Source organism: Desmodus rotundus, chromosome 4 (assembly GCF_022682495.2).
Source record: "Desmodus rotundus isolate HL8 chromosome 4, HLdesRot8A.1, whole genome shotgun sequence".
In the NCBI taxonomy this organism is placed as follows: Eukaryota; Metazoa; Chordata; class Mammalia; order Chiroptera; family Phyllostomidae; genus Desmodus; species Desmodus rotundus.
The window spans coordinates 95,376,943-95,953,658 of NC_071390.1; the positions used below are offsets into that span (position 1 = coordinate 95,376,943).

At 37.9% G+C, this 576,716-nt stretch overlaps 2 protein-coding genes and 1 long non-coding RNA gene across 6 annotated transcripts; 1 reads left to right on the forward strand and 2 right to left on the reverse strand.

Moving 5' to 3' along the window:
• Positions 1 to 63,152: 63,152 nt before the first annotated feature.
• BANK1 (B cell scaffold protein with ankyrin repeats 1) lies at positions 63,153 to 358,784 on the forward strand. 2 transcript variants are annotated; one of them, XM_053923371.2, is made up of 17 exons: positions 63,153 to 63,432; positions 89,676 to 90,074; positions 117,764 to 117,918; positions 128,655 to 128,793; positions 133,910 to 134,049; positions 151,336 to 151,441; positions 180,796 to 180,992; positions 312,425 to 312,503; positions 316,474 to 316,782; positions 320,260 to 320,568; positions 332,600 to 332,665; positions 347,595 to 347,773; positions 352,537 to 352,600; positions 354,952 to 354,981; positions 355,969 to 356,024; positions 357,255 to 357,319; positions 357,569 to 358,784. In XM_053923371.2, exons 1-16 carry the CDS (start codon positions 63,363 to 63,365, stop codon positions 357,312 to 357,314), a joined length of 2,358 nt encoding a protein of 785 aa, XP_053779346.1. In that variant the 5' UTR covers positions 63,153 to 63,362; the 3' UTR covers positions 357,315 to 357,319; positions 357,569 to 358,784. The 2 variants fall into 2 exon arrangements, with proteins under 2 accessions (XP_053779346.1, XP_045039727.2); XM_045183792.2 differs by lacking the exon at positions 63,153 to 63,432 and adding an exon at positions 65,700 to 65,801.
• A 124,154-nt stretch (positions 358,785 to 482,938) lies between these two features.
• On the reverse strand, positions 482,939 to 550,558 carry SLC39A8 (solute carrier family 39 member 8). Of its 3 annotated transcripts, none has more exons than XM_053922156.2 (9): positions 550,221 to 550,237; positions 549,346 to 549,801; positions 529,329 to 529,491; positions 521,446 to 521,615; positions 518,882 to 519,004; positions 518,244 to 518,411; positions 486,864 to 487,071; positions 486,486 to 486,670; positions 482,939 to 484,472 (listed from the first exon to the last, which is right to left on the reverse strand). In XM_053922156.2, exons 2-9 carry the CDS (start codon positions 549,562 to 549,564, stop codon positions 484,323 to 484,325), a joined length of 1,386 nt encoding a protein of 461 aa, XP_053778131.1. In that variant the 5' UTR covers positions 549,565 to 549,801; positions 550,221 to 550,237; the 3' UTR covers positions 482,939 to 484,322. The 3 variants fall into 3 exon arrangements, with proteins under 3 accessions (XP_053778131.1, XP_053778129.1, XP_071077365.1); XM_053922154.1 differs by lacking the exon at positions 550,221 to 550,237 and adding an exon at positions 549,959 to 550,207; XM_071221264.1 differs by lacking the exons at positions 549,346 to 549,801; positions 550,221 to 550,237 and adding an exon at positions 550,445 to 550,558.
• Positions 550,559 to 551,046: 488 nt separating this feature from the next.
• On the reverse strand, positions 551,047 to 559,064 carry LOC128780650 (uncharacterized). Its single transcript, XR_008426602.2, has 3 exons — positions 558,612 to 559,064; positions 556,228 to 558,469; positions 551,047 to 551,358 (listed from the first exon to the last, which is right to left on the reverse strand). It is a non-coding gene; the product is annotated as an uncharacterized lncRNA (long non-coding RNA).
• Positions 559,065 to 576,716: the final 17,652 nt, after the last annotated feature.

Consider the following 576,716-nt stretch of genomic DNA (forward strand, 5'->3'; position numbering starts at 1 on the left):
GTGAGAATGTGGAGCAGCAGGAAACCTCATTGCTGCTCCACTTTGGAAGACAGGTTAGCAGTTTGTTACAAAACTAAGCATCCTCTTACCAGACACCCCAGCAGTCACACTCCTTGGTATTTGTCCAAAGAAGTTGAAAACTTTATATCCATAGAAAAACCTGCACATGGATTTTTATAGCACCTTTAGTCGTAATTGCCAAAACTTGGAGCAACCAAGTTTGCCCTTCAGTAGGTAAATGGATAAATAAACCGGTAAATCCAGACAATGAAGTGTTATTTAATTCTCACAAGAAATGAGCTATGAAGTCATGAAAAGACATGGAGGAGTCTTAAATGCGTATTGCTAAGTGAAAGAAGCTAATGTGAAAAGGCTACATACTGTGCGATTCCAACTACTGTATGTAACTTTCTGGAAAAGGCAAAACTGTACAGACAGTAAAAAGACCGGTGGTTGCCAGGGGTTGGATGGATGAATATATGGATCACAGATTTCAGGACGGTGAAAATACTCTGGGTGATACCACAGTGACAGATACATGTCATTATACATTTTTCCAAACGTTAATATACATTATGGACTGTGGGTGATTATGATGTGTGAATGTCGGTTCCTTAGTTGTAACAAATGTACCGTCCTCATGGGGAATGTTGATAATAGGTGAGGCTGCACGTGTGTGGGCACAGGAGCTATATGGAAAATGTTTGTACCTTCCTTTTAATTTTGCTCTGAACTTAAAACTGCTCTAAAAAGTTAAAGTCTTAAACATAGTATGTTAGGAAAAGGAGAACTTTGGTCAGTCCTACATTTACTGAGCATGTAAACATCATACGAACGCCTACTCTTTGTCAGACACAGAGAATAAAGCGCACGATGATGCTGTCGTTGCTGGGAAGTATCTTACTAATGGGGTATAGACAATTGAGGCACAAAAATAAAGCAGAATGACTCTGATACATGTACAGAACTGACACAGTCCAATGAGTACTATTGTCATCAAGGGGAAGTCTAGAGAAATTACAATGTGATTCCTCGGTTGCTGTTATTGCTTGTAACATTTTGGGAACTCTTCTTTTGAAACTTCCTTTAGAACCTTTGGCACATTGTGAATACTTTCAGTGGGATGAACTGACAACTTTGGAAGGTATGAATAATCTGATTTTTGAAAATAGCCAAAAGCTGCATGTATGTATCAGATCAAACAACTCCCTCCGTTTTTGGCATTCACTTTTTACCCTCTCACTAAAACTATACATTTTATCGACAAGGTATTGCATTATTTTGCTATGACAGTAGATTTGTCTATGCCTTCTTTTTATTTTCTCTTCATACAGCCCCAGATTATGTTATTGGGATTAGGTAGCCTCGTGTTTTCTATACGTTTTTCAAGGGTTAAACCTCCACGTTGTCTGCCTTAAACTTACGCAATGCCATGGTGTGTCAGTTATGTCTGAATAAGGCCGCGGCAAAAGTCTTAGAGGAGTTTCTTTTTTATTGGTTTGAAGTATCCCTTTTCCTCTTTCTTTTAAGGCTATTTGTTTTCTATTTATTAATTAGTATTAAATGTATATTATGTATCTATTCCATAATAGATATATTATATAATCTATATATCTATAATATAACACACATTATTTATATTGGTTTCTGTGTCCATCTATGCCTATATTTATATCTGTATCATTCTCTACATCATCTCCCTAGCCCTTGTTAATCAATCCTTGTTTTATGTTAGTCTCTTAGGACTAACCATGTGTGAGTTTTACTCTTTTATTGGCCTTAAGGTTGCCATCTTTTACTTAAGGATTTTAGCTGATGTGCATTTAATGTTATTTATATACTGAGGTTCATCTCTGCAATTTTATTTTGTGCTTTATATTTGCCATGTTTTCTCTTGATTCCCTTTATTTCTCCTCTGCTGGCAGAGAAATTATACATAATATGTTTATTCATTTAATAGTTATCTCTAATTTTATCATATAAATATTGAAATTTATAGTTTCCTTCCCAGATCTAAAGATTATAAATACTTCTATCCTCTTCCTGAATAATAAACAAAAACCTCAGCGTTAAGACTTGGTGACTAAATTTGAGAAGTCTCTGCTTCTTTTATTAAGATATGTTTTTATTAAATTTATTGGGGTTACATTGGCTAATTAAATAGATTTCAAGAATAAAATTCCATAATGCATCATCTGTATATTGTAGTGTGCTCGCCACTCACGGTGTAGCCTCCTTCTGTCACCTTTTATCCCACCTGTACCCTCTCTACCTGCCACACCCACCTTTCCTTCTGGTAATCACCACTGTTGTCTGTGTCTACGAGGCTGTTTTCTTCACTTAGTCCCTCCACCTATTTCACCCAGTTCCCAAACCCCGACCCCCGGACAACTGCCAGTCAGTTCTCTGTACCTATGGCTCTATTTCTGTTTTGTTTGTTTATTTTGTTCATTAGATTCCACAAGTAAGTGAAATCATATGGTGTTTGTCTTTCTGTGGCTGGCTTATTTCACTTAGCATAATAATCTCCAGGTCCACCCATACTGTTGCAAAAGGTAAGATTTCCTTCTTTTTTACAGCCAAGTAGTATTCCATTCTGTAAGTATACCAGGGCTTGTGACCCATTCAAACACTGATGGGTACTTCGGAATATTTGCTATTGTAAATAGCACTGAAATGAACTTAGGGGAGCATATATTCTTTTGAATCAGTGTTTCTGGTTCCTTTGGAAATATTTCCAGAAGTGCAATTGCTGGGTCATAAGGCAGTTCCATTTTTTAATTTTTTGAGGTAACTCCACACTGTTTTCCACAGTGGATGTACCAATTCTGTATTCTCCTCAACAGTGTACTATGTTCCCTTTTCTTCCCATCCTTGCCAATACTTGTTTGTTCATTTATTGATGACAGCCATCCTGGCAGGTGTTAGGTAATAACTCGTTGTGGGTTTAATTTGCATGTCTCTGATGGTTACTGATGTTGAGCATTTTCTCATATGTCTATTGGCCATCTGTGTGTCTCTTTGGAGATGTGTCTATTCAGGTCATTTGTCCATTTTTTAAAAATTAGATTGTTTGATTTTTGGTGTTGAGTTGGTTGAGTTCTTTATAAATTTTGGATATTAACCCCTTATCAGATATATCATTGGCAAATGTGTTCTTCCGTTCAGTAGGTTGTCTTTTTGTAACTATGCAGACTGGGATTCAGCCACTTACTGCCCTTACGCATGACACAATGGTTTGTGTTGAAGGAAAAAGGTTTTTATTAACAGAGTTCTGATTTTGGGGGTGCTGAGAGCACCCCTGCTCTGAGCTCTTCTCTCCCATGAGACACAGAATTTCTCCTGCTCCCCAAAAGACTACAAGCCAGCACCAAAAGTTCCCCATATCCCAGAAGTTCCCCATATCCTTATCTGTCCTTACGCCAGTCACACAAACACATCTCCGTCCTCTCTGGAATGCGCACTCGTGGGTTTCAGAGTCATCACCCTCTCACAGCAGCTCTCTCCTTCAGGATCTGGGGTGCGCTGCTCTCAGTCTCCCTGTAGCAGTCCACGACCCCTGTGCCATGCCGCACTGGATCATAGTGTCTTAGAGGCTGGAGCCCAGGGAGGCACATGTCCCAGCGTGGGACCCTGCCTCCAGGAGAAGGCTCCCATCCACATGGGGTCTAAACCCTTGGTGGGCCCAGCATCTGCCTGGTTCCATAAGCACTTCTGTCTTCACGGGGAGCAGGGCCAGTGTCCCAGAATGTCCAAAATGCAAAAACCCAGAGAGAGAGCTTGCACCAAGCTCCAAAGCCCTGTACCAAGAACCCCCACACCAGTGTCCACCATTTCTGTTGGCTCCCCAGTGTTTTTGACCCTCTTTCAGCTACCATTTCTAGCTAACGCAAAAGTTTTCCAACCATGCACAGGCATCTTTTAGTACAGGTTTGGGCACTGGTCCCCACAGCTCATACAAGCTCTGTCGGAGCTTCCCTCAAAGTTGTTACCAGAGTAGCTTTGCTGGCACATGTTTGCATAACCACATTGTCTTTGTTTACACTCAGTCCTAGGCAGCAGCCTCCTTTTGCAGCCCCTCCCTTCAGGAAGGAATGGGCATCATTAACATGCCTTTGTCATGCAATGTGCCTTAACCACTGTGCCTTCTGCTACATCAGGCACCCTTTCCAGCCCCCCTCCCCGTCTTTCTGCTTTGGGGGATCCCTGCTTTCCAGGGACCTCTACTCCACCCTACACCATTACATTTTCATGTCTTGATGGTTTCCTTTGCTGTGAAAAAACTTTGAAGTTTAATGTATTCACACTTGTATTTTTTGTTTGTTTGTTTCACTTGCCTGAGAAGATATAGTAGAAATTACTGCTACGAGAAATGTCTGAGATTTTACTGCCTCTGTTTTCACCTAAGGTTTTTATAGTTTTGGGTGGAATATTTAAGTCTTTAATCCATTTTCAATTTATTCTTATGTATGGCATAAGGAGGTAGACTAGTTTCATTTTTTTGCATGTAATTGTCCAGTTTTCCCAACACCATTTATTGATTAAACTATCTTTACCCATTGTATGTCCTTGCCTATTTTGTCAAATATTAATTGACCATAAAAAAGTATGTTTATTTCTGGGCTTTCTATCCTGTTCCATTGATCTATATACCAGTTTTTATGCCAGTACCATGCTGTTTTGATTATTATGGCCTTATACTATAGTTTTACATCAGATGGTCCCTCCAATTTTGTTTTTTTTTTCCCCTCAAGACTGTTGCAGCTATTCAGGGCAGATTGTGTTTCCATATATTTTTGGAATATTTATTCATGTTCTGTGAAATATGCCATTGCTATTTTGATAAGAATTCCATTGGATCTATATATTGCTTTGGGTAGTACGAACATTTTAATGATGTTAATTCCTCATCAATGAACAGAGTATACACTTTCATTTATTTGCATTTTTCTTGATTTCGTTCTTAAGTATCTTATAATTTGCTGAGTACAGGTCTTTTGCCTTCTTGTTTAAATTCATTCCTAAATACCTTATTTATTTTTTTTTGTCATTATAAATGGGATTGGTTTCCTAGTTTCTCTTTCCAATAGTTCATTATGGATGCATATAAATGCCACCAAATTCTGAATATTAATTTTGTATCCTGCTACTTTACTGAAATCATTTATCAGTTCTAGTAGTGTTTTGGTTGATTCTTTAGGGTTCTCTATGTACAAGGTCTGTCCAGAAGGTATCCTGCCATATAATATGAAAAATAGAGACATTTATTGAAGAACATACAAGATACACGAAACATTGTACACAGAACAATTATGTCCCAGTCCCCTTCAAAATAAGCACCTTCAGACCTCACACAGTTCTCCCAATCACCATCAGCTGCCTTGTCATATTTTCCTGAATCTCATCCACAGTCTGAAATCTCTTACCTTTCAAAGATGGTTTTAATTTTAGGGAAAGGCAGAAGTCACAGGGTGCCAAATCTGGGCTGTAGAGGGGGCTGAGTCACCTGGGTGATTTGATGTTTTGCAAAAAACTCTGCAGGAGATGTGATGCATGAGTGGGCGCATTGTTGTGGTGAAGCTGCCAGTCACCAGTTGCCCATAGCTGCAGCCTTCTGAATCATCCAAATAGTTTCTACATAGGAATGTTCAAGCTTAACGAAAAATCTGATATAGGTTCATTGCTCTACTTGCTCATTTTGAATGCTATGGCCACACAGTACGCATGATCACTCAATGGCATCTATCACCTCCACTGACTACCACAGTGAAATTATCATTGTTCATGCATGCGCATTCCAGTCCACTCTCCTTGGCTGCCAGGTTATATTAATGTCGCACAAACTGTTCTCTTTATATTAACAATGGCTGGACTTTTTCCGAACAGTATCCCTTGTTCTGACCTTGTATACAGTATCAAGTCGTGTGCAAATAATGACAGTTCTACTTCATCCTTTCCAGTTGAGATACCTTTTATTTCTTCTTCTTGTCTGACAACTGTGGCTAGAACTTCCAGGACTATGTTGAGTAGGAGTGATGAAAGAGGTCATCCCTATCTTGTTTGGTATTCTAAGAGAAATGTTTTTTGTTTTTGCCTGTTGAGTACGATGTTGGCTGTGGGTTTGTCATCTACGGCCTTTATTACATGGTGGTATGTCTCCTCTATTCCTATTTTGCTGAGAGTTTTTATCATAAATTGGTGCTGGATTTTATCAAATGCTTTTTCTGCATCTATGGATACAATCGTCCAATTTTTATCCTTCATTTTCTTTATGTGGTATATCACGTTTATTGATTTGTGAATATAAATTTTCATCCCTGTAATAACTCCCACTTGATCAAGGTGTATGATATTTTTAATGTATTGCTGTATTTGGTTTGCTCATATTTTGTTGAGGATTTTTGCATGTATGTTCATCAGGGCTTTGGGCCTATAATTTTGTCTCTTTGTAGTGTCTTTATCTGATTTTTGAATTAGAATAATGCTGGCCGTCTAAAATGAGTTTGGGAGTCTTCCCTCCTCTTGAATTTTTTGAAAGAGTTTGGGAAGGCAGGTGTCAATTCTTTGAATTTTTAGTAGAATTTGCTTGTGAAGTCTTTTTGTCCAGGACTTTTGTCTACTGGAAGTTTTTTAATTACTGCTTTGGTTTCATAGGTTGTAATTGGTTTATTCAGATTTTCTGATTCTTCTTGATTCACTTTTAGAAGATTTTAGTATGTTTCTAGGAATTTATGCATTTTATCCAGGTTGTCCAATTTGTTGGCATATAATTGTTAGTAATATATTTTAAATTCTTTGTATTATTTTTTGCTGTCAGTTGTTACTTCTCTTTTTTCATTTTTGATTTCATTTATTTGAGTCCTCTCTGTTTTTTGCTTTATGAGTCTGGTTAAAGTCTTGTCAATCTTGTTTATCTTTCCAAAGAACCAGATTTTGGTTTCATTGATCTTTTGTATTATGTTAGCCTCTATGTCATTTATTTCCATTCTAATACTTATTATTCCTTCTTTCTATGAATACTGGGCTTTGTTGTTCTTTTTACAGATCTTGTATGTGTAACATTAGGTTGTTTATGTGAGATTTTTCTTGTTTCTTGAGGCAGGCCTAAATTGCCATGATTTTTTCTCTTAGCACTACTTTCACTGATGCCCACCAACTTTAGGTTGTTGTGTGCTCATTTTCATTTGTCTCAAGGTAATATTTGATTTCTTTCTTGATCTTGTTGTTGACCCATTCACCATTTAGTAACATGTTATTTATCCTCCATGTGTTTGTGTGTTTTTCAGCTTTCTCCTTGTAATGCATTTCTAGTTTCATACTATTGTTGTCAGAGAAGATGCTTGATAGATTTCAACCTTCTTGGCTTTATTAAGATTTGTTTTGTGTCCTCATGTGTGTTCTCTTCTAGAGAATGTTTTATGTGCATTTGAAAAGAATGTATATTCTAATGCTTTGGGGTAAAATATACTGTAAGTATCAATTTAATCTGTGTAGTCTAGTATGTCATTTGAGGTCACTCTTTTCTTATTGATTTTCTGTCTGGAAGATTTCTCATTTGATGTCAATAGTGTGTTAACATCCCCACTAGGACTGTATTACTGTTGATGTCTCACTTTATGTTCATCAAGAATTTCTCTATATATTTAGGTGCTCCTGTGTTGTGTGAATACCATATTTTTCGGACTATAAGACACACTTCCCCCACCAAATTTGGGAGGAAAATGAGGGTGTGTCTTATAGTCTGAATGTAGTTTACCTGGATCACTGGGGTGGGGGTGGGGGTGACGTGGTGGGCGGCTGTGGAGCAGGGTGTTTTTTCCTATTTTTTTCCTCTAAAATTTAGGTGCGTCTTATGGTCTGGTGTGTCTAATAGTATGAAAAATACAGTATATGTTTAAAAGGCTTATATCCTCTTGCTGGATTGATCCCTTTCACATTATATACTGTCCTTCTTGTCTCTTGTTATGATCTTTGTTTCAAAGTTTATTTTGTCTGATGTAAGTATTGCTACCCCAGCTTTTTATTTTTGCTCTTTCCATTGGCATGGGATATCTTTATACATCTCTCCACTTTCAGATTGTGTGTGGCCTTTGTTCTGAAGCAGGTCTCTTGGAGGCAGCATATACAGGTCATGTTTTCTTATGCATTCAGCTACCCTCTGTCTTTTGATGGAGAATTTAATCCATCTACATTTAAAGTAATTATTGATAGGTACTTATTTATTGCCATATTATTTTATATGCCTATGTTTCTCTCTCTCTCATTTGGTGTTAATGAACTCTTTTAGCTCTTTGTTTTATGCTCAATTTTATTTATTTTATATTTTAATTTTGTTTATTGTTGTTCTATTACAGTTATCCCAATTTTCCCTCGTTGTTCTCCCCTGCCCTGCCCACCACCCTTGTTCCCACAGTCAATCCCCACACTGTTGCCCATGCCCATGGGTCCTTTATACAGGCTTCTTGGCTTGCCCCTTCCTCTTCTTTCCCTCATTATCCCCCTCCCCCTGTCCCCCTGATCACTGTCAGTTAGTTCTTTATTTCCATGTCTCTGGCTTTATTTTGCTACTTTGTTTGTTTTGTTCATTAGGTTCCTCTTGTAGGTGAGATCATATGCTATTTGTCTTTCACCACCTGGCTTATTTCACTTAACATAATGTTCTCCAGTTCCATCCAAGCTGTTGTAAAAGATAGGAGTTCTTTCTTTCTTTCTGCTGTATAGTATTCCATTGTACCACAGTTTTTTATCCACTCATTTACTAGTGGGCACTTAGGCTGTTTCCAGCACTTGGCTATTGTAAATTATGCTGCTATGAACATAGGTGTGCATAGGTTCTTCTGAATTGGTGTTTCAGGATCCTTAGGGTATAATCCCAGCAGTGGAATTGCTGGATCAAAAGGCAGTTCCATTTTTCATTTTTTGAAGAAATTCCATACTCTTTTCCACAGTGCTATACCAGTCTGCATTCCCACCAACAGTGACTAGGGTTCCTTTTCCCCATAACCTCGCCAGCACTTGTTGTTTGTTGATTTGTTAATGATGGCTATTCTGACTGTTGTGAGGTGGTATCTCAGTGTGATTTTAATTTGCCTCTCTTTGATGTCTGGTGATGGTGAGTATTCTCTCTTATGTCTCTGGGCTTTCTGAATGTTCTCCTTAGAGAAGTATCTGTTCAGATCTTTTTCCCATTTTTTAATTGGATTTTTGTCCTTCTGGTGTTGAGTCATATGAGTTCTTTACATATTTTGGAGATCAAACCCTTGTCTGAGATATCATTGGCAATTATGTTTTCCCATACAATTGGTTCCCTTTTCATTTTGCTGATGTCTTCTTTAGTTGTGCAGAAGATTTTTAATTTGATGTACTCACATTTGTTTATTCTTTCCTTTATTTCCCTTGCCCTAGAGTTTATATTGGCAAAAATATTGCTGTGTAGGATATCTGAAAATTTTCTGCCTATGTTTTCCTCTATGACTTTTATGGTGTCACAGCTTATGTTTAAGTATTTTATCTATGTTGAGTTTATTCTAATGTATGGTATAAGTTGGTGGTCTAGTTTCATTTTTTGCATGGACCCTTCCAGTTCTCCCAACACCATTGATTGGAGAGGCTATTTTGACTCCATTTTATGCTCCTGCCCCTTTTGTCAAATATTAGTTAACCATAGAGACATGGGTTTATTTCTGGGCTGTCTATTCTGTTCCATTGATCTAGGTGTCTATTATTATTCCATTACTGGTATGTTTTGATTACCATGAATTTACAGTATTGTTTGATATCAAGTATTGTAATCCCTCCTATTTTGTTCTTCTTTCTCATGATTGCTGAGGCTATATGGGGTCAGTTTTCATTCCATATAAATTTTTGAAATATTTGTTCTAAATCTGTGAAATATGTCATTGGTATTTTAATAGGGATTGCCTTGACTCTATAGATTGCTTTGAGCAGTAAGGACTTATTAATGATGTTGATTCTTCCAGTCCATGAACACAGCATATGCTCCCATTTGCTTGTATCTTCCATAATTTCTTTCTTCAGTTTTGTGTAGTTTTCTGGGTACAGGTCTTTTGTCTCTTTGGTTAAGTTTATTCCTAGGTACTTTATTTTTTCTTGTTGCTATTGTAAATGGGATTATTTTTTCCTACTTTCTCTTTCTGATATTTCATTGCTGGTATACAAAAATGCCTTGCTTTTCATCACTTTGAATATTTCATACCAATCCCATGTCCTGAAGTGTTTTTTTGAGAAATCAGCTGACATCCACATGGCGGCTCCCTTGTAGGTAACTAGCTGCATTTCTCTTGCTGCCCTTAAGTTTATCTCTTTATCTTTAACCTTTGCCACTTTAATTATGACATGTCTTGGTGTGGGCTTCTTCGGGTTCATCTTGTTTGGAATTTTCTGTGCTTTCTGGTCTTATGTATCTTTTTCACTTACCAGGTTAAGGAAGTTTACAGCCATTATTTCTTCAACCAGATTCTCTATCCCTTGCTCTTTCTCTTATCCTTCTGATACCCTTATGATGCAAATGTTGTTATACTGCATGTTGTCCGAGATGTCCCTCAGACTTTTCTCATTCAAAAATTCATTTTTTCTTTTCTTTCTCTGCTTGGGTATTTTCTGTGTTTTTTCACTGTAAATCATCAATTCGATCCTTTGTTTTATCCAGTCTGTTGTTGATTCCTTCTAGTGTATTCTTCATTTCAGATATTGTATTCTTTTTTCTGACTGGTTCTTTTTTTATGGTTTCTATGTCCTTTTTAATGCTTACTATCTCTTTGTTTAAGTTCTCACTGAAATCATCCATTCTTCCCCTAAAGTCCTTCAGCATGTTTATAAGCATTGTTTTGTACTCTGCATCTGGTATCTTGGTTGCTTCCTTTTCATTTGATTATTTTTCTGGAAATTTCTCTTGTTCTTTCATTTGGGGCATGTTTCTTTGTATCTCCATATTGTTTGCCTTTTTGTGTCTGTTTTTGTATATTAGGTAGATCTGCTATGACTCCGAAACTTGTTTTGGTGGTTTTATTTTGTAGGTGTCTTAATAGGGCTTGGTGGCACAACCTTCCAGATCATTGGACCTTTAATCTCCCGGAATGTCTCTCATGTGGGTTATGGTGCCCTCCTGTTGTAGTTGAGTCTTGAATGCTGTTGCCTCATTCCTGGGTGGGTTAACCCTTGGAGTGACTGACTATATAGATAAACCTTGATCACAGTACATGGACTGCTGTGTGGGATCTTTCCTCTCCCAAAGCAAAGTTGTTCCAAGTGGTGTCTGGTTCCTTCCAGGGGCCCTTGCTGTTGGTGTGTTGTTTGTGTGGCTAGTTGGTTCGGGCTCTGGTGCAGTCTGAAGTCTACTACTGATTGTGTTGGTTCTGGGTCCACTTGGGCAGGCTTACAGTGCAGGTGGATGTTAGATGATGCCTGTAACTGGCCTTGAGCCACCTGTCTGGAGCTGCCACATGATACATTATTTGTGGCTTCCTCTGTTGTGCCTGGCTGTGTGGGGGCGGGGCTAAACTGTGTACAAGGTTTGGATCTCTCCATCTCTAACCTGGGGTAGATCAATAAAAGGTCCAAGGCACCCTGAGGTCTGCCTCCACCTGTTACCACTCTGCCACCCACTGAGGTTGCCTCATCTTCCTCAAGAGACTTTTGAATAAAGACTGTAGAGTGGGCCCAAGCTGGGTGACCCACAGACCCTACCACAAGGCATGAGCTTGATAGTATGGGGCAACCAGTGTCAGGAGGATGGGGTTACTAGCACTCCCACTTGGGGGCAACACTGTCAGCACTCAGTGGAGGAACATGGCCCCTACTCCAAGCCATACCACTCAGTCTCTGTCAGAGTCTCTGACCCTGGCTCCCTCAGGATGAGCAAACTGCAGGTTCAGGTTGGATGCAGCCATCCTGTCCCTCTGGGGAAGCAAACTCAGCAGGACAGAGCTCCCTGGAGTCAGAAGGGCAGTTTAAAAGACCTCTTATTGGAGAGGTGGTACCAGCTAAGCTGTAGGAGGGGTAAAAATACTCCCCCAAGATGTAGCCACACAGCCCAGTGCCCATCTGAATCCTGGACAAGAGCATCCCAAGGAGACACACTCTTCTAAAGATTCCAGCTCCGAGTGGCACTCTGACCCTCTGTGAGGCTGAGCTCAGCAGGGCGGGGGGGAAGGAAAGGTCAAAAGAGACTCCTGTTGGAGGGGCAGTGCTGGCTGAGCATGTGGGGAGAAACACATGCCCCCATTGTTCCCCACCTTGTGATGTAGCCACACAACTCAGGACCCATGTGAGTGACGAGCAAGAGCCTCCTAGGGAGACTTGCTGTGAAGGTCCCAGCTCTATGCAGCATTCTAATCCTACTGCTTAACTGCCCTCCTCAGGGCAGGGCCACCAGGACTGGGAAAGACAACTCAAGGGAATCACTACTTGGGTGGGGGTTGCCTGCTGTGCACAGGGGAGGTGAGGAAGAGGAGGCGAGGCCCAGTTCCAAAGCTACACTGCTCAGTGAATATCTGAGTCTGCACCAAGAGTTTCTCCAGAAAGAGAGGGCACCAAAGGTCCTGGTTGGGTGCGGTCAGCAGACTTTTCTGTAGGACTTGAGCTCAGCAGAGTGGTGTTGCCAGTAGTTGGTGGACCAGGATGTGCATTCCCCAGGCTAGTGCTGTAAGAATAGGAGTGCTCAACCCTGGGAAGATGGCATCTGAGGCGGTGTGGGATAGGGACTCAGCACAGGGACTTTAGTGCGTGACTCTTTTAGATCTCTCGCTGGAGCCATGCCACCCAGATGTTCTCTTTATGACTCCCTTATGCTCTGAGTTGCCTTACCTCTACCAGAGTCCTGGATGAGTGTCCAAGAGCAAAATCCTATATGCTGCTTTAAAAGAGCACCTGGGTTTCTAGCCGACTCCCTTCTCTTACAGGCAGATGCAGTGCCCACTGATTTTCACAGCCAGATTCTATGTGGGCTCCTCTTCCCAGCCCTGGTCCTCCACGTTGGAGACCCTGTGTGGAGTTTACACCCTATGCTCCTCAGGGGGGACTTCTGCAGCCAAGGTATCCCTCCAGGGTATGGGGGAGCTAGTCCTTTCTGGATCTTTACACTTCTTACCAGTCTCTATGTGGCTTCTTCTATAAATCCTTGGTTAAAAAACTCTGTCAAGCCAGCATTCAATGGGTCATTTCAGTTGATCACACTATAATTTAGCTATAAATCCAGTTTGGCACCAGGAGGAGGTGAGTTTAGCTTCCACCTACTCTGCAGACATCTTGGAATATCCATCTCCACTTCTGAGCTCTGTGTGGCATTGACTGAAACTGCTATTACAACTGCATCTCAGCCCAACTTCTTCCCTCTGCCAGTCCTGCTTCTACTGGCCTCATATAGCACTCTGCAAAAAACGTTCTCTACACAGTTCGTAGCAACTCAGTCTATGCTCCTGGAGAAGCCAACTTGCAATATTCAGGTTGTCCTCAGTCTAAACAATTTTATACTGTGCTATAATGATTTGCACCCATTTTAGCATTTGAATGGACTCTTTAAAACATAATTTACTATTCCTCAGTTTAATTTGGCATAAATTCTTGCACACACTTGATGGTCTTACAACATGAACAAAAATCAATAAAAGTCCAATTTAAAATGTCCAGATATTGAAGAAATTGTTTAAAGATTAAGTTCACTTTTATGTTTAACATTATTTACAAAGATTTACTGTTCTAAACAAAGTACACATAACAAGGGCAAATTGGCGAATATATAAAATGAAATCATTTGATTTGCAATAATGACAGATGGTGGCCACCTGCTGATTGTGTTAAATATGAATCATGTTCAGTATTGTCACAATTTAGGAAACTAGAGATGATCTCTATTTTCTACCTCAAATCTGTAGGATAAGCATAAATGAATAAAGACGTGACAGGTTTGGTGATTAAAACCTGTTCCAGTGGCAGAGTTCCAAATTCACTACATTAGTGGGTTTATTATGAGTTTTAACTTCGTAGCCTAGTGATTGAGGCATAGTCAGTATAGATTAAGCTTGGATATTTATAATTACCATATTTTTGACATAAAGGCCACCTGTGAGATATCATCTGCTTAACTTTATTCAAGGAAATATAAAGAAAATATGGAAGAATAAGCATAAACACATGTTGACAACTAAAAGGTACATTGAGTATTATTTTAGTCACTTTACTTGGTCACATAGCAGGGGTAATCATTGTGACTAAGATGCCAGAGTAATGGGTCTAAATGATCTGTAACCTAAAAGATCCTCAAAACATGACATACTTCTGTAATAAGACTGGTTGTATTATGCAAATACAAAGTGAATCTGAATCAATCCCTAAAGCAGCTCTGGATTTAGTGACAAGAGCACTGGACTTTGAGGTTTGCTCACCATGGATAGAATTCTGAGTTTTAGGCGAGTTACTTAACATCTCCACTGACACTCAATTTCTTCACTTTAAAATATGCGACACCTAATTCGTATATTCAATTCTGCAAACATGAGTGCCTTCCCTCTCTTCTAAGTCTAAACACACAACTATATCAAACAGCTTCTCAGGGGTGACAGTGGATGTGAGCTAACATTTGCCGAGGCTTGCTATTGCCTGTGCCCAGCACATTTAAATGAATTCACTCATCTAAGCCTCACAGGCGCTCCCATTTGCAGCACTGAATATCTGAATTAGGAGAGTGGCCAAACGGTCTGTGTTGTCAATATTTGTTATGGGTTGAATCGTGCCATGACAGTCATGTAGTTGGAAAATGCAAATGCTGAACTTCTAATGTTCAGTACCTTAGAATGTGACTTTATTTGGAGATAAGGTCATTGCCAATATAATAGGTTGAGAAGAGGCCATTAGGCTGGGCCCTCATCCAATATGACTGGTATCCTTATAAGAAGGGAAATTTGGACACAGAGATGCATACAGGGAGAAGAACCCCATGTGAACATGAAGGCGGCCTTGGACAGAGGCCTGGAAAAGATTCCACGTCACAGCCTTCAGAGGAACCAACCCTGCTGACACCATGACCTTGGACATTCCAGCCTCTAGAACAGTGAGGCAATAAATTTCAATTGTGTAAAAAATTAATTAATTAATTAACAGAATATATGATACCTAAATTACAGCATTATTTTAGTGAATAAACTAGGATAACATATATCATTCTTCCTAGAACAAACTGGGTGCCTATCAAATATTTACTGAAAAAGTAATATTGTTTAAAATAAGGAAACATTTATTTATTACCAATTTTCTTCCAAAACTGAATTATACTTTAGAGTGTTACATAAATAATAACAAAAAAATCATACATTAAACTGCAGTGAAAGAGACTGAAAAATGAACAGGATGGAGAAAAAAATAAGTCAAGATGAACTACAATGAAAGCTCTAAGTGGCTATACTCAACTTAAGTATAGGCTTCAGCATTAGCTCTAATTTTCTGTAACTCACATTCAAAAGAGACCTTTAGTTATATAACACATTTGCTCAGGGGCAGTATGAATATCTGTTCTTGGTACTAAGAACCAACAAAGATTTCTCCTGAGGTTCTCCATAAAGATGATATTGTTGGAAGTAATAAACAGCATTCTCAATGGTATCCTTAAAATAGATGCAGTGACAAAAACTTTATAGAACTCTTTCTAAATAGGTTTCTTACATTATTTCAAGGAGTAGCTCAGTAAACATGCTTCTCTGGATGGAAAAGCAAGGGCAAGTCTGTTAAGTCTTCCTTATTTGCAAAAGGGTACTGAGCAATGTAGGGGTAAGAGAGGTGGTTGTGGTCTAGGCTTAACATAGAGAGTGTTTAGGGGGCTCGTGCTCTTCATGAAAGTCATCTTGAACACCTGTTTGTTTCTCCCAGAGAAATTTTAAACAAATAGAAAGATCAGTGAGCTTAAATTGTAGTCCTTGGAAAATACAAATGAGAAACTATTCAGTATTGCTTGTTTTGCCCATTTAACAAATGTCTGATCACCTGACTATGAGCTAAGTAACATGCTGGGGATGTACAGCACAGTACTGTGGTTTAAAAGCTATATTTATGCCTGTGTACAGCTACACCTACATCTCTGCTCTGTCTGTATCTACATCTACAGCTATACCTACATCTATTTCTGCATCTCTACATCTCTCCCCACAGAGATATCCACAAATACCTCAGTGCTGAGAGTTTGTCATCAGAATCTGATACAGAAGTGGAGAGGCAATGCTATTCCAGTCACATAAACCTTATAAAATCATCAGTTTAAAAGCTGCATCGTCAATCCTTTTAAGGACATATGGGTTGCTTGATAAGATTCATACTTAAATGGAAGGCCATAGTTTCTGGTGCAAAAAAGAGAGATGATTATTTTGTCTTCGACATGTAGTGGTTCAAAGTACATCCCCACCATTCTAGATCATAGTTCCTTAAGGTAAGTTAAACATGTGATATTCTAAGTGATTTTCTTATGACTGAGGCTTATTCTTTTAAATGACAACTTAAAAAAAAAAACTAATCCCCTTAGATCTAAACCCTTACAAAATTGAATAGACATATTATGTGGATAACACTAAACATTGTGAAAATCTGTAATTATGTGATTCAGTAATATCTGCCAGGACTGCTGGGGTGGATTGGTGTTTTCCAGCTGCCTTTGTAATCCAGAATGTATACAATTCTAGAAAAAAAGGTATTGCAAGGTAGTTTTATTTGTCAGAGAAAAACAAGAATCATATGATTTCACTCATATGTGTAATCTATTGAACGAACTGAACTAACAAGTAAAATAGGGGCAGACTCCCACATGGAGAACAGGATGACAGCTGGGGAGGGGAGGGATTGAGCAGAAAAGAAAAAGAAAGAAAGAAACTCGTATTTTTATTTTAAATGGCACAAACCTCTTCAAATCAAGCCCTAGGAAAGTAAGGCTGTTATTTTTAGTGACATTTGGAGCTCAAATGAGTTAAATACTTTTAAACCGCTAGAGAAACTGAAGAAAACTCTCCTTGAAAGCCTCATTAAAACAGGGAGGGTATGGGAGTTAATAATATAAAACACATATTTCTTTTTTTTAAGATTTTATTTATTTACTTTTAGACAGAGGGGAAGGAGAGGGAGAAAGAGAGGGAGAGAAATAGCAATATGTAGTTGCCTCTTGTGCACCACCAACTGAGGACCTGACCTGCAACCCAAGCATTTGCCGTGACTGGGAATCAAACCAGCAACCCTTTGGTTCATAGGCCAGTGCTCAATCCACTGAGCCACACCAGCCAGGGCTAAAACACAGATTTCTTAACAAGTATATGATCTTAAGTTACTTCAAATAGTCTAAACTTTAGATCATTAACTGTAGGGCCAAAGGTGATCATATTTCAGTAGAGAAATCTTACTTATTATGGGAAATGCTCGAATGGATGTCAAATTATGCATTCATAATGGGTAGCTTGTCATTTTCCAACTACTCTTTCTTTGGACTCCATCTTCTTTGCATCCAGAACCCAATTTTGTTCATGTATTGTTAAGCCTAGTCCATCAGGGGAGGCTGGGATACTGACCAGCGCCCAGGGTTTTGTCTACATTGTTGACTCTACCAATCACAGCAGTTCCACAGTAATCCTTCTCCTTTCCAGTGGCTGGTTTAGGAGTAGAAAAGTGAATACAATGCAATTCTGTCCAGTGAGATGTAAAGACAAGCTTGTGGAGAGGCTTCTGGCAGGTTTTCTTTATATCTAAAAAGAGACTAACAGAAAATATATCCCGTCCTCTGGCCTTAATGAATTATTGTGCAAGGGACTGATACCTCCATTGTTGCAGGGTTCTTGCAGCCACGAAGGGGTTTGATATTAAGTTCCCGGTGGCAGAGCAGAGCGGTCACATGCTGAGACAACGTCATCAGTTCATGGGTGAATCCCGCAATTGTCTTCTCTCTGGATTTCTCTTTATGGTATGTGGTTATGGTTTATGTCGTTATGTTTAAGTATTCTCTTAAGTCTTTTGTTATTTTAAGCTAAGTGCATGCTGCATAATGCAAAAATAACCACGTAACTTTGTGCTTCATGTTTTCTGGAAGCCTGAAATGTAAGGTCTAAAAAGTAAGATATTAGGTTTGTAAAATTATCATAAACTATTTACTATGAACTTTTTGAATATGGCATACTGAAATGTTCACGACTCTGAAAAGCATTGTTAATAAATATTAAATTAAAGCATTTTATGCAGAAAATAAAGATAATTTTGAATAAAAAAAGACAAAAAGATTTTATCACTTACCAAACTTAAAAATTTTTTTTCTTAAAGATTTCATGACCTTAAAATATTAGGGACAGTATTTAAAAATCCCCACACTTGATATATTGCCAAGACATATTTAATGTTGAAACTTGGACTTGTCTCCAAGAGCTTTTCAATACATGCAGGCTTTTTATAGGTCATGATAAGTTTTAGGACTTTAAAATCATACTTGACGTTAAGGGTTCCATCAGATAATCAGAGGCGTGTTGTCTCAGGCCAGATCAGTAACCCCCTGTCCTTCTTCATGAGCTCGCTGTGCTGTAAACACGCCGCCTTGCCTGGCCCTGCACCTCCTGCCCTGGAACCCTCATTTACGCAGAGCCAAGTTGTTCCAAATGAAAGGTGAACCGCTCATTCGAGTGTGCTTTCAGGAAACACAGTTGCAACTGATTTTTCACATGAAAAATTATATAGAGAGTTTCTAGGCATCAGCATGGAGACACAGTGTTAAGAGAACTGCCATTATTAAGCAGCCAAAGAAGACTCTTTCATAATTGTAAAGCGATTTTTATTTATTTAAATCAACTTAATTTGATTATGAAAATGTTTCTATTTTTGGTTACCATTGTGTTCTGAACTTAGCCTGGCAGAGAATGAAATCATGTTTATATTTCTAAATAAAATGTGGAAGAATTGAAACTTCAGATGGTCTTTGAATTATTGACTGTATGTGCATTGAGCCGGGAACGTGCTAAAGATTTATAAAACAGTCTCTTTTCTATCTGAGAGCAAGTTAGAACACATTACTTTACCTCTTTCACATTTCAACATATTTAAAATCTAGGTGAGTGTAACTAAATGTTAAAGTCATTTTAAAGTGAGCTTTCCCTGACACTGCAGTTCCTACTTATAGTCCCTTCAGAATCTACAGGGAAAAAAATCTTTCCACATATACAGACTAACAGTAATAATGAATACTTTGATTTTGTAAAGTGGTAGGCATCCATGAAAAATTATACCTCCCACTTACATTGACATATAAAAGCAAAATATAATATATAATTATTCACAACAAATGAGTTTATCTTTGAATCTCAGAAACATAAAGCCAACTTTTTATTTTAAACTAGCTTGTAGAAACAAATGTAAGAGATGGCCATTGTTAAGCATTAAAAAGATTAAACCCATTGAGTGCCACTTTAATCCCAGGTCAAAAAGTCCTGCCGGTCTAAGCACAAAAATTGATTTTATTACACATGTCAGAGCAGGTGCATGATTATGTTCATTTTTTTGTTGTTTTTAACAGAAGATTGTATATGTAGGAGATAACTTTACTGTGCCAAGTTTGAATCAGCATTTCCAACAATTCCGGTATTTCCTATTCACATTTTTAAATGCCCTTTGCCCCTCAAGGCTAGGGTCATCCCATGTAATTCTTTTTGTTTAATGAACGAATGCATTCAGAGTTGCAGAGGAAAACATTTCTCTTCACAGTAGTGTTAATTATTTATGTGCTAGCTTGTTCCATGAAGAGTTTCAAGGCAGCTTGGTATTAGGAGTACATGGCAGACTTGTAGCTGGACCAGGAGTGAAGTGGCCCAGCCTGGTCTGCAGACATGAGACAGGGTGGGAGTGTGCTGAGAGGTGCCGAACAACTGGAACAGACGTCTGCAGCCACCCCTCTCGCCCTTTCCTGGGGCTCTGCGGGGACTGACAATGGGCTGTCAAAGTTGAGGCACTGTTCACGGGGTGGAGGGAGGAACAGCCGTGCTGCATTGTCAGTAAAACTAAGCTGTCACCTCAGGAGATGACATGAACACTATAAGCTTCTTTAGAAAATAAAAGCTTAACTTTCACTTGTCATTCAGGAAGAGTGATTTCTTTAAATTCCAGCTGTCAGTGGGGTGTGATGGCAGGAAGGCAAGCTGGGCCCTCCCCCACCCCGCATGGTTATGAGATAGCAGTGGAGGGATGTCTGTGCACCAAGGTAAACCTGTGCGCAGTGGTGAATTAGAAGTCTACCTTCGGGACAGTGTCTGTGTGTTCCGAATGCTGTGCGTTCCAGGGTTCCTCCTTGCGAAACCCCATGGAGACTTATTTCCCACTCAATAAAAACTGGCCTTTGCCATTTCCCAGTCCTCAAAGTCCTCCCCTTCACTACAAAGGGCTTGTCAACCTGTTAAGAAGATTATTAATGAATATTTATACTGATGGTTACATTAGTGCTGTAAGGAAACTTAGAGCCTCTTTAGCTCCGCTGTAGTCTCATTTCATAGATAAGGTGAATTAGTATGTACATGAGCAACTAATTACATGGGAGGTGAAGGCAATGAGTTATTTTTATTATAATTATTCTGATAACATATAATGATTAAACAATACTTGTTGAAATTGAAAGATGGCAGGGAGTGATACAGAGCTGTAATCAGGGAAATTTGATGGACTGGCTACCCAGAGATCTCCATTTTCTTTAATTAATTTGTGGCAATACAGTCTTCTCAGCTGGCAGAATCTCAGTACACAAGTGCTTCAAATAGCTGACTAAATTCAGGGCTTCTGGCTTACACCTACCAAAATCACAGAAGACCAGTAGAAAGCTGAATGTCAGTGTATTCATTAATAAAGAGAAACGTAACTGTCAAGTGGGCTAGAAAGACACATTGATCTTTCAGAGAGTTTAAGTGGAAGTAATAATAATTAACTAAAATTACTACTAAAATATTATATGCTGGGCACAGATTGATGTGCTTTACAGAAGTTGTCATCTAATTTCGACAACCCTGTAAGGTAGATGCTATCATTCTCCTTGTTTTAGAAACAAGGAAGACAAAGAACAGAGGAGTCAAGAATCTTGACCATGGCCATAGACTTAATAAAAGGTGTGTGAGGTTATGAACCCAGGCAATCTGGTTTCATCCACTCTTCCATAGCACCTCAGTAGATGGCTGGGGAAGCACAGGAGCAGAACAAATGTTTAGACACCTGATTTACCTCTTCAGTGATCGGTACAAGTCACCAACCAATACCAGCTGATTCTCAACCAGGACAGCATTTGCGCCGGAGGACATCTGACAACATCTGGAGACATTTTAGATCATCACAGCTGAATCAGAGGCTTGCTACTGGCACCTAGTGGGTAGAGGCCTGGAATGCTGTTAAATATCCTACAATGCATGGGACATCCTCCACAAAAAAGAATTAGCCAGCCTAAAATATCAGGGGTCCTAGGGCTGAGAAACCATGGTACGGGGCAGTGAGAGCTGCATGCAGCTCCGCAGTGTGGGTTTGTGTCCCCCTAGGGCACACTCGAGGAGTTTGGGGGCCAGATTACTCTGTTGCTTGCACAGTGTTTAAATGTACAGTTCAGATTTGCCTTTCTGGGAGGGCCCCACACCCTTAGGATCGTATCTAAGCCTAATTACCCCCTAAAGTCCCCATCTCCCAATATAACCTCACTGAGAGTTAGGATTTCAACTTAAGAATTTGGGGGGGACATAAATATTCATAATTCTATAATTTGAAACTTTTGTTAAATTTACAAAGTATTTCATACTTTTTATATTGCTGTAAATAATACTGCTTTTTAAATTTTAATTTCTGATTGTTAATTTCAACACATAGAAATATAATGGATTTTAATCATCAATAGGATATATTACAAGCTTTCTAAACTCATTTATTAGTCCTAATGGCTTTTTAATAAATAGATTCCTTAAGGTTTTCTAAAGATAATCATGCATTCTGTAAGTGGGGGCAGTTTTGCTTCCTCTTTTCCAGGCTGGGTGCCTTCTTTTTTGTGTTTCCAAAGCTGTGGCGGCTCGAGCCACCAGTACCACAGAACGAGTAGAAGTGGTGGGCGTGCATGTCCTCGTCTTGCTCCTGATCTTAGCAGGGGAACATCTGCACTTCCACCACTGGGTATAGACTTGCCGGTAAGGTTTGTACAGATGCCCCTGTTTTTTTGACTCAGAAAATTCTGTTCCTAATTTGCTGAGGGTTTCTCTCATGAATAGATACTGGGTTGTGATATGTACTTTTTATATACCTCGAATTCTCTTCCTAAAGCATAAACTTCATCACTTACTCCCTTTCCTAAAGCCCATTAAAACCTTCCTCTCACCTTTAAATTAAGTCCGACTTTCATACCATGGCCTATATCTCTCACCACTTCTGGAAACACACTCTGTGCTGCACCACCACCCAACTACTCACAGGACTGTGAATATATGAATTTCAGGCCTTTGTGAATTGCCTTAGGTTCCTTCTGTTTGGAATATTGTCCTCCTCACCCTCTAACACTTAAACCTTCTCAGACACCCAAACAGTCAAGTGAACTTGAACCGTCCTTGAAAACTCAATCGAACATAACTTTCTTTGTGATCCCTACATCGGTTGTCATTGTTGTGTCTGTATTTATGCTCCCACTGTTGACACTGCCGCCCTGCACACCATTATTTGTTTACTTGTTTGCCTTTCTCTTCAAAGATAGCGGGCAGCTTAAAAAGTGGACCATATTCAGCAAAATGCTAAATTGAAAGTAGGCCCTCAGTATAAGTGAAATAACATTTATGAAACTCTTTGAAGACTGAGAAGTGTTATAAAAAATTTCTTTATAGAAATTGTAGACATTACTATTTTTGTATTATATTCTACTGTATACATGTGTTCTTTTCTACAAGTAACTAGTGCCATATAAATATTGATAAGGAATTCATACAAAATGATAATATAATTATCATCATATCTCTGCTGATGCGTTAATACTTAAAGCCAATAGCAAAATCTGATCCTATACTGTCCACCAGGCCAGGGCCCCAGCAAGAATACCTAATATAATATTTACAAGTATTAATTCATTTAATCTTCATGAAAAATTTATAGGCAGGTCCTATTATTATCTCTATTTTACTAATGAGAAAACAGAAGCCCAGAGAAACTCAAGCACAGAGCTGGACGTAGCAAATCTTGTCTTTCAAATTAGACAATTCAGCTCTAAAATCTATTCATTCATCTCTGTGATACATTTAATAAAAATATCTCTACAAAGCACAAAGTAAAGCTTCTGTGTTCCTTTCACTTTTTTAGCTGTATGAACAGTGGATAGTTATATCTAATTATGCTGTATATAAAAACCAAATATTGCTTCCAGATGCCCTGTAGTAGAATTATAAATATATTATGAAATATAAGGAATACAGAAATGTTTCTTATCTACTTGAAATATTCACTGACAACTGATAACTCACAAGCTATAGCTCTCAGAACACTGGCTTAACCTTCCTTGAATTCAGCATATTAGGAAAAACTATCAAATAGAACTGAATTTAAAATAATTCTATGTGACATAGTGGGTTTTATATGTTCATACCACACTTGCAATGACATTGTTGAATTTCTGTGTACTAGGTGTATGAAATGACCCGTGAAACTGGAATACTCATATAGGTTTCTCTTAGGGATAACAGAGTACTTAAGAAAGAAGTAAATATAAAAAATATGAGCTTAAAATTGCCTCCCCAAATTAAGTACCCTTAATAAGTTTTCTGTTACTAATTTAACATAGCCTTGAAGAAAATGAAGACTCATTTAAAAGACAGTATGAGCCATGACTGGCATGGCTCACTTGGTTGGAGAATCCTCCCTTATGTACACCAAAAGTTCATGGGTTCGATTCCTGGTCAGGGCACATGCTTAGGTTGTGTGTTCAGTCCCCAGTGCATATGAGCCCAACTGATCTAAGTTTCTTTCTTACTCCAATGTTTCTATCCTTCTCCCTCCTTTCCCCTTTCTCTCTAAAATCAGTAAGTATGCTCCCAGGTGATGATTTTGTAGAAACCTCTAAAAGATATGAAACAGATCACTTGCACATGAAACAGAACTTGTGTTTTTGTCTGTTTCTGATATTTGTGACTGTTCTTGCTTTGCAGCTTGCTCTATAGCATCAGTTAATGAAGATGTGTTGCATTGAGCCAGAGCTAGACAAAATAATAAAGTACATAATATTTTTTTCAAAAATTGCCCTTCTGACTTGTGTTTTTTTTCATGCTTAACAATGGTTAATTCCCAATAACATCAATTTATCTTATTAAATATGATAACACCACGGTGTGCCTATCTATTCCCTTCCAAAGTTATTTGCAACTCTAATACTAAGATTACCAAATCAGTAACAAATACTGTATTTGTTTCATGTACTGCGTGGTTTAAGCTATATTTCTATTTCTTTTTTTCTCTCTCTCTCTCTTTTTTTTATTGTTGTTCAAGTACAGTTGTCCGTCATCGGCCAAGATAACATACATTTTTTTCATTAAGATAAAAAACAGAACAAAGAATGCTAACGAGCACTTCAAAAACACTCACCAACCGAGGGCGGTTCTCGCGCAACCTGCACCATGCTGCCACCTGCCCGTCCACACTTCTTGTTGTTGCTTCAAGTGGACACTCATCTTGTCTACTTCGGTTGCTTGATCCTGCAGTCACGCTCAGTCGTGGCTGCCTTCTTTTAAATAGCATTGTCTTTAAATTGTGGCAAAAAAGTCCATGTGATAATCTGTCACCAAAATGTATACAATTTTGCTGGAGATTGTGCTAAATTGCTTTCCAAAAAGACTTCCAAGTGTATATATTCACTGAGAGTGTAGAAATATGTTAAGACATTAGTATGTGAATGCACATGATTGATCTCAAAGGGACAGTCATAAAAAAAAGATTTTCCCATATTTATTTCACCATGGAATCATTTGGCTATGGGATACCTATTAATGCACTTGATAGGACACTATAGTTTTCAGGACACAGCTTGAAAACCATTAAGATTTGGTAAGAAATGAAAAAAAAAACAGGACCGTCTCATTATTGTCAATATTTTTACAACACTCTTCCATCTGGAATAGACTTCAAAAACTTCAAAATATTTGTGAACTAAGAAAAAGCATAACATACAGTACTCTATTTTATATTAAAAAGACTGAATCATATGTCCATCAGGAGTTTCTGGAAGTTGTACAAAGAGGTGACTTTGTATTTTGCTGACACCGGTTTTTAAATTTGAGTTCACTGTATAAAATTTCATTAAGTACTTAGTTTTAAAAATATATTTTTAAGGGCATACACTATGTAATTATAGTTTGTCTTCAAAACCTAAAGATATGCTTCGTTTTTTATTATTTGAGAAAAAAGTAATTGCAAAATTACTTGAGAAATGAAGGAAGAAGTGGGGCAGAAACACAACCTTTAAATATGGAGGTTAAAACAAAATGCTTGATTTGGAGCCACACTTTTGTCAGCACGGTGGGTTGGTTTAACTATAAGTTCTTCCCTCTACAAAACCACTACCCCTGAATAAAACACATTTCTTAGAGCCTTGTTCCAGTTATAAGGGAAAAGGCCATCTCTATGCTCACCCCCCAAATATTCCTGTGATCTGAATCTGGGCCTCTCTGACCAATCAGTGAACAGACTGAAGAGGCTGGGTGGACCCGAGGGCAAATATGGCTTTCAGGCTAAGCACTGAGCAGAGCAAGGCAAGGAACTCCCGGGAGACTCCCACTGAGCAGGGATATTGTACAGGGAGAGGAAAGGCCAGCAGTGCCTCTGGCTGTCAAAACAGCAGAATCTAATTGTTTTGGAGGACAGCATCTGCAATGTCAACTCTGGGGATTTCTACAAATTAAGAACAAATATTTGTGAGCTCTAAACAAACAAACAAAAAATAAGACAGAATAAAGTTAGACACCACTTTTTTCTCTTGTGGTTTTTCTGTGTGGTTATTTCAGCAGAAATGCTTCTGAACACCAAAATCCTTTCTCCTTTTCCTCTTCTGCACACAGTTTCCAGCCTCCCTTGCAGTAGTTAACAGCCATGTATCTGAGTTCTAGCCTCTGCCTGGCTGATAAAACCTTTCCATAGGCCTCTTCCATCTTCTTCTTCCCTCTGGCAGCCAGTGGGGCCAATAACCCATGACCTTAAAAGCCATTAAATGCAGATGACAGAGTATCCATTTTTCTCAAATTTTCTGCCAAGTGACCGTGTTGGGTAGAGTGGAGGAGTCTTCTCTGTACTTCTCAGCAGGAATCCTACATTGCCACGGGAATATGACTGATATGTGTGGTCCACTCTTCCCTTGGGAAACTTTATTGGGGTTAACCCCTTCATACTGCACTACTATCAGATCTTACAGATCCATGTCTGGACCTGATGGAGAGAGGTAAAAGTCATAAAGAAATCTAAAGGTTTGGATGGATGGGACCTTGCATTGTCCCCCTTCAGGACCACATGGATACGTACTAATGACAAAAGAAGAGCATGTGTCAGTTGTGCTGGCTAAAGCTATGGCAAAGATTGCTAGCTGTTCATTAAAATTTTTCCCCATCTTCTTGACCATATAGTTGGTTGACCCTTCCTGGTATCCCTGACCATGTGGCCACGTGACTATACCTGTGGAGTATGAACAGAAGTTATGTATATCACTTGCTGCCCTGGCCTGTAGAAACTTCCCACATGCAGTTGTCAATGACCTTTTCCCCTTCTGATTGACTTAAATAGAGACAAATCCCAGGGTGTGTTTTAAAACCATTTGTTGAAAATGGCAGAGTCTTCAGCATGAAGCAGAGCCACAACGGATTTGGAACCTCTGCCTCTGACACAGGACCGGCCGTAGGAAAGAAAGATAGGGTTTCCCAGTCCTTTTAGCTACCAAAGTGTGAGTGCTATTGATTAAAGCTGCTTAGCTTTCCCTTGTGAATACAAGCCTGTTACCTAAGCTGATATGCACTATGTTCTAGTGTAACTCAAGTATCAAGAAAGTTTGGCTTATATACCAATAAGGAATTGATACCTTACATTTGTATATTACTCTTATATTTGTATATTAATTCCTTGAATTTCTATATTGCTCTTACAATTTCATAAATTCTATTATATGTGATTTCTAGTATAATCTGTGAAGATAGGTATGGATTCACATCTATATTTTAATATGTGCTATTATAAAAATATTTAAACAACATAGAAATCTAAGAGGTGAAACATACCACCAGATATAGCACATTAGCAACTAGTTACATTTTATGCAATGTTCAATTACATTGTCAACAAAATGAAGCCAAATGCATGTAATTAACTTTAACATGTAATTAATTGTAATTACTTAATAATATATTTCCATGTCAATATTGATTTTCTATTAAACCCATTGAGTAAAAGCTTAATATTCTGTGGTAGAGATTTTTGTAAATTTACTTAACCAATCACTAAATGAAAAACATGATTTTTTATAGAACTTTTCTTTCATTTAAAGAAGTGTAATGATAAAAATTCATACATATATTTTCATGGACTTGCCTAGTGTTTCTCCAGTCTATGGTAAGTTTAAAATTGAGATTTCCATTGCCAGATTGCCCTGTAGAAAGGCATTAATTAGAAGTCATTAACAGTGTTTGGTATATTTCCTTATTCCCTTCCTGATACCAGGAATTATTTATCATTGTACGATTTGGCAAGTGACATGAGGTCATATTACTTATTTCTTTCTTTGTACTTTTCATATTAATAATGTCAAGCATTTACTTTTACAGGCAATCTATCTGCATACATTTTTTATTAATCTCCTAATCATTCCCAATTTTCTTATTTTTAAAGATTTAACTTATTTATTTCTAGAGAGAGGGGGAGGGAGGGAGAAAGAGAAGGAGAGAAACATGGATGTGTGAAAGACACATCTAACAGTTGCCTGTTGTACATGCCCAACTGGGGACCTGGCCCACAACCCAGGCAAGTGCCCTGACTGGGAATCCAAATGGCGACTTTTCGGTTCACAGGCTGGCACTCATTCCAACACCAGCCAGGGCCTAATCATTCCCAGTTTTCTTTAGCTTTCTTCTTTTTTATTAATTCACTTGTTTTTCTGATTTGTTACAGTTTTTTATATTTTATATTTTACAGAAATCTCTGATTTTCACATATTGCTAATGATATCTTTGACTTACAGGAAATAAGAAAGTAAGGCTTGAAGTGGTTAATTGATGGTTCCAAGGTCCAAGTGGCAAAATCATAGCTAGTTGCCAGGTCTTCTGATCCCAGTTTTGGGATTTTGTTTTAAATTTGCCTTCATAGTTGCCTTTCTTGAAATGAGGAAGTTAGAAATCCAAATAGGAGATGCAAGAAAAATTGCACTTCGAGGATGAGTTCCTCCTAAAGTATTTTTAGAGCGCCACTAAAGTAGACTGCATACTGCCCCATAAGGAACTAATACTTCTGGCTTTCTCTGAAGACTGTGTGCTAATATAATTCCTGGCACTGAGTAGGTCCTCTGTAAATATTTGTGAATGAATGAGTGCTGAATGTGCAGTTAAAGAGATAAAACACCTAGTTTCTGCATTCAAAGCACTTCCAGTCTTGTGGAAGTGACAAATAAAAGACAAAATAACAGAAAATGAGATGTGTTATGATGAAAATAAGCATAAAATTAACCTAATATCTAAATAAATGTTAGAAATAATTGATAGTGCCTCCCAAATCCCTTTACTCACATACGTGAGCTAGGAACACATCACGTTATGATGTGACATTTTCCTTTAGTGAGAAGTAACGGGGTCACGAGAAGCACACTGGCTTTGTAGTCAGATAGAGACCCGTGCTGAAGATCCAGCTTTTCTCGTTCTTGCCTGAATAATCCGAATGAGGTGGCTTCTATGAACCTAAACTTCTTTACCTGTCAATATCATTAACGATGCCTGTGTCTATCCTAGGACCTTAGAAGAACCCAAAGACAATGGATACAAATTACTCAGCTCTTAAAAGGTGTTCTAGAGACATTGGTTCTTTTTTATGTTCCTCAGATAAATTATCTTAAATATAGCCCATATTAAAGATTACCTGCCCTTCAAAGCCCATGATTATACCTAAAAAAAAACTATTAATAGTTTATTATCCTAGTTTGACCTTTTTTATTAACAGAGCTTTGGACAATCAGCAGCATCCTTTTACCATGAGACTGTGCATCTGTCTTACACAGAACAATTTAGAGACAGAAATTAGGTATTGAGTTTAAATTCTCCAAAAATATATGTGGCACTTGGCTTTCCAGTTCCCAAGATCATCAAAAGCACTTAATAATATATTGTATAAAATACAAAAATATTATTTAATAAAAGATATGCACATGCTGAAGAGCAGGCTTTCAGTAAAGCTCACATGGTGTCACACTGCCTGTTCTTAAATCATAATCTCACTTTTCCGAGTGGGTATTAGAGACACGTCGATCTGGGCATACTAAGCAGAGTAAGTAGCCTCTGGTGATTCAGGAAAGGTGTTTGTGCTGAAGTCGCAGGTGCTTCCTGTCTGGGAGTGTGACAAGGACAGCCCTTGCGGGTGAATGTGCACATTGTCCGAGACGTGATCATTCCAAGTTCCCAAGGAATTGGTCCCTCCTTCCCACTTTGGTGCTGGGTAGTAGCTCAGCTATCTTCCTATTTCTGTTACTTCTCTAGGAAATTTTGGACTATTTATGTCATCAATTATTTATGATTCATATTGCCATACTAAAAAAAGAATTTCAACAACTTTAATTTTCGAATGTATTTTGAGTGGTCTTAAAATCACTAAATGGTTTACTAATTTAGTGGTAGAATAAACAAAGATGATTTTTTAAAATGATGTAATTCTTTATCTTAAACTGAACTGGTCTTATCAAATATTCTATATTCAATATTTTGTTAATCTTCAAAAGCCTTAATGTTCCAATTATTTTCTTATTTACCTTAAAAACCCTGTTATGGATTTCTTTCTCTATTACAGTGTGACTACCAGAGTTACCATAGGGTCTGCTGCTGAAGAAATATTTCAACAATTTTATTTACAAATATGAAAATATAACAGGCTGCCTCTTCATACTTTTGAAATATTTTTCTTCAGGAAATTTCATTTATTTTTTGCATCAAACTAATTTAATTGACAACATCCTCAATGGCTCAACTATGTGCAAAATATACTGATAGTTATGAAACAAGATAAGATTATGAAACTTTCCTTCAAAAACAATTTAGAAACTTTTTGATTCTTTTATTTGAAGACAGCAAAATGCATACCTCTAATGATATAAAATGAAAATAAAACTGAATTACTGAGGCAAATGACAAAATTCCTCTATAATTCCGGTGAAGAGAAAGTGTTAGAAATGGAAGCTGAATAAACATTTCTTTTTGGCCCACTATTCCCATATACACAGTACAAAATACACAGACAAGCAATCAATCACAATGCAATCGGTAAGAGTAGCACAGCGACCACTGATTCATTCATACGTAAAATGTGTCCCTCTTATTAAAGTAAAAACCCTGCAATTTTCTCTGTAATATAAAAGTTATCTTTCCCTCATCTTCTATTGTCTTTCATACGTCTAACCTTAATTCTCTGTTTTACAAATTAAAAAGGTTAGATAAGTATGGAAAAGTGCCAAATCTCAATAAATAGCGGTTGCCACATCCTGGGCACTACCAAGAGAAGGAAGAGAAATGCGACTTCTGAAAGCTTTGCAATAGAAGCTACTGAAAATCAAGATCAAAGAAAATACAGGAAAAATTCGGAAAAGAGTCTTTCAGTAACCTTTAGAGCAACATCAAATGGTCTACCATATATGTAATTTGAGTCCCAGAAGAAGTGGGAGAAAGGGAGTCAGGAAAGTATTTGTAAAAAATAATGTACAGCTAAAAATTTTCCAAATTTTATTAACTCTGTATACCCACATATCCAAGAACTACAATAAACAGCAAATTAAATAAATAATAAGCAGAATAAAGCTCACACAAAAACACACTGTAATCACATTTTTGAAAAATTCTTTATCCCTTTATCTTTTAGTGATGGAAAATGTTAAAACATTAAAGAAAGAGTACATTATGATAGAAACTCAAAGAAAATAATGAACATAGACTTCATATCACATGTTAATTTTAAATGTTTTGAGAAATTGTGTTCAGGATCGTGTTCGGATTTCCTTCTCAATGTTCATCTCCCAGTGTTTCCTCAAAATTGTCCTTGGCTAAAAGTGGTAACTGATACTTCTCGATGAAGCCCTATCTCCAAAGGCATATAACCAATTAATTTTATCAGATAACTAAAATAAAGTTTAGTAGTGAATTTCCAATTTTACATGTATGTAAATTAAACTCATTTTATTTAAGGTCTATTTTAACTGCCTTTGATTGTTCTGGCTGATAATCTTCCATTATTCATAATTTTATTGTATATTATGATAATCCACAAAACAGAGGGTCCCAAAGTAGACAGCAATTCATTTTGCCACTACTGAAGATTTAATGTATTTATACACTTTTGTCCAAACTGATAATGAAAAGTGAGTAATAACTACTGAGAACAAGCTCCTACTATAGCAAGAGATTTGGCAACTTTCTGTCCAAGTTGAATTTAAAATTTTTTTGTGGTCCTTAACAAATAATTAGATTTTTATTAGGATTCATCCTAAAGCCTTAATGGCCTCACTCACTGTCGTACAATATTTAATTTGTAAATATATTTTACTGGTTTATAATTAGAAAAAAAGTAATAAGTTCAATGAGCTTTTCAGTTCAGATGTAATGAAATATTTCATTTAAAAATGGTAACCAGAGCGGAGTGGGGAGGGGAGTAATGGAGGAAAGAAGGGGAAGGGTCGTCAAGGAACATGTATAAAGGACACATGGACAAGGACAATGGGAGGATAGGATTGAGGATAGAAGGTGGGGGTGGGTGGGACAGGGGGACACGGGTGGCAGAAAATGGGGACAACTGTAGTTGAACAACAATAAAAAATACTTATTTTACTACATTTAAAACAATAAAAATGGTTTTATTTTTTAAAATGGTGTATTTCCCTTGTAAAATTACATTTCCCTCAACTTTCACTGCTTATAATCATGCTTAAAATGAAATTTTATATTCCTCATGCCTTCACTAAGAGTCCTCTTTGAGGTTCACAGCAGGTAACATTTTCAGATAGCTTAGATATCAAATATGGCGTATGAAAAACTGATAATCAAAGTGTCAGAAAAACTAGGCAACTGATATCTATATCATTTTAATCATTGGGAACTGCTAGATTTCTAGATTCTTACAAGCTTTAGCCTCAATTCCTCTCCTTCTTTACCCACCTCTGTCTAGGAGCAGATAAATGAGATTAAACCCAAATCCATTCATTTTTTTTTCAGGATTTTCTTTTACTTAACATTCCATTATGTTTTATAGCCATGTATAGCCACTTACCTGTTTTACCTGTTTTACCTGTAAACTGTGGGTTAATTCCTCAGAGAAAGTGCATTACTTTCACTGAAGCCTCACTGCATGGTTTTTCCTTTTCATCTGCCCAGACTCCATGTGTTCCTTCTGACAGCTGATGGCCCCAGCCTGGCTTTACTCTTCCTTTTGATCCCCCGTTTTTTGTCTGTTAGCAGTTTGACTTTGCTCCTTGCTTTCCTCTCTTCTGCTGTGTCCCCATAGTTATTGGCTACACGGATGCTCCTGACTCTCCACATTTCTCTGCCCGTAATCTCTGTGTTTGATAAAAAAAGTCTCTGGACCTTTGCTTCAGTTTTGGTCATTGAATTTCCAGTTACAGACCTGGCTCTTTCTTTTCTTAGAGCGTGAGACATTGCTTAGAGTCTTGCCCATGTCTTTTCTTAGAGCCTTCCCTTGCCATTACTCACTGTTTCTTTGTTCTTAAAAGTTACATTTTTTAGAAAAATGAGAGCAAAAGATTTAGTGGGAAAAAGAAAGGTTGAAAGTGAGTGTTATACCAGATAAGTCTGAAATCTGTAGGACAGGCCAGCAGTAGAAGCTCTCAAGCAAGAATCGATGATGCAGGTTTCTTCTCTGAGAAACCTTCAGTTTTCCCTGTAAAGCCTGTCAACTGATTGGAGGAGCCCCATAGACACTGTTGAGGGTAATTTCCTTTATGTCGGGTCAACTGATTATAAATGTTAACCACGTCTACACATCATCTCCCCAGCAACACACATATTAGGGTTCAACTAAATAACCGGGTGCCATAGCCTATCTAAGTTGGCACATAGAAGTACCACAGTCCGCTCCTTGACGATTTGGCAGCCATACACATACCCTCAATCAGTAAAATCTCCATGTAAAGAGTAACAAAATCATACTCCTGTCTCACAGGAAGCAACTTTCCTGTTACAACCAAAACACACTTATCCCCGGAAGAGAATGTAATGTCCTAGGGTGGTTTCTTCTCAATATCTCATAACTTAATACTGTGGTATAATATTAACTACTATTAAAAATAAGAGGATAAAGAAGGGAAGAGAACAGTTTAGTATGTATGTGTGAATACTGCGTAGGATCTCTGATTCATATAAGTCTGATTTGGCAACCCAATTCTTTGTGTGAGCTCAAATATTAACATTGATCTGTGCCCAGACATGTTATTTTTAATTAATTCTTAAAAACTTGCAATTGCAGTTGACATACAATATTATATTATTTTCAGATGTACAACATGGTGATTAGACACTTACCTAACCTTTGAAGTGAACACCACGATAAGTTTAGTACACATCTGACACCACGCATAGTTATTACCATGTTACTGACTGTATTCCCTAAGCTGGACATTACATCCCTATGACTGTTTTTATAACTGGAGATTGATACTTTTTAACCCCTTCACTTTTTCCACCCACGGCCCTGAGCACCCAGTCCCAACCGGCAACCAACAGTGTCCTCTCTGTATCTATGACTTTGTTTCTGTTTTTGCCAGACGTGTTATTATTTTTCTCCCATTAATTATGTAAGCAAATGAGACATAAGACTTTATTGTCAAGTTTTTCTTTCAAGAAGTTTTCATACTGTCTATCAAACAGGAAATTAAAGGCAATTAAAATGTCCTGCAGTAAATGTAAGCCAGTCTCCAGAATTTAAGCAGAGCTCAGCCTCATGAGAAGCAAAAAAGAAATAGACAATAACCACTGAGGACACAACAGTAAACAAGATAGATTGGGTCTTGTCAGGTTCTACCCAGAGGCTGGGGGTAGAGAGCTTGCCAGAGCTCATATGGAATTTAAAAAGGCGTGGGAGTCTTGGAGGCAAATTAAGTCTTGCTGGTATGACCACCAGTGCTTTGGTAAGTCTGACTTCTATTGGTTGTGTTTATTTTCCTATGGTAACCCTTGGAGTTGACAGAACCACTTGGAATATTCCCTAATGTTTCGTATGTGCCGAGTACAGCAGTCTCTTCCTGCTTACACTGGAGATGTACCGAGAGCAGGGCAGGCCATGAGGCTCAGGGAGATGCGGGAGGCGATAACCACAGTGGGAAGGCTGCGCAGGTTCCGAAATGTCAGGAAACTAGGTTACAGTATTCGTGAGCCCACAGCAGACAAATTCGGGGGAGATTTATTTCAGGAATGCTAGTAGAAAAGGTGATTTGACTGAACAGAGAAGTGAGTTTTGAGACGAGTCTTTAAAGAATTAGGTATAACACTGAAAAGCAATAGATTATTCGAAGGCCTTGAGCCATCATGAATGTGACACCAGACCATTTCATTGCCCATAAAATTTAATCTCCCTGTTAGACACATTGTAGCCTAGATACCATGATGTATTTTTCAGTGTAGATCTGATCTTTATTTTTTAGTGACTAATACACATCAGTGATATCAGAGAGCTGATCCATTATTTATATATCTCATTCAAAGAGTCATTTATTATAATATCTTCAGAAAAAATCCTCTTATTTTATTTGAAGTGAGCCTTCAACAGAATATACACGAAGATGTTACTGTTTACTCTGCAGAACAGGTGCAATGCAATTCCCAGTCCTCCCGGGCGGCCGGCCCCACACGTGGTTTCCAGCGGTGAATGGTCCAGACTGACCTCACGGAGCCTTAACATGATGGATTTTTATTGAAAGACCAGAGGCTGGTCCATGTGTCAATTTAGAGCTATAAATAAGAAATTAAGGAAGGAAAAACATTTTTAAAAATTTATTTTTCTAATTTATTTGTGTACTTTCGCTTTCCAGTGAAAACTAGTATGATTATCCAAGCACTGTGCAATGTGGAAAATGTTTTAACAAGATATTCTATAAAAATGTAACTCCCACTGTGCCCTCCAGCACTTAAAATGTAAAATACCTCAGCCGATTTTGTCAATACACAAAGAAAGAATCTGCCAGGCTCTTCAATAACGTATGACTTTCTTTTAAACAATAACCATGTAGCATTATTAATAATCTATCTTCTTATGAAAACTTCTCAACAACATTAGTGAAGATAAGTTAAATTTGGGACAAACACAAAACTGCAAACTGTGGTAAAACCATGGGAAAATGTGTTGAGAGAGAGGGGAACTAAGCAAGTACTCATTATTAAGTATCTGAACCTACTTCATTCACTCAACAACATTTATTGAACCCAGCTAAGGGCCAGTCACTGTTCTAGGCATCCAGGATACATCCTTGAACCAAACACAAGTCCACCCATCTCCAGGCTTTCATTCTACTTCCATATGGTTGGAATTTTTAAGAGCAACAATAGGAACAAAAAGAAATTCAATAAATCTTTAGTTCTAATATAAGTGGTAGGAAAATGTTCAATGTCTGTTGTAATCAATGTAATTACTTTTTAAAAGCTTGATGAAAAGAAGACTTTAAGAAAGTGGGATAGTAAACATCTCACATGACTCTTAGAAAATTAAAAGGAAGCATTATTTTGATTGAGATGTTTCCAATGACTAAGCTCTTCTTTCAATAGTCTCTACAACACCAAGCATCAAATTCAAAATGAAAATGTTCAATTAGTTATTCAGAAATTCCTTACAGATTTAACTCAAATACAAGAGCAATAGGTCTCTTAATTATTGTAGATCACAATGGAGTAGTTGGCAAATTACAGCTTGTGATGTTAAAAAAAAAAGCCCTAGATAACATTTAACAAAATATTAAATCTTTTCACAAATGCATTTTCTTATTTATTTACTTATTTTCCATATGATTAGACAGTGAGTCAGTTCTCTGATGTTTCATAGGGAGAAAAGTTCATTTTAAAAAAGTATTATGTTTAAAGCTTATGAAATTTCTTTCTTTAAGCAAATCTTAGCATTTAACCTTAATTACTGAAGTCATACATGCTCGATTCAAGAAATTTGGGAAATACTGAGACCAGAGAACTGGAGAAAACTCTGAAGGGCCTTTTTAAAGTACTGTCAGGAGTTTTGATGTGTGTCTTTTTTGTTTCTATCACACTTTTTTGTTATATAGTTGTAGGGTAAGTGGAGGCAGTCTGGCTTCCTCACCCAGGTGTCTGGGCAGCTAAGGAAAGCAGTGTTCCCATAGCCTTGGAGGGGCCTGATAACTAGCGTTCTCATAGTCTTGAGACTGGGTCTGATAAACTGTTCCCAAAACATGAGGTGGGCTCACATGTGCAGAACTATGTGATGTTATGTAATGTTCTGGCAGTTTTCCAGCTTTGTTCCCCTCTAGTACTTAAACAGGTAGGGACTTAGTGGGGCGATAATGATGAGACACACACAACAGGACAGGGGCCATGATGGGTGCCACGCTGGGGAGCAAGGGCCATGACATGAGACATGCAGATAGACACACAGCTGGCAGCATGTGTGACTCATCTACCCATGAATAAAGACATGCCTGACAACCTAACAACTCTATGGACATTGTCCATCTGAGGAATACTATGACCCTGCCCAGACTTGGAGGGTTGCAACACAATAGTACATAAAATTTGCTGTCATGTCATACAGCATATGTAATTTCAAACTCTTCCTAGTTTGCTCTTTTTTTCCTTAGCAATCCCAAACATGTTTCTTTGTCAATAAGTATTTATGTGTTTGTGGCATGTAGATTTTTCCATATGTATAAAAATGCTTTGAGATGTATAAAAATATTGTACATATGTCTGTTTATTTTCGGAGGGGCAAATGGCATGCTCACTTTAAAGGTTGTGTGTGTGTGTGTGTGTGTGTGTGTCTACATGCATGTATATTTTCCCATGTTATTCACTGGAAAGTCACCCCTTTAGGTTTGTGGCCCTTCATTGCTTTTCTAAACCTTCATAATTTATGTCAAGGTTTTTTCTACTCCATTTTTTAACATTAGCCTGCCTTCTCTCACAGAAGAAACAGAAGGCATTAGAAAAAATCCTACAACTTCACTTGTAATCTGCAAATTTATTTATATATTTGTCCATGATTCTTACTATTCCCCCTTGCTCAATTTTCTCTAATTTTTCTGTGCATGATCTTTCCTTACGTCCTGAATCCTATCACCTTAGTACCACATCTGAGGCCACGTGCCAACATTTGTCATGGAATTTATTCATTTTATCTACCTGATTATATTTCTTGGCAAAAAAAAGTTTCTTAACAAAGTTTATTGTCATATAGGTATTCATAGATATTCTTTTTAAAAAACAAAGATTTTACTTATTTATTTTTACAGGGAGCAGAAAGGAGGGAGAAGGAGAGGAAGGGAAACACCGATAAAGTGACATTGACTGGTTGCTGCTCGTACATGCTCTGACCAGGAATGGAATGGGCGCCTTTCTCTCTGAGGGAGGGCGCCCAACCAACTGACCCATACCAGCCAGGGCAGATATTCCTTTTTCTAAATGAAAGTAAGCTTATCACTAAAAAAAGAATGTCTATTTCTTTTAAAATGATATTCTATTTTTTAATCCCTGAAACTGATCATTTATGTTCTCTAATTTTTTTCATTTATGCTAGGAATTTATCAATTTTACTAGGGTTTTTTTTAAGAACTAACATTTGATTTAAGTTTTCCTTTGGTAATTTTTCTTTTTGCCTTAGTTGGTGTCTGCTTTTTTAAAAATTACTTTTTCTAATTACCTTTGTGATTCTTTTGTAAGCTGTATATTGATAAATTTCCAAAATATTTATGTGTTTGCTCTACTTAGTACCTATCATCCATGTTTAGCTAAACTCCACTGTTGTCACAGAAAACTCTCTGAATTATGTTAAGTACATTGATATTTTTTGAAGTTTGTTTTATGGCTAGCAAATGTTCTGTTTTGGTAAATGGCCAGTGTGTATTTGAAAAGTCCATATTCTGTGTGGCTCTTTGGTCTATATTAAATTTAAATAAATTAGGTCAAATTTATACTTCTGTTAATTTTGTTTTTCAAAATTTTATATTCTTAGTGATATTTGGTTTGCTTGTTCTATCAGTAAAAAGAGAATATATTCAAATCTCTCCCATTGGTGGATTTAACTACCTCTTTTTTGAGTTTTGCCCATTTTGCTTTATGTATTTTAAGCTAGAAGGTTACATGCAAACAAATTTAAGGTTGTTAGGTCTTCCTGCTCACTAGACTCAATCATTATGAAATATCCCTCTTTATCCCTGTAATGCTTCTTCCTTTAAGGGTAATTTTTTCAGATATTAGTGCTACAAATTAAACACTTTTTTGGTCATCTTTGCATGATATAAATATTTCCTTCCTTTTATTGCCAAGTCACCTGTGCCCACAAGTATAAGGTGAATCTGTTGCAATTACCAAATGTTAAGTTATTTTGAAACTTATTCTAACATTTTTATTCATTAAAATGTTATACATTTACATTTAAACAATAAATATGTTTAAATGTAGTTTTATTACTTTTCTTTGCATCTCATCTGTTTTTATAAATTAATTTTAAAAAATACTACATTTCCTCCCCTTGTTTGGTTTGTAGTTATACAAGGCACACAACTTTAGCTATTTTGTTAGTAAAGGCTGAAACAGGAGTCAGCACACCATAGCCCAAGTCTGGCCTGTCACCTGCCTTTGTAAAAAATGTTTTATTGGAACAAGTCATGTCTTTTCATTTACTCCTAATAACAAATGCATTTATTCACTGTCTCTGACAGTTTTCACACTACATCTGTAGACTGAGTAGTTTGGTCAATCTCATATGGTGCACCCAAACCGAAATATTTGCTACCAGACCCTTTACAGACACTGTTTGCTGACCCTGCACTGAACTTCAGCATGAACTGTTTCGGTCTGTCTTAAATCACTGTCACCATGTATAGGGAACCTATCCCTGTGGAATGTCAAATGTAGCTCAGCCCTATTGGAAAGCCCATAGGCGTGTGGCAGCACATAGGATGCCAAACCCACAGATCAGTTCTCCCGTGGGAAATCAGGCCTGTATTATTCCTAGGCTGCTTTAAGGCTTGCTCTTGCTAAAACTCCCTCACCCTGAGTTGAAGCAGCAAATGCTTACTGAATATCTTTAAAGTAACTTCCTGAAGTCTGTGCTAATTCTCCCAAGGATTGAGTGTAACCAGACCAATCACTCTTATCGTTCCCTTGCATTTGCAACATTTTTTTCCTTGTTAATCTGTAGGAAGTAATCAGTAACATCCTTCCCTTTGCAATCTGTAAAAAGTAATTATCTAAAGCAAACCTGAGCATAATGAATGAGAACCTTCTTTGATGTACGCTATTAGAAAGTTAATAAAAGCCTGTTAAGGCAAGGGTGGATGTGTTCTCCCATTGGGAGAGTGGCCATGCCGTCCCTTTTCCTCCATAGGACTCGGTAGTCCGTGTGAATTGGTCTCGTCTCATCCACAATGCCGTGGACACTGCTGGCCAGAGTCCGCGTCAACCATGGACAAGCGAAGTTTATCAGGACACTTGAATCCTATTTATACTCACCTGTTTTCTATATTATTTTTACCATATAGGTTATTTCTACATATATTTCAAATCTCAAAAAGTATTATTTATAATTGCTATTTTACATAAATACTCACTTGGATTTATGTAAATAATTATACTTTCTGGTCATCAATTTAACCTTCCCGTATTACTGTGATTTCATCTAGGACAGTCTTCTTTCTTCCTAAAGAACACCATTTAGTATTTATTTGATTGTGGGTCTACTGGGGACAAATTCCTTCATATCTTTTTTTTTTGCCTGAAAATGTCTTTATTTGCCTTTATTTTGAATGACATTTTTGCTCATTTTTATTCTGGGTTGAAAAATGTCTTCTATTAATCTTTAAAAGATGATATTTCATTATCTTCAGGCTCCCATATTTTCTATTGCACAATCAGTTATTGAAATATAGTTATTCTTTTAAAACAACGTGTCATTTTTCCCCCTCTGGCTGCTCTTATAATTCACTTCCAGCAATTTTTGTCTGATGCATCTATGAGTGATTTTCTCTCCCTCTGTCTCGGTCTCTGCCTCTCTCTCTCTTAACGTTTGGCTTTGCAGAAGTTCTTGAATTTGTGGTTTGTTGCCTTTTATTTTGTCTTGGAAATTTCTCAGTCATCCGTATCTCCTCAAATACCGTGTCTTTCCTTTCCTCTCTTCTGTCACTTCCTGGGACTCCAGTGATTTTTAGTAAGTTTTATCACTCTTCCCTTCCCCTGTTTTGCTGTTTCAATACATTTTCTATAAACTTATCTTCTTCTTATTTGCTGACCCTAATTTGTAAATTTTTTAATGTAATTTTAATTTCGGATGGTTTTCAGTTTTAAAATTCAGTATTTTTCAGTGTCAAGATATTTATAATTTCATTTTAGAGAGATTCATTATTTTGAAGAAATTATGTATCTATTTTTTAAACATGTTCATTAAGTACAGGTACATAAGAGCCAAGTCTATAACTCAAAAAAGCAAGATTAACCATGCATGCTTTTCTATTGCTGTGTGTGTTTGGGTGTGTTTTCTCTTGGTTTTGAACATTTGTTCCTAATTTTTGACAAGAATGTCATAGTTTGTTGAATATTAGACATTGCTTATGAAAAATTGTAGAGGTCCTGGGTGATATTATCTTCCAATGAATAGAACATTATTTTTTTCTTAGCAGTCGAACAGAGTAAGGCCAGCTGACCTTGATCTAGTTAAAGCTAGTCTATTTCCTATTTGCACTTAGTTGAGGGAAACAGTGTTTCTGGATTCTGAGTGGAAAAGCTAATGAGTTTCTCATAGTTTCTTCTGTTTGGAAGACTCTGAACTGTAGCACTTTTGTGGGGACCACAAAAATTCATTCTTAAATTTTTGCCACTTAGCAGCCACATTCTGTTGTGTTTCTGAACTAATGCTCTATGCATTAACAGCTTAAGAATTTGCAAATGTATCTAGAAAAATTGTGATGGATCTGTTGGGTTCATTTTTCTGTTACTTTTTTTCTGTAATTTTAACCATCAACACTAGATGCCTTGATAACTTTGAATTTTGAAATCTGTTCCCAATCCCAGTGGACTGCTGCAACCTATTTTTTGCCATTCTACACCTATACTTTACGGTGAGCATCAGAAATTCCCTGACAGGGTATATGGTGTTTAGTATGGAGCTTACCATTCTCTTGCATTTCCATTCTCCTGAGGATTTGGTTCTTTGTATCCAGTTTGTCCTGTTCTCAAATGTGTTGATAATACAATTTTCAAAATATTTATTTACATTTCTATTTTTTAAAGTAATTATCTATTGTTCAATTACAGTTGTCTGCATTTTCCCCCAGCCAAACCCACCCCCCTTTCTTGCTTCCCTCCTCCCTGCCGGTTTTGTTTATGTGTCCCTCATAGTAGTTCCCAAAAACCCTTCCCCTCATTATCCCCTCCCACCTCCCCTCCGGTTACTGTCAAATTGTTCTTAATTTCTAAACTCTGGTTACATTTTGCTTGCTTTTTTCTTTTGTTGATTACATTCCAGTTAAAGGTGAGATCATATGGTATTTGTCCCTCACTGCCTGGCTTATTTCACTTACCATAATGCTCTCCAGTTCCATCTCTTGTCGCAAAGGGAATAAGTTCCTTCTTTCTCTTTGCTATGTAATATCCCATTGTGTAAATGTACCATAGATTTTTGATGCATTCATTTACTTATGAGCACTTAGGTTGCCTCCAGCTCTTCGCTATTATAAATTGTGCTGCTATGAACATTGGGGTGCATAAGTTCTTTTGGATTGATGTTTCAGTGTTCTTGGGATATAATCCCAACACTGGAATTGCTGAGTCAAAAGGCAGTTCCATTTTTAGTTTTCTGAACTAAACAGTATGAAATTCCATACTGTTTTTCACAATGGTTGTACCAGTCTTCATTCCCACCAACATTGCACTAGGGTTCCTTTTGCTCCACATCCTCTTCAACACTTGTTCATTGATTTGTTTATGTTGGCCATTCTGACCGGTGTGAAGTGGTATCTCATTGTGGTTTTAATTTGCATCTCTCTGATGGCTAGTGATGCTGAGCATCTTTTCACATGCCCCTGGGCCCTCTGTATGTCCTCCTTGGAGAAGTGTCTGTTCAAGTCTTTTGCCCATTTTTTAATTGGCTTTTGTGTCTTTCTGGAGTGGAGTCCTGTGAGTTCTTTATATATTCTGGAGATCAGACCCTTGTCTGAGGTATCATTGACAAATATGTTTTCCCATAAAGTTGGTTCTCTTTTCATTTTAATGCTGTTTTCTTTGGCCATGCAAAAGCTTTTTAACTTGATGAGGTCCCATTTGTTTATTCTTTCTTTTATGTCCCTTGCTTTAGTGGGTGTATCAGTGAAGATGTTGCTGCATGGAATGTCTGAGATTTTCCTGCCTGTTTTCCTCTAGGACTTTTATGGTGTCACAACTTCTATTTAAGTTTTTTATCCACCTTGAATTTATTTTTGTGCATGGTGTAAGTTGGTGATCGAGTTTCATTTTTTTGCATGTAGCTGTCCAGATCTCCCAATACCATTTGTTGAAGAGGCTGTTTTTACTCCATTTTATGCTTCTTCTTTCTTTGTCAAATATTAATTGACCATAGAAACTTGGATTTATTTCTGGGCTCTCTATTCTGTTCCATTGATCTATGTGCCTGTTTTTATGCCAGAACCAGGCTGTTTTGATTACAGTGGTCTTGTAATATACTGTGATATCAGGTATTGTGATCCTTCCTACTTTGTTCTTCTCTCTCAGAATTGCTACAATTATTTGAGGTCATTTATGGTTCCATATAAATTTCTGAAATGTTTGTTCTGTATCTGTGAAATATGTCATTGTTATTTGGTAGGGATTGCATTGAATCTATAAATTGCTTTGGTGGTGTTTTGATGGTGTTAATTCTTCTAATCCATGAGCATGGTACATGCTTCCATTTCTTTGTGTCTTCCTTAATTTATTTCTTCAATGTTGTTTCGTTTTCTGAGTCCAGGTCTTTTACCTCCTTGGTTAGGTTTATTCCTAGGTACTTTATTTTTCTTGTTGCTATATCAAATGGGATTTTTTTCTTCATTTCTGTTTCTGATATTTCATTGTTGGTGTACAAAAATGCCTTTGATTTCTGAATATTGACTTTGTATTCTGCTGTTTTGCCAAATTCACTTATTAGGTTGAGTAGTTTTTTGGTGGAGTCTGTAGGATTTTCTATGTACACTATCATGTCATCTGCAAACAATGACAGTTTTGCTTCCTCCTTTCCAATTTGGATACCTTTTATTGCTTTTTCTTGTCTGATTGCTGTGACTAGGACTTCTAATACTATGTTGAATAGGAGTGGTGAGAGAGGGCATCCTTGTCTTATTCCTGATCTTGTGGGAAAGCTCTAAGTTTTTGACCATTGAGTATGATGTTGGCTGTAGGTCTCTCATATATGGCCCTTATTATGTTGAGGAATGCTCCCTCTATTCCCACTTTCCTGAGTGTTTTTATCATAAATGGGTGCTGTACCTTATCAAATACTTTTTCCACATCTATGGATATGATCATGTGATTTTTATCTTATGTGATGTATTACATTTATTGATTTGAGAATATTGTACCACCCTTGCATCCTTGGGATGAATCCCACTTGATCATGGTGTATGATCTTTTTAATGTATTGCTGGATGCAGTTTGCCAATATTTTGTTGAGGATTTTAGCGTCTATGTTCATCAGTGATATTGGCCTGAAGTTTTCTTTCTTTGTTATGTCTTTATCTGGTTTTGGGATTAGGATGATGCTCTTCATAAAAAGAGTTTGGGAGCCTTCCATCTTCTTGAATTTTTTGGAATAATCTGTGAAGGATAGGGGTTAGCTCTTCCTTAAATGTTTTATAAAATTCTCCTGTGAAACCATCTGGTCCAGGGCTTTTGTGTGTCGGAAGCTTTTTGATTAGTTCTTCAATTTTATCAGCTGTTATTGGTCTGTTCAGGCTTTCTGCTTCTTCTTCATTGAGTTTTGGAAGATTATATTTTTCTAGAAATTTCTCCATTTCACTTAGGTTTTCAAATTTCTTGGCATACAGTTCTTCATAATAATTTCTTACAATCCTTTGTATTTCTGTGGTATCAGTTGCAGTCTCTCCTCTTTCATTTCTGATTGTGTTTATTTGGATCCTCTCTCTTTTTTTCTTGATAAGTCTGCTTAAAGGCTTGTCGATTTTGTTTATCTTTTCAAAGAACTAGCTCCTGGATTCATTGATCCTAAGAATTGTGCTTTTAATCTCTATGTCATTTAATTCTACTCTGATCTTGGTTATTTCCTTCCTTCCACTTGCTCTGGGCTGTCTTCGTTGTTGTTCCTCTAGTTCTTGTAAGTGTAAGGTTAGGTTGTTTATTTGAAATGTTTCTGTCTTTTTTAGGTAGGCCTGTGTTGCTACGAACTTCCCTCTCAGGACTGCCTTCACTGTGTCCCATAAGTTTTGGATTGTTGTGGGTTCATTTTTATTTGTTTCCAGAAACTTTTTGATTTCTCCCTTAATCTCATTCTTGGCCTATTCATTGTTTAATAGCATGCTATTCAATCTCCATGAGTTTGAATGTTTTTGGTTTTTTTCCTTGATGTTGGCTTCTAGTTTCATTCCCTTGTGGTTGGAGAAAATGATTGATATGATTTCAATTTTCTTGAATTTGTTGAGGGGTGTTTTGTGTCCTATCATGTGGTCTATCTTTGAAAATAGTCCATGTTCATTTGAAAAGAATGTGTATTTTGCTTCTTTGGGATGAAAGGCTCTGTATATATCAGTTAAGTCCATTTCATCTAGGGCATTGTTCAGTGCCACAATATCTTTGTTGATATTTTGTTTGGAAGATTTATCCATTTTTGACAGTGAGGGGTTAAAATCCCCTACTATAATTGTGTTGCTGTCAATAACTTTCTTGAAGTCCTCCAAGATTTTCTTTATGTATTTGGGTGCTCCTATGTTGGGTGCATATATATATACAATGTTTATGTCTTCTTGATGGATTCTTCCCTTGAGTATTATGAAGTGACCTTCTGGGTCTCTTTATATGGCCCTTTTTTTTGAAGTCTATTTTATCTGATATGAGTATTGCTACCCTGGCTTTTTTTTTCCTATCCATTTGCTTGAAATATTTGTTTTCAGGCCTTCACTTTCAGTCTGTGTAGGTCTTTTGTCCTGAGATGGATCTCTTGTAGGCAGCATATGTGTGGATCATGATTTCTTACCCATTCAGCTATTCTATGTCTTTTGATTGGGGCATTTAATCCATTTACGTTTAATGTTATTATTGATAGCTACTTATTCATTGCCATTTTTTCCTACCTCTGTTCGTCTCTCTCTCACTGTTTTTGTTCCTGTTCTTAAAGCAGACACTTTAGCATGTCTTGCAGAGCTGGTTTGGAGGAGGTATATTCTTTGAGGCTTTTTGTTGTCTGGGAAACTTCTTATTTGGCCTTCTATTTTAATTGAGAGCTTGCTGGATAAAGTAGTCTTGGTTGCAGGCCTCTGGTTCTCATTACTTGGAATATTTTTTGCCATTCTCTTCTGGCTTGGAGAGTTTCCATTGAGAAATGAGCTGCTAACATTGGGGCTCCCTTATATGTTACTTCCTGTTTTCCCCTTGCTGCCTTTAGGATTCTCTCTTTGTCTTGGAATTTTGCCATTTTAATGATAATGTGTCTTTCAGTGGGCCTCTTTGGGTTCCTCTTGTTTGGGACTCTCTGTGTTTCCTGGATTTGTATGACTTTTTCTCTCATCAAATTAGGGAAATTTTCCATCATTACTTTTTCAAACAGGTTTTCTTTCCCCTGCTCTTCCTCTTCTCCTTCTGGTATCCCTATTATACAGATATTATTATGTTTCATGTTGTCCTGCATTTCCCTTAATCCCTCTTCATTCTTTCTGAGTCTCTTTTCCTTTTCTTGCTCATTCTGGGTATTTCTTTTTACCTTGTCTTCCAGCTTGCTGATCCAATCCTCTGCTTCATCTAGCTTGGTTTTGATTCCTTCTACTGTGTTCTTCAGTTCAGAAATTGTATTTTTCATTTCCTCTTGGCCCTTGTTGATAGTTTCTGTTCCCTTTTTCATGTTGGTATAGTTTGCATTGAGTTCATTGTAGTTTTCCTGTAGTTTTTGGTAATTCTATGTGAACTTATTGAGCTTCCTGATAACCATTGCTTTGAACTCAGTATCTCATAGTTGATTTGCCTCTATTTCATTTACCATTCTTTCTGGGGCTTCCTCTTTTCCTTTCATTTGGGGATTGTTTCTTTGCCTTCCCATTGTTTGTTTGTGTTCATTTGGAGGGGGGAGGCAAAATGATTCAATATAGCAGGAATGTATTCTATGGTATTTGAAGTACCAACCTGTAGAAAAGTGATAGGAAATCCTTTGGATATGTATAATGTTAACTGTGATATTTCACCCAAGTGGGCACTTTTTAGAAAGCATGGAAAAGAGATAAAGCCCTTGTTGCGGGGGGGGGGGGGGGGGGGGCGAGGAGGGTGTGTGGCAGGAAGGATTGTGAGTTGGATCTAGAAAGCAGGGAGCTTGTGGGAGGTCAGATTATGAGGTAAAGTGAGAATAAAGGATAAAAAATAGGTGTAGTGTGCGAAAGAATAGCATTAACCACAACAGTATTGAAGTTCCAGAAACAGTGAAGTGAAATGCGGTCTGAATGGTGCTGTGTAGTATTTACAATTTGTATGAGACTACAGTTATTTACAATAGTAATGGAGCAACACTCATATGACAGAATCTATATGATCTGGATAGCAAGAACAGGAAGTATAGGACCTAGACTAGTGTGCTATTGGAACATAAGTGAAGTGAAAGATGGAAAATTAAAAATACACTATGAAAGAGAGAACAAGGGAAACCAGTCAAACAATGCAATTTAACAAACCAAGCAAAGAACACTAAATAGAAAGAAGAGAAATAAAAAAAAAACTGATAAAATAAAAGATGTAAAAATAATGAAAAATAATAGTACAACTATACAATAACTTGCAAGTTCTCTGGAGTAGCAAAGTGAAATTTGTCTCACCATCTCAGTTGTTGGGATGACCCCTCTTTGGATCTAACTCTGGTCCTTTCACAGCTCCAGGTTTTATCATCTCACTTGTGGGAATAAAAAAAAAGGGAAGGAAGGAAGAATGAATTAAAAAAAGAAAGAAATGAAGGAAGGAAAGAAGAAGGAATAAAAAAAAAGAAAGAAGGAAAGAAAGGAAGAATGAATTAAAAAACAAAGAAAAAACAAAACAAAAAGGAAGCCTCCTGGTGGCTTTAAACAAGCCAAATCAGTTCTGCTGGTCTTCCTGGCTGCAGCAAAGTGAGGGGGGATTGGTGAGTTTGGAGGCGAGGTGCCTCTGGGCAGCAGGGTCAGGTGTACTCCATCCCGGGGTCTGTGGTATGAGTGCTGGGCCTCCTCTGCTCGGTCAGGATTACATTTCTATTTTTTACTTTAAATATTTTTTTTATTTTTCAGTTATAGTTGGCATACAATATTATATTAGTTTCTGGTGTATGACCCAGTAATTAGACATTATATAACTTATTAAGTAATCATCCCAATAAATCTTGTACCCATGTGATATCATGCCTGGTTATTACAAAATTATTGATGGTATACACCATGCTGTATTTACATCCCTGTGACTATCCTGTAACTACCAATTTGTACTTTTTAATTTCTTCACCAATTTCACCCATCCCTCCAGTGTCCTTCCCATCTGGCAACCATCAAAATGTTCTCTGTATCTATGAGTCTGTGTCTGAGTCTCTATCTATGAGCTTGTTTGTTTACTTTGTCTTTTAGATTCAATTGTTGATAAGTATGTATTTATTGCCATTTTATTTTTCATTTCTTTTTCTTTTTCTTCTTCCATAAGACCCTTTAACATTTGATGTAATATTGGTTTGATGTTGATGAACTCCTTTAGCTTTTTCTTGTCTTGGAAGCTCTTTATATGCCCTTTGATTATAAATTATAGCTTTGCTGGGTAGAACAATCTTGGTTTTAGGCATTGCTTTTCATCACTTGCCAATCCCTTCTTGCTTGCAAAGTTTCTGTTGAGAAATCAGATGATAGTCTCATGGGATTTCCCTTGTAGGTAACTGCTTTTATCTTGCTGCTTTCAAGATTCTCTCTTTGTCTCTAACCTTTGGCATTTTCATTATGATGTGTCTTGGAGTGGGCCTCTTTGGGTCCATTTTGTTTGGGGCTCTCTGTGCTTCCTGGACTTATACGTCTATTTCCTTTACCAGGTTAGGGAAATTCTCCATCATTCTTCCCCCCCTCCTTAGGTTTTTAATACCTTTTTCTCTCTTCTTCTTCTGGAATCTCCATGATGTGAATGTTGGAATGCTTGAAGTTGTCCCAGAGGCTCCTTATACTATCCTCATTAAAAAAAAAATTTTTTTTTACTACTTGCTGCTCTGATTGGGTGTTTTCTGTTTCCTTTTCTTTCAAATATCTGATTTGGTCCCCTGCTTCATCTACTCCACTGTTGATTCCTTGTAATATATTCTTTTATTTTTGGTTTAATAGATAATTTTATTGTATATTTTCCATTTACTATTTATCTCCCTTATAATTTCTTCTAACTCCACCCACTCCCCCTGCAGTCACCACTGTTGTCTGTGTCCATGAGTTCTTTTCTTTTTTGCTTGATCCCTCCATGCCTCCAAACAAACCCCTAAGTCTGTCAGCCTTCTCTCTATCTATGAGTCTGAGTCTATTTTGTTTGTAAGTTCAGTTTGTTTATTAGATTCCACATATAAGTGAAATCACATGGAACTTGTTTTTCTCTGACTGGCTTATTTCATTTAGCATATGTTCTCTAGGTCCATCCATGCTATTTAAAAGTGTAAGATTTTCTTTTTTACAGTCAAGTAGTATTCCATTGTGTAAATATTCCATAGCTGTTTTATTCACTCATGTTCTGATGGACACTTGGGCTGCTTCCAAATGTTGGTTATTGTAAATAACACTGCAATGAACATAGGGGTGTGTATATTCTTTCAAGTTTGTGTTTCAGGGCAGGAGGGGGGATTCAGATAAATTCCAAGAAGTAGAATCACTGGGTCATAAGGCAGTTCCATTTTTAATTTTTCGAACTATAAGAAAGGGAAATTAAGATTCTCTGTAACGTATTCTTCATTTCAGTTCATGTATTTCTTCGTTTCTGATGGGTTCTTTATGTTTTCTATCTCTATCTTTATGTTTCTTATCTCTGTTGAAGTTCTAAATTCATCTACTCTTCCCTTAAGTTTATTGAGCATCCCTATAAGTATTTTGAACTCTGTATCTAATAGATTGCTTGTCTCCATTTTGTTTAGTTCATTTTTTAGAGTTTTGTTCTGTTCTTTCATTTGGGACATATTTCTTTGTCTCCTCATTTTAGCTACTCTATGTATTAGGTAGAGCTGCTACATGTCTCAGGCTTGGTAGAGTGTCCTAGGTAGCAGGTTTCCTATAGGATCTAGTGACACAGCTTCCTTGTTCACCACAGCTGGGCTTTCCAGGTGCACCATCCACATAGACTGTGTACACCCTCCTGTGTAGTTAAGCCTTGATTGCTGTTGGTGTATCAGCGGGAGAGATTTACCTCCAGACCAATTGGCTGCAAGGACTGGCTGTGACCACTGTGGAGGATTGGCTGTGCAGGAGCCCATCCTGTGCAGCAGGACTTACTTCAGTGGGGCTCTGGTGCCTGCCCTTTGCGTGTGCCATTTGAAGAGGTGGTTGGGTGGTACTTTGACGTGGTCTGAAGCTGTGTGCTGGCTCTGGGGTCTCCAGGCAGGTAAAGGCCAAGGTCAGCCACTACATTTGTAGCTGTAATTGGTGAGGGTGGAAGAACTTAGACTGATACCATCTACTGCAACATAGCCAGAAGTGGAATTGAATTCCTGCCTCAGTAAATGTGACTTTAAAGTTCATCATTTCTGCTTTTTTGAGGTTTGTTTTTTTTCTTACTCATAAACTTGAAAGCTCTCAACATCCACTTGTACTCTTTTTGTGTATTTTTTATGGCTATGTTTTTTCTTCTGAGAGTCACTTTGGCTATTACATAGAATTGAATCTGGTTTCTGGTTTGTGCCACCCCACTCCCCTAACCTTCCTGAAAGTTTTGGAATTTCCCTTTATATTTCTTATTTAACCAACAGTGTATAGGAAAGAATTGTATTGTTTTAATATTTCTAGATGCCGTACAGGCAAAGATGTGAAATTTAATGAGCACTTTGTATTGCTCAAAAAGAAAGTGTGTTCTCTGTTTTTGGGTTATTGAGCTCCCTCCCTTCTGATGCCTGATGTAGTCTCTCTGTCTGTCTCTTTGACTATTTTATGGCCTGAATTTAAACTTGTTATGAATTATACTGTAATGTTTTCACTAGTACTTTACCTAACATTTGATTTTTCACCTATCCAAATAAGGTTTTTCACATTCTGTCTCTTGCATGTAGCTCACAATTTTAGTTTTCATTGCGTTCCAATATTTTACATTAAATAAGTTATGCCACTTACTTTTACTGATATTTTAGAGAGACTTCAGCTTAAATTTGTCACATTATTTTATGCCATGCCCTCTGTTTATATACCTTTGCTTTAAAAGAAAATCTTTTACTCTGTAATCAATTTACATCACTTCTTCTGAAAATTGGAAATTTTTTATAAGTTTTACATTGCTGTTATGCTCCATTTATATTGCATTATCCATGTATTATTAACAATGGTAAAATTTTCATGTCCTCCCCTCCCAACCCTCTATCAACCTAACAAATTGGGTTTACTGGTTGCCTTTGGTTATTTTTGGGTTTGGCTACCTTTGTACTATTATATTTACATTTTAAAAATCAACATTAAGTGATATTATATGACTTCCATCAGGAAACAATCAAAGTACACACACTTCCATGATGTACAGACATGGCTGCTGCCCTGACCGTTTCTGCTTTGCACTTGTCATGTACATATATGCCAACAGCACACACATGTGACTCTTTTCCTAAAGACTTGGATCTGTTGGCAAAGGCTGACTGCCAGAAGTGCTGGAGAATTGATATCCCTTAACCAATGCTGAAGAAAGCTGATGGATAAACACACAAGCTACTCTAGCCCTTGATTGGAATAACTCCCATGCTGGTTCTGCACTCTGCCCCACGGCAGCCCGGTTAGGTCCAGCCCCAGCTCACTATTGCTAGTGATGCACCTTTAATGGTAATTCCCTTACCTGTTTCATTTCTTCATCCTCTCTCTGGTGCTTACTGGGATATCCCCCCTTTAAAAAATGACTTGCACTCCAATCTTTATCTTGGAGTCTGCCTTTTGGGGAATACAATTAAATACATACTTTCCTCCTTCATCTATAAACTTCCATTACTTACATCATTTCTGCATTGCTGGGCATGTTATTCACTTTGGTTTTCAGTGTTAGGCTTACGGTAAAGAGAATCAATGCTTATGGCTGTACTATTTCAATTTATTTTGTATTTGGCTAAAGTTCAACCCACAACTGTTTCTTCAAGGTCTTAATGGAGCCATATTCCCTGAGTACTTTTATTTTGAAAAGTATTTATTTGCTACATTTATATTAAAAGGAAGTTTGGCTGTGTATGGCATTCTTGTGTCGAAATGAAATGTACAGCACCATTGTCTTCTTGCATTTAACATTGCTGAGGAAAAGTGTGAGGGCACTCTGATATTCCCACCTTTCCTTTTACGTGTATTAATCTTTAAATCACATTTGTTGGGGGTGACATTGGTTACTAAGATTATATAGGTTTCACTTTGTACAGTTCTATGATACATCACCTGTACATTGTATTGTATGTTCACCACCCTAAGTCAAATCTTCCGTCACCATAAATTTGATATGTATTAATCTTAAAAAAAACCTTTTATCCTTGAAGTTTAAAAATAATTGTCAGATATGGCATGTAATTTCAACATGTAGATCTAATACATTTTGACACCTGGAAATTTTTCTTGAACTAGATATTTAAATATTTACTTGTTCATTTACTTTGATTTTATTAATTTGGGACTCCATTTATGCCTGTCTGAGAATTTTAACTCAGTCTTAACAAGTCAGAGTTCTTCTGGAGTTCTGCTATTCAGACAATGAAGTCTTGGAGGCCCTGGAGGTGAGAATTTCTTTATTTTTTTACATGTTGCCTAGGAGACCCTCCGTATTTCATAATTTGTTTTATACTGGTGACTAATCACCTTTGGCTGTTTGTTTGCTACAGCCATTCAGTTCCACAGTCCTTATCATTACTATTTTCCCAAACCTCCCGTGTGCCTGAGATATCGCACCCTCAATTGGTATCCACTGGCATCCCATGCCAGTTCACCCCTGAAAACAAATTACCAATTACACTGAAACCCCATGCTGAGACTTCCCAGTGTTGGGGATGATATATCCTCAGGCCTGAAGTAGGATCCAGCTTCAAGTTCACTTTAGGGTTTGCTCCCTAAGGCCACTCCTTATACCAACTGTCACAAGTTCTCTGTTGATAAACATTCCTAGGAACACACATTTAAGGGGTTAGAGAGTAGAATGGGGCCAAAAAAGAAGTTGAACAAGAAGCTGTTGCAACAGAGATCTTGGGAAGTTCTTTTTAGGGTTATAAAAATATTCTAAAATTAGATAGTGGGTTTGATTGCCATACTTTGGGAAGTTCTCATGTTGATGACCCTTCAAAGTTGTCCACTGGGTAAGGGATCCAACCCTTTTACTTCCACATCAAGCTCCCACAAGAGCTCGTTATACTCCTCGAGGCAGGATATCTTCTAGGGACAGTGAGTAACCTTGAGCAAGGTGGCTTCTTTCTGCCAAGGGCAATTCTGGAGCGAAGAGTTGTGAGCTGTCCCTAGCCACTACTCCCAGTAGCTGAAAGGTAAGTGCCTACATAGTATGCCACCTCGGGCACTACTTGAGCCAAGCGCAAAAGTCATATCTAGGCGTTCAAGCTGATCTCTTATAATAGACATTTTTTTTAAATCTTTTCTTTTATTTCCTGATTACATTAAATTTTTTTATCACCATTTATCCCCCCATACCCTTTTCCACCTCTACCCACCTCCCTCCCCCCAACAATCACCACATTGTTATCTGTGTCCATGAGTTCTTTCTCTTTTTTCTTTTTGCCCAATCCCTCCCCACCCCCCCCAACCCCCGGCTCAACTCTTCTCCCTCCCCCCAGAGCTGTCCGCCTTCTCTGAAAAGGCTTTTGTTTTTTAATCTACTCATACTCTTTCCTCTTTCTGGAATAACATCCACCTTTTTCTGGGAAATGGTTTTCTTCTAATCTAACCATGTGCTCTGAAATTTTGTGGCCGTCCCCCTGCATATCCTCACTCCTCTAACTGTGGTTGATTGTCCCAAAGATGATCACCCGACCTCAACGAAATGAATTGGCGTGCTCCACACCTTCCTCCCTGACTGCGAAAATTAGCTCTTGAGTCAGTCTAGATCAATTAATGGCCTTCATTATAAATTTTTAGTAATAGTTTCCTTGAAACATAATTCACATGCCATAAGATCCACCCCTTTAAAATTGCATAATACAGTCATTATTAGTACAGAGTCCCAACGTCAAACTCACTGTCTAATTTTAGCATATTTTTATGACCCTAAAAAGAAACCCTGTGCTCAGCAGTCACTCTCCATCTGCCTCTAACCCCCAGTCCCTGGCAATCACTAATCAACTTTCTGTCCCTAAGGATTTGTCTACTCTGGATATTTCACATAAATAGAATGATACAACATGTGGTCTTTTGTTACTGGCTCATTTAACTTGGCATAAAGTTTCCACGTTATAGCATGCGCCAGCACTTGCTTCTTTTTTATTGAAGGGTAATATTTCATTGTATGGCTATACCACATTTTTTATCCGTCAGTTAGTGGAAATTTGGGTAGTTCCCACTTTATGACTATTATGGATAATGATGCTATGAACATTTGTGTCTATAAATTTTTAAACTTGATACTAGAGAGAGCAACTCACAGTGCTATGCACTTGCCTCTCCTGGGCATGTTTTAACATTTGGAGGGAGTCATTCTAGAATTAGGGAAAAGAAGTAGAGGAAGAGAGAGCAATCCTTTATTTCTGTTTTCCACAAGGAATAGGTACACCATACCCCTTCCCATAGCTTGATTACACAATCCATTCATATAACGCATTTTACATAAACTGCTCTGAGCTGGGTTTCTATCATGTGCAGACAAAAGATTTAAGGCTATTATGTGACTTCTGCTAAAACCTCAAACAATGCTCCTAGCAGTGAAGCTGTTTAAATAACAAAAATTCCAAAGTTTAGAAATAGCTTACAGCTGCTTTCCAATTTCACCTCCCTTATCTCTGTGAAAATAACCTGCCTATGGAAATAATCCCCAATCTTAAAGCATCAAACTCCAAACCTTACTTTGTTCAGGGGTCTCCCTAATGACAACTGATCACCTCTTCCACTTTGGGCTTAACCAATTTCTCCTGCATCCTTACTTAAGGTTTAATTTTATGTAAATTATCATTAGTTTACATATCTGCCTTGTTCATTAGATTGAAAGCTCTTTGAGATCTGGGATTTTTTTCTTGTTCAACTTTGTGCTTCTAATAGTTCTCACAGTAATTAATTCATCACTTATTGATTTTTACATATTTGTCACCTGCTCTATATTGGAAACTATGACAAGCCAAAATGAATAAAATCCTTGCAGGACTTACATTGTATTATGAGAAAGTTATATTTAAATCCATAAGAATAAAATTTATGTGTTGTTATGGTAAAAAAAAAAAAGGACAAGCGATAAAGTCAAAAGAAGATGTAGTCAATTCTACTCAGATATTTGAATCTTAGTTTGATAGGCAAATCCACTCTAAGCCCAAGTAGGGAATCCCCTTTGGTTCTGACAAACATATGTAATGGTTAAGTCAGGTTAGTCTGCACCATATGTGAGTTAACTAATAGCAGCCCATTCAGATTCACAAAGAGGCCATGAGTCTCAAACTGATCTGTATTGTGGTTTCCAGTTCACTGGGACACAAGTCAGATAGTGGATCTTCTCTCCCCTTTGTGTCTGAATAGGAGTTAGGTAGATGGACCTGCTCCTTGAAATAGAAAGGACCCTAGTGACTCCTATCCTCACTGGTTATGCTTTTGTGGCAGGGAACTTGCATAATAAGTAATTTTGCAAAGGGTGAAAAACGACATGCTTTCCCCACAAGTAGCTTCTCTGTTTCGTTTTTAAGGAAATATATCTAATTAAAAAAGTGTCTAGCAAGATAGAAATTGCAACCTATCTATTACTGAAATCAGATCCCTTTTTACTACATTTGAAAGATATAAAAGGGAAAACTGTCGATACAGTTGGTATCTATCCACTTCAAGCAGTTTCAAGGGCAGAAGACTGAAAAAAATCCCCAGTTGCTAAGGGTATTACAATAATGAGTGTGTTATAGTAAAGATTTAGAAGATAAAGTGACATATTTAGCTCTATACTACAATAGCTTTCCAGATCTATTATAATGTTCTATTTGTTTTGGTGTAGGAATTCCCTTGTGAAAATAGTTGCAAGGTACCAGGAAACACTTGCCTTTTCCTGGATTGAGACTACTTTAGACATTGTAGTTCCATTAGTTTAAATTGGTCAGGAGCAGGGATAATTCATCCTCAGGGAAGGTTTTCCTCACTTGAAGATTAGTGAAAACCTCCTATGCCCTGCCTTAATCTGCTAAATATGTCATGTAACCCATATTATCAACTATATAATAATAGTATCTCTTCTCTATTATAATATTGGAATACTCTATTACAATTATTTTATTACAATTCTTTTATTTGTGTTATGGAAACTAAGGGTACAAACCATGGCATATAGTAGGTATTCGATGTATAATTACCAAATGACTAGATACTAATCCATTGTAATAGACTTTTGTATATTCACTTTTTTCAAGTTCATTAGTGCTATTTTATGGCATGTATTCATTGTGTCTATAAATCAAAATTCTTTAGTTTTAAATTGAATTTTTATTAATCCTGTCTGTTAATTATTATACTCTTAAGCTCTGTTAATTATATATTTTATGATATGAAATATTCATCCTTGATATATCGTTATTAGCATTTATACACATAGAAGATAATCAGTAAATAGTTATAGAGGGAAAATAATTTTTTAATCATACATTTTTAAATGTATTTTCTTCTATTTTTGGTTACTTTTCAATATTATTTTCAGTCTTTTCCGAAATAAAAGGCAGATTTTTTTCAGTAAGAAACAAATGTAAGAAAATTTATACAGAATATTTTCAGTGGTACTCACAGGATTAAATATATTTCCTAGATTCCTCAGCCAAATATTTTGAGGTGCTCTCTCCCTTACATCTCTAGTCATCAGACAAATTCACTATCCCCCTTACTTCCTCCACTTTCGTGGCTATTCGAGCTATCTCCCGGAAGGGAGGTAGCTCTACCCATGGCTTGAACTCTTCTCTCTTTTCAAAATAGTTTTAAATATCCCTCTCCTATGTATATTTGACCTACACTCACAAAGAACACATGCCTGAATAATGCCTTCTCTTTCCTTCTAAGCCATACACGATGTTTTTGATTCCAAGAGATCTTCAGGAAGAAATATTTCTCGTTGGTCCCAATAAAGATAGCCTGTGCTTCCCCCTGCATTCTTCAAAGGCTCAGGCTGCGTGAATTCTATGTGAAGTCTGTGACAGAGTGGAGAGCCAGTGCACTGAGGAGCCTGTACTTGGAAATCTCATAGATGACTCCCACGTTGATACCACACAGCTGATCTCTCAGAAGGTGGGAAATGCATGCCAAACTAGCCACAGGAAAGGCGCAGAACGACCTCTCTGAAGGTCTGCAGGAAATACTGTTCTCTTGGCATTGGTTTCATGTTACACTCATTTTGGAAAACGATAACTCGTTTTTAGTGAGAATTCTCACCATAAATTGCCACTTTCTGTTCTCATTCCCCACTTTTAGCTCTTTGTGGAGTCCATTATGCTGACTTCTTTTTCTTCTTTGAATATGTGTTTCATACATGGACTGTAATGGCTTTTGCTTTTCAGGTTACAGTCCAAGATAAAGGACTCATGGACATGGACAATAGTGTGGTGATTGCTGGGGGAGGGGTGTGTAACAGGGATAAATGGTAATGGGAAAAAAAATACAATAAAGATTAAGTTTAAAAAGAAAAAAAAACCCAGACTTTAGAAGGAGACTTATTTCACCTGCTTCAAATAAATATCTGCATTTACTTCTCTTCTAAACTGTTAACAAGCTGCTCACTATCTTATGAAATTGTGTGGTAGACATGGAAACTACCTTCTATATTCTCTCTCAATTTTTGAATTGTGTCAAAGGACACAATTTTTAGAACCCTCCCCAAGCAGTAACAACTTAGTTACACCACTGGCTGAAACATTATCTGCTTCTCTTCCTGTTGAAATTTTTCTCAACCACTTCCTGTTGTTGTCTTCTGGTTTCAAATATTCTCAATTTCAAAATTTCCTTACTATGATTTATTCATAATAAATACTGCCCCTATAATCATATTACTTACAAGAATATTCTTGATCCATCCAAAGGTCCAAAGGCATTTTTCAATTGCCACAGGTCCGTTTAGCATTACTTTATCGTATACAATTCTCCCTGCTCCCCACCCCCCACCAAAATTGAAGCAGAATGTCTAAAAGGCAGACTATTTGGAAGCCAGGACTGTGCCTTTTCATCACTGTATGTCCAGTGCCCAGCACGTTGTTTTATATATGGTAGGTACTTACTAAACTCTTATTGAATGAATTAAAAATGGATAATGACAACATGACGAGAAATGTTTCCTTCTATAAATCCTGCAGAGGAGCGAAGCCAACAGGTTCAGATAGTGAGAGACCTGTGGTGAATTAAGTCCTAAGAAAAACTCTGTTATACGTGAGGTAGAGAGTGCGGCTGAAATCTTAATCAAATCAATAATTATCAGGTGAAAATATAAGCAAATTACCAGAGTTTACAAAGAAATTCAAAACAACCAAAAAGAGAAATGGAGGATTTTGGATTTCTTGACATTCAAACATTTTATAATATTGGTGTTAAAACTGATGTTTACTGAACAAACTCCTTTTCACTTGTGAGCACAGGCCAGAGTATAGAAGGAGTGATGTCAGCTGCAGTAGAAGCAGAAAACTTGGTTAGTTCAACAAGTCACCCTAAATCAAATAGAAAAGAGGAGATTCAGCACTTCTACTCAACCACTAGAGAACAGAGGCAAGTGCATAGTGCTGACAGCCCTGCAGGGAGGAATACCAAAAAGCTACTGTGGCCACCGATTAATAGTGAAATACTGCTCCACAGAGACTTAGAAAATTAATGCTACAGGGAATTGAGTATTCTTTCATACATGTTTATTTAGAAGAATGTAAAGGAATTTTATTAATGAATTTCCCCAAACACTGAATTAATCACCCTAAGTCTATGTGTTAGTTTCCTATTGCTGCTGTAATAAATACCCACAATCTCAGTGGTCTAAAACAATACAATGTTATGGTCTTACAGTTCCATAAGTCGGAAGTTCAAAATCAGTCTCACTGGGCTGAAAATCCAGGTTCCCGCAGGCAGGGCTGGTTCTTGCTGGAGGCTCTGCAGGGGAGTCTGCTTCCTCTCCTTTCCAGCTTCCAGAGGCCTCCTTGGATGCTAGCCCTTTCTTCATATTACAAGCACGTTGCTCTAACCTCTGTTTCCTCATCATGTCTCTTCTCTGATCTTCCTGCCTCCTTCTTATAAGTACCATTGTGATTACCTCGGCCCACCTGGATAATCTAAAATGATCTTCCCGTCTCGGGATCCTTAACTGAATTCCACCTTCCATGTAATGTAAGGTAGTAAACACACAGGTTCTGGGGGTCATGATGTGAATATACCGATGGGACCACCTTTATGCAGATTAGCATTGAAGACTTCAGTTAAATGTGAGAAGGGATAAGAAAATGAAGATAGCCTCCCATAACAAGAAATATTATTGCCAGGAAATTCCTTCAGACCTTTCCAGTAATTGTTACAGATTTGAGCTAGCAAATGAAAAGCATAATAACAACCTATGAAAATAATAAAATTTAGTGTCTAAAGATCTAGACGTGTTTTTCAAAAGGAAAATTCTCCACTAATAGCCGTGAAGAAGCAAAATACAATTTCACTTGTATAATAGATGGATGCTTCATTTAGGAAATAAACCCAACAGCATTAGCAAAACAATCCAGTCCACATAAGGCCCAAGGAACCAGCCCTGCCTGCTGCAGCAGGAGCACAGCGAGCAGCCTTAGCCTTCCACTTACTGGAACAAAGACTCAGCGTGAGGCGCTTAGAACCTCCACAAAGTGCAAAATAATATTGAGGTCATCGATATGCTGCTAGAAAAAAGAATGCAGGGGAAGAAGTCAATGGATCCAAGAGTTTGATATACTGAGAAACAGGGAACCAGCTGTGGCTAGCATTTTTGTCCTTCAGTGACACAGGTAAAACCAGAAACCTGCGATGACACGCTGTTGGTGGCCTTCTGGCTGAAAAGCATCTCAGTGTGAGAATTACTAAAGGCCTCCTCTCTAAGAACAAGAGCCAAGAGATAACCCGGCATTTCAGGCAGTATCATTTCTTTAAGGGAGAAAGCTGGGGGAAAAATAAAGTCACCTGTGACTAAAGATGAAATTGACACTAAGAAAAAGGCTGAAATGAGTGAAAATCTTTCTAAAATATCTTTTCATAAATGCCCGGGCAACATGAGAATACATGTAAGACTTAAGTCACCACCTGTGTGTGTGCGATCACCACACATTTTCCTTTTATTGTGAAAACAGTGTCTACATATCCCCAGCCAAATAGTGCCAACATTGCAATGAATTATGAGTTTAGTTCATGCCTATTTTAAAGGATATGGATGTTCATTTCTATGAAATTATTGCTCTATGGGAAAGTGGGTAGAAAAACAAAAGCAATTTTGATATGTGTATGGGTATAACATTGCCTATGACACCCATGAAATATTTAACAATGACTTCATGTGACCTTGAAAGGAACAGAGGATTGTTAGAGGACAGGCTATGGAGTCAAACTGAGGACTGAATTCCAGCTCTGTCACTTAAAACTTTTAAAACCAGATTCCTCATTTGTGAAATATGACTAAAACCATATTTTTTAAAAAAACAGATTACTTGAACATTGTGAAACACTTCCATAGTGCTTGGCACATTGAATGCTTAAGAAAAATAACCAGAGTAGCTGGTAATAGCAACAAGTAATGAAACAAAAGCATAAATAAGTAAATGAGTTAAAACATTACTTCATAAATTCTGAACAAGAACTATGTTCTCAGTCAGTACCTGAAACAAATATATAGCTGTTTTTGAACTTTAATAAAGATGTTAAAAGATTTTCTAATATAAGGCCTTATTAAATAAAATAGTTTAAAAAACAGCCCATAATTTTGAACACATTTTTGCTTTCATTTTTCCATTTCCCATTATCATACTGATATAAATAATGAAAGTGAGCAACATCTGGAAGTGTACTTAATTGTCCTATGTATTGTCAGTCTTTTTTTTCTATGTGTATTATAGGAAACAGGGTAACAAAGTTGGATAGCTGGCAAAGGCTTCGATATAATTATTCTGATTTCCTCATTTAGCTGAGAGCATAGTAATGTTTATTCCCTGGCTGTCCAGAGTGAAAGACGGACAGTGAACATGGCACCCTCAGCCTTCTGACTCCCAGGCCCAGGCTCTTCATCCAGGAAGGGAGCTCCATGCACACACAAAATAGTTAATAAGGACAGTTTTCAGATACAATTTGCCATCTGAAGACTATCTTTATTATGCTTTGTGTGCATGGTAGACAAGAACACTATGTATTTCCACAACTAATGCAGATGGACGCTTTGAAGATTTATTTGGATGATTAATTGGGGAGCATAAGTTGGAGTATTTATGTCTCTTCCTTCCTCCACAAAATGTTGGTCAAAGTATCATTTAAGACATTGCATCAATTGAGACATTGTTCATTAGATTCCACATAAGAGTGAAATCATATAGTGTTTGTCTTTCTCTGACTGGCTTATTTCACTCAGCATAATGTTCTCCAGGTCCATCCATACAGTTGCAAAGGGTAAAATTTTCTTCTTTTTTTATGGCTGAGTAGGATTCCAATGTGCCAATGAACAAACTGAATTAACAAGCAAAACAGAGACAGACACATAGATGGACAGCAGATGAGAGCTAGTGGGGAGGATTTAAGGGATGGAGGGATTGAGCAAAAAAGAAAAAGGACTCATGGACATGGACAACGGTGTGGTGATTGCTGGGGAGAGACGGGTGTAAAGGAACTAAATGGTTATAGGAAAAAAAATACAGTAAAGATTAAAATAAAAAATAAAGACACTGTTTCCCCAGTAGGTTGAGTTAGTTTAAAAACACATAATGTTGTCCTAAGAATTGGATTTCCGAAAATATTGACCCAGAGTTTTTACGTACGCTACAATACAAACCCTCTGTCTTTACCTTATTTTACTGAAGTCTTAGTAAACAGATATTCACAGATGGCAATAAACTTATCAATATACTATTTCTTCAATTAGATAAAATTTCTTCATTATTTCAAATACAGAGCTCAACTTAAAATCAATTATGAGTTTAGAGGACATTCTGGAAAAAAGTATGTCTATAGTAGTGTTCAAAATTTGGTGACATTTAACATATTTTCCATGTTTTCTTCAAAAAACAAGTTCAGCCCTAGCCGGTACATCTCAGTTGGTTGTAGCGTGGGCCTGTAACTGAAAAGTTGCAGGTCTGATTCACAGTCAGGGCACATACCTAGGTTGCTGGTTCGATCCCTGGTCCAGGCGGGTATGGAAGGCAACCAATCCATGTTTCTCTCTTCTAGATGTTTATCTCTCTCCCTTCCTCTTTCTCTCTAAAAGCAATGAAAATAATATGAGGATAAAATAAATATTTTTTTAAAAATCCAGTTATGTGAAAAGATTAACACTTGGACACTTGATATTTATGGTATTTCTAAAAAAGACTGTGTGTGAGGTAAATAGTTGCTACACAATACAAGCCTTTCTTTCGGGTTTCTTTTCTAAGAAGGGAGTCAGGGCCATTTAACCACAGATTACTACCAAACCTTCACATTGATCTTCAACATTTTTTTTAACTTCATAAGGTCATTTAGAGATCTTTGAAAGAAGGGAAATTTATTTTAAGGGTCTGGGGCAACTGTGAATTTTTCCTGTCTTTAAAGAAAACAAAGCAACAAAGAACACTCTTGTTTAGAGGGCCTATTTAGATCCATATCTGGTTTTGTACTGGGCCCAGTTTTGACTTTAAAATGTATGAATCTAATCTAGAAAGTCTGGGTCAAATGAACCATTTAAAAAATTAGTATATATCTCACTTACATCTTTATATCTTTATTTTTATATTCATACACCTATTTTTTTTTATATTCATACCTATTACTCCCCTTTCCCAGCCAATGTCTCCTTCTGATTTCCCTATTTCTGCCCTGAGCGGGGCACGGTGGAAGACCTGGAATGGGGCAAGAGGAGCTGCAGTAACAGGTAATGCAGCTCTAAAACTATCCTGGGTGAAACGGTGAGGAGGGAAAGGGACCATAGAGTGAGTGTTAGAAACCAAACCAGCCAAAAAAAGGATGCAGAGCAAGCGCCAGAGCTGTTTCACTTCCTCCGGGTGTCCTGCAAAGCTGAGGCCGGTCCGGCGGCCTGAGTGCCGGAGCTGCGTTTCCCGGGACCTCGGCCCCCGCTTCCCGGGCTCGGTGCGCGGAGGAGGGCGGGGCCCGAGAGCCGCCCGCGCACGAACTTCAGGGCCGGAGAGTTGGCAGCTGTGTGGCACCTGTCTGCGGGCGCCTGGGCTTCAGCGACGCGATGCTGCCTGCTGCCCCGGGACGAGCGGGAGGGGGCCAGGAGCGGCCCCCCGGAGGCCCAGCGCCCCCAGGTGGGTGGGCGCGTGTTCGGGGCACTTGAGCGGGAGGCAGCCCGAGAGTCTCAGGGGCTCCGCGGAGAAGGAGGACCACGCGGTCCAGTGAGGGGACCAGGGCTTCCCACTTCCCCCCATCTCTGCTTGCCGGTCTATCTGGCAGCCCGGCCGCTTTGCTGGGAATTTGGACGCGGCCAGGCGGGAGCGCAATCTGTGTGCCAGCCAGTTTGCCACGGCCAGTGTCTCCAACTTTCCAGTAACTGGAACTTTACAGAGCACCCGGGACAGAGTCCTCCAGTTTTTAAAATCACCTTGGCACGTGTTAAAGATCTGTAGGTGTTTTAAAGTTACGCGTAATCCTAAAAGTTCTGTCCACATGTTACAGCAAAACCTCGTTTGCCTTGCTCTTTTCGTAGCATCCACCCTTTACCTGCTCCGCCTTGCAAAGCCCAACGTGGGAAATAGCTAGGATGGATCGTGACCTGCTTATCTGGCTAATGCAGAACCACTTCTCTTGCTAACTGGTTAAAAGGAAAAACGGTCAACTTGTTTGAATACATAAATGAGTTTACAGGTCAAATAGACATTAGGGCATTTGTAGCCTGTTCTTTTTGAAGTAGTTCAAATGCATTTGTGAACTTTATAATATAAAAAGTGTTCAGTTTTGATATTTTTTTTTTCAAAAAAGCCTTCAGTTTGGTACTAAGGTAACTGGAGATGTCCACAGTGAGAAATGCACAAAGAAATCTGAGTAAAATTTTATGACTCTGTTGAATGGATTTTCTCACAGCTTCCCAGCATTTTTCAGGTAATATCGTTTTGGCTTCAGTTGCTTCTCTTGGTTAGTGTATGTTTTAATATATAAAATTTAAAAGACTGGTTTTCAGTTAAAATGGGAAGTACATTTGTGACAATGGGAAATGAAAAGAAAGGAGTTGGAGCCCACGATCTCTCCATGTGCCAAGTTTTAAATGTTGAACATCAGCACCATTGAAAGCTGTGGCTCTGATGGAGGGCCGGGGCAGCCTTTGCTAGCTAGCATCTGTAAACATCCAGCTTTGCTGCTGAACCTAGAGCAGGCTAGCTGTTTTGTAATTTCAGCTTGACAACTTAGTTACATGGAGTGAATTACAATTTGTCTTAAGCTTTCAGACCGAGCACGTCAGCCAGAAAATCACTTTTATTTTACTTGATACGTGCTATTATGAATAATGCTGGAGTGACATGAACCAACTTTTCTCTCATTCTGATTATTCCTGCTCCTTCTCTGCATTTTTCTCCATCTCCTTTCATCTTTCCCAATATGGTACTTAATCACTTGCCTTCTTATTATTTACCTTCTTATTTGGCCAAAATAATGAAATTTGTCATGTAGTGAGCTGTCTTTTGATATTATTAACCCAGGCCCTTTCCTAGATATGAGTAGTCTTCCGAGAGAAGGAGTTCAGATTAATCCTTTCATTAAGTGGAGAGCTTTTGGGTGTGACTTTGCTTTCTGTGTTGGGCATCTCCATAGCATTGTAGGCTTGGCTTAGGGGTCAGTCCACCTCCTTCATTTTAGAGAAGAGAAAACTGAGATGCAAGGAGTGATTTACCCAGAGTCCCATAATTAATTATTTGAAGATCATCCATTTGTCACTTCACCAACGACCTTCTATCACCCCATGAGAGCTGTGTGGTAATAGAAATGTAAAATGGCAAAAATGGTCTAAAATGGTAGACATGGTTTTATGCCTCCGAAGGTGTCTCCGGCATTAGGTGTGCGCTGCACTTGCGGTGGCATCTGTGTACGCTGGCGCAGAGATGTCTGTGAGTGCTCCCTTCGTCCTCTGGTGGTGCCCCATACTAAAACAATGTAAAAATGATTCACAGTGGATACAAATTGTACTTAGACCATATTTTGTGATTTATATTGAGTTAGATCCTATCCACCAATGTCAAAAGAGAGATTATCCCTTTGCTTCATTCCAAAACTAGTGATTTTAAAATTTAATTTTAACTGCTACCTTCAATAAGGACTGCATATTTATTAAAGCACAGATTATTCCCTACCCTATAGCTTTTTTATTTTCATTAATATTATTCGATGTCTCTTATGAAGAGAATTAAACAAATCATTAGCTTAAAAACAGGGAGCATCTCTCCTGTCTTAACACATGCTACATGCTTATACACAGCCTGAGAGGAGCATCTTTTCTCTGGATCTCTCTCCTCTGCCTTGAAGTTCTTGAAGACTTTGAAGCTTTTTACTTTGACTAGAGTTTTCCAACATAGTCAACAACCTAGATTTCCACCGAGATTTCTTCTTCTAAGGAGATACCCTGATTCTGATTCTACTCTGCAGGCTGGTAAAACTTGCTTTCTTCAGACCAGCTGGGAAGGTCCTGGTAAGACTAACGTTGCTGAGATTGTAATGAGAGGCAGTTTCTTGGGGTACTTTCACTTTAGTATGAGATAATTCTATAATATCCAATTCCTCATGAGTTCAGATTTAAGCAGCAGCATATTTGGTGTTATCCTTGGGATAGCAGAGGGAACTTCTTGCCACATCTGTCTGAACACATGTTGTAGGTGACCATGCCCACTGTTGATCGCCTCACATCCAGTTTTTTTTCATTGCTTATCTACTCTGTGATCTGGGATAAGTAACTCACTCTGTCATAATCTCAGTTTGTCCATTTACAAAACAAAAGCAGGGAGAAAAATGACATTTATTTGAAAGAGTGGTTTTGAGGATTAAAAGAGAAAATACATGTGAAGTGATTTTCAGGGAGATTTAGCAAATAGAAATTGCCTAATACATGTTAGCTATTACTTGAATTTTTAGGCTATGGGTCAGTAATATCATATTTGCATATAAAACCTAGAGTTCTTATTGGGAAGCTGATTATGTTGACTTAGGAGAAACTTAAATAAATGAAGTCACCAAACTCCCACATCAAAAAATTTAGGGAGTATGGCTTCCTGTTGAAAGACACTGCCTCTTTCTTAAGGAAACAGTGTAGTCAATAGTTCTGAGAAGAGGAAAAAAGTCTGCAATGAGAGGAACTATGAATACATTGGTTAAAATGGTACTAGACTAGGGTGGTTACAGGAAAGAATTAAATGGAAATTTAATAGGACAAAATGAGATTTTCCTACATCACAGAGTACCAGTTCTGACCCAGTTAAAAATATATACATACATGAAAAAAATAAGCATCAAACTGAAAGTTGTGGGATATTTCATCAAATTATATGAAGATGGAGAATCTATTTTACCAAAATATTACTACTGGGTTAAAAAAAAATCCAATGCGAAGTAAAGAAAATTCCTGTCAAATAGAAATCACATTTTGAGAGTGTAAGTGGCAGTTACCTGGTCATCTAAGTTACAGTTGCTGTTTTATCACTTCTTTACTTATTATAGAATGTCTTCTAGTAGTTTTACAGATAGTCAGCGATAAAAGTAGGGAGAACAAAACATTTCAGAAATTATCATATAAAAATAAGTTGTTATATGACCTTAAAATTCTTTTTTTCGTTTTAAATATAAAGAGTAGTATCTACGTTTTACTGCAGACATTCAATTAGTCCAAGTGGTGAAAATAGCAGGTAATGTATGGAGTTATAGCACTTCCGTATTTATTTTTCACCCAAAGAAAAATAATGAGCCGTTTAGACATTTACCACTGGACAGAAATTTCTTTGTTTCTTCCAAGTGCATTGAAATAATCCAGAAGGACCACTTCCCTTTGTAATTATGGAAAGTAATCCATCAATGCCTGTGGTGTTTTGTAAGATTTCCTTTGTATCTAGTTAATTAAAATGTTATGTTTTATCATATGAATTATATATCATATTTTCCTTTCTTTTAAGCCCCTGTACTTTTCCATGTTAGTAATTCCCATTGCTTCATGTTTTATGTGATGCATTGTATGAGACATACTGAAAAGTACAAGAACAGTTCTTGACTTGGAACTCCATATACTATTTGCCTTTTTTCTTTTTCTTTTTTTTTATTTTTGGTCATAATCCTTGCTAAGGATTAACCATCATCCTTTGGTCAGGATCGATATTCTCATTCCTTTTTTGTTCCAGTTTATCCATAGGATCAAGTCTAACTTCCAGAATAATAATGTAGTGTCAGGACCGCTTAACATGTTGGCCTTCTTTTAAGAGCTACCATTTATTGTGTTCCTACTTTGAATTCATATGATATGGATATCACATTACCTTGATAAGTGAGAGCATCAGAATATTAGCACCCAGTTTGGACAAAATGTTGTATTGTTCAGTATAATCATATGAAGATATTGAATAATTCATTGTATTCTTTCACTTCCTGCAAAAACTTTTCTAAACTGTTGAAGTCGTAACTCCTAAGTCTGTGTGTGCTTTATGAGCGGAGGAGTGGAAGGTGGAGAAACATCGACATTGCAAAGATGTGGAGAAGCATCCTATATCAAAGTGGTGTGATTCTATGAAAACGTGTCACTGGGATGACAAATTGTGAAGTACCGTATTTTGCCATGTATAATGCTCACCCACGTTTTTGTGCACATTATACACAGGATACCCGTTATTTTACCCATGGTATGTAACCATTACATCCATGTATAATGCACATCCTTGTTTTTCCCTCAAAAATTGGAGAAAAAAGTGCTCATTATACATGGCAAATTACAATTATTTCTTATGACTGTGTGAAGAATCCTTAAAGTTTATGCATTTTCTATGTTAGTTGATCACATTTTATTTATATGCAATAGACTGACATAGTTATAAATTTTCAGGAGATAACTTCAATTTTAGTACAATTAGTGAACTACTAGGTCATTACTGGAAAGTGAATGAGATAAAAATTTAGACAAACTGTTGATTTTATATAATGAGATAATTTCCTTAATTCTCTCATTGCTTTTCAATAAAAGTTTAGAGCTTTCACTACTCCAGGCACTTATTTGTAGACAAAAGACCCTTCCCTTATCATGTCCTGTCCATCAATACTCTTGTAAAGTGGGTAGAACTGTGTATCACCCAGGTTCCCGGAAACAGTCATTTCAGCCAAGAGCAGGCACTTGATTCAAAGGTAGGCAGCCAGCCACTTGACTGATTCATGACTAGTGATGGGGTTGTCTGGCTTTTGCAGATTTGTTGAACTCACCGAAGTCCTTCTTTTCATTCAAAAAAGAGATAATGAGACTTGTCAGTGGAATGTCAGTCTTTGATAATATACAGTAGAAGATGACAGCCAGGTTGACTCATGTGCAAGATGGATAATTACAGAGGATGAGATGAAAGAATTGAGCCAGCTGTGTTTTAAGGGCTCATGAGCCACAAATCTAGTGGATACAGAGTTGAAAAACACAGTATGCTACTTTTGCCCATAAGCCAATAGAAATCATGTAAGCTTGCACTAATCTAACATCACAGAAAAGTATTCATTCTACATCCTTGTCGGGGAATAAAATTTTGAGGTCACTGTCATTGAAAATCAAAAAAACTATATGAAATACCTAATATATATGAGCAATGTCAAAATTTGTAATGTGCCCAACCTGTTTGAATGTGTGTTTTAAGCAGCATTTAGTGTCTTGAATTCAGACAGAAAGAATACAGTTGGGTAAACTTACTTAGGGTTGGAGTTTTATCGGGTGGGTATGACAGAAAATGAGAAGGATGAGAGTTGAAACGTGCAAAGATGTGATTGTAATAATGATACATAGATTCCAGTTTGGATAAAAAGGAAAAGATGGTCAATTAAAAGTAAATCTAAGGAATTACTTAGCATGAATGAAGCAAAGTTTTCACAAAAAGAAATACATTATTTTCCACTGATATTTACACTGAGTGCGAAAGCCAGTGTGAGGGAAGAAAGGAGGAGGAGGAAGAGGAAGGAAATAAGGAGGAGAAGACACCCCAGAAACATGGAATAAAAGAAGGAAAGGAGAAGGGGGGAAAGTGAGACAGAATACTTGAGCATGTGAGAAAAATTGAGCATGTGAGGAATTTATGGAACTTGTCTCCAAAAGTTTGCATGGAAGAAAATCCTTTGGTATGATGTCATAAGCTTTTGAGAACAATTAAGTTGCTATAGTAGCACTGATCTTAAAATAAAAAATATTAAAATTCTTTCCTTGATTCCACATCTCCTCCAGCTAATATCTTTCCACACTCTGGCTGCCATGCTTTCAAACGATGTCCACATGGCGACTATATTCTCATCTCCCTTCACCCTTCAACTCATTCGAATTTGGCTCTCATCTCCTTTGCTAAAGCTATTTACTTCTCTCCCTAAGGCCATCTGTAAGTTTCATATGCCAAATACACTGGCACAACTCAATCCTCAGTTTAGCTGAACTACTCAAAGAATTTGAGCTAGTTCACCACTCTTGTTTTCCCAAAACAATTTGGTTTTATTTGATTGTTTGTTTTTGTTTTCTTTTTTAAGATTTTATTTACTTATTTTTAGAGAGAAGGGAAAGGAGAGAGAAACATATTTCTCTTACACATCACATCGATTGGTTGCCTCTCACAAGCCCCAAACCCTACAACCCAGGCATGTGCCCTGACTGGGAATTGAACCAGTGACCTTTCAACTCATAGGGCAATGCCCAGCCAACTGAGCCACACCAGTTAGGGCCAAAAATATTTTGTTTTCAAAGTCATTATTATACTCTTGTTTTCCTTCTTTTCTTTTTTGCCTCTCCTCAATTATATTGGGCAACACCTCCTTCTCTACCAACATTTAAATGTTTGTTTTCCACAGGTCTCTAGCATAAAAAATAGAATATAAAGTCTCTCCATAATTTTATATTGATTACATGTTAAAATATATTGAATTTATTGGATTAAACAAAACATTATAATTAATTTTATCTTATTTGTTGTAATGTAGCTGTTAAAAGTTAAAATTACATAGTGGCTTTCATTTGGTATTTACACTGTATTTCTGTTGGATAGCACTGCTCTAAACTTTCAGAAAAGTTCCAATAAAATCCATTAAAGATTTGATTTCTCTCTTGTAAACTATTATTGAATATACAGGGTTTGGCAGAAGTAACGCCTGCATGAGTGTGGTTGGTAGGGTAATAATATGGGTGTAATAATTTATAGTTTTAATTTGAACATTTCACTTAAAATGTCATATGGTGTGCTTGAGCGTGATATTGTTATGTCACAGAACTACATAAGATTTTGTAATAAAACAGGGGCGTTATTTGTGCCGTACCCTATATATTACCAGATAATTCTCATACATACTAACATAATTCACAATTCCTTCAGCAGTTTAGAGAGAACCTCTGTCCATTCATGCTCACCACAGAATGTACTTTCATTGTGATATTTCACTATAAAATATGAAATATTAATTAAATTTTAATTAGCATTTTAATATAATTGGCTCTTATTTTGTCTTACTAATTTGTAAGATTGTAATGCTTTATATACTGACGATTTAAACTTCATCTTATGTATCACAAACATTTTTTTAAATTTACCATTTGTTAAATGGTTTCGATTTTGGCGTTTGTTGCCGTTGCATGTATTTTAGTGTTCCTCGTTTCAAATATACTTAACTTTTCTCTCATAGCTTCGGCTTCTCATCTTGCCGGAAGGAGTCTTACTAACTAACCCCTATACAACCAATATAGTTTCCTAGGGTTTTTTTCCTGACATTTAAATTTTTTATGGTTGCTTGTGGTGTGCCTGGAATTTATTTTCGTATGTAGCATGAGATTGAAACCCAACTGAGTTCTTTTTTTTAAAATAAGGGTAGCCAATTGAGTAATCAGCATTTATTAAATAAATCCTGTGCTTCCTATTAAATCAAAATACCACCATTGTCATCTAGCAAACTTTCATATATCCTGAAATTTGCATTCTGAATTTTCTGTTATCTTCCACTGATGTATTTGTGTATTCCCAAGCCAATATCTGCTAAGGAGAGTTCTCCCAAGAAATCTTCTCCACCCTAATTATCTTGGCTATTAGTAGATATGTATTCTTTCATTCTTCCGCTTTCATTTTAAATTATTTTGTCTACTTCTCTTCCTTCCCATGCAACAGTTGGGGTGTTGTATAACATGTGGTTTAGAGGCATTTAACAGAGAGCAACCTAGCAGTTTTAAGTAGGAAGAACTTTAATATAGGGAATTAGTTATTACATAATTGATGTAAGTCTCTTGGGAGCAACACCTAAGCAGGGCCATCAGGGACAATTTTTGTAACTGACCCCCTGGGTAGGGGTAGGGTAGTGAGGGGATATCCATTATCACCATGAGGAACAGAGGAAATCAGGAAGGCACTGAACCAGCTATTGGCTGGGGAGAGTCAAGCTGAAATGGTGTTAAATCTTCCACTGGGTTAACTTGGGTCCTAGGTTTAAAAGAAATATGTAGCAATTTTGGTTTATTTACATCAAATGACAAAGTTGGAAACTTTCCACTCACTCATGTTACCATCACATGAATGTTGAACTTTCCTAATGCAGTTCTGTGAATAAATGTAACGAGATATTGCTTTCTATATTTAAAATGTCTTTCCATGTAACATTTTATTGCAAAACTGGTTCCTTGAATCATTAGCTGGAAAATGTGACCTCTGCATGGAAATTATGGGAAGGAAAAATATCTAATTTTCTATTAGTATTCAACTGCATAAGATGTTAAAATGAAAAAAAACATAATTTTTTAAAAAAGGAATTCAAGATAGATCTTTGGATATGCATAAGCATTGCAATTTAGAATATATCAAGATTTTTATTTGTATTACAGACCCAACTAATTTCCTAATAACTTATACATTTCTTTTCCAGTTTAACATTGACAAATGTTATTTTAAAAGACACCTGAAGCTCCAAGTTGTGTTTGCATTTGTGGGTTGATTGTCTATACTGACATATGCATTCAACTATACTGACTCAGATAGGAATCTGTCACTTACTTGTGTGACTCTGAGCAGAGTCCTTCTCTAAGATTCCATTTTTTTAATATCTGAGATGGGTAACACACTTCTTTTGTAGGAACATAATAGTCTAAATGTAATTCTGTGTGTAAAGTGCCTGGAGCACTCATAGCAAGTATTTAGCAAATGGCAAATATTATTACTTTCAGCCAGAACTAGTATTCAACTTTCACTTTCACTGGAAGGAATGCATTTGCATGGCCCATTCTCTGCACTTCTGGTGTCACATGCACGTGAACCTCAGGACTGAGTGCCTCTTATAAAAGCTCTTCCAGTTCCCTTTTGTGATTTTTCTCATCACTGTATTAAACCCTATAATGTCTCTAGTACCTATTTCCCTGGGTATTCGCTACAAATTGTATTGAGGAAACCTATGACCTGCTATGAAAGCAAATGACGTGGTGCGTGAGAACTGTGTGACAATAGTTAGTGGGTAAAGGACATTTTCCCTATTTTGAGAATTTAATCCTGTTTATACATCCTGTATTTCAAAAAATGTGGTTAATTTTTCTTTCTTTGTTCTTGAAGGAAACTCGGTCCACACTGCATCATGTGTTACCCCCCACACCTGCCACAAAAATACAGCACATGCACAAAATCACAATGGAGTCGACTCAGAGTCGCCTAACTTTTGTGTAAAGGCATCTATAATAACATCACATGGATGGAAGTAAGAGTTGATATAGTTTTATAGGCAAAGCTTTAGTAATATATTCAGAATTCTTTAAATTATGTCTGAGCAATCTGTGCAGTGCGTCACCTAAATCTCTGAGTGTGAACAGACTAACAGAAAGCTCCCCTTGAAGAAATGTCTAGTTCTGAGGAACCGGTGGGTAATTGGAAAGTATCTCTGACTATGGAAAGAAAGGGACAGCTTTTCTATTTCTTTTAATAAGGTCAGGTTGATGAGAAATTAGCAATTAACACATTTCTATTCTGTTTGTCATTAGGAAAATATAAAAGAGTCATTAAAAAGTACATCTGTGTGTCATATTATAAGTATTATGTACCTCTTAGAGTAATTTTCTGATCTGCAGCATATAAACATCTAGGCTTAGGTTCCTCATTCCGAGTTGGAAGCCCAGCTGCACCATTTAGTTGTAGTTCTACGACATTAGGCAATGCTGTTCCATGACCTCTCTGGACCTACCTCATTATGAAAAGATGAAAAATCATTTAGTTATACACACCTGCCACATAGCAGGTGCCCAGTAATTTATAGTTACACCATGGCGGTTGCTAAGTGAGTGAGTGGCCATGTGGGACTTTACAAAAAGTGACATACTTCTCGTATCTGATGGCCAATACCTGGAAAACTTGAAGTCATACTTCCAGAGCTTTATTCCTTTCGTGTTATGTTGCCCAGACTGTATTCTGTAGTGTATATGTTCCTTGAAAAGAGTGTCCTATGGTGAAACAAGTTTTGAATATGCATATTAGAACCTTCCAATGGGCTGAGAAATTCTGCAACTAACAGTGCATCTTCACTGTCCTTGAATCCGTTGTTTCACAAATATGTTTAACTGTGGGATGTTGTCATCTCAGCATTGGTAGAGAGACATTTTTTTTTACACAAAGTTATCGCTGTTAAATTGCAAATGGTTCTTGAGAGGATGATTCTTAACAGCCAGAGATTGGCAGTGCTTCTTTCAGCTATGTATTCCTGGGTGCTCGTCATACCACCGTGTAAATAAAGTTCTTACCCTTTACTGGTCACCACATTTTGAATGAATGAGAGGGAGGGAGGCCTATCACAGGAATAGAAACTGAAGGGGCTGTAGAGAAATTGGTAGGCTGAGAAGGGCCCACACATTTACCCATCATTTTAATTCTCTTACGAGTAAACCAATCAGGTCACGGCTTTGATAATGGGATATGCTGGAGGAAATGGAAGGAAAATCAGAAGGTGATTATCTGTTAGGGGAAGTAAAGTGTGTGGATCAAACGGAACAAGGAAAGTACAGAGGGAATTCTAATGTAAGACTATTTTGTAGTGTGTGTGTTTCTATTTAAGTAGCACTTGTGCATCTCAGCTGAGCAAGTGATTTTACAGATATTTTCACGTTAAACTGCCACTGTGTCGATAATCATGTAGGTTATGTTAGTGGTCTCACACTGCTTAAATATTGAGCTTTTATTTATGAAAACATTCCAAAATTAAGAGCAACTTGACTACATGGCCATAAACAGATTGCTTCCGTGTTAGAAAAGTCTGTCGATGAAACACATGTTTGAGCAGGCACATGGCTATTAAAAGTCACCCAAATAAATTATTGCTGAAATATATTTCTTCTTGAAACAACAGAAGCTGATGTAAACAGTTTAGCCAAAGAATGGATTTTGTGTCTTGGAGGTTGACTAACTTAACAGGTTGTGTTGAAACAACATTAATATGACAATGGCCTTTATTACTCAGACTGGGTGCTCTTTAAAGGGAGGGGTAACCTCTGGCAGAGGTCAGCAGAGATAAGCGCGTTAATAGGTGCTTGCTGATTGGCTAGTACAAAGAATGGCATTACAGTGTCCCGTTAAGTTCATGACAAAGGATAGTTAAAGATGCATCCATTTCTGGAGGCCACATTTCTGAATATCCTCAGAGTTATCTATCTACCCTTACATAACTACCCTTGTTTTGGTATTTGTTTTGTAATTGTTTGGTTTGCAGAAGGGCTTTCTTTCATTATAGCAACAACAACAACAAAAAAAAACCCTTAAAAATTCATGAAAGTTTTTACACAAGATAATTTTAAGGCATTTTAAATATTAAATTAACTTTTAATCGGATAATAAGTAATTTAGTTCTTTTTACCAAGATTCTATAACTTTTTAATTTAACTTAGAATATTTAGCTAATTAAAATACCTTCTGGGGCAAACAGAAAAAGTACTATTGGAGTTTAAAAAGCAAATGAAATTCAATATCCTCCAAGTATGTCTAGAAGATTAAATCGTTTTTAGTGTTCTTTCTTTCTAAAAGAATACAGGCACACAATTGAAAATATCTGACAAAGACTTTTTAAAAAATATTAAAAAGTGATGTATGTACTCTAGTTTTTATTTTTCTACATTTAATAGTTTTACTTGTTCAGCTTTGTAGTTTTAATATATTTAACATTTGTATGTGCACTTTAAAATTATATTAGTGTGGCCATTTGATGACTTCTTATTCATAAATATTTCAGTTTTGCTCTCTCCTTATACAAATCTATCGCTCGGTATTCAAAAACAACAACAAAAAACAATAAAAGTAAAATCCACAATAAATCAGTGATTTACTGGATAAAAGAATAGATCCTCTTCCATGCAAGATTATCATTAATTAACGTAAGGAAAGATTGAAATTTTATTTATTTATTTATTTTTCAATTACAGTTTACTTACAATCTTATATTAGCTTCAGATGTACAACATAGTGACCAGGCATTTATATCCCCTACAAAGTTATCACCCCAATAAGTCCAGTATCCATCTGGCACTATACATAGTCATTACAATAGTATTGACTCTATACTCTGTGCTGTAGAGTATGTTCTATGACTATTTTTATAGCTGGCAATTTGTACCTCTTAATCCCTTTCACCTGTCTTTGCCTACCCCTCAGCCCTCCTCCCATTGGGTGACCATTAATTTGTTCTCTGTACCTATGAATTTGTTTCTGTTTGACTTGTTCATTTATTTTGCTTTTAGATTTCACACGTAAGTGAAGTCATGTGGTATTTAAGACTGAATAGTTTTTGGTAACATAAGTACTTTTTGGTAGCACTGTATTTGAGGTCAGATAAGGGCAGGATTGCGTCCTCACCCTGTCACTCACGGGCCTTCGCCTTTTGCCAGCCATGCAACGTCTCTGAGACTCAGAAGGCAATATATACACTGGCCATCACATTAGTTATTCAGAATGGTTGGCTCATAATAATTCAGTTAATATCTCTTATCTTCAAACAAAAGCACTGCAGAAATTAACATTGCTTATTCTCTAGGCATTTGGAATTGAGGATATTTATCAAGAAAGAGTGGACTAATGCCTCTATAGCGTTATGAAGGAGTAGTTATCCTCCCCTATTCATTTATCCTTCAAACATTTATTCTTGAGCTCCTGTGCTGGGTTCAAGGGAAACACACAAAGGTGGCTCCAGCCCCTGGGGACTGTATTTAAGTGAACCACGGATGGGAACCTCTGAATGGCTTTATTTCTTCTTATATTCATTCTAATTCAACATCAAAGGACTCAAGAAAACCTCAGTCTACAGAAATCTGAATGACTTAGTCATTGGAACGAGTTAGCAGGGACAATCAACAGTGAGGAGTGTTTGCTCTGAGCACTGGGGGTGACTCCTGATGCATAACTGCTGTTCCAGAAAGTTACTGATCATTTCAGAATGTAGTCACGAGTACAGTCCCCTGGGACAGTGCTTTGCAAATTTCGGTCATTCTCATAAGACCTTCCTCAATTTTTGGCTACACTACCTATCCTCTTGTTTAAGAAAAAAATTTTTTAGCTTAAATATAATTTTTCTCCATAAGTGATAAATTAATATCACTATATAAATAAAAGTTGAGCACTGAAATAAAATCGTGTTGAGATAACTACAGCTATGGAGAGGCTCTGGCCACATAGGTCACTTTCTCTTTTTGTTCATGAAGTCACAGCCCCATACTGAGACATTGTCCTTGAAGTAATCAGAATTGGAGACGTTTTCTACAGTATTGCCTTTCTCCCTCTCTGGCTCTCTGTCTTTGTGTCTCTGGGAGTTTGCAGCCCACCCACTGCAAACACTGTCTCCAAGACACATTTTACTTTCCAGAAGGTCAAAACAAAGGTCAAAACAAAGTTTTATTTAGCGCTTACAGGTGTCAAACACTATGGGAAATGCTCTGAGTACTTTATCTCATTTCATTCCCACAACTGATTTCATAAGTGGTGTTATTCAAATGTTACAAGTGGGAAACTCAGGCTCAGAGAGGAAAATTATCTGCTTAAATGTGGACTCTAGGAGCTCGGCCTCTGAAATGAATTCATTTCAGTCTCACACAGGCATGTCTATACACCCACATCACAGTGGCTTTCTTCCCATGAGGACATTTCTTTTTTTTTAAACCAATAAAGTAGCCATGTATATACAAAGTCGTTTTAATAGAAAAATGTACAACATAAAAGATAATATAGTTACTTATCAATAGATCAACTTAGAAACATTTTTTATAAGGGATATAATAGACAACTACAGTTTCCAAATAATAATCATAAAAATTTAAAACATTTTGCTACTTTCAAGGACCTTGGAGGTGAATAAAAAAGCAGGAAGTAAAATAACTACAATAAAATGCTATAAAAAGTGTCTTTAATGAAGGCCATTAGGGTATTTAAAATGAAAGCTATAATACAAATGTGATTAAAATATATTGTAAAATGTTTGTAATAAAGAGTGCAAGGCTAAGAACTTACAGCTGCCTAATGCTTTGCATCTTCAAAGGAATTTTCAACCCCCTACTAACTGACTGTTAGAAAATTCTTCTAATGTATCATTTGCTTTGATTCAATGACAAATCTAAACATGATCATTTAAGGTACGTAGTGAGGGTTATCCCACAAACACTGTGTGAGGAGAAGCAGAAACTATATTGACCATTATCTGTTTTACTTCAAAAGGCTGTAGGAAAGGAAGAGAAGGAACTGGAGCTGAAAGAAGTGTTCAGATGTGGGAGATAGAATAATGGCTCCCTAGGTGTCTCCATCCTGATCCCCAAACTTGGGAATATGTTAGGTCACGTGGCAAGCAGGATGTCAGTTTGCAGAAAAAATTAAGATTGTAATCAGTTTACTTTGAGATGGGGAGAGTATCCTGGATTATGCGGGGGGGAGGGTAGCCATAAGTGAAAGAGGGAAGCAGGAGAGGCAGAACCAGAGACGTGGCCACATGGGGAAGACGGCCCAATGTTGCTGGCTTGAAAATGGAGGAATGGGACTATGAGCCAAGAACTGTGGGTGTCCTCTAGAAGGTGGGTGATGCAAATAAACGGTTATTCCCAAAGGCCTCTAGAAGGATCATGTCCCTGACAACCTCTTGATTTTATCCCAGTGAGACCCATTTCAGACTTTTATCTTCTAGAAGCATAAGATAATAAATTTCTGTCACCTTTAAGCCACTAAGATGATAGTAATATTTTACAGCAGCAAAGGACACCAATGCAGATTTTGAAACACACATAGACTCAGTAAGGGCAAAGTATAGATGAATGCCACCGGCAGGACCTTATCCTTCAGACAGTCATACTCCATCAGTGGAGTGAAAAAACTGGGTGTAACCATCAAGAACTAGCTTTTATAAACGTGAAAAGAATATCATTGTTACTCTTATGCAGGCATCCTCAACAAGACATATACTTATGGGGACATCTTCGTGGAATTCCTGTTGTTTCAATAAGGAAATGAAACAAATAAGTCCCATCATTTGGGGCTTTCACATTGGGTGTTGTTCACATTCAATGGTTTTTACTAGTTTAATAATCCTCGTCATTAACGCCAGTGGCTACTGCTGCCATTCTAATTCTTACTAGTGCAGACAGGTGAACTTGAGCAATATACTTATGTTGTCACTGTTTCAGTGGCTATATATGCAAAATAAGATAAGAAGAGCATTTGTTTACAGGGTTGTTATCAGGTTAAAAGAAGTTAATGCTTGTATAACAGCAAAACAGTCATTGATACATAGTAGATGCTTTCTGCATTTTGGTAGCATTTATTATAATTATCATCATCATCATCACCATCATCATCATCATCACTGCCATAAATGTCAGTGACTGCTGGGGTCTGGGTTTCATATTTTATTTTTAGGAGTTAGGGATTATTATCTCCAGTTTTTTTAAGTACACAAACTGAAACATCTTGACCAAGAAAACAACTTAACCAGGTGGAAGAGCTTTTAAGTGAGGGATGAGGACTGTCCCTGAAATATTTGGCTAAACTTCTACTAAGGTTAGTGCTGGATGCCAACTGTTTTCAATTACATAAAGCCCTATCCCGAGAGACAACTAGTTTGGATGCATATTCCTTGCCAAAGTTCACTAATATCATTTTATGATCCCACTTTGTTTTGCTATGTGAGAACATAAACCATTTCTTAACTCTGGCATGGAATTATTTTAAGATCATTTTCTCCTAATGATAAAAATTCTGTTGGAATCAGGCTGATTTGCTGTGAATAGAAGCATATGGGTATTTTCTTACAAAAGTAATATATGTGCATTGTAAAGCATTTGAAAAATAAAGACTAATACAAGAATAAAATTATACCACAGTCCTCCACTTAGAAATAAGTGTTCATAATACAATATTTGTCTTGATTGGTGTTTGTGTGTACATCTATAAAAGACCTCACATTGTAAATATGGTTTTGCAATGTTCAGTGTGGCCTGAACATTCATTAGTGATACAATTTCTGATATTTAAATATCAAACAGCATCATTTTGTAAAAATTTAGATCATTTCGATTTGTAAACTGTTCAGTTCTGAATTTTGTGATATTTCAGGGTTTATTGATACTTTATTTTCAAGGTAATATTTCATACTAACCCTAGGATTAATAAGGTTAGAAGACTCTTCAACTACAGGTCTTAATGAGACAATAAAATGAATTACCTTTTCTTGCAGTAACTTGTAAAAGTCTATGCTCTTTTTGTAATATGTAAGTCCCTTTAAGGGCAGTAACTGGGCTTCGTAATCTTTACATCCCTTAAAATCTGAACAACTTTTTTGCGGTAATCATTAAACAATTATTAAGTAAACATATAAAAAGATATAAATAATTAAATTGATATTGAGAGATTTTTATTAAGATACTTATGGATGATTATGGTCAATCACCCTGTTGAATTTCAAAATATCTGATCTGATAATCTAAGTGATAAATGAGAGCTATAAATTGCTGGAGTAGTCCAAATCAGGACCATAGAGGGGTAAGGACAACTATCTGTAAAATATGACTGGTTGGAAAAATTAAGAATTTCCAGTGACTGAACTGTATCAATCACCTCATTGTGTTAAGTGTTGCCGATTTTCAACTTTGCTTGCAATTGTAAACTACATTAAGATACAGTAATTCCTCAAATTCAAGTGGAACTATCTTTCGATACTAATGCCATCTTATTTTTATAAGCTGAGAAAAATATAGGGGAAAATTCAATATTTAGATAGCTATTTCCTGATACTGTGTTTAAATGTAATTAAGCAGATTTAATAAATAAAATGGATTACTAAAATTAAGAATAATTTAAAAATATTATTTCACATATTGTTGACATAGCTTTATCTTTAAAACTTTTATATAGTACAGGGCTTAAATTTTAGATGGACTGTACCCTTACACATTTTAAAAGGAGAGGAAAAATAGAGGAATACTTGTAATAATTCTTTCTGGTTCTTCTTATTCTAAATTAATATTTCTTTGTCTAGAAGTTCACATTTTTATTAATTCACATGTAGATCTTATTATATTATACACTTCCAAATGTCAAATTATTAATGAAAATGGCCCTGTTAGGAATTCCCAGTGCTTCATTATTTCAGTTCAGGAGAAGGTTTAGTATTTAGTCTTGTACAAAATATTAGCCATGAGTAAAGTAATTGAACATTAATTTTTTTAAACTTTAGCTTTTGTAACCAGATTAGTGCCTGAGTTCTAGGTTGTTAATTAACTAATATTTCACCTGGAGTATGGGAATTAATAATAAAAAACCATTTTTTTATAAAAGTTAACATAAAATGAAATACTCAGTGTTGCTTAACCACATAATTTACTGTAAAATTCCTTTACCCCCAAATCACATTCTATATGACTTTATTTCTATTTTTTTCTTTCCCTTTTATTGTTCAAGTACAATTGTCTCCATTTTCACCCCACCACTCCATCCCCCATCCCACTCATCCCCACCTCCCACCCTCAAAACCACTCCTTTTGGCTTTGTCCATGTGTCCTTCATACCTGTACCTCGATGCCCCACACATTACCCCCTATTATCCCTCTTCCTCCTCCCTTCTGGTTACTGTCAGGTTGTTCTTTATTTCTTTTTATCGTTTTGGCTAACATAATAAACACAATATTTACTTCAGAGTTGTGATCTAAATTTCAGATACGTAACTGTAAGTATTGTGTTCTTTGTCTGGAAATGGGGATTTGGCCCTTATATGACAAACAAAATTGCTGGAGTAAAATAAGGAAGATTTTGAGAAAGTTAATGATTTATTGAATTGAATTATTCACATGCATTTATTACTTAATAAATGGCATTATAAATCATTTGAACTTTTTTGTCATTAGAAAAGCCTAAAATCTTCATTTTCTTTTTTTATATCAACAAAATTTGAGAGATAAAAATGGTAGTTGTGCCCTGGCTGGTGTGGCTCAGTGGACTGAGTGCCGGCCTGTGAACCGAAGCGTTCCTGGTTCAATTCCCAGTCGAGGCCCATGCCTACGTGGCGGGCCAAGTCTCCAGTTGGGGGCATGCAAGAGGCAACTGATCCATGTATCTCTCACACATTGATGTCTCTCCTTCTCTTTCTCCCTCCCTTCCACTCTCTCTGAAAGTAAATAAATATAGTCTTTAAGAAATGGTAGCTGTAATCATTAAATATAGTACTAGAAACACTATCAGTATAAAAAAAGGCTCTGCAGTAATTTTCAAACTTGAGTGAATTTGAGAATTAGCCAGGTGTTTAGTTACATGATGGATGATTCTTTCCCGGGCCCCAATCCCAGAAAACTCTGATTTTATCAAGCTCCAGAAGTGGTTCTGATGCAAGCAGACCCTGGACCACACTATGGGAAGAGAATGGAGTCACAATGGGGAAATGCAGCTGTTATCAAGTGCTTAACAGAGTTGAGGACTTCTCAAAAGAGAGCCAGTGTTTTCTTCACTGACGATTGTGTGAGCTCCACCCAGAAGTCATGTTTACCATGAGCATGGGTCCCAGGAGGCCTCAGGTTGCCTCTGGGGAGTGGCAGAAAACATACTTTCCTAGGTCTGCTATTTCCTTTCTGCACAAGAATGGCTGCAGAGGATGCAGATATCGGGAAGGGGTGGAGGTTACATACTTGCTCATATTGCTTTCAACAAAAGAATATAGACATTCATCCCAGTCTTTATTTCAGCGTGTATACCCTTTCTAGGAGATAGCCATTTCTAAAATATTTTAGATAATCTCCAGAGTAGGAGGTGAGATAAATTCGCCAGAAAAGGTGTTGCTAAGGCATGTTTTTATTCAGTCATATCCTCATATTGTGATGTCGTATTCTGCACGTAACAAACTGGTGAAAGGCATTAGCGTCTAAATGATCATCGAATACTTACTAATGTAATTAGATTACAAGATTCTATTAGAGTTTGAGACTGTGAAGTGTATTTATCATATCCTTGATTTATATATGTCAGTAATAGAGACAAAAAAAACCCCATTCATTTGTACTGTTAGATTTGCTTATAAGTCCATGAAAGGAATTTAGCAAGAGAAACACGAACAATTTGATCATTGCTCTCAAGCCATAATAACAGGTAACATCTTTTTTTATCCCCCACCACATCTTGTGCTTTGGAAAGAGGAGGTAGAAGTGAGAAGTAAGGGAGGACAATTAAACTAGGGAATGTCAATACTCTTGTCTTGCTCAGAACTAGGACAGCAAAATTAGATTTGCCAGTGGAACTGAAGTTAATTCTCTTTTTAATCTGCTCAGATGATTATATGTTCTTGTCTACTGGGAGCTTCATGGAAGGGACTGTAGTTTTATTTCATTTTCTCAATAATATTGCCTGAAGTGTGGCTTGACACCCAAAATAGAGTTGGCAGTAGATGGTGTGAATGTAAGCCCAGCTTCCTGACTTTCTATTGACATGATCTTGGGTAATTCTTTCAAACTTTTTAACTTGTGTCTTCAGTTCAATTTTTTTTTAGTTAAATTGAGTTCTAACACTTTCCTTAAAATTGTAGCATACAGCATAAAAACATACCATAATATTCATGTGAATGCATTTTGTGTATTATTACTATTGAACGGAATTTCAGTGCACATTCCTTTGAAATGTGCCACATTCACGATCAGTTGTCAAGCCATTTGTAGTCTAAGAAAACTCAAGAGCTTGTATTAGAAATAGGGTAGGGATGGAACAATAAATATCCCACTCCCATGCATTAATTGTTACGTAATTGAGAAATAAAAGGATAAGTCAGAGGGGAATTCAAATGTTGCCTATATTAGTGATGAAGTTTGCATTGGCTAATAGTTGCGTATATCTGTTAGAAAGTAGAGTTTGTAATTCAAAATGTCAGAATTAGACAGAGCTTCTCATTCAAACACAGATGACCTTGGACCATAAACCAAGGTAGGTTAACAAAACAATAGCTAAGAATTGGGATTCGGTTACAAGTTTATCCTGAATCCTGGTTCCCACTAACATCCTAGGTTTTAAAGAATTTACAACTTCAGACTAGAGATGTGCTAAAATTATTACTGATTAGTTAACATAGATCTATATCAAATTCTGACTTCCTATATTTTTAGGTTAGGTAATATGGGTACATAAAAGCTAAGAGAGTTTAAATGATATTTTATATTTTATTGATTATGCTATTACAGTTGTCCCAAATTTTCCCCCTTTGCCTCCCTCTACCCCATAACCCCTTCCCTCTGGCACTCCCCCATCCCCACTTAGTTCATGTTCACAGGTCATGTATATAAATTCTTCGGCTTCTCCATTTTCTATACTGTTCTTAACATCCCCATGTCTATTTTGTACCTACCAATTATGCTTCTTAATCCCTGTACCATTTACCCCATTCTCCTCCTTCTCCTTCCCCACAGATAACCCTCCAAATGATCTCCATATCTGTGATTCTGTTCCTGTTCTAGTTGTTTGCTTAGTTTGTTTTTGCTTTTTAGATTCTGTTCTTGATAGCTGTGAGTTTGTTGTCATTTTAATGTTCCTAGTTTTTACCTTATTTTTGTTAAATAATTCCCTTTAACATTTTATATAATAAGGGCTTGATGATAATGAACTCCTTTAGCTTTACCTTGTCTGGAAAGCACTTTATCTGCCCTTTTAAATCATAGCTTTGCTGGATAGAGTAATCTTGGTTGTAGGTCCTTGCTTTTCATCACTTTGAATACTTCTTGCCAGTCCTTTTCTTGCCTGCAAAGTTTCTTTTGAGAAGTCAGCTGACAGTCTTATGGGAACTCCTTTGTAGGTAACTGTCCTCTTTTTTCTTGCTGCTTTTAAGATTCCATCTTTATCTTTAACTTTTGGCACTTTAATTAGGATGTGTCTTGGTTGGTCCTCTTTGGGTCCAACTTGTTTGAGACTCTCTGTGCCTCCTGGACTTTTATGTCTATTTCCTTTACCAAATTAGGGAAGTTTTCTTTCATTATTTTTTCAAATAAGTTTTCATTTCTTGCTTTTCCTCTTCTCCCTATGATTCAGATGTCGCCACTTTTGGAGATGTTCCAGAGTCTTCTTATTCTCTCCTCATTTTTTAAAAATTCTTGTTTCTTCATTCCATTCTGGTTGAATGTTATTTCTTCTTTACGTTCCAAATTGTTGATTTGAACCACGGCCTCCTTCTCTTCACAGTTGGTTCCCTATGGATTTTCTTTATTTCACTTAGTGTAGTCTTCAGTCCTTCCTTTATGCTTTTGCTGTGCACAATGAGTTCTCTGAGCATCCTGATCACCAGTGTTTTGAACTCTGCATCTGATAGGTTGGCTATCTCCATTCTATTTAGTTCTTTTTCTGAGGTTTTGTTGTGTTCTTTCATTTGGGCCATATTTCTTTGTCTTCTCAATTTGGCAGCCTCCCTGTGTTTCTTTCTGTGTGTTAGGTAGAGCTGCTTTGACTCCCTGTCTTAGCGTACCTGTTAAATTGTGGGGGCAGAGCCTTAGTTATTCTCCAGGACAGGGAAATCTGCTTCACCGCTTTATGGCTTTATATGTGGGGGAGGAGTTAAAGAGGGGGCAGTGCTGCTGCCTGGCTGCTGACAGTTTGCTTGGCTCTCGCTCCATTCCCAGTCACTTCACCTACTTCCTGTAGGTGACTGTGGCCTTCCAGCTGTTGCCCTGGTAGTCGTTCCCCGAGTGGGTAGGTTTGTTGTGCATTCTAGAATTGTGTAGGCCCCTTAAATGGTCTCTCTTGAGGGACTCTCCTGAAACTTTTTAAAACCTCCTTACAGATTTAGAATCTTTTTATGTCTGTAGTCTTAAATGAACTATTAACAATCTGTATTAGTGATAAACAGTGATAGAGGTGGGAGTTGAACATTTGCAGTTTTTATGTGAGGAGTAGGAGGCCTTAGCAAAATAATCCTATAAAAATTAACACTATGCTTTTTTTAGAGAAAACAAAACAATCTCTCCTCCAAGGTTGTTCTGTGAAGCATAAAAGCATTTGTTTGCATTTTAAACAGAAGAAGAAAGTTTTGCATATGTATAAAAATAACTGTTGCTGGTCATTTTTTCCCATATCTGAAAAGCATAATCTTAAAATGTGTTGGTACTTTCCTGTATTTGAAAGGAAGAACTAGGTTAATTAACATATGTGTGTATAGAGATTTTCCTTGAAGAAGACGCTGAGAAATAGACACAGATGCAGATAGTTTATTGAGAGGATGAGCCCATGAAGTTCTAGTGAGAAAATGGGAAATGTGAGACAAGAAAGGGAGAAAATCCAACACTGTGTATATAAATAAGCAGGTTAATGTGATGAGCAATTGCAATTCGATAGCACTGGGAACCTTCTCATTACTCTGTACATACAAAACTCAGAATTGTCCCACTGAAGATGGCAACGGTGAGTTCTTTACTCATTGATTTCCATTCCTGATTGACTAAGGGTTCCCCCCCATGCCACCCAGCTCTCTAAATGCCCAGCACTTCTGAGCTGCCAGGCAGGTGCATAGGGCTGAGGCACCTCCCATAGCTCCAGAGGAAGTCCCCAGGCAGCAATGCAGAAGTTGGAAGTGGAAGTGTGCTTATAAACTCACCATCGAGATGGAGCTGGTGGTCCAGGAAAATATGAGATGTACATCAGCAGCATCTACCTCACAGATATATACAGTAAACAGCTGATACTTTTTACCACCATGAATAATTGAAATTAGCCAGCTTTCCTGGAGGAGAAATACGAGTTTTACTATGTGTCACTACCCTTATCCTGTGGAAACCCCCTAGTTTTGTTCCCCTGTTGCACTAAGTCAAAGTGTAAGACCAATGCACTTACCCTTACTGTATAATCTGAGTATAATCTGATATATTTGTGTGTGATTATATCAAGATTAATGTTCATGTTAATCACTACTGAGTCCATTATGGCTGCAAATCATTTCTTTGTAATTTTCTGTTTGTTTTTTTCTGCACTGTGGTCGCCAGTTAGAAAAAATATAATATTGAATAAAGGCATCACATGCAATCTTTCTTCACGACGCACAGTCAAACAAGGGTAAGAGATGGGATCTCATTCAAAAAAAAGAAAATCTGCCATTCGAAGCTGTAAATATGTATCAGGAAGGATTTAGATATGATTAGTCTCATTCTTTTGGAAAAATGTAGTATAATCTGTCTTGGTGTAAACACAATTATTGACATCAATTATTGATACAAATTACCTTCAAGTTTAAGGGTCTGTTATAGTATTTTGCATGATAAATAATACATCATATGAAATCTGAAAGAACACTTTATAGTACATTTACAAAAAATAATATGGCTCTATTTTTTTATAATGCTGTCATTTACTTTATTTTGCTAGGTTAGAAATTTACATTTTAAATAATTTAATTGCAAATTGAAGCTTTCCAGGAATGAAAACCTTGTGTTTCTATATTTCAGGTTCATTATTTATCGTTTCATTTCACAGCCTGTTAAAATTGGCCAAATTTAATGACAATAGCCCTCCTTAAATGGGCAGAATAATGATTTCAATTTGATTTAGTTCACGTTGTAAAAGGAAGTGCATTGCAAGGCCAGAAGGCTCCTCTTGAGAATTCACAGACAACTGTTGTTTGGGTCTATACTTCACATGTTACTCAAGGACAAGCTTGTATTTTCTAGGGTAAGGGAAGAGAAGGCATGACTATGAAAAGCTGCTTTATTAACTTTCGTAGTCTGATTCAACACAGTTTCATACAAAAAAGATTAGAAGGCAGCAGAAATACCAGTTACCGCCTTCATGGCTCTGACATGACCTGACCTTGCTGAGGCTCAATGTGATCATCAGGAAAATGGGAATAATAAAGCTAACTTCATGCAGTTTCATGAATTCTAAATAAGGTAATGCATGTTAAATACTTCGCAACATATCTGGCACATGGAAAGTCTTAGGAAATAATAATTAAGAAAATTAAAGATTAAAAGACCCAAATAATTTAATCTAAAGAGATGAAAGGGATGGCACTTAATAACCATCTTCAGGTTTTTAAAAATTGTCAAACAGCAATTATGGACTAAGTATCAGGTTCTTAAAAATTGTCAAACAATGATTATTGACTGAATATAAGCCAATACAAATTTAAAAGGAAAACAAGTTAAACATAAAAGATAGCCATAAAGTACTGATAACGAGTAATTTTCTTGGGAAGTTTTGAAAAGTGGATTATGACTGACTTTAGAATTGATTTCCTGTGACTCTTACGATGGTGAGATACCCAACTATATAATGTGGGAGTATTCATGCTGTACTTTATAATATACCTTCTAGTTTAGTCCGTATTTTATTGATTTAAATTTTAGAGTCCAGAAGTAAGTTCTATAAATTCTTCATAGATAACCATACTCTTAGAATGTGTCATATTGTCTATAACCTCTTTTCTCTTGAGAGGAAATCAGATTCCCAATAAGCTGTCACATACTTTGCATATTTGAGATTAATTTATAGGATGCTTAATATTGGCTACATCTAGCCCATATCAGTACAAAGAATCTATGTGAATTTTCTAAAAAATGTTACTGTGTCCCTTGCTATTAGATTAAAAGTATAGCCTGTGGGGTCAGACTGGCTGCATTAGAATCCTAATTCCAACAGCAATTTCACTTTCCCATCTGTAAAATGTGACTCACATCACTGCCTTAATGGCAGTAATTTTGAGAATTAAGTGAATAACATATGTAAAACATGAAGAGTCCTAGCTTATGTTAAGCACTTGATAATTAAAACATTATTAGTTTAATTTTTACTGTAATTATTTTATAACTGTGCAACAGTTACTCCGGCTAGTTACAATATATACTCTTCCTCTACTGTTCCTCAGACATTAAAATACTGAATTATGACACCATGTCTGAGTTGGTTCAACAAGCATTTGTTTAGTATTCAGGCCAAGTGAGGTACTGCATGAGAATAACAACTATATTGGTGATTCATACACAACTAGTGTACATTTCTCATGTGTTTTCTGCCAGATTTTTTCTCATTCTGTAAATGAAAATATATTTGTCGAACATCTCTTCAAGAAATTATGCTACGCATTGTGTAGGAATCAATGAGCTGAAAGAGAAAGCATCGTCCTCAGAGATACTTTTATAGAACGAGGGAGCCGGGCAGTTTTGGTGACTCCGGTCTTTCATCAGTTCTAGTTCTAGGGTTCCTAGGGTGGGAGCTAAGTTTAGCTTTAGTACTTCCCACCAGAACCTGCTATTTATGTTATCAGAATCAACTTTTTAGTCTATGACATGAGGTAGTACTGCTTTATTTGTATTTTGCTACTGAATTTCTTTTTTTAATTTTTATTTTGTTGGTTTTCTGGGCATGGAAATTCTATAATCTATCTTTATCTACCCATTTTGACTTGGAAGAAAGATTTTGAAATTCTCTTATCTAAGTTGTCTGATTTCTTCTCAGAATAATCCAATTCATTAGATAGGGCTTTTTTCTTTATAAGCCTTCATTTAGCTAAAAAGACAAAACAAAACAAAACAGTGGCTCAGAGGAGTTAAATACCATAATCTAGGTAAAACTGGTCACTGGCAGAGCTGTGCCTAGTAGCTCAGCACCCCTAGTCCCAAAGAATGTTCTTACCATTCTTCACACAAGTCTCCTCTCACTTCTGCTGAGCATCCTAGATTCACATTTGTACATGAAATGTGTTGCATCTGAGGGACTAGTTTAGTCCCATGTGATTATGGTGGGGATAGTATGAATTTTATTATTAGTCTCTTATATAAACAAATTAATATATTCCCTAATCAGCACATTAAATTTTTTAAGAAATAACAATATAACCTTCTGTTAGCATTTTAAATATAAGAAAATAATATATTTTTTATTTTTTCCAGAAAATACAAAAGACATCATAATGATATATGAAGAAGATGCTGAGGAGTGGGCTCTGTACTTGAGGGAAGTTTTCTCCCACGTTGTGAAAAAGGAAGCAATCCTGTTACATCACCTGGAGAATTACCCTCTTCGGGATTTGGAACTCCTGAATTTAAACTCTTATAAATGCAAACTTTTGATATTATCAAGTAGCCTGCTTAAAGACCTTACTCCAAAGAAATGTCAGTTTCTGGAAAAGGTACTTCATCCACCAGAAAGTGTGGTTATCCTGCTGTGTGGGGTCACGAGTTCAGATCAATTTTACAAATTACTGAACATCTCTGAAAGCAAATGGGAGATCTCGACTGAGCAGGGACCTGAAGATTACATCTCTGTAATCGAGAGCATCCTATTCACAGGTAGTGTTACAGATCTTCTTTATCTATTTATTTTTATTTTTTTTGTTTATTTCTCATAATTAAAAACACTGAAGTTTTTTGAACAATGGATATCTGATGTTAGGATAAAAACAAAAAAATGAAAGCAAATTTATTTAACAATATGTTGCACTTTCCTGACAATGCATAAATGTTCTTAATTTTTAGCTATATTCCAATAAAGACATCAGTTCTAAAAATGATTTATAAATATATTTCTCAGGGCAGCTTATATGAGATCACACTTGGTCAAACAAAAATGCTGTGCTATGCTGCTATGTAGGAGTTTGGGTCTGGAAGCTGGTTTCTTACTTAACTTGAGATAATGTCATCTGCTGTAATGCTGTTACCACTCAGTCGCTGTCCAATGTCTCAGGGTCTGGGCTAAAATTACAAAGCTTTTTTGTGTTGATAATTGTATGATACCTATTACTGGTATGAAATACTGCTATTTTTACTAATTTTCAATAATAAATTTAGTTTTAATCATATATCCATTGTGTTGAAGAGCAGCACATAAGGGCTCCTTCATTAATTAGTTACAGTTCCATGCAATAGTCAAAACTCCAATGCTTACCAACGTGAAAGCTCCTCCCCCCCCCCTGTTCTTTTCTGTTTGAGGCTTGATGTGGGAGGGGTGCTGGGGTCAGTTCCTTCTCTGCTTTTCTTAGTCTGCGTTTTGCTTCTCAGGATTCCAGCTGTGGTTTCTCCTCCTACAGGGAAGAGGTGGGGCTTTTATTTTCCAGTGGTCATATCAGATAGTAAGCACTGGTTGTTTTTCTTGGAGAATATTTCTGGGTTGTTCGGTGATGCCCCCATTCACTGAGCATGTCCCACCTGCAGTTCCTTGATGGAGATGAATGTTTCCTCTCCACTAGGCATGTAGTTGTGGTGGTCCACCTTATATAGATGCGTAGTGTTGGTTTCTATGGCTCCCTCCCATGTCTCTTTTGATCAAAGTCTCTGAGCTATCTCCTGACTGGTTCTTTTTCTTACCTGGTCCCTGTCCATCTGTAAAACTGTTACTGGAGGCACTGAGCTAGGAAAGGGAACAAAGGGAACTAGACATTGAGTTTAACAGATGGAGAAGCATAAACCTGTCTGCCCGCTAGCCAGAAGCTACAGCTTCACATTCCAGGGGATTACAGCATTTCTCTGCCAACTGGATTAACAATCCTCCCTCCCCAGACTCTGGTACTTGGCTGGGGTGGGACCAGGGGAGAGCTGGCACATGCCAATAGGAGTCCAAATGGCACAGGGAGAGGTGCTGGACCAGAGAGTCCTGTCAGTCTACTCTGGGGAAAGAATAGATGGGTTGGAAGGTCGGCCCACCAGAAGCATGCAAAAGTTTGGGAAGCTGATTGGTCATTCTGAGAAAGCTACTGGTCCATCCCACACCCAAACTAATATAATGCCAGTGGGACAAAGAAGTTATCTCTTTTGCCAGGGTGACCCACACTCATCCTGTGCTTTCACTCATCCTTTTTCCATGACGATGTGATCCTGGCTGCCACGTAGCTCAGGGCCATGCCACTTCACACACAGGCTCCAAGAGGAAGCCTGAAATGGACCACAGCTGGAAACACACACTAAGCTAGCCAGATGCTGGACTGGACTTTACATTAATGTGGAGCATAAACTCTGGGCAGTGGCCTTCATCCTGGCTCTATTAAAGACAATAATGGACGTTTCCCATGGTGAGATGGGTGGAATGGGACATTGGGGAACCAGGAGGGGATCCCCATTAATTGTACATCGTCAATAAACCATATCGCAGAGCTACATCCTCCTGTGCATGTCTCAGGAAAATCTTCTCCTTTTTAAAAAAAAAAAATTTTGTTGTTTATGCCGTTACAGTTGTCCCAATTTTTCCCCTTTTGCCCCCTTCCACCCAGCCCACCCCCCACTTTCAAGGTCAATCCCCACACCATTGTTTATGTTCATGGGTCTTCCACAGGTGTTCTTTGACTAATCCCTTCACCTTCTTTCAAGTAGTCCCCACCTCCCCTTGCCCCTTGTACAGCTGCCAGTCTGTTCCATGATTCTTTGCCTCTGGCTCTATTTTGTTAGTTTATTTTGTTAATTAGATTCCTCTTATAAATGAGATAATACAGTATTTGTACTTTACCACCTGGCTAATTCACTTAGCATAATAGTCTCCAGTTCCATCCATGCTGTCGCAAAAGGTAGGAATTCCGATTCCATTGTGTAAATGTACCAATTTTCTTGTGTAGTCATCTACTGATGGGCACTTAGGCTGTATGCAAATCTTGGCTATTATAAATAGCACTGCTATGAACATAAGGGTACATAAATTCTTTTGAATTGGTGTTTCGGGATTTTTCGAGTATATTCCCAGTAGTGGAATCTCTGGGTCAAAAGGCAGTTCCATTTTTAATTTTTTGAGGAAATTCCATATTATTTTCCACAGTGGCTGCACCAGTCTGCATTCCCACCAACAGTGCACTAGGCTTCCCTTTTATCTACGTCCTCACCACCACCACTTGTCTATTTATTTATTAATGATGGCCATTCTGACTGGTGTGAGGTGGTATCTCCTGCGGTTTTAATTTGCATCTCTCTGATGGCCAGTGGTGCTGAGCATTGTTTTCATATGTCTATGGGTCATCTGTATGTCCTCCTTTGAGAAGTGTCTGTTCAGGTACTGGCATAAGAACAGGCACATAGATCAATGTAACGGAATAGAGAGCCCAGAAACAAACCCATGTCTTTTTTAAAAATTATTTTATTGTTGTTCAGTTACAGTTGTCTGCATTTACCCCCCACCATCTCCCCCACCCTAGCCATCCCCACCTCCCTCCTCTGCTCCACCCCCCCTTGGTTTTGCCCATGTGTCCTTTATAGTAGTTCCTGAAAACCCTTGCCCCCTTTCTCCCATTATCCCCTCCCATCTACCCTCTGGTTACTGTCAGATTGTTCTCAATCTCAATGTCTGTGGTTATATTTAATTAATTGACCATAAGGACATGGGTTTAAGAGAAATAAACCCATGTCCTTATGGTCAATTAATTTTTGATAAATAAAGCAAGAGCATACAATGGAATAAAGACGGTCTCTTCAGTGAATGGTATTGAGAGAGCTGGACTGGTACATTCAAAAAAGTGTAACTAGACCATGATCTTACACCATACACCAGAATAAACTCAAAATGGATAAAAGGCTTACATATAAGTTGTGACACCATAAAAATTCTAGAGGAGAACATAGGCAGTAAAATTTCAGATATGTTGCATAGCAATATTTTTGCCATTATATCCCCTTAGGGCAAGGAGAGTGAAGGAAAAACTAAACAAATGGGACTACATCAAATTAAAAAACTTCTGCACAGCTAAAGAAACCATCACCAAAATGTAAAGGGAACCAACTACATGGGAGAAAATACTTGCCAATGATACACTGGAGAAGGGTTTGATCTCCAAATATATATAAAGAGCTTATATGACTCAATACCAGGAAGACAAACAATCCAATTTTTAAAAATGGGATAATTCTTCTCCTTTAGCTACTGTAAGATCCCCACTTCCAGCAGCAACAAATGGCATTCCGCTGCAGCAAAACCACGCATCTGTCTCTTGCGCTGACAAACGGCACGTGCGAGCCACTGCCGGTGTAACCACCACGTCCTGCACTCGCGGCGGCACTGCAGTCTCAGCCTCTTGCCTTTAATCATTTCCAGACATGGGTCTGGCGTGGGTCTTGGTGTTCTGTACATCCGGAGAACACATATCAATCCCAAATAATTTGCTGGCAGCCCTAATCATTATGTGTGAGGGTTGTGGCATCCCTTAGTCGTAACAGTGGGGGACGGTGGGACTCAGCACATCAACAACTGTCCTTAAAAACTTCTTTCTGCCTTGCAGCATCCTGACATCTTCAACTTCAATACTTTAAAAGCCTTGTTTTAGTTATATATTGTCGTCTAACAAGTTACCCTAAAATTTAGCAACTTAAAAAAGCAAACATTGGTTCTATCACAGTTTCTATGGCTGAGGAATCCAGGAGCAGTTTCTCAGGGAGGTTCTGGATCCGAGCATCTCATGCGGTCGCGGTCAAGCCATGGGAGCTACAATCGTTCGCAAGCCTCCGCTGTCCACTAGGGGAGGATTTGCTTCCCAAAGAACCTTACAATGTTGGCAAGTTTGTTACTGATTTTTTAAACATCTCCTGGTTGGATGTCACCGCTCAGAGATTCCTGAGGAAGGGCCCTGGCAGCAGTGTTTCTGAAATCTTGCATGTTCAAAAGTGTTTGTCTGTTGCCTTGTACTTGAAGTACAGTTTCACTGAGGACCATGTTGCTCTTCTTTCTTCTAGACTTGTAGTATTTAGGGAGATTCTGTTTGCCTGGCTAATTAAAGAATCCTTCATTTGTATTTTAAGTCCAGTGACTCCACTAGAATGTTATCTTAGTGCTGACTGTTCTGGACTATTTTGCCCACATGACTATTTTTTTATAAGTCCCCTCCCTCAAGATGTAGATTCAAGTCTTTTATTTCAGGAACACTTTCTGGATTCATAGCTTTCGGTATTTGCTCTCGCTTATGATGATTTTGTTATTCAGGGATTCCTTTTATATGTAGGTTGGATTCATTTTGTTTGTGATACATTCAACAATTCCTCTCTAATTCATTTTGATTCCTTATTGATATCCATGACTCAGTTTGTAATTATCACTTTGCTTTTTGCTATCTTCTTATTCTTCCAGTGCTCTTCCCCTTCCCCCCATTTCATGATACTTTTACTGTTTTCAATTATACCATGTAGTTGAGCGTCGAAAGTTTACAATTTATCTCTTGTTCTTGTCTTGCTAACCTCTCCTTAACCCCTTGTATTCTGCACTATATAATTGCTTCAAAGCAGTGGTTGCTGTTTAGTATATTTTAAAAATTCATGGTATAGTGTTTGGTCACATTTTTTCACTTCTCTATGGCAACATTCTTTTAGTGTGTATTTCTGATGTGCCATTGGGTTTTTTTTTTTCCTCTTTCTATTTATTTTGTATCTTTGTATAGATCCTGTGGTTGCCCAGTTTTCTTTTGTACCACTGAACAAAGTGAGGGTTTATTTTATTTTTTTGGTCTAGCCAATGAAGATAGGCAATGTGGGTTTTTTGTTGTGTGTTCTGTTCCGTTTTTCTCCCCCACAACGAAAGACTTGACTTCTCTGTTTCCACAGATGTAGATTGCTTTCTGCAAATGTGTCTTTTCTGTGCAGTTCCTCATTTAGCCCTACTTTCTCTGCGTTTTGGAACCAAATTGCTTTCACAAACGCTTCTATCTGAAACTGCTGCATCAAGTCTACAATATGAAAATGTATGGCTCCTAACCTTAGAAGAAAGTGTATTTGTTAGTTCTTGAAAAGGAGGAAAGGTTTTCAGGAACATTTATGAAGGACACATGGACAAAACCAAAGGGGGGGCAGGATCAAGGGTAGGAACTGGGGATGGCTGTGTTGGGGGGAAGTGGTGTGGGAGAAAATGGAGACAGCTGTACTTGAACAACAATACAAAGTTAATATAAAAGAAATCTGCAGTTTCTAGATTAATTCTTCAAGGGTTCTTTTCCCTGTACCCTCCTGCACACCCTTTTGCGTGCCATTACTGAGTTTGGAACCATTCCATTGTCTGGCCGTCTAGAATTTCACTGTTTTCTATTTTCAATAAGTAGGGCATTTGCATAATTGTTTCTCATTCTCAATGTTTTGGGATGATTTTCAGGAATAAAAAGAGGAAATGTTGACTGCATATTAGAGTTTTGAAACTGGCAGTCCTCAAGTTTCTTGTTACTTCTTCTTTTTCTTCATTTTGGTATGCCCCAAGTATATTTTTTGTTGTTGCTGTTGTTGAAAAGGAAAAATGTTGCAACTAGAAATTATTAAAAATTATAATCAAATGCACATAAAATATAAGTAATTGTGCTAATTTTCTTCCCTAAGACAGAAGGGCACTATAAATTGGTGGCAACATTTTGAATGACTTTCCACCCTCATCATTTCTATTTGGCCACTTAAATTATGCTGTCACTATTACATAACAATATTGACAAAAAAAACCCTGTTGTGTTAGTTGTTTTGTTTTATGATGAGTACCTTTAGGTCATTATGTCAGTGGTATTCTGATATATCTTCCAATTATTTTCTATTGATATTTGAGTAGAAATAAGCTTACAGTTTATGGAAAAGTAGGCTTATTTTGAAGACATTGTTAACTCTCATCTTTCCGTATTTGAATTTTAAACTGTGATTTCTTAGAGTAAGTTAGATGCACTTACCAAGTGAAAAACACAAGAATGTGCATAGGAAAACACATTCAAAGATGATACATTTTTCTTAACTACAATACAAGCATGCAACTACAATGTAGGTCTGTAAACAGTTTTCAAACCATGCGTAATGCAATTTGTATGTATGAGTTGAGTTCCTTGACAAAGTCGGTACTAATTACTATAGTCTATATAATAATAAGTGTGTTTTAATAAATAGCTTAAGTGGTTGCCTTTGAACTATTCTTAGGAACTCTGATTTGCTCTCAACAATTGCACACCTCTCTGAGCTTTATTTTATGATATTCTCATTTACATGAAAATATAATAAAATAAGATGTATTTAACACAATAAAATTGTATTAAAATATATTTATATTTCATATCCATTTCATATTTCATATTTATTATATTTCTTCATTGTCAAATTATAGATGCAATGGTAATAGGAAAGCTGCTATGTTTTTTAAAAAATAACCTTAACATTTTAATTTTGTTTTTATATTACCAAAGCAATTTAAAATTTTTAGCTTCATTAAGCATAAAAGAAGGAGCCTAAAATAAAGAATAGCAGTGTAATAGTAGAGTTATTGGAAAAGCAAAACAAGAAAAACAACCACCACACATCAGAAACAAACTATGTAGAAGCATTTGTTTTTCTTTCCTCCGTCAGAGCTGTGTGGTTCTGTAAGAACTCGGGTTCCCTGCTCAATGAGGTCTCAAGGCCTTTCAAATCAAGTCCATCCTTTTCACATGATCTTTCAGCTCCTTGGATGTGTGGCTCCAGCATGGGTGTTGCTGTCATTGGCAGGCACACGCTGCACACTAGGGTGATTGCCTCTCCTCCCACAGAGCAAACATAGCTGACCACTTCTGCCTTCCTACTACTGTTCTCTTGCTGCCCTCTCCATCTGGAGTACCCTCCCCCGTATTTTCAGTCGAAATCCCAGCTATCTTTTAAGGTCAACTTGAAAAACCTACTTTATCAGTGAATTTATCTCAGATGCTTTCCTTTCAGAAAATATTTACTTCATTTCTAATTCTATTAAATTTTTATTTTTGTTTACTTATGACTGTCATTACACTTTTGTAATTATTTTTGACAATTTTCCTTCCTATTACTTTCTGTTTAAAAAATATAATGCTAGTAATTTTTTTATATAACATTTTAGCGCTCTCAGCATTCAAAAAATAACAGAAGAGTACAAATTGTATTTTTAGCTGTAGATTTATAAGTGTTTTTTGGTGCAGTTAGGCTTTTCACTGTTTTAATAATGAACAGGTTTCCTGTGATATTCTTGCCAAAAATACACAACCTTAATCAGATCACAAGGGGATATCAGACAAGCCTAAACTAGATTCCACAAAACAATTTTTGTTCTTCAACTATGTTAAAGCCAAGAAATTAAAAGAAAGGATGAGTGATTGTTCCAGATTAAAGGAATTTAAAGTTATACAATGTTTGAACTCCATACAATATTTAATACTGAATTGGATGCTTGACTAGGAAACATAGCTGTAGTTATAATTTTGATAAACAGAAGCTCTTAATATAGTCACATATGTTAATGTTTTTCCTTCAGTTTACTACATACATACATATATATATATATTGTCTAAGAAATCTTTGCCTCTCTTATGTCATAATACATCTTCTAAACTGTGGAACTTTTTTCTCATGAAAGCACGACATCCATCTGGAATGAATTCCATGTGCACTGTGAAGCTGGGCTCCAGATTATTTTTTCCATGTGAATGAATTGTTCTTTGAACATTTCAGTTGAATATATTTAAGAATTTGGAACCATTCAGGTTTCCTATTTGAGTCATTTTGTTTTTTTGTTTTTCTAGGAATTTGTTGATTTTAATTATTTTCAAATTTATTGACATAAAATTGTTTAGAACATTCCTTTATTTTTTATATCTGCTCTATATGAAATTATGTTTTCTTTTTTATTTCTAAGATAATCTATTTGTGTCTCTTTTTTATATCAATTAATCTTCCTAGAAGTTTATTATTTCATTTGTCGTTTCAAAGGACAACCATATGAATCTTTAAAAAGGATTTTGTATTGTAAATCTTTTTACATTTATTTTTGTATTATATTTAATATTTATTTCCATTTTCTTTCTTTGAAATTTTAAAATGCTTAACTCTTGGAAATATACCTTAAACAAACATTTAAAGCTATAATTTCTAAGTACTTCTTCATCTATATCCAACAAGTTCTTACAACTTTTTAAATTATTATTTAGTTACACATATTTTCTTATTTTATTTTGATTTCTTCTTTAGAAATATAAATACACAGAAGTGTGAACTTTAATGTTTCTTTTTGTCATTGATTTCTAAATTTTGTGGTATAGTTAGAGAATATGATGTATATTATTTTGGTAGTTTGAAATTTATTGAGTTCTATTTGACTGATTTTTAAAATATTCCATGTATTCTGGGCAGAACACTTATCTCCATATTTGGTATGTGTTATTATTTATGGCCATTAGATCAAGCTTGTTATTTATATGGTACATATTTTTATGTTCTTTTCTTTTGAACTGTCTTATGTATTTGCTAACCTTTATATATATTTATAAATGTATATAGCTGGATTTTTTCAATTTAGTGTCAAAAATTTTAGTCTTTTAATATATACTTTAATAGTATATTGATTATAATACTTGATGCATATGGATTCAATTTCACCATCATATTTATTGCTTCTTCTTTTATATCATCTTTTTTGTTCCTTTTTCTGTTTAACTTTTTTTTACTTCCTTTTGGACCGAGTTCCTCCCCGTTCCATTTGCATGCTACTTTATTCTTTCAGTGATATCCTAGAAATTACAAGATGCATATTTAACTCAGCCATTATTAGTATTAATACCAATCTGTAATGAATTATATTTAATTATTTTTTTCTTTCTTCTGAAAAAATATGTAAAAGCCCTTTGTAATGCTTTAATTCAGATTATCTATTTTTCCTACTTTAATTATTCTATCTGACATTTTCCATGTTTTTTATATTAAGAGAATCAATATTTGTTTGTTTTAAACCACATATTTACAGCATTCTTTATATACCATTCTTTCTTGGATCTCAACTCTCTTCCTGAGATCATTTTCTTTTTCCATAAAGTATATCTTAAAAATTCATTTTGGTGAGCTTTGTTGGTAATAAACAAGCTCAATTTCTATTTGCATCATTACTGAAGAGAAGCGGAACAATTAGCCCTAGATTAAAGACTGTTCTGGCCACACATAACCAAATTTAAAAGCAAGACTTGAAAAATGTCAAACATTTTCAAGTAACAAAACTGCATTCTAAGACAAGGCTCAAGAATATCTGTAGGAATATGGCATCCAAGAAGGTAAAGTTCATAATGTCAAACAGCACATCAAAAATTATCCAGCCAAAGAAGCAGGAAAATTGTATGCACAATTGGTAGAAAATCAGTCTTAAAGAACTTGTATTCAGAATATATAGAGAACTCTCTACTTGATAATGAGAAAACACACAAAGCAATAAAAAAAAACTGGGCAAAAGATTTCAACAGATATATCACCAAAAACAATATCCAAGTAAGCACATGGAAAAGATGCTCAATGTAATTAGTCATTGTAGCACAAACTACGAACCTGTTTTCCCAAGGTGTTATACCAACCTACATTTCCACCAGCAGTGTTGAGAGTTCCATTTGCTCAATACCCTCACCAACACTTGGCCAGTCTTTTAATTTCAGCCATTCTAATGGTTGTGTAGCAGTATCTCACTGTGTTTTTTTTTCTTATACAAAATTGACATTTATTTTAACCACAAGTGCATGGTGGTTAATACTGCAATTTGGTGCCACTGCCTTTATTATTAATGCTTAGGTGACAGTTGTTTTACTCTTTCTTACTTTTGCACCATTGTAGGCAAATTACAACTAATGAAAATTGTTGAGTCCTCAAGACCCCTTGAATCACTGTACTAGTCCCCTAAAATATCCCCTAAATATCACATTGTTTATCTATGTCCCACCTTCAGATTTACTAAAACCATTATTTTTCTGTCCTCCCTCCATTTACAGAGAAAGAGCTCCATGATTCGCTATCTTAAAGGCCTCACTACTACCCCCATCACATCACCCGAGTGCTATCACAGAGACAGACGGCTCTCTCCTCCACATTGAATTAATTTCTCTGCCTTAGAAATATGTCTACATTCCCCTTCTCCATCCCCAGCAGCCTGGAGCATCATCTTCCCTTTCACCGTTCACTGCTGGTGGCCTGTCTCTCTCCCCTCCTCCTTGCTAAAACACACTCAATTACGGGCTCTACGTTGCCTACAGAGTCAATTCAGGGGCCCCAGAGTATCAGACAGGCTGCTCATAATCAAATAATATGCAAAATATTTTAGAAAATTAGCAATATGATTTAAAACACCTACACTGATTGTTCACTAATTCAGACAATAATTAATCATTTCTAATAGTAAATGTGTAATGATAACTTGATATATTTAGAACAAGGCTGTAGAACTGGTTTTGCACTTTTAGAATTAAGGTTTGAAAAATTATTAGCTGCCAACTTTTAGATTCACGGATTGAATATCTGCTTTTTTCCTTTCTCTAAGAAACTAATAGTTCATTATAACTTCAGGTTTCCAATTAAAATGATGGATTGTTTGAAAAGTATATTACTCAAAAAGTCAGAATTATAAATGTGAGTTCAAGTATGTGAGGCTTTACACAGGGCTTTATTCTGTCCCAGAGAGCTTCTCTGGCTTTTGCATGATTTAATAACGTACCTCTAATTACTGGTGAGGCTGCAGAGACTGAGGTTCCAAGTTTTCCACAACTTATGATAAATATTCAACTTCTCTTTGAAGGAGTTTATCTGTTTTATTTTAATCAGTTTATGTTTTTGAATTCTACTTTTCATTATTTTATTTTCTTTTGTATTTTTCCTAATGTTATTTTGGGGTCATTATTACATATATTGAGGGATGCAATTTAAAAAACACCAAAATTATTAATAGTTTATTAGTTCTAGACACCAGAGTATAGTTACAAGTTATTTCTTGCTAGTAAAATAAAAGCATTTGGTCTGGATATTTTTGCTGTGCTAATAACAACATTTTGACCACTACTCGTGTTCATATTAAGAATGTATGGCCCTCTATGCCAGATTCCTGTTACTTCCCTTTTTTGATCAAAACGAAGGTACACTGTTTCATATTACTCAGGATCAGTTTTTTATTAACTACATAATAGCCAGCTTGTATAATTCCTTGCTACTCCCAAAATACCACTCCCTTTGGACATTTTCCTTTATTTTTGTTAAAGCTGGTTTTCCTTTTCATGTTTCAACTTCATTTCACATGGGAAATGGTGGGTCATCTGCTGTATTAACAGCACCTTTCTATGGTTTCTCTGAAGATTAGTTTTAAAGAGAAGAAACTATATAGAGAGCAACAAAGCAAAATAATATTGTCTCTGATTAAATAAAATATCTAGCGCTGACACCTGTGCCAAGGTACTCAATATCCCAAAGCCTTCAAATCTATAATCCAAGGTCCATCGAACTCCACCCTCCAGTGACGGCTGAGCCATTGGAAGGAAATTTTACAAACCAACTGTGCTTGACTTAAATGCTTCTTACTCTAGCTGGTAACCATTTACTAGTTTAAGTAATTAGTTTCCCAGACAGACACTCTAAACTTTTATTTTCTTAACATCAGTAATTTCTCATCCGCACTCAGGTTTGTGCTGGAAGATAAAACATGGGATCATATCAGTGCACCTAACAGCTTGATGCAACATGGTGTATCTAACACTGATTTACTGTGTTTTAACACTTCACATTGGTAATAAAGTGATGGGCACTTATATTTTAACTTAATTCTTCACTAAGAAACACAATAGGCTATTTATATCATGTTGAGAAATAAAAGTAGATTTTAAAAATCAGACATTTTATGATGCTGCCAAATGGGAGTTCATTTATACTCATATAGAACATGTGTTTTTACCTTAAATTTTGAGATATTTCAAATTACTTTTACTAGTGTCTTAATATTCCTATAAAATGAGAGAGCTGAACTTTGAAAAAACATGCTCATTTACATATTATATGATAACAGAGCTGGAATTACATGTGTTCCAAAAGACCATTTTTTTCCATTAAATTTTTATGGTTGCACTCTTTACTCTGCAATTATGCTTTTCTTTTGAATTATAATAGAAATATTGGGGCAGATAGAAATCAATATAATTCCTCTTCTTAAGTTTATCCTATATATGTATTATTTTGGACTGATAACAGTATCATAATGCTATAAATATATTTGTAGAGATATAAATAATGCTTATAAATCTCTTTAATAGCTTCTCATATGAAGAAGCTTAGCTTTTATTCAACATTTCCTTTTTTGAGTACCTTAACAAAAATTCAATTTAGCTGAAATTATGGTGATTAAGAACATGCATTTTTCAGCCCAAGTGAATGCCACCCAATCCCCTGATAGACCCTTTCTCTACTCTGGAGGTTCTTAAGCTGGGGAGATTTTCTCAAGAATTATTTCATTAGTCACAATGACTAGACCACACACAATGATATTTTTATTTACAACTCTCTGAAATTCTTTTAAAATGTGAAAATTTATGGTTTTTGTCTAATCTATGATTGTTTCTCAGTCTTCCATAACTGTTCAGAAGTTAAGGAAAAAGTCATACAATTATTTTCTTTCTATTCTCCTTAAAAAAGATACTATATAATTTCAAGTATTTAATTTTATATTTTATTTAATCTCAGCAAATATATTACACCCACTTTGAATTATGGATAAGAATTTTAAAATCCAAAGAAAAATATTTAAAAGTATTAAATATTTATTTTCTAATTATAAAAAATGGCATATGTTCACTGTAAAAAATCTGAAAAGTACAGAAAATATAAGCAGGAAAAAAATATCACTCAGAATGACTATATCTGGAGGCAATCACTACTAACATTTTGGCATATTCATTCCAAAGATAAATTCTCATAGTATTGGGCTAACTAAGAGTTAAGAGAATACTTGAGAAATATGTACATAGGACCATTTTAAAACTATCACAGTCTGCTGGAGGAAGAGGCACAGCGTGAGTGGAAAGTTAGGACTAGACTGCTGAATGAATGTGGGAATTACATTTTTTAAACATCTGAAATGATAAGCCAAGGTGTCAAATTTTGCCTTTGCCTCAGGCGTGGTATATTAACAACTGTTCCGTGAGAAAATGAAAATCTCACCAAAATCAATGTTGCACTCTAATGAAAGATTCCAGTTTGAAACAAAAGTTCATAATAATGAAACAAAACATTAATATATGGATGCACAGATAATTTTAATTACATAGAATTGTGCAAAATATTGATGTAGGGAGAAGCAAAATGCAGGGTTTCAGAGATGAGCTACAAACAGATGAACTATTATGAAAAATGAAAGACAATATAAATTTATAATGACAATTTTTCTAGAACCTTATATGAAGAATTATTTCTAAAACACTCTTTTTATAAATAAATCAGGCTAGTTCTAGAGTTAAAAGTTGTCTCAAATAGTATCTTCTCCAACATTCTTATTTGACAAATGATATAAAGGAGACCCCAAGACACTACACTGTTTGTTCAGTACCCATTGTATCACACCTGGGGAGGAACCTGGGAAAAGCCAGGCTGAGTCGCCGCCCGAGCTCCCCACTGCCAAGTCCAGTTCTCAAAGGCCGCTGGTGCTTCTACAAGCAAGCGTATTACTTCTGTCCCATTATTTGTTCGTGGTTGACCCATTCCTTTATTCCTAACATTAACATTGTTTCTAACCTTCATTTATGAATGTCTATGAACCAAGGCATTCATATAAGAACTTTATACACATTTTAAATTTAATACTCACAAAAACAATGAGGTTCAGATACTAGTACCACTCTGATTTTTAAGTAAAAGTACCAACATTAGAGGGCAGGAAAGTAGAAAATGACAGAGCCAGAATGTAGATCACATACTTCAGCACTCACATTTCAAATAAACACATGGCTGGACAAATTTTGTTTGACTTAAAAAAAATCATTATTAGGATACTTTGAGAGTACCAGACCAGCTTTAACTTTTTAGGTGTACACATACTTAAATCCAATCAGTATGTTCTGGCGTCACCCAGAATTGCACATTTCTGGGAGGAAAACGTCAGGGGGCAGTGATTGGAAGGAGCTCTGCTGAGGCTGAGGCTGTCGTGGGCAGTGAGCCCCCTGCTGTGTGTTCGGCTGTGCGGAGAGTCTAAGCTTTCCTTCATAAGGCACCTCCACATTCTAGATTGAACAGGAGGGTCGCAATTTAACATATGTTATGTTTTAGGCTCCGTGTCTTGATTTACCCTTACAAGCTTGCGATGTGTTTCATTTGAACACAATATTGTGTCGTCCTTCCATTTCAGTCGTCTGTCTCGTGAGCTAGATCCGCTTTAGAAAGCTTCCTGTCCGGAAGAGTATGGCAATACTTAAAAACAGTTAAAGTAAATAAGTTTCTGAATTTTCAATTTGAAACATTTCCTATTTTAACCGAACTGTATTGTACTCTTTATCTTTTTAGGCATCATGTTTCAAAATTACAAACAAAAATTATTATCTGCTTCTCCTGTTTTATAAGTATTCACCTCTCTCATTGGTCTCATTTCATTGTAGTACATTTTTTTTCAAATTTCCTTGTTAATATTTCTTTCCTATTTTATACTTTTTATGATAAATATTCTATCATATTAACCTTGATTTAATAACATAAAATGGTACCCCAATGTCCTTTTCATCAGCATATTAATCATACCAAATTATTCTGATCTTCATGAGTTTATATGCTTTCTTTATATTAGTCTTTTGATATCTGGGATGTATTTTCTCATTGTTTATTGAAACATTAGAATCAAGTATTTTATAATGTTTCCTCTTAATTTTTACATTTAGATATTAGGAATACTTTTCTTTCGTCATCCTGAAACTCACTTAAATATTAAGAATACTTTTTCCATAACTGGAAAATTCACACTGTCTCACATGGTTTTCCACGTCCCATGCTCCTTAGTGCTGTGTCTGTATAATTAGTTTTTCCATCACTCAACTTTGCATAATTGTCCTTTGAAATATGTGTATTGGCTATAAGGAGCAATCACCTTCCTTTGAAATATATATTTTCTCCTTTGGCTTGGTTGATTTTCCACTAAATAATTGTTTTAGCCAACTGACGTTTATTGAGCTTCTGCTGTGTGGCAGGCCTTTGTAAGTACGTGGAAGGAAATACAGATCATCAGTTACCGTTATCAAGAGCTCACGATCCAATGAAAGAAATAGGAAAGTAAATAGTATGTAAATGATACAATCCGTGTGACACTTTCTAAAAGTACAGTATATCCGGGGAGCTATGATTATGGGGAAGCTTGGAATGGTCTTACACCAGGAGCCACCATTGATGGGAATGTTGAAAATTAGGAAGAAAAATGGGACCGTGCACAGCAGGCAAAAAGAAAAGAGCATACTTGAAAGCATTAAAATCAAAAGCAAGTGAAGACTAACCTTGAAGAGCAGATAAAACCAGTTTGGTTATTAATTTGGCTTAATTACCAATCACCATGAAAGCATCACTTTCTCACTATATAAACTGCTTTTCTGTGGTATATCTGTGAGCCTCACTCCATGTTTGGATTTGAGTGCTCCTGGTTTGCAAACTGTCTTTTTGGTGAGTGCACAGTAAATTTTTAGCAATTACTACATCAGTGATTTATGGGTTTATTTACCTTGGTTACTTCTTTAATTTGTTGATTTTAGAGCATGAAAGAAAAGGAGAGAGAGAGAGAGAGAGAGAGAGAAACATCAATTTGTTGTTGCACTTATTTATGCATTCATTCGTTGCTTCTTGTACGTGCCCTGGCCAAGGATTGTGCAAACAGTGTATCAGGACAACGTTCTAACCAACTGAGCCACCCAGCTAGGGCCTACCTTGGCCACTTCTGAATCTTTCACAATAGAATGAAAGAAGATGCGTATGATCAGAGACTGGGAGATCAGAATGGCCACTAGGAAGTATACCATTGCCATAGATGAAGCAAAGTGGGACATTAGGGCTCTTCTTCACTTTTTTTTCTTTTTCTTTTTTTTTTATTTTATTTTTTTTTGGTGTCTCAATATTTTATTTTTTTTAATTAATTAATTTATTTTTATTCAGTTACAATTGTCTGCATTTTCTCCCCTTCCCTCCACCCCACCCCAGCCTTATTTCACTTAGCATAATGCTCTCCAGTTCCATCCATGCCTATAACAGAAAGTCTGCTTCTGTGTGAGGCAAGATGTGAAACAGCCAAGGCTGTTTTACCTTCAGTGGAAACTTTAATTCTGTGGCCAAGGGTTTTGTATCAGATAGTCCTGGATTCGAGTTCAGCTCTGTGACCAATGGCAATTTTTAAAAATTTTTCAAGACTCATTTCTTCATCAGTAAAATCAGAAAAATAATAGTATGCATAATTGTGAGGATTAAATGTAATTATGTGTATAAACCTCTACCTAGGGTATTTGAGACTTAATCCAAACTCAGCACATGTTATCTACTATTTTTACCCCAACAAACAGATTTAGGGGCCTATGTATTAACAAGGTAAACCCGAAGGAAAGTTTTCCTAAGCCTAATTGCAAAGAGGCCTTTCTCGTTTTAATATAGCTCCCTGAACAGATGAGACAACCTATTTCTGCCTCAAAGGCGAGTGGACTCAGTTTCTACTGTTTTTATTTAAGTTAAGGAAAGGTTATATGATGTTCCTGCGAAAGTGAAAGGAAATGAAAGTATTCTTTAAAAGGCTCCTTTTAATTTGAAGCAAGTAATTTCATAGTTACTTTGTTTAGGCACATGAAAATAGGAATCTAAAAACTATAACTCATCCCTCAAATTTTACATACATACAGCACTGACGTTTTTATTTATATAATTTGGAAGGTAAAGTCCTTAGAGACTGAGTCCCCAATATTCTATGGATATATTCTTAGATATATCAGTTTAAGGTGCTGATTACTATTTAAAATGTGTAAAATGCTGGTGAACATTTTTTTAAAAATACCAAATTAAGTCTGCCATCAAATTTCAAGATCTACTCTTGGATAACTGTAAAGAATGAAGATATTTGAAGGAAAAATCAGAAATGCATTTGGCTCCTGCAAACCCAATTTAGACAGAGAAGAATTGTCATTACCTACTGATAGCAGTTCCGCATGTGTGACACTATACGAGTCACTTTCTCTGGCAGCAAGCGTCAGTCTGACAACGTGCAAACCACCCCTGGAAATTCCCTGTAAAATAAAACATTCTCGTGAGATCATTCGGTGAGCAACAGGCATGGTAAACACACACACACACACACACACACACACACACTACCATTTCTGTGTAAATTAGTAATCCTAACTAGGTCATCAACTTAATGTCAAAAGGAATATAATCTTAGGTTATTGTACGAATTAATGCCTTAGACATTTCCACTGGAGTTTTAGGGCGTACGTTGTTTTTACCAGCTCTGAAAATTTTCTGTCTTTGTTTCTATCATATCTGCTCTGTGACAATCGACTATCATGTGCGGAGTTGACTGAGGCTGAGGAAACGGGGCAGTGTAGTTAGGGGTCTCTGCAGTCTGCCTCGCTAGTTCCTCTTCGACTTCAGCAATGGCGAGCTAGCTCTATGGCCTTGGGAGAGTTACTTAATTTACTGCTCAGTCTTATTTTCCTCATTTAAAACAATAACCCCACCCCGTCTCCTTGAACGACCCATCAGTCTTCCTAGCGTTAATTTGTTTCCAGTGCTTCCCAGCATCTGCTCCACTAGGCACTGGACTTGTGTAGTGTTTGCTTCCACCTCCATGAGATTATAAATCCGGGGAAGAAAGGCTTACCTCAGCGTCCTGTTCAGCACTTGGTCCATAGATGGCACTTCTTAAGTATTTGTTCAAGAATGAAAAATGAATCTGTAAGGTGAAGATAATGTTATCACCTGCCTCATGGAGTTGTAGAGTATTGTCTCAATACATGCAAAGCACTAAGAGCAGTACTTAGCACGTACTAAATGCTCAGTAGTTGTTATCTATTAATATTCCTGAGGAAGTTCATAAAATCTTGGACATTCATGTTAGAACAGATCTCTGTTTACATTTATTTTCCTTTCAGGCAATCAATGGATAATAGCTTCCCTTTCACTGGCTAAGCTAGAAGACATCATCACTAAAAAACAGTAACTTACAGCTGACCCTGCTGCATGGCAAAGGGAAAGAAAAGTCAGGAGTTAGAATCACTGGCTAAGATAACGCAGTCACTCACTGAGGACAGAAAAGAAACTCAAGTCCAATGGCAAAGACGTGGGACTTGCAGTGAAATTAATATTTGAAGTTGATATTCTTATGTCAGTTTCATTTATGATTTTATTATCTAGTTTAATTATTCATCCATGGGAATAAAAACAGCAATCCTACTGTTACTTAAACTTAGGTAATACAAAATGTGCAGCTTGTTTTACTTACTCTTTCCAAGGGCAGGGGCCTAGCATTTAGACATCATGAAAGTCTGTGCTTTCCTCTCTTTTTATGATCTGTCTTTCTAGGAGCCTGTTTGTGTCCTTCTAGTGTCTTCCCTCCTTTCCCTCTTAACCACTGGGTCCTTCTCCAAGTCTGGCTAGTCCATAGCCTGGTGAGCTTCTCTGCTGAGCCACTAAGGTCAGGTTAGACACACATGCCTTTTTCTTGCTTCCCTGTGCTGAGCCCTCTGTAGTCTTCTGAAGCCTGTGCTAGGCTCTGTAGCTATGTGTACGTACCTGCACCAAAGACAATGCCAAAACAGAAACATTGAAATTGGCATAAATGTGGATGATTCCCTGAGTCTCAAGAGGAAGAGAAGTACAGATAGATCCTTTGCAAAGAGAGGTTGGAACTCTTCCACTCTTAAGCAGATTCCCCTAGTCTCATCTCCTTCAAACATTTCCAAATATAATATATTCATTCCTTCATTTTACAAATAATTATTAAGCACTGATCATTGTTCAACAATAAACAAAATAGTCCATTCCTCAGTCTCATGGTTCTAAAGACTCAAATGTTCTCTTTCTTTCTTTTTATATTTTACATTTTACTTTTAAGGCCCACTTCTGAGAAGGCCAACCCAAATACCTACTTGTTATAATGATCTTTATCTTAACGACGAACAGAGGGTGTTAGTGTTCTGATTGAGCATATAGGAGATACACACGCCACACGTGCACACACAGAGGATCTGCATATACAAGGTAATGTCAAACTAATGAAACTACTTAAAGTTTATTAGACAAAAAATACACTCTAATCATTTTCTAAACAATATTGAAATTTTACTTTCTCCCTAAGAACCAGAAGATCCTCATCATTTATTTTGCAAAACTTAAGATTCTGCTGTTGGTTTTACTATGGATGGCTCTGTTACTTTATTCCTGGGTTAATTGTAGTTTTTTATTTTTTTAACCCTATTTGACGCAAACTACTGTGTTGTCTTCACATTTTTTAACTTATTAGAAGAGAAAAGATCTTATTTAGCTGAGCAACACATGGGGGAGGAACATTTTCTGAATCAGAATTTGAAAGCTACCTATAAGTAGTTTTGATTGACAGAAATTCAGTATTCCAGCATTGAACAGGGATTATAGTTTTAAGTGTGTGTTCAAAATAAAGTAATGTATGTGAAAAGTTTGATTGCAAAGAGCCATTGGAATATAAAGTATTATTGTTGTACCTAATTGTGTAAATATATTTGATATTGTCTCATTTTAATTTTTTAATAAAATGTGTTTGCATTCTTTAAACAAATACTAAGAGAATATATATCAAAAAGTTAGTTATGGTTATCCCTAGGAAGTAGAAGTATTTATAGGTGATTTTATTTTCTTCTTTTTCTTTGTGTGTTCTAAATGATACATAATGAATATTATGTAAATAAAAATACATAAATTTGATGATGAAAATGGAATTGCTGCTATCCTCTCATTCAATAAAAATGATAGTTTCTTGATAATGTTCATTTTTGTCTGACTGATTGGAAAAATAACATTTATGAGTTGTTGAAAGTTTGGTATATATAAAGTGAATGAGGAAGAAAATTCTTAAAATAAATACTATTTTCTACTTCTCATAAATAATTACTGTTAAGATAATGGTATTATTTTTCTTGTCTCATATTCATATACACACAGTGTATGAATATATACACTTACATATGTGTGTGTATATATATGTAGATATAGCCACACACATACACACATATGCTTTTTAATTTTGGTATCTTTGATTTTTAATATTCTTTTTTAAAATTTATTGTCAATTACACTTTACATTTAACATTATTTTGTATTGGCTTCAGGTGTACAGCGTAGCAGTTAGACAATCACATACCTTACAAAGTGTCTTCCCTAGCATTTCAAGTACCCGCCTGGCACCATACAGACTTATTACAACTTTGTTGACTGTGTCCCCTATGCTTTGCTTACGTCCCCATGACTATTTCGTAACTACCAATCTGTACTTCTTACTCCCTTCCCCTGTTTCACCCAGCCCCCCAGCCCCCCAGCCCCCTCCCCTCTGGCATCCATCAGTCTGACCTCTGCATCTATCGGTCTGTCTCCTTTTTTTGTTTATTTTGTCCTTTAGATTCCACATATAGGTGAAGTCGTATAGTATTTGTCCTTCTCCATCTTTCATGTAGCATAATTCCCTCTACGTCCATCCATGCTGTTGTAAAAGGATAGATTTCATTTTTTATAGCTGTCATACTCCATTCTATATGTGGTTTTCTATTCAATTAATTTTTTAAAAATGTGTTATGCTATTAGAACTCATTTGGAACACTGTTCAACTATATATTTTACGAATCTCTATTCATATCAATTTAAGCTTCTTTCTTAATTTTAAGAAAACAATAACCCAAAGGAACTGTAGACTGTTGAATGTGTCTGGGTCGAGTGTGCATTATCATGCCTGAGGTGTTCCAATGGAATCATTTTTAAAGCAACAAAAAGTCATTCCTCTACTCACAAACTACTTGTCTCATGTGTAATTTAACATTCAAAGTTGGATTGATGAGTTCATACACAGATTATTCTTGTAGCCTAGATTTAAAAATATAACAATACAAATTATAAACTTTACAGTGTCATTCAGGAAGTGACACAATTGAAAGTCTAATGGTCAGTTTTTGTTTGCAATCTTATTCAGTAGATTTTATTTCATTCTAGACAATCTGCTGAAAGGGATTATTAGGATTCATGTTAAACTTCATGGAGGATATAACTAGGGTTTGTTTCATTCACTGGCCTTACAATTTCTAAATCTCAGTGTTTCATATATCCAGTCGCAGGAAATAACTTTCAATGACATGGGTAATGCTAATATTGCCTTAGCAACTCTCAGGAAAAGTACACAAAGAAAATGTGTAGGAGAGCAAGCGGCAAGCTTAGTATTTGCTAAGCCAAGGTGATTTTCTCCAGCTTTATTTAGTTCCTGGCTTTAGGGTTATACTGATTGAAGTACAGATGTGTTTCCTTAAGACTGTCAGGCAAGAGTATGTTAGATGGAATAAATTACTGTCCAGGAGATACAAGTCATTCCCTCCCCCCTCCAAAAAAGCAAGTTAGGCATGGGTTTATTCGATCATTGAATCAAATAACAAATAATGGAATCTATTTTACATAGAAATACATAATATCTTCTTATTCTACTTATGCAAATATTAAGTATCTACTATGTGAAGGACCCTACTGTATGTACCAGAAGTGAAGAAGAAGAACTTACTGCCTGACCTCAAAAGCTTGCATTCTAAATGGATAGACAAGGAATAAGAGAGATAATTTTAGTTAATGGTTTATGCTATGATAATGTTGTGGAAACACAACACATCAAAATATTTATAAATTGCCCCTCAAACTTTAATGTGCATTCAGTTGCCTTTTATAGTGCTAATTCTGATTCGGCAGTCTGAATGGGGGCTGGGGGTTTGCATTCTGATAACCTGCTGCTCTGAAGACGCACTCGGAGTTGCAAGATTTGCTACTATTTCTTTGCAGCAAGTTAGACGAAGACGTCGGAAGGAAGAGTGATTCATGGGTCATGGAACAGGAGAAGGAGAGGGAAAGGGTAGGAAAAAAGGGAGAAAATGTTCTACGCAAAATGGAATGAAAATGCAGGCAAAATAAAACATACAGGCCACCGAAGACAGCATCTCTGCATATATACTTTCTGTTGGAATTACTCTGCATGTTATGAGCTAAAGTTAGAAGACTAAAGTACCAAGAATAAAATATAAATATACATTCGGGCTAACATATGAGAGAACTTCAGTTGGTAGAATTTGTGCATTTAGAGTGCCAGGGAAAAAATGAGCATTTAAAAAAAGTAGATGTATTTCTTCCCTTTGGAAACCAACATTTTTTAGGCTGTATTGAGAATATTCATTTATATATATATATATATATATATATATATATATATATATGGCAGGTAAGAAGTTTTATTATTGTGATTATTAATAATCATTATCATTAATAATATCCTTTACTGGAATATTTCTTATATTGTGTGCATTGTAATGCACCACAGACAACAAATGATTGTTTGAGAACGTTGAGGACTAGACCAATATGTTTGTAAAAGTTAAATCTCTTTTTAAAGCACACTTGTTTCCTTTATCTCTTGGAGAAATAGCCATTTACTTACCTGACTGGTGGGTAGTATTATAGTCTTTAATGTGACAAAAATAATGATATTTAGTGTTGAAATTCTATGGGAATGTTGTAGTCTTTTCTAAATTGTAGTTGGATATACAAACTGAAAAAGATTGATTTAAAATCTTTTGAAAATAAAAACATTATGTTTATTTTGAAATCAGAAATCAGAAAAAAAGGGAAGGAAAGTAATTTTGAGCACCTACTCTAAACCTAACATATTATACATATTATTAAATGTAATAAAAAACAATTCAATAAGAAAGGCACTATTTGTCCCATTGCATAAGATGACACTATATATACCACTTCACAGGCAGTGCTACTACCTTATAATAACAAAATAATCCTCGACCCTTCTTCTGTATCCCTATTATTATTACTGTCATTCACTTATTTATATATAAACATATATAAGTATATATATACTATATATACTTACATATATAATTGAATACATTGTTGCTATTATTTTAAACAAAGTGTTATCTGTTAAATCAATTATAATAAGAAAAATAAATGTTTTAATATTAGCTTTAGTTGTTCTTGATACTCTTCCCTTCTTTATGTAAATCTGAGTTTCTGACTTACATCATTTGCCTCCTCACTGTAAAACTTCAAGTTTTCTTGCAGGACAGTTTGTCAACAACAATTATCTCAACATTTGTTTTTATGAGAAGTCTTTATTTTTCCTTTGTCTTTGATGGGTAATTTCACAGCGTACAGAATTCTGGGTTGGAGGTTCATTTCTCATACACTTCAAATATTTTACTTCAGTGTCTTCTTGCTTGTGTGGTTTCTGAAAAGTCAGATACAATTCTTATCTTTGTTCTTCTATAGGTAAGGTTTTCTGTTTCTTTAGCTCTTTTTTTCAGAATTTTTTCCTTTATCTTTGATTTTCTGCCATTTTAAGATATTATTCCTTCCTATACTTGTTTGGGATGTGTCCCACTGGATATTATCTGAGTTTCTTGGATGTATGATTGGTATCTGACATTAATTTGGGAATATTTGCAGTTAATATTGTTTGAAATTATTCTTCCATTCCTTTGTCTTTTTCTACTCCTTCTGGTATTCCCTATACACATATGTTATGCCATTTATAGGTTTCTCAAAGTCCTTGGATATTTCGTTATGTTTTTTTTTAAGTCTTTGAGCTATTATTTCATTTTCAGTTCTCTAAAATTCTATTAAGATATTCATTAGCTCAGAGATTCTTTCCTCGGTTGTGTTCAATCTACTAATAAATCCATCAAGGCATTTTTAAAAATTATTTTTGTTAGTGTTTTTGATCTCTAGAATTTTTAAATTTTTTTCTTAGGATTTCCATCTCTCTGCTTACATAACCAGTCTTTCATGTTGTCTGCTTTATCTGTTAGAGCCGTTAGCATATTGATGATAGTTGTTCAAATTTCTGATCTGATCATTCCAACATCCCTGCCTTGTCTGGTTCTAATATTCACTCTGTCTCTTCAAATTGTTTTTTGCATTTTGATATGCCTTATAGTTTTTTCTCAGTCCCCACACATGATGTCCTGGGGGTAAAAGGAACTGCTGTAAATTGGTCTTTATTGATACAGTAGTAAGGAATGGAGGGAGAGGAAGCTTTCTTTAATCCCAGTAATCTCGGTTGTTTAGTGAGCCTGTGCCCCTGGACTGTGAACCTCACGAGGGTGTCTCAGTGTTGTTTTGTTTCTCTGCCCTTTCGGTGGCACTGAATTTCTGTCGTGGGTTGCAGGTGGGTATTTCTCTTGGTCAGTTAGACTCCTGTAATATCACAGTAATGCAGGCTCTGGTTAACTAATTCCCCTTCAGGGCAGGTGGTGCTAAGTATCTGGGCTATTACAAAATGGTTACTTTTCCCTTCCTCCTGCTAGATGCAGGAGGGAAATTTTCTCCAATATTCACTGTGGGGGTCTGGTTAAGTTCCTGGAAAAGATAAATCTCAAAATAACGTCTTCTTTTCTTCCCGGCTTTGACTAGATTCCCCTGGAGTTTTTAACTCTCAGGCTTGTGCAGATTGAGCATCCAGCAATTTGTCGACTACAGTTCAGTTTCCCCTTGCTGCGCACTGGTTCCTGGGTGCTTTCCACTCCTGAGTCTCAGGTCAGCTGAGTCTGCTGTATTCGCCCGCCTGTCTCTCTAACCTTGGGGTCAGCAACCGGTACTGTGTCTGCCTGTTTCTTAAGCATCAAAAAAAAAAGAGTTGTTGATTTTTTTTTTAGTCTGTTCAGCTTTCTATTCCTTAGGATGGGTTCCTTACTGTGATATCTGGAACCAGACTTCCTATTTTTGTTTTTTAACTAAAATGGGAACCTACAATTTACAGTTGTGCAACTTGAATTTTTTCAATTATATTATAAACCTGTTTCTTGTTAAATATTTTTTGATGGAATTTTTATTAGTGACATTATATATTTTTATCTGGTCTCTCATTGCTCAGACTGCTTCCAATGTTCTGTGTTACAAACTGTGCTTCTATGAACACTCACAGATATAAATCATCTTGTACATCCATGATTATGTCATTAGGATAAAATAAAATAGCTCTTCTTAATCTAATAACACAGAGAAATTATCAGAAAGCATCCCACATGTTTCCATGGTGGAATAATTTATGCCTCCTTTTTTCAAGGCATATTAAATACAATCCGTTTCTTTGTTCTTTCATCAATTCACAAAATGATTGAGCCATTTCCATAACTTTTTATATTTTTGGGTGTGTGTGTGTGTGTGAAAGAGAGACACAGAGGGACAGGGAGAATCAGGCATTTTACAAAAGTGTTCTAAATTGGTAGAAAAGTAGAGGCTTTTTTAAAATTTCGTTTCAAGCAAGGCTAGTACTGGGAGAAATCTGCAAGTCCCAGGGGGGTTGTGCCTTTGTTCTGCAGCTTTCATAAGGTAGGAAGAAAGAAAAACCCTCTCCTTCAATGTGGCACGGGGACAGCTTCTCCCCAGAGGGCATCTCTTCTGTTACTCTGCTTTCCTGGTGGAATTGCCTGGATGAAACTGATGGCTTCACTTTTCTTAGATACAATGACACTAAATTCTAGCTGTTTCCATCTCTATTGCTTTTGGCTCTTCTTCCTTTTTGGCCTGTCAATGTCCCTTAGCCAAAGATCACTAGGAACATACCTGAATTTGAACTATTTGAGTTTTTGTTGTTGTTGTTGTCATTTTTGCTATTTGTAATTAATAGAGGGCACCATGGAAAACCATAGGGTATCTCACTAAGAGGGTATTAAAAAAGACTTATTGTATGATTTAGGTTTGTGGTAAGTGATTTGAGGGAGGGTTCAAGGAAACATGGCTATCATTTGCTTATGTCAAAAAGCAGGTATAATTTTATGATTTGGTAAAATCATAACTCTTATCAAGAAGGAGGTGGCCCACTATCCCAGTATGCTTAGGACTGACAGGGTTTCCTGGGACACAGCATTTTCAGTGCCCAAACCAGGAAAATGCTAGGCCAACTGGGAGGAGTTGGTTACCCTCTCCATCCAGAAGGCAAGAGAAGTATGAAGAGGCTGAGGCTGGAACTGGTGAAGAAGTGATATCACTCACAGGAGCCAGAACGTGGAGTAATCGGTCATGTTTATGGTTTGGTCAGTGTCCAGTTTTTGCCTAGATTCAGACATGATTTCACAGTGGTCTCATCTCTAACGTGGTCCATCACGGTGACAGAGGGGCCTTGTCCGATGTTGATATTGCTCTTAGCAACGTCTAGGCTTTTGCACAGGGTCTGGCCAGTTTCTAGCTGTCAGGGTCTTCTTTCGGGTTGGCCTAAGATTTTCACAGATGTGATCTAGTTGTTAGAGCCTTGGTTTCCGCCACACTGGTTCTGCGTCTTAATGATGCTTTGGGCTTTGAAATATTGAGTAATAAAAATAGTATTATCTCTCTTAAACACAACATTTTCCCCTTCAATGCAGAAAGATGTTTTAATGATTAAGACCAAACGATAAATTACTAAAAGTTAAAATTAAAAAAAATCAGATACTGTTTCTCCGTCTCTGAAATTCTAAATTCGCATTAGCCTATTCCAGTGTTGTAGTAAAAGTGCCATAAGGAAACCCAACTTGTTTGATATAGAACACTTTTTTTTCATAGCACACATTAACATTTTGATGAACACTAATAGTTCACTATTAAATGAATGTTTCTACCAGTTTATTTAGTGAGTAGCTCCTAGTTTTTGTTTTTAAAAACTAGAAATGTATGTGAAAGTTAAATAAATGGTTCTGATTTAAATTGTTCCAATTTAAAATGAAATAAATTTTCTTAATTACGGTCATTGAAAATATGTAGTTACATATTTTTTAGAATTGCTGTTTTAATAATAAGAGAAAATATTACATGGTGGTTGGATTTTTGTGGGGAAAACCTTTAACTAGTACATGGACTTAGTATGTAGTTGCTTCAGGTTAGTCACTAAGATTACACCACCAGTTAAATTGCAGAGCAATGTTTATTCTCAGCATGGGTTCTTAAATTCAGTTCGGTTATTGTGTATATTAACTAAATCAATTGTTCAGCACATAGTCTTTTTAACAATGGAAGCAATAAAGTGGCGTTGGCCGCATTATTATAATCTACATTCATGCACCTTTGTCTAGGGTCTGAGGACTACCTCGAGTTCAATATTGCAACGGATGTAAAAGTGGAACATTCTGGAGGAATAAGTGAGGAAAATCAAGTTGAAGAATTACCAGAGACTTCAAGAAGCAGCACGCCACTGGCAACGGTGCTTCCCTCTGAAGTTCCCTGCGAGGTCAGTGAAGATGCCTTATTATTCAAGTGGCCCTGTTGTTCTTATGGGTATTTCATAAATTCCCAAATAACTGGCATTTTTGTTTATTTGTTCATGGCTGGGTCCTCAGAACCCAAAACAAGGGTGATTAGTAGGCGTTTGGTACATATTTGTTGAATAATTGGCTATCGGAGAATATCTGAAAGCTTAATATTATCAACTGTTGCTTCATGTGTTACAAACAGACTTATAATTGCTACACATATCAAGCTACTTAAAAAAAACATTGGGTTTGTATTAACCAGATTAAACATTTTATTTTCATAAAGGGAAACCAATTCTTTAATAGAATTTGAAAATACTTATTTTTCAAATGATGATCAACATTTCAATTATATAAACATGTATCAAAGGCTTATATTATCAAGAGGAATGTAAGAGCTAGAAGAGCTCTCCTTTTGAGAATAAACCAGTAAGAGAGGGGGAAGCAGATTTCTGAAGGTGAATATGTTAATACATGTTGCTGACCTTTTTCCTCTTGTCTTCCTTGGGATGAAAAACTGAAATAAGTCTCTCAGTAGAGCTCGACTCGAATCCCAGGCTATGTAATCTTTAGACAATAAAAGAATGCTGCCTCCCAGTGTCTGTGACTTTGAGTGGGAGGAGCCAAAGGTACAGGAGAGCCTTGGGGAGTTTCCTGCAAGGGTCCCTCTGGCAGAAGCCAGTGGATTTATGTGACTGGATGACAGGGGCTGCATTGTCTGCTCGATGGTGGCAGGGTCTGGGAGAGACTTTCCTGATTCTGCCGGGACCAGCGGTCCTGGGAGCAGCTGCACATTCTGCGAAGTTGGGCAACATTTAATTCCCTCAGCCCAGGCTTCATGCCGAAGCAGAAAAATCAGAGTTTTAAACTATTATACTGTCAGTTCCAGAGGAACAAAAATTTCTCTGATGCTACCTCAGAAACCCCAGGAACCAGAACTGTACAAGTTCAAGGGAAATGACACAGACAATCAGGCCTGGAAAAATTGCAACCCACTTAAAGGACTCAAGAACTCAAGGGAGGGTACTCAGGCTAAACAATCAGGACTGGTGGCTTCTATTGAGTCAGAAATAATGGAAGAGACAGAAATAAATCGAAGAGACTGTCATAAAAGACAAATGAGAACTTCTCTCAAGTAGATAAAATTAAAGAAGAAAAAGCAAAAGAAGAATCAGAAAAGAAAGTAAGGGAGGGAGGGAGGAAGGAAGGAACGAAGGAACGAAGGAAGAGAAAGAGAAAGAGAGAAAGGAAAGAAAGAAAAAAACCCTATGGAACTAAAAATAACAGCAAGAATTATGCAGTGAGTCTAAATAGCTGCTTTTAAAAATACCTGTAACAGTAAAATTTGAACAATATAAAACCTTTCTAAAATTAAATTTGCAGAGAAATTAAAATCCAAAAATTAAACTCCACTCGCCTCCAGGCAGAGATGACGGGTTAGGATCAGGGTTTTTCCAATGGCAGAATCGTGGGCTGTTTTTAATTGACATGGAAATAATTCTGCCAAACCCTCTGAAGTGAAATTATTTCATTGTCAGATTTCTCTTGTGCACTCAACTTTTTAAGCAACCCTAAGAGTTGAAAGGTCATAAAGGAATATTTTAGCACCAACCCTACACCCTAAAAATTCAAAATAAGCTAATCTGTAGACCAGAAATAGTTACCCAAGTCAAAATCTTGTGTTCTCAGAACCTCGATTTTAGCACAGCCTCAATCCATATGACAATTGTCCGGCACCACAGGAAAGATCATTTGTATCCAAATAAGTGAAACCCATGTTTCAGATTTGCCAGGTAACATTCAACCTGTGCCTATTGTCTGAAACCACACCTTTGAACTTACTCATTTCTCTGAAGTCTTCCAATTAGTGAGTGAATAGAGACCCCTTAAGAATATGGCCTCCTTCCAGGAGGTGATGTTTGATTCCCTGCCATCTTACAAGGTTTAGAAATTTACCATACTGTTATTGCCAGCCACCAGGTCTTATTTGCGATATAACTCTTTCATACCCAGCATCTTCAAAATCTATTCGTTTCTCAGTGTACTTTTGTGTTTCCAGCATGCCAGCACTGAGTCAACTATGAGTTCTATCTGGTGGCGTAACCTTTATCTTTCTGATGAAGAAGGAGTTAGTTTGAATCCGTCCTGCTGCTGCCTCTTGCTGTGGAGCTGCTTGGGTCTGGGGACCTGCCTGCTAGAGAAGTGCTCTCCCTGTTCTGGGGAATCAGCTTGAGTGGGTTGTTTCCCTGAGGCAGCGAGTCAGGCTGCTGCTGCTTTTGCGCCCAAGAGCCCAGGAGTAGTAATCTCTAGGCCTCGCCATCTTTCCCAGACTTATTCCTTTCAATGCATTGTTTTATTGCCTGGACCTTGAAAATCTTGTACTACTTTAAAAACAGCATAAAATATTTTTCCTTCAACATTTTTTATGCATTGATGCAGATATGCCTCTGTGCTGTATTTATGTGAATGAGTCCCCCTTTCAGAAACACCTAGATGGATTGTAGCAGGTTAAATCTGCTACTTAATTTTGGCCTCTTCCTTTATCTTTTTTTAGAATTAGCATTCTTTGTTCTATTTTGGTATTTTTAAATCTTTTTTTTAGGGGCCAAGGCATGTATTTTTCTAGCACATTCCTCTTGATTTTGTCTTGTGAGTAATTGAATATGAGAGGTATGAAGTCAGTGAGTTCTGACTGCCCAATGTATCTATTATTTAAGTGAATTTTATCTAACCTTATACCCATGGTGAAAATTCTAGCTGGGAGGCATTCTCACACTGGTACAGCATCTAAACCAGAACTGGACCTGGTCTATTATTTGTGAGTTTCTCTTCCCTATGCTCTGTGTTACTCCAAAGTCTTAATTTCACTAATTTTTCTGGTGAATTCCGTCAGAGCCATGATTTTCACGTGGGAGTGATCTTGCCCTCTTCCCCCAGAGGATATTTGACAAAGTGTGCAGCGAGTTTTGGTTGTCATAACTGGGGGGCTACTATGGGCATCTAGTGGGTAGAAGCCAGGATGTTGCTATTTTATAATGCACAGGGCAGTGCCCATAACAGTGACTTCTCTGGTCCAAAGATGCCAGTAGTGCCAAGGATAAATCCTGTCTGAGAAGATGAGAAATACAGTCATGGCTCAGTAGTAAATCGCCTTCAGATCACCTAACAATAGCATCAGAAATCCAGTGCTCCCCTCCAGAGACTGCTCTTCAATCCACCCAGTTGTTCTCTAATCACTTGCTAGAGCTGTATAATCTGGAAGCAGTCATGCTATTCACTCTTTCTGGGGGGGACTGTGGGGTGGAGTACCAAATTACTTTATTTGATGGAATGGCACAAATGAAAGAACACAAGTAGATGATTTGGTATGACCTATACAACAGATAAAGGTAACCCCAACATGCATGTACTGTAGTGACCCGCAAAGTCACCTGTGGCAAAGGAAAGCCCGCCTGAGGCACAGCTCTCATCACTGTCTCCCAGGGTATGCTTGTCAAAGAGCTATTCTACCCCACCAGACTCAGGTCCCATTTTGTGTTGTGTGTTGGTGGGAGAGTTGTGAGCACAGCTGCCTTCCAGTTACTCTTTTTATGGACAATACCTGAAGCTATAAGAAGGAGACTCTCAAACTTTTCTGCGGTGGGTGTGCTCAGAAGTACTGTAGTTTGCTCTCTGTTGCCTCCTGCCTCTCCTGGTGTTTCTGTGAGCCCCCATCCCAGGTTCAGTCATGGCTTCTATATTTCTTCTTCAGTAGCACCATCCTACAGTGAGCTTATTTTCATTGTTTTATCTTTGTAGGCAGGCCTTCCATTTATTACTTTCCCCTCTTATTGGAAGAATCTGTTCGCTGCAATCTTAGCTTTCTCCCTGGCAAATCTCTTACTCCCTTTAGTATAATTAACCACTATTCCTTCATTGTTATGCTGTTCTCCTGGTGCTGCTGCTGTTCTGATGATAAGACTGAAGCATATTTTTAAAACTATTTCAGTCATTTGATTTCTTGAGCAAATTTAGTTCTTAAAGATAGAGTGTAACTGCTAATGGCCTTTTAAGTGGCTTTATCAGCATTTACATCTACATTAATTTCATTGAATTGTCTGTCTGTCTGAATCCTAGAACACAGCATGTGCCCTAATACAGACCTCTTTTTCATTTGACCTGTCCAGTGACGTACTGCTGTGGCTGCAACCATAATGTGTCTCCAAACCCATAGTGCCGACCACAGATTATGTAATTTACAAATCTAAAGAAGCCCTGAGAATGTATAAATGGGTGTGACTCGTAAGGGGTTGTGGGAAAGCCACAAGAATCTCAGAGATTATGTCCTACCTATTTATCCCTTGGCCACAAATCCGGAGTAAAACAATATACAGAAGTTAACAGCTCTGCCCACTTATTTCTGACACCAAATTACACACTACTTCTTGGTAACCATCCTTGACCTAAAGTCTGATCCTGTGATTTAATTGAAAAAAATACAGTAAGATTAGCAAAAACAACTTCATGTGTATCAATGCCAGAAATATGTTGTGCAGTGCTGCCCCTTTGGCAGTAATGTTTTATAATGACCAATAGATGTATATTTTCTTTAACCTAGTGGCTCTCAAACTAAGATGCATATAGGGACTATAAAGGGAGGTTTAAAAAATAATAATACCTAAATTCTATGCCCAGTGACAGATATAAATGGCCTGGGTTATGACCTGGACATTGGGAGTTTTAGAATATTCCCAGGTAATTCTGAAGACAAGAATTAGCATCCCAGTTTGGAACCATTGCCATAACCTAATCTTTGCTCTGCTGTCAGGGGTCAGGTGCATGACGGCCACAGCAGCATGCAAAGTCCTGACTTCATGAGGCCCATGCGTCTGTGCTCGTTAAGCCAGTGTCTGTTACAGTAGTCACGAAATTAGAAAAAGAGCCATTGGTCTGTGTACAACAGTCACAGAGGCTGACATGATGACCACTAGGATCAAAATTCCTTGTTGCTTGTGCTGAATAAAAGACATTCACCCTGACAGGACTAGAAACTTCACTATCTATAGTACAACATTCACAGATCTATAACTGTGATTCACCACATAAACAGAATGAAGGATAAAAACCACATGATCATATCAATAGATGCAGAAAAAAGCATTTGATAAAATCCAGCACCCATTTATGATAAAAAAAAAACTCTCAGCAAAATGGAAATAGAGGGAATAAACCTAAACAAAATAAAGGCCATATATGACAAACCCACTGCCAGCATCATACTCAATGGGCAAAAACTACAAGCATTCCCCTTAAAATCAGGAACAAAACAGGGATGTCCACTTTCACCTCTCTTATTCAACATAGTCCTGGAGTCCTAGCTACAGCAATCAGACAAGAAAAAGATATAAAAGGCATCCAAATTGGGAAGAAAGTAGTAAAACTGTCTTTATTCACAGATAACATGATACTGTATTTGGAGAACCCCAAAGATTCCACCAAGAAACTCCTAGAACTGATAAATAAATTCAGCAAAGTAGTGGGATACAAAATTAATATCCAGAAATCAGTTGCACCTTTATATGCCAATAATGAACTAACAGAGATAGAAATTAAAAAATAATCCCATTTATAATTTCTTCAAAAAGAATAAAATACCTAGGAATAAATCTAACCAAGGATGTAAAAGATCTGTATTTGGAAAATTATAACATTGAAGAAAGAAATTGAAGAAGATACAAGTAAGTGAAAGCACATACTATGTTCATGGATAGGAAGAATTAACATCATTATAATGTCCATACTACCCAAAGCAATCTATGGATTCAATGCAATTCCTATGAAGATTCCAGTGCCATATTTCACAGAACTAGAACAAACATTTCAAAAATGTATATGGAAGCACAAAAGGCCTGTATAGAAACAGCAATCCTGAGAAAGAAGAACAAAGTTGGAGGAATCATACTACCTAATATCAAATGATACTGTAAGGCCGTAGTAATCAAAACAGCATGGTACTGGCATAAAAACAGACACATAAATGAATGGAACAGAATAGAGAGCCCAGACATAAACCCATACCTTTATAGTCAATTAATATTCCACAGAGAAAGCAAGCACATACAGTGGACTAAAAGTTTATTCAATAAATGGTGTTCAGAAAATTGGACAGATGTGCAGAAAAATGAAAGTAGAACACTTTCTTACACCACACATGAGAATAAATTCAAAATGGATCAAAGACTTAAATGGTAGACTCAAAACCATAAAAATTATAGAAGAAAACATAGCAAAATCTTGGACATTGCTCATTGCAATATTTGATTGGATATATCTCCCCATCCAGGGGAGAGCAGAAAAAATAAACAAATGGGACTACATCAAACTAAAAAATTTTGCACAGCAAAGGAAATCATCAACAAAATAAAAAATAGCCCACAGAATGGGTAAGCATATTCACCGATACATCTGATAAGGGGTTAATATGCAAAATTTATAAAGAACTTAAGAAACTCAACACCAAAAAAACAAACAACCCAGTTAAAAAATGAGCAAAGGACCTGAACAGACACTTCTCCCAAGAGGACACACAGATTGCCAACAGACATATGAAAAGATGCTCAATGTCACTACTCATCAGAGAAATGCAAATGAAAACCACAATGAGATATCATCTCACACCTGTCAGAATGGCTGTCATCAATTAATCAACAAACAAGTGCTGGAGAGGATGTGGAGAAAGGGGAACACTTTTGCACTGTAGGTGGGAATGCAGATTGGTGCAATCACCAAGGAAAGCAGTATGGAGATACCTCAAAAACTTAAAAATTGATCTGCCTTTTGACCCAGCAATCTCACTTCTAGGAATATATCTGAAGGAACCCAAAACACTAATTCAAAAGAACATAAGCACCCCTATATTCATTGCAGTGGTATTTACAATCACCAAGATATGGAAGCAGCCCAAGTGCCCATCAGTAGATGAGTGTATAAAACAACTATGGGACATTTACACAATGGAATTCTACTAGGCTGTAAAAAAAGAAGAAAGTTTTACCCTTTATAACAGCATGGATGCACCTGGAGAGCATTATGCTAAGTGAAATAAAGACAGTCAGAGAAAGACAAATACCATATGATTTCACTCATATGTGGAATCTAATGAACAAAGTGAACTAACAAGCAAAATACAGACAGACTCATAGATGGAAAGCAGATGACAGCTTGGGGTGGGGGGGAGCTTAGGGGGTAGAGGGACTGAGCAAAAAGGAAAAAGGACTCATGAACATGGACAACAGGATGTTGATTGCAGGGGAGGGGAATATAAGGGAACTAAGTGGTAATGGAAAAAATACAATAAAAATATTTTTTAAAAAAGACATCCACCCTGACAGAACCAGAAACTTCACTCTCTATAGCTCATATTAAAGACCAAGTTCCAGCTCTTTTGTTTAGGTATCAAAGCTTTTCACTCATGCAACAAAACATTAGAGTTTGAAAGTGATCATTGTAATAACCCTTTCTCTGAATGCTCAGAACTAAATATGGAATAAACAGAGAAAAGATTGAGAGCAAAATAATGGCTTCATAACTGATAAAACTAAATTTGTGAGTATGTGACTATCCTAGCATTTTCTCCATGGAATTAAATGTATTCATATAATTTCATCTTTAATTAAGATGCACATAATAATTAGGGGCAAAGCTGGGCAAGTGCAGTCCTTCCCGCCTGGAGCAGGCTACTTCCTGCATGCAGATGCAGGCACCAGATGAGGCTGGGAGTCCTCAGGGAGATAAGGAGTAGAGTGGAGCAGGCTCAATTTTAAAAAGTCATATTTTTACAGTCTTATTTTCGTCTTAATTTGAAAATATATAGATTGTCTCTTATGTGCAAAGTTCTTGCAAGATACACCAGTGATATGAAAAAATAAAAATACCTTCAACATGCTTAGAATCTAGCTGGGAAGCAAGCCATAGACATGAAACACTAATTAAGAGCAGAGGGCATGACTTAGAAAGGGTCAAAGAAGTAGTATGGGTGTAAATTCTTTGTGATTCCTCTGGAAGTTGTGCAACTCCTCATGGGCTGAAGTTGTAGGAAGGATCTGTGGAGCTGGTGAAACTTGAGTTGAACATTGATGGAGAGGATAGTATGGAGAGATGGAGGGAGATAAGGAATGGAAAGGCAAGCCAACATTGTATACACACAGGACTGGCTACCTAATCAGGAGGGACCAATGCAAAATAAAAACTCAGGTGCCCTTGTTCAAATTATTAAGTACTTCAAGAGAGTGTCAACAAAACATTAAACTAAGTGTAGGGCCCTGCTAAGCACAGGTCCTGCAGCAATTGCACCTGTCACAGGCCCATGAAGCTGGCCCTGTGTACAAACAAACATGTAAGTGCCTCATTTGGGGTGCCCAATATGCTTGTCTTTCATTTAGAACTTTTCTCTAGAAAAGGATGAAATGTGGAGTCGTGCCCTCTATTAAGCAGAGAATCTGATGCATAAGAAGCAGTCATTGTGAACGCTCATGAGTAAGAATATGTTGCCTGGGTGAATAAAACATTGGAGAGGGTCCTTAGGCTTACAAGGTTCTGAAGGAGAGAGGTCAAAGTTAAGTAAGAAGTGATGTTTCCATGGAAGAGAACTCTGAAGAACTTTGAAGCAGGAATTGGAGATCTGAGCCAAAGTGAAATGTGGTCATTAAAGATTTGCAGTAAGGTGGCAGACACCAGTAACAAGGGGACTAAAGAACCGTGCTAGACCAGAGGTCCTGTGTAGAGGAGACTGCAGATGTGAGACACAGGAGGGACTCACGGTCCTGACCGCCAGGGCTCAGATGGGGTAGTGCATTGAAAAGGTACAGGGGGGAAAACAGGGTAGTGTTTCTGACAGGTTGGATATGTGGGGCAAGAGAAGGAATAGTGGTAGTTTCCTTGAGATGCGCTCTTTCTTTTTTTTTTTTAATGGGAATTTTATTTCATTTTATTTTTTTCATTTTTCCCCCTTTACTCTCCCCTGCCCTGGCCACCCCTCTCACATTCAATCCTCCCCACCCCCCATTGTCCTTGCCCATGAGTCCTTATACATGTTCCTTGACTTGACCCTTCACCTTCTTTCCCCCATTACCCCCCTCCTCCACCCCTCTCGTCACTGTCAGTCTGTTGCTTATTTCCATGTATCTGGTTTTATTTTGCTCTCTTGTTTGTTTTGTTCATTAGGTTCCACTTATAGGTGAGAATATATGGTATTTCTCTTTCACCAGCTGGCTTATTTCATTTAGCATAATGCTCTCCAGTTCCATCCATGCTGTTGTGAAGGATAGAAGCTCTTTCTTTCTTTCCGCTCCGTAGGATCTTTTCTTGATGTGCGATTGAATTGGTGAGGAGAAATTTAGATCAAAATACCCTGTGGACAAAGACTAGTTGGGAGCATTGAACGCTGGTGGGAAATTCCCAAAGTGAGTGTGTGTCGCCTGAAATTATTTTGTAACATCAATGAATTTGTAGAAATGCTTTGGTATAGAGCATTAAAGATGTTAGCTTTATTGGTGGGTGATTTTTGCTTTGGGAGATATTTAAATAGGGGAACTTTGAAATTAATGACTTTTGGGTAATAATGATTTTATAAGAGCATAAAATTAGGTTCCTGTTTATTTTGCGAGGAACTTAAATTTAGTTTTACTTTGAGGAAAGCCTTTGAAGAGTTTATCTGAGATCATCATAAAAATAGTATTTCTTTTTAGTTATTCTGAAGGGTGAAGCACTGTGATATAAAGAAGAGTGCAGATTTTGAATTTAGGCAGTTCTAATTCATTTTCAGATGTATCTCTGTGTACTACTTATCCTGTTCATAAAAGGGAAAAATAATAGTCTTCCATTTTGGTTTTGGTTTTTTGCATTGATTTGCCTGTGTGTGTATGCATATATACTCTCCTATGTTTTGATTAGAATTAAAAAAACTTTATATAAAATTTGCTTAGAATGTTTTAGTATAAAATAGATGCTTAATAAATATATACTTCCTTTCTTTCTCTGTATCAATTTCAATATTCTTATCCCTAACTTAAAAAAATTTTCCAGAAAGTTTTCAAAAACCCTTACATAGATTTAGCTTTTTCACCCTAATAAAAATCTTTAAACCATTAGATTTATGAACTTTAATCAACTCAATGACCTTTACAGATACCCATCATACATAGACTACCCAGAGAATCTCTTTTAGGTAAGATTTAAACTACTGAACTTTTAAAAAAATTTATGCTTCAATTTAAAAACAAAATCATCATATTTAAATGTTCAGTCCTTTCATTTATAGATAAATACACCAAGTTCTAGAAAGGTGGAGGAAAAGATTTTGGAAGAACAGTTTGTTCAGTGGTTGAATGGCAGCTCCCTGGAGGCCTGTGAGGAGATGCTCAGAACCATGCGATGGGGAGCCCCACACACAGGGAAGGAACGAGGGGCAAGGGAAGAGCTATATTCTCACTAGCTTCTCGCTTGTAAAATAAGGTATTGAAAAAAAATCGAGTCGTCGATAAACACCAAGTCCATAGACTCAAAATGTAATGAGATTCACATTTACACATTTCATTTCTAAATATGGTTGAAAATATGGGCATGATAGAAGACATAATGATTATAAGCAACCTCTGTCATTAATAATCGCAATGGATTATTTGGTTAATGTAAACTTTTTCAAATGCTTAATTTGGTTTTATTTTTCATTTTATAGAATCCTGGTGAAATATTTATTATTTTGAGAGATGAAGTAATTAGTGATGCTGTGGAGGTTGAATTTGTATCAAATAATAAATGCATTAGAATACGGCCAGCCCCTTGGAATAAAACAGTCTGGTGTATGAAAGCTTTAGGTAAGAAAGTCTTTTATGCTTTAATAAATATAAAATATCATCCTGAATTTCTTTCAATAAACTTATGATAAATGGTTTCATTTCCCTACAGAAACTAGTATTGTCCTGCAGGTGTTTCCTGTGTTAACTTTCACACACCCAAGGTTGTTACTATTAATCTGAATTTGCAAAAGTACAAATGTGTAAATTATGAGAAGTTAGCACCACATGGTACACCAGTGTGTGTGGGTGGTGAAGCAACATCCAGTCACATCACACATTTTTATACGTGTCAGTAGAGAGCACCTGAATATATGCTAGCTATTAATTATGGAACTGAAATTATTAGCTTTATTGTAACAGGGTTAGTAAATATTTGGATTTTCATTAATGAACTTTGACATTTTTTTGCTTTTCTCTCTCACTCTCTCTCTCTCCCTCCCCTTCCCTCTCTTTCGCCTTCCTGCCTCTCTTCCTTCCTCTGTCTTTTTTTTCTTTTTCTTTTTCTTTTTTTGGTTATGCTCCTGAGTATATTTTTGGTTGCTTGGGAAAGCATAAATCTTTCAATATTTTATCATCATGGTAACATTTCTATATACAATCTTCCCTTCTTTTCCTAATTTAATTTATGAAGCTAAACATTTCATTATGCAACTCTGCTGGCAGCGTAGTAAATAGTATCAGATGAAATACCCGCCCTTGCCACAACAATTGTACTAAATTCAGAATCTACTATATTAATTTCTGAATGTCTTGATAAAAATTTAAGATTATTTGTTTTTTATTTGTTTTTTTACAATCAGAGAATAAATCTTATAAAACTTTATGAATGTGAACTTCATAAAATATTTTAAAGTAAAAGATATGCAATCTTACTATGAATTGTGGAAATGTAAAAATATTTAAAAGAGTATTTCAAATGCATCCTGTGCTTTTTTATGTACCCGTTATGAAGTAAGTCCATTTACAGAGCATCTGCAAACCTTCTCTATTACCCTATGCGAAGCATGTGTCCCCTCTATGGGTTTCCTTGCACAGCTGAAATGAGAGTTCGATTATAGAAAGGAAAGACTCTACACCAAGCATTTGTAAACATTCAGACACCGCTTCCTCTAATGGACAAGGATATGCAGGAGTGAGATGAGAAAGAACTCTCTTTGTCTCTTTTCTTCCTTTTCCAAAGACCCTTACTTCCTTATGCCACAGTTTAAAATGATTTAACGAAGACTAATTTCTAACTAATTAATTTTGGAGTTTAAACTAAATCTAGTTAGACTAAAATCAGTATACAGAAAAAAATCGTATTGCAAATTAAGAAGTACTTGGATAATATTTCCCAAATAGTAGATCAAAATGTCAAGTAAAATTACTCACAATAACCAGAGTCATGGAAATAAAGAACAAACACAGTAACCAGAGGGGATGGGGGCAGGGAATAACTGGTTAAAGAAAGGGAAGGATCATCAAGGAACATGAATAAACGACCCTTGGGCAAAGACAATAGGGGAGGGGGGAGATTGAATGTGGGAGGTGGGGGTGTGTAGGGTGGGGAAGAGTAAGGTGGGGGGTGGAATGGAGACGACTGTAATTGAACAACAATAAGAAAAAGATTTTATGTTCAGTTTACCTAGTAGCTAAAAGCAGTGCAAAGAATAAAGCATATCAAAGTTCAAATGTCTTTCAGAAAAGCAGAAAATGAATAATCTATGTTTTTCAATATATACTAATTCATAATATGTTTATGTAGTAGAACAGCAAGTTTGTAGTAAAAAATAAATTACTATTTACTAGTTATGCTAATTAGCCTCTCAAAGTCTTTCTGTCAACTATTCTGTTCTATAAATTAATGAGATTTTCTTATGAAATTTTGTCTGCTATGTGGTGTGTAGCAATATATAGACTGGTCCCATGAGTATATGTGAGAATATGGATGGGACATGCTTCTACAGACATGACCGCAGGGTTTTATATTCTCTGCCACATGGCAGTGTTACTTAAAATTTTTGAGCTTTGCCCTGACTGATGTGGCTCAGTGGATTGGGCTCTAACCTGTGGGCCAAAACATTGCTGGTTCGATTCCCAGTCAGGGCACATGCCTGTGTTGCGGGCCGGGTCCCCAGTTGGGGGCATGTTAGAGTCAGCCGATCAATGTTTCTCTCACACATCAATGTTTCTTTCCTTCTCTTTCCCTTCCCCTCTCTCTAAAAATAAATAAATAAAATCTTTAAAAAATGTTTGAGCCCTAGCAAGAACTACATTTTATATCACGACACAGTACATATGCATAAATCCATAATTAAAATAAAGGTTTTAAAAGCAATAGTTAAACTAATGGTGTTAGCTCTGTCAAGTAGAACTTAGAAGTTGTCACTCCCATTCTTACAACATGAGAAAGGTGAACAAACTGAAAATAAATTACTTTTCTTGACTTCATTAAGAACTATGATTGTGGGCAAACCACTGTTTCCAAAGTTGGAGAGAAAGGCAAATCAAGAGAGTGACAAAATAAAAGAGTGATATATACATACATATATATATATATATACATATATATATGAATGATAATATATATCAAAGAACAAGCAGAAAGATCTCATTATAAAAGATTTATCACCTGACTTTCTTTCAGAAAGTTAAACTCCCATTTGTAAGACTCCTAATCTCTATCCTGATTAAAAAAAAAAAAAAAAATCCATATCTTCATTTAAAATCATCCTTATGAAATTTACTGAAATTTATTTTGAGTCCCAAAACTCCAGAGCCCCCATTACCATGTGTGCGTAGCTGTAACCGATGAGAAGTACTTTACGGCTTTCAGTTTTTTGTTGTGATTTCTCTTCCATTCTCTATTGGACAGATTTTACTTTGGGAAGAGGGAAGTTTTCTATTTTATTTCCTTTAAAATACAAGTGTGTAGTCAAGCAATATGGTAATAGGAAATTTCATTCAGCTTCATCTAGTAAAGCTTAAAATTGCTTTTGTTGGCTTTAGATTACTCTGAGCAATATTATAAGTCCTTTAACGCATTCAGGAGATAAAGTAAAATTAATGCTTAAACTTTAAGAACTTTTAAATATTCAAAGCTTCATTAGGGGGTTAGGGTTAAAACTAGCTTTTTAGTCTTGTGTTTAATACCCAAGAAAATTTTCTAGGAGAATTTGGGAAATGTCTCCACGACAAAGAGTGAAAGTTTTAAAAGTATGTTCTGAAAATGAACTAAAAGAGATAAATTATGTTTACTTTTGTTGCAATAAAATATGACTTTTCTATTGAAATGACGGTTTATTGTTATTCTTTCCTGGGAGGCCCCAAATTCTTAGATAACTTGAATTGTTGGTATGTTAGATCAGAATTCACAATGGAATATATTAGTCACTTTAAACAGCTTGTTCACAAAAAGCTTTGGATAAATTAAAATGTATGGTGTAATTGTAACTAGTATTCAAGTATCAGGGCATTAAATTTTGCCTTCCCAAAAGGTTTTTCATTATAATCAATTGGATAAAATTTCTATAATTTCAATCAACTCTCCTCTTTCTCTGTTCAAACACAATTTTGAGAAACTTGCCTATAATTCAGGTAATTTTCTTCATGAGAGTAGTAACAAATACCTAACTTTTTATGAGCAACTTTACTATTCTAAATTATAAAGTATTATGCAAAGATGATCATAGATTATTTTTTTAAATGGAGGTTAGTTGTTAGGGAGAAAGGACTTAGTACCTTGGGTGAAGAGGCCAGGGGATTAAAGAGTACAAATATAATACAGAATTCTATAGATCATTACAGCAAACGTGATCATTATCTAAACCTATTTCTGATTCTGACAATATTTATCCAGATCTTAACTTCTGTTCAATCTGAACCATACACACAAGTATAACTACAATTTCCACGTTACAAAAAGGAATACATCTAAACAAAGTGAATGGCAGTAGATACTTTGGGGAACAACCTAAAGCTTAACCTGAACACTTACACTGACTCTCCATTTGTCTACTGTCTGACAGGTAGAACTGACCTGAATTTAAACTGCTACTCAGTTCTACCTCTGTACATTAGCGAGCCTTAAATACATAGTGTGAACTCAGACACACTTCATATATTATCATGTTTTATGTTGAGACTAGGAAATATCTTTTAAAATAACACAAAATAATGTAAACACTGTGTTCTTCAAGACTGTAGAAAAGAACTGTTTTCTTCAAAGCTACTGGAAACTATGAGTGTTCTATCTATAAAAATGTAAATGTAATGATATTATAATGATATTTTTAAAAAGAAATGAGCCTTTTGCTCCATGTATTGAGCAATGCATGCTTTCATATGGAGAAACATATTATAATGAAGAAATGCATGTACAGTTTATCACATGACTACTACTATTCAAGTTTCTCAAATCTATGAGGAAAATATGTCTTGAAGAGTTAACTGAGCATCCTCAATCTGCTTTTCATTCTAGAACATGAAAAGAGTGTTTTAACACACTCAAGTTTAATTCATGCCAAGCAGGATTTGGAAAAGTTTTCAGCTGTGGATATAATTACTAAATACTAATTCTTCTCATTATGTAAATGACACATGTGACTTCAGAGATAATAAAATGTGTTGTTTTAAGAGAAAAAAATAAAACCACTGTTTCATTTTATAAGAAGAAGTACAAACAGGTAGTTTCAGAATAGCCATGGGGATGTAAAATACAGTATAGGAAAGGGAGTAGCCTAAGAACTTACACGCATGACCCATGGACATGAACGATGGTGGGGTATTGCCTGTGGAGTGCTGGGTGCAGGGGCAAAGGGAGAAAGTTGGGACAACTGTAATAACATAATCAATGAAACATAATTTAAATAATAATTTTATCATGGGGAAAATGGAGACAACTATACTTGAACAACAATAAAAAAAAGAAAAAATTTTACATTTTCTTATCTTGTAATTTTATTAAACAAGTCTAGAATTACACATTCAATTTTGTGACTTCTAACTCCTAAGGATAAAAAAGAAAACATAAGTTCTAGTAGTTAATAAAATTGTTAGGAATTCTTAAAGCCTTCCTCCATTCCTCCAAAGAGATATAGAATGTGAGACATACATTATATACCCAATTTCTAACTCTGTTTTTGTGCTTTATAAGATTTCCCTGCTGGCCCCGTCAGTGTCAATGTCTACTGTGATGGAATCATGAAGGCCACAGCTGAGATTCAGTACTACGCAACAGGAAAGGCTGCGGGATGCCTGTCGGGAGTGGCGGGTTCAGGAGACGGTGTGTGCCGGGTAAGTTCATCTCCCCATGAGGTTGATAATGAGCTAAAGAGCTAATGTGGACAAAAGAATGCATGCTTTGGCAGAAAGTCTGTTTGTCGGTTGAATGAGAATGAATTACTGATCGATAGAAAGGGAAGAAATCAAGTTCTGTGCTGCAGAGACTCAGATGAATTAGTTTGCTTAAGTCAAGCCTTCCAGATAATGTCACTGGGAGACAGGTTTACACGTTACAAAATAGCTATTGTGATAGGCTAATTTTAAAGCTGTTACAGAGCAGATAAAGAAAGACAGAAGGATCAAAGAAAAGCCTGAAGAAATTAATTTCCTCTTTATCTAGTTCTGGACAATACAAAACAAAAGAAAAGTCAGGTCATCTGATGCTTTGAGGTTAAGCAGTTAGACAAGCCAAGAATACCATCAAAAAGGGAGCATGCGGCATTAATCTAGAAATTGTTATTTTCATGTGGAAATTTCCAAACTCAGTGTATGTTTTTCGTAGTTTAATTTACCACTGTTATCTGATAGTGAAAATTCTTGCTTTCAATTAAAGTATTTATTAGAAAATCCAGAAGGTTAAAATTTTCTGGGAAGTTGCAGAGGCATTGTTGAGCCCCGGTGGCCGCTATCCTCAGCCACGACTCAGTGAGGAGTCTGTGGTCCCTCAGCCCCGTTAGGGCCGTTTTCCAAGTGAATGTACATGCTGTGAATCCCTGCCCGCATGGATTTAGAATGTAATGGTTGCATTTTGATTAATCTTATGCCATTAGTTCAATTTCTGTATTTCATTCATCTTCTTGTTACCTGACTCACTTTCAAAAGAGAGAAAGCTTGCTTGATGTGGAACTTTCATCCTTTATAAGTTTTTTTCCATCAAAATTTTAGAGTGAAATAAATGTCATTTCTTTTTATAGCTAGGAGATAATTAGAATTATAACCTTGCTTAATTGCTATTGCTTTTTTTTTTTTTTGGTGGGGAGAGGGAACAGGTAGAAGGGAGAAGTAGTTGAATGAACAATGTGATCTTCAAATTCACCACAAAACACCCATAAGAACTTGTAACAAAACCATCAATGACAGGGGAGTTGGTCGGTTGTCATGAAGCCTTGCATATTTAAGCTAGTTGGGAATTTGAGCTTTTGTTATTTATTTTGTGTGACACATTTTCCTGTGAGAGTTCTCCTTTGTGAACGACATATTTCAGAACAACAAGAATGGTAAAAAGGTCTTAGAGAAGGACAGGGGGTAAAATATCATCTGTCAAACCAGGGCGTCTGTGGGCATTTGACAAAATGTCTATTTTGTGATTTGAAAGCAAGAACAAAAGTAATCGCCTGAAATAGAGATTGTTTCATTGTTTGTGACAAGCCTACCTTATCTTCTACTTAAAAAATGCTGTTCATTACAAAAGGATTAATAAAAGTGATATATTGCATTATTAATATACAGTCAGCATAAAAATAAAGTTTGTGTTGGTTTTGCCTTCAGGAAAGAAAAACCTTTTGTATATAATGAAAATTAAATGTAATTTATGACTCTTGGACAGTTTTTCCGGAATCTGTAATATGCAAGTTAGCACTTCTTCTACAACTTTGAGTGAATAAGAACTTTGAGATAACTAGAAAATGCTGTTTCATGTTCACCTTCAGTGTCAGGAATGCGGGGCGAATAAGGGTTATGACTGCATCGTAGGGTTTCTGCTCTCCACCAAGCCCTGGCGGTCCAGTGACAGGCAGAACGCTGGGCAGTCACAGCTTGAATGAGGCTGTCACTGTTAGGAAAGAGCCACTTGAAACTCGAGGTGAGAATACTGGGAGGTAGAACTATTCGGGCCTGGTGACAGCAGACCACAGTGTAAGAGAAACATTAAGAGATTAAGTGTAGTGCATACAACCTCAGATAGATAGGCTTAGAGATTTAGCTACTGTCACCAGGGACCCAGACCTCTTGTGGGATGAGATCAAGCAAATTCTGAGACAGGTCTCAGGCCAGAGGGAGCTACATGATCACATGCCTAAAGGAAGAAAAAGGCTTCAGCTCCGTCCGACTCCACCAGACCTTAGGCCAGGTTTGTCTAGTCCAGTGGCATCTGGACCACCCATGTTATACCTGTTAGGAATCCACTAAGATGGTGAATGTCAGACTCTACCCTTGATGAAAAGCAAGGAAGCACAGCAGCATTTCCTCCGTGTGTTTTAGGGATGTCTGGCTTCAAAGGAGGTGTCCCAGCCCACACTGCCTCTCCTTGCGGGTGTCTGGATTTTCTCCCACATAGATTTTTTTTTTAACATTTAACTTTGCTCCCACATAGAATATATTTTTGAAATTGTGTAAAAAGCTTTGCTTTTTCATTATAGAACAGTGCAATAATTGTCTTTTTCATGTGCTTGCTACTATATCATTTAATTGGAAAATGTGGATACTTTGAAAATAGTCCATTAAACATCTCTATTTAAAGAACAGTATACATTGTGATTTTATTCACTATAATTACTGTATGTTTGTAAGAACATGTACCTGCAGATTTCAATTTTTTCAATATCCAACCTACTTAGCTGAAATGGTACATTGTACTAGCCAGCCTGAGTTTCCTTACAAATTTTAAGGTAGATGCAATTTCAGTAGTCCTAAAAATTAGTAATAAGATACCCTCTCTACTCATTTAAAAGCTTTTGAGCACATAATAACATGAATAGTCTCTGAATTTGAGGAAAGGAATAATAAATCTGTGGGTTTTATTTTTCACTAATCCTAGAATTTACAAGATACTTTACATTATCACATAAAACCTCTTCAGCATATAGAAAAATGATGATTCTGTGAATATGAGAAAAAAATGATAGTGAGAAATTTGATTTTTTAGCTAATTTTTAGTGATGTCCATTAGGTTTTAAAATACGTTACCAAAACCAGCGTAATAATGTAACTGCTTCTTAAAATCATATTACATTTTTTGAGTAGATATTAAATCCCAGCTCACAGTCTCACAAAGATACAATTTCCAGATCATCACCTAAAACTGTGGATTCAAGAGAGATTCAATGACAACAAAATCCAAAGTCCAATTTCAGAAGATAATTAGAATTCAAGTACTAGTGTTTAAGATACTAGTAACTCCTATTTAGCCAAGATAATTAAAACCTTTGAGACTTTCATCCTATTTACGAAAGTGTCTAGGGACAAAAGTAAAGTTAACTATGTAGGAAGAACTAGGTACAATATAGAAATCAAATCAGGTTGATATGCAAGAAACGGAATTATTGCTCAAAGCATTAGGATCCTATTCACTAAGAGTTTTTGAAATGGCACCAAATAATTCTTCTTAGTTGAATTTCTTATGGGTAAAAGGGTATCTTTGTGTTGTATGTTTTACTTTATACTTATATAAATCTTATTTTCATCTCCATATTAGGTATACTTCATTTCCAGCTTTTATTCCATTGTATATATTACTTAATCTTTGGTTTGCTACCTGCAAATGTTTCATACAGTATGAAGCCAGATGGAGTCGGGTGGGAGAAGGTACAGGCTTAGGGAACTCATGTCATTAGGAATTTCCCCGTTGGGCCTAGTTTCCTCACAAGTCAGTTTCTTCACTAAGTTAACACTCAGGTGTTAGCGGTTGTCTCCCTTAAAGAATCTTCAGGAGATTCTTCCCACTGAAAGATACTGGGAATTCCCAGGCCTTTCCGTAATTTCTTTTAGGTCCATGTTTCCCTCAGAAGGTTGATGGACGTGTTTCTTTCTCTTCTCATCAGCTCCCGTTGATAAGAAGTGCAAAGGCATCTACTCTCCTCACCATAACACCAGTGTGCCCTGAGACACTCCCTTGCTGCAGACTTTCAGTGGCTCCCTGGATAAGGTCCCAACTCCTCTGGCCGGCACACGCGGCTACAGGGTCACAAATATTTTCCAACACAACTCCCACCACAGCAAACCCTCTCTGTGTTTTCTGAACTCTCTTCGTTACTTCTGTGTTCCAGCCATGGGGATTGCTCACTCTTTTAGTCCCCCCTCCACTCCCAGCTTCTTAAAGGCAGGGGCGTTGTGTGTTTCGTCTGTGCATACCCGGTTTATTTCACACACATAGTCCTGATGCAAGGGGTGCAACTGACAGTTAGTGCTGAAAAAATGGGCGAAGTCAAAGTGATTGCTTATTCTCTAGTGCTATTTGAAAAATAACTAAAAAACTATAGTATAGGTATATGAGATATAAAAAGAAATAAGCTACCCTCTTAAAATATACTCTTATTTATTTATAAAAATGAATAAACAAATCTGATGCTTATAAAAATGAGGAATTCTCAGAGGTCCGTGATTCTAGAAAAATGAAGAATTTATGCTATAAACTTTTCTTCATGTTCTACCTCAGCAATGAACTGTATGCTAATATATGTCATTACTGACTTTTAACAGCCATATTATTCCAGATTCCATTCTTGTCTGTTACATGAATACTAAGGAATGTCTGCTGCTCGAAAATGCCCAAGATCTTCCCTCTCACTCAAAAGGCGGCATATTGTCTTTCCTCTTCCTTTCCTGGTACATGGCAGCGTGGCACAGGAGAAACAGTTTTCTTACGGGGCAGGAGCAGGAGTCAGATGCTTTTTACTGAATCAGCAATCCCTTGCCTCATGGAGCTTAGTGTTCTTAGTGCTGAAGGAATTTCCTCCTGTGTAAAATGAAGAAGCTAGAGTATATGATCCCCATCGTCACTTCCAACTCAAATATTCCATGATTTTATGCCAAGAAAAAAAATACTTAACTACATTGGAAATTATGATGGCTCTTCATTAAAAAGAACTGACTTGCATATGTGTGGGCTCCCCACATAGCCTTTATTTCATTTTTATTTGTACTCCTTCCCAATTCTCCCTCCAGAGAAGAAGGAAATGATTTGTTTCATGAATCTTCCATCAGTTTTATTACTTGTTTTATATTTCTGATGAAAGACTTGAAATGAGTAGAGAAAGAACAGTCAAATAAAATGCAATTTGGAGATTTATTTCTGTATTCATTTTTCATAGTTTGTGGCTCTTATAAAAACAGATCAATGAGAATGAGGCATACCTATTGCCGCTTGTATTGTACTAACAAAATAAGTGGTTTCCTCTGCACTGTGTCTCCACCTGCGGTAACGGACAAGCGAAAGTTCATGATACCTGTTTAGGACAGTTCAGACCTAACATTCATTCTCACCTCAGTTACAAATTATGGAATCAAATAGGAATATACTATTCAGTACACTCATCCATTTTTTTTGAGAAAAGCAAATAAATTGATTAATTTTAGCATCAGATATAGCAGCTGTGATACAGAGAAGTATTTCTGAGTGCAGGTACTTAGCCATTAACCCGACCATACTACATACTGTGCTCTACAATTCTTTATCTTATGAGCAATCTCAGTCCCTTTTCATAGATTTTGGCTATGTTCAACTACTGTTTAGAATATATTTTCTTAATGGCTTGCTAATTTATAGTTTCCATGTGCTTGTTGGAAATAAATATCCCATTTCTTATTTCTCCCAAACTAAAGCATCTCTTTTGCTTCCTACACGCCACTCTCCTCTATTCCCTGGGGCTGGCTGTGACTGCCCTTTACAGAGGACGCCAGTCAGCTGGTGTGAGTGCTGCCTGTAGCCGACCTTGTTAGAGTGCCAGGCTTCAGCTTTTACTATGGAGTTGTTAATTAGCTTAACAATCACCCACAGCCTTCGGACCAACTCTAGTTGTTTAGAGGGTTGGAATCTTTAAGCACAAGGAGTGTTTCAAAATAACCCAGAAAAAAACACACAAGTCTAACACAGTTAACAATGTTTCTTCATAGCTATTATTCATAACAAGATAATTACAGAAAATTAGAGAATCTGCATCTGATAGGAACAAACCCCAAATCATTAATAACCCTTTGGAAATGAGGAGACTGAAAAAGTTATTGTGGCAAAATATGTTTGTTTATATATTTTTAAAAGCCATTATGCATTCTTGTGAGCTTATTTATTAAGAACAGTTTTACTTCAACAATAAGATAAATAAATAAAGTGGATATATAATTTGGGAGCTCTAAATTGTATTTGGCATTCACAAGTTGTGCCTCTACAGTAAACTGCATCAAGACACAGGAAATGAAGTAAAAAAAATCTTTGACAAGGAAAATTCAACTTCTAATACCCACCCCCAACTTTGGAGGTCAGCAGTCTAGCCTCATGAACATTATTACTTTAAGGAGTAACACACAGATATATGAGGTCTGTCCAGAAAAAGCCCAGCCACTGTTGATATAATGAGAATAGTTTGAGCCACATCATTGTAACCTGGCAGCCAAGGAGAATGGACTGGAATCCACACGTGTGAACAATGACAACTTCACTGTACTAGTCAGTGGGGGCGGTAGACGCCATTGAGTGAGTGTGTATATCGTGTGGCTGTCTCATTGAAAATGACTAAGCAAGTTGAGCAATGAATCTGCATCACATTTTGCGTTAACCTTGAACATTCCTCTGTGGAAACTATTCAGATGATTCAGAAGGCCGCAGCTATGGGCAACTGGTGATTGGCAGCTTCATCACAATAATGGGCCCACTCACACATCACCTCTGGTGCAGAGTTTTTTGGTGAAACATCAAATCACCCAAGTGACTCAGCAACCCCTACGCCCAGATTTGGCACCCTGTGTCTTCTGGTTTTTCCCAAAATTATAATCACCTTTGAAAGGGAAATTGTTTCAGATCATGGATAAGATTCAGAAAAATATAACAGGGCAGCTGATGGCGATTGGGAGAATTGTGTGAGGTCCTAAAGTGCCTGCTTTGAAGGGGACTGAGGTGTCATTGTCCTGTGTACAGTGTTTCTTATATCTTGTGTCTTGTTCAATAAATGTCTCTATTTTTCATGTTACATGGCTGAATACTTTCTGGATATACCTTTTGATGCATCATCATCAATCTAGTTTAAAAACCAGAAATGTAAGAGTCTCTTAATATGTTCTATTCTTTCACCCTACAATTAATCCATCACTAAGCCATATCAATTTTACTTACTAATGTTGCTCACTTCTCTACACATCTCTCCAGTGCCAACCCTTTGGCCTGCCGCTTTTCCTCTTGCCCAAACTACTGTGGTAGCCTCCCAACTGGTCCCCACCATGGGTTTCTTGCACAGGACCTACTTATCTTAAGGCCACAGCCTGAGAGGTTCTTTTAAAAAGAAAGATCTCAGCATGATATTCTCCTGCTCAAACATGTCAATAGATCCCAATTATTGTATGGATTACAAAAATCTTCATCACAAACAATATGGCCCTGTAAAGACTGCCCCTCTCCTCTGTCCAGCTTGATCTCACTCCTCTCCCTCCCCATTCCAGCCACACTGGCCTGATTTAGTTCCTGGACTTTTAGTACCTGCTCTCCTATCAAAGGACCTTTATGTATGTTCCTCTCTCTGACTAGAACACTTTTGCAGTCCCTCCTTCTCTCTCACTATCTTTACCTAAAATATTCTGATACATTCTGCAGATTATAATTTTAGCATCTCTTCCTTAGTGAAGCCTTCCTGACCTCACACCTCTTCTACATATCTCTTCGTAACACTGATCACGTCTAATTTGATGCGATGTGTGCAGTATTTCTCAAAGTCATGTCTGCCTCTCATTTAGACTGCAAGCCAACAGGGGCACAGATACTGTTTGTTTGCCTGTTTCTCAAACCAGATACACCGATAGCACATAGCTACTCAGTATGTATTTTGTTGGGTGAAATAATGACAAAGGGAAAGAATGTTATCACCCAGCCATCAGAGCCTCTTGTTCCAGCGCCAGGGGCTTCCTGCTAGCACAGGCAGAGCCCCTTTCGAGAAGGTTATTGGACTGGTGGCTGAAGCAGTGCTGCCTCTGACGGCAGTAGAAAGAGCGAGGCAAAGAAAGGACAACAAAGGGAAAAGCCAATGAACTTGCAATGGTGAGACCAATTCTATGTTGTCTAGCTTGGAAGCTAAAGTCTAAAAGCACCCAAAAGAATAATTCCAGAAATATTTTTTGGAAATCATGGCATGAGTAGGAGAAGCCTTTTTTGAAAGACATTTCTTTGAATATGGTAGTGCTGTATTTATTTTAAAACTTGTCCTACCACATATTTAATAGTAGGTTTTTACAAAATGATTGTTAAAAGGGGGTAATGGTGAAATAAGACACGGTTCTTATGACTTCTCTATCTAATGCCTAAAATAGAAAAACTTTGGCGTCTTCATTACATCAGTATTGTCATTAAATATCCCCATTAATGATTCGGTTCAAGTTCGATCAAATTAAAGTTTTCAGACTTTTTGACATTATATATAGAGGGTCAAAATTGAAAATATTCAGCAAAATCAAGCTTTAGTAAATGATCTAAAAAGGCTTTGCCTTTACATAAGTTATGACGTTTATACATTTCGCCTAATTGATTGAGATGACAGAAACTGCTAGTTCTGTCATCTAGCACTTCTTCCTTCCCCAGCGCTTCTTCCTTCCTTGCTTACATGATACTGTGACTTTAGTATCGGCAAATGACTGCCCAGGTAAATACTGCACTTCCCGACTTTCTTGCAGCTAGGTGTAGCCACCTGGCTGAGCTCGCAGCATGTCAGCGGACATGTTTGTGCACATTTCTGAGCAGGTCCTTAGTAGAAGGATAGTCATTCTGTACCCCTCGCTGACTTTTACTTTGAGGCTGCAGTGCGGGTTAGGGAGTGATAGATGAAACAGCTCGGATCGTTGAGATGACATATAACAAAGCGAAATGGAGCTTCAATTGTCTAATCAGGAAGCCAGCACATCGACCCCGTACTGCCTAATTCCAGGCCTGTATGTTAAAGAGAAATAGTTGTCTATCTTGTTTAGGCCACTGGCCTTCTGGGTCTCTCTGTATCATAATAGCAAAACCTACATTCTAAGTAATTTAAAAGGTATATTATTTAATTTAAAAATTTAGAAAGAAAAAACAAACTGTTAGTTCAGCTGATACAAAAACAAGTTTGGGGAGCAAAGTCTTGTTGATAGATTTACATACTTTTCTGAATTACAATTATTATTTTCATGATTTGTAATATCTGAGAACTCACATCATAGTACTTAGAAAAAAAGGAATTACTATTTACTGCATATTTTACATATATACTCATTCAAACTCTAAACAGTTTTATTAGTTAAGTATTATTAAGGCCACAGCTAATGAGTCCTGGAGCAGACATTTCAATACAGGTTTCTCAGATATTTTCTCGTTAGACTATAACCGTTAAGTTATTAAAAGAGATTCTACAACAACGTGCATCCCTAATCAATATCAGTTACATAAAGGGAGGCTTTAACTGCATTGAGTTTATATTCTTATGCTTATTTTTGCAAATGTAATCACAGACATACCGAAATTCTAAGAACTGACTCACTGAACACAGAAAAAAATAATTTGACAAAAGAAAATATGTTGGTCCTATTCACTTATTTAGATCATTCTTTTAAATTAACTTTTTAAATTAACTGCTTGAACTCAAACGTTAAAAAAAAAAAGAAAAGAAAGGCATTATATAACCCTAAAAATATTTGCTTTACTCGTAAAACCTATCTTTTTTTTTGCAAGGTTTGGTAGAACTTTTGTTTAAGACGTGTTATGTAAACTATTTATCAAATTCCCCTTTAAATGGCTATTTTGGCTCCCTTTCACAGCACACATTATGAACAATGAAACAGATGAAGTGACTTTTCTTTCTTTTACTAGTGAAATTTAAACAAGCATAGCAATTTGTTATAATAAGAACAAGATGTTTTCAGCTCTACTACTGAATTCCCTTTTATATATTTGAAGGTAAATCATAAAATGCTACAACCATTTCACAGATTTTTTTCTCCTATTCTGAGTATTTCACAATCCTCCTATGATTACGTCACTGAAATTGTTTCTGTTGTTAACCAAGCTGTTACTGCCTTTCTCTAACAGCTTTTAAAAATTGCCTTAGTATTCTGTGGCCAACACTTTAATTTCTTCATCAAACATCAAAATTAAAACCTCTTTTCCTTGCCCATCTTTTTACTATGAACCTGGAAGCCAAATTCTCACGTTTCTCATCTGTAAAGGTAGAGGTGGTTATATGAGACAGTTTTAGCCAATGAGACAAAAGGGGACAACTTCAGAGATTTTGTTTTTCTGATTAAAAAAGAAAAGAATAGCTCCGTTTGGCAATAGCCATTTTGTGTGTTCCCCCTCCAGGTATGCCCAAACACGAATGTGATGTCCATCAGGAAACCATGGGGCCATAATTTATTCCACATTTTACTCAAATTGTATTTCCGATTTTATCCTTCCTTCCATGACTAGAATGTGGCATAAAACACAATTTTTTAGAATGTGAAGGCATAAAGTCAAGTCCTTATTCTACTTATTAGCTCTGGCACTGGGGTATTACCGATTTTTTAGACCATAATTATCACATCTATAAAAACAGGCATCTAAAAAATCTACCATGCAGAAATGTTATGAAAATTATAAATAAATTCAATGAGGCCTAGCACATTCTAAGTGCCCCACATGTGGTAGTTATTATTACTACTTAAAGTCTTTGAGCCTCTTTCATTGTATACACTTATCTTATACCTACTGTATACAACCTTTCACACCATTCCAAACATCTGACGTACCTCCCAACTGCCTACGTTAAATTGCTCTAAAATCCTTTTAAAGGACAGTCTCTCCCATCATCCCCAAGCAGTGTTCACACTCCTCATCCAAGAAACAAATTAGACTTTACAGGGGTGCTGCTACGTTAATAGTCATTCATCTCAAGGAACTCGGCTTTGAGTAATGAATACCTTTTTTATTTCTTGTTTGTTTATATTTTTATATTAAATTCAGCTTTTAATTATTCAGAAGTGTATACTCACAGGTATTTGTAAGAAATAATAGAGAAAGGCTGTGTTTGGTAGTTTGTGCTTTTTAAGGAATTGGTTCATTTCGCTGAACTTGTCAAATTTGTGGCTATGGAGGTGCTCACAGTACTCCCTTCTAATCACCTTGATGTCTGCAGGGTCTGCAGCGATTGCTCTTGTTTTATTCATGACGTTTGTTAGTGTATGTTTGTTCTTTTGTTTTTTGGTCAGTCTTGGCAAGGGTTTGTCAATTTTCTGATCTTTAAAAAATCATCTTTTGCATTTCTCTGATGATTAGTGACATTGAGCATTTTTTCATATGTCTATTGGCCATCTGTATGTCCTCTTTGGAGAAATATCTATGTAGGTTTTTTTGCTCATTTTAATTGGATTGTATGTTTTCTTGGTGTTGTATAAGTTCTTTATAAATTTTGGATATTAACCCCTCATCAGATGTATCATTGACAAACATGATCTCCCATTCATTGAGTTGTCTTTTCATTTTGTCAATAGTTTCCTTTCCTGGGCAAAAAGTTTTTTGTTTGGCATAGTCCTACTTGTTTATTTTTTTCTTTAGTTTCAAGGAGATATATTAGAAAAAATATTGTTATGAGAAATGTCTGAGATTTGCCTGCTTATGTTTTCTTTTAGGATTTTTATGGTTTCAAGAGTTACATTTAAGTCTTTAATCTATTTTGAGTTTACTCTTGTGTGTGGTATAAGTGTTAATCTAGTTTTTTTGCCTGTATCTGTCCGGTTATCTGGACACTATCGAATAGACTGTCTTAAGCCCACTGTATGTCCTTGCCCCCCTTGTCAAATAATGGTGTGCATTTATTTCTGAGCTCTCTATTCTGTTCATTGATCTATATTCCTCTTTTTATACCAGTATCATGCTGTTTTGATTAGTATGGTCTTATAGTATAGTTTTATATCAGGTAGTGTGCTACCTCCATCTTTTTTTTTCTCAAGATTGCTGAGGATATTCATGGTCTTTTGTGGTTCCATATAAATTTTTGGAATATTTTGTCTAGTTTTGTGAGATAGACCATTAGTATTTTAATTGGAAATGTGTTGCATCAACATATTTCTTTGGGTAACATGGACACTTTAATGATTAATTATTCCTATCCATGAACATGGTATATGCTTCCACTCAATTTCTTTCTTCAGAATCTTATAATTTTGGAGTACAGGTCTTTTACCTCATTGGTTAAATTTACTCCTACGTACCTTATTTTTATTTTTTGATGGAATCATAAATGGGATTGTTTTCTTATTTTTGCTTTCTGATACTTCATTAACCACAATGATACATTGCCTCACAGCTGCCAGAATGGTTTTCAGCAAACAACAAGTGTTAGTGAAGATGTGGGGGAAAGGCAACCCATGTGCATGTTGGCACAAATGCAGACATGTGCAACCTCTGTGGAAAACAGTATGGAGTTTCTACAAAAAATTTTAAAATGGACTTCCTTATGACCCAGTAATCTCACTTCTGGGAATATATCCTAAGAATCTTGAAACACCAATTCAGAAGAATATATGCACCCTTATGTTCACAGCAGAGTTTCATTCATGGCAAAGTATTTACAATAGCCAAGATCTGGAAGCACCCCAAGCGTCCATCAGCAGATAAGTAGATGAGAAAAGAGCTGTGGTGCATTTACACAATGGAATACCACTCAACCATAAGATGTTTCCTTTTGCTATAGCATGGATGGACCTGGAGATTATTGTGCTAAGTGAAATAAGCCAGTCAGAAGAACACAAGTACTGCATGATTTCACTTATATGTGGAATCTAGTTAACGAAATAATTTAAAAACAAAATAGAAATAAACTCATAGATACAAAGAACAGACTCACCACGGGAAGAAGGCTTGGGAGCAAGGTAAAATAGATAAAGGAATTAAACCAAAAAAAAAAAAATAACAACAACAAAAAAACCCTCAAAGACACTGACATCTGTATGGTGGTCACCAGAGGGAACATGGGGATGTGAGGAGGTAGAAGAGGGTAACGGGAGGATGAATGGTGATGGAAGGAGACCTGACTTTGGATGGTGAATATACAATACAATATACAGTGATGTATTATAGAATTATACACTTAAAACCTATAATTTTATTAACCAATGTGACCCCAATAAATTCAATAAAATTTTTAAAAATCATCTTGTGACAATGAAATTTTTTATTTTATATTTTTAATTTCATTGATTTCTGCATTTAATTTATTGTTTTCTTTCTACTTGCTTTGAATTTATTTTCACTATTTTGGGGGTTTCTTGAAGAGGGAACCTAGATGATTGGCTTGAAACTTTTTCCCTTTTCATATGTGTGTGGGGGTGTGTGTGTATTTGCTGTAAAATTTTCTCTCGGCCCCACTTTAGTTGTTGAACAAATTTTAATATGTTGCATTTCACTTTCATGCAGTTTAATGTATTTTTTAACTTTCCTTGAGACTTCCTGCTTCTTTGACTCATTGGTTATTTGGAATTGTGTTGTTTGGTTTCCAAATGTATGGAAACTTTCCTATTATCTTTCTGTTATAGATTTGTTGTTTGCTTCCATGCAGTTGGAAAACACAATCATTATAATTTATATTATTTTAAATGTGTTAATATTCGTTTATGTCCCAGAAGATGGTCTGTCTTGGCCTACATTCCGTGGCCATGTGCTGAGAAGGTGTTTTCTGCTATTGTTGAATGGAATGTTCTATATATGTTCATTAGGTCCTTGTTGGTTAGATTATCGGATCATGAGATACTGTGTTTAAGTTTTTCTATATTCTTGCTGATTTTCTGTCCATTTGTTCTATATATTTTTGAAAGAGAGATATTTAACTAGTTATGGACTTAACTATTTGTCCATCTGTCCTGTTAGTCTTTACCTCACATATTTTGAAGCTTGTGTGTATACACATTTAGGGTTACCATGTCTTCTTGGTGGATTGGCTCTTTTATCATTACATAATGTTTCTTTCTGTCTCTGGTAATTTTCTTTGCTGCCATATCTACTTTATCTAATATTAATACAGTGTAACTACTCAAATCAGAGTTTTCAAGTTGAGATTTTTCTAGGGGGAAATGATTTGAGGATTATTTTTATATACTATTTATTTATCTGCAGGCATATTATTAGTAATATGATTGTGAAATTGAAAATAGAAGTGATTCAACTAGATATGGTAGGCTAGAATATTAAAATGTATCTGTATTCCCTCCTAATTAATTAAATGTCTTCACCTGCGTTGTAAGAACATTTTTATTCTTTCTAAGAATGCTGCTATCTCATTTTTAAATTCAGTGATATAAGCTATTGAAGTATCACATTGAAGTATCACGGTGCCTCAGATTTCTGGTAGTAACTCTTGTTCTTTGAATTCTCATCTGTGTCTCAGAATCTCAGAGCTGGAAGTGATCCCAGAGGTTATTTTATGACTAACTTGTACATGAGTTTAGTAAGTCTATGACACACCAATCTCTACCTGCTAAATCTTACATCGTTTTGAAAAGAAATATTAAGTTTATCTCCATATGGAAAATTACCAATAACTAGATAATAGTCTATGCATAACCGTCATGGCCATTGACAGTTTTTTTTTTTTTAATTACTTACTAATGTTTTGAGTTTCATGTTTTCTTAATTCCCTTTTCCAGCTCAGGCAGCTAAAATATGTTTTTGAACTTTAGTTTAAATAAAAAGCAAATATATTTTTAAGTTTTGTTCCATTGCTCCTATCAAAGACTTCCTGAAAAAATAGAAAGGTAATCACAATGGGATGTCACCTCACACTGGCTGGGATGGAAGTAATCAAAAAGATAAGAAATAACAAGTGTTAGCAAGGATGTGAAGAAAAGGGAAGACTTGTGCATTGTAGGTGGAAATGTAAATTGGTGCAACCACTATAGAAAACAGTATGAAGATTCCTCAAACTATTAAAAAATAGAACTACTATATGACCCAGTAATTTCACTTTTGGGTATTGATCTGAAGAAAATGAAAACACTACCTGGAAAGGATATATGCACCTCCATGTTCATTGTACCATTATCTACAATAGCCAAGACATGGAAAGAGCCTGTGTCCACCGATGTGTGAATGGACAGAGTATGTGACATATATAGAAAATGGAATATTATTCAGCTATACAAAAGAATGAAATCTTGACATTTGTGACAACATGGGTGGAACTTGAGGACATTATACTAAGTGAAATGTCATACTGAGAAAGACAAATACTGTATGATCTCCCTTATATTTAGAATGTAAAACAAACAAAAAAATCCCCGTCTCAGATACAGAGAAGAGATTGATGGTTGCCAGAGGCTGGGGGTGGGGTTGGGAGAAATGAATAAAGATGGTCAAAAGGTACAAATTTCCAGTTGTAAAATAAAGTCGTGGGTATGTCATGCACAGCATAGTGACTATAGTTAATATTTTATAACATAATTGAAAGTTGCTAAAAGAATAAATCTTAAAACTTCTCATTATAAGAAAAAAATTAATTATGTATGATGATGGATGCTAACTAGACTTATATTTCAATATATCAGTATATGCAACACTGAATCATTGCATCGTACACATAAAACCAGGATAATATTATATGTCAATTAAAAAGGGTAATTATTGCTAACATAAAATTGCCACATCTTTATTTATAGACTAGGTTTAATTCTATATGAATAGTCAACCAAATAAGCAATCATAATCATGCTGCAACTTAAATAAACTTAATTTAATCCACATAATAAACATTTTCATGTTAAGCCTTGTAGGCCCTAAACAACTTTCTCAATGGTTACAGCATGAATTATAAACTTTTTATCCAGACACTTTTTGAAATGCCCACTTCTTTCTCCTCTCTCATTCTACTACAGTCTCATATAAATCCTGAAAGTACTTAACCAGGTCATGATTCATGCTCCCTCCATGCCTGTAAGCAATTTGTTCAGTTAGCCCAGAATGTTCCTTGTGTGCCTGGCAATGTCAAGTCAGGTAATCTCCTCTATAAAGCCTTTCCTGGCCATGCATTCCTTTGTGGAATAGAGCCACCTCCCTTTTGCCCACTCTGTATGGAACCCATAGTGACTTTTCATCAGAGTACCTGGAACTCAATTTATTACCTGTATGTAGTTACATGACTGAATATCTGGAAGCAGAGCTTGTTGTCCCATATTTCCTCCTTTTTTTAAATGGTCCAGAGCTAAGAGTTCCACAGAGTCCATAGCATTAAGTAGATTAATGTTGGGTTTTGCTCTACATTATACAGCTATAGGTTGAGAAAAGGACTTACATCCCCTCCTCCAACTTCTTTTTGTAAATATAGTTGGCATACAATATATTATTTTCAGGTGTACAACATAATGACTCAACATTTGTATATCTTAACAATGTGCTCACCACACTAAGGCCGCCTCCAACTTCTCAGGAAGACATAGAAAACCCAGTGAGCCCTGACACACTTTACTATTTGAGGCAGTCAGATTTCTGAAACGTGAGAAAACAGAGTAACACAAGTATCTATTTGTTCAATAAAACAATTCAATGTATGTGACTATGTATTGGCAATATGTCTAATTTTATTTGGAAATCAAAGCAGAAGTTTTAATTAGGAACTTTTCCCCCAACAATCCTCTCTTCACTCCGTGGCTTTGATTGACCCACCTCCTCAGCTACACCATCTACATCTCAACTCAATTTGGTACCTGTGATAAGCTTCACAAAACCCAATGTTAAAATAATGCTGGTCTTTGTAGTAGGTTATACCATCAGTAGGAGAACACTTGAGTTCTGTTTGCCTTGTCCTAGAATTAGGGAAACAGAGTAGACATATAGTTAATTACTCTGTGTTTGCAGGGGAAAAATGGCTAAGATGAGTATTTTTTCTGAGTATCCCATTTCCGAACCTGAAGTTGAAGAACCAGACTCATTATTTTATTATTTTATCTATTAAAACATCACATATTTTACCAAAATTTAGTATTAAAACAAATTTCAGTGTTATTACTGACTTGCTGTGATGTTCTTTTATAATTAGCAAGTATTTAAGTAAAGTTGCTCATTCAAAAGCAAAACTTTTGTTTCTTGCATCTATTTTTCTATTACTTTAATAATTGGTTTTTAGGCAAACCCTAATATTTTGTATGAGTCTTTAAAATGGTAATAGCATTATTGAAGATTGCCCAGTATTTACTCCAGCTAATAATTCTTTTAGTAGATTAAAAGTGTCTCCTATAGTTTTACTAAAACTACACATTTTATTTTATATTTTCCTCTTTTTATTGTTGTTCAAGTACAATTGTCTCCAGCTAATAATTTGTATTATATTGCACTGATATGAATTTCTACATGAATACTTGAACTAATCAAAATGTCTTTTCATATGAAAACAGAATGACATGGAAGAACTTGATGATATTCTCACATCTGTATTCAAACAAGAGATACCATATTATGAGTTCCGATCTCTCCAAACTGAAATGTACCCTCAAAAAGAATGTGAGTATTTTCCAACTGCATCAATTATTCTTTAATGTAATACTTCAATGTATGTGACTTGGTAGTAAATTTTATAGCTAAGAATATAGTTGAATTGGTGATTAGCTATTTTAGAAATTTCCCATTACCTTGTCAGAGTGCACACTAATACAGAGTTCTGAAGATCCATCTGGTAATTTTTTATCACAGGCCCTAAAAATATGCATAATTTTTTAAATCAGTAAACCTACTTCCTATATTTTGATCCTAAGGAAATGTTTAGAAAAGTACATCATGATAGAAGCTGTTCATTAACAGTTACAACATTTTTTATAATTATCAAAATTCAGTAAAACAGTAAAAATTCAGAAGTACAGTGCAATCATCTTTAAAAATGTACATGTGTTTAATAGCATATATGTTTATATCTATAAATTGTTGTTCTATACACATATGTACCTGTTAACATTAATTATGTTTGGGGTTGTAAAATTTCAGGGGTTACATTTTTTAATTTTACTTAATCTGTGTTTTCTATACTGACTACATATTATTTGTATGATGAAAAAATATATATAAGGTGTAAGAATCAAGAAAAGTATATATAGGACTTACTACCAAAAAAATCATACTTCTAATTGTTATTGTGAGCTCAGTAGTACATTTTCAAAATTGTTTCTGCATTGTTTGTTGATATACTGTTTACAGTTCACTTATATACCCTGTATGTGATAGAGATGTAATGTTGAGTAAAACAGGAATGGAGCGAAAGAATACGAAAAGTCCACTGCAGGCATATTAAAGACTAACGAGTAGATAGTTTTTTTTCTGTAGAGTCTCTGTCTACTAGGGGCATTTTAATTATCAGGCTGACAAGTCCAGGGCAACAGTAAGGAACGAATGGGATTCCTAAAACACGGCAGACTGCTATTCACGTGAATGTGTAAGAATTTGTATTGTTATGTGCGGTGAGGTTATATTTCCCTATAAATCTTTATATGGAACTGGCAATGATATGCTTGTTTTGAATAAGTAATGTTGAGACTAGTGAAACTTACTTTTGTTTCCCATGTGTTTAACAATACATATATTTTAACAATATGTACTTTACTTACAAAGTTTAGACATTAGATTAGGATGGAAAAGAAACATGACATGATTTCTCACTTAAAATGTAATTTAATTGGAGAAATGAGATAATATATATAACAGAAACAATGTGCTAAACTTTGTGGAACTGATAATATTGACAATAGAATTTTAGAGAAAACATACCTTATTTTTCAGGACCAGCTTCATTAAGGATGTGGAATTTTACCTGTCTTAAATGGTGGGTGGGATTTTAGTGAGGAAAAAGAAAGGAAACAGAAGATGGAATTATGACAGTTTTTTTATGAAAACCCCCTCAGCATTTTGTTTATTTAGGTTTGTGGAATGAAAATTGTAAGGTTGAAGAGGATAGAATGGATTTAATCTTTCACTTTTATAGGTAAAGAATTCTAGATAAATTTAAAGGTGTTTCTCTGTGTATTGTTCAGGTTATGGAATGAGAATTTTAGAGTTGGAAATGATAGGTTAGTTTATTATCTTATTTTTATAGGAAAAGAATTCTGAATGGGTTAAATCAGAGCTCCTGAGAATGTGGGTCTGACTCAGTAGGTCTGGGGTATAGTCTAAGCTGTGCTTCTCCAACAAGCTCCCAGGTAAAGCAGATGCTAGTTCTCAGGCTGTTCATTGAGTATGAGGGTTTAGAGCAGTGGTTCTCAGTCTTGGCTGCATATTAGAATCAGCTGTGGACATTTTAAAGTATCCCATCCAGCCCTGATTTGGTGGCCCAATAGGTTGGATGTTTTCCCATGCACCAAAAGATTGTGGGTTTGACTCCTGGTCAGGGCACATGCCTAGGTTGCGAGTTTGATCCTGGTCCAGGTGCTTACAGAGTTGGGGGAGGCACCCGAGGGCTGTTTCTTTCTCACATCAGTGTTTTTCTCTCTCTCTCTTTCCTTTCCTCTCTCTCTAAAATGAATAATAAAAATACCCTTTGGTATTTTTTTTTATAATTTTGAAAAAGTTATAAAGTATCCCATGTGTAAACCGCACCTCATACCAATTAATGAAGAATCTGAGGGAATGGGTCCCAGCTTTCAGTGGTTTTTGAAGTTTCCCCAGTGATTCCAATTGGTATCCAGGTTGGCCAACCTCTAGTTGCTTCAGTGTATTACAGACCAGCCAAACAGCTCATACCGATCTTTGATATGGAGAAAATATCACTTTCTCTTTATAAAGGTTAGAAAGATAGTAGCATATAAAGTTCTGAATCATTACTGGAATTGAATGATTATTCTGTGCTTGACAAAAAGTTTTATAAAACATATTTTGTAACAAAATCTAAAAATGGGAAGTTCAATGTAATCTAAGTAATTCATTCAGAAACTTAGTTGGGTATTGCTAGATGACAGCTGCTCTTAAACTTATAATAGAAGTAAGGAACCCTTATAACATTAGGCTCTACTTCCTAGTTGAAGTGCAAAATAACATGATACAATTACTTATAAAAATATGCAAGATAGAAATGAATATGACTGAACTCATGTTTTGCTGACCCTATAATCTTCTTGACCCTTCTTGACCCTATAATCTTTAATCAACCTCAGCTTCAGATTATCTCGTCTTTAAGACTTTGCACCTGCATTTTCATAATTTCCAAGGTGAATCTATGATAAGGGTTAAGCTGCCCTTTTACATGAAGTGCAATTAATTGTGGGAGAAAAGTTAGGAAAGAAATGGTAAGGTGTTGAGAAATTTCTATAGAAACACCACTAGATGGATTCTGAGAGAGAAAATCAGCAAATGATCAGATGTAATTCCAGATGTCTATCTGTGAGGAAAATTCTTCAATTATGTAGTAAAATGTTTTATTTATTAATCATTTATTATTTATTACTCCATATTTTTGCTGAAATAAATTGGAAACTTGGAGACTGTGAAGAGCTGGTAGTTGTGGGAATTGACAGGGTGAACCTTGGGCATTGACCGACCCTGAGGGTGAGCCATGCCGTTATTCACAGATACCCATGGTTCTTGAAAAGTTTGGAAATAAATGCTATGTGAATCAAACCTGTTTATCTTATTGTAGCCCACCCTCTTTTCTTTCCCAAGTTGTTTTTGGTAAATTCTGAGTTTATTTCCTTGTTATTTCAGTCATAATATGTAAACTGCTATTCCATGCCATTATAGCTTGGTCATTTCCATTACTCTCTAGCCAACAAACTTCCTCCTTTGACTTTTTTCCAGCCTGGGCAGGCAAATGTGGAAGGGGTGGGGGTGGGGAAGTTTCACAGATAAGATAGAAATATTCTCTTCCCTTGTAATGCTTCATTATCGATTTTGAAATAACATTTTCCATTGATAAGAATTTCCCATAGAAAAAAGTTCTCCCTGGGAGAAGAATAATAAAAGATTTTCAGATGAACTTGGTATAGTAACATAATGTCGGATGTTTGAGTGCAACAGTCACAGAATAATTCATGAGCAACTTTCTACTGGATGAATCATCAGGGACTGTGAAATCCATATAAGGGGTTGTAACCAGCAATCTTTTTTACTGACATACGAGATACTAGAATAAAGAATATCTGAATACATTCCTTAAAGAAGAGTAAGTATCCTTTTGAGCAACTTCCACTTTGGTTGTTGAGTTACATACAAACCCGCATGGTACAGGTCACCATGAAATCGGTTTGAATGTCTCTGACTTGGTACGGCGTGGGCAGAAGAGCACGCGTGGCCAAGCATAGCTTCCTTAGCCCCTCTGGAGCTCTCGCATATTCTGTGTTTCAAGCCATCTTATGTATTCTCTTCTTATGGCAGAAGGTACATGAATGTCTCTACCTTCTCTTCAGAAGCATTCCAAAGGCTGGTAATGCAGAGAAGCTCCTGTCATGGAGATGAAAAATAAATAAAATAGTTCAATTTTTTTCTTCATTTTTATTGTTGACACTATTACAGATGTCCCCATCTCCTGCTTTCACCACCTTCACCAGTCCCGATCCTCCTTCCTCAGGCTGTCACACACTGTTGTCTGTGTCTGAGGTATGCACGTATGTTTTTTAAAATGGCAAAAGTTGCTGGTTCAAATACTGTTGAGTGGCAGTTAGTATAGAAAAAAAGGAAACTAGGTTCCTATGAGGCAGATTATTTACCTTCAGCCAGAAAGGAGGACAGCCTTAGAAAAGCCCACACCAATACCTAGAAAAGTCTGTCAAAACGGACATCCATTAAGTAGCAATATCTAAATCTGAAAGAGAAGAGCATACAATCACCAGTCTAGTGACATGTGAATGTACTAACTCAGGCTATTATCTCCTCACATGCCTATGAAATGTGGAACATGTGACTGCATATTCAATACTTACATAGTAGTAACCGTAGACCTTAGATTTATCCTGAATTTGTAGGATCTTTCTGTTCACAGAGAATAGCTCACTTGCTGTCTGAGTAGAGGAGGATGAAATGTCATTGGGTTGTCTCCCTTTATATCATCAAACGATGTAATCATGCAGAAAAATACAGAACAATATAAAAAACACTCTTTTACCCTCAACTTACCTTTGCCATATCATAACATTTTGTCATGATTTGCTTCAGATCCTTTTTTTAAGAAATAAAACATTACAGATCTCATTCAATTTCTGTTTCCCTCTGTGATTTCACAAACTTCCAAAGTAACCAGTGCTTTAAATTTCTTACAATGAGCATTCTTACATATGAATGCCCATGTGTATGTATGATAATTTCTCAGTAGAAATAATTACCAGTAGAATTTCTGAGTTAAACAGGTATATCTATTTCTAGATATTTTTAAATTTCTTTAGAAAACATTTGTACCAATGTATAGTCCCACCAGCATTATCGTGCCACTGCTCCACATCGTTTCTATGTTAAGAATTGTGGAGCAATTTATTTTTGCCAGTCTGACAGTTGTGAAGTGGTATCTCACTTTTAATTAATATTTTCATTACTAATATAGCTGAACATATTTTCTTCTATTAACTTACAATTTCATTTTTATTCAGTGAATTTCCATTTAATAGCCCTTTTTTATTTGTTATTTTTCTTACTGAATTTTGGGAATTTTTGTCTTTTTTAATATGTATATTCTAGATAGTAACCATTTTTCAGTTTTACGCATTGTGAATATCTACTTAATTGATGACATGTCTTTCAATTTATATAGTTGCTTATGTAGGCATATGATTAAAGTTCATAATAAAACTTAATATCTATTAAAGCTAATCCCCACCTTAATTCTTAAATTATTTTTACTCTTCTTACTTTATTTGTCTGTCATATTTAAGATCAGTTTGTCAAATTTCATTCAAAAAACTCTAGTACAATTGAAATAAAATTATGGACTAATTTGATAAAAACTGCTATTCATATTATACTAACTCTGACCATAGTATGATGTTTATTTGGGTCTTTTTATTTCTTTAAAAATTATATTTTTATAAAACTTGTCAAAACCTATCTTAGATTTATGTCTAGTTATAGTTTTGTTCAGATCAAAAATTTTATTTTAAAACTATATTTTTATATGATTTGTGACTGCTCTCTTCCTTGTTATCTCTGGGATTCATCTGCATATCTTGTAACATATCATAGTTCTACATAGAAAGAGGAGAGTTTGAAAAGAGAAGTTACTAATTTACTCCCTGAAATTAAAATTGGTAACCCGTAGGATCAACATCAAGCATATATTATAAAAAATATTTTTAAATGTCTTTCCAAACAATGAATTTTGCCAAGCATTAAGCAACCTTATACATTCATTTATGTAACAGGTAGCCACTACAGAAAATCTGTGTTCATGGAGCTTTTACTTTATTTAGGGAAACAGAATAAATAATTAAACAATAACAGTACAAAATAAACATTATTATTTCAAATAGCAGTATGGTTATGAGAAGAATAAAAAAAAGGGAGAGGATAGAGAATTGAGAGGTGATGAGAAGCCATGCAAAGGATTTGGTCTGGTGTCATCTCATTTATATTTAAAAACTATTATCTTGCTGCTGTGCAGAGACCAGATGACAGGCGTGTATACGTGGAAGCAGGGACTAGATAGGAGGCCTTTGTGGAAGTCTCCAGGGAGGCATGATGGTGGCTATCACCGGCTGTTAATGGTGCGGCGTTGAGACTTGCTTTTACTTGGTAGATATTTGAAAGTAAAGATGGGGGACTTGCTGAAGATTATCATAAGCCCAAGAAGGAGGTAATGCATGGTATTCACAGCCATGTCCTAGATGAGATCATTCCTTAGAGAGTGTACCTCAGAGCAAAGGTCTGAGTCCTGGGCAATGCAGTATCTAAAGGCCTGGAAAAGAAATTTCCATAATGGGAGACTGAGAAGGAGACACACTGAAGTACAAGTGTGATATTCCTTTAAGGAACTGGCTCATATTTTTGTGAAACTGGTAATTCTGAAAAGTTCTAAAAATCTGCAGGGCAGGTCAGCTGGCTGGAGATTTCAGCAGAAGTTCATGTTCCAGTCTTCAGTCCAAAGGTAGCCTGGAGACAGAATTCCCTCCCATTTTGGGCATATTAGTCTTTCCTTCCAGGGCCTTCAACTGGTAAAATGAGGGTAATCTGCTTTATTTGACGTTTTACTGGTATAAATATTAATCACATCTGAAAAAACCTTCACAGTAACAGCTAGACTGGTGTATGACGGAAGACCTAGGCACCAGAGCCTCACCAAGTGGATACATACAATTAACGATTACACTTACATTTTCCCATTCAGAGGTTGGCCGCTCTAAACAACCATAACTTACACACTTTTGGGGATCCCCAATAATTAGTTTGAAAAATACTGGTTAACAGGTTTATGAAGAAACTGTTACCTAGTGGGTAGAAAAATCTTCCAAAGTGTTCTCTCCTGGTTTATGGACTGAGGATGTGCCAATCTGTGGTAACAGATATAATTTAGGTCATGTACTTAATATAAATTCTTGGTCAAGAATATATAGCTGTTGCTTGCTGTGTTAAGACGTGCTGAATTATAGAGCTATTACCACTTTCCTGTTTCAGAGGCGTGCCTTTTGAGTTAACATCTCTTGCTTAGCGCAGTAAGCTAAATAATTGCTCCTTGAAGAAAGTCACAGCCCAATCTCCAGATCTGTGAATGTTACCTTATATGGCAAACGGGACTTTGTCTGGGGTCCTGTATGAGCTTGCTTTCTCCTCCACACGAGTGTTCTGTCGTGATTATTAATGTCTAGTGATACAGCAGCTCAGTTTGTAACCAATACACTCTACTCAAAGACACATTATTTCTAATCTGACTTACTCCCATATAATTGTATTGCTGGCAGCTATCCTGTCAACCACCACACCTGCACCTCTCCATGGCAGTAATTTTTGTCACCTTTTCTAATGAATATTCTTTTTCTGTCTACCTTGTAACTTTATGGTCATGAACCTGAATGTTACCTTAATTCCAACTCTTTCCTTCTGAGCCTACACAAGTCAATTCCAAAGCCTTAACATTTCTGAAATGTCCGATATCTCTGTTCTTTTACATTTATTTTCCCTACCACCACTCTAATTCAGACCAACAATTATCTCTCTTTCCTCCTGAAAAACTCTTCTAGCAGGTTTCTGTAAACATGTTTCACCTTTCTTTCCAATCCATCCTGCATATAGGAGCTTCCCTAATCATTTTCATAATCCATTTTCATTCTATTGCTATACTACATAAAATGATGCTCCCAAAGGCACTTCAGCTCTACCCAGTTACTTTACTACTCATAGAACTGCCCAGATTTTCATCCTTGCCTTAGTTCATTTTTATTTTCAAAATTATTTAATATTTTTTAGAGAATAAATCTGGTGACTGAGACTACAAGATGTCCTAAAAAATGCTAAATAGTCGTTACTGGTGAAAATAAGCACACTTGCCTAATATGTTGATTCACTGCTGGTGGTGCACATTCCTTGGATTTCCATGTGAGACCAATCGAAGCCAGTGGGCATGGCCTTGCAGTGGAGTGGCTAGCCATCTAATCCCAACCCAGCCCAGCTGGTTTCCACAGTTTGCTTCCTGGTTCTTTCAAGGCTCTTTCCTGGTTTCCTTCTAGGTGTTTGGTTTCCTTGCTGTCAAGACTCAGCAGAGTTAATGTCAGTAATTTTCAAAAGGTATTTTTACATGAACACAGAGGAACAGAATATAATCACACATGTATAGACATAAAGTTCCTAGAGATTTCTTATTTTAACCCAACATTAACCACAGATTGGCTGGCCTGGTTAAGCTTGGAGAAACCCCACTCTTCATTACCTCATTACCATCTAGGTTTGATAGTGGAAAGTGGATAATAAATATATTCAAATGCTGTGAGATTTACTTTTAATTGTTGTCAATTCCAAGAAGTCCTATTAAGAACCACACATCATCCTTTACATCCTAACGTATCTCCGGCCATGGACTCCAAGCTCCTCAGCTGTTCTCTGTGGCCCGATGGCCTGCTTTAGCCTTGTTCTGTATGTTGCTTATTACTCCCTGGCTATTTCTGGCCCACGGCCCTGGGTAAGGGGGCACTTCACATTATGTCTTCAAATACTCCTTCTCTGAGATCGAACTGTCTTGCACCAACCTGCTATGTACATGTCCTGCTGCTCCGCTATTACTCATTCTGACCTGGGGGCCTAAAATCCCTGTCAACCCCATTCATTCGCCATCACATTTCCTTCTCTTTCTCTTCCTGCCTCCCCTTCTCTTTTTCTTTCCCTATTATTACTACTGCTACTAATTTTATGGTGGATTCTCTGTATTAGGGTATTCAGAGAACAATGAACTCTTTCTGAATTCAAGGTTACATGCTCCATTTATTTCTCATGCTTCTTGTCAATTCATCATTCAGATATTTACATATCCAGAACATCAGTGTTCTGGAAGTGTATTTTTATAGTTTTATAAAACTTCCAAATCTTAAACACACAGTTACCACATACTACTTTCACTAAAGAATTTTCACTAAAATTAAAAAGATGTAAGTCATTCAAAGGAACTCATATTACCTAAGGACAAGACAGTAAGGATTCACTCTCATCCTATATTTTTCCTATTGTTTTGCCTAATAAACCTGATAAGGGGGGAAATTAACATGATAGAATCAAGACCCTAGGACTGTTGTTTGTATATCCAGGGCGGTTGCCAATGTGAACTCTGACCATGCCCAGTTTGGATGTTAATGTGATAAGCCCTACACACAGAGACAGCCAGGGAGAAGGCCTCTGAAATCATGGGTTTGGATGTCGACAGCTTCCTCCTTCAGCCCCACACCCTGAGGAGCAGCCAGTCCACAGGGCGCACTCAGAGCCTCCTGACCCGTGGGGAAGAAAGGAAAGAAGGCACCGCACTTTTTAAAACGACTGGCCATGCTGCAATTGAAACCTGTTCTGAACCCCCTGTCCAAAAGGAAAAGGCGGCTTTAGATGGCTTTAAAGTGCAGTTGATTCTCTTTATTTATACTAGCTCTGTTTCATAAAGTCTCTGAACAAGAGAGTGCTGAACCACGGCTCCCAGGAGAAATACAGGGTTAGCTTTCCACCAGCTCTGGTCACATGTTTCACCAACAGATCAATCATAACCTTGTTTTATGTGTGTTTCTGTTTAAAGATACATTATTTAATGTATACTTCTGATTCATTAATATTGAACTCACCACCAATAACATTATAATTCATGCCTGACTGAAGCTTACCTAATACAATTCTTTTCTTCGTAGCACTAGACAGCACTTCAGCACCGTGGCAGGGGCCACTTTAAACAACTAAATCACCACCATTGATCATGTTCTGTACATGATTACAGACAGTGCAAATGGTGGCCAATTGCTCTCTGTATCCCCACCATTTGTCAACCCAAAGCCTGTTTTTCTTCCCAAGGAGACTGAGGTCTACATTGATGTGAAGTCCCTCCACAGGGTGCCTCTGGGGCCCTTCACAATAACTGTGCATCTCTTCAGAGTGATGTCGGCATTTTCTGGGATGTGGACAGTTTGATTGCTGAGAATGGGCTTCATCCTCGCTGTACTCTCACCTCCCCATCCATGTGGTTATTCAAGAGAGTGATTCTTTTGCTGAAACCACAAATTTTGGGGGCAAAAAATACATCATCAGGGTTAGGATAAGGTTAGGCATTGGCTTGTTCAGTATCTCAAGCCCGGAAAAATGAGTCGATTTTTGAAGGAAATGACCTTGAACTTGTACAAATTGAGCTGCTGTGATTCAGCAAGCGATAACAGTTAAAAAGACTATTAGAAAATTTTTGGATGTTATCTGTTTCTAAAAAAGAAACAGTTCAGAAGGCTTATGAATGAGACCTAAGTTGTGTAGCTACAGAAGCAGCAAGATGCCATATGATTCCTCATACTTATTTGTGATATTTTTATTTATTTATTTGTTTAATATATTTTATCGATTATGCTATTACAGTTGTCCCAATTTTCCTTTGTACCCCTCCACCCAGTTGTCCCCATTTCCTCAGCAGTCCACCCCCTTAGTTCATGTCCATGGGTCATACATATAAGTTCTTTGGATATTCTATTTCCTTACTGTTCTTAATATCCCTCTGACTAATTGGTACCTACCACTTCATACTTCTTAATCCCTGTACCTTCCCCTGCTTCCCCCCATTCTCCTTCCCAACTGGCAACCATCCAAATGATCTCCATGTCTATGATTCTGTTTCTGTTCTGCTTGTTTGCTTAGCTTATTTTTTAGATTCAATTTTTGGTTGTGACTTTATTGCCATTTTAATGTGCATAGTTTTGATCTTTTTCTTAAATAAGTCCCTTTAACATTTCATATAATAAGGGCTTGGTGATGATGAACTCCTTTAACTTTACCTTTTCTAGGAAGACTTTATCTGCCCTTCCATTCCAAATGATGTCTTTTCTGGACAGAGTAATCTAGGTTGTAGATCAATGCTTTTCATCAGTTTGAGTATTTCTTGCCAGTCCCTTCTAGCCTGCAAAGTTTCTCTTGAGAAATCAGGTGACAGTCTTGTGGGGACTCATTTGTAGGTAACTATCTGCTTTTCTCTTGCTGCTTTTAAGATTACCTCTTTATCTTTAACCTTTGGCATTTTAATTATGATGTGTCATGGTGTGGTCTTCTTTGGGTCCATCTTGTTTGAGATTCTCTGTACTTCCTGGACTTGTATGTCTATTTTCTTCACCAAATTTGGGGAGTTTTCTTTCATTATTTTTTCAAATACATTTCCAATTTCTTTCTTTTTCTCTTATTCTTACGCCCCTATGATCTGGATGTTGCTACACTTGATGTTGTCCCAGAGGCTTCTTACCCTTCCTCATTTTTTTTTAATGTATTCTTTTTTCTTCTTGTTGTTCTGATTGAATTTTTTTCTTCTTTGTGTTCTAAATCAAATAATTGAATTGATTCTTGCCTTCATCCACTCTATTGTGGTTTCCCTATGAATTGTTCTTTATTTCAATTAGTGTGTCCTTCGTTTCTGACTGGATCTTTTTTATACTATTGAGGTCCTCACTAAGTTCCTTGAGAATCTTAACCAGTGTTTTGAGCTCTGCATCTGATAGATTGCTTATCTCCCTTTTTTTTAGTTCTTTTTCTTGAGTTTTTATCCCTTTCATTTGGGCATGTTTCTTTGCCTTCTCATTTTGGCAGCCTCCCTGTATTTGTTTCTATGTACTAGGTAGAACTGCTTTGACTCCCTGTCTTGGTAGCATGGCCTAATGTAGAATAGCACACCCTTAAAATGGATGGGGTGGAGCCTTAGGTAATCACCTGGGTGGGGCGCCTGTGAACAGATTGATGGAGTCTCAGAGATGTGGTGTTGCCCCTCTGTGGCTCTGTGTGGGGGAAGGCTTAGAAAAAGTGCAGTGGCATTACCTGGCTTTTGTCCAGGGGGGATTTGTCCCCCAGCACTTGCCCTATGCCAGACACTTCAGTTTCTTCTCCCTGTTTGCCTCTAGTGGCCTTCAAGATGCTGCCCTGGTGCTAGAGCCCAGAGGGTGTGAATCCGTGTAAGTCCTAAGTCTGTTGTGGACCCTTTAAGAGGAGATGTCTGAGAATTCTGCAGTATTTTCCTCTGCCCCAACCCCCACTGGTTTTTACAGCCAGAAGTTATACGGACTTACCTTCCTGGCTCTGGAACCCTGGGCAAGGGGGAGTAGGTGTGGGGCTGGGATCCCTCATTCCTGAGATATCCCTCCTGATTTTTATCCACCACACTTGGGTGTAGGATGGCCTGTTCTGCATCTCCACATCTCCATGTATCCACCCCTCTTACTCATCTGAATGAATGTGACTTCTTTAATTCCTTGGTTGTAGGGAATACAGCTCAATTTTCCATACAGCTCAATTTTCTGATGATTCTGTGTGATAGTTGTTTTGTAGTTTAGTTGTAATTTTTGCTGTGGTTGTCCAAGGATGCAAGCTATGTTTACCTATGCCTCCATCTTGACCAGAAGTATGTTTTGTGATATTTTAAAAATGGAATAAAAATTGTGTATTGAAAAAAATACAACTAAATCACCAACAAAAATACAAATATGTGGAAAATGTGCCACTACATAGGCCACTAAGAGGCTTAACAGTATGAGAGCTAAAACAAGAAGCATGGTTCAACCTCAGCTGTGAATATACACTGCAGGTGACTCCAATTTTTCCCTGCTCTGCACATGTCTACAAGTGACTGGGGAAATGCAGCAAGTACTGATTTTGGGGTTACAAATACATTTTTATGAATAGGAAAATTTGCAATTATGGAAACCTCAAGTTGAAGATCAACTGTACTGATTTGTATGAAAAATACATTGGACTTAGGTTTAATACCTGATTGAATAGATTTTATTACCCTCATTTAATGCTACAGAAAATTGAGACACAGAAAGTTAAAGTAGCTCATCCAAATTACACTATTTGTAAATGCTGGAGTTGGGATTCCACCCATGAAATCTTGTCCCAAAGCCCTAATATTTAAGCACTAACTACATAATATTGTCTCTTGAATGAAAAAAAATGTAAGTTTTTAACTTTAGGGTTTAAAATAATAAAAGGCATTATTTTAAGTTTTATTAAGATGAAATCAGGATTCATTTGAATATAATACTGATTAGAAATTTAAGCATTTATCTGAAACATTTGAAAAAAGAATATCTGGTATGAAGTTTCTTGAGAAAATTAACAAGGGACATACAAAATGGATACAAGTTTTAATTTTTTTCCTTTAAATATTTAAGAGAATGTTTCAGTAACAAGAATGCAATTGCGAAAATTAATGAGGGGAATACAACATTGAAGTTAACATTAATATGTATACCTATGAACTTCCCACTTTTATATTTTACATAAGTGAGAGAAAACAAAACTGCAGCAAAGGTCTTTGATGAACCATTATTTCCCTTGTTTATGTAATTTATATTATCAAGGTTTTAGAAATATGATAACCTTGGCAGTGTGTTGCATTGCTTCGAAATTCTAAATAGGATTACTGTATGTGTCTGCTATTTCTACAGGGTGAGAAAAGTTATACCTCCTCCTGTCACAGAGCAATCAGATTCATAAACCTAGCTATATTCTGTTTTACAGATCTACAGAAAACTAACATTTCACTAGACTCCAAATCCTACAATGAAAGGAACAAAAATTATTACCTTTCTTCAAACTTTACAAATGATATTATCTTATTCCTTTAATTGGAATCTGATTAACATCTAGGGAAATTCACCTTTAAACGATCTGTGGCATGTTTTCTAGCTCAGAAGGGTACCAGAAGTCCTACAATTCTGAGCCCAATCCTCTATTTGACAAATGAACATACTGAGGTCCAAGGAGATGAAGGAACTTTCTTAAGTACCACAGATTTAATGGCTGAGCTGGTATTAGAATGCATATTTCCTAACATTTTATCTTCTCTTGTTGTGTGCTTCAATGTTTAGTCCTAAAGTGTCCACCTGGTCATCCTACTTTGAGTGAATAAACATTTACAATTCCAGATAGTGATTTATGAGAACAAATGAAGTACATAGTCATGACTTCCTTTTTACTTACTCGTCTTTCTTTAAAATTTTCAAAGCTGATATCCTAACCTTGCATACATTCCCATTTTGGTCTTCTGGTGAGTTAGGTTAATCTTTCAAAAGCTTTGGTTTCATTACCTTAATTATTGCCCATCTTTTATAAGAATTATCTTGAGCTGGGCCATGGTTGGTGTAGCTCAGTGGATTGAGTGCTGGACTGCAAAGCAAAAGGTCGCAGGTTCGATTCTCAGTCAGGACACATGCCTGGGTTGCTTGCCAGGTCCCCAGTAGTGGGTGCTTGAGAAACAACCACACAATGATATTTCTCTCCCTCTCTTTCTCCCTCCATTCCGCTCTCTAAAAAAAAAAATTTTTAATTAGAAAAAAAAAGAATTATCTTGAAATGTTAGAAATACCTCCCCACAGGTCCCCACAGGTGGAAGCTGAAGTTCTAGAGGGATAATTCAGCAGCTGGGTGGTCCCTCTGAGAAGTGTAAGGTCTAAAACCCAAAGTGGGCTTCACAGCCAAACGCACCAGGGCCAGAAAGAAACCCAGATAACCTCTGACTATGAGAAGCAGCAGGGTTTCTATCTGCAAGGGAGAGATTGCTGGAGGTACAGAGAGCCTCTTAAAGGACCAATGCACAAAAGTTCATTTGTAGCCACTTACCCCGGGCTCCAGCAAAAAAAGGGCAGAGTGGACTAGAGATGCTTGAGGAGAATCTGGGGATGATGGATCTGGGGAGAGAACTGAAGAAACAGCTACCAGGTTCCCTGTGCTGAGTCATCCCCCATACTGCAGAGGCCATCCTTTGTGGCAGAGCACTCTTCTCCAAGTGACATCAGCCTGAAGGGAAGCAATAGCCCCACCTGCAGGAATCACTCTGTCCTACCCTGAGGTGCTTAACCTAGGATGCTGATTACAGCTTGATCATTTTAACAACTGTTCAGTTTAATGACTGACGAGCTTAACAATTAAGGTGGAAAATACAAAGAAGCAGCCAAAATGGGAAGACAAAGAAACAGATCCCAAATGCAAGAACGAAAGAATTCTCCAGAAGAACTGGATGAAATGGTGGCAAGCCATATATATGTGCATACATACATATATATACACACACATATATATGTATATATATATATATATCATAGAGAGTTTAGAGTAATGATTATAAGGATACTTAACAGAATGAAAAAGATATAGAAACCATAAAAAAGACTAGTCAGAAATAAAAAATGAGATATATGAAATAAATAATACACTGGAAGGAATTCACAGCAGGTTAGATGGAGCAGAGGATAGCATCAATAATTTGGAAGAAAAGGTACAAAAAAACACCCAGACAGAGCAGGAAAAAGAAAAAAAGAATTTTAAAAAATGAGAAGAGCCTAAGAAAGATTTTGAACAACATGAACAGTAACAACATCCTCATCATGGGAATAACAGAAGGAGAAAAGAGCTAGGGATCAAGAACCTATTTGAAGAAATAATGACCCCAAACTTCCCTAATCCGGTGAAGGAAAAAGTCACACAAGTCCAAGAATCTCAGAGAGTCCCAAACAAGTTGGACCCAAAAAAGCCTACCTCAAGACACATCATAATTAAAATGGCAAGGCTTAAAGACAAGGAAAGAATCCTAAAGCACAAGAGAAAAGCAGACAATTACCCACAAGGAATCACCAATTAGATTGTCATCTGATTAATCAACAGAAACATTTCAGGCCAGAAGGGAGTGGTGTGAAATATTCAAGGTGATGAAAAGCAAGGACTTACAATCAAGGCTACTTTACCCAGCAAGGCTAACATTTAAAATCAAAGGAGAAATAAGGAGCTTCCCAGACATGAAAAGCTAAAGAAGTTTGTTAAAACCAAACCAATACTGCAACAAATATTAGAGGGCTTGCTTTAAATATAAGATAAAAGAAAGAAAAAAAACTAGAAGAAAACAGTCTAACAATAAAATGGCACTACATACTTATATAGCAATAATCACCTTAAATGTAAATGGCTTAAATGCTCTGACCAAAAGACATAAGGTAGTTGAATGAATAAGAAAACAAGACCAGCATGGATGGAACTGGAGAGCATTATGTTAAGTGAAATAAGCCAGACGGTGAGGGACAAATACCATATGATCTCACCTTTAACTGGAACATAATAAATAGAAGAAAAAAGGAAACAAAATATAACCAGAGACATTGAAGTTAAGAACAATCTAACAATGGCAGGGGGGAGTGGGGAGGGGACAGTGAGGAGAGGGGAACTACTATAAAGGACACGGACAAAATCAAGGCGGAGAGTGGAGGTGGGGGAGGGAGGGGGAGAAAAGGCACACAACTGTAATTGAATAACAATACAAAATTAAAGTTAAAAAAAAGAACGAAAGAAAACAAGACCAATAATTATGGTGCCTCTAAGAGACCTATCTCAGATTGAAAGATACACACAAACTAAAAGGAAAGGGTTGGAGAAAGATAGTTCGTGCAAATGGAAAAGAAAGAAAGCTGGTGTACCAATACCTATATCTGACAAAATAGACTTTAAAACCAAGGCTATATAGTAAGAGACAAAGAAGGAAACAACATAATGATAAAGGGAACAATCCAACAAGAGGTTATAAACCTAATAAACATTTATGCACCCAACATAGGAGCACCTAAATACATAAAGCAAATCTTGATGGACATAAAAAGAGAAATTGGCAGATACACAGTCATAGATGGGGATTTTAACACCCCATTGACTTCAACGGATAGATCTTCCAGGCAGAAAATCAATGAGGAGGAGACAGCAGTCCTAAATGACACGCTAGGTCAAATGGATTTAAGTGATATCTTCAGATCATTTCACCCCAAAACAGCACAATGTACATACTATTCAAGTGCACATTGAATATTTTCTAAGATAGACCACATGTTTGGACACAAAGCAAGTCTCAGTAAATTTAAGAAGACTGAAATCATCTCAAGCATCTTCTCTGACCACAATGCTATGGAATTAGAAATCAATCACAAGAAGAACACTGAAAATGACTCAAAGACATGGGAGCTAAATAACATGTTATTAAACAATGAATGAGTGAATAATGAGATCAAAGAAGAAATCAAAAGATACCTTGAAACAAATGAAAATGAGGACACAACAATCCCAAATCTGTAGGACACTGGGAAAGCAATCCTGAGAGGGAAATTCATAGCCTTTACAGGCCTAACTCAAAAAACAAGAAAAAGCTCAAATAAACAATCTAACTTCATGCTTAAAGGAACTTGAAAAAGAGCAACAAACAAAGCCCGAAGTGAGTAGAAGGAAGGAAATAATAAAGATTGGAGAAGAATTAAATGAAATAGAGTCTAAACTACACAAAAGATTGATGGATCCAAGAGCTGGTTGTTTGAAAAGATAAGTAAGATTGACAAATTTTTTAACCAGTCAAATCAAGAAAAAAAGAAAAAGGATACTAATAAATAAAATCACAAATGAAAGATGAGAAATAATAACTAACACCAAAAAAACACGAAGGATTGTAAGAAAATAATATGAACAACTACATGCCAACAGAGTGGACAACCTGGAATAAATGGATAAATTCCTAAAAGGATACAATCTTCCAAAAAAAAAATCAGGAAGAATCAGAGAATCTGAATAGATAGATTATACCTAATGAAATTGAAGCAGTAATAAAAAAAAAAAAAAAAACCCTGCCAACAAACAAATTCCCTTTACCAGATGGCTTCACAGGTGAATTTTCCCAATCATTCTGAGAAGAACTAATGCTTCTTCCTTCTCAAACTATTTCATAAGATTCAAGAGGAAAGAAGGATCCCAAACTCATTTTACAAGGCCAGCATTATCCTAATTCCAAAACCAGATAAAGACACTACAAAGAAAGAAAATTATAGGCCAATATCCCTAATTAACATAGATGCTAAAACCCTCAACAAAATATTAGCAAACTGAATACAGCATTGCATCAAGAATATCAAACACCATGATTAAGTGGGATTTATTCTGTCAATACAAGGTTAGTACAACATTCACAAATCAATAAAGGTGATTCACCACATAAACAAAATGATGGATAAAAACCACATGATCATAAAAATAGATGCATAAAAAGCTTTTGGTAAAATCCAGCACCCGTTTGTAATAAAAACTCTCAGCAAAGTGGGAATCGAATGAACATACTTAAACATAATAGAGGCAATCTATCAGAAACCCACTGCCAGCAGCATACTCTACGGGCAAAAACTGCAAGTGTTCCTCTTAACTTCTGGAACAAGATAGGGATGTCTGCTTTCGCCTCTCTTATTCAACATAGTACTGGAAGTCCTAGCCACAGCGTTCAGACAAGAAGAAGAAATAAAATGCTTCGGAATTGGAAAGGAAGAAGTAAAACCATGCTTAGTGTCACATAACATGGTCCTGTACATAGAGAACCAAAAGATTCCACCAAGAAACTACTAGATCTGATAAATGAATTCAGCAATGTAGCAGGATACAAACCTAATATCCAGAAATCAGTTGCACTTTTCTATGCCAATAATAAACTAACAGAAAGGGAAATCAAGAAAACAATCCCATTCACAATTGCTTCAAAAAGATAGGATGCTTAGGAATAAACCTAAGCAAGTATGTAAATGACCTGTACCCAGAAAATTACAAGACACCGAAGAAAGAAACTGAAGAAGATACAAATAAGAAGAAGCACATACCGTGTTCACATCATTAAAATGTCCATATTACCCAAAGCAATCTACAGATTCAACACAATTTCTATGAAGATTCCAATGGCATATTTCATTCAACTAGTACAAATATTTAAAAATTTTATATGGAACCATGAAAGGCCTCACATAACAACAGCAATCCTGAGAAAAAAGTACAAAGTTGGAGGAATCACACTACCTAATATGAAACTATACTATAAGGCCATAGTAATCAAAGCAATCTGCTACTGGCATAAAAAACACACATAGATCAGTGGGACAGAATAGAGAGCCCAGAAATAAACCTACACCTTTATAGTTAATCAATATTCAACACAGGAAGAAAGCACATACAATGGGCTAAAGATAATTTACTCAATAAATAGTGTTGGGAAAATTGGACAGTTACATGCAGAAAAATGAAACTAGGCCACTTTCTTACATCACACACAAGAATAAATTCAAAATAGATCAAAGACTTCAATGTTAGACCCAAAATCATAAAAATGCTAGAAGAAAACATAGGCAGAAAAGAAAATCTCAGATATTGCTCCCCAAGCAAGGAAATTTTTTATCAGGTGTATCTCCTCAGGCAAGGAAAACAAAAGAAAAAATAAACAAATGGGACTACATCAAATTAACAAGTGTTTGCACAGCAAAGGAAAGCATCAACAAAATAAAAAGGCAACACACAGAATAGGAGAATATATTTGCCAATACATCTGATAAGGGGTTGATATCCAAAATTTATAAAGAACTTACAAAACTTAGCACCAAGAAAACAAACAACCCAATTAAAAATGGGCAAAGGACCTGAGTAGACACTTCTCTAACAAGGACACAGAGATGGCCAACAGGCATTTGAAAAGATGCACATCACTAATCATCAGAGAGATGCAAATTAAAACCATAATGAGATACCATCTCGCATCTGTCAGCATGGCTATCATCAATAAATCAACAAACAAAAGTGCTGATGAGAATGTGGAGAAAGGGGAACCTTTTTGCACTGTTGATGGGAATGCAGACTGGTACAGCCACTGTGGAAAACAGTATGGAGATACCTCAAAAACTTAAAAATTTATCTTTCTTTTGACCCAGCAATCCCGCTTCTGGGAATATATCTGAAGGAACCCAGAACACTAATTCAAAAGAAAATAAGCACCTCTATGTTCATTGCAGCTTAATTACTATTGCCAAGATACAGAAGCAGCTCAAGTGTCCATCAATAGATGAGTGGATAAACAACTATGGGATATTTACACAATGGAATTCTACTAGGCTGTAAAAACAAGAAAGTTTTACCCTTTGCTACACTATGGATGAACCTGGAGAACATTATGTTAAGTGAACTAAGCTAGTCAGAGAAAGACAAATACCATATGATTTCACTCATATGTGGAATCTAATGAACAAACTCAACTAACAACTAAAACCGAAGCAGACTCATAGATGGAGAGCAGATGACAGCTAGTGGGGTGCAGAGGTTAGGGGATGGAGAGATTGAGCAAAAAACAAAAGGGATTCGTGGACATGGACAACAGTGTGGTGATTGCTGGGGGGAGGGGGATATAAGGGGACTAAATAGTACTGGAAAAATACAATAAAGATTAAACTTTAAAAAATATAAAATGTTGGGATTGAAAGAGGTTATCTGAGAAGAGACTAGGTAGAAAGGAGGGTACATGTTTAATAATCTCTGCAAAGTAAAAATATTCCAAGATTTGTAAAAAGAAACCATGTTTATGTATCTGTAAACCCTGCCTTAGAACTGATTGGCCTGGTTGTCAGGACTAGTTTATATTTTCAAATGAATTGCAACTTAATTAATTATGTAGTGATTTTTATAGAATGACTTGATTCCTCTTTGACCCAATAGCTTTCATCATGACATAGGATAGACTAAAACTTTGCTGATTTGTCCTGAAAAGTCATTTTGATTTGCTTAGATTTTAAAAAGAACTTGAGACACTAATGTAGACTAACACAAATATCAGCCACCTCGATGTCAAATACAAATTAAGAAACCACTTATCTGATAGTATAAGTCTAATTTTTAACAATAAAAATCATAACTCAGAGGTGAAGGAAACCTCAGGAGATCATTTTGTATCATATGCCTGTTGGTTGTTTGGTGTTGTTAATGTCTCCTTTGGGGCTGGAAATTAGGAGAGGAGAATAAATGAAAAGCTCATGCAAAAAAGAAAAGAAATTGCTCAGCACAAATATGTGACTCAATTTCCTTCCTATGTGCCAACTCATCTATTTATTTTTATTTGGAAAAACTATTGAAATTGGATTTTCCTTGAAAAATATCTCTCAGACATTTAATTCTGTTTTCCTCAAATTCCCATTTGACAGATATTGGCTGGAACAACTGAAAACTGAAAATTAATTTTTTTCAGAAAAAAAGTCAAAAGCAAATTGGCCAGACCTTAGTATAAATGATGGCTTCTTTATGCACTTTGGCAATAAAAACAGATGTAATGAATCTTGATTAATTAAATGAAAATTGCCATGAATTGAAGCAGAGGTGCACTGCAGATTAAGCATATTTTAAAAGATTTTTTTTATCTTCTTGAGGAATATATTATTTTAATCAAGTAAGTAAGATTATAAGCTGTTTATAAAATAAATTCTATGAGTTTAAGAAAATAACTTTTTTAAAAAATCTGATAGAAAGAAACATTTTTAAGTAAAAACCTTAGTAATCATGTACTTTATATTTAAATTGTGACTAAAGAATAACGAGAGACAGCGTGTAATATTCCCTTGAGTCACAGGTACCTTATTTGAGCGACACTCATTCTCTAACACTGAGTGAGGGCCCAGGGTAGGGATTAATCTCCCCAGCAAGCTTTTTTTGAGCTAAAGGACTTCCTCATCTTATACTGTTTACAAGCATACCTGTAACCAATGCAGAGGGAACCACTGATATCTTAAATTCTCATAATAATCAAATCAATTAAATTCCTACCTTTTGTGACAGCATGGATGGAACTGGAGACTGTTAGGCTAAGTGAAATAAGCCAGTTGGTAAAAGACAAATACCATATAATCTCACTTATAAGAGGAATCTAATGAACAAAATTGGCTATTGAGCAAAATAGAACCAGAGGCATAGAATCATAGAACAGACTGACAGCTGTAGGAGGGGCAGGGGGAGGTGGGGACTGATTCAAAGAAGGTGAAAGGCTTAGTCAAAGAACATCTGTGAAGGACCCATGGACCTGGACAATGGTGAGGGGACTGATTATGGAAGTGAGGGGTGGGCTGGATGGAAGGGGGTGAAGGGGAAAACAGTGAGACAACTGTAATAGCATAAACAATAAAATAAAACTTTTAAAAATTTGTGAAAAAATAATCTAATCAAGGTGAAAATATAAAAAGTATGATTTATAAAATGTACAATACTTAAAAACCCAAACTAGTTCTAGTATTAATCATGCTTTGTTGAAATGAGTACCTTTATATATTTGAATATCATATAGATATTAATATAATATTATATGCACATACCTAGTGTATTTAATTTGATGTTCTGGAAAAATAGTGCTAGAGGTCATGAATTAATTAACATTAAAATAACTAATATAGCTCCTGTGAATCATTTCAAATTTTTTGAAAGGTTAGCTCTGTCATATTTTAATTTTAATAACAATACAAAAATAAAAGAAAAAAAAATGTTAAATTAGAAAGAAAGTTTTCTAGTTATTGACCATGTATATTAGCAGTCTGAGCATTTCTTACCTAATGAAAATAAGCAGGCAGGATAACCCCATTTGAGACAATGAAAAGGATTGCTATAACAATCACCTGGGCAGGTTTGAAACTGCTTCATTTTATACAGGTCCAACTAGTATGGAGCCACTCTCAGGATGTAAAGTATTTTAGAGCAATGAAAAGAATTAGGAATCATAAGGCAAAGAGGATTTAGGACAAGGATATTTTAAACTACTTGATTCAGAGAGAGAAAAGGAAGGAAACTAATATCTATTGAACGTTATGTTTCAGACACCTTGCTGGGCACTTTTTATATGCCATTTAAATACCACAATAGCCCTACAAATGTGAATGAAAAGGCTGGGCTCAGATAACTAGTAGCTTGCTGAAGTTAACATAGTGAATAAATGGAAGAGCTTATTGATTCTAAGTCCGTGATTTTGAACTATCATTCTCTATTGCGCAAATGATATGAAGATATGGGAATTTAGAGCAAATACATTTCACATCAACAGAAGTAATGATTGTGTAGCCAAGAAACAGACTGCCTTAGGAAGAAAAGAACACTGCTGTCAGAGGTATGAGAGCAGTACCTACAAGATCCTCTAGGGGCTCAATCCTGCCCCTTTGCAGAAAATTGGAAAGATGACCCCCAAACCTCATTTATGTCTGTAACTCCACAAAGTATTACAGCAAATTAATGGATTTTAAACTATCACTAAAAGTAAAGAAATGAAAAATTAAGAAGCTAGGATTCAAACCCATGGTCCCCTATAGTATCAGAGTATAATCTTAAATCAGCAGAACTTCCTTTTGTGTCAGAAAACATGGTTCAGAGTATCAAGACTGTCAAATATTTCCTGAAAAAAAAATGACCACTTGTCACAGTCCTTGTTACTCTTTCTGATGTACAAATGTAGAGGGATTCTTAATGAAGTTTGTTGTTTTTAATATTATATTATCTTAATCTTGATGAATTTACTGACAGGGGAGGTTGGTGAAGTTAAAAGGTGAAACTACTCTTATAATGATTAAACACTAATTTAATAAAAATAACATCTTAAGCTGCATTGAGAGTGATTTTAAAAATTCACCAGAATAGCAATATTTAGTAATAATGCATAAAACTAATTGGCAGATGATGTGTTTCTTTGTAAATTGTATGGTATGGCAAAGAGATGACCAACAGTATGTCAAAATCTGATACTATCCTGCAAATATTTTTTCTTATTAACTTTGGCCTGGTTTAACTACATCAGACAATTATATTTTATAATGCTTTTTAATGAAAATAAATATAAAATTATATCTTAAGACCTTTTAAGGAAATACATTATTTTTATTTTGAAAATTGGTACCTAAATTAGTTTTAGCTTTCATAACCTTATCTTCATAACATATTTAATATTTGACCCACTGTATTCCATATAAAAAGGGATCACTGCATTTGTTGTTGAAATATGAGCATAGATTTACCTGCAGCCATTTAGTTCCAACACATTTTGAAGGGTAAACTATTTTCTTACAGCAAGTTCTTAATGTGTCTGGAAGGTTTTTGTTTGTTTTGTGTTCTGTTAAAACATATATACCAACAAATTAAATTTCTTCAGCTTTGAAACACCCAAGTGAATTACAAACTTAAGGATTAATTTCCTTCTCTTTTCCTTTTTTTATTGTTTGAAAAATAGCAAAAAGGTAAATGAGGCCAGATTCAGTTTTCAAAAACATTATGAGGTGGCTAGCTTCATTGCTTTAGAATTTTGCTGGGAGAGAATTGACTTTTGCTTTGAGGCCTTTGTTTCTGTTGCTGTAAGTCTTCCTTTTGCTGACTTCTGGTAATGCCACAGCTACTAAAGGAGGCTGGTGTGTAATTTCTATAACACATTTTTTCCATCGAAGTGTGAAAGTGTAGAATAATAACAAATCATCACTCATCAGTGTGTGTTTGTGTGTTTTGTCACTGGGACAGATGTTTACATTTATCACTTTATGGTTATACAAAATTAATGCATGCCTTCTAATTGATAATTAATAAGTCATTAAGAAATTCAAACTTCAAAACATTGATATGAAAACTTAAAATCCTAATGGAAATTTCCAAACCAAAGATGTTTATATTGGGTTGGGCAAAAAGTTCATTTGCTTTTTCTGGGAGATGGGTGTAGCAGCACTTAGTTGTCTTTAACTTCATTCGAAACAATTTTGTTAGATTGTGTTTGACAGCTGTCATATCAGCATGCATTTTAAAAAACTTATCAAAATTGGTGAATATTTGTGTAGCCATTTTAGTATTGAAGATGGAAGAAAATATGCAACATTTTCAGCATATGATTTATTATTTCAAGAAAGGTAAAAACACAAGTGAAACATGAAACAAGATTAGTGCAGTATATGGAGAAGGTGCTGTGACTGATTGAACATGTCAAAAGTGGTTTACAAAGTTTTGAGCTAGAGATTTCTCACTGGATGATGCTTTAGAGTCAGGCAAGCCAGTTGTGGCTGATAGCCATCAAATCAAGACATAAATTGAGAACAATCAATGTTATACCACACAGGAGAGAGCTGACATACTCTAAATATCCAAATCAATAAAGTTATTGATTTGGAAAAAGAAAAATGTGTCCTTTATTTTAGGGAAAAAACTAAACGGATTTTTTGACCAACCCGATAAAAGTGCTTACCTATAGTTTCAGTTGCATTTCCTTTATGGAAAAAAAATTTCACGTAGAAATCTAATATACTCCTCCAGCAATTTCATGTTTATTTCAACTTCAGAAAAAACAAAGAAGGCATGGCAGTAGAAAATACAAAAGGGTTTTATAGATGAACTTATTTAATTTTGTTATTTAGTGTTTGGCTAATATCAAAATACATTCAAAAGGAGTTATTACAGGGGAGGGCCAAGATGGCAGAGGAGTAAGTGGAAGATACACCAACCTCCTCCCTGGACCAATCTGGAATTGCAACTATTCCAGAAAATAGTGTCTTTTCTTTAAAAGGTCTTAAGATATAATTTTATATTTCTTTTCATTAAAAAACATTATAAAATATAATTATCTGATGTAACTACCAGACCAAAGTTAATAAGAAAACTTGCAGAGAAAGCATCCTGAATAACCAACTGACCTAGCTGGAGAGAACTCTTATAACCACGGATGGACAGAAGAAACCACTTCTCCACAACGTGACTGGTGGAGAGTGTGGAGACACGAGATGGCTGACTGGGCTTCCACGGGTGGCAACTGGAAATCCAAAGGGATATTTCAGTGGCTGGGGTGTTCCTCTGAGGAGTGTGGGTCTAAACCTCAAGCTGGACTTACAAACCTATGGAAACAGAGCCAGAAAGGAACCCAGATAACATCAAGCTGTGAAAAGCAGCAAGGGAGAGACAGCTGGAGATGCAGAGAGGCTCTTACAGGGCCAATGCACAAAATTTCACTTGCAGCCACTTACCCAGGGCTCTAGCAAAAGAAGGGCAGAGTGGACTAGAGATGCTTGAGGAGAATCTGGGGTTGGTGGATCTGGGGAGAGAACTGAAGAAACAGCCACCAGGATCCCTGTGCTGAGTCATTCCCCATACTGCAGGAGCCATCTTTCTCAGGCAAAGCACTCTTCTCCAAGTGTCATCAGCCCAAGGGGAAGCAAGAGCCCTGCCCACAAGAATTCCTCTGCCCCACCCTTTAGAGTTTAAACTGGGATGCAGATTACAGCTTGATCATTTTAACAACTGATCAGTTTAATGGCTGATTAGCTTAACAACTAAGGCGGAAAATACAAAGAAGCAGCCAAAATGGGAAGACAAAGAAACAGATCCCAAATGCAAGAACGAAAGAATTCTCCAGGAAAACTAGATGAAATATCAAATAGAGAAATTATTATAAAGATAAACAACAGCATAAAAAAGACATGGAAACCATAAAAAATGACCAGTCAGAAATAAAGAATGTGATACCTGAAATACATAATACACTGAAAGGAATACACAGCAGGTTAGATGGAGCAGAGGATAGCATCAGTGATTTGGAAGAAAAGGTACAAAAAAAACACCCAGACAGAGCAGGAAAAAGAAAAAAGAATTTTAAAAAATGAGGAGATCCTAAGAAAGATTTTGAACAACATGAACAGTAAGAACATCCTCATCATGGGAATACCAGAAGGAGAGAGTGAGCAAGGGATCAAGAACCTATTTGAAGAAATAATGACCAAAAACCTCCCTAATCTGGTGAAGGAAAAAGTCACACAAGTTCAGGAGTCTCAGAGGGTCCCAAACAAGTTGGACTCGAAGAAGCCTACCTCAAGACACATCATAATTAAAATGACAAGGCTTAAAGACAAGGAGAGAATCCTAAAGCCACAAGAGAAAAGCAGACAATTACCCACAAGGAATCACCAATTAGATTGTCATCTGATTACTCAACAGAAATATGTAAGGCCAGAAGGGAGTGGTATGAAATATTCAAGGTGATGAAAAGCAAGGACTTACAACCAAGGCTACTTTACCCAGCAAGGCTAACATTTAAAATCAAAGGAGAAATAAGGAGCTTCCCAGACATGAAAAGCTAAAGGAGTTTGTTAAAACCAAACCAGTACTGCAACAAATATTAGAGGGCTTGCTTTAAGTATAAGATTAAAAAAAGAAAGAAAGAACGAAAGAAACTAGAAGAAAACAGTCTATCAATAAAATGGCACTACATACTTATATAGCAATAATCACCTTAAATGTAAATGGCTTAAATGCTCTGACCAAAAGATATAAGGTAGTTGAATGAATAAGAAAACAAGACCAATAAATATGGTGCCTCTAAGAGACCTATCTCAGATTGAAAGATACACACAAACTAAAAGTAAAGGGTTGGAAAAAGATAGTTCGTGCAAATGGAAAAGAAAGAAAGCTGGTGTACCAGTACCTATATCTGACAAAATAGACTTTAAAACCAAATTATATAGTAAGAGACAAAGAAGGAAACAACATAATGATAAAGGGAACAATCCAACAAGAGGTTATAAACCTAATAAACATTTATGCACCCAACATAGGAGCACCTAAATACGTAAAGAAAATCTTGATGGACATAAAAAGAGAAATTGGCAGATATACAGTCATAGTTGGGGATTTTAACACCCCATTGACTTCAACAGATAGATCTTCCAGGCAGAAAATCAATGAGGAGGAGACAGCAGTCCTAAATGACATGCTAGGTCAAATGGATTTAATTGATATCTTCAGATCATTTCACCCCAAAACAGCACAATGTACATACTATTCAAGTGCACATTGAATGTTTTCTAAGATAGACCACATGTTTGGACACAAAACAAGTCTCAGTAAATTTAAGAAGACTGAAATCATCTCAAGCATCTTTTCTGACCACAATGCTATGGAATTAGCAATCAATCACAAGAAGAACACTGAAAATGACTCAAAGACATGGGAGCTAAATAACATGTTATTAAACAATGAATGAGTGAATAATGAGATCAAAGAAGAAATCAAAAGATACCTTGAAACAAATGAAAATGAAGATACAAAAATCCAAAATCTGCAGGCAATCCTGAAAGAGAAATTCATAGCATTACAGGCCTATCACAAAAACAAGAAAAGGCTCAAATAAACAATCTAACTTCACACTTATAGGAACTTCAAAAAGAAAAAACAAAGCCCAAAGTGAGTAGAAGGAAGGAAATAATAAAGATCAGAGCAGAAATAAATGAAATAGAGTCAAAAAAATGATACAAAAGATCAATGGATCCAAGAGCTGGTTCTTTGAAAAGACAAACAAGATTGATAAACCTTTAACCAGAATTATCAAGAAGAAAAGAGAAAGGACCCAAATAAGTGAAATCAGAAATGAAAGAATAGAAATAACAAATGACACCAAAGAAATACGAAAGAATATAGGAAAACATTATGAGCAACTATATGCCAGCAAACTCAACAGCCTGGATGAAATGGATAGATTCCTAAAAACATAGTCTTAAATAACTAAATCTGGAAGAATTAGAGAATACTCATGGAATACTTACTTGGCTGTAAAAGAGAAGAAAATTTTACCCTTTGCAACATTATGGATGGACCTGGAGAATATTATGCTAAATAAAATAAGCCAGTCAGAGAAAGCCACTCATATGTGGAATCTAATGAACAAACTGAACTAACAAGAAAATGGGGACAGACACATTTATGGAGAGGGATGACAGCTAGTGGCAGGGAGGTTAGGGGGTGGAAGGGCGGAGCAGAAAGGAAAAAGGACTCATGGACATGGACAACAGTGTGGTGATTGCTGGGTGGAGGAGCATATAAGGAGACTAAAAAGTAATATAAAAAATGCAAAAGATTAAATTGAAAAAACAAAAGGAGTTATTATACCATGTTTTATTTTCTTACATTTAAGAGGTTTACATTCCTTTCTAAATTAAACTTACCCACAAGTAAGAGTTAGACATTAATGTTAGTGAGAATATTAGTGTGTATATATACAGGGTCTGGCAGAAGTAAGGCCTGCTTGAGTGTGATTGGTAGGCTAATAATATGGGTGTAATAATTTATAGTTTAAATAGAAAATTTTACCTAAAATGTCATGTGTTCTTGAGTGTGATATTGTTATGTTGCAGAATTACATGTTTATGATTTTGTAATTAAGATTTTGTAATTAAAAAATGGGTGTTTTTTGTTCCATTCCCTGTTTTTTAAGATGAGACATAGAAAGGGGAGATTCTACATTGCTAAAACCACTTACAGTTTCTTTACATGTAAAATCACATTAAAAGTCTTCTCAGCTATGTGGGAATTACTTTTAGGAGCAGATTTCATTCAATTACTTAGGTGATTGCAGATATGAAAAAAACATTAAATTCTATTAATTTTTCTGCTTACAGATAGGAATTTCAAAGAACTTCCAACTCTTCTGCACTGTGCAGCAAAATTTGGCTTAAAGAACTTGGCTATTCATTTGCTTCAATGTTCAGGAGCAACCTCGGCATCTCAGATGAAAAATTGGGAGGGTTCAGATCCAGCACATATTGCTGAAAGGAACGGTCACAAAGAACTCAAGAAAATCTTTGAAGACTTCTCAGTAAGTTTTTTCTCCTTATTTTATCTCTAACACTCTTCGTATAAAGTGAGCGCGTGTGTGTCTGTGTCTGCACACACACTCACTGCCCCTTTCAAAATGACGCCACTGAGCAGCTCGTTGGTAGAGTCCGTTGGTTTTGAGTCATTCATTGTCTTAAAAGCATTTTGCAAGATTAGTCAGCTTATTTTTGTATTGTTGTAAGCCATCTCTGACTCCACATTCCCACCTTTAAATAGCCTTTTTGAAACTTTTGTGGTCTTTTTGGCTTCTGTATAGCCTGTTGGATATTGGAGAGGAGACAGTGAGAAGAAAGTAAAAAACTATTACCTTTATTCTTTTGTTCAAAGTCTAAATAAGACATTATTAGGGACAAAAGGGTTTATATAAACACTCACTTTGTCTCTCCCTTCAACTTTCTCTTTCCACTTTCTGTAACCTTTGCCTATTCTCTCATATTCTGTCCTTCCTACCCCTACTAATACATACACAATAAAAAAGAGAAAGGAGTTCTTATTCCTCCAAATTGTATTAACTTAATAAGGACAAAGAAATCATGATATAAAATAAATGTGTTAAATTTAAAAAAAACATTATTGGGCACATAAAAGAAGATCAATAATTATTAAGTTAAAGGAATGCATTTTAATAAGCATTCAAAAAGCCTACCCTGTAAAAAGTTAATTCATGTTGCTTAAGTTTGTTTCTCATCTATGATTCCATGTCTGCTTTGTTAAGTCACAGTTCCTTATTATGTATGTTGAAGCTCCAAATTTCAGAACACTCTTTGAAGAATATTAGTTTTGTAAGAATGCAACCAAGGGAAGATTTTCAAGGAAGGGATACTATTTTATTACATAAAACACACTTTATGTTTTCATAATCAACTCTAGAAAAGCACTAATTTTCTGTTTGTAACAAAAGCATGCACGTTTTGCTCAAGAAAGTGAATTATAATTCTGATGGCTCTTAAGAAAATATAAGGCAATGGTTTTGTTGATGAATTTGTCAAAATTTGGGGTCTCGTAAAATAAATAATTATTGCTGATGAACATCTAATATAAAACATTGAAAGCTATAAATAGCTTCCGGTCATTTTAGCATTTATTTTGATTATTAGATTAAGTCAGTGTGATATTGTACTTCTAAGACTTATTGGTATTTGTGATTTTCAGAGAACAAAATGACAACTAATGTAAATTTTTTCCTTCACTTTTAGAAATAGCAAAATAGTTATCAGAAGAGCATGTATGTCACTCACTATGTGGATTTGAAATAGGATATATAGTAAATATGTTACAGAACACACCTGGGTGGGGTGTGAATGATATACAATTGCCAAATAGACCCACCTTTGTGCTCCGGGGGTCCTCCACCCCATACTAGGTTCACCTTGCCCACCACCAGGAAAGATGTCTCTGAATTCCAGAGATTGGTGAAAAGGAAAGGGATTATTTATTTAAAGAATTATACAAACTTAAGAGTAATGACTTAATGTCTTCATTGAGATCCCAAAGTCCCTTAGAATACCCACAGATGTACACAGTCCTTCCTTCCCCCTCTGCCCATCTGGGGTACCATATCTCAGAAAAAGAAATAGAAGTCCGTGGTTCTTCTCTGCCCAAGCCACATGGTCCCAAAAAGATGCCACATGGCTGCTGCACCTGGGTTTAAATCCCAGCACCAATCTTCCTCTGCTGCACCATTTCTGACTCCTCCCACAATTGGCCACAGCTGCCAGCATTCCTGTATTTTTCCAGCATTGCTGGACTGCCAGAGTAAGTCTGGGCAGGTGTGGCCCCATGGCATGGAGCCAATCATCTCCAAGCTCTTCCAAGGGGAGTGGCCTCCCAGTTACATCATGGGTTAAAGTCACTCCCATCCCCCTGGCTCAAAGCATGGCCACAGCTATTTAACATACCCATGAAACCAGTTAAAGGTTATAGATATGTTAAATGACTGTTCTAGAGGTTATCTGCAAAACTGTTGCCATCCAAAACAGCTCTCAATGGCCCCCCTCCATTTGTCCCACCCCCCAGCTCAGACTTGTGGGGGTGAGGACATCCTATATATATTTTTTTTCTAATATTTCCTGGACACCGAGTTCTGGACCCCATTACAAATCCCTATTTGGGCCCTCCCCCCTGGCTGCACCCTGTTACAAATATAGGACATGAAGTTTTATAATAAAATTAATAAAGTACTAGATTTTATTCTATGTCTTTCAAGTATGGAATAAGCATTATTTTTATTCCTGGAAAGAATCTAGATGGTAATTCTTACATATTTGATGAGTGCATACATTTCAGTAATTAGCCACTGCATGTCACCGTAGACCAGTGCAACATGGAAATATGGCGCCTGTCTCAGGTAAGTCAATGACTCAGTTCAGCCTTGTGTATTTCTGTCCATAATACTGTTCATTCTGCTACATCTCAATTCTCCACAACCCTTTTCTCAAATTTTCAACCGCTGGTGGACTTCAGTTAAATTACCCCCTAAAAATCTTCAGTACCCAGAGTTACTTTCTAAGATAAACACTGATTTTCAAAGAGTGAAGCTTCTGCTTCTGGCTCTCCAGGGAAGGCTCAGCTTTTAACAGAGGGAGCCCCATGCAAGCTACACATGCTCCATGAATAACATACTACTATATAATAGTGACAGTAGATATGATAGTGAGTATGAGTGAAGGATTTGATGGAGATGGGAAGTAGTTTTTTCTCTCTATCATGTCCTCTAGGTATTTACGCCTCTGCTCCTGCAATAATAGCACTAATACAATTTGATTGCTTTCATTGTCTGTGGGTGACTACTCATTCTATTATAGTGGCTGCATTCAGTGTTACTAAGTTATGCTAGATAATTATTCTTTCAAATTTATTGCATGATTTTGTTTATTCCATCTCCTAGTGAGCTGTTATATTTCTCTACTATAGAATGTCTGTAGTATACATTACAGTATAGGTAGGATAGATTAGTTATTTTGTGAATGTTCTGCTGTTAGCAAGGACCTCAATGTAGCTGTTGAAAGGGACAGCAGATTTATAAGGGGCGTCTTATGGCTATGGATAATTTGGAGTGCCATAATTTTGTAAGTTGCCAAAGGCCTTTGGCAAATGTGTGGTTAAGAAGATGTGAACATATGTATTAGGTTATAACATACAAGGGAAAATGTGTTTCCTATTGATTTAACCCTCTAGTTATTTTTCTATTTATTAATTTTATTTAATATAAATCCAAAAGTCATACCTTTTTATGCTTGATAATCCATATGTTACAATTTTATTTTCTAAATTATGGAAGCCATGTCTTTTTAAGAGCATATCTAAACCTGCTAGAGAAAAAATGTGCAATCTCATTATGCTGTTAAAATATTTTATTGTTTCTTTAACAACATTCACTTGGCTTTAATTTATAATCACATATGATAAATCTAAGATTGTCACATATATATTCAAATTTTCCATGAACTGTTGTTTCAGAATTATTGAAAGAGGTAAATATTCTTTCATGTTTGAGGTTTACAATCTGACAATGGACCTTCCTTCTGTACTGACGAAATATATATTTTTAAATTCAAACATATTTTGCCCCCAGCTGATTTACTGATTTGTTCAATTCTTACTTAATTCCCCATCAGTGAAACATTGTCCATTTTAAGTTCTCAAAGGAAGTTATAATACAGTAAATTTGGTCATTACTGAATAAAGTGAGTAGAAGGAAAAAGCCTCATTATTTTTAGAAATACAGAAAAAAAGAGAGCCAATAGCATTCCTTAAACAAACAAGTACCATCTATTTCTTAGTGTTAGCTATGTGAAGGAGGAAGAAGAGGAAGAGAAGGCGACTCAAATCACATTTCTTAACATTTCTTCATGATGTTTTTCCTTTGAGAGGTTAATAATTTGTATACATTCTCAAACAGAGCCTCTTTGTTATGAATGAGTAAATTTCATGTTTTAATAAAGTTATTAACACCTACATTTCTTTCATGTTCTCACTACTGCTAAAGATAATAATACCATATATTTCTAAAGTCTATAAGGTCTTTCAAATAAACTACTCAATTTTCAGTTTCTGATAATGTCTCCTGGGAGAATTAATGTGAAAAGTGGCTGGACAAACAGCACAAGTGTTGGTACTTAAATCCACAGTTGGGTGTGAACCACAACTTGCTTAACAGAATTCTTCTCAGACTATTTCACATAACAAAGAGTAATATTGAAAATTGATTTAGTCCTTTAAAAACTTACCTTTTCAATCAAAAATACCTGAAATATGAAAATAAACTTCAACTTGGCCACAGGTTAAGAGAGATTTTGTGATTTAAGATAAAGCATACAGCAGCAATTAGAACGTGTTTTAAGCAAAATAATATGTGATTTTTCCTTGTATTATCTTGAGCATGTTATGCCACACATCTCCATCAGTTGGAAACACTTATACGTCAGTATATAAGTAGGCAGGAAAATATGTGCTTCCCTATGGGGCCCCTATAGCATTGCGGAACCAACAGATACTTACTTAAATTAGGACAATATCCAGATGGTGTCTTCCTTCTTCCACCAGTGTTCACTAATGCATTTTGGTATGTATGTTGTTAATAAGATCTGAGTCATAAATAATCTTCAGTTGAATTTAAGACATAGAAAATTATTCTTCCGTGCACTTGCTCTAGCTGGCCTTTTAGGAGGGCTTCTGACTGGGAATCTTTCTATCGCTCTGGTCAGTGGTGGGAATCCTGCGACATCTTGCTTTTGTTGACTCACCTGGATACTCTGTTCGCCCCTGTGGACAGTGGGCTGGTGTGTGTGAGAGAGAGAAAGAGAAAATAAGAGAGAACAAGGGGGAGAGAGAGAAAGAGAGAGAGAGAGAGAGAGGGAGATTGATTACGTTGCCCTCTAGTGTGTGTATCTGGCTGACAGACAATAACCATGATCTTTTTCAAATGGTCAAGGGTTTGGAATGAAGGTACAGAGGGGTAGATGTTGAAGCATTTAGAGTATCTCTAATATAAAGCAGTGACTGACTGACTGGTGTAGAGAACCCATTACTCAGAAGACAGGTTATATGTGTGTAGGCCAGTGAACATTCACTCAGCTTGGCCCTTATTTCTCTCATTCCTGGCATTGTTTATTTGGTACTTTATATACTGTTATGCTCTCTAGTAGACTGCTCCATGTTGTTTAGTATATGTTAGTATACTAATTAGGTCTAAATGGTAGCATACCCTGCTTTGCCTATGTGGTTTTTATTCTTGTAACTCGAGAAGCGGATCATGTGTAATGGCTCTCCTTTCTCCCCACATCAAACGTGCCAGAGGTGCTCAGCACGTACTTACGCATTGATAGGGCAGAAGGCAAGCTTTAAAATTAAGGACTTTTTTTATCTCACATAATAATATAATTAAAGATATCTAATGTTTTAAATAAAACAATTGTTTATATTCTCTCTATATTCAATATTTTTTAAAATTCAGTTTTAGAGAATTCATAGACAAATAGCCAAATTGCTATCTTCAGCATATGTTTTTGATGGGCAAGACTACAGTGAATTTTAGAAGTCAGGCCTTTGTTCAATATTGATGTTCTTGTAGAATCGAAGAAACTGGAACAAGTCACATGACTGCACTTGACTGCATGCATTACAAGTTCATGTCTCAGTTCAGCTTTTGGAGCTACTTAGCAGTCTCTTTCTAAAATCTCTAAATGCACCATAGTGGGTATTGCAGAACTTTACTTCCCCCCAAGTCTTCCAACCCAGTTTTGACACTCTAACTCTGCAACTCTAACCATCCTGTTAAAACTGCTTCAACTCCCCTCTCTTCTTTGTCAAATTTTCAATTTTTCTTTACTCATAGGGCCTTGGGATTCAGCCAGGTCTGGATCTGAATCAAATACCAGGTTTTGGGGGGAGATGCAGTGTCTGTTTTCTCTCAGTTTCAGTTTCTTTATCTGCAAATTGGAGAAATAATTCCTTGCAGGGTGTTTTTAGGACTTGATTAAATAAATGTGAGAACATTAAATATATAGTAGACCCAGAATATATGACATTGCATGTAGCTTATTTTGTTGGAACTCACCATCAATCTTACCTTCTCCTCTTTTATATCATTAATCTCTCCCATTAAACTGACTCTTCTCTGAACAAATAGAACATACACACACACACACACACACTTACATTCCCAGAAACCCTGCTTTCTCTTCCATCTCTTTTCCAATGCCAAAATTAACTGAAAGAATGGTCTACACCAGCTGCCTCTTCACTGCACTCATTTCTAGCTTCCTAATAATCAAAGCTTTAGCTCACTGAAAGTGTTCTGTCAAAGGCCCTGAATCATACATCAGATCTATTGGATTCCTTCCAGAGGTCCTTTGGCTCAAGCTTTGGCACTGTTATTCTTGACCTTGCCCTCTTCCTAAATGTCCACTGACCCCTTGTTACTTTCTCCTCTTACTCCATCAGCTAAGATTCTTTCTACACAGTCTTCTCTTGTGATTGACAGCTATATCATTGTCTTTAATCTGGACCTTTCTCCTGACTGAAGACTCTAGTTTCAGTTTGCAGGATGAAAATGTCTGCACAGGTATATTATAAGCATTTAGATCGCAATATACAAATATCCTTTTGCCTCATCCTGTTAATGGCATAATCATCTGCTTATGGACTTGGTATAAAACTTGAAAGTCATTTTCAAACCCTACTAATATAGTCACGAATGTCATTTATGGAGACTAACTATGCACAAACCCTCAGTATTACACTCTAATTCCATTATCTCATTAAAGCTTCCACCATGCATATGAGTTTACTATTTCTCATTTCTCATGTGAGGAAATAGACTTATAGAGGGGAACTAACTTGCCCAAAGTCACTCAGCTAAAAATATGTCCAACTAGCCCTGGCTGGTGTGGCTCAGTGGATTGAGTGCCAGCCTGCAAACCAAAGGGTTGCCAGTTTGATTCCCAGTCAGGGCACATACCTGGGTTGCAGGCTAGGTCCCCAGTAAGGGGTGAGCGGGAGGCAACCACACATTGATATATCTCTCTCTCTCTTTCTACCTCCTTTCCCTTCTCTAAAAATAAATAAATAAAACCTAAAAATTATGTCCAACTAAATCTTGACCCCATTTGTATAACCTTTCTCTCCCTGAAACAACCCCCATCAAGGCTATTAACTCAATCACCATATCTCAACAATTTTATTTAACTATAATCTATTGCATCTGCTCCCTTATTATTCTCTCTGTGGCTCCCTGGGTTTATACCTTATTTTTTCTCTTTTAGTCTGCTGCCCTGAGAAGGCCTCCTAACAGGTCTTCTTTCCCAGCCTATGTGACATCAAGCCATCCCATATCAGGCTATCTACCAAGAACCCACCACAGCACAGACCAGCCCACCATTTAGCCTCATCTTTAACTGCACACCTCAGTCATCAAAGTTCATTTGTCCTTCTTTCATTACATTATTTCAGGCTATTGCCTTGGCCTTGAACTCCCTTCCTCCTAACTGAAATATTCCAATATCTTACCCATGCCTGAATTTCAGTTCAAACTCCATCTACTTCAGAAAACTTTCAAAGAAAGAGGTTATAGGTTATCTCTACTGCATACCTCTAACCTCCATTGCAAATTTTAGCTTAATCTGGAAACATTGTAAGAAAGAGGCTGAGAACATGTACTTTGGAGCTGCCTGCCTGGGTCTAAATACTGGCTCTGCTATTTTCCAGCCATGTACCTTTAAGTAAGTCACTTACTCTTTCTATGCCTCAGTTTCCTCAACTGTAAAGTGGAGGTAAAGATAATACCTTTCTTTGTAGTAGTTACAGTTCTGTTATTCAGTTTTGGAAGACCCTTTTGTGGAACTACTTATAGTTTAAGGTAAATACTGGTGAATTTTCAAGATTTGTATTTATTTATTGTGGGTTCTTTTTCCTGTTTTACTAATAGACTATAAATTCCATGAAGGCACAGTCAGTTTTAACAGTGTCACCAATACCCAACATAGTTTTGTGCAAATACTATGGATTTACTATTTATGTGTTGAAGTGAATTAATCAGTCAATCAGGGTTGATTTGTCAGCTTCTCAGTTCCTGGCGGCAAGTACTATGCTCCATTTATTCCATATTTCCCGTAGCACTGATCATAATGTCTTTCAGTTTGGAGGTAATAAGTGTTTGTTGAATAATAACAAAAGCAAAGACTCTTTTCATGAGGGAAAAATACTATAAAAGCATTATTTGGGTAAATTCAACCAAGGTCATGTCAATTGTGCACAAAGAGTCAGGAAGCTGTGGCTATAAATGAAGGGAAAAGATTTATTCAGGAGTTCTAGGGTATGCAAATCAGATCCACAACTAAGCAACACCCAAAGTATTCCATTGCATTTTGAACCTCTGGATTGACCCAAGATGGGAATCCCCTAGATGAGGAGTGGTCTGGAAAATGGATGTCAGGTGGTTCTTCACAGGTTATCCATGGGAGATTAAACATATAAAATCCTCCAGGAATTGATGCACAAGTGAAAAGTTCAAAAGTTTAAGTTTTCAGGCTAAAGTAAGAATATAATCATTTCCTCATGCTTCGTTCTACTTGATTTTAGTAATTTAGCAACTTGACTATAATGACCCCATTTTATTTCTTCAGTCAGAAATTAATGTTATTTTCCTGCAGTTGTTTAAGAGAAGTGACTATGGGAAAGTAAAATTAAAAAAAAAAAAGAATCGTTAACACCCCCACCCAAAAAGAGTCCAGCAGTTTCCAGGAACTTACCATTAGTGGAAAGACATTTAACACTACTCATTGTCATGGTACAAATGGTTTTGATCTTGACAAATATTCCAGTGTTTTAGTGTCAATAAGCACACTTAATCTTCTAGAGACTCTCTCCAAATCCTCCATAACTTTTTTTCTTATTCTTAAGAACAGCATTCCGGCCAACACAATGCATTAAAACATTATCCAGAGCATTTCCCCATCATTTGTCTAAATATCTAGAGATGTTTTATGACTTTATTTTAATATTTTCTTACTAAAATTTATTTTCTTAGAATTTCTAGATTTGCTAGTTTTCTAGTTTGTAAAATATTTGTTCTGGCATTACTAGGCATTTACATAGCAAGTAAATGATAAAGTGTGTGCTTGTTATTTTATTGCAAATGGCAAGAGATGAAAAGAGATGATATACTTCTGTTGTCAATATCAAAGAACTAAGTGGTTTCATTTCATGTATGTTATTGTCCACTTAATAAATTCTGTAGCCAGTGACCAATTACTGAGTATAAGGATGCTATTTGTTCCATTTCCTGAGTAGTAACCATAGTTCCTATGAATGATTTTAATAAATGATCTTTAGTAGTGGAATTATAAATACCATACATTTTGAGCAAGTATTAAAGAACATTCCCATGGAAATACACAACTATGAAAATATCCAAGGTCACAATGGGGGTTGTTTTAACTTTCCTGATGGTGAACATTTGCCATGAAATTATGAATTGGCAATTCACACTAAGTCTACTGAATTAAGATCCTTGAGATTAGTGCACTGTTCCTACAACGTTATCTGAAACGCATCTTAATCTTTATCCAGATCAAGTGCATTCTTTTTGTTTCATACAGATTTGACTCAAGAAAGGAAGAGAAAGAAGAGAAAACAAATTAGCCTTGTTGAGTGCTTCTGTGATTGGTGCATCGTGATCGGTGCTGTCACATTACACCCTTATACTAACCTGTGTGAATTGGATATTTTCTCTCCCATTTTACAGGTCAGAACTTCGGAAACTGCTGTTTGTTTGGGGTTATGCACTAATCTAGCAGAGCTGTATTTCTCATCTAAGCTCAACATTTTACCATTTAATGCTTTTTTAAACTAATGCCTTTCTCTGTCTTCCTTAAAATTGTAGACCAGTAAACTATTGTATTTCATACTCATCTTCAGTATTTACATTCTGATAGTACACAAATATATCCATAATTCTGTTGAATCTTATGTGAAAAAAATATTATCGTAAGCATTAGAGCTCAGCAACCAGAGGAGACAAAGCTGTTCCTACATGTATGAAAGGGCTAAAATTCCACTCGGAAATACATTTAAATGGGGATGTTAAATACTTGTTTACTATTTTGATTTAAAAAGTAACTTGTGGTAACAAATACAGAAGACTTTTTGCTTCAAAACAATTACATAAGAAGTAAATTAATATTTTATGTGGTATTATAGCATATTGTATTTAAATGAAACAGTCTCCAATGGAACAGTGTGTAGTCATTTGGGGTTGGATTGAGAAGATGTGCCTGAGGGGAAAAAAGCAGTTATGGGGTTTTTAGAGAAGCACATAGCTTTAACTCTTGCTTATAATTGCGTTTTCAGTTAATGGATAAAGCATATTTCTATGTCAAAGAAAAAAATGTGCAGTAATTTCTCTCCTTACATCATGAATGCATAAAGCTGAGTCCCTTTGTGGCAGTGCCCTCAATGAGCAATGTATCTCAGGCAAAAGCAAGTCTCCTCGATGCAGAACGTGTTCACAACAAATAAAGCAATAGCTAGTATCCCAGCAGATAATGAAATAGATGACAGAAAAATGTCCAAAACATCTTCATAAATATTAAAAGACTCAGAAATGGAAGGCAGTATCATAATTACAACAATTAAAATCACATGGAACTTTTCCTAAGAAGAAGATAAGTCATGAACTGAATTTTAAATAAAAAGCATTTAATGGAAAAATATGAAGGATACCTGTGGGATGAAATGTGCAATTGTGGGGAGAAGGCAGAGAGGGCAAATGTAAGTTCTGACTTTGACCAGAAAACCAAGTCGTCTTATGTAATTTTTTTCACAAGATAAACAGAGTCCAGCAGAAGGAAGGCCTGCTTGAGAGTGGTTAGGAGGGTAATAATATGGGTATAATAATTTATAGTTTTAATTTGAACATTTCACCTAAAACGTCATATGGTGTGCTAGAGTGTGATATTGTTATGTTACAGAATTACATGCTAATGATTTTATAATTAAAGGTTTTGTAATAAAAGGGGGCATTTTTTGTGCTGGACCCTGTATATTTCCTCTGACTTGTTTACAATAATGAACTAAGAAGGACTATGAAACTATTTTTTTTAACTTTAAAATTTAAAATGGGATTTCAGTAAAATATGTACCAAGAAATGTTTTTAGCACTCAAAAGAGCTCAACACACTTGTATTAGGTATTTAAAAATACAGGCAATATGACTTTTTTTTACTAAAAATAAAATATGCAATGCAGACCTGTGTAGCCACTGTGGAAAACAGTATGGAATTTCCTCAGAAAACTAAAAAGGGAACTGCCTTTTGACCCAGCAATTCCACTGGTAGGATTGTGCCCTAAGAATCCTGAAACACTAATTCAAAAGAACCTGTGCACCCCAATGTTCATAGCAGCACAATTTACAGTAGCCAAGTATTGGAAACAGCCTAAGTCCCTATCAGTAAACGAATGGATCAAAAAACTGTGGTACATTTACACAATGAGATACTATGCAGCAGAAAGAAAGGAGCTCCTACCCTTTACAACAGCATCTATGGAACTGGAGAGCATTATGCTAAGTGAAATAAGCCAGGTGGTGAGGGACAAATACCATATGATCTCACCTATAAGTGGAACCTAATCAACAAAGCAAGCAAGCAAGCAAAAAATAACCAGAGACATTAAAATAAAAAACAAACTGACAGTAACCACAGGTGGGGGGAGGGGGTAACGGAGGAAAGAAGGGGAAGTGTCATCAAGGAACATGTATAAAGGACCCATGGACAAAGCCAAATGGGGGGAGGATTGAGGGTGGAAGGTGGGGTTGTGTGGGGCAGGGAAAAGTGGTGGCGGGAAAAATGGAGACAACTGTACTTTAGCAACCATAAAACATTTTAAAAAAAAGGTGCAGTGAAATAAATCTTGATGCTTTTCATTCTTTTAATCTTCTCTTTTTGTAGAATTATTCTACAAAAATGTCACTTTTTATAACTTCAAGGGAAAAAAAGATGAAACAAAATAGAAAGCAAAAAAAGAAGAGATTGCCATTTATTGGTGGTTTTGATTGGCTGCAGAATTCCGTAAAATAAACCACATTGTAAACAGAGAGAGAGAGCGACAACAGTTGCCTTTTAATGGAATCATCATTATTTTTATAGTCCAAACTATTAGTCAAAATAAAAGTAATGTTTAAAAATATATTTGTTGACTTTAATGCTGTAAGTTAGGAAGTCATGGACACACAATGAATTAATGCATAGAATTCAATAAATACTAGTTATTATCTCAAAAATATAATTTCGGCACTTAACTAAAATATTCTTTGCTTTCCTGTCATATTACTTAAATGTGTACTTTTCTAAGAATTTAATGTGATTCTTAGTTTTTATTCAGTTCTTATTCTTTGTATATTCAACTTGAATATATAAACAAGTTGTTGATATTTTAAGAACCTAATATATCATTATATATTCATTTTAATTTCTGAAAATAGACATAAATTTCATTTTCCTTTCTTAAAATGGTTAGGATATTATTGCCTCTTGTCAGTCAACATCTATATTTTAAAGAACTCACTGGGTCGGAAATTTCTTATCAGTGAGTCCCTTTTCTATGCCAAACTGTGGTTTTGCCCTTATAGACTTCATTATGATTTCACAGAGATCCCGTCTACCTTTTTATAAATACCCCAGGGCATGCAATCTGAATAAAGAGTGCAGAAGGCAAAATTCCATGATATGAAGCTAAATACCTACTTTCTTTTATATGGCATTGATATATGTTACACCAACAGTGGGACAGAAATAAATTTCACATTTTGTACATTTCAATGAGAAAATGCATCTATTTACATTTTTCTTTCAATTTAAAAGTAGTGCATGGTTATCTCAGAATATTTGAAAAGTACAGAGAAATATAATTATTCATAACCCACCTTCTAGAAATACCACTTTAAATATTTTAATGTGTTGCCTTGCATTCATCTTTGGAATTTTAAATAAATTTAAATGACCCCAAGCCCATTACTAGTAGAAGGCTCTCAGATTATAATCACCCCTAGGAATTTTACAGTAACAGATTTCTTATTCTTTTCTAGTAGCAGGGGGTTCCATGCTCTGGCCTCTTTTTATACTTCCAGCTTCTGGGTGATAGCAGCCTTCTCTAGCTGTCCCAGTTCCTCACGGTGTTGCCCCTTCCCTTTTATTCCCACGCAGATGCCATTCACAGAAGACTTCTGTATGGACAGCATATTTTACTAAGAGCTTAGGGCCATGGAAGGAGTTTCACTGTAGTAATGAGCTTGGCACTAATCTTCATGGATAATGATCGGCCCTTTTGCCTCCAAACACTCCCCTAAAATAAGTCTTCTCTTCTCTTGCAAACTCCCAAGAGTGTGGTCATCGTATATCATCCTGGTCAATGTATGTCCTTAAAATAATTTTTCCTGTAATCCCCTCTTCCCACTGTCCCCGCCCCCCCCCCTCGGCTATTGTTAGATTGTTCTTAACTACTATAAAGGACACGTGGACAAAACCAAGGGGGAGGGTGGAGGTGGGGGAGGGAGGTGGGTTCACCTGGGGTGGGGTGGAGGGATGGGGAGAAAAGGCATACAACTGTAATTGAATAACAATAAAAAATAAATAAATAAATAAAAATAAAAATAAAAATAAAACTCAGAATCTCAATAAAAAATAAATAAAAATAAAATAATTTTTCCTTCTTCAAACAATTTGTCAAGGAATTCAAAGAAAGTAGAAGAATCCTGGTGTCAGCTGTTAAGATAGATATAAATATAGATGATAGAGATATAGCTATAGATAGATATATAGATGGATGTATAGATATACTATGCATTACTTTTAGAAACTTGTTATAAAACATTTTATATATTGTAAGGTTTTTTAATTATATTTTATTGATTCTGCTGTTACAGTTGCCCTGATTTTTTTCCCCATTGCTCCCTCCACCCATCACCCCCCACTCCCTCAGGTATCCAGGTAATGGTAAATCCCCTCAGCATTGTTCATGTTCATGAGTCAAGCATATACGTTCTTTGGTTACACCATTTCCTATGCTGTACATCACCATCGCTATTCTGCAACTATCTTTTTGAACTTCTTAATCCTCTCACCTCTTTACTCATTCCCTCACACCCCCTCCCATTTGGCAACCATCAAAATGTTCTTCATATCTATTATTTTGTCTCAGTTCTTCTTGTTTGTTTAGTTTGTATTTTAGATTCAAATGTTGATATGTATTTTTTTGTCATTTTATTGTTCATAGTTTTGATTTTCTTCTTTTTCTTAAATAAGTCCCTTTAACATTTCATATAATAATGGTTTGGTGATGATGAACTCCTTTAGTTTTTTCTTGTCTGGGAAGCTCTTTATCTGCCCTTCAATTCTAAATGATATCTTTGCTGGGTAGAGCAATCTTGGCTGTAGGTCCCTGCTTTTCAGGACTGAATATTTCCCGCCAGTCCCTTGTAGCCTGCAAACTTTCTTCTGAGAAATCAGCTGACAGTCTTATGGGAGCCCTCCGGCAGATAACTTAAGTGCTTTTCTCTTGCTGCTTTTAAGATTCTCTCTTTATCTTTAACCTTTAGCATTTTAATTATGTGTCTTAGAGTGGTCCTCTTTACATCCATCTTGTTTGGGACTCTCTGTGGTTCCTGGACTTGCATGTCTATTTCCTTCACCAAATTAAGGAAGTTTTCTTTCATTATTTTTTCAAATAGATTTCTAATTTCTTGCTCTTTCTCTTCTCCTTCTGGCACCCCTATGATGTGAATGTTGGACCTCCTGAAGTTTTCCCAGAGGCTGCTTATGTTATCCTCATTTTTTTTTGGATTATTGTTTTCTTTTTGTTGTTCTGATTAGTTGTTTTTTTGCTTCCTTATGTTCCAAATAATGGATTTGATTCTTGGCTTAATTCACTTTACTATTTTTTCCCTGTAAATTGTTCTTTATTCCAATTAGTGTATGCATCATTTCTGACTGGATCTTTGTTATGCTGCTGAGGTCCTCACTAAGTTCCTCGAACATCCTCATAACCAGTGTTTTGAACTCTGCATCTGATAGATTGCTTATCTCCATTTTGTTTAGCTCTTTTTCTAGAGTTTTGATCTGTTCTTTCATTTGGGCCATGTTTCTTTGTCTCCTCGTTTTGGCAGCCTCCCTGTGTTTGTTTTTATGTATTAGGTAGAGCTGCTATGACTCCCTGTCTTGGTAGTGTGGCCTAATAGGTGTCCTATAGGGTCCAGTGGCACTGCTTCCCCTATCACCCAAGCTGGGTACTCAAGGTGTGCCCTTTGTGTGGGCTGAGTATACCTTACTCTTGTAGTTGATCCTTGGTTACTGTTAGCAGGGCAGTAGGAGGGATTTACCCAGGCCAGGCAGCTTCATGGTCTGCCTGTGACCACTAACCATCAACCTCCACCTTCCATGGAGGATCAGCTGAGCAGGGGCAGGGTGGTGGTGCTCCAGTGTGATCTATAGCTGTCCACTGGGTGCAGAGGCTCTGGGGTTTCCAGGGTGGTGTAGGCCAAGGTCAGCCCCCACTTGTGTTCTACCTGTGGCCATTCTGTATGAGCTGTAAAGCAATCTGAGATGGCTGCTACTTGTTCTGAACTTGGAGATTCCCAGGTAAAGTCAAGCTGTGGATCCAGGCTGGCTGTTGTTAGTGATGAGCCTGCAGCCACTTAGCAAGAGGCATGGAGGCTAGGGGCTCATCAAGCTTAGCTATTGCTTGTTTGATAGGATTTAGGAAGTTATGAAGCATGAGCCAAGTCAGCCATTCATTCATATGGAAAAGTTACTGTTAACAACTTAGTTGGGCCCATAAATTGGTGGATTGGAGCCTCAGAGATCTCCAGGGTGAGTCAAACAGTGTTAGCCAGGTTGATAGAATCTCAGATATGACACCCTCCTGCCAGCTCTGTGGCTCTGTTGGAAGAGGGCTCAGAAAAGGGACAATGGCACTGTCTTCCTTTCTGTCTGGGAGAAAGCTGCCCCCCAGCTCTTGCCTTGATGTCAGACATTTCAGTTCCTCCTCGTATGTCACTGTTGCCTTTAAGATGCCACCCTGGTGCTGGAGCTCAGAGGGAATGAGTCTAAGTCCGTGGGTTCTTTAAGAGGAACTACTTGGGACTCCAGAATTTTCTCTCACTCACTCAGTCTTCACTGGTTTTTGCAGCTAGAAGTTATGAGGACTTATCTTCCTGATGCTGAAACCCTGGGATGGGAGCCTGGTGTGGGGCTGGGACTCTTTGCTCCCAGGATACCCCTTCTGAATTTTTATCCACTACATGCGGGGGTGCAACCAGCCCATTCCAGTTCTCTGCCTCTCCTACTAATCTGGATGGATGTTGATTCTTTAATTCTGTAGTCATCAGACTTCCGTTCAATTCGATTAGTGGCAGTTCTGAGTGATGGTTATTCTATAGTTTAGTTGTAATTTTGATATGGTTGTACAAGGAGTCAAGCCCTGTTTACCTATATATTATGAGGTTTAATTAAAAATTCCATTCAATTCCTTTTTTTATGTTATATATGCCTTGTAAACCTGATAACTTAAGTTCAGTAGAAATATGAGATAAATCCCTTTGAAGATAGCCCAAGATGTTGTTACTTAGAATTGTTTTCCTTCACTTAATATGATCATAAGAGAGGAATCACTAAAATCTCCAACACCGGCATCTAAAAGGCAGCAGGGTCATACCAGAAAAGAGTAACAAGATTTGAACCAGTTAGCAACCCAGATGATGCTTATCAGGAGCAAGCTAACAGATGTTGATGAATCAGGGTCACAGGGAAGGCCCCAAGATTGGACACATGTCCTAAGCCAATAGAAGCAGGAAGTGGCTGAATTTCCCTTCCTGGGGACAAATTGTCCCCTACATCCAAGTGCAGCAGCTCTGCCTTGGACTTTCACAGTTCTCTGACATTAGGACTAGAAGGCATTTCCCCTGATAAAATTTTGCTTTCATAGTTATGATTTAATACCCTTCTTATAAAACTGGCATTTACTTCTAAGGAGTGATCAAGGACAGACTTGAAGGAGAAGAAAAATTTAATAGCACCAAGGAACAATATTTATTTACTCATGTAGCTTGCTGCTTTGATGATGTGTGGGCATGGACCAGCATTACCACAGATAAAGAGGGGAGAGATGTAACCTAATACCTACTTGATATTGTTTCAATAAGGTAATTGGTTAAAAAGTGAAAAATCAGCTAATTTATGAGTTGTTTGATACCAAATTTCACTAATTATTCATTAAATTTTAGTATCAATATCTTAAGTTTTACAAATTACAAATACAAAACGAAAACTCTCTTTGTTTTGACTTCAGAACTTGCTAAAAATGTGCCCAATGATCTAAAAAATCAGGTAAAAATGTATGGGGAAAAATAAATAAGGAAGAATGGAGTGACAACGTGAGAGGAAAAAAACACAGTAAAACAGAAGAAACGGATAAGGCAGGCATCTGTGGTGTGTCTGCCTACTCAGTTACTCTGAGTAAACAATTTTTAGTTAAGTATTTCTTTATACATTATTTCACAGGTTATATGTTTAATGCAATATATAGGAAACAGCTTAATTCAAACTGGAGAACATGTGATATTGATTTTCCAAATCTATTTTATCAACTGTGAATTTTTAATTGAGAAAACTATTCTAGGTTGTACATCAATAGAATGACCTTTAGGAAAGACACTTCTCCCGTCCGCTCTGCCCAGTGACTGCTTCAAATGATCTCCCCCTGAAATGGTGTTAGTTTGGTTCAACAGAGTCAAGCAAAACCCCATCTGTAATTCACAGTAGGAACTATTCACAGATGTCCCAGCTGTTGTTTTCTCATTGTTTTGCTACCTAATAAATGACTCATATTTTCATAAATTTCCTAGAAGAGCTAACAGTACCTGTATATTTTCTCTTTATAGACACATATAATATAACTCTAAAAAAAAAAGTTTTCCTGGTTCTTACCCCTTATCTGCATCTACAAAGAAGGAACTAGAAGCAACAAAGTCAGGATATACCCAACAGTCTCCAACACAGTATAATTTGGGGAAATTAAGGGGACAAGTACCACTGGGAAGAGCAAGATGAGTAAAATGTCTGAGCAGTCTTTCAGTGTTTTTTTCCCAACTCAAGCTTTCCAACAAGATTATTGTATTATCAATTTCTATCACCCTAGGTGAAATTAGCTCTAGTTAAATTGCAATAGAGAAAAGATTTTGTAATACTGATATAGTGCATTTTTTCTGTTTCCAATTTTTGGAATAGGCACAGTATATTTGTTCCATAATTCAGGTTTTCTACATCAAAAATGTTATTTTCTCGTAAAAAGGGTATACACACATTTCTCATAATATAGGTATCTGTCATCTTTCTTATTCTAAGATCTGTTTTATCTCCTTCACTTCAAAATTGTGAAGTAAATCTTTTACCCCAATTGTATAATCAGTTTAAAAAAAATACTTATAGTTAAAACAGTTGTTCCATGAATTAACAACTCTTTTGATAAACCCTAGAGAGCACTTTGTCCTCACAGTAGCTGAATCTTGAGGAATAATGCCTCATTTTAGGCAGGGGAAAATCTTAGCCTCTGAGGAGGTCATCATTTCATTCTTAGAAGAGATTTTATCTTGCAATATTTATTTGAATATCTGTTCATCCTCACTTTTTGGAAAATATTTTTATACCCATGGGAAGCCGCTCAGTCTACAATTTAGGCTCATCTTCCACTGTCCTAATCTCAGAGTACATGGAAAGCAGCTGGGGTGGCAAATTCAGTCACAGCAAATATATGTTTCAGAGTTTATAATACCTCTGCTCTAATCTTCATTGTTGCGAATGCCATAGCTCCTTGGAACATGAGAGCAAGCAACAGTATTATTTTGATTACCTATTGGCTTAGTAAGTAGTGATTTTAATGCTTTTTAAGTTAAAATTAATTGAGTAATCATCGGGAACGAGGCAGTTCATGAAGTAGTAGAGGGAAATGATATACATGTGCGCAGAGTTCCTATCCAATGCAGATCATTAGTATATCATTGATTTTTTTTTCAAGATTGAAACAGAATCTCATTCTAAACAGATAATTCCTTATCTTTAATATATTTGTTTTGGATACAGACAGTGTACAGTTTTCTTACAAGGGTCACACCCCTGCATATGTTGTCAAAATTGTATCTAAATCCCTTGAAGTCCTTAATTTTAATCATTGGTAGGCTTCCGATTTCTTGGAACCTTCCTAACTTGTTCTTTTGTTTCTCTCTGGCTTCTCTCAACCCAATTAGCTTGTGTAGAACAGACTAGTCTAGAGCTGTCACTTACAAGCCTATTGGTCAAAAGGAAATGCAATTTTAGTGAGTGCAGACTTAATCACAAATGTTAATTAGAACAATGGGTATTGACACCACCACTTGAGAAAGTGGACCTCGTGCAATAAATACAATGGCATTATGCTTTCAGCATGAAAGCAGGCAAAGGCAAATTAATTAAAATTTCAGTGGGAAAATATAAATCTTAGAAACTCTTCTCATTAATTGGCTCTGAATTTCAGTCATTCTTGATGATCGAGGGTAGATAAGGGTGTGTACTATGTAGACTGGCTATTACTTTTCTACTGGTGGTGTGGCATGGTGTCTTCCTTAAGTTTATATAAAGGCCTCTCCAAGGTCATTATATAGGAGAAAAGTATATATATTTTTATTTAAAAGTATATATATTTAAATATAGCTCTGAACCAAATAACATGATTTTTTTCTTCATTTCCCCTTATGTAGAAACACCTTCCTTGTGATATATGTAGGTGTGAGAAGTTAAGGATTCTATCTGACTTATTTTGCAAAAACATGGTGTAACAGGAAAATAGATGGTGTCGCCTGAAGGCTAAATGTTGGATTTGTTTTAAATAATTTTCTCTTACTTGAGCCAGAAAATCAATACTTTCTAAATTTAGTTTAACAAATCAATTAATTTATTGATTATTCCAACACATATTTACTGGGTACCTGTTAGATGCCGGGTATTGTTCTAAACACTGGAATCTAAAACAGACTAGAACTCCTGCCATCTACTAGTAGTTTCTCATCAGACTCAAACAGGAAAAACACTATAAACAAATAAATAATTAAGACATCAATATGTCAAATGGACATTAGTGTTTAAGGTCAAGGAGACTTGGGGTGGTGTGTGGGAGGAGTTGGGGACAGTTTTCAAATGGGTAGTTTGAGAAGCCTCACTGAGAAGGCAGCCTTTCGGTTACAACCAGAAAGTGATGAAATCCATGCAGATATCTGAGAAGAAACTTTTCCAGTAAGAGGAAACAACACAGCAAATGCAAAGACGCTGAGATGAATGTACCTGGCACATCCAAAAAAAGAGCAAAGTGTTCCTGAAGCAGTGAATGAGCAAGAGAGTAGACACTGATGGGGTCATAAAAGTAACAAAGGCCAGAATACTTAGGTCCTTATACACAGTGGTGAAGATTTTGGAGAAAGAAAGCCATTAGAGAATTCTGAGGAGACATGTCCTGATTAACTCTCTAACTGCCCTTTTGACAATAGCCTGTACAAGATAAGGGCAGAAGGAATGGAAACTGAATGGAGACTATTCCAATAATCTGGATGAGGATAGATGGTAAAATGATAATAGCTTGGACCAGGGTAGCAGAGGCAGGGATAGAGAAGTAGTTATATTTGAAATATGCTTTACAGGAAAGCCAACAGATTGATTTTTTGGTGATGAGATGTAAACAATTAGTGAGCAGTTACTGATGTCTCTAAGGATTGTGGTTAGAAGCAGTGGAAGAAGTGAATTGTTATGTACTGAGGTGAGGGATTGTATGAAGAACAGGTTGACTGGAAAAAATCAAGATTGGTTTTGGACATACTACATTTGAAATGACTAGTAGACATTCCAAAGTTGAAAAGTTCAGGTGATGGGAACACCAACAGAAAAGAATGAGCAAGCAGCCTTTGAAATAAGGAGAGATATCAAAATCTATTGACCTGGAAGCCAAGTAATAAAATTAAAATTCACCAAGAAATAGTGATCAACTGTCTGAAATGCAACTGACAAGTTAAACTAAGGTAAGGGAACCAACCTTCGGGTTTAGCAATGTGGCCATCGAGAGCAGTTTGTCTGAAGCCACTAAGGGGAGAAGTGTGAGAGAGGTGACGAGCCTTGAAATGATCAAAGAGGGTCAAGTCAGAAGAGGGGGACTGGAATTGGGGAATGATGAGTATAGAGCAATTCTTTGGGGCCTTTTACTGTAAAGGTGAGCATGGAAAAGGTATTGTAGCTGGTGGGCAACATGGAGTCAATAAAGATGTCTCTTTTTTTAAGGGTTGAGGAAATTACATGATTGTAAATTAGTGGGAATGACCAATAGAGAGAGAAAAATTAATGGTTCTGATAAAGAGAAAAAACACTGGCCAAACACTTTTGTATCTGTTTAATAAGACAAGAAAGACGCTGATATGAATAATATGCATGTAGGTGTATTTACATGTGTATATTTATGTATTTTTCCTTAAAAACTAATCCTACTAGGAAGTCTTTCCAAATATTGAAAAGATGGAGCAGTGATTCACTGGGAGAAGAGAGATTAAGATAAAATTTTCTAAGGAAGTATGAGCTTTGTGATACTTTGGGAACAATTCTGATGAATGTTTTACTCTAACTTAGTTTGTCCCAAATATGCCTTATTAGCTTTTTGTGAAAAAAGAATTTTTTTTAGAGTGAAGCATGGTTCTATACCAGACACATTTCCCGACAAAGAGTTAGAAATCCCTGATGAAAAGAGGAGGAGACACACACGCAGCCGCAAACTGAGGTGAGTGTCTTGGAAAGAAAGTAAACTGTCGGGAGGGACACCAGAGCAGTCTCGTCTGTCAGACATAAATGTCCACTTGCACTGACAAATCTCAAACCCAGAGGCTCGATTTGAGCCTATGGCTGATACCTCAGCCAAAGCAAACACATTTCTCTCTTTATTAGTGTTTAATTTTCTTTTCTCAGTACTGCAGAGTCCACTTACTCGGATCTGGCTTTCACTAAAACATCAGTAAGCCAATTAATCAATTTCCTTAATGAGAACTCTCTATTATATAAATGGGTAATTGCATAGACTTATATCGAATCTGTCAGCCTTGCCTTTGGTGGGAGAATGACAATTATCCAAGCAATCTGGCTTATTACACGGCAGTGTTGGACCACGGCAGCATGATTACAATAAAACCGTAGGAGTGGGGAGGGCTTGGAGTTAATTGTTTGTTGAGGGCCTGTTATATAATAGATTGGGCTAGAAGCCTCATACACATTCCCTCATTCCATGTTCTCCACTAATCTGTAAGGAACTGCTACTTATTTTACATTTTGGGAAACTGAGGCTCACATGTTGGAGAGTTAGTGAACTGTGGAGCTAGAATCATCATCAAATGACTTTCAAAAATGATAGGAGCACCCTGGCTGATGTGGTTCAGTTGGTTGGAGCATTGTCTGGTAACCAAAAGGTTGCAGGTTTGATTCCTGGTCAGTGCACATGCCTAGGTTGCAGGTTCGATCCGTGATCCCCCAACCCTGGTCTGGGCACCTATGTGCCTCCTGTGATCCCAGGTCAAGGTGGGTATGGGAGGCAACCAATTGATGCTTCTCTCTCTCTCCCTCTGTGTTTCCCTCTCCCTCTCTGTCTCTTTCTCTCATCATTCCTCTCTCTGTATTCCTCTCTCCGTTTCTCTCTCTAGAAGCAAACCCTACTCCCTTTTAAATGCAAAAATGAGTTCTTGACATACTAATGTCATGAATAATTGGCAAGTGTCTATTGGGAAATGTACCAAAAGCAATGGCCCATGGTAAAGACAGGGATATAGAAAGGGAGATTATTTGGATAAGTTAATGGAAACAAAATTCAGAGTTTTATTTGTGTAGGAGTAACAGGTAGCATATTTAATGACTAGAGGAGAAGCAGGTAAGTTTAAAAAGAAAGAGTTGAGAGTGAGAGCATCCACTAGAAGTAATTTCTTTTTCAGAGAAAACAAGCCTGTGAAAAAGCATATTAAAGACGTGCCAAGTTTATATGGCTATAGCATCAGCACCTTTGGCCTCATAGAAAAGATTGTTCTGTCTGTACCCTATGTCAGAAAAGCGAGTGTTTCCCAGGGCAGCTGTGCTCATTGCTGTGTTGCAGTCTCTTCACAAGCGTATCACCCAGTTTTGATCCACACATATTTTAAAGCATAATTTAGCATACATAATGTTATAGCTATGCCTGGTTAGCACAGTGTAATATAGAGACAAAAACAACTCACTACAAAAGAGCATCAAGTGTGTACCAAAGGAAGGTCAAATAATTCTTGGCAAGAGTGACTCACATGTATAGTGGAAGCTGGTCAGGACAAGAAACTGTCCTGCTCAGACCTATGGCAGTGCTGAGAAGTTAGCAAATGGGTGGTGCCTGACGGCGGACAGGTTCGGAACGGCGCAAGACAGTGACTCAGCAGTCAGGATTCTCCTGTCATTATTGCTGGCTTGTTTAGAGTGATTTGACTGTTTTCATTCATTCCAGTTTGCTGACAAAAAAAGCTGCTGTTAAAAGTGTGTCTCACTGCAACCACATAAATATTGTGAACCCTGCTTTAAGGCCAGAATGACACCAGCAAGCTGTCCAGTATAAACATGGAGCCAAGAGGCGAAGGCAGAGTCATGGGGTCTCTTATTCTAGAAGGAAGGCCAAGCCTGTATGGGCATTAATTATGATGAAGCTTCCAGAGTGAATTATGAAAACCTTCATTAGCAGTATTAAGTGTATACCGAAACTTTTGAGATAACTTTGTATTGAAGTAAAGAGACTGTGGTCCTACAACTTACTTGTTTAAAATGGGTTTTTCAATACCTCTCCACCGGGCAGTAGCTGGAGGAGTGAGCTGAGTTGTGTATGTCATTTGCTAAGAGGCTAGAGTAACAAACAGCTGGGAAGAGTAGAGGGGAAATGATTTGATGGCTTGATGGAAATAAAAGAAAGTTATGAGCAGTAAGAGCCTCCATCCCAAGTGAACTCTAGAAACCAGAGCAACTCCTTTGTTTTAGGTTTATAAAGAGCCTTTAAAATGTCACTTATGTCAAAACAAGACAATCAAACTTTCAGAAGCCTGTGCATTGATGTAGCCAATGGCCTTGTGGCCATAGCTTAAAAACAAACAAAATAAACTTAAACAAAAGCAAACCACGAACTCACCTGCAAACTGTTAGGACAATGCACCAGCGAGTTGAAGATTCTGTATGCAGCACCGCAACAGGCGCTGTTGTGACTGCACTAGCATCATAATGCCATTTAAAAGCAGCTTTGCTAGAGGAAGCTCTGCCAACTTTTATACATAGGCAGCTCTGTCATTATCCTTCATTGTCCATGTATTTTATGGGCAGTGTTTACCTACTTTTTCGGAACCAGGACCATGTCTAACTCCCTGACCTTCTTTAGGGACTTGCTGAAATGTCATCTCAATGAAGTCTACTCTGACAACTCTATTGAAAATTGACTACCCGACCCTCCCTTCACCTGGCATTTCAGTTCTCCCTTATTATTCTGCTGCACTTCCTATTTTTCCATAGCACTTAGGACTTTCTGAAATACTACATGACAGTATTTATCATCTGCCTTCCCCTCCCCCGCTCCAAGAATATAAGTACTACGAGGACAAGAATCTTTATTTTTATTGCACTGGAAGTCTTTCCAAAGTTAAAGAAGGCAGATTATCTAAATTAACATAGTAAAATTCAACACCCACACTGTAATTCTAAGAGCAAAGTAATGAAAAAGTTATAAGAAAAGTTCTTAAGAAGTCAATCAGGAAAACAGCTGTGTCAGAAAATTGCCTTGTGGATGTAAATTGAAATGTAAATCTTCCTGCGGGCTGTTAATTTCCTGAAAAATGCATTTGGCTCATTGGAGGAGCACCGGGCCTGCTCATGAGCTGAGTGGAGAGAAACGTACCTCCAGTGCTGTAACCCGAGGCCCATATCTATTTTTCGAGAAAGTATCTATTTCAATTTTCAAAAACCATTTATGAAGACAAAGAAAGGGGAGGGGCCTTTTTTCAGTTCAACATGTTTATTATTCAATGTATCATCAAATGCCACTGAAAATCTCATAGATGGGTAACATCGTAATTGATGGAACCTGTAATATTTCCCTCAACTAATTAGTTTAAGGAGGATCCTAGAGAATATATGAAACAGCTCTTGGGGAACCTCAGTCCGTAAAACCCGTTTTCTGTATTGACTATGACTAAGGACACTGTGTTTGAAAGCTGGTCTCTGAGACCTTGGCATGCAGAGTGTGACTATGTTTTCTGTCCATACACATATGTTTATAACAGTTACATACAGCATCTTACAGTTAGTCCCTAAATGCTTTAAACTATATCCAGTCAATGCCCATTTCTCTCTGCCTTCAGCAATAACCTGGTTTACATTTTTTATCTTATGTTCCTGAAATCAAGTCAAGCTGTAAGTACTGCTTACCCCCGCCACCTGATATGTGTCTTTGCTTGAAATATTATGCAATCAAAAACTTAAACTGTTGCTTAAATCTCCATTCTTTCAATTGGTTGAGCTTATGTCGTTTTTCCTGGCTTGATCAAGCCATTTTCCTTTCTAAATGGGTTGTTCTACAAGGGCCTATATCTTTACTCAAAATTTCTATGCCCGCTTATGCCTCTTATTTTTTTTAAAAGATTCTATTTATCTATTTTTAAAGAGGGGAAGGGAGGAAGAAAGAGAGGGAGAGAAACATCAATGTGTGGTTGCCACTTGAGTGCCCCCTACTGGAGACCTGGCCTGCAACCCAGGCATGTGCCCTGACTGGGAATTAAACTGGTAACCCTTTGGTTTACAGTCTGGCCCTCAAACCACTTAGCCACACCAGCCAGGGCATGCTTATGCGTTTTAAAATTCACAGTATCCCTTTGTGACAAGTAAAGCTTATAGTAATCTTAAAACTACTTCTGTCTACCTATAATAAAATAGCCTAAAATGTAACATTAATTTCTTAAAATATATGCAGTTTTTCTTACTAGTTATAGTAGGTTAAATAATACTAAATAAGGCAACAGAGAAACTACAGTTATCTTATTACTTAATATGGTATGTAATATATATCACACATTCAACATAGGCTGTCGGCATTTGAGGAGGGAGATCTACCGCACACGATAATTTAGAAAACTAGGCTGATGGATGCTGCACTTCTTATAGCACCACCTGGATCCATGGTTCCTGGAGTTACAAGGCAAAGGAAATAGAAAGACGGAGGCTTAGAGACCTAGACTCTTAACTGCCCAGAAGTGACTGACATCACTTTGTCTCACAAATCACTGGCCTAAACCAGTCACCTAGCCCCAACCCAGCTGTAGGGATTCTGAGAAATGTAGGAGAACCTCTAGAGTATTTGGTGAAAACTATCTTTGTCACACATGTTTTACACATCAGCTGTGGGGCACTAACTTAAGATAAATCAAACTTCAAACAACGCAATTTTAATAAAAGTAATTTTAAATGTGTGCTGACATTTGGAAGGCTCAAGCAAGGATAAAATAAAATATATCAATAAGAAAGTCATTCTAAAAATCACACTAAAATTACTAAAACCAATTTCCTCTGATAAGTCACCTTCTCTGGTGCTATTCAAATACCCTCTAACTGACACAATTAGCTTGAACAAGAGCAAATTCAGCCCCTAGCTTCCCTGTTGACTGTTGGATCATCCGTAAACCAAACTATACAGAGCTTGTTCATCTGTTGTCTATTCTATTTCTTCAATCACTGCCCCTAACAGATTTCTTCTTTCAGCTTTTCCTTCCCTGCACATCATTATGAGACATTTGCTTATCTTTCTAGGTAAATGAATGTAATTAGAATGAAAAATGTTTTATATATTAAATATTGCAATGGCAGGGACTTTTTCCTTAACTTTTCCAGATGTTAAAAAAAAATGTTTTAGTAAAATCATTTTATTATTATTTATTTTATTTTTAGACACAGGAGAAGGGAGGGAGGAAGAGATGCAGAGAAACATTAATGTGTGGTTGCCTCTAGCACATCCCCTACTGGGGACCTGGCCTGCAACCCAGGCATGTGCCCTGACTGGGAATTGAACCTATGACCCTTTGGGTTGCAGGCTGATGCTCACTGAGCCACACCATCCAGGGCTGTTTTATTATTTTTTTAAATAAACCTTATATTTAGGAATGCTTTTAGAAGAAGTTATGAAGATAGTATACTTTCCATATACTCCTTGCTCAGTTTTATTTATAATTAACTCTCAATGTTATTATAGCATATTTGTCTCAATTAATAAACCAATATTGATATATTACCATTAAGTAAAGTCTATACTTTATTCAGACATTCATACATCCTTAGTTTTTACCTAACATCTATTTTCTATTCCAAGAGCCCTTCAAAGACACTATATTGCATTTACTTTTCATATCTACTCAAGTTCCTCTTGGCTGAGATAGTTTCTCATACTTTGTTTTTGATGACTTCTCTGTGTTAAGAATTGTTGGTCAGGTGTTTTGCAGAATGTTTCTCAAGAAGGACTTAGGTTTCTCTTATGATTAGACAGGAATTATGTGTTTGGGGGAGAAAGGCCACAGAGGTAGAGTGCCAACCTCATCACGTCACATCACATCAATGGTTCAGACTGCCCACAGGACACACCACCACTGTCCTCCTTGATCACCTGGCTGGGGCAATGTTTGACAGGTTTCTCTACTATAAACGACTCCTTCACAATGGCCTCTTTAGAAGAAAATCACCATGTACGGCTCACTTCTAAAGAGTGGAGATTTATACTCCACCTCCTTTTTTTAAAAAACCCAAATCCTTGCCAAAGCTTCCCATCCCATTCAAAGTCGTAGTGTGGTGGCAGTTCACCCCAAGGCACAGCCAGATGCTCATGCTCCATCTCCTTGGCGTCTCACTATTCACATAAAGTACACAGAATCTTGCACGGGAGGATTGCCTATCTGCCCTATTTGTTTATTTTATGCAGTACTATTTATATCAGTATTAACTCATGGATGTTTATCTTGTACTGGGGGTTATAATCCTATTTTATTTCGTTGTTCAAATTGTTTTAGCTTTGGCTACTGGCAGATGTTTCCATTGATTTTTTTTTTGTCCCCTTAATATATCCATATTTTTAATACTACTTTCTGACACTATATTTTGTATATTATCTTGTATGTGTCCTGCCTGTCCTAATATTAGCCATTTTGCAAGGAGTTCCAGTTCCTCTTACTGGAAAATGGTATTAGAAATCAAGATCAGGGTGTGACCCGTTGCTACTGGGTTACTATGCCTTCTGGGCCCATTAAGCTGACAAAGCAAAAAAGACACATGTTTTTTATTCAGTTCTAACTGAGGTCACCCTCAGCTGTACTGGATTTTCCAACAATCCTAGTCTAGAATAAAAGACTTTTCCTTCTTAAATTAGTTACTTTGATAGCTATGGAAAATTGTGTGAGGATAACGAAGAACTGCCAGCTCTGAAAGATGAATGTGGGAGTCTTTCCTGGGAGGCTGTATCCTTCATTTATCAGAAGTGCAAGGTGGGGCTATGGGACTATATATAAAGTCAGCGTTCACAGTATGTTAATTTTATATATATATATATATTTGATAAAGTTGATGCAGATATACATGTTATACATATTAAATATATATATATTTTTTGTCTATATTTAAGGTGATATATAAACGTTTGCTTTCTAATAAAAGTAGGGAGCCTTGAATTTTATTTCACATTTTTGACAATTGAATTAGTATTGCTATTATTCCCCCAGTATTTTCGGAGTTGTTATTTCTCATTTTTTGTATTACTGTTACTGACTTTCCTGATGGTCTCCTTGTGTGGGGGTGGCTGAGACTCCTAAGCCATGAGGATGTGAGAATAGACTGTGGCTTTTACTGTACTATTTGTAGCCCCTCCGGTAATTGGCCTTTATGTGAGAGCAAGAGCAATACGTATTTATATCGTGAGGTATGCCCAAGCACCAAAGACAGATCGGGGAGAATGAACACTGATGTGCCAGTCAGCAGGGCTAAACATCTGGGTGACTACCAACCTCAGCATTTTCATTTTTCTGCTGTTACTAAAATTGGCAACCAGAGACTCCATTCAGTCTAATTGATTCTGCAGCTGCAACACCCAAAGTCATTCCATAAAATTGCTCTCACTCCAGAGCCTCAGAGCTTGCTTTTAATGCACCGTGAAAGGTCTGCGGCATCAGGTCTGTGGCATCAGACAGGCCTCTTCCTCACCGTAGTGGGAAACACCTCCAAGACGCCGAGCAAGGGGGCAGAGCCTGTGCAGGGCACCTTGACCCTGTTCTTCTTCAGAGAACACAGGAGGCCCAGATTTCTCCGTAGGCTGTTACATGGTAGGGTTGAGTTAGAAAGCTGGAATTGAGCAAATAAGTGAAACAACATATACACATCTCAACATTGCTCTCAGATAGAAATACGCATGCTAAAGGAATTATGAAATTGTTTTACGTTTTAAAGTTAGGTAACAGAAATTGAGATCTTTCTTTAGAAAAAGAGTCCTAAATGTTTTACAATTCTCATTCTTATCATTCCATAATTTAAAGTAAGTGTTAATCTAAAAGCAGATTTTGAAGCTAGTTCTGTACATGGGGGATAAAATGTACATGGTAGACATGGGAGATAAAATGCCAGAAGGCAAAAGAGGGGAAGGGAAGAAAAATAGAAAATTATTATCTTTAAGCATTTGAGATACTGTATCCATTAAAAATTAATTATTTTATTCAACAAGTATTCATTGAATATCATTCAGGGTGCTAGGTACGGTGGCATACCCTAAGGATACTAATGCCAGTGAAATAGACTCTGCCTTGAATGATATGACAATCTGGTGTGATTACCGTGTGTGGTGAGTATTGTTAACAAGTATATATTCCAAACACTCAGAAGTGCCAGCCAGCCTATAAATTGATTTCCAGTGAACCATAGGAGTTAGCCAAGAGAAGAAGTAAAGGATGGACATTCTAGGCATAAAGAGTAGGATGAGCAGAGGCTAGAAGGGAGAGAGAATATTTATCTTACAAACTTCACGCACCTTTAACAATATTAAAGTGGGTATGTGGCATGTAAGGGGAATATGCAGGAAAAGGCCAGAGAGATGAGCTTGAAGTCAGTCATATTAAGAAATTAATACGTACTTAGTCCTTGGGACAAAGGAGAGCATTAAGGGGTTTGGGCAAGAGAGTGATAGACCATCATCGATATTTAGGAAGAACATTTTGTCCACATGATAGAGAATGTGTTGTAAGGAAACAGGAGATGCAAAGGGGCCAAATAGATGAATGGTAATGGGAAGCTGAACTGAGACAGAGAGGCAGGCAGACTGCAGTCCACTTAGAGATGCTTTAAGGGGACAGAACAACAGGCCGTGGTGGCTGAACAGCCGTTGGGATTGGGGAAGCAGAAAGTTTCTGGCTGAAGTGCCTGAGTCAGTGGTGGGACTCTTAACTGGTATGTGAATTAAGAGGAAAGGGGATCTGAGAGAAAAATAAGAACTTAGTTTGGGATAGGGGTAGGTTGAGTTGAAGTGCTTGTTTCATATTTCAATTTAGATGCTAGTAGGAAGTTTGATATCTAGACATAGATTTCAGCCAAGACAGTCTAGACTGTAGATAATGGAATAGTAAAGGTGGTGAAGACAGGGAAAGGTGACTATAACAGAACACACTTTACAACAATTACTTTAAAAGTAAGTTTTTCATGGCATAGCGATTAAATGCTTAAGCTCTGAAGCTATACTACCTGGTTTTCTGGCTTTGGAAACTTTTTATTTGTTTTAATTTTGAGAAAGTTATGTGATTTCTTTGGACTTTAGTGTCCTTTATAAAGTGAATATAATAGCTAAGAGGATTAATAAATTAATATGTGCAATTGTCTTTAAAATAGTGCCTGGTATTTGCAGGTAAGCAGTAAAGGTATGTGTGTGTTCGTGTGTGTGCATGCACGTGTATGTGTGCAGCCTTATTTGAGACTGTCAATGTACTGTTTTTTCTAATAGTCAAGGTGCCAGTCAACACATTTTAGTGTATGACATATTGCAAAAACTGTGAGAAGCGTAAGACCTGGCACTTGCCAGGAAAGCCACTATTTAAAAGGGCTGTGAAAGAGTGAAACAGCAGTGGGTAATGATCGATTTTCCCCTCCTCCCCTCCTTCCCTCAGCTTCCGCCCTATGGGACTTCCCTTGGCTCCTCCAATGCCAGGATGTCCCTTTCTTTGGGGAGGTCCTTAGGACTTTGGCACCTGTTTGAGAAGACATTTGACAAACTTTTGCCCTTGGCCGACTTCCACCATCCATACCTCAGCCTAAGCATCCCCAGTTATGTTTCCCAGAGCCCCTTTTTCTACCTCAACACACTTTAGTTATTCGTAGTTAATTCAAGAACTCAAGAGGGAAAAAAAGAAATGAGTATCAAGTAGAGGGACTACGAAAAAGCCGATGTGGGCAAAAAAATGAGAACTTTTCAAATGGTTAGTAGTACTTAGGTACCAGATGAAAAAGATGCTTTAGTTTTTTTAAGGGTGTGGCAATCTTGTGGATGGAAAGAAGTTTATCTGAGTTCTTAGAAGGCTTCTTAATTACGCCTCTCCTATGGTTTTGGGAGTTAGGTGTTGTGTTGTTGATATGTACTAATGGCCAGTCTTACTTTGATTAAATCAAAACTATTTTGGAAAGTTCAAATAAGTATAATAATATAATGGATGATGACTAAGCTTCTGTTTCATTCAAAATTAAAATTATTTTTATTATGGCAAAATAGATTTAACTTCAGCTGGCACTGTGCAGGCCATATCTATCACTGGGAATCATTAGATTTTTTTCCCTTTAGCATTGTGCAAATTATTATTGCAAACTTTCATTTGTTTTGGAGTTGAAGCTGTGACTTTGGAAAAAAGATAAGGGCTATATAAGAAGTGAGCAGATCAATACACTGAAGTGTTCAAATAGAATGCATGCAATAAAGGCTATACTATTATATATAAAATCAAAATTGTGTCTAAAATTCTACCTCTCTGAGGTGAAAAACAATCAAACAAATAAGAATTTCAAAAATGAGAAAGATTTCACTGGATAAGGATGCATGAATGAAATTGACCATGGAGGAAAAGTAGGTAACAAGGAGGGTGCAGAAATGATATTCCTAAACGGAGCATTTAAAATTGCATTCTTTTCTTCTCTACATTTGTATTTCTGATACCTCTCACTCCACTGTTTTTATTTTCCTCCTCTGTGCCTGTCACTATTAACAATAGTCGGCAATCTTCTTATTTATATTGATCGTCACCCTCAATCACCCTACAGGGTCCCTTGTAGGATCATTTCTCCCGGAGCAGAAGTCCTGCTCCGTTTTGTTCACTGTGCTGGGAGGAGTGTTTGTTTAGAGCACTGCCTGGCACAAAGGAAACTCTTAGTGTTACTTGCTGAACGAACACATGAAAATGAAAAAGCTGAGAGCTGCAGCATATTGAAACATATTTAGACAAGCATAATACAGATACGATGACATCAGCACATGGGCCGTGTGGAACATGGTCTCCTAATGAGTATTTAAAACTGGCAAAACCACACAATATATTAGTGAGAGGGAACTTTATTTATCCAGATATAATGGGAGCCTGTTCCTTTAAAAACAACACAGAATACATTCTTTCCTTACCCTGCAGAAAAATTCATCTCCCAGAAGGTTGAACTAACAGCAATAAGCAAAGATAATTTTGTATTATTAAATAGTAATAATAATCACAGGCAGATAATAAACTTAATCCAATAACAAACTCAAACCAATAAAATTTTACCTTTACAGTTACAATAAGAAAGGATGATGAGGACATTTTACAAAGAAGTAAAGAGAGTTCTCTGATGAACTCATATTTTAAAATAACACATAAAGAAGACCAAAGCAGAGGGGACCAGGCCAATATGATCAAATATCATGGTCCTATCTTTTGCGTGAAATCTGCAAAAACAAAACAAAATAATCACCCCATTTTGACTTTCAATTCGCTCTGTGGATTTATCGCTCTGCCTTTCTGCCTCTCTGTCTTTCTTTTAATTTTCACATCTCTTTTTTTCAGTCCCTCAATGGTTGGTCCAAATTTCTCAGATTTGAGAGCTCTTCACCTTTCCATAACACTTATATTTCCAACCCACACAATTTCTTATATACATCTCACTCCCAATTAACTTAAATCTTCAATCGGTTTTGATCAAACTGATATCTTCTGTTTCAAATAATTTCTAGTTCCATGTCTTAATAATCTAGTGCAAATGGTACCTACACAATGAACTCATTTTAAAGTTTTTCTTCCCATAAAGCTACTTCAACTTCTCACTGTATAAACTGAAATTACCTAGTATTTATTGGACTATTTATGCACATATTTAGGCTATTAGCATATAAAATATTTTCAATGAAACAAGAAGCATGTTTTTTGAACCTTGCCCAGTAATTAGTATCAGCAACTTAGACACTGATGGTCTGACTTCACTAAAAAAAAATGGCTTCAGAAACCGTGCCAAATTTTTTTTTAAAGTGCCACCTTGTGTTTGGCACCTAGAAGATGATCTGAAGATTTAAATTATGTTAATTAAGCCTATGTTTGGGGAAAATGTTAAAGGCGAGCAGAGCACTTTTCTTTTTCCCTGTGCTTAGACTTAGCATAAAGGGCCAGGAACACAGCCTGGAGTAATTGCTCTAATGTTAGCGGATGACGAAATACAGAGAGGTCTTTTGTTTCCATTTCCTCTGAAGGGAAGCATATTCAAACTAGCAAGGGACATAAAGGAAAGAATAAACAAATGGGACCTCATCAAAATAAAAAGCTTCTGCATGGCTAAAGAAAACAGCACCAAATTACAAAGAGAACCAACAGTACGGGAAACATATTTGCTAATGATACCTCAGACAAGGGCCTGATCTCCAAAATATATAAAGAACTCACACGACTCCACTCCAGGAAGACAAACAACCCAATTAAAAAATGGGCAAAGGACTTGAACAGACACTTCTCCAAGGAAGACATACAGAGGGCCCAGAGACATATGAAAAGATGCTCAGCATCACTAGCCATCAGAGAGATGCAAATTAAAACCACAATGAGGTACCATCTCACACCAGTCAGAGTGGCCAACATAAACAAATCCACAAACAAATGTTGGAGAGGATACGGAGAAAAGGGAACCCTAGTGCACTGTTGGTGGGAATGCAGACTGGCGTAGCCACTATAGAAAACAGTATGAAATTTCCTCAGAAAACTAAAAATGGAACTGCCCTTTGACCCAGCAATTCCGCTGCTGGGATTATACCCTAAGAACCCTGAAACACCAATGCAAAAGAACCTGTGCACCCCAATGTTCACAGCAGCACAATTTACAATAGCCAAGTACTGGAAGCAACCTAAGTGCCCATCAGCAAACGAGTGGATCCAAAAACTATGATACATTTACACAATGGAATACTACGCAGCAGAGAGAAAGAAGGAGCTTATACCCTTTGCAACAGCATGGATGGAACTGGAGAGCATTATGCTAAGTGAAATAAGCCAGGCAGTGAGGGACAAATACCATATGATCTCACCTTTAACTGGAACATAATCAATAGAAGAAAAAAGCAAACAAAATATAACGAGAGACATTGAAGTTAAGAACAATCTAACAATAGCCAGGGGGGAGTGGGGTGGGGACAGTGGGAAGAGGGGATTACAGGAACTACTATAAAGGACACATGGACAAAATCAAGGGGTAGGGTGGAGGTGGGGGAGGGAGGTGGGTTCAGCTGGGGTGGGGTGGAGAGATGGGGAGAAAAGGCATACAACTGTAATTGAATAACAATAAAAATTTAAAAAGAAAAAAAAAAAGAAAAGTCAAAGAGACATGTAAAGCAAAAAAATTAAAATCCAACCACGGATTTGAAAGCCAGAGAGGATTAAAGACCATCTCACTCCTTCAGATGAATCTAAGTTTTCAGGTATAGTCATATTACGTGACAGGTCCTTAAATAGGTCACTCTCGGTAATCTTGGAGAAATCACGGAAATTCCAGAGTTGCCAAGTGTGGCAAGGATCTTGATTTTCCAGAGGTAGAGGAAAGGTATAGCCTTGACTCTGTAGAGTAACAATATAATATCGATCCCTACTGATTTTCTAGACAGCCATGTGATTTATTAATATTTAGGAGAGAAAAGGTATTTAAAAATGAAGTCATTGTTTTCTATAATATCAGAAATACAAAATAATGCACATTATTTTTTGATAAGCTTAATAGTTTAGTTGAGATTTTATAAGTTGGGTGTTTTTTTCCATGTTTACATGTCAGCCAAGATAGAGAAGCAAGCCCTGAAAAATGAGGCAGGTAGGTAGATTGCTTACTTCCTAAGTAGTATTATCAAGTGTTCATGAATGGATTGATATCAGCCTGGAAATCCTGTAGTGTATTGTCTACATCCTGTTGCCTAGCCTGTCCTAATCAACTTTTCTTTCAGCATTGACTTGAGCCCATATTCCTGAAACATCAATCTCTCAGGTGGCTTTAAGCTTATAAGAAATCAACACTTAGAAGGAATGCTGCTTTGGAGGCGGTTTGCCCAAAGAAGTTTACTTCTTAGAATACTATTGGTTTACTAACATATGTAAAATTTTCTGTGGGGGCACTTAATCTCTTCAAAAAAAGAGGGAGCAGGGCAGAGTGACAGGAGACTTTTAACCTCCTCCACTCCAATTACTTCCCTAGGGAAATGAAGAAAAAACTGGCCCAACCATTTTTATAGGACAGACACGCAATACCATATCCACCTGAGGACTGAATTTCCTCCAACATGCTCTCAATTTGACAAGTATATGCCTTAGGAGAAATGTGTCCTCAACTCAAGATCTCAGTAACTTCTGAATATTCATTAGGTTTTTACCATTCATTCAAAGTATATGTATTCAAATGTGAGAACTGCAAAAACTAAGAGCTGGTTTTAGGGGCAGTAAGAGGGAGGTTTGTGGTTGAAGACATTGCAAATATGTATTACGCATCCTATTCCTCCACAGATTCAGGAGCGGTGCCCTCTGTCTCACAGGAGATTAATCAGTGTGTGATCCCTTGGGTACCCATGAGAGTCTGGGAATAGGGAACTTAACTAGAGGCCACACTTAATTGAATTTATTAAGGATGTCTGTCAAATTCCAAAGTACAGATGCTTGCAGTCTGATTCATGAAAGCTCCAGGTGGCAATATTTTACATTATCTTTACGTGTGCATTTTAGATTTAGTGTTTGCACATCTGTTCCTTGTGATTCATTAATTCAACCCATAAACCATGAAAAGGTAGATTATAAAACTGAATCCATGCATTCACAAGGAAATAAATAAAACCATGCTTAACATTCACTCTCCTGAATAATTCTGCTGAACTCTGCTCTCAAAAATCGTGTTCTCTTGTTTTTACAGAATAACATGATATTGTTATAAGAACTCTAAGTTTTCTCATGTCTGCTTACCATGATCTTCCATTATATCAAAAGAATCAGTGATATAAAATATTTTTGAATAATTCAAATAATTTATTCCTCTGTTTCTGTAAGTCACTGAAAATCTTCTGATACTGATATAAATGTCTAGACAGTTGGTGTGCCAGGTAACAGTGCTCGCCGTCTCAGGATTATCCATTCATTGTTAAACACTAATATATACTTACTATATGTTAGACCCTAGAAATATTATTACTGTTATAATTTTATTAATCTGACACTGTAGTACAGTGCATTAAATAATATAATGAATGTGTATTACTTAGTACTTTATTAAAAAGTGTGTTTGGTTTTAAGCACTCCTGTTACCACGGAAAACGGCAGAGTACGAGCATAGCCTTATCAAAGAAGAAAATGACAAAATCTTAAAATTGTAGTAATTTGGGGACTACCACCAGATTGACACCCAATGCTGCTGAGCCTGCATAGTGGATGCTGTTGGTGCCCTGCCCGCCCGTCCGTGTGTCCCTTCCCTGGCCTGTACAGCACCCTCAGCAGAATTGCCCTGTGAATGGAACTTCCTTTCTCTAGAGGTTGCAGTTTCAACACTGACATTCACATGTGCAAATAAAACAGTTGATTTAGATTCTGTCTTCTTCACCATGCTCTCATCCCAAAGGATGAGGAGGGGAATGATTTATTATCATCTGGTAAATTCACTACAATTCAATAATCAGAGTAATTATTTTAAGAAACTCAGTTTTTGTTGGATGGCTGTTTCTTATATTTTTCCCCTTACTCTTTCTGCCTAAAATGCCCCCAGTAAGTGAGGCTACATCAGACTCATCTATCAAGAAACCTTACTGCCACCATTGTGTTCCAAAGGCACAAAGGTCACGGTGCCAGGAAGGTTGTTGAGTTATCCTAGGGGTCTGATGTGCTTGGGCTTCTTCTCCATAACGGACTGCTACATCCAACCCTCAACGGGGTTGCGGCTCCAAGATGGGCACCCTGTACCTGCCTTCTTTCCTACCGCAATCTTCCAAGTCTAGAACAGCAGGTTTTCCTGTTTCTCTTTCAGTGAAAAAGGGATTTTATTTGTAACACTCCATGAGCCAATCCACCAGGCCTGCCTTCCCATATAATAGAAACTAATGAATTTTAGACGACTTTTTCAATTTTAGTAAAATATGTCTTTCAAAATAAAGGCTAAATAATAACCTTATTCTGCCCTCACCTTTGCTTTCTTTTTTAGGATAAGCCTCAGAACAGTTTAGACTTGTAAGTAGAGGGTATAATGACTGTAATTTAAGTGGGAAATAGAAATACATAGTATTAACATGTTCAAAATAAAATAATTAACATTAATCAAGCACTTTCTACATTTAGATTCTAAGTCACATTAAACCTTATAATATGAATATTCTCATCTAGCTTAATAAAATTTTGTATATATTTTACTATTCACATTTTCAAGATGGGGATACTATGTTAATAGCTTCCCAGGATAACATAGGTAGTAAGTTGAAAGCTTGGATACAAACCAGATCCATCTGACTTTAGAGTTCATACTATTAATTACTGTACTCTTTCATTATCACATTTTTTGAGATTAGAATTTTTCTGTGAATTTTTTTATTTTTCTTTTTTAAAAAATTATTGTATTTTTGTTCATTTAGTTGTCTGTGTTTACTCCCCGCCACTTCCCCCCAACCCCAGCCAAACCCACCTCTCTCCCTTGCTTCCACACCCCCTTGGTTTTGTCCATGTGGCCTTTATAGTTGTTCCTGAAAACCCTTCCCCCTCTCCCCTCAATTATCCCTTCCCACCTCCCCTCTGGTTACTGTCAGATTGTTCTTAATTTCAATGTCACTGGTTATATTTTGCTTGCTTTTTTTCTTTTGTTGATTAGGTTCCAGTTAAAGGTGAGATCATATGGTATTTGTCCCTCACTGCCTGGCTTATTTCACTTGGCATAATACTCTCCAGTTCTGTCCATGCTGTTGCAAAGGGTATGAGCTCCTTTCTCTCTCTCTGCTGTGTAGTATTCCATTGTGTAAACGTACCATCGTTTTTGGATCCACTCATTTACTTATGGGCACTAATGTTGCTTTCACCACTTGGCTATTGTAAATTGTGCTGCTATGAACATTGGGGTGCACAGGTTCTTCTGGTTTGGTGTTTCAGGGTTCTTAGAATATAATCCCAGCAATGGAATTACAGGGCAAAAGGCAGTTCCAATTTTAGTTTTCTAAGGAAATTCTGTACTGTTTTCTGTAGTGGCTTCACCAGTCTGCATTCCCACCAACCGTGCACCAGGGTTCCCTTTTCTCTGCATCCTCTCCAACACTTGTTTATTGATTTGTTTATGTTGGCCACTCTGACCAGTGTGAAGTGGTCTCTCATTGTGGTTTTAATTTGCATCTCCCTGATGGTTAGTGATGCTGAGCATCCTTTCATATGTCTCTGGGCCCTCTGTATGGCCTCCTTGGAGAAGCGTCTATTCAGGTCCTTTGCCCATTTTTTAATTGGGTTGATTGTCTTCCTGGAGTGGAGTCATGTGAGTTCTTTATATATTTTGGAGATCAAACCCTTGTCTGAGGTATCATTGGCAAATATGTTTTCCCATATAGTTGGTTCTCTTTCCCCTTGCTTTAGGGGACATATCGGTGAAGATATTGCTGCATGGAATGTCTGAGATTTTCCTGCTGATGTTTTCCTCTAGGACTTTCATGGTGTCACGACTTAAATATATTTAAGTCTTTTATCCACCTTGAATTTATTTTTGTGTATGGTGTAAGTTGGTGATCGAGTTTCTTTTTCTTTTTTTTGCATGTAGCTGTCCAGATCTTCCAACACCATTTGTCAGAGGCTATTTTTACTCCATTTTATGATTCTGCCCCCTTTGTCAAATATTAATCAACCATATTGACATGGGTTTATTTCTGGGCTTTCTGTTCTGTTCCATTGGTCTATGTGTCTGTTCTTATGCCAGTACCAGACTGTTCTGATTTGTAATACAGTTTGATATCAGGTGTTGTGATACCTCCTACTTTGTTCTTCTTTCTCAAAATTGCTGCAGATATTCAGGGTCATTCATGGTTCCATATAAATTTCTGAAATGTTTGTTCTATATCTGTGAAATGAATTTTTTCTATGAAATATGTATGTGGTTAATGTAATGGTGAGAAAGGGAGATTTTGTGGTCAAAGTGTTTTTATTTGAATACAGGTTCTCCAAACATTACCTGTGTGACCTTGAATTAATCCCTGTCAGTATATTATTGATGTGTAAGAAATAAACCTCCAAATGCAGTAGCTCAAAACAGTAATTATTTGTTATTTGTCATGATTTCTTAGGTTGGCTGGGTAGGTAGATCTGCTGAACAGGGCTGTACCAGCTATACGGGTTCCTGAGGCCAAGAGTAAAGTCACTAATATTCACTCTGTCATTAGTTAAAATTTTGATATTTTGTTCATTGTGGAGTTTTACATTATTTTGATTTTTGAACTATTGCATTAAAATATTATTTCCTGTTATTTCTGAGTTTTTTGGTACTCCCTTAAGTTTTGGACCCAGGACGAGTGCCTCGCTTGCCTAGTCCTGGCCCTGTCACTGAGGCTTGGGATTATTCATCTGTCTACATCAGCTGACAGGTCAACTGGGGGCTGACTTCCTTAGGATGCTCTTGGCTCTGCTCCATATAATCCAGTACGCGTTTGCCCCCTGGTGTCCTCCCAGCAGGCTAGATCAGCCATCTTCTCATGCTAACCTGGTCACATTCTCTTGAACAAAGAGAAGTGAGACAGAAAGTAGAAACATGCCAGCACCATTTTAAGCCTCTGCTTGCATAAAGTTTGTCACTGGCCCATGGCCAATCCAAGTCACAAGGGCTGAGTCAATATGGGAGAGGACAACAGCGTTACAAGGCAAAGGATGTGAATGCAGGGAGACCATTAATTAGAACCATAAAGTAATCAGTCTAACACTCTCTAAGCCTCTCTTTCCTCAAATTTAAAGTAAAATAAATTTTTCCTGCAAATTTAAAGTAATAATGCTACTAGCACCTCCTTCATAACATCGTGTGGGCATTCAATGAGACATTTCATGTAAAGTTCTAGCATAGTTGCTGGCACATGCTAAGTTTTCCACAAAAGTTGTTATATGTAATAGAATACCTGCTAAACTCTGGATTGACATTTTGAACAACTGAGAACAGGACTATTCTTTGTTACGGGGAAGAATACATCTCTGTTTTATTGTATAGTTTATAGTAATAAATACACAAGATTAGTATGTAGCTTTTAGAATATAGCATATGTGAAAATGTCTAAGGAATGCCTGTCATGCACAGTTACTCAATGTTATTTGAAACTGAACCTGAATTCTGTATTAAGAAGTACATGTGGCTTGTCAAAGCAAACTTCTAGGGGAAAAAAGAGCAAAAAATATGCCACATAAGAGACGTCTTGACTTATCTAGGATCAGCTTGTCTCCAGAGCATCTTACTAATTTCAACCATGGGCAGGAACACTTATGAACTCTATGTAGCTTAAGGAAGTAAGGGATCTGTGTGTGTGTGCGCGCACGCATGCACGAGTGAGACCCTAACAAATATTATTCCTGGGGTTGCTGGGACTGCCAGGCGCCTTGCCTTGGGTGAGCTAACTGCTGAAGTAAGGTGATGAAAGATGTGGCTGGTTGAACCCACTGGTGGAGACTTTCCATCGTTATACTGTCTCTAGTTTCTTTCAGTAGTCATTCTGAAATATAAGCCACAGAGGCCACGAAGATTTAATTTAAAGAAGATGATTGCTATAAGGTACACTGTGGGTTACTAGTCAAAGAGCAGAATAAGAGGTACTGGGTTCATGTAAAAACTCTATGTGAAATCTTGGGATTATGCAGATTTAAAGAGAAACTGGGTCCAAAACAATAAAATTCCTGAGGCTGAGAATTCTCCAATGAGCCCTGCCGCCATTTGGCACATGACCCCCAGACAAGTGCTTCAGTAAGGGAGGAGACCTTCGTCCTATGCATAAATGCTCTTGCTCTTTCTTTGAGAACTCATATCAAATTTAAAGTTTAAAAATGCTAAATTGTGCCCCTGAAGTGTGGGTTGCACACAGCGACCTTCTTCCCCACACTACACGCGGTGTGAACTGGGGGTGAGGAGTGCCTTGTAGTGGAGACACCTAGCAAACACTTCCCCAGTGTGGTGCTCAAGGAGGACAACAGCGGCGAGGCCTGCGGACAGTCGCCAAGCCGCTGATGCTCTGTGACGACATCGGCACTCCATCCACCACGTGGTCTTCCTCCCCAAACCCATAGCCTCAGTCTAATCATGAGAAACAGTAGGTAAGTCCCTCTTGAGGGACACTCTACAAAACATCTGCCCAGCAATTCTTAATACAGAGAAGTCGTTGACAACAAGGAAAGTCTGAGACAGTGTTACAGCCCAGAGGAGCCTAAGGAGACATGTCAGCTAAATGTAATGTGTTATCCTGGAGGGGATCTTAGAACAGAAAAAGAATGTTAGGTAAAAACTGAGGAAATCTGAATAAAACATGAACTTTAGTTAGTAATGTACTGATACTGGTTCACTACTCAAACAAATGTACCATATTAATGCAATCTCTTAATTACAGGGGAAACTAGAGGTACAAACTCCCCACAATTTTTCTTTAAATCTAAAGCTATTTACAAGTAAAGAGATTATTTTTAAAAATTGATTCTAACCTACAATTTGGTTAGGAACTCGGGGGTTTTTTTGACAAAACATAAGAAATGTGTTTTCTTAATGTGAGTAATTTTTATTCAATAATAGTGTTATTTTTCTACTTGCCAAGAACTGTTTTCATAAACTTTAAGTGAAACGCCAATTTACAGGGAAAACTTAGACATAACTAAAAGCAATTGCTTTAACAGTTAACATCTCAAATTGAAGTATTTTATAACTGCATGATTATTCTGCATTTCCTTGAACAAGTCTAAAACATTCTGACTTTTACCATTTGAAATTCAAAAAACATTAGCTTAAAGTGTCTCTTTGTAAGAAAAACAAATCCTTAGATTCATGCACTTATATAATACAGATATTTGTGGACTATTAGGAGGAAACAAAAACAAAAACAAAACTGCAGCTTTTGATATTTAAAAAAATGTATTGTTTTTGCTGTGATAAACTCAAGTACAAGAGGATACCTATAATTATTACTCCAGCCTTCGAAAGTGGAAATTAAGGATAATTATTTAATTGCATACAAAGCAATAGAAACAAACCTGTAAATATTTGCTGAGACTTTCCTTCATCTATCTAAACAAAATTAAATAGCTATCAATACAATTTGTTTTAGTTTTTATATCCAGAGCCCATCATATTTATAAAACAACATGATCGTGAATACATGCTCATAAATAGAAACATGTGAAACTTTTATGATATTTTCATGCTCAGCTATAGCAAGTGAATGGCCTCATGCTGTTTGAGTATATAGTCCCTCTGGAACAAAATGAGTACCTACCTGACAGATGCTTCTTCATTACTGACTAGTTGCTAAGCCAGATGCTTGTGGCCTTTGTCTATTACAGAAATAAATAAATGTCCCAAAGTACTAGCATTCATTATGTCTAAGTATACCTGCCTTTGTATGTGTTTTAAGTAGTATTCTAATTAGTGTGATTATCTGTGTTTATCTTTAGAGTGGAAAGGCCCATTCCATGTATACAATAGATTCCTAGTCTAAATAGAAGAGAAAACTTTAAGAAAAAGGACATTTATGCTTAGTAATTGCATAGTAGTTTTAATGAAAAGAGTAACAACAATAGAAATAAGTAAGTTAGAAATAACTAACATTTATTGAGTGCTTAGTGTATGCTTATAATTTGACAAAACATCCCCTGTATTGTCTGAAGACAGAAATTTGTCTGTTCGGGATACAGTCGTGTCTCCAGCATCTAAAACATTGACATATAGTAGGTACTCAGTAAACATTCATAAGAAAAATAAATACCAGGCCTGGGTTCTACAAAATCAGTAGGAGAGTTGTATTGTGTTGGCCATATTAACACAGAGCTAATTGGATCACGAGCTGTTAATAAACTTTCTCACAGCTAAAGCAGATTTTTAAATGCAGGACTTGGTGCCAAGCATGCACCCTTCCCACATTCCTGCATTGCCACATTCCATTTGGGTCTGGTGAGTTTTGCATATAATTAAAATAAAATCAATAATTTTGATGTTCCCAGCTTTTCCTTTTTAATTAATGACAACCAAAGGGAAAAAAATCATCACAGTAATGATTAGTGACCAGTGACAGTAACTAGGCAAGGCCTTTGGCCCACATCTGCACCGATACAAGGCACCCCATACCAATTTCAACCAGTAAAATGGAGAGGTTGGAGGTGAGTTGAGGTTAATTTTTATACCAGTACTTAGATAATGGAAATGAAGTGAAATAAGACATTTTGTTACCCAGAGCTTTACTATGTGTGAGAACTGAGGGGAGAATACAATAGTGCTCCTTCATCCATTAAGTTGATGCTATTAAGATGAGAACAAAGGTAGCATAACTAACAAGTGAGTAGGGATTGAAATGTTCCCATCTGCTTTTTCCCATGTCATGTCATACTTACAGAAAATACCTTGTTCAGAGCACTTAATCTTGAAAGGGTGAACAATCACAGCATCTCGGTACCTGCTCAGTATATGTCAAGATCACAGTATGTCAGGATCGCATGGAGAGAATGGACTGATTAGCATGTACTTGCAGGACAAATGATCAGAGCACTTTGAAATTTGCAGCAGACTTGCTTCTGCATTCTACTTCTTTTCTGGATCTATTTAGCAAAAAAAAAAAAAAAAAGCCAAGTGTTCTGAGAGCAGAGGAAGTATGTGGCCCACTGCTTTTCCCCTACTACACCTGCCTTCCTTCCTCCTTGATTGTGGGTACTCAATATCTGGTCATTCACTTTCATATGAATTTGTAAGCTGTGACTTAAAAAGTAGAGAGATTGCCTTCTGCTTTATGAATAATGAGATGGTTACACATATGTTAAGCCTAATATTTCTCGGCTATCTTGTACCTCTTGCTTTCTATATCTGTTTTCTAGGGCTGTAGTGACCAATTACCAAAAACTGTAGCTTAAAACAACAGAAATGTATTCTCATATGGTCCTGGAGGCTATATGTATGAAATCAAGGTGTCAGCAAGGTTGATTCTCCCCAGGTTTCTGAGGGAGGATCTGTTTCATGGCTCTCACCAAGCTTCTGGTGGTTGCAGACAATTCTTGGTGTTCTTTGGCACCACAAAGTGTTCTTAGGAGTATCTCTGTGTGCCTTCATCTCCACATGGCCCTCTTAAAAGGACAGTAGTCATTGAATCTAGAACACATCCTAATGCAATATAAATCATCTAAACTTGATTACATCTGCAAAGAACCCATTTCAAAACAAGGTCACAAGAGTCAGACTGCTACTTATCTTTTGGTGGGGAGGGAGGGAGGGAGATACAATTCAACTCACAATACCTTCCTCTTAGAGGAAATTCCACTTAGAGGAAATAATGAAGGTATTTTTTATATTATGAGAAATTTAGGGCTCATTTGTGGGGTCTTGTTTTTCTTCTGATTTTCACACACAGTGAGAATATCAAGTTCAAATCACACCCTTGTTATTAATCATTATTATGCCTGGAAAAGATGGTGGTAAACACCAAGGTACAAGAACTCTCTTTTGTCAAGCAGCCAACCCATTGAGGTGGTGGGTTGACAGTGGAAAGAGACTGAGTAAGAGTTTGGAGACTTGGCGTTTAGACAAAGGAAATACTAAGATGATAGTAGGAAACAAAGATATACCCATGAACCTAAATTCACTGAGTTTGTGAATTTTTTGAAGTTGATTGTCACCACAATTCACCAAACATGTGATCAGTTTTCTGAGTAGAATTTTTACGAACCACATGTAATTATTTGAAATATTATAGACACATTTTATTTTATACCACACACATTAAAATCACAAAGCAGGGGGAGAATATTGCATTTTACCAAAAAGGATTCTCCCACTGCTAGATGAGAAAGCAGTTTTGAACACCAGCAGGAATATTTTCTAAATTTTGAACACCAGAAGAGCAATGTATGGTTTGTAGAGACAAACATTAGAAATATAAAGGTCGGTGATGGGTGGGCCTGAGTTGAATTAATTAATGAAAGGGAAAAAGAAACCTTTCTTAGGGATTATGTTAATATGTTAGCTCCACGGGTATGAAGTGTGCAGGCCTCGTCTATAGTTCATAAATGCTACAGGGACAGACGCTCTAGAAAAGATGACAGAGGACCTACTGCACACGCAGACATGGGTGCAGAGAGGGAGAGCGCATTAGACCAAATGAGCAGCCAGAACCAGCAGTAAAGTCATTACTAAGAGACACTCTTAACACGGAAATCTGTATCTTTCTGGCATAGCCATTGAATTTGTTGATGTACCACACATTCAAATAGAGTGTTCAAAAGACACCTTCTAGATTTAGATAAGAAAAAATTATCAGGTTTCAGACTAGGTCTCTTGCTTTTTTTCAGTGTTACTGACATAAACTTGATTTTCATTTCCCAGTGCAGTTCAGATGTCCTTCTTTCTATCTGTAATTCCACCACATAGCTGGAGCCATTGTTTCTTTTCCTTTCATACCCTGTATTTTACCACTTAAGTTCTTATTCTATTACATAAAACGAGAAAAATGGGGCCCTGTATGTTATTCTACCACCAACCTCTTGAAAGATAATGCAGCATGGTTATGTAACAGGAGTTTGATATTCAGTTTCTTTTTAAGGAGAAAATTGTCTCTTCCCTGCTCCTTTCCTTGGTTAGTTATGTAAGATCATCAACAGTTTTAAATTATAAAACATCTCCACTTAGAAGTGACATGTAAGAATCTGTTAGGGCAAAATAAACCAGAAAATTATTTAATAATAATGTTATGATTAAGTCTGTGTTTATATCCCAATTCCATAAATAAACCATAGGTATTAACTTAGACAAAACACTCAGATATCTTAATGTGTAAAATGCACATAATAGTGCCTGGTTCATATATTGTTGTGGGGCATAAATGAAATGGTTGATGTGAAATGTTTACCACACTCTCTATATAGTAAGTGCTCAATACTGATAAAACAAAACAAAAAACCCTAAAATATGTCTAAAATAAGCCTTCTCAAAATAACTGCCATGGGACTTTTTAAATGCTACCATTTTATTAAATAATATAAACTTTTGAAATAATTTTCTTTTTTAATTTTTGGGACTATAACAAAATATAATTTGGAGGCTCAAAATAAATAAGACTGTTCTAACAATTGAACTATGAAAAACCAGAAATGGGTTTCTTTGCAAGAAACATGTTTTTTATCAGTGAAATGTTTAGGCAAAAGTACCCCTTTTGGTGGAAGGCAGGTCTGAATGACCCCTGCTGCCCCTCGTGACCCTGCCCTGTGTTCCACGGAAACAGCCTATCGTCTTGTTGCTTATTTTTTTTTTGTCTTTACCCCATTCTAAATACTCAGGCAACATTTTCTGATATCTTTGTTTAAATTTTATTAAATTTATTGGGGTGACATTGGTTAACAAAATCATATAGGTTTCAGGTGTACAGTACTATAATACATCATATATACTGAATTGTATATTCACCACCCAAAGTTTGGTCTCCTTTCAACACTGTATATTTCACCCCCTTTACCCATTACTACCTCCCTGCACCCCCTTTCCCTCTGGTCACCATTATACTATTGTCTGTGTCTATGAGTTTTTGTTTACTTGTTTGTATTATTTGCTTGCTTGTTGCTTTCAGTTTTATATCCCCCATATGAGGGGAAATCATATGGTTCTTGACTTTTTCCATCTGATGTATTCCACTTAGTGTGATGTTCTCAAGATCCATCCTTGTTGTCACAAATGCAGTACTGCGGTTGAGTAACATTCCATCCTCTATATGCACCACATCTTCCTATGCAATCTTCTATCAAGGACCCTTCAGTTGTTTCCATGTCTTGGCCACTGTGAATAATCCGCAATGAACATAGGGGTGCACGTATCTTTGTGAATAAATGTGTTCAAGTTTTTCAGGTAGATACCCAGAAGAAGGATTGCTGGGTCACACGATAACTCTATTCTCAATTTTTTGAGGAAACTCCATACTGTTTTCCATAGTGGCTGTACCAATTTACATTCCCACTAGCAGTGTATGAAGGTTCCTTTTTCTCCAAAACTGCTCTAACACCTGTTATTACTTGTCTTGTTGATAATAGCCATCCTAACAGGTGTGAGGTGTGGTTTTGATTTGCATTTCCCTAACAGCTAGTGAAGTTGAGTATCTTCCCATATATCTGTTGGTCGTGTGTGTGTCTTCCGGGAGAAGTGTCTGTTTAGGCCCTCTGCCCGCTTTTTAATCGGAGTGTTTGTTGCTGTTGCTGTGGTTGTTGCACTGCACGAGTTCTTTATGTATTTTGGATATTAACCCCTTATTGAAGGTGTTCTTTGCAAATATATTCTCCTATTTGTTTTTTAGGCAATTTTAGTGCCATCTCATTTGTTGTTTTGTTTTTATTCTTCTTTTTAGTTACAGTTTGAAAACCCAGAGGGCAGGACTGAAGCAAATGATCCTCCCTCTCCTGGGAGTCCTAGACATCATCTATGTCGGACAGTTTGAACAACCCCCTTGATCACTCCTGAACCACTAAAAGTGCGTCGAGTTGATCACAGCCTAGAATGCCGCACTTGAGATAATGTCCAGGCCTGGCGCAGCGCCAGGCTCACTCAGAAGCTCACGCTCTCTGCTTATCTGAAGAGCAAGCCAGAGAACATTCTAGCTCTCATCACTCCTTCTCAGTCCCCACCTTGCTCTGCCTTACTGCCAGTGTAGACCAAACAGAATAATGAAATCTGTCCACATGAAATTTGCAGAGAAAATGTTCAAGATTTTGTTTTCCTTTTGGGAGAAGAATTACGTAGAAAGGATAAACCACAGAGCCCTGATAGCACATACTGAAAGTTGACAGTTACAGGGGAGGCTCGTGAGTTACTCGGTGTCAGATAATTTAACAGTAGGGTCCTTGCAAGAACATACTTCTCCTGACATGTTGATTTTTTCATTCAGAAAGAACATTGCCCATCATCTCCCTCCGAAGGTCCCTTGGCCATGTCTTTCCCTGTGATGATATGTATAATGATTTCATTCCTTCCCATCAGCTATAAGCTTAATTTCACTAGGAACTATATCTACTAACAAGAAGATAAATATAGAATCTCATTTAGCTTTGTATTTTTTTGCTCAAAGTAAGGAATGCCTTTGATGATCTGAGTGAACTATTTAAGCTGTGTCCCTACATTTTATCTTCGTGAAGCAGTATGACGACCTTGGTCTACTGTGTTCATCCACTCCCTCCCTCAGTCTCACAACCACTCTTTCAGGATTCCACTGACCGGGAGGATTCCTGAACTGAAATTGGCTGTATTCCTATGAGTGCTGAGCCCAGTTACCTATTTTTTGAAACAGCTTTATTCTTATAATGAATAATAAGTAGTAAGCTTCACTTATGTGATTATTCAGGGCCTAACAGACACTGAAAGTGTGTCCTTTCCCCAAGGAAGCCCCCGTGTGGGCAATGCACAGCCCTTCCCCATTGAGTTTCGGTCTGCGAGCCAACCGTGACTCAACGGCTGAGGGCAGTTTACACATCATGAAGAAAATATTGGCTGAACTCACCCTGGACACTTAGAAGAGAAATAATTGGGACATTGTCCTTTCACTTTCTTAACATTTCAAGATTATGTGGAAAATTTGAAAGTGTTTCAGATTTCCACTTATAGAGAGATTTTTTTTTCATTTTACTTAATTTATTAATCTTTGTGTTTGAAGATCTTGATGTTGTAAGTGTAACTGGAAAAAACAGGCTTTGCAGCCAAATTTCTGCAGTTTGTGCGCATGAAAACAGTCCCAGACTTGCTATATAGGCATCAATGTTTGTTTACACTTATCATTTATTTATTTTCCGGTACGAACCGGGCACTATGCTATGTATTTGACGTATTGAATCCTGACAGTAACTCTGCAAGAAAAACACTACCATCCCCATTTTTTAAACAGAGTCTTTAAAATTAAGACTCAAAGTTGCTAAGTCGTTTCCTAAAATAGGCTAGTAAATTAAATAGCTGGGATTTGAAAACAAGTCTGAGATTAAAACCCATACCCTTTATACTAAGTGATGTTAAAAGCAGTTACTGTCATTTTCTCTTTATTTTGCAGACTGCCCCAGTGTTTTTGGCTTAAAATATGTCTTGCTGTTTCCGATAGTTACATGCCAGCTTGGCCCATCTGGTGCTATTTTCTGAAAATTTCACAGTCCTGCCTCTCTATTCAAAGATATGCTTTAACATTCACTTAAAACATCTCTTCACTCACCTTGCCGTGGTCACTCCAAGTGATCACCTTGTTGCAAACCGAATTCTGATGGGCTGGGCATGCAGTTAAGAGGATATCAGCAGGATCCCAAGCGATTGTGTGAATAATAAATACTGACATCCATCTACTACCCATGCTCAGCTCGTCAGCGTTCCGAAGCAGCAAGCACGGCTTCACAGCATAGTGGCTGGGTTCCAGGACTCTGGTGGTAGACGGAATGGCAGTACAGGTATTTTGAGAAACTTTTACACCTCAACTAGTTGAGAATCTATATTATCAGGAGTCTTGACAGGACTATGGGACGTGTTGATAATTTCCCTTGGGTGTATAAAATCCAGATTGTCTTTTAAAATTAGCATTCTCCTGTGGATTCATGACTAGGGTATAGAAACTTGAAAGCACATGCTATACAGCACAGAAATGTTATGTCCAGCTAGAGGTATTTACTTCCAGTTCTGAAAGCTATTAGTATTCTGCTTCCTAGAGAGTGGCTTTCTGATGTTCTGATATATATAGTCAAGGAAATTTGAGATAGGGCATGTTTTTTGGAATTGGAAAAGTCAACTATAGCCTGAGAATACCTAACAGGCCAAGGCAAAGCTAAAAGTATAATGAGTAATGGCAATGCCCTTCAAAAGATCATGCAGGTATCACAAAGACACTTCTCCAATTAGGCCCCCGGGTTATCTGCAAGCACCTTTAGCGCTGACGAAAAGGCAGTCTCAGTCTTGTTAGCCAAGTCATCAAATGTGGTTGGTCAGCCCACTAAATGAAAGTGCTACTTGCTTCAACACAGCTTCTTTCATCAAGGCTGGAGGACCAGAATCCCATCCATCATGAGCTAGACTGGCAAGAAGAATTTTATGTGGCTAAACTGCTGAACAATTTTTATTTATTTATTTATTTTAAATTATTTTATTGTTCAATTACAGTTGTCTGCGTTTTCTCCCCTCCCCTCCCATCTCCCCATCCAAACCCACCTCCCTCCCTTGCTTCCACCATCTCCCTTGGGTTTGTCCATGTGACCTTTATAGTAGTTTCTGAAAACCCCTCTCCTCACTGTCCCCTCCCCGCTCCCCTCTGGCTATTGTTAGATTGTTCTTAACTTCAATGACTCTGGTTATATTTTGTTTGCTTTTTTCTTCTGTTGATTATGTTCCAGTTAAAGGTGAGATCATACGGTATTTTTCCCTCACCACCTGGCATATTTAACTTAGCATAATGCTCTCCAGTTCCATCCATGCTGTCGAGATATTTCACAGATATAGAACAAACATTTCAGAAATTTATATAGAACCATAAATGACCCCGAATAGCTGCAGCAATTTTGAGAAAGATAAACTGCTGCACAATTTTTTTAAATAACACATGGATTATGGTTTAAATAGGAAGAGATTTTAAAGTTTAGTATCCCCCTCTCCTCCCAGAGTAGCACTCAGTGTCATTTCTACAAAATATAGTAATTCCCTTCCCTGACCTCAAGGCTCAGGATTCTGACATCAACCCATTATACTCATATGTCAGAATGGGAAGGAACCTTAGAAGTGGGTTAGTGCTCTTCCTCACTCTGTAGATGAAAAGCCTGACATCCAGATGCATTATTACAGGTAGATCTAGCAGTGAAGCCTCTAATTCTCTTTAATCATTCCTTTTAGATAAGAAAGTGGGAAGACATTTTTACTGGAATCACCAAATCACCACAGTCTAAAAATGGAAGTGGAATTTATTAAGGGGCTACTGGGGCCCTTGCTCTACTGCACTATCCTGACTTTAAGGAAAATTGACGAAAAACAGTGGAGCCTTCGTGGTCCTTCTGCTGACAGATATTTTTTACTCGAGGACACATGTAGATCATCTACAATTTTTCACATAAGCACTGTAGTCTCCCTCCCTATCTGCGGTTTCACTTTCCATGGTTTCATTTACCCACAATGAACCATTGTCCAAAATATCAAATGGTGAATTCCAGAAATAAATAATTCACACGTTTTAAACTGCACACCGTTCTGAGTGTCGTGATGAAATCTTGCTCTGTCCTGCTCCATCCCACCCAGGACGTGAATCACCCCTTCGTCCAGTGGATCCACTTCCTGTCTGCTCCTGCCCTTCATTACCTAGTGGCCGGCTCTGTTATCAGATTGACTGTTGCAGTATTCCCACGCTTGTGTGCAGGCAGCCCTTCCAGTGTCATGCTGTGTCACAAGGCCTGTGTCAGCGACCTCGACCTCGTTTCAGCTCATCCTGTAGGCTTTGCAGCGTCTCACATTACCGCAGAAAGAGGAAGGGCGAGTACAGTTCAATAACATATTAGAGAGAGAGACCATGTTCACATGATTTTGTTTACAGTATGTTGTGATTGCTTTATTTTATTGCTAGCTTTTAATCTCTTACTGTGCCTAATCATAAATCAACTTTACCATAGGTATGTATGTATAAAAAAGAACATAGTATGTGAGGGTTTGATACTATCTCTGGCCTCAGGCATCTACTAGGGGTCTTGGAACAAATGTATGCCCTACAGGTAAGGGGTACAACGTGCAAATTGATGTGGTGAGAATGAAGGCTGAAAATAGTAAGAAACCTTGGCCCCTGAGGACTTTCCGTCTTCTGGTTAAGACTGCTGCAGTCACATTGAATTTCATATCTATGCACACTCACCACCCACAGGTACGGTGTTTGACTGAGTAGGTGATTATTTAGTAGGCAGTGGTGAACCTGCAGAGGGCCAAGGAGGCTACAGGCTGAGACAACATACACTGGAGAAATTAACAGGGGTCAAACAGAGGAAAAGGGAAGGTATTTCCATCTGGAATGAAAAACAATGGAGGTGATTGTTAGTTTGTCTTCCCTGTCTGATTCTAAGCTTCCTTCACATTGTTCTGTCCAGCTTTGTGGAAACATACCAGTTATTCTTCATGAATAATTAATCAATAGAAAATTTTAAAGCATAACTATGTGCCATTAACCACCAACAAGCTAAGTGACTTCAATTTATCATATACATAAAAAGTAAGGACTGAGAGTAAAGTGACAGGATTTTTAGCTCTGACTCCTCTACTAACAACCTACTGGTCCCAGGCAAATCCAGTACTTCCCAGAGACGCAGCTTCTTCATCTATCAGATGAAAAGCTTGAACTAGATGATCACTAAAAAAGTTTTGACTGTCAATCTCTACCTTTCTGACTTGGGAAGGGAGAGAAAATATAATAACGGTCAAATACTGAAAATATGTACCGGGGAAAGAGCTCCTTAGGTCCATCCCCCAGTTTTTGATCACTTGTTTCAGATTATGTGGGGAAAATTACTTGCCTGTAGATGTAGAAATGTAAATAAAAGTATAGAGCAGAAGATACCAAAGATAAAGTTAAAATTTTTCATTATACAGGGCAGCATATCGAGCATTCTACAGTCAGTATACAATATGAATGAAGTTTGATTACACGGACACATGTGTTTAATAAACAGTGGCATTTGCATTGCTCCTGTCAGAACACAGATTTAGCATCACCATGTCCCAGCTCTCACTTTACCGAATCACCTAACTATGATGCGGACCTTCTTCATGGCGTGTTCAGCTACTCGAGGACAGTGTCCCACACAGTAAGGCATTAAGCTACCAAGTTTAAGAAGGCTGACATATTCTTTTTCCTGGTGAGTTAAATCATATTTGTTTTAGTCACTCTCCTTTCATTCAACTAAGAGAATTTCCTTAATCTTCTGCAGAGTCACAAACTGCCTGCATTTTTTTCTGATCACATTGGTTTCACTATCACCCCATTTTCTTGAAATTCATTATTTTGCAGAAAATCTAAAGCAAATAAATGGTTCTTTAAAAAGCCAATTTGCTTTAGGTGAAAAAGGAAATCAAAGGTTTCAGATAAATTAAAGAAATGTATATCATTTCATTTACGTTTTTTACTAGATAAAGTGAATACGGCCCCTGCAGGGCAATCTGAAATGTTGCCATCCTCCGCCCTAGCCTCCTCCTCTCTTCTCCATCCCGCTGAGTGCCTTAAGAATGGGAAGTCATTTACCTGCTAGGTGGTACATTGAAGTGTCTGGTGAACAAATTGGGAGATTTCATATGTAGGCTTGTAGGTGCCTCTTTACATAAGTTTAGTCACTGGCAATAATTTTATTGTCATTGCTGTTTCACTCCTTTATATGCAGTTTATTTCTATTGCCTTGCTGATAAAATAATAGAAAGTTTTCAAAACACATGGAGATATATCAAGTGTATTATTGGGTTGCGTTCACCCACTCCCTTGCAATCAGTCTCTTATCAGTCATGCTGCTGCATTGTTTTCTCAGCGGTTATCAATAACCCCCACGTCAGTCACATTGCTCAGGTTTGCTTCTGGTGGACTTCTCTCTGTAGCACATCACACGCTTCACCCTTTTTAGACTCTCTTCCATCAGCCCAAAGACATTAAGAAAGCCAAATTTCCCTCCATTGTTTCCGGTTCTTGTGCTCTGTGTTCTTTCCTGCCCTTGTCTTCTTGCCTAAACTCAGCCATTGCCAATGTTTTGCCTTTGGACTATTTTTTTCTGCCTCCTCTACCACCACGAACAGCCCATCCACAGTGATCCAACACTCATCTTTCTGTAGATGACCGCCTATATTTGTCTCTCTCAAATGCTCCACTGACATTCTCTTGCAATTGCCTAGTTAATGAATTCATCTATCAAAGCTGTTGACATTTTTTTAATTTTATTTTTCAGTTACAGTTTGCATTCAACACTATTTTGTATTAGTTCCAGGTGTACAGCATAGCAGATAGACATTCATATAGATAACAAATGTTTCCTCCAATAATTCAAGTGCCCAACTGGCACCATACGTAGTTATTGCAATATTGTTAACTGTGCTCTCTATGCTTCAGTGTGCATCACCATGCGTATTTGTACCACAAATGAGGACTTCTTAATCTCATCACTTTATTTCACCATGCCCCCAGCACCCCTCCTCTCTGGCCTCCATTAGTGTTTGTTCTCTATACTTATAAGTCTATTTCAATTTTGTTTGTTCATGTATTTTGTTCTTTAGATTCCACATATAAGTGAGATCATATGGTACTTGTCTTACTCTATCTGGCTTATGTCACTTAGCATAATACCTTCTAGGTCCATCCACGCTGTTGCAGGTGGTGAGACTTTATTCTTTTTTATGACCAAATAATATTCCATTGTATGCATGTACCACAACTTCTTCATCCACTTGTCTATAGATGGGTACTTGGGTTGTTTCCACATCTCAGTTATTGTAAGTAATGCTGCAATGAACATGGGAGTGCATATATTCTTTCGAATTAGTGTCTAGGGATTCTTTGGGTCTATACCCCGGAGTGGAATTGCTGGGTCATAAGGCAGTTCCACTTTTAGTTTTCTGAGGAACCTCCACACTGTTTTCCACAGCGGCTGCCCCAGTCTGCAGTCCCAGCGACAACGCACTGTGTTGCCTTGTCTCCACAGCCTCACCAACGTATGTTGCGTGTTGATTTATTGATAGTAAGTTTTCTGACAGGTATGAAGTGGTATCTCACTGTGGTTTTAATTTGAATTTCTCTAATGATTAATGATGTTGAGCATCTTTTCATATGTCTGTGGCCATCTGTATGTCCTCTTAAGAGAAGTGTGTATTCAGGCCCTCTGCATACTTTTTAATTGGGTTGTGTTTCGTGGGGGGGGAGGGGGGGTGCTCAGTTAATTATAAATTTTGGATATTAACTCCTATTAGATGTATCATTCATTGTCTTTTTGTTTTGTTGATGGTTTTCTTTCCTGTGCAAAAACTTTTTAGTTTGATGTAGTCCCATTTGTTTTTTATTTATTTGTATGTTTCCTTTGCCTGAGAAGACATACAAAAAAATATTGCTAAGAGAAATGTTCAAGATTTTACTGCCTATGTTTTCTTCTAGGAGTTTTGTGGTTTCAGGTCTTAAATTTAAGTCTTTAATCCATTTCGAGTTTGTTCTTGTTAGGGTGTAAGAAGGTGATCTCGTTACAAATTTTGCATGTATCTGTCCAATTTTCCACCGTGTATTGAATGGATTGTCTTTACCTCATTGTATGTTCTTGCTTTCTTCGTCAAAGACTGGTTGACCATATAGGCACGGGGTTATTTCTGACAAGCTATTGACATTTAAAAAATCCACCAGACCAATTTCTTGCTCCCATATTGCCCTTCTTTTGAATGACTCCACCATTTCCCAGTCACCTCAAGTTGACAGGATTCTTTTGAATTGTTTTTTTTTTCTTCATTTTTATTGTTGACACTATTGCAGATGTCCCCATTATCTCCCTCTTTGACCCCCTCCTTCCAGTCCCTGTTCCCCCTTCCCTGTGGCCATCACCACACTGTTGTCTGTGTCCATGGGTTATAGTTACATGTTCTTTGACAAATCCCTCCACCTTCTTTCATGCAGTCCCCCCAGCTCCCCTCTAGCAGTTGTCAGTCTGTTCCACATACCCATGTCTCTTTCTATTTTGTTCAGAAATTTATTTTGTTCATTAGATTCCACCTACAACTGAGATCATATGGCATTTGTCTGTTTCTGATTTCTGCTTTTCTTCACACTGGCCTCAACCAATTGAAACAACGCTGTAAACAAAATTCTGCAATTAGCCATTTTCAATTTGAATATATGTTCACCATTTTTATGCCCATAACTTTAATGAGTGTGTAGTATTCTAGGGTTTTGGAATATGTTATTTTCTTTAATCTCTTGTTGGTATATGTTTAGATTGTTCCAGATCTTTCTTTTATTATATGTAATGCTACAATTAAATCATCATTGGTGTCTCTGTATGGAATTGTTGTATCTAAAGGTATGAACAGATATGAGAACATTGTCAAACTATTGCCCTGAAGTGTAAACATTTTCTTGTTCCAGCAGTGGATCTGTTACCTATACTGTCTCTAGTGGAATGCCCTTCTGCGTTCCAATGTATAGGCTAGACGTTTGTTGGAGTTAACAATATATTTCTGTCGATCTTTCCCGAGACCAGTGCCAGTGCCATGCAATCCCACCCACTACAGTGCTACAGCATTTCCGTGTTCACTAAACATGTCCTCCCACATCGTCTTTTCAGAAGTCCATGATATTCTCTCAGTAAAAGCTTAGTATTTCTAAGAATTTATTTGGTCTCTGCTCTTATAATTATTCATTGATATTTTGACTTATCTGCATTAAATTTATGCATTTTTCAGGTCTTTAAAATAGTGAATCTTTCCATGCAGAAAATATGTATCTCTCCAAATATATGATTTACCTTAATATCATTAATGTTTTATAAATTTCTCTTTTTAGACCTTGGACGCTTGTTATTAGACTCATATCTAGCAACATTGTTGTTTACACAAATGCAATTTTTATTATATTTTCTATCTGGTTATTGTTGACCTGTAGGGCTGCTTTTGATGTCATTAGTTTAATCTTGGATTTGCCACCCAACTTAGTTATCTTGCTTATTATTAATTCTCTTGGGCTTCCATACTTTTCATCAAAATATACTGTTATTTTAATTTATTTTACCTTGAGATATACTACTTCTCAAATCTCACCACAACAGCAACAATGATTTTCATTTTGGAAAGCAAATCTCCAACGAAATCATTTCTCAAAGGCCTGTTCCCATGCCTTATACCAAACTGACTCCCTCTTTTGAGCCATCCATTCACCTGAGGTACTCTTCCTTCACCTTCTCCATCACATCTGCAAAAAACCCTACATCCCTCAGGTTCTTTTTCTTCCATAAACCCTTTCCTGATAACCTTGACCTTTTATATACTTTCCCCCTCTGAACTCATCCTGCAATGATGGCTCCCATAGCGCTTCTTTTCTGTGCAAGTCATTCAACGTCAACCATTCACTGCACATGAGTTGGAGCCAAGGGCCATCATTTGTCATTTTTGCGTCTTCTCCAGCATCTAGTGCTGCTTCCTTGTTTGTTGTGAGAGAGCTCAATCTCCATGTTTTTAGTCAATCTAATACATCAAGTGTCTGGAACCTAAAATCGTAGCCAGGTGGGTTCCATTTTCTATTCATCCCATTGCTGTGCCAACAGTCATGGACGGGTGACAGTTCCCTTGGGCCATCTGTCACTGAGTAATTAGAGGATGAGGTCAACAGAACATAGGCTTCTTACTTGTATATGCTCATAAAAATGGTATTTGATTTCTTCCTGATAAATAGTCCTTCCACTTTACCTCAAAAATGCATCATCACACAGCCCCATAAAAACAAAAATCTGAAAAAACTTAACTGATCTATAGAACTGCAATTATAATTGCTTTCTCTTCTGGCTGTTAAAATGTTCTACTTTGAAAAATATTCATTTTATTTTTATAATTTAATTTTATATTTTATGAGTACATAATGTTATTTTATATTATAATTTTAACTAGTATGTACCTTGGGGTTCAATTATAAAACTTACAAAATCCATTTATATTAAAAGCCATAATAGGGGATCATTTTTCACAAAGGTTTTGCATTAAATAAGTACTTTACAGAAACAATTTTTTCCTCTTCCTTAGGGAAGGAGAAGCACAACCATTTTTTTTCCCATTAGAGATGAGATCAAGTTGAAATGAATATAAAAGAAATATTCTAATGAAGCAAAAGATAGATAAAACACTGACCCATTTCTATTTATAATATTTGAAAGCCATCTGTATTTTAATCTACTTTTCATTTTATTCAAAGAAAAATATACTAAGCATTTTCTGTCTAAAACAACAGGCTCTTTGAAATCCAGGAGAAACTGAAGGGCTTCTGCCTCTCTCCATTGCAGTGTTTCCACCCTGCATAACCACCTAAATGAAAAGCAGTGCCAGAGCGCATGAACAACTAGGTCTGCACGGAAGCAAATGTAACAAGTAGTGTTCTAAGGCCTGGTGACGGTAGAGCCTGTTTATTCTTAATTAAACGGTGCAGTGCCATGAGAGTAAGGTTTCTTTGAGATCTAAAGAGAGTTTCAGACTGGTTTTACCTGCCAATCTTTTCTTCATTTAAAACAGTCTCCTAACTCAGACACTATAAAAACTCAGCACATTCCTCTGTGAGGCCACATAGAATGCCTGTAAAAGTAACAACATTCATGATTCATGACACTCAGTCTCAGCAGGTGGCTGCTAGGGTACCACAGTGCTGTGGAGTTTCCCTGCAAAACCTGCGGCTCTCATGTTGGACACTCACTGAGACAGACCTCGATGGCTGGATGCCCACAGAGCTTTCTGATCATCTACCAGTGTTGTCATATAAGTTCTAATAATTTCCAGTTGTACTGATATGACCTTTCTTCAGAAATGTCCATTTTGTAATAATGTAAGCCATGCTGGAGTACTGCACTTTGCGCTAATTCATACCCTTACGATATCTGGGAAGGCTTGGTAGCCCTGTTATTGGAAAGTCAGCATCCATTTGTTCTGCAGCTTGCTGTTTAATCAAATCCAAGTGAAGTAATAAACACAAAATATCAAGAGAAAATTTGTTTCCCCAGAAGGTTGTCCGTAATATAAGTTTATTTCCCTTACCCATTTGTTCCTCTATCAGAATAAAAATAAGATTAAAATTCATACTTAATGAAAATTAAGATACCAATCAGGATGCAATTTGATTTTTAGTCAACCTCTTCAAAGAGGCTGTTCAAACATAGTTGGAACCATTCACTGAATGTTTTACTCTTTTTTTTTTTTAAATAATCTTTCTCTTTTTTCTCCTCCATCTTCTTTACAAAACAGAGGTCATTATATAAGAAAGATTTTGAAATGAGCACTTGATTTTGGTTTTAAGAAATACTTATTAAGCTTCCACTTAATGCCAGAAAGCAAGGCAAGCATTTGTTATCTAGAAAAGTTGGACCACAAGCATGCGATTTAATAGATAATAATAACAAATGATGTAATCTAGCTGTGATGGACAACATGGAGAGTGGCTAATGTGGAATGTGGTTAATGTAATTCTTTATTTTTTTCCTAAGCTTCTAAAAGTGTGGGTAAAAGGAAAAGCAAGTCATTTGCCATTTATATATCAAGGACTTGTTTCTTTTTATTCAATAATATTTCATTAGTCTTGATTTAGAAATGATTGGAACCTCAAATGATCTCAGATACACTTTAAACTGCCAGCCTCAGCCCACATTGTGCTTTGGCTCAAAGCCAGAATAAATCACATAAAAACATCTTCAAAGATAAGAAGTGTTAGCCATTCGCCAAGATGTGAGACTTGGAAGATATGAACTCAAGACCCATAGACAGCTCCTGAAGCAGCATATCTTAACTTGACACCAAGGACACGTGGTTTCAGTCCACCTGAGTTCCAGGTCAAGGGCTACTGAATGCATGTAGCTCTTCTGTTACTAACTGTCTCCAAATCAGAATAGTGCTCACTCATCCTTCAGGGAAGTTAACAAAACTTGTCACAGGGAAAACAAACATTTGTCAAGTGCTTTACATGACTCTACAAAGCATGCTTTTACTCAATTTATTCCAATTCATTAAACATTAATTGAGCATTTCTTCCAGGCAATATATTGCTCCTAGGGAGAAATACATGAGTGGGACTGAAATGTTACCATGAAAGAGGAGGTTACAACTGAACGAGACTCATAATGTTTACGAAGCAGTTACTATGTGCCAGATACTATGTGAAGTCCTTTACATGCATTACGTAATTTATTTGTGCAACATTCGTATGATGTTGGTGCTATTATATGCCTCAATGTATAGATGACAAAATTTAGACACAGCATCCAAGGAAATTACAATGAGTATTCAATGATTTTGAACCAGGACTCATGCTCAAGATTATGGGTCCATAATTTACACTCACGATCACTCCTCTGCCTCTGGAGAAGTAAGTGCAATTTAATGGTTGTGTTGTGGTTCTAGAAAATTTAAGAGGTACAGAACAGCAGAGGGGAGGAAGCAGTTTAATCAAATTGGGAAGGTGTTGTGGAGTAGGTATTCAGAGAAAAAACATTAAATTCAGTACACACACATGGTCTTTATAATTATCCTACTTTTGTTGTTTGACTAAAAAAATGGTGTTACTCTGAGACAGTTTTAAGGTCACACAGCTCATATATAACAGGATTAAGCTTCACACCCCATACTGTCTAAATTCCACTGTAATGTGCTACTTTGTTTGGTTTAAACTTTACCTCAATTGTTTCTCATGAAGAAAGAACTGAACAGAAGTGATAACATGAAAAGTAACTGGGGAAATAAAAAGAAGAGGATTATTGGGAGAAGTAAAGTTAAAATTAAGCAGCAGTGTAGGAAAAAAAGGACTTTTAGGATGATTCAGAATAAGATACAAAAAGCATAAAACTTTGCTGTTTCAAGCAACTAATTGTATAGACATTGCATTAGAGAAGTCAAGAGATGAAATGAAGCTGGCTGTGGCCTGGCGTAGAAGGGGACGCTGGCAACAAGAGGAAGTTTATGGGTCTCCGAAGGAGAACATTCACACAACCTTTGAAACAGCATTTTCATGTCATTGTAATACATACAAATAATAGGAAGCAATGACCACACAAGATGCTATGTGGGCGAGAGGGTGGGGGCATCAATAATTTATTGGAAATTATGTCAAAAGGTATATTTACTGCAAGTTAAATTGCCAGCAAGAAATAATTTGATTAAACCTTTTGGAATGGAATGACATATGACAAATGTTAAAATAAGTATATAAGGATGCCACAAAATTATTGAGAGGCATTTGCAGGGAAACTGTCCAACAGCCGCAGAATAAAAATGGTATATTCAACTCAGGCACAAAATGTGAAGAACACTGCAATATGGCTGCAGAAATGGTGCGTTCATGTTACAGACTCTTCTAACAAGATCGTGAATAGACTGGGCCTACATTACAAAACCTCAGGAGTGAGGCGAAATTGTACTGGACCATTGCTTTTTTTTTTTTTTAAAGTAGCTAACATGTAGTCTCCAAAGTAGACTGCTGGGTGTCCCAGTAGACAGAGGCGAGCTCGCAGGCTCACTGCCAGGTGCTCTGCGACGCTTGCTGAGTGGAGTGTAATGGGATGTCCCACTGGCCGCACTGAAAGAACCAGAGAAGCAGCAGGGCGATGGGTGGTATCTCTGCCACTACAGAACAAAAGCACAGGGTATTGCTGAAGAAGACAATGAGAAAAATTTGAACATGAAATGTTCAAACTTTTAAAGTTATAGGGGATTGCAGAGAAAAGAAATTAAAAAATTAGCAAGGATGGTTTCCACATATAGCATGAAGCTGCTAAAAAATTTCTCACACAGGAAGAAGAGGAAAATCCAAAGAGATAAAACTCTTACCCAGGAGAAAGCAAAGGAAAAAATGACTGAAAAATAATGATGGAAGAATATTTTGAAAACAATGTGATGCTAAAATTTTACTGAGAACAGGAACACCCACAGCTGATGGTGGCAATACAGATTAGACGAGAAACCATACCCCTTTCCCAGGTGTTTGTTACTGCTGACGGTTCCTGGAAACAACCGAGAAAGCCGTAGTGAGATAATGTCTGAGATTTGAGCTCATCGGAAGAAGGGAGCCTCCTCTCACCAGACTGTTCTCTGCATGCTTAGGTATGACTTGGAGCTTCTCATGTTTGATAAAGATCGAACGCTCTGCCTCCTCTGGGAATTGACTCAAAATACAGAAACAGAGATAGATGAAGGTCCTAAACAATATTCTTTTCTATACTTGACCTTGGATAAATAGAAACACAAAATTCTGGGGAAAAAAGTCAAACTAGAAAGTTAAGTCATTTGAAATATATATGGAGTTTTATTCACTAATATGTGAGAAATTGGAAGAGAATCATGTCCTTGGCTAATGTTCCTAATCTGTCCTAGGAACAAATTGGGGTGATTTTAAGTAAGATTTACTGGAATATATTGTTATATGAGAGAGGAATAGTAGTGCACCCAGTCGTTTGACATAGAAAGTCTTGAGTTTTAAAGGGTTACTGGGAGATCTCGGATAAACTATTTCATCTTTCTAAGTCCCTACTTTCTCCTCTTAGTTCCTGCCATTCCACCTAAGTCATCTTCCTATTGAATCATGCTCTGGTCAGGCACTGATCCCCAGGGCTTTTGGGAGGATTATGGGAGTTGGCACATATTAGTAATTGAATAAATATTTACTTCTACCATTGATATTGTTATAGTGAAGTAATGGAGACTGGAGTTCTAGGTATGCAGTCCTACACTTATGGAGACCATTTTAGAACAGTTGAGGAAAGAAAGTTTGACAACTGTAGTGAAATATTGTTCAAATACTCAGAAATTACCAGTAAGAGTCTGGAGTGGAGAAATTACATTAAGTTAACTATGGGGAAAGTTTCAGAAATGAGCAGTCCCCACCCTTATTTTGCTATATGTTTGTCCTATTGCCACCACAGTCTCTGAGATGTGGCAGGAAGGTGGAAGGGGTGGGCAATAGAAACAACCAAATAAACAGACCTGAAAAACCCTGTTTGCCTTACTTTGAGGAAGTCATCTTGGCTTGTGCAGCTTGGCATTTTAATTAATTAGAAAATGGGAAAGACAGGGGCAGATGTTGGCCTGCTCATTGTATTGAATTTCCACCTCACACTTTCACACAGCCTTCCAGCCAGTCTCCATGATGCTCACTTGGGACATCTCTCATGTCCTCGCTAAGTTCCTCAGACAGATAATACTGGTGTAGAGAAACCAAACAGCTGGTAAGGGAAAAATTAGTGAAATCTGGTTTTTTATGTTCAACTCAGAGGTATGAGAAGGAAACAATTTTCTTAAGCCTTTGTTTTGTCTATGATTATTTACAAATTTCCCAGGTAGTAGGATTCTGAACAGTCTCATGTAACTGGCCCGCCGCTTCACGCATGCCTCAGCATGCAAGTCTATGATGAAGGTGCCAAAGACAGAGGACCAGGTGGAATTTGGGGCTGAAATGTCCTGGTGTTGGCTTGTGCTGTATTATACATTATCAAGAGGGAGTGGCAAGAAATGACATAACTTTAAAAAGTGTTACCTGAAAGTACAAGCTCTCTCGGTACAGAGGGACTCACTCTCTGCACAATAAGCAATGAAGAACAATCCAGTAAATTAAAACTCCACGGGGCCCAGAGATATTCTGTATTTTTTATATGAGATGCAAATGTGCCCCCCAAATTCTATTAAGCAAAATGTGTCAAAAACAGAAAAAAAATTGAGAATCACTGATCTGTTTGATAGAAATTGTGATGCAGTAATATAGATATATAATAAAAATTATAAATAGGCCAAAAACAGGTTATTAAATCAATAAGACCAACTTGGCTAGTATCTTTTCATCTAAAACTCTCAGATTTTTTACTTTATTTATAGAAATACTCAACCTTCAAAAATTTACAAGCAGATTCCATTACAATCTACATTTCATAGATTAGGAAACTTTATTTAAGGGACTTGCTCAAAACCATATGGTTAATAAGTTGCATGGTCAAAATTTAAGTATGACTGGGTCCAGAACTTGCTTAACCACTAAAATCTGTTTCCTTAGTTGCTAAACTCTTCTTCTTGAGCTATTTTTCATGGGAATGGGTGATCAGTCAATACACTGTTTCATGGTGTGGGAAGTCTAGGAAATGCTAAATTCTTCTCTAATAATGGAAAATATTCGTTATGTATTACTTTCATAAGATTTTGAGTTCATTTACTTTTTTCATATTATGCAAAAGACCCCAGGTTACATATAATCTGACTCATTTTGGGGTGATTATGTCATGAAATATTAATATTCACAAATCAAAGAAAAGCACTATTTTTGTATCTAAAACATTTTCACACAGTCTATGGGTTGGAAAAGACAATATTATTATATTGGGTCCATTTTAAAGATGGCGAAACTGAGCCACAGTGAAGCTAATTGAGTTCTCTAATTCTAACAAGTTATTCAACTTAATTTCACTGTTCTATTAAAGAGGTATATTATAATCATTTTAAATTATTTAACAACGGGGGGTTTTAACAATAGAGCTCTTTACTCTTCCTGCATGTAGACAAATATTACTTTGCTAATCAAACCTAGTGTCTGGTGTAGGGTAGATGTTCAATAAATGCTTATTGTCTTAATGAACGCAAGAATGTATATATTGAATGAATTTAAATAATAAATATTTATATTTGAGTATTTAAATGCTTTCTCTGCTTCCTTTCCATGTAATAATTCTAATTTATGTCAAAAGACCTGTCTGAATGGGGAGAATTTAACTGAAACAAACTATTGTTTTTACTGGGGACAGAATAGTGGTTGGCTTTCATTCCTAATCTAAATATTCCTCTCTCGAAAGTACAGATATGCTCCTAAACAGCGTACCTAAACAACAACAGATTTCTAATATATGGAATAAGAACCAGGAGGATGAGTTATAGTATCCAAAATACCTTTTGTTTTTCATTAGCTTTGTCACTATAGACAGTGGGGTTTTATCTGATTGCATCACCAGATTCTGACCTTAAAAGTAAGATTGCAGTGATATTCTCAAGGCCCATCCATGTTGTCACAAATAAGTCAGTCACGTAAAGCTAAGAACCATATGGTTTCTCTCGTATGTGGGATGTGAACCTGAAACCGTGTGGTGGACAGTAGACAACAGTAGACAACAGTATGGTGGTTAGCAGAGGGAAGGGGGTGCGGAGGGAGTACAGGGTCCAAATATATGGTAGCAGAAGATAACTTTGGATGGTGGGTATACAATGCAATATACAGATCCTATGTCATACACGTGTACAGTCGAAACCTGTATAAACTCATTAACCAATGTCACCCCAATGAAGTTAATTAAATAATAAAATTAACTTTAAAAAGAAAACATAACAACACTTCCATGGCAACAAAGAATTCTGTGATCTCAGATAGTTTGTTGTACACGATGGACTTTCCCAGGAATGTTATGTGGCCCTGAGTCTGACATACTTTAAGCGGTAGCTCTCGTGTCGTGTCTTACCAACATTTTAGTCAGCCCCCAGTGGTGACGACTTTTCATTATGAGGGCTTCACCTTGAGAACATAGCTCTCTGAAACCTGAAACATTTGGGCACAGTATGCTCACTGGTAGCCTAAAAGCCTGAAAAAATAAACATTCTCCGTAATTGTTCAACATAAAAGAGAGACACTTCCAGGGAGGAGATCTGCTTCATTCAAACACCCTTTTCATGGATGTCAAGGGAAAATTCTTCAAAATATGTGTAAGGAAATGCCATGTCGATGTGAAATCCCTCTAACAAGCAGTTACTTCTTAGAGTCCATCTAAGATTGTTTCCAATAAATTGTTCGTGGTTTTGGAGATAACATTTAGGTTGTCATTAAACACGTTTAGCTATTTTTCCCTTTTGTTCAAATTGGGAACAAATGATATAAATAAAATATTTATCTGACTAACGCCATCAGGTTGCAGATTACAGGCGAGTTCTTCCTGAAAGTCTAGACTGATACTCCTGCCATCAAAGCATAGTGACCCGGGGTTTCCTTTGCTATGGCAGTCATTGCAGTTCAAGAGAGAGATGGCAAATGAGATGTTCACGCACGCTGCACTGTTCAGAACTTTGCTCTGCCTCTTGCCAGTTATTTGCCCCAAAGCACTTCTCTCCGTTTCTGTTTTCTCATCTGTAAAATGGCGAAACCAATAACAGAACCTGCTTCACAGAGTATTGTGAGGACCAAATGAGTCAATACGTTCACAGTAATTTTACTAGTGGCTGGCATGACACTCAAATGTTACATACAATTTTTATCATTTGTTTCATTTACTAGCTTTTCTATAAAATATAAGTCCCATAAAGACCATTTCTCTTTCTGCCCTTTTTTCACAGTGATGAGTCCAGGTCCAGACATGGCAAATGATCGGTCACTGTTTATTAAATGAATAAGTAAATGTGCGAGCCTTGTGAAAATGAGAATGGCACCAGTGACCAATTATAACCACTGACAGTGTCTGATAAGTTCCATCATTTTTCTCTGCCAATTTTCTTATTCAGATATTTTATTCTTTATTTTAGTCCTTTCCCCATCAGGTCTTTTCTCAATAACATTTTTACATAATATGTCCTCCCCAAACAAGGGAAAGAATCTGGTTAGATATTAATTTATTCAGTAAATAATTTTCAGTGCCTGGTATGTGTATAAACTAGCCCTGAAAGGCATTTAAAGAAACATCTCAGGTGCTCAGTTTGTCCAAAGATCTAATGTATCTCTGGTCGTAAACAGTGAATTAGAGATACTGCTTTTCGCTGCCTCTTTTCAGTATTCTAAGTACAGCTTGGCTGTCTCGGGATCTGTACTTCATTGCCACAGGGAAAATCGATAGTAATAACACAAGATGCTGAGAGTAGGGGCTACATTTCTCTGTTTTCTAAACTAATTTTCTAAGTCTGAGGTTTTGTCATGAACCAGGAAGATACTGAACTATCCAGGATTCAGATTAATGCTGGCAAAGAATATACAAAAATAATTTATAAGAAGATGGCTGAAAATATTTTAGTAAGTAAAATGGAATATTTAATTTATTGAGTAAATGTAGATTTGGCATCCTAATATTTTCTTTAACTTTCTAGGCAAAGTAAGATGTTCATTTGGCAGTTTTCTCCTTTGAGTGTTAATATGTCTAAAATTGAAAATTTGGGTAAAAAAGAGTCCAGGTTTGGCCCCTTCACATGCCAAATAAATATGATATTTTAAATATCAATGACAAATTTTATTTTATTCTCACTAGAATGCCATATGCTCTGTATGAATATCATACAATTTTATCTGAGTTTTATTTAATTTTATAATTAATGCTTTGAAAAGCTTCTTCTTTAAAAAAATGGTGTTAATAAAATAGTCAACATAGGCACTTTTCATGGGTGCAATTTTTAAAGCTTTAGCAGTATCAGAGTTTTATATGCAACATGAATCTTGCACATTGAAATAATATTCAGGGCAGGACTACTGTACAGAGAGCAATATTCAATTTATTTCAACTCTAACAATAAAATTAATCATATTACCAATCAAAGCTATTATGATTCAGACAGTCAAATACTTTAGTGTTATCATAATCATTGGGACTTTGTGCATTTTATCAAGATTGATGCATATAGGTGGAGAGAGTTCTTGAATTCCAAGAAATGCTGTTTCACACTAGATGGTGACATGAAATTCTCAATGACTTAAAAGCAAGCAACGTAAACTCTGCACAGTGGATGCAGTAGACACCTTGGAACCTCTGCTCATCAAAGTCACCAAGGAACCCAGGCTGGCAGACTCCATCACAACGCCTATTTTCACACTTCTGTCTCAGGAGCAAGAGAATATGGTACATCACATACTGGTTTTTACGCTTCCTGACAACGCACGCCCCATGGCCAAGCCTAACTCAAAACTAAAGTGTAATCCCACCTTATGATGTGCTGAAAGTGAGTGGCATCAAAATATTTGAATAGCCGTTATGACACAAATTAGCCCTAAAAGAGTTTTTGTCACTGTGGTAATTAAGTACTGCTATTTAACGTCCATTTGATCGTGTGCTCCATTGTTACTTATGAAACCAAGATATTTCTGTGATATGACCCATTCTTCCACCTTATTAGCTGTTAGGTTAATTTAAGGAGCAGGTTGGCAATCCTTCAGGACCCAGCAATTTTCAGACTGATACAGTAGTTCGGCAGCTCTACTTTCTTCCTTTCACGTGCTTTGTGACCTTGTATCAGTAAGATCATACTGAGTCAGACCACGGTCATTTCAGCCGAAAATCTTACCCTTGGCAAAAAATGAGTCACTTCTAGTATTTCTCCATTGTTCTTAAAGAAAAATGATAGGACTATTATAAGAATTGCTATTTCAAAAATAGATGATTCTGTTTAATATGCATAAAGATGAATATACACTTACCAAAAATCAAATATTTCTTTCTTGAATTTCAACAAAACCCAATGAAAAAATACAATGTATAAAAATTCAGTTTTAAAGAAGTATTTGTAAAAACACCAGAATATTTCTTAGGCCTCAGTTTTGTCATTTGTAAAGTAATTGGGCTGAGTTGTATAGTCTTAGAAGGGTCAGTCCTGTGCTTTGAAATGTTGTACCATGGAAAACAGTATAGAATCTCCTCAGAAAACTAAAAATGGAACTGCTTTTTGAAAGTTATAATAGAAAAGATAAAATTGGTACTCTACTGAACAAAATAAAACAGTGAAATTCTAGTGACCCTTTACTTGGTTAATTGCAGACCAAAAAATTATGTACTTTATTTTTTAGAATTACAACATTTTATTTTTATTATTTTTTAGAATTTGGAGTTTTATTTTCCTACTGTTGTTCAATTACAGTCGTCCCCATTTTCCCCCCTTACTCTCTCATAGCCTACCCCCCAACCTCCCACATTCAAGCCTGCTCCCATGTTGTCTTTGACCATGTGTCCTTTATACATGACCCTTGATGAACTTTCCCCTTCTTTGCCCAGCTATCCCCCTCGCTCCTCCCCTCTAGTTACCGTCAATGTGTCCTTTATTTCCATGTCTCTGGTTGTATTTTGCTTGCTTGTTTGTTCTGTTGATTAGGTTCCACTTATAGGTGAGATCATATGGTATTTGTCCCTCACCACCTGGCTTATTTCACTTAGCATAATGCTCGCCAGTTCCATCTGTGCTGTCGCAAAGAGTAGGAGCTCCTTCTTTCTCTCTGCTGAGTAGTGTTCCACTGTGTAAATATACCACAGTTTTTTGATCCACTCATTTACTGATGGGCACTTAGGTTGCTTCCAGCACTTGGCTATTGTAAATTGTGCTGCTATGAACATTGGGGTGCATAGGTTCTTTTGAATTGGTGTTTCAGGATTCTTAGGGTGTAATCCCAGCAGTGGAATGGCTGGGTCAAAAGGCAGTTCCATTTTTAGTTTCCCGAGGAGATTCTATACTGTTTTCCACAGTACAACATTTCAAAGCACAGAACCCATCTAAGACTATACAACTCAGCCCAATTACTTTACAAATGACAAAACTGAGGCCTAGGAAATATTCTGGTGAACAAGACAGGCCAAATCCATGCCTTCATAATATTAAATTATATGGGGAGAAACTATGAAACAAAACTATGAATTCTACAACTGATTCACTAAAATAATATATATGATGTGCCTGGAACATAGTAAGTACTCGATATTATTATTACACATTAGAGGTAGTCCTCTATTCCAGGTTTTCTCCCAATGTTTTTATTTCCAAGTAATGACATATTGACATTTAGGTCCTGATTAATAACTTTCAGATCTGTGGAGATGTCCAGGCAGTTAGACAGTGTTTGTGGTTATATTTTTTAAGTTATACTGAAAGAATGTATATGTCAGTTACCATAATTTGTTGCAATTTATTTCTTTCCAGTTTTTTTAAAGGTATAATGGCTTGACCACAATAAAAATATCATTACATTAGGTTAATTTACTTATTAAATGACACAGAATTCTGCTTAAAGTATCTTTTCTTTTATTTATTTATTTATTTATTTATTTATTTATTTATTTAATTCAGTTACGATTGTCTGCATTTTCTCCCCATCCCTCCACCCCACCCCAGCCAGTACCCCCTCCCTCCCCCACCTCTACCCTCCCCCTTGACTTTGTCCTTGTGTCCCCCACAGTAGCTCCTATAGACGCCTCTCCCCACTGTCCACTCCCCATTCCCCTCTGGCTATTGTTAAAGTATCTTTTCTATTGAAATGCAGGCTTACATGCAATATATTCCTTATAAACACTAAAATTTATTTCACATCTGACATCACCAAATTTCAAAAATTGAGATGTTGTGAGATTTGTTTTTATCACTGCCAAGAATCATTGTTCCCTTAAGGTTCAGCTTTCCTACTTAAGTGTAAACTCAATGGATGTTATTTGGCAAAGAAGGTAGCAGGTAATCTTATGTTTGGGATAACACGTGCCTTTTGCATCTAATTATCTCTGATGAATTATCAGAGTATATGGCCTGCAAAAACAAGCAGTACTGCAAATATTAGACACAGTTTGATAAAATGGAAACCCAATATATGTGTGAAAATAAAACAAGAAGAAATAAATTTAAGTAAATGTTTGCAAGATAATAGCCAATGTAAAACCCTATTCTTTGGAAAGTATGGTAACATTGTTATATCTCTATGCAGTAAAAACATTTTTAAGAAAAAACTGCTTCTGGTAGCATTTAAAATTTTATAGTACTGGTTTTTGACCATATAAAATTAATTTGTATAAAAGGTCTCACAGGAAACCAATAAAGCTATGGATATAATCCAGAACAAGAAAGAACAGTAAACAACCCTTTATAGTTCTGAGTAGGAAAACTACTTGGCTCTTACTGAAATGCTCCAAATGACTCACACTGCTATTAAATGTTTCCTTTTCACAGAGCCAATTATCAGCATTTTTAAGGAATAAGTTGTTTTCAGAAAGACATATAAGCTGAGAGAAAATGATTAAAGGGCCTTAAATGATGTGAAAGTTTCTATTTCAATTAAATCATTAAAACAAAATCTCATCTGTCTTATATGATATTAATGCCCTATTTTAGGGGTTTATAATTTATATATTTGCATCTATATGTCTATATACAAATATTTAAATATGTAAATATAAAAGTAAATGCATGTGTTTTGATAGGGACTGCCAGATTGCCCTCCATAGGTGGGAAGCCAATATACACCTCTCCAAGTCCATGTAGAAGAGTGTTTGATTGCCTTGCTGTGTACTCTCAGACTTAAAACTTTGCCATTCTCAGAAGGGGAAAGAAATATCACTTCTCTTACTATTATTGAGATTAAGTATCTCTTCATGTTTTCAAACGATTTGCCTGACATTTTCTATGAATACTTTATCGATATTTTTGGCCCCCTACTTTTTGTTACTGTTGCTGAATTGTTAGTCTTGTCCTTCTCCATTTTGAAGAGCCACCTAGATTTTTGGGAGACCAACACTTTGTATATAATATAATTGTAAAACTTTTTTCTCACTTTCTGCCTTTTCATTTGAGTTTACTTACACTATTTTTTCCTGAGAAGAAATTTTAACATTTTTGTGTTGCTAAGTCCATCAATCATTTTTATGGTTTATGGATTTTTGTGTAAATGTTAGAGAGACTATTGAAGAGATTATAAAGAATTCTGTCATGTTTCTTTCATAACTGTTTAAATTTAAACCATTTATCCATTTGGAATTTGTTGGTTTAATAGGTGAAGCTCATATCTACATTTTTTTCCTTCCAAATGGGTACTTAGTTATCCCAACAATTCCTAGTTAATTCTTCCCCACTTATTTCTATGCCAGCATTTATACTTAATGAATATCGAAGTGTACTTGGGTCGATTTCTGTACTTAGAGTTGTTCAGTTCTATTGCTCTTTCTTTTTATTCATTATTGATTTATGAAAATGTGTTTTGATGTAGGAAGGCTGGTCCCCATCTTCCATTGCTTTTCTTTTTCAGAGTTTTGTTGGATATTCTTATTTGTTTTTTCTTCCAAACTTTAAAAAACCTTGTATAGCTCTAAGAAATAAAATAGGATTGAGATTGCTTTTATTTACAAATTAATCTAAGAGACAATTGACACTCTTATGCTGTTAAATCTCCCTTTCCAAAAGCACAGTATGTCATTCCATTTATCCTCCTGTGTTTTTTTTTCACATCCTTAAGGATAGTTTTACACTTTGTTATCTCATTCTTGTCACGTTTACTCCTCAGTAGTTGTTTCTTTGTTGAAATTATAACTGAGAATTTTTCCTGTATCATTATTAAAATATAATTGGCATACAATATTATATTAGTTCCAGGTGTACAACATAGTAAATCAACATTTACATACCTTAAAATGTGATCACCCCAATAAGTCTAGTACCCATGTGTCACTGTACCAGTTATTATGATATTATTGACTACATTCCCTGTGCTGTAGATTATATCCTCGTGACTTGTTTATTTTATAACTGAAAGTTTGTACCTCTTATTTCCCTTCACCTTTTTCACCTGTCCCCCTACCCCATCTCTATCTTGTAACAGGTTATTGTTTATATATAATAGAGGCCATTGATTAATATGTATTGATACTGGTACCTTACTAAATTATTTTTTCAGCTCTGTTGAGCTAAAATTGGCAAAATTGTAACGTATTTAAAGTGTACAGCATGACAAGTTGATATACATATACATTGTGAAAGGATTCCTATGCCAGGTTAATCAACACATGTATCACCTCACATACTTACTTTTGCGTCTGTGTGGGAATGCCTAAATTCCACAGTCTTAGCAAGTTTCAATTGTTCAGTACAGTATTAGAAACTATAGTCACCGTGCCATACATTAGATCCTCAGACTTCATTCATCTTATAACTAAACATTTGTACCCTTTTACCACCCTCTTCCCATTTTCCTTCATCTCACAGCCCCTAACAACCACCGTTCCAACTTCTGTTTCTATGAGTTCAACTTTGTTTTTGGATCCCATAATGTAAGCCATTCATGCAGTAATTGTCTCTAACAGTCTGACTTATTTCACTCAGCATGATGCCTTCCAAGTTTATCCAACTCATCGCAAATGACAGGATTCCCGTCTTTTTTAAAGCTGAATAATATTCCACTGGATATCTATACCACATTTTCTTTACCCATCCACCCCTCGACAAACACTTGTCTCCATACCTTGGCTCTCATGGATAATGCTGGATTGAATGTGGGAGGACAGATACCTCTTTTGAGATAATGATTTCATTTTCTTTCATTATATACCCAGAAGTAGGACTGCTGGACCATATAGTAGTTCTATTTTTGTTTTTTGAGGAACTTCCTTCCATACTGTTTTCCAGACTAGCTGTTTCTGTTTACATTCCCCCCAACAGCATACAAGGGTTCCTTTTCTCCACATTCTTGCCAGCGCTTGTTATCTTTTGTCTTTTTAATCACAGACATCCTAGCCAGTGTGAGGTATATGTCATGGTGGTTTTCACTTGCATTTCCCTTACAATTAATGAGTACCTTATAATGCACCTGTTCACCATGCATATGTCTTCTTTAGAATAAAAATGTCTATTCAGATTATCTACATATGTTTTAAGACTTAATTTTAGAGAGAAAGGGAGGGAGGAATGGAGGAAGAGAGGGATAGAAACATCAGTCGGCTGGTTACTCCACATGTAAGACTCGGTTGGGGACTGAAGCCGCAACCCAGGCATCTGCCCTGATTGGGATCCAACCGGGGACCTTTCGCTTTGCGGCATGATGCCCAAATAACCAAGCCACACCGGTCAGGGTTCCCTCTACATTTCTAATTGGGGCATTTGGTATTTGTAATTGAGTTGTATGAATTCCTGATATATTTGGATATTAACCCCTTGTTAGATACGCAGTTTTCAAATATTTTCTCCCATTCCATAGGTTGCCTTTTCATTTTGTTGGTGTCCCTTGCGGGGTATAAGCTTTTTAGTTTGATGTAGTCCCACTAGTTCCTTTTTTAGCTTTTGTTGCTTTTCCTTTTGGTATCAGATCCAGAAAAATCATTTTCAAGACCAATGTCAAAAAGTTTACCACCTATGTTTTCTTCAAGTTGCTTTGTAATTTCAGGTCTTATATTCAGACCTCTCATTGATGTTGAGCTGATTTTTGTGGATGGTGTAAAGTGGATGTTTGACTTCATTCTTTTGCTGTAGATACTCACTTTTATCAACACCATTTTCTGAAGAGACTATCTTTTCCCTATTGTGTATTTTTTCACCTTTTAAAAAATTAATTGACCGTAAATGTGTGAGTTCATTTCTAGTCTATCTTATTCCATTGACTGGTGTGTCTAATTTCATGCCAAACCACACTGCTTTGAGTACTATAGCTTTTTTTTTTTTTATTGTTATTCAATTACAGTTGTATGCCTTTTCTCCCCATCCCTCCACCCCACCCCAGCTGAACCCACCTCCCTCCCCCCTCTCCACCCTCCACCTTGGTTTTGTCCATGTGTCCTTTATAGTAGTTCCTGTAATCCCCTCTACCCACTGTCCCCGCCCCCACCCCCCACCCCCGCCCTGGCTATTGTTAGATTGTTCTTAACTTCAATGACTCTGGTTATATTTTGTTTGCTTTTTCCTTCTATTGCTTATGTTCCAGTTAAAGGTGAGATCATATGGTATTTGTCCCTCACTTCCTGGCTTGTTTCACTTAGCATAATGCTCTCCAGTTTCATCCATGCTGTTGCAAAGGGTATAAGCTCCTTCTTTCTCTCTGCTGCGTAGTATTCCATTGTGTAAATATACCATAGTTTTTGGATCCACTCGTTTGCTGATGGGCACTTCAGTTGCTTCCAGTACTTGGCTATTGTAAATTGTGCTGCTATGAACATTGGGGTGCACAGATTCTTTTGGATTGGTGTTTCAGTGTTCTTATGGTATAATCCCAGCAGCGGAATTACTGGGTCAAAGGGCAGTTCCATTTTTAGTTTTCTGAGGAAATTCCATACTGTTTTCCACAGTGGCCTCACCAGTCTGCATTCCCACCAACAGTGCACGAGGGTTCCCTTTTCTCCACATCCTCTCCAACATTTGTTTGTGGATTTGTTTATGTTGGCCATTCTGACTGGTGTGAGATGATACCTCATTGTGGTTTTAATTTGCATCTCTCTGATGGCTAGTGATGCTGAGCATCTTTTCATATGTCTCTTGGCCCTCTGTATGTCTTCCTTGGAGAAGTGTCTGTTCAAGTCCTTTGCCCATTTTTTAATTGGGTTGTTTGTCTCCCTGGAGTGCAGTCATGTGAGTTCTTTATATATTTTGGAGATTAGGCCCTTGTCTGAGGTATCATTGGCAAATATGTTTTCCCATACTGTTGGTTCTCTTTGTAATTTGGTGCTGTTTTCTTTAGCCCTGCAGAAGCTTTTTATTTTGATGAGGTCCCATTTGTTTATTCTTTCCTTTATGTCCCTTGCTTTAGGGGACATGTCTGTGAGGATGTTGCTGCGTGGAATGTCTGAGATTTTCCTGCCAATGTTTTCCTCAAGGACTTTTATGGTGTTACGACTTATATTTAAGTCTTTTATCCATCTTGAGTTTATTTTCGTGTATGGTGTAAGTTGGTGATCGAGTTTCATTTTTTTGCACGTAGCTGTCCAGATCTCCCAACACCATCTGTTGAAGAGACTGTTTTTGCTCCATTTTATGCTCCTGCCTCCTTTGTCAAATATTAATTGATCGTATAGACTTGAGTTTATTTCTGGGCTCTCTATTCTGTTCCATTGGTCTATGTGCCTGTTTTTATGCCAGTACCAGGCTGTTTTGATTACAGTGGCCTTGTAATACAGTTTGATATCAGGTATTGTGATCCCTCCTGCTTTGTTCTTCTTTCTCAAAATTGCTGCTGCTATTCGAGGTCGTTTATGGTTCCATATGAATTTCTGCAATGTTTGTTCTATATCTGTGAAATATGTCATGGGTACTCTAATAGGGATTGCATTGAATCTATAAATTGCTTTGGGTAGTATGGCCATTTTGATGATGTTAATTCTTCCAATCCATGAACATGGAACATGCTTCCATTTGTTTGTATCTTCCTTAATTTCTTTCTTCAGTGTTGTGTAGTTTTCTGAGTACAGGTCTTTTACCTCCTTGGTTAGGTTTATTCCTAGGTACTTTATTTTTCTTGTTGCTATATCAAATGGGATTTTTTTTCCTGATTTCTGTTTCTGCAGTTTCGTTGCTGGTGTACAGGAATGCCTTTGATTTCTGGGTATTGACTCTGTATCCAGCTGTTTTGCCAAATTCATTTATTAGGTCGAGTAGTTTTTGAGTGGAGTCTATAGGGTTTTCCATGTACACTATCATGTCGTCTGCAAACAGTGACAGTTTCATTTCCTCCTTTCCAATTTGGATGCCTTTTATTGCTTTTTCTTGTCTGATTGCTGTGGCTAGGACTTCCAATACTATGTTGAATAGGAGTGGTGAGAGAGGGCATCCTTGTCTAGTTCCTGATCTTAGTGGGAAAGCTCTAAGTTTTTGTCCATTGAGTGTGATGTTAGCTGTAGGTCTCTCATATATGGCCTTAATTATGTTGAGGACTGCTCCCTTTATTCCCACTTTGCTGAGTGTTTTTATCAGAAATGGATGCTGTATCTTATCGAACGCTTTTTCCGCATCTATTGATATGATCATGTGATTTTTGTCTTTGCTGTTGTTGATGTGATGTATTATGTTTATTGATTTGCGAATATTGTACCATCCTTGCATCCCTGGGATGAATCCCACTTGGTCATGATGGATGATCTTTTTAATATATTGCTGGATGCGGTTTGCTAATATTTTGTTGAGAATTTTAGCGTCTATGTTCATCAGCGGTATTGGCCTGAAGTTTTCTTTCTTCGTTGTGTCTTTATCTGGTTTTGGGATTAGGATGATGTTGGCTTCATAAAAAGAGTTTGGGAGTCTTCCATCAGTTTGGATTTTTTCGAATAGTCTGTGAAGGATAGGGGTTAGTTCTTCCTTAAATGCTTTGTAGAAATCTCCTGTGAAGCCATCTGGTCCAGGGCTTTTGTGTGATGGGAGTTTCTTGATGACTGCTTCAATTTCCTTTGCTGATATTGGTCTGTTCAGGTTTTCTGCTTCTTCTTCATTCAGTTTTGGAAGATTATATTTTTCTAGAAATGTGTCCATTTCATCTAGGTTTTCAAATTTCTTAGCATACAGGTCTTCATAGTAATTTCTTACGATCCTTTGTATTTCTGTGGTATCAGTTGTAATCTCTCCACTTTCATTTCTAATTCTGTTTATTTGGATCCTCTCTCTTTTTTCCTTGATGAGCCTACTTAAAGGCTTGTCGATTTTGTTTATCTTTTCAAAGAACCAGCTCCTGGATTCATTGATCCTTACAATTGTGCTTTTAGTCTCTATGTCATTTAGTTCTGCTCTGATCTTGGTTATTTCCTTCCTTCTGCTTGCTCTGGGCTGTCTTTGTTGTTGTTCCTGCAGTTCTTGTAGGCATAGGGTTAGGTTGTTTGTTTGAACTGTTTCTAACTTCTTAAGGTAGGCCTGTATTGCTATGAACTTCCCTCTCAGGACTGCCTTTGCTGTGTCCCATAGGTTTTGGGTTGTTGTGAGTTCGTTTTCATTTGTTTCCAGGAAGTTTTTGATTTCTTCCCTAATCTCGTTCTTGACCCATTCATTGTTTAATAGCATGCTATTCAGTCTCCATGTTTTTGAGTGTTTTGGGTTTTTACCCTTGGGGTTGGTTTCTAGTTTCAGACCCTTGTGGTCAGAGAAGATGCTTGATATGATTTCAATTTTCTTGAATTTGTTGAGGCTTGCTTTGTGTCCTATCATGTGGTCTATCTTTGAAAAAGTTCCATGGACACTTGAAAAGAATGTGTATTTTGCTTCTTTGGGATGAAAAGCTCTGTATACATCAGTTAAGTCCATTTCCTCTAGGGTATTGTTAAGTGACACAATATCTTTGTTGATCTTTTGTTTGGAAGACCTGTCCATTTTTGATAGTGGGGTGTTAAAATCCCCTACTATAATTGTGTTGCTGTCAATATCTTTCTTGAAGTCCTCCAAGATTTTCTTTATGTATTTGGGTGCTCCTATGTTGGGTGCATATATATTTATAATGTTTATGTCTTCTTGGTGGATTCTTCCTTTGAGTATTATGAAGTGACCTTCTGGATCTCTCTTTATGGCCCTTCTTTGGAAGTCTATTTTGTCTGATATGAGTATTGCTACCCCTGCTTTTTTTTCCTGTCCGTTTGCTTGGAAAATTTGTTTCCAGCCCTTCACTTTCAGTCTGTGTAAGTCTTTTGTCCTGAGATGGGTTTCTTGTAGGCAGCATATGTGTGGGTCATGTTTTCTTATCCATTCAGCTGTTCTATGTCTTTTGATTGGAGCATTTAATCCATTTACGTTTAAGGTTATTATCGATAGGTAGTTATTCATTGCCATTATTTCCTACCTGTGTTCCTCTGTCTTTCTCTTTTCCTTCCTTTCCTTAAAGCAGTCCCTTTAGCATCTCTTGCAGAACTGGTTTGGTGGAGCTGTATTCTTTTAGACTTCTTTTGTCTGGGAAACTCTTTATTTGGTCTTCTATCTTAATTGAGAGCCTTGCTGGGTAAAGTAGTCTTGGTTGCAGGCCTCTGGTTCTCATTACTTGGAATATTTTTTGCCATTCTCTTCTGGCTTGGAGCGTTTCCATTGAGAAGTCCGTTGCTAACCTTATTGGGGCTCCCTTGTATGTTACTTCCTTTTTCTCCCTTGCTGCCTTTAAGATCCTCTCTTTGTCTTGGAAATTTGCCATTTTAATTATGATGTGTCTTGCAGTGGGTCTCTTTGGGTTCCTCTTGCTTGGGACTCTCTGTGATTCCTGGATTTGGGTGATTTTTTCTCTCCTCAGATTAGCGAAATTTTCCATCATTACGTTTTCAAACAGGTTTTCTATCCCTTGCTCTTCTTCTTCTCCTTCTGGTATTCCTATTATACGGATATTGTTACGTTTCATGTTGTCCTGCATTTCCCTTATTGCCTCTTCATTCTTTCTGAGCCTCTTTTCCTTTTCTTGCTCCTTCTGGCTGTTTTTTTCTACTTTATCCTCCAGCTCGCTGATCCGATCCTCTGCTTCATCAAGTCTGCTTTTCATTCCTTCTACTGTGTTCTTCAATTCAGAAATTGTATTCTTCATTTCCTCTTGGCTCTTGTTGATATTTTGTATTTCCTTTTTCATGTTTATATAGTTTGCAGTGAGTTCATTGTAGTTTCCTGTAGTTTCTGGTAGTTCTCTTTGAGCTCAGAGAGCTCAGTGAGCTTCCTGATGACCATTGCTTTGAACTCAGTATCTGATAGTTGACTTGCCTCTTTTTCGGTTAGTATTCTTTCTGAGACTTCCTCCTTTCCTTTCATTTGGGAATTGTTTCTTTGTCTTCCCATTGTTTGTGAGGCTCTTCTTGTTGGCCTCTGCTTCTTAAATTGCTCTATTCTGACTCCCTGGGTCTATGATATGAACTTCTATGGTAGAATGCCAATGGGATTCGGTGGTGCTGTCTCCTTACTCTCCTGTGCTCACTGGTCTTGAGGTGACGTTTATGTGTTTAACACGGTCTAACTCTAGTCTTTTCAGCCCTCCAGGTTTTGTTGTCTCACCTGTGGGAAAAAGAGAAAGGGGGGGAGAAAGGAAAACACACACACACATACACACACACACACACAAACACAAAAAAAACCAAAACAAAGATGGGAAGGAGGGAAAAAGGAACTAGGAAAGGAGGAAAGGAAGGAAGGAGGGAAGAAGGAATAAAGAAAGATCGTAGGCAAGATAAGAAGGAATTTTAACAAAAATTAAAACATAGAAATAGATAAAAGAAGGCAGGAAGAAGACATAAAAATGGTAAAGGATGGGAGGAAGAAGGAATGAAAAAAAAGAAAAAAAGGAGAGAGGAAGAAGGAATTCAGGGGGAAAGGAAAGAAAAGAAAAAAGATAAGAAAAAATAAAAGAAAAAAAATCTTCTGTTGGCTTTGAACCAGTCAGGTTATATCTGCTGGTGTCCTGTCTGTGCAACGGGAGGGGGTGGTTGGAAGGATTGGTTTCACTTTTCTCCCTTCCTGGGTCACACTCTTCGCTGTTTTGTAGGTGTGGTCCCTGGCAGTCAATCAGGCCATTGATCAGCCAATCCAGCAGCTTTGTTCTTGGGACGCGCAAGCGGCGGCTCCAGCCGCTTTGGCTTGGTACAAGTGCTCGCGCAGCAGGGGAATCCAGCCGCTTTGGGTTTGTGACGTATTTTGTGCCCTAAGCGTGCCGCCGGCCGACCAATTGAGCCGCCCGGGCTTGGGACTCTGGAGTTAGTACACTCGCCAGCAGCTTTGTGTTTGGAAAACGCGCACCCAGCCGGCCCTGCGCTTGGTGAGTGCACAATCCGCCGCACCTGAGGTTCTGTGCTTGGGGGCCCGATCCAGCCGCCCTGGGCTTGAGTCTCTCGGGCGGGCAGGGCCGCCCTGGGACTGAATCACGCGGCACTCGGTTCCGAGGTTTTGGGCCTGTGGGTGGAGCAGCTAGCCTCAGCTCCAAATGATCTCAGAGGTTTCAGGTGTGGGCGCCCCTCCGGGGTTTCATGTATGGGCCCTGTTCGCTAATCTGCGTGCGCGTGCGCGGGTGCGACTGGACCTCGGGTGAGCGCAGTCACTTTTTGTGCTGTTTATACCCCCGCTCGCAGTCCAGGGGCGGAGGGGGGAGGGGCGCCAGTGGCCTCGGTTACTACCGAGAGTTCTCTAACTAGCCCCTGAGTGTCTCTATTTTCTTTTTCTTTTTGAGAAATTCCTCCTTTTCAAGCTCCCCTGGTCCAGTCAAGCACCTGGCTGCTCACAGCGCAGCCTGGCCCTCTCTCAAGACTCCTGCAGCCACCCCTGCGCCAGGGCTGGCGCTTCTGCCGCCCTTGTACCGCGTGTTCCCAGGTCCCGGGGACCTTATTGTCCTTGAGCACTCTCCTTACCGTCAGATCTTTCAATGTCCTCTATCTTTGGTCTCTAATCTTCATATATGCTGGAATACTGTTGGCTGTTCGCTCTGCTCCTCAGATCAGCTAGGTATTTCCCTGGCGCTGAGGGGAAGTGGATTCCGCTCCCACTATGTTGCCACCATCTTCCCCAAGCAGTACTATAGCTTTTTAATAGAGTCTGAACTTGGAAATGTTATGCCTACAGCTTTGTTATTTTCTCCAGATTCTTTTGACTCTTCAAGGTCTTTTGTGGTTCCATACAAATTCTAGGTTTGTTTTTTCTATTTCTATGAAAAATGCTATTAGATTTTTTTGTGGGGTTTTCATTAAATCTACAGATTGCTTAGGGACATTTTAATAATATTAATTCTTTTAGTGCATGAACAACAAATATTTTTCCCTTTTCTTGTGTCATCTGCCATTTCTTTCATCAGTGTTTGAGAGTTTTCAGTGTGCATATCTTTCACTTAAATTTATGTCTAAGTATTTTATTCTTTTTGATATTGTTAGAGATGGGGTTGGTTTCTTAATTTCTCTTCCCAATAGTTCACTGTTAGTGTGTACAAAGACAACTGATTCTTCTATATTGATTTTATATCCTGCAACTACTCATTAGTCCTAAAAATTTTGGTGAAGTCTTTAGGGCTTTATAAATATAATATTGTATTATCTGAAATGGAGACAATTTTACTTCTTCCTTTCCAATTTGGATGTGTTTTATTTTTTATTCTGTCACTAATTGTTTTATCTAGGACTTCTAGTACTATGTTGAATAAAAGTGGTGGGAATGAGCATCCTTGCCTTCTTCCTGATCTTAGGAGGAAAAGCTTTTAGCTTTTAACCATTGAACGTAATGTTAGCATTGGGGTTAACATATATGACCTTTATTATGTGAGGTACACATTCCGCCTAAACCTAATTTATTGAATTTTGTTACTTTTCTACTTATTGAGATGATCATATGGCTTTTAGCCTTCATTTTGTTAATATGTGGTGTATCACATTTATTTATTTGGATATGTTGAAACATTCTTGCATCCCAGGAATATATCCCACATGAAAATCAACAAGAAAATATCAAACTTGAGCTACACATTAGATCAGATTAACTTAACAGATATATACGGAGCATTCTATCCAAAAGCAGCAGAATACACATTCCTCTTAAGCACACAGAATTCCCCACGACAGGTTATTTGTTAGGCCACAAAACAAGTCTTGACGTTTTTAAGGAGATTAATAACATATCATACATCTTTTTTTGGCCAAAATAAAATAAAATATGTTATCAATTATAAGAGGAAAACTAGAAAATTTGCAACTATGTATAGATTAAACAACATGCTCTAAACAACTAATGCATCTGAGAAGAAATAAAAAGTGAAATTTACAAATATCTTAAGATAAATGAAAATGGAAACACAATGTACCAAAACTTATAGGATGTATCGAGAGCAGTTCTTTTTTTTTTTTTTTATTGTTATTCAATTACAGTTGTATGCCTTTTCTCCCCATCCCTTCACCCCACCCCAGGTGAACCCACTTCCCTCCCCCCTCTCCACCCTCCCCCTTGGATTTGTCCATGTGTCCTTTATAGTAGTTCCTGTAATCCCCTCTACCCACTGTCCCCGCCCCCACCCCCCCACCCCCGCCCTGGCTATTGTTAGATTGTTCTTAATTTCAATGTCTCTGGTTATATTTTGTTTGCTTTTTCCTTCTATTGCTTATGTTCCAGTTAAAGGTGAGATCATATGGTATTTGTCCCTCACTTCCTGGCTTATTTCACTTAGCATAATGCTCTCCAGTTTCATCCATGCTGTTGCAAAGGGTATAAGCTCCTTCTTTCTCTCTGCTGCGTAGAATTCCACGAGGGCAGTTCTAAGGGTGCTTATAGAAATAAATACCTACAATAAGAAAGAAATAACATTTCAATTAATCAGCCTACCTTGATACCTCAAAGAGCTAGAAAAATAACAAACTAAGCTAAAAGTTAATTTATAGTAAGAATTGATAAACTCAGAACCAAATAAATGAAATAGATACTAGAAAGACAGTAGAAAATAATGAAACTAAGAGCTGTTCATTAAAACATTCAGTTAGACTAACAAAAAGGGAGAGAAGACTCAGGTAATAAAATCAGTAACAAAGGAAGAAATATTATAACCAGTAACACAGAAATACTACGGAAAAGAGAAAAAGCTACTATGAACAATTAATCACTAAAATTTATATAACCTATAATAAATGGATAATTTCCTAGAAACATGCACTACATCACAAAGAAATATGGAATCCAAACAGACTAATCATTAGTAAGGAGATTGAGTCAGTAATCAAAAACCTTCTAAGAAAAGTTTAGTATCACATGATTTCACTGGTGAATTCTACCAAACATTTAAAGAACAATTAATACCAATTCTTCTCAAACTCTCCTTGGAAATTTAAGAAGATGGAACACCTCCAAACTCATTCTACAAGGCCAACATTACCCTGATACAAAGCCAGACAAGGACACTACAAGAAAAAAAAATACAGGTCAATATGCTTAATAAACATAGATGTAAAAATCCTCAACAAAATGTTAGCAAACCAAATTTAACAGTACATTTAGAGGACATTACTACATTATGTTGATGTGTGTATTATATTGCACTTGATATTCATGAGTTTCTCAAGGATACAATACATTATTTGCAAATGATGATAATTCCTCCTCTTTTCTCCACAACTTTACTACATCCAATTTTGTTCTCGTATTAATTATAACCATTAGCCCAATGCAGTGTTTTTGAATAGGTACGATAATAGGCATCCTTGCCTTATTTCCAACTTTAGTGACACGATCCCGATACTATCTTTCACCACACAGCTCACCCCCCTGATTCCACTGCAACACCTAACTCTGGACATGAGGCCTGTTCCACCAGCCAAACCCAGGGGCACATTTGCATCCCCAGGGTTCTCATACCCAGAGCCACATGGAAACAGGGCAGTTGGGGCTGGCACTCCTTCACTCTACAATCTGAAGTACTAGATCCCAGGGAAATACATTACCATTCTGCTGCTGCTCCAGGACCCTTCCCAGTTTACACACACCCATCTGGATTAAAAAGGATGGCTTGAAACTCCAGGCTGGGGTGCAGAGAGCCCTCCCCACTCTGTTGCCCCAGGGGAGTACACCTCAGTCCCCATGACCAGCAGAGCTGATTTCCAGCCAATACGGGCTCCAGGTCTTGTATAGGATGAAAGTGAGTCTCCCTTATTTAAGGAAAGCAGAGAGAGGGGATTCAGATTCTCCCTTTCCTCAGGCACTCGACTTAGTGGTTTCAATGGCATTCCCAGCATTCAGCTGACTTCCCTCAAAGGTGACAAGGGACAGGGAAACTTGCCTGAATGATTCTTCCCAGTAATGCTAGAAAGGGAGAAATAAGGATGCACTTGGGGAAAAGAACATTCCGGAAGGCTACAGAAAGGAGGAGGACACTTGGAAAGGACATGGGTGAATGTAAATCTGTGTAAAGGGAAAAAAAAGTGCCTAGCACAGAATGGTAGCTATTATAATTTCAGAACATCCCCTTCAGATAATTAGAAGCTTTCTGTTGTTATAAGACTAGGTTATGAATAACTGATCTATCTGAAGCATAGCATGGTCTTCACTTATATTTAAAAGCTAACCATGAGATTAAAGGAAATAGGTGGATCTGATTAAAGACTTCCCACCACAAAGGAATGTTTTGAAGAAGAGGAAGAAAAGGCTCCAGATATTTAACAAGTTGTTTTACATAGAAGGAAATTATTTAGCTGGAGGCATTAGATTTGTCAGTGCTTCAAAGCCTCCCCAAATTATCTTATTCATTTTCAATATTATTTTAATTCATTTGCCAAAAAAGTAACCCAAATATCATATCGGACAGCATTAGTGTCATGGCACAGGTGTAACAGGAGTACTCAGAGGATAATATAAAAGCCTGAAGTACTTGAGAAACAAAATTCCATAGCCAATCATAATACATTTCCCATGTATTAAATCACAATTATGTTTACAGTAGATCAGAAAGGGAGTTTATAGCCACAGAAAGACATCCTGACATCCGATGAAGCACACCCAGGTGAGCAGAGAATTTAATTTATAGTACAAGAAACCTAAATATTTATTAGTCATAATTTTACTGAACTGTTGTATTCAGCTTAAGGTGCACAACTCCAAAAAGACATAAAAGGTCTAAGATAGCTTGAAAAAAAGAAATAAAAAAATTAAGAAATCTTTAGAAAAATGGTTTTAGGAATAAAGTTAAGGGTTATTGTGGTTAGCCTACAAAGTAGAAGTCAAGATCAGTATAATTTTCCCCTCAAGGATATGGTAGAATGTTATGAAAATGATACTAAGCAATTATGATCTGTGTATAAATGATAACTCATCCCAGGTTCAAAGCCCCTAGTTTACTGGGAAAGGCTCTTTGATGAAATGTCCCCACCCAGAAAACAGAGATAGCATTCCATCTACCACGAATCTCTCAGAACTATTAGACATAGAGCATGAAATTAAAGTAAAAGGACGGCATTACTAAGGGCGTTGTTATTACTTCCACTGACAGTTTTATAGAATAACAATAATTTTTAAGAAACCAACTTAAGTAAAGATGGAATTTAAATGAGATCTAAGGACAAATTTGCCAGTTATCATTGTGACAAACATAAAAATGAGATTCTAGGGGGAGGAATAAGTGCCACAGCCCTTTAAAAACAGGAAAAAACTATCCTTCTAGGTTATTTTAAATATCTAGCTATATAAGAAATGAGGTGGTGGAAAAAGGTCCTTGTGGTGTCTTAACAGTTCTGAGACCATATGATCATGAATGTGACTTGAGGTGACAACTACTAGGAAAGGTGACAACCTATGCCAATCACCAAGCCGATGAAGAGTGGAACACCCGATTTACCCACATACACGAGGCATTTCCTTTAGTTTTCTTAATATATTACCACTTAATGTTATTGAATTTCCATAGCAGAAATTCATATGTCTAATTCGTGTGGCAGAAGTGAATGCTTCTTACTAATGTTACTGTCTGTCACTGCAGTGTTGGTTGGCTTGGCTGTATATCTCAAAAGAAAAAAATTAAACTTTATGTAAGATCGTATTAAATCATGGGTTTCCATTAATATCTATTATCAGTACAAAATATCTTACAGTATGAAAGTGAAAGGGAATAATTTTTAAAAGTAAAATATTAGATTCAGCCAATCATAAGTTATACATTTTATTTATTATTTAAAATTTTAATTAAAACTAAATTTAATTACTTCTAGCAAAATAAGTCTTTGTATATTTTATGTATTTATTGAAGATTTATATTTTGTCATATTTCAAAATATTTAGGACCGCTTCCTAAGAGTCATGAAAACATTCAAGCATCAGAGAGTGTATCTGAAAGCATCCATTTATTTATTCCTTCATTCACTCATTTGATAAATACTTATTTAATGTCTACCAATTACTGTGAGGGGAGCTTAGGAATGTGAAGGTGAATAAGCTGTGGTTTGTTCCTCTATTCAAGAAACTCGAAACTCTGTCTTACAGACCCATAAGCAATGAGTAATTTAAAGTGCTCCAACAAGTATCTGCATAAAACAAGTAGTAATTTAAAATGCTGTAATAATATATGTATAAAAGCTAATGGGTGCAAGAAGGATTTGTACGTGTATGTGCAAAGTGCTGGGGACCCTGTGCTGGATGGTTCAGACATGCAAGGTGCACATATTCTTAGAATTGAGCTTCAGTTTCAGACAACAGAAACGAATGATTTCTGCATGGAACAGACCTTTCTAATTGCATTCCTGCTAACTCCTTAAATAAACCAAATGGCTCAGGCAAACCAGATTGCTCATCGCTCCCTGAGCCCACCATTTACTTTCTCCCATCTTCATAGAATAACAGAAATGAAAACAAAAATCACTGGCTTCTGGGGTCAGACAAACCAGATTCAAGTGACATGAATCTCAATGAGCCTCAGTTTCCTGGTTTTTAAAATGTGATACTCAGTTTACCTCTCTAAGTTTTCTGATGACAAGAAATAATAAAAGTAAATGTACTTGGCATTCTCTAACCATTCAATGAATGATAGTTACTGCTATTATTATCATGACCTGCTGTGCTCTCTGTACTGGAATGCCCTATCAGCATCCACCTGGTAAAATTCTTTCTAATTCTGAAGTCTACGTTTCGTGTCAAATTTACTTCTAACTTACTCATTTTTCTAATGTGATTACTCCTTTGCTATAAAGTTTTACATTGTATACACTGTAAGACCCTTGGTAAATATATTTTAAGTTGAATTAGGTTTACCTAACTTAGAACAAAAGAGAGGGAGAGGCCCAGGAAATGTTAAATGATATGCTAAAGGTTGCACATCTAGTTAGGAGCAGAGGTGGGGCTGGAGACAAATATCCTGATGCTCAGTCTCAATGTCACTGTCTCTTAGGAAGCATGGTTGTTTATCTTAACAGACCAAATGTATCCTCCACACTTTACTTATCCAGCCCTTGTAAGGCATAGTATAATGGATAATCAGGCTAATTAATTATAGCAAACACTTACAACATTTACTAATACTGCTTGAGTAATGTGTATGAATACATACACTTAATCCTCACAAAACTCTATAAAGAGGGCATCAATGTTATGCCCTCACTTATAAATGGGGAAACAGAATCACAGAGAGTGTAAGTGTCTTCCCCAAGGTCATGCTGCTGGCAAGTAGCAGAGCCAAGGTTTAAACCTGGCCTCTAGGGTCTTAACTATTCATTATACTGACTCTTATTTTTCATATCATCGTACATCCTCATTTAAAAGTACAACAAACAAAACCTAAAGTAAATAGAAAGAAGGAAATAATAAAGATCAGAAATAAATGAAATAGCCTGAAAAAATACAAAAGATCAATGAATCCAAGAGCCCATTCTTTGAAAACATAAACAAGATTGACAAACCTTCAATCAGACTCATCAAGAAAAAAAAGAGAGAGGACCCAAATATATAAAATTGAAAATGACAGAAGAGATAACAACTGATACCAAAGAAATAAAAAGGATTGTAAGAAAATATTATGAACAACTACATACTAACAGACTTGACAACCTGAATGAAATGGATAAATTCCTAGAAACATACAATCTTCTTAAATTAAATCAGGAAGAATCAGAGAATCTGAATAGACAGATTATACCTACTGAAATTAGAGCAGTAATCAAAAAACTCCCGACAAACAAAAGCCCTGGAGCAGATGGCTTCACAGGTGAATTTTACCAAACATTCCAGGAAAAATTAACACCTTTCCTTCTCACACTATTTTTAAAAATTCAAGAGTAGGAAAGGCTCCCAATTTCATTTTACAAGGCCTGCATTATCCTAATTCCAAAACCAGATAAAGACACTACAAAAAAAGAAAATTACAGGCCAATATTCCTGATGAATATAAATGCTAAAATCCTCAACAAAATATTAGCACACTGAATACAGCAATACATCAAAAAGATCAGACACCAGGATCAAGTGGGATTTATTCTGGGAATGCAAGGTTGGCACATGTGCAAATCAGTAAATGTGATTCACCACATAAACCAAATGAAGGATAAAAACTGATTATACCAACAGATGCAGAAAAAGCATTTGGTAAAATCCAGCACCCATTTATGATAAAAACTCTCAGCAATGTGGGAATAGAGGGAACATACCTAAACATAATAAAAACCATATATGACAAAGTAACATCATACTCAATGGACAAAATCTACAAGCATTCCACTTAAGATCAGGAAAAAGACAGGGATGTCCACTTTCATTTCTCTTATTCAACATATTACTGGATGTTCTAGCCACAGCAATCAAACATGAAAATACAAAAGGCATCCAAATTGGAAAAGAAGAAGTAAACTGTCTATATTTACAGATGACATGATACTGTACATAGAGAATTCCAAAGATTCCACCAAGAAATTACTAGAACTGATAAATTAATTCAGTGAAGTAGCAGGATACAAAATTAAAATTAATTTGCACTTTATATGCCAATAATGAACTAACAGGAAGGGAAATCAAGAAAACAATCACCTTCACAATTATTAAAAAAAGAATAAAATACCTAGGAATAAATGTAACCAATGGAGTAACAGATCTGTGCATGGAAAATTGAAAGACACTGAAGAAAGAAATTGAAGAAGATACAAATAAGTGGAAGCACATGCTGTGTTCATGGATAGGAAGAATTAACATCATTAAAATGTCCATACTACCCAAAGCAATCTACAGATTCAACACAATTCCTATCAAGACTCCAATGATGTATTAAACAGAACTAGAACAAATATTTCAAAAATTTATATGGAGCCACGAAAGGCTCTGCATAGCAACAGCAATCCTGAGAAAGAAGTACAAAGTTGGAGGAATCACACTCCCCAATATTCAACTATGCTGTAAGGTCATAGTAGTCAAAGCAGCATGGTACTATCATAAAAACAGACACATAGATCAATGGAACAGAATAGAGAGCCCAGAAATAAACCCACATCTTATAGTCAATTAATATTCAACAGAGGAAGTAAGCACAAGCAACAGGCTAAAGATTATTCAGTGTGGGTAGCAGTGATTTGCCTTGCCTCTGGGAGAAAGCAGGAATTCTCTCTCCATCCCCCTCCCACTGGGAAGGTGATCATAGGTTGACATAAAGCCTAACTAACAGACTAACCAGACTAACTGTATAGAGCAGACGTCCTCTGGCAACTTATAATGAACACACAGAATAAGCAGCAAATAATCATTTCTTGAGTGAAACTGCTGAGATGTTTGCTGTTACTACCCAAACCAGTTTATCATGCCTGTTTGAGGTTTAATTGTCATGAGCAATACTTTATATAATTTATATATTCTTCTAAAACAGTTAAATTTTAGGTTAGCAAATTACATGACAGTGTTTATCTCAACCTTTATGCTTCTTGAGTTTTCACAACATGTTTTTTATAAACTGAAAGCATGAAAATATTTCCTAGGTGCTAAGACAGCTTTTAAAGGCCTAATTAGCACTGAAATAATCTATACTTTCACTTCCAGGAATGTTTCTTGACATACAAAGTTATTTATAAATAAACATATGATAATGCCATTAATATTCAAATTTTTGAGTTCCTATGAATGTTTTGTTCACTCTTCTTTATTTGAAGACTATTGGACATAGGGTGCTTCAACAAAGCATTTTTCCATGTTTTTTTTTTTATTGTTGTTCAGTTACAGTTGTCCCAGCTTTTGTCCCATTGCTCTCCTCTGCCCCCATCCCCCCACCCCAGTCCCATAGTCAGTTCTCCCCATCATCTGTGCTCATGAGTCTTCCATCCGTGTCATTGGTTTTTCCCTTCCTCTTCTTTCCCCCATTACCCCCACCCCCTCCCCTCTGGTCTCTACCAGTTTGCTCTTTATTTCTGGTTCTATTTTGCTCATGTCTTTGTTTTGTTCATTAGGTTATATTTTCAGTTGCAACAGTTCCTTTCCACTCTTACATTAGCTGTTGACTGTAGATGTGACACACGATGTGTGTGCTCATCACAGCTCTAAGAACTATATTTTGACAAATATTTAGAGAACTCTTCAGACACTGCATTACTCGTGACTTATTCTAGCTTGGATCATTCTTGAACTTCATGTTCATAAAGGTCAAACCTTTGATAATTCAAACTTATGGATGGAGACAGCTCTGCACATAAGTTCAAAAGCAGAACTGATCCAAAAAACATTAATGTTTGGCTCTAGAGATCATTACATAATAACATTTTATGAAAGCCACATCTTTATTTCCCTAGTTTTGTAGCTCTTGGCCTTCTCTAGACATGTATTAAGTGAGCATGGAGGCGCCACCCAGCAACTGCCCCTGACATTTACCTTCTCATTTTATCTCCAGAGTTGATATGTCTATTAAGTAGTGTCTGAATCCACCTCTCCACCTCTAGAAACTGCATCTTCTAAAAAGATTGGCCTTTCTGGTTCTCAGAAATATCCTTTATGACAGGAAGCAACCATTCTAAATTCAGATTTTACTAGCAGGTTTTACTGTGTTTTCATCAGATTTATCCTGAGTAAGGTAACTTCTAAAATGTTCAACTCTCTTTTTTGAAACTATGGTGCTTTACACCAAATCACACAAGTGTGTATTTTTTTTTTTAACAAATGGGTAGTGGAATTGATTGGTATTTAATAAACATTATAATAAGTATTATAGTAGAATGATATGTGAACACCCTAAAGTAGTGATTCTCAACACTTACTTCACATTTGAATCATATTGGAAGATTTTAAAATACATATTCCCAGGCCCCATTCAGGGGATTCTAATTAAATTCATCCAAAGCAGTCACTGTGCAATCCATATTTTTACAAGCCCCTTAGAATAGTTTTCATGTGCAGCCACAGTTCAGAGCCGTTGCTTAGAGTCACCTCCAGGAGAGAATTGCACTTCATTCCTCACGTTTCATGAAGTGTTTTGAATCCTCACAGCTTCCAATGTGGAGGAGTTTTATTCTATTTCTTGTGTAACATAGGTATTCATTTTCCTCTCATCTTTGTGCTTCACTGTTTTCTACAGGCATTGAAACAGTTCTGACAAAATCACTGCTCAAGTCTCTTAAAAATACAAAATAAATTTCTACTGATTAAGATTGCTGTCCAAAATAACATTTGCCAATGCCTATCAGCCAAAGACCTCCATAAGCATATTTGTGGACAACAAAGTTAGGTTTATTACTTGCTGTAACAAGGGACTCTGCACCTCCAGGGAGGCCACCTCATGGGTAACAGCGCAGAAGGCATGTCAAGAGTGATAATGTAGGAAAAAGATATTTTTAACATTTGAGGACCATCTTGGCAGGTATTGGTCAGGATGTGCAAACTAGGAAGGTGCTGAAACAGTCAATGACCGTGCATTTAGAGCATAAAAGTTTGTGAGGAGTTACTTTTAGATCAGTTGGGTGTTAGTCTTACTTTGGAACGTGGACATTGGACAAGCTAGCTTTAAAAGAGTTTGAGCATGAGTGGTTTAGGGTGAGCATCCTGGCTCTGACTCGGGATACTGTATTCCTTCAGAAAAATGTGCGTTTTAATGATCAGCTGCTCCCTCACAGTGCACCGAGCCTGCAGCAGAACTGTTTCATGTTATAAGATTCATGGAACAAAAATGATTTTCTGTCTTCAATAGAATAATTAATGCGTAGCTATCTAGCAATAAATCATATATGATTTAATCATAAATCATATATGAGTCATTCGGAATATGTTTAATAGAGTTTTTACTCTTACTCATTTTTAAACCCCAAGCAAAATAATATGTTTGTTTATTTACTCAAAAACATAAAACTCAGTGAGGTAGGTCACTTTACCTTCTAATGTTAGCACTGCTACAAATTAGCTCTGGGGCCACCAAATGTTGAGGCCAACCCTCATGAAAGGGACAGAAAAGCGTCAAGGAGATTGTGCCTCATTGGGAGTTCTTTTCTTTTTAATTTACCCCATCCTCCAAAGAAATGGGGTAGACTTTGAAGAAAAAAACTTGAATAATTTTTTTAATTTATGGAAATTAATTTTTTTAATTTCTTTTTTGAAAATTTAGTAGGAGATATTCAGGCTATGCTTCCCCACATAAAATTATAGGACTGAATTTAGAATTCATTTCAAATAAATGATGAGTAACCATTTGATACTGACTAACGATGTACTTTTTATAAAACGATACACCTGATGCTCAGGTATAGCAGTGTAACACGAACACTTACATTTCAAACACCGCAGTTGCCATTCTCTGTGTTCACAGCATAACCTTGGAATGAAAAGGTCTGGGCTGGAGCCTGACTGGGACACCACCTACTGCTGTATGATCTAGGGCATGTTGAATGGTTTTAAATGTGTGTGTATTTGTTTTTATTTAAGTTTGAAGTCATTTCCGACTTACCAAATATTATCAACATAGTACAAATTCTCATAATACCCTCACCTAGCTTTCCAAAATCTTAACATGTTAAGTAGCAACATTACAGTGTTCAAAACCAGGAAAGTGATATTGATAGAGCACAATAGTATTTATTAATCTAAAGAATTTACCTCATTTTCTGTCAGCTTCCCCTCATCTACTTTTTCTGGGCAGAACCCAACTTGGAAGGATAGAGTGCATTCAGTTGCCATGTCCTTTGAGGCTCCATTAATCTCAAGACAATTTTTCTTTTTCTTTCATGACTGACACTTCGGAAAAGTACAGTTATTTTTGTATCAAATCTCTGTTTTCATCTGTCTGAATTTTTGCTAGTGATTAAATTTAGGTGATTTATTTTTGGTGAAATGCTAGAGCAGTGATACTGTGCCTTTTTTGAGTGCATTGCATCGAGACATGATGTTGCTTTTATGCTCATTACTAGTGATACTAACTTTGACCAGTTGAACAAGGTGGTGTCTTTTAGATTTCTCCTCTGTGAAGTTATTTTTCAAAAAAAAAAATGTTAATGATTGCATATGCTCTCCCTCCCATTTTGCCTTCTTATCCTTTCCCCAAATATGATATGAAGTAATGAGAGTTAAAAACTTAAGAGCTACTAATTAAGCTGGTAGATTGCCAGTATTATTTTCCCTGTCCATTCTATATTTTCAGATTGGTGAATTATTCTGAATAAAAGACTCAATTTTATAGAAAAGTCTATATGAACATGATCTACAAGTTGTCCTGGGTAATTTGACCTAAGGACACATTGGTACCTTCTTAAAATTTTGGTCTTAGATATACTCCAGTCCCAGCAGCAGCTATGGGGTAAACAGCGAAAGAAGAAATAATTACATTCTGCTCCATCTGGGACTTAAAGCCTTCCGAGTAAAACTGGAATTATATTTCTTTCTAGCTATTTCATTAACAAGAAATTACTAAATAAAGAAAATTGCATGTTGTGCATTATAGAAATTTATTATAAATTCCTAGTATTTACTTGAATAACCCTCTCCCAGGTTTTCTATTTCTATTAAAACAGTGCATGCTTGGTTCCAGCCCATTCTACAGTTCCTAAATAATTTAGAGAAAGTACCTTGAAAGCAGAATCGCTTAGAATTCAATATACATTTGGGAGTGCAGACGCAGGATTCAGACTTTATACTTGGATAACTTGAGTGTGACTGAGATCAGTCCAAGGTTCACGGAGGCCACGGCAGTGATCTCACACCTCTCAGAAAATGGGCAATTAATGGCACTTAGGCTGACGGCAACCAGAATGCAGCCTGACAAGAGGAAAAGCCTTGTGCTCTGCAGTTATGAAGCATAATGTCAAAGAATGCCTACGGGGACCAAAATGGGCTGGGACACTCTCTTCGGGTTAGCCTCACGGGCAAGGAGTGGGAGTCACAAGATGGGTTAGAGAGTCAGCCTGTGCGACCTGAGCCTGGAGCTCCCTCTGCCTAATTAGCAAAGGGAAAAACGGGTCAGTAGCTTTTGAGCGTGATGACTAAAAGTTGCCTGCCTTCTTCCTGAAAATAATTCTACATAAGTAAGTCTTAATATGTTATTTTGACCTAAAAATTATCAAAACTTTAGAGTTTGGGTTTCAGTGTTTAAAAATAATGACGTTATGATCACTTCCTGCTTAATGCTTCGCACAGCGCTCTCGTACTTAGCATCTCACTGGGTCCTCCCAGCACGCCTGGGAGTTGCGTCCCCCCCTTGTTTTAAGGATGAAGAACCCCCCCTTGTTACACTCTCACAGAGAGTATAAGTGGCCTTCATTACATATTTTAATAATGAAAGTTTTAAAAACTCAATGGAGGTTAAAATACTAAATTCTATAGACTTGTAAAATTTGATATTATATATTTTGGCTTATTTTGAGGGCATAAATATTGACTGAAGATACATCATCTAATAAAAAGAAATAAAATTGCAATACCAAATTTGACTAATTTCATTGTCAAGAAATTGAATTGTCTATACAACTCAAAAGGAAACTTTTACTGAATCAAGCATTAATAATTTCAATAAAATTGTTATTGACAAAAAATGCTTAAAATGCATAAGAATATTTGAAATGCATATACTCTGCCATCATTCAATGATGGTTTTAAAGATTTGTTCAAAACAAAGTGTGGGAACAGAAAGCAAATGGAGTGAGGACCAAGAGTTGGTGTGTTTACTAGGAAGGGAAATTGGAGAACAGGAAGATATGGTAAAAACAGCATTTTCTTTGAGTATGAACAAATTAGCACATTAACAGAACCAGAAGTAAAAGTTCAACTCTGTTTTGGAGATAAAGAAGCTGAGGCACGGTCAGTCTAAATGGTTCTCTGCTGAGGCCACAGAGCCAATGAGCTGGACGGAACTCAATCCTCTGATTTGAAGTTCAATATTATTTGCATACTTCCACCCTGCAGCTTTGCCCACATTAGTTAGCTGTGTTAGTTATAGGGAAAGTCTTCTAAACTAGCATGAGACTATTTATTACATGTAATTTTAATTTGCTTATTGTTTACTAAACACAATGCATAATTCTAAGTCCCTCAAATAAAGCAATATGGATATAAAGGTACATAACTTATAATGTAACCACAAATGCAAATTCAAGTTACCCAAAATATTAGTGATCTAGGGTTCCTTTGGAAGCAGACAGTAGTGGTGGTAGAAGAAGGAGCTCACAAGAGGTGAATAAAAGTGCTCTGAGCTCAGAACCTCTGAATTTAGAAACCGAAAACACATTTCATTTTGTCACAGAGTAGACTAGTGATGTGATGGGCAGAAAGATACCACGAGACACAATTAAGAGCTATATAATTTATTTTTAAAATATATAAAAACTTAAATTTACAAAATTTAATTTGGAATTTACAAAATTCCAAATTTTACGACACAGGAGATAATAAGATGGTGCCCAATTTTCACATATGTATAGGGACAAAAATCTACTGATAATACCACCCATGCACAGTAAGGATCCTATCAATTAAAGAAGCCCTTCGTTTCTATATTTATTATGAAGTTTAAATCACCTCTTGCCCAGGCCTCCATCTAGCTGCAATTGACTATGATAAAGACTGAACACATTCTTTCCTGTGCACAGGGCACATTAAAACAACCCCAGCATGTCTGAGTTTTTATCATGAGCTCAGAAGAATCCGTGGTCAACTTTGTTGACATAACATTAGTTGGCAAACTCAAATTTCAGGCCTGCCTGAAGTTCATCACACATAGGCAAACACCAGTTTTCAAAATTACGTAATTTTCCTTTGGGTACCGACCAAACTGTGCAAGACTGTTTTGTTTTCATTTCATGGGCAAGATGACTTTAAGCTGTGGATCGAGATGAGTGAGAAACCAAAATCCTAGGTAGGCTTAGGTTAGTTTCTGAGAGCCCAAGGATAAGATGCAAAAATCTAACTTGGAAAACAAAAACAGGGTTAAGAGTATGTGCGGTTGGTAAGGCACTACTGAAGCAGGGTCAGATCTAATCTGCACAAGCATTAGAAGTAGAGCAAGGCAAACAGTCTGAGTTTGATGTAGATAGGCCAACCTTGGAAACTGAGGAAAGCACCAGCCCATCCAGATGGCTTCACCAGAACATAACCTGTTTGACAAGAGCTTCATGTGTAGGCTCATACCTGGAGGTCTGCCTCGATGAATAATAAAGGGATCCCTCTCCAAACCTGGCAAAGAAAGGCCAATGATCAGATCAGAACTAAATTGCTTAGTGTTTGAAAAAGCACAAGGAAAGATAAGGAGGCCTGGCTCTGAAGATGCTGAGAAAGGCAAATAGAAGTGACTGGCCATGGAGTCTGGATTGTTTGAGGAGTGCGATTTAATCATCATAAGACTAATAAAATGGATGGACAGTAAAGAGAAAATGAAGGATGAGATGTTTAAATGGGACTAAAGTATGGGCAAACAGAAATGAAGTGTTTAAACCAAGGGAGAGGGTAAAAAGATCAGGTTGCCAGGGGTTATGAGCGATGGAGGGTTTGAGGAGGAGGTGGAACAAAGGATTTTTACGGCAGTGAGACTGCTCTGTAGGATACTATAATGGTGGATACAAGTCATCATACATTTGTTCAAATACACAGAATGTACAACACCAGGCATGAGCCCTAACTACAGGCTTGGAGCGATGGTGATTTGTGAATGCAGGTTCATCATTTGTAACAAATGTACCTCTCTGGTGGGGGATGTTGATAAAAGGACAGTGTATGCATGTCTGGGGACTAGACAGGTAAAAATTGTACACCTTCTGCTCAATATTTCTGTGACCCTCAAACTGCTCTAAAATCGTCTTTTTTATAAAAACAAATGTAAGATGGGATTTTGGCTTGAAAATGGGATGTCAGAGTTTGATGAAAGATAAAGATGGAGAACATAGGCAGAGATGGGCAGAAGAGACATAGTTAACCAAATTATTACCAGAGCTTTTGTATAATGTGGTTACTGATCGCATGGCCATTCCCACCCTGCCACTTCCAATCCATCCTTACCCGCAGAACGATTGCTTTAAATGCAAAACTGGCAAAGCATCCAAAAGCATGACACCACTGCCTATCACTTTACTGGGATTCTATTTGATTTTCCGATTACACATTCTTGGGAAACCTTCCAGAAGCAGATCCATATGCTCCTCAGCCCCAGACTAGAATAATTAATAACGGCATTAGTGAAAAAGCAGAATGTTTGCTATGACCTCAAAGGGTATGGGCATATAATCAGAGAGCATCCTAGGTACTGCTTAGATTTATAAGAGAAGTTCAGTGATTTTTCTTGTCCATCTTGTAAAAAACAAAACAAGCAAAGTAACAAACAAAAGTGGTATTCTTTGGCTCTAGCTGCAAATTAGCATAAATAACTTTATGATTAGAATTTTTTCTCACATAAAGAATTTCTATCTTGACGTCCTTAAATGTTTCAAAATATATTGCATTCTGTGGGTACTGCAAAATCTAATAAATATGTAGCCTTTTACCATGAGTTTAAGATATTTCCCTTAATTTTCACCTTATTTATGTTAAAAATTTACCACTGTTGTCTTTTTACAGAATATGCATTGTTATTTGCAAACTTAGAAAAAGAATTGTCATTTGCAAACTATTTTGACATGTAAAAGACAGGATATATTTTCCATGAAAATCTTTTTACTCTCAGGAGAATCAAAGGACCTCCAGAAATAGTATACATAGTGATTACTCAAATACCATCCCATGCTTGAATCCTGGCCTCACTATTTAAAAAGTGTGGTTACACCTCTTTGAGTTTTTGCAAAGTAAACACAGAATGCAGTATATTTTGAAACACTGAAGGTAATGAAAATACAAATTCTTTATGCAAAAATATCAACCCAGACATTTATCTTTGCCCCATTATCTCTTCTATAAAACGCAGGTGACAATGGAACTTAACTCAGATGGTTCCTATGATGCTAATGAGTCAAATTTAAAGTACTTTGAACGGTGCTGGGCATGTAGTAAGTGTTCAATGAAATTAACTATAAATGCTTTCTTAATGGCTTTCATATATTGAACAGTTACTCAGTGCAAGGATATATGCTGGGAATTTTCATATGTGAGGCTGTTAATCTTTATCACACTGTTAGGTGACCATATTATCTCTATTTTATACATGAGAAAGTGAATTCTTAGGATGGTCATGTAACTCTTCAAAGTCTACTAGGTGGTGAGGGTGAGCTGGGATTTGTATCCTGCTCCCTAGGCTTCAAATCCCATTTCTTTAGTTCCTTTGCTAGCCACCTTCCTTAGGCTTGTACTTGTGAGAATTCTTATTTGAATCTTAAAATAAAACATCTTGAGTGAGTGAATACAACAGTTTTTGCAACTGTAGTCACTTACAGTTGAAAATATGAATGACTTACAAGACTACTAGCAGCCCTGGCTGGTGTGGCCCAGTGGACGGAGTGCCTACTTGCAAATCAAAGGGTTACCAGTTGGATTCCCAGCCTGGGTTGCAGGCCAGGTCCCCAGTAGGGGGCACTCGAGAGGCAACCACACATTGGTGTTTCTCTCCCTCTTTCTCCTTCCCTTCCCCTCTCTGAAAAAAAATAAATAAAATCTTAAAAAAGAAAGAACAAGACTACTACCAGGTACGCCCATGTGCAGTGCACCAGATGAGCTCTGGATTTTCCTAGGTAGGTAAATTGTTTCTTTCTTTTTTCTTTTTTTATATTTTGTATATTCGTAGATGTCATTATCTAAGGGTTAAAGAGAAAGAAAGAGAGAAGCAGAAAATATCTTCTACTATATCTCACAGGAGTGTCATGTTGTTGACACTCTAAAAAAGGGGGCCCAGGAAATGGCTTTTACTGGCCCTTGCACAAGTGACCACGTGCAGGTCTTATTCAAACGAGCTTTAACCATGCTATAAGGCCACGTGAAACTTGCCCAGCGTTCCACATGTGCTTTACACAAAACAGTTCCCTGCATATCTAGAAGGGAAAACAAATACCAAAGAGGACTTTTCAAAGATGAACAAAGACTGTATATGTGTGTGTGTGTGTCTGATTGGGTTGTCTCTTTTTCTCTTTAGCAGACCCAGTCTTTCTAAAGGGTATAGAGAAAATAGTTCGCCATACCATCTTCATCAACACCTATCAGTGCACAAAATTCCTTCTGAACCCTGAGAGCTAATGAATGAGGCCCTTTTCCACTCCTTCATGGTTCACATAGCTGTGTAGGACATAAGCAATGCTTTCAACCTATATGGTTGAAATTCTTAAATTTATGGATAAAAAATTGGGAGCTTGAGGATTCCTAAGAACTTCTAAAAATTATATGGCTATTGTTGGTCAAAGGAGGAATTGAACCCAGGTCCTATTTCAATCATGTGTATTTCTTACCGAACCATGTTGCTGCTTTAGCTCAATAGGAAAAACAAATAAACAATGACAAAAAAAATAAAAGCACAAGGAACAGGAAAAAATTTGGAGTCATTTTTTAATGACCATAATAATGGGCTCTCTCAAAACAAACTATAACTGAAAAAGAAGGGCTGCAAAATAATGTGGATTTTTTTCTTTTTTTATTGTTGTTCCACCACAGTTGAGTGGTGGGGGGAAGTGGAAACAAATGTAGATATTTTTAAGTAAATCCACCAAAATCACAACAAGAGGCCATAGAAAATATGGGCACAAGTATTTCTTTTCAATCACCCAAGAATATCTTAGATTCTATGATTTTAAATTCAAAATTTTAACATGATTTTATTAGTCTTTTTATGGAGCTTGTCTTCATAGAAGTTGTAATGGAATACAGCACAGCAGCATTATTCAGCATGTGTTTGTTCTTTTTCATCTCTCTTATGTGGGTAACTCGTTCTGCATATTTTCCTTCCCACCAGGCTTCTGGTGAAACATTTAAATTGCAGGTAAATAAAGAGCAAAATGGTAGATTTCTCAAAGTCCATAACATATGCAAGATGATTGCTAGACATCACAAAGTTATGGATGCAAATGCCTATTACTTAAGATTCAAGTATTTGTTTATCTTATGACAAAATATAATCCTATGATTTTCTCCAAATACCTGTAGATCTAAAACAGAGTATTTAAGAAAAAAACAACATTATGTACAGTGGGAGACAAATTATTCCAGTTTGCCCAGAAACGAGGCGTTTCCTGGGTGGGTTTCGGGACCTTCTGGCCTAAAGTCTGGCCACTTTAGATTGATCACCCTACAGTCAGTCTGTGTCTGTGTGGAAGGCCACAGTCCCCTCAGGAAGCATTGTTTGCCCACCAGACAGCTAACCTGAACCATTTGCAAAGGCAGAGTCAGTTCTCATGGAATCTGTAGACTATTTTCCATCTTTTTCTATCACAATTATTATGGAATCTTACATCTGAGAATATAGTCATTGGTTCTACAAAGGACTTGCCCAGATCAGCAGCTGTAAGTATGCATGTCTGCCTGCTCTGGGTTCGAAAGAATATGGAAGCAACTCCAAAACAGGACCAACAGGATCCCTAAAACAATTGGGAAAAGTTTTACAGTCTTTTAAATACTTTTTGGTTAGGGTTTCATCAGTAGCGGCAATCCTATTTTTTCAGGCAATTTACTTTATTCCCTATAGAATCCTTCCAGTTTCCCTCTTCTAAAAGTCTCTTTTACAGAAAGCAGTAAGAAGAGAAAAGTATGGCAGAGAGAGTAAGTGTGGTAAACTGGAGCATGGGGGTATCCAGATTACAGGGCCTGAGGTTTTTAAATGCATTGCCAAAGCTGATCCAGCACGTTTCCTGCCCAGCAATGATAATTACTTGGCGCTAAAGAAACACTTGCTGATAAAGCATTTTATGGTATGGTGTTTTATTATCCCTGTCTTGGAAAATGGTAGCCACTGATAATCTAACAGAGAGGAAAAACTCACTTCATTAATTTATTATAGCCCAGAATCCTGGGCAGGGTGTTTGATTACAGGGAATATTCTTCATTTCTGTCAAATTATAAAGTTGGCAAAACCCAGTAGATGATGTAAAGCTTTTGCAAATGTCTTCCGGATTCTGTTTTCTAACAGATCCACCAGGAACCCGCAGTTTAAGCTTAAGCTTTTCCGAGCATTTTTATGTTTACTTGGCTTCTTCCAATTTATGTTTACTTTAATAAGAAGCTCATATTGGCAAAATCAAGTCATTTTGCCTTTACCGACATGGTGCCCCAGAGTCAGAGATCCTGGCAGTACCGCTAATCACCGTGTGTGACCCTGGGCTTGGCACTCAATCACCCCGGGGCCTTGATTTCTTTGTGTGTCAGGTGGAAAGGCTGGACTAAGGCTGTGTCCAGCTTTAATATTTTATGATCTGTGTTTGAGTTAAAAATTGGGAATAAATAAATAGGAAAGAACATTTCTTTCAAAAATATCAAAAAAGGAATATAATTTTGTTCAATTCCAATGAAAAGATGAGTTATTTGATTTTAGCTTGCACGAAGAGTATGCAGAACCTCGTGGCCATTGTGATGTGCTGCAGAAACGCTCACTGCAGCGCATGTTCCATCCTGACACAAGGAAACATCTGGGGGATTCCTGTAAAAGTTGGGATTTGCTCATAAACGACCCCTTTGCTTTCGACAGCGTTGTACATTATCCCGCCTGCTCTACTTTATCCTTTGCACCATCTGTCTGTTAGCAATTATTTGTTTTCTTTATGAATTTGTAAAATCTGTGGTTTTAAATGCTTCGTGTCGATAAAAAGAAGCAAAAGAATTATATACTGCTGTGCGTGGTGCATGGCATTGAAATCAGAGAGAGAGCATGTTGCAGCTGAGAGAGGCCTTAGACCAAGGAGTCCAAATCCCTCATTTTGTAGATGAGAAGAAACACCCAGCTCATTCCTGGCAAAGCAGAGACATGTACCTACTGATAGTTTGTTTTATCAGCAGAAAATTCTATCTTTCTCATTTCTGGGAGCACAATTCTTTTTAAATTTCTTTGATTTTACAACGAGAGTGAAAAGATAAGCAAAAATTTTTAAATCATTTTATTATATGAAAGTTTCATGTGGACCCCACTGAAAAGTCAAATAATTCCACAAGGTTTATAACAAAAACTAGGTGCTGTCTAGTTTACTCTCTACTTGCAGTTGTGATGCCCCAGAGCTACCACATTTATTTCTTTGCACTGAAATATATATATTTGCTTTCACTTTTCTAAATAAATATTCTATACTACTAGCTCCTGACTATTAGTTTTAGATATCGTTTATCGACTTGCTACTATAGAGTATGAGAATTTCACCCTTGCACACCTCCCTCCAGCATACCTTCTCCACTCCGACCACCCCTATCTTCTCAGTATAGTTATAACCTGCATTTTGGTTTGATTATATGTGATGTTTGTGTGTTATAATTATTTAAATAATATTCATAGCTAAGCCATCGAAAGAATAATTATTACATTTCGTATCTTGTTTCACTTTTTCTCCCTGGAGTTTACATGACCTACTTTTTGTTGCTGTTGTTTGCTTGCTGCTTATTACCCTGCATCACGATCAGCAATATACACCCAAACCCTCCGAAACAGCTAAATCTCAACTTCATGCATTCAAAATCATCAAATGATCTATAAATTTCATCTTTTCCTGAGCCATTCTTTTCTAATCTCTACCAATGACCTCTGGGCCTACTGGCTTCTCCCAGCCACTAGCCCTCTAAGATTGAAGTCTCTCTTTCCTCAATCCCCTATCTTCTTGTTTCTTCATTCACGTCTGTATTTCAAAGAGCACGTTCTTCCATAACATCCTGAGAAAGGGTGCATGGACCATAAAATATTTGATCAATATCTATATCCTGACCTTACTGTTGCTTAATAATTTGTCTGGATATAAAATCAAGTTTGGCAATCATTTTCTCCTAGAAATGTTAAGACATGGCCCCATTGTCTTCTAGCTTCTGGTGAGGTTCCAAGTTTCATTGTGAAATGGCATGATTTGGATCTGTATTCATGGCTTGTACTGGACACTCAGTGGATCACTGCTAATATCAAAACTCTTGACCTGCAGTTTGGAGATATTTTGATAATTTGTGTGTGTGTGTGTGTGTGTGAAGTTCTCTAGCTGTCTGACCTGATTTTGATCTCACAGTGCTAACAGAGGTGTACTTTTTCATGCCTCATCACATAATAACCTATTTATACACTAGATTAATTTTTTCTGGATGCTGTAACAAGTTACCATAAACTTGGTACTTTAAACAACACAGATTAATTTTCTTATAGTTTTGGAGGTTGAAAGCCTGAAATAAGTTTCACTGGGCTAAAGTCAAGACTTTGGAGGGCTAGGTTCTTTTTTCTATAGGCTATAGAAGAAATTTATTTCCTTGCCTTTCCCAGCTTATAGAGGCTGCCTTCTCTCTTGCATTCCTTGGCTAATGGTCCCTTTGCCAAATTCATGCATCTTCAAATCCCTCCCTGCTTCCACCTTCATATCACCTCCTTTGTATAAGGACCTTTGTGATTGTACAGTCTACTCCTCCTTCTTCCTTCACCTACATGTTTTCAGCACTTTGCATCTGTCATATGTATGATCATATTTGATATCCACCTAGTGATTAAGAGACTTGACCCTGCTAGCCAGAAAACTTTGTAAATCCCACTCCATTACTTCCATTTGATCATGGGCTACTTAATCTCTCAGTAATTTGGTTTCTTCCTCTGCAAAAAAAGGAGATAACCATAGTACTTAAGAAATTGAATGGTTTTAAGAATAAAAGTGATGATGTATGAAAAGCACATACTAGAGTGCCCACAGCCCACAATATAATATGCACTCAAAATATTAGCAATGATTATTACTGTTGTTAATTTAGGCAAAAGTAGGTTCACAGTTGTTTGTATGGAAAAAGACATGCAGGCTATGCTTTTTACTAATAATTAAATAATGATATAAGAATAAACTCTGTGTTTTGCACACTCACAACTATAAACCGTCTTTGCCCACCCCTGTACACACACACATACACACAAAGAGGCTCTCAAAGATTAAATGGCTCATCCCAAGTTATACATCTCTAATGTGCAGAGCTACAATACACAAGTTTTACCTCAGGTTTCATGCCTCACTAAGAAAACTTGAACACAGCACTCAAAGCAATTCCAGGGCAAATGTTTGCACCTTCTCTAAGAATTCAGCTTCACAGAACCAACTGATGGTATAACCCTACTAAAACGGGCCATGATGTCATTTTTAGTAGCTATAGTGGTGGGCAGCTCAGTGGTCCCTTTCTCAAGTCATCCAAATTATTTTAGAGTTGTTTTATTTTCTAATCTAGTAACTTAAAATTGGAAGGAAAACACTGAAAAGAGCTTTAATCAGTTATGTGTATTTGTAGGCACTGTCCTGGCAATATATTGTGGTATAACAAACCACTCCAACACTTGGTGGATCAAGAAGATAACAATGATGGATTCTGTTCAGAATTCTGAAACTTGTGCAAGACTCACTAGGGGGCATTCCTCTTTGCTCCAAATGACTTCAGTTGGGACAGCTTAAAAGAGGGTGGGAGTATACTCTCAAAGATGGACCATTCACATGTCTGGCAACTGAAGGTCTCGTGCTATGCCTCTGTTCCTCTCCATACGGGTGAGGAGCCCCCTCATAGCCCAGTTGCTGAGGGTTAAGAGTGAACATCCTGAGAGAGAGTCAGGCAAAAGTTGTACTGTTTTCATAGCCTCGTTTCCGAAGTAACATAGAGGCACTTCTGTCTTATTCTTTAGTCAAGGAAACTACAAAGGACTGTCCATTTTCCAGAAGAGAGAATGGGAACACTTACTTTTTGTGAGGGATTGGCAAGGTTCTGGAGGAGCACGTGGAATGGAAAATCTAGGGGATGGGAAATTTTTGTGTGCATATATACACATACATGTATATGTGTATATTTTATATTCAAATATATATTTCATAGTCTCATATATATGGACTTCTTGAGCTATGTAAAATAACAATTCCACTCTGGCATTACCTATCTCCCTTTATTTTTTCACAGCAGTTGTGATTACCTGGCATATTATGTATTTATTTGTTTATTATCTGTCTGACCTCCACTAGAATGAAGTTCCATGGAGGCAGGAATCTTATCACATTTTATTTATTACTGTATCTTTATTACCCACAATGCAGCATGACACATAGTAGGTGCTCAATTTATTTGTTGAATGCATGAATGGTCGATGCCTCCAGTCATTAGGGTCATGAATTCATAGATGGGGTTCCTTTGGCTGAACACTGAGACATCAGTTAAAAGCAAGGATGGTGGCGCTCTCTTCCATATTTAACAAACTTGGCACGTGGCAGAGAATTAATGTTATTTAAGTTCCTGACACCTGCATTTGCAATCTCATGGAAAATATAACTCTATAACCACTACCCTCCACATTTTATTTCTCTTTCATAGACCAGCCATTGCTATAAGCTTCAACAGAGCAATTTTTTTTTGAATGGCAGCTGTGAAGTAGTAAGAGGCAGTGACAAATATAAGGATTTTATTTGCTTTTCATAAGATGCAATTTGTGAAACATCATAAAGTCCTAGTTAATAAGTTGCCTGCTTTGCTTTGAGATGTTTTTGATAGCTCATATGATTATTTATTTCTGAAAGTATATCTTTTGGCACATTAAGCATCAAGTAAAAATGATGTCAAAGGGCCTCATTTGGCTTTAGAAAAGCCCCCAAAGCATGGAAAGCAATAAAAGATTATGTGCCCTTTTTCAGGTGAGCTACGTTATAGTGAATCCTTATGGCAAGCTTTACTTGTAAACACATGCGGCTGCTAACTGTGACATTCATTCAGATCCTTGGCATGATGATGTGACATCCTCCGGAGGCATTTTGCTTGTGATGAAACTATCTCGTACTTATAGTAGAGAAACACAGAGTAAATTTATAAATTACACAGTGTTTCTCTGCTAAAGCATTTTAAAAATCTTAAATTTTGAGTAAATGTACAAGAAGAATGCTATAAAATGCTAAAGATTATTTTCAACACTCTGGGGAAAATTAAGCATCTCTTTACTCAAGATATCTAAAGACGTCATTAAGAATATTTGTATTAAAGCCCAAAAAGTAAAGAAGCTTTTATGCAAGAATTGCAACATAGCAATAACATAGATTCTCTTAATTTTCCCTTATTATCAACATTAATATTTGATCGCATATAACTATATGATATGTACCCAAGACATATATATACATATATATAAAATAAATGCATATATAAAGAATATGGTACTAGTTCATTATCAACAAAACATGATCTTTCAGACAAAAAATTGTGAACTGGTAGAAAATGAGAGAGCTGTGAACCTTGTCCTTAAAAACTTTATTCTCCGCATTTTGTTTTGGTGGACATGGTGTGGGAGAATAGCTAAGATCAATGAAAAGGTCTGGTTGGCAGAGTGTTGGATATTTTTCCACTCATGGAAAATACATATGTTTAGTTAAAACATCAGTAAAGGAGATTACTACTAATATCATCATTATCATTATCATCATCATGATAATTACAATTTATTGGATATTATATAATGTGCTGGGAACATAGAAAATGCTTTATACATAGTATGTATTAACACATTTACTCATCACAACATTCCTCTGAGGCATGTATTATCAGTAGCCCATTTTACAGATGGGCAAATTGAGGGACAGAAAGTTCAGTCTTTGGCTAATATCACAGAGCTAATAAAAGGCATGGTCAGAATTTGAACTTAAATGTTGGCTCCTGAGTTCATGCTTAACCACACTGCTCTATTGCTTCAAGAAGACACAGTGTTACCTATAAATAAAAAATTTAAGTTCTATTCTGGAAGTGATATGATAGTGAAATCATATACCCTTCAGGTATTGGGGTGCAGGAACTAAAATGTAGTTGTAGAAGTTGGCTTGTGCTGTCACATGTCACCTGCACATTAGGTGGCTTCCCCCCCACCCATGCATAAGAGTAGTGATACTTAATCTAGGCCAAGAATTACCTCATCTAACCCTTGAAACAACCCACAGAAGGAGGTACTTGATTTACAGCCAAAAACTAGTTCTGAGAAATATTAGTCAGGAGCCACTTTGAACGAACCACCTTTGACACGTTTGATCAGTCACAGTACCTTCTCCCTACACTGCACAAATCTTTTTTTGCATTTTACTTGCATTTTTACTTTTCTTGAAAGCATAATATGCAGAAAATATTGCATATTTTCTTTCCTCTTCAATATTAAAATGGCTACACAAAAATTCACCAATTTTGATGAGTTTTTTTAACTGCACACTGATATGACAACTGTCACAATAAAATCTAACAAAATTGTTTCTAATGAAGTTAAAGACAACTAAGTGCTACTAGAGCCATCTTATGGAAAAAAATCAAATGAACTTTTTGGCCAACCCAGGCATTTTGTTGGTCTTGGCTGGGGCCTGGGAATAAGTAGTCTATAAAAGCCCCCACCTGAATTTAATGTACATCAGTAGCCAAGATCACTACTCTATCTGATACTGTTCCCCATCTTAAAGTTATTTTTGGTCTCAAACTCCTAAAATGAAATACTCTAGATTATTCTTTCCAAGACAGAGTATGATATAAACAGGAGACTTCAGTGATTGGAAACCTCCACTGCTTTTTTTGTATGGGTTTTATCATATAAGACATGGTGTTTAAATGTGAAATGGATGTTGGAACCCACTCACAAATAACTAGGTAGTTCTGGGTAGGATGTCATAATTTTAAATTCACTTTTTTTCTGATTTTTCTTGATAGATAATCTTTTCATAACATATGATCTACTTCAATTGCCTTCTAATTGTATTTTTATCCTTAGTAAGCCAGGTCCACACTCTTTTTAGTTAATGCAGGTCTGATTCACAAAGGATAACATAGAGATAACCTGAATCAAGCTGCATCACATTTGGCAAAAAAAAGTATCTCATCAAACACAAGCTGTAGATGACAATAAAGCTTTGCTCATTCATAATTTAAAAGCTCATCTTTCTGTGGTTTGTACTTATTTCTTTTTTAAAATGAAAGAAAAATAAACATTGAGCTAAAGGACATGTCTAAAAAAGAATAAGTTGATATAAGGGTGATGAAACATAATTCGTAAGATATAATACCTAACACTTTTATCATCTATTAAATATTTGATGATAAAGTGGAAATGCATATCTGGACAGCAATTTGGGTAGATAAAAATAATTACAAGATGTAGGGAACCATTCCACATGGTGGGGGGAATGTAGCCCAGCCCCCACTCAGAAAGGCCAGTGGGGAGTGAGGTCTGGCACACAGGGTCCACACCCATGGATAGGTTCTCCTGTGGGGAATCAGGCCTGCACTGTACCTAGGCTGCTATGAGGCTTGCTTTTGCTAAAACTCCCTCACCCTGAATTGAGGCAGCAAACCTTTACTGCATATCTTTAAAGTAACTTCCTAAAGTCTATGCTAAACCTCCCAAGGACTAGTGTAACCAGTTCAACCACTTTTCCCTTTGCATTGTAAATATCCTTCTTTTTTGATGTAATTAGCAACATCCTCTCCTTTGTTTTCTGTAAAAGGTAACCACCTAAAGTGAACCTGTGCATAGTAAACGAGGGCCATCCTTGATGTAATGTGCCCAGAAATAAAAGCAATAAAAGCCTGCCCAGGCAGGCGTCCAGGCCCTCTCTTACTCAGAGAGTGGCCATGTGGTCCCTTTTTCTCCACAGGACTTCTTTAGTCCATGTGAATTTGTTTGTCTCGGCCACAACGCAGGGACCCTGAGGGCCGGGTCCACATCAAGAGGAAACAAGCACAAATACAATGTCTCTGTTTCAGCAAATGACCTTCTTTAGGCTCAGCACTGTAGGAGTTGGTAATAATTACAGGCTGTCAAACAAAAGTGTTTCAGAGACAAATCAGTGCTAGTAGGCTAAGTGCTTTTGAGTTTCTCATTGAAATGTTGGCTAAAGATTTAGAAAAGAAGAAAGCAAGCATGGATATAAGATTTTCTGTGGTGATGGAGGTCAAGGAAATAAAGTAATGTGAAACCATAATTTAAAATTAATTTTAGCCTTCCTGTAAGAAAAGTTAAACAAATATAACCATAATCTGTGAAATTTTACTTTTATTTCTCTTTATTACATCTATCAAAAGACAGGTAAAGTGTGCCTGATATATATGTTTCTCCACTGAAAATGGTAACACATTCTGGAAAATTCAATTGCAGGTATATAGATGATAAAATACAGACTTTTCCATTATCAGGAATATTCACAGTCATCTTTAAATGACAAAGTCATAGTGCTCATCTATCCTAGATGGTATCACATGATTTTAATTGATTACTAGATTTTGTTGGATTAATTCCATAATTTTCTCTCATCCACATCCTCTAGAAAATATGTTATCAGTCAAAGACAGAGGATATGAATTTCCAATTCAGTTTTACCACCAACATAAATTTTTAAACCTTTATTATCATTTATAGAATATTACTCTGATCTGCAGTTGAATATGACTTCACATTAGATACAAAGTTTCATTTCCAAATATCTATTATTTTCACTAGATTTCTTTTAATGTCATCTGTCCACAGTACAGATAGTTTTGACAAAGAGCACCGTGTTGTAGTATAAAAAGCACTGGGCTCACTTGAGGACTTGGATCCACAGTATAGGAACTCTAGACTCTGGGTTATACTGTATCTGATCTCTGCTTCATACACTGTGAGCTGTGGACATTGCCACTATGTCTTTCTTTGTTTTATTTTTTATTTTTTAATTACAGTTTACATTAAAAATATTTTGTATTAGTTTTGGGTATACAGCATAGTGATTAGACAATCATGTACTTTACAAAGTGTTCCCCTGATTTTTCAAGTATGCACCTGGCACCATACCTAGTGATTACAATATTATTGACTATATTCCCTATGCTGTACTTTACATCCCTCTGACTATTTTGTTACTCCCAATTTGTACTTCTTAATCCCTTCACCATTTTCACACAGTTACCCAACTATACTTGCCTCTGGCACCAATCAGTCTGTTCTCTGTATCCATGAGTTTGTTTTTATTTTGTTTGTTTAATTTGTTTTTTGGGTTCTACATATATGTGAAATCATATGGTATTTGTCTTTTAAGCCATTATCTCTTCATCTGTCTTCATCGATAAGACTTCCCTTGCAAAACTGGTATGGTTGAAATGAGGTTGCTGGTATACATGAAACTGCTTTGAAAATATTAATTTCTGGGAGATTCAAGATAGTAGAGGAGTAAGTGGGAGCTATGCTAACCTCCTCCCAGGACCAATCTGGAATTACAACTAAAATGTAGAGAAATGATCCTGAATAAATAACCGAAAACTACCTGGAGAGAAGCCTTATAAACACAGACACACAGAATAAACCACTTCACGACAATGAGATCTATAGGTAGTGTGAAGGAGGTGCAAGAGGGATGGCTGGGTTCCAATGGGTGGCAGCTGAAGTTCTGTAAGGATACGTCAATGGCTGGGGGTTCTCCCTGAGAAGTGTGGGGTCTAAACCCCAAGCTAGGCTCCACAGCCTATAGCACCAGAGCCAGTGAGGAACCCAAACAACATCTAGCTGTGAAAAGCATCAGGGTTTCTGTCTGCCAGGGAGAGATGGCTGGAGACACAGAGAGCCTCTTAGAGAGCCAACACACAAAATTTCATTTGCAGCCACTTACCCTGGGAGCTAGCAGAGAGGGCAGAGTGAACTAGAGATGATTAAGGAGTCTTGGGTGATAGCTCTGAAGAGAGAAGTGAAGGAATAGCCACCAGGATCCCTGTGCGGAGTCATTCCCCATACTTTTGGAGCCATCTCTCTCAGGCAAAGCATTGCTTCCTGAATGGAGTTAGCCTGAAGGGAAGCAATAGCCCTGCCCACAGATTATTCTGTCCCATCCTGTGGAGCTTAAGCTGAGCTGCTGATTACAGTTTAACCCAATACCATTGATTAGTTTAACAACTAAGGTGAATCTCTGGGAGTTGTATAAGACTTCAGCTGACTCTTGCCCCAGCAGAGTGCTGTTAAAGCTAGACTTGGTGCATAGCTTAGTTTTTTCTGCACAAGAACAGGACCAGCAGAGGGAGCCACGTGCTGTGGATTGCTGATAGTTCCAAATAGTTTGACCAGGGCCAGTCACAAGCAGCATCTGACCAAGGCCTACACCAGAGTGTTTGAATATCTACCTAATACATATAAACAAATACAAAGAAGCAGCCAAAATGGGGACAAAGAAACAGACTCCAAAATGCAAAAACTAGAGAATTCTCCAGAAGAAGAACTAGATTAAATGGAGGCAAGCAGATAGAGAGTTTAATGATTATAAGGATACTCAACAGCATAAAAAAGACATAGAAACCACAAAAAAGGACCTGTCAGAAGTAAAGAATGTGATATCTGAAATAAATAATACAGTGGAAGGAATAAACAGTAGTTTAGATGAGGCAGAGGATCAAATCAGTGATTTGGAAGACAATGTAGAAAAAAATACAGAGGCAGAACAGCAAAAAGAAAAAAGAATTTTAAAATATGAGAAGAGCTTAAGAAACATTTAGGACAACATGAAGGATAACAACATTTGCATCATAGCATTAAAATAAGGAGAAGAGAGTGAGCAAGGGATTGAGAACCTATTTGAAGAAATAATGAACAAAAACTTCCCTAATCTGGAGAAGGAAAAAGACACACAAGTCCAGGAAGCTCAGAGAGTCCCAAACAAGTTGGACCCAAAAGGGCTACACCCAGACACATAATAATCAAAATGACAAGGCTTAAAGACAAACAGAATCTAAAAGCTGCAAGAGAAAAACAGCTGGTTACCTACAAGGGAATACCACTTAGAGTATCATCTGATTACTCAACAAAAACATTTCAGGCCAGAAGGGAGTGATGTGAAATATTCAAGGTGATGAAAAGCAAAGATCTACAACCAAAGCTACTTTACTCAACAAGGCCATCATTTAAAATCGGAGAAATAAGGAGCTTCCCAGACAAGAAAAAGTTAGAGGATTTTGTTAACAGCAAACCAGTACCGCAACAAATGTTAAAGGGCTTGCTTTAAGAAGAAGAAGAAAAAGAGAAAAGAAAAAAAACAGAGGAAAAATTGTCTAACAATAAAATTGTGCTACAAATGTATCTATCAATTATCAACTTAAATCTAAATTGCTTAAACGCTCCAACCAAAAAACATAGGGTAGCTGAATGGATAAGAAAACAAGACCCATATATATGCTGCCTCCAAGAGACCCATCTCAGATTGAAAGATAAACACAGACTAAAAGTAAAGGGATGGAAAAAGATATATCATGCATATGGAAAGGAAAATAAAAGCTAGGGTAGCAATACTTATATGACTTTAAAACCAAGGCTATAAAAAACTATGGTATATCTACACAATGGAATTCTAAGCAGCAGAGAGAAAGAAAGAGCTTATACCCTTTACAACAGCATGGATGGAACTGGAAGGCATTATGTTAAGTGCAATAAGCCAGACGGTGAGTGACAAATACCATATGATCTCACCTTTAACTGGAACATAATAAGTAGGAGAAAAAAGGAAATAAAATATAACCAGAGACATTGAAGTTAAGAACAATCTAACAATGGGCAGGGGGGAGTGGGGAGGGGACCGTGAGGAGAGGGGATTACAGGAACTACTATAAAGGACACATGGACAAAATCAAGGGGGAGGGTGGAGGTGGGGGAGAGAGGGGGGTTCAGCTGGGGTGGGGTGGAGGGATGGGGAGAAAAGGCACACAACTGTAATTGAATAACAATACAAAATTAAAATTAAATAAATAAATAAATAAAAAGAAAATGATCACATTCTGGGGGGGGGGGGGGAAACCAAGGCTATAGTAAAAGACAAAGAAGGACACTACATAATGATAAAGGGAACAATCTAAAAATAGTATATAACCCTGGTGAATGTTTATGCACCCAACATAGGAGCACCTCAATTTGCAAAGCAAATCTTCATGGACATAAAGGAGGAGATGGAAAGAATTAGAGTCATAGTCATGGATTCTAAACCCCCATTGACTTCGATGGATAGATCTTCCAGACAGAAAATCAACAAGGAGACAGTGGCTTTAAACAGCATAGTAGATCAAATGAATTTAATTGATATCTCCAGAGCATTCCACCCCAAAGCAGCAGAATATACATGCTTTTCAAGTGCACATGGAATGTTTTCTAGGATAGACCATGTTAGTACACAAAACACATCTCAGTAAATTCAAGACGGTTGGAATCATATCAATCATCATCTCTGACCACAGTGCTATGAAACTAGAAACCAGTCACAAAAAGAGCACTGAAAAACACACAAAGATATGGAAGCAAAATAACATGTTGTTGAACAATGAATGGATCAGCAATGAGATCAAGGAAGAAATCAAAATATACCTTGAAACAAGTGAAAAAGAGGTCACAACCATCCAAAATCTGTGGGACACTGGGAAGCAATCCTAAAACGGAAATTCATAGCATTACAGGACTAACTCAAAAAACAAGAAAAAGCTCAAATAAACAATCTAACTTTACACTTAAAGGAACTTAGAAAAGAACAACAAAGCCCAAAGTGAGCAGAAGGAAGGAGATAATAAAGATCAAAGTAGAAATAAACAAAATAGAGTCATACAAAATGATATAAAAGGTCAATTAATCCAAAAGCTGGTTTTTTGAAAAGATAGACAAGATTGGGTAAAAAGGAAAAAGGATTCCTGGACAACAGTGTGGTAATTTCTGGGGGAGGGTATTACAAGGGGACTAAATGGTAATGGAAAAATAGTACAATCAAGATTAAATAAAAATAATAAAAGAAAATATTAACTGCTTCATAAATGTAGAGAAATGTAGTCAAGATCTTTCTAAATCACAGAGCTTCTAACCATATATTACATATATTTCAGAAAGGAATTGTGGATAAAACTCGAATTAGGAGAAATTCACTTCATCTAGTGATCTTGAACAATTCAGTAAAAAAATGTTTTCTCCCTGTTATCCCATTTGTGATATTAGTTTGTCATCCCATTTGTGATATAAGTATAGGAACATATAATCGTATGTATTACTTGAGGTAGATTTTGAAGAAATAAGAGCCACACACACTACGGTTCTGTGGTACCAAGGTGACACATCCCATTATGTTATCAAACGACATTACTGTGAAACCCATATGTTTTTACTTGTAACATTTTCATCCTACACCAGTTTTTTTTTTCCTGAAAGATTGGGGCCTAAAGCAAGATTTTCTGATTATAACATATATCCACTCGTCCCATTTTTTATTACTCAGAACACAAGAAACATCTATAAGATATTTTTCACTGTATTTGCATCCAAGCCAATGTAAAAACATAGCTGTCTCCTGCTTCTCAAAAAAATACCTAGCTTGTTTGCAAGCAGGGGCAGCAAAGGAAAATGAACAGGGAAGCCTGGAGCCATCTTTCCCGAATGCCACCTGTCTCTCTGACCCCTCACACCAGTGTCTCCATTAGCACCCCCTCTATCAGCATCCATACAACTATGGTACGGGTTTCTGACGTCTTACTTGTGCTTTCAAATGTCATTATTGCTGTTTGCTCGTCTCTTTGGAGGTGGAGAGTGGGCCTTCTTTTTTCTCATAACTCCCACAATAGCCAAGACAGCACTCATCTCCGTGTGTGCCCTGCAGGCTGCATTGTTAGGCAGCCTGGCTCCGGCCACCTGAGGAGACAGGAGGAGCTGCGCCCCCACGGTTTGCTTGTGCCATAGACGGATATTTGTTCCTTGGACCCCCTGGTCAAGCTGGGCAACCCATTTTCTCCCCAACACGTGCTCTGCTTTCCCACCTCCTCACCAGAATATGTTGCTTGACTGTCCATGACTCGCAGCCCCTGTTTGTAAATGTTTTATCATCTTTCAGAGAGGCTCAATCACAGCCATCATCCTGAGACTTGTGCATTTCTTGGAAAATTTTGTCAGCTGCCCCTCTGTTGAAATCTATGACTCTTGATGTAAAGCACTCTTAAGTGACCTGACGCATTCTTTTTGTACACACTTCTTTCCTCATTGTTTGGGACCTCTAAGAAGAGACACTACCTGTGTAACTGTGGATGGGTTATTTGCTCCACTGTAACTTGTTTCACTCATTAAATGAGGATTACAATAGTAAACTTACTCATAAAATAATTTTGAAGATAAAATTAATGTAAGTATAACACTTAGACCAATGTCTTATATGGTAAATGTTTTGTAAGCTATTATTTTAATAACATCATTATACCTATTGTATTACAAATATATATGTGATGTCAGAATTTTTTAAATTTTGTATTGTTCAATTACAGTGGTCCCCATTTTTCCCCGATTACTCTCCCCTGTCCTACCCACCCCCCAACTTCCCACTTTCAATCTCCACCCCCCCCCAAGTTGTCTTTGTCCATGGTCCTTTATACATGTTCCTTGACTTGACCCTTCCCCTTTTTTCCCATTATCCTTCTCCCACTGCCCTTTGGGTCACTGTCAGTATGTTCCTTATTTCCATGTCTCTGGTTCTGTTATGCTCGCTTGTTTGTTTTGTTGATTAGGTTCCACCTATAGATGAGATCATATGGTATTTGTCCCTCACCGTCTGGCTTATTTCACTTAGCATAATGCTCTCCAGTTCCATCCATGCTGTAGCAAAGGGTATAAGCTCCTTCTTTCTTCCTGCTGCATAGTATTCCATTGTGTAAATGTACCACAGTTTTTTGATCCACTCATTTACCAATGGGCACTTAGGCTGTTTCCAGTACTTGGCTATTGTAAATTGTGCTGCTATGAACATTGGGGTGCACAGGTTCTTTTGAATTGGTGTTTCAAGGTTCTTAGGGTACAATCCCAGCAGTGGAATTGCCAGATCAAAAGGCAGTTCCATTTTTAGTTTTTTGAGGAAATTCCATACAGTGGCTGCACCAGTCTGCAATCCCACCAACAGTGCACCAGGGTTCCCTGTTCTCCACACCCTCACCAGCACTTGCTGTTTGTTGATTTATTAATGGTGGCCATTCTGATCGGTGTGAGGTGATGTCTTATAATGGTTTTAATTTGCATCTCTCTGATGGCTAGTGATGGATGTCTGCATTTTTAAAGAGAAACTTAACTTATCATTTCTTATATTTCTATTGTATAACCTAGTTTCTAAATTAATGTTTTTGAATAAGTAAATAAAAAATAAAGATCCTAAGCCATTGTTGTCATTCTCTAAATATTAAATTTTGCCTAAACCAAGCTATAATTGCTTCAATTTGATGAATTTCTAAGCTATTCAGCTTTTGGGTGAGGGATACATCTTTATAAAACTTCAAAATATTCTCAAATACAGGGCATAAAATTTAATTTTTTATTTGTTCACTTGGCTTAGCTGTTAAATGCAAATCTCAGGTAAGTAACTCAATTCTTAAAGTTTTAAGTACATGATCCATAACAATGTAAAGGTGCTCAAATATCTGTATGTAATATTAATACATAATGCTAAAACTATTTGATCTAGCAAGTCAATAATTATATTTATATGTGCTAAGACATTGTTGACTTCCATAGAATTTTACCCTAAACAGTTTTAGAGGCACTTTCAGAGAAAACAAATAGCATTAAATCCACTAAGGCATATGAATTCTTTTTAATTTTAGATAGACTTTATTTTTTAGAGCAGTTTTAGGTTTATAACTAGATTGAGAGGTACATACATAAATTTCTCATATGCACCTCTCCCTTGCATATATATAGCCACCCATTATCAACATCACTCACCAAAATGGTACATTTACTGAGGGTGAATCTACATTGACAAACCATAAGCACCCAAAGTCCATAGTTCACCTTAATCTTCACTCATTGTACGTTCAATGGGTTTGGGCAAAAATATAATTACATATATCAATCATTATAATATCATACAGAGTCTTTCACTGCCTTAAAAATCCTCTGTCCTGCATCTTTTTACCCACCTCACTTCTGGTAACCACTGATCGTTCTATTGTCTCCATAATTTTGCCTTTTCAAGAGGTGATAAATTGGATTACACAGTAGATAGTCTTTTTAGATTGGCTTCTATCAGTGATATGCATTTGTTTCCCAGGTCTTTCCATGGCTTGATTGATTGTTTGGTGTGTTTTTATCACTGAATTATATTCTATTACCTTCATATACCACATTTTGTTTATCCATTCACCTGCTGTAGAAAATCTTGGTTGCATCCAAATTTTGTCAATTATGAATAAAGCTGCTATAAGCGTCCATGTGCAGGATTTTGTATGGACATGAATTCCTAGCATGTTCGAGTAGATACCAAGGAGTGAGAGCGCTGTATCACATGGTGAGGTTACGTTCAGTTTTGTAAGAGACTGCCCAACTGTGTTTCGAAGTGGCTGCACCATTTTGCACTTTCACCAGCAAGGACTGAGCCTTTGTGTTGCTCCACATCCATGTCCATGTTTTCTGTTGGTGTTTCCACTGTTCTGGATTTGGGGCATTCTAATGGGTGTGTAGTGTTGTCTCATTGTAATTTTTATTTTTCTGATGACATATGATGTGGAATATCATTTCATATGCCTCTTTACCCCCTGTATAAGTCTTACTTGGTGAGATGTCTATTAAGATCCTTGGTCCATTTTTTAATCAGTGTTTTAATTTTCTTATTATTAAATTTTAAATGGGTTTGTATACAGGGTAGGACAAAAGTAGGTTTACAGTTGTGACTATGCAAAACAGAGTTTATTCTTTGTTATTATTTATTAATTATTGTATTATTTTCTATACAAGCAACTGTAAACCTGCATTTTCCCCACCCTGTGTTTTGAATAACTATCCTTTACCAGGTATGTCTTTTGCAAGATTTGCTCTCAGTCTCTGGCTTGTCTTATAATTCTTTTGATGTTGTCTTACACAGAACAGAAGTTATTTTAATGAAGTTCAATTTATCAACTATTTTTTTCATAGGTCTTGTCTTTGATGATGTTTTAAAAGATCATTTACCATACCCAAGGTCTTCCGATGTTATCGTCTATGACTTTTATTGTTTTTCATTTTATATTTATGTCTGTGACCCATTTTGATTTAACTTTTGTGAAGGTACGAGGTCTGTGTCTAGATTCATGGTTTTGCACGGACGGGCCCAGTTGTTCATGACCAGTTTTTGAAGAGACTGTATTTGCTACATTGTATCGCCTTTGTTGCTTTATTAGTGATGAGTTGACCATATTTATGGGGGATATTTTTTATTTAAAGAAACTATTTTAAACTATATATCACCTTGTAAAATCATTCTTCAGTCAAATCTCACGGCCTGCCATTTGGAAATAAATAGTTGTCTACATTTCGAACCAGAAAAATCCCTCTCAATAGATATGTAAAGGTAAAGCTGAAGATAAACTGAATTAGGTAAATTTATTTAAACCTCATCTAAGGTTACACACTCAATTAAGTCACTTCCAGAGGAAAGTGAATATTAGGCACATCTTGATTTCATTAGACTAGTCCTGATTTCCTTGAGGCTATGAATATGAAAATTAGAAATTATTTTCACAAGTGACTGAAATCTGCCCTATAAATCACTTGAAACTTAAAAAATGCTAAAGCAACTACCTCACAGCAAGAAGGTCTGCAGTTCTCAGGGGCATAATGGAGTGGAATGGGCTCATTTTTCAGTGATTACAGAATATAAAAAGCAGCACCCTTAATGTCTTGGTTGGGACCTGCACAAAATAAAATTCATTTTATTATTACAAGTTAATATCTTTCAGAGTTCTGGGCTAAATAAAATTATGTTTTTCTTACAAAGTGAGCGTATTGGCTTTATTGATTCTTTTCTATTTTGGTTTTACTTGTGGGTATGGGGGAACTATATTTTTTAATATACAACAAAATTCCTTGTACCACAGCATTTTTCAGCTTATGTTAACTTAAAGGCAATACAAATTGACTGTCAACCATTTTGTTCTCCTATCAACTTATCAAATTTATTTCACTATAGTTTTGGGTTGTCTTTGGTATACAAAGTGCATGTTTGCTTAATGTTCCTTCTAAAAAATTTTTTTGCATTTTTGGGATGATATTAATTAACAAAATTATACAGGTTTCAATTGTACAACTCTATAATATATCATCTTAAATAAATCTGTATTTAGGTAAGACCTTAAAGTGTGCATCTTGCCAGTATAGTTCTCCAAGTTAAGTGGAATGCTAAAATGTGTTCTGATAGCTGATCTGAGTAGAATCTGGTAAACTGCAAAGGAGTGAAATGGCAACTATTAACAAGTAAAACTACTTACTGAGGATGCATGCGTGTCCTCAGGTTTCTCTGATTATGAGATACTACTCTGCTACTGACTGGTATGGATAGTGTTACTAAACTCCACAATTTAAATGTAAATTTTTTAAATGGGAAAAATACTTAGAGTACTATGGTGTGTTGCACTATATAAAAAATAACATTAGATGCAATATAAAAAGTATTTTATACAGTTTTGTCTCTGGTGCCTATTTCCCATAGGAACAGCCTCTCCTAAAATTGACACCTGCCATCAAATTAAAGGTTCAAGGCTAGAAATTTTATTTACTATCTCACCATATATTCATTAATGTATGATTCACCCTTCTGGCTATTGATCTTTCATGATTTAAATGCTCTGATCAATAGAAATTAATCTTATTTTTGTATTTGGAATCTAAGTATTATTTCAGCCATGTAAATATCTAATGAATTGTTCAATAACAATATATCACCCTGGCTGGTGTGGTTCGGTGGATTGAGTGCCAACCAAGGGGTTGCTGGTCCAATTCCCAGTCAGGGCACATGCCTGGGTTGTGGGCCAGGTCCCCAGTAGGGGCACACAAGAGGCAACCACACATTGATGTTTCTCTCCCTCTCTCCCTCCCTTCCCCTCTGTCTAAAAGTAAATATATAAAGTCTTTTAAAAAGCCAACAACAATATAAGCTTTAAGAATCCTATTTAATTTGTCAAAAAACACTTATTTTCTGATAGTAATAATATAAACTTGAGGGTCTTTTGTTTCATTTGTCAAATAACACTTGTCTAACAACTAAAGAATATAATCTTTGTGGAAAGTTGCTGGGACTCTAAGTGGTATTTTATGTTTGCTTTTGGCTTGGATTTCAGAAACCACTCATTCCTCTTTTTAAACAAAATGCCCGGCAACTGTGGTGATGACAGTGCCTTTTATTACTCTGCTTGTATTTTGGTTTCTTTTCCATTTGTTTTTTTTTACCCTCACTCAAATTATCAAAGGCTCAGAGAAAAGAAAAAAACGTGGCTCTTCGTAATAGTCAACATAAATGTAACCCTGAGTACCCTTCACTAAGACCAGTGTGCCAACTTGGAAACATGTAAATCCGTTCATTACTTAGTTTTTATTTAGTTTTCTTCCAAGTGAAAGCATGTTTTTTTTTTAATTTGATTTGATTGGAGTATTCAGAATAGTATAATGATTTATACTTTTGACATAGGGGTATTTTGTGTTTCCTTTACACAAGTTTAACTTTTTTTACTTATAATTTTGAAACTAAAACTGATTTCAAGATTTTAAAATTGTCAATAGCAAAGCTCTTTGCTGGCATTAGTTCTACCCTTTTGTTACTGTTACAGGAATAGAAGCCAGAGTCGAGGTAATAAATGCAGCACTCCTAGGTTCACGGTTCATTGAAGTCAAGTTCTGCCATCAGTTTTGGACTCCTCACCTGTGTACTTTGTATCTCATCCACGGCCAGTTTCTCCTTCCGTACTCTTGGTGCACCAACCAGGAAACACCCTTCTGAGTTTTCACCCGTTCTCTCCCGTGTCATTTCATGCTGGAAGAAGGCAAACTAGTTTTAATATTAACCTAAATAAGTCCTTATTGTAATATCAAGATTGTAAAATCAAGTATAAGTCATTTGAGAATTAAACACTACAGAATCATTTGAGAGACCTCTGTTCTCACCAACCCTGCTGACATCCAGCCCTCAGGGTGCCTTATATGTCATAATCTAGGGAATGGTACCCTGGAGGACTTCATGGGACAACCTACACAACCATAACCTGGAGCTCTGTGTTAATTTTTATTAGCTTAATTGGTCCAGTCTTGACCACTCATCACATATGTTTTGTGATCCACCACTCTTAAAAATAGAGATAAATTTTTAAAAACATTGTAAGCTACAAAAAATACTATCTTGGTCTTTATATTTTTATTCTTTATATTCCAAGTTAAACATAACTGGTCTTCACTTCCTCATAACTGAATATAAATTAGAGCATAAACAAATTTTAGTACGTGAAAAACTAGGGCTACATAAAATGGGTTCTGAAATAGAAGGATGATGTTAGTGAAGACAGTAGAGATAAGTTGTTGAGTGCTTTCTGTGTGCCAGCCTCTGTGCTAAGTCTCTGACATGTATTTTCTTATTTAATTTGCACAATCACATTGTGAAGCAAGGTATGTTCATGCTTATTTTTACATCCAGAGAGACCAAGAGAGAGGAAGGTGCCTAAGCACAGGTAGGTAATAAGTAGAAGCGTAAGATTTCATTCTAGATCTTTCTGATGATACTTCTGGACTCAAACTCTTAGCCCCTATAAACCTACATGTATTTATAGATGAGATATTTAGTGACAATCTTATCTCTACCATCATCTAGAGATATTTTCATTACTCCATAATTGGGGTATAATGTGCAAATGTTGACTCCAATCTTCCTTTCAAAATTCACATGTTCTCCCCAAAATTCACCTCCTTCTTTGACTGGGTAGCTTTGCTCTTTGACCTCTACATATCAGCTAATCAATCTTGCTTTTGCCTGCACCATTCTTTTTGCCAAAAATATCCACATTCTTTCCTCTTCTACCAATTCATTTATTGTTTATTCATCCATTAGCTCAAAAAGCATGCGTTAGCTGGTAGGACTATATTTAAGGTTTATCTCTCAAAATCTACCCATCCTTGAGATTCCAGCTTTAGTCATTCCAACCTAGAATGACTTCATTCTTTGTCTTCTATTGCACTGCTTAGCCAAACCAAACACTTGAGACTACAATTGTTTTGTGAATTTCACCTTTATTTCTCTAGCTACATATTCAGAACCTTAGGAACTTATGTTATATATTTTGTATACACCCTGGAAACTTGCCTAGCATCATGCATGTGAAAAACATTCAGTAAATGTTTATTAACTAATGAACCAAGGTTTTTTATTATTCATCATGCTTGAAAATGTTAGATGGCATGTCTAGACTAGGTAAGAATTTTCCAGAGCTAACTTGTTACATGAGGTTAGTAAAGTCTCCTGTTCCAGAAATTGATTCTTCAAGTGTTTTAGTTGAGTTCTGAATACCATTCTGAAATTGAATAAATTAAGAATGATTCTCTGCTCTTAGTTTTGACCTTTGATTTGTGTGATTATATCCTTCTATCTCTGATATTTTTTCTCACTTTTGCTAAATCCCCTCTTTCTTCTATCTCTTCTCCACCTAACTTCATTTTTAAATGGTGGATACAGTGTACAGTTTTGTTTTGTTTTTTAGTGTACTTATTGTTCAGAAGCATCCAGCACCTAATTAATCCATTTAGCTTTATAGCAACTTGTTTGAAATCTTTTAATTTTTAAAAAAGAAATAGCCCTGACCAGTGTGGCTGAATTAGTTTGGTGTGTCCCGCAAAGCCAAAGATCAGCAGATGGGTTCAGTCCCCAGTTGGGGTGTGTGCAAGAGGCAACCAATGTTTCTCTTCCTCTCTTTCTCTCTCCCTTCCCCTCTCTCTAAAAATAAATAAATAAAATCTTTTAAGGAAGAAACACTTAAGAAATCTTAGGAAACACTTAAGAAAACTTAAGAAATCTTTTAAGGAAGATTTGATTAAATGTAATGTATAGTTTGATGTTCAATTGCTTGCATCTAAACACTTTTTCGGTATCTTTATAATCTAATTTGGAATTTGTGCTTAGTTATTATGCAATTTAATTCTATGCACCTGCTTTCATAGTTAAGTCTTGTTGATCAAATTAATAGGCAATCATATAATTAACTACCTTTCGTTCTCCCAAGTTGGTCAAGTGCTTAACTTTATTTTAAAAACTTGGAATACTCACAATTTAATACCCATATGCCCACTGCAATATGTATTTCCAAATGTTGTATGAAGAATGTAAAGGCTATCCAAGAATGTTGATATTATATCTAAAACTCTCATCTCAGTTACATAGAAAAGGTTTTCTATCCTCATCGTTAAATGGTGAGAGTTCTTTGGAAGAGTGTCATTTAAAAAAAGTGTTTTCAGCATCAGAACTGGTCACCAGATGTCATTGTACTAAACAAAAACTTAACACAGTCTCTTTGGCCCTCGGCCTCAGCTTTTGGCATTGAGCTTTAAAAACTCCTGTCTATCCCATCTCCCTGATATTTCTTAAATCTACCTTCTCCATTAAATATTTTCTTTCACTATTCTCATCACACTTCCCCTTGACATTTAAAATAACCCCCTCTCCTTCTTACCCACTGTTGTTGGAATTCTTTTTCTAAAATACAGACAGGAATATGCTATTTCCCATTTCTTAGAAAATAATTACATACTGAAAAACATTTAAACTTTATAAAATAAAGTTTCCTGAATCCACCACCCGATCTTGACTTTCACCTTCAACCTAATCAAGCCAGCTATGAACCATTCACCAAGTTATCTTTGTTTCAGTCATACTTGTCCATTGACCAAGACTTTGCTCCCTCCCTTCTTTTTATATATTAAAACTATACTCATCCACTCTGGCTGGTGTGGCTCAGTAGACTGAACTCTGGCCTGTGAACCAAAAGATCACTAGTTCGATTCCCAGTCAGGGCACATGCCTAGGTTGTGGGCCAGGTCCCCAGTAGGCAGCACATGAGAGGACACCACACATGGATGTTTCTCTCCCTCTGTTTCTCCCTCCCTTCCCCTTTATCTAAAAATAAATAAAATCTTTTTAAAAAAACTATACTTATCCTTTAAGACTCAGCTTGAATACTGCCTACTCTGAAATGTTCTTTGTTCCATTAACACAATGGAAATGATTGCATGGGCCTATATTATAGCATTTCACAAGTATATGCATATTTTAAAGCTTGTTTCATTTTATCTTATCTATATATCTTTTCATCCCCAATAATTTTAAACTGATGTTTGGGATTATTAAGTTTTCATATTTATGTCTCTCACATTGCCTAATACAGTGTTTTCTGCACCTGTACTCTGGAGGTCATACCTGCCCTCTCCATGGCCCTTGCCTGCATTAGAGCCTTTTGCTGACATTTTAAACTCATTGTTTGACAAACACACCTTAAGCACAATTGTCTTGTAACCCTCTTCACATCGTGGGTCTTGAAAGGGGCTCTATAGACCTGATGTGTCCCATTCTTCTATTTTACTCTTCGAGATCCTTCGTCCTCACCAGGCTCATCATGACCTTAATTGAAAACTCTTATAAGCTGTTTTTTAAGGCTTTTCCTATTTAATTTTTATATTTAGGATCTGAATCCTATAATATAAAAAGAAATTTTCATGAGAAACTATATGAATCTGCTTTTGGACTATATTCCCAGATGGCCTACGAAGAAACAAATTTTCTTAAAAGATATAATGAGAACTAAGATGTTTATTCCTACAATGTGCCATTGAAAATTTTTTGAGACTCTATTTTGCTGTTTATCATGCTTCATTATAACATTGATTATTATTCTTAACATTTAGTAAGAATAATATTTATTGTTTCAATAGAAATCTTATCTCAGATTCTGCAGCCCAGTGCATTCCTTTTAGATAATATACAAAATATCACAGGGTCAATTTGTTACATTTTAAACACATATGAATCCTCTTATTCTCATTCCACAGACATCCATATGCTTTAGAGCTGGTAAAATCGTGTGTAATTAACATGGGGGAATGTTGGGCTAGAGTTAGGCTAATTACAGTATCTTCAGAACCTCATAAAAAGATTTGGAAAACAACTGCTAGGTTAACATTGTTTTTATTCACTCCCTTGAAATCAGAACTTTATGATCACACTGACCAGTACCAGATGCCAAAACCATGTGGAGCTTTATATACGTCAGTCAACAAAATACCTGTTTTTCTTTTTAGTTTATAATTTTAATTTTATTAAACATTGTGTGTTACACCGAGCATTTTGACTATAGATTTTGTTGTTTCTGCTGGAGTTTTCATCAAGTAGGAACCAAGTAAATGTCAAGATAATGTTAAATATTTTATTTCAGTCTAGTTGAAATACAATATTATATTAGTTTCATGTACACAACATAGTGATTCAATATTTGTGTATCTTATAATGTGAATATCACACACAGGCTAGTAAATGTCCGTCACTGTGCAAACTTTTCCCGTTATCATTGACTATATGCTCCCTCCCCTTTTCACCCATCCCGCTTACTCAAAACTCTCTGGCAACCATCAGTTCTCTGTTTTCATAAGTTTCTTTTGGCTTGTTTGTTCGCTTGTTCTATTTTAAGACTCTACATATAAATGAAATCATGTAGTATTTGACTTTTTTTGTCTGACATACTTCACTTAGCATAATAGACACTAAGAATATTTTTAATTTAATCTCCTCATCTAAAAGCAAATGAATAAAACTTTGCCTTTGTTATCTGATTATTTCCTAATTCTCTATTTCACCTGTAGGAACTGAGTTTACTACAGTTAAATAAATAAAATAGTGTATTTTAATTATCTCATTATTTTTCTTCTCCCAATAAAAATGTGATGTTTTTGAGAGTAGGAATTATGTATTTTTTATTTTTAACTTATTTTTCTTAGTTACTAGCAGAATAGTTAGCATATAATAGGCCTGCATAAATATTTGATAAGTGAACAAATAAAGTCAAGCTCCAGCTCCAGAAAAAAGTTATTAAAGAGTTAAATATCTCTTATTCCCTGATGTTTAACATCTCTATTACCTTGAAAATTATAAAGGTTTTTTTAATAACATAATTATACTGCCACACTCCATTTACATAGAAAGTTAATATTACAGTTCTTCTTCCATTGCAGCAGAACTTCTAGAGGTACACAGTTGAGAAGACATCAAGTGAAATAATTATTGATACATGTCAATGATTCCCTCATCAAATCAATGTGGTCACCATTTTTTCTTAAGTGTAGATCTATATTTTGTATGATGAAGGAAAATCTAACATATGCAGATTGCATTTCTAGAGCACTTACTGTATGATCGATGTGATACGTGTTTTGCTTACATTATTCTAATTTAACCTTCCCAGTCAACTGATGGCATAAATATTACTATTCAAATTTTGCAGGGTAGAATATTGAGATTTAGAATAAAGTACCTTGACTAATTATATAACTAATAAATAACAGAGTTATAATTTGTTCTTAGATTGACTTTAAAATCTAAACTCTGTCCACTGCACCACACAGCCAAATATTAGAGTAATCCGATGTCAGGTGCCCTCATCCTTGTCTTTGAATCCATCACTGATGTCATTAGAGAGTTGAAATAGCACTAGATACAATATTTTTCTAAATAAATATGATTGTAAATGTAAGGAACTCAAGAAACATTGGTTCTTTAATATAAATATTTCTAACGATCCTTTTGTTACTGAAAAACATTTACTTTCTGCTGCATAGCCTGATTATAGACAATATCAATTTTATATTAAACTTATGAAAGTGCTCAAATCAGTCAAACTCCGGTATTTTTTGAATTTGAAAGCAATTTCTTTCAAAACATTTTTTGGCTTGCTTTTTGTTTGTTCAAATGTTATATAGCTTAAGTTATGGCACAAAAATGATTTCATTAAGCTTCAACCTCAATTGATACACCTACACTTACATACACACTTCCCCACGGTTCCGTTATTAATTCGCACTGACCTTGGACTCATAATGTCTAGGCTTATGAACAGTATAATAGGAAGTTGTTACAGTGCCTGAAATTTTCAAAAACCATTTCTGTTTTTTAATTAGCAAAAAGTTTCTTGTTATGATTTTTAAAGTATTAAATTTTTAAGTATATTTTTGACCTACTTTATGAAATTAGAGGTCAGGCTAATTGGAAATAATGAATGGCTATGTTAAACAATGCCTTTAACATGAAAGTGTACAAATATCAATCAATATGTCAATCTCCCTAGTAAAGTGACATGATTTTCATATTATCACTTGATTCATTCAACCAAGGGGAAAATATAATTTAAATAGAAAATGAGCTTTTGTATCAAGCTCACTAAAAAAATACTAAAGAAATTTTTTTTTCACATTTCCACTGGAAATGAAACACTGTGGATAACATTAGTTTATTCAATTAACTTTAGTTTATTCTAACATTCTTCTCTGGATAACATTGGTTTAGGGGGAAAAAAAAAAAAAAGAATAAGTTCCACTGTGCTCCCATTGACCAAAGTGAATGACGTACCAAATTGTTGAAGTCAATATGTAGGCCAAATATTCTTGCATACCAAGGCTGCTATAAATTTAATTATGTTTTAATATGAATGTTTTCGATTTTTAAATGGACAGTCCAAATGCAGAGCAAATAACCTAATTATTTCAGTTTAATTAAGAACAAAATCATAAGTTATTTGAATAATCACTTGGAGTTCATGGTAACAAAATGTGACCTATGCTACTCATGTAGTTAACTCATTCTTTTCTCACATGCTTTTGCACAAATAGAACTGCCACTTGTATTAGTTCTCCTTCTCTGTGGGCACAGATACGTTTCCTGAATGTTGACCTCATGTCTTTTTCAGAGATTATAAATAAAAACTAGCAATTCCAGAAATAATAGGTTTCTGTCCTTTCTCAGTAATTCTCCCTCCCACATGTAGAGGAACTGATTTCAGAAAGACAAACATGAATTCCCTTACTTGGGTTTTCTATTTCTTTTTAAAGACCAAAAATGAACCCCTTTAAAATTTCATGTCTTTTGCTGTATTATAATAGTTGATGTAATTAAGAATATCTTTTTTATTTTTTGTTTTACTTTTTTTATTGTTATTCAATTACAGTAAAAAATATATATATAAGAAATAAAACTTAAGCAAGTGGATTAAAAATATATATCTTTTTTAAAAACATGTTTTATTGATTATGCTATTACAGTTGTCCTATTTTTTCTCCCCTTTATTCCCCTCTGCCCTGTACCCTCCCACCATCATTCCTCCACCTTAGTTCATGTCCATGGGTCATACATATCAGTTCTTTGGCTTCTACATTTCCTACACTACTCTTAACCTCCCCTGTCTATTTTGCTACTGTTTATGCTTTGTATTCCCTGTGCCTTTCCCCCCATTCTCCTTCCTCCCCACTGATAACCCTCCATGTGATCTCTATTTCTATTAATCTATTCTGGTTCTAGTTGTTTGCTTAGTTCATTTTTGGTTTTTTTAGGTTCAATTGTTGATAGTTATGTATTTGTTGTCATTTTACTGTTCATATTATTGGTCTTCTTATTTTTCTTAGATAAGTCCCTTTAACATTTCACGTAATAAGGTCTTGGTGGGGATGAACTCTTTTAACTTGACCTTATCTGGGAAGCACTTTATCTGCCTTTCCATTCTAAGTGATAGCTTTGCTAGATAGAGTAATCTTAGACATAAGTCCTTGCCGTTCATGACTTCAAATACTTCTTTCCAGCCCCTTCTTTCCTGCAAGGTTTCTTTTGAGAAATCAGCTACTAGTCCTATGGAAACTCCTTTGTAGGTAACTGTATCCTTTTCCCTTGCTACTTTTAAGATTCTCTCCTTATCTTTAATCTTGGCTAATGTAATTATGATGTGCCTTGGTATGTGCTTCCTTGGGTCCAACTTCTTTGAGACTCTCTGAGCTTCCTGGACTTCCTGGAAGTCTATTTCCTCTGCCAGATTAGGGAAGTTCTTCTTCATTATTTGTTCAAATAAGTTTTCAATTTTTTATTCTTCCTCTTCTCCTTCTGGCACCCCTATGATTTGGATGTTGGATTGTTTAAGGTTATCTCAGGGTTTCCCAAGACTCTCCTCATTTTTTTGAATTCTTGTTTCTTCATTCCGTTCTGGTTGAATGTTTACTTCTTCCTTCTGGTCCAGACCATTGATTTGAGTCCCAGTTTCCTTCCCATCACCATTGGTGCCCTGTAAGTTTTCCTTTATTTCACTTTTCATAGCCTTCACTTTTTCCTCTATTTTGCCACCATACTCAACCATTTCTGTGAGCATCCTGATTACCAGTGTTTTAAACTGTGCATCTGATCGGTTAGCAATCTCTTCATCAAATAGTTGTATTTTTTCTGGAGCTTTAATCTGTTCTTTTATTTGGGCCATTATTTTTCATCACGGTGCACCTGTTATGTAATAAGGGGTGGAGCCTTAGGTGTTCACCACGGTGGGACAACCACTGCTTTGTGGCCCCATATGTTGGGGTGAGGTCCGAGAGAGAACAGTGCTGCTTGCTCAGCTCTCAGCTGGCTTTCAGTCACTTTCACTGCTACCCACAAGCATTGGACCCTTCTGGTGCTGATTCCCAGGTGGGTGGACTTGTGTACATTCTAGGACCCTGTGGGTGTCTCCAACGACCTCTCCTGTGAGGCTGGGAGTTTCTCCTGCCACTTCAACTCCTACAGCTTTTTTTCAGTCAGAGGTTTTGAGGCTTTATTTCCCCACACTGGGATCCGGGGTTACATGGTTTGTCTCGCTCCCCAGTTGTTCCTCCTGGTTTATCTGCACGTGAATGTGGGACCACCGGGTCCTCCATCCGCCACCTTGCCACAAGTTCTCTCCACCCAGCTGCCCATCTCTGCCCCTCCTACCAGTCTGGATGAATGTTTCTTCTTTAACTCCTTGGTTGTCAGACTACCATAGAGTTCGATTTTCTGGCAGTTCTGGTTACTTTTTGTTTTTAAATTTGTTGTTGTTCTTCTTTTCGTTGTGTGAGGCAGTAAAGTGTATCTACCTACGCCTCAATCTTGGCTGAAAGTCTGAATTAAGAATATCTTTTGAATGGATAAAAAGATTCAGAAATATTATAAAGAAGGAAATTTCATAGTTTTTAAGAGAAACAGCTGTGCTTAATTTTATTCAGTATTTATTACATCTAAAGCTCATAATTTGAACCTTAAAGCAATTGCAATGAGTTTCATTTTTAAATAAATTTATTGCTTATTTTACATGCTCTATTGCTCCAGTTATACTTCTAATACTATGTGTCATTAAGCAACCATAGATAACACAAATATACTAAGTAATATAATGAAACTAAGGTATTTAAATAAAAAAATTAAAACCATTTTCATTTCTATCAGCTTTTTTAGTATATGTAAAGTGCAGATTTATTAAGACTAACGCATATTATTGAAAATTACATTTTTTTCAGATTCAAGAAATTAGTGGAAACAATGAGCAAGAACATGACTATGAAGAGGATATTACTTCACTGCCTGCATATTTTCCCAGTAAGTGTCCCTACGTTATGTATAGTGCATATGTATAATGTTTTTATTACATAATGTAACTGAAAAGTAAGACTGAAGAGAGCATGAAAAAGTAATTAACTGAATGACTTTTAATTTATAATATGGCAGAAATATTAGTAAATTATGTTGCTAATTTAAATACTCCTAAATTTAATGTTTAATAATGAAACACTCATTTTTCCTACCCAAACAAAATACACAAATCATATTGATGTAAATATTCTGACTATTTAACAACTATATATTTTCAGGGTTTTTTTTTAATTTAAAAAAAGGTCACATTCTTTTCAGACCTTTTCTCAGCTAGGAAATGAGACGGGTCAGGAGGATGCTCTCTAAGGTCCTCCTCACTGGCTGTCATAGGATGTGGTGCTATAGTCTAATATTCAAAGATGGCTGCAGTCTCTGTAGATAGGCCACCGTGCCCATTATGTCAGATTCCATTGGTACTCAACAGCTTGCTTCACCAGCATGGCTGATATGCATCACTTACCTGACATTTCCAAATCTGGAAACCCTAATTCCTGCCACTCCCAACCTACTCCACCTGCTGACTTCCCCATTCAAGGTAGCAAAGATTCTGTCCTTAGTGAATTCAGTCCAAAAATCCTGGTCACCCATGTTTTTTCACTTTGTCTCCTGCCCCATATTCAGTCTGTCTGAGTAGTGTTGGCTCTACCTTCAAAATACAGCCAGCATTCAGCCATTTCTCCCCCTTTTATTGTGATCACTCCTAGTCCACTCTGTCACCAGCTCCCCCTGGATTATTGCAGTAGCCCAGTGGCTGACAATGGAGGGCTATTTTCTGCCCCCAAAAGAGGATATCAATGAATGGAGTGTTGTTGGGTTTTTTTTTTTCAATTACAGTTTGCATTCATTGTTAGTTTGTGTTCATTTCAGGTGTGCAACATAGTGGTTACACAATTATACTTTACAAAGTGCTTTCCTCCTGATATTTTCAGTCCCACCTGGCACCATATACATAATTACTATAATGTTACTGACCATATTCCCTGTGCTGTACTTTATACCCCTGTGTGTATTTTGTAACTACCAATTCGGACTTCTTAATCCCTTCGCCTCTTTCACAGAGCCCCCAAAACACCAACCCCTCTGGCAACCATTAGTTTGCTCTCTGTGTCTGTTTCAATTTTCTTTGTTTGTTTAGTTTATTCTTTAATTCCCACGTATACATGAAATCAAATGGTATTTGTCTTTCTCTTACTAACTTATTGAACAGAGAATTTTTTTATTGGCATGACTTGAGAAGGGAGGTTTGCATCTGGCCTTTATAGAGCAGAGACCACAGCAATGCTGCTAAATATCCTACAGAACACGTCCCCCCACACAACACAGGAGTATCTAGTCCAAAGTGCCAATAGCACTTTTTTCAAATTTTTTAAATTTTGTATTGTTGTTCAATTACAGTTGTCCCCATTTTTCCCCATTATTCTCCCCTGCCCTCCCCCCACCCACCTCCCACATTCAATCCTCCCCTGCTCCATCAATAGCAGCTTCCACATTTGCCACCCCGAATACACTATGCTTCATGAAGGAACTAATCCCTCTTCTGCTCCGAATTTTCCAATACCTTCACATCATACTTACAATCTTTATCATCACTGATGACGCCCTAGATCATCACCCCATCTCTGACCACTGGCCTGCTTGTGTGCAGCCACAGTGACATCTCACACATCAAGCAGGCTTTTGCCTCAGGGCACTTGCACTTTTAACAGTGCACAGTTGAAACTCAGCTAAGCATTATTGATCACAGGTTTTTCAAGTCATAGGCTCACCTGCATATCAAACACATTTAAACACAATGCCTGAACTAACATACTTTGGCAAAATCAGTACACACCTTCAAATATTATTGCAGAACACAAAATAATGCTAAATATTAAAGTAATGTATTAATATGTAAAGTTTTAATGTTATACATTTTATTATTTTTAATGATAATAAGTGATGATAAAGGCCATCGTTAATTCAAAATGACATGTAATCCTCAGAAAAACTGTCTGTGGTAAGTTATTTGTACAGAACAGTCTCGTTGCTACAGACAGTTGGGACCTGGAACTGTCTCAAATGTGAAACTCAGTGTGACCAGACGCAGGCCTCAGGCTCTTCCATGGAAGAGAGGATGAAGCATAGGACGCCCACCCTAAGTCGGCAGATTTCCATTGGTTCCACCATTGCTATGAAGCTTCATAAATCCCACTGACCCACTATGAAACTCTCCAGGGCTGGATTGCACATTTGAGCATATTTGACAAGGTCCAAGGAGACAGTTTCTTGGACAGTGTATACATAAAACATTGTCTTATGTATAGCATAAGGTTGGCTGCAAGTAATTTCCTATAATTTCCTATAATGTAAATGTAATTTTAAGTTGGTGTTTGACTTACCCAAAGAGATGCAGTAAAGCCCTTCTGTTATCCCTGAGCAATAATTTCTTTTCAGTTATTCCATCATTTACTCACTCCATCAGGATTTCCAGAGACTACTTTGTTTCAGGCTCAGTGTTTGGTGTTAGATGTAGAACGTGGGGATCTGTGGAGAGATCTGTGCAAGAATGAAAGGCCATCTGCTCTGCCTGGGCTGGTAACCAAAGAATCTTGCTTTGTAGCTCTAGTGCTGGCACCTACACCTTTCTCTCATGTGAAAGAAGAGAAAAATTAAACAATAAAATTCAATGTAGAAATGTGAACCCACACCGGCATGATTTTTCTGCATTACTAATTTATTTTCCCACTGCTGAAAATTTTCTACATTGTAACATTTAACTTAAAAAAATGTTTTTCTACATGCCACTCTGGCTTCTATAGCTGTATTTAAGTTTAGCAATAGTTTAAAACAATTATTTGTTTTTAATTTCACTGATGATGACAATTCACATATTCCCTGCAATACAGAGATTCAAAAGTTTGTTGTAAAGTTTGTGAAAGTTTAATTTAGAGTAGAATTTTTATAAAGAGAATATAAACAAAAGTGTTTTAATATTTAAAGGTATTGCATTATAATATCCAATTTTCTATTTTCCTTCCAGAGTGGTTAGAAAGCTTTAATGTACAGTATAAAAACAAATGTTGGCATCATCATTCTTAAATGGAGGGCATTTGGATCATTTGGTTAAGCTTCAGGATAGAGTACATTTTATAGGTAAGAGAACTGAGCCCTAGAAAGATTTACCTACTATTGGCAACTTCTATCCCTTCCTCATTAAAAAAGAAAAAATTTGCCCTGGCTGGTGTGGCTCAGTGGACAGAGTGCTGGCCTATGAACCAAAGGGTCACCAGTTCGATTCCCAGTCAGGGCACATGTCTGGGTTGCAGGCTATGTCCCCAGTTGGGGGCACAAGAGAGGCAACCACACATGATGTTTCTCTCCCTGTCTTTCTCCATCTCTTCCCCTCTGTCTAAAAATAAATAAATAAAATTTTTTAAAGAAAAAAATTAACTTTTCCCGAGTAATAATTTCAAGAATTAAAGTATCACCTGTTGATAGCTACGTATTAAAACAATGACTAAATTATAGATTTATTTTATTGCATTATTCATAAGGAAGTTAAGATTTATTTTGCTTGTCTTTACCTTTTCCGTCATTTTTTACTTATAGCAGTTACACTGTTTTCTAATAAAAATGCAGTCATGCAGTCATATCTGTGAATCTGCTTGAACAGTAACTCTGAGAATCAGAATATTATAAGTTTGCCTCATATTGAGATAGCAAGATGTAATAGAGCTTTAACAATTCATTCGATAAATATTTTAAAAGCCCAAGAATGACTGACTATTCACCAAATTTATGCATTTGTCAGCTTTCCACTATATCACATCATAAAAGTTTTATTAGCAGTACTACCACTTCGGTATGAAATTATGAAATACGACATGCCTCCAGATGGTGTGTTTAAACGAAATCACACAATCTTCCTTATAAACAGCCATACAGAACCCAGCATTTCATCATGAAAGTGTGCAGACATCTAGGCCCAGTGCCGAAGGAGCTGAGGCGAATGAAACAGCAAAGGAGGAGAAAGAGAATGAGTCAGGCCCAGAGGCCGACTACAGCCTGCCCGAGGTTGACGGTGAGAGCTCTGAGGACCAGTATGATGACTTGTATGTGTTCATTCCTGGGGACAATCCAGAAATCACTTCACAAGAGCCACTTGGGGACAACAGACCACCTCTTCCCCCGCCACGACCTGTAGTTGCTGCCCTCCAACCGGATAAACCTCACCTCACATTACAAGGTAAATTTAAGGTTAAAATAACAACAAAAAAAATTTGACAGACTTAATAGCATATAGTGCAGTAGCAAATCTATACAGAGAAGATGAACTTCTAACACTAAGAGCAACTTTACTCCATTCTTTAATAAGGGCCTGGGAAATCAGGCAAAAGACACCCGCCACTAACTATTCCTCCATCCCTTTCTTCCTTCCTGCATTCCTTCCTTCTTTCCTTCTGGAACAAAGAATCATTGCAAAAGTTTAAGTAAGTAAAAAATAAAACCAGGAAGTAGTCTGTAATAAATTCTTCCCCTGAAATGAAACTCAAGGAACATGGAAAAGTAAATGACAACTTCACTTCTAAAAAATACTCTGTCCTCCAGCAAAAGGGAAAGGCTAATATAGTACAGCTTTGAAAAAGGACCTTGGGCATTTCACTCACTTGGTAGCTTCAAGGGAAGCAAGTAGCAGAGGGTTTATCACACACTGCATTGAGACCAACATCTAAGAACACTCTATACACAAAATGATTAAGTGGAAGGACGGTTAAATGACTGTGACAGTATTTGCCCCAAATGCAGGATTACAGTGTCTAATGGGGGAGGGGGTCAAGGAGCATCAAGAAGAGCTTCCATGTTGACCCTATTAGCCTGAAGTGTGCAACAGACTAGCAAACTTCTAGCTTCACATTCACATTAGTGACTGTCACAAGGTCACTAATTTTCACCCACTTAATTGGTCACTATTTTATATTTACTTCCAAGTTAAGAAAATGTTCTTACAAATAAAATTTTAAAAGAAGGATAAAAGAAGTATTTGTTATCAAAACCCCATTTGTCACAATACTGTAGCTGTTGAGTCCTAAAAAGTTATGAAGTATATAAAAGCTGTTTCAAAAAGTAAATTTTGAAGCCATGAGATTTAACATCTGTGTCCTTGAAGGCCCTGTCTCTATAAAAGTTCACGTTGATCAACGTAAACCTGTACTTAGGGTATGCACTGCTTTTAGAGACGGACAATGCTGTGTAATGGAAAGTATGGAGACCCTCGTAGGCACTCCCCTGACCCATTCACTCACTCAACAAATATTTGTTGATTGCCTACTATGTGTCAAGCTCATATGGGCCATTAGGGTAGATCAACGAAGTAGGTTGTCAATCTTGGGACCAGAGGAAGGGACATAGATTAGTAGTACACTGACAACAAAATTCTGGTATAAGTTTATCATTTTAATAGATGTGAACAATTTCATATCATTATTAATATTAATTGTTAAGAGGCAAAGTTGTCTTGTATCAGCTGAAATCTCTTAGAGAAGCTAATATTAAATTAAATTTTTTCCTAATGGAAATTTCTGTATGTGATAAGTTGGCTCAAGTCACTGAAAAAAGAGACCTCCTCACCAATGTTCTAAGTATCAAATTCCTCATGATGATTTATGGACATATTCACTATAAAAAACACTAATACAGAACACTATAGAACACTTTTCAGTTTATAAAGAATATTGTTTCTTTTTATCTTTACAACAAACTTTCAAGGCAGCCATCACTTAGGATCTCTCTTTTTTTTTTAATTCTTTATTTATTGATTTTAGAGAGAGAGAGAAACATCGATTTGCTGTTCCACTTATCCATGCATTCATTGGTTGCTTCTTGCATGTGCCCTGACCAGAGATCGAACCCACAACCGTGGTGAATCAGAATGGCATTCTAACCGAATGGGCAGGGTCCGTTTTTGACTCAGATCCAAGACCATAGAGCCTGTGATTAGAATGTGTCAAACACCTCTCTGAACAGGTTTCTGGAATTTTAAGTGTTCTTTTTGTTATACACTCTTGCCCCAGTTACTTCAAAAATTAGAATTATAGAAGTGATTTATTGTAATTGTTATTTACCTATGTACAACTGCATTGAGAAAGTGCAGGTCCCACTCCAACATAAAGTATAATAATCTGATACACTAGGAAATAAAAAATAAAATGTATTATTTCTAGTGCAAGCCCAACTTTAGAAAGAGCTGGGAAGAGAAGTGGGTGGAGAAACAAAGAGAACAGCTTAGGAAATCAGATCATAAAAGTAACATAGTTGACACATTCTACTAAAAATAAAATACTGTAAAAGTTTTTCCCACACACTTAATCTGGTTTCACCTGTGATGCTGTCAGTGAGACAAAAGTCATGGAGTCACAATCTCAACACCATTTTATTCCCAGAGGAAAGGCAAGTCATGGTGATTTTAAAGTTAGTTATATGTAGGCCTGTATACATTGTTGTGTATATGTGTTATATGTAGGCCTGTATTCATTGGTTAAACCAACTGAACCAATCAAATAGAAGACTATTGGAAGATGATCTTGGTCTCTACTCCTATGCCTACCTCCCAAAGTCACTGAACCTTCTTATAATATTTATTTTTTTTATTCTTCTCCATAACTTGTCTTTCTCCTTAGCTCCTAATTTTTTCCACTAAAATATCCATAAGTGAATTTTAAAAATTTTTGGTCAGAATCTCACTCAAGAGAAAGAAGAATCATTCTCCTTTAGTTCACATGCCTGAATATCCCAGAATAACATAGAAAAACAACTATTTTTCTGTCAGTAACTGAAATCTTTTTCATTTTATTGTTTTCATTAATACTTTATGCAAAACACTTGGTAAAGGGAAGATTTTTTAAAAATTCTCATTGGCCTGGCAGAGAGCCATCAAAATTATTTTCAACTTATTCATTAGCCAGGGTGTATGGTATCTTTATCTGCTAAATAACTGCTATTGAATACTAACATATTTTAATGCATTTTTATAAAAATATGTAAAGATGTTGCTAAGTATGAAAACCATCAATTTATTCTTTTCATATGAATTAATATTCAAGCTATTGATTGTCCATGCCATCTTTTAGGTCATGAACTCTACTTTTCAGTGTTCTTTACCTGGGAATGAGGTTCATGTTGGCTTATAAAAAGCAAGAGTTGAAGGTCAGTTTGTCATTGTCCGAGTTAGACTTACCATAAGAAACCAAGAACTAGTGCTTTTAACCATTCCACCCTATCATTTTCAGAGAAATTGAATTTTAGGCAGAATACCCAGTGCAAACCCTATGAAAGGTCAAATGACTTCAAGTAGGAAAGTAACCTAAAAGTATTATGTTTGAAAAATACAAAGTTTCAAAGTTTTTGAAATTTGAGAATTAATTTTATAAATCAATTCCTGATATTAAATCATTCATAAACTATGGGGGAACCATTTACATGTTTGTTGATATTTTGAAAAAATCCATGTCTTAAACAGTTTTTTCTTAACAAAGTTAACAAACTTTGCTAGGAAAGATATGTTGAAGGATATGTTGGCAAATTCCATGGTTCACTTTTCTTTTGGGGGGAATTTATGTTGTAATATGTAAATTACTATGGGGGAAGTTTAGGCAAGGGATAGATGAACATCAAAAATATTGCGCATAATTGAAAAGTAACCACCATCTAAATATTTCATAAATAGGGAAAATGTCGGAAGGCCAAAGGGAAAGAAGTCAGAGTTGGTGCAATCCCAGTGCAAGACAGGAAGCCGGAGGTGAACCTGAAGGAGAGGAAGAACAGACAGAAGATGAAAAGAAGCAGCAGGAGGAGGAGGAAGACCCATACACTTTTGCTGAGATCGATGACAGTGAATATGACATGATCCTGGCCAATACGAGTACAAAGAAAAAAATAGGAGGTCGGTCTTTTATTATAAACAGACCTCCTGCGCCCACACCTCGACCCACAAACATCCCTCCGAAGGAGGAAACCACACCGTACATAGCTCAAGGTAATGTCTTTCGTTGTTGTTTGTGTGTGTGTGATTGGGGGCGGAATTGTCCTCATTTTTGGTGGGATCTAAACCCCAAAGATGAAAAATACCTTTTCATGTCATAGGTGAGTTATATTGGCCTATTGCAACATTTAGAAACACAGTGAATAAAAAAAATAAGAATTAATGAGTAGGGGTCTAGTTTCTAATTCTTTATTAAGAAGGATAATTTTGACAAACCATCCAAGGAACAGGAAGCCATATCATGTGTTAAGAAATTCTGTTTTGACTTTTTTGTAATTTTATGAGAGGGAAGCTCAATTCCTAAGAATAATGTGCAATATAAAAAAAGAAGGTAGGTCCTTCTTTTTTTGCCCCTAACTTTACTTTTTGCTCCTAATTTCATTTAAGATAACTTTAAAATGTAAACACTTTGAATACGAGAATCTCATGTATGTAACCACAGTTCCCCTGGTAATCGCACTTCACCCTAATGATTAAGATTCTCTTCATCTGTCACAGAATTTCTACATCATTATAGACATTAACTCTTCTTTATCATTCACTACTCAGTTGGATCTAAATAAAAAACTGGCAAATCCCTAAAGGTATTTTTATACCTATAACCCCAGCAGGATGTATTGACTCTAGTCTTATTTCTCAGAGTCTGGTTTGGTTCACTCCATGAGTCTATAGTGTCTAGGAGAAGACTTCTCATTCATCAGTGCAAGGCATGCAAATGAATGTGTTGAGTGCCCTTTTTGGGCTAGGATGCCATCCTAGGAAGTGGCAAAAGGGAATAAAACAATATCTCCATCTCAGAGGAGTTTCTGGGCAACAGATAATGCAAATACCACATTTTGTCAGAATAATGTGCACTTTTTGACCAAATTTTTTAGGGAAAAATAAGAATGCACATTATGCATGGGTATAATGATTACATAACATGGGTGTAATAATGGTTATAATAATCCTGTGTAAAAATGTGGGTGTGCATTACACACAGCAAAATATGGTACATAGAGTTCAATGTGGCCCTTTATTGAGATTTTCGAACAAAATGTTTGGAATCAAACAAAATATTGGGTTGATAACTAGAGCTGAGAGGCAATAGATTATACATTGAAATAATCCAAACAAGATACCAAAGCAAAACATTTAAGTGTATGTACAACAAATCTACCCAAAGGAACACAAGTACTTATCTGTGCTTAATAGGTTCGAAAGAACTATTCTGGTGCTTAAGCAGTGTGTATCGAGAGATTTATATAAGAAAGTTGATCAAGTATATTTGAAGTTATTTACCAGTATATAATATACTTATTTAATAGAAATCTGATTTTGATAATATTCAAGAAACTGTTAAAAATAAGAAATGATGACAAATTTTAAATGTTTCCATTAAAATTAAATGTGCTGGAAAAATTCTCCAGATTATTAAGGCAAGGGAGAAGCGGTAAGTACAAATTCTCAGACTGTCATGGTGACCTCAAGAATATTACAGGCTCTCTGACAAGGTTGGTACATTCCAATAAATATTTTTAAAAAGAAGATAGATGTACCTCAATACAACCATTTAGTTATATTTCAGACATCATTAAAGAGGTACAACATCTTCTCTATCGCAATTCTTAACGAGCTCTCGGGACCACGAGTACACTCCCCTGTTGTGTTCTCCTCTCTGCACGTTATCTTCTTGTCCTTCAGTTACATACCGTGGTCTTGTTTTCCATGAGCTCTTTCTTGTTCTCTGTTTGTTCTTTTTTGTACTGTTCTCTTTCTTTGGTGGTGGTAGGGGCAGTATAACTAAATATTTTGGCTATCATTTTCTTTTCATTTTGTTTCTACTTTAAACTTCTGGAATTTTTATTTTCCTTTGGTTCTCATGCTGTCTCTATTATCTTTGTTTGTTATTTGTGCTGTCTGGAATACTTGATACTCCCATCAAATACCTGGCTATCTTAGATATAATTTTATGTTTAAGAATAAAACACCAAAATCTTGAGTGGAAATTCTACTTGTTAACTTGTGGACTGCATTGTTGGGTAAAGGGGAGGTGACCAGCTTTTTCACTGAATTACCCCAAAACTGTTAGTTTATTTAGATCTAGTCTCCTTTGCTTTTTCATTTTTCTCGAATACAATCCAACTAACTCTCATCTATATTTATATACTTGGTTGCCAGCATTCTGAGATCAGAGTGTGGGAAGAAGCCGTGGAAATTTCACCATTTACGATGCACAAGTTAACTTGCTCTCCCCGTGCTCAGCTCAGTGTGCAGCACCTGCCACGCAGGGCCTCATGTCCCATGGCCCCTGGCATTTTGCATGTATTTATTAGTTACATAAAATTGTATTGGATACCAAATAATAAAGTCTTTCTGCATTTTACATAAATTCCCTATATTACAATGGTACAATTTGTCATACACACACACACAAGAAATTTAAAGAATCTTAGATATCTTGTTTCTAAGAAATTTTAAAGGCTATTTACCTTACCTACTTATAAGCCTGAAAACCCTTAAAAATTTTTAAGAATTCTTTCTAATTCAAAAACACAATCTAATTTGTTCTCACATTTGTGTTATATGCAGAGAGGAACCAGTATTATAATGTATGATTATTATTATTATTATTTGCATTTAAGTATATAAAAAGTGGTAGGTAGGTTATCTGCTCCACATCCCAAATCAGCAGCAAAAATTGAACTCTAAGTGAGGTCACCAAGGTCCCTTTACGTTATTTCTTCCTTTTCTCTTTCACTGAAGTGTACCTGCCTGCCTCTTCCTTTATGCTCTTGATTGTTATTTATTCTGTCCCAACACTAGAAAAACTGCCTCATCGGCTAATTCTTTCTTGATGTTCTTTGCATTTCAGAGTGTGAAATTCATCGCCTTTCCTTTTTTTTCTACCTTACACAAATATATTAAATAAAATTGCCACCATTTCCCAGAAAGCCATTCATTCAATTAGAACATTAAATTGCCCCAATTCTTGCCAGAGCACAGAAGTGATAGCAGAAATGTTGGCACATCCAAGGTGTGTTAATGTAACCAAAGGAGAAGGATATGGTGTAGGGGATGGAAAACGAATGCGAAATGCAAAATCCCAACTTACTATTTCAGAAACTCAAGAAAGTTCTGGCAAAGAGACTAGACAAACAAACCAGAGAGAGACAGGAAAATCATGTTGGCTTTTGTGAGATCTTTGAAAACATATATTGGTGTCTACCCCAGCACAGAGTTCTTGAAACCGTATGATTTCCTGGGTGGTATGAGTGTCTTTTTTTCTAATGAGGCAACTCCGTATGGGCTCCTGGATGTGAGCTGGTAACTGGAAAGACCAACTCATGATTGGAAGCTTAGAATTTTCAGCCCCACTCCCCATTCTCTTGAGAAGGGAGAAGGGCTGAAAATGGAGTTTATGATCTATTGTGTCTGTGTGAAGAAGCCTCTGTAAAACCCCAGCGTAGGGGATTCTGAGAGCTTCCGGGTTGACACACATATCCACACTTGGATGGTGACCCACCCCAACTCCATGGGGAGGAAACTCATTCACTTGGAACCCTCCCAGACCTCACCCTGTGAATCTCTTCATCTGGCTGTTCAGCTGTATCCTTTATCATATCCTGTTATAAACATATACATGCAAGTGAGCATTGCCTTAACTGTGTGAAGAGGATAGCCCATACAGAATGGGACAAGGTTCTAGGATATTCGCATATAGGTGAGAATTCTAACTGCTTTCACAGAGTGTAATGTCAGAGATATACTCTGTTTCCACCATCACCACCATGCCTTGCCTATAGAAATGTACCATTAATGCAAAATTAAACTCATGGATTATTTTTTAAAAGATTTTACTTATTTATTTTTGGAGAGGAGAAAGGAGGAAGAAAAAGAAGGAGAGAAGCATCAATGTGTGGTTGCCTCTCACGTGCCCCCTACTGGGGACCTGGCTCACAGCCCAGGCATGTGCCCTGACTGGGAATCAAACCAGTGACCCTTTTGTTCACAGGCCGGCACTCAATCCATTGAGCCACACCAGCCAGGGCTAAACTCATGGATCGTTTTATTCAAGAGATATGCTTTTGACTTTTTAATTCCCTTCCTATTATACTATACCTAATTTTGTGTTAACAACCACAAAAAAGTAACTCATTTTACTTTAATGAGAAGTTTTTGAAGTCTGCCTGCTTTCAGATATTGTATTCTTCCCACCTTTTTCTCCCTATAATTTTGAAAAGTATCAGATTCATTAAGCTTCAAGAATATAGACAAATTAACATGAATTTACAGTGCTTCTTAGTGTCAGCATTCTTGATTTAAGACAAATCAAGGAAAGAAAATGAGCACTTTGCACAGCGTAGATAGATTGGTGGTAAAACTATATTCATAAATCATAAGAAGAGATGACTGCCTATTGGGGAAAAATTTTAACATCAAATGACAATTTCCCATTTTTCCCTCACATAATTCATAGAACCTAGATCCTTCCACAGAGTCCATGCTTCTGATTTGGAGTAGAATATAATTTCCCTTTCAATGTTCAATTGCTACTGAGTTGCCCTTGGCATTTTGCAGTGCAACAAAGCTGTATATGACCTTTTGGAGAGCTACTCAGCTACCAGGACCCCAAAATGTCAAGTACAACTCAGTTGCTCTCAGAAATTTTCCACTTGCAATTCACTTGTACTTGAAATGGATCACATACAATACAGTTGAAATGCAAGTGGAAAAAAAAAGACCTTGTAGGATCTCTTAGGAAAATTAATCCATATCAGAGTAGAATGTCCTCATTAGTGAAGAAATATGGTCAAGTGAATTAAAGTAGGCTTTAGAGCAAGTGCCTTGGGTCCTATTCTTTGTGTGGGTGACCTTGTTCAAACCATTTAACTTCAGGACTTTGTATGTATATTACAGGTGCACTCAGGGCAGAGAAGCATATTTATCATTCTGTTTGGAAGGCCAGTGTCCCTGTCTTGCCCTGTGATTCTCTCTCTGCCTCTCTCTTTTCCCTGGTAGAGAGATGGTGCAACTCCACAAAATCGGTGTCTCGCTGTTCGTCAGAGGCTATCCAGCCTGCTTGTGTAGCCCAAGTGTTCTGATGTGCTCTTCCTGTCACTGGAACATCACAGAGACATTGAATACAACCTAAGAACTTTGCAGGCCCTCTGTTAGAGAGTTGGCATAATAATGCTGAGCTTTTCTAGCTCCATCTTCCAGAAATTAAATTTCTTTGTATTAGTGAATGGGAAGAAGGCAGTAATCAGCTGTGTTATCAATTGACAGGACAGGATTTGTATTTCATGGGACAATATAAGCAAATATTATCACGTGCTTAGATGTTCATTCAACAGCAGAGTGAATTCTGATATTTTTCTCTGTAACACACGAAGATTTTAGAGTCTCTGTTAAAGATGTCTTTAGTAAGAAGCTTAATAGTCCATGCAGCAGTTCTTAACTGGTGGTGATTTGCCTCCCAGGACACACTTGGCGATGTTTAAAGACATTTTCAGTTGTCCCAACAGGGACGGTACTATTGGTCTTTCGTCGGTGGAGGCCAGAGGGCCACTAACCATCCTACACGGCACTGGACAGTACCCGCTGCAAAGCCTTATCCAGTCTGAAACGTCAGTAGAGCCCAGGCTGAGAAACCGTGACAGGGGTTGTTTCCATTGTTGACACAGCATAAGCATTTGAACACTTGAGAGAACAGTCATTTGAAGATGAAATCGGAGATGTATCAAACAGCCATCCACACAAATTTTCTTTTTTTCTCACTTTAGATTTCCTGAATTCACAATAGTTTTCTCGAGCACTTCTAGTGTGTTTACCTTTTTTATTCGAAATATTTATTCGATAGAGAAGAATGAGGTTCTCCCTGGTTCCTGACTGGGAAGCACCTCCTGGGGAGCCAGCAGCGTGATAGCGTGAAATTCACAAAGATCGTGAAGCTGAATGGAACTGAATTTGAATTTTGACTTAGCCACTAAAAAGTTGTGCAAGTTACAGAGCTTTGTTTTATCCTATTAATACCTTTTAAAAAGGAATAATCATACCTATTCAGAGAATTTTTGTGGGCCACTACAACTATCTGTGTACAGTAGGCGGCACCGGGCAGGGTGCGGAAAGACAATGGCTATGACTGAAGGTGCGCCGCAGGGCAGGGAGGAGACGGGACTTGCCCTGTCTCCCCAGGCAGTAAGCCTTTGCTTCTTCCTTTGGGTTTCATAGGCAAATACATCACTCTGCATGACTTTTCCAAATTATTAACTATCAGTATTAAACACTGTATAAACAAGTGGACGCAGCTCTGCCCTTTTGAAATTTTCCATGTGTATGTAAGTTATTTCCAATCTGCATGTGTAGAGTTTCAATCTTTTATCATTTGTCTTATTAACAGAACTAGTATTTAACATTTGTTAAAAGTAAGCATGACCAGATCCAGATCCTACCGGTTACTTTTCAGGATAGCAACATTTCCTGAGATGGAGAGAGAGAGAGAGCGCGAAAGAGAGAGAGAGAGAGAGAAATTATTTTTGGTGATCACTAAGTATAACCAAAAGGTGAGCTCATCTCAGTTTGCAGTGTTACAGGGACTAAGGACATAAACCACTTCTCTTTGTGACAATAGGGAAAATTACTAAGGATGTTGCTAGAGTAATATATACACACATCATTTCCTTGTTAACTACAAATAGATGGTCAAAAAGGAAAGTCAAGCAATAGGTCTGAAAGAAATCCGATGGGAGGAGACAAACCCTCAGGCCAGTGCTGTGCAAGCAGTACATGAGACCTGCCTAGTAACAAGAGGAAGAAGGACATGCTTGCCTAGTGGTGGAGTGGAGATTTTGCTAATCAACTCATTACACTGGCCTCAGGCTCTAATTACACAGAATTCCACAAACCAACTGTGCGCTCACTCTCTCGCTCTCTTGCTCTCTCTCTCTCTTTGTCTCTGAATGTTTCAACTTCCTAGGTAAGAAAGATTCCTAAAATGGAAAAATTCTTATTTGCAGCATAAGAGATAAATATGCAAATAAAAACAGTTTGTATTCTACTCTTGTAAAAATTAAGTTCCTTAGAGGTAGAAAATATAATTGATACTGAGATTTCCTGGTTTTGGGAGAGGATTTTTATGGGAACACTCTTATCAGACAAAGATTTTATTACAAATTGAAAAAGAGAATTAATGTTTTCTCCTTAGGAAACCAAAGCATTCATTGGTGTTGCTGTTGAGTTAAAATTTCTGTGCTACTTTCCTTCCTGTAGATTGTGCTTTCCAACTTTCCACCTCTACCAATCTCAACAGTAAGCTGTAAGCACACGAGTGACTTCACATACGCTGGCTGATATTTGCATGTTCTTCCTAAAGAAAAAAAGTCGAGACTCCTGACTCTGTATGTCTGCTGGAGAGTAAACTATTTTCAGGTCAAAGACCTTCATATTACATGGCTGATGTGATTACCTGTGGCCACATCACCCTAGTATACCTACTAAAATGTGGTATTCTATGTTTGATAAATTTGTTCAAATTAATAACCTATAACTATTGCTAGTAAATGAAATGGTGGTTTTAAGCTGACTGGAGTACTCAATTTATCATAGTCAGTTTAAAAAGAGGCAACACCTCTCTTGTGAGTTTCAGTTCCATTAGTCAGTGAGACTACATGGAGGGTTAGAACATTCCCTTCCCTCTCTTTGCTGGCTGGACAAAGGGGTTGTTTATATTGCCTTCCTTGACCTCATTCTCCTTTCGGTAATTAGCTTTTGCCGGGTGTACATTGAGAGAGAGTTAGAAAGAGTAAGGCTACAGCAGCTGCAGTATGACCCTTGTCCACACCGATTGTTTTCCTCTGTATCCTCTCTCATCAGCAGACACTAATGACACATTTGACCTTTGCTTAAATGAGTATCTCAAAAGGGAGGACAGTATAGAAACTGCGCCTGAGTCTCATTTACCTTTGCTTCCACAGGACCTACCTAGCACAGCACTTGCCTGCAGAGTTAGCAACCTAATGAAAGTTTGTTGAGTAAATAATAAATAATAAATGCACTGCTGCTACCTATAGAGTATCATTCCCTGGAAATGCAGAGCACAATACAGATCTTTCTGTTTCATTTTATATCAAATCTCTAGTTTCAACAGTGATCATCAGTAATAAGCATTTGGCTCTAAACATTTCGCTTTTACACTTTTAATGGGAACATCAAGGGGTTTGTCATTTATAATTTATATCTTTACAGATACATGTAGCTATTGCACAGACTTCCTATTACCTTAGCTACTTGCAAAATAATTTCAAATAAGCTTTATCAGTTTCTCTAAGAAGGGCGGCTCTGGAAGAGTACCTTTGCTAAAACAGGCTGCAAATGAGGTTGACGCAAAGAATGTTCTTGCAGAAGCAACCTGGAAAGACAAATAGTGCAAGTGAATTCATTACATTTCACCTTCTCTCCCTCCTCTGTTCTTCTGATAATTTTGCTTTGCTTAATATTTTGAATATTTAATGCTAGGCTAATTTTTATTCCATTCAATATCATTTCTGTTCTAGAGAAAAATTTACAGAAGTTATTCTGCCAATATTTAAAATAAATGGGGGTGGTATTTGGAACATTTGCATTGTTTAAGATTATTTTGAACCTGAAAAATGGCTTTTCTCAGTAGACTTTCTTTTAATGTTTAAGAGAAGTGACAAATACTAGTAATGCATTCATTTTCTCAAATTTCAGTTGTAGGTAGGAAGAGAAAAATTAGTTTTCACTGGAGCGGAGAGTCAACAAGCTGACTATGTCCTAATTGCTTTGATAGCATTATTTGAACATCAGTGCAGTCAAAAGAGGACAAAAACAGTATTTTCCGTGCATTCAAACACAGAGACAGGATCTTCTCCATATATTATTCTAAAAAATTAACATTGATCTGTGGTTTAATTTTCTAGTTTTTCTATTAAAGCCCCCAGCAAAGTAATGTCTCCTTCAAAACATAGCATTCTATTTAAATTTATACTCACTTAAGAACTTATTCAGGCATCATTTGGCTGGGAATGACTTGGAAAAAAAGAATTTGATAGCGACTTAGAATGTTAGAGGTGACTGAGACGTTAGAGGTCATCTCATCTGAGCCCTGACTTTGTCAGCAAGATAATAAAGGCTTGGGAGGAGAAAACCATTTTCCCATGTCACACATGTTAAGACAAAACTAACACCCTTCCACTGTTCCAAGCACACTAACATTCTAGTACACAGATTTTTTCAATTTCTATATGTTTAAAAGAGACTGTCATCTTGCTCACCACAAATCTTGTACAAAAATATGTACTTTCATATATAAATCTGAGTGACCCATATCCAAATGTTCCGTGCTCACCACATTATGGGTTTTCTGTTTCTCTCTTATAAAGGTTGTATAGGTGAACGTGGTATATATAAAGCGTACAAAGCTTTCTAGAACAGAGGTTTTGCCGGTGGAAGTAATTTACAATGCTTCAGCTAAATTTACTCTAAAAAGAAAGATGAATAAATTTGGGGGTTTCACATCTGTCTATTCTTTCCCTAGACTAATGGAGCACCAGTTCTGGCACTCATGTTTGGGTCAGTGACCATTTTGATGAGCCAGCTTTCTTCTGGAAGCAAGTTAATGTCAGCCTTCTCCAAGATTACCTCCTAGTTTTCACAGCAGTGAGAAATTAGTGCGTGTGGCAATATGCTAATTGCTAATTTGGGTGTTGTAAGGAAATGAGACTTGTCTTTAGGGGAAAGAAAGGAACAGTTGTTGTAGGTGCAGCTGGAGGTGAGTGAGGAAATTTCAAGGGAGGTTTTACAGGTAGAGCAGACTTTTGTTTTGTAGGGTGTGGCTTCATGCATCTCTTGTTTTTAAAAGTCCTTTTACCAGAACTTTCATAATCATCCTACTCAGAACATCCTACTTCCTCCACCCCCAATTCTCCACCTCATCCCAGGCTGTGTCACTTATAAACCCTGGGGAAATCTCAACAATAAATAAGTATACTACATGTAACTTCTTAATATATAAACTGAAAGAGTGTTGATTTAACATTTACTGTATTTTTTAATGAAGGCTGGGCATTTGTTGTCAACAAGACATGTTTCAATAAAATATACTTTATGTAAAGATTAAAGTGATTTTTAACAAATTAATGTCAAAAAGCTAGAAAAAATAATTCCATTTCCAAGTTCTCTGTAGTTTCAAAATTCAGCAGAATTTCAAAAAAAGTTACCAATTATTGTACTTTTTGTTTGAAGAGCACACTTTCTGAATTTATCTTTGGATTCAGCTTATTTGCCAGATTAACGATGACACACTACAGCTTTTTTGTCTCAACAGTCTTAGTTATTACCTTAATAATACGGGGGAAAGTATCGTGTCTGCGTGTTATTAAAATCTCAAAAGTGTCATTTTTTTCAAGACTTCTAGAACTAGCCAATGAAAAAAATCAAGAACCACATGACCTAAAATATATTCACAGGTCATACTAATAATATATCTATTAGTATATTTTATTTTAGAAAAAAATGTAAGACAAAAATTCCATAACTTGCCAATAGGTTATATTAGCATGTTTTCCAAATACTAACTTGAAAAGGAACATTGATTTTCAACCAGAAATATGATTTCATGCATATAATTTTTTAAACACATCATACTTTGTTTCTCCTGTTTGATAGAGGGCAGTGGAGTGGAGTACCCTTTCTCTTGACATCAGCTGGCAAATTATATATGCTTATTAAATAATTATTGGTTTGATATGACTTAGGGCACCTTTTATAAATTTGAAAAAGTATCATCTGGAGTAATCCTGATATGACCTTGATATTAATTAGATTCGCTTAAGGGGTATTAAGACCAAAGACAGGGATCCAGGATAACTGCTGGGGTGCTGGTCTCCCCATCACACGGCCAGGCACCACCCCGCTGGACAGCACTCACTCCCGCCTGCCTCTGCTTCATGGTCCTAGGAAACCCTGGTGTACTACTAAGAGCGAGAGACTCAAGGTTGTTGAAAATGCTCTAAGGTTCTTTTCAATCCCCTCCCTATAGCTCCTTCTTATCCTTAAACCGAAATAGTTATGGAAGTGAAGGCAGCAGGGTTGTAAAGAACCAAGCAATAAGTAAAAGTTCAAAGCCTGAGGGTCTAAATTACATCTCTACTATCATCGCAAAATGACTTAGTCCTTTTACAATGCAGTTACACCCACCTCCTTCATCTGTAAACATGTGACGTTGAACTATGTCGCTCTTTCGGTTCCCAAACCCTATAAATCAAACTACCTATAAAAATAAATGGAATTCGGCAATGTTTAGTTTCTAAAGTCAAGTTGTAAAATGTAGAGACTTTTTTATTAACAAGTGCCAGAGACGATACAGTACTCTGTGGGTGCTCAGTAAATATTAAACAATCAGTTTTATCTTTTATCTGCAAAATGGGATGAGTAATGCTGACGTGTCTCACAGAATTCCGTGTGAGAAATAATAAATCAGAACAAAGCACTTTTCGGATAATGAAGTAATTCGAATAAGCTGCTTTAATAGTTCTGAGGTCCAGCTAGATGATGCAGGAATAAAGTGTCTTTTTTATTACTACATCTCTGAAACACCACAATCTTTTCATCTGTTTTAGAAGAAACAGTCGTTATCCTTGCTCGTCACCATGACGTCAGCATGAGTCATTTCTGTGCAAATGGAATTTTTCATACGATTTTAATGGTTATCACCTATAACAAAATGCAGCTTTTATCTTTACCTGATATCAAAATGGAATTATATCTTGATTTTAATAGTTTAATGAGGCATTCTATCAGCATTATACTGCTCAGCCCACAGAAAATGCCTTTTGAAATGACTGATAAGCTACACAAGTGAGAAAATTGTAAATTTAATAATCCTCCTACTCCAAAAACTGCAATTCAAAATTGTTACTGAGAAAAATGATGTGTTGCATTCTAGTTTCCTGGAGAGTTCCAGTTGGTTCTTATTTATTATTATGTGCAAGAAATAATAATATTTCACTGTATTTTTTTACAGTGTTTCAACAAAAAGCCGCCAGAAGACAATCTGATGGTGACAAGTTCCACGGTCCCAGGAAACAAGGTACCAACACAAACGTCAGTTTATTTAATTGCCTCCAAGGAAGAGTTAAAGAAGAGTTATAAACACTGAATAAAGTCTCTTGGGATAGAAGTAAATAAGTGTACTTGATTAACTTTACTCTTAACTTTGTCTTACCCAAATATAATTTTGCCATAATAAGATTGATGCCAAAATATTTTTAATTAACAAAGGCAAGAATTGGCCTTATCAGAATATCTGTGGTTATGTTGATGATGTTATCAGGGCTCCAGGAAGGTTAAGACAAATTCTCGAACACGCATCAAAGAGTATGCTTCCATAGACCGTTAGAGAGAAGCCTCTGAAATTACCTGGAGGGAGGTGGAGATGACTGATTGCCTCCGCAATGGGACCAGCCTGGGTTTCATGTGCTCTACAGTGGCTCCAATCAAAGATTGTACGCTTACTCGCTATTCTCTTGCCTTCGGCACTTGATCCAACATTTTTTGGGCAATTACTTGTCATGCAGGGAAAAGCTAAATACTGTAGCAACAGAGATATCTCACACAGGAGGGCTATTTTTCTCTTGCTCTATTAAGAGGCAGCTGCCTCCAGTTCTCCCTGGCATGCCTGGTTCTGAGTGAAAAGAGAAAATCTACTTATTTATTATTGTTTTATGATATAAGGCCTTGGTTAACCCAAAAATGAAAATTGTAAAAGGTGGCAGAGGTGTCGCTAACACTGGCTGGCTCGCTAATCGATCAGCACACACAGACACTTTTCACCTCGACCCACCTTTGAAATAAGGTCAGTCCAAATCAGTATTACCTTGAAGTTGTTACCAGTAAATTATTGAGAGAGGCATTAAAATAAAACCGGGAAATTTTACAACAGCTCCTAAACACTCCCATAGTCAGTCACCTTTTGTACCATTGTGCAGACAGCTGGGTACCGACTGTGCCACCTTCTAACCTCAAAGGGCTGCTCCTAGGGTGCCATTGATTGTCCTCCGAACAAAGCTGTGTCCCTACAAAGATTGTTATTCACCCGTGACCTCAAGGGGCGTTTCCCACAGCAGAAAGGTTCTACTTCTTGATCATTCTTCCAGTTACACACCTGGTGGTCAAGTGCAGCACATGATGAAGCTGAACTTCCAGGCTCCTGTGAATGGCTGGGATGTTCTGCTTATAGATTTATGTGCAAAAATTCTCCTGGAGAAGTTTCCATTTCTAATAATTCCATAGTTGGGGGAAAAGGTATATCTTTGTAGTCTACTACTATTCTACCACTGTGCCTTTAGCTCTCTTAAGAAATCGATGCAGAACTTCAGAGGTGATCATTGTGCTGTTAGGCCCAAACAGTCAAAGAATTAAACAAATCAGAAAATACTACTTCTCTCTGGACTTCCCCACATGCCTCACAGAGCTCTGGAAAGAGTAAGGAGAGGAAATGCCTTGAGCTGTTAAGGAGAATATTTCCATGAAGCATTTTCTTAATAAATTATCCAATTATCATGTTTTAATTAAATTCTGTTAGGATTCAGGGGGAACTGTGAAGAAGGCCACAGGTGATGAAGGAAGGTGGCAAGTAACAAACGTAATGAAGAGATCCTTTGAATGCTTCATCTTATCAATTATTTTTTTGGCTGTTCCACAGAGACCAATATATGGAAAGGCTGCAAATGTCCATGAAGCCTAGAGGAGAATGAGCATTGTTCTACCATGTGTATAAAATAAAATTAGTCCCCTCTGTGCCAAAGGGAAAAAAAAGAGGAGGAGAGAATAATCAAAGGAAGCAAGGACCTAATTATAATTTTTTTGGATGACTACCTGTTCATATCTTACCTAATTTGCTTCAACCATGTCAATGATTGCCAGATTTTTTAAACTATTTGAGAGCTAGGATTCTGAAGTTTTTATTAAACTTTTTTATTTGTAGATATTTTTTATTCCATATATTTAAATCCAATTTCTTGATGATTACTCAACTTAGAGCAGTTTCCTTAGATTCCTTTAACCCTGGACATCAGTAATTCAGCATAACAGAAAAGAACATTGATATATTTACAAGGACTAGAGAAATATAAACCTCATAAAATATTTTTTAGAAAAACTCCCTGATTACTGCAACCTGAGAAAGAGAAGATAATTGAGAATAATTGGGAATATTTTTTTAATTAAAGACTTCCAAGTACCTAAAAGGGCTTACTGTATACAACCATTTCTGTCTAAACCTTTTAAGATATTTATGACCGTCCAGTCCACAGGACATACTAGGTGGTCAAAACTGCTTACTCTTCAAATAATCTGGGATTCCATGGTATAATAGGAAAAGCAGTACATGCTTCACCAATGATAATCTCTTAATCTGGTAAAAAACAAAAAAAAGGCCCTTTTATTAAATGTTTGTCAGAGTCAAGATTTTCTAAAGGGACTAGACAAGTTCTCTAAAAAAGGTTAAAGAAATTATTTATTTCACTCTATGCTGAAAGGAAATGGGACTATGAGAGCCAACTATATTTCCACTGAAAATATAAGTGTTTCAGATGGCCTGTGTTCACAACTGCCACGGGACTGCCAGGAAGTTACACTATTGCTAAATCAAGGAATTTTCCTGAGGAACCGAAAAAAAAAATTAATTGGCACCATTTCCATGGAAACTCAACAGATTTTTTCAACTCAGTTTTCACATCTTGAAAAAATATAAGGAACATTCTGAGGACTTTGGATCACAAATAAAAGTTTCCATCAAAATACAGTTTCGAAATCCGTTTTCTCAAGTTGGTTTTGAAATTGGAAAATGCCAGAGTGGTATAGCAGAAATGCTGCTTCCACACCTCCACCTTGTCCCAAAAGTGAGCCTCACAGGCTAGTCAAGGGTTTGTTCTTCACGTTGCAAGCCAGAGACCTGAGTTCTGTCAGTGAGTTTGGAGTTGATCTCAGTTTTGAAGTCTGAGTCATATTATCCAAGCTCACAGAGGACTAATCTGTAACCTTTATAGCCCCCGATTCCGACCTGTTAAACCTGTACGTTCTAGTGACTAGATTCCTTCCCAGTGCCTGGAATGCTTGCATTCTTTAGGCCCCTGCCAAATAATAAAGTGTCTGTAAAATAGAATTAGTAATTAGAAAACTACTAGGTAAGCATGATTAGGTCACAGGAGAATGGAGGAATTTGAGGGCTGCTTCTTCAAGGACTTGGAAATGTCTGCTTAATTTTTTCTGCTCACAAAGTAATATAATAGTCTAGGGTTAAGAATGCTCATGTCTCCCAGACATGTTACATTGATTTTCAATGTTACGTTATTTTTTCTCGGACAATGCCAAGGGGTCTTTTCCATCCTCACCAGAATCATCTCTATTTTATTAATGCAGTCTTACCTCAGACCTGGTACATGGCAACTGAGGAGACTGAGCCTTCTTAACGTCTTAACTGCCACACTGACCATGAGTCACCTGCACAGCTCTCAGCCCCACAGTTCAGTACCCAATTGCCAGCAGGATGCGTTGTTGCTGTTGCTCTTAAAAGGCAAGCCATTTCTTTGAAGTGGAGTTGGGGGGGCTAGGTGGGGGGAGAGCACATCCCCCCTAACCACCTGCCTATACCAGTGACTCCCAACCTTACATAAGCATAAGAACTATTTGAGAGCTTCTAAAATGTGGCTGGCTGAGTCTGACCTTAGCCATGGAATAAAAGCAGAACACATGAGAATAATAATGAGCAATAATCTAAAATCCAACGTACAAAAAACAAAATCTAACCAAAAGAAACTGTTTCAGAGGCATATTGTAGTCAAATTTGGCTTCTGACTATATTTCCAAAATAATCTGTACAATATAATCTTAATCTTTGCCTGTTTCATGTAAAAATTTAAATCTCCAACCACTTTCTATTATATGATCATACCATTTTCACTAATGACTTTTGCTGATATCATTTGTTAACAGGCTTTCCATGTCATTTTCTTATTTTGAGACACGTTTCTCTAAAAGTATAATTCTATCAAATGTGGAAGAATAAAAAATATAGAAAGAGATTCGCGTTACCATAAAAACCTGAAAAAGAAGATATTCATTTCTGATAATGAAGACTATTCGGATGTGTTTAATGAACAGGCAGTGAATCTTCTCTGCTCAGTAAGTCTGTCTGCCTGGCTCCTGTAGGCTTTGACTTGGCGATTCCTGTGCAGCCCCTGCCCAGTAACTTCTCCACAGACTGCACAGTTGTTCCTGGCTGGTCTTCCTGGGGGGTGTTCATGCTCGTGGGAAAGATAGAGTCAGAGAACAAATCTGTGTGTGTTCTCGAAGTGCCTGGTGCTGCAGCAGTTTGATGAATGTTAAATAATAACATTTTCTATAAGTAGCAGACCTGGGAAAATGTGAAGAGTATCACCCTTATTTTGGAAAAGAGAATGCTGTTCTCTGAGGCATTTTCTTCGGGCTGTTTTTGCCAGTACTAGATATATTAAAAAGAAAAGAGGGAAAGTTATCAAAATGTGGCCGTTTGTACTCCATAAAAGAATAATGGACTCAGTTCTCTTTTTCAGTATAACTTACATTTCCATTTACCATATTGTTCACAGAAGCTTTTTTATTTAAAGTCCTACCTGGGAAAACTTTTTTAATAGCTGGGTTTTTGTTTAAAGTGGTGATGTGTCTATAGCCCACAGTGTGGCCTCTCACAGATAAGTATTCGTGAAGTCAAGGCATCAATAAGACAGAGCTCTTAATAACAGTGAAAACAAAGCCCGGAAGAAAAGCAAATGCTAGAGTTTGGAACTAATCCAGCTAATTCTAAGACTGAAAAAGGAGATTGAAACAAATAAAATCAATAGTCCACCAGATCCATAGCTCTCACTCACACAGATGCTAATTTTTCAAAGTTGTTCCCTCTCCAGCTCTGGCCTTTCTGTGTACGAGAACATACAGAGAGTAGTCCTCTCAATAGAAAGTGAGGAGAGGGGATTTCATGTTACATTTTGCATCTGAAGAGGCTCAGGTGAAGCTCTGGGATGGAAGGACGGGATGGTCAAGACTATAAAGGACAAGGACAAAATCAAGGGGGAGGGTAGAGGTGGGGAAGGGAGGTGGGACTGGCTGAGGTGGGGTGGAGGGGAGGGGAGAAAATGCAGACAATTGTAACCGAATAAAAATTTAAAAAAATAAAATAAAATAAAATAAAAATAAAGAAGCCAAACTTACAGAAGCAGGAAAAAAAAAGAAGAAGAATTCTATTAGTAATTTATACAGGGAGTTAATACTTGCAGACCTGTCAGTACATAATGCCAAGGAATCATGTTCCACCCACAGGTGACAACGCCACACTAGACACATCCTGCCAAGCCCTGGGATCTGGCGCTGTGAACTACACATATCAAAAGTCCTCTGCAGTCCTAGAGCAGAAATGAAAATTTCATCTGAACACAAGCAGTAGACTCAAAGGATAAATGAACACTGAGTCTGTTGGTGAACATGATTCTATAGATTTCAAGAAGGACTGAAGAAGAGAACAAACAAATAATATGAGAACTTAAAAACTTACTCCAGAGGAAAAAGGGGAACTTTTCATCATGGAAACTCAGGATAATTATACTTCTATAAATATTTCTTTAATGAGTAAGATCCTCATATCTTCCAGAACAGTGCCAGGGTATCAACATAGAGATAATGGGAAATACATGGACACACACACTAAGAACATTTCAACTAACAATCTATAACTTTGGAAATCTGAAGAATTTTATAAATATCGTGCCATTTTATAAAATGTTCTAAGGCGCTCACTATAAAAAGTACATGAGCCATCAAAGTCAGGCTTCAAAAAGGCTGACAGAGCATGAAATCAGCCATCGAAACAGAGATTGTAATTGGAGAAGGGTTTGTTCTCAGTGCATGGAAAGACCAAAAACAATCAGAAAACCTGGAGAACAGAGATCCAACTCCTTTATAAAAGGCGTACTTAAAACAGGATAAACAATACAATACATAACGTAGCTAAATGAAGCTGTGGAGAACCCAGGGAGGGAAATGGAATATGCAGACTGTATGGACTCACTGCCACCCAGGAGAAGTGAAGAAATGCACCCAGATTTAAAAGAACCCTAGCAAATCTTTTAAATTATTAAGACAAAGAAATAATCCTTGTGTATTGAAGAAATATTTTAACCTAGATTTTCTATTAAAAAATCAAAATCAGTTTAAAAATTACATAATCTATATAACAAAAATTTGAAAGAACTACACATTTTATTGAGAAAAGATTATGACTTATGTTTATATTTAGTCAGCGGTTTTGCTCATGTCAGAAGAAAACAAATACACTTTTTAGGTATTTTGGGTTTTAGAAAGAATAACCTTTATATCTTTATAAAAGTATTACCCTCAAAATATTCTAAGTAAATGAGAGATTAAGCAAGTAAATAGGAGGCATGGTGTTAAAGAATTTGTAGTGAATAATTAATTTTCTGAAACACAATATTCAATTTAAAAATTATTATAAATTTACTTATCAACCATGTGAATGTAAAATATGGGTGATAAATAATAAATACATAATGCAACAAATAATGGTATTGTAATAATATGGATCTAATTCTCAAATACTATAAAATTTCTAGAAACTGGAAGAAAATGAAAAAAATAAAATCATACCATTTTATTTGTGACTTTACTAATAAAACAATATAAGGTAAAAAAATCTCTGAAATTTAGAGAAGTAATCATTACTTTAAAATAAATAGAACATATACCTTCCAAATCACTTCACATTATATAATTATTTATAAATATGTACTATATATGTACTATGTTAGGTATTATATATATATATAGTCTTTATAACAAAAGTCAGAAACTATAATTAAAGGCAAAAAAAGTGCACAAAGCCAGATTGTGTGTAAGAACGGCAGTTATGACAGGACCCCTCCTAAACGTGTCAGACATCCTCCCAGAGCAGCAGCAATCATTGAGGACAAATGGCACTGTGTTAAGCATTTCTATACAATAGCTCGTTAAGTCCTCACCGCTATCTTATGTGTAGATACTATTTTCCCTTTTTAGACAGATTGGCTATATAACCCAGGTCAGTCACTTACTGTACTGTTTTTCCAGGTAAACATACTAATAACTCTATGACTTCCTGGTCTTTTGCCACAAAGCGCATTACACACATTAGCTCCTTTAACCCTTGCAATAACCCCGTAAGGAAAGTAGTATTTAGCTTCATTTTATAGACAAAGAAACTGATGCTTAGAGAGGCGGGGTGAAGCCAAACTGATTTGTACCCATGTCTGCGGGGTCATTATGCTATATGTTTTCTTTTATAAAGGACATATTCAAATTTGGATAACAGACAAAATCAAACTACATTCTGTTTAAAAAACAAAACAACACATTGCCATCCTGGCTGGTGTGGATCAGTGGTTGAGCTCTATCCTGGGGACCAAAAGGTCACTGGTTTGATTCCCAATCAGGGCACACACCTGGGGTGTGGGCCAGGTCCCCAGTTGGGGATGTGCGGGAGGCAATGGATCAATGTTTCTCTCCCTCTTTCTCCTTTTCTTCCTCTAGCTCTAAAAAATAAATAAAATCTTTTAAAAAACCCCAACATATCACTAAAAATACTAAAGTTACTCACCATTTAATTTAATGGTGAGTAACAATTCCTTAAAGAAATAGAAATAGAAACAGAAATAAAGTTTCAATCTTCATTTTAGAAAAAATAGAATTCAAGGTGAACATATTCATTAGACAAAGAAAATCATTCTATTTATTTAAATTTAAAATCCAAATAAAAGCATGTCATTCATGTACTTTTATGTGGCAAATATTAAAGCATTAAAACATTTAAACAAAATGTGATAGAATAAAAGAACCTGACAAAATCACAGTAGTAGTGAGAGGTTATAAATACATCGAATCTTTGATAAAATAGTAAAAATGCAATAATATAGGTAAAAGGGGTATGTAAAAATTATGATGCCTGTGCTTAATACATTATATACTTTTCAATATCCATAACTGTACATGATAATATGCTAGCTGATAAAATAAGCTTAATAATATATGACCTACTCAACCTATGACTGCTCTCAATACAATATTTAAAGTATTAATAACAGGAATTTAAATAAAAACTGAGAAAATTCTGAAAAACTCTGAAGGCAAAGAGAAAATGAAACACAATTGGCTGCTTAGGAAACAGCCATACAAACTGTCTCTATAAGTAGAGGCAACATCAAAGCCTTAACACTGTGGTTACTACAGAAGAGAAGGAAAACAAAGGAACTAGGCACCCTAGTAACTACTTATGGTATGAAGCCAGTGAAATAGCTTTTGTGAAAGTTGGAAATAATGGTAGAATTGAAAGAATTCACATGTGAAAACACAAGAAATGTTGATGAATTCTAAAAATGTATTTTTTACATTTTGTTTTTTCATTTAATCTGTATTGTAATTTTCCCGTTACCATACAGTCCTCTTATATCCCCCTTCCCCAGCAATCACCACAGTGTTGTCCATGTCCATGAGTCCCTTTTCCTCTTTGCTCAATCCCTCCACACCCTTACCGCCCCCCACTGGCTGTCATCCTGCTCTCCATCTATGAGTCTGTCCCCACTTTCCTTGTTAGTTCAGTTCATTAGGTTCCACATATGAGTGAATTCATATGTTAATTGTCTTTCTCTGATTGGCTTATTTCACTTAGCACAATTTTCTCCAGGTTCATCCATACAGTTGCAAAGGGTAAAACTTTCTTCTTTTTTACTGCTAATTAATATTCCATTGTGTAAACCTCATAGCTGTTTTAGCCACTCATCTACTGATGGACACGTGGCCTGCTTCCATACCTTGGTGATTGTAAATAATGCTACAATGAACATAGCAGTGCTTATGTTCTTTCAAATTAGTGTTTTGGGTTCCTTCAGATAGAGTCGCAGAAGTGAGATCACTGGGCCAAAAAACAGATCCATTTTTCATTTGTTGAAGTATCTCCATACTGCTTTCACAGTGGCTGCACCAATTTGCATTCCCACCAACAGTGCAAAAGGGTTCCTGTTTCTCCACATTCCTCACAAGCACTAGTTTTTTGTTGATTTATTGATGAGAGCCATTCTGACAGGTGGGAGATGATATCTCATTGTGGTTTTAATTTGCATTTCTCTGAAGATTATTGACATTGAGCATCTTTTCATATGTCTATTGGCAATCTGTATGTCCTTTTGGAGAAATGTCTATTCAGGTCCTTTGATCATTTTCTAATTGGTTGGGGCCTTTTTTTGGTATTGAGTTTTATAAGTTCTGTATAAATTTTGGATATTAACCCCTTAACAGATATATCAGTGAATATGTTCTCCCATTCTATGGGTTATATTTTTATTTAGTTGATTATTCCCTTTGCTGTGAAAACCTTTTTAGTTTGTTGTAATCCCATTTGTTAATTTTTTCTTCTGTTTCCCTTGCCTGGGTAGATATATCCAATAAAATATTGCAACAAACAATTTCTGAGATTTTGCTGCCTATGTTTTTTCCTACAGTTTTTATGGCTTCAGGTCTAACATTTAAGTCTTTGATCCATCTTGAATTTACTCATTTGTGTGGTATAAGAACATGGTCTAGTTTCATTTTTCTGCATGTATCTGTTCAATTTTCCCAACACCATTTATTGAATAGACTATCTTTTGCCCATTGTGTGTCCTTGCTTCCTCTGTCAAATATTAATTGACTATACCTGTATGGGTTTATCTCTGGGCTCTTTACTCTGTTCCATTGATTTATGTATCTTTTTTTATGCCAGTACCAGGCTGTTTTGATTACTATGGCCTTGTAGTATAGTTTGATATTAGGTAGTGTGATTCCTCCAATTTTGTTCTTCTTTCTCAGGATCACTGATAATGGGGAGGCTGTGCATGTGTCTGGTCAAGAGGTATATGGGAAACCTGTATCTTCTACTCGCCTTTACTGTGAGCCTAAAACTGCTCTAAATAATAAAGTATATTTTAAAAATAAATTAATTAATATTTAAAAACTATGTTAGTTGATAAAAGGAATTTTAAAAACATTACTAATTACTCAGGAATGTTTTAACTCTAAAGCTAATCAGGGACAAATTTTGCCACTGAGTTATTTCAAACTCAAGTAAAAGAATTTTTCTACTATATGAACCATCCCATGTGGTAGAAATACTCATGTAATGTGCTACTTATTTCATTAAGAAAAGTACATGATAATCTCAGTTAATGATGAAAAAGACATATTTCATTACTGTTCAACTATTCATAATTTTTAAAAATCCTACAGACTAAAAAGAATGATGACTTTTTGATGTGATTAGGAATATCTTACTAGTTCAAGGGTAGAGCTTTTCTCCTTAAGTTTAGGAACAAGATAAAAATGCTTATTACCAACATTTTTACTCACCTTTATACTGAAAGGTCCCTATCTTACACTCATGGAACGACATGAATGTAAAATGAAAAGTGTAACTGTTGGGAAGGAAAGCATACTTTTTCATTATTTTCGTACTGTACACCTCCATACCTAGAAAGCACAACAGAATCAACTACAAGACCCCTAAAAGTTATTTAAAATGGTTAAATATAATTCAGAAATATAAATTTGGTTTTTTATGTACCAGCAACAATAATCTGAAGACATCATGAATGAAAAATAACTTATTCACTCTACAATGGAAACACAAACAGTTCCCAGTAAAGAGAGAGAGGCACATCATTTTCCTAGACAGGTAGATAAATAGTCTAAATTCTTCTAAATGATTTACGGATTTAAGAAAACCCCAATTATTTTGAAAGGATTAAAAAAATTTATTTTTCCCCTGGGGAAAGAGACAACAGTTTGGAAGACTGCTTCTAAATCACAAAGAAATAAATAAACAATCAAATAAATAAATTTTTATTTTTATTGTGTGGGGGTGATGTTTTCTAAGAGAAAACATCAGGGGTAAGAGGGATTCTAGCTATGCTGACCTAATAGGATTCATGCTAAAGACTGGCAGATGATCAGACATTTCCTGGGAGATGATGGAAGATAAGGAAGCTGTCAGATATGGAGGTTGATCAGATAACAAGTGTGGGAGATTCTGGCAAAACCTCTTTAGTATGTTGATTCTTGTGCAAATGAGGTACCACAAAGAACCATGGAAGAGTAAAAGGTAAAGCTTAGTTGAAAAAGGACTCAGCAGAGTCTGAGCAAAGTTTAATCAAGGAGAGACACTGTTATGTGCCTCCTTAAGTTAAGGAAATGTGAAGACTTGCTTGCTTGTCACTTACAAATAAATCAATATTCTATGTATCTGTTAGTTTGCCCATGTGGACCTGAGCTTATTTACCTGCCAATCCCCTAGCTATGGGAAAAAAAAAAACCAAATAACTTCAGATTTAAAACTCAATCACTGGTTCTTTAAGTCCTATTATTGACAAGTTCTTCCCAATTGCTCACAAAATACTTTGGTACAATATGATATGGCATAGTATGGTATATCTGGCATGGTTTGGAATGGCATGTATTCCATGGAGAAACCCATTAGCAAAGTGGGAGATATTTTCTAATTGTGAAAACAATATAGTATTATTATGGAGTATTGGAAATTAGAAAAAAGTTATTACCTCTGGTATCATCACAATAGAATAGTTGGTATCATCTTTAAAATTTTTCAGGAACTACTATAAAGGACACATGGACAAAACCAAGGGGGAGAGCGGAAGCAAGGGAGGGAGGTGGGTTTGGCTGGGGTAGAGGGAGTGGTGGGGAGAAAATACAGACAACTGTAACGGAACAAAAATAAAGTAATTTTTTTTAAAAAGCCCATTACATCTCCATAGTGAAGTGCTTATATTAATAAAAGTCAGTAAATGCCTAAACAGGTCACCTGAAATAGTAACAATAACAACTACTAATAATCATGAAAAAAATTTCTTCAATGCTCTATACGTACAACATTGATAGTGTTAAGATATTACTGTATATGCAATTTTGTATCCTGCTTTTGTACTTGTCATTATATAACAGGCACTTTTATGTTCCCAGGAGGTCTTTTTAGTCATTGCTGTTAGACTACCTAATATTTATTAAGTAAATATTTTGTATTTTAAATTTCATTTTGTTGAGCAATCAAGTTGTTTCCTTTCCAGTTTTCAGTTAAAATATGTTCTAGCCAGTCACTCAGTAAAACGAAAGAATTTGAATGAAAAGCCCAATATGCTTTCTTACCTCTAGATTCACATACTGACCACAACAGGTTTCTCGATGTTTATATGACCAGCATGTGCTCAAATAGAATAACTTCTAGAAAGAATAATACTAAAGAAACTAAAACTTTGCACTTGATTTTGGCCAAAAGGCTGTGAATTGACTAAAAAAAAAAAAACAACTTTAGAATCTGTAGTTTGTCTCGAAGTTTTTACAATAAGAGACCAAGAGGTCGTAGTATATACAGTTCACAGCCTGGCAAATGCTTTTTGAGGAAAATTGTGTTAAACTTATACTAATGTGTCTGAAAATAAACTAAGTATAAAACTGGGAGGGAAGGAAAAAAGCCTTGTATCCCCCCACAAAATATAACCTAAGTGCAATAAAGCAATTTTGCACACCCTACTTAAAATGAACAGGTTGCACATTTGGGTTTGACTCATCTACCCTTAGGAGGAAAGGTAGTAAAGTGCCTTGGCCACTTATCATGCCTACTACCAATTTATCAAGCTATTTTGTTTTATCTTATCAGATTTAGTGTGCAAACAGTAAAAGCAGATGTATGGAAAATTGGTCTAGCTGTGAACAACTCACATTCAGGACTTGGTACATAGACTTCTGCTGCTCCTAACTTTTGTTCTTTTGCTCTCTTTACACAACCATACAGAACTGAACCCGCCGCCCCCAAAAAGTCATCTTACTTATATTTTAGTAGCTAAAACTTGAAGCACAAAAGGGTGATTGAAATAAGTTTTATTTTTAAAGATTCATTTTTTTTTTTTAGTTCAGCTAAACTGAAGCTGGTAGAGTTTTCTGGGAAGACTTTTCTTGTGGTAACTTCCACAAAAAGCAGGAAATTCAGCTGCATGGTTACCTGAGATAAAAATGGATTCACATTTAGGCAAAGAGATGACAGAATTGAGGTGCTAGTTAAATGGCATAACTGTTAAATGATGATGCTAAGCCTCCACGCTCTGGCAGGAAGGGCAGGTAAAACTCTTCTGCAAACTGCATCTCACAAATTGAATTGGAGTGTGGAGACCTATAAAAAGCAATGGTACAAGAAACAAGACCTCCGTTGTTATCTGTGCTTTTGGCTGCTGAATGAGTGAGCCCTGTGGTTGACTTGTGCAGCTCCAGTTCCCCTGGGATTTCATGCTTCGTCATCCCTGGAGGAAGAGATTTAGAGTACAGAATCTGTTGACATCTTGTTAGTTCTGGGGCAATAGGACTTCTGAAGAAAAAAGACAAGCCAAGAAAGCCCTGTGGGAATCAGAATGATGGGCCATGGAGCAGTTTTATGGGCATGTAAATCTTTTCAGAAAGAAACCCTTTCAGTATCCTTGTTCCCAGATTCCCTGCTAGAATTCTATTCGAAACTAAGAGCAACATTAGAAGTTGTTCCAAGAGAGCCCTGGGGCTCAATTCTCCTTCACATATTTAAACCTGCTACAAAGGACTTGAAACTTCTCTTTTCCAGACTAACCAATCCTAACACTATCAAAGAACCCTTATTACTAGAGAATTTTAATGCCCTCTCATCTCCCCAGTCCTTGTCAGTCTGTTCTGGATACAGTCTAGTTGATCTATTTCTTTCCTGACGGAGGGACCCCAGTAAGGAGTCATTTCTCCAGGGACAGCTCATTAGTACACATTGGTTAGGATTACCTATTCTCTGCTTCTAGACGTATGGGCATACTTAGATTTGACAGTGCATAATACCTCTACTGCTGCCACTGCGTTACTATATCCCTCCTGAGATGTGACAGTTAAGTGTGTTGGACTTCAGAAAAATATGTAAATGAGAAGATATAAATTCAAATGAGTTCTGCAACTGGGCAGGTAGCACAGCTATGATGCCGTGCAGTGATTATCAGCAGTGGCAGGGCTTGGGGTAGCCAGGAGAGCACAGAGCATGCCTAAAGGCATGCAGGTGGTTCATGTCGTCTTCCGACACCACGTGGGACAAATCGTTGAATTCTCCCATGGTCTGCAATGTGCTACAGTGTGCAATGTGCTACAGTGTGCAATGTGGTACAGTGTGCAATGTGCTACAATGTGCAATGTGCTACAGTGTGCAATGTGGTACAGTGTGCAATGTGCTACCTCTGTACTTCAGGCCGGTCTCTGGTGTGGCATTAGCAGCCACACATAGAAAATTGGAAATCTAATGTTCTTCTTGTGTTGAACAAATAAGACATGGAATGCTCCAAAAATAAACTCTTGAAAAGAAAGCCATTCACTATAAAATGACGAGCAATTATATATTTTAAATCTTTCAAGAATAAACTTTCAAATAATCCTAACCTTCTTATGGCATTAAATTTTGGTTGAGATCTCTTTTCCCAAAGCTAAAGAGATTATTTTTACTCTACAAATATTTATTATTAATTGTAATGCTAACATTTATTTAGCTTACTATGTGGCAGGTACTATGCTAAGTATTTTGTGTAGATTTTTCAGAGTAATCCTCACAAAAAGACCATGCAGTAGGCACCACCGGCAGCTGGTGCAGGGCAGAACTTTTGCTACTGTTCTTCCTCTCCACTCTCTTTCCACTGATGCAAAACAGCGTTTTTAACCATAACAGTAGGTGTCAGGAACACCATCCTTAGAAAAAAGAATCATTTAAAAATTTCTACTGATTTATTCTGTAGCTGCTCATACACCAGTAAGAACAAGAAACTTAAGCTGCTTATTTTTTAGTTTTTGTTTTCCAGTTGTCATAGGTTCACTTCTTGTTGAAATACCCTCCCTTTCTATCACAGATAGACCTCGAGTGGAGAGTCAAGCCTATTCCACTGTGAGGGGCTACATGGCTGCGGGGCAGGAAGAACTCATCCTCCTGCAGGAGAAAGTGAAGAATGGGAAACTGTCTGTGGACCAAGCCCTTGAGAAATTTAAACACTGGCAGATGGGAAAGACTGGCCTGGAAATGATTCAGCAGGTAATACTGACCCCATCCCCTTCTGGAACATTCCTTTACTTGCAGAGCTCCTAGCTTCTTTGTCAAGGTTGAGTCTTCACAAGAAATATAAGGAAGTGTTCTTTTGTTTTTAAATAGACACAAAGATAAGAGGTTTTCAAACTACCAATCAAAGCTGGAAAATATCCGGACTTCACCGTTTACAAATCATTAGTGAGCTCAATGCCAGAACCCAATGTATTAGAGCTGAAACCTAACCAACTTCTAAGGCTATCATTAGTATAGTGAATGTTTTATGAATCTTGTTGATGAAATTAGGGTGACACCTAATTAGTGACACCTACAAAGTAGGCACCTTGGGACCTCACAAAGTTCTCCCAATCACCATCAGCTGCCTCCTTGTATTTCCCTAAATCTCATGGAGGGTCTGAAATCTCTTCCCTTTCAAAGGTGATTTAATTTTGGGAAAAGCCAGAAGTCACAGAGTGTCAAATCTGGGCTGTAGGGGGACTGAGTCACCTGGGTGATATGATCTTTCACCAAAAAACTGCATAAGACGTGATGCATCAGCAGGCACATTGTCATGATGAAGCTGCCAATCACCAGTTGCCCATGGCTGCTGCCTTCTGAATCATCTGTATAGTTTCCATGGAGGAATGTTCAAGCTTAATGAAAAATCTGACACAGATTCATTGCTCTACTAGCTCAGTCATTTTGAATGTGGTGGCCACACAGTACACATGCTCACTCAATGGCATCTACCACCCCCACTGACTAGTACAGTGAAGTTGTCATTGTTCATGCATATGCATTCCAGTCCACTGTCCTTGTCTGCCAGGTTACATCAATGTCCTTGTTATATTAACAGTGGTTGGACTTTTTCCAAACAGACCTTGGATACATTTGTATGTGTGTGCATGTGTATATACTTCAGATAAGCTTAGCCGTCTTCTATAAATTTACATCCTGAGAGGTGATTAGAGATTAGACTATGTAGTTCAGAGATAAGAATGAAAACAGAATACACCATATACACCCTGTGACATTCCTCAGTGAGGGCTGTCGGGACCTTACTCTATGTATCCCACAGGCTTTTCTCTTCCCAAAACATTCCACGAGTTTTCATCTTCTCGTTATGGAGAGCCCAGTGCCTTAGCGATCAGTTGTCTGGCAGCTGTTTGATGAAACACATTTAATTAGCTAGTTTATGTCAAAGTATAAATAATCATTAATAGCTTAATATTCTATCTTTACCAGGGGGTTATTTTTTATTTAAAACAATGCTTAGAAAAACAACACTTAGGAAAACATTTTTTAACAACAGAGAAATGAACCCCAGTGGTGGAATTTGAGCAACATGGCATATAGGCGGGAGACAGTTTAGGCAAGAGGACTTTCCCAGTACGTCTGAGATGGCCCCATGTCAGAAACCATCTGTCTCTGAGGGCAGCTCTGGCTGGGGGCCGGTGTTTAAACATGACTCGGACTCTGCAGGGCTAAGCAAGGACAGTGATTTTGCTAAACAAATGTGAAAGAACGCTGATTGTAGAGTTTTGCAATTGATCGCTGTTCATGCTTCTCCATCTGTGCCAATGCCGCTGCCACCAAACATCCCTCTGATGCTGAAATGGGTAAAATGTGCTTAAGTGCCCACGTACAAAGCACAGTGCCTGATCATCTGACTTTCGTTGAAATAAGTCAGTTGTACTTCATCTTCCTTAGACCCTTCAATAGTAAAGTTTACAATTTAGAGTAATCCAACCTAACTACCTTCTTGCAAATGTCTTCACTAGTAGTTTTATTTAAAAATTGGTTATGGGTTATTTCTATTTTGTTTGTGTATTTATATTTAATATTGTTTTAGAAAGAATTTAAGGTGGTCCATACTCACTACTTTGAGACTGATCTGATTCTCTAATATAAAGGGGCAATGGGATAATGAATAAGATTAGTATTTATGTGAAACAAAACAAAAAACTAACCTGTAATTTCAAAAGCAAGCACTAAGGCTACTTTCCAGAAGACCCAAAATTTTAGTAATTCTGACTGAATACTGTTCTAGGTATCAGTCAGTCCTTTTCCTCTTTTTGTCCCACCTTAATTGAGATATAATTGACACATGACATTTTGTACATGTAAGGTATTCAGCCTTGGCTGGGTGGCTCAGTTTGAGCATTGTCCAGTACACCAGAAAAGTTGTGAGTTGGGTCCCCAGTCAGGGCACATACCTAGGTTGTGGGTTCAATCACTGGTCGGGGTGCATGTAGGAGGCACCAGTCAATGTGTCTCTCTCACATGGATGTCTCTGCCTCTGTCTCTGTCTCTCTCTCCCCTTCCCTCCCTCCGTCTCTAAAAACAATAAGCATACCCTCAGGTGAGAACTTGAAAAAAATGTAAGGTGTTCAAAGTGTTGATTTGATACACTTGCATATTGCTAAATGATTACCACTATGGTGCTAGCTAACATTTCCATTGTGACATAATTACAATTTGGGTGCATACAGGGAGTGAGAACATTTAATATCTACTCTTTAGCAACTCCCAAGTGTATAACACAGTGTTGTTTCCTACGATCACTGCGGTACACATTAGATCCCCAGAACTTGTAACTGAAAGTTTGCACCATTTGACCAACATCTTACCCCCATTCTCTCAGTCTCTGGTAACAAGCACCATTCTACTCTCTGTTTCTAGGAGTTTGATGTTTTAAGATTCAACATGTAAGTGATATCATGCAGTGTTTGTCTTTCTCTCTCTGACATTTTTTACTTAACATAATGCCATCAAATCATGTCCATCCATGTTGTCACAAATGGCATAATTTCCTTCTTTCTCATGACCGACAAATATTCCACTAAATATATTACATAAGAAATATATATAATATCACATATTCTTTATCCATTCATCCATTGCCAGACACTTAGGTTGTTTCCTTGTCGGGGCTATTGTGAATGATGCCACAGTGAGCTTGGGGTTGCAGGTGTCTTCAATATCCTGTTTTCATTCCTTCTGATCAATACTCAGAAGTGAACTTGCTGGACCATGTGGTAGTTGTACTTTTAATTTTTGGGGAACATACATACTATGTTCCATATGGAGGGACCAATTTACATTTCCACCAACAGTACTCAGGGTTCCTGTTTCCCCATACCCTGCTAACACTGTTATTTCTTGTCTTTTTGATTATAGTCATTCTAACCAGCATGAGGTGGTATCTCACTGTGGGTTTGACTCACATTTTTCTTATAATTAGTGATACTGAGCACCTTTTCATATATCTGTTGGTCATTTGGATGTCTTCTTTGGAGAAATGTCTATTCAGTTACTTGCCCATTTTTTTAACCAGATTATTTGGGGGTTTTGTTGTTGTTTGTTTTTTGCTATGGAGTGATATGAGTTCTTTATGTGTTTTGGATATTAACCTCTTATCAAGTATAGGATTTGCAAACATTTTCTCCCATGCTATAGGTCACTTTTTAATTTTGTTAATGATTTGTTTTGTTCTGTAGAAGGTTGATGTAGTCATACTTGTTTATTTTTGCTTTTGTTGCTTGTGCTTTTGCGTATCATGTCCAAAAAGTGTTGCCAAGACCAATGTCAAGGAGTTTGTCTCCTACATTTTCTTAGTCCTTAATATAAACATAATTGTAATATAAATGTAATGTAATTGTAAATGTAAGGTATTGTTGCCCAGGCAACAATCAGAACAAAAAATTAATGTTCTCCCATGTTCTTAACATGTGGATTCACATTCAATCCTATACACTTCATTATTACTTTTGTAGTTTACAAAAATATTCATTTGTACAGTGAGGATGAATCTATCAGAGGTAACTGTAAAGTTATATTATTGAAGGAGGCATTATCTTAGGAAATTAGCAGGAAAAAAATGGCACAAACATAGAGTTAATAATAGAAGAGTTTCTAGAATAATGAAGACCCATGCAGAATCCCCAGAGCTGAAAGTAAGGTGGTTGAGAAGGTAAAAAGCTCGTCTTTCATTCTCTTCATTTCCACTCTAATCACTAGGCACCTAATTGCTCTACTTTTAGGAGAGTAACTGCAAGGCAATGAAAACAACTCTCTCTTTAGGAAATACCGGTTTTTTAGGACAACCGATAGGTTTCAGGGGAAACCCTTAGGGAAAAGTGCTACTCTTAGGTCTTCTCCTAAAATGGGATTTTTGAATGTTAGCTTATTTTATATTGTGGTTAAAAAGAGTAGGTGTTCAATGCAGAATATCTAGAAAGAATGATCACAAATTAGCTAAGAAAGAGAATCCTGTTGTGTTTCCTTTGCTCCTGAGTCCCTAGTTCTTAGCCAGGATCCCCGGGAGGACTGTGTTCTACAGAAGCTGGGATTGGGCTCTGGCAGCAGCAGGTCATCATTGTGTCACTCTCCTGCTTTCTGTCACCAAACAGCCAGTGTAGACCCTTAGGTGTCAGATTAGCAAAACAGCTCCCAAAAGAATTGTGCTCTTTGTTCCAATCCTGACTCTACCACTTACAACTGTGTGATTTGGGAAAGTCACTTAACCTGTTTGTGTTTCAGTTTCTATATGTGAAATACGAGATGATGATGTTTTATATCTACTTCATGAAGTTGTGAGAATTCAGCACGATGATACACGTGAAGTATCAAGGATAGTCACTGGGAATTCTCAGTACCAAATTAGTACTAAGTAGCTGTGGTGGTACTGGTGATGGTAGTGGATGCTCCATGTTGGTCCATGACCAATTCGTAAATCTTGACTTCTGTTTCCTGGTTGTCTCCCCATTTAGGAAAAACTACGCCAACTAAGAGATACCATTATTGGGAAGAGGCCAGAAGAAGAAAATGTCTATGGTAAGTAAAATTGGCCTATTATTCAAACATGCTAGAGTGATGAAGTGGAAAATGCAAGGACTTTGGAGTCAAGCAGGCCGGAGTTCATATCCACACTCCGTCACTTCCTGGCTGTGTAACCAGCCAGTGTCTTCAATCCCTGGTACTTAGGTTCCTCATCTGCAAAACAGGAATAATTACACATATCTGAAAGTGGTTTATAAGTTTACAGATACGATACTTTCACCTTCTCTGACCCATAATGGACATTCAGTAGATGCTAGTTACTTTTTTCCCTTTGATTTTGATGTGAGTTGCAAAAATGATGATTCTGCTCCAGTTGCATTTATATATGAGCCATTATAGAGCATTAAATTTTTAAGTAGTCATACGTTTTTAATAAGGTAGAGTAGTCTCAATACAGTCACTTCTCACAATTGTCCACACGTGGACCATTTTAATTTGTAAATCTCCGGTTGCCTTCCCCTACAGCCAACATGCTTCTTGGCAATGCAGATTCCCCTCGCTAATAATTAACAGTTGCTCTCTGATGGTGCAGCGGGGTAGGGGGTGGACTCATCTCAATGTTAACACAAACCAAACATTATTAAGATGGTAAATCCTCTCCAAAGATAAACAACACATTCCAAAATTGAAAATAAATATGTTCTCACTATCGGACCGCTTTTTCCCTAAGTCCCTACTTTTGCACAGATAATTAAAAAATAACAACCATTAGCAAAGCTTGAAAGCTTTCCTCTCTTCCATTTTCAACACTGTTGCACAGCTTTCAGCTAGTGCTTCATGTGGAAATTCACCCTGTCAAAATCCATTTTCTTTTCATATTACTAGGCTGTTATCTACTTTCCCATAGTGAATTCTTCAAGCTCTCTTAGAAATGTTTCCTAAAAGAGAAATACTTTCTACAATAATTAAGGTCACAAACATGGGACTAATTTACAGATTACTGAATTCTACAGACTTCCACTCTAATGTAGAATAAGATGAAAATTTTAAAAAGTATAAAATTACAAAATATATAAATAATTTTACTAAGTAACATTAAGTAGTAGTAGTAGCAGCTCATATTTACTGACTACCTACAATACATTTAATATTACCAAGAATTTTAGGGGAGGTGTTAACCAGATTATCAGCTTTTCAGGTGCTTTGTTGATGTACCGAATGAGTGTGTAGTGGGGCTTGGGATCATTCTTTGGTCAGCTTCACCTCTGTCTTGGATATGGTTCTAATTGGTTTTTGTTCTTATTTATTATACCCCTGACTTTACCGTTCCAGGGTTTGGCTGGCACTAATGGCACTAACTGGGTCTGTTAGTTCTCTTCCTGAATACTTGCTCTCCGATTGGGGAGGAGAGATGCCAATGGTTAGGGAAGACAAGATCTTGGGCTTTAGTACCTGACTGCTAATTGTTTAATTATTTTACCTCTACTTCCCTGTTCCACTTGTCAGGGAATTTTCCTAGCTTCTTACTAACTTGCCTCACATACTACTCAGCAATAACTAGGAATACTTACTATTATAAACAACAACATGAATTAATCTTACAGATATTATGCTGAGTAAAAGATACTAAATGCAAATACCTGGCTGGTGTGGCTCAGTGGACTGAGTGCCAGCCTGCAAAACAAACGGTTGCCGGTTCAATTCCCAGCCTAGGGTACATGCCTGGGTTGTGGGCCAGGTCCTCAGTAGGGGGCGCACCAGAGGCAACCACACATTGATGTTTCTCTCCCTCTCTTTCTCCCTCCCTTCCCCTCTCTCTAAAAATAAATAAATAAAATATTTATTAAAAAAAGAAAGGAAGATACTAGACACAAAGAAGTACATACTGTAAGATTCCATTTATCTCGCATTCTAGATGAAAGTAATCTAACAGAGATGGAAATCAGGTCAAGTGTTATCAGGAGCAATGGTAGGGTGAGGACTGATGTAAGGGGGCATAAGAGGATTTTCTGTTGGAGAAATTTTCTCTGTCTTAACTGGCTATATATATTTGTCAAAAGTATATACTGAAAAATGTTTGAATTGTACAGTATGTAGCTATTACTGAATAATGTTAACTTTAAACAAAGGAGTAGCCCAGGCTAAAACAATATCATAGCAGAATAGCAAGCTTTTATTAAATGTCAAACATATCTAAAATCATAATATTTAGAAACAAGCAACAGGAGGAAGAAAAAGTATTAAAAGACATGATTTCTCACACTTAATGGATGGAGGTATTTTTTAAATCAGATTGTGAAATTTCATGCTCACCTTAAAGATACATAGTTAAACCAAAAAAAAGGATGACTTAAAATAATATTGAACAAAACTCAGTAGAATGTGTTGTTTTTTTTATCTTCTAGACAGGCTCACCATTGTGCACCATCCAAATGGTAAGTGCTTGGTATTTATTGAAGGATTTAGGACTAAAACAAAGCACATGGTAAACCAATTTCAATATAAATTAAACCTAATATCATTAGGCAGAGCAGTGTAAAATCTCACATAGCTTTTGTATTTATATGCAAAACCACTTGGCAGTCAAAATAAATTGTGAGATGGTTCTAGAATAGTAACGCTAGAGGCATTGTTATATAGTAAAAGAAGCTTATACTTTGAACCCTGTTTGGCTTGGCTCTCTACAACTTACTAGTTGTGACCTTTGGCAAGTCACTTAAGCTCGTTAGATCTCAGTTTCCTTCTCTATGAAATGTGGATAAGAATTCTACCATGGGAGTTGCTGTGAAGATGTATGTAAATAAGAGCAGATGTTTGATGAATGGAAGTTATTGATAGAGCAAATGAAATTGGAATAACACTTGAGAGAGTGATTCACTTCAGTGTGATGGAGAGAAATGTGCAGAACGTTGGAGGGCAGAGAGAAAGGAGAGGTCAGCCATGCAGCTGTGGGATAATCCAGAAGCAATTGGCTCTGGCTGGAAGGAAAGCACTGGCTAGAACAGAAGTGAGCAGTGAGGCTGCGACGGAAAGGGGAAGCCTGTGGTAAAAGCAGGAGGGCAGTGGGGACTAGTAGGGAAGTTTTTTTCTCAAAAAGTGTATTTTGCAACTGGCAAACCCTAGTAAATGGAGAAAAGAAAAAGAGGAAAAAGGTGTAATCACAAATGGAGGTTGTTTTTCCGAGGTGTTAGATTGTTTCTGAGCTGAAGTGACTCTTCAGTACCCTCCTCAAGTTAATGAGTATGGGAGGAGAAGTAGCAGACTTGCCCAGCACGGCTTCTCAGTGTGCCCTTGGATCGCGTCAGTGGTTTTCCCTTTGCCCATAGCTTCCCCTTCGCATATATAATTTTTAATGTGCTGAATAAATGAATGATTAAATGTGTAAATGACTAAAGAGGTGGTAACAGAGTTTGTACTTCTAGGTAATGAAGGTGTTCACAATGAAAATACTACATATAGCATACCTTTCGGCAATAAGGTAGGTTGTATTTGTCTTAATTTTTTGTAAAATGGAAAAAATAATTTTGTTGAGAAAGAACATAAGAGCTTTCTATCCTGGCTGTGCTTTGAAACATACCGAAAATGTGAGTAAAATAGGTTACATAACCATTTGTGTGCAAAAGCTATGAGCAGTAACTTAATTAACTATTTGGAAAAAAGCAAAGAAGGAACTCGATCTAAGGAAAAAGGCATTGAGGCCAAAGTGAGGTTTAATTCCACATGTAGGGACCAAATAAATCTTAGAGGTGGTATGCAGGCTGAGTCTACGTGAACCACAATGTATACAGTCTTTAAAGTCTCCACCTAGGAAAAAATGTAACCCACAATATTGTTCATGTACATATGTACTACTTCACATTGTAGAGGCGACTAAAAATAAATTCCTAACAAGAAGCTCTAAATACACTAGACAAAGACAGCAGCAATTGAAAACCAAGACCAGTTCAAAGCAACACTGATAATGTCCTGTACAGAAACTTTTCTTCATAAAAATTGTTATTCCACCTATCTACATATAAGATGCAGGGAATTTGCAGTGTTACTCCAGGTCATGTGGCAGCTGGATTTCCTGCAAAAAAATCCAGAACTGAAGCCCTTGTTAAGTTCTCGTAATAAGCCAATTTGTGTACCAAATCTTAATAACCCGTAATTTCTCTAATGTTTCAAATAAATCATCAGTAATCTTAAAAGCCATTCACTCTTAAGAACTGATCGAAGTATTTGCATTTCTGGACCATTCTGTGGCCCACCAATGGGCCATAGGCCTAATGAGCAGCCTACAAATTATATAGACTCATTGTTAGACTCATTGGCTATAGCAGAATTACGGGATACCACCTAGGCCCAGGACTTTATGAAAATATCTTTGTGAAACAAAGATCCTTCTATGTGACCTAAAGGACTGTACAATCATGCTCCGTTATTTTGGAGTAAGATTTTGAATAAGAGAAAAGAATACAAATTCCCAACACTTGGGCTACTCTCCATCAAGATGAAAATAAAATTTGAAGTCAAGGACTGTGATGCAGTTGAGCTTTACAATGATTGGCTCCTTGTAAAAGGGAGGATTTCTTGTCAGTTACCTTGACACAGCTGGGTTTTCATGACTGTGAAAGGCAGCTATGACTTTTTCATGTTTCTTTGCTCAGCTTTAAAAATGGAGAAATGCTAGCTAGGTCTTTATATATATATTTTTTTTTTTTCTTAGCATCCTGCTCGACTCCAAGTTGAAAAGGAATTTGGTTTCTGTTACAGAAAAGATCACTAAGGAAGGTAAGAAAAAGAGCCATGTTTTTTAAAAACCTAAAGTAGGCTTATTAGGGACTTGAAGGAATCATTTGTCTAGCAAACAGAATAAATATTTCATTTTCTTCTCCTGAAAGAATCAACATGTGTATTTTTCAAGCCAAAGGTGATTGTTCCTTAGAAAGATTTATGTATGTGGGTGACTTTATGCTAGCTAATCAATTTCAATTGATGATACATTATTCACTAATGCATTTCCTGTGATCTCGTTTTCAGGTTATTGTAATGAAACAAGAATCTGCAGATACTGTGCTTTCTGCATGAAGCAAGCTTGCGTTTGGATGGCCTGCTGTCTTCAGGGCAAACGTATATTGTGAAAGAAAAAGCAGTCCTCTGGATTTCAGATTTTATTATTGCCACAATTTATAAACATTATATCTGCTTCAGATGGATATATCAAGACTAAAATTGAATGCCAGCATTCCTTGAAAATAAAATTCTTGCATTTTACAATGCAGTTTCCACTGAAGCAACTATTTTCCATTTTGAAAATTGAAGGACAACAAGAACAGCAACATTAAATGCTCTGTAGCAAAGTTATTGGACCTCCTTTAGGCACTAACCTTAATAAATTACTCCTCCAGCCTGAGAATAACAATGAAGACACAAATTAGTTCGGTACATATTTGCCTTTTGAGTGACTGGTCCATTTTCTGAACTTCTCACATTCAAAACTATCTATTATTGTTACATCATGTTTTCCAAAACCTTCCTTTATTTAGTGCTTATTTGCATGTAACCCTGAACATTATTTTTCTAACTTTTTGTGTCTCATGTTAATATATATTTCTATATCCTATATACCTTGGTAAAAGGCTTACAAATTCATCAGCTTATTTCTTAGACACATTTTTACTAGCTTAGAATAGAAAATGGTTTTACCATTCTATGATTTTCATCAACAACTGCTGCAAATAAAATGAATGTTTAAAGCTGTGTCTGACTTTTCAAAACCAATGCATGGGGAAATAAATCAATGCATGGAAATTAACCACTAAATTCTTCTGCTTGCCAGTTTACAAAGTGAGAAGTCTACCAAAATTATTTGGAAATAAGTGACCTTGAGTCATAGGACAAAAGCCCCATTTCGAGCCCTCTTTGCTAGAGCTTTCTGGACCCCCCAAAACATGACTGACTCTTCTTTTATGAGCCTTTATCCTCAGGACTAGAAAATTACTGGACGCGCCCTGAAGGTGCAGAGGCTCCGAGGAACTTACAAAACAGGGCGTGTCAGACCACAACTACCGGACACTGCACCCAAAGACAGCGTCGAGACAAGCTGCAGCCTACACAAGTCCAACCGGAGCATCCTGCTCTCCAACCACCCCAACCACCTGATAAAAGCTCACAGCCCCCACCCCCCAGGGCTGGGGCATCTCCACACGAAGCCCCTCTGCCCCCTTGGAAAATGAATAAAAAACTTTGCACTTTCTTCTGGTTCTGAATTCTTTCACAGCCCACACCACCACCACCCTAACACTGGTTAATGTCCCTGCGTAGGGCCCATGCAGTAGAATAAACGCAAATGTTGTTTGTCTAGCTTCTAAACGAAGATAGGAATGTTTAATTTTTTAAAGTGATTCTGTAAAATATTGATTATAGGTTTCTCAAGACTATTAAGATTGTCAAATAAACCTGTTTTTAAAATAATACAGTTTAATCCCTATAGAAGCTGATTTTGATTATTATATTTGGAACTTCAGCCTATAGTTTCACATCCGAACTTTCACGAAACGGCATGCTGGGCCCTCATTTCTGTGGGCTGCCACACCCAAACAGTTAGGGAAAGCAAGGGGAAAGCTGCCTGCTTTTCTGTAATTTTCTCCATCTATAAAATGTAAATGTATACATCATCTCTAAAGTCAAAACTTCCATATTAGCCTGTGACCGATGCCTACAATTGCACCATTAGCTTTAGTCTTATTAAAAATGTGAAATCCAGTGACAAGTAAAATGTTAACTTTCCTAATTATAATATAATTAGCTCAGTTCTTACCTGAGACTCAGTTAAGGGTGGACACGGGAGATAAGGCCTGAGTGTTAATCAGGTCTCTAACATAGACGGAATCTAAATTCAGGATCTGTAAAATACTACCCTTATGAACTGGGCTAACTTACAACAAAACCAGGGCAAAGAGCCCATTTAATAGTCTCTGTAGACACACTGGCCCTGGAAATCTTACTCCTTTGTCATCACAAAGAAACACGAAAAAAGAAACCTAACACTTCCCGGGCTTCCTGTACCATGGGTCATCCCATCCTGGCTGATTAGGCTGTGCCGGAGCGAGAACGTTGGTCAGACAAGGTTGGAGCTGGAGGATCAAAACGAGTCCATAGCATGCCTGTTCTTGGAAGGAAGAGATGAAACGTAGAGAAATGCAAAGGCAGAAGAAGGGTAGCCCAAATTTCGAAATGTTCCCAAATGAAACTGCTCCATAAAGAAGCAATATTTTTAATCTCTGGGCTTTATTCTTAATATGTAGAATACTGGCCACAAGATTCGAGTCATACAACAGAAGCTTTGCCTTAGTGATGAAAAGTCAGAGGACAGAGTGGAGGGGCAGGGATGTACACAAGAAATGTGTGAACTTTCCCCAGAGGTTTGGGGCATTTCTCAAAGAGCCCTAGTCACTGCCAGGAAGGAAAGACCTCCGTGAGAGGCCTTGTGAGGATTCTGTGCTGAGTCCAGAAGACTGAGCAGCCTGTAGCTAATATACCTTATCTTTTTCTTCATCCCTTCCTCAAATCAGATTTGTTTTGAGAAATGAAGCCATCCTCCCAACTTTAGCCAAGAGACAGACCCTTCCTCGGGTTCTTAAATTTACCATGACTCTGACTTCTAGACAAATACGCATATGAACAGGTCCTGAATGTTATCAAAGGAATTTTATGTTTAATTAATTCCCTTCTTTTCCACCAGTCAATTTTCTAGGTAACAAAGAGGAAGCATCTAGACCAGTGGTTCTCAAATGAGGCAATTGTGTTCTCTTTGCCCTGTACGCTTGGCAATATCTGGAGACATTTTAAATGGCCATGACTACAGAGAAGGCAGTCCAGGCATCTAGTATGTAGGGACAAGGGATGCTAATAAACATCCTTTAAGATGCAGGACAAAAAAACTTTCCACTCCAAAACGTCTGATACAGACTACAGAGTAAGATGTTAAATTTGTTAAAACAAAAAGTTAACTTTATACAGAATGTTCTGCAAGTGGAAACCCCTATGAGACCATAAATGGAAGTCTTTATTTTAGAATACATATGGCTTAAGTTTGAATGGACCTTTAAATACTCAAAAGAATGGCAGACTGTAATGCATTTTGATAAATCAAACATTAGATTATTCCACCAATGGAGACTCCAAGTTTAAGAAAATAAGACTGTTCTCAGTTTTTTTCTAATGAGAATGACCTTGTAACTCATGTTATTCTTATACCCTATTATGCACTAACCTGAGTTCCTTCTTGTTTCCTGTAATGCTCAGGGGGTCTGATTTTATTGGACTCACCCGAATTTTACTGCGTATTGCTTTTCTAAATGTGTGGACGTTCCGGAGAGAGATCTGCATCCTGAGCCTGACCTAGTGGGTCCTAGTGCGGAGCTGGCCCGCCGCCCGAGGCGGCCCTTTGTGTGGCTCTACCAGCCAGACCCGCGGTCCGCTGCCTCGTGTTGTGGGGCTGACCTCTGAGGACAAGGACTAGTACCACCTAAACAACAGCAAAAGGCAAGATTCTCAATACAACAGACCTCAGATTTATACATTTATATATCTTCAAAATGCAGGTGATCATGCTTCTTACATAATTTTATGGGTGTTAAGTGATGCTGTGTCATAAACAAGCAGGACAGTACTGCCTTCCAGGGCATGAGCTCCGAGGTTAGACAGACCTAGTTTGAGTATGGGCTCAGCTGTGTCCTACCTGTTAGATCACTGATAAAATGGGGTTAACAATACCAACATTAGCCTAGTTTGAGAATTAAGTGTAAGGAGATGCCTTAATTAATTTATCATTCAAACAGGTGAAAGGAAGTATTGTTAGTAAGTATAATGGAAAGCAGGCATGAGCCAAGACAACCTCAGGCATAAGTTGGATATATGGTCATTTTACTAAAATGTGTGTGCTTGGAACATTTGACTTGGAGTAAATTGTCAATGAAGTTAGCTTGCAAAAAATAATCCTCTTTGAAATGTGAACAGTGTCGGCCCTGAAGCTGACTTGTTATCTCACTGGCTCTTAAGTACAGCTTCATAGCATACAATTCACATCCATATTGTCATTTTTTAAAAATGAATTAAAAAGCAATAATTACAAAAAATGACCACCTGGGTCACCCATAAGCATCAGAAGCCTCGAGTGGAAAAATCCATCAGCTGTAACACACTGTAGTATTGTTTCCCAAGTTGTGTTACAAAGACTCACAGGAACTACATTAAAAAGGGGTGTGTGATCCAGTGAGCCCAGGGGTCGTATATATTTCAGTCCCTTTTAGAAGAGCGCATTAAATATCCACATACTGAAGGTTAAGTAATCCTGCAATAAAGAAATCTCTCCAGTTTTGAAAAGACTGGCTTACATTTTTTGTATACCATGAGCTGGCATCATTTTTCACGTCCTGGGAAAAGAAACAGGGACTGAAGGATGCGTGCAGTGATGCGCTGAGATGGAGCCTGAACCCTGGGTTCAGTGGGAGACTGTCACGACCGATTAATTCTGTTTCCCGCGGACACCGGAGCAATGGGGTGAGGGGAGTGGCAGCTTTCAGGATTTGCCCTCAGTTATTTAGCATAAAGCAAAAGATTAAGTTCTAAATTTTGCAAATAATAAAAATCAACTTTAGTCAAAGTAAAGATCACTATCTTCAAGCCGATGAACAAGTAAGCTCCTCTCCGAGTAAAACACTAATTTGTTATAAGATACTTTGTGTGTCTTCAAATGTATGTGAAGCTTCGTTCCACTCAGAAGTGGTGTAAGATCATTCAGAGACGCCGTGCACTGAAATGTGTCAGATGCTGAAGCCAGGTCTGAGTCCATGCAAACCAGGGGCATCACTCAGATTGCCTTTTGCCCTGGGTAGCAACAGCTGACCCTCGGAGAGAAAACAGGGCTAGCAAATCAGCCAATAATCTCTAATGGATGGCCTCTTTCATTTCTCAAGGTAAAAATGAACATGTATCAGCTATGATAAAGGTGCTACAGTTTTCTCCCAGCAGTTTCTCTTTTCTTCATTTGAGCAAAAGAAAGACGAGGGATTCAGTGTAATGTGAACTGATGCTGTTCTAGCATTTAAGGCCGGCACTCCGTAAAAGCATTTACAGTCACATTAGGGAGCCTTATGCATCCTTGGCAGACATCGACATTTGTCATAATGTTGTAAAATGAGGTGTTCTGCAATTCAGACATGGCAAGTCATGACCCGTACCTCCCAATTCTTCCGCACCAGCAGACGTGGGGATTCCCAGCAGATGAGTCATTAGCGGTGACAAAGAAGGGCAGCAGATCAGCACGTGTTCTCCTCATCTTGGCTTCCATATTCTGTGACACCATGACTGAGATGTTTTCACTTTATTTTATGTTGCTAAGAACATTTAACATAAGGTCTACCGTCCTAGCATATCATTAAGTGTACAACACATCACTGTGCTTTATACGTACAATGCTGTACAGCAGCTCTCTAGAGCTTATTTTGACCGGGATGTTTATAGACCTTCCCAGATAGATTTCGGTCAAAATTGACCTTTTTGGTTTTAACAAAACACCCCATCTATCTATCACTATAAAAACTAGCTGCTTCCTCACCTATCTGAAAAAGATAACAGAGAAGCAAGCATGATGCTTTCCTAAAGAATAAGCCAGTTCTTCAGGCAGAAAGCAAATGTCCACAAAGATCCTACTCATTTCAGCCTCTGAAATGGAAATGGGAAAAATATTCTTTGGAATATGGCAAAAAAAATTATTTCAAGAAAAGAATAGTTCAAGACTGCAGAGAATAGCACATGCAAAGACCCTGTGGCAGAGGAATCAAAGAGCATCTGAGAAACCAAAGTCCAGTAAGATGAACACAGAGAGGAAAAGAAAACGTAGACTGCGAGAATGATCCATGCAGGGCAATATTAAAGATTCTGGGTATTTTCCAGAAAACGATGGAAGTCATAAATGAGTTTCAAACCAAAAGGATTTTCTACAGTAGTTCCCCTTTATCTGCAGGAGATATGTTCCAAACCCCCAGTGGTTGCCTGAAACTACGGATAGCACCTAACCCTATATATACCATTTTTTTCCTACACACATATACCTACCTATGTTAAAGTTTAATTTATAAATTAGGAACAGTTAAGAGATTAACAACAATAACTAATAATAAAATAGAACAACTATAACAATATACCATAATAAAAGCTATATAAATGTGGTCTCTCTCTCACTCTCTCTCTCTGATAACCAGTCTTATAAGTGAGATGGCTACTGAGCGACCGACAGGCAGCTTATGCTGCATGGCGCACAGGGCCAAGGATGATTCATGGCCTTGGTGGGATGGAGAGGACGGCACCAGATTTCATTGGGCTACTTAGAATGGAAAGTAATTTAAACTTCCAAATTGTTTATTTCTGGAATTTTACATTCACTATTTTCAAACGGCGATGGACTGTGGGTAACTGAACCGGCAGAGAGTGAAGCTAGGGATAGAGGGGACTACCATCTTTGCATTTTGAAATGAATGCTTCAGCTGCACTAGGGACAACGAACTGCAGAGAACCAGGTAGGTACCAATTGTCCAAGTACAAGGACTCATTCTTAATTTTGAAGCTAGGTGTATTCTATGTTATGTAACATACAGCCACAAATTTAGCGGCTTAGAATAATACATTTCTTATCTTAGAGTTTCCTTAAGTCACGAACCTGGCCATGGGTTAGCTGGGTCCTTTGCTCAGTGTCTCACAAGGTTATAAACAAGTTATCAAGCGGGCCGAATTTTTCTCTGGAGGCTCACGTGGGGAATAATGTACTTCTGAGCTCACTCCGGTTATTCACAGAGCTCCTTTCCTTGTTGCTGTGTAACTGAAGGGGCCGTTTTTCTGCTGAAGGTCACCTTCAGGTCCCAGCAGCCTCCTGCAGTTACTTACCACGTGAGCATCACCAATGTGACTGCTTACTCCACCAGGTCTCTGCCCTCAGGGTGTACAGGGTGAGGCAGTCCTTCATTTAAGGGCCTTTGCCTGATAAAGTCAGCCTCCTCTAAGATAATACGACTTTTTATTATCTACAATTTAACTGATTTGAGACCTTAATTACATCTGTAAAAACCCTTCACTTTGCCTTATTCTGTCATCTAGAAGCAAAGGTCCCACCTATCCCCTAAAGGGGGAAAGACTAATACCAACAGTGGACACAAGGGGGCAGCAATCATGGGCACCACCTTAGATTTCGCTTACCACACCATAAAACACTTAAATTTTATATTACAAGCTATTGAAAGCAAGTTCCAGGTACCAGCATGATCTTCCTACACAGATTTTTATCTTTATTTGTTATTAAGAACATTGCTAAGCGAACATTCCTCTCCTTGAGAGATCCATAATGCTTCTCTGTCCAAGAAATGTGAATATCTGGTATTCCTTTGCTATGTTTCAGAAAATGGCAATGTCTCCTCTAGTTTTTTCTGGTCCTGTTTCCACCCACGTCTGCTTTTACATTTCTGTTTAGCTAAATAGTTTTCTCCAACATCACCATTCCCTCACTATAGATGCGCTTTTGGTGTTAGAAACAAAGAAACAGAAGCCAAAAATGAGTGGTGTAAATAATACACTGTTTGCATGACTTTTTTGAATTTAGCAAGTTTCATTACATTTGCCAGTTTAGAGTTCTTTTCAGAATTATAAAGACTCACCATGGGATCCAACATTGCTAACAATGATAGCCAGAAAACTACCAAAAATTCCAGAAAAGTGAAATTTTAGCATCTAACTTTTAAATCATTTGTGGTAATCAAAATGAAGTTTTAGATTCTATTTAATACTTGAAGCACTATTTCTTAGAACATCCCAATGGTAAAAATCTAAGAGTCGGATAAACCTAGTTTTGAATCTTCTCCCATCTTTGCTTCCTTCTTTTCCGTCCTTCCTTCCCACTGCCCCCATTTGTTTGTTTGTTTGTTTGTTTGTTTGTTTATGTCTGTCTGTCTATCTGTCTCTCTATTCTTGTTCAAAGCCAGGCATGGTTTTAGGTGCTGAGATAAACATTGAACAAGACATTCAAGGTCTCTACTCTCTCATTGCTTACATTGTAGTAAGGTTTGAGGAAAACAGATAATAAGCAAACAAACAAAATAACAAATAAAAAATATCAGCGAAATGATAAGTGCTATGCAAATAGAAAAAGTAATATAAAGTGATGAGAAAGAAAGCGACGGTGGCTTCTTGAGTTTAGGTGCTCAGCAAAAATCTCTTTAAGACATTTTTTGAACTACCAACAACACAATCAAAGGGGTTCAGCCATGACAAGAGAAGCAAGAATAGTACCGAACACAGGAAATAGACCCAGTGCAGAGGCCTCCGAGGTGAGGATGAACTGGACATTTTCTGCAAATGAGAAGATTAGTGTTATGGTCTAAAATACATCCCCCCGAAAAAATACCAGAGTGAAGTCCTCCTAATCCCCAGTATCTCAGAATGTATTTGGATACAGAGTCTGTACAGAGGTATTTAAGTTAAAATGTGGTCATCAGGGTGAGTCTTAAACCAGCGTGACAAACAACACAACCAGAGTGGTAGTTCAAAGATGGGCACTCTACCAATTACCTATTCCGTAGACATGACAGAGAGAACACCCGCAAAATCTCTCTGTTCGGCACTGTGAGCCTGTATCTCACAAGTATGTGGGCGCTCAGCTGCTCTGGACTGAGCTCCTGCCTGTGACTCTTCTGATCTATGGGTTATGTAGGTGGCTCTGCTGGTCTTGAATGATTTGTTTACATATCGGGGGGGCAGCTGGCCATGCTAACCTAGGATGGCTTGGGCTGGGGCTTCACAACTTGCCTCTGTACTAAGTGCAGCCCTGGCACAGACCCACAGCAACTGCAGGGGGCAAGACAAGGAGAGCAATTGCCTAAGTTCTTTTCCTGTTGTTTCAAGCCTCTGTCGTTGCCACATTTATTTCATGCCACTGCCCAAAGTAGGTCACATGGCTGACCCATAGTCAATGCAGAAGAGAAGAAAAAGTTATATGGCAAAGAACGTGGATACATGGAGAGGGGAAAATCGGTCTCCCCTACAGATTAATACAATCAATCTACCACAGATGCTTCTTTAATCAGTTTATTCCATTCAAATGCATATAAAACTACAGAAGACAGCTATGTAATAAAAAGAAAAATCACAATTAAAATGATAATGACATGAAGCAGTATTTGCATCTCTATTATATATAAAGATCACATTCAAATTTATAAGAAAAGCATCAAGATGCCAATGATAAATTCCCAAAGGACAGCAACAAAGAGTTCATTTAAGAAGAAATGCAAGCAGTGAACAAATACAGGGAACAAAGGTTTACCCTTATTTGTGATCAAAGACACCAATTAAAGCTAACCTAAGATAGAAATTACACTTAGTATTAAATAAGCTCCCCCCAGAAAAGATTTGACCAAGAGCACGTGAAATTAATGAGACCTGACTCCATGGGCACATAATATGGCAATATACAGAAAATACAGCAGCAGGATTTTTGTACTTCTTTTTCTCTACCTCAGCTATTCACATGGCTCAACCCCTTACTTCATTCAAGAATCCCCTTAAAACTCGCCTTCTCAGAAAGGCTTTCCCTGACATCCCTACCTAAACAGCTTATCTTTTCCTCTCCTTTCTCAGGTTTCTCCATAGTTCTATCATTATCAGGTATGTAATGGTTCATTTATTGCCTGTCTCCCTGGCTAAAATAAAACCTCCACAGAGTCAAAACTTCATCTACCTTTGTCACAACTTTGTCACCAGACACAAAACAATGGGCAGCACAAGCACTGAAATATTTGGTAAATCAATGAATGAATGATTGAATAAAAAGAATAACAAGACTACACATTTTCTTTTTCATACATTTTAGCAGTGTAATCATAAGGAAAAATTCAAAAGAAATAAAACCTTCATGCAATAAGATGTTTATTAGTGCATTACCTGTAATAACAAAACAGTGGAATCCATCTAAACAACAGGGTTTGGGACATTTATTAATACATTTATTCAACAAGTGGGTTGTTACTTTTTTGAGCATTCACTATGTGCTAAGCATTTCTCTATGCCTTCTTACATTAAATTATATTTTAACGGAACTAGCCACTAAAGAAACCGGTACATACTGTAAGGAAAAACAATGATAAATGCTGGGACGAGATAAAAATCAGGAAAGGACAGGTAGTGAGAAAATCGGAGACCACTGAGGGTTTCCGGAAAGACTTCTCAGAGGGTATTAATGAACTTGATTATTATGAGGCCTGTGCAGAACAGAGCTCACAATCCAGCATGTTAACTGGAATGCCACATTATAGAGGATGTTTTAATAATTATGTAGAAACATACATTCATGGAAGCATGAGTTGGAAAAATCAAAATAATTCCCTGAGGTGTCAAAACTATGGAAACTTTTAATTTTCAAATTCTTTAATGTACTGTTGCATCATTTCTGCATTTAAAAAAGTAATAGGGGAAGAAAAAACAATTTGGAGCAAGGATCAATAAGAACTAAAACCTTGGGAGTACAATGCTCAAAACTGCCTCTGGAAGAGCCTGCTACCTGCCTACAAAATAGCTCAGACGTAAGCTCAAACTCCGACGTTTGGACATTCTACCAGAATAACCACAGATATCTACAGCTCGCTTCCTATTTCAGTATCAGCTGCTGAGAGGCCCTCTATAATCTTACAGCAAGGAGTTAGAAGTTATTTCAGTGGCATATTTTGGCATCAATTTTTAGGATCAATGATGAAATAAGAATTCCCCTCACGGTATACTTTCTGCAATAGTAATTTCAAAAGCACAAATCTCCGTTTTCCCAAAAATTTATTCATCCTTTTTCTTTTCTTAGTCTGTATACAAATATGATATAGATACATCGGACCTCCTCATACTGAGGACATAGGGTGTGATAAACTGTTTAGCATTATTAAGAAAAATTGGACCACTTTGGCTACTCATTTTGAAGGGAAATTGTTACAGGGCACCCTTCCATGTTAGGAGGACAGAAGGAAGGGAGTGGCACCTGACTTCCTACGTGACTTGTTTTTTCCATCACAGTTAAGGGTCCTATATGTATGAAAATCATGGGAAAACTTAAAAAAAAAAGTAGAAAAAGTAGAGAATCTTCTGAGTCCCGGTGGCTAGCTGTTACATAGAATTGGGGAGAAGGCGCCTTGCTTTATTCCCGTGCAGCTAGAGCTGAGAACTCAGTAGGTCACTGGTGGATGGAAGTCATCTTAGGACAAGCAGTATTTTCACCAAGTCGTCAGCAGCAGACATAGCAAAGGCACATGTGATAGAGCATGATGACGAGGACTCCACAAAATAACTACAAAGACGCTAAAGAGTCCTCTAGGGGAAATGAAAACTATCACAAAGTATCCCAGTGCGACATCATTAGCACGCCCAGATTAAAATGGCCTCGACAGTTTAGATAATATTTGAATTTGACAAGTTTTACCAACATACTGCTGCTCTGAGCCATCTAGATTTTCTGGTGAACACAAACTACTCATGCTCCAGCAGTCATTCATGGTTGAGGTCATTAATTATAACGCCTATACCTACTATTTTAAAACCATCTTTTCTCTTCCATTCATTTTGAGGAAGAACAAAGACATTTCAAGTATTTTTTCAATGACCTATACAAATTCAAAATCCTCTGTGTGAAAGTGAAATGACCGTCAGCTCTGAAATAACTAATAACTGCCACTTGTAGGTTGTCTTCTCCTTGCCAGCCACTATCCGAGCAACTTTCCCTACATCACCTCTTATCTTCACAGCCACCTTAGATGGTTGGCATCATAGCTTTCTAGATTTCCAAATTGTTAACTGTTTCTTATTGGTATTCCTTTCAGTACTGGTGGCCAGTGGGTAACGTAGAAGGCAGTACACAATCCTGTTCATTTATGAACTTGATGACCTTTCTAGTCCTTGAGAAACTGATCATTTTTGTTTGGTGCCATAGTCTTTACCTTTCTGCAGCAATCATTTGTCATATTGGGCTAGCCAGTATCTGAATCCCCCTCCCTTTTCCTTTTGGCATTGCCATCATCCTTTTAAAAAAATCCGAATTGACTATAGTCTGAACAGGAAAGCAATTCCAACTTACTTACTTCCACCGTAGCCTCCCCACTTTAAAGGCCAAAGATGATAGAATCTCCTTCAATCCACAATTGGTACATTCAGTTTCCTAAATTCAATGAATTAGACTCATCCCTGGGGTGTTGAATCAAAAGTTGAAGTCAGATTAATCATGTGTGGGTATAACAGAGATCCAACTGTTCCTACAGCATAACCTTGGCTACAATTCTGCCTGCTCATCACCTAGAGGACCCCTGATTTCTGTCTGTTCTCTTAGCTCAGTCCTCCAGTATCCCATTTATTATCCCACTCTCCATTATCTTCACAACAAATTCCCATTTGCTCAGAAAACCAAGGTCATTTCTGTGCTTGTAAGCAACACCCTAGATTGGAGAAATTAAAATATACCGATTTTGGATTGAATGTGTTCCCCCAAAATATGAAGTCCTAACCCAGAGTGCCTGTGAATGTGACCTTATTTGAAAAGGATCTTTGCATTAATCAAAAGAAGATGAGGTCATACTGGAACAGGGTGGGCTCTTAATCCAGTATGGTTGGTGGACTCATAGGAAGAAGAGAAAGAGGCACACAAGAGGAAGAGAGTGCCTTGTGAAGACATAGACACACGATGGAAGAACATTACTGAAGTGTTGCAGCTGCAAGGCAGAGAGGCCAGGATTGCTGACGAACCTCCAAAGACAGGAAGAGACTAAGAACGAGTCCTTCCCACGCATTTGAGAGGGAGCACAGTCCTAGCAACATCTTGTTTTCAGACCGCTGGCCTTCAGAACTGTGAAATAATACACTTCTATTGTTTTAAGCCCCCAGTGTTTGAAACTTTGTTACAGCAGCCCTAGGAAATCTGAAACAAATTATTACTAATGACAATTATAAACCATTAGTCATATTATTTGCTCAAGAAACTCATTATACATCTGTAACATCATATGATGTTTTTCACTTACCAACCCAAAGTTCTGCATATAGTAAGCATATAAATAAGAACCCAATTATAAACTTCTGATTAAAACAGACCTTCCCCCCAAAAAAAATTCTTGAAGGAACTGGAGGTAAACAGACACCTTACATACTGAAGAAAAACCATTCAAGTGATAGAGGATTTTCCACTAGAAACACGGAAATCAGAAGGAACTGACAGAACATTTTCAAGTGCTGAAATAAAGGAACTGGCAATCCATACCAGCAGAAATACCTGCAGAGATAAAGGGAAAATCAGGCATTATGAGAGGAAGGAAAATTTAGCGAAATTTTGCCAACACAACTAACCTAAAAAAGAATTCTAAAAGTTTCCCAAACAGAAAGTGAACAATAAAAGAAGAAACTTTGGCATGTGAAGAAGAAAGAACATAGGCAATATTTGGAAGGATCGTTGGGCAAAACTGAGCACATGGTATGTGTGATCCCTCTGTATTATGTCTTACAACCACGCGTGAATTTAAAATGATCCTGAAAGAAAATGGTTAATTTGAAAAGAAAAAACCAGTTAGTACATATAAGTGTGCACGAGAACAGGAAGCAGAGGGCCGAGTGGGAGTACCCTAAGAAGTTAAGTATTTTCCTTTACACTTTCTTTTCCCCAACACTTTACTCATCTTGTTATCTACTGGATAATAAAATGTCCCTCCTATCAACCAGACCACTTTCTGAATACTCTAAAAAAGGGGTCCCCAACCCCCAGACAACAGACCGTTACTGGTACACGGCCAGTTAGGAGTCGGGTCACACAGCAGGAAGCGGGCTTGCATGTAATGAGCTTGAATCACCCTGAAACCATCCCCTTTCCCCCCAGGCCATGGAAACATAGTCTTCCACGAAACTAGTCCCTGGTGCCAAAAAGGTGGGGTGCTGCTGGCCTAAAATATTTGCCAAAATAAGTGATATCGTGTCCTTGACAAACCAAGAGTTAGATACCTACAGAGTAACACAAGGATTTTAGGAGCTCTTCATCTTCACCCTGACAACACTATCGCCACCCTGAAATGTACGGAAATAAAACAGGGTGACTTTTTTTCAGTTCTATTCATATTCAATTTACTGTGAATGATTAAGACAGGTAAAATGAAAGTATTAAAACAGAAAAGACACAGAGATATTCACTAAAATGAATATATCCAGAGGGCTTAAAACTGTGTTGCAATTGTCTTAAAACTTGTCCAGACAACAATAAAGTAATTAAAGTAGCCAATGATTGGGTCTTTGAAATTTCTTAAAGGTTTGTTGTATCTTATTTGACAAACTCAAATCTGACTGCACAATCCTGGGCAAACAAACGTGTTACAGGCATCATGCTAGCATTTTATTTTCTACTGGGGTTTTCACTACATATTAGCTCCTAAGTCATTTCAAAATTCTTCAGATTTCTTTCCGATAATGTCATTAAATTTATCAACTAGATAGAAGCAGCCAAAAGCATTTCTTGGTCTTACGTTAGTCCTGGCCATGCCAAATATTTCCACAAGAATACAGCACGAATCTCCCACATTTATCACGGCATCTGTGCCATGTTTGTTTCCGCAGGCCAGAGGAGAGGAGAAGAGTTCTTCTGTTGGTAAACTGGAAGTCTAAGAATTACACTCACCATCTGGGATGGCAGCTTTGACAAGAAGACAGGTCTATTCTCCTCACTCCATTTACCAAAATAAGGTACCACCATGCAAAGACAATGACCTTGGTGATCTGACTGAAATAAAACCAGTGGGGATGAATACCGTCATCGAAGCGGCTGCATTTATTTACTGTGACGTTCAACAAGCTTCTGGAGTTTTTAGAAAAAATCTCACGCACACATTTAGCCTATACAAACAAGAAGTTACATAAACCCAAGATAATTGAGGCAATTTATATAGGGCACACACTTCGTGGTGTATAATATTATAGTCAACTTGTAAGTAAAGAAGGCAACTAACAGAAATAACTTTTCTAGCAAAAACACTTATGTGGTTTGCAGAGTTCTAAAATACCAGTCTTTAAATATGTACTAGTCCACCAAAGCACCAAAAGGAGAATAACAAACTAAATACAGAAAAATATGTCCTCAATTTAAAAATTTGGTAAGGAAGTAAGATGAAGACCAGCTTCCATTTGTGCTGTTGTAAAGAATCAACTTGATTTCTCCAGCATTATTATTGCATAAACTCCATTAAGGAATACAATTTCAAATAAAAAATTTAGGTTCACCTAAAGCCATTGAACAACGAACTCAATGGTAATACTTCTGTTATTTAATCCCTAAGTGCTAAAAATACTCAAACTTTTCCACTGCAGAATCTTCCCTGTTTTATAACAGAAAATAGCGTATTTTTAAGGCCAGATGGGCAACTAGGAAGCATGTTAAGTGGCTGCCTGAGGTCATAATCAGAACAGAGACTCTCAAGAGCTGCCCCTTATGGAAATAACACTAAATCAGGTTCCTTCCTGTCAGCCTAGGGTCTGAATAACCTTAGCACGGAGTCCCTCACTGGCAGCCCACTAGTGAGCAGCCCACCAGCAATTTTACAGTGAACGCATTGTCAGGCCCCAAACTTGCTTTTGACAGAATTGTTACAACAGTAAACATTCGCCCTGGGCACTAACCCGACACAAATCTTTGACAAGCAGTCTCACTCACGCAGTGAAAAGAACGGATAGGTATGGTTCTCCTCTAGTGGACTCAGCGGGAGCCCAATTTAGAAACGATGTGGATAACAATGACTAGTGGCAGCAACTAATTTTCTGATTTTGTTTCCCGAAAAAGAACTACCAGATGCTTTTTGGAATTGAGTCTCAAAAGTAATGTTTTTGAGCTGTACTCTTGGCAAAACTAACTATAAAGACACTAATCATCTTACCGTTCACAGTAATTTCTTTGAACCAAAGTATGTTCATTTTGGGAAATCATTGTTACTTCTGTGGAAGGGAGTGGCCAAGTTATTTGGAGGAAACCTTTAACAAAGGATCTACACAAATAAGTGTATGCACTATTGACCTGGGGATAGAGGATGGGAGGCCTGGTTTAAGTTTACATGGGACTAAATTCTCAAGGAACTACATTGGAGTGGGAGACTCGATCAAAAATGCCATCCCAAAGTCAATTTTAATTTTTTTTCTTCAAACTACCCATATTATGTATCTTCTTTTAAAATCTGGAAAAGTGATATTGCGATGTTGAAAGCTGCCTCTTGGTAGTTCTTTTCTTTCAGAGTGAAATTATCCTGTCCCAATGAGCCCTAAGAGGAGGAATTTTAGCAAAGCCCAGGAGTCACATCAGGGCACCTTATATTTTCCTTGCTGTCCAGGTTTGTTCTTCACCACTTTTTATCGGTAGATAAAATGCTATAGGTGTCTGCAGGCTGAGCAGCCCTCTCAGACACACTTGGGTTCAGGGCTGAGTCTGCCGTCTCAAGTGCTTCCTCCTGATGGGATTGCATAGAATTGGAATGCTGCTACCACCATCTTCAGAAGGAGAGCCAGGCTTCTGGACAAAGGAGCCACTGATCTTTTTCTCACCTACAGCCAAAGTGCCCTCCCCTTTCCCACCCCAGTGTTTTCCCAAATAAGTTAGAGGCAGAGGTGCATTTCTTAACAAGCATTCTTGATCTTAGAGACAGGGCTGAACTTACTTGTTAAGCAGTCTGTGACACACCTTGAAGAAACAGTTTCAGAAAAATAGTAGCAAAAAATATATTAGACATAGCACATATTTTTTGCACAGCCTCAGCTATCAGACATAGATCAGTCATGAGTCTCAAGGGAATTTTCTTTAAGTCACACATCTCATGGAAAGAGCCCAAATGAGAGGAGTGATTGGGTATAGATGCCGATTACAAAGCAATAAATGGATGAGGTTTAATGAAGTATTTACTAAAACTCTTAAAGGCCAAGACTAGCAGAAATGCATGAGAAAGTACATGAAATTTCTGTGATTTAAATAGGAGTCAAACATATAATAACAGTGTGGTGTACGCATCGAGGTCACTGCTCAGATGGCCCTTCAAGAGACAACCTGCCGCAAAGAGCCCAATGAGTGGACAGCTCTAGGTCCCCCACCTTTGGGATCCACTTCAGAACTCACACCCTTCCTTGGCTGTTCCCCTGCCTACAGCTACATACAGTGGGGGAACGGGAGAGGGGCCATTTCTGCCCAGTTAGGCACTCCTTCAATGGACAACTTCGGTTTTGAGCAGCCCGTCAGCTTCATCGAGACATTCTGGGAGTGGCACTGTAGTCTTTGGCTCTTCCAACCAAATCATTCTTCCTTCCCCCTCTTTTTTCACAGGTATCAGGCACACAGCAGAGTCTGAAGCCTCTCCTTGCCAAATTCTCCCCTCCCCTATATCTCTTCCAGGTGCTCCCCCCAATAAATAAATCTCTTGCACCTCTAATTCCATCATGGTGTCCACTTACTGGAGTACCTGAACTGATGCTGACAAATACAGAAACCAATGTAGTTCTGGCTTATCTTTCTGAGAAACAAAACAATAGCTGAAAATTTTAAATGAGTGCTAACCACTGGAGAGAATAAGCATATGCCATTTCCAAAGTCTGATTTCTTTTTTTAAAGCAATGCTTCCCTATAGCCATTGCAAATAAAAATTCCTTTCTCTTGGCCTTCCTACTATATTCATTACTCCATATCTCTCTCTAGTGCAAAGTAAAATATGTTCTATTGATATTGATGGAGAGGTTATATAGACGGAGAGCAAATTTGTCTCTTCTAATAGATTTCAACATTTTCTAAGAATACTTATTACTTAAGAAGAGCTATTCACGCTAGATACTTATCATTCTAAACTGACACACTTTATGTTTCCAGTACCTGGAGAGAGGTAAGCTCACATACAGATTTAATTTACCTTAAATAACTGGCTTCAGAAGCATGGATGCTTCAAAGCTTATAATTCATTTGATCACGACTACCAAATAAATTCTGTATTAAGATTCACCCAGAGTTGTAAATTTATTCTTGGAAAGGACTTGGAGGCAGTTTCATATTTCTTTATCAATTGTTTTTCAAGCTTTAATTTGCTCCAGGTTTGTCTACATTATCAGCTTCATTTTCTGCATGGTTTATGATACTAAATCATCCATTTGTATCACTTCCCTATAAACTCTTATTTTCTTTGTAACCAGAGAGGCTGGAACCCACAGCCTAATCAACCTCTTCACGATGAGGATGAACTTTTATTGGAGCGTAGAGTGGGAGGACAGAGGAAAAGAAAGTGCCTGCTCCCTCCCCTGAGTGCCATCTGCATTCCAGGGCACAGGCAGTGCCCACCCGGAGAGCTATTCTGCCCACGGATAAGCCCACACACTGCACCACCAACAGCTGTGTGAGGAAGAAACACTAAAGCTGAGAAAAACATGGAACTCACTTTAAAACTGCACATATCGGTCATCAGAAGATGCAACAAAAGCCCCAAAGGAACAGAAATATGAGGCTCATTTTAAGTTTCATAATTGGCTACTAACTCCTCTAGCAAAAACGGGAGAATTTTTCTTTTTTAAAGACTACAGAATCTCTAATTGCCAATCTGTTCAGAGACTTACCTCCCTTTACAAACTAACAAAAATAGGTACGCAGCCAACCTTTGAAATTCAATGTAAGAAATAGAAATTGCTGCTTTAGAATTTCTTTGCAAATCAATGTCTTAAGTGAGATGTGAGGAAGCAAGTCACCCTCTATATCCCTCATGAAAAGAGAAAAGGTAAGATGGTCTCTGGAGTTGATAGGAGAAATCCCACTTTTCCTGACTGTAAAGCAAGAAAGAGGCCACTGGCAGATGAATGAAACGTCTGAAGGGAAATAATAAAAGGAGAAGGGGGAAGGAAGGGAAACAAAGCAAGAAAAGAGAAAGTAATAGAAACTATTTGTTTTCTACTTTTTAAATGACAAACATTTAGACTCATGTTGAGTACTGCTATTAATAAAATAATACTGCCATTTAACAATCTGTAACAAACCTTCTGTGACTTTAAATTTTAAACTACTACCCTTATTTTTATCATTGTATTACCTAGTTTTTATTTCTTCAGATGATTGCTGGAATATATACCAGAATGATACTCTCTTCATCTGGGGCAGGGGTGTCCAGAAATAAAGTCAGTGTGCAAGACCTCATTCTGCGTGAGCACATCTGACAAGGACTGAGAAATTCCTCTTATTGCACTCAAACATAGCCACTGGATAGCTGAACAGAGAGACAAACGTTAGTGACAATCATGAGTTACTTCACTAATAGAGCAATTTTACCCCATGTATTGCCTCAGCCCCTCATGCAAGTTAAATTCCGGTGGCCTCCCTTCCTATGTGTTAACTCTATGCGGACATCAGCAGTGATTCCTTTGGTCTCCAGCTGATTTCTGCAACCTAAGATAGTAGAGAGAAAAATACTGATGCAAAGTTAAAGCTCTATAAAAATTATCATTGCCATTGTTCAATTGTTTTTTTTTTAATGTTAACATATAAGAATAAAAGTGAGGAGATTAAAGATGGCAGACGAGTAAGTGGAAGCTACACTAACCTCCTCCAAGGACTAATCTGGAATTACAACTAGATTGTAGAGAACTCATTCTGTATAACCAACTGAACACTAGCTGGAGAGAAGCCTTATAACCATGGAGAGACAAAAGAAACCACTTCACCACAACAAGACAGGTAGAGAGTGCAGAGGAGGAGTGAGAAGGCTGGCTGGACTGCCATAGGCAGTAGCTGAAGTTCTGGAGGGGTATTTCAGCAGCCAGGGGTTCCCCCTGAGAAGTGTGGGTTCTGAGCCCCAAACCTGGCTCCCCAGGCTACAGCACCAGAGTCAGAAAAGAACCCAGATAATGTCCAGCTGTGAAAAGCAGCAGGGTTTCTGTCTGCCAGAGAGAGAATGCAGGAGACTAAGAGGGCCTCTTAAACAACCAATGCACAAAATTTTATTTGCACCCACTTAACCTGGGCTCCAGGAGAGGGAGGGCAAAGTGGGCTAGAGGAGCTTCAGGTGAGTCTGGGGTTGGTGGCTCTGGGAAGAGAACTGAAGGAACTGCCACCAGGATCCCTGTGCTGAGTCATTCCCCATACTGCAGAAGCCATCTTTCTCAGTGGGCCAAGCTGACAATTTCCTTGTCCATACAGATATTTGCATTTCCCTGAGGAGAGAGAAACAATAAAAAATAACTTTATGCCCTGGCTGGTGTGGCTTAGTGGATTGAGCACTGGCCTGTGAACCAAACGGTTGCTGGTTCAATTCCCAGTCAGGGCACATGCCTGGGTTGTGGCCCAGGTCCTCAGGAGGGGGTGCTCAAGAAGCAACCACACATTGATGTTTGTCTCCCCCTCTTCCTCCTTTCCTTGCCCTCTGTCTAAAAATAAAATAAATAAAATCTTTAAAAAAATAAAAAATGAAAATAAAAGATAACTTTATGCCAGGTGGATATAAGGGCCATAAGAAACACAAACCAGGGGAAAGAAATAGAAATGACAAGGCTGCCATTTACATATTTTGGTCAGAGGAAGAAAAATGATCAAAAACTGAGGAGAATTAAGGCCCAAGTCAAGCCACCACAGATATTGGGGAAGAGATTCCAGACCCAGAAAGCAGCAGGTCCACAGATCTTGAGCTGGGAATGTGCTTGAGATGCCTGATGCAAATCAGGTGTGCTTGAAATGGGTGAGTGATGGGCAGAGTGTAGAAATGTCATCAGAGAAACATCCAAGGAACAAATCATCTAGGGCCTTAAAATTTGGGATGTAAGGAATAGGATAACCTTTAAGTCTACGAGGGAGACTGCAAAAACCCTGTAATTTATTTGTAAAATATTGCGTATTTATTCTTACATGTTTAAACTTCAGTCACCTTCAAAGTGCTCTCCATTCCACGCAATCCAGCTATTGAGACTTTTTCCCACTGCTCAAGACGGTTTTTGAACTCATCTATTTTGATGTGCTTAATGCTTCTGCCATTTTTTTTTCCACCTCTTCCATATCAGCAAAATCCATTTGAGGACTTTATCCATCCAGGGAAACAAAAAAAAAATCACTCGGGGCAAGATTGGGTGAATAGGGAGGGTAGGGCACAGGGCCATGCCTTTTTTGCATCAAAAACTGCTGAACACTCAGCACAGTGTGGGCAGGTGTGCTCGTAAATCACTCATCATGAAATGGGCAATCATGTTGAGTGTTCAAAAAAAATTCACTGAAGCTGAACGCAGCCTCTCACAATAACACCAGCTGATACACTGATACAGATGGGTTCCTAGAACACTCACCTAGCAGGGGAAGCCTGTACTACAAGGGGCCTGCCCTCCAGAAGATAATCCTGGTTTTTGGGGGGGACCCCCTCTGTATATGTATAAGAATGCCACACTAAGCAAACTTTCATGAGAACCTTTAACTGCTATAGTGGTTCAATGTCCTTGCATTTGGAAAGTTGCTATCTGTCTAAAAATAGCTTTAGCAAGGACAAGGAAGCAGAAGAGAAAGTCAGGAGAGGGAACATGTGTGCACACAGTGTAGGATACGTTTTCTCGTTGTTGTGAAAATAACACCTCATTATCAGGAAATGTGTCCATATGACAAGTTTGCTCTACGTGCTAGCATCTAGTCCTCCTGAGTTCAGGTCCTCTAGGGCTTTTTTGACCAAGCCAATGAAGCGGTCCTCTCCCTCAACAGAGTTTTACAACTTAGTCACTACTGGTTGAAATCATCAGTTCCGTGTTCCTGTTCGACAACCAGTTTCTAGACATCACAGACATCCACGTCATAATGGTGTCAGGAATGCGCCACTGGTAAAGCAGAGAGTGCATGGAAATCTCCTTCTTGCCTGATGACTTAGGACAATGAGTTAGAATCCAGTCTCTGAATGAGGGAGAAGAAACCGTGATTCCCTCCTCTGTAGTACTTCCCAGGCTCTGTCGTTTCTTCTGCAGGTGACCACCCCTCTGTAACTCAGATCACCCGGTATTATTCCTCATTTATCTATTGTGGAGAGCTTCCGCATGTGAATGACAGCTCACCAGTGACTGAGGAATCTCATTTTTAACATATGGGCTTTTGCTTATGAAAAATAAGAATTTGTTCAGTACATGATCCATTCTGTATTTTGAAACCGAAAGAGAAACTTATGACCACTAGTTTTCCCAACTAATTCAGAAAACCAACTTTCATCTGCCAACAATAGGTGTTCGCCAATTACCAAGCATGAATATCTAATCACTTCAATAATGTGCTTTCTTTGGACAAAGTTCTCCCTAAACTAAGTTCCAAATGCACAAACAATGGCAAGAGCCAATGAAAGCTAACAATAGCTACTCTATCACAGGTATGCTAAGTCAGGAGTATTAATATCAGGCAGTAGGCGTCATTCTCAAGGCATCTACGTCAGCATTCCACACATCTTAGGATGTGCCCGCCCTGGCCACACATGTCTCCTTTGTGTACTGCTCTGCCACAAACAATGGTTGCTTACTTTAACCACATTTGCACTGCATGACCCTGCCTTGTCTGTGGCCACTGTTTATTGGGCCAAGTTATCACCTGACCCAAGGGAGACAAGACAAATTAGTGACTCAACAGAAGCCAATGGGAACTTCTTCGGATCTTTGTAATGAGACACACAGAGTTGGTAGTTAGGCCCATCTCTACAAATGAAAGTCCAAGAGCCTCCCAGGACTACCCTGAATTCTCGCTCTGGCCTTACACGCCAGCATTCCCTTGTATTCCATAAGCTGCTAGAAAATTGCTGCTTTAATTTGTGATTAGTTAAGTTATTCTGAAAGAAATTATTGTCATTGGAAGCAAGATAGCTTTGACAGATAACATCACCATGAAAAAGCCATAGAAATATTTATCTGATTCTAGTGGTTTTTGTCATTAATTCAACAGTGTAAATGTAGTATCTGCAGTGTATATTGTGGAGAGACAGAGGAAAACTAGACAGAACGATCACTTGCTTTCACAGAATTTGTGTTCTAGAATTATTGCACTCAGCTCTTTTCCTGACATTTGGTTCATGTGGCCATATAAAAGCTGAGTCTTTTCTTCATGGTGTTTGTTCTCAATATGAATGGTTTAAGCACGGTAAAATAGAATCGAGGACATATGTTTGTCTTGTTGTTCTCCATAATATCTAGTTGGGTGATCACTAACTCAGCAGTCTGCATAAGAGCATGTGTTTCAATGTCAAACTAAACCCAGATTCAATCTTAACTCAATATTAACTCTCAATGTGACCTGCTTCTAAGCCTCAGTTTCCTCTTCCATGCAAATGGACCTCCTGATGACATCAGTTCCCTCTGTAAGAGTGAAATAAATTAAGTAAAGCACTTAGCATATGCCTGACACAAATTTAGTGATCAGTAATGTATCACTCATACAAAACAGAAAGTACATAGTAAAAGTTTCTTGAAATAAAGAACGGTGTTCTGGGTAGCCACTCCTGTATCTACCCGTAGTTGGTGGGGAGAGAGTACAGCTCTTCGTGAGCACATTCTCCCAAGGTTGAAATGTTCGGCTGTGAGACAAGGTTCACAGAGAACCTCTTCACGGGAAAGCTCAGTTTTCAAGTGCTCGCTTCCCTGGTGGCGGTGCTTCTTCCGCCACCTGCTGCCTCCGGGCTGCTGGCTTCCGCGTGAATAAGTCATCTGGGCAGACACACTGACCAAGTGATCTGTCGTGCTCACACAGAGCAACAGAAAGGTTCTGCGCTTCAGCACTACTGACATTTTGAATTAGATGATTCTTTGTGATGGGAGCTGCCCTGGGCATTCCAGGATATTTAGCGACATCCTTGGCTGGCTGCTACCTATTAGATGATCCCCGAGTCCTGATAACCAAATATATTTCTTGACATTGCCAAATGTCTCCTCGGGGGGCCATCAAATCATCCCCAGGTGAGAATAACTGGGTAGCAAGATCATCAGGGGGAAGGACCACCCCGCCACGAGTTCATAAGGAATCTAAGCATTATGTATGTGCTTCAGAGGTGGGAATGCAGCTTCCTTCGGGGCAGGGAAGTGGGGAGGGGAGGGTGGTTCGTTTACGTGGCTAATTCTAGACGAAATGGGAAATCAGCCACTAAGGCACCACAATTTGTAACATACCCTTGCCTGCAGACAGCTGTCAAGACTAAGGAGAAGGGCCCAATACACTTAATGAGAATCGCTCAGAACTGTACTGAGGAAACCTCTCCTTAGTACATTAACATAGTCCTGGAGTGTTTCACCAACGGGACAAATCTTTTTTGTTTTCTTTTTTGTCCGCATTTTTTTTTTCAAAATAATTTTACCATCCTACAAAGAACACCAAACATATCAAGGTATCACCTGAAAAATCATTTTGGCGATTGAAAAATCATTTGCTCCACCTTAAGGGCTTACAGTGGCTTGCATTGTCAACTGTAGGAAAAGACTTAAGGCTCAGAGACTTGTGCTCTCTGACACCACCTGACCTTGTCCCTCGGAGCTGCTGTCATTGACCTGTTACACTCAGGCTTCTTTCCCCGCCACACTGAACCCTTTTGCTATCAAAATGTATAGATTTTTAATATTGAGAAACTAATTAGAAAACTGAATGAAAGAGAGCCCAGAAATGACTGCCTGGTTTAAAATGGGATATTAGTACCATTCTTAGTGTGGCAAGGACTCCTTCACTTCTGTCAGGAGAAGTAAGTCACCTGCTTTAGAAAGGCATCCTTCTGCCTGTGACTGTGCGGCTGTAAAAAGTCACTACCCCCACCCCTCCTTGTCCGGGATGAAGCTTAACATATTCCAGCATGTCACAAACACTTCACGGTCACTTCTGAATAGGAGCTCTCTGGCTGTTTTCCGGGGCTGCTTGCCAGAGTCAATCTCGGCGAACATTCTCAGGACACAATTGGATCTCTTAATAATGCAGCCTTCCTAGGAAGAGAAAGCGTTTTGTGCTGCCCGGAAGTTCAGGAGAGAACCTGTTCTCTGGGCCATCTCTGACATACCTCGTCAGGCAAGCGGCCAAAGCTTTCTTAAAGTGTTAAACTGGGTTCATTATTCTAGTCTTATTTCTTAGATATTTTTATAGCTCAGCAGCTTGACATGTTCCTTCCAACTCACTGATTAATACTTGTTTCCTATCAAAACACAGGGAAAATATATCTTTTGATTCTGTGTGATTTCCCAACAATGCTAACTCAGAATGTTTTCTACTATGTGTAGGATGTCAGGACAAGCCGTGTTCCAGTTCTTCATTATTCCCAACTCCCATGGAGCTGAATTTGGTTTGGAGTTTTTTGGGTTTTTTTTTTTTTAATATGAGTGGCAGGTGGAACAGAGTTGCAAGGAAGAACCTTATTTTTGTAACAAAGGAAAAGGCGAAATGTATAGAAAGGAAAGAGCAAACAAAATTTTGCGATAAACACTTTACCACCCTTTTTTTTTTAACATATCTAATCATGTGAACAGCCAACTACTTCCTTCTAATCAGTTTGACATTAAAGTGTTCCTACAGTATAAAAAGTTTTACCTTCCCCCAAAGTCCACAAAGTATAAAGTATTCAGAGGAAAAGATCAAATATTTAGATACTTGGATAAGTAAAATGCTACAATCATAAATTATGTTTTTAAAGGGCAATTGGCCGATCAATTTCCTTGAATGTTTCATCTCTCCTTGTTCTTTAGTGCTGTATTTTGGGGAATAGAATTTAAGAAAACCTGAAGCCCGAAGCCTTCCTGGTCTCTATATTTAACTTCAAGATTGCTGGAGATCATACCAAAACAACACCACCATACTCTCATCTCAAGTTACTTCCCCAAGGCACATTCACATGGAAAGGTGGCATCATCAAAGCCTGAGGACGTGACTTTAACTGCCAATTCCCTTGTGTCTCAGTTGTTGGGAGTATCCAGTTAATGAAATCAGGATAGGAGTCAATTACCAATTTGTACTTCGGAATTTCTTCACCTTGTTTTATCCCATCTCTCAAAAGTAGACGTGGGGATGTAAAGTACAGCACAGGAAATATAGTCAATAATATTGTAAAAACTATGTAGGGTGCTAGGTGGTTACTGGAAGTATCGAAGACGGGACAATTTGTAAAGTGTATGATTGTTTAACCAATATGCTTTACACCTGAAACTAATATAAAATAATACTGAATGTAAATTTTAATGGAAAAATAAAATTCTTTAAAAGATAGGAGTCAAGTCTAATCCACGTTGGGACCACATGTCCTCATCCTGTACTCTATTGTAGGTTGCTAACTCAGAAATGCTTGTCCAGACAAAATGAGGGGCAGGTGAGTGGGTACGAGTGGAGACACGAAACACCCCATCTCGGTGGAAAAAAAATTGGGGGCGTGCCCGTAGATGTGGGTCCACAGACGCGGCCTGGGCAAAGAGGAAAGTGTGTTGTCTGTGGCAACCATGGAATAACTTAGTCACTGAGAAGAATGCAATCCATAAAATAGAAAATCACTTACACGGTGAGGTTAATTACACAAGCTTTCAGTTATTGTTTTTCTAAGTGCCCATATGAAAGATTGCCTGCCATAAAATATGCAGTAAATCACAGGCAAGAGGAATGTCAACAAAATCTGAAGTTCAACTCTCTTTTACAGTGCCAAAAGGGACCATGGCTCCAATCACCAGACCTCGCTAACTGTGCCAACCACACACACAAATGTTCTGCTATTGTAACCACAAGTACAATTCATTCTCTTTATCTATGTAAAATATGCTTACTAAATATGGCAGGCATGAAGATAAAGACACAGCAACACTATACTTTGCTGTAATCTAAAACATTACTTTGCAAAGACAAATGATTTCCTTATCATGCCTTCTCATAACCCAAAAGATGAAAGCTTCCATAAACGACTTTCCAATTACTTCTCCAGTCTTACTCCTGACTTAGCTCTAGATTAGGAAATAAATTAAAATTCTTAGAACAAAAAGGTTATTTTCCTTTTCAGAGTCTCATTCAACTAAAAGAGGCAAAATGTTCCGCCATGACTCGACATTCACTTTCTCCAAATCAGAGTCAACTGAACTTGACAATGCTATTAAGATCTGGCTTCTTTTTCCTTTTCTAGTGACAGGTGGTTTTAGGCCTTGATTCTGGACAACTGTCAACTCTTCTACATTGAAACACTCTTTGATCAACTATTCAGTTTTGAAGGTTAACATAATTCAGTTTGGAAAAAAATGGCTACTTTATATTGCCCAAATATTCTCTCCATTCACTTATTTTCTTGATTCTCATTCATGCAGCATAGAGCAAATATTTCCTGAGCTACTGGGAGTCAGTCACTGTGTTTGCCATATGACTGAATTCCTTCCTCCCTGTGGGTATCTAGGAAGCAAATAAATACAAAGGGAACTGCAATGCAGCATGACCCATTTTATTCAATAACTCAAGTGATGCTGGCCAGCTTGCTGTGTGAACTAATTATCCTTAACTTTATTTCTGACTCCTTTATACTTCAGGACTGTCCAAAAGAAATTTCTGCAATGATGAAAATTTTCTTTAACTTCACTGCCCAATAGAGTAGCCGCTAGCCACATGTGGCTATTAAGCACTCGAAATGTGCTTAGAAGGACAGAAGAATTCGTATTTAATTTTATTTTATTTTAACTGATTTGAAATTTAATTTAAATAGCCTCCTATAGCAAGTGACTTCCCCTTGCTTCTATAAATCATATTAGCTGATTTTTGAATTGTAGAAATCCCAGAGAACTAATTATTACAGGCACCATGAATAGCAGGGGAGAAAGTGCATCACATGGTTCGGCCGGATAGAAGGCGACCTCCAACTGAATCGCATCTATGATGTCTTCTGGCAGAAAATCATCAGTGGGTTACCTAATAGTAAAGGTATAATTCTTTTACTAGATTCAGCTATGCCACGGAAAAGAAACAAGAACATACAAAAGTAAATAAATAGTCTTTGTGCTGGCACATGATTCCTGACCTCCTACTCTAACCCAGTAGTAAATTGATACAAGTGTGAATTCAATCAAAATTATAGAGCAGAGAAATGTTTTATTCAGAAAACTTGAATATTTAATGTGCTCTGAAAATAAAAACATGGGTTTTGGCCTCAGATTTCATCATTTGACTACTCATAACCAAGGCACTTATTGACATGGTAACAAGGGAGAAAGACCAAGGGAAGTTTGATAAAGACAATGAATCAGCACGGTAAAGACGGGTACCGATGCATTATACTGTAGGTGAGGAGATGAAGAGGCAGTCATGGGAGAGGGTATGGGCATTGAAGATACATCTTGATTTGAACGCTACCTTTGACATTTACAGCTAGATGTCCTTGGGAAATTTCCTTTAATTTGCCCATCTGTAAAGTGAGAGGAACAATATCTACCCCACAAATTGTTGAGAGGACCATAAGTATTGTGTTCTAAATTTGGGGTACATCTCAATAGTAGTTAATATTATGACAGGTATGGCTATAAAAGTTACACTCACAGCAATCAGTACAATTAGGTATTATCAAGTTATTTGGGGGACACAGAGCCTTTTTTTAAAACAATTGAACACCTATAAATAAAATAAAATTCTGTCCTAAGCCAATAGGGGGTTCACAAATGTAGAAGTTAAAAGGAATACAGAAGAAATAGTTCCCTTATCCACAAATTTTACCTGCTATGGGCAAAAAATTTCCCCCTGCATTGACACTCTGTCAAATTCAGTATAGAATTAGTAAAAAGTTATAGAGAGAAATGGTGAAAGAGACTTAGCAGCTTTACATGATACATGGAAACAAACACAGGGAAGTTGCCAAAATGAGGAGACAAAGAAACATGGCCCAAATGAAAGAACAGAACAAACCTCCAGAAAAATAATTAAATAATATGGAGACAAGCAATCCATTAGATATAGAGTTCAAAATACGGGTTATAAAGATGCTCAATGAACTTAGTGAGGATCTCAACAGCATAAAAAAGGTCCAGTCAGAAATGAAGGACACACTACTTGAAATAAAGAATAATTTACAAGGAATCAACAGTAGAATGGCTGAAGCTAAGAATCAAATCAGCAATTTGGGATATAAGAAGGCAAAAACAACCAATCAAAACAAAAAGAAGAAAAAAAGAATCCAAAACAATGAGGATAGTGTAAGGATTCTCTGGGACAACTTCAAGAGGTTCAACACTCACCTCACAGGTATGCCAAAAGGAGAAGAGAAAGAGCAAGAATTTGGAAATCTATTTGAAAAAATAAACAAAAGAAAATTTCCCTAATTTGGTGAAGGAAACAGACATGAAAGTCCAAGAAGTACAGAGAGTCCCAAAGAAGATAGCTGCAAAGAGGCCCACAATTAAAATGCCAATGGCTAAAGATAAAGAGAGAATCTTAAAAGCAGCAAGAGAAAAGAAGTTACTGTATTTTTTGGACTATAAGATGCATCGGACCATAAGATGTACCTAGGTTCTAGAGGAGGGATATAGGAAAATAAAACCCAACTCCACCACTTCCCCCCTGCCCACCCCTGGGAGCCAGGTAAGCTACATTTGGACTATAAGACACACCCCCATTTTTCTCCCAAATTTGTGGGGGGGGAAATGTGCGTCTTATAGACCGAAAAATACGATACTTACAGAGATGTTCCCATAAGACTGTCTCTAAACAAGCTTTGTAGGATAGAAGGGATTGGCAAGTAATAGTCAAAGTCATGAAAAGCAGAGACCTACAGCCAAGATTGCTTTACCCAGCAAAGATATCATTTAGAAGAGAAGAGCAGATAAAGAGCTTCCCAGACAAGGTAAAACGAAAGGAGTTCATCTTCACCAAGCCATTATTATATGAAATGTTAAAGGGACTTATTTAAGAAAGAGAAGATCAAAACTATGAACAATGAAATAGCAAAAAATACAAATCTATCAAAAACTGACTCTACAGAACAAACTAAGAAAATCAGAGACAGAATCACGGGTACAAAGAGCATTTTGATGGTTACCAGATGGGAGGACAGTGTAGGGGAATGGGTGAAGAGTTGAGGGCATTCAAAAGTATAAATATGTAGTTACAGAATAGCCAAGGAGATGTAATACACAGTATAGGAAATAGAGTAGCCAAAGAACTCATATGCATGACCCATGGACAGAAGCGACAGCGGGGGGATTGCCTGAGAGAGTGGGAGGTGGTGAGTGGAGGGGGGAAGGGGGAAAATTGAGACAACTATAATAGCATAATCAATAAAATGTAATTAAAAAATAAAATATAATGTGAAAAAAGAAATATTCAAAGTTACGAAAATTACAGACCTACAACCTAGATTACTCTACTCAGCAAAGCTATCATTTATAATCAAAGGGCAGATAAAGAGCTCCCAGAAAAAAAAAAAAAAAAAAGAGCTCCCAGACAAGAAAAAGCTAAAGGAGTTCATCATCACCGAACTAGTATTACATGAAATGTTAAAAGGTTTTCTTTAAGAAGACGATCAAAAATATGAACAAAATGGTAATAAATACATATCTATCAACAATTCAACCTAAAAAAACAAAATAAGCAAACAAGCAGAACAGAAGCTAATTATAGATACAGAGAACATTTTGATGATTGCCAGATGGGAGGCATGGAGGGGGATGAATGAAAAAAAGAGGAAGAACTAAGAAGTACAAATGAGTAATTACCAAATAGTCACGAGGATATAAAGTACAGCACAGGGAATATAGTAGCCAAAGAATATATATACAATACCCATGGACATGGGCAACAGGGTGTGGGGATTGTCTGAGGGAGTGGGAGGGGTGCTACGGGAGAAAAATTCAAACAACTGTAATAGCATAAACAATGAAATACAATTGTTAAAAAGAAGTAGAAAATCAAAACAAACACACAAAAAAAGAATTACCCACAAAACCCAGAAAATTAAAGTCTAAATGACACTACCACAGATATATATATAAAAGGTACCTGAGGATGAAAACAGAAGAAAGCCATAAGACCACGCAAAGAACATGCTGTCTAGGAAAAGAAATAAGCACATGTATTATCCTTAATATCTTAGGAAAAAAAAAACAACTCAAAAAATAAACAGAATATACAACTTTCAACTATATAAAAAATCACCTGTTTAATGAAATATAGAAAAATATACAATAAATATAGCCACCAAATAAGGTGTCAGAAATAAAAATTAATGTAGTAATTAAAAGAATATAAGTTAACTAATTCACAAATTAAAATAGTGCCATTCAAATTAGACGAAAAAATAAGAAGCAACAATATACTATCTATAGGGCACAGATTTAAAAGTAAAAGAATATAGCAAGGTTTATATTAAAGGGATACATAAAGATATTTCAGGCAAATTTGAGCCAAAAGACAGCTGTAGTAGCAACACTAAAAACAAACATAAGACAGGAAAAGCATATGGCACCAGAAGTACTACTCAATATTTAAAAGAGTAAATTTAAGGTATTTTATATACATTTATATAAATATATAAATAATATACTAAATAGTATATATATTTATAATAAATAGTATATATATTTATAATAGTATATATAGTTATAATTTATATAGATACAAATGTGTGTTTGTATCTAAAAGACAAAAGCAAACAAAATATAACCAGAGACATTGAAGTTCAGAACAATGTAACAATAGCCAGAGGGGAGTGGGGAGGGGATAGTGGGGAGAGGGGTCTATAGGAGCTACTATAAAGGACACAAGGACAAAATCAAGGGGGAGGGTAGAGGTGGGGGAAGGAGGTGGGACTGGCTGGGGTGGGGTGGAGGGATGGGGAGAAAATGCAGACAATTGTAACTGAAAAAAATTTAAAAATAAATAAATAAATAAATAAAATAAAAGCAAAATCAGAATCACTGGGTGAAATAGATAAATTGGTATCACTCAATCTTCCTCTTTCTAACATCATAATTCATTCGCTCTCCATTGAATCATCCCATTAGCACACAAAACTTCTTGATGCCACTTGCCTCTTTAGTTGCCTCTCCTTCTCTCTCCTCCCATTTATAGCAAAATTCTTGACAAGGGTTTTCTATACTCCCTGCCTCCCATTCCTTTCCATTGTTCTTGAACCTTCTTCAATCAAGTTTTTACCTCTACAGCTCACCCAAACTGTCCTTTTCAAGGTCTCCAATTACTTCCATAGTGTTCTATTAGGTGGTCCAAATATGCTCCATGCCCTTCTTTCTTCCTTGAAACAATGATATCACTCTCTCCTGGCTTTCCTTTCACAGCCTTGGCTGTTCATCCCAATACCCTTTGCTGTTTCCTCTTCTTCCTTCTGTCATCTAAACATTGGGAGCCTGGTGCCTGATGCCTGAGCTCTTTCTTATACACTCTAGTCCTCAACATGATCACATCTAGTCTAATGACTTTATATGAATATACATCACCTATTTGCTAAAAGCTTCAAATTACTCTGTCTACCTCAGACCTTTCCCTGGAGCTCCAGACTTATGTAACTGACTACTGATTGACATCTCTGCTTGGGTAGCTAAAACCACCTGACATCAACATGTTCAAAACTCCTTTATCTACAGCTCCAAAACCTGCTCCTTCATGAGCCTTTCCCTTCCCAGTAAATGTCAATTATAGTTTCCACTAGCTCAGGCCAAAGCTCTTGTTTATTTCTTGACTCCTCTCTTTCTCTCACTACACACATTCAATAAATTAGCAAAATCTGTTTGCTTTACCTGCAAAACAGATCCTGACACTCTTGCCTAAGAAACCATCACATCATCTCTCACCTAAAGTAATGCAATATTATCCTGCATTACTCCCCTGAAGTCTGCTCTCACCACTATAACCACTGTCACCCTTGTAAAATCTAAGATCATGTTACTCTTTTCCTCAATAACCCCCAATAGTTTTTCATATCTCACATATTAAACTTCCACATCCTTGCAATGTTCTCTAAGACTTAGTTGTCCCTTTTATGCTCTGCTATTGTCTATTCCCGCACCAGCTCCCTGCCACTCCACACACATTCTTCCTGCCCCAGGGCCTCCATAGTTATTGTTCCCTCTGCCTGGAGTGAGTTTCCACTAGCTGTCCATGTACCTTTACATTCTTCTGGTCTTTGCTCAAATGTCATCTTCTTTCTCAGTGAACAGATTGCTTTGGGAAATTTCTCTAGCTCAATTTATTAAAGAAAACAGTGTACTCACCTGAGTGACTATCTTGTTCATCAAACAGCAGATTAGTTAATCAAGACTCATTTCAAGTCGCTTGCCTTACTGTATTCGCCAGACCTAAACTATATCACAGAGTTTGCCCAATCTCCATCAGTTTCCTTCCTTGAATGACCCTTCTTAAATCACGTCAGCCCAGGCCCCGAAACCCCACAAATACCCTACTTATGACTCCTCCTCTGAAACACCCAGATCCTGTCACAGGGGCATCCTCTTTACTGCAGAACAAACTTAGTTTTTCTTTAATAACAGATTGTCTGGTGGTATTTTGGAGAATTCAACAAAAGGCTAGATAATTCTTTACCCATTCAAGTTCTTCCAAGAACCCAAAAAAGAAGGAAAGCTGCCCATTGAACTTGAGTCTAGTTCAAACCTGATTCCAGAACCAAGTTAGAATCCGTATAAAAAAAATGTAAACCTAAATTTCAAATAAGAAATGATACAAAATTTCTAGATAAAATACATTCTAGACATATCCAAACTGTATTGATAAAAAGAAAAGGAATATGATCAAATCGGGTCTAGCCCAAACTCTTCCATTTCTCTCCACATATTAAACCATATGTAAATATAATTCAACATCAAAAAATTTATCAGTCATCACATCCCCAGAAGGAGAAAAATCACATAATTAACTTACTTGATCAGAGATGTTCTAAGACTTAAAAAGAAAACAAAGATGTAAAACTCAGAATCAATCCTTAACTTCATTAGTCCTGTCCAAAAAATCAAATAAACAAATAAAAAAAAAAATCTTTGAGATTGATTTCCTTTTAGATCAGAAAACTAAGAATGCTCACTGTTACCTCCACTATTAAATATTTGTCTGAAGGAAAAGTAAAAAGAAGTATTTTAATTAGAAAGGAAAGGACAAAGCTGTCTATTTTAAGATGATATGATCATCTATAAGCAAAAGCAAACTGTCCGAAACTACAGATGTAGTTAAGGTTGATGAATCCTAGGTACAAGAATTACTTCTTTATTTCACCCCATACTCTGTCTGCTTTTGCTTTGCCTATTTCATACACACACATGTGCTTATAACCATTATAAATATATTATATTATATATTATTACTGTGAGTATACACTTATATGATATAATATATAATGTATTATATTATTAATATGATTATATAGTATTTTATACTTACTCTTAGGTTGTTAGGTACAAGATCAACTTAAAAAACAGTTTTTTTTTAATTATCAGCAATAACAAAACAGGAAATAAAACCAGAATAAATGACAATTTAATTAGCAACAAAGAGTAAATGTAACCGGAACTTAACCTATTTAAAAATTCACACGGCTTTTATGAAGAAAATCAAGTAGCTTTATTAGTAGCATAAAAGGACATCTGAATAAATGGTGAGCCACTCCATTGGTCTTGGATGAAACAGTGTATTATTAAAATGTCTTATTTCCCCCAACTAATGTTTAAAGACTTTGCACTGCAAATAAAATACCAGCAAGATATCTTGCACAAACTGACCAATGGATTCTTAAGCTTATTGGCCACGACTAGGCAAACAATTTTGAAAAAGAAGAGAAAGAAGAAGGACTCATCAGTTTGGGAGTCAGACCATGGAATTTTGAGACCTGTCCCTGATTATCTGATTGTATGTCTGCAGGCAAATTGTTCAACTTCTTTAAGCTTTTGTTTGATTGAATATACAATGAGGATAATAACACTACCTTCCTCAGAGGACTAATGTGAGTATTAAATGAAATAATGTATGCGCGGTGCCTGAAACACAGAGAGCACTCAATAAATTTAAACTAGTGTTAATATTATATGACCATATAGTTACTTGTGTGTCTTTCCTTCCTAGAAATACCAGAATTCTTTCTTTTTTTAGTGAAATTTATTTATTTTTTAATTATTTTATTGTTGTTCAATTACAGTTGTCTGCATTTACTCCCCACTACTCCTCCCAGCACTCCAGCCATTCCCACCTCCCTCCCCTGCTTCCACCCCGCCTTGGTTTTGTCCATGTGTCCTTTACAGTTGTTCCTGACAGGATTCTTCAGTATGAGTATTGGGTACTATTCTTTTTCCCCCAGGAGTGAATAGCCCTTATACTAGTCTTTTTGTTTTAAATTTATAAAAGAAGGGCTATCTCTTTTTTATTTAACACAAGGGAACTAAAATTGGACATATTCTATTCTTTCCCAGTCTTTAGAATATAATCTCCAAAAAGACTCTCTTGCAAAGTATGCAAGTAGAGAGCTTTACGGGGATTGAGTGATGTATGGCAGAAATGTTAACCCAAAGCTTGATGTTTTCTGTCCCCCTTAGAATTCGCTCATAGAAAGAGACAGCACAGCTCAGACACAGACAACAGGAAAACTCAATAAGCTCAACAACAAACTGGAAACTTTAAGGCCTAATAACATGCTAAAATATGTATAACAAATTAGTTTCTTTCTGACTCTCACTTTCCATTTCCATAAAATGGGAATAACAATTCTTACTTTCCCAGCACTAGGCTCATGACGAGATTAAGGAAGGTGACAAAGTGCTAGACAAATGCTTATTTCAAAACAGAGACAAATGTCTGCAGAACAACAGGCTGTCAGAATTCCCTAGCATCAGATGGATCGCGTATTGAAAAGTTATCATCTGCGTTTCAAAGAATACCACCAGCAGCAGTTAATGTCGAAAAATCATGAAATCCATTCTCCTCTCATTGGTCAGCTTATCATTCCTACCTGCCTTAGGCTGTTAATGTCTTGAGTGATTAACGTTTCCCTCCTTGCACATTCACCCAGGAGAAAATAGTGTATGCATCCTAAAAATACAAATTATATTGAAACAAGTATTGCATCTGCTAAAAGATAAATATCATGAAAAAAATGTACTTATTTGAATAGCCAACAGGCATCATGGAAATTAAGCAACATAATCCAGCTTGATCTTGTTTATTGAGTGCCTTAACAGCCTGCATTTCACAGTGATTCCTGGGTTTTGTAAAATGTGAAACTCAGTGGTGGCAAAGGGAGTAGGAGCGGGCACTGCAAAGTGTGCTGAAGGACAGTGCCGATATTTCACATGATTAATACTCACATGGACATTCATGAAGCACTCATATTAGGCACTCAGCATCTCTGGGCCAAGTGTTCCCATTTTTGCTCCTGTGAATAAGGTGATAAGCAAGAAAAGCACATGGTTACAAAGAGTAGGGCAAACAATAGGCAGAATTAAAGGGCAGCAACTGAGAGTAAATGTTTTCAGTGGAAATGGAGCATTAGCCCTCTGCTGGGCAAACCTAATCATTGGGAGGGTGAAGAGATCCAGTAATGCAAATGACCCCATAAATTGCAGCCACAAAGACTACTTTGTAGCCAGAGAAACCTTCCCTGACATCAGGTAGTATTAGCTCCTTCGCTGAGCATGAACAGTCCTTCTCCAACCCCCGCGCCACGGAGCCACCAGCCAGGCTCTCCTTGCGTCTGGGTCTCTGTGCTCTCTTATATCTGCTTGGAATTGCCCTCTCGCTCTGGTCGCCAACTCTTCCATATCTGACCAACTTTGACTTGTGTGTTTTTGGTCTCAACTAAATGCTGGTTGCCAGCACCTTTCCTGCCCTTTGCCCATGCCCCACGAGCAGAGCCTTTCCCTGTACTTCAGTAGCGCCATGTGCTATCTCCACGGAGTATACTCCTTGTTCTTTATTGCCCGTTCATATAGCTTTCACCCAGACAACCTGCACGTTCTAAAAGTTCAAAGGCAAAGCTGCTCTTCCCAGTGTATCCCCAGCATCTGCACATAGTACATGCTCAGGAAATTACTGCTGCACATTAAGTGTTCAGAAAAGAAGGCTAGCTCATGTTCTGGAGTTGGATAAATCTGTCCTCGAATCCTCCCTATGACACTTAAAAGATGTGTGACCTTTATCAAGACGGTTATGTTTTCTGTAAAATGAGACAGAACTGATGCACAGGTTGTGGTGAGCATTAGTAGAAGCTAATATAGGGGAAGCATTTGGCTCACATACAGTAGCTGGCTTGTGGTATAGTCAGTGGTAGTTGTTTCAATAGTAATATTATTAGAGATAGCTAAAGTTGAATTTAAATGTATTTCTCTGCTTTATAACGGTGTTCATTTAAGTCCTAAATTATAAGAGTTACTATAAATACATAGACCTGCTTTAAATATTCCCTAAGGGAGTTTGTTCAGCAGGCTTATGCTTTTTAAATGTTATAACAACAATTTATTCCCTGGTTTCCATGAAAAACAATAAGCTACAAGGAGTCATGGCTGGAGCACAAGCATGCGGAACGGAAGGCTAGAGGGACGGTGGATAGAAAGGCGACGTGTTCCAGGGAGACGCAGAGAAAAGGAGATGGCGACGTGCACGCCCATGCTCACAGCACCAGAAACCTCAACTCCCCTTTCAAGCTTTGAAGAGGCAATTTTTTTATTATCATAGGATAAAAATGGCAGCTTCCTCAGCATAGAATTTCAGCTCAAATTTAGATATGGGAAGAGATGTGTACAGCCATTTAAAGTGACAAATCAAGGAAGGTCAAAGTGGAATTCTCTTGGCATTTTCGGCCGATGTCAGAACAGTTACCATCTGACCTAAGATCTCTGTATCAATATTCAAGAGAGGGAAATATACTTCCTGAGAACAAGTTCACTGCTCAGTTGTTTAAAACATTATGTGTTGGGACTTGCGGTTGAAATGCTTTTGAGGAGAGTTTTGGCATTTATTTGGCTTTGTTTTGTTTTAGTTTAGTTGTTTTTGGTTTTTTTTTAAGGAAAAGCTATCTTCCCCAGTCCTCTTTGGCCCATTGTAGGTTATGTCCCATCGGAAAGTCTGTAATTATATTAAGAATACCATGTTGAACTCAGTAGCAATAACATAAACAAAGTATTACTTAATATAATGATTATAAATGATGAGCTCAAGACATAAAAGTGTGAACTGTAAACATACACACGGATTTGTTGTCATTGCTGTAGGCATTCAGCACACAGGGAAGTCAGACGTTCCTGGTTCCTTAGATGCACCAGGCCACGTCTCCCTTTGCTCTGCTGAATTTCTGGCCATATCATTGTGCCTGGCACAAAGTTGACACTCAGTGAAATTTATGGAATTGATTAAACGGGTTATGTTGAGCCGGTTCTAAATCTGACTCCACAACCTGTTAAATCGACTTGTCCAAGTTATTCACCTTGGAGCCTCAGTTTCTTCATGGGTAAAGTTAAAATACCAACCACTCTGTATCAGTTTAGTGAGGATTAAAATGAGATGCCTTGTAAAGCAGTTAGTGCAGTGTCTGGTATGGTCAGTGCTCAGTATGTGGTGCTATTTCTAATTTGATTCTTTCAGATACCAGATCAATCATGGAGCCCTCTGGAGCTTGTTTTCAAATCATCGCAATAGGCAGCTGAAACATGTTAACGATTACAGGCTGCAATTACAAAAACCTTAGTCAGCTACAATGGAGAGCCCTGGAATAACATAAGAAGAGCAATGGTCAGCCTGTGCTGTATTTGATCATTGGAGGACTTCTCTGAGGCTTGCATAGAACTGGACCATACTCTCAACTCGAGTCCTACTTTGCACACTTCAGCAGTCATCTCAGAGTTTGGATAAAGCTGCCTTGTGCACTGATAACTCTCCTGTTTGTAGAATATTATTTTATTGGTCACACCCCTCAGGGAAAAGAAAAGCAACAATAACAAGAACACCTCCTGTACAATGTTATATATACAAGGAGACTGAGCTTTGAAATAACATACCAGTGTTCAACTCCTAGTTTCAGCACTGGGTTGCTGGACACCTTTAGACAGGTTAGTCTTTCTAATTCTCAGGTTTTTCATCTTTAAACTGAGAGTAATCGTTACCCTCAGATTGTTGACAGGAGTAAATACAATAATGTACGTAATACATAAGTCTAACAGACTATCCTTTGTGTCCACCAGATAGTACATGCTCAGTAGATACTCTGTCATCATCCTCCTCGGCATGGAGGAAATATGAGGAGGTCTTGTTTGGCAAGGTACTTTGATCTTACTCATTTTTAACTGAGTCTGATTACATTTAAAAACACTCATATTCATTTATCTGCTAGAAAAAGGACACAAGAAGAGGAGAAAGGGTGAGAGTGTCTAGGTCTTGGTTTATTCTACTTAGTTTTGCCTGACAACTTAATCTTTATAACCCAAAAATGGAACAGAATCCACTGAAGTTTGCCTGTGCCTTTGAAGTCTTTTCCAGAATTGTCCAAAAGAGTCCAAGCAACAAGACGAAAACTTGCTCTTAGACACACCAGTTTGTACATGAGAACTAATCCCAGCAAATTGCTACAAATTGTCTATTTTTTAAAAAAATTCAGTGTGTTCCATCATAAAATAGTAACAAAGTCAGAATATTCTGACCCAATATGGTGAAACACATGGAAAAGGAAACCGCCAGCAAAAATAAACAACCCCTTTTAACCCCACCATCGTTTTCTACAGAAAGATGTTCCAGCCCCCACAGCTCCTCTTTGCAAGTTCCTTCTGCCCCCACACTGCCGCCCCCAAATCCTGCTGCTCCCAAGTCTCTTCAGTTCGTCTTTCATCCTCCCTCCACACCCACCCACTCCTCCCTGCTGACAGCCTGCCTAACCCTACGAGGAATCACATGGCAACTATTTTTTTGAGATTTATCTTGATACTCAAAACAGAAAGAAAACAGAAGCACAGAAAAAAGACAGTGATGGAAATGGGGCCAAGAAACTGACAACATTATCAGGATACAGGACCTAATTGGGAAAGAATGAGGAAAACTAAAGGTCCTTAGAGGGACGAACCTTTCAACTCTAGAACGAATTTTGGTTTAATCAAGTCTGACGAGTGAAGGCCATATAGTATGTAAGGGGCAAAAGTTTGAAGTCGTATGTTATCATCCAAGGAAGGATATCACAGGGGAGACTCTTGGCAGTTAACTCGTATACTGTGTTTGGCTGCAGACGTTCAGAGCCATTTGTTGCTGCCGTTGCTGTATTTTTCCAAAGTCATTTCCTATTGATTCAGCACACCAGGAAACCATGTCTGGGTTCACCTTGCCAAATATGAATTTCTACTTTGCTGGCTGGATGGCGTCCAACAGCCACATTATATTGGAAACAATAAGCACCTTGCCTTTGAAAGGAACCATTTGTGAGGGCAAGTAGGGGATGTCTCACAGATTTCTCATCAGTTCTGGGATTGAGTTGTCACTTCCATCCGACCCTGCAATTTGGGCTGTTGCTTGCTCCTCCTTGGAGAAAAGCTCTCTGCTCTGGGATAGAATGACTCCTTCCCCACAGGTTTGCCTAAGGGATCCTACTATTGTAGCAAACAAATTTGTCAAAAACGATATACTTTAGAAATAGACCATGGATGGGAGAATAACACAGACATGGCTGCAATATTCAGAGATCCCTTTTGTCCCATAGGATGTTCGATAGCAGGGTATGGTAGGAGATGAATATCCTAGAGGAACTGAATATGACCTTCACATGATTTCTAACTTCCAGGATATTTGTCTATAACAGGAGGATAATAATGCTAGTCCTTTCTACTAAAAAAGGTGAAGAAGGAAGGGAAATATAAAGTCACTATGCAAAGTAGAAAAATGTAGATGATTTTGTTAACCTGAAAAGAATCGCAAGGTTTGGGTTTTGCCAACAGAAAATTTGTCCCTCAAGGTCAGGATCTTAGGGCGTCAACAGCCTGTTCAAGTGCATTTTCCCAGCTTGCTGCCTCCACAGGTGGGAAAAGGAATGGCATGATTTTGTTTTCCTTTGCATAAGTCCACGTAGATATTGCTGAGCAGACGCTTACTCATCCCTGGGGGAGTGCAGCACAGCCACATCAATCATTTGGAGGCCCCCCCAATGACAATGCCAGACCAATGAACCGACCTACTTGAAAACCGGCAAAGGACAGACTTGCCAAAACTAAGAGCTTGAAACATCAGAGAGGGTCCAAAGTCAATTTTTGCAACAGCTCCAAATCCTGTTCCCCCCATTGCCAACCACACCTGCTTGCAGCCAGGGCATCTGCATGACACCATGGCTGCCAGGAGTGCTATGCTAGAAAAAGAAGAAAAAAATTATACACACGATATTACTGGAACACAGCAGAATGGCTGATGTTTTCCAAGGCAATTTTTTCTGCAAGTACATATAGTACCTAACTCTGTAGCAGTTAACCCCAAAGCCCGACCTCACTCGTGTCTCTAGAAAAGAACTTGCACTTGCATGTGGAGTTGACAATTAAGTATGTGATCTCCACTCACAAATTTCATTAAAGAAGGTCTGTGCACTAAACTTCGCTTGGTCCTAGGGTCCAGAGATGACCTCGCAGACTCGTGATGGGTGTCTACCATGAGATTATGTGCCAGATGCCACAGGAGCCAAAACTACAGCATTTACTTCTCCCAGGGTATGAAGGGAAGTCTAGGAAAAGCTACTTAAAGGAAGTAGCATGAGCAGAGTCTTAAAAGACAAGCAGAGGTCTGGCAAAAAAGGGGAAATGGATTGCAGAGAGAGGACATGGGATGTGGGAAGCCAGGAGAGAACAGGCTACACTGAGGGAGCTGAAGGCGGGGGCGGGGGGGGGGGGGGGGTGATGTGTGAAGGCTGGATTCCGCCTTTATTTTCAGTCATACCTCTCGTGCAAAATATTTATTTTCTTTTCCGCCCACTCCTCCCTGCCCCCCGCCAGCACTGCTCAGGCTGCAAACTCTAGATTGGGCTAAACCAGCGCTGCCCTCATCTCCTTCCAGCCACCATCACGATCATCTACTGGGACCTCATCTGCCACGATCAGTCGTTCTCCCACGTGCCCAAGATCCGGGAGATGGCAGACAGGCTGTGCTTGGAGGTGGAAGGGAAGGAAACCAGCGACACAAAAGAAGCCTACAAGAAGTACACCGATAATGACACGGACTCAGTCAAAGGGAGGCTTGAAGAACAGAGACCAGCAAGAGTAAAACCTTTTATGCAGGGGTTGCAGAACCAAGCGAGCACATCCTTGCTTATTTGAAACGCTACCAGGTCAGGTCCTTCTTGGTGACCACATGACTCAGATGGCAGGATGGCTCTGCTGGGCTACCACGAGGAAGGTGCGACCCCATGTATGATTCTCTTTAAGGATGGTTTAGAAATGGAAAAATGTTAACAATCTGGCAATTTGCATCTATCACCTGTCATCAGAACTGGCTGCTGCTTTTCATCCACACACCAGGACTAGGACAAATGGGTCTGCTGTTATTATCTTGAACTCTTCATTTATTTTGATTCTGATTTATTTGAAATAGTGGCATTGTTTCTAAGAAAAAACATATTATGTAAGTTGTCCAAAAATACAATGCATTTAAACTCAAAAGAAAACAAAAAAATATTTTCTAAATGCTGGGTGTGGTTACAGGAGTAGTGAGTCGGGGGAGGGGTGGTGAATTACAGATAGAAGTAGGACAAAGCGAAAGAGTAATTCACCTCAGTCCTGAAAGTGAGGTTTCTGGACACCAGATCACTGCGGTGCCTGTGACGAAAGGCAGGGGGCGTAGCCCCTTCGCTGACGAGCCCGGGCACACCTGTGCTGGGAATGATCGCTTAACTTTTTTTGAAACAACACAAAATATGTCTCTTCTATGACATTCCTTGTACCTCAGCTTCTAGCAGTCTGTGCCCGCATTTGGACCGCGGTCCCACATTACATTTGTGTTGATCCTCTGGCCGGCACCATCTAAGAATCTAAAATGAAGGCAAGGAATAAAGAGGCCACGCAGGGTGAGGAGACCCCTAGAACTACAGATGACCCGTGTGTGCTGGGTGGTAAAAAGAGCCGTCTGCCCTTTCATTTTCAGGTTGCCTATAGAACATTAACAAGCAGTGACATTAGGGAATATTTCTTAGACCCGGCCAGGTGGCTCAGTTGGTTAGAGCGTGGTCCCCATACGCCTAGGTTGGAGGTTTAATCTCCGGTCAGGGCACGTACAAGAATCAACCCATGAATTCATAAATAAGTGGAACAACAAATTAATGTTTCTTTCTCTCTCTCTTTCTCTCTCTCCCTTCCTTTCTCTCTCTAAAATCAATACCTTAAAAAAATTACCAAAAAGAAATATCTCTTAGGAAAAAGGTAAAAATAAAATAATTTTTAAAATACAATTCAGTCATTGCATATGACTTTATCTACCATGTTTTGGTAAAAATTAACACATGTTATAAAGCAGAAATTAATTTCCTCATGTAAGCTGCAAGGACTATCCCACCCAATATTCTAAAACATTATCAGAAAACAGCAGTACAATCATTTATTTCTAAATGTTTGCACCAACATTTTATGAACCCCACCATATATGATTGTTATTAAAACCCCACTAGGTGAAGAAGTATAGATGAAAGCAATGTAACTAATTAAAAAGTAGTTACAGCATAAAACAAGGGATACTTTATTTCCCACAAAAAATTAAATAAACAGCTTTTTTTTATGTCAAAGAAACAGAGATGTAATGAGTTAATTGATGGACATTTCCATATCATTTGCATAAGTCATGCCTTTGCTCATGCACAGAACCTTTAAAGTTTTCCTAGAGAAAATAAGCTTCTAGTTGAAAAAGATCATCTTTGGAAATTAAAAATAAAAGCACACATTGATTCTGTGTTCAGAAACTCTGGGTATAATTTAAAAGTTAATTATTGTTCCAAAAAGTAACATTCTTCAATCCAAATAAGCAAAACTGGCTATACCATTTCATCTCCAACTACCGCATGGCTGACAACTTGGAATGTCAAGGTGGTTGTAGATTCAGGGAGAACTGGATTGAAAGGAAATATAAAGCTGTACCTGGGCTTAGCAATGCTTTGCACTGGCTGCAGAAAGGGCACACATTTGCCATCCCTAAGTTATCCTTCACTGAAGGATGTCCCTAAGCTAACATTTCCCCTTGCCTATCTGTCTTCCGGTTAATGCATTCTTTAGTTTCTTTCTCTTTCTGAGTTTTGCCGCTCATCGAATGCTGGCAGTGATTTTCAATCATGGAACTCCCCAAACGAAGTAAGCTCCCCAGGGCATTTTAGAGTTTGGTACAGCCTATGCCACTTAGTGGGCACTACAAGAAAATGTTCCACCAAAAATCAATCACCGAACTCCAGAATATCATAGTAAGAATGTTGCGGTTATGACAATGACTCCAAGTAGGGTAGAGACCAGCGCATGCACCAATAGCTTATGATATAAAAGGAAGGTTCTGCATTAAAAATTAAAAATTAAATGCAAGATATATCGAGTTGGCCAAAAAATTTGTTTAGTTTTTTTTCTGTAAGGTGGCTCTAGAAGCGTTTAGTTGTCTTTAACCTCATTCAAAACAATTTTGTTAGATTGTATTGTGACAGCTGTCATATCTTTGTGCATTTAAAAAGAAACTTATCAAAATTGGTGAATTTTTACCTAGCTATTCTAATATTGAAGATGGAAGAAAATGCACATTTTTGGCATATTATGCTTTATTATTTCAAGAAAGGTAAAAATGCAAGTGAAATGCAAAAAAAAAAAAGATTTCTACAACATATGGAGAAGGTGTTGTGACTTAACAAATGTGTCAAAAGTGGTTTGCGAGGTTTCATGCTGGAGATTTCTCGCTGTATATTGCTCCATGGTCGGGTAGACCAGTTGAAGTTGACAGCAATTGTATCAAGACGTTAATTGAGAACAATCAACGTTATACCATGTGGGAGGTAGTTGGCACACTCAAAATACCCAAATCAATAAAGTTATTGGTGAAAATGAAAAATGTGTCTTTTATTTTATGGAAGAAAACTAAACGAATGTTTTGGGCAATGTAATAATTTGGCAAAGACTATAAAAATGTAGGAAAGGAGCTGACAGCTGTTGAATACCTTTAGGAATTTCATTTAAATTATCTCCTTTAATCCTTGCATCAGTCCTATGAGTAATAATAGCTAACATTTGCTGAGAGCTTACTGTATGCCAGTGGCTGTTTTAAGTGCTTTATCATCATTTAGTCATTTAGTTTTTATAACTCTAGGCAGTAGTTCTATTACTATCCCATTTTACAGCAGATGAAACCAAGTCACAGAAAACTCAGCTTAGTGACAAAGTGAGATATGAACGCAGACAATCAGAGGTCACAGCCCACACTTTCAAGCACCCCACAGAGCTTTTTTTTCAGGTGAGTACACTGAGGCCTAGAAGAGTGGAACAACCTAGACAGCTAGTGAGAAGTATGCTCAGAATTTAAACTCAGACATCCCTAACTACAACAACTGTATTCAATGTACCACTCCAGACTGTCCACAGAAATAAAATTTTAAGTATTTAAATTAGATTCAATTATAATAAGCTTAAAGCAAATGAAAAATATCAATCCCTTATATTAGATTTTTTTCTTACTAGGCTTAATTGAACCACTAATCAGACATAAAACTCTCTTCCAGTTCACAAGACAATAGACTTTTGTCGGCTGGAGGCCAAACTGAAGTGACTGTTTCTATGACCCAAGACAATTAAGTGTGTTCAGGACGATAAGCTTTTGTTTCATTGAAGAAAAAAAATAAATGCAACTGTTTCCTTAAAAATGAAGAAAGGGCACACTGAGCAGAGGGTGAGGGAAAAGGAGAGGAGAGTGGTGAAGATCTTCAGGGCTCCCTTATTTCACATTCGCTTCAGGGAATGGAAATGATTAAGGACATTTTCAACTCAACCTTTCAAACAAAAGTAAACACCAGGCAACTGGAATCTAAAATAAGGAATAGCACCAAACAGAACAAACTAGAAATAAGCAAGCAAAAATGGATAGAAGTAGAGAAAGAAGGATTGTTTCAGTAAACTACATTCCCATTCACCTGATTTTCTTATTGAGAAGTGTTTTCACAATAACTACAATATAAAGAAAAGTGTATTATTCTTTAACAAGCGAGGCCAAGTCTTTATGAAGTTAAATCCTTCTTCATGTGCCTGGGCCCTCAGGAATTCCAGTATAAGGACGTTTCAACATCACTGAGCTATCATTTCTTTACTGGGTAATCTTAAATTCTTTATAAACAGTCAATAAACTAGCAACACTCTAACCACCAGCAGTCAGCTCTGAATTGCTGCATTATTGCAGTTTTGGATTCTGTTAATCATATGTTGTGAGTATAGAAATCAAGATTAAGTGTTTCAGGTCTCTTCCTTTTGAAGCTGGGTCTGTCATGTTTCAAGACTCAGGAACAATTCATAAGTGTAGAAATGCCAACACTGAATGGGAAAATATGTGTGTAATAGCTGCCCGCATTTTTACGCTCTGTCGGTTTCGGAAATGACCATGCTCAAACAATTACTAAAAACATAAAAGTTCTTCCCAATCAATATTACTAAACATGACCAGTCATTCTTCCCTGGCATTTTAAAATGAGGGTGTCATTGGGTCCTGTTCTTTGACTCTCATGCAAATACAGCAGGTCCTGGAATAACGTGGTTTTATTGTAACATTGGTCAGAAGTCATAGTTCTTTTAACTCTTGTTATTTAATCTAGTTATCAATTAGCCTAATTAAAAATTGTTTTCACCGTATGTCATTTTGCCTGAAGTCGCAGAACACATCGCCAAGATTAAATGAGGACTTACTGTATGGTATGGGGAAGGTACTTCCAGGTTGCGCTTCTGCCCTGGTTGCTTGCTGGTGGTTAGCTTCCTGGCCTTCCTGCTAGGCTGACTCCCGGGTCATGTCAGCAAGCACGCCTTAACACGGTGCACTCGCCTTTCAGCTACAGCAACCCCACCAACTTTGAGTCTCCTTCCTCCCCTCTTAGCTCGGACTCCTGAGTGACAGAAAATACTGAATTAGATATCCCACCCCCAACCCTGTTTGCAGAGCCGGTGTCCTCCCTCTGGGAACGCCAAACACACAGCCTCCTTTAAATAAAGTGGTTTCATTCTTCCTTTCGTACTGCTGACATCTTAATGACACCGAAAAACAAGACATCTACCCTTGCTTTAGCTTCCATGAGACTCAGGGGGAAGTTAGAGGCCTAGATTATGATCATAGGAAAATAATTACAAATCTCCACATTTGATTTTTTTCTGATACCAAAGTATTCTGTGTTAAAGGTAATCCAATGCAGACAGTGGTAACTTGACTAAAACGGTCTGGTATCCTTTTGGCAGTAAGAACAAATGTATGTTTTGTGGGCACTAGGAAATGTGGGTTATTAAAAAATGTTACTCTTTTATTCACCCATTTCTTCATTCACAAATACTTATTTAATACCTTCAAATGTCAGACACTGTTCTATGTGTAAAGTGTAGCAATAGACAAAAAAAAAATTTCTGAGCCCCATGAAACTTACATTCTAATTGGGAAACACAGAGAGTAACAAGATAAATAACAAAACAATGTGCATATTAAGCTATTATAATTTCTAAGGAAAAAAATAAACGGAAGAGATATGGATTATTGGGAGGGAAGTGATTTTAAAAAGGACATTCACTAATTACACAAATTTATAGCATAATATTCATTAAGTCTTCTAACAACTGACCATGAGCTCATACTGTTCCTCTCTCAAAGACATACACTGTGGAAAACTTTGAAGTACCACAGAGATCAAAGTCACATCCTCCACCCTACTGAGGAATTATGAGACTATTAAAAAATTAAGTGTTTCCTACCTGATTGACCCCTGGATTCTATTAGAAGATAATCTGTCAAAGCCACATAAAATGTTAGTTTGCAAGAGATAAACTAATTGGGCCTGAATTTTGAAGAATTTTCAGACTTTTGGCTAACTTTTTCTACTCAAGAAATTTCACCACTAAAGTGCTAAACTCTTCTTGTCTTTAGTAGCTAAAAACTGGAATCTGAGTTTCTCTCTATAGAGGCTGCAAAAATCTGAAGAATTTCATTCTAAATGTAGCCAGATCGCTTTAACACGAGTTATAGCAGAATGTTGGTTGGAACTTTTCATTTACAGCAAAGTCCCACAACTAAAAATAGGTTGCCATATACCACATTTTCTGAATGGAACCATCAGTAAGGTGGGCCGGGGGGAAATTAAAGAACAGCTGAATATGGTCACCCAACAGTTCCACTTTTCACCCACAAGTCTATAAAATCAAAAGGTGGTGAAAGGGAGGATGGGCCTTGGGGTCCTGAGAGGCCTGCAAGTTCTGTTGCCTAGTGTGATACAAGTCCCTCTTTTCCCCATGAATGTTCTTCTCCTCCCCAAAGCCAAAACTGTAAAGACTCTGAGTGACTCCATCAGAATGAGGTGAAACTGTCACCTCAATCACCTGTTGGCTCTCTGCTTAAGCAAGAGGACTCACTGATCTGCCCCTGGACCTAACCAAGCAAAGGAAAAGAAAGTTGGGAAGAGAGGCAGCAGCAGAATAGCCTTCACTCCACTTGAACTGTGGAAAGGACAATAGAGCTTAGGAAGTCTTGTTGGGCTTCACCCAAGAGGCCCAGCTATGCAGTGAGGTGATACTGGCAGCAAAAGCCTGTGTGGTAGACCATTTATGGCAAGAACTGAGAAGGGGTAGAAGAGATTAACCAGAACTGGATTCCCCATGCAAGGTACCATGTATGGAGAAAAGCCTGCAGGATCCTCCAACAGCCCACATGCATTCCCCATGAGTGAGTCGGGCTTTGAATCCTGCCCCACCAAAGGCACCCATTCTCAGGTAGGTTAATCATAGGAGCATTGACAACCAACGAAGAGAGATCTGCAAACAGAGAAAGTTGAATAATGAGATTCTTGCCCCATTATCTTTTCCTTCTTCCCACTCCAGATCAGTAAAGAAAGCCTAGAAGAAACAGAAGTACAGAAGTTTGAATCAAGATAGGTTTTGTGGGACTGAACAGAGCTTTAATAATCAAAATAACAAAACAATTCTAAAATGTACTCAAGATGCCAATAAAGAACTCACTACTCAGTAAGAAAAAAAGGGATTTAACATTTTATAATTAAAGTGAGTCTTGGAATAAATAAAACACATTCACAGATAAAAATGACATATATTAAGGTCTGTCCAGAAAAATCTAGCCATTGTTAATATAACAAGAATGGTTTGCATGACACTGATGTAACCTGGCAGCCACAGAGAGTGGACTGGAATGCACATGCATGAACAATGTCAACTTCACTGTACTAGTCAGTGGGGGCAGTAGATGCCATTGAGAGAACATGTGTACTGTGTGGCCATCGAATTCAAAATGACTAAGTAGAGCAACGAATCTACCTCAAATTTTGCATTAAGCTTGAACATTCCTCCACGGAAACTATTCAGATGACTCAGAAGGCTGCAGCTATGGGCAACTAGTGATTGGCAGCTTCATCACAACAACATGCCTGCTCATGCATCACATCTCATACAGAGTTTTTTGGTGAAACATCAAATCACCCAGGTGACTCAGCCCCACTATAGCCCTGTGACTTCTGGCTTTTCCCAAAATTAAAATCACCTTGGCAAGGAAAGAGATGTCAGACCATCGATGAGATTCAGGAAAATACAATGGGGCAGCTGATGGCAATTGAGAGAACTGTGTGTGATGGACTACTCTGAAGGGGACTACCTCTGAAGGTAGTCCCCTTCAGAGTAGTCCTATGTACAATGTTTCTTGTATCTTATTTAGTAAATGTCTCTATTTTTTGTACCACATAGCTGGATACCTTCTAGACATACTTCGTATTATTAGTTGTGAGAATATTTAAAATAAAGGCACACATTTTGGTTCAAAAAGCAAAACAACATCAGTGTGTACAGTCTGATCATTCCATCTACAATTCTGATAAATTGCAAATGCTGCCTGAGAAATGACCGATTTATTTCTAAAAGCATACCTCTAAAGTATAGCTACCAGTGACTGGAAGAACATTGGTGGGAAAGTCCTCCTTTCCAATCAACTTCAATTCATAACTTACCATCTTTCTCATGTAATACTTTAACCAAGTTTCATTCTAATTATATGTAGAGGAATGTCTATTTATTAGTAGAGCTGTGAATCTTCTGAGTTTTCTGGAATACTCTTTTATTCCTCTCTTATTTTCAGTGGGGCATCTGCATTGGACAACTTCATCACACAACACTATCTCTATAAAGAAATTAGTGTATGTATAACCTAAATCTATATGCATTATTTTATAATTTCAAACCATGAGACTCATAGATATAAGTAAGTGCTCGAAATCACATGGTGGGGCAACACTAAAACTGGGACTGGATTACAACTAGTCACCTCTCCTCACTACTGCCTCTGATCAAAGGAGTCCTTTAAGATATACTCCCAGCCAAGGTAACTAAGTCAAACAGCTTATCTTAAAGCTGCTAGATAAATTCACACCCTTTGGGGTTTCTTTAAACTAATTTGCATTAAAAATTATCATAGCTTTCTCAAGAGATATTCATCACAGTTTTTCATATAGGTTAAATGGTATAAATAAGAATGAATTTTCTAGGATCCTTTTTCTAATTTTAGTCAAAATTAATTTTTGATGTCTTATTAGCAATGACCCCACAAAATTCCCTCTAGTTTTCATTTCATGATATAATATTCCAGGATGAAAGATGCTGCACAAGAGATGTTAATTATTAGAATATGTTCTTGACTGCAGCAAAAAAGTAATTGATGTGACTGTACCTTTTATTAAGTGTTCAAAGAGGTTTAGGGAGTGGGGAGTTTTGAAAGCGTTTTATCATGCTCCTGATACTATACTGATTAGTGGGATAAAAAAGCACAGCAGGAAGTTTTTCTTCTGGCTTCACATACATAACATCATCAGGTTGCTTTCAGATTGTTTTTCTAAGGTTTTAAAACCAGATTTCATCAAGCTCTATGTAGTCCCAAATCCTTGGCAGCAGGTACCAATATAAGTAAATAAACTCCTGCAGATCCTCACAGCTAAAGAAGAGAAAGCTTTGGATTAGGGCTTCGCCATAAATCAAAGGCTGCCTTACTGTAATTACTGCCGCAACGGAGACTAGGAAGTGCATCAACAGTGCTGCTAATGTAAGCTCTCTACTTCTTCTGATTGGAAACATTCTGTCTTATTTCTCCTGAATTAAGGCTGTTCCAGATTTCTTAGCAAAATATTTGGAGTTCCTGTAGTATTCACATACATAATAGTGTAGAGTTCATCAATAGAAAACCTGATCAAATAAGAGGACTTGAGGAAATCTTAAGCAAGAATATGGAATTGTAATTAATATATCAAAAATGTTCATAAGAACTTTCAGAACCAGCTTTGGCCAAAGATAATGACTTTGTAAAAGAAAAAAATTATAAAGCTATGGTCGCTATAACAACTAGCCCAAAAAGTTTTACTTCCTACTAAAGGATTTAACAGTTTAATAACTCAAAAATTACCTTTAGGCCCTAAAGTTAAGGTCAAAAGAGTTTAAAAGTTAATAATACTGAGGGCCTTAATAATGATTTACTCAGAAATATTTTTAAGACTAAATTTTACATTGATAGTAACAGCCATTTAAGTGAGAGACGATGACATTAAGCACAAATGGGTGCAGAAAAAAATAAAATCAGAAATTAAAGAGGAGAAATGACAACCAACACCACAGAAACATGAAGGACTATAAGTAAATATGACAAGCAACTATATGCCAACAAACTGAACAACTTGGGAGAAATAAACTCCTAGAAACAAAGGTTTTCCAGGCTGAATAAGGAAGAAACTGAAAATCTGAACAGATTAAATTACTAACAAAATCAAATCAGTAATTTAAAAAACTCCCAAAAAAGCAAAAGCCCTGTATAGCTTCACAGATGAATATTACCAAACATTCAAAAAAGAATTAATATCTATCTTTCCCAAACTGTTCCAAAAAATTGAATAGAAAAAAAGGTTCATTTTACAAGACCAGCGTTGCCCTGATACCAAACCCAGACAAAAACACTATGAAAAAATTATAGGCAACATCCTTGATAAACAAAGATGCAAAAATCTTCAGTAAAATATTAGCAAACTGAATTCAGTAATACATTAAAAATATTATATACATGATAAAGTGAAATTTATTCCCCAGAATGCAAGGCTGATTTAATATCAAAAAATCAATTAATATGATATACCACATCAACAAAATAAAAAATAATCATATGGTCATAGTATATGCAGAAAAAAATATTTGAAAAATCCAACACATATTTATGGTAATATCTCAGCCAACTGGGGATAGAGGGAGCATACCTCAACATATTAAAGGTTATATATAACAAAACCCAGCTAACATCATACTAAACAGTGAGAATCAGAAACAAAAGCTTTTTCTTTTAAGTTTAGAAACAAGACAAGGAAGTTCACTTTCACAAATTTTATTTAACATAGTATCTGAAGTCTTACCCACAGCAATCAGACAAGAAAAAAATGCATTCAAAGAGGAAAAGAAGTACAACTTGCCCTATTTGCAGATGACATGATATTACATAGAGTCCTAAAGAATCCAAAAAAAAACCTATTAAATCTGATAAATTAATTCAGTAAAATACCAGGATACAAAACTAGTACTCAGAAATTGGTTGCATTTTTATATATTTTTATAGAATAATAAATGATCAGAAAGAGAAATTAAGGAAACAGTCTCATTTACAATTGCATCAAAAAGAATAAAATACCTAGGAATAAATTTAACCAAACAGATAAAACACCTATACTTGGATAACTATGCACATTGAAGGAGACACAAATAGATGGAAGCATATAACATGTTCATGGATATAGAAAGAATTGATACCCTTTAAAATGTCCATACTACCCAAAGCAATCTATAGATTCAGTGAAATCCTTACAAAAATGCCAATGACATTTTTCAGAGATCTAGAACAAAATAACCCTAAAATTTATAGGGAACCATGAAAGACCCTCAGTAGCCAAAACAATCTTAAGAAGAACAAAGTCAGAGGTCTCACACTACCTGATATCAAACTATTCTACAAATCTATAGTAATCAAAACAACATGGCACTGGCATGAACACAAATACCCAGATCAATGGAACAGAAATAAACCCACAGCTATGCAGTCAATCTATGACAAAGAAGGCAAGAATATACAATGGAGTAAAGACAGTCTATTCAATAAATGATTTGGGGAAATCTGGTAAGCCACATGCAAAAAAGATGAAACTGGATGGCTTTCTTACACCATAAACAAAAATAAACTTAAAATGGTTTAAAGATTTAAGTGTAAGACCAGAAATCACAAAACTTCTAGAAGAACACATGAGCAGTCAACTCTTCAACGTTGCTCTAAGTAATATTTTTTTTTGAGTAGGTCTCCTTGGGCAAGGGAAACAAAAGAAAAAGTAAACAAATGGGACTACAATCTAAAGAGTTTTTGCACAGCAAAGAAAACTATCAACAAAACAAAAAGACAACCTACTGAATGGGAGAAAATATTCATCACTAATATTTCCAATGAGGGATTAAGATCCAAAACACATAAGGAAGTCATACAACTTAATATGAAAAGAAAATTTGATTGAAAAGTGGGCAGAGGACCTGAACAGTCATTTCCCCAAAGATGTACAGAGGCCCAGTGGACAAATGAGAAGCTGCTCAACATCATTAATCATCAGGGAAATTCAGTTAAAACCACCATGAGCTATTACCTTAGACCTGTCAGAATGTCTACCATCAATAAATCAACAAAACAGTGTTGGCAAGGATGTGCAGAAGAGGGGCCCTTGTGCACTCTTGGTGGGATTATAAATTGGTATAGCCTCTATGGAAAACAGTATGAAGTTTCCTCATAAAATATAAAATAGAACTACCATATGACCCAGCAATTCCACTGCTGGGTATTTATCTGAGGAACCCTAAGACAATGATTGGAAAAGACATATACACTCTTATGTTCACTGTAGCATTACTTACAATAGCCAAGATATAAAAGCAACTTAAGTGTCTATCAATTGATGAATGGATAAATAAAAAGTGGTACATAGATTCAGTGGAATGTTACTAGGCCATTAAAAAAGAATGAAATCTTGCCATTTTTGACAACTTGGATGATCCTAGTGGGTATTGTGCTAAGTGAAATAACTCAGAGAAAGAAAAACACCATATGATTTCTCTTATATGTAGAATCTAAAAAATAAAACAAATAAAACATAAACAAACTCATAGATAAAGAAAACAAATTGATGATTTCCAGATGGGAGGGGGATTAGCGAATGGGTGAAAAGGGGAAGGGATTAAGAAGTAGAAATTGCCCATTATAAAGACAGTCATGGAGATGTAAGTACAGCATAGTGAATATAGTCAATATTACAATAACTACATATGGTGTCAGATGGGTACTAGACTTATCAGGGCGATCGCTTCATAAGGTGTGCAAATGTCTAACCACTGTGTTGTACACCAGAAACAAATATAAGGTATGTCAATGGCAATTAAAAAATTAAAAATTGTAATCAAATAAAAATTAAAATTTAAAAAATCTATTTAATAAAAAGAAGGCAGATACATTTAGGTAAAGCATAAACAAGTAGCCTCAAAGAAGTCTTTCAACTTTCTATAGTCCATCCCAAGTATGACCTGTTATAAATTGTACAGAAAGGAGAAAATATAAGCCTGGAGCAAAATTCTAGAGTTGGAACACCCTTATTCTAAAGTTAAGTTGGGGCTATAAAGAGAGTCATTATAAATTTCACAAATCTATTTACAATCAGCAAGCAGAAAACATTGTGTTCACTGTAATACAACACCCCATGACACAGAAGGAGTACAAAGTAATAAAAAAGTCACTTGCTTAAAAGAAATTTCAATTTATGAGTTTGAAAATAAGGGAAGAATGCTTATAAAGACAAATATAAGTACACAAGGGCTGGGAACACATAAACATATTTTCATTTACACTCTAGGTTGATGGCTACTGAAGAAATCGCACTGGAGATAATCCTTCACAACAGAAACTGCCTTTCTTACCTTTAGTTTTATACAGCAACATTATTTGTGTAATTGAGGGGAAATGAGTGTCAGAGTGACGTGCTTTTGTAACATACTTTTCTTATGAACAGCAAACTAAAATTATTAGCATGTCTTTAAAAATTGGAAATCTCAAAAAACGTATGGTAAAATGTCTTAAAATAAAATGTCATTTTAAAACAACAATGTTAAAATCTATGGAAACATATTGCAAGACACTCAACTTTTTGACCCAGAAGTGGGAGCTGAAATTGACTCCATTTAAATTACATTTGGCCCACTGGTGAAGTTCTGATTTCTTATAGTTTATGTTCAATTTTGGTGAGGCAGTGTTTTTAAGTTGTTTTGAATATTAAAGCCCTTAGGTAGAAAATGATCTCTCAAGCTTTGTTTAGACTCCACCATTCCCAATTATTTACAAATGGCCTAATTCAAACATTTATCTTTCACGTCCCAGCCCCATGTAGACATATGAAATCATGATTTCTGCCCTGGAGTCACACACCTCTGTGTGCTCCAGGTTTAAAACTGCATACACACATGCAAAAAAATTTAAGAAAAATGGTTGGTTAAAGGTTTTGTATAATCCAACAGTACGATATGTTTTCTTAAAAAAAAAAAAAAGCCAATATAATCTCTAGTTGCACTAAGAAATGTCTAATGACCGGTTTTCTAAACTAGAATGGATCACTATTTTCAATTCTGAATTCTAGGTATTAAAAAGAGACCTTGACAAATTGGAATATGGCATGGATGTAGAAGGTCTGTAAATCACGTTTTAAAAGAACATTTGACCAAATTATGGATACATAACCTTCAAAAAAGAAGTATAAGAAAAACCAAAAAAAATGCCATGAGGCAATATTTATGAATCTGTTTTACTTTACTATATAGAAAACAGAGTATCAGGTTTAAAAAGGTTAAAATTTGACTAAACACAACTATGAATTTTTGAGCAATGCAGCTATTCCAGTAATATTGTTGGTGACCCTAGAGAGAATGCATTTTTCTGCCCATGCAGACTTTGGAAAAGCTTCCACATATATTTTTCTGGATCTAATGAGCGGGAGATTACCTTTTTAGTAATTTACAGGTATGTCCATCAGAATCATCTAAGAATCCTTTTAAAAAACAGATACTCCTGACCCCAGCCCAAACATATGAAGCTATTAGAACTGGGAACACAACCTCTGAGTATCTATTTTTTTAAAAAATCTCACCAGGATATATCTGATATTTCTGGGAAAAATCGGTGTTTGGGTCTCTACACAAGAGCAACAGACTTACACCTTTGTCATCACATTCCAGCATAAAACTCTAGAATCCTATAAAAGTCCTTTTTTTCAAGATCTGTGCTTCAAGAAAGAATTGCTTCTTCTGTGTGGTTATTTAGGATGGCCGAGAAAGTCACGCCACTCCTCTGAAACATCAGCTATAAAATTCAACTGCTGCTTAAATAATGTAACATTTACAAAACACCACCTATCTTTCAGAAAGTCTGCTCCCATACCAACAGAGATTATTTTCCCTAGGACGCAGGCTTCTCTCTCCAGAGAGTCAGTTTTTCATGTCTAAGTTGTTCAGATCAGTGGTTCTCAAAGTGTAATTCCCCAGACAAGTAGCATCCGTGTTACCTGGCAACTTCTCTGTGGCGGGGCCAGCAATCTGTCACACCGCTCCCCGGGGATTCTGATGTCCTCCGAAGTTTAAGAACCACAGACCTAGATTAACACCGCGGGAGTGGGCGTAGGATGTGTCAGCAGGATGGAGAACTATGCCTGTTGGCACTCCAAATCCTGCACACTGTTGGTCCCAGGTGGGTGTGGACCTTCCACATCTAGTTTCCTGCCACATCTTCCAGCGCCACAAATTGTAGGGACAGTTTATTCTCTTGATTTTTCATCAAAGAATTTGGAATTTAAAATAAGTGCACACACACACACATACCTCCTAAAGACAAACATTGACTCTGATCAGCAGAATAAATCACTCACAAGGATGATAGAAATGTTCTTTAAAAGGCCCTCTCAGGTAAATACTCGTGAGTGTTCATTCCTTTCCTTCATCGTCTCTAACTTAGCAACCCCTTTAAACCCACAGAAACTAATGAAGAGGCCATTACTTAATGAATTCTTTCAAAACTATACAAAAGCATACTCTTTGACTATGAAATTCCACCTGGTTTAAAATTTTAGTATCAGTTGAGAAAAATAGGAAGAGTATCTTTATTTGGTCTGAGAAATGATAGTAAATTCAATATCCTTATGAGCATTATTTGAATGCATGAATGAGTGAGTGAATTGAATACAAACTATAGTTGTCTGTGTGCAAATGAATGCTGAAGGGGCTATGGCGTCTCTGTAATACAATTCTAATGTTTTAATTATTCTGCTTGTGTTTTAGAAAGAGTGAGAACCTGCCTGCGTAGAAGAACATAAGCATCCATATTTAAGAGGATAGTCAAGGGCCATTGGAAAGGAATTTCTTTCTCTGCATTTTTATGAATCTTAAATGCTTATTTTGATGGAGGTGAACGTTCTCTCTGTAATTAAGGACAAACCAAGTATCCGATCTCTGTACCTCCCCAATTATAAGGTCATACTTAACTCATCATAAACTTTAGAGGAGCATTTGATAAAGTGTCTTCTGAATTAAAATGTCACTTTCATAATACTCTCAATTATTTTTATGCTTAATATTTACTTTTTGTGAATTATAGTTTTGACAACTTAAATTCTTTTATGCAGTTACCTTGTGCCACACTGATGTTACTACAGAGCTGGAAAAGACTTTCCATCTCTGTAAAAGATGGTGTTTTTTTTCTCCAAAGAGTGAAAAAGGAAAACAATCAAAACAGTCAAGAAAGCTTTAAACCAGGTGATTACTAACATAGCTTCCAGCTCTAAAGTCTAAGGTCCAGTAGTGTTTAAATAAACATACTGATTTTTACAATACAGCCTTTGATGACTGGCATAAAGAGCAAGTAAAGAGGGGAAATCACTATATATTTGAGAGACAATAACTTGGCCGCAAAACTGAATGTCTGGCCAGCTGAAAAATTAGCGCAAATTCGGAAATGAAAGAGGATAAATACAGGGTCTTTAGGGCTTCCCTTGTGGGAAACCCTCACTGTTCAATCCAAATCTCTGCATTACATGATTTCTCAGAGTCTTGCTCCAGACCCTGGTAAGGAAAATAGAAGGGTGTTTTAGAGTCCACATGCATTTTAATTCAGCCAAATGGGTCTCACAGACATAAATAAAATTGCCACAAAATGGCAAATAAATTACTTGAAGAGCAAAACTATGATAAAGAATATTTTCTTTTGCTATATTTCAGAGGCAACAAAAGAGGAAATTGACTTTCATGCTTTTGGTTTTGAGGCACAGTGCTCCAGGTGCCCTGGGGCTTCAAGTCTCCGGGGCGGCGTGTGAGAGAGGAATAATATATTAATTACAAATGGATTTGTCTGTGAATGACAAAAAAGCAAAATAATATTAGGTTTAAAAACAAACAGAAATATATTTTTCTTTCAAGTAAAATTCAACAAGATCCTTCTATTTTGTGGTCCACTTGGCAGGGTTTCCATTATCAAATTTCTCTCATGGTCCAAAATGACTATTCCAGCTCCAACCACCATGTCTCCGTTCCAGTGAAAGGGGGAAGAAAAAAGAAAGCCATTCTTTCACCCGTAAGGACATACCCCACTCACTGGCCAAAACTTAGTCAAAACCTGGCTACAAAGGAAACTTTAAAAATAGTCTTTATTCACAAAATTTGGTAATTCCATTACTGAGAAAGAAGAGGCAAACTAGTGCGACCATGAAACTTATCTTCCAAACTGAAACCCTCTCGAGTAGCAGAAGAGCACCACCTACTACTCTACCCAGATGGACACAATTACGGGGCCTCGCCCAGGGATATCGGATTGGGAGGAAGGGCCAGCAGTCTCTGCCACAGTCAATGATACTGGCTACCATCTTAGAAGGTCAAAATATGTGCCAGGCATGTAGTAGTTACTAAGTTTTTTACTTATTTATTTATTAAATGTTTATATTTATGACTTATTAATCCTCACAGCAACCCTATGAAGTCAATATTTTTGTCCCCATTTTAACAGTTAAGAGATCAATGCTCAAAGAAGTTATTTAACTTGCCTATAGACACAGGTGACAACTGTCAAACCTAGGGATTAAATTAATTGCTTTCTGAGCCCAGAGCTCCTGTTTTTGCACAGTCCTAGTCCCAGCTGCTACCACTTTATGTAAAAATAGGTTCTCTAATCTCAAATGCATTACACTAAGTTCAAGAAGCCCAATATTAAAGAATCTGTGCAATATGATTCTAGGTATTTACGGTTCTAAAAAAGGCAACACTAGAGTGATTTAATGTAGATCTCTGGTTACGGGGGGATTAAAGAGGGGATTATATGTAAAGAGGCAGGAGGGCAGTTTTGGGGGTGATAGAAATGATTGTGCTGGTAGTTGGTTGAATTCATTTATTAAAACTCAGTGAACTGTATACTTAATATTGATGATTTTCATTATATATAAATTATAACTCAATAAAACTGATAATAATAGAATATTAGGAGAGATATAAATAGTAGACAGATATTGTGGATAGATAGAAGATGGAGAGATATATCAATCCGTCTTTAGTGCAGCCCAAAAAATGGTGGTGAAGGATATCAGAGATGTGGGAGGTAGGTTTGCAGTTTTCCCCTCACAACCTAATACCCCATCTGTATGACTAGAAGTGGAGGATGAAAAGGATGTTCTGCGTTGCTGTGCCCTTCGTGTGTTTCTGTAGTCTTTCAAATGAGCTAGAGTTTTCGATTGGGACTCTTCCTCTAAGAGACCTCCTCTCTAATAGTGTGATTCTTCTTCTGAGGTTGCACTTGATTCCACCCAGCTTGACCACGTGGTATACTCTTCAGTTTTTCCCTTCCCCAACCAGTTTATTTGGTTATCTGTGTGTCTATGATTATTAAATTGATCAAAACAAAGATTCTCTAAGAGCAAAGGAGAAACCCCCTAGTAACTATAACACTCCCAAGAAAAGGAATACTGGGACTTCTGGAAGCGGGGCTGCACGGTCTTGGAAGCCCTTTGCATGCCGGGCAGGGGAGTTTACAGTCCACTCAGTGGCCAGATAAGAGCTGTTTGACGAGACTTGTGTTATCTTGTGCGGGAGAGTGACACAAAAGAAAACAATGCTTCAGTAAGATGAATCTGGCCAAGTTTCATGGGGTGGATTAGAGGAGGCGGAGACTGCAGGAGGTAAAATCAACTAGGAAGCTTCACAGTGGTTCAAGTAAGAGCAAGGCCTCCACACAGGGAGCAGTGGGCACAGACAGGCAAGGGTGAAACGAGATGAGGCAGCTGAGGGCTGCAGCGGCAAAGGTGCGGAGCGACTGTTCTGCCTCCGCCTACCGCCCACCAGCCCAGGCCCAGAAGAGCACTGAAGAGGAAAATCATTACAGTCTGACAAATAAAGGTGTGGGTGGTCCCGGAACAACATATTGAGACACTGAAATTGTGATTCTATCCCTATAATTTATATGTTTATCATCCTACTCACAGAATTTAGGTATTTGGGGGTTTTTTAGGGAGAGGTACAATTATATACATTTTTTAACAGCGAGGAAGCATTGACATTAAAAGCATTGTGAATTCTTCTTTGTTAAATTAGGTTAGAATATAATTGGCTACTGTCAATAAGGTTATTATTATCGTGTTGTCCTCAAGCAGTACTTCCAACTCCTCCCTTTAATTTTTCTCGTATTTTACGAGTGCCTTTTCCATTGCCTGTGCAGTTGACAGCAATACATTATTTTCTTCTTCTTCGTTTTTTTTTTTTTCTAATTGGCCATATGTTGTAACAGGTTTATAAAATTTAACACCTACTGTAACTCAGATGTAAAGATAAAGTGAAAGTTTTCTACATGTAGGTCTCTACTTAATCTGACCTCCTGTTTTAGACCCTCCCCACTGGTTACCCAGAAAAGAAATTGAGTAAGTTAAAACTTAATTTCATCCAACAGTGCTGACTTTCTCTACAAGAATATTTAGCCTTTCCAAAAAAATAAAATTTAGTCCCTGAGCTAACCCCTGTCCCTGGAGGACATGTACATGATGGCGGGTCTGGAAATTAAGGCCCTGGAGTCCTCTTGGAAAAGTAAAGAGTCGGAGTCTTCAGTGTAATGTACTTCGCTTCCCTGGGTCTCCATGGCAACACCCCTGGCTCCTGGGTGCTGTTCCTGCTGCTATGCAGCACAGCTTCACTCTGTGTCAGAGGGAGTCTGGTTTCGGCCTCTCCCAGCTTTGTCGGCCCTCGTGCAATATGCTGGTAATCCTGTCTCACTCCTACTCTCACTGGCCACAGATCTCTGCGTGACAGCCACAGTCTCCTTCCAGTCCATGGGTCTGGTGTATATCACCTCTCACTCCACATGCAGAATTACCAAGGGGGGCTCACTGGCTCTCAGTTTAGCTTCTCACTGTAGATCCCTGAAGGCAGCTCAAGAAGGCCATACTGTAAGATCTTCCTCTGTCCACACTGTGTAGCCACAGCGCTATCACCACACCTGAGATTGGTGCAGGATGAAGCTCAGAGGTGATTTCTAGTCCTGAACAGATGTTTGCCCTCTGCTTCCACATCATCCTCCCCAACCCGTCTCCTCTGGAGCAGGTGAGGCCAGACAGCCCGGTAGTCTCATCACATGTGTGATCTCAGAGCACTTACTTACTGGCTCTGTGTTCCAGTTTCCACAACGTAAAATGGAACTAAAATAAAAATTTACCTCGTATTGATATTGAGAGGATCAAATGAGCTGACACATGAATATGTATAAAGACGTACTTATAACAGAGACTAATGCATAGAAAGTGCTCGATATAACACTTTCTCTTTCCCTTCTCACAAATTTCTTGGGATAGAAAAGGAGGAGGGTTTTATTTGCTTCTCTAGTGATATCCTCTTCTGGACTCTAGCCAGTACTAATGGCAGGCTGTTACATCTCTTCTATGCCACTGGAGAGCTTGATAAACTAAATCCTTCACACCTGGGAGAGCTTGATAAACTAAATCCTTCACACTTGGTTGTGGATATACTGAAGGAGGAGATGAAGAAAATTGGAAAAGCTTCTCTCAAGGTAAAGGCTGGCCCTGCATTTCTGCAGCAGCACCTTATCCCCGAACAGTGGAGGATAAACCTTCTCTTGCTCTCTTCTTGGTATTCTTTCCCTAACAAAGTATAATCTCTTCCCACCTCTCCACTCCCATTCCCCACGTAGTTAGACAAATTAGGTCAGAGGTCTTGGGAAGGAAAAGAAAGCAGCACATTAGAAATTTTGAATGTTACTTTCTCTCAGTAACGTTTCTAGTCTTGCTCTCTATACTCTAAGAGCTGACCAAATAATCAGAATTATGTTCAAATTTTTCTGTTCTACCCAATTTAACATTTGCATAACATACCTTCCCATTAAAATTCAATGAATGCAACTTCATCTGTTGTTAAATGCCAAATATGCATATTTTATATACTCTCTTATTTTTCCCCCCAAGATATTGTCTTTCTGTATGATTAAATACATTTCATTAACAGATATCTATTCTGGACTAATTATCAAAAAATAGCAAAAGATCTTAATAGATACAATGTACTATGATTACTTAATTTTTGCTAGATGTGGTAAGGCTAGTTACTTGTGATATTAAATGGAGGGGAAATAGTAAATAATCCCCCAAACGATAATATATTTCAAAACTCAAGAGTAGATTGTAATGGGCAGTGAGCCTGACCACATGTCGATCAACACTGTCAGTTCACAGCAGTGTGGATTGACCATATGGAACAACTATCTTCTACACTGAATTATGCTTATTTAGAAACTTCAGGTTGTTAGTGCTGAATGTGAAACTGTTACAGAACGTGCATTACTGCAGTACAGCACGCCCAGCATCTCGTATGGAAAAGATAGGCCGTGACGTGCAGCTGGCCTACTCGAGTGCAGCTTACCCACCCATGAGCCTTCAGGGTGCACTAAGCTACATTATGACAGCCTGTGCCAGCCCCTGCATCTGTCCCACGTTCCATTTACTCAGAGTGAGTAGGTCTAATCAGAATAGAGTAACATAATTATGACAGTAATTGTCACTAAGTAGCAAATTTGGATTTATTCATTTGACACTGAAGCATAGAAACAGGGAGTTTGGGGAGAAATAAAATACAGTAAAGCCTTGAATCTGATGAAAAGTTTGGAAAGTAATGATTTAAGAAGAGATGTTTCCCAGTTTGGAGAAGAGAACCGAGAGAGGATATTTATCAACTGTAAGTTTCAGAGTAATTTCAAGCATGAGCTTTGGAACCACAAAAACCTGAAATTAAGCTCTGGCTCCTCTAGTTACCAGCTCCGTGTGTGTGGCCATGTTACATAAAGTTGATGAGCTTCAACTTTCTCGTATGTAAAGGAAAATACCTGTCTCATTTGAGAATAAATAATGCAGGCATAACAGTACTGTCCGTGTTCCACTATCCCAGCTTTGGGGCGGGCCCCTTTCAGCCCCCTGCTAGACATATGAGGTCCTGTTTGATCATCCTGGGGGCTCTGTGCTAATTAACCTCATAGCATAGCTGGGTGATAAAGCAGCGAAGGTTAGTGGCACCGACCCGGTGCGGCTCCCTCTTCCTGAGAGCTAACTACAAAGAGCTCTTAGTCACTAGGGGAATTTAAACTAAAACCACAATGAGATACCACTCCATACCTACTAGATTGGTAAAAATTAAACTGACAATACCAAGTGATACCAAGAACTCCAAACAACTGGAATTCTCATATATTGCTGGTAAGAGTGCAAACAGTACAGTTTGGGGCATTTTCTTATAGAACTAAATTTACCCTTACTGTATGAGGCACAAATTCTGTTTATGTTTATTTATACTCATATGATATTACTTAAAACAATGTCAACAAATAACCTCTGTGCTAATGTTTATAGCAGCTTTACTCTTAATACCCAGAACTGAAAAGTACCCAAATGTCCATCAACTGGAGGAAATATAAAAAAACATTGTGGTGTATCCCTACAATGCAGTACTACTCAGCGGTGTTAAAGAACTAGCTCTTGATACTTGCAACAACGTGGATGAATCTTGAAAGCATTACAGTAAATCACGGAGGCCAGAGACAAAAAGCTACCTACTATGATTCCTTGTCTATGACATTCAAAAATATGCAAAGTCGCGGGGACGGACAGCAGGTAAGGAGCTGACACCGTCTGGGGATTGGAGGAGGGACGGAGCACAGTGGGGCGCAAGGCGCCGGTGGTCTGATGGGCACTCTCTGTATCTTCACTGGGGTGGCTGCGTGAACATTCGTTTGCCAAAAAGCACCAAATTCTATCTTTAAAATCATTCAGTTTTGTGCCTACAACTTATGTCTCTATAAGCCTGACTTTTGAAAAACTATCCTACCAAAGGAAGGTGAGTAAAAGAATTATGAGAGAGAGAAAGGAATTAATAAGTAGTGGATTTAAACCCAAATTTTTGTACAAAAAAAATCTTAGTTATACGGTTATAAAAGACATAGCTAAAATATAATCCTACAGAAGCTTGACAAGTAAAAGGATGAAAAAATATATATCATGGAAACACTGAAAAGAGCACAAATTTAAAAGTAAAATAAAAACAGAAAATAAAGGAGGTCAGTGTAGCCAATAATTGATTCTTGGAAAAGAATAATAAAACTCATAAACTTCTCATGAGACTTAATCAAGGAAAAGTGAAAGAAGCACAAGCAACTAGTGTCAGAAATGAGAAAGTAGATACTACTACAGTTTCTGTAATCAATATCAAAAGAGGATATTGTAAATATCCTCTAAATTTAAACGCTCAGGTAAAAAGGTTCTTAAAAAATAGAACTTACCAACCTGACAAGAAATGCATTGTTCCTTGAACTATGTAAAAAGTTGAATTCAAATCTCACAATTAAAAAAAATTAATATTAAATTATCTTATACCAGTTAACTTGAAATAATACATAGGAAATATATCACAAATCTTAAACAAAGTTTTTCAGAGGATAGAAAAGTGTGTTGTGTTAGGAGGCTTCTGAAATGACTCTCAACAAACACCGCCTTCTGGGATTCTTGCCTTAGGGAATCCCCTCGCCTGGAGCATAACCTGGACCAAGCGATTTGCTTTCTAATGAGTGAAATATAGTAAAACGTTGGGATATCACTTCCAAGACTGGGTTAGCAAAGACTGACTTCTGTCTTGCTAGCAAGTTTCCTCTTGCTGACACTCTCTCTCTTCCTACTCACTTTGATGAAGCCAGCTGTCTTGTTTTGAACTGTCTTACAAAGAAGCTCACATAGCATGGAACTGAGAGTAGCCTTGGCCCAAGAGCTATGAGAAACCAAAGACCGAATCTAACAACCAGCAAGGAACCTTGAACGTTGCCAAAAACCTCGTGGGTGAACTTAAAGTTGACCTTTCCCAGTCAAGGCTTGAGATGGCTGCAGACTTGTGAAAGCCCCAGAGCCAGAAGACCCACCTAAGCCTCTCTTGATCCACAGAACCTGTGAGATAATAAATGATATTGTTTCAGAACACCATGTTTTGCCTGGCCAAGTGGCTTAGTTGGTTGGAGTGTCATCCCATACACCAAGAGGCTGAGGGTTGGACTCCCAGTCAGGGCACATACCTAGTTTGCTGGTTTGATGCCCACTTAGGGCACAGACGGGAGGCAACTAATCAATGTTTCTCTCTCATATCAACATTTCTCTCTCTCTCTCTCTCTCTCTCTCTCTCTCTCTCTTTCATTCCCTTCTTCCCTCTCTAAAATCAATAAACATATCCTTGCATGAGGATTAACAAAAAATGTTTGAAAAAAACGCTATGTATTGGGGCTTGCTTCTTATGTGGTAATAGATGACTAATATAGAGAGAAACCTCTGCAATTTTATTTTGGGGCCTACCACGCTTTTAATCTCTTACACCAAGCAACCATGGGATGTAGGTTGTCCCCAGAGGGGATCATGACCTTAGGCCAGGCAGCTGTCTTCAGCCAAGGGCAAGTTCCAGGGAGACTAGGCTGAGCACTGTCAATTTCTAATCCTCCCAGCAGCAACACATGCAAAGTGCTCTGGTGGCAGAGGGAGGGGCTGGGTAGTGGGCCATGGCACCAAGTACAGATGATAGGATCATTACCGTCAGAAATCCAACAAAGCATATGAAAGATCTCAATGCAGAAAACTATAAAAGGTTGTTGAAAGAAATCAGAGTTCAATAAATGGGGACATATACCATGGATATGTAATAAAGGCTCAGTATCATAGAGATGTCAAATTTCCCCAATTTGATCTATAGGTTTAATACAATCCTAATAAAAACTCCACTGTTGTGTATGTATGTTTGGTACTTGATAAGCCAGGACTAAAATATATATGAGAATGTAAAGATATAAAGGGCTAATTTTAGCCAAGACATTCTTAAAAAGAAGAAATGAGCGGGAAGATTTAAATATTGAATATTAGGTGTTATTATAAAGGTACAGTAATTAACACAGAGGGCACTAGAATAAGAATAGAAACAATAGCATAAAAAATAATAGAAAGTCTAGTAACAACTCATGCACAAATAAACGTGTTATTTACTGCAAATATGGCACTGAAGAACAGTGAAGAAAAAAATATGTTTCTCCAAAAATGGTGCTGGAACAACTAGAGAGCTGTGTTGATATCTGTCGATGCAAAAGTGGAACTAGACCCTTGCCTTATGCCAAACACAAAAATCACTTACAGGTAGAGTCTACAACTAAATGTGAAAGATAACAGAAGTCAAACTTCTAAAAATTAATGAGAGAATATATTGACAACATTAAAGTAGGAAAAAACTTCTTAAACAGGACACAAAATGAATCATACAGAAATAGATAAACTGACAATATTGAATTTTTTTGTCAATTGTTATCAATAACAAAATCAAAAAGCAAACCGCAGAATTGGAAAGTATTCACAATTTTTTAAAAAGCCAAAAGAAGGGTTACATCTTGAATCTAAGTTTAAAAAAAAATGCTTTCTGAAAAATCAAAGAGAAAGTAGAACAAACCAGTAGAAAAAATGCTTTGGAGATTAAACAGTCAATCCACTAGAAGTTATCCAAATAGCCAATAAACTAGACAAACCCTATTACTCAGCAATTTTATTACTTCAAGTATATTCAGCAAAAATGTACGCACACATGCATAAAGAACCACCTACAAGAAGGTTCATAGCAGTGTAATTCACAAGAGCCCACAGCTGGAAATAGACACTGAGTAGCAGAATGAACAAAAGAACTGTGCTGTGCTAACTTTCAGTTATACGATGAATGAAGTCCGAAGATCTAACGGGGACAAGTGACTGTAGTTAATAACACTGCTTTATATAACTGAAATTTGCTAAGAGAGTAGAAATTAAATGTTCTCACCAAAAAAGGAGTATAAAATTTATAAACTGCTACACTTTGCAATATGATTGGATTTTATATACATAATATTAATCTAAAGAAGCATGAAAGAACTCAGGATTATTCAATTTATACAATGGTCCCAAACAGGCAGGACTAAACTAGGGAGTGTAACAATGCACGCTCGGGGGGGAACTGTCAGTTAGAGCAAGGGCGTGGTGACCGCAAACGCCAGGAGAGTTTCCAGCTTCGGGACAGACCCAAAGAGCGGGAAGTAGGAGGAAGCACACCAGGACTTCCCTCAGTTTTGTGTTTCTTCATCTTCGTGGTGATCTCACGAATGCTGATTTGGAATTCAATTAATCTCTTTCAAGGTTTGTTCGCTTTTCTTTATCTATATAATATTTTACGAGAAAAAGTGCAAAGAAATGTATATGGCTATGAAAAGAAATGAAAGTCCTTCCTTACATAACAGCCTTGCCAGTTCCAGCACCTGGCAGCTTCTGTTGGGTAGTTCTTCCCTATGCATATCTCGTATGCATATCTCTACAGCATATATTTTTAACTTTTAATATAAATTCTACTCCTTATATAATATGTGCCTTAATCTCTTTATTTAGGAAAATATATGTGACAATCTCTTCACTTAATAACATATTGTAAACATATTTCCTGCTCAGTCTGTTATCCTCATTTTTGAAGCCTGCATAGCATTTTATTTTTATATTTGCCATAATTTATTTAATCATTCACTTGAAGGATATTTACGTTGGTTCTGATTTTTTTTACTCTTCCAGACAAGATTCCATTAAATGTTCTTGGATATATATTATTGTCTTAGAGTTTTGTTTTGTTTTGTTTTTAAGAATCATTTTATTACAGTCACTGAGGTTGCAAATTTTTCAGCTTCTGACTCATTGTTTCTCTCTCCAGCACAACTTGGTCATAACTTTTAGAGATTTCAGTGTCAACACATATGAACTATGAGCATTCCAACACCCTGCCTTGCTTCTCGGTTCCTCTCCTCCACTTCTCCAATGAACTCAGCTTCCTAGCCTGGCTGTTCTCTTCCCTTGTTACACCTTAGAGTCTAAACCCTGTAATGGCCAGTACTGCACATCACACTCTTGGACCATCACACCTATCTCCAATGCTTCCTGACTCTCCCAAGATCTGACACTCATGAATTAAACATATTTTATGCCACCCCTCCCTTTCATGTCTCACTTGCCTATTTGCCCTTCTTAAATTCCATCATCTGTCGTTATTGCCCTCCCTTGCTTACCCCAACTTGTCTCTCACTTCCTCATACTCACCCAACAAACCCCCAAATCTGACAACAGCTATATTTCCACCTATACTGTGCCTGTTCACACATACTTGCATAAGCTGGGGAAACATATAAAACAATTCTGACTTTCTTTACTTTATTTTTTTAATATATTTTATTGATTATGCTATTATGGTTGTCCCATTTTCCCCCCTTCACTCCTCTCCACCCTGCACACCCCCTCCTGCCCACATTCCTCACCTTTATTCATGTCCATGGGTCATACATATAAGTTCTTTGGCTTCTACATTTCCTATACTATTCCTACCCTCCCCCTGTCTATTTTCTACCTACCATTTATGTTACTTATTCTCTGTACCTTTTCCCCCTCTCACTCCCCCACTGATAACCCTCCATGTGATCTCCATTTCTGTGGTTCTATTCCTGTTCTAGTTGTTTGCTTTTGTTTTTGTTTTAGGTGTGGTTTTTAATAACTGTGAGTTTGCTGTCATTTTACTGTTCATATTTTTATCTTCTTTTTCTTAGATAAATCCCTTTAACATTTCATATAAAAGGGCTTGGTGATGATGATCTCCTTTAACTTGACCTTATCTGAGAAGCACTTTATCTTCCCTTCCATTCTAAATGATAGCTTTGCTGGATACAGTAATCTTGGATGTAGGTCCTTGCCTTTCATGACTTCATATACTTCTTTCCAGCCCCTTCTTGCCTGCAAGGTCTCTTTAGAGGAAGCAGCTGACAGTCCTATGGGAACTCCTTTGTAGGTAACTGTCTCCTTTTCTCTTGCTGCTTATAAGAGTCTCTCCTTATCTTTAATCTTAAGTAATGTAATGATGATGTGCCTTGGTGTGTGCTTCCTTGGGTCCAACTTCTTTGGGACTCTCTGAGCTTCCTGGACCTCCTGGAAGTCTGTTTCCTTTGCCAGATTGGGGAAGTTCTCCTTCATTATTCAAATAAGTTTTCAATTTTTTGTTCTTCCTCTTCTCCTTCTGGTACCCCTATAATTCAGATGTTGGAACATTTAAAGATGTCCTGGAGTTTTCTAAGCCTCTCCTCATTTTCTTGAATTCTTGTTTCTTCATTCTTTTCTGGTTGGATGTTTCTTTCTTCCTTCTGGCCCATACTGTTGATTTGAGTCCTGGTTTCCTTCCCATCGCTATTGGTTCCCTGTACATTTTCCTTTATTTCTCTTAGCATAGCCTTCATTTTTTCATCTAATTTGAGACCAAATTCAACCAATTCTGTGAGCATCCTGATTACCAGTGTTTTGAACTGTGCATCTGATAGGTTGGCTATCTCTTCATTGCTTAGTTATATTTTTTCTGGAGCTTTGATCTGTTCTTTCATTTGGGCCATTTTTTTTTTTGTCTTGGCGCACTTGTTACATAAAGGGGCAGAGCCTTAGATATTTACCAGGGTGAGACAACTCACGTGGCTGCATTGTGATGCTGTTTGTGGGGAAGGGTCCAAGAGGGAACAATCGCACTTGCTCTACTCTCTTCCAGCTTTTAGTTACTTCCCCTGCTACCCACAAGCAAATAGGACCCTTCTGGTGCTGCTTCCCAAGTGGGTGGGTTTGTGTATGTTCTGGGACCCTGTGGGTCTCTCCAATGAACTCTCCTGTGAGGCTGGGAGTTTCTCCTGCTGCTGCCTCAACCCCCACAGGTGTTTTCAGTGAGGAATTATTTCCCCACGCTGGAACCCTGGGTTGTGTGGTCTGTCTCACTCCCCCTTTGTTCCTCCCGGTTTATTTGAGCACAAATGTGGGACCTCTGGGTCCGCGAGACACCACCTTGCTGGGTCTGGGAGCCGCTGCCTTGCTGTGAGTCCTCTCCGCCCAGCTGCTCGTCTCCACCCCTCCTACCAGTTTGGATGAATGTTTCTTCTTTATCTCCTTGGTTGTCAGACTTCCATATTGTTTGATTTTCTGTCAGTTCTGGTTGTTTTTTGTTTTTAAATTGTTGTTGTCCTTCTTTTGGTTGTGCGAGGAGGCACAGTGTGTCTACGTATGCCTCCAACTTGGCTGGAAGTCTGACTTTCTTTACTTTAAATTATCTAATAGAAATGGTAAAGCAGGTCTTCCATGTGACAGCATAGGGAACAGCAAGCAAGTTGTCAGCCCTTAGTGCAAACCCAGTATCTCCTGTACTTCTCTAGTCCATTCACTCTTGCAGCCTTCTAGAACACTACATCCCACCTTCTCCTCTCTCTCGAACTCCAACACCTCTTTCCCCATCTTCATATTTCACTGAGACAATCAGAAAAAAATTTCCAGAGGTGCCCAACACCACATCTATCCGTTTCCCAGAGTCTGCACCTACATAGTCCACCTTCCCAGCCATCATTTCACATGGAATATCCCTGCTCTGGCTAAAGGCAATATCTTATGTGCCCTCAATCTCATTGCCTCTCACCTACGTGCTCATCAGTTGAGTAATTCCTCCACTTCTCTTTCTTCCATCATCAGTTTTCTAGTTTCCACTGTGACATTCCCATTAGTATACACACAAAACTTCTGTAACTTCTACCATCTAAACAACATAAATAAAATCTCTTCTTGAATTATTATCCCCTTCCAGTTGTTCTCCATGTATCTGCTCCTCTTTATTACAAAGCTTCTTTAAAATATTCCCACACCAGCTGTCTCTAATTTGTTCCTATTTTTTCTTGAACCTACTATAATATAATTAGACCTTTACCCTCTACCACCACTCCCCTCAAAACTCCTTTTATCAAAGAAACCAACAAGCTCCTATTGACCAAATCACTGGTCAACTCCTGGACCAGTCAGCTCTCTTGGAACACTTCCATCCTTTGTTTTCTGGAATAACACACTGCCCTGATTTCCCTCCAGCGGCACTGGCCACTCCTTATCTTTTCTAGTTTATGCACACTCCCAAAATCTAAACATTGGAATCCCTTAAGATTCAATCTTTATCCATACTCACTTCCTAGATTGTATATAAATATATGTTTGTGGTTCCCAAACTTATATCAATAACCAAGGTCTCACTCCAGAACTGCAGATATTTAAAGTATCAACTGCCTACTAGACCAATCTATATGAATGTGCAAGAGACTTCTTACACTCAACAGATTCAAAGCATAACTTCCTTTTAACCTGCCTCTCCCACTGCCTGCCCCATTTCAGTAAGAAACACGTCCATGCTTCCAGTTCCTCAGACCAAAACCTTGGAGTTAAAATGAAGTTCTCTCATTTTCTTAGATTCCATAGACTACTCCATTTCTTAGATTTCTTAGACTACCACCCTGCTCAGAGCCGTCACTGTTATTTATCATGATCATTGCTGTAATCTCCTGACTGGTCTTCTTCTACCCTTAGACAGCCTGTTCTCAATCCGGAAACCAGTATGATCCATTCAACACTGTAGTCGAGCTTGCGTCATGCAACTACTCAAAATCACCCAATGGCTTTCATTCCACTCAGAGTCATTTGTTACAGAGGTCTATGAGGTCCTACGTCATCTATCTCCCTGCAACCTCTCTGTCCTCATCTGTTCCCACTTTCCTTCTTTCTCTTCTCCAGCCATATTGGCCTCTTTTATATCTACCAAAAAAAAACATGATTTCCTTCTCCCTCTGCCTAAAAAGCTCTTCTAAAGGTTACTGCCATGCCTAGCTTCTTCACTTCCTTCAGAACATACTCAATTACCTAACTGATGAGAAATTCCAGGATGACCAAATTAAAATAGCTTTCTTTTCTTTTCCTTCCACTTCCTTTGTTATATGTGCTCTATAGAGCATATTACCATGTGTGTATGTGTGTGTATCTCCTTATATATAATATACATATGTATTATATATAATCTGTACTCTAGAATAAAAACTACCTAAAAACAGAATTTTTTGTAAGTTTAGTTCATATCCCAGCATCTACAACAATACCTACCAATAGTTGGAGCTGAAAAATAATTAGTTGAATAAATTAATGTATACATTTGTATTTTTATCAGATACATAGTCTTCATTGTTTAAAAGATTGGCTGTGCATTACCCAGGCATTTCGGCAAAACCTCCTTCTGCACTTTGATTCTTTACACTTACATTTAAGAAGGAAAAAACCCTTTTATTATTTTCTAGAGTTGGTAGTTTAATGGATGTCCTCTGTGTAGCTGATTCATTTTAAAGCCACATTATGTCCCTGTCTAACCATTGACAAGGACAGGAAGTAGAATTAATGGCTAATTTTTCAGAATGATTCCCCCAAAGCACTACTGCATGAGGCAATCAAGGTTCTTCCTTATTAGAACACATTTTGTTATGGCTTAGTGTATATTTAGACACTGAATTCCTTTAAAATTAATGGGAGGTCTGTGAACCAAACACATTTGTGGGAAACAAACGGAAATGGCACAGTAAAAACAAGCTGTGAAAAAATGATCTTCCAGCTTGCTGCTGCCTAATCTGGTACATGAAAGACTTATTTTAACATTTCTATTAGATAACTTGAACAGAAAAATACCAGCTACAGAATTTGATTGATACTCTTGCTCTTATTTCTATGAATGCCTCCTCTTCCTTGAGTCATGTATTGAGGTAAGAAAATAGTGTGGGATATGATTTTTTACCTAAATCAGAAATGCCATCTTAGAGTTAGTGATTAATTGCCAAAACATTTTTTTCATTGAAAACATAATTTTGGTAAAGCTTAAAGCTGTACATTGTCAGTGAATAAATAGCCAAGTTGTTCAAATTTTTGATGAAAAATAGCACTTGTTCAGATTGGTTGCGATTTCTTTGGGTTTATTATTTTCCTTTGTTTTTCTAAAAGATCTAGAGACTTATTCTCACATTGGGTATTCTTTTACCTTCAAAACATACTTAGTAGAGCATCTGCTACTCCATATTGCTACCATAACCACAATTTTATTCTTCTCTATTCCTTGATACATTGTTACCTATATAGCAGTTTATCAAAAAGAGTAAGTTTCTTTATTTTTCTCTCCAGCCATTGCTAAGCCAGCCTCTCTGTTGCCAGCTCCTTTCACTGCTCCAAAATAATATCCCAGGAAGATCCCATACCTTTTCAGCCTTTTTCAGTAACAAAATCCATTTAATTGAAGTAACTGTGGTACACTTTCAGGTATTGAAAAATCTCATCCAGTCTGAATTAAAACGTCAATCTGATGTTTATTCCAAAGCTGTACCCATCCCTGCAGTTCAGACTGATCCCTGAAAGAGGTAACTGCCATGACAAAAATGATCTTAGCCCATTTCCCCCTTCCTTCCTCCATCTACATTATTCCAAGATGAAGGTAGCATGCAAGGAAGATAAAATGTCTTATATGACTGGGGTATTATAATTTACCATAGCAATGCCCTCCTTGGGAATCCCACTCAGGGACCTCCAGCCCATATATTTCCCTTATATGGGTGAGGTACTCTAGTTGACTTGCTGTGGCTGCCCTCAGTTCCTGCCCTCCTTGGCGTGCCTCTTAGCCTGTTCCCATGAAGTTGCCTCACTCAGAAGACTTCTCTCTTGGATGAGGACTCACTGCGACAGCTGGAACCCTTCCATGGCAGCCACATGGACCATGGGAGATTTGTGCATTCTTAACCCAACAACAGCAGCACACCATGTGTTAGTCCTTTGTCTTCTCTATGCATCCTGCCATTGCAAGTTGTTCCAGCCAGCCTCACGGCTTAAGAATTTTCCAGGCTGGAAGCAAGCAGGAAGCAAGCTCCAGTTTCTTTGTTTATGCATTTTTTTTGCTCTAGGGGGTCTGTCAAGATAAAAAATTTTCCTACCAGATTCCAGTGTGGTGGGAGAATTAAGCAAGCTTAAACTCTCTGCAGCTACTCAAGTATCCAGCTAAGAAATAAAATTTCTTCTCCCACTTCCTGGTATCTCCAATCTTTAAGATGCATTGTTTTAGAGACTCATTAATTGGTCAAGGGAAGTGACAGAATCCCACTTCTTTGAGAGGAGAAAGTAAATGTCATAGTACTCTTAATTAATTCAGTAACACACATATTTTCATAATTCTCTCTCCAGTTACTCTTTGAAGTTCCTGTTCTTCTCCAATAGAAGTTGGTAGTTGGATTGATAGCCCCTTGAGAGTTTCTGCTACCTTTTAGTAATTAAGTTATAGATGTGTTTAGCATTTCTCTTTAAAATATAAATGCATATTTAAAAGTAATTTCTCTTTAAAATTACTCAGGGTTAGGCCCTCAGTTGGAATCCTAAGACAACAAAAAGGGTCTCAGTCAACATCCTGTGTCACCTGCCTCACCATCGCAGAATCTGTCATTGTGCCTTAAACTCAAAAGTATTGTGTAGTAGGCTGAGTAATGGCTCCCAAATGGATCCATATTCTAACCCTAGAACCTATGCATATGTTGCCTTAAAAGACAAAGGAACTTTGGGATAATTAAGTTGAGAATCTTGAATAAGATTTAAGATTCTCCTGCATTATCATTTAAGATAATCCTGCATTATCTTAAATGTATTCACAAATGCCTGTATAAAAGGGAGGCAGAGGGATATTTGACTTCAGCAGTAAGAGACATGATGGTAGAAGCAAGAGATTGGAGTGATGCAAGAAAGGGGTCAGGAGCCAAGAAATGGAGGAATTCTCCTGAAACTAAAAAATGCAAAGAACTGGGTTTCCCCCTAAAGCCTACAGAGCAAACAAGCCTTGCTCACACCTTGACTTTACTCCAGTGAAATTGATTTTGGATTTCTGGCCTCTAGAATACATTATCTCACTTGGGGTACATTAGCTAAAAGTAATTAAAATCCTGGGATCCAATGAACTTCAACAGTAAGAAAACCATTACTTCTCATACCTCAAGGAAATCTAGAGTTAAGGCATGTTTTAGGTTTGTAAAAATCAAGTCTCTAGCTTTTCCCCATTCCTCTGGTACGCCCCATCTGTGTGCAGTGGTATTCCTCAGCCTGATTCATCAGGTGGCTGCCAGCAACATTGGGACAATATGCTACCTCATTCATTGAGGGGACAAGACTATCATGCAGTCATGGTCTATAAATCTTGCCTCTTAATTGGATTTGGCCTGATTAGGGCATGTACTCAATCGTGGGCAAAAACAGCCCAATAATGCCATTCTTTAATTAATCTGAGCAAGTGTCACTGAACCAATCACAAGCAAGGCGTGTGATTGGCATAACTGGCATTAACTAATCAGAATCCACCTTTGAATCTGGGGATAAGATAAATACCAAGGCAAAAGAAGAATTACAAAGAGGGCAAAGGATAGGGAAACCAAATAATTTATCATCTAACCAAAATACTACTGAGAATAAAAGGAGGGACTACCAAGAAAATAGATATTGTCAAGAATTCCACTGAGACACCTGGCACTGTCCCACTCACCCTGAGAAGTGCAAAGGGCCCAACCTAATGAACTCATTTTAACTTCATTACCTTTATAAAAATCCCACCTCCAAATAAGGTCATCTTCTGAGGTACTGGTATTAGAGCTACAACATAACAATTTCTGGAGGAGAACATAGTTCAACCTATAACACACCACCAAGGGAAATTCACAGTAAGGTCACCAGACAGGGGAGGGGTCTCTATTTCAGATCATATGAGAAACCACTGAGAAAATAGAGGTGCTATCTTAGAAAAAAACTCTTTGAGAGAATTTGTGAGAAAGGATTGAGATTTATTCTGTATTTCTCCAAAAGTCAGAATTTGAATAAAATAATGGAAACTGGCTGAAAGTAGATTTTATTCACATTTCTAAGCCTTTGGACACCTTTTTCTTCAGTATTTCATGGAAGTTCTGACATTGTAACTTCAATTTAATGCAGGGCATCTTGGGTCTGGGTTTCAGTCAACTACCTCAAAAACTATCAGAGCTACTCTTGGCTGATTATGTTAATATATTGATTCCAGAATCTCTGCTCAATGCATTCACATCAGTGAATTTAGTCTGATCTAATTCCTGAGGACCTAATATTTGGAAATTTGTTCTCCAGGATTCTATGATTATAATTTAGCAAAAGTTTTCAATTATTTTAGAGTTTATTATAACTCCTCATGGCTCACACTCTGTACTTCACCCTTTCTGATCTGGGACTTCAGTATGGCTATAGTTCCAGAAGCAGTAACAGATGTGAAGAATAGGTCCTGAAGAGTATGAGCAATTTCCTGCAAGCCAACTACATCAGGGGAGGCTGTTACATGTCCTTCAGAAAAAGAAAGTAACTTTTCCAGGACTCCCAGTCAAGATGGCAGCATAGGTAAACACAGTACTCTCTCTGCCTCCCACAACCACATCAAAATTACAACCAAACTACAGAACAGCCACCATTCAGAACCACCTGAGCTCTGGCTGAATGGAAGCCCTACAACTATGGAATTAAAGAAGAAACCACATTGAGACTGGTAGCAGGAGCAGAGACATGGAATGGGCTGATTCCACATCCCGTGTGGTGGATAAAAATTGGGAGGGATACCTCAGCTGCAGAGGACACCATGAAGAGTGAGGGGTGTCCACCTCGAGTGCCCAGCTTGTGTGATGCGGGGGCTGTGCCACTAGACCCTACAGAGCATCTAGTACATTGGGCCACTCTACCAAGCCTGGGAGACATAGCAGCTCTACCTAGTACACAGAAACAACACAGGGAGGCTGCCAAAATAAGGAGACAAAGAGACATGTCCTAAATGAAATAACAGAACAAAACTCCAAAAAATGAACTAAACAAAATAGAGACAAGCAATATACTGCATACAGGGTTTAAAACACTGGTTACATGGATGCTCAATGTAGTTATTGAGAACTTCAAAAGCATTAAAAAGGACCAGTCGGAAAAGAAGGATATACTAACTGAAAAGAAGAATAATTTATAGGGGATGAACAGTAAAGTAGATAAAACCAAGAATCAAATCAACAATTTGGAATATAAGGGAGCAAAAAATACCCAATCAGAAATGCAAAAAGGAAAAACAGTCAAAAGAAAAACATGAGGATAGTTGCCTCTGAGGCAACTTCAAGTGTAACAACATTTGCAACATGGGAGTGCTGGAGGAGAAGAAAAAGAGCAAGAAATTGGAAACTTATTTGAAAAAATAATAACAGAAAACCACCCTCATTTGGTGAAGGAAATACACATACAAGTCCCAAACAAAATAAACCCAAAGAGGTCCACACCAAAACACATCATAATTAAAATGGCAAAGATTAAAGACAAAGGCAGAATCTTAAAAGCACAAGAGAAAAGCAGTTAGTTATCTACAAGGTGGCTTCCATAAGGCTGTCAGCTAATTTCTCAAGAGAAATATTTCAGGCAAGAGGGGATTGGTATGAAATATTCAAAGTGATGAAAAGCAAAGACCTACAACAAAGATTACTCTACCCAGCAAAGCTATCATTTAGAATTGAAAGATTGATTAATAAAGAGCTTCCCACACAAGAAGAAGCTAAAGGAGCTCATCATCACCAAACCAATATTACATGATATGTTAAAGAGTCTTCTTTTGGAAGAAGAAGGAAAAAAGAGATCAAAAACACAAACAATAAAATGGCAATAAATACATATCTATCAGTAATTGAATCTAAAGAACACAAATGAAGAGGCACAACTGAAACAAACCCATAAATACAGAGAGCATTTTAACAGTTGCCAGATGCGAGGGGGCTTGGAGGAGGGTGGGTGAAAAAGGTGAAGGGATTACGAAGTACAAATTGGTAGTTACAGAATAGTCACAGGGATGTGAAGTACAGCACAGGGAATATAGTCAATAATATTCTAGTAACTATTTTATGGTGTCAGATGGGTGTGAGATTTACTGAGATGATCTCATTAAGTTATATAATGTCTGATCACTGGGGTATATACCTGATACTAATACAATAACGTATGTCAACTGTAATTGAAAAATAAAAATGATTTTAAAAAGGAAAAAAAGAAATCATTTTATCTTGATGATTCACTGAGTTCCTCATATCAAACACTCCTTTGTAGGAATTTGTTTATTATATGAATGCATGGCCCCACACCCAAGCACATGCAAAAAATGATAATAAATAAGTATGGTCTCCTTGACCCTCACTCTCAGCACACCTACCACAGGGCCTTATGGGCAAGTCTGATGAAAGGCAAAATGCTAGTACAATTATAGTGCTCATACTACTCTGTGCTCCTACTTGGTTGTCTCCTGTCTTCTCCTCCTGCCTTGCCCACCCCATTCTGACTTCCTAGAAGAAAGACACTATATCTTTTTTTTGTACATCTTGGTGCTCGGTTAAATGAAGTACTCAGCATTCCAAAGTTATATGACATAGGTTTTAGAGCTACTCTAAAAGTAGCTCTCAAGCAATGTGACAAAACCATTACAGGGCCTTGGCTCATGTGGCTCAATGGATTGAGTGCCAGCCTGTGAACCAAAGGGTCACCAGTTCAATTCCCGGTTGGGGCACACGCCTCAGTTGCAGGCCAGGTCTCCAGTGCAGGGTGCACAAGAGGCAACCACACATTGATGTTTCTCTCCCTCTCTTTCTCCCTCCCTTCCCCTCTCTCTAAAAATAAATAAATAAAATATTTTTTAAAAAGCATTACTAAGCCCTCAAATTACTGGTGTAGAGCCCTGCCTAGCTATTTATTCATAAAATAACTTTTTTTCAATTAAAGTTTATATTCAATACTATTTTGTATTTATTTGCAGTGTATAGGATAATTGTTAGACCACTCATATATTTTACAAAGGGTTCCCCTCAATATTTCCATATCAACTGGTACAACACATGGTTATTACATTATTAATGACTCCATTTCCCATGCTGTATTTTACATCCCCATGACTATTTTCTAACTACCAATCTGTACTTCTCAATCCTTGATTACCCAGCCCCTAACCCCCTTTCCTCTGGCAAGCATCCGTCTGTTCTGACTTTTCTGATTGTACCTAGAGGAGTAGTAGAATACAACATCATGTCCAATACCCAATTTTCCCAAAATGTGAAAGTAAAATAAGACTATTACTGCCTTCTCTACTCTGTCAAATGCAATGGCCCCTGACAACCACAGTTTTTCCTGTGCATATCAAAAAGTCTACTTCCATGATTGTTTTTAAAGATGCATGATTTTATTCAACATCCTTAAAACTGTACATACAATAGCAAGAGTACACAACCACAAAGAGAGTGGAGATAGGTTTAAGCTCTCCTTTTTGCCATATACTGGAAAGCCTTGCCTGGAAAAAAGTACCCATGACAATAATTCGTGAAAAAGTCTGGCAGCTACACTGGCTGTTTCTGAAAATTGCAAAATTGAATCAAGGGAAATCACAAGGGCAAAGGAAAAGTTAAATTTCAAGCCAGGGAAGTCTGATTGGACATCTTTTAACAAAAACCTGTGGAAGAACCTGCCTCAGAAGATAACACCGGCAAAGCTTCCTGAATAATTAAAGCAGGGTATTCAAGGTGAGCAGTGAAATTTAGTTCATTTAGAAAGCAGGAACCTTTCAGAATGTTTATATTTAGCATTAGAAGTATTTTATTAATTCAGTTTTACTGTTCTTAACTTCATTCTGCATTTTGTAGAAAATTTTATTTTTGGAAGCCAATTTTATTCTGCTTACCACAGCACAGTTACACGTTTAAGTATGACTACAGTTGTTAAAGAAGCACCAAAGTACCAGAAGGATTCTCTAAGACAGAACATATCTATGTGCTATTACTATTCTACATATGTGTGCTGTAGGTTTATTTCCAGACATCCTAGCCACCACCTGGCTACCTCTTTCTTGAAAGGTTTTACATGATGGCTCATATTCTCTTCTCTATCGTCATTTTCTATCTATATCCATCAGTGGTTCTCAACTTAGGCTGCAAATCAACTCTCATGAGGAACTCCAGAAATCTCACTAGGAGCATTCCTAGTGCATAAGTTCCACTCCCAGGAATTCTGGTTTAGTCGTGCTAAGATGGAGTGTAGACTTTCAGATTTCTTAAGCTCTCCAGGTGGCTTTAATGTGCATTCAGCATGGGTAATTGCTAAGGTAGATGATCCTTTCTACACTGCACTCTCTATTCCTAATCTGCCCTACTCTAGATATGATCTCCTCCACCTCACTTCATCCACACTCTCAGGTTATACAATAGAACTTACTAGTATCTTCAGTCCCCCATAATGTCAATGTTAAATATGCCACTCTCTACTACCTTTTCAAATATTCTACAAGCCCACTTTGACCTTCACTCTATTGGCCACCTTCAAACTGAAACTCACCTCCTCATAACCTCACTTAGCTCCATTCCCACCTTAAAGTCCATGGCCCATCACTATGATCATTTTTTCTGTTTAAGCCATACCTCTCTCGGCCCTCACACATTCCTTTGTGCCTGACAAAACCCCAATACTGGATAAGTCTATCCCCCACGTGCCCTATGCCTGGTGTGTTAGACATAAATGCATCTATGATGACTGGTCTCACTTCAAATCTTTGACTGTTGACCTCAAGTGAGCCTTTAGACCCTGCAGCAGTCCAACCATGCATCCCTTCCTCGCCCACTCTTCTAGCCTCCTAGATTACTATTTATACTTTCCATTATCCTTCAACTTCTAACACCATTTCCATTTTCTTCATGCTCAGGTAATGGACTTACTTCTTATTTTATTAAGAAATTAGAAACTATCAGAATATGAACTTCCACAAGCTTCCAGAACAAACATCTACCTATTCCTGTACCTTGTCTACAGCTTTACATGATATACAGCATCAAAGTCATCATAATGCTCAAGATGAGCTTGCACAGACAACTGAGGAATCGTTTAGAAAGAAAACAGGGAAATCAAGTAAAGGAAAAGATATCCCCTACAGTAGATATAAATAAGGACATATATACCACATTTATTGATTTAACAAACATATGTTGATCAGCTATCATATGCTAGTCGATATTCAATGTGTTACAGCAACAATTTAAGGAAGTCCTTTAACACCCCAGGTGCACCATCTACATGGAAAAGTCTCCCCAAATACCTCACTGGCTAATTTCTCACCTGCTTCAAATCTTGGCTCAAATGTCACTTTCTCAATAAAGCCTATCCTTTGCTTTCCACACTATTAAACACATCAGCCTTATTCCCTCCTACACACACACACCCATATTCCCTTGTCCTACTTTATTCTTTACTTATCTATAGTATATTTTCTGTGTGATATGCTTTATATTTATTTTATGTATTTTTAAAATTTTTGTTTTCCATGCCAGCATGTGAACAAGTTAGTGTAAGCACCTTCATTTGCTTTGTTTGCTGATGTGCCCCAAGCACTAGAATAACCCTTGTACAGATGAGGGTTAAACCACTTGTCAAACCTTGTCAAACCATTCTCACTTTCTCAATTTTCTCTCTGTGGAGTTCTTGTTACATAAATGTTTAGTCTTTTTGTAATATCTGCCATATCACTCAATATCTCTTTCATGTTTTCCGTCTCTTTAACCCTTTGTTTTCACTCTGAATAATTTCATCAGATCTACTTTCTTATTTATTAACTCACTCTTCAGCTGTGTCTGTTTAACCTGTTCATTGTATTATTAATAGCTTTTTTTTCCTTTTCATTTCTGGAAGTTCAATTTTGTTCCTTTTCAACAACTTTTGACTTATAATGCTCTCTTTTGTTACGATTTGAGTCATTTTGTATCTTCTTAAACATACATTTGTCATCATAAACATACCTATTTTATAGTGTCTACTAGTGATTCTCATATTTAAAGTCCTTAGGCATCTAGTCTACTCTTTGTGTGTTCACACTAACAGGAAGTATATTTCCCCTCATATCTTTTGAATTTTGGATTGCGAGGAATTCTATCTGTGACCATCTTGTGTGGCCTAGGTTTAGGGTGGGGCCACCCAAAAGGGTTAGCATTTGCTTCTGCCAGGAACTCTGCCAGACTAGTGGGGCATCTTTTTTAGGTTAAATTTCTCAGCTTGGTAACTTCTGTACCATGGCATTAGGGTAAATACGAACCTCACACACAGGTGGCAGAAACATTATTACAAATTGTTAAGAGTTTTTGTACACTAGGAACTACATAGCAATGGATAAGCTTCCTCATTATCTCCTATCTCTGTAGGTACAGGTTCCTTACTCTTGTTCATATTTTCACTAAGAATGCAGCTTTTGGACACGTCGCAGTTCCTCCTCTCAGTGTTGTTAAGGTCCACGTTCTAATTCCTTACCTCACATAACCATTAAATCCAAGTCTTCCAGTGAAAGTTCACACCACAATATTAGCTCTGTATTAGTTCACTCTTTGTTTTGGCCATATGGGTGTTATTAAAGTTCCTATAAAGTCAGCATGCATTTCAAAGAATGCTTCTTACATCTTAACCACAATTTCTAACTGGTATGTTGTACACAGGTTTTCAAGTTATATGTGAAAATAAAATTGAAAAGAAAATCAATAATTATATATGTAATGATAGCAAATTATAAGAATCTTCCTTGCAGTCTTCTCCAATATCTTTTCATTTCCATTTTTTTCAAGACAGTGTTTGTGTATTCTATTTGGTGAAGTGTTTCTTGTCAGTTTGTATTAGTTAAAGGTGTGATTACTTTTAGTTTTCACCTTGATTCAAGACAGAGTAACAAAACTGCTTTTTAATTCTAACTCAACGTAATAGAATAAACGATGTACATAAGAGCACTTTCCTATGTATATTTACATATTCTTGCTTGTTTGTTATTTGTTTTTGAAGCAAAGAAAGTAAGGGTTTATTTTTAGGAAGTGGCCCACACCCGGAGACACACGTAACCTAATGCTCAAAGATCTGTCTCCTCAATGGTTTCAGGGGATGGGTTATTAAAGGAAAAACGATGTTATTAACATCCAATTTAAATACAAGGGAACTGGCATGCAAAAGGGCTAGGGATATGCTCCAGATTACACAGTTAGTGTTTTAGCTGAGAATTTTACCTCATAATTCTCATTCCGGATACTCATCTGACAACAGCTACTCTATCTTTTAAATCAAGTAACTACAAAAATCATAGGCCTCAATGAGTCTAAGTCAGGAAAACATAAAGCTCCTTGGGATTTCTGAGGAGAAGGAGGTTGCTTTTAATTTGCAGTCAAGGGCCAGGGACAGTAAATCAGTGTCTGTACAAAGGCACTTAAAAAACAACAGAATATCTCAGATCTACTAATATCATTGACCATCAGATACAGTGCATAGTCATAACATCAAACATACATTACAATATTATGCACTATGTAGAATGTTTCATGCATGCAGTTAGCTCTGAATAAATATTTGTAAATGAATATATGTGCCTTTGTATTTGTACTTCCTTGATTTTTCTTCTTAGTTCTTGGCACTAACTTTGCACATAGTAGGTGCTTAATAATCTTTTAAATTGAATTCAGTAGGAACACACTGGATTACATATTCCCTGGGCAGTGAGGTGAAAACAACCTAGAAATTGAGTTTCTAGGGAAATTCACAGAAATTCAGCAAGGGGCTTGAGTTTTTAATTTCTGTGAATAGTCAAAGGGCGAATAATTCTGTTGTGTGTTTGTTGATTTTTATGGTTGTTAATAGCATTATATGAGGTCTGTCCAGAAAAAGTCCAACCATTGTTTATATAACTAGAATGGTTTGCACAATACTGATGTAACCTGGCAGCCAAGGAGAGTGGACTGGAATGCACATGCATGAACAATGATGACTTCACTGTTCTAGTCAGTGGGGGCGGTAGACACCACTGAGTGAACATGTGTCTGTGTGGCCATTGCATTCAAAATGAGTGAGTGAGTAGAGCAACGAATCTGCATCAAATTTTGCATTAAGCTTAAACATTCCTCTGCAGTAACTATTTGGATGACTCAGAAGGCCATAGCTATGGGCAACTGGTGATTGGCAGCTTTGTCATGACAACGTGCCCGCTCATGCATCACATCTCCTGCAGTGTTTTGGCAAAACATCAAATCACCCAGGTGTCTCAGCTTCCCCACAACCCAGATTTGGTGCCCTGTAACTTCTGGTTTTTCCCAAAACTAAAATCACCTTTGAAAGGGAAGAGATTTCAGACTGTCAGTACAATTCAGGAAAATATGACAGGATAGCTGATGGCAATTGGGAGAACTGTGTGAGTTCCCAAGGTACCTACTTGGAAGGGGACTGAGGTGTCATTGTCTTATATGCAATATTTCTTGTATCTTGTATCTTTTTCAGTAAATGTGTCTATTTTTCATAGTATGTGGCTGGATACTTCCTGGACAGACCTCATGTTTTCTAACAAGCACACAAGGTATCCAAGTGACCTATTAGTAATGGGAGCACAAATTCAAAATGCTATTATTTGCTTTTTTGTTTGTTCCTGGCAATTAAAACCTCTAAGCTCTTAACATCAGTATTACATGATAGATTTACGCAAAACAAATTTTGGAGTTAGTTTTGGGCATCAGAACTTATTCTTCCAGGTAACAATACTGTGATTACCCTACCAAAGTCTCAGGCATCTATTTCTGATCACCGGGGTTCTATCTCACAACATGGTTTATTTTAATATTGGCAAAATTGAACAATCTAATATTCTTTAGAATTCTCAGGATTACAATAAGCCTCTTTCCTCAAAAGGTCTTACTCTCATTTACAGTAGACAATCTGGCTTAAACATTTATTTGAATTTTCCTTTACTAAAATTTGGGCCACTTATCCCAATGATATTGGCCAATGTGATTTGAGGGTGCTAATTTAATCCTTTAACAATTTTATAAGGTGTTTATTATTATTATTATCCCCATATTTTACATAAGGAAATTGAGAAACATAGAAGTGATATAATATGTCCCAGGTTATACAACCATTAGTTGGCGAGCCTGCAGGTAGGCCCGGATAATTTAGCCCCAGAGATGTCACATGTGACCTTTATGTCCACCTCAGCATCAGCTGTACGAGTGACGTGTGCCAGAGACCAATTAAGACTTGCACCTTTGGTACTTTAAAGATGGATTGAGAGCATCTTTTAGAAATGCTATCTGCCACTTTACTCAGACATTAGGGAGTTATTGTTACCTATTTTATGAAGATGCTAAATCTGTCTGAGCAGTCACTTTGTTTTATATTCCAAATAGGTCTCCAAAAATGCTCTTGAGTTAAAGAATCAGATCCCAAATGAAAAAGGAATATGGCAGCCTGTGCTGAGTAAGCAGGGTAGCCACTGGGATGTGTAAACTTAAGAGCAGAGATCGCAATTCCTGCTTTTTATGTGGGTCCATCAGATCTACATTGCTTAATGTATGGAGTTTCCTAAATAGAGAAATAGTAATTTTTTAATTACCTTATTGTTGTTCAATTACAGTTGTCTGCATTTTCTCCCCACCACTCCCCGCCGACCCCAACCAAACCAACCTCCCTCCCTTGTTTCCACCCTCCCCCTTGGTTTTGTTCTTTATACTAGTTCCTGAAAACCCTGCTCCCCACTGTCCCCTGCCCCTCCCTTCTGGTTATTGTTAGATTGCTCTTAATTTCAATGTCTCTGGTTACATTTTGTTTGCTTTTTTCTTTTGTTGATTATGTTCCAGTTAAAGGTAAGATCATAAAATTAATGTTCTTAAAAACAATCATTTTTCTCTTTCCCTTCTAATTGTCCTTTCAAATTTATCTTCATAAATATTAGGACCACCTGTACTTCATTTTTATTTATTTATTGTTATTTCTAATACTAAAAGTTTTCTTGGTGGTATTCTATTTCAGAGGGCCCAAGGCATCTTCTTTCTCTAGCCTGATGGATCTTTTTGGAGAAGAGATGAAAACTAATTTAGCAACATCACTGGGGACAAACAGTGCATTCCCATTAATATTTTGAGAAATATTAAGGTTGGTATGGGAAGGTCTAATATGCAATCTGACAAAGCAATTATTTTTTAAATATTTGTTTGAACAAACACCATGAAGAAAACTTTGTAAAAGAGACATGAAGAAGAGCAAAGAAAATTTTTTCTACAATATTTATCTCAAACAAACATCCCCAGAATGATGTAGTAAGGAGGAAGAAATTAATCAGAACTAGCAACTAGAAATACTAGTGTTTTTAGTAATAAAGAAACACTCAAAATACAGTTTAATGCAAAATCATCACATCAATTGAAACAAGAAGTTTGACATAATCTCTACCTGGGCTGCAAATTTCAATTTTCTTCTTTACCTTCATGGAACATTAAATTAATAATGAAATCTAAAGCAGTCTTCTCTATAATTAAAAATTATTCCAGTGTATCAAATTTAGTCAACTGCTATTATTCTGATCAGGAATTATCCAGATATTAAAGAACACATAAAATATTGTGAGTGATGGTTGCCTGCTTACATAATCAAGATCTAGTACTCTAAGTTTCTTATTCAAACCACTAGAGACAAGGGTTAACACAGTTTTATAAAGTTTGAAGTAAGTATAATCTAAATCCAAAGACATCAGCATCTACCTTGACCAGAAACACACCCAGGACGTCTGTGAATTTGGCCGGTCATGGAAAGCAATGAAATGCTGCTGTAATTTGCAAAGTCAGGTGACTCTGTCCTTAAAGAATGAAACATTTTAGAAATGGAATTGAAGAAAGTTTCTACTTTATAGTACATTTATCCAGGAACCTAAAGCATATAAATATGGTAAAAGTATTAAGATTTTTGCTGGCATGAAGAATGGCAAATTCTTCAATTTTTGTACACCATGCTTCTGAGTATGGTGTTCTTTTATGGCAAAACAGCTTTCACCAATGTTGTCTGGATCGTGACGGTGTAAAAATAGTTTACAGACCAAGGTGACAGCAGCTAAGGTGTTAAGAAGGATAGATTCTGGACATACTTCATAGGCAAAGGACTTTCTGACAGAATGGACATGGGGTAAGGATAAAAGAAAAGGCAGCTACAAGATTTTTGTTCTAAGAACCTGGAATGATGCAGATGACAAAAACCAATGAGATGAGATTAAGTTTTAAAAAAGAAAAACCTAAACAATTAAAATGTTGTTTAATTGGATTTCATCAGTGTGGTAGGCAGAATAATGGCACCCCACCCTCCAACCCAAAGATGTCCATTCCTAATCCCTGGAATCTGTGATGACATCATGTAACATGGCCAATGGGAATTAAGGTCGTAAATGGAATTAAGGTTACTAATCACCTGACGTTGAAATTGATAGGTTATCATGTACAATTCAAGTGGCCCATGTGATCGCAAGGGTCCTTAAAAGTGGGGCAAGGAGGCAGAAGAGGAGTCCAGATGGATACAATGGATTCAACACACCATCAATAGAAGATGGAGGAAAAGGACCATGAGTCAAGAAATGCAGGCGGCCCCCAGAAGCTAGAAAAGGGGGCGAGGGGATAGATTCTCTCAATCTCTCTTAAAGCTTTTGAGTAAAGAACAAAGTCCTGCCAAAACCTTGATTTTTGCCCAGTTAAGACTCTTGTCAGACTTCTGACCTACAGAACTGTAAAATAATAAATCTGTGTTGTTGAAGCCACTGCTTTCGTGGAAATTTATTATGGTGACAATAGAAAACCAATGCAATGAGCGAGTTGTTCATTGAATCATTTCCTTTCTTTAGTTACCCGTCCTCACGGCCTCGCGGCTGTCACCATTAAACTGTGAAGGAAGGTGTGGTTCAGTGTGGCTGGTGTTAATCTTTCACAATCTATCTAAAACAAGTTATGAATCACCAAGCAACTGATGCACAATGACACTAAAAAGCCCAGTATGAAAACAATTACTGCTACCATCTCAAAGCCCTAAATCAACTAGAAATATAAAGTAGAGGTTTGAGAGAAAGAGGCAAGTTGATAATAGCTTTCTCATGGTCTGGGGGCATCTGGGAACTTACAGAAGTGGGGCTAACAGCAAAAAAAGGTTTTGATTAGCAATATAGTTAAATGGAGTAAAAACAGAATGCATCACATTGAGAGAAAGGGAAGGAGGCAAATAATGGTGGAAGTGTTGAAATGAGAACCAGACTGTGGAACGCACAGGAGCAACAGTGAGAACCCTGGAAACAGAGAGCAATTCAGGCCCCACGGCAAGCATGTAATGCCATGTGAAAAAATCTCTTGAGATCGCTGACCCCTTTGGACTTTCCCTTTCTCAAAGAATAATTTCATTATCCATCAGTTACCCAAATCATAAACTCTGGCATCAGCTTTAATGTTTCCTTCTTCCCTACATTTGATCAATTATCAACTCCTACGTCCAACTTTCTGTACCTCCCCATTCTCTCAACTGTTAATCTGGATCGGACCTCCTCCATCTCTCACCTGGTTGACTCCAAAGGTTCCCAACTTCTCTGCTGGATCCTCATCTTCTCGTTGTTAGGTCATTCTCCAAACTTCTTCCAAAGTGATCTCCCTAAAACACATATCTGACCCTATGCCATTAGTTAAATCCCCCAGTGGCTTCTGGAGACTTAGTCATGAAGTTCAAACTCCTTAGCATGGGTTATACAGAGTACTTCTTAATGTCATCTCTTTTCTCTCTTTTTCTCCCACCTGCTACTCTATTCTTAAATTGTAATGAAATCATCATAGTTGCTTGGATACACCACAGTTTTTCTAGCCACTGAACCTTGCAGGGACATTTTCTTTGCCTGAAATACACTTCTACACCCTCTACCTAATCCCACCTGCCCTCACCTGGCTAATCTTATGCAGCTTCAGATCTCAGCTAACAATAGCACGTCTACCAAGCAGCCCTCCTTGATCTCCAAAACTGAGTCGTGACACTCCCGAGGGGTCTCAAACATCCTGTAACCAAATACCATGTTATAAGTGCCTGTTCATTTTCCTGTCTCCACATTAAACTGTTAACTTCTTGAATGACGGGACTTTAGTATAACCAGAGTTCACTATTGTACCAAGCAAAATACCTGACATATAATAGGTTTTTAATAAATATTTTTCAAAGGACAAAGGTGTGTAATATATATTTGCAAAGAAGGAAGATACAGAATTTACTGTAATTGTTCTCATCTCTGACTAAATACTGATGCTGTTTTCTAGAACGAAGTAACCAAAACAAAAGCCAGGACTATTACAAATTTTGTAGTTATTTATCTCACCCAAATAGCAAGTAAGTGTGTAGTACTTTAAGCTACCTTTTTTCAAATGTGCCTCAGCAATATTAACCAATAATCACAAGATTTTCTGCTGGTTCCTTGTTAAACACAGCCAAAAGGTTAGTCATATAACAAAGGGGACCTCATTATTTCTCCACTCTTCCCTCTACTACTTAGGGTTTAACTCACCAGCCCATCTCCCTATTGGCTCTACCCAGTCCTACCATTTTCCTAGGCTTAATCTAACTTACTACTGGACACAAGATACTGGCAAAATAGTGGTGTCTAACAGATTTGGCTTCCAAATTCTTCCAAGTAGCCACAAGTAATATGTCTTTCCTTTTTTAAAGATTTTATTTGTTTATCTTCAGAGAGCGGGGAAGACAGGGAGAGAGAGAGAGAAAGAAACATCGATGTGCCAGAGGAACATCTATCAGTTGCCTCTTGCAAGTCCCCAACTGAGGTCCTGGCCTGCAACCCAGGCATGTGCCCTGACTGGGAATCAAAACAGCAACTCTTGGTTTGCAGTACAATGCCCATCCCACTGAGCCACACTGGTCAGGACTAATATGTCTTTTCTTTTACCAATTTTATTCTCTTAGCCAATGAGAATAGCATAATCTGGCTTCTAGTTATATGTCCTCTGTTAAATCACAAAACTAGTTTTTCTTATTTTTCTAGCTATACATTTTCATGGCATTGGGGTTTGGGGAGGTTTAATAATTTGGTTATTGAAACCAAATTATTTGCAGATTAACAGGATAAGGAAATGATTACTAGTATAATGTGACCATTCCTTGAACGGTATCTTTCTCTCCCATTACCAGGACGGGTGCAGCAAAGCAGTGGAAGGGCTGCAGTTCTTCAGTGTAAACAGTCTTCGATACTAGAACCAGAATGATGTTCAGTCCCAGTGAGTACTGTTTACAATGGCTTCAGTTTCACCAGCTCCAAAAAACAGAATGTGCCTTCTGTATAACATTACATTGTAGCAATAAGATACACTTTGGCAACTGGGTGCTTACTGTTATAGAAATTAACAATTATTCTCCAACCACGTGTTGCCCACTGTGTTCTCATTTCTCAACGTGGCGTTAAATCATAGAAGCAGAGTAAGTTTTCAGGTCCTGCTCTCTGAAACAAGGCTGCACCACATTCAGCAGTGTGCAACCTAATGACAAAACGTTAATAAAACAGACTCAAGTCTGCAGAAGAAATCTACCAGTACTTTTAACTAAGCAGTCATGTAACAAAGGTGTCATTGAATTATAGTTTCTCTGTTCTTCATATTCTTCATAATGAACTAGTCAACTTTTATGCAAAATATGTGAGACTGTGAAGTTCACACATTTTAATCATCCTTATATCACAGCTGACAGCTATCTTCTGACAAATGTTGTTCTCAGCTAGTTCATCAAAATTCCATTTCCAAAACTATGATATTTAGTATTGTTTAAGTTCTTTTTTTAGTAAGGAAGACATTTTCCCATGTAAAAGACTTCTGAAAATTTCTTATCACTAAGTCATATGACGGCTTTGCTGATCAGTCACTGTTGGAACAGATCCTTAACTGGAAGGAAAAACCTTAGGTGGCCCAGCTTGGACTCCGGGGTGTTAGATGTGGCTTTGATCCGGAATAATTAACTCGATACAGGAAAAATCACAGGAATAACTCTTGACAACTACCATGCAGTGCCTGTGTCATCGTGGACATACAGACATTTGCTTCTCGTGCCTAACAACCACCATTTTAAAATCTAATCTGAGCCTCTGCCTCTGCGGTCAGTCAGTTTCATGCGCTTAGATTTACTTTAATTACTGTTACATTGGACTTATTTCTGGCAGGCAATTTTGCATTCCTATTCACCGTGTGCTCTAGTTGTCCCCTCTTCTTTCCCATTTTCCATTGGAAGGATAGACTGTTCCGCTGGGCTATTTCTATACTTCTGGTGGTTACCACGGAGGTTTTTTTTAGCACACATGAGTTTGCTTTCTCCTCTCATTTTTAAGCCTATTCAGAGCTTAATTGTTCTCTCTTAAGAAGTCAGCTGCCAGCTCAGAGGGGAAATGTTTGTGAGTTAGAGAAAGGCAACCCTTCCTCCCAAAGAAATCTGTTTTACATCTCTCGGGGTGTTTGTCCAGAGCGCTGGCAGCCCTGGCAGGGGCCCTGCCTCGCAACCTACGCACGTGCACTGCCCTTCAGAAGCTCGGGCGTCACGTGCGGCGGCACAGGCAGTTGCAGGTCTCCTCCCCACCCCACCTTTTACAGGCCAGGCAGAGCTGCAGGAGCCAGGACTCCGGTCTACTTGTCTCTCTAGAACAGTCTGTAATGTGAATGACACCTCCGTAGATCGATGCCATTCCTCAGGACAAACCTGAAGACCCCTAGGCTGCAGGGCTGCCTGAAAAGCCAAATACTTTAGCATAAACTTACCTGCTATTGGCCCTTCCTGTCGTCATCATATAAAACACTTCAGCTCTGGGCTGCCTTGGATATATTTTAGCTGTTTTGGTCCTTTATTATTTAAACAGTAAATCTTACCAAGTTAGTTACTCATCCCAACTTCCCTTATCTCAAAAAAAAAAAAAAAGTGCTCTTGATTTGCTTCTCCTCTTGCTTAAGTACTTTGTCCTAGAACAGTGGTCGGCAAACTTTTTACGTAAAGGCCCAGGTAGTAAATATTTTACGCTTGTGGATCATGCACAATTATTCAAGTCTGCCATTATAGCAGAAAGGGCCATAAATAATAAGCAAATGAGTGGAACTGTGTTCCAGTAAAACACTTTTTACAAAAACATGCAGTGGCCCGGCTTTGGCCCAGGGCCGACAGACTTCTGACTCTTGTCTGAGTGTCTTCAAAAGGGTCACTGGCTGCTAAATCTTCGGAAGCAATGTACCAGTGGCAATTTTTTTCATGCATTTAAAAGATGGTCCAGCTGGGAAACATTCTAGATTCAAATATGTTTTTATTTAAAACTATAAAAATAATATTCCATTATCCAACATGTCTATTGCACAACATAATAACAATAAAATTCTTGTTAGATTAAGAAAGTTTGCTTTTAATCTCTGGAAGTTTATTGGAATTTTTCTCTTGATCTTAGATCTTTGTACATTTCACCTTAAATATAGTAGAGACCAATTGCTTCTTGGAGCTTTAAATTGATTCTGAGGAACTTGGAAAAGAAGTTACCGTAGAAAGTCAAGGCTTCCTTGAAGTGTAAAGGAATAAAATGAACTTTTAAAAGTTTAATGAATAAACAAAGAAACATTAATTCCAATTCCAGGGCAAGGAAAAGTTTTTCTTAATTTTTAGCACAGTAGTATTGCAAAGATCAATACTTGCATCACTATTTACAACACGTAAAAATGTTCTGTTCAAAAGTTCTTTCAAATAGGTTTAGACTACCTTTTTTTCTAAAATGGTTTTAAAGAAGCAAATAAATGAACCCAGTCTCTTCTGCGACACTGCTCTTACTAACGCTGGATGCAACGCCTGCCCGGCAGTGCGCATCTCCTACTCGGGTAACACGTAAACACTGGGAATTAAGATCTTAATAAATATCTGATCCAATTTACTATTAAAGCCCAGGAGGGGAAAAAAAGTGGTTGCACAAGTTTGGGAGCAAATTCAGAAAAGTCTGGGAGGATTAAATCATCTAGTCAATCAAGTATTTGTCCTGTACATCACTTCTATTTTCAAGTGTTTCTTTTCTACCATTCCTTTAAAAAGACAGTTTGAAGCAAAACCAAAATTGAGAATAGAATTTTCTCTACCCGGTGGAGGTTTCGGCTGATCTAAGAGATACAAACAACTCTTTTCTTAAATATTGTTAGCACAGTAGTACTTTCTTAAATATTGTTACATAATGTTAAGCTATAACATTCAAGCTAGTCACGACCTTGAACATAGGCACATGATATATGTAACAATATCTAACAAATATGTAATGAAGAGTTTGTTTGTATCTCTCAGATCACCGGCAATCTCCGCCAGGTTCAAAGCCCAAACTAAAAACGGGTCCTATTTAAGCTAAGGGAAGGAATTTTATCTTATTTCAGCACATAGCTATAGTATACTTACCATGTATGAGATTCCAGGCATCACTCAGGGTAAAATTATGTGTGGTATATGATACTGCCTTCCAGCAATCCTTGTGTAAGAGAAATAAAGACTCCACTGCATATATAAAAGGTTGACAAAATATTATGAGTATAAGAAAGAAAAATATGTCTTATGAGAAATAGAAAAGATTCTTGGAATTGATAGTATTAAAAGTGAGTTTTAATAGACAAGCCAATTTTAGCAATCAACTGTGAATCCTGACATTCAAATAAAACACAGGCCTGGCGCACGCGAGGCACACGATGTACTAGGACTAAGACGTGTGGGTGTTTCCAAACATGAACTGCCGCAGGCAGGATTTTTCTCCCAACAACGAGTCCAATACTACACTATACGCATGTGAACTTAAGAAGTTACTTTGAGGATAATCATTTGCAATCATTTTGATAAATAATCCTACTTTCTATTTTATACTTTCAAGTAGTAGGTAGAAGAAAATGGAAAATATTCAAAGTAAGAATCCCAAGGATGAAGTAATCTTGGCTAATGACTACATCCATAGGATCTGGAGTTAAAGCTGAGTTCAGATCCTTTCTATGGCACCAGCTATTTGACCTTGGGAAGATGACTAAACAGTTTTTCTGTCCTAATTTTCCTTTCTAAAAAATGGGATAATATGTGCTTCAAAACTTTGTTGTAAATATAAAAGAAATAATATATACAATAATTTCATTCTATTAAACAATTAAAGATCTGTTACATATCTCCAAATGAGACAGGATAGTGAGAAGCTAGGAAAATTCCTTGGCAAGTAGAACAGGGAAACTGAGGCAGGGAGCTGAACACCAGGGCTGAGGAATTCGCAGCCAGGTGCAGGTGGTCCCCGGGGCAGGAAGCCCCCAGTGCCTGGCAGGAGGCAGAACTGAGAAAACAAGAACCTCACCCCCCAGGGCAACCTCTTCTCACCTGCTCTTTCCTCCCTGGAGAGAACATCTAGGCCTCCATTGTATTTCAGCTCCAGGCCCAGAAAAGCAGCAAAACCAAGTGGTGACACCAGGACCAACTGCAATGACTACAGACGCCCTGCCCTGCCACTGACCAATCAGTGGAGACCATGACCTGAATGGGCCACCTGGAGAACTGATGAGTATTCTACTGAGACCCTCCTCTGAGACCTCCCCTAAGATTCCTTTGCTTACTCCCTCCGTCTGGAAAGCAGCTGTTTCCTTTCCCTCCCCCCCTCTTCTTTCCTCACAGGCACGCCTCTCCTAAACTCTAAGGAACCCAAGACTGATTCATCAGGGGAGCAATAGGCAGCAGCAGCTTGTCCTAGGCTGATCCCCTGGACCTGCCCCCAAAGCCCCCTTTTCTCTGACTTCCCAATGAGCTAAGGGAGCCCAGCCACGGCTCTCCTGTTGCTTCCTCTATGCTAAGCCCTTTCTTGTTTCACTGTCCCCAGCTTTAATAAAATACCCTCATAGTCAGCTGGACTCGTGCTGTGCAATCTTTCCTGCATGAAGTCAACAATCCACACACCAGGGCTGGCCCCGAGGCAGACCCAGGCAGGGCTGGGCCCCTATCTGGTAACATAATCGTATGTAGTTTATGACAATTTTAACTGAGTCACCTACATTTATGCTTTTATACTGATAAGACGGCCATTCTCTTTTAGCTTATGGTTTCTGAATATAAGAAAATTATACATATGACATTCTGCAGACGGTAGGGAGTAGAGCGTGTTCCTGGGAGACAGGAGGTCATGAAAAGGGGAAACCAATCAAAGCTACTTTTATAAGGAGTTCATTCGTGCAACAGAAGTAAAAGTTCATACCAAACCCTACACAGGGGGCAAAAATTGCAGCGGTGGCCTTCAACCTCATGAAGAGGTGCAGGGACGCTCTGAGGCTTCCTGCGTCCCCGCACCTCTTCATGAGGTTGAAGGCCACCGCTGCAAATTTTGCGATGATTCCACAGAATCTACAGGGCAATTTATACCGAAAGCCAGGTCCTGGGCATGTTCTTCCCCACAGCCCCACAATAGCCCTACCCCTCTCCACAGCAATCACAAACTTCTCAGGCCTTCTCCCTATTGTCCTCCCAACAAAGGGGACAGTGCAGGATTCGAGATTTTAACAAAAGAATGAATACTCAAACAAACCTCAGATAATAGTCTGAAAACCTTGACAATTGCAAAGCTCCTTGGCCAGCCAGCATCCCTGTTCTCTTTCGTTTGCCTTTAGGCAGGGCCTCTGTTACAGTCCCTCTGTTCTCCAAGGACATTTTACAATCTCTCTGATCTGAGCTGAAAGGGGTTAAGAGACTACCTCCAGAGATCAACTTTCATTTGGGAATAAAGGAAGAATCCATAAGTTTGCTTGTCTTCGCTCTTCTTGGTATCTCCAGAGAAGACTGTAAGTCTGCATTTATTATGCAGCATAGGTTATTGAGGGGGAGGGGACAAGTGTCATAGATTGCTAGCTATGCTCCAAAATCCATGGTCTCCTCTTCTTCCTGGACGCACAGACTAGATTCCCCACCCCCTCCCAGTGAGCTGAGGCCACTGAATGTGAACGCAGGGGATTCCAGCCTGGAGGAGAAAAACCAGCCAGGTGCTTCTCCCGCTCTTCAGTTCTGGCTTAGCAGAGCAGAGACATCCTCAGAGTGAACTTGAAAGCTGCTCCTCAAAGAAGGCAGGGCCTCCAGCACTCAAACTGGTTTCTGAATTTACTAAGTTAGCACAGAAACTCTGCGAGGCCACAGCATTCGAGAGGGGGCTCTGGTACTGTCAACGGCTTGTTACTTGATTCTGTTAAAACTTTAGGTGGGTCAGAAAGAAATATGATTTCATAAAATTTAATATTACATTCTGAACACACCAAAATCAAGCAAACAATAGCAAACACAAGTCTTGTAGAGCAGATGTCGCTAGTCACCATAATGTCAATGGATACATCTAATCATTCCTGTCCAGCACTGGCAGAAACCCGGGAGAAGCAAAGGGCTTACAATGTAAGTTCACAGCCTTTGCCTTAACCAAAGGTATAAGCTAAAGAGACAAGAGTCTCATACGGGAAGCGGTGCAAAAAGTGCTTAAGCACCGGAAGGTTTACTCTGAGAATAAATGGCGTGGGGACTAAAGAAAGGCATATATGTGGGCATATGTTAACTTCAGAAAGGTTCCGTGGAAGAAAAAGAGTTTGAGATTTATTTAGATAAAATCAAAAACGGTGGAGAGGGCAAACAGTTCACCCCGAGCTCCTGACAACACTGTCAGGATCTCTTGCAGGTTCTAGAGAAATTGACACCCAAGTCTCTTATTCTCTCCCAGTATGTCTCTGGGCCATGCCTTAGCAGAAAGGAAAAAGTTGCAAAAACAAGAGTTCAGGAATCTAGTCCCATTTTTTATTGTCATTTGTATGACCTTGAACAAATGACCCTCCTCCTCAGTGTTCTCCTCTGCGATACTCCTAAGGCCAAGGCTGCCTGCCTCACAGGATCAAATGAATGAATGAACATAAAGTCCCTTAGAAATGTGGGAAGAGCTATACACATGTAAGTCATTATTGCCATCCCCACGGTCCTTCCTGCTATTTGCGAGAGCAAAAGAGGGTACTGCAGTATACATGATTTCTGTCATCTTCAGGGTTGTATATTTCTGTGTACAAAGTGCGCTTTCTTTTACCCTTACCTAGATTTTGGGTTACACATTGGGCACAGGGCACCAGCTGTGGTTATGCAGTTCACTTATTCAGTCAGATAGCCTTTGGGGGCAATCTGAAGACTTCTGGGATGAACATCTATCTCATCACTGATTGGCCATACCTCCTGTTTCCATGGCAACTCTAGATCCATTCCACACTCACCCAGTTCTGGTTCCCGTTCACTGTAACATCTACTTAACAGCAAGAGACAGAAAGTTTAATGATGTAGAAGCATTTTAATAAATGGAGGTATAATTTAAATAGAAGCTTTGGCATTTTTGGAGTCCTCGGCGTTCTCTATATGTTGCAATAGACTAATAGTTTCTTCCTCTAAGGTGAATGGAGCACAGCAGACACTGTTTATAAAATTCCTTGCGAGAATATTGATAAAATATTGTGCCAGAAATCCTCTGACATATTTTGCAGACGGAGGCCTCTAACCAACATTTAGTTCATCTTAGTCTCCCAGAAGAAAAAATGCAGGTTCTGAGTTCTCATTTGACACACACATTTTCATGACTATCTCACGCTCCTCTGTCTTCCCAACTGAGCATCACCCAACCCCTGGTCATGGTTGGGAGGCTCTGCCCACCTCTGATGGAGGGGGCAGAAGTGGGGTGAGGATTACAGCCACATGAAGACTGATAACCTCAGGGTTCTGAGTAAACTCACAACAATCCTAGAAGGTAGAAGTATTTTTCCCATTTTCTTATCTGAGATCATTGAGACGCGGAATGTTGGTGTGGCCCACTTGGTTAGGTGCCTTCCCGCACAGAGAAAGGTCGCAGGTGCAACTCCCAGTCAGGGCACACGCCTGGGTTGCAGGGTCGGTCCCTGGTCTCAGGGCGCGGGTGAGAGACAACCGATCAATGTTTCTCTCCCTCTCTTTCTCCCTCCATTCCCCATCTCTAAAAATAAATAACTAAATTTTTTTTAAATAAATAAGTAAGGGACAGAGCCAGAACCCAAACACACACGCGAGTGTGTCTTGACCACAAAGACTCGGCCACACCCTCAGTCGCTGTACTTTCAGTACAGTGTAAACATGAATGTTGAATGTTGATCAGTGGCTCTAGTTCTTATTTTGGATTCCCCCAGAAATCAGAACCTGAGGCAAGGACTCAAGTGCAGACAGTTTATTTAGGAACTGATCCCAGGAAGCAGGAGTGAATAAGTAGAGAGAGAAAGACAAGAGAAAGGGGAAAACTACTATAACTTGTCTTTCTGGTGGGTCACAGGTAGATTCCTCTAGGACAGATTCTTGATTCTACCCAGACCTCTGGGAAGAATATAAAATGCCTTCTGGAATCATCCAGCTGACGACCAATCAGAGCTTGAGCATTTATGCACTAGTTCCCCACTCCCACCCCACTGAGAGCTATCTCTGTGCATGTTAACACCCCTCACTTCCTGGTCGCTCTTACGCACAGAATAAGGAGCTCCCAGAGCAGCAGAGAAGACCTGGGGTAAAGTACGGAAAGACCCCTACCGGGCTCCAGGTGGGCCGACTGTGTTGAGTGCAGACTGAACTGTCAGAGAACTGCCTACCACAGGTGCTGCAGACACTGGAGCTGGAGGACCTAGAGGCTGTGGTGCAGGCACCGGGGGTGTCAGCTGCTCCCTAATTCTAAGATATTTCACAACTTGCTCAGATCGCTGTTGGTGCATCCTGTGACTTTCAGACTTCACATCTGACATGAACGTCTCCTTCCCTGTAGTTAGAGAGCAGCTGTCTCGGTACCCACGATGGATTCAGCAGTAGCTTCTCTGAAGTAGTCGTTGTAGCCCAAGTGCGGGTTCAACTCCTACTTTTGTCACAAGTCTGGATGCACAAGTCACTTAAATCAATGTGTTTCTGTCTGCTCGCTGGTAAAATGGACATACTAGAATCCACCCCATAGTTTGACGTGGGGTTAAGTGAAATAATATATGTAAAGCACTTAGCAGGGTGCCTGGATATAGTAAGTACTCTAAGGAGTGGATAGAATTTTACCAAATAATTTGCAATTACCAACCTATCAATTTCCTCCTCTCATAGCAGGAGGTAAGTGCATTAAAAGCACTCCAGGTCTTCCCACTCGTGATTATAATATGCTAATCAAAAGCTTTAAACAAAACAGCTACTATTCCAGAAACCAAACACCATGGTGACAAGAAATTTCTCCACCCAAAACCCATTTCCTTGGCACTTTGTCTCAGAATAATGGAAAGTGTTTCCCAGCATTCCTCTCTGGCACAAACTGGAGTTAAAGGGAAAGGTTTCAAAGGCTGATATTTCCACTTGGTAAAAATCCTCTACTCTGATGGAGTAACAGGTGGTCAGAGAAGGGGAGAAAACAACCTGCCTGGGAGCTGAGTAGCTTCCAGTGTCCATGGCAACAGCACGTCAGGGTCTGACCCCTTTAATCTGTTGATTCCCTTAAGATAAAGAAATGAGCAAAAAGACAAAAATCCTGAAACACAACGACGTATCCTTTTGTGGAGTGGATGGTGATGAGGCAGCAAACATGGCCATGAGGAGATTATAACCACCTACAATTACATGGCATCTTCTTAGAATTATTTTTTCAGTAAGGGTGATAGGTTAATATTGATCAATCAGAGCTTAGCTGACATTACTCATTCCCCCACTGTTAGCCACAGCATGCGTGCAAGATGGCACCCTGGGGAGAGGAGACAATTTGAGCCAAGCCACAATTGGTAGCAAGATAATTGATCTCCGCAGGAGTGAATTTTACGCTACTTTTATCATAAGCTTTTTTGCTTGATTTCTAGGAAAGATGCCGAACATCTTTGGAATGATCAGAGCAGCACACCTCAAACCAGGTCTGCGGAGCCCCTGTGCCAGAATCCTGGAGGCCTTGTTTTTTTTGTTGTTGTTTTTTTGTTTGTTTGTTTTTTCTGGAGGCCTTGTTAAAGCACAGACTCCCAGGACCCATCATCGGAGATTCCAGCAGCGTGAGCCAGAGTGGGTGCCACTGAACAAGCAGCTCCTGGGTGGTCTGCGCCCTACAGTTTGAAACCACTCACTTAGAGCCTGCAAATTACTCAAAAATCTAGTTCTAGCTAACTGTCTTCTACTCCACTGTTTGTGTCAGCATTCAAAAGGTTATTTTAGGCCTGACCGGTGTGGCTCAGTGGGTGGGGCGCTGTCCCACGAAGTGAAAGGTCACTGGTTTAATTCCGGTCAGGGCCCATGCCTGGGTTGCAGGCCAGGTCCCTGGTTTGGGGCTTGTGAGAAGCAACTGACCGATGTTTCTCTCTGGCACACTGATGTTTCTCTCCCTCTCTTTCTCCCTCCCTTCCCCTGTCTCTAAAAATAAATAAAATCTTTTTTCAAACAGATTGTTTTTTTATAGATGTAACAGAACCTGATTTTCAACAGATGACCTATGGAGATAATCCATTTTTAAGACAAAAACCATACGAAAACATTCAAAACCACTGATGTGAAAGGGACCAACCTATTTTTGAAAAAATAGCTGTAAATTAACAATAAAAAGTGAAATCTGGGTTTGACTAATTTCATTTAATTCCCTATAGTGCCTCTCTAATTATAATAATGTCCATCTGATTAGCATAAAAAGTACCTTTTAATGGGGAGAAATAGGGGACATCTGTAAAATGTCAACAATTAAAAACAGTTTTGAGATAAAAAAGAGTACCCTTTACTTTTTATAAGATAGAAATCTTATGTTAAAAGACAGAAACCTAATGTAATAAATCAGATTTACTTCATACCTTTTAAAAATTGTACAATTGTACAAGTTACATTTAGTTGCCCATCACATCTTGTTCACACACTTACATACTTAAGTGTTCACCAAGGGCCTATTACTTGTGAGGCAAAGCTCTGTGTGCTGGAGTCAAAACCCCTGTATCACAGAGTGTACATTCCGGGAGGGAAGACAGACAATAAACAATGAAGTAAATAGCTACTATGTCAGAGGGTGAAAAGTGCTACAGAAAAATATAAAGCAACAAGTCAGGTGATTGCAGCTTTTAATAATTGGTATGGAAAAACCTTAAGAAGAGAAGATGGTCTTTGGTGAAAACCTGAACATCACGAGAGAAGAAGTCTTACAACCAGTGGGGAATGATGTGCAGGCAGCAAAAACATCGAGTGCAGACGCCCGCAGACAGAGGCATGCTGGCCTGTCAGAGGAATGTGCCCAGAGTGTGGCTAGAAGGGAGTGATTAAGGAAAGATGGGGCGAGACATAAGAATTTCAGCACAGGAGGCATACACCATGACCCTGACTTTTTATTTCAAATGAGCCTGAAAGAAGTTATGGGGATGTTTTGAACAGAGAAATTATATGAACCAGCATGTTTAAATAGATCATTCTGGCATCTGAATTGAGAATAACTGTAGGGGGCCAAGGACAGAAAACAAGAGAGAAGGTAGAAGGTATTTCAGCACTCCATGGGCAGAACAATGTTGGATAAGATTAGACTGGAAGATGTGGTGGTGGTAAGGGATGAGAAGATTCTGGAAAGTATTTGAAGGCAGAACCAAAAGGATTTATAGAAGAATCAGATGTGGGATCAGGAAAGAAAAGAATCATCTTTTTTTTATCTGAGGAATTGAAAAAAATGGATGGAGCTCTCTTCACTGGATATGGAAGATTGGGAGAAGCCGGTTTGGGGACATGTTAATATTAAGTCACCTGTTAGACGCCCAGGTAGCAATGTCAAGTAGACAGTTGGGTCAGTAAATCTGAAGTTCAGGAGAGATAATCTGGGCTGGAAGCATAAATTTGTAAATCACTAGTCTGGATAACGTTTCTCAGGGAGTGAGCGTAAACAGAGGAGACAAGTTCCATGCCTAAATAGTGGAGCACTTCCACATTTAAAGGCCAGAGAGGTGAGTAAAAACCATCAAAGGGACTGAGAAAGAGCGGCAAGTCAGTTAGAAAAAGACAGGAAAGTGGAGTAGCCTTGCAGCTAAGTGATGAACATATTTCAAGGAGGTGAGAGTGATTAAAGATGTCCAATGCTTGGAGGTCAGAGGTCTGGGAATTGACCATTAGATTTAGCAACACAGGTGAATTACCATCTTCAACAGAATGTTAGCTATAACAATACTGCTGGGATGGAAATTCTGATTTTACTGAATCCAGGAGAAAATCGAAGAGAAATTGGAGAGAACCAGTATGAAAAATTTATCTCTAGACCTTAGTTCTAAAGAAGAGGTGGGAAAAAAGGGGTGATAATAAAAAGAAATGTGAGGTCAAAAGAAGTGACTGTTTCTTTTTTTCTGTCCTTTTAAAATATATATATATGTATATAAATATTTAAAGAATATTTCTAATCTAAGAGAATATTCTAGTAGAAAAGGCCAATTAAATTACAGAGGACAAGAGGGAAGCATTGCTGAGCAAGGTCCTTGAATAGATGAGAAAAGACGAGAACTAGTAGACAAATGGACCTATTAGAATTTTTCTTTAGTAATAAATTGTTCATCCATAATATCGAGGGAGAGAAAGCAGCTGCATATAGCCACGTAGCAGTGGTTATGCCAGTTTACGGGGGTCCGGTGTCATTTGCGTTTCTCCTCAGTGAAACAGGAAACAAGCTCATCTGTAAGAAGGGGGAGGCGAAAGGACTTTGGAGGTTGGGGGGAGAAAGATAAGGGTGAGAACCAGCCGTGCTTTAGGAGACCGGGAAGGGAAGGGGCTTGGGAAATGTGGCAGACTGTCAGCAGTAAGGGCTCATCTGGAGGAGGGGGGTGAGACTAGCCAGCCGCTGTGACCTAAATGGCTGGAGTCAAACAGAAAAGTCTGCATTATTGATCGCAACAAGTTTTCCCATTTGTTTTAAGAAATATCTCCTTTTAATCTTGTCTAATATCAGTTTGAGTATTTCTCATTCTCCATTACATTGCTGGGTCATGGTGGTTCCCCTGCCTGCTGTGTGAATTATGGAGGGTTAGTTGCTGAATCTATTAATCTTCCAGTTTATAAGAAAATGAGATATTTCTTAAATATTCCACTTATTCCAACCCCCATCCTTTACTTCAGAGGTCCCGAAGCCCCAGGCCACATTAGGAACCAGACGTCACAGAACACGGTGAGTGGCAGGCAAGTGATCGAAGCTTCATCTGTATTCTCAGCCGCTCCCCATCGCTCTCTTTACCACCTGAGCTCCACCTCCTGTCAGATCAGCAGCAGCATTAGACCCTCATAGAAACATGAACCTCCCGTGAACTGCACACGCAAGGGATCTAGACTGCACGCTCCTTATAAAAACCGAACGCCTGATGATCTGAGGTGGTGCCGATGCTAGGGCTGGGGAGCGGCTGCAAATACTGATTGTCATTGGTAGAGAGGTTCAACTGCACAGAGACCATAATAAATCAACTGCTTGCAGACTCATATCAAAACCCTATCAGTGAGTGGCAAGTGACAATGAAGCTGCATCTGGTGGCAGGCTCACAGTGGCAGGTGAGTTGATGAACTTCAATTGCACAGCTGCACCGGCTGGCAGGCTTTAAGTCAGAATCCGACACTTACTTTAGCCCACGTGTGACCTGCCCACTATTTTATTTACCACTTCCATCTGTTCCTCTTTCCCACACTGTGCGCTTGTCTCGGTCACAGTTTTGGTAAGCCCACATGCTGACCATAGCCAAAATGACAAAAAAACAAATGTTGCCAGAGAGCTTCTTTGAAAAGGGGGAAAGACTCAATGTTGAGACAGCAGAAGACTCTAAGACTGCCAACAAAAACAAAGTTGCATTTAAAAGAAAATACCAAGAGTTTTACTTAAATTACAGGTTCATTGCAACAGGGGATTCACATTCTCCAAGCCCACTTTGTATAATATTTGGTGACTGGCTATCCAATGAAGCCATGAGAACTTCAAAACTGCTTCACCACAGGAGACCCAGCACCCTGCATTAAAACACAAACCTTTAGAGTTTTTCAAAAGAAAAAAATGTGAACACGAAGAACCGAAACAATTATTGAAGGCCACCACCTCATCAAATCTGCCTGCGCTGAGAGCATCACTCGTAGTGGCCAACCACACCGCTAAAGCTGAGAAGCCCTTTACTGTTGGTGAAGAGTTGATCCTGCCTGCTGCTAAGGACATTTGTCATGCACTTTTAGGAGAGGCTGCAGTTCAAAAGTGACCCATGTTCCTCTTTCGGCTAGCACTGTAACTAGATGAACTGATGAAGCAGCGGAGGCTATCGAGGCACGATTGTTAGAGAGAATTAATGAGTCACCGTGGTATGCAATCCAGGTTGACAGCAAGGCAACAATGCTTATTTTTGTGTGATATATTTTTCAGGAGGACGTTTGTGAGGATGTGTTTTGTGCACTTTTGTGGCCAACCAACACCACAGCTGCAGAAATGGTCAAGTCTTTGAATGATTACTTATCGGGAAAACTGACTTGGTCATTTTGTGTCAGTATATACACGATGTAGCGGCTGCCGTGATTGGACAGCTTTCTGGTTTCACTACTCCGGTCAAAGAGGTCGCTTCTGAACATGAGTCTACACACTGGGTCATCCACAGAGAAATGCCGGCTAGCCTGGCCGAACATGTCATCTGAACTTAGCATTTTGCAGGATGTGACTAAAATTATCAACCACATTTAAAAAGTACATGCCCTTAACTCGTGTCTGTTCACACAGCTCTGTGAGGAGATGGACGCAGAGCACACACATCTTCTCTTGTACACAGAAGTGAGATGTTTCTAAAGGTAGATCACTGGCCAGAGTTTTGGGGCTTCCAGAACCGCTCCAGAGATTTCATTTAGGAAACAGTCACCACTGGCAGCACATGTCAGGGACACAGAATGGGTCGCAAAACGTGCTTACTTGTGTGACATATTCAACCTGCTCAATGAATTAAATCTGTCACTTCAGGGGAGAACAACAACTGTGTTCAAGTCAGCAGATACATTGGCTGCATTCAAAACCAAACTGGAATTATGGGGGTGATGTGTGAACACTGGGATTTCCGACATGTTTCAAACATTAGCAGAGATTTTGAAAGAGACTGAGCCAGGGCCTGCTATCTCCCAGCTGGTGCATGATCACCTGTCTCAGCTTTCAGAAGAGTTTGAGCATTACCTCCCAACCACAAAAGACCCCTAACTGGGAAGGAATGGATCTGCGATGCACTTGTGAATAAGCCCGGTGAGTCGACTTTGTGCTAGAAGAGGATCAACAGCTGGAGATCGCAAATGACGGTGGCCTTAAAAGTATGTTTGAGACAACTTCAAATCTCCATATGTTGGGTTAACGTCAAGGCAGACTCTCCTGAGGTTGCCACAGAAATACTGGAAAGCCTGCCTCCATTTCCAACATCCCATCTTTGTGAAGCAGGGTCTTCTGCAGTGACAGCCACCAGAACGAGATTATGCAGTAGACTGGACATAAGCAACACATTTCGGGTGTCACTGTCTCCCATCACCCCCAGATGGGACCGTCGGTGGCAGTGCTGAACTCTCATTTAACAGTTAAGGAATAGTTACATTTATATAGTCCTGAAATTACATTCGGCCCTTTGAAGGCAACCACGAGGCTGATGTGGCCCCCGGTGAAATGAGTTTGACACCCCTGACTTAGTAGGTATTCATTAAAAAGTAGAACTACGGTCAATAATACCATACTAACTACTTATGGTGTCATAAAGGTACTAGAGTTATCAGGTTGATCACTTTGTAAGTTTTATAAATGTTTAATCACTATGCTGTACACCTGAAAACAATATAATATTGTATGTCAATTGTAATTGAAATTTTTTTTAATTTTTTTAAGGTGGAATTAATTACTATCTATATTAGTTAGCTATACAGACTGGGTGGCTTAAACAAGATAAATTGATTTTCTCACAGGTCCGTAAGTGAAAAGTCCAACATCCAGGTGTCGGCAGGTTCGCTCTCTTCTGCAGCCGCTCTCCTGGGCCTGCAGACGACTGCCTGCTCACGGCGCCCCACACGCTCTTTCTTCTGTGTGTGGCCAGTCCTGGCGTCCTCGTGGTGTCCTAACCTCTTCTTATAAACGCACTAGTCCGATTAGACCAGGGCCCACTTTAATGGCCTCGTGTTAACTTAATTACCTCTTTGAAGGCTCTATCTTCAAATACAGTCACATTCTGAAATACTGGGGGTTAGGGCTTTAATACATGAAGTTTGAGGGAACAGGATTCAGCCCCGAACACTATCCCTTCAGCTTTTTCATCCCTGTTCATCGCGCATAATCCAAACACCTTAATAGACACGTTAGAAGAAACAGGGATTTCAACGTTTCAGACACCACAGTCTGAAGAAACAGAGGAGTTTGGATATAATGACTTTCTTTTCCTTTCATTTAACTGTAGACTTTGTCCCCTTCCCTGCTTCATTTCTATATCTTGAAATTTTAAGCAGTAATTCTAAAAATATATCCACTTTAATAAAATACTTACAATAAAGCATTGTATTTGAGTCATTTATGTTTAAATTGCAAAAAGATATTTTCTTTAAATTTTAAAAAGATAATTTAAAATTTCTCTTAAATTTTAAAAAGATATTTTCTTGTATCTGTAAACAATAACTTTGATAAGCAAGTTGATAACATGAAAAAGCAGAACACATGTTCTGTGAAGTGAGGAAACTTTTTAACACATAAAAAAAGAATTTTTTTTACCAGAATCAATAGCATTAACTTGACAAAAACAACTTTAGCAAATACTATAACTTGCCTATCCAACAGTCATTTACTCTCTTTTGTGTCAATTGAAAAACTTGTGTCCATCTCTTTTCAAGTAGCCACTGCCACAGGGGAGGGAGAATTCTCCAGACCCTTAGGATGAATCGTGAGTGGAATAAAAGCCAATCATGGTAGTTCCACCCCCTTTGCAGGGATTGGCCTAGCTTAGGTGAATGAACCTGAAAGGAAGTCCGCAAAGAGCCCTGGAAAATGGAATGTAAGAAAAGAGTACTTCCTTTCAAATGTAAAAGAAAGTTATATGACAATATGATTTTTGGAAACTCTGTAGCCATCGTGTCCTCCAAAATAAATTTTTCTGTTCCCTCTGACACTATGCACAAAATAAGATAACAAAGTCTCTGAAATCAGGGACTAATTGTTCTTAACAGAAAACTTAACTGAAAAGAACTGCCGAAAGACAAACTGGATCACTTTGACACTCAGCTAGAAAAAGGTCAAGAACAAATTACTTGGGCAAATTTATAACTCCAAACAAGGATTTTTTTAAAAATTGTTAAAGAAAATGTTCACATTAGTGGGAAAGCAACAAAGGTAAAAAGTTGAAAAGTTGTTTTTAAGATTAATTTTTAAAAACATCGTCTTTCGAAAGTATTTCTTCTTAACACTCTTTTATAATAAAATGAATACATTGAATTTTAAAAGTTCTCTGCTTAAACAAGAGAACTCGGGTAGTGAACCCGACCTACGGTCCCTGGCAAACCCAGCAGGAAGGATAGCCCTCCGCGGCCAGCGGCACCCTGCCATCGCATAGTCCCGCTTCTTGGGAATTAAAACTTCAGTTCAAAATATTATAAAAAGGCAGCAATTATCAGAGCAGTATTACCCCTCTGGTCTGAACCAGTAACACTGTAGCATTTTAAATATGAATCAACCTAAATTTTATACAGATAGAAAATCCACTCTTCCCACAGCCCCCTCCCTTTCATTTTCAAGGTCACCTCGATTGTGTCTGTGTAGGTGACTGGTGGGACAGTTACATATCCTTATGATCTGTGAAAGATTCTAAATCATATAAAGTATAAGGTACTTAGTGTCCATCTAGGAAACTCTAGGCTCTATGAAAACAGAGAATGGGTCTGTCCTGCTAAGTTCTGTGTCTTCATTGGCTAGAGAGCTCAATAAATATTTGTTAAATGAATGGATGAATGAGTGGGAACTCAAAATAAGAGTCACCATCATATACTAGTCCCCTCTACCCTCCACCTAACCCCCTGTTATTATGCTTAAATATTTATTATTGTTTACTGTACAACCTGATTTTTTCCTACCCCAAAATGATTCAGTTGATAATGTCTATTAAATTCCCAATTCAATACCTAGACTTATAATCACTTAATTTAATAGGGTGATTATTTAACTGCTGTTACTCCTGTGATATCTTTACATGACGTTACCTGTGTACCTGTGATCTGCTATCATTTCACAGTTAAAACTGCATTCAGGAAATAGCATTATGCTTCTCCGCAATTCCTAAAAGAGGTAAATTTGCCCATCCTCTTATTTTCAAAGAACTGGGGAGAAAAGATGTGAAATAACCGGTCAGAAAAACAATTGATCATGTTCAAGGAGCTCTGTACCCCAGTAATCACGCAAACCAAAGGGCTAGATGATCACAGACCGTTGCTGATCGGACTCTTTGTCTTAAGGAACAATTAAGCAGAAAAGAAGAGTTCATCTTGCTCAGCGAATGAAACATGGCAGAGTTTAATAGACATAATTTTATAGCAGACAGAAAAAAAATCATGAACTCTGAATTCAGGTGACATTTCTGGTAGCCACATTATTAAGTAAACACTTAAGATTTTAATCTGAATAGGTTAACACCACCACCACCCCAAGCCTGATACTATCCTTATTCACTTTTGAGAGAACTTGGTACCTAGAAGGGGTTTAGTGAGGAAGTGAGAGGAAGTTTCTTGATCACCAATTAACAACTACATTTCTTGCACTGCTTCTAGAATGCCCTTAGAGAGGGGGAAAAAACTCAGAGTCAGATTGTCTCTTGGAACAAAGTAATTTACCTTAAAAATATGGAAGATCTTTCTTTGTCTTGGAGAAAAATATTTTCTAGCTAGGCTATAGACTTACTGTCAACTAGAATACCCACTCCTTGCAGTAGCCCAGGGTAATGACTTCTGCCTTCCCGAGTCTTCATGGAAGATCCTCGGGCCAGTAGAAAGGACAGGCAGGTGGAAGTCCCAGGAATCCGCAGTAGTGGGACAAGAAATGGTTTAATCTTCTACACGGCAATCAGTGTTTTTCATGTAATTATACCTAATAACCTTGTTTTCACCTTTCTTAAAACACCCACTAATACTACCGAGCAATATTAGAAATGTAAATTATTATGAAGAAAATAAGAGAGTCAGGATGGAGTACAAATTCTAGAATCAATCACTTCTAAGTATAAACATCAGCCCCCCTCCCCATTTCTAGCTATATCAGCTGGTGAAACTACTGAATTTCTCCAAGCCTCAGGGTCTCCATTAATTAGAGGAGAGAAGCACGCCTGTTTCACAGCATTTATTTAAAGATTACATAAGATTACGTATGTAAAGCATTTCCCAAAGTGCCTGTAGTTGCTCAGCAGTCAAGGAATTGTACTTAGTCATGCTGCTATTATTGAAAATAATGATCTATATTCTATCTCACGTATGAGCACTGGTAACATTTCATTTTTGTATTTATTGATTTTAGGTGGGGGGGAGAGAGAGAGAGAGAGAGACTCAATTTGTTGTTTTATTTATTCATGCATTCATTGGTTTTCTTTTGTGTGTCCTGCCCGGGAATCAAACCCACAACCTTGGCGCATGGTGACTATGCTCTAACCAACAGAGCTACCCAGCCAGGGCCTAACTCCACTGCCATTTCAGCATGTAGTCTTGCACTTTGATTTCCATGCACATGCTCCACATTTTTTATACAATAACGGGATCATAGTTCTGTATGCATAATGTCTGTAGCTTGCTTTTTAAAGTAAATATTTCCATGTCAATAAAGTTCCACAATATAATTTGCAATGGCTGTATAATAATTTTTTTATCTCTACAATAATTTATTTCACTGATTCCCTTATTGCTAAGCATTTGGGAGATGGTCCCAAATTTTCACTATAATTAAAAATACTGTGATGAATTACCTTGCACATAAATATTTCAATATAGTCCTTGTGGAGTTAAGTTTCTAAAAACAAAATCACTGGGTCAAGCAAAGTAAATATGAACTTTTTTAGGGTTTTGACACATTTTGACAAATTCCCTTCCATAAAAGGCACCCACGGAGAATGTGTGAGATTCTCTTTTTCTGAAACTATCCACAACACTGGGACTTGTAATTCCACCTTCAAACAGAAAAACATTGCCAATATAATTGCAGTGAGAAGGTGTTTCATTTCTGTCACTGTAAAATAAAAGCATTTTAATGACTAATTGCAATCTCCTAGTTGCTATCTTACAGTTGCAGTTTATTCTAGAGAAGGAGTCGACGAACTACGGCCCCCGAGCAGATCTCCCCTACTGTCTATTTTGGCACACCCTATAAGCTAAAACTTGTTTTTACAGATGGACATTGGCAATTGATTTGTTGGTAGAGCACTAACTTCACTCTCACTAAGCAAAATGCATTTTTATTGTTTAATCTTTACCCAAGGATATGTTTATTGATTTCAGAGAGGGAGGGCATTGGGGGAGAGAGAGAAAGAGAAAGAAAGAGAGAGAGAGAGGAATTGATGTGAAAAATATCGATTGGTTGCCTCTCATATTCACTCCAACAGGGGACAGAACTCACAGCCCAGGCATGTGCCTGACCAGGAATCGAAACCCCAACCCTTTGGTGTACGGAATGATGCTCCAACCAACTGAGCCACACTGGCCAAGACTTCAACCATTCTTATTGCCTCTTATTTCATATCTGGGTTCCAAATGAAATATCACATAAATAACTTCCCTACGAATGAAAAAGAAACATGTCTGAAAACTGCTTCCTGATAGAAAACAGGGCTTCCCTCAAGAAAGAGGCTTCTTTCGCATACCTTCTTCCAGTGACTATTGACAATAGGCAGTTAGTTCTCAAAAGCCCCCAGGCCACCTGCTTTCAAATCAAACTGGCCCACTTTCTAAAAGGTTATAACTCTAATTGATGAAAATGGCCAACACAAATGAATCTAAACTGGTACTTGTAACTTTTTATCTTTGGGGGAAGAAACTAATCTTGATGCACACAAACCATTTCACCCTTAACACTGTCGAGCCACTATCCCCCCAGAAAGAGAGGCAAGACAGAATTTAAAAGGAACAAATAAGCATAAAACAGAAAATGAAAACCTAACTTTCCTTCATTTTTCTGAACCACTTATTTAGGTGGTGAGAGTAAACTTAACACTGAAGCTATTACTTCACTTTATGGCAAAATGTAAAGAAATGGTTAGGAGTGGAAAAATATAAACACAGGAATAAGATATGGGTGGTTTTTCCATTATCTGTGACTTTCTTGATGACCGTGCATTTCCACAAGGTTGAACATAAGTATCTCTTCTCCCCTCCTGAAGGTCATTTACATACATGCTGAGACAGTCTAACGCGTATAGTTCTTCTACCCTCGGGTTCAGTTTGGTAGAGAAATTCTTTCAAATTAACAAGAAAGAAAAAAGTCTGATTTTCACAGAATATAGGTTATTAAAAACCAACAGCGATTTAACATATCAATTCTACAAAAACAATGGACACTAGAATTAAAATTTCTATAAGCAGATTATATCAAAGTTATTTCCATTCTGGAATCAGGTAAGTCCAGACAAGGAGAATATAATCAGTAGAATTATCGAAGAGTAGCAGTAACAATGGCAATAATATTTAATGTTTGGGTGCTTTCTGTGTAGCAGGCCGTGATCAGGTCGTGAGAACCAGATTCAACCCACTTTCAATAGTACTAACAAACACTCACGTATGTTGACCAGGCCCTGTTGTGATTCTATTATGTGTATTAACTGCTTCAAGGCAATGGCACCAATGAGGTAGGCACCACCATTACCACCCTGCTACAGATGCGGGTTAGCAGGTATGCCCTGCTGACAGGGCTGGTACACACTGGACCTGGAATTTGAGCCTGGGCCTCTTGGTCCCAGAGCCATCCACAACAGGGCTCATCCATGACATTCTCCTGCCTCTCAAAATCACCTGATGATGGAAGGTGAGAAGATTATAGTAGGATGAGCTCTAGTCCCAGCTGAGGCTAGAAATATTGAACAGACAGGTTTTTTTAAAGGGGAGGATTACAAACTACAGAGAATGAAAAAGGAGGTAAAGGCTGCATTTAATCCCTATTATCTTAAAAACTTTTAAAATAACAACCAACATCTTAGACTGTTTGACAGAAGAACGCAATGGTGCTCAAATCTCACGCTGGTGAAAGTGATACCACAGGAAGGTCAAACATGTAGGGACCTAGCAAACGCTGATATGAACACAACATCGTCAGAGGTACAGGGATAAATGGTAGTCATTATAGGAATCACAAAAATTGAATGAAAGTAGCCACCACTTCCTGGAGGGATTAAGTACAAATTGTAGTCACAAAATAGTACAGGGATTGTAGTCACAGCGATGTAAAGTAGAGAGCAGGGGATAATGTCAATAATATTTAATGACTATGTATGGTGCCAGATGGGAACTGGAAATATTAGGGGGAACAATTTATAAAGTGTATATATGATTGTCTAAACACTATGTTATACACCTAAAACTAATACAAAATAATATGGAATGGAAACTGTAATGGAAAAAATAAAATTAAAAAAAAAACTTCCCTCTATCCCAACTGCCCCCCCAAAAGTAGCCACCATTTCCAAATGTGTATTCTAGGTAATGCTAACAAGAATTATCCAAATATGAAAAAAGTGCTGTCTGGTTTGGTAACAGAAGGTGAAGCTGACTCAAAAGAGTTACACAGTTTTCTTTACCACAAGACTTCCTGAATCCTGACATGAGGTCTGTCCAGAAAGTATCCAGCCACACACTACAAAAAATAGAGACATTTATTGAAGAAGACACACGATACAAGAAACATTGTACATAGGACAATGACGCTTCAGTGCCCTTCAAAGTAGGCACCTTGGGACCTCACACAGTTCTTCCAATTGCCATCAGCTGCCCCATTGTACTTTCCTGAATCTCTCTGATGGTCTGAAATCTCTTCCCTTTCAAAAGTGATTTTAGTTTTGGGAAAAGCAAGAAGTCACAGGGTGGCAAATCTAGGCTGTAGGGGGCTGAGTCACTTGGGTAATTTGATGTTTTGCCAAAAAACTCTGCATGAGATGTGACACATGAGTAGGCACGTTGTCATGATGAAGCTGCCAATCACCAGTTGCCCATAGCTTCAGGCTTCTGAATCATCCAAACAGGTTCTGCTGAGGAATGTTCAAGCTTAATGCAAAATTTGATGCAGATTCATTTCTTTACTCGCTCAGTCATTTTGAATGCAAAGGCCACACAGTACACATGCTCACTCAGTGGTGTCTACCGCCCCCACTGACCAGTACAGTGAAGTCGTCATTGTTCACGCATGCAAATTCCAGGCCACTCTCATTGGCTGCCAGGGTACATGGATGTCACACAAACTGTTCTTGTAATATTAACAATAGCTGGACTTTTTCCAGACAGACCTTGTATACTAAAGTGAATTTCCATGAAACAACTATCATATACAACATTTTCCAAACTTTTTTGAACACAGCATTTTTTTCTTAGAAAAAGATGTGAATATTTTGTAGATTACTCATTTTCCATGAAGCAGTTTGACTGAATTAATCAACCTTTATTTTTTCTCTGTGGTAAAAACTGTCAGAGTGCATTGCTGGGGGAAGTATTTGTGCTGTTCTCAGGTGTCCCCATCCATGTACCCTTACAAGTAAAACAGTATTATAAATCTGCAAAACCAGGCTGCCGTATCAGGTCGAAGCTGTGTCATATGCCTGCCCCTAACCATCAGTGGTGAAGGGAATGGAACTGCACAGATTTCGAGGTGAAACGTTCCAGAGAATGCATTTACAACCTAGACCGACAGACAAGGGGAAGGAACACAGCAAGTTACTGTGCACCAGTTAGTACGCTCCCCTAGATTTTTCAGCGCATTAAGTAAGGAGTCTTTTAAGGTTTCTCCTTATTTCTAATTGTATTTGCTAGCTTTGGGGGGGGATAAATGTTCACTGAAGAAAATTGAGAAAAAAAATTTTTTAAATTGAATGATTTGAATCCCACCAACAGCAATTTCTTCTTTTTAAACACTGATATAAACATGTTTATTGAAGAAAATTGTAAATAAGTCAATATTTTACACACAACCAATTTGAAACAATTCATAACCCCACAGAGATACCCTTACTAACTAATGCATTAAAAAATATATTCCCATCTGTATATTCTAGAAGCAAAAGTTGGAATTACAGAGTACATACTTCTGAGTAGCCTTTTTTCAGTTAACATTAATTTAAGTTTTACATTTTATTTATCTTTGTAGTATTAATAGTAATCATATTATCTGGAATATCTCACCGCAGATATGTTTACACTGTGCATTATAAATGATACCAGTGTACTATAAAGGACACATGGACAAAATCAAGGGGGAGGGTGGAGGTGGGGGAGGGAGGTGGGTTCAGCTGGGGTGGGGTGGAGGGATGGGGAGAAAAGGTATACAACTGTAATTGAATAACAATAAAAATTTTAAAAATAAATAAATAAATAAATAAATGATACCAGTGTAAAGATACCAAAAGTAACATTCTGGTGATATCGATGTATCATTTGTTATTAATTGCAAAAGTGTTCCCTCTCAAGTTAAGTCAGAGCAAAGTTCTTGGTTGCAGCCATGGGAAAGAGAAAAGGTCTGGTCAGAAAGGAATTAAAAAGTATTCACTAAAACCAGAGTCAAAGAGTCAGGTGCTACCTCCTCTGTGAAGTATTGCTAGACTGGCTCTCACTTCACCCTAAGGAGAATCATTCCCCTTGTGCCCAATAACTATTTGTCCGTGTGTCTGCCTGTCCGCCTGACTGATTGACCGCCTGTGCCCTGTACCATCAAAACTTGATTCATATAAGCCAGGCGGTGAGGGACAAATACCATATGATCTCACCTTTAACTGGAACATAATCAACAAAAGAAAAAAGCAAACAAAATACAACCAGAGACATTGAGGTTGGGAACAGTCTAGCAGTGGCCAGGGGGGAGTGGGGTGGGGACAGTGGGAAGAGGGGATTGCAGGAGCTATTATAAAGGACACATGGACAAAATTGGGGGGGATGGGGGGGTGGGGGAGGGAGGTGGGTTCGGCTGGGGTGGGGGGAGGGAGGGGGAGAAAAGGCATACAACTGTAATTGAATAACAATAAAAATTAAAAAAAAAAAAAACTTGATTCATGCTACCGTGGGTTTTTACATGCCTAGATGCCCAGGAGCCTCCTGAGGGCAGACAGGAGCTCCTATTGGTTTTTGTATCCTCCAGGCCAGGCTTCAGTAGACATCAAATATATGTTTTATTGAGTTAATTAATGAATTAACTCACAGGAGAACAAGATTTTTTCTCATTCATGCAAGTGTTCCCTGCAAAAGCTTATCTTATTTTTTGAAATAGGTAAAGTTTGAATCGGTAATTTTTAAAGTATCATTAGGAAGAAAGTGAAATGTAATTATTCCAACACTGACCTGAATATTATGCTTAAGCATTAGTGAGGTATGTGCCTAAAAAAGCCAGGTGTCTATAAAAATCAAATAACTTGACAACCAGATGATAGTTGCTAAGAGACTGCATTTTTCTGTGAACACATGGTATGTGACGTATGGCCTAGATTCATATCCCACATAAAGCATCCTCCTTGGAGTCATCTAAGAAGGCTGATTTTGTGTGATTTGCCTAGGCATATCGGTCAGTCCCTTCACTATCCTGCTCCTGCTCCTGCTATTAAAATCATGGGTCTATACATAGAACACTAATCTCCACACCATTATCTGTTGTGGGCAAGTTGTTTAGATTGCAGGCTGAGGCTCCCAAGCATTTCAGTGGTGTTAAATGCCATCTTCTCCTTAAGTCACCACTGAGAAACAACCACCACTTATGAGGTACTAACAGAGCTAAACAAAAAATTAAATATCTACAATGTTTCTGTATTCCAAAGGAAATAAAAATAAATTGGAGATTATCTGCAAGTTTTGAAAGACTTGTGTTCACCATAGTGGAGCATAGTGGAGATTTTGCTATACTCGGCCCAAAATAGAAAATTGATCCCAAATGTTGCCAGTGGGAGATCCAAAAAGCACTAACTTCAAAAGCTAGAAATTGTGTTTGAAATACATATGTCAGTACTTACCTGCTATATTAGTGAGAAAGTTTATTGCAAGTAACAGAAACTCAAATCAAATGATCTAAAATTTGATCACTTGACTTGAGTTTCTAAGTCAAAAGAAGAAAGGACTTCCAGAGACATTAGAATAACTTGGATAACTCACAAAACTGAAGGGATTTCAGGAAAATCAGAATCATACGAAGGATGTCAGAGACCAGCACCCCTGACAATTGGATACGTCTCTCTCCACCTTAGTCTTCAACCAGACTCTGTACTTCTCCCTGGGCACCAGTCCCACTTCCAGTGGTTTCTCCTCGTGCCTCCAGTGTGACCACCAGCAGCTCTGGAGTCACGTCCAGAAGACCACAGGTCTGGCTCCTCACCTCCAAGGTGGGAAGTTCCATGGAAAGATCATGATTGGACCAGCCTGGGTGGCTTGTCCTGTCATGGTTACGGGCCCTCCAGAACCACTGAAGGTAGGAGCAGCTGGTTTCTAAGAGGAAGACTGAAGCTGTTACAAAAAGAAGGGCAGAAGTCAAGAGGAGCAGGAAAAACCCACAGAAGTCCATCCTCCAACCTCATGGCAATTATTTTAATATCACTTTCATCAGTTTGTTACTGCAGAGTCGTAGGGCCACCTAATCCCTATTTTACACAGCATCGCCTCTATTATTCCCTATCCTAAAATGTTTTAACTTTTTTCACCTTAAAACACCAGGGGATTGCTGTGACAGTGCCATCCATTTTTCTCACACGTGTTCTATAAAATGTTTCCACAAAATTCTGAGGTTTAGTTTTTACAAATTAAAAGAGTGCATTGTATTGAAAGACAGAAAGCAAAGGTGGAGAAAAGAGAAAGACACATTTGATGCACCTTCCCAGCAGTTTCTAAGATTTCTAAAATCACTGCTTCCCAGTTTATAACAATCCTCATTCAAACAAGAAGAACAACATTAAGACTAATGAATATTTTTTTAAAAAAGCCCAGAGGAAAAGCATTGTCTGTTCACAGGTGTCTACCACGAATGGGCGGAGGCTCGCACGCTGCAGTTACAAGCTGCAGTCCCTGCTTTTCTCGCTCACAGATGCCTCATAATCATTCACAGTGCATTGTAAGTAGGGGAATATGACACATCCACATGGAAGAATTCTCCTTAGGTACAAACTGTTTATGCAGCATCATTCGTACAAATAAATTCACTCTCCCCCATCTAGAAAGCTGTCTTTATTTTAAAGTGTGATGTTTAAGGAAGTGTTGCCTCACAGACACTTGGAATTTTTTATCTGTTCGAAAGATAATTCTCAGCCAGAAGTATAATAAATACACTTCATGGTTAGTGTCTCAAAACATTCTATTCAGTCTTCTTTGTTTGAATTGTTACTCATGAATCAATCTAACTCAGAGATTTTGAACTTTTTTCATCTCATGGCACACATACACTAATTACTAAAATTCTGTGGCATACCACAAATACATTTTTGTCTTCCTGTCAAAAAAATAGGTATAATTTGGATTCATTCACACTGGACCGCTACTGTTGCGTTGGCTCGTTGTCATGTCTTTATTTGATAATCGAACGGAAGAGAGGTCGGTGCCCCGGACTAAACAGTCAGGTATTGCGTGTTTTAAAAATTCTTGCTGCACCCCAGTTGAAAACCGCTGTTCTAACTCAATTGCATCCTGTTAACCTAAGAATTCTTCATGCATGCCTCCTAATTACCTGTAGCCCCTTCCAACTTTCAGTTTGCTTTCAAATCATACTAATTTCACTCGCATTTACCCACCTTAGAGTCTCACTCTCTCCCCGACATTCACAGTCACCTTCTCTCTCAGGATAAACAGTAACTGCTGACCAGTCACGACCACAACCGGAAACAAATGCCCCACTCACTCACACTAGGAGAGTGTGAGTGGGTTTATTTCTTCACAAAGGGTCTACATCATCGTGCAGCATCACAGCGCTGTGGTCAATGCCAGACCGCATGTACGACAGTGGTCCTATAAGACTGTAATGGAGCTAAAAGTCCCTTTTGCCGAGGGACACCATGGCAACGTGGTAGCACACCGTCTTTCCGGTTTCGTGCAGTATCAGCCTATGGAGAGTAATACCTGGGCCCAGGCGAGCTTCTTACAGACAGCTCATCTTCCAAGGTGACACTGAACCAATGACCCCGTGGTTCTTATTAAAGTTGGAAGAGGCCCTTTAGCAATAACCATTAGGAAACTTTGAAGAAAAAAAAGAGTTTATTTTTTTAGGCCCAGGAACATACAAGGCACAGCAGGAGACACTCAGCAAGGTCACAGGTAGAGAGAGAGAGTGAGTGTGCAGGCCTGGGCTTCTGCTTTTATTTGGGTTGAGGGTGGGGGCATAGGGCTTCCCAGGGTCCCCTTTTATTGGTGAATTTATAACATATGAGTGAGAATTTAAAGCATGGGAAAAGTCAAAAACAAGAGCCCAAAAGTTATCAAAATCAATAAAAATCTCTAAAACAAAGGAGCCACAGTGGGGGAGGTGGCCTGGCCCTGGATCTAATGTGTGGCTGGCAATGTGTCAATCTGACAAAGCCAGCTTTGAAGTGGACGGCTCCTTGAAGTGGACACCATGGCAACCAAAACTTAAATCAGGGCCCTGTGCTACAAAATAAAACAAAACCAAAGCAAGCTAACTGTCCTGGCTGACGACATGATTACTCACACGTTTGTGGTGATACTGGCACAAACAAACCTGCCCTGCTAGTTCTATACAAGTGTAGCGCTTACAATTACAGCGGCAGGCTACGACATTCGCCCAACAACGATACACCCTGCTGTCGGATTTCTCAGACATACCCCAACGTTAAATGGCCCAGGACTGCCATGACAAATACGCAAGTGGAACTTAGGGAAACCACAGCGTGAAACTAGGGCTAACAGCAGCAGAACTGTCACCACCCCTGGGCCAAGGGGTCAGAGACAGTGACTGCCAAGAGCAGAGGGAGGAATCCACAGACCCCTGCTGGGCTAGTTTTGTTAGATGAGCTAGTTAAAGAAATTGAGAGGAAGCATTAACGAAAATCAACAGCAAATGGATGGAATAATTGTAGGTCTTTATCTAATAATAAAATGATTAGGATTAGCTATGTCTGTATTTTAATTTTTTACTTCATTTTTCTAATAATTCCTCTGCCTTCTATTTACTAAAGGTCCAACACAGGACAGAGTGGAAATGCCGTTTCCTGCAGGTAACGAAAGATGCTGTGCCTGGAAGAGGCTTGTTTCCTGGAGAGGAGCTGCCCTTTGCTTGTGCGACACAGGCAGCACAGGCGCCCCGCGGGAAGACAGCCCAGTCCAGGAAACTGACACCCTATCCTCACTCTCCTCCCTCCTCCAATCTCCTGTTGAAGTTTTCCACTGGCTAAATCATTCGATGTCCATATGGGCCAGTCCCTGGGATAAAAAGCAGGAAACAGATGGGGGAAGGTGGGTTCCTGTTCTGTACAATTGAAAAACTCATGTCCCCAACATAGCAAGTGCACAAAGTCCCATCATCACGTGTCATTTTGGTCATACTCCCTGTGCTACATATCACTTCATTGCCTCTGAGCTCCAGATTCACCCTTCAGCACATGCTCTGCCCTAACAAGCAGAATTCTTTTAAGCATCTCTCTTGTACCCTGAGCCCCTTGTTGAGCTTTCTCAGCAGAGAGCCCTGAGGGACACTGCGGGAGGAAGGGGCTCTCCTCCTGCTGCTTGCAGCCACTGCCCGGGGTCAGCAGTGCTGGGGGAAGGACTACAGTCACGCACAGCCCCAACCATACACGCAGAGCATGTGGCCCCTTTGCAAGCTCTTAGCTTCTCAGCTGCAGCCTGGCCTGGTAATAAAAATAGAACCCATTTCACAGGGTTGTCGTGAGTCCCGATTTTAAAGTGCATATGGAATCAGCATATCGCCATGCAGTTCTTACATGGTGAACCCGAAACAACTTGGGTTTTCTTCCTCACATGCCCGGGGCATGGAGCTGGGTAAAACTTGGGCCGGCACAATGACGGTTCTCACACAGACTCTGGGGGAACATAAAGTCCTACAATCACTTTAAGACATAGTCTCAGGTCAATTATTGCAAGTACCCAGTCCAATATATTTATTGATCAGTACTTCCATCTTTATAAAAACATGAGACTTCCATCTCTCTTACGCCCCCTGCTTGTTAGCTGTGGCTTCAGGCCCCACCAGGGGTAAGTGCTGGGATGGAGGAGGTAAAAGGAGGCAGAATGAAGCTCTTACTTGACTGGTACAGTCAGAATATAGCTTCATGCTGTCTAAACCTTTCTCTTCATTGGGGAATATAAATGTCTAACCATTCGATGTTGTATGCTGGAAACTAATATAATAGTGTATGTAATCACTCTATGTTGTACAGCTGAAACTAGTATAATATTGTATGCCAACTGTAATGGGAAATAAATTAACTTTTAAAAAGCTAATCCTTTCTCTTACCAACCGTGTTAGGATTCTCCAGAGGGGTTCCTCTCCGATGGTGTATTCCAGTTCTCCAGTTCTCCCACCTGGCTCCATCCTTGGTTCCAGAAGTCCACTCAGTACTGACCTTCTCTGTCCTCAGGAAGGCATCCCTCTTACAAAAGATTTTAAAATGTTCCAAACCAGATCTCTCACATCCCAAGTGGTTCCCACTAGGCCAAAAGAATATTTATGTACCCTTTGTCCCAACAAACTCTAGTACTGAAGGTCAAGCCAAACACAGCAACAAGTCCCCTCACTTGACCTCCAAAACCACTTGCCAGCACCCTCTCAGCCTGTTTTCTGGAAGGGAGCCAGTCCCAGCCCACCACGTCCACCCTAACGACAGTGAGGCCCTCTGGTGGAACTTGCCACAAAATTGAAAACGAGACAGGTTTTAAAAACTTCCTCAGCTTTTTGAGGGAGGGAAGCATTTCTGATTTGAATTCTTCCTGAGAGACTATCGGCTGTAATTTATAATGTTACGTCTTTATTTTTCTTCCCCATGACCCTTAATCAGACCATCCCTTTGGTGACCACACACATCGTGATAATTATCCTCATGTTGCCTTGCTGGGGTTTTCCCACAGACTGGGCTCTGCCGTTGTGGGGATAACACGTACAGTCCCCGAAGTAGAAGCGCAACTGTTATGTGCCGGTTACAAGCCCACCCATTAAAACCTGTCTTTGGCAATCTCGCTGTGTCTGGCCAAACTAAATGATGGTGAGATTTGACGTCACCAGTGGCCACCATTTTATTATATACAAAAATCAGATAATAACATTTCTGATCCAACTATGCTTATGCTAAATAGCTATAATGACCCATATTGGGAGAGAGGGAATAAATGATTTTTTAATTTATTTTTGCCAATTTCTGCTGACAATTTCATAGTCCTAGATATGAGCCTGGTAATCAGAAGTGTTTTAAACAGAAAGATAAAGTCCATAGAAAAGGTTTGGGTTTGAATGTTTTGTTTTGTTTTTTGGTTTTCTTAAAATTCAGACAGAGGAAGTACAAAGATGAGTATAACCTGTATGCACTATACTGTTGGTAAGACTGGTCATGTACGTCAGCATAGTTAAAATGGTCAAGGTGATGATACACACTTAATCTGAAAATGAGTCAGCAGAATCCCTAAAAGCAGCAGCTCCCTGGACTGGCTGTGTCAGAACCATCTAGAACAGTAAGTCCCTCAGGTGAACTGGACACAAACCTGTCATACCCGAGATGGCCACTAGTCTACACAACATCCATTCTTTGCTTCTTAATAACAGAACCCTGATATTACTGGAGCAGTGTAGCCAAATAAAAGCATTTCCCGGCTTCTCTTGCATGTTGGTACGGCCGTGTAGCTAATTCTGGCCAGTGAATATAACTAGAATACTGTCTATTACTTCTGAGAAAGCTTCTTCAAGAGTGATAAAGAGCTGGCTGTGAGTGTTTGGTTTTTCTATCCCATCCCCCTTCCTGGCATGTACAATTTGGACTATAAGGCTGGATGCCTCCAGCAAACACCTTAGAACATGAAGTAATCTTGAAGTCAGAAGCCCAAGATGACAGATCAAAGGAGCCCGGGCCCCACTGATCAGGAAACTGCCCGCCAGCCCTGCGCCGCTTCTACCACTCTCCTTTCCTGGGAAGGAGAGTAAACCTGGCAGGCTCGAGTGCCCGTTCCTACACACCATCACAGCCTAAACAGCGACTCTGGCATTTCCTTGGCCTGCCCAGACCCCAACAGGTTATTTTCATTTTCACACAACTACAACAACCTCAACAATGCCCCCTGGTAGCCAGTGATTGTGGCATGTCATTTGGAAATGTTAAAATTGGGGGAAAATGCCTATCTTAGAATGAATAGAACAGGTATTTGGAGTTTGGGGTTTATCGCGCCACTTTAGCTTCCCTGAAATTTTACTAGTAAAATCACTGATTATGAGACATAGAGAAGTTGGGAATTCCCAATAGAGAAAGTTAAATGGCCGTGAGAGGATGCTTTGTGCATACTCGGCACAGAAAAGAAGCCAAGGGCAATGCAATCTAATGTAGGTGTTGCCACCCACAGCTGGGGAGAAGACAAAGGGTCAGGTAGGTGTTGGTGAGACAGTAGCTATAGCAACATCAGTGTGAGGGAATGTATTTATTATAGAGTTAAGAATCTCTTGTACTGTAATGGACCTTAACTGAAAAAGCACCTGGAAATCATGGTAGCCTATCGATAAAAAAATCAAAGAAAGCCCCAAAGGAAGACACCTTTAATTACCTGATAAACTCATAGTGCCATTTTGGTTGTCTCGATTAATTACTTTTTGTAAAATTGAAGCTCCTAGTTAAAGAAACCTTTTTAGGTATCGTAGATTGGAAACACCCAATTCAGGAAGGCTTTACTAAGCATCTAAAGGCTAGGATAAAATGCTATTCGGGAAGTGTCGAACCAGTGAACTGTCTTGTTGGCCACACTGAGCAACTGCTATAGAAGCGAGCATGGCAGCGTCAGACTTGCAAACTGAGCAAACACGAACTATCCTGACTTAACTAGCAATGAACTAGTGTTGCAGCCACACGTCCACACTTTAATAACTTATACTGGTAAAGGAAAGAAAAGAGTATTCGAATAAAAGGAACCAGAATAAATATTCAAGTTAGAATAAGGAAGTGGTTTTGGAAGCTTCTGATGAGTTATTATCAATCTTAGATATTTCTACCAAGTAAAATGAAATCCTAGATAGCCTGTAGACAACACTTAAGGTGGATTGAATCCTTTTGTACTTCTGCACTCTTCCCCTGTCTTAGCATCACACACCATGCCCTTGGCCACATGGCTTCGCACACCTCCTACTGCAGCAGCCCAGCCTGGAAGCCCCCCAGTCTGAAGCTGAGCCACCCAGCAAAAGCCCAGGCTCAATCAGCTGAACTCCAGTCAATGAACCTCTGAGTGTGAGAATAACGTGGTGTGAGCCTCTGATTCTTCAGGTGGGAATAGGGGTCTTCTATGTTCTGAATGCTTGTATTTCCCCTAATTCATATGGTGAAATCCTAACCCCAAAGATGATGGAATTAGGAAGAGGCTTTGGTAAGTGCGTAGGTCAGGAGGATGGAGCCCTCGTGAATAGGATTAGTGTTCTTACAGAAGAGGCTGCAGAGAGCTCCCTTGCCCCTTCCACCCTGTGAGGACAAAGCAAAAAGGCACCGTCTGTGAACCGGAAAACAGGCTCTCACCAGACACCAACTCTGCCGGCGCCTTGGTCTCGAACATCCACCCTCCAGAGCTGTGCAAATGAATGTCTATTGTTTATAAGCTACTCAGCTTGTAGTATTTTGTTACAGCAGCCTGAACAGACTTAGACAGGATCTGATACACCACTCAAAAAGTGCAAGCTATTATTAGGCATTTTTAAAAGTTTAATAATGCAAAAATAAAAGTATATAACCCAATATATAATGCTTTGGAATCATTTTTGGTTTTTGTCATAGCATATCTAAAGTCTAAAAATTAGAGAAGGTTCAACTGGTACAATGAATGCTTCAGTATAAGACATGTTGACTGATAGAGTTATATTTGTCAAATAGTTATCTAGGATAATATAACTTTAATCACGGCTTTCTGTTTCCATTTCCATTTCCAGTCATGCAACCATAGTCTCCAATAAGTAGCAATTTTCTCTTTGGTTTTTGGGCCTTCGCGCCATATTGCCTGTGTTCAACTCACAGCTGAAGAGAAGGGCCAGCAGGCGGCCAGCGCGGGAGAAAACCACACGATGCCCAGACGGTGCACGTGCACAGCGGTCTGTGCCAACGAGAGTTTGTTCTGAGGGCATGTTGTCAACAGTGTCCTAACCCAGACATACCGTCTGTGCTTCAAAAAGGTGACGATTATTTCTTAAAATTGTGTAAACAGATGACATGATAAAAATAGATCCTATGCTTACTGGTTTGAATGAGCAATTATTAATCTTTGTAGTTTTTATTTGCTAAATATCCTTGAAAGAAACACATCGCCAATTTCCGATTTATCTCTCTCCCCCATAATACCAAGTATATGGAAGTCACTCAAGATGCATACTTAAAATTAATAATGATGACAAAACGCATGGTTTCAAAGGTATTTACTATTTGGTCAAACAATAATTTTTTAATTGTCAGTCATAAAATGAAATGTACATTCATACACATGGTAAATATTCATCAGATCTGCATTATGGCTACGTGACACCATTTTGTAGTCTGTGGGAAAATGTAATTCCTGAGATCATTATTGGCTTTTATAAATCATTTTATTCACTGTCAAATCATCTTTCCTTAAGTGACTTGGGAGTGTGAATTGAGGTTAGGATGTTCAATCTCAGACCAACTTTCTATATCAGTTAAATGAGAAAATAGCCTCTATTTTTTTTAAAAGGTAGAAAAATAACCATGGTGTGCAGAATTTTCCCCAAAGTACACCACACAGGAAAAATGCAGACTGAACACCAAAGAAGTCTTTTCTGAATGACTCTCAAAGCCCTAAGGAATGTATGTTTTCCAGGCAACCAGTCCTTGACATGCGGCAGTCCAGCTGTTGTTTTGCATTTATTTAAAATATCCTTTGCTAAATAATTGTGTTCATCTTTAAAAGAAGATTACTTAAAATAACATTCAATTTCTTTCTACAAGCCAACAGAGCATTCGCCGTCGCCAAGCAAACACAGTGTACACGGAAACTGAGTTGTGGGTCCCCAGCCTTGCACCCCGACCTGCCGTTTGCTTGGTGCGCCCACAGCCTGCATTGTGAGAAGCAAGTCCTGCCTTTTGTGAAATCTGTAGAGTTTACACTTAGAGATAAAGTATCAAATAAAAACTAAACATACTAGGCTAGTAAAGCTTTAATGATTTCATAATTCATATTGAATGGCTTTCAAAACAATACTATAAATACCTAAATAAAATATGAAACAACAAAAGCTGTGAGCACTTTCTTTCCTGGGTTCAGTAAGGCCTAGGAATCATTTGTATCTGCGTTGTATCTATGTTTTTATTCTCTTCTGTATTTTGATGTCCTTGCTCATGAAAGAACTAGAACAAATTAATTAAAAGAAAAACACTCTGAAACCACTTGAACTTCCGACCCTACTACCATAGAGGTTTGAAAGCTTATGAAACCTAGCTTGTATTTTTTTCTGGGTTTTGATGTCTAAGTGATTACAGACTGAATGCTTCTTGCTTTGTGGTGACTTTATAATATGAATGATACATGAAAAAGTGGGTATTTACCAAAGATCTTGTATACAAGGCTTTTCAGACTAGAACCGATAACCTTTTGAAACATTTTTAATAACAAATATTGGCCTATTTCACAGATCTGAAAGCAATAACAAGTTTCCTCAACTTACAGTTGAAAAAATTATCTTTTACCTAAACAGGATCAGCTTAAAATCCTTTTGGAGATGTTTTTATTTATTAAATGCCTTCCCTAGCAACCCCGCCCTCCATTTCCTGCTAATCCAATTCAATTTCTCCTGCGTACAAAGTGATGAGCAGAATGGCTGTGAACCCAGTTAACATGCCAGCATTCTGAATCATGAAGAAGGTGAAATCGGTTTTCCTTCCAGTCACCTTTTCTCTCAGCATATCATTCATCTCTGGAAACTAGAAGGAAGATACATTGTCAGATAACTGTTGCCATCTTGTGGTAAAGCATAAAATAGTCATCTACAGATTTCTGTGGGGGTGGAGGATGGTCATTTATTTCAGATGTTTAAATGTTGTCGCATAGAAAGCACAATAATAATATCCAGCCTTCTTAGACATCAACAAGAATAAAGGTATTAAAATAGTGTTCCCCGAGTGAGTTAGTCAACCAGTGGAATGGGATTTAGTTCATCTTATTCTCTCTCTTTTCCTCTCTCCTCTCTCTCTCTCTCTCTCTCTCTCTCTCTCTGCCCTCCTCCACCCACACCATTCTTGCAGGATCTCAAATGCATCCAGCCTCTTTACTTCCTCAAATCTTCAAACTCACCAAAATTTCTATCTGAACTATTCTGCCTCCAATTTTTCAAGGAGCTAAATCCTTCAGGTTTCAACTTAAATCATATTTTCCTAGAAAGGCCTCTCTTAGCCCCTTGTAACTTACATTAGATTCCCTCACTTTCCTTTCTCATCATATATACTGCTTTACTTTTATTTCACAGATTTTGTATTTGTCATTCTTAGTCATGTGTGTGATTTTGTTTGTGTGTTGAATGTTGAGTCCCCCTCTTCGCAGACAGGAAGCCCCGTGAGTGACGGCCTGATCTCTTCTGTCACCCAGTTCCCCATCAGTGTTCAGGCCCAGTATCGAAATGGCCATCCATGGTATGTGAGCAAACAATTTTTTAGCAATCACTATACATGTCATTTCTGTTCTTTTCAATTTGTGTCCTTTCGCTTGCTCTACCCCTCACAAAATTACAAGGTTTTTAAATAAATTATGCACTGCTCTAGGATTGAAGACTATAACAATCTCATTACAGTGAAAGCAATTAAAACCCCAAGTTCTGTGTCTAAGATCTACCCTTTCTCAGCAGGTAACTTCTACTGAAAAGGCTCCATGTGGAGACCTGTAAATGCCATTTTTAAAAACATAATCCAAAATGCTTGCTACGGCTGCAGTGGTGCATTATACAACACCAGCATCCGAAAGGTCTCCAGTCAATCACGGGCCCGATTTAAGAAAATTGGTATGAGAATAAAATGGGTGAAACCACTCTGAAAAGAGTGAAAACGCTGTAAATATATACAGCATCATTTATCAGTATTATTTCCGCAAACTAAACGCTCTAATGGATTCTGCTCTTACATCAGAGAAAGGAGAAGTGAGGGCCTAGCACAGAGTAGGAGACACCAATCCTGTGAAGAAAAACCTAAATGCAGTGGTGGTTCTAGGGTCAGTACAGCACAACGAACAGTTAGAGAATTGTCATTTGTAGCCAAGATGCAGATGGAGGAAGTTAAATTACTAAATTATGTCTGTAATACATATTCAGTTCCAAATGCAAAGGAAATAGTCCTTGATTTGCATACACTTAGCACCTCTTCATGTTCTAAAAAGCTGTCAATGATTCATTTGAAAATGCACAAGATCATTGATATTCTGCCTCTTACACACACACACACACACACAAATAAATACATAGACATAAATATAGATACAAATATAAACTGACCCAAGTACATGTTATCCAATTTTAATTTGCCAGTTTGGGTTTAACCCCAAAATGTTCTCACTGTTTAGAACTTTGGGATAACAAAATTCTATTTGCAAAAGAAGTTATTCCTCTTCCAATGCGATGTCCTCTCAAAAGAGTAGGAAAAACTCCCAAGGGACATACTATAATAGAATACAAGTTTTATCTACAGGACAAAAAATCTTGGGAAACTATCTCTACTTCAACAAAAATAATTTATTTCCCCTTCTATCAATAAGATCATAGATTAAAGAATCAATGAGAATCCCTTTCAAACTGCTATTAGTACAGAGTACTCAAAAAGAGTTATGTGTTAAACCAGCAATGTTTTAGATTACAACAAAAACAACCTCCTTTCACCCTGAGTCAAATTGTAACCAAGATGTTTATTTATAAGTTTTAAACTAAAACAAGATAAAAATTTAAAATTTCTTACCATATCCGCCAGAGAAATATAGAGGAACATGCCTCCAGCAAGTGCAAATATAATATTTGGAGCAAAATTGTTGCCCACCAAAATGCCGAAAGCTAGCCCAAGATAGCAGGAACATGCAGAGAGGAAATTGAATAACAAGGCTTGTCTTGTGCTCATTCCTGCATTGAGTAGGATCACAAAGTCCCCTAGAAGGAGGAGAAAATATCAAATGAAGAGGTTTTACAATTTTTGGCTGGGATGAAAGATAATCCATGTCTAACAAGGGTTTCTCTACTTCAACGCCATGAGCAGAAATTTTAAGTCTGTCACCTGAAATGTCTCACTCCACTGAAACCAAGAAGCACCAACTGACTTTGCAACACAAGCAGAGCCCCTTACCCAGCTCATGCGGAAACTCCTCGCACAGGATGGCTATGGAAGTGCTGAGTCCCTGGAGAAGAGACAAGGTGCAGGAAGCCCCGATCGCCAGGCCGTCAATGAAATTGTGCAGGGCGTCACTGAGCGTTATCATCCAGGCAATTGTCCCTATTTCTGACAGCTTGGGCCCCTTCAGACAAGTACATGAGCTTGACTCCTTTTTTTCACGCTGTAAAATGGCAGAAAATCAATCAACAAATAACCAACATCGCTTAAAAGTCTAAGATACACAGAGAAGCAGATATGTTTTGCCTTGAAGAAGACACACAAATGGTTATAACAGAAAGTCTTTCCTAGTGGCTGGGAACCCCTAACCCTGTATAGCAGAGAAAAGGACATTTATGGGAGGGAAAAAGAAATGAATAGATGGGCAGGCCTTGAACAAGCTACTCAAAAGACATTTTGTTTTACTTTCCCTTTAAAACAATCCTTTGATCTGTATGAACAAACCTACTACTGCCTTCCTGAAATATAGCAGATATTAACCTACGAATTTGATTTATTCACGTACATTAGAATAAAAAATTTTTCAAAGACTAAATTTAAAGTCTTTTCCATGTTACAATTTAAATGTGAAATCCACATTTAAAGCACAAGGACATCAAAGAGCATTTTTCTAGTCCCTTCTATGCCACGATGTGACTGTGAGCAAGTTACTGGCCCTCAGTTGCTTCAGCGATAGAATGTGGAGAATATATTAAATTATTCATTTACTTTTCCATGACTTGCTAAGTTTCCCCAGTCTTCCAGGTGCTATGCTGGGTGTGTAGACTGTAACAACATGGTCCCTACCAGCTATAATTTCAAAATGTCATGAAGAGTGATTGAAACAGACTTGCCTTTACCCTAACACTTCTTTGTATTTTGAAACAATATAAAAATATAAAATCTTACAGGGACCCTTTGGAAGAATGTAAATTTTCATGAAGTTTACACAATTGTATAAAACTCAAATGACAAATATCAACTAAAGTATTTTTCAGAAACTGTAAAAAAAAAACGATAATAAAATGCAAATACATTTTTAAGTAGGGAAGCAATTTGCTATTAACTAGAGAATATTTTATTCCTAACTCCCCTCCCCTCAACTCTGCCTCAGCAGCTAATCAACATGTTTATTGAACATCTGCAATTTGTGAAACAGTGCGTTCAACGCTTCAGGAAATGCGCGGAAGCAGAAAATACAGCTTCTATCTTCAAGAAGTGTATTTACCTTGGAGAAGCAAGATGCAAAGTACATGACTGACTTTTTTAAAGTGCACATTAGATATCCGGCTGAGAGGGACGTCCTTCCGAGCAATCATCTGAGAGATTTTACATTTACTCCAACGTCACTTCATTACTGAAAACACTTTGGGGGCTGTTCTGTCAGAATTGACTTTAGATCTTGCAATACATCCTTTCACTGTTTCATTAGTGGCACACCGTCACCTCTGGTGGATGATTTTTGTTTGTAGGCACAGCCAAAGCCATTTGGAGCCAATAAATCCTTAAACTTATATGGAAGGAGGGAGACTTGTTCGTGCTAGTAATAGTCGAGGTACTGGTAGTCGTCATAATAGCAGTAGAAATAGTCATTCAAAGCCATATAGTTCTATTCTGTGCCTGGCACTGTACTGAGCACTTAGATATTTAATGCCTTTAGAACGATTCCATGTGTGAAGCACAATTGTTATCATCATTTCATAGTTGGGGAACTAAGGCACAGAGGTGTTAGTCACCATACCCAGGGACAGAAAGGCAGGAGTGGGGTGGGTGGTGGTGGTGTTGTTTTTGTAACTACCTCACTCCTCCAAAGGTATAGCGGACAGTGGGCGGGCGCTTCTTGTTTGTAACAGGGTCTGGAGGCAGTTCACAAGGAAAACGCCCCCTTCTCTCAAAAAACGGTTCTTAAACACTTGAAGCAATGTAGGACTGTGTTTTAATCTTTTTATTTTAAAAGACAAATCTCATCAGCATAAAAAAATTCCATCTGGTCTTAAAATGTGGTCTTTTTACTTTATAATGTTAAAAGATATACTAAATTTTATTTTTTAGGCAAATTAAAAATGTTTTAAGTTTACTTGAGCAAAAATCAATTCAAATATGGCAGTGCCAAACAGGAAGTGGTTAGAGCACTTCACCAACAGGGGCTCAGGGAGAGAATTTTATAGAGAAGAGGCAAAAGCAAAGCAAAGCAATTATTGATTGGCTATAGCTTACAGCCTAGTTGGCTATTTGTGACTGTTGGCCCTTAGGTTTCAATTTTGTACCCTTCAGGCATTTACAGGCTTAGATTTGGTTTTGCTTCCATAGGCCACCATAGCATTAGAGACACCTCAGTCAAATGACCTTCTTGTTTAATTCATTTAACCATTAATATATCTTGAATGCACAAAAATATAAAAAATCATGGTTGAGTATATAGCTTGGAATAAATGCTCCAGAGCAGGAAGCAATTACTACCAATGGAGAAACAAAGGCGGTCATGAGAAAAAACATACAGAGAGACCTTGACTTTGCAAAACTTAGTGCCAAGATACACTTAAGAAGACCAGTTGTTTTCATCTTCCAAACTTAGTTTACCTAATCACATATTTTACAATTGTTTTATTTATTTTCTTTTTTATTTTTCAATCACAGTTTATAATGTCTTTATTGATTTGTGATGGTTCCCCTTGACAACCTCGACGATATCTTATAGTATATACAAACTCTGTATACAAATTCCTTTAATTCTGAAAAGGAAATTAATGTGTCAGGCATGATCACCTTACCTCTAAGACCAGATATTATTGACTCTATTTACTATGCTTCCTTTTAGCTCTGTAAGCTTAGGTCTCAAATATATATAATTGTTGGGTTGGGTAGGTTAACAGTTATACATTTTTAATAACTTTGGGACAAAGTATGCAAATGTTCACAAAAAGTTGTCAGGGGGCTTTAACGCAGCCCCCCAGGTCCGGCACTGACGAACAAAAAGACTACCAAGACATGGTCTGCTTGGGGAGGAAAGGTGGCCGTTTCTCTCAAGGGGAGAAGGGCCCTGAGCCTCTCTCTCCAGGGGCTTTTATTAGGTTCATTCGCATAGGAATACAGATAAAGCTCATCAATCATTGTCAGTCAGTAAGGGTTAAACAATACAAGATTTACAGAGAACTCTGAGGGCTTATTCTGAGTTACAGCCAATTAGTTAGAGGGCCATAAAACTTTAGGCGCCAGACTCATCTCAGGTCTGGACCCTTATCTCTTAAACTGAAGGTACAAATTAAGTAGGTTTCACAGGAATGTATGTATTTTTGTTAGGCCTGATTCCCCAGGGACTCCGCCCCTCCCAGCACAGGACTGCACTGCTCTCTGTTATTGCTTCAGGCTTAAGTCAGGCAAGGGAAGTAAGGCAGCCAAGAGATTAGGAGACTTCTTGCAGACAGAATGAGGACTCAGGCTATTTCAAAGCCGAGGGGCAAGGGTCCATCACCCCCTTTTTACACAGCCCCCCAAGTCCTTCACTGCGAGTTTATTCCTCGTGACCAGAGCCTGTCTTAGGTTGATCCTCCCTTGAGGATTCTTACCCGTCATTGGCTAACTGGCCAAGCTCAGGGCCAAGCAGGGTGAAGTGGGCAGAGGTGGCACTTCTGCCAGGGAGATAAGCTTTGTCTCCTTAGTGGCTTATGGTCCCAACTCTGACTCAGCCTTAACCATGAGGGGTTACAGCCTCTGAAACCAGGCAGGGCGGTTCCCAACAAAAAGTTATTTTTTTTAATTTGCTTGAAAATAAGTTACTGAGCAGAGAACACTAAATTCAATGCTTTCTAGTTAAGTTACTGAGTATTCATCTCTTCCCTCCTTTTTTTTGGTTTGCTGTTGTTATCATTTGCTTGCTTGCTTCTTTGTTTAACATGTATATTAATTGTGAGCCTATGTTTAACCTCAACCTCAACCGTGATGAGGCAACTCAATCTAGTAAAAAGACCAAAGGTCCAAAATCCAGAGCTGAATTCTAGCTTGGCTCTGATAAGGATTACTATGTAATCATCAACAAAGCTGGGAATATCTCTCACCTTAGTTATCAATGAAAATGAAAATCCAAGAAAACTATAGAATAATCAGAATGGGGGGAGAGAGAATATCATGGGCCATAGTTATAAGAGTACAGGAGAGACTAAGCAGACTCCTAACATAAGAATGGAAGAAGCAAAAAGTAAAAGAAAGAATATGGGCTAAGAAATCAAAATGAAGAAAGCAAGTGTGCTTATTGCAAAACAGTTTACATTTGAGCAAAGAAGGGGAAGATCAAAAAGAAGAAGAGGGTGTGAGGAGACGAGGAAGGAGAGGAGGACACGGAAAAGAGGAGTGGCATGAAGTGGGAAGAGGAAAAAGAGAAATGGAAGCAGGAGAAAGATTAAAAGGATGAAGAAAAGGAGAATAAGAAGAAGGTAGAGAAGAATGAGAAGGAAGCAAAGAGGAGGGGGAGGGAGATAAGGAAAGAAAAGGAAAGGATGTGGCTATCATTCAGTAGAATATAGATCATACAAATATGGCTTACACCTGCACTAAAGTAGTATGCAGAGTAGTAGAGATGATGAATATCTCTGTATTTCCACATGTAAAGATGTCCCAAACATAGTGGTGAGGTAAAAAAAAAAAAAATTAGAGCAATCCAGCCAAGATAGAGGTGTAGTACACTGTGCCTCCTTGCACAACCAAAAGGACAACAACAATTTAAAAACAGAAAACAACCAGAACTGACAGAAAATCAAACCGCATGGAAGTCCGACAACCAAGGAGATAAAGAAGAAACATTCATCCACACCAGTAGGAGGGGCAGAGACAGGCAGCCGGGGCAGAGAGGACTCACCAGCGGGGTGACTGGCAGACCCCACATGGCCACACACACACACAAACGGCGGGGGAGCAAAACAGACCACGCAACCCAGGGCTCCAGCACAGGGGAAATAAAGCCTCAAACCTCTGATTGAAAACACCCGTGGGGGTTGGGGCAGCAGCAGGAGAAACTCTCAGCCTCACAGGAGAGGTCATTGTGCAGGGGTCTAGAGCGTGCACAAGCCCACCCACCCACTCGGGAATCAGCACCAGAGGGGCCCAATTTGATTGTGGGTAGCAGAGGGAGTGATTGAAATCCAGCAGAAAGCGGAGCAAGCGCCATTGCTCCCTCTCAGGCCCCCCCCCACAACATACAGCATCACAGCGCAGGGACCAGAGTTACCCCGCCCTGGTGAACACCTAAGGCTCTGCCCCTTTACAGAACAGGCTTGCTGAGAAAAAAAAAAAAAAATGGCCCAAATGAAAGAACAGATCAAAGCTCCAGAAATAATACAACTAAGCAACGAAGAGATAGCCAACCTATCAGATGCACAGTTCAAAACACTCGTAATCAGGATGCTCACAGAATTAGTTGAATTTGGTCACAAATTAGATGAAAAAATGAAGGCTATGCCAAGAGAAACAAAGGAAAATGTACAGGGAACCAATAGTGATGGGAAGGAAACTGGGACTCAAATCAATGGTGTGGTCCAGAAGGAAAAAAGAAACATCCAACCAGAAAAGAATGAAGAAACAAGAATTCAGAAAAATGAGGAGAGGTTTAGGAATCTCCAGGACATCTTGAAACATTCCAACATTCGAATTATAGGGGTGCCAGAAGGAGAAGAGGAAGAACAAAAAATTGGAAACTTATTTGAAAAAATAATGGAGAACTTCCCTAATCTGGCAAAGGAAACAGACTTCGAGGAAGTCCAGGAAGCTCAGAGAGTCCCAAAGAAGCTGGACCCATAGAGGAGCACACTAAGGCACATCGTAATCACACTACCCAAGATTAAACAGAAGGAGAGAATCTTAGAAGCAGCAAGAGGAAAGGACACAGTTACCTACAAAGGAGTTCCCATAAGACTGTTAGCTGATTTCTCCAAAGAAACCTTGCAGGCAAGAAGGGACTGGCAAGAAGTATTCCAAGTCATGAAAGGCAAGGACCTACATCCAAGATGGCTCTACCCAGAAAAGCTATCGTTTAGAATGGAAGGGCAGATAAAGTGCTTCTCAGATAAGGTCAAGTTAAAGGAGCTCATCATCACCAAGCTCTTATTATATGAAATGTTAAAGGGATTTATCTAAGAAAAAGAAGATAAAAAATATGAACAGTAAAATGACAGCAAACTCACAGTTATTAACAACCACATCTAAAACAAAAACAAAAGCAAACTAAGCAAACAACTAGAACAGGAACAGAACCACAGAAATGGAGATCACATGGAGGGTTATCAGTGGGGGAGTGGGAGAGGGGAGAGTGGGGGAAAAGGTACAGAGAATAAGTAGCATAAATGGAAGGTTGAAAATAGACAGGCGGAGGGTAAGAATAGTATAGGAAATGTAGAAGCCAAAGAACTTATAAGTATGACCCATGGACATGAACTATAGGGGGGAATGTGGGAGGGAGGGGTGGGCAGGATGGAGTGGAGTGAAGGAGGTGAAATGGGACAACTGTAATAGCATAATCAATAAATATATTTTTAGGAAATGGGCCAAAGACGTTAACAGACATCCCACCAAAGAAGATATACAGATAGCAAATAAGCATATGAAAATAAGCTCCACATTATATGTCATCAGGAAAATAGGAAAATTCAAATTAAAACAACAATGTGATAACACTATGTACCTATTAGGATGGCCAAAATCGGGAACAATGACATCATCAAGTACTGGTGAGGATGTGGAGCAACAGGAACTCTCATTCATTGCTGGTGGGAATGCAAAATGATACAGCCACTATGGAAGATGGTTTTGCAATTTCTTACAAAGCTAAACGTATTCTTACCACATGATTTAGTAATTGCTCTCTTTGATACTTAGCCAAAGAAGTTGAAAACTTTTATGCAAACATGTTTACAGCAGCTTTATTCCTAATTTCCAAAATGTAGAAGCAACCAAGCTGTCCTTCAGTAGGTGAATGGCTAAATAAAGGATGGTATAGCCACAAAATGGAACATTATTAACCCACCCCCCTCCAAAAAAAGAGCTATCAAGCCATGAAAAGACATGGAGGAACTTTAAATGCATATTACTAAGTGAAAAAAGCCAATCTGAAAGGCTACATACTGTGTGACTCCAACCATAGGACATTGTGAAAAAGGCAAAACTGTGGAGACAGTAAAAAGATCAGTGGTTGCCAGGGTTGGGGAGGGAGAGGGATAAACAGGTGGCACGAGAGAATTGTTAGGGTAGTGAATATACTCTACATCAGCGATTTTTCCGCCTTTTTCATCTCATGGCACACATAAACTAATTACTAAAGTTCTGGGGCTTACCAAAAAATATATTTTTTGCTGAGCTGACAAAAAAATAGGTATAACTTTGATTCATTCACACCAAATGACTACTGTTGTGTTTACTGTTGTCATTTTTAATTGGACAATCTAAGGGAAAGAGGTCAGTGTCCCTGGCTAAATATCAGGAATTGCATGTTTTACAAATTCTTGTGGCACACCAGCCTGCTGCAGCGCACCAGCTGAAAATCGCTGCTCCATACGACATGACAATGACTTACACGTATCGTTACAAATTTGTCCAAACCTATGGAATTTACAACACTAAGAGCGAACTCTAATCTTTGGACTTGGGTTGATCGTGATGGGTCACTGTAGGTTTATCAATTGTATCAAATTCACGGACCTGGCGGAATATGCTGATGATAGGGGAGGCTTTACCTGTGTGAGGGCTGGAGTTATACAGGGAATCTTTCTTCTCTTATGCTGTGAACCTAAAACTGCTCTTTAAAAAGTAAAGCTCTTTAAAAAAAAAGTTACATGGAATCTGATTTCAGATTTCGTATGTGTAGAATGGTGAAAACAATACTGCCAATTTCACAGAATTGTTGTGATGATTAAATGCAATGTTTATAAACCACTAAGTGCTTCGTGAATGATAATTACTGTATCGCACAGATCATTTTACCTAATAAAGTACAGATGAACACAGCATTACTGTAAGTAAGAAAAACAAAACTGCCTAAGAGAAAAGTGTGCAAAACAACAAATTTCTCATGTATGATCTTTGAATATATTCAGGAGCATACTGATCAAGTTCACTGGAGGAAGAAAAGGAGAAAATTAAATCTACTGCAAAAAAGAGCTTTAGGAAAGTAAGAGGGTACAGACACTTGTTACAAAGAAAAGGAGGAAAATTTTTAACAAGGATTCTTGAGGTTGGGCATAAATATAATCTGAAAGAAAGCTATTGACTTTCCACTACTGAAGTTCAAGGTATGTGAACAAGTCATGAGATTAATTAGCCAGAAAATAAAAGTATGGAATCTGAGTTAATGAATTGATATGAATCAGATTGTTGACTCAGTATAGGAGGAAAGAAACTTAAAGATATAAAGTACTATCCTCAGTACTTCATAATTTACAAAGCGCTTTGAAATGTTAGTGTCTTCATTTTTTTTGACCTTTACAACACCCTCATGAGTAAAACAGAACAGATACTGATATTCTAATTTTAGAGATGAGGAAGGTAACAATCCAAGAATACAAATGACTTGCTCAAAGTCACAAAGAAGATATTGGGATTAGGCTACTCAATTATTTACTGAGCACCTATTTTATAACAGGCAGGCACTGTGCAAAGAACTGACAACAGAAATGTAAATTAAAAAACCTCTATCAAGGAAGACATACAGAAGGCCCAGAGGCATATGAAAAGATGCTCAGCATCACTAGCCATCAGAGAGATGCAAATTAAAACCACAATGAGGTATCATCTCACACCAGTCAGAATGGCCAACATAAACAAATCCACAAACAAATGTTGGAGAGGATGTGGAGAAAAGGGAACCCTTGTGCACTGTTGGTGGGAATGCAGACTGGTGAGGCCACTGTGGAAAACAATATGGAATTTCCTCAGAAAACTAAAAATGGAACTGCCCTTTGACCCAGTAATTCCGCTGCTGGGATTATACCCTAAGAACACTGAAACACCAATCCAAAAGAATCTGTGCACCCCAATGTTCATAGCAGCACAATTTACAATAGCCAAGTACTGGAAGCAACCGAAGTGCCCATCAGCAAACGAGTGGATCCAAAAACTATGGTATATTTACACAATGGAATTCTACGCAGCAGAGAGAAAGAAGGAGCTTATACCCTTTGCAACAGCATGGATGAAACTGGAGAGCATTATGCTAAGTGAAATAAGCCAGGAAGTGAGGGACAAGTACCATATGATCTCACCTTTAACTGGAACATAAGCAATAGAAGAAAAAAGCAAACAAAATATAACCAGAGACATTGAAGTTAAGATCAATCTAACAATAGCCAGGGCGGGGGTGGGGGGTGGGGGCGGGGATAGTGGGAAGAGGGTATTACAGGAACTACTATAAAGGACACATGGACAAAACCAAGGGGGAGGGTGGAGAGGGGGGAGGGAGGTGGGTTCACCTGGGGTGGGGTAGAGGGATGGGGAGAAAAGGCATACAACTGTAATTGCATAACAGTAAAAAAAATTAAAAAAAAAATATTTAAAAAACTGAAAAAAAAAAAAAAAAAAAAAAAAAAAAAAAAAAAAAAACCCTCTATCTTGTTGGAATTCACAGTCCAGAAAGGAACATCCAGGATTCAAACCTCAGGCCTATGAGAAATAGCTTTCATCTGCCCTTCCAGCATGACTGCCCGCCCTCTCACCCTGTCCTCTGCCCCGAGTCTGTCCCCAATGGGCCGCCGATACAGGCTCCTTGGTTTCCATTTGAGATTGACCACTGAGGAGCCCTCCAGGAAGTTCAGGGGTACAAAGGAGGGAGAAATCATGGTATGTATTTCTCTGAAACCCCTTTGTGGAGTCTCCTCAGGCTGTCCGTGACATTCACTTGCAGTCCGTGGCTCTTCTCAAGCCAATTCCCTTCCCATGTCCCAGCTCCCTCCCTTCCAGCCTTTGGATCCAGCGGTGGTCACCACTCTTCCGTTACTGGGCCCTGGTTTATGCGCTGTCCCTGTGGTTCTCTCACACCCCACTCACACCTATAAATAAACCTTCCTGAAATTATTCTAACTTGAGTGTCCCATCTGTTTCCTATTAAGATGCTAACAGATATAATCATTGGTGCTGGAAATAGCCATAGGAAACAGATCCCCAAAAAATGATATTTAATTGGGCTTTTCATGTATTTGAAGTATAGGAAAATGGGAAATTGATTACTCATAAGTGGGCTGCATTTTTCAGTGAAACCCCGAATATAAAAGGACTCTGCCAGGCCTAGGCTACATAGTGAGCTTTCCTGTGTCTTGGTCCTTATGACCCAGCAGACACATGGGGACTGCAAGCACCTATGGCAGAGAGAGATGCTGAAAGGAGCCTTCTGGCAAGCCCCACCACAGAACCACAGTGCAGATCCCCAGGCTGTCGGGGTAAAACCATGTTCTCATTTGCCATTAACTATTATTTTTCTTAAAAGCAGTTCCTCACTTGTTTCTGGGGCCCAGTACAGACTTATCTTGTGTCCATGTGGCAGTAAGCGGCCGTGAGTCATGCTCAACATGAATCAGATGTGATCTGATCCAGCAAACCATAAATCAATTATTCACATCAGCACTCCTTTCTTAAACTGGATGTTCAGGATCAGGCCCACACCAGCCTTGAAGACACAAACGGCAACGGCAGGTGGTTCAGGCTCTCATGGCATCTAAACCTAATGCTTATCTCCTTCCCCGCCAAATGGCAAGGCTGAAATAACTGCCTTTCATTTTCAGTTTGGGAGCATGTCGTTTTACTGTCTTGAAAAAATAATTTAGGAGAAATCCGAGGGGTTTTCAAAAATATGCTACAATTTGATCAATGGAATTTAAAGTATGTACTAATTAGTATTTACAGTTATCTCAATGGCTTCTTTACATTGCTCAGAAAGCTTGCCTACTCTCACTACAGATGCGGACAGCGTTAATGTTCTTATACATTTGAGAAGCGAGGTGTCATTTCTTATGAAAAGCCTTTATAATGTACTCCCCAGCCCACACAGCTCTCATTGTTACAGAGAAGTCTTAAAGGGAGTCAGGAGACACCAGAAAATTGGTTAATTTTTAAGGTTGATTGTAGACATTTTTTGTTGGGCTCCTAGAAAGCAGTGTTCCACAAACACAGGAACGCCTAAATTGCTCAGCATGCAGGCTCCCAGAATGGTTCGGATGGAGAAGCAGGGGTAGGGTGGGGTGCGGCAGAGGAACCGACCCCACGCAACAGCTGCTGTTGTGCACTTACCATCTGACATGAATTATGTCAAAAGAACTGCAGTAGAGCAGATCCCACTCCATGTACTACAGATGATGGGGTAACTAGTCCTGCCAGAGATGAGAGTGCGCTCTCTGATTGGCAGAGAAGACCTACAAATGCAAGCTTCTTAGGGCTTGGGAGGAGCTTGGGAACAGTGGTCAAAAGCAGGAATGACAGAGAGATGACAAGGGGGATGAGAGAAAGTGCTAACTGCGGCCACGGTGACAGAACAGGCAGTTAGGACCATGGGGCAGTGTTAAGAAGTAGGTGATCTGCCCGTAGAGAAGAAAATGAGCAACAGAGAGAAATGAAAAAACCTTCTCTGTGAGAGGGCAATGAGAACCCTGGTCTACATTTCAATAACAGAAAAAGAGAGGGCATCTTTACTCTGTACATGAAGAGTGAGGGGGGGACTATGGGGGGTAAGGACACCAGGACCTCATTGCCTCTTAAAGATGTCACTTTGACAGTCCAGCGACTGATGACCAGTGTACGGACAGAAGTTCTATAGTGGGGAGCCAAGTATCAGAGAGACAGGACATGCTTGTGGACCACGGAATGGAGATAATGATAACACCAGGCGTACGACTCATTAGCTGTGCAAGTCATTTACCCTTCATAACAACCCTTCATAACAACCCTATGTGGTTATTATCCTCATTTTACAGATGAGAGAACTGAGGTAGAAAGAGGTTTCAGTAACTTGTGCAACCTCTAGAAAGGAGAACAGGGTTGGAGCCACTCTGCCAAACAAACTCCACCTGTGACCCCTAGAGGACATGGGGGTTAACCTTCCTTCTTCACTCCTCTTTACCCGGTATCAAGCACGGTGGGCACTCTAAATATTTGTCTGAATAAATGAAGGTGTAGTAACAGTAAATGTACATTTTTCTCTCATGACAGGTTCACAGATTATTGTCACATGAGACATCTATTCTAAGCCTTTCAAGGAGCAAACATATGGACATTTACACACAAGGTGGGAAGGGCATGTGTAGAAAAGTGGCTCGTTAATCAATTCTGAAATTGTTGTTCTACATTAAAAACATCTCAAAAGTGCGAAAGTGTTTTTCTTGTTCTTTCTTTGTTTTCTTGACCATTCTTTTGTGATTAAAAGTTGTAGAGCCAAATCAAAAGCTCCAGGAGCACAAGGAATTTTTTTTTTTCATTTCATCCCAGAGCTCAACGTTAGTAGGTATTTAATACATGGTTTTTTTAAAGTAAATGATGAGGAGCGGGGCTTGTTTTGCTGAACTGGGAGAAATGGAATGCCAAAATTATATTCTAGTCAACAGATCTTAGAGTGCACCAACCTCCATCCCAGTATCTACTAAAGGGCAGAAGAATTATTTTAAATATGTGTATTGATTTCAGTGAGAGAGGAAAAGAGAGAGTAACATCGATTTCTCCCACACATGCCCCGACCAAGGGTGGAACCCACAACCTAGGTATGAAAGGCAGAAGATTTTTTATCAGCAGCCACCTTGCAACTAACTTTATGAGGCTGGCACATTTCTCAGAAGATCGTTGGGGGAAGAGGGCATCAAAATAAGAATAGAAGCAACAAAAGCAACGAACACTGTTGAGTGCTTACTATATGCAAAATATTCTCCTAAATGCCATGAGATGAGTATTTCCAACCTCAGAATCACAGATGAAGTAATAAGGGTACTAGAGGTAAGGACCCAACCACAATCACAGTCAGCAATGGAAAAGGCAAGACTTGAACCCAGATGATTTGCCTCTGAAGCCCATGCAATAATAAAAGGCAGAGAGACTGCGCAAAAGAGCTGAGTGTTTTAGGTAAGGAATTCTGAGTTCAGCAGTTTATTGCTATAATAATGGATTACTTTATTGCTGTTGCCAGCCCCTATACTGGAAGGTGCCAGTGACTGAAACACTAAGAACACACTAAGTTGATATTGTGAGGTTTGCTAAAAGAAGAAAATCTTACCCTTAGCAACAGCAGGGATGGGCCTGGAGAGCATTTTGCTAAGTGAGGTAAGCTAGTCAGAGAAAGATAAATGTCATGTGATTCACTTATATATGGAATCTAATGAACAAAATAAGTTAACAAACAAACTAAAAACAGAGCCATGGAACAGACTGACAGCTGTTGGGGGTGGGGGTTGGGCAGCTGGGTGAAAAAGGTGAAGGGGTCAAGCAAAAAATAAATAAATAACTTATAGACACAGACAACAGTATGGTGACCACCAGAGGGAAAGGGGTGGGGGAGGTAGAAGAGGGTAAGGGAGGATAAATGGAGATGGAAGGAGACTTGACTTGGGGTGGTGAACACACAATACAATATACAGATGATGTGTTATAGAATTGCACACCTGAAGACTATATAACTATTTCAACCAATGGCACCCCAATAAATTCAATTTAAATAAATAAATAAATAAATAAATAAATAAATAAATAAATTGCCCTGGCCATTGTGGTTCAGTTGGATGGAGTGTCATCTTGTAAACCGAAAGGTTGCAGGTTCAATTCCTGGTCAGGGCACATGCCTGGGTTGCGGGTTCAGTCCTGGTCAGGACATGTACAAGTGGCAACTGATTAATGTTTCTCTCCCATCCATGTTTCTGTCCCTCTCTCTCTTCCTCTGTTCCCCTCTCTCTAGAATCCATAATAATGGCCTCAGGTGAGGATAAAATTAATTAACTAATTAATTAACTGCTAAGGGAGGAAAAACACCATTTTGGGGCTTTCAAATCTACTCTACATAATCTATTGTTTACAGACCACAGCATGGATAGAATAATTCTATTGTTTTCTTGACTACCCCTTTCTGAGCTTGTTATGTTAAAAAAAATGTAATTTTAGAACCAGACCTGTTTGAGATTATTGATACTACTTAAATGTTAGAACACAGTTAACACTAACTCTGAAGAAAAACTTGTATCTGGAATTTTCCCCAGTGTCATTTACTACCAGCACCCACTGTGCCTGTGCCCAGCCTATGCTGACCTTTCCTAAGACCTACCGAACTCTCTCCCACCCTGCAGACTTTGCACAGGCTCTTTCCTCAGCCGTGACCTTCTTCTCCCTGATCTGTGCATGGATACCTACTCCTCACAGTTCAGATTTTTAGCTTCAATGTGTCCCTGACCACCCAAATTAAAATAACCACCCGGGCATCATCCCATCCCATTTGAATTCCCTGCATAGCATTTGCAGCCCTATGATGTTGAACCGTGTGTCCCACTGGAATGAAAAAAGTGCCAGAGAGCACAATCATCTTTTGTCTAATTCAGCACAATATCTCCAGGTTATAGAACAGGATACCTGACAAGTGAATGAATGATAAAATGGGTAACTAAATGCCATCCTCCTGCCTATTAATATAGCTTTGCTGATTTGACCTATTGACCCGGATGTCATTCAGAACATGAAATGTTACCACAAAAAGAAGGCACAATTTAAGATTGTCATTACCATTGAGCTATACAAGTTGCATGGCTCTGAAATTTTTGTCAATGTCACAATTACAAAGAATCTAGAGATAATGTGAACTATTTCTGCAAAAGTGACACTTTCCCAGTAAAGAATTTTTGTGATTTTACTTTCCAAATACAAAACAACCTTCGGATCTGGGTGTTTGTCTTGCAGCCTAGAAAACTATTAATGATGATCTCTCACTTCAGTTTTTCCAAAATGTATTTTATAACCTAGTAATAAAATAAAAGTAGATGAACTAGAAAGCATCAGACCAGAGATCTGCATGGTTTATTGAGCTTTCAAAGGTAATCTGTATTGGTACCTTCTCAGCTATTGAATTTTTTTCTTTAATCTGCCTTCACTGCATTGCTATAAAGGCTTAATATAGTTATGTTCAATAAGCAACTTGATATTCCTGAGTAGAAATTCAATAAAATGAAGTTTGTTCTTTTTTTTTTTTACTTTTAATGCTCTTACACCTGATAACATAAATAAAAAGCAATAATATCCCATCACTTTAAAAATAATTGGGCTCACACATTGGGCTCTAGCCACTCTGGTAAGAATCCAAAACTTACAATACACTCAAATAAATTGGGCCACTGAAAATCGGGGTGAACAAAGTTAAAGACAGGAGAAAGCTGCCACCTAATTAAAATAAATGAGGGGTCATTCACTTAATTAGACCGAGATCCTTAGAAAGGAGCTGAAATCTCTACCTAAAAAGCAGGCATATAATAAAATGAAGCTTCACCACCCAATCAATAATCTGACTCGAACCTGATGTACAATTATTAACAGTGAGCGCCTAATTTGACCTTCAAATCCTCCTTCAGCTACTTTTTTATTCACTAAGGTCATCAGTGAAGTGTGACTAGCTATAAGTGATATTTGTGATCTGGACATTTGCCTCAGACATGAAACTGAATAGATATGAAAATGGAGACAGATGAATAGCCAGCAGCAGGTGAGTGTGTGTGTGTAGCAATCTGCTGAAACTCTACTACATAGTACAGTAGTGTGGAACTCAGAAGGCATTTCGGCAAGACCACACTTCATTTGCAAGGTGGTTTAGCTTTGTGATCTTCTTAATTTAAGATCCTTATTTTGAAATATATAAAATAAACAGAACATGTAATAATAGAATATAGTATAAATTCATTCTGCCTTTTCAAGGACTTTTCCTGGGGACATGAAATTCATGTTAGAATAAAATACTTCATGCTTTGGCCAATTCTCTATCATGCAATACACTGAGTAAAAATCACTCACCAGTTCTTGAACCCATATTCCCAAACTGCAGGATGTAGCATGTAAAAAAATACAGCACCTCATAAATATTTCCAAATAAGAAAATGACATAAATTAAAGAAAAAGGCACATTTTGGCAAGTCCAATATTTATGACATGGACACCCTTTATAATGCAACCTCTAAAAAATACTTTGAAAAAGCTGATGTGAAAGACACACCAACCATAGAATATGTATTTAAATTTCTCCATTGCTTATGCTGCTTGCAGCTGAGCTTTCTGCACAACAAAATAAGCAACTCCTTCTGATACCCAGAATCATTTGCTTGAAGCTCTTAACTTCTTTCCTCACTTATCAAAGAAAGATGTGTTGGCATTCATTCTCAGGTTTTTAAGCCCATCAGCATGCACGGCACGCAGCTCAGCGATTCTTCCTTGCACTAGTAGGGGGAAGGGAAATTAACTGGACATCAAACCTAATTGAGTAAAATCTCACTAATTCTTCTAAATAGGGATAAGTCCTGCTTGATTAGTAAAGGTAATTTAGTATAGAACATGTTTAGATAAATACACTTTTATTGCTTTGCAGAACTCGCACTAACAAAGGGTTCCCGCAGCCAGCTCGGGATACAGTGGAGATCCTTCAGAAAACCTGCCACATTCCACAGATTAGATTAATGTAGTATAACAATTATATAATAGCAGCCTGGCATTTCTTTAGATAACTTCAAAACTTTAGGTGCATCTTGCCTATAATTGGCTTCAAAAGCAAATTTTATAGATGCTGCCAAGACACTCTATAGCCCAGCCTATAAGCAAAATATAACAAATTGTCATTTATCAGCTATGATTGATTACCAGGGTCAAAATTAACAAGGTTTCACTATGCAGGCAATCCTCAACTCAGTACAAATTTTATTTCAGAAGTTCATTTGTAAGTTAATTGCTAGAAATCAGAACTGATTAGAGCAACGTTGCCATTAGGAGTGAGCGCATGTCTACGGCAGGAACGTGGGCTTGGGACTCAAGACGCCAGGAGGGGATCTCATCGTAGCTTTGCCATTTACTCTCTGTGTGAACTTGAGTGAGCGACTTGGCTTAATGGAACCTTCATTGACTCATCTGTGAATAGACTTAACACATATCTCATAGTGTTTTGCAGGAATTAAACATAATAATAGCTGTAAGGCCCCTACTGCAGTGCTCGCTACTCTTACCCCTGGGCAGTTCTTTTTTTTTTCTTTTTTCTCAAGTATCTCTTTATATCAGAGAACACCAGCTGGGAGAGTGTACAGGTGCTTCAATGGGTTCATGAATCCCCTTAAATTGTATGTGTTAATTGGTTTGTCTGTCTATTCTGTTGCAAAAGCCAATGAGCTTCATCAAACAGCTTCCTAAGGGGAGTGATAAAGAACCAGTGCTCTATAGGGAAATGTTCCAACATTTTTCAAAATTATAAAAGGCCAAATGTTTAAAAATAATAATTGGCCTCTATGCAGCCACCTGGTGGACTCCGTCAGTAAACCCCCACAGGTGTGCATGCAGCCCCTCCAGGGTCACAGGGTCCCAGAATGAGGAGAAGTTGTTCCATCTACAAGCCACCCACTATGGAGGCTTTCTGTTCCCGTTGCCACCCAGCATCTAACTGCATGCTCGCACCCCCATTTGCTACTTGCCATCTCCCTTACCTACACTCTGGAAGGTGGCCTATCATTTGCAACTCCAGCAGGCCGCTCCCGGCCTTGCTGAGGGGGTCAGGCAGAAGGCTGGCTGTGGGGGGCTCTGGTTTCCAGGATGAGAGGCCAGCCAGACTGAGGCCACAAGGTCACCACGCATTCTGCGCCGCCTGTGGCCCAGGCTGGAAAATGCAGAAAACCTCATTTGTCCTGCAATGTCCCTCCAGGCCCTCTGAGAAAGCTTAACATCGTGCTCTTTGAAGGGGAACTACTCGTGATGATTGTGTTGTTTATTACAGAGCCTGGGTTGAATGCTGTATTCAGAACCGAGGTGATAAATGAATAACTGATACAACTTTTGGCTACTCAGCTTCCATATATATCCCTCTATGAACATTCAAACTCCCTTGCAACAAACAAAACAACTCTATATTTCCACCTAGTGAGACACATCTCTCCTTATAAGTGAGGATCATGCAGCATATTAATTACTCCTCGAATTCAGCCACAACTCACTGAATATTCTGTTACCTAACAACATTATAATGTTAACTTCCTGTAACATGTGTGTTAAATAATTTGAAAATGGTGGTAAGAAATAAGAAAAGGATGGTTATGTACAAATAAACATATGTGTATTACAAAATAAATAAATAAATAAATATAATAATTGGAAGTATCCTTTGCACCCAGGTTACTGTTCATCCAATCTCCCTTACCAGCAATTCCTCAAGGTGGCTACAAGGGTCATCTTCCCAGGAGAGCATCTGCACGCACTTCACGTGCACCTCTTCCAATCCCAGCACGTGCCACATCTTTCTCAACCCAGCAACTTGTGTGTGCCTCTGCTACAAGCACTCTTCGACTATACTAGGTTCACATGTCTGTAAGTGTCTCTAAGGAATACCAAGTTCGTGGTAGAAGCCTGTCAAATAGATAAGAATTGTTTTCCTCACAAAAGCATATTTATGTTTGGATTTCATTCAAAGTGGCCATGTGAGTTGATGAGAAGCACACAAATCAGGAAGCAACTTAGCTTTGTTTAAAAAAAAAAAAAAAACACTTTGAGTAGATGGATCCAAGTTTAAATAAATCTCTACCTCTCACTTTTCTCATCTGTGAAATGGAGATAATCATACTTCCAATCAAGGCTGTACATGAATAATATTGAAAAGCACTGAGCATATTCCCTGCACATGATAGGTATCACCACCACCACTATCATTGCTATGAAGTGATAGGTGATAAAAATCTGACATTCTTATTAATGGGTTCTCATACCAGGCACTGAGTATGGTTCAGAGACCAGAGAAAGGAAAATCGGTGCAGAGACAGCCTTCCAGGATGTGTAGTGCAAAATGATGTTTCCGGAACTTCGTACACAGGAGAAGGCTACTTTCACGTGTGACCACCTGGCCCCCTGAACCCCCCAAAGTTTGCAGGCAGGCCATTCTCTCTGTCTGCAATAGTGTGGGACTCTGCCTGGATGGACTGTCGCTCTCCGTGCCTCACAGCTGTGCGCGGCAGTGCCCAAATTCACAGGCTCAAGGCTGCATAGGTCAACATTTCCAACCCTGAGAGGACGGACACAGGCTTAGGGCTGAGAATACTTCCTTTCTACTAAGCTGATCTATTATTCTCATTCGTCTACCAAGGAGGGTCCACTATGTACAGGAGGCCCATAGGGTTTCTTCTATTCAAAACAGGGCACCATCCCATTCCACCCCATCTCCTGACCATTTTCCTCTGCTTTTCCTTTCTCATGCTCCTGAAGATGCCATTGCCTCGTGCATGGGATTTTGTCCCCCAAAATCTCTTCTAATGACTCTTGACACCAGAAAATTTGTTCTGAAGAGAAAGCAAATTCAGCATCAAAATTCGATCCAACTGCCTTCATAACCTTTATTCAAACTTGCCATTTGGTTGGTTCTGCTCAGACTGCCATGAAAGCCCCTGTTCTCCCTTATTCTATGCCAACCTTTCATTAACGTAACTCCTGGGTACAAATTGCTTCTGTGCTGAAATAATCATCTATTTTTGAACATTCAAGGTATTTCCCACCATATCCTCATAGAAACCACACTGCATAAAATGCCTTCCTCCTTCCAGTCAACGGTGCTTGTAAATCTGATACATAATCCCACTGCTTGGTACCGAGAACCCCACTTTTTCATGAGGTGCTCGATATGCTGCCATTGAAATAAGGATTTTGCGGCTTTGCCCCCAAGGACAGTGCTGTACTGTTACTCTCACTTAATCCCCATTGCTCCTCAGTAACACAGTGATGTCTGATAGTGTGGCAGCGGCAGTATTAAGATTCAATATTATTGTATACCTATGCTTATTAGTTACTTTTGAAAGATTTTACTTAATCCTAGTAATAATCCTGACTGCTAGAGATTTTTGCCAATTTACAAATACAGAAAATGAGTTTTAGAAAAGTGGAGAAACCTGATTAGTTGTCAAAGTCAGAATTTAAACTAAGACCTATGACTCAAGTTCTTCTGACAAAGCAAAGTTGCTCTAATTTTCATGTTACTAATCTATTCACACACCTAATGAATAACACTATCGTTCAGAAACGATGTAATATTTGTGAGAAAATATATTTCTGTATTCACTTAGTCTTTTCCCCTGCTTTAAGATTCCCAATTCTAAAGATTATCCATACTTGGTAATAGTATAGAAAAAGAAAAAATTCTAATAAAATTTAAAATTGTGAAAAAGAGTAAATCCTGAATAATGAAGGAGTTTCCTTAATCTAATTAAGGTTCATTTTTAAGAAAAACTGAAAATTGAGGCAAGCGACCTGCTGAACTTAGTGGCATTCCCATCCAAGTCAGAAATCAGACAAAACGTCAGCCATCACTACTTCTAATCAGCATTATCCCCTAAGTCCTGTCAATGTAAGGAGACAGGCGAATTAAGAGTTATAACAATCGGAAAAGAATTAAAAATGTGCTTATTTGCTCTTTGATGTCTGTATAGAAAATCTAAAAGACTAAGCAAAAAAAGTACAAGAAATAGTAGGAGAGTCCAACAATACTGCAGGATACAAAGTCAATATTCTAAAATCTGTGTACTCCCATAAATCAGTAATAAGTAATCAGAAATACAGTGTGAAAATATATACCATTTAGGATCCCTGCAAAGCTACAAAGTAATTAGAAATACATCCAACAGAACAGTTTAAAGATAGTTATACAGAAAATTACCAAACAAAGAAAATCTGAAATATTACAAAGATGTCAGTTGTCCCTCAATTGATCTGAAAGTTCAACTCAATGTCAATCAAAAATCTAAGATGATACTGACATGGAAGAATAAAGATAACTTTCAATTTTAAAAAAAGTGAGAAGCCTTGTGTTGGAAGCTCAGTGCTTACTAAAAATGATAATAATGAAGGTAGTGTGGTTTAGAACAACAATTTTGGTGGTACAGGGCAAGAAGAAAACAAAAAGCCCCAATTCAGACACAGACGTATAGAAATTTGATATAGAGCAGAGATCCACCTAGTAAAAGAAGCTAGGATAACTGGTTATCTATACCAAAAAAAAGCCTTGATCTTTTTCTTATACTTTATTTTTAAATTTTTATTTTTATACTTTATATTTTTACTTTAGGAAAGATTTCTTAACTGTCAGAGAGTAGAAAGCCTAAAGAAACATATTGATATATTGACTACATTAAAATTAAAGCTTTAAAAAACTATTATGGACTAAGTGAAAAGAGGAGTTACCGACTCCAAAAACATATGTTACTCCATTTAATAACTAAATGTTAGGATCCAGAATATATGAGAAACTCCTACAAATGACAACGACTCCTCTTGACCAAACTGCATTCAGGCTCCTCTGAGCTTTCTTCTCAACCACATCTCAGCCTTGGCTGTCTGCTTCCACCCTTTCACAGTCCACTTACAGCAAGAATCCTGCTAAGGTGGTTTAGTTAGAATCTCCAGACCCTTGATATCTGCTCATCCTGGCCTGCCTTCAGCAATAATCTTACTAAGTTAATTTAGCAAGAATCCCTCCTACCCTTGACGTCTCCCTCCCCTTAGTAATTTTTGATCCACTGACCTCCTCATCCTGTTTACTAGCTATAAACCCTCCACTGTCCTTGCTGTGTTCTGAGTTGAGGCCGATCTGTGTCCTCTATCAAGTCAACCCATATTGTTACAGCCTTGACGAAAGTCTTCCTCACCATTTTAACAAGTGTCAAAACAATTGTTCTTTAAATACAAATCGATGCAAAAAGACAATTACAACATGTGAAATAGGTGAACAGGAAACACAAAAGTAAACTCTTGACAATTAAGTATATAAAGAGATGCTAAAGGATGCTAGTAGTCAGTAATACAGAGAGTCAAATCACAACAAGAAACTATTTCAAACATTAAATTGACAATACAGTGCAGAAAGTCTGAAATTTTCAAGTATTGTCAAATTTGTGGGGAAAATGTGAGTTCTCTCCTGCTGTTGAGGAAAGCGTGACTAAACAGAACAGGGGGACGCATTTTGCTGTTACTCAGGAAAGCCACACATGTGCGGGCTCTATGACTTTTCTCGCTATACGGCCCAATTTCTCACAGAGATTCAGTAAGACAATTAAGTCTCGATGCCTTAAGGTGTCCACTATACACAGTAAATTAATTTATCTTGTGTGCACATGGAATGCACTATGTATTTGTACCATCCCTGGAAGGTAGGAGAAAATAGTCACTTAAATTGGTTTTCTCTGGGGCTTACTTGTCTAGTTGGGAAAAGATCAATGGCTCTGAATCTGAAACTACCTAACTGCCCCCCTGCGGCATTTAGGAATGTGAGGGTAATGGGGGACTTTTTTTGGTTGTCGTTAAGGACTGGAGTTCTGCTTCTGATAAATAGCGCCCCGGGAGCCAGAAATACTTAATAGACTACAATGCACAGGAAACTTTCCCCCAAAGAATTGTTCTGCTAGAAATGCCCTTAGTGGCCACCTCAGCCCCAGACGCTCCTGCACGGGCCTGAGGAGACAGGGAGAAGGGTGTGCAGAACGTACGCTGCGGCACTGTTAGAGCACAAGCTGGAGAGAGAAATTATCCTTGCCAGAGAACGGGTAAACACGTAGGAGTAAGATCACACAGTTACTGTGAGTCAAACAGACATACAGGTACTCAACTCAAGTTGGAAACAGAGAAGTTTGCGGTATTTTATCCTGATCACTGACAAAAGGTTTCAGTCCACTGTGAGTAGGACTCTTTGCACAAGCCGTACGTAGGGCCGGAAACAGTCAACATTTCTCTCCAATTTCTAGGGAAACTGAAAGGATGTCTCTTAGAATGTCTTGTCTTTAAATGTTTTTTCTTCCTTTTATTTTTTATTTCAAGATGTTCATTTATTCATCGGAAATTAGATTGAGGGAGAGGGCTATATATGGAGAGAAAAGAAAACCCTGACAGCCTAGAAGTTATACCCAGAAGTCAAATTTAATAACATTTTGATTATGTTCCCATGGACCGGAAAGCACATATCAATGAATTAAAATGGCAAACTCCACACAAAGAATTAACCATTTAAACATTTATCAGACAATTAACGAAAATCTCCCCTTTTCGTTAGGATATCACAGCAGTCCACAACTGACCCTTAAGCAGCACTTAATAGATTAAATGGTACTAATTTGTGTACCTTTCAAAGCACTTTAATAAACATTACCTTACCTGATTCTCCCAGCTAGCTAGCCTAGTCGTTGGTAGTAAGGACGTTCTTTCTTTATAAAGTTTCCTTGTCAACGGTGATGCTACCAGCCTCGCTGTGTAAGATCAGGAATGTCCCAGCCTGCCGACTGATTGGCTAATTTAAGGATTTACAACAGATAACCCTGAGTCCCTCCTCACACAGGTATCAACTAAAATACTTTCGCCAAATTTACATGCCTGAGTCATTGTATATCCAGGAAAGCAGAAGCAGTTCTTAATGGAGGATTTCCTTTTTGTGCCGAGTTACTGAGTACTTCGAACCACTCCATTTCAATTCTAATTTAATTTCGATTGCGTGTGCTCTCTCTAGTGGTGGGACTTTATTCGCTGGTGTGCTATCTTGTCTTTCATATTAAGATTTTTACATTTGTAACACTAAACTTTTCATCTTTATAATTAATCTCTATTAATTTCTATATCCATATTTAAAAATTAACAGCACTAACTACAACCCGTAATTCAATTTTAAGAGATTTTACGCAACCCAATTACTTCAATAATATGACAATCAAATGTCTTTCATCCATAATTAAAGTGTCATTCTTTTAATGCCCCTAATGAACCGGCTGAATCACAGTGGGACAGATAGGACTGGACTTGCACGCGCGTGGCTGAACCACTGTGTTAGAGAATCTGTGGGGCAACACCGATGTCCTTCAAATGGCAAATTAAATTGCACTCTGAGGCTTCATTGGACTGAATTAGAGTGCATGTTTCAAGTTCCCTTAGTCTATCTGACTGAGACCATCGGCAGGTTTGTAAGTGTGTGTATTCAGGAGGTTGTCTTCGAAATCAAACCTGGGAAAAGTACTCAGATTGTAAAATAAATAAATAATGGACATGAGAATGCATGGAATTGTGTATGTTTTATCCTCTCGTGGTGTTTCTCTGTTCCTGAAGAATACAAATAGAGTCAAAGGCCTTTGCCATTTAGTAGAAAAAGCCCTCTTCTAAACGATGACCTCTAAGTAATTAAGCATGTCGGTTTAGAAGTTATTTAGAGTAATGAAAGTTAACGTGACAGGATTTGATGGATTACTATGATTAAAAACTAGAAAAGAGAAAAACTGGTGAGCAGAAGAGGGAGAGAAATATATAGTTATCATATATATACAGTGTGTCAGACACATTGTTACATAGTTCACCCATAATAAATTATTTAATTTTCACAAAAACTCATTAATTTAAAGATTTTTTCCTTGTCCTTTCACAGATGAGCGAGCAAAGGTGCTGAGATGTTCATTGATTTTCCCCAAGTCACACAACAAACATTTTATTACTAAAACGTGAAATCCAAAGCCCTCGCTTCCTCCTCTATACCCACTGGCCCTGCAAAAACAAAGAAAAGAAGATTCAGAGAAAGCTCTTTAAGATGGAAACAATGCTTGTACTTGCCTCCTAGGGTCGCTATGCCAGGAGTAAACGAGTTAATACATGTAGAGCAATTCAGACAATGTCTGACACGTAGTCTTATTTCAGGATTCATTAGTCTTTGGAAAGGTGGACAGTAAATACTGTAGGGAAGGAAAAAGTTTAAGAAATCTTGGAGAGTACAGGGTCAAGAATAAAGAATAAGGTAGCAAAGACTAGCGGGGTGTTTGACTTTTGGACGTCTCTGGGCCACACTGGAAGGAGAAGAGCTGTCTTGGACCTGGACCTTAAAAACACAAACACTAACAAAAACTGAAAAGCAAAAAAAAAAAAAAGGTTTTAAGTAAATTTATGGTTTTGTGTTGGACTGCACTCATAGCCATCCTGGGCTGCACGCAGCCTGCAGGCCACAGGTTGGACGTCCCTGGCATGAGAGCATGTTTGCAGACATGGGAACAAGGAGAGACTCAGGAAAGATAAATGAAAACAGAAAGCAGCCATGGGAAAGATGAGCACATTTGGAGGAACTGGCCTTAAAAAAGAGGAAGGATGCAAGTTCTGACACAAAAGGACATGGAGAGCAGATGAGGACAGAGAGCAGATTTTCAGGAAGTGACAGATGAGACCGCAAAGGTCTCTGATCCCAAATAATGAACTCTGTCTCTTCATTAGAGGAAGAAAAGGTAGAAGTGAGAATTGAGGGGAATAATAAAAAATGTTTAGAAAAATAATTCCTGAAAATATGAAAAGATAGTCACTAATGATGAATAAAGGCACAGCTAATATCCGTGAAGTGTGGGCTAATTTGAGTGGACTCCAGTACCACTTTTTGTGACTTCCACAACAGAGACCAGAGCCGATAAAACAGCCTGTAGCAAGCAAGGAAACAGCTGTGGGTCTGGTGAGAGCACATTTCTCCACCAACCAAGCTGCACCCAGAAGCCCTCCTCCGGATTGCCTACGGACATCATCTGCCTCTAATCAAACCAGCTTTTCTGGTCAATCAAAACCAAAGAAAACTGCTTCTTATGTAATTTTATTACCTGTGTACTTTTCCATTTTAACTAATTGTTAATTTAACTGCATACCGGAAAATAGCTGGTTTTTGTTTTTAAATCTTGTGATGTTAAAAATCTATGTGATTTTAAATAATTAACATGTTTTTGGTGAAATATAGCAAACTAGACATACGTGTTTTTCTCTAGTCCTTTCTGAAAATCCCTGACATAAAAGAACAAGAAAGCCATAAAGGCACAAGGACAGAAAGAATGGAAGATGCAATGATAGCACTGAGAAATTTATTTTGAAAGATGAAAAGAGGAGAGTGAGTTCTAACTGACTTCACAGAGGAAAAAATTCAACAAGAAGAAAAGTGAGGCTGGGCCCAGAACCTCAGAAACATTGAGGGACTGAAGGTGCCCCGTCCCTCTGAAGGTGGCAGGTAAAGAGTGAACCTAAAAATAAGGGAATTACTTGTAAGTTTATTTAGGAAGGAATTAGAACCCCAGATCCTGCTCCCAAGCCAATGCAGCAAGGCAACCATCCCAAATGGTAACTAGAGATTTGCCCTTTGGGGAAATTGAATCTGAGAGACCCCCAGTCCAGGACAGAAAACACAAGGAAGGCTGGAGAGAAGTACGGCACTGCACTCAGATGTTCACACTGGTCCAGCCCCGCTCCCGCCCCCACATCCCCATATGCGCAGCCAGGAATATCTGCCACCTCTCCCACCTCCAGGCAAGAACCGACAAAACCAACCAGCAGAGAGAAGAGACTGATACACAAGCCCCACACATATACACACGGCTTCTGAACAGTTTCCTGTGTTTCCACTTTTCAGTACAATATTATATAATATTTCATTTAGATTATGGAAGGGTAGAAAGTTTGTCTGTTCTGTCCCACTAATGCATTCCCAGTACTTAGAACGGTGCCAAGTACACATTAGATACTCTGTAAATATTTGATGAATGAATTAAGTGTGTTTAAAATCTGTGGACTCTCATAAAGACTCGAGAACATCAAAAATGTAATCTTTATGTGTGTAGAGTGTAGCTTCCAGTCAGTTATTGACAAAGTATGTCTCCCTAAGGTCACACTTTGCAGCTAAATTCCACCTCATTGTACCTCAATTTTAAACATAAAATTTTAAATGGTCAATTTCTTTAAATGGGTAATATTAATTTTTTATTCTGTTAGGGAAAATAGGTAGGTTATATCACTTTATATTTATTTGCATCTATTCTTAAATGAAAGCACAAGAGATCTTCAGTTAGAAAGTGAGCCAGATTACAGAAGCCAGAACAAACAAGCTAGAGGGGCCCTCTAGTGGCCTCGAAGAGCTAATAACACTCCCCGCAATAGCTAACATTCCTAAGGAAACAAGTAATAAATCCTTATATGTGGAATACAAAAAACAAAATAAATGAACAAATGAAATAGAACAGACTCATAGATACAGTTGGGCTGAGTGAATATGGTGAAGGGATTAAGAAGTAATTAGAAAATAATCACAAGGATGTAAAACACAGCATAGGAAATGCAGTGAATAATAGTGTAATAACTACATATGGTGCCAGGTGGGAACTGGAAATATCAGGGGAACACTTTAGAAAGTATATGATCATCGAACCACTGTGCTGTACACCTGAAACTAATACAAAATAATATTGGATGTAAATGGTAATTAAAAAAACATTAAAAAAACATTAAAAAAACAATCCACCAATAAGCACAGTCCTTCCGAAGCTGTAATTCAGGAAAAGACACATCTAGCTGCAGATACTGAAACGACTTCTCCACGTGGCTACACAGTAACCAGTCAGGGGAAGAAAAGAAAAAAGGAGCAAGTGGCACAGGCTGAGATGTGAAACACCACTTAGCGGTGATAACTGAGTAACTGTGCTCCCTTCCTCCCCCATAACTGCCTTCTGCTTACCCCCCCCCCATCACCTCCACTGGCCCCGAAAACGTGCGTGGTCCTGCGTGAGCACACCGTCCCCACAGGGGCTGCAGTGCCCACCACTCACTGGGTCCGGGGCAAGGGTTCTAAGGAGGTTTCACATCATTTGTATAAATATTTAGAAGTTATAGTCAGGCTCACAAACTGTTCAATAAAATGTTTCCTATCCTCCTACTATGCTTCCATGGCAACACGTTTTTTTAAAGTTTGTGAAAAGCTATAATTTTTTATGACTTGATATAAACAAAATACTGCAAGCAACTAAATGTAAATATTATCATATATCGGAGTATTCTGTGATGAACCAGAATTGTTTGGATTAATATTTACAGTGCCATCCCTAAGTCATGCATTTTAATCATTCTGTAACAATTCTTTTGTTCTTCCTACATTTTAGCAAATTCAAGAATCATGCTATTATAATCTAAATTGTCACACAATTTGTGTTTTATTGACAGAAATGTCAAATTAGACTATTTTTTGTACATCACTCTTAGACAGTTTATTATTTTCCGTTTGGAAAACTTCATTCTGTGGAAGCAGTAGCAACAGGAATTATCAAAGAAAACCGTAAGGCAATACTTGGACTCAGAAATGAACCATGCATTTTACATGTCATGCTCGGTCATTGTAATGGGTCACCTGGGTTATTTGCGTCATGGAAAATATTGGAAAATATTTTAATTTTATTACTGAAATCACTATCACTTATATTGCAAAACCTACTATCTCTTAAAGTGATATCTAGATCCATATGATATTTCTTAAGTTCTATTTCTTTCAATTTTTAGTGCAACATAAAGAGAAAACTGAAAATAACAGTATATTGCTCAATTTGTTTAAATCTCTCTTCATTCAAAATTATACCTTCAACCAAAATAGCCAGAAAATAGCATCAGAGCTCGTCTTCAGGCCTGGCGTAGGGTGACCATTCTGACCCGCTCCTCTGCCTTCCGCTGGGCTTCTTATTCCTGGAAGTGTTCCCAGAATCCAAGTTTCATTCCATCTCTCATTACTGGTAGTTTACCTGTCTGTAGAATTCCGCAGGTGCTTCTATTCAGGATATTAAGGAAACTGTGCCGCTGGCCTCCAGCATTGACGTCAGGAATCACGATGCCATTTGGCTTCCAGTTCCCTTATATGTGACCACTTGATTATTCTCAGAGCTTTGAGAACATTCTTTTCCCAGGTATTTACATGCCTGGCTCTTCTTCTTCATTATCCAGTCCCCCACCTGTCTCTTAAGGGAACTTTCTTGATCAATCAATCAAAGAGGATCCCATGTCACTCCCATGTCACCAAGCTTTATTTTCATCAAAGTACTGATTGCTACCTGATATTTTCTTGTGTTAGTATTTCCTATACTGCCTCTTTCTGCTGAATAAACTATAAACTCCACAAGAATGTGTTTGCTTCTGAATCCCCAGTGCCGGGGACAGTGAGCAGCTATCAATAAATGTTTACAGACTCAGCGAATGAAAGCCTACATACTAGCACTACTACCAGAAGGAGAGTGAGAACGGCCTTTTGATGGATATTCCTACATTATGTAAAACAGGATCACGTCTGGGACCCCATCATTGTCACAGCTTCTATTTACTTCAGACATGTCTTTTGGCCACCGTGAATCATAAAGCGTTAAAAATAAAGTCATACTGGAAATATTGAGGGGAACATAATGTAAACCATATACCTGAAACCAATACAGAATAAAACTGAAAGACAGAATTTTTTAAATGAGACAAAAAACTAAAATCAAACTTTTGATAAGTCCAAGTTATTTGTCCTCAGAAATCAATGCCTTGGTCCAGTTTGTCTTCTTCCCCTATAAAAAGTAATATTTATTAAGTCAGGAGTGAATGTCCTCATCTTGACCCCAGCAGGACAATGACAGGGAGAATGCGGCTGGGCGAGGTGTGAGAGCACAGCCTTCAGCATCAGACGGCGGGTCCCAGGCTAGACTTCACCATTCAGGATCTGTGTGTCCTGGGTTTGTTACTTGACCCTGTCTAAACCACAGTCTCCTGAGTGTAGCACTACTTGTCTCCTTGGCTATTGTTAGGATGAAATGAGATCATCCATCTAAAGTTCAGGTGTAGTCCTTGAGCATTTAATAAATATTAGCTGCAATTAAGAAATGATCTATTTGAACATTTCCGTATTCTTTGCAAAATCTTGGCTAAAAGCGCCATTCATTATATTGCATGAAATAATTTTCTGTCTCACCTTGGTGCCAACACAGATTGCCTCTTCAAATGCATTTGGATTTGTCTCCTTAATCAGTTGAAGAAGTAGGTGACCAATCATGTGTTCTTTCCAGAAGGAAATTCATGTCATTTTCCATAATGACCTTTTCCAGATACCTTTTTTCTACCATGTTTCCCCTTGGCTGGTTTTCCTTTTGGTTTTATTTTTAATTGTCCTATTTTATATTGCTTTTAACATTGTAGCTTGTGACTGTCATTTATGAGCTGAGTGACCCTGGTGAGGTTATTTAACATCTAGAGCTCCACTTTCTTAATCTGTCAAGTGGGAATTGTTGTGGACACTAGTGACACTGTCATCCTAGCATCCTTTTTAATACCCGCTGTTCCACTGCATCCATGTTCCCTTGGAGCCATGTAAGGGACCCAACCCTCTGAGCACTTAGATTAGTCTGGAAGTAGACATCTAATTCAAGCTGGACCAAGAAGACCCTTGCCTGGAATTCTGGATTTAAGACTGAAAGAGTCAGGCCAATTTCCTGTAGTAGCTGAAATTATAAGACATAAACCTCAGTAGCTGCTAGTGTCCACATTTCCCACTACTGTCCGAGCTGGTCCGCAGTGAAGAAAAGAATGCAAGGAGGACAAGAAGCGGGGATCCTGATGGTCCTAATGGCCCCTAGGCTCTTGCTCTTCCTGTAGTTGGCTGTTGTTCCCTTAGATATCCCACTACCCTTCCAATAAATTCTTCTTTTGCACACATAATCTGGATTTGATTTCTATCACTAGAAACTGACCTAGTATTTCTAATACTACTAGTATTAGAAATATTTCTAGACCTAGTATTTCTAATACTAAGAAAACAAACCCTACTTTGAATACTTGATGTCATTTAAGTAAATGACAAAAGTAAAAAGTAAATGAGATCAAATATTTAAGTGCCTAGCATGTAACCTGGCATATAATACTTGTTCAAGCAATGATGCCTATGAACATTACTTAGAAGATGGGAATTCAAATTCTAAGTTAATTAATTAATAAACATAATTTTGATAGTTTACAGATCTTCTTTCTTCTTACAGTCTAAAAATCACTCAAGGGGATTATTTGGTTTCAGATTGTGAAAGAGTTGCAAAATAAGAGAAATGTTCTCATTAATTTTGCTACATGTTATCGTATAAATCTGAGTGACTCTTACATGGCTAAACAATCTTAGAGAATAGTGAAGCCTCAGATACAATAACCCACAATTTCTTGCTTAATTCACTAGGTTAGAGTAAACACAGGGAGAGAAAGGAGAAAAAACGCAGACTTACATTTTAATTATCCCACATATACAGGAGTAAGTCTGACCCATGTAAGTGTACAAAACACTGACTTGGCGATCTTCAGATACAGGATCAAGTTAGTAAAAAGAAAATGGAACTACCATACCTGCAGAGACACCACACTGACATTATCAAAATGGATGTGTCCATTAGGCTCCGTGACAGCTGGGTTTGCATAGCATGTCACACCATTGATGGCAGGCAACGTTTTAGGTTGACGAGTTTTTTCTTGAGAGGGACCAAAGTCATCATTACTAAAGTGGGTATGATCATTCTACATGGAAACATTAAAAAAGCAAAAAGAAGTTGTAAGAAGGAAAAAAGATGGCTCATGCAGACAAGTAAAACAGAGTTTAGTGTTTATATATAAGAGAAAAACGTTATACCTATTCTGTGTGTACTCTAATCTTTTTAGATTTATAATTTTTTTCTCCCTTTAATTGTATCCTCATTTACTAGAGTCTATTGTATCTCTTTTTTCATGTTAGGGTACATGTAACTTCTTATTTTGTTGAATATGAACGGAATACATCTGTTATTCAATGTTAAATTGTTAGTACTTACTCCAAATTCTACAGTATAAATCAAGTGTTTCTGTTGATCAAATATTTTTAATGCCTTGATTTTTCTTTGTCCTTACATTCACAAATCTAACATATTAACAATCCATGGAGTCCATTATTTGCTTATATAAAGTAGCTTTGCCAAGTAAAATATCAAAAGCTTTAAATAAAGTCTATTTACCTCGCCATATGTCTTTAATAACATCTTAAGTATTCTTTCAAAAAAGAAAAGTAGGTAGAAACCACCAAAGACAGCAACTGCCTTCTCAACATAGTTGTCAACTTTGGGATTAAATCCAAATGCCTGGGGATGGAAAAAAAGGAAATTGAGTTAAAACCAAATAATATAACTTCATTTCTAGAAACTAATACCAAAATTTCTCAGTATCCCATTTTCAGTGAAGTTCTACATCCATCTTTACATCCAGGTAATACTGGGAACTTACCTGCCAAAATTAAAAAAAAAAACTCTGAAACTCGAGTGAGCCAACTCTAAGAGATGTCTTAGAAATCTCCTAACTATATCTGGTAAACAAAACTGTGAGTATCTTATATTGTTTCTTAGCTGTAACACCTGCAGCAATAAATGCCTTGAGAGAGGAAACTTTAGTAGTAGAGAAGCAGCAATGAATGCCTCATTTGCAAGATAATATTAGATCTAGGTAATGAAGATAAATGAGACTATTTATAACTTACTCCAAAAGTAATGGGATGGGGAGAAAAGGCACACAACTGTAACTGAATAACAATAAAAAATTAAAAAATAAAAAATAAAAATAAATAAATAAATAAAGTAATATATTTGTCTATCATATCCAGAGTGAAATTTGTAAAGCAAATACGGCAAGCCACCTGGATTATTGTTTTCCCAAGAGAAATCCTCTTGAACCTAGTGGATCCTGATGAGTCCTAAAGAGATTAAATAAATGAAAAACCACCTGAGAATAAAGAAGACTTAAGATACCAGGTGTGTGCACGCACATGCAAAGTGGTGAGAATGAGAGTTCATTGCTTAGCGGATGTAGGACAGGAGCTGGAGTTTGAAATTATAAAGAGCAAAGCTATCCCTAACGGACAAGAAACACAAACTTAAACTAAATAAAATAAGAGGAGAAAGCTTTACGCCGTTCCAGATGTGGTGAATTGGCCCTCTGAACAGCAACCTAGGATGGAGGATGCCCAGGTTCTGGTCCTGCGCCTGCCCCTGGGCAGAGCTCAGGGCCCATCTTCATTTGAGCGACCTCTATGCTTCTTCATTCAGTGCAAAAAAGGGCACAGATGCCTACTTCATGTATGTAACACAGAGGTTATCAAAATAAAATGAAGTAACAAGAATGTTACCAAAGGAAGAAATAACTATCTATGGAAATTTGAGGTAATACTACAAAGACAGATTCTTTAGCGCTTATATAATTCTCCGATCACATCTATAATTCCTTAATTATCACAGACAGGCAAAAGAAAATCCACAAATGCTGTTGAGGAAGTTTCTTATTTTCCTAAGAAATGTCTTATGTACTGCTAAAAATAGAAAACCTCAAAATCATAAAGGTGAATCTCCACTCCATACACAGTATCAGTTTTTTACATTTAATTTGACCCCAAAATCAGATGAGTTAATATATACACATGTAATATTATATTAATATGTTACATAGATAATAGAACATATAAAAATTTTTAATCAGAAAATCTATATTGCTGTCCTAGTTTTGTTCCTAGCTCATCGTATGGCTATAATCAAATTATGTAATGTCCCTGGGGTTTTGTTTTTTTCATCGCTACAGTTGAGATGGCCTTCCTAATTCCTTTCTACATATAATGATAACAACAACAACAATGATAAATCTGTGACTCTAAAAAGTTATACCCCCAATCATATACAGCTGTGAAAACTAAAAGAAGATTTAGGTATAATTTTCTAAAACTTGTAAGATGAGGGTAATACCGTGAACCATTATTTTTCTCTTTGCTTGAGGCTCATCGCCCCCCTTTTTTGTATACACTGAGGGTGAGAGGGGACACAGTCCCTGTGAGTGTCCCCCAGCTCCACTTTGTGGCATCCTCCCCTTTGTCTTCCTCTTTCCCCTCTCTTTCCTCTCAATTATTCTCCTTCCTCTTTCTCTCTCCTTTATATGGCCATAATATAGATTCAAAACAAAACACATATCGTATCTGTTGATTAACTGAATAGTGTACTATAGTCAATATCAGATCAATAATACATTTCATAAAAGGAAACAAAAGCTGCTGTTTTTTCATGGGCCCTCAACTGATCTTTTTCCAGAGTAAAAAAAAAAGGAAACGGTTTGTCAACCACACTCTTATTTATCCTCTACTCTTCAATAGCTATAATAAATATGTAAGGAATTCTGTGGTATATACCTTCAGTAAACTTGACACTGCATGCTCTTTTGAAAAAATAAATAAATAAAAGTAGGCAGGGAAATGAAATTTTCCAGATGCAAGACAGAATAAATGTTTAAGGCTCTCAGAGGTGTCCCATAGCTGTCTGAGCACGTCCTGACCGCCTGCCTCCTGGAATGCTAATTCTGTCTCCGACACGGACTCTCCCTGAAGCTCAGACAAGCTTCCTCATTTGCTGTGATACAACTCTCTTTTATACAGAACACCACTCACCAGACCATAAAATTTTGTGAGAATGATAGAGGTTTAAAATGTACAAAGTGCTAGAACATTTGAAAGAAACTATTATTCACAGAAACAGAGAGCTAACACCCTTACCTCTGGAATAAGTTGGAAGATTGCATTTGAAAATAGAGTCCCAATAGCCAGCCCCACAAAATAGGTCAAAATCTTGGGGAAATAAGATTTCTTTATCAACGGAGTCAAAATCAATCCAAGGAGAGACGCCAGATTAATAACTGTCACTGACAGGAATCCATATCCCCAAACTGTGAATCAGAAGGAGAGAGGGAAGATTAATCAGAGCAAAGGAGCCAAATGCAATCTTAAAACTCTACATTAAACTCAAACTGAATTTCTTCTTTAAAAGTTCTTTTAAACAAAATCATCGCAATGAAACTACATAGAAAATTGGGACCACTTGGCACACTAAATACTAATACAAACACTGTGCATGCTTTCATCAATCCTAAGCCATCATTACGGGATGGAAGAACTGTATCGCTTGCAGGGAATTTAAATACTATGTAGAACTGAGATAATCTGAGGTCCACAGGCTCCAAACCACCTGGTTTTATCTATTGGTTCACAGCCTAGCTAAAACTCAGCCTTTCAGAGGAATATAGAGGCAGTGTGAGTTTCAGGAAAAAAAGGTGTGGTAGATGGGTGGTAGTGCTTTAACTTCAACGTGACCATGGTTGTTGACATTGAGCTTGTAATAATCACTTGTCTACAAGCACCTGTGAGGAGCACCTCCTTGGGGAAGACAGTACCTCAGCCCTCCAGCTGAAGACTCAGCTGGACTCAGCCCAGTGCAGGGAGCCCTCGGGAAGGGAACACACGGGGGCAGGAGAGAGCATCTGCATTGCACAACCCACCCTGTCGGGTCCAAGTTATGGCAAGAACATCACCTACAGTAGAGACCCTGGTGACAGAAGGAAGTGGTGCATCTTTCACCTCTTTATACCCAGAGCCTGGAACCCAACAGTTGTTTAATAAATGTTGCTTAGGATAAAATGAATAAATATCATCCTAAGCTCTACAGCTAATGGTGTGTGTGACCTATTGCCTTTGGGCCTCAATTTTCCCCAGTTATCCTAAAGGGGCTGGTTTTTTAAAGACATAATGGGAATGCAAGTGGAACATATTGTGAGCACAGGACAGTCGCGATGGCAGTGCAGGGTGACATACAAATGGCCCTGAACTACGTGACATGTGGCTTTGCCTGTGGCACCCACACACTGGGCACAAAGACAATGTGAAAGATTAGAGAGCTGGCTCTATATTGCCACTTCTTCGTCCAGAAACCATTTTTAAATGTCGGGCCACTTTTGTCATGGACACGATCAGCTGAGGAGCAGAGGAACACAACGCTTAGTGAATGTTTGCCATGTTCCAGACACTGTGCTGAGTGACAAACTTGTATCAACCCATTTGATCCTCACAAAACCCTGTAAAGTAAGAACTACTATTACCTCCTTCGTACAGTTGAGGAAACCAAAGCATGCGGACTCCAGATGAGCTACCCACGTCATGCAGATTTCAAACCTGCACAGTCTGTCTCCGGGGCCCATATTTTTTAGCAATATGCTCCACTACTCCTGCAGAGGTCATTTAATGTTTAAAGAGTCCATGGGGCTCACAAAACTAAAGATTTTATAATATGCTTTATGAATATAAGACCGTCCACCATTATTCTAATTCAACCGATTCCATCTACAAATAAACAATCTTAGCAAACATTTATGGTGTCTAGGATGGGAACCGTAATTCCTGCCAACAAGCAGCGTGGATCTTTTGCTTGTGCAGCTGAGAAAAGTGAGGACACACCCATACACAAAGTAATATAAGGCAGCCGGCGCTGAGTACCAAATGAAAAGAACAAATAATAAATGTTACTACATTACCACAAGAATCATCACAGACTAACCATTTTTTCTTCTCCACTTCCTATTAGTTCAAGACTCCTGACCATGCCCTGCAAAGTCATCTCACCTACAAATGCCCACCTCATTCCCATCTATTATCTTATCACCTAAAACAACACTACCTACTCTCCTCAGACTTTGCACGTAGAGAAAGTTCTCAACCCCACATCTTCCTCCACGATATATCTATGTGTAGTGTCCCTTGACATGAATAGCCTCCTATTCCATCACTAGCCTACATGCCTGCATTCATTCAACCACTATTTATAACCTCATTGGGTAGACAGGATACATACAAGTTGAAACTAAAATAAAAATACAAAGAAACTAAAATAAAAATGCAAAGAAGTTTTTGAGTACCAAAGAGAGGCAAAGCCACATACACATATTAAACTCATCACCTTCCCCTAAAAAATCCTGCTTCACTACCTTTGTTCACTATCTCCATAAAGAGCAGAAACATTAGGATTAATTTCAATTGCTCATTCTCTGCCAGTCAAGTGCATACGTGATTGGTGACCACATGCCATCAGTTCTGCTTGAGATGTCTCCCTGCAGCTTCTCCATCCTCATTACCTATGCCTTGAGTGCAGGCCCTCACCATCTCTCACTCCCTCATCTGATGCATTATGACAGTTTTCTGTCTGGCCTTCCTCCCCCCTACTTGGCATGGCCTTATTATCCTAAAACATGACTCAGATCATCTCATGGCCCTATGTGAAATTGCCCTACATTACCTGACTCCCAGACAGCCTCACCAGTGTCATTTACCCCCTTCTCAACGTGGCCTTTATGCAGACATAATATTTTCCAAAAACAGAATTGCCTTTACTTCTGGCTCTCTATCTGGAAATATCTTTCGATCTTCTTCCTGGCTCTCCAGGCCAACTCAAAGGTCTCTGTGAAGCTTCCCTAGCTCCTCCAGGCGGCAGTGCCGTGCTTGTCAGGCTTTCCATAGCTCTTTGATTGACGGTAATCAGGCCACTTACCATCTCTCTTGTGCTACAATAATTTTATCACATATATTTGTCCATATCATATAAATTAGGAGATTTTCAAGGGGGCGGCTATGTCACATTCATCTTCAGTGACCAGAATGTTGCTTAGCAAATAGCACACGTTCCTTGACAAATGAATTAATGAAGTTCTTATTTCAAGGTGCATCCTGGAACTCTATCAAAAAATACTAATTCATCTGCTTATCCAATCTTTCTAACTTTCTGTAATATTGTGCACATTGATCAGAACTACTTGGAGAACATTGGGAGTGTGAATCATCGCTCTTCTGGGCACACTGCTTAGTTTCCCCTTCTTCCATTGTTAGGGCATTATGCAGGGGGAGGGAGTCCACCACCCACTCAACCAGGGCACCGAAGAGTAGGTCAGTGTGAAAGCATTCCTTGGACTCTCCCCCCTCCCCAGACACATAGGACTTCCTCTACTGGTCTGCTTCAGACCTTCTCCTTCTTAGTGAACTCAGAAAACTTTTAATAAATTTTCAAAGAATATTAGTAACAATAGTTAACATTTATTGAATGTCAGCTGTTAAAATTCTTCTAAAAACCTCACCTATTTTAAGTCATTTCATTCTCCTATTTCATAGATTTTTCACGTGAATCACAAGGAATAACATAACATCAGTTAACCCAATCCCTAGAATCTAGTTAATTCTTCAATAAATGTTATATCATTTTTTTTTTAAATAGGAAGCAGACCATGATCTAAACTGTAGTTCACTTAGCTCACTGCTACACAGTGAGAGAACAGCAGATTGGGGTTTAGGAGCCCTGGACGTTCCCCTTCCCTCAGGTGTTGTGCCCAGGGAGAGCCATGTCCCCTCTGGAGCTACCTACCGGTTTATGTCATCGGTTGTACTATGTAGTTGGACGATGTGATGCTACAGGTAAAATTCTATTATTCTTACCTATTACTTGAATTAAACAGCATTCTGTGACATCATCCAAAAATGAGGCAATTTTGGACCACTGAATTATTGCTAAAACTTAATTTAGCCCCTAGAGAATTTCATTTACCATCCTTTTATTGCATCATCAATATGAGTTTATAAAGCACCTGAAAGGCAATCTCAAATTCACAAAACGTGATGTCCCTGATAAAGGAGATTGATATCTGACCACTGAAACATCAGCGTGAATGTGTTCATAAAACCCCTCACTCCTTTGGATTACTTTCATTTTGACTTTTCATACCCTTGAATGAACTCAGAATTGACTCTTTAGTAAATGATCAGTTATATCAAGAGTCTAGTGCATTTCATGATTTAAAAAATATGTTTCTCTGTGGGAAAAGAATGGGCTTCCATAGGCCATGGAATAAGGTGAACTTTGAAAACATGTGTGTAAGAAGAGTGAGGACATATTCCTGCCACCCTGTGCAGGGCACCATTCTGGGCACGGGCATGTAACTCACTGATACCCCAACAATTCTGTAAGGAAGGTACCATTTTTTATAGATGAAGTAAGTGAGGCACAGAGACGATAAATTAGTTGCTCCACTTCACACAGCCTCACTGAAATACAACAATTAATTTTTTACACCAAAAAAGGCAATGTATTATCAAGTTAAACACCCTATATTAGTAATAACAAGTACTCTACTAGTTTCACTAATTCTCCAGAAATGTTTCTATGTCTCCTCCACCCCACCCCACCCACTCTAGCCCCATTTCAATTCATAAGATAATGTGCACCCTAGAAGGTATCTTTCTCTTTGGGGGGGGGGAGTCCTCCGTCCATATATTTGGTGCCTCTCTCATCTTATAAGATGGAACTGTTGATTTTTCCATTTTATGACTTTGCAGTGTTGACTCTAGAATTCTCTCGCTTTCTGTTTCTATTTCCCTGTTCCTACCTCCTGGTCCCTGAGACAGAGTAAACCTGAGAATGGTGGTTAAGAACACTTTTGAATATCAGTTATTAACCTGCACGGAGAAGAGTATTTGCTCTTTCTGAAGTCTCCCTACTGTACTCAGAATTATATGTGTTATCCATGTTTTATTGAACAGACATATATATAGTGCCTACCAGACAGTACACGTAGTAATGCCAGACAGCAGTCTAAATGCTTTGTGAATATTAAGTTATTTAATCCTCACAGCAACCCTAGGAAAAAGGTACTATTTTAGATGAGAAAACTAAGGCAGAAAGACATAAGTAAAGTCCTGTGCCCACCACAGCTAGAAAATTACAGAGCTGGGAGCTGAGACCAGGTGGGCGGACTTCAGAATCCATGCTTTTACTAAGGATTCTGAATAAGCACGAACATGTGCTTGGGAATGTGTAAGGCACAGCTAAACGCCTGAGTGCCTGGGGCGTAATGAGCAAGAGGGAGGCCAGAAGGAGTGACGTCCTAGGAGAGCCAGGGGCATTGTGGTGGTTGGTACATCGATTGGATTTTATTTTGAATGTGGTATGAAGACATTGTAGGGTTCTAAACAGGAGAGCCCTACTACTAGTAACTGTTAGTATAGGAAGCATTTACTGAATGTACGTTTGAGTGTAAAATACAAACTGCATTCAAGTTAACAGACTTGCAGAAATACAAACACACTCTCATTTACCACATATCCTATTAAAAATATTTGCTCGAACAATTAGCTCTAAAATTATTGTTATTCACTAAATTGATGATTATATTGATAAAGTATACAGGGTGGTTTCCATTCTTTATATATGTAAAGACAGAAGATGAAAGAGAACGTGGGTTCTGAAGCCAAGACCGCCTGGGTTTGAATCAGGCTCTACTGTGCACAAGTTGTGTACTCCCGAGTAAGGACTTGAAGTGTCTGTGCCTCAGTTCCCTTAGCTATAAGGTAGGAACAGCAAATCCTAAACTATATAGTTGTATGAAGATTAAATTAGTCAATATGCATGAAGCACTTAGAACAGTAGCTACAACATAGTGCTACGTAAGAGTTGAGTGTTACCACTACTTTCGTCATTGTTATTGTTATTCCTGTTATCCACATGAAGAGATTGAAGTATTCATACATCCAAAAGGAACCCAAAAGTACGTAAAACAGGCATTTCCTTTGTCAAGGCTTCCCTTCTCTATTATGCTTGTGTTAGTTATGCTCACTCAGACCAGGGGCTTCAACTGCCATCTTTGAAATAAATGACATATCTCTGAGCTCCAGATGCGTGCATGCCACTGCCTACCTGACATCCCCTGCTGGTCCACATCAACGTCTCAGACTGACCATGTTAAAAACTCATTGCCTCATGGACAAAATCTAGGGGGAGGGTGGAGGTGGGGGAGGGAGGGGGGTTCAGCTGGGGTGGGGTGGAGGGATGGGGAGAAAAGGCACACAACTGTAATTGAATAACAATACAAAATTAAATTTTAAAAAAATAAAAGCATTAAATCTAAAAAAAAAAAACCAACTCATTGCCTTGCTCCTCACCACTGGCTTCCTCTAACAACAATGGCTCCTCGCCAGTCTCCTCCATCCCGGGAAATGGCACAGCCATCTATCCACCTCCAGGAACTCAAACCTTGATTAATCGTTCCCCCTCCGCATATCCAAACCAGAGGCAAACCATGTTAGCACGGCCTCTGAAATCCATCCTGAATCTCATCACTGCTGCTCACTCCAGCCTTCCCCACCTGAGCCTGAGCCCCGTCGTCCTGAACGCCAACCCCTGGCAAGAGCCTCCTGCCCGACCAATCTTCACGCTTCTACTCTTCCTCCATTACTGTCTATCCTTCACACCTCCTCCATTACTGTCTATCCTTCACACCGTAGGTAGAATCATCTTTTACGCATCCAGATAAAACCATGTCACTCTCCTGTTTAGAAGCCTACAGTGTTTCATACCACTTTCAGAATAAAATCCAATCAATGTACTGTCCACCACAGGCCCCTGGCTCTCCCAGGATGTCACTCCTTCTGGCCTCTTGCTCACTACGATCCAGGCACACGAGCATTTAGCTGTGCCCTACGCATTCCCACACACATGACCACGCTTATGCAGACGGTTCCCCTGAGCTCGAGTGCTCCTCCCCCAGGGAAGGTCTTGCCGTGGTCCGCTCCCCCACCCTTAGTCAGGTCTCTGTGCAAGTGTAATCTCGTCAGAAAGGCCTCCCTGTTTTCATCTAAATTCACACGCACCCACCCTCTCCTCCTACTGTAACCTACTGTATTTTCTTCAAAGCATTTATCCCTCTGAAATCCTATTACTTACTTGCTTGTTTGTATAAATGTTTATTACATTACTTCTCCACTATGTCATAAACCCTGGAGGGCAGGGAATTTTTCTTCCTGCTCACAACTGAATCTTCAGTACACAGAACAGTGCTTGGCATGTTCATTCAATAAGAATGAACCAATAAATGATTAAAATGTTCATGTAGGGCAGGGTGACAACTTGAGAATACCAAGAAATGGCACACAAGTAGCAAAAAGACCTCCTGAACAATTCATTGGTTTATCTCATTTGTGAAAGAACTCTTCATGTTTAAGTATGTAAACTATTTTATATAGTAAACAGGTACTTCTTTTATTTTAAAAATTTTTGCGCTATCTACAGCAATGCATTATAGGCACTTAAAACAGTTGCTAGCATTTTCTGTCATTTATGAAAATTATAGTGATAATAATTCAGTACCTTAAGATTTAATCTAGAGACACACTAGTTTTATTATCCCTTCACTGACACTTAAACTAATAGGTTTTTGAATAATATTATAAGCACAATGTAATGGAAATTAACTGATCAATTTTAAACCAGATAGTTAATATGTAATCCAATGTGCACAGCATAAAACATGTGTTCCAAATCAGGAATTGGGTTTTACAAAGTTATTAAGTGGTACCAAGTGTAATTTTGACTCCACAAATAGGGGAGCACAACTTAAGAAGTTTAAGTGAGTTCTAATTATTCTTACTCTAAATATTTCCAGAATATCAGTACTTTACCCAGGGATTCTATATAGATTAATAAAAGCAGTAAAGCATCAAAAGAAGTATGTTAATTTCATTTCAAACTAGCCCATAACCTTTCAAACGAATGGGAGAACCGGCTTCTAACATACCTTCAGAGAGACTTGGTTTGGATTTGTGCATGGACCGCCCATCGCAAGGGTGAAAGTTCAGTTGCTGCAGGACTGCGGGGCAGATGACAGAGAAGTTCGAGCTGGTTATCTGGGTAGCATTTGAAAAGCCATGAAGGAAAAAGATCTCTTCAGCTGACAAACACTGAAATAAAAGAAACAAAGTAGACATATACGTGTTGATATAGTAAAGCACTCAAGCAAAGATGCTGTAGAGACACGGAATATTTCATCTAATCTCCCAGCACTAACTTTTCAAACAACAACCCACTACAGAAATGTATAGACCCCTCAAATCCTAAAACAGCCCACACTTCCTTAAACCTAGAAACAAGAAAAATAGCAAAAAACTTTCTTGATCAACAGTCTACCTATATATCGCCAGCCTAAAAGTAAGAACTGGTCTGGGGATTTCCGAGGACTTCAGAACAAAAGGGCTTTAGATGATTCAATATTCTTCATCTTCCCTCCCTGCTTTTCTTTACTTTGATGGATATTTCATGTGAGCTGTGGAATGGCTCTCTATAACATTTCCTGGAGACAAACACCAGGCTCCCTTGAAGTTTCCCAGTTCAGGGATTCATCCATCTTCCTTGACAGCGATAATAATCCCAACACATAACTGTTGTTTTAAAATATGTCTTTGGTACAAGTGCTTGTTTGCCAAAACATGTATTATGCTCAATGATAACAGGTAACTTTCTTATATTATACAAAGTTTTGAAAAGTGATGTGTGGTTTAGAAATTCATTAACTATTAATGAGAAATAGAATCGTCATTAGAAAAAATTCTCTGCAAAAAAAAAAAGTAACTATTTAAAAAAGGCGAAAGATTTATACAATCTGAAGAGAAACCAGAGTATGAAAAAAAAAATAGTAACTATTTAAAGGTGTCATTTTACTCTTGGGCAAAATTTAACTATAAACTACTTTCTACATACATTATTAAGAAGAGTATAAAATAAATTAAATGTGTTACTATTGCTAATGAATGTTATAAGAATTATGGAGTATGAGAAATATCCATTCACTCAGAAGAGTCTGTCTTTCATAAGTACAATTGAGAGCACTGCTTTGCATACTTCAGCCAATATTTAAACCCCGCTGAGACCTTAGCTCTGTATAATTCAATGGACTTGATTGTGTCTTCCTAAAGTTCATATATTGAAGCCTTAACCCCCGATGTGATGATTTTTGGAGATGGGGCCTTTGTAAGGTACTGACGGTTAGAAAAAATCAGGAGGGTGGGGCCCTGCTCCAGTCAGATTCGTGGGCTTATCTGAAGAGACACCAGACAGCTTGCTTGCTCCCTCCCTCTCTCCACCATGTGAAGACAAAGCAAGAAAGCAGCCACCTACAATCCAAGGAGAGAGCTCTAACCAGATACCAACCCTCTGCTACCTCTACCAGTCTCTAGAACTGTGAGAAAACAAACTTCTGTTGTTTAAGCCACCCAGTCTGTAGTATTTTGTCATAGCAGCCCATGCTCACTAATACATTATGAATGATATTAAAAAGTCAAAAGTTTTTGATAATTGTTTGACCATAAGTGCTGTAATTTTCTTCACAACAAAAACAATGAAACTAAAAATATAAGATTTTGACAACAGGAGATCACTACTGATTTTGAAAGAGAGATGAAAAAAACATCAAATACAGCCAGCTGTTTGGAGTTGTCAAAAGCTAAAAGTACAATTACCATAAAGAAAATACAAATTTAGACTTTTTTTTAAGTGTCAAGTATGTGCCCACATTGTTTCTTATTCAACTGATGCCCTCCTTTGGGGTCGTGACAAGGACAGCCGTGTGCCACTCCTGGAAGAGGAGCCGGTGCACTCGGTGCCCTGCTGACCGTCTTCCCTCTGGTGAGAATAGGGGATAGTAAACTAATGATGGAAGACAGGAGCTTGATAGCCAACTGGGGGAGGGAGAGTGGGTATAGTTTACTCACTACCGTGTAACCACACTGGAGCATAACTGCTAGGTTCAAAAATTACAGAGTGCATGTGGTCCGACTACCCCCTGCATGACTCCAGTACAAACACACGCAGCGCTGCGTGCCTGCAGGAAGTCTTAACCTACTTGGACTTCAAGTTCCCCCAACTATAAAATAAGAGGAAAGGGCAAAGCTGCTGATAGGTAATTTACAAAGCCTTCTCAGAATTAATATTCTAACATATCCTAAAACTTGATGTCAGTTAAATAGTTCTTTTCAGACTCCAACTGTGACCTGTTCATGGGTCAGGAAGTTCACTTACTGTCAGCATTTTGTAAGGAAGTAAAGAACAATATAATAGGAACTCCAGAGTGTAACACACGTAACTAGGATAACTACTGCTTAATCAAATTTTACATCAGCTACACATTATACTTACCATGTACATGTACATGGGATCACAATGCAAAGTTTATTTTATTTTTTATAATTTTTTAAAAGATTTTATTTATTTTTAGAAAGGGGGAAGGAGGGAGGAAGAGAGTGAGAGAAACATCAATGTGTGGTTGCCTCTTGCACAGCCTCTACTGGGGACCTGGCCCACAACCCAGGCATGTGCCCTCACTGGGAATCCAACCAGCGACCCTTAGGTTCACAGGCCAGCACTCAATCCACTCAGCCACACCAGCCAGGGCACAAAGTTTATTTTTTTACGAGCTGGGTGAAAGGGGTGAAGGGATTAGGAAGTAAAGATTGGCAGGAACAAAACAGCCATGGGGATATAAAGTACAGCCTAGGGAATATAGTCAATAATATTGTCATAACTAGGTATGGTGCCAGGGGGCTACTAGACTTATTAAGGGGATCACTTTATAAGTTATGTAAATGTCTAACCACTATGCTGAACACCTGAAACTAATATACTATTGAATATCAACTGTAAGTGAAATTTTTAATTTTTTTAAATTTAAAAAAAATAAATTTTTACTGTAAATGCCATCAAATGTTTGAAAGTTACTACCCTAAGGATGTGCAAGTTGTCTGTTGTATATCTTAAAAGACAGTCTCCTACATACAGTTAGGAAAAGAGAGATCATCAAGGGAATAAATAATCAATACTGTAAGGCAGCTTAGAGTCTTGATGAGCCGTGCAGCATTAGTGTGGACATTTTGCTTGGGCAGGTACTCATGGGTAATAACGCTTTCACAGCCGCAGCAGCTCAATCTCAAGAAAGAGGAAGTAGGTGGAGAGATGACAAAACTCTAGACCTTGCCTTATGATATGAGAATGGGGATAGAATATTAAGTGTGGCAAAACGAAAACTAATGGCAGGCCTGATTTATTTAAAAGAGCTATCTACCAGCAAGTAGAACACACACACAAAATTACACAGCAGCCAAATTTTGCTTTTAAATTATTTTGATTTTATTTTATTTTTTCTTATTATCTTTTGACTCCCTTCACCTGTTTCTCCCACTCTCTTACCCCCCACCTCTGGCAACCACCAATCTGCTCCACACATATATGAACTTGGTGTTATTTTATATTCCACATATCAGCAAGATATGGTATTTGTCTTTTTCTGTCTGATTTCACTTAGCATAATGTATGTTAAATCTTACCATGTTATCACAAATGGTAAGATTTCAGCCTTCGTTGTGGCTGAGTACTAGTCCATTGTACACATGTTCCGCACCCTCTCTATCCATTCATCCATCCGTGGACACTTAGGTTGCTTCCATGTCTTTGCTGAAATGAACATGGGAGTGCATACATCTTTTTGAGTCAGTGCTTTTGTTTTCTTCAGATAAATATCCAGAAGTGGATTTGCTGGATAATATTGTAGTTGTATTTTTAATTTTCTGAGGAACCTCCATACTGTTTCCACAGTGGCTGCACCAGTCTGCCTTCCTACCAACAGTGCACGAGGGGTCCCTTTCCTCCACATCCTCGCCAGCACTTGTTTCTCGTCTTTCTGATAATAGCCACTATGTGAGGCGGTATCTCATTGTGGTTTTGATGCGCATTTCCCGGTTATTAGTGATTTGAACACCTTTTCATGTACCTCCTAGCCACCTGTATGTCTTCCTTGGAAAATGTCTACTCAGATCTTCCGCTCATTTTTTAAGTGGATTGTTTGGTTCTTTTTGTTGTTGACTTGTATGAGTTTTTCTCCTGTGGAACAGGTTGCTTTTTCATTTTGTTGAAGGAGTCCTTTGCTGTGCAGAAGCTCTTGGGTTTGATGGAGTTTCTTTCTTTTTTTTTAATTGTATTTATTATTTATTTATTTGTTTATTTATTTATTTATTACTGTTATATTTGCTTTTGTTCTCAGATTCAAAAAATTATTGCTAAGACCTATGTCAGAGGAACTTACTACCTAAGTTTTCTGGTTTCAGCTCTTAACATTAAAATCCATGTAATCCCATTTTGAGTTAATGTTTGTGTGTGGTACAAGACAGTGGTCAAGCTTCACTCTTTTGCATGTGGCTGCCCAGTTTTCCCAACACCATTTACTAAAGCGAGTGTCCTTTCCCTATTGTATTCTTGGCTGCTTCATCCTAAATTAGTTGACTATATACACATGGTTTTATTGCTGGTGGAAGTGGGGTCACTGTGGTGTCACGAGGGAGCTTTCCAGGAGACCCACAAGGGAGGATAAGGTCTGGTGATAAGATTTATTTGTGGCACCAGATATAAGATCAGAAGAGTCCCCCTGGGTTTCCATTGTCCCATCTCCGTCTGTCCAGCCATGGACAGAGTTCCAATCTTGCCTTCATCGGACAGAAACAGGGCCAGTGCCCAGAGCTTCTGTGCCATGCCAAGGCTAGGCCATGTTAAAGCTTTGTCCAGTCCAGCCTTTACCACCTTCCAGCTAGCTTAGCTTGTTTTCTGGGCTGTGCCTTGGCCGGGGCCCATATTTCCTGTCCACATGGCCACCAGAGCCCCAGGTGTCTGCAAGTCCCACTGGGCTGCTGTGGAGAGAATGCATGAACAAGGAGGCAAGCAAGAAGGCTCTTTGTTAGCTGGGATTGTGTTATCTCAGGCTTGGGAAGGACCAGGCACTTTCTCAAAATAACCAATCAACATTCTTAGTTTTCGCAGGCTTCTGATGGGTCCAACCCCTAACCAATCTATTCCTTACATCCTCTAGGGTTTTGTCTCTTATCCAATCCCATCCCTGTTCCAGGCTAGACTGACAGGCCTCTATGGTTGCCATTTCAGCTCCTACTGCATATGAGCTCACCTCCCCCTTTATTGTTCTTCCTCTCCCCACGTTGTTCTGAGGGGAAGGACAATTGTTCCCTGGGAAGTGTGTGAAGCAGCAACTTCTTAGGGAAACCAAGCAAGCCTATGCTTCCTATTTTATTCTGCTTAAGAATGTCTGATTCCCTTTGTTCCCTTCCATAAATAATATTTAGCTACCTATGCTAACAGTCTTATTGTGGGCTCTCTATTTTTTCCATTGACACGTATCCATTTTTATGCCAATATTATACTGTTTTCAGTGCGTGTGATGCCTCCAGCTTTGTTCTCCTTTCTCAAAATTGTTATAGCTATTCAGGGTTTTTTGTGGTTCCATACAAAGTTTAGGATTATTTTTTATAGTTCTGTGAAAATGCTGTTGGAATTTTAATAGGACATTGAATCTGTAGGTTGCTTTGGGTAGTACGAACATTTTAACAATATTGATTCTTCCAGTCCACAAGCATGGAATATCTTTGCATCTATTTGTGTCTTCTTCAATTTGTTTCATTAATGTCTTGTAGTTTTCAATATATAGGTATTTTACCTCCCTGGTTAAATTTATTCCTAGGTATCTTAATCTTTTTGATGCAATCGTAAATAGAATTGTTATTTTAACTTTTCTTTCTGATAGTTTGTTATTAGTGCATAGAAATGCAACAGATTTGGGGGTACTGATTTTTATTACGCTTTGATTTAACAAAGGTGAACCTGAAACAAAGAAAGCAGTTGTCTAGAAAGGGCAGTTTCCCAGGGCAGGGACAAACAGGATGAGGGCCTGGGTGGTGAGGGCAACAACAAAACCAGTAGAACCACTAAGGAAGTTCAAGCATTCTCCCAAACACAGCACTTCACCTCCAAAACAAACATGAACACATTTTTAAGCTAGTAGAATCCACCAGACCTCTCAGAGTGATTGATTAGCCAGAATAGTATGTTCTTTAAAAAACACTTCATGAGCTTTCAACATCTCCTTCCAATTTACCTGCTGAGCTTTTCTCCAGTCTATTTGTTTTCACAATACTGCTATTCTCAAGAGTGCCTCTTGATGTTCGCTGTGGCAGCTTGAGCTTTGTGCTACCAGAGGCAAACTCCAGCCATCAGCTGCCCTAATGTTCAGGGGGTTGACTTCTTCCTAAAGACATTTTCTTAATTTTAATGAAATTACTATTTGTTAGTCTCTTGCCACATTAAGGTAATCTCAAATGAGCCTTACATACACAAGAACCAAAGTAAAGTAGTAGAAGAGGTAAGGGGGTTTAAACACATATCATAAAAAAAGACTTCAAATTATATTCAGTCATTTTAGCAAATAGTTCCATACATTTTTCCCCTCCTCTTTCTTCCTCACCTGTTCTGACTAGTCAAAACTTGGGTTTGGGTTTTTTGTTTGTTTGTTTGTTTGTTTTGGGGGGGTTGCTTCTTTTCCAGACATATTTTTGTGGGAATGAAGGAGGCTGGTACAAGGAAGGATGGGAGGGGTGAAATTTGAGTGATTAGCGCAAGTTCCTCACTCAACATTTTGTACAGTTGAAGTCTGCTTATAATAAATGCCAAGGAGTTAAGCAAGATTTAAAATTGCATACCTTAGATAACGACACACACTCTCTACTTGACTAAATTTTAACCAGGCTCTCTAAGTCCTCTAAGCCTCACCCTGGGATCTGTTCTTGGGGTGGGGGAGGGTGCTACATTGCCCAGGTGTAGCAAGAGTCCTGCTAAGTCACTTTAGAGAGATGCCCCATCCTTCTGATCAGCCGGGCCCACCTTCTGCAAAAATCCTGTTAGGTTTGTTAAATGAAATTCCCTCTTAGTAATTTTCCATGCATTGCCCCCACCCCGCTTCTTGGCTATAAATCTCTACTTGTCCTTGTAGTATTCAGAATTGAGCCTCGTTCTATACTGAGGCCCCTTTCCCTATTCCAATACATAGTTCTTAAATAAAATTTTTTATTGCTTTAATTACTGTTCGGCTCTGGTTTTCTTTAACAATACCAAGTACAATAACCACGCAATTATACTTCATATCACATAAATTCTTTCAACAAACTTTCATCATTGAATCATAAAAGTCAGGGTATGTCACCGACGGGAGAAGTGGAAAGTGGGGGAAGCCGGAGGATGACACCCAGAAAGAGACACAGTGGCCTCCCTCATCTGCAGGGCACGCGTTCCAACACCCCCTGCACATGCCCGAAACCTCGGATAATACCACACCTTATAGATACTATGTTTTTTCCATGCATACACAACTATGATAAAGTCTACTCTATAAATTAGGCACAGTAAGAGATTACAAACAATTAAGAATAAAATAGAACAATTTATAGCAGCATATGGCAATAAAAATGTGAATGTAGTCTCATCCAGCAAACTAACAAGAATTTCTTTTTCCTTCCTCACAGTTTTGCAGATAGAAGATTCATCTTGCCATGGATCTTAGCAACCTCAGCATACAACTTTTTTCTTCCATTATTAAGTCAAAAACCTTTATCTTTTCGTTTAAAGGAAGCATTTTACGGCCCTCAGCATATCTGAACTGCCAGCATCACAACCCTTGCACTTGAGGCCATTATTAAGTAAAACAAAAGTTCCTTGAACACGGGCACTGTGATACATGTCAGCTGATCTCAGAACCGAGAAGGCTACTTGAATAAGTGCATAATGGACAGGGAGTGTGCAGATATGCTGGACAAAATGAAGCGAGCCGAAGTTTTGCCACCCTCAAAACAGTGTTTTTTGGGGATATTGATTTTAAGCTGGCTATTAAGAAATGGAAGACTCAGAAAGAACCTTTGACCCTCCCCTTTTCCTGCCAAAGAGGTTCAGAGAGAAAGGCCTGCTTCAGGAAGGGACTCAGGATGTTCACCTTTGCCTAATTTGAATTGAGTACAGTGCAGGGGAGAGCTTCAGGTAAGGCCTGACACTGCATCAGCCCCTGGGTGCCCTTGTTTCTGGGCTGCCTGGCAGGAATTTGCTTACCAGGCATGTTCCACTCTTCCTCAGCTACCTGTGAATTGACCATTTTCACTTTTAAAATCTAAGATCTAGTTCCCTCCTTTTCTCTTTGTCCAAAATGACATATATACCAGTTTTCCCCACTGTCTTTCGAATTTTATGCTTATGTGAATTCCCTATGTGTACATATTAAAAATTTACTTTCTCCTGCTAATCTGCTATATGTTGTTTGAATTATTAGCCTGGCCACACTTAAAAGGTGGGAGTAAAAGCATATTTCCAGCCCCCACAAAAGGGAGGGTTCATGTCCCAGGCAGGATGGAGTGGGATGGCAGGGAACTTCATTATGGTACTCAGAATGGTGCACAAGCTAAAACTTGTCAATTGTTTATTTCTGGAACTTTCCATTTAATATCTTTGGACCCCAGTTGACAATGGGTAACTGACCCTGTGGATAAGGTGGGGACTACTGCAGTACCAAGATAAACAAGTCATAATACCTTCCATCAAGGAACCTAGATAATTGTGGCAGAAATAAATCAGATACGCCAGTAGCTATGAAACCGGAGACTAACCGGTACACTCACAAGAGGCACGATGATAAAGAACTATTGAGAGCTCATACAAGGGAGAAATAGCATGCAGAGGAAACTGTCGAAAACTATTCTGCGGCTCGAACTCTGGGAACGTGGGAAGAGGATGTTGTGACCAACATGATTAAGGAAACCAGGAAGAGAAACACATGGAGGATGATGGTCAGTTTGGTTTTAGACTTTTAAAGTTGCAACAGCTTTGGGACACCAAATGGAAATGATGAGAGGCGAGGCATAAGGACGTGGCTCTCTTCTGTAAGGAGGTAACAGCTAAGTGTGAGTGGAGTTCACCATCAGGAGGGAGTACAGAAGGGAGACAGAAGTTTCGGGAATACATATACAAGGGTGGGGAAAAAGGAGGTTTACAGCTGTGAGTACATGAAACAGAGTTTATGCTTTTATTATTCCTTATTAATTATTTCAGTATTTTTCCTATAAATAGATGTAAACCCACTTTTGCTCCACCCTGTATAATTTGTACAAAAGCAAGGAAAGGGAGCCAGAGAATGAGACAGCGAGATAAGCCCAAAACATAAGAAATAACCTAGGCCAGTAAAATGTAGGCAATGTCCACAGTTTTTTGCCTGCCCAAGACCAATCCCCACCATCCAGTAGCAGACCCCCTTAGGGCATGGGAGCCTCATATGAGGTTTAAGTGGGGCTGCCCAAGGAACAAATGAGCCAGACCTCTCCACTCTCTGGCAGAACTATTGAAGAACCCTTTTTCTATTAGGATTGCTCTAAGTCTGGAGTCTCCTTCATCCATTTTTCTCTACCGCATGAAAGAAGGTGAACTCTAAGTCGAGGAAGACAGGTTTCCAATTTCATCACTAGTCCCCTGGACACAGCTGTACCTAAAGCTGGTTCTGCCCTTGAGTCTTCTGTGAGTTACTTGAGCCAATGAATTCTTTTTATGACTTAAGCGAATTAGAGTTGTTTCTTTCGCATTCAAACGAAAGAGTCCTGATTGATATACAAAGTATTTAAAACACATTTTAAAGCTAACAAATGAATGCACCATCCAGAACCTATGAAAAAACAAAAAGATAAGTTTTTTTAATGTTAAAACTTTCTCTATTCTTCTTCCTTTTCTCAACACATGGGTTGTTTTCTCTACTTGGCTGTCTTGTCAAAGGTCACCCATTAAATAATACAAAACAATAGGGCCACCTGATCCTGTGCCCATTATGCCAACACCTTCACACCACACCAGAAATGAAACATGATCCCATTCAAAAGTCACCCCAGAAGTGGTTTCAAATTCTGTTTTGCCATATACTGTGCTTCGCAGAAGCTGAGCGGTTCACATTCCCAGTAAGGACACTGCTGGGTGGGGTTGTGTCCTCTTGTGTGGAGGTGCAGGGAAGGAGAAAATGCACCTCATAATGCATTTAGACTTGGTGACGATCAAAATCGGAATAAAACAGCAAACCTAGTCAGTTTTCTAGGTTGTCAGTAACTGAGCTACGCACTTTAAATTATATTATAAAGCCTCTAGCCAGAGGTGGACACAGGGTTGAAATCCTCATCTGAAAGAGTCCATCTACCCTCTTTCCTTTAGAGACGTCTCTGCCCTGCTCTGTCACATCTGTTGTTTTTCAGCAGTAACTACAACTACTTTCTGGAGTCTGCCATCCTTCCTCTGGCAAGTGATGGGCCTCCTGTACTTTGAAGAAGAATCCATCCAAAGTCTTTATCTACTTTGCTGTCAGGGAAGCCAGTTCCACATTCCCCTTACTCTCATTCATTTATTCATTCATCAAACACAGGTTGCTCACATCTTCTCTGGCTTAGGTAATCTGATAAGTACTGAAACGAAGACATAGTTCCATCCTCAATACACTCACCATTCAGTGGACAAAACATAGAGATACAAAACAGATGATTATAATACAATGTGGTAAGCAAAATAATAAAGTGCAAGGTATCATGAAGGAAGAGGGAGAAGGTCAGGGAAGGCTTCCTGAAGGAGGAGATATGTATGCTGAGTCTAAAATGTGAGTTCAGTACTTCTCATAGCTAGAGAGATAAGGCATAAGCCACAAAAACTAAGGCTGAAATCAGTAATGCAAGTAAGTATGTGATTAGTTGACAAATATTATAAGCAATAGTTATTATAAGAATTCTAGGAAGCACAGAAAAGCTATATGCTTAATGTATATAATCTCTTTTAATCCCCACATCAACTACTAAAGTAGATCTTAGGAAAAATCTAGTATGAAGAAATCCTACCTTAGGAAAAAGTAGATTGTTCGAGACTAAGCAACTTGTAAGTATTAAAGACAGAATTCAAACCAGTGTCATCTTATGTCATCTGACTTCTAAGCCAACACTCTTGCTGCTATACTCCTGTATTCTGGCCGGCAGAACAATGAAAAGAACACAAACAGCGAAAGAGAGAACCAGTTAGGCGCTGGCAAGGCACGTGGTTGTTGCCCCGTTAGTGACTTGAGTCATACAGTTAAACTACTCTTAGGCCATATTTAGCACCCCACTCGAAGAGAAACCTCAAAAACAATCAAACAATAGTCAATTCCAACATCAGTCAAGTTTTCTCACCACAGTGAGAATTAAAGAGTGCAAGATGGTTGTTATTCTTTGCTCCCCAATAAGCCCTTCTGTCCATCACCAAAGCAGAAATACCAGGCAGACACAACAACCACATTCAAGCAGTGGACAGCCGGGCACAACACCCTCTGCCACAGGCCCACGGCAGCTGGCATTGCTGCGAAGAACCCCACAGCAGGATCATCAAACCCAGAATACCGGGGGCGGGGGGTGCCATTTTAAATATTTTGCTTCCCTATTACTGTTTTAAACCCAGTATTTTTGAAGGTCAAGTGGAAAAACCAGCTTGCTGATTGATCCACCTGAACTACCATCACATATAACTGTATGTGATGAGACCCGTATAAACTGGCCATAGATTATTAGGACTGTATTAAGAAGAGGAAAAGGTAGAAACCCAAAATAATTATTTAATGAGAAAGAAACCTCTGGAATCCTGCTGAGCATACCTACCTTAGAATTTACTAATGCTAATACTAATAATATAATACCGTGTGCCTGGCACACAGTAAGACTCAGTAAATACTTGTTAAATGAATGGATGAGTAAATGAATGAATGAACCCCTCAACTCATCTTGAAAGTATCTTTCAGAATCAATTGCAAAACCAGTTGAAGATCATAGTAGCAATCTAAACAAAATTATGAAAAAGCAAAAGAAGTGCCAAAAGTGAAGGCCGCACGCACAAGAGTGTTTCAAATGTGGGACCAGCCAAAGATCACAAGAGGACAATTTAAATATTTAAATTTTAGAAGTTTAACAATTGAGAGGCCATTTCTGACCCAAAAAGGTGAACAGTCCCTTTGGGGGCAAGTGCACGATGTCATGACATCAGTGGCAGAAACGCTTCACACTGGCGACTGGAGCATTCGAGGCAGGACCGAGGGACGGAGGACGTCACTCTGAGGTCTGTTACTGATACAAAACGGAACTCCAGGACCTCGGTGACGAGGAACTACAGGGCCACCTCCAAGTCTCCTTGATACTGTGCGAAGTGTCTACCCACTGAATCACCTTCCGTTTTACCAAACTTCTCTTGACTGTTTTCCCTCTTAATTGTCTCTTCAAAGTTTATATTATTATTTTACCAAGATAAAGCATAATTTTCTAAGGTTTGAGCAGAGAACATTCTTTAAAAATGATCTCTACACTTAACAGGTGGCTAGTCAAGTGATCCCAACATTGTTTCCTAAGATCCATTTTCCTAGTTTTCCTTCAGATTTCTAACACTGCTTACTGACGCCACGCTGGTGCTGGTGCATCCTCACCCACAATGCGCATGCACACACATGCACTCGCACACTCACATTCACCCTCAAAACTCTTCCTTAAGAGGACACAAAAGTGCCTTTCCAATACATGCTTTAAGGAGAAAGATGCCGAGCCTTATGATACATTGTCAAGGGAAAAGGGATTACTCTGAAGCAATACGGACAGAATGAACCACCACTATAAATAGGGTTAGACAAAATGTAGAGGATGTGCTTCAAAATGGTAACGGTATTTATCTCAGGGTGACAAAATTAGGGGTGATTTTTATTTTTTCTGTTCTGCTCCTCTATATTTGCCAAAGTTTTAGACAATATACACCTATTTTTGTTTCAATTAGAAAAATAAAGTTAAATCATGGGGAGGGAAGGTTAAACCTCTTATCTTGGTTCCTCCAAACACAATGAAGACAAGCTGGAATTAGTGTTTAACTTTACTAAAGAAAACAAAAATTTTAAAGCAATTATACACTTTTAAAAAGAGGTTTACAAAGTTTTCTGATGTCACCACAGCTATTGACAAGTTTCTCGGCCTTATTCCATTCCATATTCAGTTTCTCAAGGCTCTTGCACCCCTAAAAGCATGGCATGGTATCAGAGTTGCCCCTAAAAGCATGACATGGTGTCAGAGCAGATACTCAGTCTGGACCCTTGACTTCCCAACCCTGACCTGCCCCCAGGTGGCAAGAGCCACCCTACTCTTTCCCACAGGCCTTCTCCTGTGTGCAGCCAAGACCAACGCCTGTAAAGCCTTGCCGCTCCCCAGGGGCCTCCCCCTCAGTGCCTCTGGGGATAAGGTGTGGAAGGCGTGCCTCTTCAGTTCAGGGCTGGGGCAGATGCCACAGGGATTGAGCTCATCCTGCAGAGCCACCTCATCACCGCATACAAGGGATGGCCTTGTCCATCACAGGCCCAACGATGTCTCAGTCCTCCAGCACACTGGCTCTCACAGTGTGGTCAAGGGAGCCCTGCGGTTACCCAGACCCTGCTGGAGAATATGCGAGGTCAGGATTGTTTTCCATAATACTAAGACCGCATTTTCCTTTTTCACTCTTATTATGTTATGAGTAACCAATGGATTTTTCCAGAGGCTATATGGCATATGTCACAATACAGTGAATGCAGAAGCATAAATGAGACTCAAATAAACCAGATATTAAAGAGATTTACCATCAAAGAGAAATTCATCATATAAGAGAATAAAAGAAAATGTCATTCTCTAAGAGAGAATTCATGTAAGTCACAGGAAAATCCACTTTGTGATTAGTAGTAGAAATACATTTGGAACCAGCAGGTGTTCAATCAATAAATACCTTAAAAACTGAACCAGAGAGGCAGAATTCTCCAAAAGGAGAATTGAGTGATTTGTAACTCTTCCACGGGCCATTTGCCAAAAGGATTCCTACCCTTCTAAACTAGTAGCACCTGCTGTCAATGGTGTTCATTGAACAATTAACCACATACAGCCTTGTAAGCTGTTTTATAATATTTTTCAGTGATTACTTAACTACAGCAGTTGGGCCTTGCATACTTTTCTCAGGTTGCCATTCTATTTCCTAATTAAAGTGTAAGCTCTCTGCGCGCAAGGACCATCGTCACCGGTGTAGTTTCCAGCGTCAGCGCTGTCCTCGTGCTGTGACTACACAGTGGAGCTGGATAAGCAGCTGATGATTAATAACTTCTACCCATACTTCCAAATCTGAGGTAACAGTTGTTCTGGCTACACAGGGTGTGATTTTTTCTAGCCCGCAGTTCAAAGCATCCACTATAGTACATGTTTACAGTTGCCTGAGGTTCTACCACTTACTACGTGACATTGGTCAAGTGACTTAACCTCTTTGTATCTCATTTTTCCCATGTGCAAAATGGAGATAACAACGGTACATTTATCATAAAATTTGTTGCATATCAAATATGATAATACAAATAAACTGGTTAAAAGTTATATCGCATAGACAAAGTCCAACTATCTCTTGCTATAATTATTTGTGTTACGCACGAAGAGCCCAGGCGACTCCTGGGTAGTGAGCGGGTGAAGGTGCAGGCTTGGGAGTTTGATGTGGAAAGAGTGAAGGCCATTTTCCTGCATAGATCCCAATCGTGCCTGACGTGGATGCAAAATGACCTCCTGACATCTGTGCAGATAGAGATCGGAACAAAACCAACTCCATCTCTGGATCTCGGATTCCATTTCATTTTTAAGTGCCATGCTGTGACCTTTGACCAGCTGCACTATCTTTAGCAAGCATATCAAAGCTTTCTGGATGATGATGTTCCATGTTCCATAAAGCGTAGCCATAAATATTTTTGTTAGTAACAGCTGAAATGGCATAACTAAGATAAGATAAATATCAAACTGGTAATAGTATCAATTATAAGCAATCATCTATCATAATGCCACCAGGAGGTATTGGCCCTGCCACTATGGCATTCTCTGTCCCTTTGTCTTGTAAATTATTAGTACCTGAATTATACTATTAAAAAAAAGTACTGTAGCAGGGGGTCCCTTAGTGAAGAATAATTTGCGCAGACTGCAGGGTCGTCTTTTCTTCTCCAATCTTCCCCTGAGTAAACTGCCCTATAATAAGTTCTATAATATTCCATGGAGTAGCCCGCTTTGTTTTACGGTCTGAAGTTACCTTCCCCTATGGTGGCCATTACACCTTTTCTCCACCATCGGACATCATCACAGTGAAATGACTCACGAGTATCCCTCATGTTCCCAAAACGCCCTGCAAGCAATGACTGCACTGTACACAGTCGACCTAAGTGAGAGTGACAGAACAGATCAGAACAGGTCCATTGTCGTGAAGCAAAAATGACCAAAGACCCAAGTGCAACCTCAGCTTTCTGTCCCACCTTTCTGTCCCACTCTTCTAGTTTCTCACCTCAACACGCAGCCTAGAAGGCATTCGTAGAAGGTGTATCCTCGCCATTTCTCAGAACATAAAGACACAAAAAGACCAGATGCTCTTTCGCTGCTCTGTTCATGGTCCATGCTTCCCTGAACCCCCCTCATCTAATCCACCATCACCCCCACGCCAGGAAAAAGTACAGTAGATAACAGCAAGCTATACACACAACGTTTGTGTGATGACCCCAACACACACACACACACACCTTCTGTTTGCTGCATACCATTAGCCTGGCCATCCAGTGAAATGAACCAAGAGTTACCTCACTGCCTCTCCCTCTGGCATCATCGGGCCAGAAGCTAGTGAAGGAGATTCTAACAACAGTTAAAGGACAATAGCAGGCAAAAGACTGAAGCAAAAAATATTTACTCGGGGCTCTTTTGCCTGCTCTTCCTGGAGAAGGCAGAGCCTTTATGCCAACTCCTGGCTGTCTCCAGGTTCAAGCAATCATTACGTCTCACTCGTGCAAACCACTGCGTTTCCTCCTTAGTTCGCACCCTGACCCACTCCAACACTTCTCATACTCTCAGGAAGATACATTTTCGGAAAAGTCAAGTCTGATCCAATTCCACTTTCGTTCGTAATTCTTTAATTAGACATATCATTCTATCATGCATTATAGTTGCATGTGCCTATGTCATACCTCCTCCAATAAACTGTAAAGTCATGTGAGGGCCCAAGTTATCTTACTCACATTAAGCAATTTTAATTCATTCATTCAAAATACATATAATGAATACATGTTATATACCAGGCAATACACTAGCCCCTAGAGAGAAAAGTTAAGTCATTCCCTTTAATTTGTTTAAAATCATAGAGGTAAGGAAGTGGGGAGATTGCAACCATATAAACAAAAAATTGTAATACATACTAAATTATTTACATATTGTAATATAATTGCAACATGTAATATTTTAGAACTGCAAAGGCATTGATTCATGTAGGATCACATAGAAGGGGTTCTTACTAAACCTTTGAGCAGGCCAAGAAAGGCTTCTCTGAAAAAGTTATGTCTAAACTACTACCTGAAGCATGAGCAGGTGTATATGGAAAACCAGGAAGTATAGGCAGTCCATTAAGACTGGAGTAGTGGCAAAGGAGAAGGCTTGAGAAATATTCAGGGACCAGATCACGAAAGCGCCAAGCCACAGTAAAGCGTTTGAAATTTATCTTGAAAGAATTTAATTGTTTTACTAAGATGACTGATATGATCAGATTTGTACCTTAAAATGATCACTCTAAGTAGAGTACAGTAGTCATTCAAAATATTTGTTAAACACAGGAATAGTTAAGTGTCATTAGCATAATAAGAAAATATGTCAGTTATTCCAAAAGGGAGAGAAAACAGCCTATGAGTGCTGGCTGTAATGCCCTGGGAAGGTTTTATGCAGAAGTAGTGGCAAAGGATAGCCGGGCAGTTAAAGGTGTAGGATTTCAATAGGGCAATTCAAGAAAAGAAGGACATTCCAGTAGGAAACATGAAGCACGCAAGGAAGATAACAAGCTAAGAAGTAGTTGAGCAAAATATAGGGTGAATTCACAGAAAGGCAAACAGTTCCATTTAGTGAGTGCTAGGTCTGGGTGGGTAGACTGCTCAGTGTCTACCTTAAGGTGCAGGGCCTTGAATGCCAGGCTCAAGGTCTAGACTTCACCAGCAGAGCAGCTTTGCAGGGAGAGAGGCGTATTCCAAGTATTGCTTTCGGAAGACTGAATATAATTTAAAAGATGTGTACCAACAAGGTGCAGGCAAGCAAGTGAAAAAGAACAAAAGATGCAGGAAATATGCTGCAAGATATGTATGAAGGAAAAAAGAGCGTTGAGAGCGAGAAGCAAAGTGTGAAGTTGAGTGACGGAGTGAAACAAAGGTTGCCTCATAGGCAAAACTACCACAGCCAGTCCCACTTCTCCAAACCCCAACAACACTCCTGGCCCTCCGATTTATTCGAATTAGTTTAGTATGATAATTTGGAGAACAAGGATATCCTTTTTTATTGAGCTGTTTAATCAGCATCTACAGTAAGAACTTAGAGTGAGGTGTTTCGAAGAGGAAATGAAAAGAAAAGAACATCTGAAGAGAAAGGAACTTCTGAATAAACAAGCACTGAGGCCATTTTTATATCCCCTAAATTAATCGCCCAAGATATGCATTCAGTGGGGCTTCCCTGTGTGTTGTATGGAACTCCCTGACACAGGTCAGACTGACGCCCATCGCCTCCCAGACCCACTGAACCAAAAGAGCTCCCTCTTCTCACTGCTTGAGTCGCCGCTTCCACCTGCTCTGGGTACCCACATAGCCATGAAGCAAAACAATAAACTCAGTTGTTCTATTGTCATCAGTTTGAACTTAGGTCACTTCGGTCTCCCAAAGCAACAAGTTGATTTAATAGTACTTAGGAATACTTTAAGAATATTGGAAAACCTTCCAAATTCTCCAACAAACATCCAGAGTACAGTCGTCTACGACCTGAGAAAAGCTGACCTAACAAATATCACAAACCTCATCCAAAGGAACAATGTCCTTTGTGAATAGATCTCAGAGAAAATTCAATAAATCCCTGATTCATAGAAATAAGTTCTATTTTCTGGGTCTTTTTCAAAGTCAGAAAATCAAGCTTCTCACAACAGGCCAGTACATTGTTTATTCTACTTTGTTACAGGTGAGGAAACTCCAGTTGCATTCTTTAAAGTATGCAGGTATTAGCGGCCCTAAATTTTGCCCCAAATTGGGTGGTTTCCTGCTAGCAAATTAATAGAGTCTTCTGGAATCTCTTTCATTTGTTGTCATTTCGTTTGATGATTGTTGTTTTCATCAGGACGTTTTAGAACATCAAACTGTTGTTTATTAGGCCTGGTTAAGTGATATATTGTCCTTGGCTTCCCTTATTTCCAAAGTAATTATGGATTTCTTCCTGTCTCTTTTCGATGCCCACAGAGGCCACAATGGATGTAGTTAAATATGCAAATATGAGAATGAGAAAGGGTATCAATTATATATAATTCATCAACTGAGGAATCCTACTTACAAAAGGGGAAACACATTGGTAATAAACTTAACCAATTTTTCAAAATAATTTACACATATTTTTCAGTGTCTTTGCCAAGGAGTGGCTCAGGGATCTTTTGTCTCTTTATAATTTGTCAACTCTCCAGACACTGCAAGGTAAGGAGATAACGTACGTCAAAACAATGTGTGGGCTACAGATTTGCAGCTGCAAGTCAAGCCCCAAGCTTCTTTCCAAGCATGTGACCACTCCTACTCCTACCTAGAAATACCTTAGCTCAGCTGTTCCCCCTACTTGAAGAAATTGCAACTAGACAGAAAATACTTAGGAAGTTGTTTGCTTTGTTTTCTTTTCCAAAATATCAATATGTATGTGGGAATTTCGGTTTTGCCAACGTATTTCTTAGACATTAAATCAAATGTTTAATTAAATCATGCCAGAGCTAAAACTGCAGTTTATTAAAGAACCTGAAGAAGTGAAACACAAAACCATCCCTTCTAGTTAAAGGGAGGTCACCCTCTGATACCCCACAGCATCGGAAGTTCTCCTTGAGTGTAGTATGTTTGCATTGAGGTCAGATATTTCTAACAAAAAGAATGTCCACCTGTCTATAATGTTCTTAGCAAGGAGTCCACCTGATTCAAGTTTCCCTAACGGTAATCTAAAGTCAGATACATTAGGAGATGCTAAATTTCCCAGAGTGGAGTATAGTGTGCAGCATTTCCCACACATCTCGGACCACAAAAACTTTTTGTAACACAAACTAACGTGGGCCAGCAATGAAGAACAATATGGGAAATGTTACTCACTGCTATTCATCATCAGTTCTCTCTGGAACAAGAACAGAAGGGGAAAACGTCAAGCACTGAGTTAACACTTTCAAAAAGTGGGGAGGAGTTTGGGGAGGATGCACTAAGCACACTTTGCCTACTCCAGAATTCTAAGAAATAAAATATGTATTGTGTAAATAACAATCTAGAATATCCGTTTCGAAGTTTACTAACAGGTATAATCTTAATTGTTCTGGGTACAGTAAGTCCCTTCGGGTCTAAATGCCTCGTGTAACGTACACAGGACAGGCAGAGCCACGTTACATCTCCTTGGCAGTTGTTCCCCACCAAGCAACTGTTAACAAGGACGGCGTGCGAGCGGCTCGTTATTTTTGCTGGGAAGATTTAAGTGCGCCATTCCTACCTTTAAATAAAACTCTGCATTTCCTAAGGTGCTTCCCGCCTTAACTGCTTCATAAACTTTTCTGTAAAATCCTATATTCACAAGCGTCTGATCGCTCAGCTCATCAGGCATAGAGCTGCAATTTCGGGCTTCCTGAACCCGCACCAGCCCTCTCGCCCCGGCTAAGGAGCCGGGTCTGGTGAAAATCAAGTGCCACCAGTCACCGCCGCATACTCGAAAAACGTAAAGAAATCCTTTCCCCCGCACTTTCCCCACGAAAACAGCGCTCAGGTACAAACGGGCGCCGCTGGGCAGCCCCAGCAGGAAAGCGCGCGGTACCTGGTTGAAGTGCAGCTGCGCGAGCTGCGGGGCGCCCTGCGCGGTGGCGGCTCCCAGCTGCTGCAGCAGGTGCCCGAGCTGCACCGCCGACAGGCTCCGATTCGCGCCGAACACGCTCAGCACATCTTCGCTGAAGGCGAGCCCGGGCCCCGCCGCAGCCCCTCCGAGGCCCGCCGCCGCCAGCAGCAGGATCCGGGCCACCGCCTGGCCGGGGGCCATCCTGGCCGGGGCTGTCCCTTGCGGGCCCTACGCGGGCTGAAGCGCACCGGCGTCGGTGCCCGAGGGCGCGCGGTTCAGGCGTCGGCGCCCGGCTGAGTCAGCGGTGGCACGGGGCGCCCCTGGTTCTCCAGCGCCTTCGAAAGAGCAGCAGCCGGCGATCTGCGGAGCATTGAAGTGGAGGTGCAGCTGGGGGTGTGGAGCGATAGGCAGAGCGGGCGCCGGGGCCTCCTGGGGAGCCTGAGATAAAGAGGACAAAGGGGGAAAGATAAAGGCCACCGGGTCACTCGCCGGCCGGACCCCGGAGCACTGCGAGGCCGGAGCCCTCGAACACCCGGCCGGGCGCGGGGCCAGCTGCCCCGTAGCCGGGTTTGTAAATGTCCCAGGATTTGCTTACAGTGAGGTGACACAGGCTCCTCCCGGATATAAAGCTCTAAACCACCGCCAGTTCTTAGGGATTAAAACTGCACTTGCTGTGGAAACCCATCTCCTCTTCCTGTCTTTCTGCCGGATTCCCTCCGAGCAAACTTAAGAGGGTTGGGACGTGCCGTCCCTTCGGGCGTCCTGGGGTGTGAGCGCCTAAATGGGACTTCCCGATCCCAGATCTCTGCTCCAGGCAAGCTAGTAGGGAGGACTGAGTTAGACTGCTAACCTCTCACCTCGCCTGTCTGTTTGTTTCTGCCCACCCTGCACCCTTTCAGATAAGAGGAGGATGACCCTGTCCCCGCCTCTGCAGCACGTGGTGACACACTCCCCCCGCCTGAACTCCCGCGCGCGTCCACGCCGGGGCGCCTGGCCGCCGGCCTTTCCTCCTCTCTCGCATTCCCAGCCTCCGCTCAGCCTGCTGTCCATCCCTCCCCCTCCCCCCACTCCAGGGGATTACCTTAAAGACACATCCACGTCGGTGACTCCTAGCCTTCTTTCTGCTCTCCACGGTCTCTTTGTTACCTTGATGAAACCAGCTTCCTGGAATAGAGTCTGGAACCCCTTGCATTGTCTAAGGTATTAGCAAGAATTTTTTTTTTTTTTTTTGGTCTTCTTAAACTCAAGGGAGAAAAAGGAAACGAAATCTGTAGCGTGGTGGTAGACTCACTGAGCCAGCACTGCCCAAACCGGCCCTTCCTGACGCCGCACGGGATATCCGCAGATTAAAATGAATGTTTGTTCAGATGAGGATTCAAGAAAAGCTGATTTAGGTATGAAGTCAACAAGTTTGTGTCAAGTGAATGCAGTGTTTGGGATCAAAGGTTGTGTCTGGTGGAAATAATTGTCCAGAAATAAAGTGAAACCATGATCCACTGTTACATGCCAGAGAACAAGAATCCAAAGTGGTGTAGATGAAATGTTCAAATAGCTATCCATCTTGTGCGAGACATTCACACACACATACAAAGTGTTCCTGCCTTTCATTGGTTAAGTTCACAGCCTCCTAAAACAACGCATTTCAAAAAAACAGACAAACAAACAAACAAACGAACAAAACACTAAGTCCAGACAAGGGCAAGGGTATGGGGAAGGAGAAAGAATCTCATCTCCCACAAGAACTTAAATAAACCCTAGAAGAGATGAGAGAAAATTCAAGAACAATGAGGGTTCACGTGGTCACAACCAAAGGGCTGTCATGTGGAGAGGATTTAATTGTATTCTAACTGCAGAGGGCAGAAGGCGGCTGCAACAGGGCAAACTTACCAAGAGGAAGGCTTCTGCAGAACATCAGCACAGCTGCTTTGGGGAGCAATGAGTCCCCATTTTTGAAAGTGATCCAAACCCAGGGGTATGTGGTAGAAAGATTCCTGCCTTGGAGGGAGAAGAGCAAAATCATCTGATGATGTGTCTCTTCCAATTATGAATCTACATATTGGTTAATTTGCAGAATTATATTGGTGCAAAAAGGGCAATTATTTCACCCAAGGGCCAGAAGTGCATGTCACCATTAAGCTCTTAAATTACACAGCTAATAGGACTCTTCAAGATTTTTATTGAAAATATTGTAATATCTATGTATGGTACTTGGTGGGTTCTAGAAATATTAAGGGGAACACTTTGTAAAGTATATGAATGTGTAACCACTATGCTGTACACCCAAATCTAATACAAAATACTACTGACTGTAAACTATAATTGAAAAATAATAAAAGGTTAATTTCCAACTTAATTGTAAAACAACGTCTGGAAGGTGGACCATTCCACTGCTCACTCGGCGACGCACAGAACACAGGCACATGCAGAGAACCGACAACAGTGAAGGCTCCTCAGCTTCCTGTAATCCAGAATTTCAAATTCTTGTTTGCAGGGATCAAGCCAGAAAATCAGATGTTTGCTGAGAAAACCGATGAGGGCAGGGATTCTTCAGCAACATGGTGCTGCAGGCAGAGCCGTGAGAAAATGCTCAGTGTCATCATGAGCAAAGAAAAGTAACTTTCTCAAAACAATAACAAGGGTAGTGAGGGCTCGAGCACCTCCCAGTGCCTGCTGTGTGGAACCCAGAAGTATGCAAAAGAGGATTATGGAACATTAAAAAAAGAAAATTACATTATAACATAACAATTCTTTATGTTTCTCAGTGAGGAGGGTTTGAGATCTATTTATGTAATTATAGTTTACAAAACTTGCGCTTATATAACTACATAGTAAACATTGGTTTTCAAAAAATTATTGATTCTCAAGTATACTTTGTTGCCTATTTTTTGTTTTGATCTCAGTGACTCAAGGTGATTCTTGGAAATTAATGAAATCTCTAGATCAGTGATTTTCACCTTTTTTCATCTCATGGTACACATAAACTTATTACCAAAATTCTGTGGCACACCAAAAAGGATATGATATTTTTTGCCAATGTAACAAAAAAAAACAGGTATAATTTTGATTTATTCGTACCCAATGGCTACTGTTGTGTTGGCTGTTGTAATTTTGCGGGGCTGTATTCTTATTTTTTCATCCTCACCCAAGAATATGTTTTTATTGATTTTAGAGAGAGAGGAAAGAAGAGAGAGTGAGAGAGAGAAACATCAGTCAGATGGATCAAACCCACAACCTAGGTATGCATCCTGACCAGGGATCGAACCTGCAACATTTTGGTGCACTAGGTGATGCTCCAACCAACCAAGCCACTGGGCCAGGGCCTTTTTTAAACTGAATTCATTGGGGTGACACTGGTTGATAAAATTACACAGGTTTCAGGTATTCTATTCTATAACATATCAACTGTCTATTGTATTGTGTGTTTACCACCCCAGGTCAAGTCTCCTTCCATCGCCATTTATCCTTGCTTTACCTTCTACGTTCCTCCATCCCCCCTTCCCTCTGGCAATCACCAGACTATATAACCAGAGACATTGAAGTTAAGAACAATCTAACAATGGACAGGGGGGAGTGGGGAGGGGACAGTGAGGACAGGGGATTACAGGAACTACTATAAAGGACACATGGACAAAATCAAGGGGGAGGATGGAGGTGAGGCCGGGAGGTGGGTTCAGCTGGGGTGGGGTGGAGGGATGGGGAGAAAAGGCATCACCTCCTCACTGAGAAACATAAAGAATTGTTATGTTATAATGTAATTTTCTTTTTTTAATGTTCCATAATCCTCTTTTGCATACTTCTGGGTTCCACACAGCAGGCACTGGGAGGCGCTCGAGCCCTCACTACCCTTGTTATTGTTTTGAGAAAGTTACTTTTCTTTGCTCATGATGACACTGAGCATTTTCTCACGGCTCTGCCTGTAGCACCATGTTGCTGTGTGTGTGCGTGTGTGTGTGTTGCCATTTTTTTATTTGACAATCTAAGGAGAAAGAGGTCAGTGTGTCCATGACTGAATAGTGAGGTAATGCCTATTTTAAAAATTCTTGAGGCACATCAGAGAGATGCAAATTAAAACCACAATGAGGTACCATCTCACACCAGTTAGAGTGGCCAGCATAAACAAATCAACAAACAAATGTTGGAGAGGATGCGGAGAAAAGGGAACCCTACTGCACTGTTGGTGGGAATGCAGACTGGTGAGGCCACTGGAAAACAGTATGGAATTTCCTCAGAAAACTAAAAATGGAACTGCCCTTTGACCCAGCAATTCCGCTGCTGGGAATATACCCTAAGAACCCCGAAACACCAATCCAAAAGAACCTATGCACCCCAATGTTCATAGCAGCACAATTTACAATAGCCAAGTACTGGAAGCAACCTAAGTGCCCATCAGCAAACGAATGGATCCAAAAACTATGGTATATTTACACAATGGAATTCTACGCAGCAGAGAGAAAGAAGGAGCTTATACCCTGTGCAACAGCATGGATGGAACTGGAGAGCATTATGCTAAGTGAAATAAGCCAGGCGGTGAGGGACAAATACCATATGATCTCACCTTTAACTGGAACGTAATCAACAGAAGAAAAAAGCAAACAAAATATAACCAGAGACATTGAAGTTAAGAACAATCTAACAACGGACAGAGGGGAGTGGGGAGGGGAGAGTGAGGACAGGGATTACAGGAACTACTATAAAGGACACATGGACAAAATCAAGGGGGAGGATGGAGGTGGGGCTGGGAGGTGGGTTCAGCTGGGGTGGGGTGGAGGGATGGGGAGAAAAGGCATACAACTGTAATTGAATAACAATAAAAATTAAATAAATAAATAAATAAATTTAAAATTAAAAAAAATCTTGGGGCACAGTAGTGTGCTGTGGGCACAACTGTCGAAAATTGCTGCTCTAGATGGTTCATCTACACCCAACGAGTTGTCCGTTCCCAGCTGGAACAGCAACACTGATAACATGTTGGATTTTCCACAAACATAAATGTGTTTAAATTAATACAAATTTTGTATCATGGATACTTTGAAAACATTTTATTTATCAACCTTTCATGTCTATGTATGCACATTTTACCAACCCGTGAGCCACACAAGGCAATAAACAGAAAAATAAGTAATAATCAACCTGCTTGGGAACCTTACCAAATAGTTAACATAATGTAGACATGCAACTAAGAGGAAGTATTCAAAATTTTAACTACTAATGTTGACATAAGAAAAGTTCAAACCAATAAATAATTTTTACAACAGTTTATCTAAGCCAAAACTTATGGCAATTCCCGGGAAACAAGATCTCAATTGCTCTGGAAAGTAATAGTTTTGCAACTTCTTTTATGCATTTGAAATCAAGGAGGAAATGTTAGGGAAGATTACATGGAGGTGGGAGAAAGCAAGGTGGGGATGGGGTTACAGAATAATTGAGATTACGCATGCTCTTGAAGGTGGTCATGTTTTAAAAGGAGTCTAAACAAAAGAGGCATCTCAAAGATGTGTTAACCTGGATACACAGAAACAGTGGACAGGGCTTGATTAAGGCAAATAAGCCCCTTACTAAAGCAGTCACAGGACTGGCCCTGGCCAGGCATTCCATTGGTGGAGCAAGGCCATGACTACACACCATGACCTGCCTAGTGAGGAATTTATGATCTTCCATAGAATCCTTTCCTTCACCCACACTAACTGTCAAATTACCATTATTACTAACTACCAAGTTAGTAAGGTAAGTGTCCAGATACTCTGCTCTTATAGAATATGATCAGCAAAGTCCTGTTCAGATAATGTTTTAGGGCCCAAAACATGGCATTCTGTTAGCAATCCCACTGCTGAAGAAAAAAACTTCCAATTTAAAAGATAAGGTGTATATGTATAAGCTATTCTTTCTCTCGGAAATCTTTCCTTAAGGTCAAATAATTTTGAATGATAACAATGAAGAGAACACTGGCTAGGATGTTGAAAATATCCTTTTTCTAGATCACCAGGGAAACTAGGGAAAGTCGTGTGACCTAACCAGAATGCAACTCCCTCATCAATAAAAGAAGAAAATTGGATGAGAAGAACAAATATCCATTTCAGCCCTTTTATTTCTAAATGTCTAATTTGGTAGTAATTTATCAAATCAAAACATGAAATACCCAGAAGAGAAATGAAAGATCAAGTCTCCAATGCAGAGGGCATTTAATGTCAAACGTTACTTTTTCTAACACCTTCAAATGTTTCCCAGTCACAATCTTTTGTTACTACTGAGTGCGGAAACCGCCCCACATATTGAAATTTGGGTGCAAAATAATACAGTATCAGAAGCAGAGGAGAAGTGGGGGATCAAGAGATGACATCAAAAATAGAAGATGAGTTATACATTGGAGATTCATTAAGTAAGTATATTATACACAATAGTGGCCAGTTTTCACGCTTTGGGGAAGGCTGTCGCAAACACGGAGAGGGAGAAAAGGAGCAATGAACTAGAAAAGTAGAATGAACTCATGGTGTTAGGTTGGAATTGGAGATATCAGAGTAAAATCACGGCTTTCTGTATATAAACAGATGAAAATAGACAGTTGTAAATAATCCCCAATGCTGTCCCCTGAGATGGCCTGGGAACAGTGGCACCCTGACAGCAATGAGCATATGTAATGAGCAATGAGCAATGAGCAGAGCCCTGAGTTTGGCTTCTAAAAACTGCTCTCCACTAGTAAGAACCAGGGCTCCTTAGAGAAAGGGTTGATCACAGGACTGGGCAGAAAAAGAAACAAGATGAACCCAGAAACTCTTACACCTAAGAGCAAGGAAGTGGTCAAAGAACGCGGAAATACCTGTTCAAGTACTCTGAGGTGACGAACGGGGCATCAGAGCAGCTACTTACCCTCAAATGGTTCAGAGGAAAGGTCTTTGTACCAGGCATCTTTTCTGCAAGTTTGTAATTGCTTCAAAATTTTAAAAATAAAACATTGAGTAGAATAAGGAGAAACTCCTGGCAACAAATTACATAGAAATTAAAAAATTTTGCTAAAATCCTGACTTGATAATATTCAGTAAAATTACCTGAACTCACTACATATTTTTACCGTCTGCATCACAGTCTGTGTGGTGTGGGAATGCTAGTGTGAAGAGGAATTTCAGTTTCCGTGAAATGCTTGTAATTGAGGTTAAGCAGAAGTGAGATGGTTGCTATAAGGGAGATTTTAAAGGTTCCAGCAGAGAGAGATAGGAGCACCTATGTCTGCAGAAGATGCTGAGCAAATAATTGATGGAGCAGTTAACCCTTGAGCTTGAATGATAAGTAGAAGTTTGACAGAAAGACAGGGAGTAAAAGCACATTCCAGGACAAAGAAATGCAAAATAAAAAACCCTGGAGGACCTGAAAGAGCAAGAACTACAGGAGTGTCTTTGCAGCTGGAGAGTCTGGAGCAGAAACGCAGAATCTGACAAAATCAGGAAAAATCTCAAAGTTCCACTGGGTCAAAGGTGTCTTTTATCTAATGATGTTCCAAAAGATTCTTTATGGTCATCTGCAGTGGAAGTCTCCTTGGTGAATTTAAACCTCCTTTTTCCTGTATTACAAATACCAAATAATATTTATTCCTTATTATCACAAACATGCCACACATAAGCTTCTCAAATCAGAGCAAGATGGTGGTGACTCTATCCAAATCACACTGTCTCTTCAGCCATCAGTGCCACCGACAATGTAGGCAGGAATCAGATTTGTGTAAGTCTACACTGCACTTAATTCCTAACACACAAAATGGCATTAAATAATATTTGCTCACTCCACATCACTAAATAACTGAAAATCAGATGCGATAAGGCGCGTGAAAACTCTTTATTCCCTGTAAAGCAGAGTGACAGTATTATAAGCTAAAGCAGGGTAATGTGATCCGTGTAATCGGACTACTGAACTGCCATTAAAGATGGACAAGAACAACCAACACGACCCTGGAACAAAGTCTACTTTATACTTAACAACATTCTTGAGGTTGTTTTCCAGGAAATTAAAGCACTAATCAGAAATGGAAAGAACCAAAGATATCATCAAGTCTAATCTAGTCATTCTGAGTAAGGAAACGGAAGCTCAGGCTGGGAGTTAAGTGACATGGTCAAGCATACATTTAGACGGAAACATAGACCCAAACTTGCTTCTTTTCATTATACCACCAAAAATAATAACCAATGTTTTAAGAATAATAACAGCTTGTGGCTTTTATTGGGTTGAGAAAATGAAACTGGAAACTATATTAGCCCACGTTCTTCTTAGGTCTCTTTCCTTCTTTCTCTCTAGTTCTTTCCTAATAGGCTCATATCCCAGGTCTTTTGTTTCCATTCAGCTCAGCTCACCCAGCACAGCCTCCCTATAGTTTCTGGGTTTAATAATTCCACACATTTTTAAACACATTCTTAGAATTTTTGGAAAACTTACGTGTCTAACATGGAAAGATGTTAAATAAATTAATGAAAAAGGGAGCATCAGAATATGTTGCAAAGCTGCATATACAACGCGTGTGCGCATACTTGAGCCCAGGCACTTAACATCAGCAAAGGTCTACGGGATTACACACCAAGCTATCTACACTGCTTCCCTCCTGAGAAGTAGGTTTGGGGAACAGGAAATTCAAAGGGAAGAATAACACCTTTCTCTGGAGAGAAGAATTAGAAAAATGTATATTTTTTTTATACATTTGGCATATTCTTTGGCATTTGAATTTTTCAAAAGATGTGTCTTTTACAACCAAACGAATTTAAAAAATGATCAAAACGTGGATGGTTCTGGAAGTCTGGGTGGCTCTAAACTGGGGAGTTAGATCAGTCGGCGTCTTCATGTGCCCAATGAGGACAATCCCGAACATGAGATGAGAAGCTCCCGTGCTGCGTGCCTGGCATGATTCTGTATCACGGAAAGCTAAGAAAAATAGCATAGATTTGTAAAAATAGCCCTGAAAGGCATCTAGCTCCTCTCACTCTGTGAATCTTGAATAGACAGAGTCTTTGATGGCGAATGGGGTAAGTGGAGCAACGAGCATGAACGATTCTCCTTAAAAGGGTACTTACCATATCTCAACTCTCCCAACACTTGAGGGTCAGAATCCCAAAGCTTGAGTGAAATTGACCTGCCGGGAAATATAATCATGTGAGAGCAATTAAGAATTTTGTTTTCAGGATAAGAGCTTAATACAAAGCCTAGTCTTAGGCAAATTTAGGGAATGAAATTATGCCAGGGAGCTCTTCTCAGGGTTCTCAACCCCTTAGCACCTGGGATCCACATCTCTCCCCTTGCACGCTCTTCCTGCTGTTGCTTCTTTCATTATTGAAAGTTAAAAAACAAACAGAGCAAGTGTTTTCTCTTCAGTGCATGCAGGATTAGGAGTTTAATCTTCATAAGGATTCTCTTGACCAGCTCCACTTCCAGGTTTTTTCCAGAGACTCATTCACACCACATTCTTGCTGCGGAGGTACTCTCGCAGTTATGAAGCACTCGTCCATGACCCCTGGTAAAGCAGTGACGCCCTGCTTGAAAGAGCTGCCACGTCCCTAAGGAATGCACCGCAGACTACTCCAACCCAAAGTCTTCTGGTGGCACAGCAGTGAGGGTAGAACAATGGAACAAGGATGAGAAGACTTGAGTTCTCATTCTAAATGACACCATGTAAACAGTTTGTCATCTTTGTAGTTTCAGTCCTTGAGCTCTTCCATGAATCTCACGGGGCTGTGCTCAGAGTTCAATGTCATAAGACAAATTAAAGCATTTCATAAATGGCAGAGCCAAGGAAAACTAAAATTTCAAATGGGTCAAACCAGATTGAAAGGTCATTTGGAGCGCGGTTTACAGCATTGTGACGCTACTTGTCTTCTAGTTCTCAATCCAAGTTACCCAAAACATGTTTGTTCTTTTTCATAAGTGAAAAATACATTTTCCACTGCAGTTTGGGACCTAAATGAGATAAGGAAAATATATCCTGTTAAAAGAAACCCAAATATCTACTCAGACAAAAGCACCATGGGTCTTTTCAAGGTTAATGCAAGCAGGAAAAAGTGGGTGCTTTATTCCCAAGTTCCATAACTATCATCTAGATTTCTCTTATATAAAAGAAGAAAGAATTGCTATAATGAAATTAATTCCAAGAAAACACTGAGCACAGATGGATTCCTTTTTAATCATTTACTATCTATCATTTGTGAATTTGAGGGGAGGAGAGAGGAAGAAGGAGGATAGAAGGAATTGATTTATAATGGTATGAGTTTGATAATATGAGTTTCATATATTAAGTTCTTATTTCCTTTGACATTTTTCAATTAGTTTTATTATTTAAAATGGAATTGACTCTCCAAACTGTAATTTCCAAATTGTTTTATCTTCAAACTAACTGTAGTTGTCCTTTAAATACAGTTCACATTATCTTAAATGTCTTTGGAATATGTTGCTGATATAATCTTAATTTTTTAATGAGCTTGAATTCATTTTTGTAAGAAACGTGCTTGGAAAAAAGAATTGCGTGCACAAAAACATCAACTGTGATCCTATATGGATGGTGGAAATGTGACAACATTTTTTCTGACTTTTAAAAATATTTTCTAAATCTGGAAAAAAAAATGACTTCACAATTAAATTTTTACTATTAATTTTAAAATAGCAACAACAACAAAATAAAAACATTACAGAGTTAAGTAGAATAATAAAATAAACACCTTTGGATTGAAAAGCCAGCGTTAAGAGTGTGGTGAAACTTTCCCCTTCTGGATTCATGCCTGTGTGATTTCCTTTAATTTGATTGGTCTACAGGGTTCATTACGGATTCACATTAAGAACAAGAACTGAGTCTGCAATATTTAGCAGGAAAAATGCCCCAAGGCCAGAATTTTTATGCTTCCTAAAACTTTCCAGCTGCAATTATACCTTCCCACATGTGAAGGAAAAAGACAGACTAAAACCTTAAAATCCAAAATATTGCATGGGAATAATAATGACTTCAGAGAGTTTCAATGTAAAATGTGGCTACCTAAATACTAAACCATCCAAATAAAACCAAAAAATTGATCTAAAATATTTTATTTAAAATAACTTCTCCAAGTTGTTTCTTCCTTCTTAATCCACCCATCATCAACACAAACAGATTTTTACCAATATTAGGTTAGTTTTCAACCTTTATAATGCAAATTTATCTTTGTTAGATCACTGTCTATTTTATTCTTTATCATTTTTTAGTTCTAGGACTTGAATTTTTAACGAATCCAGAAAAATCTTGGAATAAACTTGGAGTCAAAATAAATTTGTTGTCCAGGTAATTTAGACAGAAATCTGAAGCTGATAAGCATTAGTTTCCTTTCTGCTCCTTTATCTTGAAAGAGGTTCTCCATGCTCCATCTTGGCCAAGGCTGGAGAGTGAGATTAGCAAATGACTGGGATTAGAAAAGGAAGAGGTATGAGAGCGACAGCGTCTCCCGCGTCTCCCGCACTGTGTCCCGGGCTCTGCTGTAGATGTGGCACCACGGCTGGAGTTGGGTGCTGTCAGAGACCAGATCAAAGGAAAGCCTTTTCTAGAGTAGGTTCAGAGATGCCTGGTTTTTAAAAGAGAGAATATTTAGATTACTGTCATTTTTTAATGCATCTATGCTACTGCTGACACTATAGAATTCAACTTTTATGACTATAGCTCCAATTCCATCAACAAAAATAGTATCTGCCATTACTCGCTCTAATCTACAGTTAGAATGAAGACATCATCAGTCTGGGGCAGCTTGGTCACTAGGGCAGGTCTGGTCGAAGCCTACAATCAGATAACAGTTTTCTCACTAAATCATCCAGATGAATGTGTAGTTGGATAAATACCATCATTTCCTTACAGAGGTTATTTTCTTCATACAACTTTTGCTTCAATTATTATTTGAAACTTCAATTCCAGTATATGAACATTTGGAAAATTAACTCATTGCCTTCACCAGAAAATAATGTTTTGCATATAATTTATATTCTTAAATATTAGGAGTGAATTTAAATCAAAGGTAAACTAAATACAGAAAAGGAAATTCATTTTATGTGTTGAGTCATTTATAACAAACACCAACATTAAAGAGCAGTATACATTTCAAATTCTCAATCTTCTTTTGACAAATGTATTGATAAGGATGCTAAAGACCTCTATCTGCTAATATGTTTGAGAAACAAAAACAAAAAGAGACAATGTTTTCTGACTGAACTGCTGGCCAGGAAGCCATATTAAAACACAAAGAGGCCCAAGGTGTTCCCCCCACCCCCAGACCTGGGCTCCCCCTCAGTTACTGATCAAACTTCTCCAGAAATAAAGTGAGAATAATTCTGCAAACACACACACACACACACAAAGAGGCATCAGAGTTTGATCAACTGGTGAAGTCGTCACAGCAAACCCAGGAGTGCTATTTCCAGTGCACTTCTACTTGTGACTCTTTTATAGCTGTTCACGTGGGTTGGGGTGTTTGGGGGGGCATTTATTTTCTTTGCCTGGATTCTTCTAACAGCTAATTATTATCTAAAACACATGATTTTAAAAAATGATACAAAGGTCCCTAGCATCAATTCTCTCTCTCTCTCCCTCTCTCTCTCTAAAAAAGCAATGAGGAAAATGTCCTCAGGGGAGGATTTCAAAAAGGAAATGCCTTTATCAAATGTTGTAAGGACTACAGTAGAGAGTGCAGTGAAAGTACCCATCACAAAGGGGGGGTGGGGAGTGTGAGTGTATGTGTTTCCAGCACGGCAGGGTACTTTTATATACTTCTTTCTTTTTTCAACGTGTGCCACAATTCCCTAAACAGTGCTAATTGTGATGATGACATTTATCTGCGTTTCAAATCAGAAATATTTGTTTCTTTTTCACTAATAAAATATAAACACTCAGAAGAGAAATTTCTTCTTCCATCATCAAATCTATAGCCCTCCCTTATTTGAACTCTTAAACTCTGCCATCTCTCCTGTTATTGCAAATAAACTGTTCGAGCTGTTTTCTAAGACCAGCTCTCCACTGGGACAATGTATCTCGCTTGTTCATTCAAGGTCTTTGTTCCCACAATTATACCTTCTCTTGCTTACTATATCATCAGTTTTGCCCTCTGCACTAGACCATTCCCATGAACAGAAAACATTATCTATTAGCACTTAAAAATTCCTTTTACGACACATTTCTCTCAAGAAATCACTCCATTTGTTATGGGTTGAACTGTGTCCCTCAAAAGAAGGTATGTTGGAGTCCCAGCCCTCTGGAACTCAGAACGTGACCTGGTTTGGAAATCACGTCATTGCAGATAGTGAGGATGAGATCACAGGATGGGCCTCTGATCCAACGTGACTATTGTCCTTACAAGAAATGGACTTGTGGAGACAGAGACACACAGGGAGACGGCCACAGCACAGAAATTGGAGTTGCACAGCTCCAAGGCAGGGAACGCCGAAGACTGATGGCAAAGCACCAGAAACCAGGAACCTGCAAGGCAGGCCTCCTCCAAAGGCTTCAGAGGAAGTGTGGCCCTGCCAACAACTTGACTTCAGACTTCTGCCTAGAGCTGTGTGGGAGACAGTGCGTATTTGTTGTTCTAAACCACCAAGTACATGGCACTTACATCCTAGAGAGGGAGACAGACAATAACCACAGTAAAAAAATAAATATACAGTGTTATTTGTTTTTAAGAATTCAACAGTAACTGATAGAAGGAGGTTTGGGGCTTTGCAAGAATACATTATCACTAATATTTCACCGTAAGGTGACCTGTGATATCTTTATTTTATACTGTGCCTTCCAACACTGTTAGTAGACGTGATTCTTCATATTCATCTTATGTATTGGGGAAAGGAGGTTTTGACTTTTATCCTACAGATTTGGAAATTGAGTTGAGAACCAAAGGGCCTTCTGATAATATCTAAGTTGGTAAATAACAAAATGCAAACTAAGATAAAAATTTTCACTACCAAATTAGTTTAATTTTCACTAAAATCATCATCACTATCCCTACCTTATAATTTCATTGACATTTCAGATTATTATCTTAATTATATTAAATGAGAAAAATAACTTCCTCCTGGATAATAAGGTAATTTACAGATGAGGAATATGAAGTCAAAGATATTATGTAAATAAGTGCAATAAATGAAGATTTCTTGTTCAGTTTAATACTCTGAAGACCAGCAGAAATTAAGCACAATGACCTGATAAAAAGAGAAAATTAAAAAGAACTGTTAAACATATCATAAAATGGATTATCTAAAATGTGAACGGGACTACGATCACGTTAGTCCGTGATGTGATAGTTCACAGTAATCAGCCATCTATGTCCACATAAAACTTGACTTTCCATTTTCCCATTACCCTCTTTATAATAGTAAACAGTAGCTCAACAGCAATATAAGGCAGCAAATTAAAGACACGAAATTTTGCTAACTACAGGTATCAGGGATATGTTGTTACACTTCCTGAGGCCTCCGCAGTGACAGAACACTGTACATTTTATTCAAGCCATGTTCTGGAAACAGAATAACATGACAAGAACATTTTAATCATCCATGAATATATACAATAACAATAATTTTGTGAATACTGTGTTTCATATTTCCATTAAACTCATCTTTTTAAAATGTCAATGTGCTGATTTTATGAAGAAAATCAATTCAAGAAATTTCAAAGACAAAAGTGGTACTGAACTTAGCAACATAAAAATTAGTAAAAATCTATTTGCACGCTATTTTATGAAATCTTACTTTAACCCTTAGTTTAATTCAAACTATCTTCTCCATCCCCCAAAACTCTGCCTTCCTAACTACTCCTCCTTCCTTTCCCATCATTTCCTCTTTCCAGCAAATGGAACAAGTTGCCCCTACACTTATCCAAGGCCAGTCCTGTACCTGAACTATACACCCTTCCTCTTTTTCCACCTCAGGCATGCTCACCAGTTGTCTCTCTCTCCCCTGCACTGCTCCCGCCCCCGGGGCTTCTTCCCAACAACACTCACACCCATCCACCTACTCCACGTCCACCTGCAGCCACTACATTATTTCATTCTCCTTTTCTCAGCCAAAGTTCACGCCTTCTCTACAATGATAAACCCACAGGCTCAACAGTGTCATGGCTGCCCTCTCTGCTAGGTCTCAGCAGCATTTGGTTTCTGCTGACCATTGTTTCCTTCTTGAAACAGTCCTGCCTTTGTCTTCCATGAAGCCACACACTCCTGGTTTTCCATATTGTTTTTTCTATGCTCCTTTTCGATCAGTCTGTTTTTGTGGTTTTAGACATTAGTCCTGTTAAATGTTGGTGTCTCTCCAAACCCTGTTCTAGGCTCCCTTTTCCTCATTTTACATGTATTTCCTGAAAGCTTACTCCCTTTGTATTGGTTACTACCTGTTACGGGCTGACTGTGTCCTCTCAAAAGTCATATAAAGAAGTCCTAACCTCTACTACCTCAGAATGTGACTGTCTTTGGAGATAAAGCCTTTAAAAAGGTAATTAAGTTAAAATGAGGTTATATGGGTGGGTCTAATCCAATATAACTGACATCCTTATAAGAAGAGGAGATTGGGGCACAGATAGACACAGAGAAAAGACCATGTGAAGACACAGGGAGAAAATGAACAAGGAGAGGAGCCTCACAAGAACTCATTCCTGTCAATACCTTGGTCTTGGGTCTCTGGCCTCCAGATCCGTGAGAAATAAATGTCTGTTGTTTCAGCCATCATTCTGTGGAATTTTGTTATGGCAGCACTCACAGACTAATACACAACCTTTAATTAGGCTATGACCCCTAAACTCATTACTGTAGAATCAGCTCTAACCACCAGATCATATCTCACTATCTGGCAGATCTCACCACATGAGTGTCTCAAAAATATTTCAAGAACTCAGCATGTGTCACACATCCAGTTGTCTCACCAGAAACGTGGTCCCCGCTGTAGACCTTACTTGTACCCTACATCAAATTCCCTCAGCCCATCTCTAACTCCAGTTTCACCTCAACTATTCTCTCAGATTTTCTGCCTCAGAGTTTTCTCCAAAATTCTAAGAACTGGTTCAGCAGCTCTCAAGAGCAGAGGAGTAAGCATTCCTGAGGCAACAACAAACCAAAGACTAGTCTGGGAATGGAGGCCCAGTCTCCAGTATTCCAGAAAGACACTTCTGAGGAGCTTTCAACATGATTCCTCAGAGGGTTCCCCACAAGATTGTGCCCCAGTTTTTCACAGCAATATATAGCTCAGCAGTACACACTGACTGGCTTTTCTCCTACCTTACATGCTATCCTCATTTCCTGACTCACTGTCTCCATTCCCTCATTCTTACTTCCTGGGGCCACCTCTAAAATAAACCTCCTGAACCCCAGTCCTTATCTCAGACTTGCTTTTAGGGGGAACCCATACTTAAATGGTCAATGTTATTGTCTTTATCTTTTATCCATATTATCTGGCAATCAATTATTATTCTATGATGACTTTCAAATTAGTCAACTCTTTCCAAGCCCTCCCCATCTATCCTGAATTCGGGCCACCATCACCTGTTTCCTGGATAATGCTACAATCTTCTAACTGATCTCCTTGCCTGTGAATTGCCCCTCACCAAACTGCTCTCCACAGGGAAGTCAGTGTGTGCTTTCTAAATAAGCTACCTGATCCCACTCACTCACTCATTAACACCTCCTAATATTCCTCATTGTTTTACGCATACTGTCCTTAACATGATTTGCAAGGTCTTTCAGACATAGTTTTCCTCCCCAACCTCATCTTTTACTTCTCACTTGATAGTCTAATCATTTTAAGCTATTTTCTTTTCTCTGATCAGCCACACAATCTCTCACCTCAGAGACTTTGCACAAATTAAAAAATGAAGTAAAAATTGTTAATAATGTTACTAAAGATTTTAACAATAAAATAACTGGTAAACAAGTTTTAAAATCCTATAGAAATGGTTGAAGAAAAACAGAAGAGAGGTTAATAAATAGAAACTCTATAAAAATCTAGGACAAAAATTCTATCTTCAGAAATCTTTGATATCATTGTGTGGTAACCATGGATACATGCCTACTCAGATTTTTTTAAAAACTCCTTCCTTAGAAAGCAATTTTTAAAGTTTGTAATACAAGACAGTTTCAAATGGAAAAATTAAGTCGATCCCATAAGTTAGTGAATTTTTATGTTTTTCTTTTCTTTATGTTGAGGAATGCTCCCTCTACTCCCACTTTGCTGAGTGTTTTTATCATAAATGGGTGCTATATCTTATCAAATGCTTTTAATGCATCTGTTGATATGATCGTGTGATTTTTGTCCTTCCTTTTGTTTATGTGATGTATTACATTTATTGATTTGCAAATATTGTACCATCCTTGCATCCCTGGGATGAATCCCACTTGATCATGGCATATGATGTTTTTAATGTATTGCTGGATGCGGTTTGCCAATATTTTGTTGAGAATTTTAGCATCTATGTTCATCAGCAATATTGGCCTGTATTTTCTGTCTTTGTTAGGTCTTTATCTGGTTTGGATACTAGAATGAATGATACTGGCTTCATGAAAAGAGTTTGGGAGTCTTCACTCCCAAACTTGGAATAGTCTGTGAAGGGTAGGGGTTAGTTCTTCCTTAAATGTTTTGTAAAATTCTCCTGTGAAATAGTCTGGTCCAGGACTTTTGTGTGTTGGGAGTTTTTTGATTACTGCTTCAATATTGTCAGCTCTTATCAGTCTTTTCAGGCTTTTTGCTTCTCCTTCATTCATTGTTGGAAGATTATGTTTTTCTAGAAATTTGTCCATTTCACCTAGGTTTTCAAATTTCTTGGCAAATACTTCTTCATAGTAATTTCTTACAATCCTTTGTATATCTGTGGTATCTGTTGTAATCTTCCTTCTTTCATTTCTGATTTTGTTTTGGGGACCTCTCTTTTTCTTGATGAGTCTGCTTAAAGGCTTCTAGATTTTGCTTATTTTTTCAAAAAAACAGCTCCTGGATTTATTGATCCTTTGGATTGTTCTTTTAGTCTCTATGTTATTTAATTCTGTTCTGATTTTGGTTACTTCCTTCCTTCCACTCCCTCTGCGCTTTGTTTATTGTTGTTCCTCCCATTCTAGTAAGATGTAGGGTTAGGTTGTTTATTTGAAATGTTTCTATCTTTTTTTAGGTAGGCCTGTATTGCTATGAATTTCCCTTTCAGGACTACCTTTGCTGTGTCCCATAAGTTTTGGATTGCTGTGAGTTCATTTTCATTTGATTCAAGAAACTTTTTGATTTCTTCCTTGATCTCATTATTAATCCATTCATTGTTTATAGCATACTATTCAATCTCCATGAATTTGAGTGTTTTTGAGTTTTTTCCTTGAGGCTGGTGTCTAGTTTTAGGCCCTTGCGGTCTAGAAGATGCTTGATATGATTTCAATTTTCTTGAATTTATTGAGACTTGTTTTGTGTCCTATCATGTTGTCTATCTTTGAAAATGTTCCATGTGCATTTGAAACAATGTGTATTTTGCTTCTTTGGGATGAAAGATTATATATATATGTATACATACATGTATATATATGTGTACATGTATATGTATATATGTATACAAAGTCCATTCGATCTAGGGCATTGTTCAATGCCCCAATATTCTTGTTGATGTTTTGTATGGAAGATCTATCCATTGTTGACAGTGGGGTGTTAAAATCCCCTAGTATAAGTGTGTTGTTGTCTGTATCTTTCTTGAGGTCCTCCAAGATTTTCCTTATATATTTGGGTGCTCCTATGTTTGGTGCATATATGTTTATAATGTTTATATCTTCTTGATGGATTCTTCCCTTGGGTATTATGAAGTGTCCTTCAGTATCTCTTTTTATGTCCTTTATTTTAAAGTTTATTTTGTCTAATATAAGTATTGCTACCCTGGCCCTTTTTTCTTGTCCATTTGCCTGGAATATTTTTTTCCAACCCTTCACTTTCAATCTGTGTAGGTCTTTTGTGATGCGAACCCCAGCCAGCAGTGTCCGTGGTGTTGTGGACGCAATGAACAAATTCACATGGACTACAGAAGTCCTGTGGAGAAAAATGAACAGCATGGCCACTCTCTGAGAGAGAGAGAGAGTACCTCAACCCTTGCCTGGACAGACTTTTATTGGCTTTCTAATAGCATACATCAAAGAATATTCTCATTCATTATGCTCAGGTTTGCTCTAGGGATTACTTTTTACAGATAACAAAGGCAAGGATGTTACTGATTACTTCTTACAGATTAACAAGGGATAATGTTGCAAATACAAGGGAATGATAAGAGTGATTGGTCTGGTTACACTCAGTCCTTGGGAGAATTAGCTCGGACTTCAGGAAGTTACTTTAAAGGTATGCAGTAAGCATCTGCTGCTTCAACTCAGGGTGAGGGAGTTTTAGCAAGAGCAAGCCTCAAAGCAGTCTAGATATAATGCAGGCCTGGTTTCCCATGGGAAAGCCTATCTGTGGGTTTGGCTCCTGTGTGCCTACTCATGCCTATTGGTTTTCCAATAGGGCTGGGCTACATTTGCCATTCCATGGGGATAAGTTCCCTATACTTTTGTTCTGAGGTGGGTCTCTTGTGGGCAGCATATGTGTGGGCCATGTTTTCTTATCCATTCACCTACCCTATGTCTTCCGATTGGAGCATTTAACCCATTTACATTTAAAGTTATTATTGATAGGTACTTATTCTTTGTCATTTTATTCCCTTCGTACCTGTGTTCCTTTCTCTCTCACTCTTTTTCTTTCTTTTCTTAAAGCAATCTCTTTAGCACACCTTGCAGTGCTGGATTGGTGGAGGTACATTCTTTCAGTCTTCTCTTATCTGAGAGATTCCTTATTTCACATTCCATTTTAATTGAGAGCCTTGTTGGATAGAGTAGTCTTGGTTGCAGGCTATTGCTTTTCATTACTTGGAATATTTCTTGCCGTTCCCTTCTGGCTTTCAGTGTTTCCATAGAGAAATCAGCTGCTAGACTTATCAGGGCTCCCCTGTATGTTACTTCCAGTTTCACCTTTGCTGCCTTTAAGAATCTCTCTTTGTCTTGGAAATTTGCCATTTTAATTATGATGTGTCTTGGAGTGGGCCTCTTTACATTCCCCTTGAATGGGACTCTTTGTGTTTCCTGGATTTGTATGACTTTTTCTCTCATCAATTAGGGAAGTTTTCCATCATTACTTTTCCAAACAGGTTTTCTATCCTTGCTCTTCTTGTTCTCCTTCTGGTATCCCTATTATACAGATATCATTATGTTTCATGTTGTCCTGCATTTCCCTTAACACTTCTTCATTCTTTCTGAGTCTCTTTTCCTTTTCTTGCCCTTTCTGGGTGTTTTTTTCTACCTTGTCCTCCAGCTCACTGATTAGATCCTCTGCTTCATCCAGCCTGCTTATAATTCCTTCTAGTATGTTTTTTGTTTCCAAGATTTTATTGTTCATTTCCTCTTGGCCCTTGTTGATAGTTTCTGTTTCCTTTTTCATGTTGATATAGTTTGCATTGAGTTCATTGTAGTTTTCTATAATTTTTGGTAATTCTCTGTGAGCTCATTGAGTTTCCTTACAGCTATTGTTTTGAACTCAATATCTGAGTCGACTTGCCTCTATTTCATTTAGCATTATTTCTGAGGATTCCTCCTTTCCTTTTGATTGCGGATTGTTTCTTTGTCTTCCCATTGTTTGTGAGACTCTTCTTGTTTTCCTCTGCTTCTTACATTGATCTGCTTTGACTTCCTGACTTTGTGGTGTGAACTTCTATGGTAGGAGACCTGTGAGATCCAGCGGTGCAGTCTCCTTGATCACCTGAACTTGATTCTCTTGGAATACCCTTTATGCTGCTTATGCTGGTTCTCTGGATGTAATTGGGTTTTGATTGTTGGGTCGTTCTTTGGTGAGTCCTTCCCACCAGCTGGTTGACTGAGGGTCACTCTGCCCACCATCATACATTGTTGTGCAGGTGCTGCCAGAACAAATCCACAATGCCCAGGGAACAAACCCACATCCACAAAAATATCCATCCACCTCCCCACAATCCCACTATCAATAGCAAATGAACCAATATTAATAAGAGTGTAAAGAGATTAAGACTATTATTAGAAAGGAGATAAATAAACTATAGTATGAATTCTAGTGACTTAATAAGTATAAACTTGCTGGACAAGAAATGAATGTTAGAAAGCTATGCAGGATAGAAAATATTGCTAATCCTGGAGAAGACCACAGTGGATTTTGTCTGGGTGCCTCTAGTATTTACCACTGATTTTTCTTTCTGGACCCACCTCTGGTGATGTCAGATGTTGATGTTGACCCCATCTGACCTTAGGCAGCCTGCTCTGAGACTGCCAGAGATCTACTGTCTATGGTCGTCTCTTTCAGTAGTTAATTAGTCACTTTGCACTCAGCAGTCAGGCTTAAGCCCCATAGGGCAGGGCAGAATTCCTCCTGGGGTTGGGGCTATTGTTTCCCCTCAGGCTGGTGCTTCTCGGAGGGGAGTGGTCTGCCTGAGCAGGATGACTGATGCTGTTTGAGTGATGACTCAGCACCGGGATCCCGCAACCACTCTCTCAGTTTTCTCCCCAAAGCCTCTGTCACCAGTCTCTCCACAAGCATCTCTAGTCCACTCTGTGCCCCCTTTGCTAGGGACCCACTGTCTGTGGCTGTCTCCTTCGGTTGTTAATCTAGTCGTTCTGCACTCAGCAGTCAGGCTTAAGCACCACAGAGCCGGGGGAGAGTCTTTCCTGGGGTTGGGTCTATTGTTTCTCCTCAGGCTGCTGCTGCTCTGGAGAGGAGTGGGCTGCCTGAGCACGATGGTTGCTGCTGTATGGGGGATGACTGAGCAGTGGGATCCCGGCGGCTCCTCTCTCAGTTCTCTCCCCAAAGTTTCTGTCCCCAATCTCTCCTTAGGCATCTCTAGCCCACTCTGCCCCCACCTTCACTGGAGCTGCAGGTAAGTGGCTACAAATGAAAATTTGTGTGCTGGCCCTTTAAATGGCTCTTGTGTCTCCAGCCATCTGTCTCTGGCAGAGAGCAACCCTTCCGCTTTTTGCTGCCGGTTGTTATCTCTGTACTTTTGGGGGCTCTGGTGTTCTAGGCTGAAGATCCCAGCTTAGGGTTTAGACCCCATTCTTCTCAGGGGGATCCAACTGGCCACTTAATTATCCCTCCAACACTGCCACCTGTAGGCACCCAGCCAGCCCTCTTGAGTCTCCACTGCACTCCTTACCAGTCAGATTGTGCCAAAGCTGGTTCTTCTGTCTGTGCGAGGTTATCAGGCTTCTCTCCCACTATTGCTCTGTTGTTTTTTCCGGGTCATTTCTCCACAATTTAGCTGTAATTCCAGATTGGTTCTGGGAGAAGGTTAGTGTGGCTTCCATTTACTCCTCCGCCATCTTCCCTCCCCCTAAATTAGTGAATTTTTAAATGACTTTTTAATGAAATGGTTCTAATTTTTACCTCATTCAATGGAACAATAAGATGCTGAAGAGGATTAACCTATGAGTAATACTGAGATATAAGTAAAATCTGTTCCAGGCCTTTAACTCCATGATTTCCCATTCTGACAGGGCTCTTTCCCTTCTCCCTGCCTCCTTCCCATGGCCTTACTCTAAACTCTGAAGCTTCCTATATCTTCCCACTGCCCTGGTGAATTGCCTTTCCCAGCTGCACCCCTCTAAACAACGTGTGGTCACTGCTACTCCCCACTTGGTTGAACACGGACAAGTGCCTGCACTTGACTGCACGATTGGGAATTGCAGGTAGCTAAGGTGGAGAGATGTGTTTCCTGGGCCATCTAGAGAATATGTGGAAGCATAGCCTCAAAGAACCTCAACAACTGCTCTGGCTAAGTGGTTCCTGTTCAAGAATCCTGAAGAAGTACTTCCTGGCAGGGAACTGTCATCAGGGTGTCAGTGCACCAAGTGAAGGTTTTTCCAGCATAATCCAGAATGTGTTGCTTTCCCCAAGACAAGGCTTTGATCCTTACCAGCCTCTTAGCAGCAGTATGCCATCATTCTCAAGAGAAAGAGCAGGACAGGAAGCATATCACTTCATCACTGAAAAACCCTTGAGTGGCAGATATATTGTCATCACTGACTCTATGAGAAAGCCACTACAGTAATCCATTCCTTAAAAGCACTGTGTTTCTTTGGATATATTCCCCGAAGTGGGATCACTGGGTCAAAAGGCAGATCCATTTTTAATTTTTTGACATATCTCCATACTGCTTTCCACAGTGGCTGCACCAGTCTGCATTACTACCAACAGTGCAAAAAATTCCCTTTTTTGTACATCCTCTCCAGCACTTGTTATTTGTTGATTTTTTAATGATGGCCATTCTGACAGGTATGAGGTGGTATTTCATTGTGGTTTTAAGTTGCATTTCTCTGATGGTTAGTGACATTGAGCATCTTTTCATATGTCTATGGGCTATCCGTATGTTCTCTTTGGAGAAGTGTCTATTCGGGTGCTTTGCCCATTTTTTAATTGGGTTGTTTGTTTTTTTAATGTTCAGTTTTGTAAGTTCTTTAGAAATTTTGGATATTAACCCCTTATCAATATGTGAATATGTTCTACCATTCTGTGGGTTGTCTTTTTATTTCGTTGATGTTTTCCTTAGCTGCGCAAAATCTATTTAGTTTGATATAGTCCCAGTTGTTTATTTTTTTTTCTTTTGTTTTCCTTGCATAGGGAGATATATCTGATAAAATATTGCTATGAGCAATGTCTGAGATTTTGCTGCCTATGTTTTCTTCTATGATTTTGATGGTTTCAGGTCTAGCATTTAAGTCTTTAATACATTTTGAATTTATTCTTGTGTGTGCTGTAAGAAGGTGGTCTAACTTCATTTTTCTACACATATCTGTCTAATCTCCCAATACCATTTATTGAAGAGACTACCTTTAGCCCATTGAATGTGCTTACATCCTGTGTCAAATATTAATTGACTATAAAAGTGTGGGCTCTCTATTCTGTTCCATTGATCTATATGTCTGTTTTTATGCCAGTATCGTACTGTTTTGATTACTATGGCCTTATAGTATAATTTGATATTAGGTAGTGTGATTCCTCCAACTTAATTCTTCTTTCTCAAGATCACCATTGCTATGCTAGGCCTTTTGTGGTTCCACACAAATTTTTGAAATATTTGCTCTAGTTCTGTGAAATAGGTCATTGGAATCTTGATAAGAATTACATCAAATTTATAAATTTCGATACGTGAAACCCCGGAGGGGCACCCACACCTGAAACCTCCGAGATCTTTTGGAGCAGAGACTAGCTGCTCCACCCACACACCCAAAACCTCGGAACCGAGGACCGCGTGATTCGGTCCCAGGGCGGCCCCGCCCACCCGAGAGTCTCAAGCCCCGGGCGGCTGGATCGGGCCCCCAAGCGTAGAGCCTCTGGCTCGGCTGCGGGCTGCGCGCTCACCAAGCGTAGGGCCGGCTGGATGCGCACTTCCCAAGCACAAAGGGGCTGGCGAGAGTCGTAACACCAAGGCGGCTGAACCAGCAGCTTGCAGCGCGCCAGCCTCCCTAGCCTGGGCGGCTGGATTGGTCGGCCGGCTGCGCGCTCAGAGCCCAAATAACGTCACAAACCCGAAGCGGCTGGATTCCCCTGCTGCGCGCGCACGCGTCCGGAGCCAAAGCGGCTGGAGCGGCCACTCGAGAGTCCCAAGAACAAAGCTGCTGGATTGGCTGATCAACGGCCTGATTGCCTGCCAGGGACCACACCTACAAAACAGTGAAGAGTGTGACCCAGGAAGGAAGAAAAGTGAAACCAATCCTTCCAACCACCCCCTCCCGTTGCACAGACAGGACAACAGCAGAAATAACCTGAACGGTTTAAAGCCAACAGAAGATTTTTTTTTTCCCTTTTTTTTTTTTTTTTCCCTTTTCCTTTCCCCCTGAACTCCTTCTTCCTCTCTCTCTCTTTTTTTTCTTTCATTCCTTCTTCCTCCCATCCTTTACCATTTTTATGTCTTCTTCCTGCCTTCTTTTATCTATTTCTATGTTTTAATTTTAGTTAAAATTCCTTCTTATCTTGCCTCCGATCTTTCTTTAATCCTTCTTCCCTCCTTCCTCCCTTTCCTCCTTTCCTATTTCCTTTTTCCCTCCTTCCCATCTTTGGTTTTGTTTGTGTTTGTTTGTTTGTTTGTTTGTTTTTTCCTTTTCTTTCTCCCCTCCTTTCTATTTTTCCCACAGGTGCGACAACAAAACCTGGAGTGCTGAAAAGACTAGAGTTAGACCGTGTTAAACACATAAACGTCAGCTCAAGACCAGTGAGCACAGGAGAGTAAGGAGACAGCACCACCGAATCCCATTGGCATTCTACCATAGAAGTTCATATCATAAACCCAGGGATTCAGAACAAAGCAATTTAAGAAGCAGAGGCCAACAAGAAGAGCCTCACAAACAATGGGAAGACAAAGAAACAATTCCCAAATGAAAGGAAAGGAGGAAGTCTCAGAAAGAATACTAACCGAAAAAGAGGCAAGTCAACTATCAGATACTGAGTTCAAAGCAATGGTCATCAGGAAGCTCACTGAGCTCTCTGAGCTCAAAGAGAACTACCAGAAACTACAAGGAAACTACAATGAACTCACTGCAAACTATATCAACATGAAAAAGGAAATAGAAAATATCAACAAGAGCCAAGAGGAAATGAAGAATACAATTTCTGAATTGAAGAACACAGTAGAAGGAATTAAAAGCAGACTTGATGAAGCAGAGGATCGGATCAGCGAGCTGGAGGATAAAGTAGAAAAAAACACCCAGAAGGAGCAAGAAAAGGAAAAGAGGCTCAGAAAGAATGAAGAGGCAATAAGGGAAATGCAGGACAACATGAAACGTAACAATATCCGTATAATAGGAATACCAGAAGGAGAAGAAGAAGAGCAAGGGATAGAAAACCTGTTTGAAAAAGTAATGATGGAAAATTTCCCTAATCTGAGGAGAGAAAAAGTCACCCAAATCCAGGAATCACAGAGAGTCCCAAACAAGAGGAACCCAAAGAGACCCACTGCAAGACACATCATAATTAAAATGGCAAATTTCCAAGACAAAGAGAGGATCTTAAAGGCAGCAAGGGAGAAAAAGGAAGTAACATACAAGGGAGCCCCAATAAGGTTAGCAACTGACTTCTCAATGGAAACGCTCCAAGCCAGAAGAGAATGGCAAAAAATATTCCAAGTAATGAGAACCAGAGGCCTCCAACCAAGACTACTTTACCCAGCAAGGCTCTCAATCAAGATAGAAGACCAAATAAAGAGCTTCCCAGACAAAAGAAGTCTAAAAGAATACAGCTCCACCAAACCAGCTCTGCAAGAGATGCTAAAGGGACTGCTTTAAGGAAAGGAAGGAAAAGAGAAAGACAGAGGAACACAGGTAGGAAATAATGGCAATGAATAACTACCTATCGATAATAACCTTAAATGTAAATGGATTAAATGCTCCAATCAAAAGACATAGAACAGCTGAATGGATAAGAAAACATGACCCACACATATGCTGCCTACAAGAAACCCATCTCAGGACAAAAGACTTACACAGACTGAAAGTGAAGGGCTAGAAACAAATTTTCCAAGCAAACGGACAGGAAAAAAAAGCAGGGGTAGCAATACTCATATCAGACAAAATAGACTTCCAAAGAAGGGCCATAAAGAGAGACCCAGAAGGTCACTTCATAATACTCAAAGGAAGAATCCACCAAGAAGACATAAACATTATAAATATATATGCACCCAACATAGGAGCACCCAAATACATAAAGAAAATCTTGGAGGATTTCAAGAAAGATATTGACAGCAACACAATTATAGTAGGGGATTTTAACACCCCACTATCAAAAATGGACAGGTCTTCCAAACAAAAGATTAACAAAGATATTGTGTCACTTAACAATACCCTAGAGGAAATGGACTTAACTGATATATACAGAGCTTTTCATCCCAAAGAAGCAAAATACACATTCTTTTCAAGTGTCCATGGATCTTTTTCAAAGATAGACCACAGGATAGGAGACAAAGCAAGCCTCAACAAATTCAAGAAAATTGAAATCATATCAAGCATCTTCTCTGACCACAAGGGTCTGAAACTAGAAACCAACCCCAAGGGTAAAAACCCAAAACACTCAAAATCATGGAGACTGAATAGTATGCTATTAAACAATGAATGGGTCAAGAACGAGATTAGGGAAGAAATCAAAAACTTCCTGGAAACAAATGAAAACGAACTCACAACAACCCAAAACCTATGGGACACAGCTAAGGCAGTCCTGAGAGGGAAGTTCATAGCAATACAGGCCTACCTTAAGAAGTTAGAAACAGTTCACACAAACAACCTAACCCTACGCCTACAAGAACTGGAGGAACAACAACAAAGACAGCCCAGAGCAAGCAGAAG

Bases quoted from the DNA above. Each gene is read 5' to 3' on its own strand.
- BANK1 (XM_053923371.2), top strand. From the start codon at position 63,363: ATGCTGCCTGCTGCCCCGGGACGAGCGGGAGGGGGCCAGGAGCGGCCC. The intron at 180,993-312,424 runs GTAAGTTTTTTC...CATTTTTTTCAG, and splicing joins AAATCTTTGAAGACTTCTCA to ATTCAAGAAATTAGTGGAAA. The intron at 312,504-316,473 runs GTAAGTGTCCCT...CCTTATAAACAG, and splicing joins ACTGCCTGCATATTTTCCCA to CCATACAGAACCCAGCATTT.
- SLC39A8 (XM_053922156.2), bottom strand. From the start codon at position 549,564: ATGGCCCCCGGCCAGGCGGTGGCCCGGATCCTGCTGCTGGCGGCGGCG. The intron at 519,005-521,445 runs GTAAGGGTGTTA...TTCCATCCCCAG, and splicing joins TCTTCCAACTTATTCCAGAG to GCATTTGGATTTAATCCCAA. The intron at 518,412-518,881 runs GTAAATAGACTT...GTTTCCATGTAG, and splicing joins TATTAAAGACATATGGCGAG to AATGATCATACCCACTTTAG.